The sequence below is a fragment of the Vulpes vulpes genome, chromosome 16 (assembly GCF_048418805.1).
Source record: "Vulpes vulpes isolate BD-2025 chromosome 16, VulVul3, whole genome shotgun sequence".
In the NCBI taxonomy this organism is placed as follows: Eukaryota; Metazoa; Chordata; class Mammalia; order Carnivora; family Canidae; genus Vulpes; species Vulpes vulpes.
The window spans coordinates 6,707,006-7,283,721 of record NC_132795.1 but is presented as its reverse complement, the minus strand read 5'-3'; the positions used below and the strand labels follow the sequence as shown (position 1 = coordinate 7,283,721).

Here is a 576,716-nt window from a genome sequence, read left to right as displayed (position 1 = left end):
TGGAGGAGGCAGACATGAATCAAATCATCACACAAAAAATGTAAAATTTCAACTATAGTAAGCCCTGGAGGGGAACATGGGGCTCTGAGCTCCTATAACAGGGCATGGATTTTACAGAGTCAGAGAGGACAGAATAGTTTCCCCTGAGGAGGTGATGTGAGAGCTGAGAGGTGAAAGGTGATAGAAGCAGAGCAGGAAGGAAGCGGGTTCTTTGTGAGAAGACCCCATGGCAGGTGGAGAAAGTGTCTGTGATGACTGTTTGTACAGGCCCAAGAGAGAAGACCGTGGCAATGAGAATAAATGGCCATTTATTATATTGAGAGAGACATTTTGAAGACACTATCAGCCAGTTGAATAAGGGGGACTTAGATGAGGTGAAGAGTCAAATGTTTCTATGAAGTTTCAGGTCAAGGTGAGGAGGAGGACGGTGCCACCATGAATCATCAAGTGAGGACAATTTGGAGAGTAAGAACTGTGTTCCGGTAAGAGAGGTGTTGAATTTGAGGCGGTAGTGATATGAAGTAACAGAAATATGGGTAGACGGTTCACATGACCAGGTAAGGGGATAGAGCTGTAGATTTTGGAGCAATGAATAAAAAACTGGGGGTTGAAACCATGGGAATGACTTAGATTATCGAGAGAGAGAGAGAGAGAGAGTTGTAGATTAAGGGGGGCCTGCACTCTTGAGGAATGCCAGGGTCTGAGGACAGAGAGGAGCAGAAAGGCAAGGAAGGAGACAGGGAAAGTAGTCTGAGGTGGAAGGACTAGGGTAGGGAACTCTCTGGAAAGTCAAAGGAGGAAAACATTTCAAGAGGAGGAGGTGGTCTGTGATGCCATATACAGCAACCAGGGCAAGTAGAGCTAGCAGTGAACAGAAGGCCAATTTGGTGTAGAGTTTTCACAGGGGCTGGAGACAGAAGGAGGCAAGATGGGTAAGTCCAGGAAGGTCAAGGGGAGGGTAGACAACAGTGGAGATCTGGTGCCATGAAAGAGTGGGATGAAGGAGCCAGAAAGTGATAAAGGAGCTAGGATATTAGCTTTTGGGTCTCCCTTTATCTAAAGATTCCTACTTATTTTTAGGATGATGATCCCAAAAAGCCATGGTTAGAGAAGACCTATTAGAGAGGATTGAGCCCAGTGGAGATTGGTTAGTGTTTTAAATTCACACTGACCAAGCAATTGATATAAAAAATTGAAAACAATGAGTCTATATAAAATCTTGCCTCAAGGTTCCCAGGTAATGAAGGAAATTTTTTTTTTTTTTAATGTTTAAAAACTTTCCAAATCTCATATCCCAACCAGAGCATTTACGTTATTTCGAAATAGCTTGTTTGCATACTACTGTCTCCTGGCTAGCTGCCCTCTCTCCAGGGCAGGGGTTGTGTCTTTTTTTTCATGGATTGCCAGAATCCTGCATGGCACCTGGAGGATCAGGGTCTCCGGGAGGCTGAGAAGACCTTTCCCATTTCTGAGGATCCCGATATCAATTGAAACCAGAACAAATAACAAAATGAGGTTCTAAAAATCATCACCTATTTCACTCTCCTCCCATTTGCACAAAAATAAACATGCCCATGCTCTTCACAAGATAATTACAGACCTATTAAAAAATTACTCTTAGTCGGGCACCTGGGTGGCTCAGTCAGTTAAGCGTCCGACTCTTGATTTCAGGTCAGGTCGGATGACAGGGTCGTGAGATCCAGCCTGGAGTTGGGTTTCGTGCTCAGCGTGGAGTCTTCTTGAGAGTCTCTCTCCCTCTCTCTCTGCCTTTCCCCCTGCTCATGATCCTTCTCCGTCTTTCTCTAAAATAAATAAATAAAATCTTAAAAAACCTTACTCTTAGTGAAGCATCTTTTGATTCTGCTGGTCAATCTTGGGGGCTGTGTGCACAATCTCCCCGCAAGGTGATGTCAGAGTCTTTATGTGAGGCCCAGGCTGTGAGATGAAGGCCAATGACCCTCCTGCATGACAGCTTTTCCCATCATCCCCGCAATCCTGCCTGGCCCCCCCAGCTGCCCTTCTTTCGGCTCTTCGAACCACTGTTTCTTCTCTGGGGTGGCCTTCCTCGACCATTGGGTTTTACACTACAGTTCTTTCCATGCCCCTATGCTCCCTGACCTCTTCTGAACTTGAGTTTTCTCCGTCGCACTTACTGTCACCTAACATTCTATGCACTTTGCTCAAGTATTTGTTTATTGCCTGTTGTCCCCTTCTAGAATGTGAGCTCCATGAAGGTGGGGAGTTTTGCTTCTGGAGTGAAGGTACTTGGTTTATTGTCCAATGCTTGTGTATTTCCCGGGGGCCCCATAACAAAGGACCACAAACTGGGTGGCTTACACAACAGAAATGTATTGTCTCACAGCTTTGGAGGCAGAACTCTGAAATCAAGGTGCTGGCAGGGTTGCGTCCCTCTGAGGCTATGAGGGAAAATGTGTTCCAGGCTTCTCTCCCAGCTTCTAGTAGCCTCAGGCATTCTTTGGCTTGTAGATGGCATTCTCCCCGTGTCTTCACACTGCCTTTCTTCTGTACGTGTCTGTGTCCAAATTTCTCCTTTTTATAAGGACACCAGTCATAGTGGATTAGGGCCCACCCCCATGACCTCATTTTAACTTGATCATCTGCTAAGACTGATTTCCAAATAAGGTGATGTTCACATGTACTGGGGGTTAGGACTTCAACATCGTTTGGGGGGATACAATTCAACCCATGATAGTACCCAACCAGTATTTCTTAAATAAATAAATGGGGTCGCTCCTTTACTGTGGAAGAAGATGGTCGTTTTGAGGGTAGAGCCAATCTCGATATACCTTGGTGAATGTGTGACAAGAATGTCCTAAAGACCTGGCGGGCAGGGGACAATGGAGGGGAGGCTCCCCAGAGCTGGTGTGACAGGCAGCCGAGTGGTGAAAGTCAGGGGCCATCTGCAGCCAGATCCGGGTGGGGATGTCCTCCACACTCAGCACAGCAGACAGCAGACCAAGGCTCAGAGGGACCTGGAAGGTGCCAGGCAATAGCAGAGTGCCCTGCAAGGAGGACCTTCTGAGCTGGGAGGATAAGCAGCCTGGTTTACTGCCCTACCTGGGTCACAGGTGAGCCTGGGAACTGGGAGCTGAGTGCCCAGTGTGTTGGTCCCATGTGCTGTGATAACAGGTCCTGGGCCATGTGACCTGCCTGCTTCTATGCTTCAATATATAGTTTTCTTTTCCCTTAGCTTCTTTTTTTCTCTTGACAAAAGTTACTTTTGCTCATTCCAACTTTTTCTTGGCTGACCTAAGGAGAAAGGGGATTGCTGACGCCGAGGCCAGTTGGGGAGGGGAGGTTGGAGGCTCCACGTGGCTAGGCAGCAGCCAGGCCAGCTTGGGAGGAGGTGGAGCTGGAAGCAAGTAGTCCTAGACTTTGGAAGGGGACAGACCTGATGAGTTGATCATGGGGCCTTTCCTAGATGAGGCTTTAATTCACAGGACACAGAGGCAGAAAAAAATAGCACACCCCTGGCCTCCTGCTGATGTAATGTCACTGGATCAACAGACCAGTCACACACATGTACAATGACACAGGCACAGACCTGCAGGGAAAAGGAACCTCAGCTCAGTTCAAGGAGCAATTATCGATCACCTTCCAGCACAGACCAGACCCTGGGATACAGAGATAAGCTGGTGACCCAGTGGAGGAGACAGGCATGTAGATAAAAATTTCACTCAGCACAATGGGGAAAGTGTCAAATGCCATAGAGAGGTTGCTTGAATTAACCTCTTAGGGCTGCTGTGAACTAAATACCACAGCTGGGTGGCTTAAACAGAAGAAATGTATTGTCTTGCAGTTCTGGAGTCTAGAAGGCTGAAATCAAGGTGTTGGTAGGCCCATGCTCTCTGAGGCCTCCAGAGGAGAAGCTCTCCTTGCCTCTTCTTGCTTTTGGTGCTTGCCAGCAATCCCTGGCATCCCTTGGTTTGCAGATGCATCATTCTGGTCACATGGTTGGCTCCTCTCTGCATGTCCACATCGTCTTTCCTCTGGACGTGTCTGTCCCCATGTCCAAATTGCTCCTTTTATGAGGACACCAGTCATACTGGGTCAGGGCCCAGCCGAGTGATCTCATTTTGATTTGATTACCTCTACAAAGACCCTATTTTCAAATCAGGTCCCATTCTGAGAACTGGGAGTGAGGACTTCACCATCTCTTTGTTGTGGGGACATCCTTCGATCCATAACATTGCCCAATGAGGGAGAGGCTACCCTCAAGGTGTGTGTATACGATGGGTGGGGCTTCAGCGGAGGCTTCCCAGGGAGATGGAGGTGGGAGGAGGGCATCCAGGTGGACAGAACAGCACAGGCAAGGGGACATACAAATAGAATCTTGGGATCCTACTGTGTCCAAATCCCCCATCAGGTGCTCTGTAGATGCCGTTGTTCCCTCGAATTCTGACCACGTTGACATTACCACCCCATCTGACACAAAGCTGATGCACGGAGCTAGGACATAACTGGCTGAAGGTCAAATTACAGTGTGGCATGATGTGTGACACTATAGTGGAGACAAGAACCTGGGCTTTGCACCCTATGTCCTGTGACGTGCCTGAACAACAGCACGAAGCTGAAGAGAGCTCTCAGGCTGTGCTCACAGATGGAAGAATGTTTGGGGACAGCACATTTTCTCAGGGGTGCCTGACAGCATTGCACACAGATGGGAGCCTACTCCACCGTGGAAATGCTCCTGGGTCTAGCATCACAGGAAGGCCTTGGGCCGATCTCTGAATCTCCAGGGAAACCAGCTGATCTCCTGGAGGCTATGGATCCAAGCAACAGCCATGGAGATGGGGCTGAGTAATCATACCTCTTGGCAGAGCTTCGCTCAGTTACACACTTGGGGAGGGCAAACCCTGCTCCTACCATTTTCCTGCGTGTCCAAGGCCTTACGGAAAACAAGAAGCAACCAGGAGGTTCTGCATCTCTTGCCTCCATGCTTTGTCCAAGTGCTCACTCCTCCCTGATGCCTCTGAAGTCTAAATACATACTTGCTGGGTTGCACTGAATGATCTAAGCTCCCCCGAGATGTAGGAGGGAAAGTCTCAGCCTTTGGAGGTGGAACACTGTGTTTGAACTTGGGTCCTTCCACCTACCATGTGATCTTGGCCAAGTCAGGTCTGACCTTCAAGTTCCCCATCTAGACATTGGCATAATAATACCTAACGGACAAGGTTGTGGTGGGTATTGAATAAGATCCTGAATGTGTTTTATTAACATTAAAGTGCTGTGTATATGCAAGTTATTAATCTTAGTGCTTATTTCAGACTCTTCATCGACCTAAATCAGATAATCTCCCTTTGTGATTCTTTCTTTCTCAAACAGGACCCTTCAAACAGACCAATCAGAGGTCTATGAACTATGGCCTATGCACCAAAGCTGTCCTATCCTCTGTTTTTGTACAGCCTGTGGGCTGAGAATGACTGTCACGATCCTAAATGGTTGGCAGGGGCAGGGCGGGGGTGTGTGTGTGGAATCCCAAGAAGACGAACATGTGAACATTTTACGGAACTCGAATTTCCATGCCCGCAAATAAGGCTTTCGCAGAATATGGCCCCACCTGTGCATTTATGATCACGGCTGCTTTCACAGGACAGCAGCAGAGGCGAGCAGCTTCCTCAGAGACTGCGCATGCAAAGCCCAAAGTATTTACAATCTGGTCCTTGGTTTGAAAAGTTTCCTGACCCCTTCTGCAGAATAACAAAGCAAAGCAAATAAAAACTGTGAACTAAAGCCCGATCTTTTTCAATTTTTAAAAATATTTTATCTATTTGTTTGACAGAGAGAGCGAGTGAGCACAAGCAGGGGGAGCAGGAGAGGGAGAAGCAAACTCCCCACTGAGCAGGAAGCGTGACGTGGGGCTCCAACCCACGACCCTGAGATCATGACCTGAGCTGAAGGCAGGTGATAACCGACTGAGCCACCCAGGCGCCCCTAAAGGCCAGTCTTTAAACATCCAAATCTACTGTGTTCACAGTCCTCAAGTCTTTGGGTCTTGGAGTCGCTCATATAGACCTGCCTCCCAAGAGTCTGAGAGCTCCTGCCATAACTGCTCCTGGCTTGGGTAGGGTTGACAAAGCCACTCAGGGGAGGCCTTGTGCTGGGCGGCCCTCAGCCTCTCCCTCCAGACCCCAGGGACCGAGGAGGAAGGCCTGCCCCTCGGGAGACCTGCAGCTGTCCCAACCCTCCTGCCTGCTGCACTTGAGCCACTGAGTTTGCCCCACGTCAGCTGGTGGAAGGTTTGCCTGGTGACAGCTCTTCCATTTAGATATAATCACCTTTTAATACCCATGTAGCTCTCTGAATGCTTCTCCCCACCCGGGGCTTTCTCTGATGATTGAAAAGGGCTGAACCAACAAATGGCATTATCTCCTCTGAATGATCTCCATTTATCACCTGGAGGAGCCCAGAAACTTCCACCTTGAGCTTCTCTTTGTTGTAGCAACAGGTGCTCAGGAAGCGGGTGGGGGTGGGCGAGGGGGAGGCCTGCTTTAAACACCGGAACGGAAGGGGCCAGAGGAGGAAGGTTGTGGAATGCTCTTTGGGGGAGATCTTTAGAAACAGGATCAGCTTCACCACTCCGGAAGGGCTGGCACAGAATCCTTGCAGGACTCAGGGGTGGCAGGTGACACTATGATTGTGCGAGGTTCTGAAAAATGTTCTATGACAGAGCTGAGTGTTCTGTAAGGATCCCAAAGAATTTTCCCGAAAAAATTTTGAGGAAAAAAGATTCCAAGGGAAGATTTATTTTTCTTTATGCGTTTTAGTTCTGTATATAGATATTGCTATGGCTTGAGTCAGTTTAGAGACCACACTGTCTACCTAAGTCCTATCTGACGAGGGCCCAGGAGAACTCCATACCATCCAAGTGCCAATTTTTTTTTTTTTAAACTATTAGCTGTTTAAATGTACTGAAAATCTGGTACCGGGGAGTCTGGAACGAAAGTTAGAAGAAGCAGTTTAGGGCAGACAGAGGTGGGCAAACTTTTTCTGGAAATAGCTCGGTAGTTAATAGTATTGGCTTGGGGGCCGTAGGCTCTCTGCTGCAACTCTTCGACTCTGCTGTTGTGCAAAGCAGTCATGGACAATATGTAAATGAATGACGGTGGCTGTGCTCCAATAAAACTATTTATAAAAACAGGTGATGGGCCAGATTTGGCCATGGGCTGTAGTTTGCTGATCCCTGGTATGGAGGTTTAGCTGCTTCATATTAGCACTCTCTGCTTTCACCTATTAGATGCTAAAAGCACAGGGAATGTGTCCATGAGAAAAGGGCAGGAGAGGCCCTCATGAGCCTAATGTGAGCTGAAGTTATGAGTACGTAGAATCTAGGAGAAGAGGGGCAAGATATTCAGAGCACAGGTGAGGTGGTGATGGGCAGCTGGAGGAGGAGGAGGAAGAGCCCGACGGGGAGGAGCTAGGTCCCCCAAATGGCAGAGCATCTGGATATAGATGCTCACGGAGGGGTGCGAAGCAAGACTAAGATATCTGGTTCCTTGCACGATCTAGGACCCTAAGCAACCTCACTCTTCCGGGCTCCACAAGGCGCACTTCTGCTATAGTTCCTGTTCTTTTAGGCCATCCCCGAGGTCTCCTGGGATTCCTGTGTCCTTTATCCCATCTACATCCTTCACGTAATTCCCAGTCTCTGCTCTCCCAAAATCCTTCAAAGCTCTCCTATAATAACCGTGTCTCCGTGACACCCTCGCAGACGCTTGATGTTCAGAAGGCGCTAGCCCTCCTCTATGCCTCCCGGGTCCTGGTATATACCTCTAGTGGCTATACATCCTGTAGTCGTGCAAGCTGTGTTTATGGCTTCCTCACTGCTAGATTATGAGCATTTCATGTGTGTGTTGTACTTACCTTTACATTTCCAGTGGATGGGGGGGCGGATTCTTATCAAAGAAAGAAAGGGAGAGAGGGAGAAAAGGAAAAACAAAACAAAAGAAAGGAAAACCAAAGGAAAGAAAGACGTGTAGGATGAAGTTAATTCAAAACTGCTCAGTCTAGTGCTATCTTGCATGGCTTTCCGATTGCTTTGTTTCTGATGTCTTTTTTCCCAGGAAGTGATACTGTTTTTGAACCAGGGGACAGCATGGTAGTGTAAAACCTACAAGCATATTGTGTTGTACGTGGTGTATCGCAGGGAGTGTGGTCGCAAACAGCAGAATTCCCATAACCAGGGTAGGCTAGAAGGGGGATTTGTGGGTTCTTGTAACCAAGCAAGGGAGGGCCGTGTGCCACTGGCCTCAGGGACAGCTGGGAATGGGAGAAAGAGAAGAGGACAGGGCTCACTGTCCCTCACCTAAGTTTCTGCCCATGTGCCAAGCTTGGCACCTGCCATCTTTACCCCAATGCAGAACTGCCTTTTCTCCTGACGTCTAATTCAAGAAGTCTTCAGGAGGCATTGACCTACATTGGGAGATGTGCCCAACTTGACCAGGGAGCAGATTTTCATAAGGGGGAGCTCCTAGTAGAATATAACCGGTTATGGGGTGGGAGGAAGACACCCCCAAGGAAGGGGGATCTCCAGGCAGATGGAAGCAGGAAGGAGGTGCTCCAGGCAGATGGAAGAGGAGATGCCACTGCGGCCCCTTCCCTTCCTCAGCGCTTGAGCCTGAGCTGGGCGGAAACACATGTGGATGGATGCGAGCCATTTTTCTTCCTCTCATCCCTTGTTTAAAATTTATCTCCAGGGATCCCTGGGTGGCGCAGCGGTTTGGCGCCTGCCTTTGGCCCAGGGCGCGATCCTGGAGACCCGGGATCGAATCCCACGTCAGGCTCCCGGTGCATGGAGCCTGCTTCTCCCTCTGCCTGTGTCTCTGCCTCTCTCTCTCTCTGTGACTATCATAAATAAATAAAAATTAAAAAAAAAATTTATCTCCAGTTGGGACTGCCCAAAACCTTTTCCAGAGTAAGTGCGTCCCTTCACCCTGATGCAATAAGAGCCCTTCTTTTTCACAGACTTTACAGGACAGAAGCACTGCCGTCAGCATGGCTCTCCCTTTCGCGTCTTTAAGCAGCAGACAAGTGAGTCCCAGCCGTCCACCGTCCATCCACTCCACACACCTTTGTCTCACTCTTGAAAAAAAATAATAAAGTGAGTTTTTGAGAAGTAGTTTTAGGTTTGCAGCAAAATGGAGTGGAGAGTACAGAGTTCCCAGCCAGTGCTTGGTTTTCACAAGCTATTGTGCAACTGGTTTTTATTGCCATTCTCTTATTTCTTCTGCCCAAAGACTCTGTGAGGTAGGGATGTCCGGTCCTCTGCACTTTTCAGACAAGACAGCTGGGTCTAGGGAGCCAGAGGGGCTTGGTCAAGACCTCACAGCTTTTGCAGGGGGCCCATCCCAGGGTGGGGGTGATTGTGTCTGAGCACGAGATTCCGAGGCTGGAGGGGCTGACTCTCTAATGGTAGCCTTCTCTCCAGCCCTGGGCGACGCTGGGACAGTGGGGGTCTTGAAAAGGTTTGGAAAACCCCGAAGTCAGCAAACAGAGCAGCTTCTCCTGCCCCAATCTGTGTAAGCTGTCAACCGTGGGTCCCCACTGCGTCCCTGGAAGCGAGTTTGGCAATTCAGTTGAGTGGTGGGAGGGGGAGGTGTCCCGTGTGGCCCCCTCCCCACCAGGGATGCAGACCCTCTGCCCCCTCAGGGCTCCTGTTCGTTGGTTGTCACCAAGGAGCAAAGTCCCTGGAGCAGCGAGTGCCAGGGACGCGGGGAGGGTGGCTGGCGAGGTTGTCGCATGCCTCCAGTTTGTCTCTTCCAGCTCTGGTTCCCATGCCCAGAGGAGTCTCGTGGCTCAGCCCCTGAGGCCTGCAGGGCTACGGTTCCAGTTTCTTCTTTCTTTGGCTTCAGCACTTCCCATCTCTGGTCTCCGGGGGTTAGGGTGTATGTGGCTGGGAAGTGGAGACCGGGGCAAGGGACGGGGGGAGTCGAGTCGAGTGGGTGGCTGGTAATATTTTCCAGTTCTTTCTAAAGTGTCTGCCTTCCCTTAATGGACACGGAAGTGAGCCAGCCGGCTGAGTGCTCGGGCCGCAGGATTGGTTACTGCTTACATCATCTGGGCAGCCAGACTGGGGATGGGGTTGGGGGAGGAGGGAGAAACTGAGCAGGGATTAATCCAGCCCCGAGTGAATTGATGCACAAAGGCAGTGGTGATCAGGTAACCTTTTTCCCAAGCCCAGGCCTCGGGGAGGTGGCCGGGAGCCAGGGAGTCACATCACTGCACGCATGGGGTGCTCCGCAGCTGCTGCGCCTTTGCCAACATCCCAGGTCCATTCGGTTCCACGCTGCACCCCACCTTACCAGCCCCGGCGGTGGGGGGGGGGGGAGTCTGCAATGTCTCAGGGATACGGTGGTAGAGGAGGGACGCAGACAGCTCCAGGACTGCCAGCCCTGCAGGCCCCCTGCTTCCTGGCGAGGGGCGGTCGGAGACAGGCGTGCATCAGTTAGCTTTGGCTGCGTGACAAACCACCCCAAAGGCCGAGCTTCGAGGGCTCGTTCCTTCACTGCTGCCCACGACGCTGAGGAGCGGCTGGGCCATTCTGCTGAGCTGGACGGGGCTCCGGGCCTCTCCCGGGCTGGCTGGCGACGGCGGGCGCCCCTGGAACCTCTGTCCACGCGGGTCTCCTCCTCTCCCGGGCTGGCGTGGGCTCAGTCGAGTGCAGGGCCAGGCTTCCAAACACACGAGGGGCGGCGGGCAGCGCCTCTTGAGGCCCAGGCTTGGAACACACGTGGAGGCGCTTCTGGCCGCCTTCTGCTGGCTGCAGGGCAGCCCGGATTCAAGGGGGAAGGCTCGGGGCTCCACCCCTCTGTGGATGGAAGGGCAGAGGGGCAGAGGGTTTTTGCACCGGGCTCTAGATACAACCCCCTGGTTATGCACAAAAGCCTGGTGGTGCGTGGCTGGCCGTCCGTCTGTCTTTTCGGAGGCTGTCCTGCTCCTGCGGGATGGACGAGGGAGGGGGGGCCTCTGGAGGAGGAGGTGAGCCGGGAAGGGCTTTGGAGAAAGCTTCACAGGGAAGGGAGACTTGAAGGACCAATAGTGTCTCAACAGGAGCAAAACACTACACCCACTTCTCTTCCTTTTCCATTCTGTTCTTCTAGGCAAAATCCGGCTCCTAGACGCCCCCCTCCCGGCTCCAAGCCACCTGCCTCATCTGTTTGCCGGGATCCCATCCGGGGGCCCAGTGGGAGGGGGATCGTCTCGCCTCCCACAACTGGAGGCAAGAAAAGCTCCAGCCAGCCGGTGATTAGGAGGAGGGCCCTTTACTCGCGTGTTAGCCAAATTGTGGCATTTCCCTCCCATCTGTCTTCTCTTCTCAACGTCCTTCCCCAGTTCTCTTTCTCCCACGGTGATTTCTAACGGGGACGGATCACCGGACGTCAGTGAGGAAAAAGAGAAGTCAAAAGTGCTTTCATGCCATGGCCAGTGGAAACAGAAATAAGTCCATTTCTCGGGCTTCGGGGTGGGGTGACGGTCCTACACGTGGCCCCATGCCCTGGTGCGGGCGTTCTATGAAATTGCTGGGTCGGGGGTGGGGTGGGGTGGGGTGGAGGAGGTGGGTCCCTACAGGGGCTGGGGCCTCAGGAGCAGCAGCGAGGGCAACGCCGATGGCAACGCCTGTGGCTCGTGTCTTTGGGGATGGAAACATTTGCGCAGACCTCTCCTGCCTTAGAATTTGCTGGCATGCTCTACCCCTATGATCGTTAAAAACAAAGAAACAAATAAACAACTTTCTGTTTTAGCACATGCTTGGGAAACTCCCTTCCCTGGAGACCAAAAAAAAAAAAAAAAAAATCTCAGAAGGAAACGAGCCGGGGTGTTGGTCCTCCTCGGGTGCAGTCTACCCTTGGAGAAGCCCTTGGGCCTCTCCTGCTGCGGGAGGCTGATCTGACCCCCTGTCACCCTGGTGCCAGCTGGGGAGGCAGGAGGGCTGCAGAGGGTGAAGCCTTTTTTGAGGGCCGGACTATCCTTCTGCAAAGGAAGGGGTGGTGTCCTCCAGCCCTGCTCTGTCATTTCTCTGCCTCTGCCCTGCTTTCGAGCATTCCCAGGGGCCTTACGCTTTTCTTGAATCCTGATCAGGAGGTAGGCCGGGATCCTCCGTGGGGCTTCTGTTTGGTCTGTTCCCCAGTCTGGAAGGTGTGGCCGAGAGCCGGGGCTGCCATGCGAAGCGAGGCTGCTCGGGCTCCTCCATTCATACACGGGCCTCTGCTTTGCCTCCTCTGCCCTTCGCATGGCGCACAGTGTCAAAAGCTGCAATCCGGTGAGATTGCAAGAAGCAGAATGTATTTTTTTTTCTTTAAGAAATGTAATTCTAATTAATGTAGATGGAGGAGACATTTATTCCAGAATTGGGCAGGACGCTGAGATGCCCCATAGAAACAAAGGAGGAATTGCAGGCCTTTGGACCCCGTCTTGTCCCTCTTTGCCCATCTCTGCTTCTCTCTGACTGTGAGTTAATTTTGACCATTTTCCGGAGGCTCTCTCCTCCCGGTGGGTACGTGACCACCAACAATCCCTGCTTAACAGCCTCTGCAGGAAGAGGGTGCCTTCCTCCCCTCCCCCCAACCCCAACGCCCTACAGTATTCTCAGTTCAATCCCAGGGAAGGATTCTGTTACCTACTTGGTTTAGGAGCCACTGTCGCCTGAACACGAGCCCCTTGGCTACCTCATGTCCCCAGCCCCTCTAAGTCGGGCTTCAGGTTCTTTCATCATAAGACAGAGGTGAGCATGTTTGCCAAACAGACAACCAATAAGTAACCTCATAGGCGAGATACGAATATTTTCATTGTCAACAGAGCTCACAGTGGCTGTCTACTCCGTGGGACCCATTCCTGTGACCCAAGCATTGTCGCTTCTGCCTCCATCTCTGGTGCTTGGTTTAGGCACCAGCGTGTGACACAGTTTTGGCCACGGTAGCCTAAGGAGACACCGACTGGACCACTTCAGAGAAAGGTTCTCAGTTCCGAAGAAAGGTGATCTCTTCTCCTGGCCAGTCTCTGGTCTGCAGGCGATGCCTGGAGCCGTGGGACCAGGGTGCAGCTGTAAGGACCCGGTCAAGGTGAAGGCCGACATGCCAAGGATGACGGAGGAGAGTGGAGCCAGGTCCTTGAGGACCTGATTGAGCCAGTGAGTCAGCTAACCTTGGAACCACTGCCCACGCCCCCCCCCCCCACAAGGGCATTTTGCTTATGAAAGACTACATTTTCCTTATTGTTTAAACCAGTGGTTTTCAAAGTTTGGTCCCCGGACTAGGAGCATCGGCACGCCTTGGGAATGTGTTAGCTCTGCAAATTGTTGACTCTCACCCAGGCCTCCTGAATGAGAAACTCTGGAGGCGAACGTTATCACAGGAGAAGAGCCACTGAACTGGAACCTTTGGACAGGCGTAGAGGGAGAAGGTGCAAACATTTACGTGAGATAAACACGGCAAGAATCAGTGCTTTGTGGAAGTTTAATCGATGACAACAAAATGTGTCTGGGAAAATTGGTGGGAGAAGTGGGCATTCCGGTGTGGCTGGAGTAGTTGGAGAAAGCTGGTTTGGTGCCCCAGGGGGCCCAAGTGACTCCTGGCACATGCTCCCAGCTAAGGACGGGGGAAGTGTGTGAACAGCAGGTGTTCCAGATGAGGGGGGAAAGAGAGGGAGGAGTGGCAGGAATTGGGGATCTACTCTGGGATCCAAGGCAAGACTTGGACATTTTGGCCAATTCTGGGATCGTGGTTCAATCAAATTATAGGATCACTGTAGGGCCCTAACCGTTCCTTTGTCTGACAGGTGAGGGCATCCTCATAAAGCCTTGCCTCAAAACCTTGGAGAGTCTTGATTCCCAGAAACGTGGCCCAGAGAGCCCTGGAGTCCGTGCTGTGTCACAAGGCTCGGAGGACAGACGTTGGGCTGGGTGCATTAGAGGAACGGCCACCTGTCCTAGGTTCCTTGTCCCAGAAGGAGGTTGCTCGGCAGGGGCTGGGGACGGGGCTGGCCTCAGATCCATCCCGGCCACTGCCCTCTGGGACCCCAGGCAACGTATTTGATACTCTCTGTGCCTTAGAACAATGGGAAGAATGAGGCTCTCTCCTTCCATCTTGAAGAGGCTTTGAAAAGAACAAATAATGGTAAAGAGACCACGGGGAATAAATAAATAACAACCAGTAATTTACCAAAATGATCTAATTACAAAGCAGGGAAGGAAAAAAAAGAGCAGGCTAGGGAGGTGGAGATACAGCCGGCGTGAAGGTGTGGGCTGCAGAGGGATTAAAGGAATGATTTATTTGCAGGAGAGACAACCTTACCCCACTCCCCCTCCTCTCAACAGCCTCGGCTCCTGACTTGCAGATCGTCAGAGGGGGAGGGTGGTCTGCATGGCTCCTTCACTGGGACTTGGGACCATTGGGCCCCAGGAGCTGTCGGAAGCTTGTAGGCTGTGGTTCCGCTCCGCATGCCTTGTGAGGCACGAGGAGCAAGAACGACAATGAGAAGCCAACTTGCCAAAATGAAAAGTCATCAGTCCGGGGCACCTGGGTGGCTCAGCGGTTGAGCGTCTGCATTTGGCCCAGGGCGTGATCCCAGGGTCCTGGGATGGAGTCCCATGTGGGGCCGCCCTTAGGGAGCCTGCTTCTCCCTCTGCCTGTATCTCTGCCTCTCTCTCTGGGTCTCTCATGAATAAATAAAAAATAAAAATCAAAAAAAAAAAAGAAAAGAAAAAGAGAGAGAAAGGAAAAAAGAAAAAAAAGAAAAGCCATCAATCACTGGGCAAATACTCCTGAGCCAGACAGGTGGGCGTCCCACCCCTGGAGGCCCCGCAGCCTGAGGAGTAATTCTTGTGTGGAGCCCGTGTCCTCGGGAGCAGGGGCCGTCTCTGGAATGTACCGAGCACCAGTGCGCACTGTTCCCTGTAGTTTGCATTTGTGTGTGTGTGTGTGTGTGTCTGAGGGTATCTGTGCCTGCATGTGATGCTGGGGCCAGTGAGGTGAACGTACCTCCAAGCATGAGATGGGGCCTGACCTGGCAGCAAGGAGATGTACGTGTGGGCGTGAGTGTGAGTCGCCCCAGAGTCCAGGCGCAGGGACTCTGAGGGCCTGTCACCTGCAGGGCTCGTTATAGAGGAGACCAGGTGCTTGGAGTGTCCCCAAAGCAATACAGAGTGCACTGTCATGAGTTTGAAAAATATTCCTGTGAGAGATATAAATAAAGACTCCAAGCCCAAAGCCAGGGTTTTAGAAAGCCGTCCTTAAACACAGGATAATTTATAGCCACTGCGATCCTGTCCCGTGGATGACTCAGCCCTCCTAGCCCAAGCCGACCCAGCCTGCTCCAGTAACCTTTGGGTTTGGCTGGAAGGGAAGAGCTAAAGCGAGCTCCAAGGAACCCAATGAGCTAACCACCCGGCTACCGGACAGCTCCTGCTGGGCTCTCCTCTTCTCTTCCTTTTGGGCAAACTCCAAGGGTGACATGGATGACCAGATCCTGGAAGCTGCGAAACAGGATACTTGGGTGTTTCCAGCTGGCTGGCCCTTTGGAACCCCACGAGACCGATTCCCGTCCACCCCCGGGACCGGCCGGGTCCTGCTCCCGCAGGGTGGGCCCACCTTGCAGCCACGGCACCTCACCCCTGGCAGGGGGCAGGCTCTGAACACAGACCCGCTTGGAGCTAGAGCCATTCTCCGGCTCAGAGAGCCTGGAGCCCCACAGAAAGAACCAAAACAAGCGTATTTCTTCCTTTCATTTCAAAAATAATTTGCCCAAGTCAAGTGCCCCAAAAGGGCTGAGAAGAAGGGCAGCTGGTGAGACACTTTTGCATTGAGGTGAATTGGTGCAGGGAGGCAGTCAGAAATCAAAAGGGTTCGTTTAAAAACTCTCCCTCCCCCGCACCCCCCCCCCTCTTCATTATATTTTTAGCAGACGCTTTGGCCAACGACGTCTGAAGAGACAAACGCAAGTACAGAGGGTGCTTATCGAAACCAAAGGATGTTTTTTTTTCCTCCTTTTTCTTCTCCTTTTTCCTTCAAAACCTTCCAGGAGTGTGGAAAGGACTGGAAGTGCTTGAAGATCTTTTCGGCCACAGGCCTCACCCCTGCTTGGAGCTCAAGGACATTTTTATGCCAAGGCCCATGTGCTTGACTGTCCAAGTGCAGAGAAAAAGATCATTGTTCAGGGCTATTTCAAAAATAGCTTAGCTCTTTGATTAAATTGCTCAACAGCCCCGAATCGAGTTTTCTCTGCTCCAGCAGACGAATCTGTACGATTGGCATGATTTTAACCCAGGTCCCTGCATCTTAGAGGCACGCAAAAAGGGTCAAATATTCAAAGACTTCCTTAAATTCTTAATTAAGTGTCTCTAGCCACTGTGTGTGAGTATGTGTATGCACGTGCGCTTCTGTTTGTGCACGTTGGCTAACAGGCCTGTTGAAGAGCTAAATGAGGAGGGGCTGGGGTTTGGATGTGGGGTGAGACCCTGCCTGTGGTCAAGGGCCCTGACCTCTGGGCAGGAGCCGCGGCCTGGTGCCCACCGCTGTGATGTACAAGACCGATTGCTCCGTTATTGTCCAGGAGGGGTGGCCCTGGGCCAGGCCCCGGGTGTTTCTTGCTCCACAGGGTATATGTTTGTGATATAGAAGGTTTTCTTAATTTTGTGTGTGATAAATAAACACCTTTCAAAGAGAAGGGAATGTCTCCTTCCAAGAAAGAAGTCTGAAGTCAGCCAAGTTAAAACACAGATGCACACACAAACCGGCCTCAGAAATGATAGAAAGCAGAGCACCTTGGCGGCTGCATAAATAAAAGCGCAGAGTCTGGGCCCGGCCTAACCTGGCCTGGGCCTTCCTGGTGACCCCGAGCTCGGCCTTCTCAAGGTTGTCTTCTGTTTCTTGCCTCCTCTCGCTCACCCTTGCGTCCGGGAGTTGTGGTCCACTTGTCAGCTCCTCGGCCCCGCGCCCCCCGCCCTGGAGTCACCTGTCTTTTCACATTATCAAAACGAGAGAGACCACTGCCATCGCTCCATGCACACGATTGATCAGCACGTGTGGATCGAAGAGACGCATACAGACCGGTAAGCACGCAGGGGTGGAGAGAGGTGGCACAGAGACCAGCCAGCCGCAGAGAGACCGACCGGACGGCCACCTGTTACGGGACGGAAAGAGACCAGGGCAGAAGCGAAGAGACCCTTAGGTCCCATGGCTCTCGAATGGCAGCAACCCAGCCACTTACGTTGCCGAGGAACTGATCTCATCATCGTTGTCAAATTTGCGATACAGATGAGAATTCCAGCATTTTCCAATTAGGAACTTGGAAGTGCCGCTGAGGCGGGGACTCAGGCCGATCTCTCTCTTCTCTTACTGGCCCATCACTCTGCTCAGATCAGCGTGTGTGGTTCACCTTCCAGCGGCTTCTTCTGCTCAAGGAGATGCACACACACTGTCTTCAGAACTCATGGGCCCGGCTGCCCCTCCTCCCCACCTCCCCAGGTAGCATCTGCTCCCCAGAGGTCTCTGGCACCAGGCAAAAGACTGTGGCCCAGCAGTCCTGGGTTTTGAAGGACGTGGGGAGGCTCTTTGGTGAGAAGACCAGTCTTGCATTTCTGGTTTCTCTTCCATAGGGAGACAGGTCCTTTCTGTTGGGTTTGCAAAGTGAGCCCTGGACGCCTCCACCATGCACGCCCACACGTGGTCACCTGCAATTCCTGGTTAAACACTCGGAAGATACTGAAGGAACCCATTTTGGGTGCAACATGGGGCTCATAGAGCCGAAAAAAGACACACACCTTCCGTCCCATGGGTTAGGGCTGTGGGGGAAGACAAATACTTTTGAGTTCTCTTGAGTGAAAGGGCCTCTATGTAAGTGCCTGGTCGATGGGGTGGACTTTGGCCAAAAGCCACACAATTCGGACCTGACAGACTTGTAAGGCGGGCTCAGCCCCTGCTGAGGTCACCGGGACCCGAACCCATGACTACCCTGGGAAAGGAAGAGCTGTCATCTCTGGAGAAAATTCAGACGAGTCCAGAAGGAGAGAGGCCAAGGGCAGACAGGGAGAGGCCCACCTTGCAAATCCTTCCTCCACTGCCCCCACCCCCCGCCTCCTCTCATCCCCTTTAAGACCGAAGAGCCAAGGGCATAGGCCAGACTCGAGCCAGCCAACTCTGTGGCCTGTTTATACCCTGTAACTGGAGCCTGTTGCCGCCCAGGCTGCCTGACAGCTGTGGAGATAAGGGGCTGGCCTGTGGCTCCCAGAGATTGGATGGCCTGGGCTGGCGTCCATCTCAGGGGCAGCTTATCCCCGATCATTTTCCCAAGCCAGGGGGTGGGAGCGGGAACAGGTGGGGCTGGCTCCCGGCTGCTGCTCAGGCAGCGGGGGTGGTCCCCCCGAATCCGAATCCGAATCCGGGGTGAGCCCTATACTGAACTTCCTCTGGTGCTCTCTCCAAATCCCCCGCCTCCCAGTGGGGTTGCTTTCTACAGGGTCAGAGGAGGTGAGAGAGGAGATCTGCCTGCTTCATTGGTTTGTTTTCCTCCCTCTTTATCTTTGTCATCACATAAACAGAAAAGAACACGTGGTAAAGCTCTGGGTCAGCAGAATTCTAGATTCTGCAGCCAAATGCATCTGTCAGGCCAGGGTGCTTCTCTGGCCTTGCCCCCACCCCCAGCAGTCCCCTCGGAGGTCAGCCCTGTCTTCCTTCCCATCTTGGTCCCCTCGGCACTCCGAGGCAGTGGCAGGGACCTCCCCGCACCCAGGCCAGCCTGGACTCTCTGCAAAAACTCTGCGTGGTAGGGAGCTCTCTCTGCCAGGGCCTGGTGACGTCGCGTTCTTCCCACCACGCTTGCCCCCTGCTCTCTCCCTGAGCGCTGGGTCCTGATCCTTCTGGGTTGGGCTCCCCCTTCACCCTCCAGTCTTCCTTTCTTCTCCCACATTGACTGCCTTTCTAGCAGCTTCCTCAGACTCTCCAGCCCCTGGTCCAGAGAGTGCACATCATGTTCTGGTCTTCAGTGTTCACACCTCTCAAGTAAGAGATTTACAGGTGGTTAACATGTCCTTTCCTTTGGTCTCCTGCTCCTCTGCCACTTTGGCTTTTAGTGCCTCTGCCTTTTGCCATTTAGCTCATCCCGTGATGGCCCATGACCTGGGACATTCAGGGCTGCCTGCCCAAAGGCTCTTTTACTGCCAGGCCTGTCCCTTCTCTGATGGCAACCTTGGCAGGGGTGGGGATGGGGCTCAAGGGGATGGCTGACTTTGTACAACAGCTGCCTCAGAAAGGAAAAAGTGGGGGTGAGACTAAGGGATTGTGTGAAAAAACAGCAAAAAACAAGGTGTTTAGACTTGAGAGATCTGAGTTCAAGTCCACACGTGGCCAGTGACCAGCTGGAGGACCTCAGGCAGTCTTTTCATCATTGAAAATGAAAATGATACTTTACACTTCGTGGAATAGATGCCAGGATCAGAGAAGATAAAGGAAAGGAAGGTGCCTGGGAGATTGTTTTCTCCGTGTCTGGCTCCGAGTGGGTGTCATCAATATTTGCTGCATGTCTGAATGAAAGAGAAGGAAAAAAAGGGTATATCAAACTACTTCTGCACAGTAAAAGAAACCATCAACATAATGGAAAGGCAGCACACAACATGGGAGAAAATATTTGCAAACCATGGATTGGTTAAGGGGCTAATATCCAAAATACATAAAGAACTCATACAAGTCAACAACAAAAAAAAACAAACAGCCCAATTAAAAGGGTGCAAAGGAACGGAAGAGACATTTTTTTCCAAAGAAGACATCCCAATGGCCACCAGGTTTATGAAAAGATGTTTGACATCACTAATTATCAGGTAAATGCAAATCAAAACCCCAATGAGGTATCATCTGACACCTGTTAGCATGGCTATCATCAAGAAGACAAAAGATAGTGGTGAAGATGCGGGCTGTTGGGGGCAATGTAAGTTGGTGGCAGCCACTATGGAAAACCGTATGGAGGTGCCTCAAAAAATTAAAAATAGACCTACTCTACGATCCAGCAATTCCACCTGTGGGTATTCATCCAAAGGAAATGAAAATAAGAGACAAAGAGATACCTGTACTCCCTGTTCACTGCAGCACTACTCACAATGTGATATAGATGTGAAAACAACCTGAGTGTCTATCAACAGGTTAATGGGTAAAGAAACGGCTACACACACACGCACACACACACACACACACGTATACAAGAGAATATTATTCAGCCATGAGAAAGAAGAAAATCCTACCGCGTGTGACAACCTGGGTGGATCTTGAGGGCATTAGGCTGAAATAAGTCAAAGACAACATTGTATGATACCACTTGTACGTGCGACCTAAAAAAGCTGAACTCGTGGAAAAAGAGAGGAGAGTGGTGGTCCCCAGGAGCTGGGGGGAGAGGTAACAGGAGAGATGTTGCTCAAGGGGAAGCGATGGGCAAGTGGAGGAGGAGGGAGATCTGCAGCTCATGCACAGCGTAGTGATTCGAGTCAATGATGCTGGATTATACACTTCAACGTTGCTAAGAGACTAGATCCTAAATGTTCTCATCACAAACAAAGAAATGCTAATCATGTGCCAGGAGACAGGAGCTGAGCTACAGTGGTGACCCTATTGCAATACGCGATGTTTCAAGTCAATACACTGCACTCTTCAAGCTAACCATGTTTTATGTCAATTATATTTCAATAAAAAATAAATAGGGCAGCCCAGGTGGCTCAGTAGTTTAGCACCGTCTTCAGCCCAGGGAGTGATCCTGGAGTCCCGGGATCGAGTCCCACGTCGGGCTCCCTGCATGGAGCCTGCCTCTCCCTCTGCCTGTGTCTCTGCCTCTCTCTCTCTCTCTCTCTGTCTCTCATGAATAAATAAATAAAAACCCTTTTAAAAATAAATAAATAAAAGAAGGAAGGAAGGGAAGGAGAGAGGGGAAAAAAGGAGCAAGGAGCTCCTCAGGACCCCGGCTTTTGTGAATATTGCAATCTGAAGCACATCAGACTTTGAGATGAGCCTGCAAGTCCTTGGCTCCAAGATTTGCTGTATCTCAGCTTTATAACTGGGCACTCACTGATAAGGCTTCCCCACTCCCCTCCACCCCCCACCCCCCACTTTCTTTCTTCTCCTGACCAGAGTCTAAGGATGCAGGAGAGCACCTGTTGTACCTGCACGTAGCAGTTGTTTAGGACTCTGGGGCTTCCTGGGCAACGGGGGATGCCTCACCTGCCAAATCTTACCCTCCCCACCAGCCCCCTCACTCCCCATGTCCATTCTCATTGCTTCCCACTTGCTTCCCAAGCTCCCCTGACCCCTCCCTCTTTGCCATGGCTCCCCTGGGCCCAGAACACTTTCTTTTTTTATTATTATTATAAATTTATTTTTTATTGGTGTTCAATTTGCCAACATATAGAATAACACCCAGTGCTCATCCCGTCAAGTGCCCACCTCAGTGCCCATCACCCAGTCACCCCCACCCCCTGCCCACCTCCCCTTCTACCACCCCTAGTTTGTTTCCCAGAGTTAGGGGTCTTTCATGTTCTGTCTCCCTTCCCAGGACACTTTCTAATGCAGGTCACCTCCAGGTGAGGTGCAGGGGCAGTCTCTGAACCCATCTAGGTGTCAGCCTCCTCATCTGCAAAGAAAAAGACTAGATACAACGTTTGGCTGCTTGGGGGAGCTAACTGGGATCAGGAAAGGGAAGCTCTTAGCTCAAAGCCTGGCTTAGGGTCCTTGATGAGGAAGTGGAGCCCTCTTATTTCTGTTCAGTAGAGTAGCCCTCTCTGTTGTGTTTTGAGGGGCTGTCACTCTCCATTCTACTTCTTGCTCTGCATCTCTCCCAACAAAGACTGGCTGGAGCCAATTTCCTCACTGTCACTAAAGATAAGCCCATCGTCTCCCACCCTACCTACCCACATCTTTGCTTTATTAAACGTCAGAGAAGTTATAAAGATTTTTGAACTCTACAAGGTCCTACAAGTATACACCTGCATAATGACATCCCTGTTGGGATAATAGCCAGAAGCTCTGTTGGCTGCTCGACTCTTAAACTCGTAATTTTTTTTTTAAAGCAAAAATACATTTATTTACTAACCAAGGGCCTGATCCTAATTAAACTGACATTTTGAAATAGTTGCCTAGAGAATGCTGGTGATAAAGATGATTGAACACAGGAATGAAACCAAAGAAGCGGCAGTATGGAGATTAGAGCAGAGCTTGTTTATCTTCACAACTAAATCTCGTCAAAAGTGGTGATAAAATTTTCAGTCTGCCTTTTCACAGATCGGAGTCCTGGTGACATCGTTCATAATGCCTTCCCCACCTTCCACTTGTCTTGTTGTGACATTGCCAGCAAGACGTGACACCCATGTGCCACTTTAAGATTGCAGATCGCAGTGTTTCTGCCATTAGCTGCAGTGTCTTCAAACTTCTCTCCCAGTTTATAAGAGTAGTTTTCAGAGTTTCATGGTGAGGCTCTTGTCAGCAGAGATGGCTCAGTCGGGCTTGGCCCTTGCTCCTTTTCACAGAGCCGTTCCAACTCATGCTGCCTTCATGTCGTCATCGAAGTCTATGCTGTGCCCCCAGCACCATCTTCCTCCTGGCCGCTGACGGTGGGGATGGGGGCACGGCTGGGCTTTCAGGGTGGGCAGAGCAGGGTCTCCGCTGGGGGAGTGGGCACTGGGTAGCCAATGGGAAGTGTGGATTCTCAATATCGGAGCTCACAGAAGTCCAGTCCCCCTATTTCTGACAACTTCTTCTTCCCGGATGGCTCCATCATCATCAGAAGTAGACTTGCAGATGCAATCAAGACAACAATAAACGGATGATACTTGTTCTTTCACCACACCAGCTATAAACTTTGACCCTAGGGTGGGGTGGGGGAGTGAGAAGAAATTTCCTTGGCAGTGGTTCTCAGGTTTTAGTGTGCAGAAAATCACTTGGGCACTTGGGCACTTTCTAAAAAAAAAAAAAAAAAAAAAAAAAAAAAAAAGCCAATCTCTAGATCCCTTTGCCCCCACTGATTGTAATTCAGTAGGTTTTTGGGAGGAGCCCTGCAATGTACTCCTGAACAAGCTCCTTGGGGGATCTGAGGCAGGTGGTCTAGGGAACCCTACCCCCCCATTGTGAACACCTGAAAATACCCTTTGCACATCCCGTGGTAAGGGTGTCATTCCCAGTCACCTTCCCTGTCACAGCCAGCCTGTGTTGATCTGCTCAGGCAGGGCCTTGATGCTTCTCGGCGGTTAATGGTGAGGTCAACAAAGCTTGAGCTGGGTGAGGTTGGCTGCTCCTAAACAAGTCTCAGACCAGGTTCACACCTCCAGTTCTCAAATAAGCCTTCATGATCAAAAAGCATGATTGCACATCTGCTCTGCTAACTTGCATGAGGCCTACAGATGCTTCGTTCTCCCACGGAAAGTTTACTCAAGGCAGAAAAATCACAGTTCCGAAGGCAGGCTCCTGTGATGCTGATAATCAGCATTAGACCATTAGAAATCCTCTTGACCAAAAGGCTGGATGCCAAATTGCTTGTTAGTGCCAGAAGCCATCCTAGGTACAGGCCCAGGTTTCCTTGGGTCCTTATGCCAAGTGTTTCTAAGCTACGTTAGCTTATCTATATATCGTCAATAGCTTTAATTTTGCAGAAGGACCCATTTTCATCATTCGTCATGCCAACACACAACTTCCTAATTTCACCAGTAAAACCCGGTTTGGGCCAGCAAATAAGCAAAGTCATAGATGTGCTTAAGATGTCGATCCTGGAAGAACTTGGGGTGGCTGGAGTCCCTTGGATGATTCTGGAGCCCCTGTGGGACCGGGGAGAGCCGCCACCTGCAGGACCTCCTCTGAGCCCACAACCCCTGCCGGGTTCCTTCGTCCCTCTCCTGCTCCCGCATTTCCTGTTGGCTTTTCTGGGAGGCACTTCCATTATAAGTCTTTTCATTAAGAACTTTCCTTTTCCTCTCAGGGTCTGTGTCTGGGAGCCTGATCTAAGACACAGCTGGCTGTGCATTTCGGAGAGTAAATCAGAATCTCCAGCGGGCTTGTGAACAAGGCAGATTTCAGGGCCTGGTCCCAGGGACTGTGGCTCAGGGTGGTGGTGGTGGCCCAGGAATCGGCAAGGTAGAGAGCTCTCTGGGAGATCCTGCTCTTGGTGGCCCTGGGGCCTCCTTTGGAGAACCACCGCTGCGGCCCTTCTTGGAAGCGCCAGTGACTCCAATAACGGGTTGATGGCTAGCTTGGCCTCTGCAGCCCCACCCTGCCCTGACATCGGCTGACCCCACAACTCCAAGTGGCTGGGCTTCAACCAGGAACGAACTGATGCTCCTTACAGTCCAACTGGCACTCACAGGGCATCAGGCTGATCCTCCGGGCCTGGGTCGCTTACACTCGACTGTGGGTGTGCAAATGTGTGGGGCACTTTTCAGAGATCTCAGTTGCTTGAGCGTTGGCGAGCCATGAGACCTCTCCTTGATTCTTCTGTTCCTTCTGGCACCTGCCCGAGGTGCCTGGTTTTCGTTTCCTGGTTACTCAGACACGCACCCGCACACCCACCCACCCACATACCCCCACACACACACTCACCCACTATCTCAGATCTCAGGGGCACCGGGGTGGGACAGAGCTCCAGATCAGCTATTTCTGGCAGTAAATCTCGTAGTAGCTGCACACACAAGCATTGTTGTCACACTTCCGAGGTTGGCTCTGGGCTCCATCACTTGGCGCTGCGTGACCTTGGGCAAGTTATTTCACTTCTCTGTGCCTTAGCTTTTTCAGTTGGAAAAACGGAAATGACGTGAGTAACTACGTCTGAGAGCTGCCTTGTCGCTGATACGTGGAGTGCCTGGTACTGGGGGATTCCTCACTAAATATTAGCTAATCCGATGGTGTGGGCAGAGCAAACTCCCCAGTTCCCAGCGAGGCCCCTGGAGATGACTGAACAGGGCTCCCTGGCTCCCAGGGATGCCGTCGTCTTATTCTCTTCGGGCCCCGCATGCTCTCTGTTAGGGTAGCAGCAGGGAACGCAGAGGATGGAGGGCTTGGGAACAAGCTGGACGAATGTTCTGTAGCTTTGCACGACTATGTTTGACCGGTGACAGAAACGCAGAAATTGCTGCTGTAAGGATGGCCAAGGGGGCAGGGAAACTGTGGGGGTGTGTGGAAAGCCTGGGAGACGTCACTGCCACCAATGGTAGAAGGAAAGAGCTACGTGCTTGGAGCCACGCTGTGCACTTTCCCAAATATCTCTTCAATCTGTGTTCGACAACTGCTGGGCGACCCTATGATCCCATTCTGCAGATGAGTAAACTGAGGCACGGTGAGGCTCGAAGCCTTTCTCCAGGTCCCTCAGTGGGGGTGAGCCCAGGCAGCCTGGGTGAGGATGTAACCCCCCGGTTACCCAGAGGGAGGGATGTTTGAGCTGCACTCTGAGGCCCGTGTGTGGGAGGGAAGGGGGGGCAGGGAAAGGGCACAGCAGTGGGAAGGGGGGTGGCATGGTCCAGCCAAGGGAAGGCAGCCAGGGTAAGCGGGGGTCAGGTCTGGGAGCCACTCCAATACTTGTTTAAGGAGTTTGCTTTTCTCCCCCCTGTGAGCAATGGAGGGAGCAGAGGTCTGGAGAAGGAAGATTTGGATTTTAGGAAGATGATCCCGATGGATGGGGTGGAAGGAAAGGGTCAGAGGTGAGAGGAGGAAAGCCAGGTTAGGAAGCTAATACAGGGAGGTGGCCCAGGCGAGGAGTCCAGTGTCAGAGAGGTGAGGCCCCTGCAGGGGTGCATGGAGCGGGGCTTTCTGATGGCAGGAGGTGGCCTTGGGGGAGAAGGAAAGAGGGGGGAGCGTCTAGCCAGGAAGTTGGAAAGACATGGGGCTGGAGGTGGTCTTAAGAGCACAGGAGGCGGGTGGGAGAGGTGGTGAGGGGCACGGCATGGATGCACTCATTTGGAGGGGCTTAGGGGGGTGGGCGCGGGGAACACTTGGCCCCGGAGGCTCTGCTGCCCCTGGGGCCTGTGGGACAGGCATGGGGAGCGGTGCCCGGAGGGGCATGCCCATGAGGGAGGCTGGGAGGGCTCCGGCCTGGGCACCAGATAGGTCGGGCAGGGAGTGTTCCACTGGGAAAGAATGGTCAGTGGGTGTGCGTTCGGGGACTGTCTCTCCTCGTCCCCTCCCTCCCAGGAGCAGGCTCTCGCCTCGGGCCTGCCTTCTCCAGCTGACCTCTTCCCCATGGCCACCGACAAGGCCCGAGTTCCGGCGTCCAAAGTGGGGTTCCCTCTGCATTCTTGTGGGCTCGGGGAGAACCGGCAGTCGGGGGCTAAGCCCTTCCCTTAAGGGCAAACAACTGCGAATGGGCCAGAGCCCTGATCCCCAGGGATGAGGAAGAGAGGTGGTGGCAAGAGGTAAGACCTGTGGCCTTGACATTGGTCAAGGTCTCCACTCTGCCCTGGCCTGCCCAGGGCCCCGTGGGAACAACGATGAATGAGACCCAATCCCTGCCCCCAACAGACACCATGAGCAAACCGTCCGTCTCAGGGTGTAGATGTTGTAATTGGGACACCAGTGGTGGAACCAGAGAAAAAAGACTGAGTGATACCTTTGGGGGGCATCATGGAGCATGGCCCTGAAGAAGGAACTTTTTGCACTGGGCCTGGAATGGTGAGCAGGGTTTGTTAGGCAGGCAGGGGTAGGGGGTCCAGGTGGGGCGGGTGTGGTGTAGGGTAGAGAGGGCATCGCCGACAAAGGGAATCACACGAAGACAGCCACAGACCCATGGAAGTCCAGGCCAAGAAGAACATGTGGTTGGTGTGGAGTAGGGGGTGCAGATGGGCAGGTGAGGCAGGAGATGAACCCGGACGGGTAGGTTGGGACTAAACCACAGAGGATCCTGTGGCTTATGTGAGTTTTGACTATCTTCCCATGGCACTGGGGATTAGAGTTTTCTGTAATGGGGTAAATGATCTCTATCTGCACCATCCTTTATGGTAGCCACTAGCCACATGTGGCTATTGATCTCCGGAAATGTGGCTTGTGTGGCTATGGAAGTAAATTTTTACTTTACTTGGCCTTATTTATTATTCTCCACTTAAGTAGCCGTATGTAGCTAGTGGCTATTTTATGGGGCGACACATCTATAAGCCATAGAGAGCAGTTTACGGGGTGGGGATACAGGAGGGTAGTGGACTTGGGAGAAAGCCTATAACCCATAACTGGTCTTGTAGGGTATATCATGTCGACCATACGGAGTCTAGACAAGCATTTTCCCACGATACCTTCCACCACAATAGCAGCTAACACGTACACCTCTCTGCGCCGTCTCGTGTGGGAAGTCCGTGCTCACAATGACTCTCCGAGTCTGGCAGAGATCACCTGTCCATTCCTCAGGAAGGCTGGGCTTCTGGAAGATTACGCGATCTGTACAAAGTTACGTGAGTATTAAATGACAGGAAAGGGGGGGGTTTGCATACGGATTTCGTCTCCAACAAGCCGTTCATGGCTAATGCCTTGAGTAACGTAAGGCTCGGACCTGCCCTCTGAGTCACGAAGAATAGATGTTCACAGTAGTAGTCTCTGAAGACAGGGCCCTCCGGGTTATGCGTGGGAGCTCAGTCTATCATCACATCCCACCTCCTTCCGCAGTGGAGCAGTACCAATAGGAAGGAGGTCATACAATCAGAGGAGGTTGGGGTGTGGGGTGAGGCCACTACTGGGGTCATGGGGTTTTTCTCTTGACTTTGTCAAATGGCAAAACCCAGTGAGGACCTTGCACCTGTCACTTCCCACCTGTGGGAGGAAGCATCTTCATCGATGGGACCGGGAGGCTGGACGAGATAACACGATACCCCACTTTGGGAATTAGACTCAGTAGGAGCTATGCTCTGGGATTCTTATAGCTCAGACAGGTGCTGATGGGGCTGATCTCAGGCGAAGGTGATGAGCAGCTTCCGTGTCTTTTCCAGAGGTGCAGGGGGTGAGGTTCCGGCAGGGCAAACGCAGCTTTGTACAATTAGCTTTATCTTCACCAGGGATGAGGGATGAAATCCAGGGATTCCAGTGCAATTGTCACTCCTCCGAGGCTAAGGATGCAAGCAGGAGAGAAGCTAGCGGTGGTGCAAGGGGTGGAGGAGAACTCACTACCAGACAGATGTCAAAATTCTGGAAATGTTGAAGCTACGAGGAAAAAAAATATATAGATAGTATTATTTTTTAAGCATCTTTAATTTTTTTTTAATGCTTAAACTTAGAATAGGAAACACCTACTAACTCTTCAGTGTCCTTAAAACAATCACATTTGGTATATTTTGAGATGAGGAGTCTGCCCCAAAACAACAGATGGATTTTTTTGGGGGGGGAAAAAAAGACCCCACTGGCTTTTGACATTTGCATTCTAATTTTTAATGAAAACAAGTATTTCTGTTCTTCCATTTTCTGTAGGCCTTCAATTTGACATTGCTGGGGATGCTCCCACAATTGAGGGGTGTGGCGGGGGCCAGCACCAGCCTGGATTTGCTCAGGCAAAATGGGGTCTTGCCGGCATCAAGCACGAGAGTCCTTCCCTGGGCTTTGAGCCCCATTTCATATCACCAAGCTATTTTCTCCAGCTTGCCTCTCTTGTCCTTACACAGAGGACCCACAGGTCATCACCCATCACTGAGCCGCTTCTGTATCCAGGATCCTCAAGGCAGAGAGATATAATCTTAAAGGAGGCAGAGGAGGGGACACCGGGGCTTAGTATAGCACAGCTCCTGTGCCCCATTGTGCACTGCACATGGATAGGGTGGTCAGACAAAACACAGGATGCCCAGTCAAATTTGAATTTCAAGGAAACAGTGAATAATTTATTTAATATAAGCATGTCCCCAGTATTGCAGGGGGCATATGCTTATATGCTGCTTATCTAAAAATTTAAATTTAGCCGAGAATAATATATTTTTTGCTAAACCTGGCAAGCCCTAATCATATATCCTCTTGGTCCGCCTTTTACGCCGTAGTCATGGCAACCAGCTCAGAGCCCCTGGACCGTCCTCTCAGCTGCGCCCGTGTACCTCTTGCTTCTCTCTGGGTCTTCTCTGATGTAACTGTGTAAAGCTCCTGGGCACTGGCATGGGTGCAAACCAGGATGGGTGAGCTGGTTAACCCCATGGGACATCCTCTGGCCAGCAGCGGATGGGAGCCAGTAGATAAAGCTTCCTCTTTCCATCCTGCCGGCACATGGACTTATGAGGTACATTCTACATGGCTCTTCAGAGAATACTGGCGGCTTCCGTTTGCTACAGTAAAGCCCAGCTCCATATTGTACCTTGTGTTAGCCTGCCTGCTTGACTTCCTTCCTCTCCTCCTTTCTTCCCCTTCCTTCCTTCCTTCCTTCCTTCCTTCCTTCCTTCCTTCCTTCCTTCTTTCCTTCCTTCCCTCCCTCCCTCCCTCCCTCCCTCCCTCCCTTCTTTCCCTTCCTTCCTTCCTTCCTTCCTTCCTTCCTTCCTTCCTTCCTTCCCTCCCTCTTTCCTTCTTTTCTTCCTTCCTTCCATCTTTCCTCCCTTCCTCCCTTCCTGCCTCCTCTCACCCTACCCCTGTTTCCCAGGATCACTTCAAAAACTAAGTCCCTGCACTCAGGCTCTTGGCTTGAGTCTCAACTTGTGGAGAGGAAGCTCAGGTTGAGAGAGGCTTAGGAGCTTGACTGGGGTGTCTGCTAGAAGGAGAAACTAGATCCTAGAGCTACATAAAATGTTAGCAAATGTGGACTGGAAAACTCCTGAGAGATCGCATAGCACACCCACTCCATTTACGGATCTGGAAATAGGCCAGAGACTGACTACCTAAGACCATCCTCCAACCCTACCAGTGCAGGGATAATCTCGAATTTCTGCTCTTCCTGAGGCGAACTAATCTATACAAAAGCACAGTGCTTAACGTACAGCAGGTGCATGGTATGCATAACACGGGGGAGAGGAGTGAATGAAAGTGTGCCATGACAGTGTGTAAAATATTTCCATATGTCTCTGTGGCAAGTCTCTGCCTCCAGGAGCACAACTCTGTCCACCTGTTGCTGCTCCTCTCTGCTCTGATTTGCACAGATAATGCCAAGGAAACTCTATACCATTAAAAACATCCCAAGAAGGGTAGCCCTTAGGGAAGAGGGACCCAGTGAAAAATCTTAGTGGAAACCCTTATTCTTCATTTTTCTGCACCAGGGGCAGAGAATGCGGACAGAGGAAGCCAGTATCCCCTGGGAATTGCTTGGAGCCTCCATGGGTCATCCCAAATTCCAATAATTTAGTCCAGCTCCATGGATTTTTGTGCCAGGAACTGCCTAAAAGTTGGAAGAATTCATATTAACCAATACGACTTACCTGTATGCTCCAGGGAGCTCATGGTCCTGTGGATTATGAAGCCAGGCCTCCTGAGAAGGAAGGCATGCGGCAAATTAAGTACACCAAATTCTTGGTTGGGTGACCCACAGCCATTAAGAAAGCACCTGCATTGAGGAAAACACAAAATAAATGACACACAAGAGGGAAGAAAGTCTGTATTGGGTTAAGTGTTTTCCCTGTGACCAGAACAATCTCTCTTTCTCTCTGCACATGGTAGATAGAATCATGCTAATTTTTTTTTAATTTATGATAGTCACACACACACACAGAGAGAGAGAGAGAGAGAGAGAGAGAGAGAGAGAGGCAGAGACACAGGCAGAGGGAGAAGCAGGCCCCATGCACCGGGAGCCCGACGTGGGATTCGATCCCGGGTCTCCAGGATCGCGCCCTGGGCCAAAGGCAGGTGCCAAACCACTGCACCACCCAGGGATCCCAAATCATGCTAATTGGACCTTTTCACAGGAAGTGGCCTTCCTAAGACACATGCACACCAGAAAGTAGGGAGATGAACTCCACATAGATTTGAAGATCTACTGCATTTTAAAGGACATTTGGAGCATACCCAAACATTATGGGTAACCTAGGGTAAACCTTGGGCCCTGTACACTTACTACCATCACTACCTCACTTGGGGTCCCTAAGCCAAGAGACTACCAGGCAGAGAAAGGAGTTACTATACTGGTGGTGGTCATAGACCCTGACTGATACGAGGAGCTATGGTGGCTTCTATACAACGAAGGAGAGGGAATTTTCATATCTGAAATTCATGGAGTCGTTGGCCATCTCCTTTATTCTGAGTGAATGAGCAATTTCACCATCTGTGACCTCACAGAGGCAAGGCGACTAACAAAGCAGATCCTTCTCTGAGGGACCTGTGATGTCCCACCAGGAAAGCAACCCGGACGACCAGTCCAAGTGCTGACTGAGACGGAGGGGATCCAGCAAGGGTGGTGGAGGAAGGCAATGGGGAATATTAATTATGGCTTCCAGACAGCCGGGGCAGTAGGGACCCTAGCTGATTACACTAACCTTACTTCATCACGTCTTTGAAGAGAGTGTGGTTGGCCATGACTCTGAAGGAGGCCCTGTGTTAGATCAGATTTAGGGGAGAGAGGACATGAGCAGATCTGAGTGGTAACGGGGGTGGACTGTATTGGTCACCTTTGGAGCACCGCTCTTTATCCCCTGCACAGTGACCACACCCACAGAGACTTGGATCCACTCCAGAGATATAATCTGTTGGTGCCTTACCTCTTGTCCCTGTTGTGTGCCTCTCATAGGCCCTGGGTGTCCTGATGGCACAATATAGGATACACATGGGAATCTGCAAGGCACCTCTGTTTATGCAGCCCAGGAGCGCAGTGCAATTAATGCTCTGGGGCCGGGGATATCCCTCACACAGAGGGGACTGCCCGCTGATGGGGAAATTCTTCTCTCTTCTCCTGAGATACAATTCATAAGGGTTTTCAACTGGTCGCAGGAGCTAGCAGCAGTTCCCTTACCAGTGGCCAATTTGATAACGCATCCTAGCTTTGGCTCCTCTACCTTCCCTGTTTCAATTCCCCTCTCCCTTCCTCTTGATCCTCGGACCACATTCCTGAATAAACTCCTCACAGCTAAGCCTTCCTCTGGGGCTCTGCTTTCTCTAGGCAGCCCAGGCTGAGACTCCCAGGTTTGCTACTTTGGAGCTGGGAGATCTTATGTTATTTACTTAGGTCTTGTCTTCTCCCCGGAGCATGGGGAAGATGCTCCTCAAAGCACTCAGAATCCTGGAATTAGAACAACATGGGGCTGTGTTAGAAAAGGAGAGAGGGACAGATGGTTGCTGGGACGTGAATCCATCATCAGGGTCCGGGGGGCAGGAAAAGAGATGGGACACTCAGAAGGAATGGTTGAAGAGTTCAGCACAGGAATGACACAATGTAAACAAGGTTGGGGGAAACCAAGAAGGATAAGGGAGTGCACAGTGACAGAAGCAGTGGGGGGGGCGCTCCCATCACCAGGGCGGTGTTGTCAGGTAGCTATAGGAGCTAGATGCCGGCAGGTGCTGTGGTTTTGGCAGAATGGATCTGAAGGGCCAGGTGGAGATTATCTAGTCTAGCTGGGAACAAGCGTCTGTCCCAGTAGCTTTACTTGAAATACATGACTATAGGGGTATATGCCACTGGCACGGACAAATTGGGGCACAACAGACTCTTCTTGATTAGCAAATAGCTCAGTTCCAGAGTACAGACATGTATGAGGGCATGAGAGTGTGGCCCAGCGGCTGTGGGCCATCAGGGTGCCGTGGGTTTTTCTGGTTTATTCCGAAATGGAGGGCGTTGGTTGAGTCTGTGAGTCTGCGAGGAGCTGGGTTAAAAGAGCTTTCCTATTTTAGCTCCCTTCCTTCCTGGGGTGGCTAGGAAGCAGAAGAGATTCTGCGAATACAATTTGGGATTGTTCATTAAGTACCTCCTCTGTGCCTGTTACAGAGAACCAGACGCTGTGGGGAGAAAAAGAGGAGGGAGATGGTGTGACCTCAAGCCTCCTGGAGTTTACATTCTAGGTGGAGAGATAAGCCACAGAGATGAAGCAGAGTAATGGAAAGTAGAAGGAATTCAAATACTACAGTGGGGGGATCCAGATGAATCACCAGGAATTTGATGAAGGAGGCACCGCATCCAAGTCTGTGGTTTCTGCAGGGCGCTGCAGGGGCTCCCACCTGGGTGGGACCAGGTTCAAGCCCTGACGCACACATTCGGAGGCCAGGATGTGCCTAATCAAAACTGGGCAATGGGACGACACAGAATGTATCATACTTGGACTTCCCATATCCTCCCTTTTGGGTGGAGTCCTCTTGGATCTCTTTGTCTTCATTGTGTCTGTTGCAGGCTGGTTTTGAGCTTCTCAGGGCCCAGATTGATGAAGGGTAATAGGCATTGGGGAGTTCTCTGCTCTTTGCAGAAATTGTGTGTGTCCAGGGCAGAGGGGCAAAGCCATTTGCGGGCCTGGGTGAGTGGTGTTCCATTGCAGGGGCGGTGGGGCTGATAAGAGGTCCAGTGTCCAGCCCCGCTCTGCGCTCTCTAAACACCCAGGGGGAAGATGGACTGTTAAACCCACCCGTTCACCCTCAAAAGTTAGAGCAGAGTGTTTTCTATGGAACATAAAGGCCCAGGCAGTGACAATAAAAGGGTTCCTTGGCTGAATAAATGTAGGCTACACTAGATTAAACACAGTTAAATAGGGTCCTTTGCCACGAGGTCTCTAAGTCTTTCATGTGATGCTGTATTTCAAAATTCCTACACGGGGCTAGCGAGGGCATACAGCGATTCCCAGACTTATCGGACCGAAGAACCCTTTCTAACGAACACCCAAGAATATCTCTTGGAACATTAGCGTCCTGGGGAGTAGTTTCAGAAATGTTTAATAGGCGGCACCTGGGTGGCTCAGTTGGTAAGCGTCTGCCTTCGGCTCAGGGTCCCTGGATGGAGCCTTACTGGGCTCCTGGCTCAGCAGGGAGTCTGCTTCTCCCTTGTCCTCTGTCTCTCTCCTCCTCCCTGGCTTGTCATCTCTTGCTCACACTCTCTCTCAAATAAATAAAAAAAAATATTTTTTAAAAAGAGAAATGCTTAATATGCAGTGAATTCGCCTTTTAAGGGGGAACCCCATGGGGATCCCTGGGTGGCGCAGCGGTTTGGCGCCTGCCTTTGGCCCAGGGCGCGATCCTGGAGACCCTGGATCGAATCCCACATCAGGCTCCCGGTGCATGGAGCCTGCTTCTCCCTCTGCCTGTGTCTCTGCGTCTCTCTCTCTCTCTCTGTGACTATCATAAATAAATAAAAATTAAAAAAAAAAGGGGGGACCCCGTGAAAGAGAGAAAACGATGTTTAATGCTATAGGATTTCTGCTAACATTTCAGGTGTTGGTTGCTGGGGCAGTTGGGAGAATTGTCCCAGCATTCCTGGGGTCTCCACTCTCCTCTTCTGCTGGAGAGTGAGTGATGTTAAGGGAAAGGGCTCCAGGAGAGGGGACAGGTGGGGGGGAGGGCACCTGCCACCCAACAGAACAAAAGAAGCCAGAGATAGGGATTCAGGAACTTCTTTCATAAAGCCCTGAAAGAGCAAGGGGAGGGGAAATGTGGAACTTCTGAGATGGTGGGCCTTGGAAGACCCTGAGGCGATGCCCTTCTTCCTTAAAAAGGCTTTCCCTTCGCCAGCCCTGAGCCAGCATGAATATGTTGTCCTTCGTTCCCCCCAGGGAGTAGGAGAGAGACAGAAGAGGCAAGAATCAGTTGCATCTTAGAATAAATATTTTTATTCGGGTTTTCTAGTTCATGGAACTGTCTGCAACTGTAGCTCAGGGTTGTGAGGAAGTCCCCCCAGCACATCTGAGAGGCTGAAGTATTTTTCTCAGGCTTTTTTCAGTGTCATTCACTGTGAGAAATGGACAAGAACGACTCACTTTGGTTTAAAAACAGCAAGATTTGGAGATCACGGAAACCCCCCCAAGGCTAGGCCTCTGTATTACATGTATGAAGTTGAACTGTATAAAATTGCCCCTTTTCTTAGGTCAGAAATGGTTGAATATTGGTAAATTTGTATATTTTAGCCTGTAGTTGGCACATATTTATGGGAAAGCCAGAAGAGAGAAGAGTGAGTGTGTGAGTGAGTGTGTGTGTGTAGGGGTGTGTCGCTGGAAAGCCAGGCTTATATGCAGCAGAATTAGTCTCCCTGCTGGTAAAATGGTGGAAGAGGAATGCTCCCTTAGGCATATTTCCAAGGGGTGAATAACAAGATTAGAAATCCATGACAGGTCTTGACTTACGGAGATGAAGGAGACTGTAGGGACCTGCCCTTAGGATTAGGTGTGTGGAGAATGGGCACACCACTGGTCTCTGGGCAAGGAGCTTTGAGACCTAGATTGGATGGTGAATTAAGTCACCAGCCTTAAGTGACTGGGGCAGGAGAAAGAGTGAAATAAGGGCACCTGGTGGCTCAGTCAGTTAAGCGTCTGCCTTTGGTTCAGGTCATGATCCTGGGGTCCTAGGATCAAGCCCTGCATTGGGCTCCCTGCTCAGTTGGGAGTTTGCTTCTGCTTCTGCCCTGCTTGTGTGCTCTCTCTTTCTCTGTCTCTCTCACAAATAAATAAAATCTAAAAAAAAAAAAAAAAAAAAAATTTGAGTGAAATAAAGGAGTTAATATTATCAGGAGAAATTAAACCCAAGCTTTAGGGTGGTGGCTTCTTCCTCACTCTTGGGCCTGTTTCTACATTTGTCTGTCCACATCCAAAGTGTTGGATGTGGTTAGGGCAACCTGGGTAGGTTAGGTGGGTAGGTGAGTGTGGGGGGAGGGTGGTATAGAAGGACATGGTTAATGTAGGGGAGTATGGTCAGCTCTGGGGAATGATACTTGGAGTCTCTATCCCCATTACCTCAACTAGTCCCTCTGGAGGATGAATATAGCTATAATAACCATGTTTTCTAATTTCCATGACATTTTACAACTTACAAAATGGCCCACAGATATTATCTGATTTTTTTTTTTCTCAACTACCTTGTGAGGAAGGTATTGTTATTCCCGTTTCCAGATTAGGAGATCATGGCTCAGAGAGCGAATTCCCCAAAGATGGTAACCAGCAGAATCAGCCTCAAATCTCTGTTTTTGGATTCCAGACAAACTATTGCTTTTGTTTGGGGACTTGAAAGGTGACTGAGGCCATCATGTAACTAGAAACTCTTAAGGTAGAAGCAAGTGTTCAAATACTAATGGAGGCCAGGCTGGTAACAGGCATGAGTGAAGCTGGTTAGATATGGGACAGCAGGGAATGGTGGGGACTGTGGTCCAGGACTGGCGAATCCATGCCCTGCTAACAAGGAGGGTGGGGGTTAAACACTGCTCAGCTCCAGGTGATTATTCCTGGGAAGAAATGTCAGCCTGGCTTTTTTTTTTTGAGAGAAGCTGGAAACTCAATTAGACAGATATTTGAGTGCCTACTATGCATCATGTATCAGGGATAAAGCAGCGAATAAAATGGATAAAAAATCTCTGGCTTTTTATGTGATCTTGTCCAATTTTTAAGTTTTGAGAACTAATAGAAAATTTAGAAAACATTGTCCAGGCCAAGCAAAACACATCTGTGGGCTAAATTTGGCTTGTAGGCTGCCAGTTTGTGACTTCAGTTCAAAGATTTTGATGGACCAAGTGTTCCCCAAAGAGGGGCCTGTGCAGATGGGCCCACTAGGGCCAGGGAAGAAACTCCTAGCATTTTTATTTGTATATTTTTGTTATCCTGTGCTTTAAAAATTCTTATTTTTGCAAATGCTGTCGTAGGTACATAGCTAGCTCACATAGTGCATATACATTCTCATTCATATTTAAATGATATTATTTGTGTATATTGGGGATTTGTGATCAAAATATCCTATTGATAGAAATGTGGATCAGAAAAGGCTCCAGACTGCTGGGATAGTCCTTAAAAGCAGATATTTGTACCACCCGGCCTGAAATAGGACCAAAGCTATAGTCTCTAGCTTAGTGCTCAGAGGGCTTCAGGGAATGCGGGGGTGGGCAGGTTGACTCAACCCAAACCCTCTTCTGGTCCTTCTGCCAAAGCAAATCCTATGAGTTACGGGACAACCACAGACCTCAGTGAGTGATGGAAGAAACAATTGCGTGATGGGGCCGGTTCAGGCTAGACCAGCATTTCAGCCACCCTAGTCAAGGGTGTGGGGCTGTTGTGGTCATGGTTGTTTTTATTTAGAAAAGGAGCCATGTTTGGGGGCCTGTAGCTGTGCTGGAGAAATGGAGACTGAAGGGTAATCCAACGCTGACCTTCAGTGTCGGGAAGGTTATTATAGGAAGGCAGGTGACTAGACACTCATCAACTTCCCTGAGGACAGAGCACAAACAGGAGGACATAAACTGCTAATGGGGAGATTCAGGTTACAAGTACAGAAGACATTTCTGACAGCGAGCTTTGTCTGAGTCCTGTCCTAAAGCCTGTCTTGGACACTGTACTTGACATCTGTCAGTAGAATGGCAACATCGTGTCCTGAAAAGGAGCCAGGAAATGAACGTTCTAGTCCTGCAGAGACCTTTTGATCTCCATGACCTTAGACGATGCCAGATTTGTCCTTTTCTGGATCTCATTTCCTCTCTTGGATAAAGAAGGGCATGGTCCATGGCCTCTGGTCTCTGAGCTTCTTCTTCAATCATGAGTCTCATGTTAAGAGTCTAAGTGTTGGAAAGTGTTTTCCTGGGTCAGTGCAAGTTGTCTCTAACCCAGGTCGATACACTGGCTGCTGTAGCAAACAAACCCCAAAACTATAATGGCTCATACACGGTAGAAGTTTGTTGTTCATAAAAAGTGTAAAATGTGTTTTCCTGATTGGCAGGCCGCTTTCCCCCAAGTAGTGATCAGGGGTCCAGATCTTTCCATCTTTAGGTTCTGCCATTTTGAATCCATGCTCTAGGGCAGCAATGCTCAACTACACCATGCTGATAGAAGGGGAAAAAAACATGCACAATGGAGCTAGGGATATTTTTATGGGCTGGACTGGGAAGGTGTGTGTTAATTCTGCTCTAATTATGCTGACTAGAAATGAATCACATGGAGGTACTTACCTACAAGGAAGCCTGGGAAAGGTAGTTTACCTGTGTGCCCAGGAAAAAGAGGAAGTGGGTTTGGTCAGTAGGAACCGATCTGTGCCACAGAGAGGAAAGCTAAAGAGAAAAAGGTGTGTTTTGGAGTGGGAAAGAGTAAGGTGGGAGTGATGCCAATTATCCTCCTGTTTATAAGGAACTTGGAACAGTCTGATGAAGAATGGCAGGGCCTGGGCCGAAAAAGATTTCCTGCCCCACAAAGACTTGTAAGTAAGTAAGTAAGACTCAAGACACCCCAGTTTCCAGTTTTGGGAGTATCTTCTTTACCTGAATAGAATTTACTTAACTATTATGCTCTAATTTCTTCAGATGTAAATGGAAACCAAAGCGCTTAATTACTTGACACCACCGTCTTAAGAGTCAGGTATAGCAACCCCAGGTACATTTTGAGAAAAAATACAAGAACGATAACAATAGAGAATAAGCTTTAATTAGAGGCAGAGAAAATTAAGTTAGATGACATATAACTTCCTCCATGGTGGAACAAGGGAAGGTTTTAGGGAATGTGCAAATAGCTTCAAGAAATTATGGTGAAACAGTTTTGAGATCAGCAGAAAAAGGACTCAGACTTGGAGAATGGTTTGTAGAAGGAAGGGAGAACATGAGACATGGAGGCAGGTCCTGCCTCTACAAGCAAACTACTATTTGATCTTGAGTGAGTGAGCTGCTTCCCCCGTCTGGGCTTCAGTGTCCCTCTTATAAAACAAAGGGATTGAACCAACTAAATTTTGCTCAAGTCCCATTCCCAAAGAGTATACCTCTGAAGGCGTTAATCTTGTCAGAGTGCAGGGATTCCGAGGGCCTAAAACAGCCATGCTGATGACCAAGTGCTTACAGGTGGGCCACCACAGCCAGGTGAACACTTCACTGTGGAGGCCCAATAGATGTCTGGAGCCTTGCATGTCCATCGTCGGCATTATGGCCATGTTCTATCCTGGAACCTCTCTTCTTGAGGCCTTTCACGTGTCAGTAAAATGGCAGCTGTTCCGGGAGTGTCCTTGACCTCTTACTTTCAATCACAGCCCACATCCCACTGACCAGCAGGTCCTATCACTCTACCTGCAAAATCCATTCCAGATCTCACCCCACCTGCCAACACTTTGTTTAGCCACCATCGCCTCTCCCCTGTATTGGGCCAACCACGCTCCCTGCTCCCGCTCCTGCCTTCTTCCATCTGGTTTTCACACAATAGTCAGGACAGTTTGTTTTTCTTCCCTCCACTGGAAATCTTCCAATGACTTCTCATCACCTTTGGAAAAAAAAAATCAAACTCCTTGCCTTGGCCTGCTGAGATTTCTGACCTCATCTCAACCTTTCCCCCTACCCTCCCGTCCACTACCTAACTTGGTTGCCCCCATTTTGACCCTTCTTCAAAACCCTGGGCTCACTTCTGTCACAGGGCCATGGTGCTTACTTTCTGCTTGGGGCACTCTCCTTCCAAGCCTCTCTGGCTCCTTCCCTGGCTCCATGGAGGTCTTAGCCCATATGTCTTTTCTTTGAGGGGGCCTGAGTGTCCACCTTCTCCAACCTTTTCTATCTCCCAGTCCACCGACTTCCCCTCACCGTCTCATTTCTCTTTCAAGTGCTTCACATTCCTCGAGATTATTCTCTTACTTGGTCACTTGTGTATTTTTCTCTCTCCACTAGAACGTTGACTCCATAAGTGCTGGGACTTTGTCTATCTTTTGTACAATTACGTGCCTCTTGGCAAATGTAGTCAGCATTCAGGAAGTATCAGCGCATGAATGGGTGAATGAAGATAAACTGACCGTAGGACCTCTGCAGAGACCACAGCTCCTGGTGGCTAACATTTTTTTTTAGCAAAGTGAGTAGGGCTGGGTATTTGGATTTGATGGCCAAGGGTGAACCCCAGCCAAACTCCCCCAGCCCAGGATGGTGGCACTTGAGCAGGACACAGGTCTCTGACATCGGCCAGCTGTCTCTGCCTTGTGGCCCTGATCGGATCCCGGTGCCTAGAGTTCTGCACTGCCCCTCCTTTTCTCTTTTTAGGAGGCACTTGGCTGGCCTCCCAAAGGGCATATTTGGCTTCTTCTTCAAGCCACTTGCTCTTGCTGCTGAGAAATGACTAAGCAGATTCTCCATCTCCCAGTGGCCAGCTGCCAGCCTGTGGGTTGACACTGCCAGCTCAGACTGGTTTGAGAGGACATGCCCTCCTTCTGAAAGAGCCCCCATCCTTTGCTTGTATTCAGAAAAAGCACAAAGCAGACACCACCACCACCGTCTCCTTTAAAATGGCCTCTCTTATCCCCTTTCGATGGGGCTCTTGGCTGGCCCGCACACAGGAGAGGAAGGCAGAGATTAACGTGATTCCTGCTCCCAGGGCTCAATGTCCGAGTCATGCTGGGTATTGTAAAATGACTGGTAGACAATGTCCAGACGGGGGTATGACAATAACAACACCCTTTTCTGCTTCCTGAGTGCCCGCTCTGTGCCGAGCACGATGCTAACCTCTTCAAGTACATTAGTTCAACTGAGTCTCAATGATCTTAGGAGGCAAGAGCTGCAACTTTATAGAAGAGGAGTTAGAGGGAAAGAGAGGCTAAGGAACTTGCTCAGGGCAACATGGCTGGCAAGCGGAGGGATGCATTTAAGCATGGGGTTCTCTGTTTCCAAACCTACATGCTTGTTCCTCAGGGCTGCCCTCCTCCACACCACTGCACAGATCATCCCTCAAGCTGCACACAGTGGAAACACAAAGGAAAAGCAATTTTTCTAATTTTCTCTGCCACCATCCTCTTACATTCACCCTAGAAAGACCCCCGTCAAGTTCACTGGGAGGCTCGTAGGCTTACTGTGGAAAATTGGTTTAGAAGTGAACTAGATTTGGGAACTACTGGGTGTAAATAAAGTTAGAAAAGACTTTGCAGAATCATTAATGTGTTGACATTAAATTGCAAATCTTTAAGAGAGGAATAGATCATGCTGCCATTTTTAAATTTAATTGACCAGGGAACACCTCCTCTCGCTCAGGAGTGTTTTGGGATTCTAGTGTTCCATGAATACTCTGGAAATTGCTGAGCTCTACTAATATACTCACTGACCTATAAAGGTGGTTGAGCCTTCTTCTTTGCATCCATCCATCCATCCATCCATCCATCCACCCATCTAATACCTACCACGTTCCAGGCACCACACAAGGTGTTTTCCCCTATGTCGTCTTACCCATTCTCACCACAACTCCATTTTATAGATAAAGAAGCAGAGAATCAGTAAGACCACAAGCCTGAGCAGTGAGAGGCAGTGAGAGGGCTGACATTAAAATCTAAATTTACTGATCTTCTTTCTACACTTCAGTGTTTCTTCCTTCAGTTGCTCATTCAAATCCTGGTCATTTGTTCAAATCCTGACTGAAACCTTGCTTTCTTCAGAAGGTCACATGTCCCTTCCTCCCTATCCATTGTGTGCGTAGAGATCTGTCTGTCTCCTCAACTCCCTTCAACCTCACCATTTCTACTGGATTATGGAACCTACTTTAACCAGATCATTGTTTAAGGGGTGAGAGGTGTGCGTGTGTGTGTATATGTGCGTGTCTCTTGGATCTCAAGTGAAGCTGAAGTCAAGCACTTGACACGTATTATCTCCTTAGATTGGCACTTCCATGTTTCAAAGGAAGTACTGTTGAAGGAAGACCCAGTCTACAGGTGAAAAAAATTGATGCACAATGAGATTCAGTCACTTGCCCAAGGTTGCAGAACAATTTCATGAGGAAGTCTGGCCACAAAACCCACATTCCTTCTACTACTCCATTCTGTGCCTACCTAGTTTAACCCCTTGTTTCATAGCTGGGGGAAGTGGGATCCAGAGAAGGGAAGTAACTAGCCCCAAATCACTCAGCTTGTGAGAAGCAGTGTAGACACTGCCTGTAAAGCCTCACCGTAGGAGCCTTTTGTCCCCAGCAGGCTGTCTCTCCAGGTTTAATATGGGTCCCAGCCATGTTGCCAGTCAACTCCCGTTACCTGGATGCCATGGAGATGCTGCCTTGGAGCTGCAGGGACAGCAGGGGCCTGCTAGCCTGCTCCCTGGGGAAGAGCCAAGGAAGGTCAGCCTACCAGTCTGCAGACCCAGCACCTAAAATAAACCAGGCGGCAAGCCCAAAAGAAACCACACAGCCTTGCAACAGCCCAGGGCCAGATGCAGCTTCGAGCTCCCAGGTTTCCTTGGCATAGGGCCGAGCACAGCACTTAGTGGCTGCTGCTTCTTTTCACTTTAAAGAAAATGAATTCCTGTTCTTCTAGAAATTCAGGCTGGCAGCAAATGAGGGATCTGAGGCCTAGGAGACCCTTGGGAGATGGTATGTGTGGGGGGTGGTGGGGGGCGGGAAGGAGTATTCTTCAGGTTCTTGGCTTCCAAATTTGAATGTTTATCAGAATCACCGAGAGTGCCTTTAATAATGATCCAGGTTTCATTCCAGACCAAGAGAATCAGAGACTCAGGGGGAAAACAGGGCTGGGGACTCTGTATGGGAGCACATTCCCCAGGTAAGTCTATTCCAGTCTGGGTTTGGGAATCGGTACCCCCAACATTCTCCTTCCATTTGCTGGTCCACCTGATTTCCAGCTCCCGTTCTCAGTTCTCACTTGGTCATGATTTTTGTGACTTGTGAAACCTAAATTCTAAATTTTCCGTGTCCATAGCATTGTGGGTTTGTGACATGAAAACACCTAGTGGGGTTTCTGTTATTTTTGCAAATGGGGATTTTAAGTTTTCTCTTTCTGTAGAAGTTTTGGATGGTTCTGCTCTGCAAGAGTTGTAAAAGTCCCCAGAGGAGTCAGTTCTGAGGAATTCGGTTGCTTAAGAAGTCTGTCACCAAGGTCCTCGGTATCCAAGGCAATTCGTAAAAGTTAGAGGTTGCCAGGGTAACTGCAGCTGCCAGGGGACAGGCCATTATATTTAAATATCTTGAAGCTCCCTTGCTAGCCTCTGAAAATACCTGTTGAAAGAGGAGAGTTGAAGTGAACGCTGGGACACCTGCACCCCGATGTTTCTAGCAGCAATGTCCACAATAGCCACACTGTGGAAGGAGCCTCCGTGTCCATCGGAAGATGATGGATAGAGAAGATGTGGTCTATGTAAACAATGGAATATTCCTCAGCCATTAGAAACTACAAATATCCACCATTTGCTTCGAGGTGGATGGAACTGGAGGGTATTATGCTGAGTGAAATGAGTCAATCAGAGAAGGACAAACATTATATGGTCTCATTCATTTGGGGGCTATAAAAAATAGTGAAAGGGAATAAAGGGAGAAAGGAGAAAAAATGAGTGGGAAATATCAGAAAGGGAGACAGAACATGGGAGACCCCTAACTCTGGGAAACGAACTAGGGGTGGTGGAAAGGGAGGTGGGCAGGGGGTGGGGGTGACTGGGTGATGGGCACTGAGGGCGGCACTTGATGGGATGAGCACTGGGTATTATTCTATATGTTGGCAAATTGAACTCCAATAAAAAATAAATTTATATATATATATATATAAAAAGAGGAGAGTTTTCTTAGTTGAGAAGAGGTTGGAAGTTACTTTCCTCTGGCGTGGAAAGATCCAGGGGTTTGAGTTGTGTATGTAGAGGTGACTGTTGCTTTCTCTTGCTGCCCAAGTGAAAGAGGAGGACTCAGATGGGATGGGGAACCTTCCTAGCTCATCAGAAGATCAGAGAGGAAACACAAACGAAGGCTCTTCTTTCTGCAAGTTGAAGCACAGGCGGCATTATCCAAGGCGACAAAAGCCACACCGGGTGACCCTGGATGGGTATTGACATCAGGCTGAGCCAAACTCCTGGGCTGAGGTCCTAGTCCTCTCTCATCTGGGAAGACTTGCTTCCCTTACAGGGACTCTGGGGAGCTGGGTAGCAGCACTTCAGTGGCAAGAGCATCGCTTCCCTTCTGCACCTTCCGGTGGCATCATAAGGCAGTGGGAGGAAAGGAGGAGAGGACTTGCTATGGGTTGAATACCTACCTCGACCTCAGCATTGTGTTAGGTGCAGGGAAATAAAAATCAATAAGGCAAAGTTTCTACACGCGAGGAGGCTCATGTTGGTGTGGAAAACCAAGGCAAAAGAAAAACTAAATTTCCTTCCCACTTACAGCCCATTGACACATCCCAGAAACAGGCAGAGGGACATTTCTTTAGGGACTCAGCTGCCTCAGTATTAATACTTTGCTAAAAGCAAAAGGCAATCTCAGCCCGTCAATATCCCCTGTAAGTCTACTTTTAACATATAAAAATTCCTTTGGAAACTTCTTTTATCTCTACCCCCCTCCCCCCCAAGATACTTGTTGGCGATCGTCCCCCAAGCATATGGCCCACCTGTATACATCTGAAGGGTCTCATGACTCAGGTTTTACTAGATAGTCATAAATGACTTTTTCCAAAGATAGCTAGCCCCTCAAGGTCCTGGAAACCTTGTTTCCAAAACTCCTCAGAGACTTATGCTCTCCCTAACCCCCTTCCAACTTGAGAGTATATAATGAGCCACTCCTCATTACCCCAGTACAGCTCTTTCTACCCATGGGTCCTGTCCCCGTGCTTTAATAAAACCACCTTTTTGCACCAAAGATATCTTTTTTTTTTTTTTTTTTTTTGCACCAAAGATATCTTCAGAATTCTTTCTTGGCTGTCAGTCCTGAACCCTAATGTCTTTTCTACATCAATGTGACCAGAGATGACAAGGGATTATAATTTTGTTTGCTGACTAGATTGTTGTGATTGATTGTGCCTGCCACGACTATGTGTGTCTGTGCTATGTCTGGATCAAGATGAACCATACCATGATCCTGATGCTCAAGGGAGCCACGTGTGCACTGTGGCCTGGCCCAGGGAAGACCTTCACAAAGAGTGTCATTCATGCTGCCCCACGATGGCTGAGGAGTCCGGGGAGGCAAGATGGGAAAAGCAGGACCGGATAGAGGGCATAGCTGTTTCAGGGGAAGCCAGTGGGTCCTTCGGTGAGCTCAGAGAAGTTGGTGGAAGGCTCTAGCAATATATAAAATAGATCAAGTTTTTCTTGATGGTCTTCTGTTTTGAATCTTCTAGGTCTTTTAGAAATTCTTCCCTAGAACCCTTTGTCTTTGAACAGGGCCTCTTTTTTGCGACAGAGAAAAACTGTCAGACAAATAAATTATACCACTAAAGGTAACTTAAAGCACTTCTAGAAAGATTCTATTTAAAAAGAAGGGCAGGGGGGCACCTGGATGGCTCAGTCGATTGAGTGTCTGCCTTCATTCACCTCAGGTCATGATCCCAGGGTCCTGGGATGGATGGAATCCTGCATCTGGCTCGCTGCTCAGCAAGAAGTCTGCTTTACCCTCTCACCCTGCTTGTGTGCTTGCTTTCTCTGTCTCTCTCAAATAAATAAATAAATAAATAAATAAATAAATAAATAAATAAATAAGTATCTTTAAAAAAAAAAATAAAAAGAAGGGCAGAGAAAGAGATAGAGATAGATATTGATAGCAAGAGAAGTGCTTGATCCAAACCACAAATATTGGCGATTTAGACATTTATTTACTTTACCAGGAAAAGTCTTTGCGTTGGGGGTCAGCAAACTTCTTCAGAAAGGTCTAGAGCTAGCACATGTTTTCCACTTTGCGGGTCCTGTGTTCTCCATTGTTAACTACTCAGCTTTGCTGTCGCTCTGCAAAAGCAGCCATGGAGAATACCGGTAAGTGAGTGGGTGTGGCTGTGCTCCGATAAAACTTTCTTTATGGACACTGAAATGCAGATCTTGCATATATTTCCTAAGTCACAAAATATGTCTCTTTGCATTTTTTTTTAGCTTTTTGAAAACATAAAAGAAATCTCAGCTCATGGGCTGTACACAAGTTGAATTTGGCCCACAGGCTACAGTCGGCGAAGCCATCACTTCTATCGCAGCCTAAGAAGAGAAGTACAGAGGTTAGATGAGGTTACTTTGCTTGGAGGTTTTCCTTGTATAGTCTGACAATTTGTCCATTTATTCAGTCAAATGCTTATTGAGGACCTACTATGTGCTGGGGGCTGTTGTGGGTTCCGGGCTTTCAGAAATGACTAAGGCAAAGTGCCTGCTTTAGGTAGCTTACATTTCCCTAGCTATCAGGGAAGAGTTACAGCCTGGAGGCAGGGATTTGGGTTTTGGACTCCGTTCTTGCCTCGTGGTCTTGGATCTCTCAGTCACAGGTGTGGGGACAAGGTACATTTACAACAGTGAGCTGAACAGCCTGAGCATAGATCCCCTAGTGATCAGCTTGGAACCAATAGCCTGGGAGAGCTTTAGTGTTCTGAATTTCCAACTTAAAAGTCCAGCCCCAAAATAAAAATGAATAAAATAGCTTAAAACCCAAGACCTTTCAGGCTCAGCGTACTCTGGCAAAGCATTCCAGTGGGATTCTGGGATGGTTTTCAAGAGCCGTGGCTTCTCTTGGACTTTCCCATGGCCTATTCCAAGACAACCACGGCTCTGCAGATGTTCCCCCAGGACTGGGTCATGGTGAAAGTTCTGCAGCTACCTCCGCTGCCAAGGCTGTGAGGCCAGTGCTCACATGAGCTCTGACAATGGCCCTTGTCCTCTGGCTGCCACCCATTCTCAGGTAGGTGTTTGAGAAACTCTGTGAAGTCCTTCTCTGAGATCAAAGGTCCACTCCATGATGGTGGTGGTGGGGGATGATATGGATGATATGATGGCATTAAGACAGAGAGTGGCTATATAGTGAGTCGAAAATTGCTCCCAGCCCATGGGTCCTCATGATTAACAGGCCATCTGCTCCACATCCAAGCCCCTTTGCTGCGTGCTTTGAGGAACGGGTAGGGAATTGAGTCTGGAGAGAAGAGAGCTGAAAGAGAGGGGATGTGGTATGACTTTGTCCCTGCTTCCAAGGTCCATATGATCTGGCTAGGTGGGAACTTACATGAGACCTTGATGTCTCTCAGTTTCCTCCAGGAGCCAGTGAGCAACTTTATTATATGATTACATAGTTGGAAAAAGGGTTTTCATGTTGTCAGAGTCTAAAGTTTGAAACCTCCTACCTTCTTCTCTGGGGCTCTCATCTTCTGTGCATCCATCCCATCTGTCTTCTACTACCTTTGCCTCTTCTTCTTCTTCTTTTTTTTTTTTTTTTTTACCTTTGCCTCTTCTACTCTGATCTGGCTTGGAGATGGTCAGTCTTTGCCCAAAGTGCATCCTGGGCCAGGTTCTAAGGAAACCAGAGCAGAGGATGTGAAAATGAGGAAGGAGGGGTGGGAAGTGGCCCCTGGCCTGCTGGATTTTCATTAGGATCCTCCTCTATCTACTGCCCAGCCTCCCTCCCAGATTTCTTTTAGTAATTCTAATGGATGGATGACTGTTTTCATGGCTTGACTGTACATGTTACGTATCACTCATTCAGCAATTATTTGTTAAATTCCTACTACACACCACGTACAATGCTGGGGATAGAAGATTGGGTAAAGTAGTCCCAGAATACCAGTCCCAGATGGCATCTTCTACTCTAGAAGATCATCTACTCTGACTCCCTTATTTTATGGTTGAAGATTTTGTGGCCATGACTCATCTAAAGTGACACGAGTTAAGGGCAGAACTAGGATAAGAACATAGAAACAGCCTATGTGAAACCAGACCCCCTTACAACCAGACAGCAGAAACTATATTTTAATACATTTCCCTAGCATTAGAAATATACACAGCATGTCTGATTTCCATCTCCCTGTGGGAGGGGGCAGGCATAATAATTACTATCTGTATATTATATATAGCCTCCACATGGTTAATCATTTCTTCAGATGAATAAACTGAGGCTCAAGAGGTTAAGAATTTAATAAAGGTCATCCGACTAGAGGTAGCAGAGTGGGGGTCTTCTGACTTTCAATCACGTGCCCATAACACCAAAATTTACGCTTGTACCAGCCAGCCACCCTCCTCTCTCCTCTGTGGCTCCCTGGCCACCTCTGGTTGAAGAGGACTGAGAAGAAACCCTGAGCAGTCTTAGCAGTTATGCCCAGTCCTATCAGAATGTAGGAAAGAGGCAGGAACTCAGAGACCATGAGGGCAGAGGCAAAGAAAATTTAGGAAAGATCAGGAGCACTGAGAGAGGTAAGGGGCACTGGTGAGACTGGAGAAGAAAGAGGCATGCCCCAGGGAGAATCAAATCAGGAGCATGGACCTTGCCGATGTTGTGACAGCCTCCCACATAAAAATTGGAATAGTTTGTATAAATCAAAACAAGTGCTGTGGTAAGGGAGGAGATGGCACACAAAAAGTGGCTTGGGCCTCTAATAATCATGGGTGTGACAAACACTGCCTGTGATTTGGTTCCCTAGGGTCCAGTGATCTGAAGAGCAAAACTACCTAACTTTACTCTTGACTTCTCATCAGATTCTTTCCCACCGACCCCTCTCCCCCTGGGAACTGGCAACTGCAGGCATGTGACAGACATGCTCCTGGAATTCTGTTTGTGCAGGTGAAGTTCTATGTCAAGGAGAATTGGCAAAAAAGGACAAAATCTCAGGATTTCTCTGTTGACTTATGTCTCCCAGGTTTTTGGAGATCCTTGTGGCAGGAGTCATTTCCAGAACTGTCTCTATTATTGCCCATCCATAAAATCATCAGTTTTTAAAAACAGTTTTCTATTAATTAATCAGCGAATATGTAATGACAGCTTCTCTGAGGCCATTCTTCAATCAGCTGATTTGGGGGATAAGGAAAAAACACTACTAAGACTTTTCAGCAAGTGTATGAACCTCTTGGATCAAGATTAATGCCAACACTATGTGTAATTATTCACGTAGCAGCTTGGTAGATTATGGAGGTTCTGAAAATATGTCTCCCACCCATCGTCAACCTTCCAGTGGCTCTGTGTTGTATGGATAGGTTACAACTTATCCATCCATTTGACAAATATTTACTGATCACATGCTACTTGCTAGAAATGGGGATGAAATAGTGATCAAAGTGTTCATGAGCTCTGATTTCTCAGAGCCCACGTCTAGTGAAAGGAGAGAGACCAAAGCCAAGAACAGAATAACTCAATTATGAGAAATGCTGGGGAGGGAGCAAAGACAACTGAGGCAGCATAATAATGTTCAGAGTGGTGCAGGACCCAGGATAATGGGATGGGGTGGATAAGGAATGTCCTACAGTGAGGGTGGGGCCTGGAGTTAAACAATGATCAACGATGAGGAACATGGGACAGGATGGCGGAAAGGGAAGGAGGGTCCAGAGAAAGACGAGTTCTTCAGGTGTGTATATGACATGACAAACTACTCCAAAATGTAGTGGCTTAAGTGGCAATTTATTATTATCTATGAAAGCTCTGTGGGTTGATTGGGCTTTGCCGGGTGTCAGTTCTCACTGGGGGTCTCCCTTGCAGTTGTAGTCAAATGGTAGTTGGGACTGGAGTCATCTGAAGGCTCGAATGGGCTGGATATTCAAGAGCTTCTTTGCTGATTTGTCTGGTGTGTGGGTTGGGCTGGCTGGAATAACTGGAGGTTGACTATCAAGGTTCCCTCTTCATGTGACTTCTCCAATATGGTTAGCTTGGGCTTCCTCACAGCACAGAGGGATCAGGATAATTGGGCTTCTTATATGGAGGATAGCTTTCTCCTATGAATGGGAAGGAGGAAACTGCCCATCTTGTTAAAGACTAGACTTAGATCTGGTCTAGTGTCACTTCTGTAGTAACCTATACATCAAAGCTGTCACAGAGCAGCCAAGATTCTAGGACTTGGAGGATTTGACTCCCCTGGTAAAAAGGAGAATGACTGGTTTATTCAAGGAGGGAAAGGATTGATGGTGGTCATTTTAGAGACAAGCTGAGGCTTTGAGATATAAAAGGCTTGGTATCTTAGTGGACTGGGAAGACAGCCCGTACCGCTAGACTATAGTGACAGGGCATTCAAGATGAGGCAGGAATGAGAGGCAGAGCAGGATACTTATAGCTAAGCTCTGGTGAGGAATTTAGATTTTTTAAAAAAATTTTTATTTATTTATCCATGAGAGATCCCGAGAGAGGCAGAGACACAGGCAGAGGGAGGAGCAGGCTCCATACAGGAAGCCAGATGTGGGGACTCAGTCCTGGGACTCCGGGATCACACCCTGGGCTGAAGGCAAATGCCCAACCACTGAGCCACCCAGGCATCACAGGAATTTAGATTTTTAAAAAGTGTCACAATAACCTTAATATCTTGCTCTCCGAGGGATGATGATCATAAGGAGTCTCTTTTCTTCCTCCTTCCGATCCATCCCCACTCTCAGCCATTGGGTTGTCTGAAAGTCCAGTATTGGTCATGTGCTTCTACGGATCCCAAACTTTCAGCGAGTTCCCAGTACCTCCTGAAACAGGCACTGGTTTTCCAATCTGGCTTTCACAGTCCTCTGCCACATTGTGCACTTGCACATTGTTCTCATGTTTTTGCTCAGCCTGTCATTTGGGACCCCATCTTTCCCCTGAGAGGTGACTTTGTCTCCTTACCACTGTGCCTGGTTGCATGAGTCACTTTGCTCATAACAACCCATGACCCCATCTCTCCATATGTCAAAATCCTACCTTTCCTTTAAAACTAACCTCAAATATCACTTCCTCATATTGAATGGAACCCCTTGCTCCTTGAAACCTCCTACTTCTTTTTTTTCTTTTTTTTTTTTTTGTAGATTTTATTTTTTCAGTCAAGAGAGACATATATAGAGAGGCAGAGACATAGGAGAGGGAGAAGCAGGCTCCCTGTGGGGAGCCTGATGTGGGACTCGATCCCAGGACCCCAGGATCATGACCTGAGCCAAAAGCAGATGCTCAACCATGAGCCACCCAGGCGTCCCGGAACTTTGTAGTTCTTGTTGATTGGAAGGTATTGTTACAACTATGTGCGTCTTGCCCTCACTTTCACGAGCCCATCCCCATTGACTATAGGTCTCTGTGGACAGAAAACATGACTCCCTTGCTTCTTCTGCCCCACAACCCCATGCCTTGAGCACAGCAGTCATTTAGTTGATGCCTGTCGAATTAAACCGTGGTTTCTCTGGGACACCAGCCTCCAATTGTCTCTTCCTTTCCCATGGCAAATTTCAGCATTCAGCTCCCGGCAACCCCTGGTCCATGGCCCCAAGGTTCCTGGCAGGGCTTTCCCGCAGGACCGAGGAACTGCTATTTCCCAGACAGCCTGGCCTACACCGGCTAGTGCCGGCTCCCAAGGAGATGGAGAGCTTCTGATTCTGCAGGCCCCCTGGCTCCTCTATTCCAGCTGCCTTGCACTTGTTTTCTTTGGCAGGAGGAAGCCCTCAGCCACCACTTCATCTTCCATTTATAGGCATATATGCATCTTTGTTATTCTTTTCACAAAATGACAGTGTTCTCCGCTCAAAAAAGAAGGAAAGAAAAGGAGTTGGGGGCTGTTGCAAAGCAAAGAAGCCATCTGATATAAAGCCAGCAGGGCTTCCTACAATATTTCTGTCTATATTGGAGAATGGAGGACATTCTTCCTGCCTCTACTGTTCTCTCCTCTCTCCTCAGCCTGTAGTATTAGTTCCTCAGACTTTGTTGGCAGGTTATCATGGGTGAAAGGAGGGCCAGGGCATGGACAGTGGATATGGCAAAAGCTTGTCAATGGGACAAGAAAATGGGCATGGCTTCCTGGCTTGAATTCATGTCTACAGATTCTTGAGTCCTTCTGACACTGAAGTACTATGTGGCCAAGAGTCAAGCTCTGTGGGTTCTGGGTTTGTCCATCAGGCAGGCTACACCTGCACGTAAAAAGGAGGAATAATAACAGCAAATATTTATATAGTGCTTCTTCTAGGCCAGCCTCTATATTAGGCAGTTTTAAAATAGTAACTCATGTAAACCTCTCAAAAACCCTATGAAGTAGTACTATTATTATCCTGGTTTTACAGATGAGGGAACCAAGGCAGAGAGGCATTAACACACCTAGCCTAAAATTCTACCAATGATGAGTGGCACAGCTGGGATGTGAGTCCAGGAAGGCTGGCTCCAGACTGTGTCTAACCACTTACAATGCTGCCTTAACAGCTCATCAAATGAAGACGTTTAAATAACCTAACAGAATCACTTAGTCCTTACATACCCAAGTACACTGGAAACAAGGGTGTCTGAGGGTTGTGGGCAAGAACTTGGACAAGTCTGAACCAGTTCTCAGCACAGGTAATTCAATTTGGTTCAAATTCTGTCTTTCCCACAGATTTATGATTCTCAGGCTAGTGTTTTGCACCTATTTGGAATGGTAGATTAGCAAAGGGATTTCCTGATGTATCCAAGAGCAACCTGTTTCTCTTGGCTCAAACTCATGGCCTGGGAATTCACTAAGTAACCAAATGATTCATTTCTTCTTTCCTTCATTCATTCATTAAACTTTGATATGTTTTCTGTATGTAAGACACCATATGGGCACGAGAATCATGAATGGAAAAGAGAGAAATGGAATGAAATAGATGTGGTCTTTACCTTCAAGCTGTGGGTTTGTATGTATATATACTTACAAGTAAACCTGAGAATCCAACTGTATCTGTCTACATAGTCCTTTGGGTCATTTAATACTCTGTGAAGCACTAAATGTGGCATGTTTCACTGGTCTCCTGGAGCCTAGAATGCCTCACATTAACACTTCCAGACTTCAAGACTTATTATAAAACTACAGTAATCAAAAACAGTTGCATTGGTGAAAGTATAGAAAAATAGATCAATGGAACAAAATAGAGAGCCCAGAAATAGATCCATACAAATATAGATGACTGCTTTTTGACAAAGGAGTAAAGGTAGTACCAGAGTGCAGAGATTTTTTTTCAACCAATTGTACTGGAACAACTGGACCCCACATGGAAAAAAATGAATCTAGACATAGACCTTACATCTTTCATAAAAATTAACTCAAAATGGATCATAGACCTAAATGTAGAATTCAAAACTGTAGAACTCCTCTAAGACAGCATACAAAAAACCTACATGACCTCGGGTATGGTGATGACTTTTTAGATACAACACCAAAGACATGGTCCATGAAAAAATGATAATTATTAATAAGTATAATAATAATCTGGATTGTAATCTGATTTCATTTAATTAAAAACTCCTGCTCTACAAAAGACAATGAAGATAAGCCATAGACTGGGAGAAAATATTTGCAAAGGGTGCATCTGATAAAAGACTATTACCCAAAATATGCTAAGAACTTCTAAAGCTCAACAATAGGAGAACAAACAACTTGATTAAAAAATGGGCCAATTACCTTAACAGACACCTCACCAAAGAAGATACACAGATGGCAAGTAAGCATATGAATAGATGCTCTACATCAAAAGTTATCAAGGAAATGCATAAACAACAGTGTAGTACCACTCCATACCTCCTTCAGTGGCCAAAATCCAGAACACTGACAACACCAAGTGCTGACGAGGATGTGGAGCAACAGAAACTCTCATTCATCTCTAGTGGGAATGCAAAATAGTGCAGCCTCTTTGGAAGACAGTTTGGTAGTTTCTTACAAAACTAAACATACTTTTACTATACAATTCAGCAAATATGCTCCTTGGTATTTACTCAAAGGAACCAAAAACTTAGGTCTACAAGAGACTTGCACATGGAAGTTTATAGCAGCTTTACTTAAAATTGCCATGGCTTGAAAGAAACCAAGAACCTTCAGTAGGTGAATGGATAAATAAATTGTGGTTCATCTAGACAATGGAATATTATTCAGTGCTAAAAAGAAATGAGCTATTAAAGGGCACCTGGGTGGCTCAATTGGTTAAGTGTCATGACCTCAGGGTTGTGAGATCAAGCCCCACGTCAGGCTCCACACTAAGCATGGAGCCTGCTTGAGACTCTATCTCTCCCTCTTCCTCTGCCCCCCATTTTTGCTCGCTCTCTTCTGAAAAAAAAAAAAAAGAGCTATTAAGTCATGTAAAGACATGGAGGAACCTTAAATATATGCTACAAAGTGAAAGAAGTCAACATGAAAAGACCACACAAGTGCATTCCGATTATATGACATTCTAGAAAAGGTAAAATTATAGAGACAGTAAAAAGATCAGTGATTTCCAGGGGCTTGGGGGTTGGGGAAAGGGATTAATAGGCATAACACAGAGGACTTAAAGTTCAGTGAAAATATTCTGTATGATACTATAATAATGGATGCCTATCATTATACATTTGTCCAAGCCCATAGGATGTACACCCCCAAGAGCGAATTGTAATATAAACTGTGGACTTGGGCTATTACAATGTGTTGGTGTAGGTTCATCAAATGTAAGAAATGTACTACCTTGATGGGGAATATTGATAAAGAGAGAGGGCATATTGATAAAGGGGGAGGGCATACATGTAGAAGCAGGAGGTGTATGGGAAATTTCCATACCTTCTTCTTAATTTAGTGTTAACCTAAAATTGCTCTAAAAAAATAAAGCCTTAAAACCAACCAACCAACCAACCAGCCAATCAATCAATCTGCCCACCCTGGGACTCTGAACTTGAAAAAAATACTTTGTATCTATAACAGATACTAATTGGTTATCTTCCCAGCATCTGTTTTCCTTCTTTACCCAATTGTCCAGTTTTTTTTTTTTAATTTTTATTTATTTTTGATAGTCACAGAGAGAGAGAGAGAGGCAGAGACACAGGCAGAGGGAGAAGCAGGCTCCATGCACCGGGAGCCCGATGTGGGATTCGATCCCGGGTCTCCAGGATCGCGCCCTGGGCCAAAGGCAGGCGCCAAACCGCTGCGCCACCCAGGGATCCCCAATTGTCCAGTTTTATTTGGGAATTCAATTGGTTTGGAGGATGATACTTTGCTATTGACTCAGTAGGAACTTAATCAGATAGGCTATCCTACTTGCTGCTAATAATAATTCTTCCCCTTTTTTTAAAAAAAAGATTTTTTTTTTTAATTGGAGAGAGAGACAGCATGGGAGGTAGGGGCAGAAGGAGAGGGAGAGAGGGAATCTCAAGCAGAACTCCCCACTGAGCACAGCTTGATCTCACAACCTTGAGATCATGACCTGGGCCTAAATCAAGAGTCAAATGTTTAACTGACTGAGCCATCCAGGTGTCTTGGCAATGATCATTTCTGAAGTGGCATGTGTATTAAAGTAGTCAAGTCTGAGTGAGTTTCAGGACTTTTGTTGTGAATGTTGGGACAAAGATGCTCCTGCATTTCTTCTAGATGTGAGTGAGGAAGCTCATGATTTTGGGAGCTGCTGGCAGCCTTCTGAAGAACAGTAGGGGAACCAGTGTTAAGGTGAAGTTGAAGTTAGGTCAGAGACATAGAAAGAGAAGAGGTTCTAAGTGAAACTATTAAAGCCAGTATATCTGTCATCTTTTTAATTGGAGGAGCCAATAAATTCCCTTTAAAGTTTAAGCTATTTGAGTCAGGTTTTCTTCTACATGAAGTCAAAAGACACAGCAGGAGGATGCATTCTGGCACACAGTATTCTAAACATGAACAAACAATTTAGCCTCTTTAATTACTTTCATGGGTGCAGGTGGAGTAAAAGAGAATTAAAATGGATTTTTAAAAAGTTAATTCTTTTTCTGTATATCATTTCCTCTTCTGGAGAACACAAATGCCACCTGCATGGCTGCCAGAACCTATTGGTTATTATATTGGGCTGCATGGACAAGTGTTCTTAAAAAAATAGAGCAGAAGGCAGTAGAGGTAGAGATTCTGTATTTACATTTCACTAGCAGCTTTTCTTTCCATGCTTACTATCTTTAGGAAAGCAGACTGTCTCTCCCTCATCCTTTTTCTTCGAGATTGAGAGGTTTGTGGGGAAGGTTTGTGGGGAAGGGTGGAGTTTAAAGGGGAAGGTGTGAGGAGAGAGGTTGTAGAGTGTGGGTAGGAGGAAAGACTTTAGTACAACCCCCAGAGATATCTCTCAGGGATGTCTCTCTGTTTCATAGGAAGATAAACTGAGGCTTAGATTTGGATCCCGTTCCTGTAACACTCAGACAACCCAGTAGCATTATAGAGGTTTGAGCTCCAGAGTCTGAACTCCCCCATCAGTCTTCTCCTTCTAGATGACCTCTTTGCTTCCTCCTGTCTTGTTCATTGCTTCCCCTGGAACCAAACCAGATGTTCTAGAGAAAGCACTATGTCAGCAGTCTAGGCGGAAAGGCCTGCTCCCCTGAGATGCCATTTCCTCAGTTCACTGTTCTGGGCTGACTCTGGCTCCAGGTGCTTTTAAAAGTCAGGTGACAGGGTTTTAGGACCTCTGGGAGTTCCCTTCTGAAGAGCACAGAAGCAGATGTGACATGAATTATCATAAAGTTGAAAGGAGACTGAGGGCTGGGCCTGGCAGTCAGTAGCAATCAATAGGAATCTAAAAGATAGGAGCAATTAATGAATGGTGTATAGCAGCATTGTCTCCTCTTGCTTCAGCTCTTGGAGTTCTAATAAAGGTCTTGGCTACTTTATAGGGACTGGGATTTTTGCCCCAGTAAGATTTCTTGTCTTTTATTTCAGGATTGAAAAGAGCAGGGTTAACAGAGCCCTTAGAAAGAACTGGGGCTTGGAAGGGGGTTGGGCATGACAAGACTATAGGGTGGAGGGGGTGGGGCATCGGAAAAGATTTGGGAGATTGTGCCAGGAATAGTCACAGATGAATAAAGTTTGAGAGTTGAAAAGCATTTTTAGAGATCATCACTCCTATACTCCTCATTTCATGCGAGAGGATGCTGATTGACTTCCAGAGAAGGAAGTACTTGCCTAAGAGTTCGATGTAAGCTACTGATAGAGACAGGACCCAGGCCTCTTTACTTCCAGACTGAGTGTATTCATTATCTATTACTGTGTAAGGAATTACCCGAAAACTTAGTGACACAAAACCATGAACACATTATTTCATAGTTTCTATGGGTCTTAACTGGGTCCTGTGGCTCAGAATCTCTCATAGTCCTGCAATCATGGTGTTAGGAAAGGCTGCATCCTCGTCTGAAGGCTTTCCTGGGGAAGGATCTACTTCTAAGCTCACTTGTCAGGATTCTGGTTTTCACAGGCAGTGAAACCAAGCACTTCAGTTCTCCACTGACTATTGGCCAGGGACCTCCATAAGTTCCTTGCCATATATCATTCTCTGCATGGCAGCTGACTTCCATCAGTCTGTATCAGTAAGAAAGCAAAAGAGGTGAGCAAGACAGCAGCCAGAGACCTTTTCTAACCTAATCTTGTGAGTGACATATATTCTTACTTTTGCTCTATCTCCTTCACTGTAACAAGTCACTACGTGCAGACCACACTCGAATAGCAGGAGGAAGGGATCTTTAGGAGCCATCTTAGAAGCTGCCTAACATACCGAATACTTTCCACTATTATTTGCTGCCTCCTTCATCAATACGGCAGAAAGGGTTGGGAAAGCAGAAATCTAGGAGGTGGGTGTTCCATTCTTCTCTGCTTTTGAGTTGGAGAAAACACTCTTCTCCTCAAGGAAGGTAGAACAAGAGTTAGAGGCAGAAAGGACGCTTTAAACCCCAGAAAGACAAAACCATGATAATGGTAAATACTTATTTTCCCCTAATATAAAATTTTTTATCGTTGGTTAGTTGTTTGGTGGCTAAGATAGAAAAAAAAAGCACAGGATTTGATTTAGAATCTGAAAACTTTAGTCCAGTCATGCTCTGTAACCCCAGACATAAGTCGTTTACCCTAATGGAATCTCATCTGCTCATCTAATCACTAGGATAACATGCCAACTTCACAGAATTAATTGAATGAAATGCAATACCCTCCAAAGTCAACAAAACGCTTTCAGATAAAATGACTTAATAGAAGTGTGTGTGTTAGAAAGTTGAATGTGAATCTACTTTCCTGGTGCACCTTAAGGTCTAAAAGAATGTGTGTGGTAGCCAATGCAATAGTGCAGGAAATAGAAATAAGTAGCAGGATTATGGGGGGGGGTGGAGAACAGCCAAAATTGTTAATATTTTCTGTTTATGTGATGATGCATTCATTTGCTAAGGCTGACCTAAAATACCACGGACTGCTTAACTTGAACAACAGGAATTTGTTTTCCTACAGTTGTAGAGGCTAAAAGTCCAAGATCAAGGTGTTGGCATGTTTGGTTTCTTCTGAGACTTCCCTCCTTAGCTTGCCAATGGCCACCCTCTCGCTACCTTTTTTTATATGGTTGCCTCTCTGTGCACACACATCCTGTGTGTCCAAATTCCCTCTTCATATGAGGTTACCAGTCAGATTGGATTAAGGCCCACCCTGAAGGTCTCATTGTAAATTAATCACCTTTTAAAAGGCATTACCTCCAAAAACAGCCACATTCTGAAGTATAAGGGGCCAGGGCTTCAATATATGAATTTTGGGAGGACTACAGTTCAGCCGTGATAGATGAAGTATCTAAAAAATTGAGAAACTGAACTAAAAACTTATGAGAACCAATAAGAGATCAATAAGGCAGTCAGATATGAAATAAATATCCAAAAATATGGAGAGCTTTATTGCATACCAGTAATGACCTATTAGAAAATAAAATGAAAAAGAGACTCCATTCACAGTTGTTACTCATCTTCAGTCCAGGAGCATTTTCACATAGGACAGCAAGGAAGAGCATCTTTGTGACTCAGGGCTTCACTTTGTCACCTGGACATAGAAAGAACATAGCTTGCAGCCGGGTCTCATGAAAGATCTTATGAAAATATTCCAAACCTCTTGTCCTCAAACTTCTAACCCAGAGCATGCTGCTGCTGGATGAGACATAAACGCCCCACCATCCTTCTGGGTCCTCTATTTTCTTATAGGTAGGACACATGTCCTCACAAATCTCCCAGTCCAATTCGCTCTGCTCCAATACAGGGACATATTACACGGGAAATATTAAACCACCCCCACCCCTGCCAAGAACTTTTTCTCCTGGCAACCACATTCTGAGTGCAGAAGCCAGTCTTTACTTTCCATTTATATTATTAAAACCTTCATTTGAACAATTTCCTCAGAACAAAGAGACTCTCTATACTAAAGGGCTGTTGATGTTTCCATCTTGTGCCAGACAGAAATTGCTTGCAGCTTGAAGGAATTAAAAAAAAAAGTTAATTACAGAAGTAATATGTAATAAAATTCAAACAATATAGATAAATCAAAAGTCTTCTTTGTTCACCACTTAATTTCATTCTTCTCCCCAGAGATGATCACTGTCAACAGCTTGGTGCAAATATTTTAAAAATGTACAAAGTTGTGTGTGTGCGTGTGTGTGTGCCTGTAAATATATAAATATGCATATGCATATATATGTGTGTGTTTATCCACACACACACACACATGCACATACCCTATTTTTACATATAAAAAGTTCTAGCCTCTTAAAGGGGATCCTTCTGTAGGTACTATCTCACTATTTGCTTCTTTCCCCATCTAATAATGTGTCTTGGAGATCTCTCCATAGCAACATTGGTATGTATATGTGGATTTATGCACATATGCACTTATATCTACATTTTAGAAAAATATTTTATTTATTTATTTATTTATTTATTTATTTATTTATTTATTTATTTATTTATTTTTTATGAAAGACACAGAGAGAGAGAGGCAGAGACATAGGCAGAGAGAGACATAGGTAGAGAGAGGCTCCCTGCATGGAGCCTGATGTGGGATTCAATCCTGGGACTCCGGGATCACGCCCTGAGCCGAAGGCAGATGCTTAACCACTGAACCACCCAGGTGTCCCTTATATCTACATTTTAACTTCTACAGAATGTATCGCGGTGTAGATGTCATTTACTTTATTTGCCGAGTCCCCTCTCAGACTTTACAGCAGGCTCACTTTTATTAGTTAAGTCACTCTGCAAAAGAGTCTTGCTAACTTTAAATGTCGCCATGAATATTATTGAACACCCACTTGTGTAGAGATAGAAAGATTTCTCTAGAATAGATAGATGTCTACAGGTAGGTCTAAGAGTTTGGCCATTTGCATTTTTGATGGATAGGCTCTTAAACTCTTTTTTTCTTTTTCTCTTTTTTTCTTTTTGGTTTCTACTTCTTTTACCTTTCAGAGTCTGAAAAATCTTAGAGGCCTGAGTCAGCCTGAACAACCCAGATGTAGCCCTGTGTCTCCTCTCTCAGTTTACGGGTGCCTATATGATTCGGCTGCACTGCTTGGTCGGTCACAATATTCTTCTCAGACTAGACCTTAGAACCAGGAACTGGCTCCTCACTCATGTTCTAAATAGAAAGCTTTCTTGGGATCCCTGGGTGGCGCAGCGGTTTGGCGCCTGCCTTTGGCCCAGGGCGCGATCCTGGAGACCCGGGATCGAATCCCACGTCGGGCTCCCGGTGCATGGAGCCTGCTTCTCCCTCTGCCTGTGTCTCTGCCTCTCTCTCTCTCTCTCTCTCTCTCTCTGTGACTATCATAAATAAATAAAAATCTAAAAAAAAAAAAAAAAAGTTTAAAAGAAAAATAAATAAATAGAAAGCTTTCCTTGCGGAGAAATCAGCCTCATGATACTGGTCTCACTTTTCTGCTTAAAGCTCAAAATCTCGGTATACACTCTGTACACTGGAGGATGATTTATAGGCACACGGCTTGGTACAACTTAACACAATCAGAATTAAAATGTCAGGCTTATGTTTCACTGTCTGGCTGACTCCACCACCTCTCTTAGTCTTGAGTCTGGAGGATGCTAGGTGATGGCCTTTCTGGTGGTTTGGACCTTCCCAAATTCAGGTCCAAACTTTTCTCCCAGCTGCCACTTTGGCCACTCTTAGTTCCACTAGCAGAATTTTCGGCACCTGGTCTTCGCCAGACCTGCATTCTAGAGCAACTCCCTCAAGTTTGTTCTCTCCACTCAGATTAGTGTGAGTCTGAGCTTTGAAAGACACCCCTCCTCTGCCCCGTCTTCTAAGGCAGAACCTCATTATTTTGCTCTGACAGCCATACAGCTTTCTACATCTCCTCTCCAGCTCCCGACTCAATCCTCTTCAGATCTAATCAGTTTTCTCAAACACTAATTAATAGTTGTAAAATGACTGCCTTTGCAATGAGAGCCCTCGGGCCTCCATGAGAAATTTAACATAACTGAGAAGGGATGTATAGTTAATAAATTCATGTATGTGATAATTATTTTTTATGTGATTCAGGTGGATGTAAGGGATTCTATGGGCAGTGAGAAAGAAACAGGGATGCCTGGGTGGCTCAGTTGGTTAAACATCTGACTCTTAATTTTGGCTCAGGTCATGATCTCAGTCGTGGGATTGAGCCCCTTTTTGGGCTCTATCCTTGGTGGGGAGTCTGCTTGGGATTCTCCCTCTCCCTCTCCCTCTGTCCCTCCCCCTGCTGGTGTGCTCTCTCTCTTTCTCTCAGGTAAATAAACAAATCTTAAAACAACAACAACAACAACAAAAACCCAGAACCATGACCTCCAGCTTCAGGAAGCTTACGGAGAATTATAGCAGAATAAAATCATGAATATGAAAAGACATATCAAAGACTACGCGTGTGTGTTGAGAGTATAAAAGTGGGTGTGAGCTAGCCAGTGATGGAGGAGCGGCCAGGAGGGCTACCCTAACAGCACCTGCTACTTACAGGTCTTTTTTCGTTTTGTCAGAACAAAAGCATTCCGGGCTCCGAGACCCTTTCATTGCTCCTTTCCACTCCACCATGCGGCCTTGGCCCTCAGGTTCTTATGTAAACAGAAGAGGCTGTTCTACAATCCCTTCTAATTGCTATATTCTTCTCTCTTTGCTTCTATCTTATGGGAGACATCTGTGGTCACTTGTCAGCAGCGTTTATCTCATCCATGTGTCCATCTATTCAACATGATTGTTAAGCAACCATGACATACCAGGCACTAGACAAGGGGCGGGACACACAGTAATGGACAAAACCTCATGCTACCTGCCCTCATGGCAGTGTCCAGGTCTCAACTACCAGTTTGGGTTCATGGAGCCCTCCCTTTCCTTCTTTAGCCAAATGGACACATTTAGCATGTAGATGTTATATGGACTCAGCAAAATTGGGAACTTCTGGTGGGTACCTAAAGGGCCCAAGACAATAGTCTGCATCTTTCAGGTACTTGACACATTCTTGGCAAATGGTACCAAGGACCACTCTTTCAACATAAGTACTGGCATAACATAATGGCCTTTTACTCCATAGATATTTATGGAACACTGGCTGCTGTCTTGGATGGCTGTGGAAATGTATAAAGACAGTTTTGGGTACAGAGTAGACATTCAGTAAAACCCTCTTTAGTGGGGAGGACATTGTTCCAACCCGAGTGATCCGAGCTGATGCTGGTCTGTCTTCAGGGAAATTATGCTCCATTAGGGCCCTGAGACCACATCTCAGTGGCTATATTATTACTGTATTCAGGGAGGTCTGCTAGAAGGGCACACACAGTGAGCTGGAAACGGAGAGGTGATAAAGCCCATTCATTTCTAGCCAGGTTGATTAGGAAAAAATCCTGGGAGCTGTGTTTTAAAATATGGGAGGAATGTTAGAGAGGTGATAGTGAAAAATGAAAGAGGTCTCCTTCTCTCCTTCTGGAAGGGAGCCTTCCCTTAGTCTCTGGCTTGATTACCTTGCAGCTGAAACCAAGGAAAGTCAAGTAGACCTAGGAGAGAAGATGCCCTCTTGTCTCTAGGACCTTTGGAGTCTTGCTCATTTGCTCTCCAGCTGTTCGGTAGAGATGAGGTGCAGTCTGTGCTGCAGGCAGAGAAAAGGAGCAGATGGCCCCTAGAGGAACTTCTAAGAGCTCTCTGATGTTTTGAAAGTCTATTAGTTAAAGAAACCAAGGCATGCAAAGCAGGACCTCTTTAAGACCAAAAGCTTTAAAAACGAATTTTAATTAATGAAACTGGAAGCTGAAAGAAATGGGGGAAGAGACATCTCTCTTTTTCCATCTTTGCTCTTTGTCTGCACCTGCCCCCAGCTCACAGGGGCGCCTCCGCCAGCCCTTGCAACACCGGGGGCTGGGCATCAGGCCAGCCTTTCTTAGACGAAATCCAGGCTGCCAGGTCACCCCGCCCACCACACTTCCCCCGGCCGAGGCCCACCCCTCTCCTGGGAGACACAAAGGGCTTCTGTGACTCAAGCTAGAGCTCACAACCCTCCTCTTTCTTTCCAGCAACAGGGTGAGGTTGTGGGGAGCATCTCGAGGAGGCAACCCTGGCCTGACTTGCTATGTTACAAACAGCATGGATGTTTCCATTCCTCAGTCCCTGGGGCCACTGCTCCAGACCTACACGCCTATTCCACTCCAGTATAGACCTTACGCAGAAATACCAGGGGTCCCTGTTTGGCTCCAGCTGAAGTTGAGGGCAGGGGTAGTCTGGAGAGAAAGAGGAATTTATAAAACACTTGCTCAGGATACATTGGGAATGGTACAGGTTGTTTTGCATATGGATCCTCTGAAGAGCCTCCTGGTGATCCCAGAAGGAGGTGTTCTTAACCCAATTTTACTCAGCAAGCGACAGACACTCAGAGATGTTGTGCAACTTGTTCAAGGTCCTATAACTGTTAATGTGGTTGTAGCAAGACTTGAGTCTAGAACTGGTTGATGCCAAAGCCTTTGTTTTTTCCTGTTAGAGTTCGTTGCTTAGGGTTTGAAATGAACAGCCTGGATTTTACCAGGTCAGGAGAGATGAGAAATGTCTGCGCCTACTTCTCCCCGTCTCCCATCCCCAAGGATCCTAGGCTACTCCTATCAAAATACCCCTTTGCCTTGGACTGACATGGTCTGGTGGCAGGAGCCAGAGACTGTGACGGTGAAGGAGGCCGCACAGAATAGAGTGCTGGTCCTGCCACCAGAAGCGTGTCTTTTCCAGTCTGGAGGACCCCATTCTTCCCCCTGTGAGAGAAAGGTGGTTGATTGGACAGATTGCCTGATCTACCCGGGTCTGTTTCTTAACTCTGAAACACAGGTCATAAGATAACTGCCAACTTCATGAGGTTGTGGTAAGGGTGAAGCTAATATGTACAAAGCTATTATTATTATTATTATTATTATTATTATTATTATTATTATTCCTGGGTGTGAAACTTTCCAAAATTCTATTAATTTAAAACAAACATATGGGAAACACATACTGAGAATTTAAATCTGGGTGCCACCACTTTCTCTGATTTTCATCTTTGTGTGTGTGAGTGTGATAAAGAGTTGGGAAAGGTGAAGGTTGGTAATGTTCACTCCTCTGTGGTGCTTGCTTGGATCAGGCCCTGGCTTAGTAGGCTCTGCACTAAATGAAAAGAACAGAGAGTATGGGGGAATGAGGAATTACAGACGGGAGACCCTAGGCTAGCCCTGTCCAATTCAAATATAATGACCGTTGCGTTTGTGACTTTCAATTTTCTAGTAGCCACATTTTAAAAGCAAAAAAAAAAAAAAAAAGCAAAAGTAAATTAATCTTGGTTCTTTTATTTAATTGGAGCCATCTAAAATATTATTTCAATGTACAACTTATGTCAAAATTATTAATGAGATATTTTACATTTACATTCTTTTGTTCATAGTAAGTCTTTGAAAGCCAGTGTGTATGTGACAGCCAGCACACCTCTCAATGTGACCTAAGCCATGCTTGAGGTGCTCGGTAGCTGTGTGTGCCCTGTGGCTCCTAGACTGGACTGCATAGACCCAACCCCTCTCAGAAGCTTCTATCTGCTACATCTTCCAGAACATGTCTTGCTGCCTGAGTATTTGGAGTGGAAGGAGAGAAATCATTCTTCTTAGGAGCCAGGCAAGGGAAGAAAGGCCTCCTTGGTGCCCAAATTGGCATCCCTGTGGTCTTGACTTTCAAAGAGCTCACAGTCTCCCTCCCAACACTTCCCTACAATCCGTGACTCCCAGGCACCATTTACTTTTGCTGAGGCATCAGTGTCCCCCTAGCAGCAGCCCTAGATGTAGCTCCGTGACTCTGTCCTTGCTCTCCGGTTTGCTGCTAACTCGTTCAATAGAGTGAAAATGTTCTTTGTGGGGGGAAAGTGGAGTTGAGAATAAAGCCCACCTCTGGTTCTGGCAGCGAAAGCAAAATGTAATCTGTAGGTTCTAAGTTAATTCTGTGTGTTAAGATGGCAGTTTCGCAGGCCAGGCGGCATATGGTAGAAGGGTTCATGGAGGAAGGGATTCGAGAGGTGGCTGTGGTGCGCTCACACATGGCTGTTTTCCCCACGAGGCGGGCCCCCTGGAACTGTATGCATCGTAGGGAAGTCACGGTCCACACTCCGCAGTGGGCATCGCTGTACCCGGCTGCCTGGCACACATCTGCCCTTCTTTGGCGACTGTTCCTCCATTTGCCTTTCAGGACCAACCCCGCCCGGCTGCAAACCCAAACTTGACCATCATTTTCTGTCTCCTGGGACCTTGACTTTTGCAGGGGAGTGATGTAAGAATGGAAAACAATGGAGCCACTGCAAGGCAAAGAGAGCCGTTTGACTTTCTTCTGCTTTTGGCCTGGCTCCCATCACGAGGCCCAGCTGCCCAGCCTTACCTTCTATTCTCCCAGAAATCCCACATCCTTCCAGTAGATTCCATTTCCCCCTCTTTTAATTTAGCGGGGATCTATGTCTGTTGCTCTCGACCAAACACAAACAGATGCCCACTTTGAGCAGCAGGTGGACTTGTGGTCTGGCTCAGGCTCTGTAGCAAATAGAAAAGGAAAAGAAGGGGGATTAAGTCGTCAAACCAGAGATTGCTTTGCTGGCCTCCAGTGGTGGCAAGGGTGGGAGGGGGCTCTCTGTTTCCAGAGCTTTTTCTCCTCCCCTCGCTCACTTCTTACAATATCCCTGGGAAGTGTGATCCCCACGTTAAGTGAGGCGGCCTGCCCAATGGCTCAGAGGTGGCACAGAAAGACCTTGATCCAGACTCTGCGTATGATGCTTGCCACTGCTTTCTGTTCCTAGGACAGAAAAAATCAGAGAGATGGCCACTACTGGGTGACATTTCCTTAATTGTATTCTTTAGAATTGTAGGACTTCTTACCATTTTAAGAATTGGAAGGGACTCTTGGAGAGAACCACAGAGAGAGGCCCTTATTGCCACGTTAAGTCTGGATGGAGATGAGCTGGAACCTACTCTCCGAGCTTCCAGTGGAGTGTTCTGGGTCTCCTCCCTACTCACAGTGTGGTCCCTGGACCAGAAGCAAGAGCATCACTTGGGAGCTTCTTAGAAATGCAGAATCTGTGCCAGCCCCGACCCCCTACCTGGCCTACAGAATGAGTTACAGAATCTGAATCTGCATTTTTATCTGATGCCAGGTGGTTCTACGCATGTGAAAGTTTTCAGAAGCTTTTCATATACCCGGTGAGATATTAGTGCTTTGTGTTCCTGAAGGAAACAGTTAGTCAATACATCAGGGTCTGGTGTCTAGTCCTGCGAGGAGTTCCCTCTTCTTGAAAGCTTCCATTTGGAGTCACTTTTGAGGAGGATCCTTGCAAATTGTGAAATTCAATCTCTTTGTCTTTTCAATAAAAGCCACCTGTGTGTTAGGCCTGAGGACTTTATAGCTAATTAATTACAGAGATACTTGCCTGTTGCAAATGGAAAAACTTAACATGATCCTAATCGGTGAGTTTATTAATCTATCCCTGATCCTTTTGACTGACATCCATGCTCAGATTTTATTCTTCACCGCCTATGAGGTTAAGAGATGGATTCCCTGATTTGTTTCCCAAGAAACAATGGTGTTCGTATGTCCTGATGTGACCCTTCCATCCCGCACTCGTGGATGGTGTGGCCCTTGCTCCCAGGAGTTTATAGTCTGGAGTTTATAGTGTACAGTTCTAATGGGAGAGAAAAGATCGTTCTCAACTCCTACATTTTACAGGAGAGCAAGACAAACCACTAAGAGTTGTGAGACCTGGCCTAGGCCAAAGGGCCAGGAGAGACTGAGAGGAGGTCACAGTGGGAGTCTGGAGCTTTCTGAAGAGCAAGGGAAAGCCTGTCTACAGGTGCAGGGCCCAGCCTCAGCTGTGGGGCATCCAGAGGCTGAGGCGGGAGGCAGGGTCCCGAGTCAGGGCCGGACAAGCACAATGATACCGAAAGGCACAGTCCAACTTACTCAGGGCTGTGATTCATAGCAGCTTATATTCTTACAAGCCCTTGTGAGGTGGATCTTGTGACTGATGTTTTACAGATGAGGAAGATGAGGCTAGCGGAGGATGCAAAATTCAGCCAAGATCCCACGGCGGGTAGAGGCAGTGCCCAGGTGTGTTGCCTTACCCTGCTGCCGGCCCAGAGGTGGGTCACTTGAGCTTCCGCCCGAGTCCGGCTGGGTGACAGTGTTGGTGGCACAAGGCTGGAGGTAGAGATGAAGTGGCCCCAGCTGCAGGAGAGGAGGCGTGCCAGGCTGGGACTACAGCAGGACTAAGAGACATCAAGTCACAAAGGGGGAGGATTGGCGTTAATGGAATCCACATGCTGGACCCTTCTCCCTGGTATAATGCTGCACAGTGAGAACTGTCACCTGTCTAGCCTTGGGGACACTGAGCTAGCCAAGTGGCAGGAATGGGTTGGCTGCAGGGCTCAGCTGAGGGTGAGGTCTCTACGGTTGGACTGATGAAAGTTTGGAGACGGAGAGTGGCTTGGGGGGGGGGGTCCAAGAGTGAGGAGAGGCTCTCTTGAAGAGTAACCTGCTTCCCGACTCGTCACAAGGCGAGTGACCAAGTGACCAACTCCTGGGGGTTGGCCATGAAGACCTTGCTCTGTTGGGTTCTTGCCCCAGGATGCACCTGGGGAGCGAGGGCTCAGATTCCAGAGCCAGGCTGCTGCTCTCCTCTAGTCTTGAAGGACAGAACCATTGGGTGCCCCTGACAGCTGAGCCCCAGGCCATGTCTGACTTGCCCTGACTGCCCCCAGGGCATGCGGAGTCCCCTCCCAGCTGCCGATGCCGGACCTTCTCTTCAGTACAGGCCTGAGTGTTTCTCCAGAGCTTCCTGTTTGCCTGCGCTGCAGAGCTGCACGGGTCCCACCCAGGGTCCCACCCAGGGTCATCTGGTGCAGCCCCGAGTGGGAGATGGGGGTCAGCCGTGCTCTCCGCACCGCTCCTCTGGGTTCCGTCCACCCACACAGCCGGGTCCTCTGGGACCACTCTCATTGCCCCCTGAGGCCAGGGGAGCGGAGGCCCTGTATCCAAGTCAGCTCCCAAGAAGGTCAAGGTGACCCAGAAGGGCTTCTGGCCAAGATCCTTTACTTTTCTATTATTTATTTATTTTTTTATTTTTTGCCTTTCCACAAAGGCCAAGTAAGTGATGACTTCAGGACATGGCGTTCCAGAAACAACTGGAGGGAGGAACAGAGTCCCCCTTGCTCGGGGAGATGTAGCAAAAGTACCAAGTACCGAGAGGGCGAGATTTTGGGCATCACGTGGTCAGAGGACCCCTGTGCTGGTTCAGCTCCCAGGGCCTGCCTGGTGGGTGCTGAGCTTGCAAGGAGCTGTCAACAGAGAGGCAGAATGAATGTTCCTGGAGGGCAGGGACTAAATCAACACTCGTGCTGGAAAAGCTCCAGCATGTGGGCCTGGAAAATGTTCTTGCAGCAAAACAGAGTTTTCCGGGCGGCTGCTATTCCTTTCACAACCTGACTGAAGTCACTAGGCGAGGGTCTGGCTGCCCTGACTAGCCTGGGGCTGTTCCCCAATTAGTTAGATTGTTTCAATGCTGAGAGAATTATTGAAATACAACAGTGTATTCGAACATTCTGTCTGGGGAGAACATGAGTCTGGCAAATGATGGGCAAACAGGCTTTTGAAGCGAGGCTTCTGGAGCCCTGAGGTAACGTGGTCTGGGGCCTCTCTGCTGGTCGCTTCCTGAAGAGACCTTGGCCTGTGACCACGCATCAGACAAACAGGACGGCTAATGAAGACGGTTTCCTCCAGAGTTGCATTAGCTACCACTCCTGACGCCCTGCGAGGCTGGGCCTTGGGTTCTGTATCACCGGGGACCCCTGACCTGAGGGCTTCCCGCCGAGTTTGGCCAGTGGAGGCACCAGGTGGAGACCCGTGGGCTGAGGGAGAGGTATGTTGGGATTTTTCCAGTCTGTTCCCACTTGGAGGCAGCTGCGGCCTCCCCGTTCCTGCACCACACACACAGTTTGGGCTCTTGTGGGGGCTCCCGGGACACTGTTTTGCTCCCCCGCTCCTTCAGAGCTGCCCTTGCCAGCATTGTTGCTGTTCTCGCTTGTTCCTGACTCTTGACTTCACCCCTTTGCACCTGCCCACTGCTCCACCTTTTCTGGAGCAACTTTGGTCAAGGGTCAAGGCAGAAGTCAAGGGTCTTGAGTTGAGGCATTGGAGTGGTGGGCGGTGAGCTGGGCACTGGGCAGGGGAAAAGGAAAAGCAGGCTGGGGGTGGGGGGCCTGCAAGTTCTGCCCAAGCTCCTCTCCTAACCAGAGCAGCCTGACTGGGCGGCTGGGGAATATGAGGGCTTCGGTCCCATGTGGGAACCTGAGCTGGGTCCCTGATGGACGATGCTTTGTTCACCTCCTTTCTGAGCCCTGGGTCCTGCACTGCCCTGACTCTTGAGTATTGGTCTCTATTAAACATCTGGCACCCAAACTCCATCTTACTGTGTCCTCAGAACCCAATAAATTCGTCTATTTATATCCAGAGCAGCAGAAGGTTGACATGTCGCAAGGATCCCTCAAGCCTTCTTTACATGGAGGAAAGAGAACTCCGGGAAGGCAGCTGACGGCCCTCACATTCTCTCGTGCCCCCTGGGAGCTCTGGCTCCATGTAGGGAAAGCCTGTCATTTCTGATTAGGGACGGCAGGGCTTTGTGCAAACCCGGAGGGTTCGAAACAAAACAAACAAAAGGGATATTAGAGGAGGTAAAACCGTGGAAGATGAGGGAGTACATTTTATATATATTTTTTAGATACTTTTTTCTCTTTACGAAAGTAGAAACTGGAGGGAAACACAAGTTTGAAGAGTTAGGAGCGTCCAGAAGTGTCAGTAAAACCGTGGAAAATGAGGGAGTACATTATATATATATATTTTTAGTATTTTTATATATTTTTAGTATTTTTTTTCTCTTTACAAAAGTAGAAACTGGAGGGAAACACAAGTTTGAGGAGTTAGAAGCATCCAGAAGTGTCTGTCTTAACATCAGGTGAGATTTTGCTCTGAAGCAGTGTGCATTCGCTAGGGTTAGGAAACAGGAAAAAAATCTTTGCTCCATGACCTAGACGTTTTCTGTGGCTTGTGTCATCTTACCACCCCCTGTATCTCCATGCAGCTCCTAACTAGTGGTTTTGCCACCTGCTCCCTCGCTGGTGAAAACTTCACACCCACGGTCCTCTCACTCCCTCTTCTCCCTTTTCCTGATTGCTTCCCCTTCAGGATCCCAAAGGCGTGGCTTGGTTTAAAGGGGAGTCTCAGTGCCACCTGGTGCCACCCTGGTACTGCCTGCTACCTCGGAGGTAACTCAAGCCAAATATCCCCTTAATGGGGAGATGTTGAGCAGAGGTGCTGGATCCCTGGCCAGAGATATTGGCTGCAGATATAACCAAGGTGTGATATAAACACACGTGGCTGAGGTTCATTTATGACATCACAGGTGCACCAGTGGATCACACAGGCAATATCCCTGCTGACATAGGGTGAACACCATGTTGGCTGCCCGGAGTGTGAAGACCTCGAAACTAGGGCTAAAAGTAAAGCCCAGAGTGTGAAGACCTCGAAACTAGAGCTAGGACCTACCCATACGGTCAGAGTGTCTCCACACCTGGGACCTGTCTCTTAGCTTTACTTTTAGCTCTAGTTTCGAGGTCTTTCGTTATATTTTACAGCTCAGAACTGGCCCTGCATTTCTTCCAGGTGGTCTATTAGCACTGGTCCCTTTCCATAGTGGGGAGGGAGATTGCACATGGAAACGAAGACCTGAGTATGGTGATGGTGCCCAGCCAGTGCTGAGGTGCATGGGGGGAGAGTCAACGAACGACAAATGACTCTTGATATTTTCCAAGTCCTGTTGAATGATTTCATACCTGCCAATTCTCTCCCAACCTGTTGGATGGTTTCATACCTGCCAATTCTCTCCCAAGTCTGCCCAAGCCCATTTTCCAGCCAACAGATCAAAAAGAAAACATGTTCAGTTTTCAAAGTTTTATTGAGATGTTAAGAAGAAACAGCCAACATATACATTCCTCATTTCGTCACGATTGGCATTTAACCCACACGATAGGCTCTTCTCTGGCCGTCATCCTCTCTTTGCTGCCTGGTGCTGTGTGAAGTCCACCAGGACAGAGCCCACGGGTGGCATCACAAGTGGGAGCGGTAATTGCGATTGGCTGTAGGGGAAGGACATGTTTGCAACAGGGACACCAGTCAACAGGGACACCAGTTGGAACGTCCCCATTCTCCTCTTCCTGCCCCAGTAGAAATTAAACAGGAAATTCTCCACGAGGGAGGGCTCCTGTTTGAGTGCTCGCCTGCTCATCCTTACCATCATCGCCCCGTTTCCTACTCTTCACGCTGCCCTTCCGGTATTTTCTTTTGCTGCCACCTCTCTTGACTCCCTTGTGAGGAGCTCGGTTCTTGCCCCTCCTCATGCCATGGCTCTTTAACTTGCGGCTGGTAGACATTGTAATTTCTGCCAAAATGAGGGGCTTTGCAGGGCCCGGAGGCCAGGAGTCTGGGTATTTAAGGCCTTAGCCATTGTGACTGTGAAGGGGTGTGGCTTAGCAGGCGGGTGGGGCTCCACTGTGATGTCACTGAGCTTTGTTACTCTTGTCATATAGGAGAAATAAGTTGGCCCCTTGAGTGCAGCTCAAGGCTATCCTCAATTTTGAGGCCCTTTTTATGTTAAATGAGGACTTCCAGACAGGTGTGATTGAACAACTCAGTTTCTGCTCTGTGTCAGGCCTCTGGGGGAGTACAAGAGACCATTAAAATAGGTATCTCCTGCCTGTAGGAAGTTTAATGACTGTTCGTGTGTGTATGTGCATGTGTGTTTAAATCTCTCTTACACCACTGGGAGATCACAAATGTATTTCTGCAAGGATGTGACTCTAGGAGACCCAATTCAATATGAGCAAAATATAAATATTCTTTCTCTTTCATCTAACTCTGACACCATGGGCTAATTTTGTGACTGTCCGTGTATTATAGGATATTTGGCAGCATCCCTGACCCTCTACCCGTAGATGCCAGTAGCTATGACAACCAAAAATGTTTCTAAACATTGCCTTGGGGGAGGGGCACAATCACCCTCCGTTGAGAACCATTGGCTTCACCATTTAAAAAAATTCAGTCGTCAAATATTTATTGATCACATAGTATGCATTATGCACCTACGTGTTAGAAAAATCGTTGTGGATAAAACCAGACATAGAGCCTGATTTCATGGTGGCCCTCAGCCTCATCAGGGAGGGAAAAAGTCATCAGAAATCTGCACAAATCAGTAAACAATAACTTCCCAATATGGTGCAGGATAATTACATCTTGACAGGGTGCAGGATGAGGTTGGAGAGAGAGGCAGAGACCAGACTAGGCTCATGTGCATTGGGAAGCTACAGAAAATTGTTTAAGAGGGTAATGTGATGAGATTAGAGGTTGCTGGGTAGAAGGTGGATTGATGGGGATGTAGAATGAATAAAGGGAGAGTCTAGTGCCAATTGCAGTGGTTCAGGAGAGAGGCATATCTGATTGTGGCTCAGGCCTGAGCCAGAAGGGGTGTTGATTAGGATGTAGAGATGTGGACAACAGACACAGACTTGGTGATGGATGGACTGGTTTTGGTTGATGAGAGCAGAGCAGAAGGTGTACAAAGTGTGGCTTTTGTTCCTGTGTAATATAGCTAGCTGGATGCTGGTGCCACACACTGGCTTAAAGGCTAGTGGTCATCATGCATTTTGGTTGAAAACATTTTAGGTTTGAGGTGCCTTTGATATTTCCAAATAGAGATATTGGAAATATGGGTATGTACCCAGTTCTCTCTCCATGTCCCCTTAGCAATACCAGAAAATATCCATTTCTTTTCAAGAGAAACAAAACTAAGACCCACCAGGGAAGCCAAAGTATGGAACAAATAGTTTTACTGGGCATCTCTGCTATTCTTGTGCTGGATTATTTGAAGGAGCTCATGGAACCACTCTGTGCCTCAGTTTCTACATCCAAAAAAGAAGAGGAGTTGGGCAGCCCAGGTGACTCAGCGCTTTGGTGCCTGTCTTCAGCCGAGGGCCTTATCCTGGAGAACTGGGATGGAGTACTGATTATGGGTATGGGTACTGATTGCTGGGTACATGGGCGTGGAGCTCCAGGTAGTGTGAGTTGGAGATCACCACCATCTCCAACTTCCCCAGTAATGGATTCAATATCCAACCTTCTCTTCTTCCTCCTTCATACCTTATATTCAGTCTTTTGGAAAAACATTTCAAAAGAATTCCCTCTTTCTGTTCCCTCTTCTCTCTCCCCTGCTATCATCCTCGTTCAAGAACCAAGCACCTTCCATGCAGCAGGCTCTTAGCAAAAGTGGGTTGAATAGAAAAGAGAACTCATTCAAGTTCTACTCTTGGCATTTCTGATGTCTATAGGTAGAAGTACACGTCATGTTTTGAAAACTAGGTTCCTTGAAAAGCCATCAGAAATGATACTTTCTATTATCCTATTTCCAGGAGGGTTCTGTTGGGAGACCTTGATTTGCTCAAAGAAGGAGGAGCTCCAGGAAACAGGCTGCAGCCTTGTCATTTTGTATCTTGGGACTTTCCTGTGCACCCCTACAAGCAAGCTCCGTGAAAGCACACATTTAAAAATTGTGTTTGCTGCTATATGTTCCTGAGGCCTTGAACATTCCTGCCACAGAGCAGGAGCCTGATAAGGATGTGTAGGGTATTTGTTGAATAAATAAAAAGTCCTTCTATTTTTCCAACTGCCTCATTCCTCTCCGTTTTGTCCCACCTCTCCAGGGAAGGTGCTCCTGACTTTTCAAATTCTCATTTTTCTTGGTAATTTGTCCAGGGCCCATGGTCCTTTAGTACTGTTCTTAAAGTCAACCAAATCTAAGTGTGTGGCACCCTGATCCATGCCCATGTTGCCGTGTAGTGTGCGCGAGTGTGATCTCAAGAGGAGGCAGTGTCTTGGTTCCGGTCCTTGAGTACACCATAAGCATCACTTCTCTGGACTTTAGGTCCTTTCTTTTGTAAATAAACTGGTTGGGTTTGGTGATCCCTGACATTTTCAGACTTTTGTAGTAGGCTGCTTGTAGTTAGGGGCTGTGTTTTTAAGTTTCTACTGTGTTTTCCATGGGTACTGACAGAGTCCACGATAGGTGGTCAATGAACATTCATTCATTCTTGCCTCTTGGGCATTATGAAGACAGACAGTAAGACACAAAGTGACTCTGGATACCATACAAGAGCATTTCTAGACTGGGAAGGGTGAAAAAGATGTTGTCTCCATCATAGGCCCCATTATTCCTAAGCCTGCTGGCTGAAGCATTTGTAGAGGAACTGGCCTCATTAGTTGGAAATACATTTTCTGGATGGTCCTGGAGACTGGATAATATTTCTTTCCTCAGTGCCCTAAGTCCATCCCATCCCCAAAGACCCACTCTGCCAACGGGAAGCTGACATCACAGGGAATAAGGCAGTCACACTTGAGAACTAATGAATAAAGAGGAGTCCCATTTTGCCTAGGATTAAGGAGAAGTTCTGATTTGAGACACACATGCTGAGAAACTCCAGCAGCAGAGTCCAGTGTGGGGGGAGGCGCTTGCAGGCCAGTCGGGGCTGGGGCTGTGGGTGTTTGGGTTGGCTTCTGGGTCAGGCCTCCTGGAGTGAGGACAGAGTGGAGCTGAGCATTAGGCATTGCTGCCCGTCTCTGTTTCTCTTTCCATTTCTGCCTCGGTGTTGCGTGAGCCAAGGGAGATTTAGATAGAGCACAGGGAGTTCACTCCTGACCCTTAGGGGACCTGGAGCTAACCTTTGCAAAGTGTTTGTGAATCCAGTCTGCTGACTGTCTTCTTATCTCTAATTCTGTTTTTTAACTCCTCTTTTTTTTTTTTTTTAAAGATTTTATTTATTTATTCATGAGAGACACAGAGACACAGAGAGAGAGAGAGCAGAGAGGCAGAGACACAGGCAGAGGAAGAAGCAGGCTCCATGCAGGAAGCCCGATGTGGGACTCCATCCCAGGTCTCCAGGATAAGGCCCTCGGCTGAAGACAGGCACCAAAGCGCTGAGTCACCGGGCTGCCCAACTCCTCTTCTTTTTTGGATGTAGAAACTGAGGCACAGAGTGGTTCCATGAGCTCCTTCAAATAATCCAGCACAAGAATAGCAGAGATGCCCAGTAAAACTATTTGTTCCATACTTTGGCTTCCCTGGTGGGTCTTAGTTTTGTTTCTCTTGAAAAGAAATGGATATTTTCTGGTATTGCTAAGGGGACATGGAGAGAGAACTAAATTTCTTGTCTTTTTAGAAGAGGAGCTATCAGCTCGCTCTGTCTTTGGGCTGAGTGTTATCTTGCCTGAAAACAGGTGGATAAACAGAATAGCAGTCTTTTATCTCCTGGAGGGATGGCCAAAGTGGTGCTGTGGGGAAGGGGTTGGAGGTCAGTACTCTCAACAGCCCTTTTCTTAGATTAGGAAGGGGCAGGGGCTTTCTTTAGGCATCACTGTTTTAGAAGTCAGATCTCTGGTGGGGTCCCATCTCACTTCTCCAATTCCAACTCACTCCATAATTTTCCTGGTTAGTCCAATAGATGTCTTCCCAGGGCTAGATCTCCCCAGCAGGCCGGGAATTGGGGCTTATTAAGAAGGAAAATGGAAAAGTTGCTGACAGTCCTTACACATGTTGATGACTCAGTCTGAATCCCTCTCTAAAACCTAAGTCTCTCCAGATGTTGACCTCAGCTGGGAAGTGGGGACCTTCTACCCTGTTCACATGCACGCCCTGTCTCCTTTGCTTTTGCTGCTGCTGCTGCTGTTTGGGCAGGCGAAGGGGGCTTAGGGGCAGGCAATGGGATGGGAACGCTGCTGGAGAGTGGTCCCACCAGGGGCAGAGGTCTCTGAGCTCAAGACTCATCTGCTGTCTCCTGTAGGGAATAAAGAGAACCCAGAGCCCAAAGCTAAAGAAGGAGGGATCTCAACTCCACTTGCCTCTTCCCATATAGTTCTGGGAAACAAGGAAGCATCTTGGTTCTGAGGATGACTGGGTTCTGCCTGAAGGTTTGCTGGGATTCTTTCCCATTTGTCCTCCAGGCTCCTTTCCCAACCTTTTTGAATTGCTTTCCCAAAACTGTTTTTCCATAAACAATTTCTGTTTTCCAGGAAGAGAGAGTTTGGGCTGCTAAAAGGGAGGAGACACATCACAAGACCAGTGGCCCTGGGAGGTTCCTCAGGAGTCACCTGGATCCCCCCTCCTTCTGGAGGTCAAGAGGCTTGTCCAAGGGCTACACCCTGGCAGTGCAAGAGCTATGGCTGGACCGGGGATTGTTGATTCCCATGCCAGAGACTGCCTACTGCTCCCTACTACCCTCCTTGCTAGACAGGAGTAGATGTGGCCTTCACTTTCCATCTGCTTGCCTTTTCTCTTTTACAGGTACACTAGGGCCATAGGGAAGGAATCTAATACTGAAGGAAGATGGAGGACTGGGTGGGGGAAGATAGTGAATTCTTAGAGGTAGGGTGTGAGAATTTGGAGGTCTTCTGCACAAATTTGAGATTCTCATTTGGAACGAATTCAAAGTTTTATTTTTGTTATTTTTGGACTTTCAAAATGTTGTTTGAATACGTCCATTCGTTTTGTAACTATTAGCGATAAGGCTGCATGGTGTAATAGTGCACAGAGTAACTCTAAATTTTAGGCTTCAGAAGCTTCCAAATAAAGTTTCCACATTAGCTACTCCCCTGATCCCACTGACCTTAACCCCTGTCTATACCATAATGAAGAAAAAGCTGTCTCTTGCTGGAATGCACTGGGGATACAGTTCCCTTCAGTAATAAGGCAAAAACAGGGCTGTGGCCTCAGAATACAAAAGGGGTGTTATGGTATGAAAATATCACACATATTCAATCATTTGGCCTCATGTGGTCTTTAGGAACAAATGTGTTTTATCCATCTACCAACCAGAGTAAGGAACTTTGAGTTGGTAGGGTTGCTAGAGAACAGTTTCATAATAAATAGGTCTGGGGATGAAGGGTAACTTGGCCAAAGTCGCAAATTATAGGCAAACTTAGATCTCAAGCCCAGATCTCCTCATCTCCAGGCCAGGCTTCTTGCCACTGTGCCATGAGGTACTACTGTTGAGATTTATGGCCTTTTTTTTTTTTTTTTTTCCCCTGTGCTCTTTCTCTGTTTTTCTTTTCACCCTTCATGTTCTGAAAGCCACAAGCCATGAACTCTTGCCCTCTTCATATTATCCCACCCACCAAGCACTATCATGTCACTGAGTTTGAGAGTACCTGCCCTGTGAAAGGGAGAAGAGTTGACACCCAAAGGGGCTAAGGATCAGAGTGACAGAGTGTTGTCACACTTGAGGGCCAATGCCTTTATAATTGATTGCAAGGCATTGTGACCAACATGTTGGTAGGGTACATTGGCCAGAGGAGACTCTCAGTATTTCTGGGATTATCTTTTGTATAATTGTCTCTTATAACTCCACTGACCAATATTTGGTCAAGAAAGAACATCATAATCCAATTATATCTCTTTGGCTTGCTGTGAAGAAACTCCAAACTCCACTTCCTACTCTTAGTGATGAGCAATAAGGGTGAAGGAGAGAAGATATGCTGGAAGAACAATTTTACTTTGGCTCTTGAGGATCTTGAAAATTGGAAGTGACAAAGAAATCTTGCCTGATAGACTTGTTGCCTATTTGGTTTCTTCATTGCTCTTTTGGGCAGAATTGCTCATATTTTGAAAAGTAAGTTTAGCTGTATTTATACTAAAGAAGGAGAACAGGGATCCCTGGGTGGCACAGCGGTTTGGCGCCTGCCTTTGGCCCAGGGCGTGATCCTGGAGACCCGGGATCGAATCCCACGTCAGGCTCCCGGTGCATGGAGCCTGCCTCTCCCTCTGCCTGTGTCTCTGCCTCTCTCTCTCTCTCTCTCTCTCTCTCTCTGTGACTATCATAAATAAATAGAAATTAAAAAAAAAAAAAAAAAGAAGGAGAACAAAGTAACTCTTTCACAGATCTCAGAATTCTGTGGTCCAAAACACAAAGATCTGGTCACCCTTTCCCCTCGCACCCTATCCTGGGACAGCAGGGATGACTCCCTAGGGAAATCTTCAAAACAAAGGCTTTGCTTTCGATAATGACCTCCTTCCCCCAGCCCTCGACCCCAAAATGCGGATTCTTTGTGTGTTGCAGTGACCAGATTTTATTGATCAAAAATTTTGTCAATGATGGGCAGTCTTATTTTTGTTCTGGGAGGAAACGTGGAGGGTAATGCCAGAGGTGCTCTGGAGTTCTGGTAAGGACTATATCACCGTGCAGAAATATTTGTATCTCCTATAGACCACTGTCCTGCAATAGTGCTGGGTGGTTTCGCCATGCTGTAAGGAAGCAAAGACAAATGGAGGTTATAAACTTCCCTGATTAGGGTAGGAGAGTCTCAGAAGGTTCTTTAGGTGGGCACATAAGGCCAACTTGACATTTTCCAGGTTTTCCTTTATGGTTTTGTTACCTTTTTAGCTATAGTTTGGCCTGACTTATTTGAAACTTCCTGTGATGCCTGTTCCTCATAGGCCATGTGTCTCCGGAACAAGCTACATTGTGGGTGGGATCCAGTGCAAGATGATTATACTGGCCTCTTGTTAAAAGAGATGTTCCGGATGATGATAGCAGAGCATAAACCAAGCCTCAGGTCCCCTGAGTTCAGGGCTGTTTATAAGCCTCTGAAGCTCCTTTTCACTTAAGGCACTTCTAATGGTAAACATCCAGATCCAGAGAATCTCTATCTAATTATCTTTATAGTCCAGGAGAGCTGATCGATGTCTTATTCATAATGGGGGCTTGATGAATATTTGCAAATGCCTTGCTTCTCACTGAAGCAATGCCTCATGACTGAAAATGAATGAAGCCTCTTCAGTAATGCCTCCATCACTACTTCCTCTCTCTCTCCTCCTTTTACAAAACATTCCCCAACTGCTCCCTTTACTTCTACACTCCCTCAGGACCACACACTCAAGAACTTGACAGTTGCTCCCCCCCCTTTCCTTGGTGGTACATTTTTCTACGTTCCTGAAGAAAGCCCTCTGAGTCCTAAGGAATGGGCAACAATGCTATATCCTAGAGTGGCTGCACTCAGTGATGGTAGATGTTAGAATCCCAACGTGGGTTTTCTGGTTATTTACCTGAAAATGATTTTCTGAGCCTTGAGATGGGGCAGAGGGGGATCATCGGAAGAAACGAGGCCACTGTGGACTTGGATTTCCCCACTCTGGGATGTCACAAAGTCCACATGAGGTCAGCGACCAAACCTATGGGAGAGGGGCTGAGCAGTAGGACCTGGGATGATCTCCTTCAGCATTTATTCAGACTGATTTTCTTGATCCAAGCCTCTTGATCTACTAAACGTGGACAGATTATTTCATTTCTCTGGTCTTAAAAATCTTCTTTTAGTTAAAGCCAGAAGGACAGGGACTTAATGGCAATCCTATTATTTTACTAATGAGGGAACTAAATGCCCAGTTGGAAATTACTTCCTTAAAGGCATCAGGAAATTGCTCAAGGACACATAAATACTAAATAGCTGAGGTGGGAATTAAATCTGTGTCTACTTAATTTTAGTGCTTCTGCACAGTGTCTCCTCATGTATTTTTGCTGCCATGCTGGATAGGGGCAGGGAGTTTCATCACCCAGGGAGTGACACACACTTCATGTTTATCAAGAGGACAGATATGGACAAAAGGCTTGAATATTAAAACCCAGAGAACACTTATCCAAGTCAGTGATGGGGATGGAGAAGAAGGGATGGATTATAAAACACTGAGGAGGTAAAGGGAAGAGCTATGAAGGGAAAGTTTGAGTCTTAGACTTCTGTCCTGAGTGAATAACCAGTAGATACTGAAGCAGCACCTATATTTGTATATAAAGCACTGGTTTTAGTTTTGCACAGATGGAGATGCCTACTGAATAGACCCAATGTTCACTCATGTGCTCAGAGGACAAATGAGATATAGATAACTAGCTGAGAAGAGCAATGGGGCTGGTGATGTAGAGCTGAGCATTGGTAAAGTAGAGTTTTGTGTAGTTGAAACTACAGGAGTAGAAGAGATGGTCTAGGGGCAAAATTACAGGATTTGTCATCAGCCTTTGGATGTTTTAGGGGACGTAGCTGGAAGGAGACAGCAGAATAAAAAGAAAGAGTGAGGTTGCAAAGTAACTATATGAAGTTCATACATGGAAGCACCAGACCTGGGGTGCTCATATTACTCACTGGGGACCTACTGAGTGCTAGGCACTGTGCCTAGCACTGGAGGAGGGTCATCTTGCTTTCCAATCCTTATTTGACCCTGTGGAGCACGTGACTGTTAGGTTCCTGCAAAGACAAAGGGGAAGGGGGTGTGGTCAGGAGTGCAGTGGGTAGAGGAGAGACAGGAGGTGAGGTAGTAGAGAGTGGAGGTTGTCTGGAGCAGAAGAAGGTAACCCTCTCTGTGGCAACCACTCTCTCCTTTGCTTTACAGCCAAGCTTCTCTAAAGAGGCTTTATTCAACCATTATTGCTCTGACATAGAAGGTTCTTCCAGACTCACTTTACCCATGTGTCCTTTGCCTCTACCTGCCCTCAACCTCCTCCTTTAGAGATAAGTCTGTAGTTTGGGATGGACATCCAATCTTGACTGGTCCTTATTATTTCACTCTGTGTCTTCCTTTAGGCACCTTATATTCTGGGCGTACAGAGCCAAGATAATAGCTTGTGCTTGGAGCAGTGGCAGGAATTGGTAAGTACTCTAGAGATATTTACCTATTTATTTAATCCTTATATCAACCCTGTGAGGTTGGTACTATTATTGCTGCATTACAGGACTAGGGTGGTTGGGTTATTTGTCCAAGACTCTGCAGCTAACAAATGGAGGAGCTGAGTTGTTCTTGCATAAGGAACTGGAATAATTTCTCAGGTAAGACTGTTTCATACATATTTTACATTAAAAAAATGCTAAGCATAAAGATAGGCACTCAAGAAATTCTCAAGAAATCCCTGCTAATCGAGAGGTGGATCACTATTATTTGTCAAAACAAAGTTCTTGAACAAAGATATCTTATTTACAAAGTGAGGATTTATTCAGGTATTTGGTGTGTGTAAGGGAGAGAGATCCAAGTTGATATGTACTTAGGCTGGTAAATTCTTAGGTAGATTTTTGTCATAATTTGGGATCTCACAAACATGGCTCCATCACTTCCTTTCTGCCCATTCCTCACTCTGACCCACACCACCGTGAATGCATAGGAAAGAACACAGAAACATATAGGCCCAGAGGCCACTGCAGATCTTCAATACAATTTTGGATGAATAAATCAGTTGTTCTATCAAATCATCTCTGGGGCATATCATGATCATCCACTCTAATCCTTTTAGTTTAAAGATCTCAATTTTTAGGTATGGAAACAACTGGACTGTTAGTAACTTTTGATGAAAGAGGACATAGAATAAATTAAACTCAACTTCACATATGTGTACATAGGTAGTTAAAATACAATTCTATGTATCTCTCTTCTCTTTCTTCTCAACCTATATTGCATTCCCTAGGAATAAAACCACAGGTCTTACATTAAAAGAACAACAAGAGTATTTTTTTTAAAGATTTTATTTATTTATTCATGAGAGACAGAGAGAGAGAGAGAGGCAGAGACACAGGCAGAGGGAAAAGCTGGCTCCCTGCAGGGAACCTGACATGGGACTCTATCCCGGGTCTCCAGGATCACGCCCTGGGCTGAAGATGGCACTAAACCACTGAGCCACCCAGGCTGCCCAAGAACAAGAGTGTTGTAGAATTTCTTGCCTTCTAGTGTCTGCAAGAGGCAGAAAACTAGAGGGACTATGGGAGGGGCTTGGATTATCATCTCCCTTGCCCCTGCAAGAGGTGGATCCTCTTAAAGAGGATGAGCCATTGTTCAGGAAGTGTGTTTGAAACCAAGCTTTAAAGGAAGAGAGAGGACTTGTCCCCTGGGGCCTCCCTGCAGGTCTTTGCCTTCTGGCACTACCTAACAACCATCCAAGTGTGTTCCTGGACTCTTCCCTCCTTTCTTGTCCATGTTGAATCTTCCTTCATGATCCTGACATTTTCATGCTCTGGGGTGGCAACCCTTGACCATTACTTGTTAATTTTGGACATATTGTGGAAGCTACTTGGATCTCTATTTTCATGCCAACTGTTGTCCAGTGAAACTTTAAAAAGCAAGACTAATCATGTCACTCTTGGTCAGAATGTTTGGGAAACTCTTTACCACCCTACAAGGTTTCATACCTGCCTTCTCAACCTCAACCTTGCTTTTTAGCCATGTCTTCTTTTCTCCACCTCAGGTAATCTCTGCTGTTCCAGCTAAGTTGAGTTATTTGAAACAGAAAAAGTACAGGTGTTCATGAAAAATTCAGTATCTTACTTGATTTTTTATTTTTTAGCATCTTTACTTACTGAATTTTTATGTGTCCTTCAAAACTCAAAACAAAGGCCCCAAATTCTATAATTACTTCTTCAACAAACTCTTCATCTTTTGGGCACATTTTACATCATTTACCAGATTCTGTCCAGAATTTTTTTTTGTATGCATGTCTTCTGTTCCCAGACTTAGTTTCTTGGGGTTGAAGCCCTATTTCTGCGGGGTTCTGGGGGACATGGCAGGGATAGTAGATAATCAAGATAAATTGGGCTACAGGTTTGAACTCTACATTGTTGGAGATTGGAGTTGGGGAGGGGAGAGGCAGGAAGGAGAGATTACAAAGGATCACAGGGCAACTTTTGGGAGTGGAGGATATGTTTATTATCGATTTGTGTAAATAGATTTATGGGCGTACACCTACATCAAAACATCAAATTGTACATTTAAATATGTGCAGTTTATTGTATGTCAATTGTCCTCAATGCATTCTTTAAATATATCCATATTGTTCAAATCCTTGCTAAAAAAGTTCTTTCTAGAAATAAGATGATGGGACCAGGAATGCATACCTAAATGTGCCAGCCAATAAAGACTTTGAAGATACGGAGTCTGAAAGACTAGTACAATTTTACTTGGTTTGTATCCTACAGGGTGGTTTGTATGGGCTACATTGATGGGCAGCCAGCTGATTCTAGTAGTCCTAACAGGTCCTTTCTTGATTTCATCCAAATGTCTCAGTGCTTCCCAACCACCCAACCAAGCTCTTCTGTTGACTTTCAGCCATTGTGACAAGGCATCACCAATCATCAGGTCCTTTTACCAGGAGCTCCCATGTCATGGCCACTTGTCTCTCTATATAAAGGGAGTGATGGGTGAGCTGCTTTGGATACATGGACCTGGGGTGAAGGAGGGGGACAGCAGACAGAGGCTGCTGTTGCAACAAGACCCCTGGGGCTGGCCAGAATTGGGAAATGTAAGAAGATGGTGCAGGCTTGTAGATGTAAGTGTTCATCGTGCCATCTGAAGGATTTACTACAGAGAAAAAAAGCAAGGAAATTATGCCAGAAAAAGAACAGGAAGACAAGGTATTGATGACATTTTCTGATTACAAAAGGGGACTCTCAGACTTGAGGAGCTGCCATCCTAGCTTGCAGGTGTTCCAAAGTGTCATGCCTTTGTCAAAGCAAAGCTCTCCCTTTGCCTTCCAGAGACTGTCTCCAACTCTTTGACAGCCTCCCTGCTCCTTGCAAAACTGCAGCTCTCTCCCACTTGCCCACCAGTCCTGCAAACAAACAAACAAACAAATAAACAAAAACAAACCCTAAACATTCTGCATTCATTACTTGTCTTCTTTATGCTAGAGCCTCCCATGAATCTTCCCATTCAGTAGAGAGGTTGACATAACCACTGGACCTACCTTTTTGAAGGTGGATTTCTCAAACTTTCTGGCCTATGTCTCACTAAATCTGAGAAACCGAGCTGAGAAAAAAAAATATATAAAAAATATAAATAATACATATAAAATTAAATATATAAAAAAATACATGGGTTTCCTGAGTGTAAATCTTATACTTTGTCATTCTTGTCTCCTTAGTCAGCAGCATACACCAATGCTCTGGTTGAAGACACTGCTTGACGTCATGCTTTTCCATGTCCTGTTTTCTTCCACGGCCAGCAAAAAGAAAAGCCTATTTTGTGGCCGGCCCAAGACCACCATAATCATCTTTGATTTTACTTCTCTGCCCCCGGGTCTCTAAGTAAAATCTGTCTCCTTTCACTGACAAATGGTGTTTTGTGTGTTTTTGCTTAGCTGGAGAGTGACAACCTGGAGTACCCTGGCCTTTTTTTCATGTTAACAGGATAAGTGAGGTATGATGATAGATAGAGGGATAAACAAGGGAGTCAGGGGGAAATACACACTTCCTGCTTAAGAGGCTTGCTAATGAAATGTATGATTGGGTTTTGGCTTGGGATAGGTTGAGATGCTTTCTGGATGTGAAAAGAACTTAACTTGGTTTGAAAGAGATCTTCTAAGCTGGCTGGTCTGGGGTACAACAGCCAGAAAATCCATGACCAGATCATCAGCTTATACTTCTAGCTCCACTTGTTGGTAATTAGTAATGAAAATGCCCAGTTTTTCTAGAAATTAGTTCAGGTCCTGTTAAGATGGAGCCCAGGAACTGTGAACATGAGGAAGGGCAAAAACATAACAGAGGCCTAGAATGGCATATGAGTATTTAGAACTTTTTTTTTTTTAAGGATGACATCCCCAAGCATCTTCTGACAGTATACTCTAGATATAATACAGTCTTGGGACCCTTGGGGTCAAGTAATTCTGATATCTGTGTGGAATCCCTTGTGTCATTGAACCTGAAACTTGTATAAATAATTCACATGAAGGTACCACATCATCTCCTACCCCCAATGCATTACCCTTAAATTGTAAAAGTTCTGCAATCTTTAAAAAAATCATATGCCAGCCAGACCAAAGTTGATCTATAAGACTGAGGTCTCGAAACCCAATTCTTCCATCTTCTTTGCAACCTGAAAGATGCAGAACCTATTTTTGAGCCATCTTAGGTAGGTCCCTGTGTTTTGTCCTACTTTCTAGATATCGATGAGCTGCTTGTTCCTGCTGGAACATGGGGTTCTCTGATGGCTGATTTGCTCTTGGTGGGTGCATTTGGTCTTAGCATGGGAGTGTGGAGAGATTATAGCTTCAAGGTGTTATGGCAGGTGTCCCTGGGCCCAAGAACAGAGGCATCTTACAATAATGTTATAGTTACATTACCGGATGTAAGTATATCTTACGATGGTACTTTAATACAAAATGTTAGTTATAACAGTAGATAGAAGCAGATCTTGCAGTGGGACCCCACAGTAAAAGGTTAGTTATAACATTGCAACTAAATATATTTTCAGTGGTGCCCTGTAGTAATATGCCATAGTTCTGCCTTGAGGTGGTACCATGTTGTAATGCTCTACTGTATCTTGTAATAATGTGCTGTAGTCACATGTTTTGCATACACTGGTGGAGTCTGGGAGAGAAGGAGAAAGCAAAGGAGGTCATTAGGTTTTCCTGCTTCATTCTGGTGCCAGTCACCTATACCAGCCTCACCATTTTTGCCAGATTTACATAGAACTTGGCCTTGTTCACGTGCATCTGTTATTGAAGAGCTTATAGTCTACAGAGTCAAAGTAACAGCACAGGGACACCTGCCTAGCAGGTGCCCCAAGGTTGAAATTAAGTGCAAGAACTTTGAATCATAGTGTCTAAGGCATTAAATATTTTTTGATGAAAGTCCTGTATGAAGTGAAAAAATCATGACTGAAGTTACACCTCACAGCAGCTTTTGTGAGTTATGTCAGGTGACAGGGCCACTTGGAGGGACCTGGAAAATAAAGGGCTGGATAGTACATGTTTTAATTTTTGCAGGCAAAAGCTGCCACGGTGAGTGGCTATATGGCCACATTCCAACAAGACTTTATCTGGAACTTGTGCTATTATTTTACTTATCTTGTAACAATGATATCAAATTTACAACTGAAACACACTGAACAAACACAGTGAATGATTAACTTGAAAAAAATCACTGAAAGGCAGAGGTAATGGAGTGTCCTTTCTACTCTCACAGTCCCCTGGGCTTCATTAAGCCCCTGGGACTCATCCTGGCTCTGCCTGGACCAGGATCTTCTTTCTTTGGGTCTTGTGTAAGTGTCAACTTCACTTTTCCTTTTCTAAACCCTTTGTGATAGTTTATCCTTTCTATTTATGGACCTTCAACTCCATCTGGATGTCTTCATGCAATGGGCCATCTTTCTGTTTGTCTTGGTGGTAGTCAGGCTTCTTGTAAAAGAGGTCATTTGGGGGGTTGAGGGTAGGACTAGGCGAGTGGGGCTAGGGCACAGAACCTACTAGTACTGAACCTGGTGTCCTGAGGCAGTTAAGCCAGTGACAGGAGGAAAGCTAACTGGCTATTCCCAGGGTCAGGACATTATGTGATGTCATGTGGTCATAATGCTCTATAAAGTCACCATTATCCTTATACCTCATAATAGCAGATGTTGAAACTGGCCCCAAATGGAAGTTTGTAAGTTTATTAATTCAAGTGCAATCCCTTCTGCCTGTCTACAACCCATTTTCTAAAGACTTTCTCCATTCTTTCCACTTTTCAAAAATTTTATGGTTGTCTGTTACTATGCCATCTGATGTCTATTTCAATACACTCTCCAATTACAGCAGATTATCTTACTCCCGTGATTATGTTTACCTGATGGCTTCGGAGCTAACTTTAGTCCACAGATGTGTTTGGACCATGCAGGCCAACATGGGGTGAGCAATAAACATTCGAACTAGGTGCCACCACTGAAGTCAGTGACTTTCATATACAATCTGGATTTTTTGACTTCTTGGTTGCTCCTAAAAATTTGTTCTACAACGCTGCATCCCACTTGAGTTCAGAAGTACCTTTGAGATGGGGCATGTACTCTTCACCATCATCTCTGCAAATCTCTGCTTGTTTCACTGACATATTACTGGCCCGAACCCTGAAGAACATTGACTTTGTAACCTCTCTCCTAAACCTTTGGAACCTACAACTACTGACTTTGTTGGTTCCACTTCTCTCTTGCCCATATTTATCAAATAGTTCGGGGGCCAGTTAGGTATTGTAGGCAGGGGAGCTAAGGGTAAGAGCCTGGGATTGAGTCGCAAGAGTTTGCTCTCTTTTGGCTTCCTATTCAGATCCCAAGGACCACACATTATTGGGGCTATTTCATTCCTGGCCTCAGAATCCCTGTTTGTTTCTAAAGCACAGTTTGAAATCCATAGGGGAAAAAGAAGAGAGCCAGCTGTCTAGATGTGCCTCGGGTTCTATATTGGGAATGAGAGACTCGTCACAAATCAGAGTCCTCCCATCCCTGACACTCAGCACTACATCTTGATGGGTATCCCACTGCGGTCTCTACAACACAGTCCCCTTCCACACAGCTGGAGCAGCCAGGTAATTGTGTTAAGCAGAGGAACTGCCTGAAACAGGTCCTAGCCCCAGGAGTCTTTTCCACCGTCCTGAATGCCCGCCCAGCAGGGACCCTGTCCGACTTCTGCATCTCTGGTGTTTGACAGTAACAACGGCAGCACTGATGATAATGTTGTGACAGGAGAGTTCACTGAATTATCAGTTTGTGTGAATCCTCTGAGCATTTCCTCTTCCTTGTTTGAATCCTAGAGCCACATTTTCCTATTGTTTCCTTGCTTTGGCTGGGGGACAAAACAAAAGCTCTTTGAAGATTGCTTCCTTCCTGAGTTTTTGATATCTAAAAAAACCGGTGCTCAAGAAGGTATTACATTGTGGGAGTGACTTGACTTTTCTCACCCTCCAGTAGAGCCTGAGACAAGGACTTGAGTACAGGTTTTATATTATGAAGTAGATTCTAGGAAGCAGGAATGGTGGGAATTGAGAGTGTAGGCCTGGAAAGGGGGAGCATAGAGTATGTTACGGGGCTGATGACTGTCATAGGCAAGGGAGGTAGAAACTATATAAGATGTACCTTAGAATTGTCCCTCCTGATGATGGGAGGCTGGGACATTTATCCATTGATTGATTTTCATCTCCTACTAGTTGAAGGCTTCCCTTAGGGAATGTTAACTGCTTCCTTCCCCGGCTGCCTACAGTCTTTGGTATATGGGAATACTTTCTCCCTGTTATTCTGTTCTTTATTCTTTGGGCTTCAGCCAAAAATGAGCCGGAAAATGCATCATTTTAAGATTTAACGTTGTGTATATGTGATCTAATTTAATGCAGATAATTTCTGCATTTATATATTAGATACATTGTTTATTAGATACATATCTGTAGTGCAGGATCTGCTTAATGCTCTGTTATTTGGATTTACATAAAATAATTAACCAACCAACTTACTGCATTTCTAATTATTTGCTTTTATTGAAAAATGCATATGAAATGTACATATTTATTTAGCATTGTTAGTATTTTTAAAATTTTTCTTAGGATACAGCTATAGAAATGAAGCTACAGAGTCAAAGAGGATGACATCTTTAAGATTCTTAATACATTTTTTTTTCAAAATCATTTTTTCTAGAGGTTTCATTGATTTATCCTCCCATCAGCAGTGTGAGTATTTACAGTGAACTTTGGCTATGACTGGGAATGGGTAATTAAGACAGTTTGTAAATCTTATTGCTTAGAGAACTTTTAGCATAGTAGAGATGTCTACTTATTTAGGATAGGTTAAGGTAGGTTAGGGGGTTATTCTACTTAAATAGAAAAGGGATGGATGATACTCATTCTGGATTCACCGATCTCTCTATGACAAGCATGCTTTTTTTTTTTTTTTTAATTATATCTGCTGGAAAGAGCACATGGCCATCCATCTGCACACATTAAACACAGAGAACATACTCTTTTTTTTTTTTAAGATTTTATTTATTTATTCATGAGAGACACAGAGAGACAGAGAGAAAGAGGCAGAGACATAGGCAGAGGGAGAAGCAGGCTACATGCTGGGACCCCGAGGTGGGACTCCATCCCAGGATTCCAGGATCACACCTTGGGCTGAAGGCAGGCGCTAAACCACTGAGCCACCCAGGGATCCCCCAGAGAACAGATTATTTTTAGCAAAGAGTCCCAGTTTGGGGATATTTGAGTTTTCAAAGGTGCCATCATGTGTTCCATTTTATTTTCTGTTGATCCATGTAATAAATGAATTGCCAGGTAGTCTGTGTTCAAATCTCCATGACTGTGTGGAAAAGCATAAACCAGATATATGTTAGGATTGTTGGAATTTCAGTATACATTACCAAATGCTTTGAGGAAAGTCTGACAAGGAAAATTCTCAAGCTATTGATCATCAGGATTGGGAAGGACTTGATTTTCCTTGGTCTCTTCTGTTTCCCATGAGTTGACTGGTAATCAAAGAAAGAGATAAATGGAGCACCTGGGTGGCTCAGTCGGTTAAGTGTCTACCTTCAGCTCAAGTCATGATCTCAGAGTCCTGGGATGGAGCCCTATATCTGGCTCCCTGCTCAGTGGGGAGCCGGCTTCTCCCTCTCCCTCTGCCTGCCATTCCCCTTGCTTGTGCTCTGTCTCTGTCAAATAAATAAATAAATAAATAAATAAATAAATAAATAAATAAATAATTGTTTAAAAGGTGGTCAAGAAAAGAGGCAAAACAAAGATCTGGATAACTTGGATTTCTATTGAGCCCTTGGACTAGTGAGCAGGGACCATAGTTCTCCATCAGAACTCAGGTGAACAACGAGTTGCAGCCACATCTATGTTTTTTTTCCAGCACCTCCTCTGTCTTCGTGTTTGACCTCCTTATCACATCTGTCATCAACAAGAAATGGGCTTGGGTGTCACCGGAACCAAGGGGAACCGAATCTAAGGATTCTCAAACCCAGAATGAATTCTGACTTCCCCAGTTCTTCTGAGGCTTCCTGCTAGATCTTTTAAAGCTCTCAACACCGATAGCTGGTTAGTTTCACGAAAGAACTTGGTAAACAGCTGATTTCCAACCCTTGTAGGTCCCCACCAGTGTCTGAGACCGGCCATTCCTCCAGAACACCAGGAGGAGCTGTTGTGCTGCCCAGTGCCAACACCAAGATGGTTTCTAAGGGGAGTGTGGCTATAGATGTAAGTATATGCAAACCAACAGGACGCAAGTACCGAGGATATACTAGTCACAGAAAGCAGAATATTAGAAACTGGGATGGCCCTAGAGTTTCCAGAACTATGGTGGCCAATGTCCATGGAGGAAAATGTAGCTTCTATCGTATCTGTAAGCTGCTGCCTCCCTAGACTTCCCCTTTTTCACCCGAATCCCTGCTCTAAATGTTTTGATTCTTGATGAGGTCTGCAGATACAATAAGTGAAAAGAAGAATCCATCCCAAACTAATAGCATTCCGGAAGGAAGAGATATAGAGAAGACACATTGCTGCCACTATACAGCTCACATTCCATGTCTGCCCATTCCTAAAATGTCTTATTAATTGATGTTTCCAAGGGCTTAGACCCAGGGCTGGAACAGCAGGTGCTTAATAAATACTTGCTGAACAGAGGAATGACTCCAGTTCCAGGGCTGGTCTTGCCACTCTCAGACCCTCCCTGGTCTCTCTGGGACTCAGGCCCCTCATCCGGGTACTAGTGGGTGGGAGGAGAAAGGGAGATCCCACTAGCTAGTCACTGGAGTCCACTCTAGTTGGGATGTTCTGTAGTTTCCATATTCAAGGACCCGGGTAGTTAAGTGTCTGAGGTAGGAGTCTTCTTTATTGCCTCCCACAATAAACTGACCCATACATGGAAGAGAAACAGTCCAATTCTTGAGCCCACATCAGAGTGAGTATGCACATGCTGAAACAAGACACAAGCTCTCTTTTTTTAGCTCTGGCCCCACCCCTGTTCGTTTCAAGTGGCCCCTGGAACTCAACGACATGGAAGATAAAGTGATTCTAACGTCCCTAGGGGGATAAACTTAATCCCCTCTGCCAGGCAGCCCCCAGTTTGGGGTGGCCAGGGCTCCTCCCTTTTTGCCTCCTATTGCTCTATATGTTCATGGCTCCTGTGGGCATGACTTAGCGGTGCTGTTCCACACTGACATTTCCTTTCAGGAGCAGCTGGTTTTGCAGCTTCCAGCTTTTCCAACACTTGCCAAAGGAGGCCCATTTCTCCCCTTCCAAAATGCCATTATTGGTGGGCTGGCAGTCCCTTCTCAGGGCTCTGGGTTCCTCCAGCAAAGCAGCAGCCTCTCTGAGGGGGCTGAATTTCATCTCTGGAGGTGTCTTCCTTCAGGCCTTCAGGTTTTCAGAATTCTACTACTCCCTCTCGATCCCTCACACTGAGAGACGTAGGTACTTCTAATAATTGTCACCTCTTTGCCACTTTGATATTCCCCTTGGCCTCTTCGGTTCTTAGTACTAAGTTAATTATTCCTTAAATTCTCTCCGTGAAGATAACTCGTGTGTTTTCTGTCTCCCAAGCCTAGATACCGACTGATATAGGTCCCATAACAAGGAAGACAGAGGTCATCCCATGAGGCCATAAAATCCTAGGCATGCCAGTTTCTCTACTTGTGTGCAGGTGAAGTGGCTCCAATAGGCCAAGGGTAGTCCTCCAGAGGAGAATGGACGCCAGTACAAAGCACTGGGGAAGAAGAAGCGCAGTAGAGCTGGAAAAGCATGCAATGAACCAGTAAGAGGGATCTGAAGGGACCTGCCCAGCACCCTGGTGGTTTCCACTATGTGGACATTGGAAAATCTAGTTTACCCCACACAGAGGCTTAGGGGTCAGATGTGTGATCCCGGCAAATGGTGTTCCAGATGCTCGGGGAAGGGAAACATCAGTCAAGTCAAGGAAGATCAGAATGTCTCCTGGAGAGGTAGACAGAAAGAGGCGGACATGCTTTCTAGGCTGGAAAACCAGAGACAAAAGTGGTTGAGGCAAGTCCAGGAACACAGACTTGACTTGAGGGAAGCCTCCTACATGAGTCCAAGGAACTTGCTGGAGTCTTTACTTTGCTTCTGTGTGTTGGAATCGTATCTGTATACATGACTCAGGCACGGTACACACACCAGGCAGGTCCCGGGAGCAAGTTGGGGTGGAAACAAGAAGATGTGCTTGCTGAAGAAAGGGATCAGGCTTCCCTGTACTCACTTTCGATGAACCTGGGATGGCACCCTGTCTGCTGGCTCCTCCTGGAAGGGACACCCAACTTAGTTTATATTTTTAGGTACATCTGCAATTGATGATAGGCTGTCACACAGCAGGAGGCTTGTGATGTATGATGTGGGGAATGAGTCCCTTCAGATTTCCACAGCGTATCCTCTTGATTTCCTTAGCTAAACAATGAAGCAATTGGACACACCTTGCTCAAACTACTCCAGATCTTTCCCAGACCTGGTTGGGGGCATGTGCTCGATCCCCACATGTAACACATTCTCCAGGATGGTCCCGGGTGCAGATGCATTGCTTTGGGAGTGCAGCCACGGTAGCCTTGTACCCCGCTGCCACAAGCCACACATTGTCCTCTCAGGAAGCCTGCTAACAGCAGGTGAAGCCACCTTGTCTTATCATGGGGTGTTTTCATGTGGATGCACGTGGCTACCACAGAGGTCCAGGCACGGGAGTGGTCCCAACATCCTTCTTGGTCTTGGTGGGTGACAGGGAAAGGGGAGGAAAAAGGCGAATGAAGTGTGTCTGGTGGTGGTAGGGTGGCTTGGAGAAATGGGGTTGTTGGGTTGCCCACCAGTGGTGACTGGGCTCCGCAGGCTCGCTGCCTTGGGAGGAAGCAGGCTGGGAAATCCAGCCTTCACTGTGTGTCACCTTCTAGGGCTCCTCCTGATTTCCTGTCTGGCTGGAGAGAGCCCAGGGGCGGCTCCAGAAGCACCGCGAAGTGAGGCTTCCCTAGTTCCTCTGCTCCGACCTCCCGTCTCCCCTCGGTGTTGAGGCCCAGCTGCGCCCTTGTCCACGGAGGCTCGGCCAGGCGCTGGGCCCCAGGGAGGGAGGCTCAGGTGCAGAGAAGTTCCGGGGGGAGGGAACAGAAGAGGGAGGGCAGGGCAGAGGAGGAGGAAGGAAGGGCTCGCAGGGACGGGGAGGACGGGATGGAGGGAAAGGCCGCAGGCACCCCGCGACCCTGGTTCTCGGCCTCCTGGGGCAAGGGAGGCTGGGCTGAGACTGCACCATGGGGGGGGCGGGGAGGCTCGAGGAGGGCCTGGGCTGCGTCCAGCCCCGGGGGCCCCGGGACCCCCCCCCCCCCCCCCCCGCGGGGACCGTGGCCGACCTGCAGGGCACAGGGCACAGGCGCACAGGCGCAGGCCTCCTCCAGCTTCGCTCTCCTCCCCCCGTCCAGTTCTCAGAACTCACTCCCATCGGATTCCGGGAAGTGGCTGGTGCAGCTTGTAACCGAATCCCGAATCCCGTCGACTCCCTTGGTGCAGCGGGGCGGCCCCTCTGCCCGCCGCCGAGCCTGGCCCCCCGCAGGCCTCACCCCCCGCCGCCCGCCGGGACCCCCCCTGCAGCCGCCTCCGGCTCTCCGGGGGGAGGGGGGAGCTGTCACCGGGCCTGTCCCTGCTCCCGCCGCCTTCCGTCGGTCCTGGGTCCAGACATAGCTCGCTTCCCCCCAGCCAGCCCTGGACCAGGGGACTAGGGGGTGCAGGCTCCCGGAGGATGCTCGGAGGACGCGTTCTCACCTCCTCAGAGGCATCTCCTGTCCACCCGGGGCTGAGGGCTCGGTTCCTTTCCGCATCTTTGCTGCCCTGCTCCCTCCTCCTCTCTAGTTGGAGGATGCTTGTGGCCACATCTCCTATGGGAGGTGGAAAGGCAGGTTCAGGGCTTGGCAAGTTTTGTTTTGTTTTGTTTTGTTTTTCTGTAAAGGAAAAGTCCGTAAATATTTTAGGCTTTGCAGGGCCACATACGTTTTGGGTGCATATGCTTTTCCTTTCCTTCCCCGATCCCCCAGCTCTTTAAAAATGTTAACTAAAAACAAAACAAAACAAAAACAAAAACAAAACAAAAAAAACAAGCTAGTTAAGAGGCTGTACGAAAATAGGCCATGGCCAGATTTGGCCACAGTGTGTTGACCCCCGGACTAGATGCTCTCTCTGGCTGTTACCTGTTTTAAATGTCTCCAAAATTAATTCTGGGCCTAGATTGAGTCGTGCTGAGCCCTAATTCCACAGAGGATCACTCTGAGAGTGTTGACAAAGGGTGCCACAATCTAATAAGTTTGGGAAGCAGATCCCTTCCTACAAGGACTTCACAGGCCTCTGTAAATGGGAACCATGTCTCTCCCAAACCAGACCTTGGGAGATTCCAGCGTGTTTGACTGTAGCACTCTAGCTTTGAGGAAAATTGCTGGTATTCTATGAAATGCCTTTGGAGAAACATTTTTCTATACGGATTTTCTGCCAGCTTTGCTTTTGACTTTGGAGAATCTACTTTTCATCTGGAGTTTGAACCCTGTCTCCAGCAGCAAGTGGCGTGAACCCCAGGAGGACACACCTATTTACTGAGCAGCCTCCTCTGGCCAGGAAGAAGGGGCAATAAGGGACTGGATGGTAGAAAGAGGTTTGGGACCTTGAGCTTTGGAAATGGGGAGGGGCCCAAGAGCCTGGGATGGGGTGGCAGACCCCTTGAGAATGGGATATAGGGTGTTTCTTATTCCCCAGCTGAGGGGCTTGGAGATCTTATTCATTATAGTCCATTGGGGCAGTGAGATCCTCCCTGGCCCCAGCACCACCCATGTGGGCACATGCAGTTAGATCCATCAGGTGACATCCCCAAGGACCAACTTGCTATGAGGGAAAGAGCATGTTCAAGTATTAGAAACCTGGGCTCTCTTCTCAGTCCCACTGATAATTAGCTATGCAAAGTTGGGCAAATCTTTTCCTCTTGCGAATCTCAGCTTTTCTCCCCTGTAGGGCCAGGATATGTGCCTTTGGCCAGCTTCATGACTTGTTGGTGATGGTCAAATAAAGGAAGCCCGTGTGTCTGGCAGGATACCTGAAGAATGGAAGGGATTGTCCTCAAGCCACCTTTGTGTGGTAACCCACGAAGCCACAGAATGCCAGCCCAGGTGGTGGTCTGTGGTCACTGCCCACCTCTGCCCTGTGGGGACTGAAGCTCAGAATTATAGCCCACATCCTCTGAGTTCCCTTCCAGATTTCATGTAGGAGGTACAGTGGGTGCAGCATTAGAGAGAGGAGAAAATATGGTTTGATGAAGAAGAGCAAGGAGTCCTCTGCCCTTTGGCAGTGATCTGAAAGTAGTTGGGGTTGGGATGTAGGGTGTCTGGCTGCAGAAACATCACTCCTCTGCGCAATCTGTGGAGATTTGCAAGGCCTCAGCATGAATGCCAGAGATCTTGCTAGCAATCCAGAGGGCAGGGCTTGGGGCCAGGGTCCCCTTCTGTGATTCAGGTCAAGGTTGGGATGACCAGGGGAGCAGGGAGCCTCTGGGTGCCTGGGTGACAGTGGCAGGGGAGCATCTGTCAGACCACTATGGCAGATGACTACAGACACAAGGTCCTACTGTGCTTAGGCACCAAGGCTGGGAGAAAGGCCCCAGGTAAAAGGTGGTGAGATGAGATGTTAAAAAGTTGATCAAACACCATCATCAGCATGAATATTTTGCTCAAACCTTAAATCCAGAGAAGGAGGACACAGAGAAGAGGCAAGTGAGGGGAAAGCTGAAAGCAAGTAACATCTTCAGACAGGCCATTTGGTGGTATGGTTGTGAGCGGATGAGTAGCTTGGGAGGGGAGTGTTGAAAGAAAACTCCACCAACCTAGAATTCTGTATCTAGCAAAATTATCCTTCAAAAGGAAGGAGAAGTAAAGACTAGACATTTTTAGACAAACAAACATGGAAGGTGTTTGTCACCAGGTGACCTGGCTTTCAAGAGATGTTAAAAGTTCTTCAGAGAGAAGGAAAACTGTATAGGTCAGAAACTCAGAGCTACATAAAGAAAAGAAGCAAAAGAGTTTTTTAAAAATAATAATAAAGAAAAGAAGCATTAGAGCATTAGAGAAGAAATAAAGGCAAAGCAAATTTTTATTTTTATTATTCTTAATTGACCTACCAGAGAGCAGTTTGTTCAAAATTATAGTACCCACAATGTATTTGGTAATTATGGTTTATGAATAAGCAAAATGAATGACAGCAATGTTATAAGGGATGGGAGGAGGAATGGGGAATATTCTTTTATTGTTATGAGGTGTCTCCACTTGTTTCTTACGATGTCCAGGTTAATGGAGAGACAGAGCCTGGTCCCTGGCACATGTGCAGATGAAACTAGGCCCTCTGTTCTCTCTCAGGGCCCTGGAACACTCTAGTGCGAGAAGGGGCTTGCCTGAACGTGGCTTGGTCCACCCACCTCACATTATAAACGGGGAAGATGAGGCCTGCTGGTCATTTATAGTGACACCCTGGATTGTGGGGAGGGAGATGGCTATCCTTCCTCTTGTTAGGGGCTTTCTTGTGTGCAGGGTCTCCTGTGTTCTGTGTCTCCTAGGAGTAGTGTGGGAGGTGGTGAAGGGAGATGGACCTGAGGCTGTACGTTTCAACCACGGTTCTTGAAGTGTGGTTCTTGGCCCTGTGGCATCAGTCACCTGTGAACTTGGACATTCAAGTTCTCGGTCCCTCCCCAGCCTAGGGAATCAGGAACTCCCCAGTCATCTGTGTTTTAACAAGACCTCCAGGTGACTCTGATGTTCCCTAGAGATGGAGAGCCGCTGGCCTCAGGTCTTCAGGTGGTGCATGGAGGGAAGACCAGCATCTCCATCTTGACTGGAAAGTGCTGGGGACCCACAGAGGGGCCGCAGAGGAGGAACCTGCAAGCACTCTCTCTGCTCTTCCGTGCCCTCCCCATTGGCTACAGTGATCCTTAGATCTCCTTCCCACTGGGCACATCCCATAGTCACCCCTCTGGGCTCGAAGCCTTATCTACTGGTCCCAGATAAAGAGTGAATTGGCCTAATCAGTCTGACTCGACTGACTGGCTCCAGGGAGGTCTACTGGTGGTGCCACCGCCAGAAAAGGAGCAGCTCACGTGGCTGACCCCCCCTCCCCATACACCATGGCCCCCTCACCACCGCCATCTCTCCTCCAGGAAACTCCAGTCCTGGGCTGGGCTCTCCCTCCTTCCCAAACAGTCCTCAGCAACTTTATTCCCCAGAGAGATAAGGGTGCCTATCTAGAATTTCTGTGAAAATCATAGTGGCGAAAGCCTCTCTGTCAAGGTCAGGCTGTCTTATGGGTGGCTGCTGGGGGGAGAGAGAGGAACCCGGCTGAAATTATCTCAGCCTGCCACAGAGCAAAACAATGTGTCTTTGTAGCTCTCACCAGTATTGCAAGATAACTGACATTTTGAATTACTGCTAATTCTCTGCCTTTATTGAGGAAATGGACCATCTTTGAGGCCACTGCTTTGCTTATTATTATAATGCATACTTAAGTAAATTGATAGGGCAGGGTCTCCCCACATTGCAAAGAGGTGGAAACGGGGCTTGGAGACATTTGTTGACTCTCCTCGGGCACTGAGTAAGTCCTTGGCTCAAGCTGGGACCCAAAGCCCCATTCCTGGTATTGTGGCAGGAACCAGGGCTAATGCCCAGGAAGGCCCCATCTGCGAGGGAGGTCGGCTGATGGACCAGATGTCTTCCCAGATGTTCCTCCCAGGCTCAGCCTGTGTGGCATGATGGCTCAACTAAAGGGATTTTTAATCCTGGGGAAAATGGTTGTCATTCAGGGCTGGCTCAAAATTTGGCCAAGTCAGCTGTGAGTGAAACCAAGAAGTAGGGCCAAAAAGCAGAGAGGGGTTTCCATGAGATCATGGGTAGTAGCCCCGGGATGAGGTGGGGCTGTGGCCGGGAGCAAGGGGGTGGGCAGGGGCTGTCAGATTGCGGAGAGACTGATGGTGCTCTTTTGGGGCATCCTCACTCTGCTGCTTCTTCCCGGACCTGAGTTTTCTCCATTTTCTGCCTTCCTGTTCCAGAACCTGGAGGTAGATGGATCCAAGTGTGGGAGGAGGGACATCTGGTCAACCGCCTAATTTGTGCCAAAGGCTGTTGAATACCATTATTACTTAATTATTAAATTGCTATTTACTCGTTATTACTGAGCAAGATGAGTTTAGGAGGTGGCTGGCTGGTTGGTTGTAGGGATCAGGGGCAAACCCTGGAAATATGTCTTTCTTTCTAGCTTTTAGATCAGTTTTCTGCAGAGCCTCAGTGGAGCAGAAAGGTCTTCTGTGGTTGAGACAGGGAGGGGCTTGGAGCCCCATCCCCTCAGCTTCTCCACTGAGTCACCCGGTGACTTCTAAGACACCTTGGAGAACCCTGGGGTTCCATGGAACACAGTTTACAAACCCCTGGGGAAGCCTAATTAATGCCACATTATTATGAGGTGAATTGAAGGCCTGTGTCTCAGCGGGAGCACTCAGGTGGCTCCAACCACTCCCTCAAGAGTCTGGCCAAGAACAAGTTGTTGAGAAGCCTGTTTACTTGCCACACCAGGCCTGCTGCTCCATAGCCCAGGAGTGGGGCCCGCTATAGAAGGACAGAGGTGGGAGCTCCTCCCTAAGGCAGGCCCCACTGGTGGCTGTGGATTCATTTCCAGTGGGGATGGGGAAGGGGAGGTGACAGTTGACGGGGCAAAGAAGCAGGAGCTAAGCCAAGAAGAGCAACTACTTTTCTGGATTAGCCTTTCCTCCCCTCTGATTTTTTCTACTTCTATCTCAATAATGCAGACTTAAATCTTATAAATAATAAATAATGCAGACTTATATCTCAATAATGCAGTCCACAGTTAACAGAACGTCAGAACCTTTGGATCTTCACCCTAGAACTCCCACCTACTTTTTTACCCTTCCATCCATGAAGCCAAGCTGGCAAATGCTGCAACTTGTAACCCCCGAAGGGTGGCTCATAGCCCCAGGAGCACAGCCAAGGTTCTGAGAAGTCCTGCACGAAAGAGACCTCTTCTGCTTTGCATAACCATGCCTTACATTTCACGGGGAAACACCCGGGCAGTATTCCTAGGGATTCGCTTCTGTGTCAAGTTCTTACACCAAAGTCAAGTTTATTTACTCATAGCATCCTCCACCCCTAGGGTTCTATTTTGCTGTGCATTGAGTCTCTCCCTTAGTGAAATTCAATCTTCACAAGAGCAGGGACTCTAACAGAGGACAGTGCTTCGCACACAGCAGACAATGATTGTCAAATGGAAGGGTCAATGAGTCTCGGTCTGGTGCTGGGGGAAGGCAGCTGTTGATAGCATATGCCTTTACCTGTGCTGTCCCTCCCCCCGGAGACACCCTCCCTGACCTCTGCTCTCCCCATTCCATGCCTATCACTTCTCTCTGGTCTCTGACTCACACTGTCTATGGAGTCTTCTTGGCTACCCACCACCTGCCACCATCCGTCTTTGGCCACACTCCCCCAGGACACCTGTTCCTACTTTATCAGACTCTGCTTACTTGGCTTTCCTCTTTGGGTAAACTAAGGAGAGCAGGTTCAATTCAGGAAGCAGGCCGATGGCTGCACCGTGATGACTGCTGGGCCAGGCTGGGGTCGCTGCGGCAGACAGAGGTGATCGCAGGCTCTACTCTCCGGGGCCTGCTGTGTGGCGTGGAGTCAGCTCCTACCGGATCTTGAGAGCCAAGTGTTAAATTGTCAGGGATTTTCCAAACATGGGTCTATATGGAACCATGGTTGAACAGCCACCCCGGGCTTGCCGCAGATACAGGAGTCTGGCCACAATCTGCAAAAGAGTTCTATGAGACTCAATTAGCTGTGTGGAATTCACAATAAAGAGTATTGTATGCTTTTATTATTTGCAAATTGTCTGCTTCACATCAGCAAACTGTATTTCATGTGTATTTTCGTTCCTGGAGAGCCGGTTGTGAACCCTTTACCCTGACCCTGAGTCAGGCAGGCTCCACAGCTCTGTACCCTGCATTGGGGCTGTTCTGTGTTCAGGTGCTTTCCTAGGGAAGAACAGGTGCCTGTGATCAAGGGGAAGAGAGAGATTTGCTTGGTCCTGTGGGATCTATAAACTCTTCCCAGCGTTGGCAAACTGAGTCTCCGACCTAGAAATGATCTTAGAGGATGGGCGCTGGGAGGCCCACAGACGTGCCTCACAACCACAGACTTTGCTCGTGGCAAAATAAAGTCTGGATCCCCATGCCTTGGCACATGTCACGCTAGCACGCTGGCCTCCTTCGTGCGCTCCTGGTCGCCAGGATACCCTGCTCCCTTTCCCGGTTCTCATGAGCTGGGCAGATGTTCTTAGCTTCTTGGAGAGCCTTTCCCAGGAGGGGGAAGGGAGAGCAGAAGGGAAGGGGCCAGCGAAGTCCGCATGAGCCTCACTCAGAGGGCATCCTGAGGCGCCATCTGCCACAGCTGGGCTCCCGGCTGTCCAGACACACTTCACTCCCGCCCTGACAGATGCCTCCAAATAAATCAGCTCCCAGCAGGAAAGGGGTTGGAGAGTTCTAGGCCTAGTGAAACTGGATCTGGTCTGAAGGGACAGATAGAAACTATGTCTGAGCCAGGAGGTGCAGGCCCCAGGCCAGACCTAGGTGCTGGAGCTCTGCAGGGAGCCCGAGAGACAGCTAGCTCCCCAATGGATGGCTTTCTGTGTCTTCCCCCGGGGACTCCTCCCTTCCTCTCCTCCACCAACTGGACTTGAGTTGAAGCCTCCATGTGTGTGAGCGCACAGCTGGCCGCTGCCTGCCGGCTTCCTAGACCCACAGCCCTCAAGTCAGCACGGCAGCCACCCAAGGGCTGCAGGGTAGGGTGAGTCCCTGGGTCAGCCTGGCTGAGGTGGACGGGCCTCGGTAAGTCTCACCTGTTGATGGGATGGACCAGTTGGAAGCCCACTGTCTTCCCATCAGTGAAGTCGGCCATAAGAAGATCTGCTTTGTTTGAAGGCATCCCGGATGCTGTGGGTCCCAGCAGACACTGAGACGAGCTGCGGCTTATTTTCATGGTGCAAAAAAAAAAAAAATCACACAGATTCCCTTCTCAGGAACTTTCCTTTTGGATCATTGCATCACTTTTCCTTCTAGGTCATGAAGTACGAGGGCACTTTGGACCTCCTCTAGTGACATGTCCCAGTATCTGCAGCCCACGTCCCCATACCATGAGGGCAGTGTGTGGGGTTCCTCCTGTGGTCTCAGTCAAACTTCTTTGATGGTGACTCTACTCTATACATTCTTATTGTGGACCAAAGAGACCTCGAGCCTGGGGTAGCTTGCTCTTGTTCATGCAAGTGCTCTTGGGTTCAGAGGAAAACCTAAGCCTCATTTCCCCTTTGTCTGGGGTTTGCCACTTGCGTTGGTGGGGAGTGACAGTGGAGGACATTTGGGTCATTCAGACTCAGGGGGGCATCTAAGATGGGGCAGCTGAGTCTTGGATTGAAAGGCAGGGCCCAGGGGCCAGGAGTCCAGGAGTTCAGAGACCTGACTAGAACAGCACTGGTTAGCCAGGTGGAGAGCACTCGCTCAGGGCCGGAGCCAGGCCTGTGTCTGCCCTCTCACTGATGTATGGAATCCAGGCCACTGCTTGGGAGCCAGGAGCTACATGAAACAAACCTGTCTTGCTACTCACGCCCTCGCCAGCCTGCTGGGAGATGATTGCCGCCAGAGAGAGGCCAGAAGCCAGCAGGTGAATGGTGCCCCCAATGGAGGCTTACCTCACCCTGCTGGCATCAGGGCTGACTCAGAGGACAGGGTCTCGTATCACTGCTGCCTCTCGTGCTCCCCTTGGCAGTTACCTCTCCAAGGATAGACCAGGCCAAGCTCTGTCGCACTTACATAATGAGGCCTGATTACGCCTGGTATGTGCGCGCTGGCAAAGGCCAAAAATAAATGCTATTGACCGATAAGGATTTGAAATGCAGTTTGCGCGGGTGGAAAATGGGTAGGTCTGATGGCAGCAGGTATTGCTAATGCCAGAGAGGGGCAAAAACTGTGCAAAGGCCATCTGAGGCCATTTCTTCCCTGACCCAGTGTGCCCTCACGGCAGCTTCCTCCCATCTCTTCCCATAAAGTAACAATAAATCCACTGCCCGGGGCCATATATTCCCTTGGGGGGATATGGGGGGGCCATGGTTCAAGCATATTGTCCCACAGAGGGATGTGCTGAGAAGGATCATCCAAGACGGTGAGAGGTGGCTGGGTGGGGATTGTCACTGACATTTTACGCACTGGGAAGCTAAGGCATGGAAGTTTAATGATGGGCCCAGCTTGTAAGAAGAGGCAGATCTGCTTCTAGAATGTGGTATTCTGATTCCAAATCTACAGCATCTTCTGTAGCATGTTTCCTCCTTCCACTCCTGTGACTTATCTCCTGTGCTTCATAAGCACCCACTGCTTGGGCTAATGCCTGGTAGACCCGATAAACCAATCTCTGACAAGGACTTCTTAGATATAAGTAATGTACATGGTCAGAAAGAAGACACTTTGAGTGAGTTACATGGTGGCTTTTAATGTAGAGTTGCCAGATTTAGCAAATAAGAATATGGATGCCCGATTCATTTTGAATTTCAGATAAACAAGGATGGTTTTAGTTTAAATACATCCCAAATATTGCACAAGACATGTACCTCTTCACACAGGACAAAGGTCCTGTGTCTACAGGTGCTAGGGTCACAGCAGAATTTGACCTCAGATCTCTCTAAGCTAAAGAGGTACCTCTAAATAAAAGTCCAAAATTCAAATTGAACTGGGTGCTCTGTATTTTATCTGGCAACCCTATTTTACTAGTCCCTGAGCCATGAGAACATGATTTTCTTTACTACAAAGACCAGCTCTATATTAGAATATTATAGCTTGTTAGCTAAGGAAGATGTGTTAGAAAAAGGTTGAGAGCTGATTTTCTGGGCAACTTTGAAGTTAATTCTGCAGAACTAGCTCAGAGGTAGGTGGAGAGGGATTGAGCCAAAAGCCCCAGGATCTGCCAAGTTTATGTAACCACTATATTTCCAGCCATTGGCATTATGGTCTCACAGCTCTTGGATACTCTACTCTGCTTTTGTTTCATTTTATTTCATTTTCCATTTTCTTTTTGCCTTTGTGTTTCAGTTTGTTTAATTTCCATTGAGCTATCTTCAAGTTCACTGATTCTTTCCTTGACTGTGTCAAGTCTATGAATCTGTCATTGGCTTTCAGCACCAAGAACTGGTTCTCCAGAAATGGACCGAGGATCTAGCTGGGAGGGACTGGCCAGGAGACGGACTCTTTAGTAGTGGTGGATGCAGCATCCTGGAAGAGAAGGTTGGAGGAATTTCATCTCCGAACACAGCTTATGTGAAGTCCTGGGGGAGAGGGAGGCAAGACTCCAAATGGGTTGAGTCTTTTCTATCCCAAACATTTCATCTACTGTGGCTTAGAAGTGAAGAAGGAGTGCTCCTGCTTTTTTCCTGAGATGCCAAGGCAAATCCTACATGGAAACCAGGGAAAGAAAGCCTTGAGTTCAATGAGATGTAAGTGAAAATGAATAACTTTAGAAAGAGAATAATGGCGAGTGGATTTCCACCCTGAGGTAAGAGTTAGACATGAGGAAGCACTAGACCTGCTGGATTGAGACCTCTAAAGACCTGGTTCTGTTGTGATTGCAGGGCTGGTTCAGGGAGCCTGGCAAAGTGAGAAGATGCTAGTTAGGTCCTGGAGATAATTGTTCATATTCTTTTTTTTTTAAGATTTTATTTATTTATTCATGAGAGACACAGAGACATACAGAGAGAGACACAGACACAGGCAGAAGGAGAAGCAGGCTCCACGCAGGGAGCCCGACGTGAGATCGGATCCCGGGTTTCCAGGATCACGCCCTGGGCTGAAGGCGGCGCTAAACGGTGAGCCACCAGGGCTGCCCCTAATTGTTCATATTCTAAAGACCACAAGCACTTTGTTTGGAACCATAGCTAATACATTTTGCTCCACATTTATCACCAGCCCTCATTTATTGAGGTAAGACCCTGTGGTGGTCATTCTGGGGACTCTAATGGTAAATGGGACTCGGTTCTGGCTTTGTGGAGCTTTTAGTCAAGAAATACCCGGAATATGTATCCAGGTTTGCATGAATAGTTTTTGGGTTTTGCTTCTGTCATTCAAGTTTCAGCTTAAGTGTTAACTATGATGAAAGGCCTTTCTTCAATGTCTAACCTAACATAACCACTCCCTCATTTCACATAGTCTTATTGCAATCCCTGAGACCTAGTATTTTCTTGTTTATTTATTTGCTCACTGACCATCTTTTCCCTTTAGAATGTAAGCTCCTGCAAGGACTTGTAGTAGATTTCCTCCTCCTATTCCTGGCTGTATTTTCCTTGTCTGGCAAATAATAGATATTCAATAAAATGTATTTAATGAATAGAGAAAAATTCTTTGGTCATAGTTTTTCTGCTAGTCAGTAAGTTAACTTTTGACCTAAAGTGGATTCCAGTACTCTTTTTAACATGCTGCTGTGTTTTTGTCCAATTTCTTGTTTAACAATCCAACAAACGCCACACAAAGACAGGAGGGCACAATAGCCTCAGGCTATGAGCTTTTATAGGACTGTATCTGTGGAATTTTTTTTTTTTTTTTTTACAGTGACTAATACAGCAAACCTTAATGGATGCTTTTCAGACTGACTGATGAATTAAGGTTTGAGCTTGAAGAGGTTCTGACACACTGGCACATTCCTTTGGGAGCCCCTATGCCTTCCCTCCTCCAGTTGTTCTGAACACCAGTTCTGTGTGGTAGACGAGTGTTTAGTTTCTGGAAACCTTAACGAACAAAGAACATAAATTTACAAAATAAATATTCACAGAAATGTAATTTATCTGATCGAAAAAGCTACAACTTGCTATTTAAGCAAATCATTTTATGGCGATGCTTTGTGGAGCGTATGTCTTACAGGAAATAACTATGATTTTAGACACCCAAACAAATAATAAAATCCAGCAATGGTTGTCAGTTCTGTTAAGTTTCTCTCTTGAGTGCCTAGCTGAGCTGCCGGAGAAAGTAGAGTCCTTTGCGGCTTTAGGGTCAAAGGTCCTGTGTCTACAGGTGTTAGGGTCACAGCAGAATTTGACCTCAGATCTCTCTAAGCTAAATAGACCTGACTTTGCCCCAAAGTAACAGGACAAAGGAGTGTGGTGGGGGGAGAAGGAGAGAAAGACTGTGTGTGTGCATGTGTGTGTATGATGTGTGTGTGTGTGTATAAGAGAGAGAGAGAGAGAGAAAGAGAGGGAGAAACAGAGAGAGGTGATTGATTAATTTATTCAGTGATTACGTCTACCACATTTATTAACCTCTTACAAGGGTCAGACATGTTTCTAAGCCTTGTAGGTCCTAACAAGGTGAATCCGATAAGGTTCACACAGTGAACCTTCACACAGTGTGTTCGCACAGTGGTGTTCACTAGGAAGGGACACAGATGTTGGGTTGGGCTGGAGGAGCTATGGGCTTGGACTGAGCTATGTTGGATTTTAGAATGCAGCAGGACATTGAATTGGAGGCATCCGATGTCAGTTTACCTATACACAGGTTTTTTCTCTGGGCCCTAGGCTTACAAATCCAACTGCCTAGTGATATCACATCCTGGATATTTTTTTTTTAAGATTTTATTTATTCATGAGAGAGAGAGAGAGAGAGAGAGAGAGGCAGAGACACAGGCAGAGGGAGAAACAGGCTCCATGCAGGGAGCCCGATGCAGGACTTGATCCCAGGTCTCCAGGATCACACCCTGGACCGAAGGCAGGCACTAAACTGTTGAGCTACCCAGCTGCCCTCCTGGATATTTTACATTCAATGCATCTGAAGCTGATTTGCACCGCCCCCCACTCCTCCTCCAGTGTCCCCCATTCTCTGTGAATAGCACTGCCACTGACCTAGGCTTGGAACCCCAAAGCTTCTCCCTCATTCTCCATTTCAAATTCAACCAACCCCAAGTTGACTGCATCTCCAAAATGTTTCTCAAATCTTCATCTCCTTCCTCTGCCTCTCTAAGCCCCAGTCTGGATTTCTGTCACTTCCCACCTGCCTCCTGCAGGGCCTCCTCTCACTGAGCTACCTACCCCCACTTCGCCTCCATCCCATGCTCTCCCTGTCACATAGTGGCCAGAGTGGCCTTCCCAAATACCCATTCAGGGGTGCCCTGGTAGGTCAGTCAGTAAGGCATCTGCCTTCAGCTCAGGTCATGATCTCAGGGTCCTGGGATCAAGTCCTGCGTTGGGCTCCCTGCTCAGCAGGGAGTCTGTTCCTCCTTCTCCCTCTGCCCCTCTTCACTGCTTGTGCTCTCTCTCTCTCTCTCTCTCTGTCTCAAATAAATAAATAAAATCTTAAAAAAAAATGTCCATCTGATCACTGCCGTGTACTCTGATGCCCCAGTGAGCATGCTTCAGTGACTTCCCCTTGCTCTCAGAAGATGACACAATTTCTAAAACAGTTTCCAAGGCACCCCAGGTGTGACCGAGCCAGCCTGAGCTTCTGTATACTTCTTCATTTTTTCCGTTTTGACCATACAGACTTTCTTTAGCCCCATACTTGCCTTTTTCTGAAGGGCTTTTGCACATGCTATCTGTAATAGGCAGAATAAGGACTCCCCAGAGATGTCCGTATCTAAGTCCCCAGAACCTGTGAATATACTACTTTATAAGGCAAAGGAGAAGTAAGGTTGCAGATGGAATAAAGATTGTTAACGAGCTGACCTTAACTTGAGAGATCGTTGTGGATTATCTAGACAGGCCGGATAGAATCATAAAGGTCCTGAAAGGTGGAAGAGGGAGACAAAAAAGAAAGTTGGAGTGACTGGATGTGAGAAGAACTCAACCTATCACTGCAGCTTTGAAGATGGAAGGAAGCCACAAGCTAGAGAATGCAGGAAGCTTCTAGAAGCTAGAAAAGAGAAGGAGGCTTCAGAAAGGAATGCAGCCCTGCCAATACTTTGAGCTCAGTAAGACCCGTGTCACTCTTCTAACCTATGGAAGTGTATGACAACATATGTGTGTTGCTAAGGCCACTGAATTTGTTTGATTTGTTACAACAGCCATAGGAAACTGATACACATACTGTTCTTTGCCTGGAATGCCCTTCTTTTCCTTTGCTGTCTAGTTAATTCTTTAGATTTTAGCCTGTCGTTTCTCCAAGATCCCCCTGACTAGGTTATAGCCCCCTTTTATTTATTTATTTTTTTTTTAATTAATTTTTATTGGTGTTCAATTTACCAACATACAGAAAAACACCCAGTGCTCATCCCGTCAAGTGTCCACCTCAGTGCCCGTCACCCATTCCCCTCCAACAACCGCCCTCCTCCCCTTCCACCACCCCTAGTTCGTTTCCCCGAGTTAGGAGTCTTTATGTTCTGTCTCCCTTCCTGATATTTCCCAACATTTCTTCTCCCTTCCTTTATATTCCCTTTCACTATTATTCATATTCCCCAAATGAATGAGAACATACACTGTTTGTCCGTCTCCGATTGACTTATTTCACTCAGCATAATACCCTCCAGTTCCATCCACGTTGAAGCAAATGGTGGGTATTTGTCGTTTCTAATTGCTGAGGAATATTCCATTGTATACATAAACCACATCTTCTTTATCCATTCATCTTTCGATGGACACCGAGGCTCCTTCCACAGTTTGGCTATTGTGGCCATTGCTGATAGAAACATCGGGGTGCAGGTGTCCCGACGTTTCATTGCATCTGAATCTTTGGGGTAAATCCCCAACAGTGCAATTGCTGGGTCGTAGGGCAGGTCTATTTTTAACTCTTTGAGGAACCTCCACACAGTTTTCCAGAGTGGCTGCACCAGTTCACATTCCCACCGACAGTGTAAGAGGGTTCCCTTTTCTCCACATCCTCTCCAACATTTGTTGTTTCCTACCTTGTTAATTTTCCCCATTCTCACTGGTGTGAGGTGGTATCTCATTGTGGTTTTGATTTGTATTTCCCTGATTATAGCCCCCTTTTATAACTGGCACAAAAACAGTCGTTGTTGTTTTAAAAAATGATCTGTTGTAATTCTAATTGTGTGTGTTTATATGAGGTGCAGCATAGTGTGCTGGTTAAAAGCACAGATGGACCCTGGAGCCTAGTGGTCTGGGTTTGAATCCTGCCTCCACACTTGCTATCTCTGTGACCTTGTGCAAGTCACTCAACTTCTCTATGTATGCCTTGGTTATCTCACTGATAAAACAGGAATAATAGTATCTACCTCGTAGGACTGTTGTAAGAACTAAGTGAGTTCATAAAGTGCTTAGATGCTAATCTAGTAGTAGCTGCCCTGTAGTAAGACACTTTGAGTGTAGTTGACCCTTGAACAACATGAGGTTGGGGTGTCAACCTCCTGCAGAGTCAAAAATCCGTAAATGATTTCTGACTTCCCTAAAACTGAGCTACTGATAGCCTAGTGTTGACTAAAAAGCCTTATTGATAACAACAAGAGTCTATTAACACATATTTTGTATGTTATATGAATTATATATATACAATATAATTCCAACAATGTAAGCTAAGGAAAAGAAAATATTATTAAGAAAATCATAAGGAAATGACAATACATTCGCAGTACTGCACGTGTATTTACTGAAAAAGTCTGCATACGTAAAGAACCGCACAGTTCAAACCCATGTTTTTCAAGAGACAACTATATACACTCTTAAGGTTGATCCCTCCCTGCGACACTGCATTCTCTTTGAGCGCCAGGACCAAAACTATTTCTGCTTGCCCTTTTATGTGGCACCTTCATAGAGGTTGGCATATTATAGTAGGTGCTTGCTATTTGCATCTAGAATGAATGAATAAATTAATTAAGGGATGAGTTCAGAATTGAAGCTTGGGAGAGCATGGGTCTGAAAATATATATCAGAAATGACTCTGTTCCCAAATGATGCTAATTTGGCATCACTTGATAACCTGAGCTGGATAATTCTTTGGTGTGGGGGCTGCCCCCTGTGTCAAAGGTTGCTTAACAGCATTCCCAGTCAGTATCAGCTCACTAGATGCTGATAGCACTCCCCCCCCCCCCCGACCCATACCACTTGTGATAAACAAAAATGTATCTAGACATTGACACATGCAAAATCGGCCCCAGTTGAAAGCCTGCGCTCTAAGGGCAGACAACCACCACACCAGATAGCAAATGCAAGGGGTGAGTGCCATGCTGTCCTTTGCCATGACAACTCCTGGGGCACCTGCTGCATAGAACCCCCAGCAGCTTATCTGCAGCTGCTCAGCTGTACAAGGTCTCTGAAGGAGAGAGTGTGATTTGATGGGAGGAGGGTGGGATGCCCTTCTTAAAGCCACAACATCATCATTCGCTGAAAACAGGAAGGCTTTATCTCCAAGCAGATAGTTCTTGAACTTTTCAGAGGACAGATTTCCCTGCTAATCTAAATGCCAGAAAGATTGGAGCAAATGGGATCAAATTTTGGCTAAACAGCTGACCTTCCCCTTTGGCTTCCTCCATCATCAGCTTGAAAATTAAAGGAATACATGACACCCTCCCCTGCTTGCCCTGAATCATGATTGTCTTTACATTCTGTTTATGTTCTGGAAGGGGTTACTTGAGTAAATCCCAGCAGGTGAATATGAATTTCTTATGCCGAGGGCAGAAGCGGGTGGCTGAAGGAGGTGGTGAGAATCTCCTGCCCAGAGAGTTTTATGGAAAGACTGCAGTATTGTCCCAATGGCCTGGGCTTGATAGAGTAGGAGACAGAGAGGAGGTAGCAACTGCAGGCATGGAAAATCTTTTCCCAGCAGGAATAAGGTAAACAATTTCTCTTTTTATTTATTTTTATTCATTTTATTTCTTGAGTAAAGAAATACTCATGACGAAGAAAGAAAGAAAGAAAGAAAGAAAGAAAGAAAGAAAGAAAGAAAAGAAAAGAAAAGAAAGAAACAAACTCCAGGCGTCCTTCAAACTGAGGAATCTGTGTTCTGTCTGTGAGCTCCTGCCCACAGCACCCTAGCTGATCTTTAGGGGCTGAGGGCCCACATTCCTCTCCAAAACAGTACTGATGCTGTGACCTGCAGGCTCTCACTCAACAGAAAAGACACCTGAAAACAGGACAGTTTAAGTGGGAAGTGAGAGAATTCTGACCTCCCTTCTACAAGAGGCCCTTGAGGAGGGCAATGAAGCAAGAGCAAAGTCAAAAGTGCCCCAAAGAATATCTGGAAAAACCTGTCTCTCCACTTTCGGAGGCAGCTGGAAGGATGGGAAAGATAAGCTGAGGTTGCCCAGGCAGCTTGGAAGAAAAGAAGGCCCTAAATAGGACTGAGTCTATTTTTCAAGTGGAGGCGGGGCCCCCTTAGCCCTACAGGTCCTGTGCCCCTAAGAGAGGTCCAGTGACTGGCTGCTGTCCTCTGAGATGGCCTTTAACTGTCCCCGGAACTCCAGTGGAACTCAGCAGTACAGGAACTAATCTCATCCACGACTACAGGCCAATGCTTTACATGTACTTTCATGGGACGACCCCCAGTTCTGGTCTGTTAGTGCAGTTTCTTTGTCCTTGCAAACTGGTGCATTGTAGGAGGCAAGGCTTCTGTGTGAGCCACAGGCCTGGTGCCAAGAAGAAAATTAAATGAAATAGCTGGATGCAGAGAGGGGGACCCCAGCAGGAGGGTGAATGTAATATCAAAGGTAGGAACAATGAGACAAAAGTGGCCAGGGGGTGCTTTGGGCAGAGAAGTGGGAATTGTGGCCTGGCTGAGGAACCCAGACATGGTAGTACTTGAGATCCTGGGGTCCAATAGGTGCCTTTATAGATGAGGAGAGGAGACCAGGGAGGGAGATGCCGAACATCCAAGTCAGTACAGAGATGGATGTCACAGAAGCCAAGTGCTTTACTACAGCTGCCACATGCTGCCCTCTCCAGCTGCCTTGATATTTCACCCACTTCACAATGTCTGAGTGAACTATACAAGATACATACAGAGTAAATTATGGTAATGTAGCTTTTACTCCTTGGGGACAACAATCAATCAAAAGAAGTCAACAAAAAGTTAGGGAATTCTTTGCAATCAATAATTCACTCATGATTTTCCCACATGGTTAGTTTTCTTTTCAAAGACAGAGAACGCCCTGTCTAAAACAATAGAGATACATTGATCTCTATAATTATATTATATTAATAAGATAATAAGATAATGTATTATTATTAGTAAGATCCTGCAGTTAGATTGGTTTGGCTTGTGGAAAGGGGACTTGGCTCAATCTGTGTGAAGAATTTTCTGTATGCAGTGTGCTGGGTCTAAGACTCATTAATTCAGAATCTGCACTGTAATAAGGTCCCCAGGTGATTCCTATTCACATTACAATTCCAGGAGTGCTTCTGCTCAAGATCTGTAGCTTCCAAGTGTTTTGGATTACTCACCCCTATCTGTAAAAAACAATTTGAGTATGTATCTTTACTATGTTTATGCAGTTTGTATGAATGCTTTTCTATCAATATTTAATATCAGTAAAGCTTCTTCTAGACCACATGTAGTTGGGGTTTGTATTTCAATCCATTCTGATAGCTTCTGTCTTCTGAGTGGTAGATTTAGGCCATTTACATTTAAAGTGATTACTGACACAGTTGGGTTCATATTTACCTTGTTATAAATGTTTTCCATGCATTATCCTTACTTTATGTTCCTTTTTGGTCTCCTACTTTTTTCTGCCTTTTCTAGTTTTAATTGAGCATTTTATATGATTCTATTTTCTTGTTTCACCATATCGATTCTACTTTTAAAAGCCTTCTTTTGTAGTGGTTGCCCTAGAATTTGTGATCTACGTTTCTAACAAATTCAAATCCACTTTCAAGTGACACTAAACCATTTCATGGGTAGTGTAAATGCCTTATAATAACAGAATATTCCCAATTCCTCCTCCCATCCCTTATAACATTACTGTCATTTATTTTGCTTATTCAGAAAAACCATGATTACTGAATACATTGTGGGTACTATAATTTTGAACAAACGGCTACCTGGTGTATCAATTAAGAATAATAAAAATAAAAGATTTACTTTGCTTTCATTTACTCCTTCTCTAATGCTCTAATTCTCTAATGCTTCTTTTCTTTATTATTATTAAAAAAAATTTTTTTTGTTTCTTTTCTTTATGTAGCTCTGAGTTTCTGACCTATATAGTTTTCCTTCTCTCTGAAGAACTTTTAATGTTTCTTGCAAGACAGGCCACCTGGTGACAAACTCCTTTCATTCTTGTTTGCCTAAGAATGTCTAGTTTTTACTTCTTCCTTTTGAAGGATAATTTTGTTGGATACGGAATTCTAGGTTGGTGATGTTTTCTTTCAACACATAAAATATTTAATTCCATTCTCTCCTTGCTTGTATGGCTTCTCCAATGTAATTCTTTTTTTAAATATTTTATTTATTTATTTGACACACATAGAGCATGTTTGCACACAGCAGGAGGAGAAGCAGAGGGAGAGGGAGAAGCAGACTCCCCACTGAGCAGGGAACCTGATGTGGAGCTTGAACCCAGGACCTTGGGACCATGATCTGAGTCAAAGGTAAACTCTTAATCGACTGAGCCACACAGGCACCCCTCCAATGTAATTCTTATTCTTGTTCCTCTGTATATAAGGCCTTGGCTTATTGCTTGCTTGTTTTTCTCTCTGACTTCTTTCCAGATTTCTGCTTTCCACAGTTTTCTATATGATGTGCCTACAAGTTTTTTGTTGTTGTTGTTTGTGTCTTTTTTTCCTGTTTTTTTTTTTTGTTTGTTTTGTTTTGTTTTGTTTTGTTTTGTGTGTGTGTGTGTCTTTTTTGTTTGGTTTGGTTTGGTTTGGTTTGGTATTTTTCCTGCTTGATAGTACCAGCAGTAAGCTTCTATTTCTGGGTTTCTGCTCTCTTTAAGCTATGATTCTCTGTGTCTACCTGTCTCTCCAGAGTCAGGGCTGCAGCCACCCCTGTGGTCTCAATTCTCTGATGGATCTGAGAAGAGTTGCTGATTTTCAATTTATTCTGGTTTTTCTTCTTGTGACGATTTCCAAGCTCTTTACATGTCAGACTGGAAACCTGAAGTCCAAAGTTTCTTTTCTCTTTTGTTTTTAAACTTAAAAAATATATTTTTATAGAAGTTTTAAGGTTTTCTTCTCATATCCCAGTGGATTGTCTTTCACACAGCCCTGGAGTGAGCACAGCACACTTTGTAGATGACTGCTCCTGGCCAGGCAGTCTTACCTTGACTGCACACTAGAGCATTTTGGAAATTAAAAGCAAAGGTAAAAATAAAAACAAAACAGATGACTATGTCCCACCCTAGACCAATTAAATCAGAATCTCTGGGAGCACATTTTAGATATCAAAATCTCCTTAGGTGATTGAACCATGCAGCCAAGGATAAGAACCTCTGTTTTTCTAAACTGAACTTTTAGACTATCCACCAGGGACAAATTTCAGCTTCCTAGCATTCTAGTATTGGGCTACCTACAATGCCATAGGGAACTATTAAGGCAGAGCAGAGCCAGTGATTCTTTCTCTGGTCTAGGCTTGTGCTTTTTGTGACTGCATCTCCTATGGCCACAACCCAAGGGAGATAGTGTGGTAGACTAATTAATTCTAAGATGATGCCCATGATCCCTGACTCCAGATGTTCATATCTTATATAATTTCCTCCTCTAAAGTACAGATGAGACCTGTGAATTACTTCTAACAAATATAATACAGCAGATGTAATTAAGGTCCTATTCTGTTGATTTTGAGTTAATTAAAAGGAAGATTATTTTAGGTGGGCATGACTTAGTCAGGCAAAATCTTTAATAGAAGGACTGAACCCTATCTAATGTGAGAGATGCTCTTTGCTGGTTTGACAAAGTTCTCCAGTCAAGCCCCTGGATAAGAACACAGCCCAGCTGATACCTTGCTTACAGGTTGGTGAGGCCCTGAATAGAGGATCCAGCTAAGTTGTGCTCAAGTTCCTGACCCACAGAAACCAGGAGATAGTAAATATGTATTGTTTTAAGATGCCCAGTTTGTGGTCATTGGATTCATAGGAATAGAAAACCAAGACAAGTCGTTGAGCATAATACAGAACAAACATCGTAGTTAGATATACTTGGGCCCAACTCCTACCTCTGCTGCTAACTATGTGACTTCTGATGAATTGTGTAGGATCACTGAGCTTTGGCTTTCCCTTGTGTGTAGAGGAAAAAAAAAAATCCTGCCTTGCACCGGCAGGAAGGCATTGTGAAGAATTCAGATATATGCATAAAAGCTGGCTACTGATATGCTCAGTGTAGTAAGTTCTCAAGAGCTGGAAGCGATCACTCTTAAGGTCAGCATAGTTATTAGTGTAAAACGACTAAGACCAGTGGTATTTTGAAGGTGCCTAGATCTGAAAATTTCCATTCTGCCTATCTTCTTTCCAAAGAGAAGGACCAGCTTTGCTTTACTCCCTTAGAAGTGAGATGATCTCATGCAAAGGAAGTGCTCCTGCGTGGCAGTTTTGATAACCTTCCTCCAACTAGTATTCTACTTTTCAGCAGCCTTATGGGGAGTAACAGGTGGGGGGGGGGGGGGGTTCTGATGGCCTATTTGAATCTCTCTTGCTTACAGTAGACACTCATCCATTCATATTTGTTTTCTAATATAAATAGAAAGTCATTATCACTTTTCAGATTCCACACTGACAGAGGTTTGGGTTATAACCATTAGAATAATAACTGCTATGCAATTTATAGCTCACAAGCCACTTTCCATAAATATCATTTCGTTTAATCCTCACCACAGTGCCGTGAATTAAGCAGTATTTTCTTAACTTTGTAAGTGAAGGAATGAAAGCATAGAGAGTATAAAAAACTTATCCAAAGTTCCAAAGCTATGAAGGGCTAGATAGGAAAATTGTTTTCAGACCTGAAGCTCCAGTATGCTGTGTTTTCAACAGTACCACACTGCCTGTTTTTCTAATTTTGTGAACTAATTTCCTTTCTTTTCTCCCTGAGATAACCAGTCCATTTGGGACTGAGGGGCTTAACACGAGCATCACTCCTACATCTTACAAACTGAAGAGCTAGTTAAAACTATTACCAGCCCATTAAACCAGCCACCTGGACACCATGTTGCTTGGATTTTTGCATCTTACTTCAGAACTGGGCATATGTGAACCACCAGCATGAGGCCTTCACCATTCTTTAATTATACAGGTTTGTTACTGGTCCATCATATTCTTGATTTATCTTAGTGGTAGGTACGTATGTGTGTCTGAATGAACATGTGTATGTGTGCTTGTCTCCAATAAAAGGAAGGCAAGTTTTCTGAGGAAATAAACACAAAAACAGAGTAATAAAATTTACTAATTTATGATCAAGGAGCTTAAGCACTTGAATGAAAATAAAGTGTGGGCTCTGAGGTTACATGACAATCCACAAAGGATTGGCTAATAACTAAGCATATTCTTTGAAATAAAACATGGCGCCCTGTCTTAACGTTCTTTCTTTGTTGAAGACATTTTACACATCTTCCTGGGACAGTATATCCACTTAATTTCCATTTCTTTTTGTCACTTGCTAGAACTTTTCAGGATTTCGCTCCCCTGCTGTTTTAATGACAGGCTTGACAATCATTTTGCTTTGCTGCTGATAATGAGCGTGCTAAAAGGCGCATTTTCTGCATCTGCTCTCCACACAAATGGCCAATGTGATCTTACAACTGGGGATGCAAGCTCAATCTCTGGAAGCACAGAAGGCCCAGGCAGGCCTGGCAAATTGGAATGTTTGAGTGCTTCCGTTAACTTTTACTGAACTGGCTTAGAAAAGCCAAGCAGATCTTTCTCAGTTTTCCTCAATACATGGAATTTCAAAGGCTTAGCTCTGTCCTCCCTCCACCCATCATCTCCCTTCCTCCTAACACTCACTACATGAGGGTTTGAGGAGAAGATTTAAAACTTCAATGGGCATAATGTTTCTGCTAAGCAAGAGAAGTGATTTCTAGAGATCTGTTTTACAACATTGTGCCTGATAGTTAATAGAACTGCACCCTATGCTAAAAAATCTGTGAAGAAAGATCTCATGTGAAGTGTTCTCACCATGATAAGATAAAAATGAAATGAAGTCAGATAAACTCTGCCCTTAGCTTCTCTCTTCTATGATTTCAGTGCAAAATCCTCAATGTTCTCTAACAATTTTATTTCCTTGTCTATTTCTCACAAAAAGTAAGCACTTTTCTTGATTATCCCCAACAGAGAAACTTATAATTCATGATCCCTAGAACTCTGAGATCTCATGAATGAGGAAAACATAGATCCTAAAACAGATCCACGTACCATGTATTCAAATGCTGCGTTAAAGGGAACTGGAGGTTTAGAAATAATTTGATGTTTTGAGCACTTATAAAGAAAATTCAGCATTTGGTAAAATATTATAATTTCCTTATGCTTTTTTCCCCTCTAGATTTCTATACCTCTATAACTATTTTAAGTAGCATTGTGGCTGGAATATACCACATTACAAAATTTGGTATAGTTACTGGCAAAAATACAATATTTGAGATTTCTAAACGATCTAACGGTCTTTTTTTTTTTTTTTTTAAGTGTGATACTTTGAATAGAGATGAAATGAATAAGCCCGCGGTTGACCTCATTCTGACATTTGTACATCTCAACGGTAAAAAGTAGAGAGGAGATCACAGTGCAGAACACTGGGCTGGGCGACTCAGGCCCTGCCAGCCAAACTGCTCGGGTCAGGTCCTTGGAACATCTCCGGTGTCAGGTGGCTCGTTTATAGAATGAGAGTTGGACACTATGATCCCTTGAAACTGTAAGACTCCAAGATCTGGGTGTTTTTTTTTTTTTTTTTTTTTTTGTGAAGTTGAACAAAGCTAAACAATAGTTTCTGAACTCCTGGGCCCTTCCTGCTTGTTTCTCTCTCTCTCTCTCTCTCTCTCTCTCTCTCCACACCTGAGAGGCGGCATCATTAGACAGCAGGATGGGGACTGGCTAAAGAGGCCAGGTGTTGTAGTTAGAATCTTTTCCACCTTTCTCTGCTCCTCTGCTGCTCATCTGTTTTCAGACCTGGGGTCCAGGGCTCCCTCTGTCCAGCCTCTGAGCCTCGAGCTGGGCCTGCTCTCCGGAACCAGCTCACACACCCCCTCGCGTCAGCACCGCTTTGGCTGAGGGCCGCTGGAGCAGCTGCCGTTCGGGCGGGCTCTGCTCATGCCCTAAGCTGACACATGACAACTTCTATTAGGCTGAGGTCCTCCATGGGAAGCCAATGGGCCCTACCAGCCATCTCCCTTCTGTTTCCCCATCTGCTGGCTCCCAGGGAGGCGGTGGCAGGGCTTAGGTGAAGAGTGCATCTGAAGTGAGGACAGGACCAAGAGCTGGGGTGCTCACACTCTCCTCTTTGTCACATGCCTCTTGGCAGGGGTGGAAACTGTCCCCTAGGAGAAGATGGGGTGACTCAGGCTCGCCTGGCCCTTGCCAAGGGTGTCCCGTCTGCCTCCCATCCTCCTTGCCAGGAGTCTCACGAGGAAATCATCTTTTCGGCTAGGGTTAAACATGACCAGGTGTTTCACTGAAGGCAACGCCAGAGGATTCTTGGCATGTCCTTTGCACTTGTTTGAATGCTGCGGCCTTTAATATTTGTTCTGATTCTGGAGCATGTGTGTGTGTGTGTGTGTGTACGTGTGTGCTGCCGGCTTCCTCCCAGGTCTCCCAGCATGTTCCAGTACCCCATAGGAAGAGCCACAGCACGTGTCAGGTGGGGCCAGGGCAGGCTGGGTAAGGGCGGCCCGGGGTCCTGACAGGGCCAGGCCATGTGTTTTGCTGGTTAGTGCATTGGGCTGGCAAGGTGGGAGGCTGCTGTGCTGGGACCCCCTTTCTCACCAGAGGCCCCACAGACTCCTAGACGCTACAGCTTGAAGGGAGGGGTCTGAGAAGTGGCATCCTGCAAGTCTTTCATTTTCTAAAGATGAAAATGAGGCCCAGAGGGAGACCGTGGCCTGTGACGGCACACCTAGTTGGTAGTAGGAGCTGAACCATCAAATTCTAGGCTCTGTGTGTATTAGTCCTTACCTACTTGTCACAGGTTTGGTGTCCGGTAGTGTCTACCGCTGGAATGAGCATGCCAGCTCAGGCCTTCTGCATCCTAGCTCCAGGCTTGCAGGATTATTCCTCTTCCAACAAGAAAGACCTGGAAATTTCTTACAGTCACCATGACCTTATGTCCCTATTTCTCCTGGCTTGTCCTTATGCCCCAAAAGTACTAGTTTGACAGTATATCATATAGTCTTTTTATTTAGAGTCTTCTCATCTTTCTAGAGTGTCTTTTTTTTAAGATTTTATTTATTTATTCATGAGAGATACAAAGAGAGAGAGAGAGAGAGAGAGAGAGAGGCAGAGACACAGGCAGAGGGAGAAGTAGGCTCCATGCAGGGACCCCGATGTGGGACTCGATCCCAGGTCTCCAGGATCATGCCCTGGACTGAAGGAGGCACTAAACTGCTGAGCCACCCGGGCTGCCCAAGAGTGTCTCTTCTTCAGACATGAACATTCCTGATTCAGAGATGCCGCTGGGGCTGCCAGCACAGAGCTTCACAGAAGGTTCCGATAAGTCTTTGGTTGCAGGTCGTGGGAGACCTCGTGCACACAGGCATGAACCAGGTTAACCAGGACTGCTTTCAGCCTAAGAAAGGGTTTCTAAAGTAATTCTCTAGAATTCCCTTTTCTTATCTGTAAAATGAAGGAACTCTACTGGCTGATTCCGAAGGCTACTAGTAGCATAAAAATCTGCACCTCTAAGTGAATTTTCCTGGGTACCCTCCTCTCTGTGCTTGCCCCTTCTTCACTAGCTTCCACAGTGATGTGAGTAGGGCCACATCTGATGGCACCTTTAAGCTTGTGCAGTCTGGATGGCCCATTAGGGAGACAGTAGCTTTACAGCCAGGAGTGCAGATGCCTGGCCCTCCCCTTTCTTTCGGGTTCCCGAAACTCACACTGGGTTTGAGGAAAGCCCACAGACCCATGGAGAGCCTGGAATCCCACTTCCCAGTAGGGAACTTCTTTCTTAGGCTTTGTCCCCATCACTCTGCCTGGCAAGAAAAACTGGAGGGTCCTTGGAAGGAAGGGTATAGGTTGTCCTGGAGAGTGGTTGACTTCCCAGTAGAAAGTTGCTCTCTAAATGGTGCTATCCCAGAAAGAAGGGTGCTGAAGGGGTCCCCATCTTTTATGCTCTTAGACTGATGTGATGTCTGATCTTGGGAGATCATGCTCTCCCTGGAGGAACTTGTTCTTAAAGACATCTAAGGGGTAAGTCGTGGCTTTGTCTTTCCAGACAGGGAGAAGCTGACTCCAGCTGCACTTAGGAGCTGAGTAACACCACCGGCCTCACACATGGCCTTTGGGAGAGTTAGACCTTCCAAGTCCAAATCCTGGTTCAATCACTCCAGGGTGTCACTTTCAGCAAATTTCTTTCCTTATCTCCTTGACTCTTTGTGTTTTCATTTTTGAGGAGGAAAGGGACAAAAACAGCAATCCTCGCAGGACTATTTCAGGGATTAAATGAGGTAATCCCTACCACAAGCAGAATGCAGTGCCCACAGTGATAGATGCTTTGTAATCATAGTGAACACATTGGACTTTTGGTACTTAAAGGTCTTTGATCCATGGAAAGGAGCCCATGGCTTGATAGATGAGGTGTAAACCCGTTCTATGCCCTTGAACAGGCAAGGTTTGGACATCAAGTCAATGTGGCAGGATGGGAAAGAATTTTGCAGTTAGCTCTGAGACCGCTGCTCTCATCCCTGCGTCACCACTAATGGGCTCCGGTGTTCCTGGGCTGAGAAAGGGGAGTAGGTGCCTGAGTCTCTAGCAACCTTGGCCCTGGTGGGTGGTTCCTGGGCTCCCTTCTCAGTGCCAAAGGAGCGAGGCTGGGGAGACTATCAAGTTCTTATTATTGTAATGTGTTTATGGCAGTGTTAACCTTAAAAATAAATACTGCCAGTTATTTTATCAGCAAATGATGGGTTTATTGGGGAAATAAAAAAGGATTGCAATCCAGGACAAATAAGCTGTGCAGCACAAAACCATAGGTAAGTCCCAGGAACAAGAGACATACTTTTTCAAGGAGAAAAAAGGGAAGGAATTTCGGAAGACTGGAAGAGACTAAATGTCCACTGCAGTAAACTAGGAGTTTGAAGCATGGTGGCTTTTCAATGGTGAAGCTGCTGCTGGGAGATTAGGAAAGTGTCTCTCCCACTGGAACAGTAGAGTAGCATCCACCTTCAAGTCAAGTCTTTGTAAGGTCAAGTCCATCTCCTCCTGTTGGGTCTGCAATGGACTGCAAGTGGTAGATAGAGTGTGAGAGCACCCCCTGCCCACACCTCATAACTCCATTTTAGTGAGGCTTCCTGTTATTAATTTTCACACGGGTAAGTAAAACCTGTAGATCACTTAGGAACCTTGCTTCCATTCCCACATAGCTGGTTCTCTTTGGCTAGGCTGCACGTAGTCCAGAAGGAATTTGGTCCAAGCAGAGGCTCTTCTCCTCTAGATCTAGGAGGCTCTGAGAGGAAGGCCAGAGAAGGAGCAGCAGGTGAGGATAATGGTCTACTGTCTCGGTGCCTGGCCGACCTTGATGAACTGACTACATTCTCCTTCAGGCCTCAGTCATGGGAGAGGAGGCCCAGGGTCAGAACTGAACTACTCAACTGGATGAGGTCCTGAGTCCAAGGACCTCTGGGGTCTAAATGTTCTTACTTCTGGTGCATCCACGGTCCTGGTGAAGTTGGTCTCCATCATGGAATTTTCAGTCCACTGAAGGCAGGGGGAGGATAACTGTCCACATGGGGTAGAGGAAGTGACCTCCAATGGCCCTTGTCCATTCAACCCTTATAGGATTCTGACAGTGATTTCGTTTATTGGTGGAAGAAAGGATTTGTTTTACCCCAAACCAACCTGAGGAACCTGTGAAGCAAGGCTTAAGAATGGTTCAAGTTTCAACGTAAAACCTACCTGAGCCTGACCCTGACTCTGACACATAGCAGCTGTGGACACTGTGCCTGAGTCCTCTCTGCCACACAAGGAGGATAACGACCTTCATGATTGTCGGCTAGGAAGAGTTGGTGAGTTCATGTGTTGTGTGCTCAGCACAGTGCCAAGTTCAATTTCAGATAACCTCCTCCTCTTCCTCTCTTCTTTTAATTCATTATGGTTTTCTTTGTCTCTTTCAGGACTTTCAGCACTGATGATTCATGGTCACAAAGGGGTCCAGGGGCACGCCAGTACAAGAATGAGTGACCTGAGAGGGGGCCACCAAGCACAACCTCCTCACATCGGAAGTAGACACCACTGGTTTCCTGAGTAAAAGACATTCATCTTCCCAGCTACTCAAGGGGCCAGGTCCTCCATGTCAAGCTACTTAAGGGTATTAGAGAAAGAAGCCCGAAAAAATTGTTCTCTGGTACCAGAGAGACCAGGCACAGAGAAGAAGGGACAAGGATTTAGTGGAAGAGAGGAAGGCTAGATTCCAGGAAGTTTTCCTGGCATGGGAAAGGATGAAGTATTGCCGTGGATATGATTGGAGGAAGTGGTGTCCTCCTCAGTAGGATTACAATGTATGGCTCACTTGAATGGGCTGAGGATGGTTTTCCATAAGGAGATAGGGACTGACTTTCCAAGGAACTTAGTCACCTGAGCAGTCTGTCAGCAACTCTTCAAAGACACAAAGTGGTGGCTCTTATCAACTAGGGAACCATCTTTAATTTAATCCCTTTGCAGATAGAATAAAGGTCCCAGAGGCCCTATGCCCTGAAAGAGGCACATTCCCTGATGTCTGGCCCCAGTGCACCCTACCTCCGGGTATGCAAGCCTTGTGTAATCCACTCATCTCCAGCATGGATTTACCAACTCACTTCTGGTGAATAGAATACAGTAGAAGCAGTGCTGGGATGGGATGTCACTTCTAAGATTAGGTTAAAAAAAAAACACTGAGACTACAGTTTTAGAGGCCTCTGTCTGTCTGTCTGTCTCTCTCAGCATTCAATAAAGATGTGGTGATTGACACGGGAATTGTTCTATCCATAAACTGAGACTTGGGTATCAGAGGGAAAAATGATGCAGGACTAGATGTCACCTTGCAGTGGGGGTAGATGAGATCCTCAGAAAGCAAGGGAACTTTCTGGATCTGGGACTTTGTAGGCAGCATTCACATACATGACTTCAGTTTCTCCACCCCCACCCAAGTACAGAAAGTCATCTAGCGTCTAAGCTCTTGTCCTCAAAAGTGGTATCTCAACTGTTTGCTCCGTCGCCAGAATAATCAAAGCAGCTCAGTCTCCGCCTTAGCTGGATGAGGAAGAAAGGCTGGGGGCTAGATTCACCAGCTGGGAGAGCCATGTTAGTCTTTTGGCTTTGTGCTCACCCTGAATGACAAAGCACCAGCAACTGCGGGCTGCCCCTGAGGCATCTGACCTTTTCATCCCTGAGAGTCTGTGGTCTTAAGGGAAGAATGACATAATGGCCCTCTGTTCTTAGTTGGGCTAAGCTGGGCTAATGGGGGAATTGTGAAAGCCCTGGGGTGAGCAAGGGTCCTCTGGAGGTCAGCTTGTCCATTCTCCTACGTCCAGGAAGGCCAGCTAATTATCAATTTACTAGGTCAGAGATACAATGGCGAGAAGGTGAGGCTGACTCTCATGTCAGATGTAGGATGTAGAGGCAGCGAGATTCCAGTTTGCTTGGTCAATAATCTGGTACTTCATGTCCCCAGTGGTCTGCTCTCCTTGCCTCTGTTTTCATCAATGGGTCCCCGTTTCATCCTGTGTCTCCTTACTCTGTCTGAGGTTCAGTTGATTCTGGAGACAAAAGCCTTAATGCCCGTTAAATAATTGATTTTGGCCTCTGTCACACTCACGCTTTTTCAGATTTCTCTGTATCTTGAAGATTTTCATTAAGAACAGAGTTTACCTTCCTGACATCTGGGCAAGGCATAGATGGTGGGAAGGTGATGGCAAATACAGAAATTAAGAATTCAGGAACTTCAATGCTGAGAGGGTTCTCCGGTTTTAAGCATCTCTCTCTGCCACATGAAGAGTTTGGGTGACTGAAAAAGCTCTGAGGAGATGAGTCATGTGGAGAAGATGACCCATGTCAGGGTAGATCAGAGTCTAGCGCCTTGATTTTTGCCTTCTTATCTCATGGTCTTTCCAAAACTTTGGGATTATAGACAAGACACGACTGCTCGTTTTTCTAGAGAGAAAAAAAGAAATCCTATGCCTAAAAAATAAGGAAGAGTGAAGAAGCTCTTTGGGCTCATTAAACAGGCTGTTATAAGGCTTCCTAGACTTCAAATAATTCTTACCAAATAACATTTCGATGAGTTAAGTGTAAATGAATCAGAAGCATATGGAGAAAATTTCTTTGGAAATACACAAGGGTTTCAGAAGCAAGGAGAGTCACCCTCACCCCCAGCCCATCCCCTTCCCCTTTGGCTCTGGGTTTGGGAGTTGGGAACTTCCTCCCTCCATGGACTCACTGATGGGACTGCCCACCCACTGGCCACCCAGCCTGCTCCAGGCTTCTCCACTGGAATTCCGCTTCATCTCCTGTGGCTTAGTGGCCAAGTGGCTGGGATGGGCTAAGAGAGAAAGGGCCAACTGGTGAGAGAGACAGATGAGAGACAGAAGGGAGACACGGGGAGTAGACAACCCAAGTGCTCAGAAAATCAGCCATGTGCTGTGTGCAGGGAAGGATGCATTTGTGGCTTGAGGCTGACTTCAGATTTGGGGCTCTTTGGAAAGAAGTTCAAAATATTTTCTTTCTTTCTAAGCAGCAGGAAACTCTCTTGACCTGTGCTCAGTTTTTTGTTTTCCAGGTTGCTACAGTTTTCTGGAGCTTGCTTCTAAGTCTCTGTAGGGTCCGGGGCAAGCAATGCTGAATTCTCCAAGATGAGGCATTTATGAATGGAAACCATGCCTCGGGACTGCCTCAGATCCTAGGAGCACCTTTTGCTTGTCTCCTACAAATTCATCCTGCCTTCCTGGGCCAAGCACGAGTGGCCCACAGTAGATGGGATGACCCCTCTGTGTACCTGGGCATTCCGCAGCTCAACACAGCTTCCTGGGGCGCAGGCCTGGAGCTGAGCAGTGTCTGCAGGGTGGTCTGGCCCCCTCTGCCTTCCTGCCTTCCTCATCTCTGCGGGTTGGCTGTTGCCCTGGCAAAGCCAGTAGGAGTGTTCTAGTCACAGACTCCATGCAGAAGATGTGAATAGTCCTCAGATTTTACTCTTTGTGTCATATGCTTAGTTTCTGTTTCCCCAAAGCATACCTCGAATCCAGGATCTGGGGGCAAGAGTTGATTTGTGAGGTGATTCCAGGCAGCAGGGGTGAAGAAGAGGAAAAGTATGATGGGGAAAGGAGGAAAGTCCATAAAAGGTATGTGTGTTAATAAGCAGGTAGCCTAGGTAGGCAGCTAGGTTCAGTCGTGATGGGGCCCCCCTGAGGGAAACCCACCTCGTGAGGAGGCCAGGGTGTTCTTCTACCAACTACCACCCCTCACTGGTTGTTTTCAAGGCATTAATTTCCTAGAGCTTTTGGCCGACTCTATGTGTGGGCAAATCAAGTTCCTGAAGCCACAGAAAGCCCTGGGGCAGAGAGATGATGGTGACAGAGGTAAGAAGCTATTGAAGTACTGGCCTTTGAGGGGCAGGAAGGAATATGGTCAGGGCTTGGTCGCTTCCTCCTACAAATACCTGGATATGCCTCCACTGCTCTTTCTCTGCTCCTTCAGACTTGACCCACCTCCAGCTCAAATTTTGGATGTTAGGAGGGAAGAGGGAGCAAGATAAAGCAGGCACCCCTCCCAGAGCATCTGTCGTGGGTACCAGAGAGTCAGAGGGCTAGATGCGTTTCGCACTGCCTGCCAGGCTGTTGGGCAGAGCGTCCGGCCCAAGGGTGGTCATGCTCACAGGCACCTTGTATCTGCTGAACAAGAGAGCAGGGGCTGAGCTCTCCCGCCTGCCGTGGGCTGGAGCATGTCAAGGTTGGCACAGTCATCTAAAACCTTACTCTGGGGATCTTTCTATTTTCCCTCCCACCCTTCCTGGGATCACTGGTCAGCCTCCGAGCCTGGCTGTTGCTCTGAGAGGCCCAGGAAACAGGAAGAAAGGAAAGTGGCCTCGTGCAATCAAATTGAGACCATCTGACGCACGAAATAGTGTTATGCCAGGAGCCATAGTTAGATGTGCTTTGTGTTCAGAGAGGACAAGAAAGGGGAGAAGGGGACAGCCAGATCGGAAGCTGTGAGGTGGAAAGTTTTATCTTCAAGAGGCTTTTGTCCAGATGCGCTGGCTTCCTGTCCTATAAGCCTGTAAGGGTCTCTATCACGCGACACTGAAGTCCTGCTTTAAGGCCATCACGTCCACCCATTCTTTATTCCTTCAATATCGTATCATGCCTCTTAGCCCTAAAAGAAAAAAAACCGAAAAGCTTTCAAAGGCCACAGACGACCTCACCCTTCTTCTTGAAAGTGACCAAGCCGAATGGGTGATTGGCAGCAGGTCCTAAGGAGGATTTCCGTCAGGTGAGCCGCCCTTGGCTCTGGGTCATTAGGACAGAGCAGAAAAAGGAACAAGAGAGGAGATCACCAGGAGTCGGGTGGGAAAAGAAAGCATGGTGCCGTGGCCATCTCCTTCCCAGATGATTCACGCCGTCATCACTTCCCATCTATGACCCCTGGGCTCACAGCCATCCCGAGCCCTTTCCTGCCCAGCTCAGCTGGAAACACGTGGACTGACAGATGTCTCCTTCAGGAACTGTAGCCTCTTCACACCCGTCCCAGGGTGGCCACTCCCTTCCAGGCTGGTGGAAAGAACAACACTTCATAGATCTTCTTTGAGCCGCCTGGCCTGGGGCCCTGTGGCCACTCCAGCCCTGGGCATCGTCCTCCTGGCTCTCACCTCCCACCTCTCACAGTCCACCATCTACCTCTGGGGTGGGTGCTCTCCCTTCCCGTGCAAGCCCCTTGCCCTCGCTTCCTTCAGTCCTGTCGGTTCCCAACATCTCAGCGTAACTTCCTGCCACCAGGTGCTCTCTTGACCTCCTCATGCACTCATCTTGCTGTGACGATTTGGGCAAGCAAGTGGCACACCCTCTCTTCAGCCATCCAGAGCCCACACCGTCTCTGCCTGCCTTTCTTCCGCTAGCAATGTCCCTTTCCACATCTCAGGGTGGCCATCAGAAGTCAACAAGACCATCTGGATGAAAGTGCATCAGAAACCACGGAATCTCCAGAAATAAAAGGAATTACACCATCTGTTTTGACAGAGAAGGACATGCAGGTTCGAAGAAGTTCGCCCATTCTGTGATGGATGGAAGACGAGGCTCCTTCTGGTCCGTGGTGCTCACACTTCATTGTGCTTGGAATGCCCGGGGGCGCTGGGGGGAGCGCAGATTCTCGGCCCCTCCTAAGAAACTCCATCTGGTGGGTGTGAGGAATCTAGACTTAAAACACATATCCCAGGTTCCAGGGGGCTCCTGGTCCGTTGCTCTGACCATTGTCCATCTGCACCTAGGTCAGTCTTTGCTGCTGGATCCCCACCTGGACCTTTGTCAGTCCATTTTCTATTTTCCAAAAGACTTGGCTTGGGGCTTAGGCCTATGAACTAATAGTGAAGACGTATTTGGTAGGTGGCTCCTCAAACACTAGCCTTTGAGACTCTGGAGGGTGAAGTCAGTTCTCAAGGTAGGTGCAGGAGGAGCAGTGAGGAGAATGTGTCCTGCCCCACAACATGGCTGAGGAAGCCCCTCTGAGCACAGGCCATTGAGAGTCATGAACACCATCCACTAGACCAGCCAAGAGGGGCTGGGGGCACTGACGGCTGCTCCCTCCCTGTCCACACCCGCCCTTCTCACCTAACACACATATGCAGGCTCTTCCCCAGGGCCTTGTGGCTCTGTTCCTTGCTCACCTGTGGGATCTTCCCCCCAAATCCCCAGAGCTCCCCAGGGCAGTGTGGGGCCTGGAATGTCTCCCAGTGTTGGCGGGGAGTCAGTTCTGAGACATGTGCAAGGAAGCAGCTGGATGAAGGTGCTGTGAGCTGATACTGACCACGTGATAGGAGATTGCCAGTTCTCCAAAGCAGGCTGGGCCCAGGGTCAGGGGGCATGGGGCCTACCACGGAGGCCAGAGGGAGCCGACCAGCTGAGAGGATCAGCCATGGGAAGGAGGGGACACTGCAGTGGACAGTGATAAGGGAGATGGGAAGAAGGGGGACCCAAAGCTGGGGTTCTTGTCCTGGTCCTGCAAGACCCACATCTGTGTGTCTCCCAAACGATACCTCACTTCCAGGGGCCTCTGCCTGAGTAGAGCATGAGCACTCACTGTCCGGGACAACACATCTTTAAAGAAAGCTGATGGGCCATGAGACACCTGGGTGGCTCAGTCGGTTAAGCAGGTGGCTCTTGATTTTGGTTCAGCTCTTTATCTCGGAATCATGGGATCGAGCCCTGTCAGGCCCCACACTCAGCCGGGAGTCTGCTTGAGATTCTCTCTCCCTCTGCCCTTCCCCCTGCTCGTGCGTGCTCTCTCACTAAGATAAATAAATAGATATTTTAAAGAAAGCTGATGGGCCCAAGTCAAGGCTTCTTAAACCATTTTTTATGGAGAGAGGTTTCTGCTGCTAGAGCATCCCTCTGAGGAGCTTGAGAGGAGTGGAGTCTTGACCAGTTATTGGCCTTACTGTTTTCATTCCTCCCAAGGGTTCCTTGGGGGGAATTTCTGGGTTTTTCCTGAGCTGAAGAGGACCTTTAATCTGGTCAGTGAGTAAGCACACCATGACTCTCCCCCTGGCTGTGGTAGGTCAGCCAGCCAGGGATGGGGCAGCCATTGGTGGTCCAAAGGCCTGAGGCATGGAGGGCTTCAGGGCGGGCCAGGCTCATGAGTCGGCTTGGAAAGAGGGTGTCTATTTAACGTTTCCAGAGCACCAGAAAATACCCCAATGGCGCACAGTGTCTGGGCTTCTGAGTCTTTCACTGCTGTGCACAGTACCATGACTCATAATTTCTTATTAGATGAGCTAATGAACACATTTATTTATTTACTGGGACTTGATGACTTCCCGTCTGTGAGTCCTCAAAGAAAAACCTTTGTGCTGTGAGTCGCTCCAGCCCACATCTTTGCTGGGCTTAGCTTTCCTGGTCACTTTCTCACCCTTCTTTCTAGGCAGCTGGTTTGGTAAGAGATTCTAGGGGAAGCCCGGGAGATGCACAGTGGGCCAGGAACTGGGGCAGAAGAGAGGCAGGCTGGTGGGAGGGGCACGCTCTTCAGTAAGGCATTTCCCTTTAAGGACGACCTAGATGTACTGCCCAGATGCCCCTTTTGGGACAGGTTTGCCGCCCAGCTGCAGGTTTCCAGCTGTCAGCTCCACCAGGGCCAGCGTCAGCTGCAGAGAATGATTTCCCCGAAGGTCACCCACTTGTTCCCGACTCTGATGAGTGAGCAGGATAGGGTACCCAGGCTTGGCCAGTCCTTCTTGACCAAGGCCACAGGTGGGCAGCAGTGCTTACTCAGAGCTCCACACCAGTGTGTCCAAGGACTTGTCGGGCTACATCTTAGTTCAAGTTCTTCCTCTGCCCATTCCTGCATGGTTCTCCCCAGGGGTAGTTGAGAGCCATGCTTCAGGCCCAGTCCCAGCCCTCAGGTGGCTCCATGTCCTGAGTGCCGATAAGGTGGGGGCGCAGCTCTCCAAAATACAACCTGACAAATCGAATCAATAGCTACCAGTATGTGCTGATGGGTGGGACATTATTAGAGTTGGCTGTCTATAGGCATTCAGCTGTCCAGAACAATCACAGCAATCCCATTCCTGCCTCAGGGCCTTTGCACTTTCTGTTCTCTCTGCCAGGAATGTTGGAATTTGTGTCCAAATGTCACCTTCTCAGAGAGAACTTCCTGGTCTCTTAACTGAATTGGTCCTCTATCTAACCCTCAGGTGTTCCATCATGTACCGTATTGTTATTTTCTGTTAAAATCAATAGCAAATTAATTTGGATATCTTCTTTTGGCATGTATCTTTGGATACTTATTTTTCAGTATCTATCCATTCCCACTAGAACATAAACCCCATGAAAGCAGGGACCTCTCTATCCTGTTTGCCCTCTGTGTCCCCCAGGACCTTGCAGGGTGTCTTGAGCAAGTACTCAATAGATAATGAATGAACAAATGAGATGAACAAGCAGTTATTGAGTGAAAACAACAGAATCTAGCTAGAATATAGCAATATTTTGTTTCCAGTATATTAATTACTGCTTTTCCCCTCTAGTTAAGTGATATAGGTTTTCACCCAGAACATGGTAGATAAACTTTTTCTGCAAAGAGCCAGTTTTGGTAAGTATTTTTGCCTTTGCAGGCCCTAAGATCTCTATTGCCACTACTTAGCTCTGCTGCTGAAGTGCAAAAGCAGCCATAGAAAATATGTAAACAAACAGGCTGTGTTACAATCAAATTGTATTTGAAAAAGTAAGTGGCTGGCCAGATTTGGCTGCCAGGCCTTTGTTTGCTGTCCCTGAGAATAGTAATAATGTAAAATTGCCTATAAAATAAGATTTATTGATGTAAAAAAAAAAAAAAAAAAGAGGAAGTCTAGTGAAATAATAATATTACCTAAACAGCTTTACGGAAACCATATGCAAATTCCCGAAGTTGGAGAGAATTCAGTTCTAATTTTTCTTGCATCATCTGTGGCCACAGCCATGGAGGTGAAGGAGGCTGGAAGGGAGAAATCCTTTTAATTGAATGTGGCCAAACCATGGGAGGCTCACACTTAGATATTTCCAAGAGCCTGGCAGACTGGAGTTTTTTTTTTTTTTTTTTTCCTCTTGCTGTTTTCCTATACCCTTTCTGCCCCCCGACCTCTGGTCCCAGAACGAGGGGCATCCTAAAATGTTCTTGCTTGGGTAAATTGTCCTTCTTTGGGCTTTAACCTCAGGGCCAGGGGTGGTCATGGCCACACTTACCTATCTCATAAATATACCCTGAGCTTAAGCCTAAACCTAGCTGGGCACTGGGGAGGTGGGGCAGCAGAAGGTGACAAGGTCAGTCTGAAATTCCTGAGCCTCTGGGAACAAGGAAGGCTCAGATCTACTGAGTACTTAACCATAAATCAAGTCTGCTCTAAGGACTTCATATATATAACTGATTTGATCAGTAGCCATTGCCTAATAATAATGATATTATCTCCATTTTACAGATCAGAAAATTGAGACATTGGAGCCTAAGTAAGTTGCCCAAGGTTACTCAGCTGGCAGGAGGCAGGGTCAAGATTGTAACCTGGATGTTCAGCTCCTGAGTCCATGCTGCTAATGGATTCTCTGTGACGCTACAGAGTCTTGGGACAGCACTGCTGGGGGCTCCACACTTGGTGAATGTTCTGTCGCTGTGTTGAAATTCTTAATTTCTGAGCACAGTTTTGTGTTGCACTGGACCCAGGTAATCATCGTCCTCTTCTTTCCATGGGTATAAGTCTTTCAAGGTTCAACTCAAGTCCTACCTCCTCCAGGAAGCCCATCGTGATTCTTTCCCAATTTCTGGATAGTCTCCCCTCCTCAACCGCCGTAGGAGTTATGGCCCATACATGCCACTTAGTCACATTGATCATTCTCTGCCTTTGCTGGACTCTTCTCTTTCTGTGAGTGGAAGTTTTGTTTCTCCCATCTGGTTATGAACTCACTGGGGCATGGGGAGATGAGATGCCATTTCAGCTGAGCACTATGATATAGGGGAGACGATTATTTATATTCTTCCCAACTGCAAGCTCCTGTATTTATCTTGGTACCCTACAGCACACTAAGCCCAGACTCTGTCAGCTGTAGTTCAATAAACTATGGCTGGTCTTTTTCTGCTCTTCCACCCTTTCTGTCTCTGACCAAGCAGGGTTAGAGTAGGGCTCTGCTCTACTCAAGGTTTCTAGAATGATAAGGCAAGAAAAGATCTCAGAACTCATCTTGTCAAATCCATTTTTGGATAAAGAGGTCTCAGAAAGGTCTAGTGTCTTACTCAAGGGCACACAGTTCATGGGGGCCCAGCAGGGAGCGCAGGACTCTTTCCTATGCAGATGCTTCCATCCTTTCATGCCTTCCTCTTTGGACAGATGTAGACTCTTCCTGGGAGTGCAGGTGGGAAGCAACCCTTCCTGTCTGAAGCAGTTGACTGGATTCTCGCTGAGACCAGCAGTCCATCAACCCAACTGGCTTGTGGCTTCCTCTGTGGAATGGCTCCCTAGAGCTCCCACTGAGAAGCTCCAGGAACCAGCTGCCTGTCAGCCACCTTATTAAATTGGTTTCCAGATGTCTCCATCTCAAATTGAGGAAGCAGGAGGAGGGTGAGGGGCTGGAGAGTTTGTTTGTTAAATGAAGTCTTCAGAGTCTGTAATAAATAATGTCATGCACTAATGGAGCAGGTAATCTCCTGAGACATGGTGATGCAGAGGATGTCCTCAGTGAGGCCTACGTAAAGATGAGAGAGGCCAAGAGACAGACAGACCACACCATTTGGGAACAAGGACAAGAGAGAAGAGATATATGGACAGAAGGTTAGAGACTGAGTGGAGATGGGGGAGCCCACGCAACTGTGAGTGTGTCAGAGAGAAACCGGACAGAGAAAGAAAAGGAAGCAGAAAAAGAGAGACGAGGACAGAGGGCCGAAATCTGTCCTCATGTTGACCTGCTAGTATCTGTTTGTCTCCTTCAGAACAGCTGGTAAATCCACAGCCAGCCCTGGAGAACTCTCTCTGTGCAAGATTTGAGCTGGTGCTTTGCAGATATCAGCTTTTTGACTTTTTGCAATAACCTCACAAGGTAGCTGCTCTGATTATGCCCATTTTATAGAAAAGGTAAGTGAAGCTCAGAGGACTGAAGGAACTTACTCAAAGTCACACAGTGGTAGAGAAGTCTACTTCCCACGCTGTGCCATTAACCATCCCAATTGGCGGTCACATTTGGGAGAACAAAACTTTCCAGGCTTGGCTCATTCCACTGATGAGCGCAGAAACTGTAGCAAGTTGGTATTACCTAAACCTAGTATCATCCTTACAGAGAATTCTGAATCTATCTGAATGTGGGCACAGGCAGAGGGTGCAGAGCAGGAAATACAAACACATCCTCCTTCTAACCAGTTATCTTGAAACCCATTGCATATCCCTGGTTGGACAGACTTCGCTCCCTCCAATCCATGACTGCATCCACCAGCTTGGGTGCCTCTTTTCTGCCTTAACCACTATGAGGGAGCATTTATACACACAAGAAACTTGGGTATATTGGCTTCCTGGGGCTGTTGTCACAAATTATCGCAAAAAAAAAACCCCACAAAAAATGAGTTAAATAATTATTGAATTTGTGGCTTAAAAAAGAAAAACGTGAATTTATTCTTTCATGGTTCTGGAGGCCAGAAGTCTGAAAACAAAGTACAGGCAGGACCATACTCCCTCTGAGGGCCCTAGAGAAGAATTCTTTCTTGCCCGTTCCTAGTTTTGGTGGTTTCTGTTGAGCCTCAGTGTCCCTTGACTTGCAGTTGAATCTCTCCAGTCTCTGTCCTCATCACTTGCCCTCCTCCCTTGGGTCTCTGTCTCTGTATCTAAATCCCCCTCTTACACAGACACCCATGTTTGGACCAAAGCCTCACCCTAATCCAGAATGACTTTACCTTTGATGGCATCTGCAAAGACCCTATTTCCAAATAAGGTCACATTCACAGGCACTATGGGTTAGGACTTGACATATCTTTTTGGGGGACGCAATTTGACCCCACTACAATGAAGATCTATGGAATGTATAGGGGGTAAAAACATAAGAACAAAAGCAAAAGGAACAAGTTTGTGACAGACGAGTGTGACAAAAAGTGTGTGAGGGCTCAGGTGTTTCCCTCAAAAAGTGGAAGTTTAACTTAAGGCTTATGCCTCTTGCCTAATTCTTGGTTCCTACTCCTCAGGCCTCACATGTTGCTACCTGTCCTCCATTGCCTCTTGGACACTATCCCTTTGCTTTGACAATACCATTGTACTTTAGAGTTGGGAACTCCTAAAATTGTTTGAAATGTACAAAGGGACACCATATTTGAGATAAATATTCTGTTTTACCCAGAGAGACAGAGCTGACTCTTGTCTCTTACCTTTGGTTCATTTCTTAGATCAGAGCTACTTGCCTAGCTAGTTGTGTAAGGAATGTAGTGAAATGATCTTAAAATAAAATACAAGATCCCGCTGAATTATCAGCAGGGCTCCGTGTAAGCAGACGCTCTGGGTGTCTGATTTGCCATGGACACTGGGCTCAGGATGCCCTGCTCTCCACAGACTCTTCTTAAATCTGGGATAATCTTCCAGCGTTATTTGGGACTCTTGGTGGCAAGGCATAGAGATATGTCACCAATTATTATCTTTTCTTTCCCGAAGGGCATCTGCTGGCTCCTGTTACTGGGTATTCCAAGGAGTGGTCTAGCTTCAGGTATAGCTAAACCCAGGAGTCACTAATGTCATCAAAATGCTCTCTCTCTCTCAGCAAAATGCCCCCATGGGTTCCAGAGAAGAGAGTGCCCAGCACATTTCAGGAACTGACTCTCTTAGTCCATCCTGAGTTCTACATATATCGCTGGCACCATCTCATGGCCAGAAGGAAGAGATTCTCTGATTGGGCAGGCTGGAGTCCCTACCACAATGGAATAATAAGGACGCTCTAGCCACTGTCACAACAAACCCTGCCAGTCCCAGGGGCTTGACACAATAGAAGTTTATCTTTACATCATGTAAACTGAATCAAGAGAACATTCTCAAGTGCACAGGCTGAGGGAGGTTTGGCCATCTTCAGTATGTGGCTTCCAAGGTCACCAAGAATTTCAACTTTCAACCAACAAGCAGGGGAAGAGAAACTGGATGAGGCTGCAGGAGGTTCTTTTATGGGCCAGGCCCGCACCTCATTGGCTGGTGCTTGGCCATATGTATAGACTATAACACTGTCTGAGAAATACAAACTAGCTGTGAGCTCAGCAGGAAAAGAAATTGGTTTGTTGAATGGCTCACTGTTTCTGCCACCAATTGTCATGCTTATATTATGCTGGCAGCATTATTAGAGAACGAGAGAGGAGTGGTTTCCCAAAGGAAGGGATTCAGAATAGGTTTGTGAAAAAAATCCTCTCATCTAACTCATGGGATGATTCAGACATGTCTGATTTTGCTGCTCTTGGCTATGCTGGTATCTGATACAGACACTATTGTCTATTGCTGTGTGACAAACTATCCCCAAACTTAATTGTTTGCAACAAGAATTTTGTTACAGCTTTCTTATATGTCATGATTTTGTGAGTGAGGAATATGGGCAGGGCTCAGCTGGGTGGTTCTTTTGCTCCAGAGAGTGGCAAGTAAGATGGCTCAATGGTATTCAGCTGGAGCATCCATCCGGGTCACGCTGTGTCTGGTGCCTTGGGTGTGTTGCTGGAAGTCTGGGCTCAGTGGGGCCCTCTTCCTCTCCATGTTACTTCAAGCTCCTCCTCGAGGCCTCTGCAGCAGGATAATCAGACTTCTTCTGTGGTGGCTCAAAGCCACTCCAAGAGCATTCCAAGAAACCCAAGACAAAGCTATGAGGCTTCTCAAGACCTAGCCCCCAAAGCCCTAGGGTGTCCCTCTGCCATGTTCTATTGTCAAGCAGGTCAGGAGGCCAGTCCAGATTCAAGCAGAGGGAAATGAGACCTTCCTTCTTGGTCCTGGCTAGCTCGACGAGCCACAAATCTTTTCCAGCCACGTGATGTTTCCATGTGGGGTCTATGAGCTTGGGAGCCTTTCCTTCTCTGCGAGAGGCTATAGGATACGAGCCCTTGCTGCCCTGCCCACTGCCGGCTGTCCTGGTCATTTTGCTCTGGCTGTTGCAGTTCCCCTAGAGGCAGGAATCTAGACTCCGAAGAGCGAAACAGTGTTCTGGACTTCCATGGATGGACAGGACAGGACAAGGGAATCCCACATGACAGAGGTGGGCAGGGGAAGAGGGGGTGGTAAGAAAAAGGGCGGGACCCATTTCTGGAAGTGGTATCTAGCTAAAGTCAGCAGCAAAGATCATAGCTGATATCTATACCAGGCCTCATTCTAAAAGGTTTTCATTGCAAAAAAAAAAAAAAAAAAAAAATAAATAAATAAATAAATAAATAAATAAATAACAAAAAATAAAATAAAAAATAAAAGGTTTTCATTTCATTAACTTGCAAAATATTTTCAACAACCCTGCGATACAAGTACTCTAATGACACCCAGCAAGCAGAGACACAAAGTGGTTAAGTAACCGACTTGGGCTCATACTTCTGGAAAGGGAGGGACCAGTGCTCAGAGCCAGGCAGCCAGGCTCCAGAGGCCGTGGCACCCTAGCAACGTGCTCAGACTAGCAGTAGTTGCCTTTGTAGCACAATAAGCCTGTGGCTCCCGCTCACCTACGGGGGTACAGCAGCCTGTCACCAGCATCACCAAGCTGGCTTACTGTCTTTGGGAAACCAAATGCACCCTTTTTGGATACGTGGATCCTCCAGAATTCTGTGCTGGCAAAGAGGTCTCACCTTCACGTACCTCTGTAAGTTCTGGCCACACCATTCATTTCCCAGAGTGCCCTAGGGCTCCTACGAAAATGAAGCCAAATAAGTCTGGGTTACCTTATAACTATCTTATTACAAACTGGGGTTGTTGATGTCAAGTCAAATGAATAGTCTTACAGGGGATCCAGTGGGCGTGTGAGGCCATGCTGAGCACCTTGGTGTGGAAATCCGAGGTCCGAGTTCTCTGAGTCAGCAGGAACGAGAAACCATGCAAAACCCAGACTTTCCCAAGGAAAGAGCTGCTATGGGATTCCTGTCAAGGCCTCTCGTCCCCCGTAATCCCACATCCTGACCTCTTGCTCCTCGCTGCGTGCACTTTGCATCTGCCCTTTGAAACCAATCTTCTGAGCAGAAACAGAAAGTCCCCAGGGAAGAAATAGCTGGAATCTTCTGGGCATTTTCTAGGACTGGATGGTTGAGGCTGTTTGGCAGAGGTGAATGTGATGGTCCTGGAGTCACGTAGGATCTGTTTGTGGCCCTCTGGCCACCTCCTTCCTCCTACGGGGATGGCAGATGGCCTGTATTTTTAATAATTAAAAAAAAAAGTCGGAGAGAAATCAGGCTCAGCAGGAGGAATTTGGCACCATCCAGGCAGCACAATTGAGCTGTGAATTTGTTTGGAGATTGGAAATGGTGTCTTCCCACTAAGCATGCCTGCAGCCTCAGCCCTTCCAGGAATCTGCGAGGGCCCCATGTAATGATTTTCATCAGCAGGTCCTAGCCGGCGGGGTTGGGGGGGTGCGGTGGATGGAGGGGGAGCCATTGGCAGCCCCCCTGCCTCCTGGTACTCAGAGGACTGTACCTCCCAGGGGCCATGGCAGACAGTTTGTGAGACCTTCCTCCTGCCCCCACCCACCCTCGCCTCTTAGCCTCTCAACAGCCCTGGGAGGCAGAGATTCCAAACGATTACACAAATCAGCCAACAAGACCAGCAAAAAAAGAGGCAGTGTCTGGCTCAAAGGGGAAAGACATAGACCCCTAAGAAGCCGTGGTGGGGGTCCCGAAGTCTGTGATTATGCACTCTGCACCCATAGACTATGCTATGGGGATGTGGAAGGGACTGTCACTTTCTTTGCCCTGGAGGAACAGGGGAAGATGAGCTGCACCCAGAATCCCGAGCCCCAACTTCCAACCTTGGCCTGATACCACCGGCCAAGCGGGCCTCACCTGGTCCTCTTCCCTTTCCAGGTCTCAGTTCCTCTATTTGTAAAAGAGCAGAAATGAATCCTCCAGCCGGGAGACGCTGGACAAATACTGTGGCCCACGTGTGATCTGATGCCCTGTGGAGACACAGAAAGGTCCCCTAGGCACAGGTGGCTGTGGACCATGGGGAGGTGAGCGAAGAGCCTGGGCCAGTTTGCTTCGGGTAGACTGCTCACCTGCAGATACCACGGGCAGCTTGCAATGGGCTGAGCACGCATGGACATGGGACGCCCTAAGGTCATCCTCTCACCCTAGACAGACTGCGGGAGAGCTGGGGCCTCAGAACGTTTTCTGGACTCCTCAACCCCCATCAGCAGCCCGTCGCCCTGACTCGTTGAGTCGGGCCTCTCTGGAGAGCGAGTGGACGAGCACCTGGCCGTGCAGAGGGGTGGTCTACACTGCGCCCGCTCCACCCAGCTAGAGCTCAGTGAGGCTCGGCGCCTGGGGTCTGGCAGGAAGGCCTGGGACGAAGCATTCCATTCTAGGGCCTGAGGAAGGAAAGCGAGCTCCGCCCTGTCCCCCTCCCCTCCATTCTGGCCTGGTCAACGCTGGGTCCCACTGACCAGCTGCCACCAGGGGCGAGTCAGCCCAGCAGATGGTGTGAGGCGGGAGGAGCCCACGTCTGCCAGCAGCACAGTCATAGCATCGACTGTGAACTTGGGGCATTTCTGCTCCCCAGTCTCCCGCTCTCTCCATCTCTTCATTGTTCATCCACCTTCTGGGCTCTTTCTTCTTTCCTTCCTACCCCTGCTACTCCTATCCCCTCCCCATTTCTTTCATCTTTCTCCACTGCTCCCTCTTTTTTTTTTCCATCTCGCTCAGCCTTTGCAGTGAGTGCAAAGTTAGAGGCAGGACCCTTCAGGGAGCCAGTGCTAATGAGAGACGGGCCTGAGGCACCTGCTTGGCATCAAGTCTTCCTGGCTGGAGAGCCAGGGGTGAGCCAAGCCTGAGGCCTGGGGTGTTACCCATCTCCTCATCAGGAGTCATGGGTCTTTGGGAGACCGACCGGTGCAAGGGCGATGCTAGGAGAGGTCTCTCCTGGCTCTGCCTGGGTCCCCTCCCTCCCAGATCATGCACCCCATGGATGCAGGCTGCAGTCAGAACAGTTCCAGACGTCTCCCCGGGGAATTTACCCTGTTCTTGGTCCAGATCAAGAATCCAGAGCTGCCCTTGAAGGGAAGGAAAGGGAAAGGATTGTTCAAAGGAGCCTAGAACTCAACTGCCCCTACTTTTCAGGGTTGTGCTGGACTCCAAAGTTCCATTCTAGATTCTTAAACTGTAACCTGGGACGTCTGGGTGGCTCAGCGGTTAAAGCATCTGCCTTCAGCTCAGGGTGTGATCCTGGAGTCCTGGGATCGAGTCCCACATTGGGCACCCTGCATGGAGCCTGCTTCTTCCTCTGCCTGTGTCTCTGTGTCTCTCATGAATAAATAAATAAAATCTTTTTTTAAAAAAACTATAACCTGTCCACAGAGTGTTTTACAAAGTGCAAATGGTCCGTACATGCACCCTCCGATACAGTGGCCACTAGCCACACTCGGCTATCGCACCCTGAAAATGCGGCTAGTGTGACCAAAGAACTGATTTTTAAGTTTTATTTAATTCCAAGTCATTTAAGTCTAAAGAGCCATATGTGGCTGGTGGGTGCCATCCTGAGCAGTTCTGAAACATGAGGGGAACCTGGTGGACAGTACCAACCCCTTAAGTGAATAGGGCATTTGACAAACCACTTCTACAAATACCACTTCCTTTAGGCCTCTTAATAAATAGCTCAGCAGCTGGCACTGGTAAGGAGCTCCGTAAATGGGTTCTTTCTTTTAATCCGCAAAGCACCAGTTGGATGGAGGTGCTGGCATTACTCACGTTCTACAGACGAGGAAGGCAGACATGGGGGAGATCCAGGTATTTGCCCAAAGTCACACAGCCAGTTGGTGCCGGGACAGGATTCAAAGATGGTCCACCCAACCCCAGACTGTGCTTTAGCAAGTACGTCTGATTTTACCAAAATGTCTAAGACTTGGATTCTAATTCTGGCCCGGCCACCGGACAGCTCTGTGGCCCTGGACAAGTCGTTTCTCCTTCTTCGGTGCTAACTGGCTCGCCTGTGGCTAAGAGGGCCTGGAAGTGTCCATCCCAAGATCCTCTTCAGCTCTGGGCATCTGTGCTTCTTCTGGCTCAGTCCAGGTTGGCCGTCAGGGCTGTGTCTCAGCACACTCTGAGAAAGACATTTCACAGCTTGGGGCACTGTGGCCTTCTGCAAGGACCCTGCGAGGGAAGGAGCTGGCCCTAAGGAAGCCTCAGGGGGCAGGAGGGGGGGCCCTCACCCTGGGTCTGGAGGAGACAGTGGGGCCTAGAGAACAGGAAGGCAGAGGGCGCAGATGCAGGATCTCAGGCAACAGCAGGAGGAAAGGCCTCGTGGAGGAGGAAGGGGGCTCTTTATGTTCAGGGGACCCTTCTGAAACCCCAGGAGCAACGGGACAGCAGGAAACCCCAGAATAACAAAGACGAGGATGGAGGATGCCTGATGCTTGTTTTGTTTCTGCCAAGTATTCACTGCTTCTTCTGAGCTGGTCTAATATTTCCAGCTCCTTCCCTTCTCCTGGCCTGGGGCTGGAGGGCGGGGGGGTGGTGGTGGTGGCTGGGGGGTGTTGGGCCCTCAGGGCTGACAGCACACGAGGCATTTTCTGCTTAGCCTTTGTTATTTATTTATTTATTTATTTATTTATTTATTTATTTATTTATTTTTGTGTATATATATATATTTTTTTAAAGATTTTATTTATTTATTCATGAGACAGACATACACACACAGAGGCAGAGACACAGGCAGAGGGAGAAGCAGGCTCCATGAAGGGAGCCCGACATGGGACTCCATCCCAGGACTCCAGGATCACACCCTGGGCTGAAGGTGGCACTAAGCCACTGAGCCACCCGGGCTACCCTATTTTTTTGTATATTTTTTTATTGGAGTTCCATGTGCCAACATCTAGCACACTAACAGAACATGAGAGACTCCCAACTCTGGGAAACGAACAAGGGGTGATGGAAAGGGAGGTGGGCAGGGGGTTGGGGTGACTGAGGGAGGCACTCGTGGGATGAGCACTGGGTGTTATGCCTTTGTCACTTTATTTTTTTTATTTTTGTTTTTTTTAATGCTATGAACATATGTAATTATATATTTTAAAAAGCTATTTGAGAATGGAAAGTTTACAGCATCTAAAGTGCTCATAAAGTTTTTTTTAATATTTCCAATTGCTTTTATTTTTATTTTTATTAAAAAAATATTTTTTATTGGGGTTCAGTTTGCCAACATTTAGCATAACACCCAGGGCTCATCCCGCCAAGTGCCCCCCTCAGTCACTTTAAACGCGAACCAGCGCACGGAGAGCCACCCTGCCGGGTCAGCAGGCGCGCCCAAGCTCTTGTCTCTAATTGCTGGGGAGCACACTTGGCCCTGACACCCCGCCGCCGGGCTCTCCTTCTGGGGCTGGATTAGTCCCTTGGAGCTGCCTCCCCCCTGCTTCTCTCCGGCAGCTGCCTGCCACTATGAGGTCAAGCTGTGACTTGGGCTAGATCTTGTGAAGTGGAGCCTGTGCTTTAACCACGCAGAACGACAGACCTGGAGAATCCCGTGTGTGCAGAGCCCTGTGGGGCACCCCAGATGAATAAGTAAGGGCCTCTTTCAAGAAGCCTGTGGCCCGGGACCGGGTAGCTAAGGTGCCCTACACCTCACATGTCTACATGTCCAGGGGGTGATCCAAACGGACCTGATGCGAGAAACTAGGGAACAGAAGAGGTTCGTTGAATTTTAAGGATTGCCCCGTCGAATTGGCTCCTGCCTCACAGAACTGGGAGCTGAATGCTCCCCATGCTCCTCTTTGTAAAGAGAAACTGGAATCTGGATTTGAATGTGAAATTTCTCATTTTTTACAAATGGCAAAACGGCCAAATAAAACCTGACTGTGGGTTAGAGACATTCACGCCTCTTTCTCATGCACCTGCTCGATTCCTGAAGACGTGTTTGCTGAGTGGTTCAGAAGGAAGGAGTGAGATGAGCTGGCTCCTGGAAGTTGCCTTATTTGTGCGTACGCTGGTTGTTCCACTGTTTTTCCCCGTCTTCAGGGTGGGCCCAGGCCTTATTAGTTCCCCAGCAATTAGCTGGATAATTATCCCCTTGGAACTTTCATCACAAAAACCAAGTCAACACAGGAGCGGTGGACACGTGCATTTGCGCATTTGCGTGCTGGGGCTTTCAATGGGGTGGACTCCCTCTGCCCTCTCCCCTTTGCACCCAGGGGCAGAAAGAGATATGGGGAAATATTTTCTATAGTAAATGAGGTTTCTGGGCCAACACAAAGTTTAGAATAGGGCTTCAGAGTCCCCAGAACCCTTCACCTCACAAATTGCAGACACATCAGCATCTACTCCATAGATGAAATGCTTATGTTTATCCTATGGCTGTGCATTCAGTGCCCCTGTGAGAGTGTAGGGACATGCGTGTATTGCGTTGTGCTCTTGACTGCTGTATTAGTCAATGTTCTCCAGAGAAACAGAACCAATAGGATGTGTACAAATGTGTATACACACACACACACACACACACACACACATAAATACATATGTGGGGAGGAACAGATTGAAAGAGAAAGAGAGATTTTAAAGAATTGGCCATGCAATTGGAACTGACAAGTCTGACATCTTCAGGGAAGGCCAGCAGCCTGGAGGCTCAGGGAAGAGTTAATCGCGCAGTCTTGAGTGTGAGGGCAAGCTGGACGCAGAATTCCTTTTGCCTCCGAGGACCTCAGTCTTTTATCCTGTGGCCTTCAACTGGTTAGATGAGGCTCACCCACAGGTGGAAGGTAATAGACTTTACTCAAAGTCTCCTGATTTATTTTTTTTTTATTTTTAATTTTTAAAGTCTCCTGATTTAAATGTTACATCACGTCTTCAAAGCATCACCTAGACTGGCACCTGACCAAAAACCTGGGCACCACAGCCCAGCTGAGTTGACACGTAAAATTAATCATCGTAGCAGAGTTACTCTCTCAGAGCGAATTCTTGTCAAAGTGTCCTAAACAACACAACCAGTGATCTGATGCCTCAGAAAGGCTGTTGGATGGCCCTGGCCAGTGGCCAACAAGAGACTTGTCTGGATAATGGTCTCTTCAGTGTTATTTCATTTTGTTTATTATTATTTTTTTCTTTTTGCCGACTGAGTTCTCAATCACAAATTGATCTGATGAGTAGCTCAAACCGAGGTAGCAAAAAGGTTTCATTTTCTGTGACAGTTTTGATCGGTTCTTGGTGCCTGCTTGGTATGATAAATTGTAAAGGAGTCCAAAGCTGACCTCAGCTCCGTGGGAAAGAATGCTGTGTTTAAGCTCCCGTGTCCGCGGTGGGAATGGGCACAGGGGATGGTGGTGTATGTGCTTCCTACCGGTCCTGCACGAGCAAGGCCAAGTCTTCATTGGAGAAGAAGGAAAGGATCAGAGAGGATTTCTTTTGTGAAGCTCACAATCCAGCAAATGTCAGCTTGAGGGTGAGAGACTAGGAGGTAGGTCTCCTGACTCAGGGGGTAGTTTCCTTATCAAAAGAAATATCTGATGTAAACCTATCAAATCTACATCTAAATTATGTTCTCATTTCCTCTACGGCTTCTTTTACTTTTTTTTTTTTTTTTAATTTTTTATTTATTTATGATAGTCACAGAGAGAGAGAGAGGCAGAGACACAGGCAGAGGGAGAAGCAGGCTCCATGCACCGGGAGCCTGATGTGGGATTCGATCCTGGGTCTCCAGGATCACGCCCTGGGCCAAAGGCAGGCGCCAAACCGCTGCGCCACCCAGGGATCCCGCTTCTTTTACTTTTTTATTAGAAAAACTTTTCTCTTTCCTAAAGGAAGCCCATGTATCATAGAACTATTGAACTATATCCTGAATTTGGACCCCCGAATTTCCCTTCTATGTGTTTTATTGTACAAAGAAGCCTCAACGGAATGTTCTAGTCCAGAACTGTGCTGTCCAATATGGTAGCCACGAGCCCCATATTTGAGTACTTGAAATGTAGCAAGTGTAACTGAGGAACTGAATTTTAAATGTTATTTAAATAAAAAAAATTTAAACTGAAATAGCCATACTTGACTAGTGGCTATTATATTGGATAACAGAGATCTAGAACATTTTAATCATTTCAGAGAGTTCTAGTGAACAGCACTTACCTAAAAAAGTCTGACTTATTATTTTCTTCTTCTTCTTCTTCTTCTTCTTCTTCTTCTTCTTTTTTTTTTTTTTTTTGTCTTTTCTGTTCCTACTGACTTAACTTCGTAAAGGCTTGGTACACATAGGATTCATTTGGTGGCTCTAATTCCCAATTTCTTTTGCTCATCTCCTGTTTTATTTTAATTTATTTAATGTTTTAAAAAGGCTTCACTTAGTTTGGGTTTAAATCAGCGCTGGGCTTGAAGGAGTATCTGAAGAGATGACACAGGCAGCCCTTTCTGTTTGGGGCAGGGACTGGAAATGTAGGGATTCTGAGGTTGGTGGGGAGGGAGCCTTTGTGAAGAAGGCCAAAGCCAATGCTTAAGACCCTGTCAAGCTGAATCTTTGTATCTTTCTAGTTTAAAAATGCCAAATCTTAATTTCTGTTCCTTTCTATATTTCCTAGTTTAAATGTCCTAATTCTTTTTCTAAGTCAGTTCATGTTTTAATGGTCTTCTCTGGGTATTTGTCCACTATTTTCCAGAACTCATCTTTGATATAATGAAAGGGCTTCTGAGCTTCCTTCTCTGAAATCTTACTGTCCTCTCCTACCTTTTTCTTTTTTTTTTTTTCCTACCTTTTTCTTGTGAACTTGACTGCCATGGTAATACTGGTACTCAATACAATATTATTATTATTATTGTTGCTGTTGTTTTTAGAAAGGGAGGGAGGGAGAGTGAGGGTGGGGAGGGGCAAAGGGAGAGAGAGAATCTAAACAGGTTCCATGCCCAGCATGGAACTGGATGTGGGGCCTGATCTCACAACCCTGAGATTGTGACCTGAGCCAAAATCAAGAATTGGACATTTAACTGATGGACCACCCAGGGGCACCACCCAGCACAATATTGTAAGAATGCAGGTTTTCAACTCCAGCTCTACCACTCATACGTGGATGATACAGATCATGTTACTTAATTTACTGGTGCCTGAGGTTCCTCACCTGTAAAATGAGGGTGCTGCTAATAACAGGACTTGCTTCCCAAGTTGTCGTGGGGATTAAATGCACAGCGGTTAGAAGCCTGCCTGGCATCAGCAGGCCTTTACGTGACCAGTAGATGGAACTGCTCCTGCAGGCTCTTGTTCCTCTCACCTAATAGACTGTAAGCTCCTGGAGGGCAGGGGCTCAGCGTAATGGCTGGCAGGTAGGAGGCTGCTCTAAATATTTTCTTAATGACAATCACTTCCCATTTCTTTCAAATATCCCTGCAAGAACTTCAGATCCACATTCACCTCCACTCCTGCTTCTGCCACTCACTGCCTCCTGTAACTTTTGCCCCTTTTGTCTCTGTTCCGTCTCCTTTTCTGAGTTCCTCTGCTAACTTCATCCTTTAGGGGTCATGAAATCCAGTCCCCTATTTTCAGCAAGTTCTGACACCCATTTAATTTCTGCTTTAACTTGGAAGCGGCGCCTGGGGAAGACATCCAACACAAAGACTTAAAAAAATCCCCAAACACAAATTCTCTCTCCCTTTAGGAAAGTCCCGGGGCTGCAGACATGAGGGCATTTCTCTGTCTTCCATGACACATCCCTGGGCACTGGGGCAAGGAAATGGGTGGGTAAGAGGTGACAGTGTCCCTGGCCCCTACTTGAGGGATTTTGGTGGGGGATGCTCTTTCCTGCCATCTTGGCTGTCAGTGAGTGAAACTAAAGACTGCCTCCCCATCTGGGTTTTCTCATGTGGCCCACTTCCCTCTCCTACCATCTCCTTTCCTGGCCAAGAGGTGGTTTTGTCCCGTCTTTGGCCCTTTCTGAAATATCAAACCCCATTGCGTCACGGTGCACCAACCAACGGCTCATCCAAGCCAGGAACTGAGAGACCATGGCAGCTTCTGAAATTCTCCAGAGGCTCCTGTTCCAGAGACACACTCATAAGTGTCTTGCGTCAATGTGGCCTTTAAGATACAGTGTGAAGGAGGAAGCTCATCGACTCACAGTCTTCTGGGCTCACTGTCTAAACCATCCCCTGGCCTGCCTGGTAGCTCCACAGAGCACGGCTCTAATAAACTACAGCTTCCCGTCAGACCCCTCCCATAAGTCCCTCCCCCATCCAGCTGTCTACTGTCTCTGTTTCCCTTCTGGAAGCCACAGTCTCTAAAATGAGCAGTGAGAGGGAAGTCATGCCTGATATCTGATAAGATGGCAAGTCAAGTATGGGCTTGACTTGGCTCTTGATGCTGCCTTCTTGGCCAGAACGAGATCATCTGGCTCAGGTGCCCATGCTAAAGGGCCCTTTCACTTCTAAGAATTAAAGCCAGAAATACTAGATATTAGAGAGATTTGTGTCCATGGCAAACTCCAGTTCTTTGTTCTTTCCTGCCTTCCTTCCTGTCTTCCTGACTTCCGTCCTCTTCCCGGCCTTCCACAATTATTTCTTGCCTGGTTCTCTTGTACAAGGCAAGTGCCAAAGAAATAAAGTCAAACTTTGAAGCAGTTTCAATTCTTGTTTTCTGGAACTTACACTAGAGTAGGACAAATATACATATAAGCAGGTAACTATAAATGAATATGAAAAAGACAACCATTGAGATAGGCACAGGGTGCTATGGGGGTCCCCAGGGAGACCTCAAGCCAGGCTGTGCAGATGGCCTTTTGCTTAAAGCAGAAGTGGCTCCCAAACCCTAATCTTCAGGTCTGTGCCATCCCATGAAAATCTTTTCATAGGCTAGAAGAGACATGATAAAAATGTGGACAATGTAATATGAGCTCATGAATCCTTATTTATTGGAAAATATGGCCTTTATTCTGAGGTGCCATATCTTTTTGGGGTCCTAAGAAAGGATGGTGATACTAGGCGGTAAGTACAGTCACGGTAGTAATGATTATTTTTGTGTCTATATATTTATCTGATAAAATGAAAGAGGGCAATTATATATCTTGCCTCAAAAATTTTTGGAAATGTTGCTGATCCACGAAAGCTTCAAGTTTAGGAGGTAGACTGGCCTCATATAAAGCATTTCTGGCTGAAGGCACCGGAACTGGGTGACTGGTGTGATGTCCTGGCTTAATACACTGTTCCATGTGCAGTGAACACACAATGTTGCTTCCCTTGTACAGAGATGGTGTCACAGAACCAACACGTGAACGTGTTTCTATTATCTCCCCAGTAGAAGTGATGAGATTTTTCACTACATCTTCTCAACTTTTACACCTGCTCTTCCTATTGGCAAAGAATGTATTTATGAGATGGCTTATTGGGGGTAGGGGTATCATTTGTGGTCATAGAAGGGAAAGTGATTCCAATTGGAGATCAAATCCTTAGCCTTGGCTGGTAGCTACCCTCACTAATGAACTGCCGCAACTGGTTACACACAAGCTGGTTGTTCTAAGAACATGGTGGAAGGTGAAAATGTATCCGTAGGGATCAGTAGACAGAAGAAAAAGCCATAAAATAGAATCTGCTCTGCATAAAATCGTGCTTTGCTTCTGAGACCCGTTGTTTCCCGGCTGTGTAGCTTTGACTGTCTTACTTCGCTTTTCTGCCCTCAGCTTGCTCATCTACCAAAAAGGGAGCCAGATGACCTTAGATCAGTGGTTCTCAAGCTTCAGCAGGTATTAGAGCCACTTGGAGGCCTTGTTAAAACCCAGATTACTGGGTTCTACCCTCAGAGTTTCTGAAGCAGTTAGTCTGGGTGGGGCCTGAGATTCTATATTCCCAAACCTCCCCACATGATGCTAATGCCACTGGTCCAGGCACTATACTTTGTTAGTGTCTGAAAACCACTGTATTAGGCCCTCTTTCAATCCTTCATTCCTAAAATGCTATTAATCATTCTTATGTTAAAGAGTTTATAATTTGCTTAACACTCCTCCTGTGGAAAGGAAAGAGATTAATGACTTCAATTTCTCAATTTCTAATTGGAATATTTAAGTATTTGCTTGGCAGCTTCTGTGTACACATGACTACAGGACAGAGAGATGATGGCTACCACAGTCTTCCCATCAGTGCTTCCCTGACCTCTGTATTGTGCAAGAGCTTTGATTCCTATAAGGTACTTTGTACAGCAATATCTACTACTTGTGGTCCTAGGGACAGAGAGAGTCTAGAAAACTGAGATCAACAGATAGTGGTAAGTCTACCACCAGTGGAAAATGATGGTGCAGAGAGAGGCCTATTTATATGTACACATTAGATTGGATAAACCGTGTTGGAGAGAATTGCCTTCAGATTACCGTGCCTCAGTGTGGGTCACCATCACCTCCTCCATGTTTCCAGCACAAAGCTTTTGTTGAATAGTCTAGTCTCACAGAGTCATGGTGGGTGCCAGACCAGAGGGCGAAGGCAAATGTGGCTCTTGCCATCTGCAGTACAGTCCTGATGTGCAATAGGGATAAGCAGGCATGGAAAGACGAAGCTTAACCAGCAAGGGTAGAAGAGGAAAGTGTGTATTGTATGTTCACCAAGAGGTTTTTGGATTTGGGAATTTGAGAGATGTTTTCAACTCAACCAACAATAGATTTGTATTTAGAGCTTCTGCACAGTGAGGGAAAGAGTCAACAAAACTAAAAGACAACCTACAGAATGGGAGGAAATATTTGCAAATGACATACCAGATAAAGGGCTAGCATCCAAGATCTATAAAGAACTTATCAAACTCAACACCCAAGAAACAGACAATCCAGTCATGAAATGGGCAAAAGACAGGCACAGACATTTCTCCAAAGGAGACCTCCACATGGCCAACAAGCACATGAGACAATGCTCCGCATCACTTGCCATCAGGGAAATACAAATCAAAGCCACAATGAGATCCCACCTCACACCAGTGAGAATGGTGAAGATTAGCAAGACAGGAAACCACAGATGTTGGAGAGGATGTGGAGAAAGGGGAACCCTCCTGCACTGTTGGTGGGAATGTGAACTGGTGCAGCCACTCTGGAAAACTGTGTGGAGATTCCTCAAAGAGTTAAAAATAGACCTGCCCTACGACCCAGCAATTGCACTACTGGAGATCTACCCCAAAGATACAGATGTAGTTAAACGGCAGGACACTTGCACCCCAGTGTTTCTAGCAGCAATGTCCACAATAGCCAAACTGTGGAAGGAACCTCGGTGTCCATCGACAGATGAATGGATAGAGAAGATGTGGTCTATGTATACACTGGAATATTCCTCAGCCATTAGAAAAGTTGAATATCTACTGTCTACTCCGACGTGCATGGAACTGGAGGGTATTACGCTGAGTGAAATAAGTCAATCAGAGAAGGACAATCATATAGTTTCACTCATATGTGGAATATAATAGTGAAAGGGACTATAAGGGAAAGGAAGGGAACTGAGTGGGGGAAAATTAGAGAGGGAGACAAACCACGAGAGACTCCTAACTCTGGGAAACAAGGGGAGGAGGGTGAGGGAATGGGGAAACTGGAGAATGGGCACTGATGGGAGGGCACTTGATGGGATGAGCACTGGGTATTATTGGCAAATTTAATTTAAATAAAAAATAAAAAAAATAAAAAACCGTATTTAGTATATTTAAAGAACTTTAAGAAAATGACTAACAATGCACTTTTTAAGATGGGCAAATAAATGAATGAGCAGAGGTACCTAGTTGGCTCAGTTGGTGGAACACGTGACCCTTGGTCTTGGAGTCACGAGTTCGAGCCCCGCGTGGGGGATAGAGTTTACTTAAACCAAATAAAATAAAGTCTCTTCCTTTAAAAAAATAAAAACAAAATGAGTGGTAATTTCACAAAAGAGGATGTATGTATGACTTATAAATATTTGAAATAGTGTGCAACCTCATTAGTGGTCAGAGAAATGTGGATTAGTGTGGAAATAACATTATTTTGCATCCTCTAGATTGGCAGAAATGAAACTGGCAATACCAAATATTGGTGAGAATGTGGAGCTCAGGAAATTCTCATGCAGCTGGTGGAGTGTTAGTTGGTCAGACTCAGCAGGGGACTTATTTTACATTATCCAGTAAAGTTGAACATGAATAAAATTTATGTCCCATCAAGCTCATCTCTCCATATATACTTCAAGGAATCCGCGGCACGGATGTAGTTAGGAGGAGCGTTGTACAAAATCGGCCAGGGTGTCACTGCTCTCACAATAACCCGAGCCGAGAAAGAACCAGAAATCCGCCCAAAAGAGAATGGATACAAAATTACAGGATTTTCTTATAATGTAATTCTATACATCAATGAAAAGATAAATTTTCATACACATTTCAGTGGGGATGGACCTCAAAAGCATAACAGCGGGCAAACAAAGCAAGGCCTAGAATAAATGCAGTGTGACACCGCTTATGTGAAGTTCAAAACCAGGCAAAGCTAAACAGAACATTGTTTAGAGAGACATACATGTGTGGCAAAATTACAAAGGAAAGCAAAGAAGATGATTAAAACAAAATCTGGCGTGGTGGTTGCTTTGAGACTGAGGACACAGTAGGGCAGGAATACACATGGGGTTCAAAGCTGGGCGGTGGGGGGCTCTACTTCCTAAGGTGAGTGGGACATGCAGGTGTTTTTAATACGATGATTTTAACTGTATACGTGCATCATGTGTGCTCTTTTCCTGTACCTTATACTTTACAATGTAAGAAAAACTGGTTGGAATTGTGTTTTATGGCAGGGCTTTTGGATCGCTGGACTTTACTTCCCTAGAGTCTGCGGTGGTTGGGCTGTGAGTTGGAGTTTCCACTGGGGTACACCCCCCCCCCCAAATGCCAACAGGCACACACCTCTTCTCTGGGTTCCTTCAGTTTTCCAGATAATTCTCCAGCCTCTGGCATGGGATGTGACTCCCTGGCTCGCAGCAATCCAGAGCTCCTGGCGGGGAAGGGACTGGTGGCGTTGGGAGCTGGGTGGGGGGTGGTGTATGTGGAATTCTACTCCAAACCAACCCTGCACCTCTGCCTTGCGCTCCTTGGACAGAGAGTTGCCTTCTGCGTGGGCTGGAGGAGGGAACCTGGAGTCTGTTGGGGGCTCATGGATTTCCAGTAACTGCTGTTCCCAGATCCAGGCTTCGCCCTTCCCTTCCACAGTACCTGGGCCCCAAATCTCAGAGCCTTTCTGGTTTCCCCAGGGCCGCAGGGATCTGGCTCCCATTGGCTTCCCTCCCTTGGCGCATCCTGTGCCCTTCCTGCAGGTAGGCCTCCCCCTCCGCTGGTCTTCCACCACGAGCATGTGTGTGGGCCTTTCAGCCTCTGTGTTGCCTCTTGCACCCCTCAGCTCCTTCACTCTTGCTTTGGGGAGGCTCGGAGAGGAAGCCCAGGCACGTAGCCTGCTGTACTCCACCACAATCACCCCTATCCACACCTTCCCACGTTGGCTGATTCTCCCCCATTATACAGTTAAGGAAACTGAGGACAAAGCAGGGGCACACCACTTGCTGAGCCGGGACTCCGGCAGGTGTGAATGGCTCGGCAGTGTAGACTTTTCCTCCGTCACTGCCTCGCTCCCAGCCAGAGGGCTCAGGGGCCCGTAACCCCTCTGGCTTGAGCTGTGTCCTGGGGTCCAACCCTCGCCCTCCTGCTGAGGTTCCCACGACCAAGTTGCTGCAGGAGGCCGGGCCCGGGGTGCCACTGGCCAGGGGTGTGAGAAGCAGCCGAGCCTCCCTCGGCCCCAGCAGAGTGACCTGCTCACAGCGTTAACGCTTCACACGGGCAGGGAGGGTTTCCTCTGGAAGCAGCAGACACCCATCGGGGCCATGCGCCTGGTCCATCCTGAGAAGCCCTTGGAAGGAAACTTTACCCTGGGCTGGGGGAGAGCCGGAGGAGAGAGAGCGATGGGAAAGTTGCTTTTTTTTTTTTTTTCTTTGACAACCACAAGTTTCCTGCACTCCCTTGGAACCGAATTTCTGTTTTGACTAAATGGAAAGTCTCCAAGGAAGGAGGGCAGATGGGGGAGCTTTCCCTCACAAGCACCCGCTGTGGCCTTCCATCGATCTCTCTCTTCCCCTCCTGCTCCGCCCCCCTTGTACCTCTCTTCTTCTGTGCTCTCTGACCCCATCTCTGACCCCCTCCATTGGCTGTTCAGGGCAGAGGCCCTGGCCCCTTATCCCAGTCACTGGGGCTGGGGCCCCAAGATGCCGGGACCCCCCAGATCCATGGGACTGCTCCCAGGGGGGCAGCCTGATGATGGCCCACAGGCATGGGACAGGCTGAAGGGGCACGAGCCCCCCAGTCCCAGGACGGCCAGGGCGGTTGCACAGAAGCCTTCACAGCCTTGAGCCTCCTGTTACCTCCCAGTGCTCCTGCGGCATATCGGCAGGCATAGCGCAGACCAGGGCCTTTTTAGAGTCCGGGTCTACTAAACTTTTGACCAGGAGAGAGGAGGGAAAGGGGGGAACGTTGTCCCAGGAAACTTACAAATAAGAGCAGAACTTACTTTTCCCTTAAAATGAAGACCACTTGCTCTGGACCAAGATCTCAGCAATCCCTCGGCCACAGGCCATTGTCACAGCCTCCTGCTCCTCCCCCATGGTCAGACACATCCCTTTCCCCTTCCCCCATTGTCCTGGTTCCCAGCTGCCTCTGCCAGCCTCATGGGAAATAACCAGCCCTGCAACCTTCTTATATTTTGCTTCTAGACTACCTCTTTCAGAGAACGATAGGAAACGCAAGCAAACAGAGAAATAGACTCTACGTTCTCGCAGGGCGAGGGCCTGGTTCATTTTTTAACTTTTAATAAAGAGCCTAGGGTTGAGGGAATAATGTATATTAGCACAATATGAATAACGACTATTATTGCTTTTATTATATTTATTGAGAGGTTCCATGCATGAGCCCTTTATGTGCTCGTTTGCCCACTCTAACGAAGAGGTACTAGTATTTTCCCTTAGAATCCGAAGCCCAGAGAAGTAACATGCCCGAGGACCTATAGCTAGTTAAGTTGCAGGTTTATACACACACACATATACACTCAGAGACTCATGAACACACACACACTTATATTTAGTGACTCCACGATGGAAAAAAATTCCCTCAGCAAATATTTATGACGCCCCTGTATATCAGGCACTATTGGATTCCTGGGGGTCCAATGTTTAATCCAATATGGTCTGTGCCCTCTGGGAGTTTATGGTAGGAGGGCAGGTACATAAGCACAGCTACCTCGAGTGCCGGGGGCCTGGGTGGAACCAGGTACAGAAGACGCCCATGGATTTTCACCATGGGAACCTGGGAAGGACAAATTCAAGTCCTTGTGTGCTGAAAGGGGGTGGGGGGAGACATTCCAGGTAGACAGAAGGACATGAATGGAGCCAGGAGGCCTGAAAGGACATGATGGCATTTGTGTCTTTGACCCTCATGGGCTCATTGTCTCCTCACTGGTATTGGGGGTGTGTATGCACGTGGTGAATGGTTCCTTCAGATGATGGCTGCATTGTAGGTCCGCCATGCTGCGCGTTTGCTGAACGAATGGAAGCCCGAGTGAATAAGTGGTGGCGGAACAGTGGAGTACACAGCGCTGTAAGGATGGGGTCTCCTTGGTGACCAGATCGTCTTCATTAGCACGTGTGTATTAATTGCCTAGGAGAAAAATATGAAAAGTCACTGGTTAACAGGAGCTTGGGTCAACAGAAATAACCAGAAGGGATGTGTTGCTGTGGGTAGGTTTGGAGCACTTTTCAAGGCTCCGTCTATTCCATCCGGGTGTGGCTTGGCAGTGAACATGGCTTTGGGTCAGACCAAAGACAGCGAGATTGTGCGGAAGGGTGCTAAGGGGGGAGAGAAGGCTGAGTGACAGCGGGGACATACGAGCGTGCTAGCTACCGGGAAGACAAGTGATGGTAGAAAGAATGGTGTCACCTGCTGTGGCAGCTGGAGACAAGGTTGCCCCAGGAGTGTCCCTCTGTCGGGGACACTGGCCTGGAGCTCTCGTGTTTTATTGGGGTGAAGTGTGCACCCGAAATTTGAAAGAAGGGAACTGACAAGAATCTACAGACTCAAAATAGCCAGAGAGTCGAGAATCATTTGCTTTGGAGTAAAGATAACAGCTGAAGAGAGCGAGGAAAAGCTCTCTCGACTGGCCAGGCATGAACCCTGAGAGATTTAGAATGTGGGGATTAGGATTAGGATTAACATACGGAGCGATTTCTGAAGAGACTCCTCTGGTATGCCGGGACGTTTTGTGTGCCTGGGGCTGCGACTTGGGCACCGTCTACACCCCTGTAAATCTCTCTGTCCTGCAGTGCAGTTATTTGTAGCGTTCATGATAATGGTGGGGATTTGAGTGGGAGCCAGGAGGAGTTGGAGGCCATGGACTCGGGGCTGAACCCTCAAGAAGGACTCTTCCAAGTTTTCGGGCAGTGAGAGTAGCCTTGAGATTCATCCTACAACCTGTTCCAGCAGGTTCTTGAGGTGCCCTGCACTTGCCACCAGTCCCACATCACACTCACCCACGTGACATCCCTCGTATTGGTGCAGGAGGTGAGCAGGATGGCTCCTTTGGGTGGGGGGTTGTACGTCTTGCTGCTGACACAGATCCCCGGGCATGCGGACTAACGTGCTGTATTTGACCATTAACTTTCCATCTGAGCCTTCACAAGCACCACCCAATTGGGTAAGACCACAGGGCTACTGTCTCCGCAGTTCTCTACGTGGCCTTGACACCTGTGGGCGTAAGTAAACTCCAAGAGACTGTGTTTCAACCTATACTTCTTGGGTGGGTGGGTGGGGTAATGCCGTCTCCTTGGTGTTTACTAAGCACCGTTGGTGCACACTCATCCTGTCATGCTGGCCAGGTGTTCTAAAATAATATGAAATGTTAATTCATGCTATGACAATGATTTTTCCTTTCCATTTCCTCTAATTCTTGTATTTTAATATTTTCCTCTGTGAAACTCAATAACCTCACAATTTTCTGTTTCTTGTTTTGCTACCATATTAATTTCCTATTTCTGCTGTAACAAATGAGCACACATTTAGTGGCTTAAAATGACACATTTTTTTTTGTCTCCTCACATTTCTCTGGGGTGGCGGGGAGTCAGAAGTCCTAAAATTAAGGTGTCAGCAGAGCCATGCTCCTTCTGGGGGCTCCAGGGAAGAATTCGTTTCTCTGCTTTTTCTAGCTTCCAATGGTTTTGACTCAGGGCATCATCCTCCTTCTTGAAAGTCAACCACCCGGCATCTCCAGATCTTTTTCTCTCTATTTCTATCATCGCATCACTTTCTGACTCTGATCATCCTGCCCTCCTCTCTTGTAAGACCTTTGTGACTACCTTGGGCTCACTTGACTAATCCAGGATATCTCAATCTGAAATCTGTAATTTAATCACACTTCACAAAATCCCGTCTGTTGTGTAAGATAACATATTCATGAGTTCCAGAATTAGGATGTGGGCATCCTCGCAGGGCTATTTATTCAGCATGCCACAGCGATTACAACTGTGCACTTAATTGTGTTGTGATTGCTGTTGAAAAATCACAAGATCTTGTGCAAGATTAAGTGCCAGTGGATTCTAATTCACCTTCCACTGGAGTTCTGGATACTCGATAAAATACAAGCAAAGAATCAGTGATGCTCATGCCTATTTTTCCACAGCTCCAACCTATTTTTGGGCCATGGCAGGTAACAAGTGTTTACTGAAAACACAGAAGGAAAATCAGTCTACAGTTAATTAAAATTTTGACACTTTTGGGGGCACCTGGGTGGCTCAGTGGTTGGGCATGTGCCTTTGGCTGAGGTCGTGATCCTGGGGTCCTGGGATCGAGTCCTGAATCAGGCTCCCACAGGCCTATGTCTCTGCTTCTCTCTCTCTGTGTCTATTATGAATAAGTAAATAAAATCTCAAAAAAATTTTTTTGGGCACTTTTTGTATTCACAAATTGAATATTACTTCTGCTTAAGAATGAATGACCCATATGCAAATTGAACTCCAGTAAAAAAATATATATTAAAAAAAGAATGAATGATCCTAGATGGATTCATTGTTGCTTCTAGTGACAATTGGGAAAAAAAAAATCCAACCAGAGTTCTAGTTAGCACATGCCAAAGCATGTCAGAACCTAGTTCCCAAGAGCCCAGTGCTATGTTGATATATCACATTATCTCACTTAATCATCACACAACCTCAGGTTGTGAGCTGGGTACACTAATGCTTCCTATTCTATAGGTGAAAAGACAGAAGGGCAAAGAAGTTTGTAGTTGTCTCATTGGGGAACTTAGCTGTGGGCTGTACTGAGCCCTTGTGCAGTCGGTCAGTCTGGGGCTATTGCTTGTTCTTCTCTACGTGTCAGCTTCTATGGGTACCTCTGGCTCCTGCTCTTTACTCCTACCGATGCAGAGTGTGGGAGCCCCATATATCATTCACCCCAGCTTTTCCCTTAGCCTTGCAGTCAAGAGTGAGATAGGACCATGACCTCCTCAGAATGGGCAGCTCCCCTGGAAAGCTGGAATCGAGACAGCTGCCAAAGGGATTCTGGTTTCTATACCTTTTGAATTGTCCAACAAGGAGCTCGTACACCAAGGCTTTTAAAAGCTCCAAGAGTGAGTGAATGAGTGGAGTTTGCCAGCGGATGGGAACAGGGGTAGGCAGTAAGAGTTTCTTACTCTACCTATTTATGTTCATATTTATTTAGATACATTGAGAAATATGTTCCATGCATTGTTGTTTATCTGCAATACAAATTTAACTCTGAAAGCTGCATTTTGTCTGGCAGCTCTGGGGGGAGTGGGGAAAGGAAAGGGAAGTTAAAATGAAATCTCTATACGTAAGCGAACATTTTTCATGCATTGACAGCAGTATTCCATCCAACCCCTCGTCATGTTATGTTTCCGGTGGATTGAAGTCCTGACCAGGAAACCTCTCTGTGCAGTGGCGACCTGGCTCCAGTAGCTGAGACCGAGCAGCCACTTCACTGCATTAATCCCCTCCAGGAAACCGGAGCCTGTGCTTGTGGGTTATGAAGCTACCCAGCCCTCCATCCCACCTCCCTTCCCCAAACACACAGGCACACAAGCACACAAAGGCCTTGGCTAGAGGTGGAGAGGTTAAGGGGGAGAAGGGGTGGGGAGAGGGATTAGGGTTTTATCAAAATAGCATCTGCAGAAATCTTTCCAGGAGAGACATCACTCCTGAGCAAGTCTGTGGCCTGGGGCCAGGCCTGGGGTGGATGGGAAAACACCAGCTGGCCAGGGAAGGAGTGGTCCCTTGAGGGCAGAGGCTTCGCCAGGTGCATGGGGAGGGGGTGGGAGGACTCCTCCCTCCCTTTTGGGGGGTGGTGGTCCTGCCCCACCCAACTTTTTTCTAGACCTCTATTTTTTTTTTCCTTTTAAGCCAAACTGTTAAGTTTTCCTGCATCAGACAACAAGAACTCCAGTTAGCTAGAATATGGACATTGCTGGGACTTGAACATATCACATGGGGCTCACACAGGTCTCAGAGAGGAGAAGCCCCTCCCGAGGTAGGCAAGCTTGCATGTCCCTCCGTCCCCTGGCCAGGGCCCTGCTGCTCTGGGGAGCCATCCCCCTTGGAAGCCAACTTATCCTACTCCTGCCTTCACCCCAGGCAGGTGAAGACTAAGTTTCAATTCAAATAGAAGAAAGAAGTGAATCTTTTACTCCTCAGCATCCTAAATTATGGCTTTTTTTTTTTTTTTTTTTAGTTCTGGCTTTAAATCCTGACAGCAAAGTATCTCAAGTTCACCCGCATCTTCTGGCTGCTTTGAGAGTTCTCTACTCCCTTCCCTCCTTTTTTGGTTCTTATTCTCACAGTTTAATCTTTGTTCTTGCTGCTTCTCCAGGCTACTTCTTAGTAAAGGAAGAAAAAAATCCGAGTAGCTCATTTAAGGACAGCCTATCTTGAGGTGCAGAAGGACTTCATCCAAGCACCACATCAAGGGAAGAAATTCAAGAATCACATTGATATGATGTGATTCTGTAACTCGCGAGACTTTTGTATGTCTCACAATTGCACAAAAAAGCACACATGCCGGAAATATGTGTCCCATATATCTTTTACATAAAGAGCTCTTACAAGGCAGTAACAGAGAAACCTAATTAAAGAAGGAATTTAAAGGGCCAATAAAAATAGAAAAAAGATCAAGTTGAACGGTAACAAAAGAAAATTGTTTTACAAATCGAAATCACAATGAGTTGTGACTTTCCTGCGTCTAAAACAGTGACAAGAATATTTTTTAAAAAGGTGCTACTCAGTGTGGGCAGAATGTAGAGAGACTGGGCCTTTCAAGCACCGTAAATTGCGGTGTTAAAATGTACGGTATTTTGAAAGGGAAATGAGGCAACACACATCAAGAAACAAAAATGTCATGAAACAATAGAGTCATTATTCTACTTATAGTAATATTTTTAAGCAAATAGTTAATGTTTTGTGCCAAGATTTGGCTGTGAAGATGTTAATCACGACACTGCTTATAACAAAAAACTTGAAACTTAGAAATTTATGTCTCACGATTATCTTAGTGAATGGTGACACAAGAATCAGTGGGCTATGCAGACATTTAAACTCATGTTGTAAACCAGTGGTTTTTAAGCCATTCTCCATGAAGTTCTCGGGGGTGGGGTTTTGGGTTCTGGGTCTCCCATTTTTGAGCGGTACTAGGCTCTGTGTTATAAACTAGGCTTCCACGTATGATTTAATTTGAACCAAAGATTCATAGTTAAAAATAGTTTAAAAACCACTCTGGGAGAAGAGCATTTAGGGAGTTGCCAGATATGTCCTGTTCGCCCTCCAGATCCACTCTCCTACTTTAGACAAGGCATGTTTTGACAGCTACAGCTTCTATTTGAATTGTAGACTTTTTAAAAATAATTAAGAATTATGTGTGTACTCTAACCAATTCTAAGTATATTTTTGCTACGTGAGTTTTTTCATTTGAAGAGACACTATTTTTTTACTGTGATGTTATTCTTTACCAAAATTTGTATTCATGTTACCATTACCTGAACAATTTTATCTTCAATGTGGGGACTTCTTCACTGAACTTTAAGTATCTACAGTCATGTCAGATAAAATTTCCAAAAGTTTTAGTTTGATGGTATGAATTGAATTTCAAAATTGAGTCTTTAAAAAAAATTTCAGATAACTGACTTCCTATTTGAATTATCTAAAAATACTGATGTAAACTTGGAATTATTTATTGTTTGCCATTCTTTTCCAGCTAATGGAGTCACTAGATTAAAAGATGTCACTGCACTTTTTGTTCATATGCAAGAAAATCTGAAATTAAAAAAGAGCAAAATTATGTTAGGAGAACATTCATTTGATCTAAGTGCAAAGTCATAAAAAAATCATTGTTTACAGATATGTAAATGGACTTTCTATACCTATAACTTGTAAAATTGTTGTTTCAGGTCATGGTTCTTAAAGAAATATCTCTTAATGAAATAGATGGCAGTGCTTCCTCACCATATTTGTGTCTTTTGTATTTCATGTGAATAGGACTATTCCTTGTGGTAGACAATAAATGTCAGTAAATATTGTGTGCAAATTCCATGCCCATCATTAACTTTCTTGAGAAATGAAAATTAGAAACTTAATTTTTCATTACATGTGAACTTGGGTCTTTTCAGAGGTCACTGGAGGTGGAAGAGTTTATTGCGAAATAAGTTTACCAAATTATAAAAATAAATAAATAATTGCAGCTTATGTTGTACCCAAAAGAAACGACAAATCTATTGTAGCATATTTTGTTACTCCTTGTGTATTTCCTATAATATTATATACATTAAATATATATCATGTATATATATATTTCTCACCTTTCATAACCATATTGCCACTTGATTGCTATCCATTAGTGTCAGCATTTCTCAATTTTGGGACATTTTATTACCAAACGGCTGTAGACTCCAGTGACTAAGTAGGAACAGCAGCACCAAAAACCTCTAACACTACACCTGGGACTAGGAACTGCTGTCCCTACGTGCCTGTGTCCAGGTCTAATTTTTTTTAAAAATTATGCTTAGTAGGTACCTGGAATACTTTTCTTGGAAAGAGGCATTAATTACATTGGGTCTGAGAATTGTAGAGAAAAAAGAGATCATTATCACAGGTAGACTTCCAGATCTAACTACCTGTTCCATGCACACACATCTCACAGACTACTAGATGACATCATGGAAGATACTGAAAGTATAAAAAGGAGTTTTCCAAACCCATCCCACATGATTTCAGTCCAACCGTGAATAATAAGACTTATTAAAAAGTGGAGAATCTGGGAAATGTCACACTGGATACGGCACTCAAACGACAGATTTTTTCCCAGGATTATCCCAGGCAAATGTGCATGCATGGTCACCTTATCTACACCCCCACCCACACTTTTGTAAACAGTCCTTTGTGAGCGAACCCTTCTGGACTCATCCCTATTTCGAGTGTGCCATCTGTTTCCTGTTGGGTTCCTAGCAGATACAGAGGGATAAAAGGCTGTTCACTAAATATTGTTGAATGACAAAAGAAGATTACAAAGTAGAGTGATAGTATGCTCCAAATTAAGTATGTTAGGTAGTTATATATGTGGAATTGCATAGAAAAAAAATTCTGGGGATATACACATAAAAATGTCAATTACATTTGGGTGGTAGGATTAAAAATGACTTTTCTCTTTTCTTGTTTTCTTTATGTGGATTTAAAAAATTATCCCCAGTAAGTATGAATTACGTTTGCAATAAGAAAAATAAAAGAGTTGTTTTTCACAGTCTGGGGTGAGTGGGGGCGGGGTCAAAAGACACATTATTGTCTCTCTGCTGTGGTTCTCATGGATTGTATTGTATTCTGTAATGTGCATCTACCACATTAGGAATGGGTACCCACATTGCCTCCAATTTTCTGCTACAAAACCCAACAATCTGGTGACATAATCTCACAAATTTTCACTAAAGGCCTGTACAGAATTTCTCTAGGATACTAGTCAGGAGTGCGAATGCTGGTCATAGAGAATATCTGAACATAAGCCTGATTTGATTGAGTACCAGCAGATCTTCTTTATATTGACTGCATTAGCCTACACTCTCATGGGAGAGTGCAGGGATACCATTGCTCCCATTATTACCCAATTTTCTGATAATATCTCAATCTGATGGTGTAAAATGATATGCTATTGTTATGTTATTTGTGTATCTCAGTTACAAATGAATTTGTCTCATTTTATCCTGTTTACGCCATTAAATTTCTTCTTCTGGATCGCCTATTCACATCTTTGCCCATTTTTCTATTGGGTGTTCTCTCTTTTTCTTTGTGTTGATTTCCAAGAGTGCCTTGCATATACACAAAAAATTCAACCTAAGCTACAAATCCAAGGAAATTTTTGAATGAATATTGTTAGTCAGCTCTCAGTAGTCCATAGTAGGGAATATAGGTTTGACTGGTAATCTAAAACTCATTAAGTTTCAGAATGTGGCAGAGAACATATCCATCCAGGTGAAAACATCCAACCTTGATGGTACATTTGGAACCCCAATTTGGGAATGGGAACTATCCAAGGAGATTCACAGATGATGGAAGTAGACTTCATTTGCCAAACATACTAGCTCTTATGATCATGACCAAACTGGTTATCGCAGAGGCATTTTTAGTTACACTTAATAAGGATCATAGAAGCAATGAAAATGAATGATAAATGCATAGATGATAATTGAAATTCATTGAGCACTTATAATGTGCCACTCCCCATGCTCAATGCTTTACATATATTATAACCTGAGTACTGTTATACTCATTTAAAAAGTATGATAACTTAGATTTAAAGAGCTTAAGTACTTGCTCAATCCATGCAGGCAGGCAGACTCTAAGATCCAGGAGTTGGGAATACCTGGCTGACTCGGTAGAGCATGTGATGCTTGATCTTGGGGTTGTAAGTTCAAGCCTTATGTTGGGTGTAGAGATTACTTAGAGATAAAATCTTTTTAAAAACCCAGAATTTAACTTCTATGTTCAAAGAAAAACCAAGACCTATCATAATTCTTCTTTTTGGGGTTTTATTGATAAATAATTGCTAAAAATATAATCAATACTCTTGAAGAAGTCAGAGAGGGATAACAGAAAATTAGAGCTTATAAGGCCCTTTGATAACTATCTAATTCAGCCCCCTAAATGTAGGAATTAAAGCTCTAGGAGGTGATCCAATTTATTCAATACTATACAGATGATTTATAGTGTAGCTGGGACTAGAACTTGTACTTTCTGTCTCTAGGACATTATATATATATATATATATATATATATATATATATATATATATATATATGAAGTTGTAAATGTGGGCTAACTACTTTCAAAAGTGAAGGGAGAGCTAATTGAAGCCATTTTAGGAAGTCAAAAATGTTTTAGTTTCCTGTAAGGGAATGTTGAGTAAAGATGATTTTCATGATTCTTAGAAATGGGACCTTGGGAAATTAGGTTTAGTGCAGGTAGAATGAAGCACAACTTTCTCAAAAAGAATATGACAGGAGAATAGAGAGGCCATCTGAATACAGAAGGCTCAAGACCTAGCATTCCCAGGTTTGGAAAAAGAGGGCTCTTCCCTAAGCTACAGAGTCCTCCAAGGATAGAAACTGGTCAGTAGCCAGAGTGGCTAGTCCCTGTGAGGAATTTTAGTGTCAAGTCCTATGGATGAATGTTAACTATAATAATAGAAGTGAGGACTATGCTTTTTCTATCAGTGTATGAGCCAAGGGAGAAGATGGGAATGGAAAATCGGTGAAAGAATGGATGAGAAGGCTGTGGGTACAGGCTTCTGTCCAACAAAGAGAGGACTTCTCCCCCATTCTCCCTAGTGACAGTGGCATCACAGGGAGTATTTGAAGACCTCTCTCAGACACAGGAGGTACCACAAAGCCCTCATTTCACAAAGCTCTATTTTCTGTGACCAGGTGGAGGAGGAAAGGGAAGAGGAATCCACTGCAGGGGAAAACAAGAACATAGTTACTGACTGTAGTTCTACACCTGACATTGGAGGATTTTAGAGAGGCTCATTAGAGGCCAGGGAGATGCAAGGGAGATTGAAGAAGCAAGCCTCCCTGTCAAAGAGCGGGCAGTGGAAAGAATCCAGAAATAGAGCTGGAAGATCCAGTTCCAGCAGGAGGAGCATGAAGGAGACAGATGAAGTGGGGAGTGAAAACCCCTTGGGGCGGTGGGTTGGATGAGGGCCAGGCAGGGTGGTGGAAAATAGCTGTGGGTGCCAGGAGAAGAACGAATTGAGTGCGAGGCCACGGGAGGGTGGGAGGGAGAGGGCACAGGGCAGGCTCCGCAGGGATCGGAGACATCAAGTGAGGGATGATGATTATTCCAGCTGTCCAAAACCCGTTCTGTTGACTTCGTGCTGGCAAGATGAGGGTCTGGATAGAGCCGAGAGTGGCAGGCAGGGGAGGAAGGGGGCATGGGGGAGGGGCTGAGGGTCAGGGTATTGGCTGTCATGAGCCAGGGTGAGTGATACCACTGCCCCATGTGCTCCCCAAGAGTGGGGTTCATTTTTATTTTTATAGTTTGTGGAGTGCTGATCCTAGACCAGACTGTTCTGAGACAGGCTGAGACCCTAAAACAGCATGCTAGCTTGGGTACTGTGGATACAAAGTCCTTCCGAAGGGCCTCCCTCAGGAGTGTTCCATCATTGTCAGGGCCTTGGAAACACCAGGCCAGGGCCAGTGGAGGGGCAGCTTTTTGGCCAGAGCCCACTGGTGACCTAAAATCACCCTTGATTTCTGGAGGCCTCACTGCCCTCCTGGCCTCCCTCCTTCTGACTTGTTTCTCATGGCTGCCTCAGAGAAGGTTCTCTCTAGAACAAGACAGACCTAGGGAAGCTGGCAGGGGAAGTTGAGGCAAGCCGTGAGCTGTGTCCTCCAACCTCTTTCTCCTCATTCTTCAGCATCGCCAGGGGATGAAAAAGAGGCAAGGTGGGAGGGGAGTGTCTTTAAATATAAGACGAAGGTGGATTTACTGCCCCTCATCTCTGAGCTCCATAACCCAGTTGTAAGATTTATAAGGCTTCCTCAACTGAATATCTTTTTAGGTCCCATTTTGGCAGCCTTTGCTAGAGACTATAACCTACTTTATAATGTCATAGCTCAGATTCTAACCATCCCATTTTGTCTTGTCTATGTTTGCTGCTCACTTGATGCTAATTCATTTCTTTTCTTGTTCCCTGCTTTTGGTGGAGGACCTTCTTCATGGGGCGTACCCAATACTAAAATAGTCCAAGTGCTGGAGATGGGACACAAGGCATATGGTTGATGGGGCTTAGGAAATGACAAAGGGCAGCAGACCCCCAAGAAGAAAGAATAATGCAAACCCAGAAAAGAGATGAAAACTTTGGGATCGCCTTTTTTTTTTTAACAGCCTTATTAAGATATAATTCATATAGCATACAGTTCTCCCATTCCAAAGGTACAATTCAAAAACTTGTAGTATATTCGGAGTTGTGTACCATCACACTTTTAGGACATTTTCATTATTCCTCAAAGAAATCCTGCACTCCTTAGCTATCATTCCCCGACCTTTCCATTCCCACCAGCCCTAGGCAGGAACTAATGAACTTTGTGAGATTTCTTAAGCCAACAGCAAACTCAGCCCAGGATTCCATGAATTTATAGAATGCTTTAGTGCCTATGAAATGTTTTCCCATAGGCCCCCTCAATTTGATCTTTTCATCAACTCATTCAAGTAAGCAGGGCAGGTAGTTTTATCTTGCATTTTTCAGATCAGAAAACTGGGATGTCTCTGAATGACATTTCAGCTTCCCTAAAGGAATGAAGTGATGCATCCCTTCACGTCCATGAAAAAATAAAATAAAAAGGGGCTTGTGGGTCATATTTCCTTCACTACTCCTCGATATTTGGGAAAGTAAAGGCAGAAGACAAGGTGAAGAAGCAAGAAGGAAGGGCTGAAGCTGCATCTGGAGGAATTGAGGTGAAGCATCTGTTAGAATGCTTTAATTAAGATTTATGACCTGTTGGAATGCATTCCCAGAGGTAGCTACAAGAGCTCTTTTACTTGGTACAGAAGTAGAAGGAGGAGGAGGAGGAGGAGGAGGAAGAGGAGAAGGAGGAGGAGGAGGTAGCTACAAGAGCTCTTTTACTTGGTACAGAAGTAGGAGGAGGAGGAGGAGTACAAGGAGGAAGAGGAGGAGGAGGAAGAAACGCAAGCAGAATTTTTGAGTAGTATTTATTTTAGAGAGTAGTTGTATTAGGAGGCAGGGGGATGGATTAGGTGCTGTCCACAGTCTCTCCCAGTGCTAGGATACCATGAAGGCAGGTGGCAGATGCATGCCAACCATGCTGATATGGAGTTATTCATAGTCCCTATGAGGAGGAGGTCTTATTTATTTTTGGTCCTTCTGTCTGTAAAATGAGATGCACTATCCTCCCTCAGCTGAAGACAAAGCCATCGAGGAGGCATTGTAGAAAAGGTGAAGAATTCCTGCCCTTTAGTTCCAATTCCATTTACATGGCAGTGTGTTCTGGTTATCTACTTCTGTATAACAAATGACCTTAAAATTTAGTGGCTTAAAACAGTAATTCATCATTATAATTCACAGTTCTTTGTGTTGACTGGGCCCTCCTGGGTAGTTCTTGCTTGCAATCTCTTATGGAGTTGTAGTCAGGTACTGGCTGGGTGGGGCTGCGATTCTCTGGAGGTTTTAGTGAGCCCAGCATCCAAAATGGTGCCCTCATATGCCTGGTGATTGATAGTGGCTGCTGTCTGGGAGCTCAGCTGGGACTATCAAATGGACTGTCCTCATGTGGCTCATGTTATGTGGGTTTTTTACAGCAGAGTGGCTGTGTTGTCTGGAGGATCCGGGTTGGCTTCACTCACATGCCCAGCACCTTGTTCGGGACAATTAGAAGGCTGGGTCATCTGGGCTCCTGGACTCTTCAGTATGGTAGGCACGATTTCAGTGCAGGGCTCCAAGAGATGAAGGTAGAACCAATTAGTCTTTTTAAAGGTCAGGCCTGAACTGATACAGTGTCACTTTTGCTATACTCTGTGGATCAAAACAGTCACTGCTAATCCTGGATTCAAGGGGAGAGAAAAATACACTCCACCTTTTAATGGAAAGAGTGACAAAGAAGTCGTGACTATCCTTAATCTGCCATGCAGTGGAGGGGAGTTGGTCCTATGGGAAAAATGCATAGGGCTTCAAAACAAAAATATACAAGTGTGCACTTCGATAAAGCTATAGACATAAGAATCATCGAGAGTGGTATAGATTAAAGTTTAAAAGGCCTGGGATGGTTAAAACAACTGGAATTAAGTGAACTACATCTTGAAATAATTCATGAGTTAATCCATTTATTTAATAGACATCTACTGAGCCCATAGCTCAGTAAGCACTCATACTACAAAAATAAATATGACATGGTGCTTGCCTTCTAGACTCCTATCCAAAGTCTGGTAGTCCATGCATTCGGTGACTTCCTAAATCCAAAAAGTAGTTTCTTGTATACACATCACTCTCAGCAAAAGGTATTATAGTTGATTTCCAAAGACTATATTGAAACAATGCTATGAAGACATAATGATGTTGCTTAAGCCTGACATAGTGATGTTGCTTAAGCCTTCTGATTTAGCATGCTATCAGGCAAGAAAGGAAATATTTATCATTACTAATAAAAATAGATGAAAGATATGAAGGAGAGTGGCCAAGTTAAATAGGTTTCTCTGGAAAGACTCCTACTGGTGGGTAGATGTGCCTTCGTAGAACATAATTTGGGAGAAATGTATGTTCGGGACCCTTGGGTTTGGTTAAAGTTGCTCAGAGGCCTTGAGAAAATGGTGGCTATAATTCAAGCTGCTGGACAGAATTTTTTGACAGATCTAAAAGAACTCCCAGTGGGAATGCAAGAAGAAATAATGCCTATTTAAAAACATTGCCTCGCTAGAGCTCAGGGTGCATATTATGGCCTTATTCTAAAGAGAAGGCACACTGCTGAGTAAGAGGGAAGAAATAGAGAGATAAACCATGACATAAGCAACCAAAGTGGGGACAGAGCCAGGGCAAGGATGCCTGAGGCAGAGAAAATAAAGAGAAGGGGTTTCAGATTGCAGGTCAATTATAAGAGCTGATATGATAGGAGAGCAAGTTCATCAAAAAAGTAGGATTTTTAGCTAATTTGGCCCTTTTAAAAATTGAATTGACTGGTTTCAGTAGGAAGATCTAGGTGCTAAATCATACTGGGCCACATGGAAAACCTACAGAGAAAAGATGGCCCTTGGACAGGTGGTAGAAAAATGAGGACAAAAGAATAAGCCCTGATTTTCTTAGCTTGCCTTAGGCTAGAGTCATGTTGAAGGTCAGGGAGAAATGTTCTAGTGGAAGAACAGGATTTATAAGGAAAGGGATGCATCATCCCTTCCTGCTCTCATCCACCTTTCACATCACCTCGAATGTACCTTCCTAAAACATTGCTTTCATTATACCTTCCTCTTGCTTAATGGCCTCTACTAATTCTTTTTTTTTTTTTTTAGAAGACTTATTTATTTATTTGAGAGAGAGAGAGAGAGTGTGTGTGTGTGTGGGAGGGGGAAGAAGGGGAGAGAATCTCAAGCAGACTCCCCACTAAGCATGAAGCCCAGCCTGAAGCTTGAGCTCACAACCCATAAGATCATGAGCTGAGCTGAAACCAAGATCCAGATGCCCAACTGACTGAGCCACCCAGGCACTCCTCCAGTAATTTTTGTTTGTAGGAGCAAGCATAATCCTTAGTTTTACATTCCAGCCTCTCAAGCCAGGCTGACTATCCAACTAACACCAGCAAAGTGGTTCTCTGGTTTCATACCCAACTGTCTGGGTAATTTCTCACCACCTGAAACATGCTCTGTCTTCTTCTGATTCCAATCATTCTTCAAAGTCTTCCCAAACAATGAAGATTCCTGGATCACTCAAAATGACTCCCCTCTCTTCTTGTTTCTGTGTACATTTGTTTAGGAATTCACTTATTCATTTGTTCATTCGCCTGCTGAACATATTTAATAAGCATCTAAAATTAGCTAGGCACTAGGCATATTGATTTAAGACACATTCCCCACCCTCAAGGAGTCTGCATGTGAAAGGAAGAATTTTCAATTTCTATAATACCCACTCAGAAGAAGTATTCTTGGCTAGTTGTATTTTTTTGTGAGTTTTTCTGGATTTTGTTTTTTTAATCCATAAAATATTTTCCTTAAAGGCAGTGGTTTTTGTCCTCCAAACAGCCTTGCCTATATTAAATTCCCTAAAAAAATAAAGAATTTAGGAAAGCTTGAGAGCAGTGGCCTGGTAGCCACACACGTGTGAGTCTGGGATATAGGGGATAGATCAACATAGGAGATTTGATGATTCCCCAAAGGAAACAAATCACTTTGTGTGATTCCTGGGGCCTAAAGTCAGAAAAAGATGAGTGCTTTCCCTGTTTAAAATCAATACAGGTCAATGAGGAAAGCTCCTGACAATCTCTAATTTTTGTGTCCTCACCACATTCCAAAGTTCCAGGAACACGAGGACCTTCTGGAAACAAAAGGGACAGTCACAGGGACCAAGTGGTCAAGCCTGTTGGTAGCCTATTGGTTGAGGGTCTAGTCAAGAGTGAGGGTGTCCAGGCTGCTCACCTCCCAGGAAGAGTCCTGGATAGGCAGCAAAGTTAAGTTTGAAAGGTCGTTATGATCAAGGCTCCATTCTGGGATTCCTGATCATTGTTGGTAGGGTCCTTCTCCTTCTGGTTTGGCTTTTTAATGTAGGGTCACCCAAACAGGGTTCATGGTTTGGAGCATTCATGGCTCATTTGGAAAACACAGTGAACTAAGAGTCAAGAAAAGAGTCAAGAAAAGGAGTTGTAACCTTGACCTTGGCCTTAATGACTTGTGTTACTCAAGGCAATCATTTTTCCTCTGGGCCTTAGATTTCCCATCTGAAAAATAAAGGAGCTGAAATAGCTCATTTTGTCCAACTTTTTTTTTTTTAGTAAAATTCTTTTATCAAATAAATCAAAATGCAAAAGTTTAGAATGCTGAGCATATAGAAGCAGAGCTGAACTGCCTCATGAAGCCCAGAGAGGATTAAGTAGACTCCTCACTTGCTTAAGACACCCTCTCTTTTTATACTATGTCCTCACCCCCAGCACGTATTTTGAAAGCCTCTGGACTAGAAGGGTAGACTCTATATTCTTTACTGATCATGATGCATAACCAATTACAACTAATTTTAAGAGGCTTATACCCAATTTGTACGTATTGACAAATTGTATACCTTCATTCCAGTCAATCCTTGTATTAGCCATTAATAAAGTTCTTTTTTTTTTATTTTTGAAGAACAAAACACACATTGCTGGGATGCTCAACATTTTCTTCCCACACCCTAACTGATGTCTTGCTCAATTCCTCAAGTGCCCGCACTGCATTTGAGTGCACCAGTGGGTCTTCGGGGATCCTCAGGTTCTTTCCAGTCCCTGCTATTCTAGAAGTCTGTGCCTGGAGCACAGAAACAGTGCTAGTAATTCCCAGCCGTGTTTATTGCTCACAGAAGGAGCAATTTTCTGGGTACTTGGGAGAATGAAAGCATAGTGGCCACAGTAGGGAGAGGAAACATACTCCACTAAAAACTCAAGGCCCTGTCCTATGTCTCCATTGGTCAGACCCACTCGGCTGGCTCAGGCCTCTGCCCGGGACTCTCCCCTGTTCTCACCTGCAGAGTCTCTACAGGTTCCCGGTCAAATTTCCCAGCACACATCTGGCATGTGCCTCTTCTCAAGTCATGAACCAGTAGCCCTGAGCCAGGTTGTGCCAGGAGATTTTCTCCATAATCTGCTTATGCACAAAGAACAGCAGCTCGAAACGCTCCACTGCTGTTGAAGAAGTGTTTTGTGAAGATCAGGGGAGCTTAGGGGGAATGTGTGTGATACCCTGTCTTTTCTCCCCATGCTATGGCCCGGTGGCTGTTCTATTCCTGGAAAAGAAAGGGAGTTTGGGGGAATTGCTGGGTCACTTTCTTGGGAGGATGAAGGGGCTCAGGGGAGAGGCAGCCAGGCCTGGTTCCCGGTCCCCATCCACTCATAACTCATTTGAGAGATATGCAAAGTTGGCAGAACGGCCCTAGCCTCCTTGCCAAGGCAGGCTTCCGTCCAAGTGGGCTTCTATATTTATGTGAAACAGAAATAAAATGCAGCACTAAAAGGCAACAGACACACTAGCCGGCAACCCCCCACGAGGGCCTGTTTAATGAAAGGCAAGACAGTGGAAAGGAGCGGTCAGGGGGTCACTCAGAGAAGGATGAGGGCTTGGTGGCCTCAGGGGCCTTGACCTAGGGGGCAGCCAGAAAGATGTCCTCAGACAAAGGCCAACCAAGTCTTAAAGCTCCTTTGTGGGCCTTCGTATGGCTAACACTAAGGCGTTGGATCCTGTCTTCATTTTCCAGGGCTGCCATAACAAAGTGCCACAAACTAAGTGGCTTAAAATAAAAGATATTTATTCTCTCACAATTCTGGAGGCTGGTACAGAAACTTCCTCTGGGTGCTTGCGAGAGTGTCTGAAATCAAGTTGTTGATAGGGTCGTGTGCTCTCTGAATGGTGTAGTAGAGGATCCTTCCTCATCAACTCCCACTTCTGGAGCTCACCGAGGTCCTTGGTGATCCTTGGCTTGTAGGGCCAATCTCAGCCCCTGCCTTCTCATGTGCATTTCCTTTATGTGTCTGTGTCTTTTTGTTCAGATTTGTCTCTTGTAAGGACACCAGTCATATTGGATGTAAGGCCCACCCTAATCCAATATGACCTCATTTAATAGTTATATCTACAAAGATCCTATTTCCAAATAAGGCCACTGTCACAAGTTGTGGATGGGCCCAGATTTTTTGGGAGGGGGACATTATTTAATCCAGTAGAGACCCTATGTGCCTCTTTGTCAGGGAAGAATGAGGGCTAGAGAAAAAAATTTCCTTTACTTTGCTCTCTTAACCTCAGTATATTATCCCCTTTCTCCAGCTTAGCAGAATACTTAGGCAAATGGGAAGGTCGGTGGTCTTGGAGTCTCTCTGTTTAAGCTCTTCACACTGGCAGTTGTCCCAGGAGTACAAGGTTTAAGCCCTCTTGCAATAGAACCCTGGCAAATAGATTCTTCATCACTTCTTAAAGATCTCCAGGAAAGGGCACTCACAACGCCACACATCCTTAGTGGACAGGAGAAAGTCTAAATTTCCAATTCCATTGATTAAATGAAAACCATGTCTGATCTGCGTAAACCCAAGAGGGTATAGGAATATCTATTCTGAATTCTACCTTTTGAAGGTAAACTCTCAAGCTCAGACCAATGACTACACCCCTTATTCCTTATTTATTTATTTATTTATGTATTTATTTACAAAAGATTTTTATTAAGTTATTCATGAGACACACACACACACACAGAGAGAGAGAGAGAGAGAGAGAGAGAGAGAGGCAGAGACACAGGCAGAGGGAGAAGCAGGCTCCATGCAGGGAGCCCGACATGGGATTCGATCCCGGGTCTCCAGGATCACACCCTGGGCTGAAGGTGGCGCTAAACCACTGAGCCACTGGGGTGCCCCCCTTATTCCTTTTTAAAAGAGAATTTGACTTGCTTGATATATACATTTTTATATCCTTTTGCTTTCTGCTTCTCCTATCATCACCTTCTCTTTTCCCTCTTAATTATGCTGCTTCTGTCCATTGTTTTTAATTTTTCATTTCTAAAAAATTTAAAAAACCCTTTTAAAAAATTGCTTCTTTCAGGATGCTTGGGTTGCTCAGTGGTTGAGTGTATGCCTTTGGCTCAGGGTGTGGTCTTGGGGTCCTGAGATCAAGTCCCACATCAGACTCCCCATGGGAAGCCTGTGTCTCTGCCTCTCTCTGTGTGTCTCTCATGAATAAATAAATAAAATCTTTTTGAAAATGCTTCTTTCTAGTGCTTCTCTTGGCCAGTCTACTGAATTGCTGGCTGAGGGGATCTCAGCTTCTCTCAGGCCTTTGCTCCACTCACTCCTTGGTAATCTAAATGGCCCCCATGGTTCATGCAGATGGAGCTAAAGATGAGAGACTGGGGATTTGAAGAGAATAGAGGACATGGAGGGAAAAACCACATCTCAGAGGCAGCAGTGGAAAATGCCAGGAAGTTACTGAAACTTGAGAGGAGAGCCCATCCAAGACCAACAGTAGAAGTGGGAGTGAAAATGGAAAGAACCATGAAAACCCAAGCAGACAGCTTTAAGCTGCATGTAGTAAAAGGGCATAGGAGACAGTCCAGAAAACTGTAGTAAAAAAACCATAAAGAAAGACAGTCAGGGTATAGAACGAGGCCAGATAAGCAGGAGCAGAGGATTGGAATGGAGTGGAGGGCTAGCTGGGGACTGACGTTAGGTTAAGTCTGAAGCTCACAGTGTTGGACTTCTCAAAGTCTTTCTCTTTAAGTCCTGAAAAATTCTCATAATCTGGCCTGTTAAACCCTTGGCTTTCAAGTCCATGTTGCTGAAATGGGGAACGTTGATTCTCCCACCTTCTAAGCTTTCCAAAGGACAACATTCAGGCCAGGGGGTCTTCCTATCTCCCTCAGGCCCCTAGAGAATGATAGATGTTTCCACATTGTCTAGACTACAACTGATGGGGTTCTCCAGGAAATGGCAGACTTCCCCGTACTGCCTGGAATAGAGCTGGTGAGGTTCTCCAAAAAATTATAGACTTCCCCATACTGTCTAGAATAGAGCTGGAGGGGTTCTCCAGAAAATAGTAGACTTCCCTATGCTATCTAGAATAGAGTGAGAGGGATTCTCCAGGAAATGGTTGAGTTCCTCACACTGTTGAGACTAGAGCTGGAATGGTTCCCCCGGAGGCATGGCTGACTTAAAGTCAGTAATGATAAGAGCAAAACTTTTAAGGTTTTTATTCTGGAATATGCTCCCCCTTATTCAGCACCCCGTCTTCTTTCCAGAGATCCACAGACACAGCCTCCCTAATGACTCCAAAACTCTGGAGTTCAGATCAAGTATAACTCCATTAACACTGAGCAGAAAATACTTGCTAGCTATTATCAGCTCTCCAGCTGTGTCCAGCCCACTTAGTCAACAGGTAATGATAATTCTCCTAAGAACTCCCTGAGCTTTAAACCAAGTAAATAGATCTGAGCAAGCCCAGCCAAGAGTCAGCTGGTGAGGGAGAAGTATTTAGGCCAAACCACTTAGGCTTGACAGTATGTTATCAAAATTATTCTCAAAAATTCCTTAGAAAGATAACATTTTGCAGCACAGTTACTTCAAGTGTTTCAGCAGAAGCAGTGGCCTGCTCCAACACTAAAAAAAAAAAAAAAAAAAAGGCTGATCTTCAGGGCTTTATGTTATGTTGGTCCGAGTTTGAGATCACATTGAAAAAACCATCCCAGCCAGATAACAGTTTGAGAGTCAAGCAGTTCTGAGCTGACCTAAGGAAACGTGGCTTCCCAATTCATCCTTCATTCTTCCCAAGCTGCCGCTGGCTGAGTCAAATGAGAGGCAGTTAGGTCTCTCTTCCTCTTTGCTGAGGACGTACACTAAAATGTATGGAAGTTAAGATGAGCTTGAAGGATTCCTCTCCATCAATGTGGGCTTCTTGGCCAGTGTGAAGTAGGGAGAAAGGGCGATGCCTTGTTCTTGAGCATCACTGGGAAATATAGGGCTGGCTTAGCATCAGGTGGACCACTGTCTTCTCTTGGCCCTCTCCTTTTCCAGGTAAGCACACATGGTGGTGGGTGATCCTGGAAATTTAAAAGAAAAGAAAAATCCCACTTGGTGTTTTTAAATTTTTTATCATCACACTGAACTTTAGGCAAACAAAAGCTTCCAAAGGTGCCTCGGTGCTTTCTGATAGGAACCCAGTCCCTTGCCCAGGGCCCCTGGCAGAGAAAGTGGGTGAGGATGGAGAATGGGGCAGCAGAGGGGAAGGTGAGAGCTGCAGCTGGGCAAACAGAGCCTGCATTGTTCCCCCCGCAGCATCAAGGCCGCAGCCTGGGACCGGTGCCTCCCTTAGAACACAGCCAACAAGCACATGGCGCCTCGCTGCTCTATTTACACAGGTGTCTTCCCTCCCCAGGGAAGTGGGGCTTTGCAAACATGCGTGACCACATGCTTCCATAAGATGGATGCTCACATCTGCATGCTGCCAAGGGGAGAAACTGAGGCCCAGAGAGGGGAAGGAAGGCTTTCAGGACCTAGCAAACCAATGATGGGAGCCGGAAGGGCAGGCAGGTGTTCTGACTCCCCACTGGCTTCTCTGGTTACTAGGCTGCCTTTGTCTTGTCAGCCCGGCTCCTGACAGGGATAAAGCCTTTGGGCTTTTCACTTTGGATTGTAGTAGCTTTCCCATCCGCCACTCCAAGCTGAAGCTGAAGCTCCCTAACTGTTTGGGGTGGGGGCTGGGCCAGTCACCCTCCTCCCCTGCCTCCCCAGCCACACCTGTTAATACAGCCCTGCCAACAGAGTGGCAGGGGAGGAGGGGACTCTAGACCTTGGAAAATACGGTCACATGCCTAAGAAATGTCCCGTGGCCCTACTAACACTACTCCACTCATACACTTTTTCTCTCCCCAACCCTAACATCTCCTGGAAAATGAACTCCAAGGAAAGCTGAAGGAGAAACCCAGCCCATTCATTCTGTTGTTTTTCTTTCCTTTTTTTTTTTTTTTTAAAGATTTTATTTATTTATTTGAGAGAGAGAGTGTGGAGAGTGGGGCAGAGGGGGAGGGAGAGAGACTCTGAAGCACACTCTGTGCCTCTGTGCCGAGGGCAGAGCCCCATGCAGGGCTCAATATCAGGACCCTGCGATCATGACCTGAGTCGAAATCAGGAGTCGGATACTTAATAGATTGAGCCACCCAGCTGCCCCTGTCTGTCATGTTTTTAATTGCCCATTTTCAAACCCTTGGCTTGAATGCCTCAGATTCTTCAGCAATTGAGTTGTAAGGAAATGAAAAGGGTAAAAGGGGGAACCACAGATGAAAAGAGATGAAAAAGACTCATCACGTTTTCAAACATTTTTTTATTTAAATTCAATTTAATTGACATATAGTATAGTATTAGTTTCAGAGGTAGAATTTAGTGATTCATCAGTGCATAGAACACCCAATGCTCATCACATCACATGTCCTCCTTGATGCCCTGTCATCCAGGTACCCCATCTCCCCACCCCCAAACCCTCCAGTGACCCCTCAATTTGTTTCCTAGAGTTAAGAGTCTCTTATGGTTTGTCTCTCTCTCTGTTTCTATCTTACGTTATTTTTCCTTCCCTTCCCCTATGTTCTGTTTTGGTTTTTAAATTCCACATATGAGTGAAATCATATGATAACTTTCTCTGAGTGACTTATTTCGCTCAGCATAACACCCTCTAGTTCCATCCACGTCGTTGCAAATGGCCAAGATTTCATTCTTTTTGACGGCTGGGTAATATTCTTGTGTCTCTGTGTGTGTGTGTGTGTGTGTGTGTGTGTGTGTGTGTGTGAGTGTGTACCACATCTTCTTTATCCATTCATCTGTCAGACTCATCACCTTTTTAAAAAGTGTTAAGATCAAACCATATAGTACCTGAGAATGCTAACCTGGTGCTAACATGATGAAAAGATACAAAGTGATTACTATAAAAGTCAGGAGAGTGGTGACCTTGAGGGATGGGAGGAGGGTCACGAGTGAGATGGGACATATGGAGAGGGTCTATTTCTTACCTCCGTGTTGCCTACAGTACAGTGCACCTTGTAGTAACCCATTAGGTTATACATGTGCTTTGCGTGGTTTTCTGTACCTGTGCTTTCTTTTTAAATAAAAGGGTTAAAATAACTTACCAGTTTCCTGGGATGCGAATCCCTGTCATGTGCCTCTTCCCAGTTGACGTAGCCATGTCATTATAGTAGCTTTCATGGGGACATCAGTATCTCCACCCGGACTTTGGCAAGGGTAACCCTTTGAGGAGGGGTACACAGGCATGGCAAAGCAGAGAGGAAGCAAGGCTGTTCCCCATGCCTTTGAACTGGAAAGTGATTCCAGTGAGTTTTCTTCTTCTTTGTCTGAAGCGAACGGAACACCTTCAGAACATTCTCTGTAGCTGATGGGTAACTTACCTGCATGAGGGAGCTCATGATCTTCTCCGTCAGATCAATGCTGGTGCCTGCCTTCCTCTCATGAACCCCTCTGTGGCTGTCTCTACCCACTTACCATCAGACAGAGTCATGCCCTTCCTCCGTCTCTCGAGGGACTAAGATGGTCACAGGGACTGCCCAAGGACCAACTCTGACTAACGCAAAAAAAAAAAAAAAAAAAAAAAAAAGACTAGGAACTAAGTCTTCCAAGTAAATGATCCGTTGGTCCTAGCGAGGCCATAAGAGACACTCAAATATTATCCAATGTCTCCAAGCGCGTGCGTACAATTGTGTGCATGACTGTTTAGAATAAGACAGCAGGTTGCTAAGCGATGCATTTCCAGAAAGGAGAGTGTGAAGAAAAAAAAAATAAACAGATGACAGGGTGAGATCCAGTGCCTGCTAGGATAAGAACGTTTGGGTCCAGTTCACTTTGGTTTGTATGGGAGTGTCACGGGGACGTCAGGGCTCGCTCAGATCCGGCATGAGTTTCCAATCTTGCTTTCCAACTCCTCACCCTCTGTCTTATGTGGTGGGGAAAGCTGAGATGAAATATGGCCCTCTGGAGGGCCATGCCTTTGTGAAAGGCTATTACAGCTGTAGCAAAACTTTTGTAATCTGCACCGTATCCCATTACATCTCCAGGCTCCTTGGGTCCCTTCCCAGCCTCAAGGAAAATACACACACCCTTTCTCTTTCTTTCTTTCCTTCTTTCTCTTTTGCTCTCTCCCTAGTTTCTACTCTCGAAAAGGTCATCACAGTTGTTCTTTTCACAGAGGTTTTTCTCTAACCTTTGGGGCTAAGTGGCTTGAAATATGTAGAAAGGCGGGGTGGTAGGCAGTGCTTTAGGACTTGTCAGGTCATTAAGGGCTATGCACAGAGCACAGGATGAGAGGTCCCTGCAGGGGGTCATCATGAGGCTCCTCTGAGCCTTCTTATCCTTGGATGATGGCTTGCTGCCTGCTGCATCTATTAATAATGGTGAGAGTTAGCTCTCATTGGGCCCAGGGGTTGCCTCTCACCCCCTGAATATCTTCACACTTACTTTGGGTGAAGGAAACGAGTTAGAAGCAGACCACCTGGATTCCTGTCTGAACTCCACTAGTTCCTAACTGTGTGACCTTAACAAATGTACTCAATGTCTCACATTTCCTTATCTGCAAAGCAGGGGTCTTTATATTTACCTCATAATGTGAGGTTCAAGAAGATGACCCACGTCAAGTGCTGTAGACAGTGCACAGCATGGTGGACACACCCAACAGTACTTCCCTCTCTTTCATTTTGCTATGTTCTGAATTCTTTGGGGACGTGACAAGTGTTAGGAGGTACAGCCTTCCCCTTCTTGTGCTCAGAGGAACCAAGCTGGGCTCAGGGATGTGGTTGGAGAGGAATGGAAATGAGTTCTGATTTGAGGAGTGTGGAGAAGTGGGAAGAGAAAGGAAGGATGCAGAAGGTTCTTACAGTAGTTAGAATCCAAAGCTGCTCTAGTTGTGAGGGAATCAAGAATCTCGTTTGTGTCAAGAAGAGACAGAACTCCCAGTGCTTCCCCATTGAGAATGATAAACCTCGTGTCCATCGAAAGACGAATGGATAAAGAAGCTGTGGTCTATGTATACAATGGAATATTCCTCAGCCATTAGAAACGACAAATACCCACCATTTGCTTCAACGTGGATGGAACTGGAGGGTATTATGCGGAGTGAAGTAAGTCAGTCAGAGAAGGACAAACATTATATGGTCTCATTCATTTGGGGAATATAAATAATAGTGAAAGGGAATAGAAGGGAAGGGAGAAGAAATGTGTGGGAAATATCAGAAAGGGGGACAGAACATAAAGACTCCTAACTCTGGGAAACGAACTAGGGGTGGTGGAAGGGGAGGAGGGCGGGGGGTGGGGGTTAGTGGGTGGTGGGCACTGAGGGGGGCACTTCACGGGATGAGCACTGGGTGTTATTCTGTATGTTGGTAAATTGAACACCAATAAAAAATAAATTTATTATTTAAACAAAAGAAACTCATAGCATGTGTATATCTCAATAAAGCTACTGTTTAAAATTAGATTTTAATATTTGAAAGAAAAATAATTCAATAGTTATATAACTGCTAATAGTAGTAACAAGTATAAAATACTGTGACCTTGAGGCACAATATAGTATAACCAAATAGTAGGATGTCTTATGAATATGGAAAAAGGAAGCTTGAGAGATGTGTTCATTATCTGGACTTGTCATATAATCTCAACATATAGTAATTTTAGAATTCTTAATATAATAAAATTATTTTTAAAGCTAAAAAAAAAAAAGAAGAGACAGAACTGGTCAGATAGAACTGATGATTCCAAAAATTGGGGTTTGCCACTGTCCGTTATCCTGAGATATTCAAAATATTTGTTAGCTAGGATGTTGGGCATGGAAGCTCCGTGATGAAAAAGCCAACGTCATGAAGCCGGGAAGATCTGAGGTCCACCTGCTCCATTGTTGTTACCTGTGCAAATGGGGCTCACTTCTCAAACTTTCTGGGTCCTAGTTGAATCATTTATAGAAGGGGAACCATGGCTAGCTCATGGAGTTGTTAGTAGAATTAAATAGAATGATGTGCCTCAACATGTCCAATGGAGCACCCAGCCCACAGTAGCACTCAACATGCTCATTGAGTGAATGATGGAAAGAATGGATAGTAAACTTTCAATGGATGATACCACTCTTCACTTTTGAATTGATTTTCCCTTTTTTTGCTTCTCTTTCCTTTATGCCTATTTCCTTCTTTTCCTCTTTCTTACATTTTTAATTCCCAGGATTGTCCTCCCCGTATCATGTAGCTCTTTGCCTATCTTTACCTCAGTCTTGAGTCATTATCCCCAGCCATGGAGGACCATAAGAGGTCCTTACCCCCGGCCCATCTGTATAGAAATTGCATTATAAATGGATGAGGAGGAGGCTGCCCTGCCCCACACATGCCTCTCTGAACAGATTTCTAATGGCAGCTCTGACTCTTGGTACACTTTCTTAACTTCTTTGCTAGTTCTTCACTGTGATGCTTATATGGATAGAAGGTGGAGGGAGAATGTGGTGAAGAAAAAGAGCCAGGAGAAGAGAAAAAATAGACTTATCCACTGGAGATCATGTGGCACTTTAGAGAAAGAACAGAATTGACCACAGAATAACATCACATAATTCTTTGCTGGTGGCCAAGTCTCCGTCCACCAAATCATACTTGTTTGCCAACCTAAAGATGGAAGAGGTACCTGAGCGAAAGAGAGGAAAGTAGGACATAATGTCCTTTTGCATAATGTCAGGGAGGGAGGGGTAGTGTCAGTCTTGTGCCAAGGGATACAATATAGGAAATGTCCCTTCACCAAGGAACCTTTTACTAGCAGAGAAACCTATCATCTGCCCTGTCCATCACTGCCAATGGAGTTGGGCTGGCAGAGGGTAGGACATCATGCACAGAATAACTCAAGAATCCTTTCTTTGGGATTTGCAATGAAATCCTTTTTTTTTTTTTTTTTGTGAAGACCACAAATATACCCTACCCATCATATTTAATTGCAACTCAAGTAAAAATTTGAGGGTTGAGAAATCTCCAAGGCAGATGAATTGCTTCATGGCCATCAGATAGAGGGCTGGGAGAGCCTTACCAAGGTAATTTCTCCATTTTCCTATATTCAGGAAGCATTGCGCAAATATGAGGTTAAAGCACCCATTGCTATGATCACTAAAAGAGACAGTGATTGGTCTCCAAACCAAATTTTGATCTCTCTGAAAAATTATCAGGGTGATCACTAAATAATGTGCAATGAAGCTGAAGTACTGTATCACCCAGCACAGCAGGTAGTTCTTAATTTTATTCTACATTCAGGGCTAGATCTTTCAGGCAGGGCCATGGGAGTAACAAGGGGAAATAATCTTTTTTTTTTTTTTTTAAGGGGAAATAATCTTTTGCTCTGACACTTTCTAGCCTCTCTGACAGTATCCCTGTCCCCCAGCTTTTTTGCAAGATTCTCTCTCTCTCTCTGTCTCTCTCTGTCTCTCTCAAACACACACACACACACACACACACACACACTCCGTCTCCATGCTTAACTAAAACTGATTATCAATGGATTATTGAGGTTTGGAAAATTTGGGGGAATGAATATATACATTTGTGAAATAATATCCAGGTTCTTATTTTCTTATCGATCCTCTGATGAAAGTGAAGCTCCTCATCCATGCTGCTGAGATTTAGAAACACACTTTCTAAACTGCCTGAGTTCCCCACATTTTCATCAATCTTTCTTCCTTTGTTCAGCCTAGGTTGATCTGTCTTTTCCAATGCCCTACACCTTCATCAATTTTGTTCTTCTAGTTTGTCTCAGAATTTACTTTTTTGGCTCATTTTTGAGCTGATACTATTTTGGGCAGTTGCCTAGGATGCATCTGGTGTACTTCTGGGTTCAGTCTTAGGAAATCTTGGATCTATTCACTCTCTTTCCTTGCCCTCAGCAGCAAAGATGGGCTAAGAAGGCACAGCGCTGGGTTGGTAAAGCCCGCTGCCTTTTGTGTCCCTTTGGCTCTCCCATCATGTTTCCCCCAGCCCTCTCCTCTCTTTCTGGACCAACCACTTTGGAAACTCAAAGCCTAGGCTCTCTCTCTCTTGAGCTTCCCATCTATTTCCATTTTGAGGGGTTTTCACTGTCTCTTCCACTGCTTGTGTCTCCCTCGTGATTCCCCAGATACCGAATCTCAGTGGCCTCCCAAACCTTTGGCCTGCATAAATGTTCACCTTCTGGATTTAACTATCCTGGATATTGTCAAGTATCATTACCTGCCCCGCCTTCGTGATCACACAGCATACAGCTGCTTTTTCAGATCAGCTCCCCGCTGGCCTTCATTACATAGAAAAGTCTTTAGTGCTTCACATTTTGCTTTGGATGCAGGCCAGTCTGGCCCCTTGTCAAGAGCCTCTCCCTGGGATCTCTCCTACACCAACAATTCCATTTGGAGGAGCAGCCTGTTTCATCACCATAAACACATATCCCCATCATCATTATCATCACAACAACCACAATGGTGATAATGATGTTAATAATGATATCAGCTAGTCTTTGAGTACTAAGTAAGTGTCAAACAGTGTGCTGAGGGCTTTCTCTTACTATCTCGTCTATCCCTCATCACAACTCCAGGAGGCAGGTACTGTTATGAAGGAGGAAACTGAAGCTAACAGACATCACGTGAGCTGCTTAGGGTTGCCCAGCAAGTTGGAAAGCCCGAATATGAACCCGGACAGTTGTTCTAAGCCTACATTCTTTACCACCATGCACAATCCTCTCACACCTGGACAGAGGGCAAGCAGCCAGGGACGAGGTGAAGAACCAGGGGCAGCTAATGTTGGGAACATTCATGGATTATTCATTAGTCTTAAAGGAAAGTTAAGGAGACCCATGATACAGATAGCAAGGTGGTGGAGAACACCAATCAAACTTGACACAATCACTTTCTCTCTCAATTGGCTTGTACTTGACCTTGGTGTTTGATGGAGTTTCTGTCACCATCACAGCTGTCTTTCGCTCTGAAGTACAGAGTCACCATAAGCAGTCCAGCAGGCTGTGGTTAAGTTGGCTGCCCTCTTTAAGCAAGGGGATACGCAAGAAGTGAAGGATTCTTTCCACAGCAGCAACTTGGGAGTAAGTGGTGAGAAGCTTCCTTTGGAACACATTTGACGTGCATAAGGTGGAAAGGAAGCTTTCATTTAGTGGGGTTGGTTTGCAGGCCGAGCTAAGGGACTGTGGTCAGAGGCTCTGACCCTGTGTGTGGTCATTCAGCTTTGCTCTGTTCTGTGGCCACAACCCATGCACTAAGTCCTGGCCAGATGTCTTGTGATGCATATGGCATACTATCATGGTCTCCATGGGGATGTGGGAACAAGGTGTGGATAAGTCACTTCAGTTCCAAGTTCTTGACCAGAAGAGCAGCTCAGAACACACATCTGGAAGGCAGGGGAATAGTATAAATGAAACAGAGTAACATCTTTGTCCTGTAGGGTATTTCAACCTGGGACCATATTTCCTGGAAGAAGGTCATCAAGTTCTCAGTAGACCCTAAACATGATTAACTCTTTTCATTACTAAGAAAGTGGAATTGAGGTCCATGTAGATTAAATGACTAAGCTGTGTAGTAATTTTGAGACTTTTGAATTTCTTGTATTGAGGCAGAACTCCCTCTATTCCACAACAAATTCGTAGACAAATGTCATTCCTATGCCGAATTATCTTTAAATGTTTGTCAAAAATCATCTGACCATGGCTATGGGGTCTGTTTCTAGACTCAATATTTTATAGATCTACTTGTCTATCTTGGTACCAGTGCCTTATTCCCTTTATTATTGTGGCTTTATAATAAAGCTTAAAATAAGGTTTGTTTTTTGCTAAGGTGTTTGGGCTCTTCTCAGTCCTTTGTGTTTACGTATGAGATTTAGAATCAGGGGCGCCTGGGTGGCTCAGGGGATGAGCATCTGCCTTTGACTCAGGTCATGATCCCAGGGTCCTGGGATGGAGTCCCACATTGGGCTCCCTGCATGGAGCCTGCTTCTCCCTCTGCCTGTGTCTCTGCCTCTCTCTCTCTGTCTCTCATGAATAAGTAAATAAAATCTTAAAATAAAAAGAAATTTAGATTCAACTTGTCAATTCCTACAAAAAAACCTGTGATGATATTGAATCAAATGTGACTCATTTCTCTGAGCTTTTGACTGGTTTTTATACTATGGGTTAGAGTCCTGGGATGGAGCTTCAGCTTATGCAGCACAGACACAGAGATATTCAGGATGATTACCTTTTCTGCTGGTTTAAAACTAGGAAGAATAAATATTTACATTGAATCTAAGCCACCTGAAAGCAGAGTTACTAGGGCTTCCCCGACAATAAGATCATTTACATGAAGGGGAACTCAGACTGTAATGAGAACCTCACATATGTTATATTTGTAAGATGTTTCATTTTTACAAGAAGCCCATGAGGTGGGGCTCTAATTGCAAATGGGGAAACTAAGGTATGAAAGATTAAGCAGTTAGGTGAGGTCATATAGGAAATTAAGTGGTAAAGTTGGCATTTAAACTCAGGGTGGTCTAATTGTACTGTGATACTTCCCTACCCCAAGAGCCTTCAGACTGCCTGTGTCCTGAATAGCCCAGGAATTGGCCAGGGTCTCGGGGCCCACGAGACTGTGTAACTGCGTGTGGTTGGGGGGCAGGAGGGGGCGGGCCAGTTCTTAGTGCTTCACATTCTGCTTTGACAAGATTTCCTTTGACCTGTCTTCTGAACTAGGGTTCTGCTTAAAAACATAAAAAAAGAAACAGCAGCAACCAAATAGTGTGCCATTCAAGTAAAGTCTGAAAATCACTTCATGCTGCCTTTTGAAATGAGGATTCCTCTCCTTTTCTCATGGATGAAGTTTCTGGAAGGTTTGGGGGTAATGGTGAACCAAGTTAAAGCTCTCCAGGGTCCAGGGCAGCACACAGGGGCTGTTTTTCTATCAAAATTCCAACTGGGGCTCCTTCAGCCTGTAGGACCTGTTGTCTGGCCGGCTCATGGGGTCACTAATGAACCTGAAGGCTGCTGCCCCCCAACCCCAGCGGCTGTTTGACAGCTCGATTCCAGCCCAGGCCACTGACACTGCTGTGGGCAAGGCTGCCCTTCTCCGTGTCCACTGAAGCTCTAGACTGTTCCAGCTCTCACGCCTCCTGAGCTTTGGTGACCTTCCTGCTTTTCACAGGCTGCTAGGTCTCCTCCTTTCTCTGTTCTTCATCAGCCTCGCCCTTGGCAGCCACCCCAAGAAATTCAGCCTTTTTCATCTTCTCTCTCTCAGAAACTGGAAGGGTTTTTTTTTTTTTTTCTTTCTTTCTTTCTGAATTCCTGATGCGCTTGTCTTTGCCAAAACCCCAAATCCCAGATCTGCCATGTGCCAACAAGTGCCGGGAGAGGTTGTTTGGATGAATTCAGAAATGACCTTGAACCTTTGCTCAACACTCAGATGACAGGTTCTCTCCTTCCCAACCACACCCCAACACACATGCTTCTTGTCGGATAAGGAAATGTTTTATTGCTTTTTTTCCCCCCCTTTTTACTTTCTTTACCACCCCTCCTCATAAACACTTCCCACTTATCCTGCTCCTATCACCTCTCTTCTGGAAAATTAATCAGAGAGCTAAAACCCCGGGACAGAAAGGGGCCTTCGGAAGGCATTTAATCTGGATTTTTGCTTCTAGGTAGCAGCTACCCTTGCCTGGGTAAAGGATTCTCTCCTCTCTTTAGACTTTTATCAGTTTCCACACCTTCTCACTTAGGCATCTCTGGATTTTGCTCCTTGGGTCTTCTTTATTAATTTCATTTTTTAAAGGGACTTATTTCTTCCATTCAGGGTTGTTTCATAGGGATCTACACAATGAATACAAGGCATATTCATGATACGTGCTGCCATGACTTGGCCCCAAAGGTCAAGCTTTCTTCAAGCAGATGTATGTCTCCAAACCCTTTTCCTGGGCCAACCACAATTTCCGGGGAGTCAGATAGGATCATGGGCCTCCATGGGTAAACACTGGATGCTGTCTCTGGTGGTTCAGCTGTGTATGTACTTGACTGATCTGGATGAATTTTTGGGTATGATCAGAGGCCAAGAGTAAACATAACAAGTGTACGATGGTGCCTACCCAGATGCAAAATGCTTTCCAGGCTTATAACCAATACCCTGGTGATTCAGTTCTGAATCTGTCCCAGCTGTTGTGGGACAATATGATTTATATCGACTGTTGGATTGACTGATTTTGGCTTCAAGTGTACAGATTGGCTCTGTGAGGTAGCCAGTTGAGTAACTCTCTGCCGTGCTGAAGACAGATTTCCCAGGGCACAGGCGTATGAAATTCCACACTCTCCTTTTCCAGGCACTGAAGTGGACACAAGGGTCAACCCCTCTGTTTTCCTTGACTTCATTATATTTTTGAAAATGCTTCTTCTTCTTTCCCTTCATTTATCATTTTCCGCCATGTTCGTCTACCTTTCCCCTCACCTCAGAGTCCTCCAACAGCTCTTTTTTGAGAAAGGATCTCACAGCCTTGTCCTCTAAGGACAGGGCCCTTCTCCACGATGCCCACAAAGCTCTGCAAGAACACAGCTTCCCATCTGTGTCTCTTCTGTCATCCGCTGCAATATGGGGACCATCCTGCAAAGCACACCATGCTGCAGACTCCTCAGGAGTTAGCCCAAGCTTGAGTTGGGGAGGGGAACAGGTGCACCCGGGGCCGTCTAGTGATTTGTCACTGTTTTGGGAAAACGGGCAGGGAAGTTGGAGTCTTTGAGATAGACAGAATTACCCTCACCACATACGGTGAAAGGAAGCGGCACACAATCTCGCCACAGAGAGGGATCCCGGCCCCGGGTAGGAGAGAGAGGAGTGAAGCAGGTGGGGGCCTTTAAAGAGATCTGTGGGGTCTCTTGAGAAGTTCGGAGGTTCTCTCGACTCCAGACAATGCTTTCATTTCCCATGTTTCCCTCCAAGAAAGGAAGGTCTTGTGTCCAAAGGAAGGGCCCAGTCAACATTTGACAACATAAATACTTGGCAGATGAAACGGTTTCTGTGGTGCTATTGCAACCGGCCAGTAGAGAAATCATTGCTCAAAGAGGGGAGGGTTGGAGGAATTACCCAGAGACAGCATCATGTGGCTCGATGACCAGAGCAGGCGCTTCTTTCCCACTTCCCTAGAAGCCCCAGGGCCAGAGGCATTGGCTGAGCCCCTGGTAGGTGAGGCGGGGGGAGGAGGCAGGCAGGCAGGCTTGGAAGGGGGAGATCCTCTCCTGGGGGGTGCATGTGTTAGCTCCCTGGCCCAGACGCTGCGGCCACGAGGCTGGAATATAGATGTGTTTCCCTCTTAGGCTGTCCCTTTCGTGTGTGAAAGCTGCTTTGCTTTTCCTCATTTGTGCAGCTCCTTTCCCCTTAACCTCTGCTGGGTGTGGATAGGAACCTGGGGGACCTGCTCTTGCTGTGTGTGGAGGACGGGATCCCAGAGAAGCTCCCTGCTAGAGTCACAGCACCTGTCACTCTTGCGCCCGACTTCTCTTCTGAAGGATGAAGGTATGTCATCAGCAGCTCCCCCTCCTCCCTAGATCCTGGTGGTAATTTTACCCTGAAACAGGGACGAAAGGGCAACATCTAAAGGTTTTGTGCTATGTTCTTGGCCTGGACCCCAGAGGATCCCGAGGCCAAGTAGAGGATAACTGCTTTGCTGTGGTAGAAATTCAGGAGATGTCTGTTGAACCGAGTTCCTCCTGCCTTGGAAGGTTGTTTTACTCCTGCTGGAGGCTCAGGCTGCTTAGACCCAGATGGTGTTAGAGACGAAAGAGACCTGGAGAGAACATCTCTAGCACTTTCATTTGACATATAGGACACCAGGCACCCAGAAGACTGATGTGACCTCCTGGCAACCCACACCCAATGGCACAACTGGCATGAGCATCGGGTGCTTTCCTCTATTCACTGCCCAGTGGCACGAAGCCCCTTCGTGCTCACAGCATGAGACGGAGAGTCAGACTGTTGAGCAGTGACCCCCAGGAGGTCAGACGTCAAGCAGACTCCTCCCATTGTTGTTTTCTTCAGGGTCAACCAGCAACACCTGGGAAGATGGAAAGACCTGGGGGAAGGAGGACAGACGTTGTCTCCTTTGATTTGGGGTCTGCCTGCTGTCACCTCTTGGGTGGGATTTCGAGTCCAGCAGCCCCCGCCAACTGCTGTAGAGTTTGCAATGACTTTTATCACCTGAGCTCCCCTTGCTCTCCAGCCCGTGTGAGTTACCTGGGTGGCACTCCACGGGAGTGGTTCCTTCCAGGCTGGGGGTGGAATGGAGTGGGGTGGGGCTGGTGTCCCCTGGGGTTCACTGCCCATGTGGACCACAGACCTTTCTGGGGCCCCAACCTGGTTGTGCGCTGCCTTTTCTACTCCTTTGGGTCAGATGCACAGTTGAGTTAAGGCTCAACTGTTTTCTCAGGGTGCTTTTTTGAGAGAAGCAGGGCTTCAAGTGATGACGCTCTCCTGTCAGCGTCGGTGGACTCAGTGTGAGTCCAGTGGCTCTCACAGTCAGGTATGCATCCAAGTCCCTGGGGGACCAGCCTAAATAAAAAGTGCTAAGCCCCACCCCTCAGACAGCATGATTCAGTAAGTTTTGGCTACACCCAGGAACCTGCATTTTAAGAGACTGCGGATGATTCCAGGGGAGGTGACCCATGGAGGACACTTGGAGAAACTCTGTATGCCGTTCCTTTGAATCCAGGCTCTGCCACTTAACAAGCTGAGTGACCTGGGGCAAATTTCTAAGCCTCTCTGTGCTTCAGCTTCTTCATCTGTAAAATGGGGGCACAAAAACCATCTACCCCAAAGGGTAAGGGTCATTTTGAGAATCAACAGAGTTAATATTTATAGGATGCCTAGAACAATGGCTTTCAGTTTCAAGTGCCACATTAGGGTCCGATAAATAAACACCTCTAAAATCCCATGTTTTTAAAACACGTAGTAAGATGATTATATTGTTATATATTATAGGCTATTGAAGTCAAGAGAGGAAGTGACTTGCTGAAGTCTGCAGAGGTGGCCAGTAGCATGGCCAGGACCAAATGTGGCTCTTTTCACTCCCAGGTAAATTGTCTTTCTTTTCCCCCAAACTCCTCATCCAACCCCTCTTTCTTCTTGTTCGAATGAATAGCATTTCCTGTTGTGTAGCTGCCCACAGTGATAGCCAAGAGTGCGATATTCTCCTGATGGAAACCCTATCTATTTCGCAAGACAACTTTTAATCTGCTTTCCATCCTCCCTTCACCTCTACACCAACTAGCAATTATCTCAAGTTAGTGCTGCCCCAATCCCTGTTTGGTGATTTCATTCTTCCTCTGGAATCTATGCAGGGAGGCCTGGCTAAGAGTTGTGAGCTGGGGTGAGGCAGGGAACATCAGCAGCCTGCGGGATTTGAAGTACGGGTCCCCGATCTTGGCACCTGCTGCATCTTACCCCCATCTGCTGCACCATTAACCTACTACCTTGTATGAGTTTAGCAGAAGCGTCCCAAAGCACCTATGAGAAGCACGTATAGCTTTTCCAGGTTACACTGTGGTGATCGTGAAAATCCACAGTATCCGTGTCTGGAAGTCATTTGACAACTCACTTCCTGAATCACTTGCTTTATAAAACTTACCCTAAGCAACGTATGTCAGAATGAGCCTGTGCTCTGGGGAGAGAACTAAATGGCTTCCTAAGGAGGGAGGCAGGTGAGCTAATTCTCATCTTATTTCCTACTTGGCTCTCTTTGTCGTCCACCATTCCTGGCTTTGCTGCTGCTCTTGGACTAATCTGGGACCAAGAGTGTTGACATGAAGACAATTGAAGACATAAAGTGAATTAGGCAGCTTCTGCCCACCTTCTTTCCCCAAACGTTGTCCTCTGAGTCATCTACCATTCTTCTGGTTTCCTTTTTCAACTGTTTTTATTTAACAAATAAGGTTCTACTATGCCAAACCTTTTTGGTGCATTCCCTCTCACTCTCCCATGCCATTGAGAAAACTTTCTTAAAGTACCATTGGCATGGAGTAGAGTGCCAGGGGTTCTAAGTGAGCCAGTCTAATCCAGTCCTACACCTTCTGAAGTTTATCTCAATAGGCAGACTAGATGTGGATGAATGTAAAGGGAATGCGCAAATAGTAGACTTTTTAAAATGTCAAACTCCAAATTCCACAAGATTGGAAAGTTTCAGTATACACAGAAGACTTAAGTCGAAATGACACAATGTCAACATTTCATAAGTGAAATTATTTCTCTGGTAAAATATATTCTTGCTAATTTGACATGGGCCTGGAGAGTAGAGAATCAGGGTAGTTGTCCAGACACTGAGATCAAGGCAGGATGCTTTTAAGTAATCACCTACATAAACCCAAGAGCATTGGGAGGGACCATTCTATAAGCAGAGTCTTAACTATGAAAACAACTTTTGAAATTAAGATTCAAAAGATAAGGTCAACAACAGGTGTTCTTTGCTTTCTGTAGTAGGTGTGTTCTTGAAAAGTTGAGTGTCAATATTTTTTTTCCCCATTAATCTAATCACAGTCTAAATATAAGAGAGAAGCTGGATATTTAAAGAAACCATGTAGTTGATCTCATTGCAAAGTCCTTTTAGAGTTTGATTTTATTTTTAAGATTTTTTGATTTATTATTTTAGAGAGAGAGAGAGAGACAGACAGAACATGAACAGGAAAGGCAGAGGGAGAAGGCAAGATAATCTCAAGGAAACTGTATGCTGAGTGTGGACCCCAATGTGGGGCTCAATCACATGACCCTGAAATCATGACCTTGGCAGAAACTAAGGGTTAGATGTTTGACAGACTGTACCAGCGAGGCACCCCCTATTAGAGCTTTAAAAATCACTTTTCTGGGACGCCTGGGTGGCTCAGCAGTTTGAGGGTCTGTCTGCCTTCAGCTCAGGGCCTGATCCTGGAGTCCAGGGATCGAGTCCCACATCAGGCTCCCTGCATGGAGCCTGCTTCTCCTCCCTCTGCCTGTGTCTCTGCCTCTCTCTCTATGTCTCTCATGAATAAGTAAATAAAATCTTTAAAAAAATAAAAAAATAAAAATCACTTTTCTTTTTCAGAGATCAGATTGTCTTAGACTATAATTTCTTGAAAGTAGGGACATACCAGGTTGATGTATATTGCCTACAGATAGAGAATGGGTTAGTTATAGAGGGCTGGAGCTTTGGGACTTTCGAATTTATCAAATACTTCATATCTATTTCTACTCAGGAGGATGGGACAATAGCTTTCTCTGGGAGCAGAGAGATAGCTAATCTTTCACTCCTCTTTTCCCAGGCCATGCAAACTTCACTTCTTTTTATTCAATGGTTCCCATCCCTACCCCCACCACAAGGTGACTGATCATTCTTTCTTGTTCTTCAGATCTTTCAGCATTAGTGTCTCTGCTAGAATAAGCTGGTGATTTGGGCTACAGAACTGAATATTCTCAGGATGGAGGCAGGCGGTCAAATGACTCAGAAATCACAGGACTCTGTCTAAGGCTGTCCAAAATGATAGCACTAGCCAGCCACATGTAGCTATTGAGTACTTGAAATGTAGTGAACGAAACTGAGGAATGAATTTTTAACTTAATTTAAATTTTAAGAACTGACGTGCATTTCAGTTATTGGAGAGCTTTTATGTATATTTGAAACAACTTGATCATGTTTCACCTGTAAATTTTATGAAGCTCTACATACAGCTCAAGTATTTCTAAAAAGGTTTTGGCTTTAGAATTGAGAAGTACTCTAAGTATAAAATACATACCAGATTTTGAAGATTAGTAGGAAAAAGGAATGTAAGATATTTGATAAATGATTTCTGTATTGATTACATGCTGAAATGACAATATTTTGGATATATCAAGTGAAATAAAATATATTATTAAAATTAGTTTCACCTCTTTTTACTTTTTTATGTGGCTACTAAGACATTGAAAATTACAGGGATGCCTGGGTGGCTCAGCGGTTGAGCATCTGCCTTCGGCTCAGGGTGTGACCCTGCAGTCCCAGGATCAAGTTCCACATCGGGCTCCCTGCATGGAGCCTGCTTCTCCCTCTGCCTATATCTCTGCCTCTTTCTCTCTCTGTGTCTCTCATGAATAAATAAATAAATAATCTTTAAAAAAATTACAAATACGGCTCATATCATGTTTCTATTGAGCAAGACTGATCTAAAGTATACCATTGCCTGCTTCATGACCACTCCCTGGGCCTAGCCATCCCTATGACAGGGTTCAAGGTTTTAACTCGAACCCCACATCAGCTGAAGAAAATGCATCAACCTCTAGCTTTATTCTTTGAGTCATCTTCTGAATCTGCATTTGGATGACAATTGCTTTGGCATCCTTGAGTTTTCTTGCATGTTTACCGTTCTATGCAGTCTGCATAAGTAGTTTATGCTCTTTTGAAGAATAGCAAGACTTTCAGAAAATACTTACATTAGCAATACAGATATGGAAAGCATATCTAAAATTGTCACTTTGAACTTCTTGCTTCCTACGAGGAGAAGACCTGCCCAGATAAAGTCTGCTGTGCAGTGGCATCTCCAGACCATTGCTGGTCAGGCCCCTCCCTGTTACTCCACACCAGAAGTGACTAGGGCCAAGAAACAGCCATGGACACTATGACAGATCATTACAAAATACCACACTGGCTAGTTATTAATGAAAACCAGATGACGGACCACGAACCACATCGTTCAGATGATTGACTAGCTGGAACAAAGCATGCAGAGTTGAAGAGTGGCAGGAGCCAGGGTTAGAAGCGCAGAGGCTGGGACGCAGATCCAAGCTCTGCTGTGCATTGGCTGTGAGTCATTGGGCAGGTTACTGTCACACCCCCTCGCTCATTTATCAAATGGGAGGATAGAGGCAGATGGTATCCAGTTCCCGCCTGCTCCTTCAGCCACATCTCAATCAGTCTAACCCCAGGTCCAGCTGCGAGACACCAAGGCACAGCCCCATGGTTTTGAGAATGCCCACAGTGCAGGCTGGCAGTGTCATCCTGCAGAGCATGAGAGGCAGGGCCAGGACAGCCAGCAGGCTCTGTGACACTGCTGTAACCTCCCCTGGGTCGGTGATCTCCTTTTTAGTAGCATGTGCTCCATCACTCACAGCTTGGTTGGGTCAAGTGCATGTACACTTTAGAGCCATCGGAAGCATTTATCAAACTAACATCCACAAGGCATATACTGAATTTTACTATTACCATCATGTAGAAGAGGGCCTACTTTAGGGTGTAAAAAGTATCTGCTTGTTACTTCAATTTGCTGCTTTGTGATTATAGATGACTTTCCTCCCTTATGGTAATTGGCAATTTACATTTCATCTCACAGGAATTAACTGTTTGCATCCTATGCCCTGTTTTCTTGATTTTTTTTGTGTGTGTGTTATGATTTGTGAGAGCTTTTTACATTTAAATGTTAACCCTTTCTTGTTACATATTTGCAACCCTTTCTTGCAAATATTTTTTCCTGTTTGTGACTTACCTTTCAACTCCATACATAAGTTACTTTTAACTTACAGATATTAACATTTTTAAATGTTCATGTATAGCAATCTTAAAAAAAAAAAAAAAGAACTCTTTACTTTTCTACCTTTAAAGCAGCTTCTTTATTCCCAATCAGATCATTTCACATATAATAGTTATCTATTTTGGGATTGCTTGGGTTGCCCGGTTGGTTAAGCAGCTGATTCTGGATTTCAGCTCAGGTCATGATCCCAGAGTCCTGGCATTGAGCCCCATGTCAGGCTCTGTGCTCAGTGCGGAGTCTGCTTGAGATTCTCTCTCTCTCTCTCTCTCTCTGTCTCTCTCCCTCTGTCCTCCACCCCCACTTGCACTCTCTATCTCTCTCTAAAATAAATAAGTAAATAGATTTTTTAAAAATGATAGTTATCTATTTTTCTTTTGAATCCGTAGTGATGTATTTTGGTGTCTGGTGTGAAATAAGAAGCTACATTCTTTTTCTCTGTATAATCAATTTTTCTTATGCTGTTTACTAAATAAATAATCTTATTCCTTCCAGTTTCCACACCCATTTAATCTAGTCCATTGTTGACATCATCAGAGAAAACTTCTCATCAGATAGTTTGAACGGCATAATTATACCATGTCAATCCAGCTTGAATTATGTATGTTATTAGAGTGGGTGGAATTTATGATGAAATCAGGTGGAAGGAAAATGAATTATCATTGATATACCTGCTTCCAAAAATTTAGGTACAAACTGAAGAATTTAGTTAGATTATGGAGTATGTCATATATTCTATTGGAAATTTGGTTGAGACCAATTGACCTGGCTGCATTTATAAGCGTGTACCTTGAAACCTCTAGGATCTACAGCAGGGTACACAGAGGAGGTGAGTAAGACATCATCTTGGGGATGGAGAGGACTTTTCCATGGTGACCAGATGTTTATTGCTGTGTGGACAGATGGCCCAGGGAGTCTGGTTGTGGTTTTGGTTATTTTTTCCTGATGCAGTTGCTTTTCTTCTAGGTAGGGAGTGTGAGGACCAAGCAGTTTCAGTGGGTACACAAAGTCCAGCAATGGGAGGGAAGCCATTCTGTTGGTTTACTGGGCCAGCCACCCTCTTTACGAAGCAGGATGCCAGCTGCTGCTCTGATTGAAGTAAGGGTCCTATTTAGGGCCACATATCAACTGTGGGCCACTACAGGCCTTCCTGAAGCCTTCCTTCCCAAGGAGGTAGGGCTCAGAATGACATCTGGTCATGGAAAAGGAATTTCAAATCATCCGGATTCATCTTGTCTGAACCATTGAGGGTTCTTTTGAGGTTAGATTTTGCTTTAATTAAGGAAATAAAATGAAATCCAACACACCCTGCTCACCCTACACATGTTCTGAGGGGCTCCAGGAAAACCCCAATGCTGTCAGGACAGAGTCAGCAGAGACTTCTCGGATGACTTGGTTGGTGTCAATGGGCCACCCTGCTGTTTCCTTCCCTGAGAATGTCTGCCTCTTTTCAGAGACTGTTAATTTTATGCTCAACATGCTTGAGTGTGTTGATATCAGTGTTGAGCCCAGTTTACGTTATGTTCCTTTCCTGCTGAGGGGAACAGGAAACGGGATTGTGGGAGTTGGGGGTGGTGGTGAAAGGACTCTAGACCACCAAGCTTCTAGTTCAGGAAACGCATATGACCTAGCCGGCTCTATGCATATGTTCCCCACTTGCTCCACCCTCCCACTTGTCAGTGTCCCTCCCTTCCCTTAAGACAGTTCAAAACTCTTCCCAAGTTAACACCAAACCAGAAAATGTTCCATTTGTCTTTCTCATGCTCACACCCTGCCTGACCCAACACTGTATGTGAAAATCTAGAGGAATTGTGTCTATTTTGCATAATGTCTCACACTTCCATTATTTTTCTCTGCATAAGCTCCTTGGCTACAGGGTTGACATACAATCACCACATTCAAACACACTTCATAGTACTGAGCTCTGATCATTTTACAAATACATATTTTTTGGAAGTGCCTTAATGAAAACAAAAACAGAGAAAAGGCCCATCTCTTTGAATAGGTTTAGTTGCACACTCATATAAACTCAGGAAAGATGATTTGGAAGACTTTTTCAAGTCCTGATATTGTCAGAATAAAGGAGGCTTTGGCACATTTGATGGTGAGGTTTGGAAGTGTTGGAAGGAGTGAAGGCTTTCCTGGGGAGGCTTCCATTCTCTGATCCATCCCCTCCTCCTCTAAGACTTAATAGTGGAAAACAAAAATTGTCTGGATTCATTGGGTTACAAACAAGAGATGTCTGACTCAAACTAGTTTAGGATATTATAGGATATTTAATGGCCATCGGAACTGGAAAGTCCAGTAGCACAACTGGTTTTGGGCACAGATGATTGTAGTTTCTCAACATTCCTTTTCTCTGCTTTCTCAGGCAGACTTGATTCAAGAGAAGGCAAGGGTGCTTTCCAGCAACGTCACCCTATAGTTTAGAAAACCCTAGGCACAAAGGGAATATTTCCCAGTCAGAGTCGTGGGGAGGACTCTCAAGGGTCCACCCTGGCTCATAGGGCCTCTTCTGAAATAATTAGTGGCCAGTAGAATATGTTTTTGTTATTAGCCTGGCCTCATCAAGGTGTCTGACCCTAAAGCCTGGGGTTAAGAGTAAACTTTCCCAAACTGCATGGTGGCTCACCTAAAGGAAACTAGGCTGCTGTTCTCAGGAGAGGGGATGTGGCAGGAAGCACAGTCAATGTCCATTTCAACAGGTGGCAGGTGGATGGTGTGAGGAGAATTTCTATTCTTCTCCAGGCAGATCTGAGATCACCCTTCATCTCTGGAACATACAAATGATGCTGGGATCATACCAAAGATGTTGGGCTCTAGAAGTAAATTGTCACATGGTCATGCAATGTGGCCAGAATTCAGTCCTCCTCCTCTCCATAACTCTTTCCTCTTTCTGTCCATAGTTTAGGTTCCATAGTCCTACCTATCATACTTGGGCATCCCCATGCAGCACATACTCAAGCCCAGTGGAATGCAAATGAAGAATTTGGGGTTCATTTCCTGCCTTTTGGCCTGTCTCTTCCCCTAATGTCCCCCAGGTAGCAGCACACATTCCATTCCATGAGGCTGCCATGTTTTTTTTTAACACACTGTCTTACTCTGAATGCCCAGGTTTTGGCCCATGGGAGAGAGGGTGGCCCATGTTCTTCACCATGAGAGTCAGGACACAATGGAAGGCCACCGAACTGGGGATTTAAATTTAAATTTAAATTTAGGTTCTAATCCTGGCTCAAAGATTAAATAGATGGGTGATTTTAGGACTGTTTGTGGGTCAATTTCTTCCTCTGTATTTGGTTACATCTTCTTCAAACTAACTGGTCTATAAGGTCCCTTCGAGCTCTGATGCTCATCTGGTCATTAGCTTCAAGTTTTTCTTCTAGAAATTAGAGAGAATAAAGCTATTCCTTAAAATGACTTAAAGAGAGAGAAAAGTTTGAAACCCAGCTCCTCCATCTAGTAGGCACATTGACTCAGGGCAAGTTATTAACATCTCTACGACTCACTTTCCTCTACTTTAAAATGAGACTATGAGATGTCATGAGGATTAAGTGGGTTAATACTTGAAGAATGCCTAGGACAAATTTCATGTTAGCTGTTGCTGTACGTTATATATCATGATGCCTAAAATAATGGAAATGGGTTATGTTTTAGAAGTGCATATCTGGCAGGACTAGCTGGTGACTGGAACTCATGTCTCATGAGGCAGCAGGTCTCATTGTTGGTAGATCTAATTATTACTATTATCTAATTGTTATTGCTCTTGAAATATCTGCAGAAGCCATCAGCCATCCTCTTAAATATTCTATATTCCTCAATTTCTTTCTATTGCTCTCGCCACAAGACTGGCCTGTATGCATATGATGAGGTTTGTTAATGCCCTCGTCTGTGCCGTGTGCCTCTGACTTAACACCAGATGGGATCTAAACAGTGCTAAACCTATCACTTCTCTCCAACATATAATCATACTTCTACTAGTGTCGCCAGGGACTGGATTTACTTCCCAGCAGCCAAGTCATGATTCGGGCTCATATTTAGCTTGTAGCTAAGAAAGCCCTGAGTTGTTTTCACATAATCCAATGGAAACTTTTTTTTAGAATTCAAGACCTCTGTCTTACTTAATCAATGTTACCTTCTGGGATAAATATCGAAAATCCTTCAAGCACAGAATGAGGAAATCCTGACTCTAGGCATTTGATGTCAGTTAAATATACTACATTTTATTTATTTATAGTTTGAAAAGGAAATAAGAAGGAGCAAGAGACCCTGTGCATCAGGCCAGAGCAGAGTAGTTATGTCATGATCTCAGATTTGTCCCAGTTGCAGGATCGAGAGCCATTAAATAGCGCCAACCAGGCTTTTAGCCTGTGAAGCTGGGAGGCAATCTCTTCATTGCAATAATTTTCAAATGTTGGCTTAGGCCTGTTCAGGATTTCTTGGTGTTTGTCAGTTGTTATTGTTGTGTTTGTGGGAAATGAAACCTGCTGCTGAACAGTCTCAGTAACCCCTTCCCAAACCCCTAGATGTGCCTGGAATAAGTCAATGAGTTTTCATCTGGACCTATCGCTATTCCATAAATGAAACTTTGCTTCTCACCTGAGCCATAATTTCCGTGCTTGGTAGAAACTCACCAAATACTGTGTCCCTGTAGCCAACTATGTCAATTCAAAATTGAGTTTCTGTCACTCAATAAAAAGAGAAGTATCTCTGAGCTCAGATATTCCTCCCTTCCTAAGGGAACTGAAGCATAGAGTCAAACACTAACTGTTCTTTATGGGCATATAGAAACATACTGAAGGATTTTATTATTCAGTCCATTCATCTTTGTATCTGGTACAATATAATCAAAAATAAGGTACACCCACAGAGCTATATAAGGCATCTATAGGTATATCAATGGATTTGTGTTAAGTTGTGATAAAATTCATTATCCCATGTTAATAGCATTCCTGTACCTACCTAAAATTTATTAAAACATATATATTGATCTCACTTGGATTTTCTCAGAGAATTCACTGGCTCACAGGGATCATCAATTATTTTTACAAAGGCTCATCAAGAGCTTGTTTGGTTTCTGGAAAATAAATTCAAAATATATGTTGTTAATGTCAAGCTTCTACATTTTGATTTCTAGAATCAACATTTATTTTAAAAATTGATAAAATATTTCTCTTTTGATAATTTGGGCATGTCTCCCATCTCCATAATTATTCAAAGACCTTTAATCATGGGAGGAAAGTGTCTCTTTTGATATCCATTCTCTTTTGCTTTAGCAAATGTTGTCAAGGAGTCCTGGTGCCTCTCCTTCACTGACTTTGTCCTGTTCTCGGATTATTGAGCACTGAGGTTGCTGTATCCACTATGTACTGCATGTACATCACTGTCCAACCCCAGCAGAAGCCCCGTTGCTTCTGGACCACCCTTAAATCAAGTTCTGTAGACATTGTGGAACATGTAATCCTTCCTGCCTCAACCCCCTCTCCCCAGCTCCTTCTCTGGTCAGCCTTGCTAGACTGTATCACCTGTCACTTGACTGTGGAAATGGAGGTCCTCTGTTCTGTGCTGTCTGGCCTTCCCTCCACTGCTTTCTAATTATACTGATAAGAGAGAGGAGACAAAGGAGAACCAGTGTGGGTCCTATTCCTCTAAACTTCAACCTTGCAAATATCCTCAATCACCTTGGTGCCCCCACCCAACATCATCATCCTCACTGCTACCTCTACCTGAGGGCACATGGGCCAGGAACCAGGAAGTGCTGACCATCTATGTCCAAGACACAGACCCTTACACTCTGGCTTGGAAGGAGTGTGCTTATTGAGTAAAAACTTCCACTGATAATTATTTTTGCATGTAGAATGATAAATATTTATATAGACATAAGTTCTTTGGTGTCTAGTTTTTCATCTTCCTTCAAATCACTAGATCATAGTCTCAAAAACAGTTTGTTAATTCCAGCACTAAGAGGATATAGTTGATTGAAACCATAAATGAGAAACAGAAGCAGCAACAATGGCAACAAAAGCCAAGATCCATTTGAATGAATGAATTAAAATGTCAAGGATCAAGGGTTCCTGATGTTCCCTCTAAAGCATTCAGTCATTGTGGATTCAGAGGGGTAGGTGAGCACTTTCAGCACTTACACACCCCATTTTGAATGGTGATGACTTGCTGGAAGCAGTGATGCAGAAGGAACATGAGAAAAAATATGAGAAATACAGGGGGAGAAAGAAGACAAGAAGGAAGCCATAAATGAATAAGGAGGGGAGAAGAAAAAAAGAAGTGATTATAATTTCACATTCCAAGGAACACACTAGTAACAAGGAATCTAATAATGAGGCAAAGGGTTTCTTTTCCATTTGTTTAGGCTCCCAGCCTGATTTTGCTTTGGCTTTCATTGTATCCATGGGCCAAGGCAAGTTCTCCAGACCAGTCAAGCTTCTTGCTGACCTGCTGGAATGTCATGCTTGGAAATCATGGAAAGAAGTGTCTTGGCTTCTATATCCCTGGCTGAATGGGTCAAAAGTACTCACAACCTACAGATATGTATATATATTTGACTCTGCTGGATAGAAAAGAGTGTAAGTGAAGCCTTTTTCCTTATGGGGCTTATTAGCCAGATGAAGAGATGAAACCTATGGGAAAAGATAAAGAATTTTGAGCCTGTATGTAATAAGTGCCCAAGGGGTGCCTATAAAAATAAGAGCCCAGCCATGCTGGTGAGCCAGGGTGGGACTTCTCCATGGGTGATGAAGAGAAAAGAGGGGTGGGGAGGTGGGATACACAGGATCAAATCACAATCCTGCCACTTATCCTTTACATGACCTTAGCCATGGTTTTTTTTGCCCCACAAGGGCTCAGTTTTTAGATGTGTAAGGTGGCACCCATAATGTGTACTTTCAAACATATTGTGTTCATTAATTTTCTTGGCTGTCCTGTAAAGTGTGAAGCACTGTATTAAGTCAACTCTCCTTACCATTGTTTTGGAGCTTTGCTGGAGAATGTTCTCTGAGGAGAATCCTCAGGGAGACAGGGCTTTCTTGCCTTGCATCCAGAGGAAGCTGCGGATACAGAGGGAGTCACCGTTTCCAGACTGGGAGAGGCGAGAAAGGTCACCAGAAGCCCACATTCTTCTGGGATCTTCTGGTGTCTTGTCCCACTTTAGCTTTTCCATGAGCTCCCCAGCTGTACAAATGTGCAGATGTACAGATGGCAGAGGGTGGGGTGGCAGGGTGGGATGAGCCAAGGTGAATCCAGGACTGAGCAGGTCAGTGGCTCAGCCTATAAGAAACATTTTCACTCCTCCAAAGAGGTCTCTGACAGGAGTTTGCCTTCATTCATTCACCCTAATGTCTTGACATTGTATGTGGGTTATAACTCAAAGAGCCTAAGGCCTGGGTCCGACTTCTTTGGTGTAGAAAACTCATAAAGTAAGGGAACTATTACAGGTGCGTGTGGAAACATATGGTTTTGCCCCTAGAAAGAAGAGGATATATACCTCTCATCCACTTTTTAACAAAATGTTTCCTCCTACACCCTTCTTTTCATACCTGTTTGCCTCTTCCTTCTCTGCTGTCCTTCCCAGGCAATGCAAGGTCACTGTCCCTTTCTCCACCCTCCAGCCCCAAACTCCTTCAGAAACTGAAGGAAACTAAAGCACAGAGCAAGGTGTGATTGCATTGTCTTGGACACCCAGGGCCAGAATAAAATGAAGAAACTTCCAATTTGACAGAACAGGTAAATGAGAGTGTGAAATTTAGGTAAGGTTTATAGGAGGCTAGTCTAGCTTTAGCTTTTTAATGATCTCTGTCATTTCAATGAGTATGATGTGAACAATGATGTCGACAGTACAGTAATAACATGAAAAGCTAAAGAGTTTTGAGTGTTTATGAGGTGCCAGGCACTGAACTAAGTACTACACATGGATAATATTAATGCTCACAGCATTTGAAGTAGATTAAATTATGATTGGCTTTTCACAGATGAGATTGCCAGTGTTCAGAAAGGCGAAGTAAAGAGCCGAAGGTCAAACATCAAGGAATGGCAGGACTAGAGTTGAAACTTAGGCAGTTGCACGCCAACACTCAATGTCTTATTTTTTTTTTTTTTAAATAGATTTTATTTATTTGTTCGTGAAAGACACAGAGAGAGGCAGAGACACAGGCAGAGGGAGAAGCAGGCTCCATGCAGGGAGCCCAATGTGAGACTTGATCCCCGGACCCGAGATCATGCCCTGAGCTGAAGGCAGATGCTCAACCGCTGAGCCACCCAGGCAGGCATCCCAAGATCTTAATTATTGTATTTAAGGCCCTCTGACTGATGGATCCTCTCCAGCACTCTTTTCCATCCACTGCTCCCTGAGACTATCCTGCTCATTTATATACCTGATCCTTTCCAATTTGTGTCCATGAGGGCTTGAGCCCGGGGAGCTCTGGCCCAAAGCTAAGACCTTTGATGTGAAGAACAAAGAGACCAGGAGGTTGATTACCCACATTCAGTCCTCTAAGAACGATCAACAGAAATGGGAGGTAGGATATGTGAAAACAGAAGGACGGCTCGGAGCTCTCATGCCCCAGCCATTGGTCATTGCACCATTTTGCTTTCATTCATTAATCCTCAAGCTCTCTCAAGTCCCAGCTACTGCTCCCCATTTCACTCTCTTTACACCAACACCAGTAGCCTTGATTTTTCCCCCCATCTCTCCAGTTTTCCCATTCCCATATGGCTGTTTGAGTACAGGGTAATTTCCGGTGATCATAAAGTATATCGTGAGAATGTTCTGGTTATGGAGATTGCATCAAAATAGGTCTGGACAAGAAAAGCACCAACAGACTGAAGAGAAAGGATTAAATAAAGGGACTTGTTAAAAAGTTGTGGGAGGTTTACGCATATACACACAATCCCCCAAACATATACTCATCAGTGACACCCTGTGCACTTAACAAGAGTTCATTTAGTTGTGTGTAGATTATACTCCCATAAAGTCGATTTAAAATGTAAAAGTGAGGTTCTCTTATTAAGAAAGGAATTCCCAGTTGAAGAGATTTCGGACTAGAATTAGACCATCTTCTGAATGTACAACGTGTGATTTTTATATATTTGCTTGTGTTTTGTATCATTCTTCTTACCTGGAACTCTCCCCTCTTTTCTCCAAAGCAAAGAATATGCATCCGTCCTCACCTACGCTGTGTGCTGCTGGGTTCTCATTTCGCTGGGCAGCTCACGTGGTTGGTCAGGGTATCAGGAAAGGAACAGCCTGGTTTTGTGCAGCTGCACACCAACCTTAATGCAGCACCTGCCCAGTGCCTAGCCAACAAGAGGGCACGATGTGTGCCCTATGGCGGGAGAGGGGCTTGGGGGGTAAGATAGTGGGAGATGGTGCTGGAAAGCAAATATGGGCTTTGATCGCATAGGACAAGGCCAAAGAGTTAAGAATCACATGACAAATGAATGTGAAGGGAGGGGCTAATTCGCCCCAGTGCAGAGGAAGTGCTCAACAGTAGCCACTGTCACGGTTGCTATTGTTTAACAAAAGGTGTTTTGTTTTTTTAAAGATTTTATTTATTTCTTCATGAGAGACAGAGAGAGAGAGAAAGAGAGAGGGAAAGAGAGAGAGAGAGAGAGAGAGAGGCAGAGACACAGGCAGAGGGAGAAGCAGGCTCCATGCAGGGAGCCCAACGTGGGACTCGATCCTGGGTCTCCAGGATCACACCCTGGGCTGAGGGCGGTGCTAAACTGCTGAGCCACCCCGGCTGCCCTAACAAGGGTGTTTGAAGCCCACTTTGGCTCCTGTGTGGGTTGAAGGAAAAGATAAACCCTTTTCTCCATGCCTCTTGAGCAGAGGAGCAATGATCAGCCTACAGAAGGAGGGAAGCCCTCTGGTTTTCAGTCAAGTGCAGGCCAGGAAATGTGAAGGTTCTTCAGAGAACAGTAATCACATCCTGCACGTCAGTGATAGCTGGATCCAGGCTCAGAAGATTCCAGGTTGCTCCATCCACTTGTGCAACAACCCCCCCCCCCGCCCCCGCACCTCCACTTCTCACTGAATATTGTTTCCATGGGTATTGTCCCTTCCCTGGAAAGCAGATGGGGACCATGAGTGAGGGGCGGACAGGGACTGGGCATTGCTGACTTTCTCCTTCACCCCATGAGCCCCTTCTGTCACCTCTTTCTTTCCACATAGGTGGCAGCATGTGAAGACCATGAACTCCATCGGGAGCCAACGGGTTCCTTTGGGAACAAGGTGGGAAATATAAGACGCTTCATGTGCTATCTTCCAGAAGAGGCTGTGAGAATGTCCCTTTCAGATGCACCTGTTTGAAGAGAGAAGGCAGTTTTCTCATTCACTGCGAACAGTTTGCAAGTTTTGCAGATGTCATTTGGGGGACAGAGCAGCAGCCTCTGCCTCCCAGATTCTCCAAACCTGGGAGGCCACTTTTCAGAAACTGTCTAGTTTCTGCAACAAGCACAGGGCCTGAAAGCCCAGTCCCCACCCTGGGTCGGAGGAAGATGAAGGAGGCCCAGGCCTTTGGAGGAGGGAGTGGGGAAACACACCTGTTGGCTCTGTGTGTGTGTGTGTGTATTATATATTTTAAATTTGATTCTTTATTTCAGTTAATGTAGATTCACACACAATAACCGGAACTAAAACAGAGAGATCCTTTACACCCTTTACTCGGTTTACCCCAATGGTGCCACCTTGTGAAACTATAGTACAGTATCACAACTAGGATATTACTGACATCGGCATAATCCCAACACCGAACATCTCCTTCCCTACGGGGACCCCTCACGTTGTGCTTTTATAGCCACACCCACTTCCCCTTCCAGCCATAGACCTCCAGCAACTAGAAAGGACCCAGGCATCCTTCTGTTGGTGAATGGTTAAACAAACTGGTTCACCTTTAACAAGATATGACCTAGAGCTACACAAAGAGGATCCTGAGGGTTCTGAGGCACCTGCAGGAAGCTGAAAGTCACTGCTTCTCAGTGATTGGTCCTATTCCAGCCCTAAGTGCCATTAAGTGCTACAGTCAGGCACAGAGCACCAGGTGTGATAGAACAGTCAGGCAGGAGGTACCTGTGGTGGCCTGTTCCTCACAGCCTGGCCCACCTTCTGGCCACCTCTACTTACTCCTTCATGGTCTTCTAGAAAGAGAGTCAGGCCTTCAGAGAAGTAGCTCGTGCGATGAATTAACATTCATCAAATGCTTGAATGATGCAGGCACCAACCGAGGATTTCACATGGGAATCTCCTTTGATTTCCCACACCTCCTGTGAAGTAGACACTATTATTATCCCTGGAGGCTCAGAGAAGTTAAGTCACTTACTCAAGGACACACAGCTATTAAGCCAGGTTAGGTTTTGAATCCAGGGCTGTTAGATCAAAGGCCTATACTCTTTCCCTTATACCGTGTGGTCTTCAATTATAACATCACCACAAAAGAAAAGCCACTCACATGCTGTAACATGCTGACAGTTAATGAGGAAAGAGAAAGAGGATGCTGCTAAGTTATGTGTTGTTGTTGTTGTTTTTTTCTCTGTCTCTCTGGGGGCCACGATACAGCATCATTTGCCTGGGAAGGAGGGCCTATGAGCCATGGAGTTTCTAACGGTGTAATCAAGAGTCAATGTGTGGGCAGAAAAGAGGTTCTCTTTGAAGTTCATGATTGTCAGAAACTTTTCCAGTCTCAAGCCACTCTTCGTCTCTAAGAAACATCCCTACTTCTTCCTTTGCAGCATGTTTGGTTTGGCTCCTGTGCCTGTATCTCTCACTCTTAACCGAAGACAGGGGATCCCACATGGGAGGCACACACACGTGGGCTTCCACCCAGTGCCACCTGCCGTGTGAGTTTTGGCAAGTTGTTTTACTGCTTAATTTCTAGGGATTGTATTATATAATGTTATATTGTGATGTGTGACAATCTTCTTCATGGTGTTCTTCAGAAGGTAGAGGAGATAATGCATGTGAGACTTCTAGCAGCTTCCTGGCATATTGCATGGATACTGTCTGTGCAACCTTCCTGAAATCAGAGACTCTAATCCCTCCTGCCTCTTACTGTGCCATAATCCTATTCTTTCTGAAATGTTACTTGTGGCCCTTTTTTTTTTTTCCAGAAATTTTTGCTAAAGGAATCAAGTCCATTAAATAAGCAGCCAAGGTTTTCTGTTTGTTTTTTTTTGTTTTTAATCCCGAATCTCTTTTCAGCGTGCTCTTCTGATTGTATGATGCCAACTACCTGTATGCTTGCCTTTTGCCCTCACCTACAAGTGGGGAGGGGAATGCTGAGCTAATGATGGGAAGGATGGGGCTTCTACTCATCTTTTGCTGTGCTGCTGTGGGTAAATTGATTTCACTTTTTTGCACTTTTGTATCCTTTGTTGTAAAATAGAGGTAATAAGAGCTCTCCCACCTACTTCCCAGGGTTATCATAAAAGCCTAATAAAACATACTGGGTGAGATATTTAGGCAACCTCAGAATGCTATAAGACTATAAGGTATTGTTATTCAAATATAGAGCTTCTTAGAAGTTTTAATTTGTAGCTCTGTGATCAGTTAAGTTTTGATGTGGAGCAAACAACCACAAATTCTCAGTGGCTTGCAACAATAAACATTTATTTCTCACACATCTGTGGAGTTCAGCTGATTCAGGCTGGGCTTGCTCTTCCATCTGGGGTGGGGGCGCTGGAGTTTGGCTGACCATGCTGGGCTTGGCTAAGTTACTTGGTTCCACATGTTTATCATCCTCCTCCCAGGATGAGTGGACTAGCCCAAGCATGTCTTTCTCAGGGTGATGGCGGAAGCATGAGAAAGCAAATGGAAACATGCACGGCTTCCCGAAGCCTCTGCTTGGAATTGGCACAAGATCACTTCCATTGGCCAAGTAAGTCACGTGGCTGAACTCAGGGGTAGGGGTGAGGCACCACTCACTGTGGGAGGATTTTTCGAAATTTCATGAGAAAGAGCATACATAGAAGAGAAGGGTGACAACTGGGGACATTAATACACCCCACCACACTGTGTTTCTTGCCCGGCACTCAGACAGGATTCTCTGGAGGCCCAGCAGTGGCTCAGTGTACTTGATAAGAAGGGTGCTGGGCTTAGATGCGGAGAGAGTTTATCACCTCTATCATGGCTGGTTGGTTTCAGGATCTTAGGATAAAATTCTTCAGGTGTAGGTGGTGAAAAACCTATGACCATTATGAAGTTTAGTCTCTGTTTCTAGTCCTACCCATTGCTGCATTGTATGAACTTTCTTTTTATTGTAGGAATATTATCTATTTATCTCTGTATCTATCTATCTATCTATCTATCTATCTATCTATCATCTATCTATCATCTATCTATTATCTATCTATCTATTATTGTAGGAACATTCTTCTCTTTCCTAAGATAATTACTTTCAGAACGGTAGAAAAATATTTAATATACTTCCCCTCTTCCGTCCCAGTATTCCTTTAGATTTCTGTGAGTTGCTGAGGAACTGGAAGAGCAAAACATACAATCTATGAATATGTGACTCTCGTCTGAGATCAGCTCCGGTCGCAGGTCACAGTCAGTCCCACAAAAGTTTTCCTTAGTGCCAGTTTTGTTCCTGGGGATGCCAAATCCCCATAAACAGATGACTGGAGCCACCATGGGTTCCCAGCAATGAGAGTTTGCCTGGCGGGGTTATTTGTAAATGACTCCAGAGAACTGAGTAAGAGATCTCAGAGCCAGAATTTCTGAGTTTGAAAGTTTCAAACCAGAACAGCCTCTTCAAAGGAAGATGAAGATGAGAGAGAGAGAGGAAAGAGAGAGAAGTTAGCTTCATGGGCCAGCTCCAGGGCTCCAGATGTTGCTTCAAAAGGAATCTCCCAAATTATCTGAGCCCAAGTCACACAGTGAGTGAGAAAGAAAATTGTCCACAGAATCTTTGGTTGGGACCACATGAATTTATTGAAAGTAGTTGTCAGGGAGAATTGAGGGCTAGAGGAGCTTATGCATATGTATAAACACACATGCATACACAAAGGGCTCAGTATTTTGTATTTTCAAATTCCTTTCTTCTTGTCCAAATCAGATCCAGGGTCTGTAGTCTGCCCTTTAGTATCTTCTTCTTTTTTTAAAAAAAAAAATTAAAACAACTGCTTTTTCACAGAAAATATGTATTTTAAATCCTACTTGCGCTGGATTTAAAAATTCCCAGGAAGAATTTTTTGAGACCTATGGGTCAGGGAACTCAGACATGAGGAAAGAAAGCTGATGTTAGGATTGCACTGAAGTACCCGAAAGGGTGCCTATACCTTTGACCACTTCTTACCTTTCCTGAGAGTTTCAAGTTTGGAGGAACAAGTTTACCAGCTCTGTGTCCCACCTGGGAGCAACATTCTAACTTTGGAGAAATCAGATGACTTAATGCTTTTTTTGTCCTACTAAGAATCATTCATTCATTTGATGCATATTTAGTATGCATGTACTACCCACTAGGCAATGTGGAGGTGGGATATTGTGGTCAGAGGTGAAAAAAATCCATCATAATCTCAGTTCTCCTGGATTTTTAGTTTAGTGGAAGGGGTAAAAGTAATTAATTAAATTTAACTTGATATAAGTGCCATGAAAGAAATAAGCAAAATTCAGAAACATAGAATAGCAGAGACTTTTTCATATAAGATGGTGAGGGAAGGCTTCTCTGAGAAGGTGACATTGAAGCTAAGTATGTGGAGACATAATGGGTGAGAAGGAGCTAGTCATGTGAACACCAGGGGATGTGAGATGAGGTGTTGTGCTATGTAGAGAAAGTCACAAGTCTTTAAAGAGTGATGCAATATGATTTATTCCCCCAGCTTATTCTTTTAACAACACTCAAGAGAGATCTTTTTTAAAAAATGTAAAAATAGAAAGCAAAGAATCTAGTAGTATAGCAATAATACAATGACTTAGGTGTGGCTAGGGAGATTGAGAGAATGAAATGAATTTTGGAGATTTATTTTGGTGGTGGAATCAGTAGTACCCAATGTTGGATTGGTTAAGCAGCTGGATAAGGTACCTCAGTGGGGGTACCACTAGGAAGAGAGAGGGAGGAATTCTTTTTTAAAAAATCCGAAGAGTGGATGGTCTATTGTCTTCTGTTGTAAGAACTTGCTTTTTGTTGGAATTCTGAATCAAGAAGTCAGGAGTTTTGTATAAAAGTCTGGACTTTGAATATTTTTACATAACTCTGAACGTGAGGGTCCCAGAAACTTCTGCTTCTCTCTCAAAAGTGGAGGAAGTTTTGGCCTGCACTACAGAAGACTAAGACTGTTGGTTAGCTCTCTCAGCTGTACAGGGTAAGGGAGCTTAATATAGTCTTAATATACATGCTCCAGGAAGTGTCCATGAGTACTTCTGATTTTGATGGCAGGGTCAGTTGAGTCAGTTTGGTCCCATGACTACAGCTGTTTCCATCTCTCTTGATGAGAAGAGGATTTGAATCAACATAAGCAGGAAGTTTAATTAAATACCAGAAGAACTTCAAAGCCATGTGTGTTATGTACTCTTCCTCTACATGAGATAAAGGTGAGTTTGAATAAAATAATTAAAGGATGGGCTAAGATGAAGAAAAGATGGCAAAGATGTGGTGTTATAAAATGTAGTAAACAAAATCCAACACCACACACAAAAATAATGTATATAACCAGGCTTATTGCAAGAATGAACATTGTGCTCAATTTTAGGAAATACATAAAAATAATGTGCTACATGAATATACCTAAGGAGAAAAATCACCATTATTGCCACAAACGCTGAAAAAGCCTCTGAAAACAATTCAACATCCGTTCCTAACCAAAGCACTTAAGAATGCAAGAATTGATGGCTATTTCCTTGATAAGATAAAAATATCTAGTTTGGTCTTAAAGTCAGTATCTTTTTTAGTGAGACAACATGAAAGGCATATCCATTAACACTAGGAATAAAATAAGAATGTTCACTATCACTCTTTTATTTAACATTGTACTAGAGATATTAACCAATGCTATTAGACAAAATAAATCAGTTAAAGGCACGAGAATTGGAAACAAAGAAGTAAACCTATCACTATTTGAAGATAATGTAATAGTATACATGGGAAACTCAATCAGTGATAAAGTTAACTCAAACAAAGTATTTTACTAAATTTAGGGAAAATATCAGAATTTAAAGTTAACATTCAGAAATTAATAGTTCTTACATACATAAACCACAGTTAGAGGATATAATAATAGAGAAAACTCTATTTAAAATATGAACAAGGAAAATATGACACTCAGGAACAAGTTCAATAAAAATATGCAAAATCCAACAGAAAGAATCAAAATCTTCCTTAAAGACACAGAAGTAGACTTGAACAAATGGAAAGACAGCCTTTATTTTTGGTTAGAGTGTCTCAATATCATAAAGATGCCGTTTCTCCCTGGTTAATTTATTCATTGAACACAATCCTCATAAAATATCACTTTCAAAGTTTTTATAGAGAAATTGATACTAAAGTTTATGTAAATATTATGGGAAAAAACAGCTAGAAAATTTTTAGGAAATAAAAATGAGCTGTAATGAAGGATTAGTCCTGCCCAAATTTTAAATATACTCTAAGGTTTCTGAAATTACACCAGTTTAGGCCTGGTGCCTAGGTAGACAGACCAAATGGTGAAATAAAATATAATCCAGAAATAGATCTGCATATACACAAAATTTTAGTATGATGAAAATGGCAGCTCCAATCACTGATAGAATTTGAAAAAAATGAAATGTGTACCTTAAAATATATACAAGAATAAACCTCAAATGTATCAGATATAAGAAACAAAAAATAAAATCTTAAAAGATTCTAGTTAGAAGAAAACAGGAGTAAGTTAATTTCTGATTTGGGTCTGATCTAGTTCTAATTATGACTTGAACCCCTGTAATCATCATCATCATTGTCATCATCATCATCATCATCATCATCATCTTGACTGAATAAGGAATTAAAAGGACATTTATCATGATGAAAAAGTAAGATAAAAAGCAATATAAAATAATAAAAAGATAAAGATAAATAAAAAGATAAATAAAGATGCAAGTAAATGAAATTTAAAAGCAACAACTTGTCATAGTCAAAACACCATAAACAACACATTCAAAAGCCCAGTTACAAATTGGGGAGAACTGTTCTTATGTATAGCACAAATAAAGAGCTAACATTCCCACAGTACAAAGAACTTTTTAAACACAGGAAAAAAAAGGAAAACGAAGAATTATTTAAAAAATTGGCAAAATAAAAAAAAAGGCAAAATATATGTCCAAATATTTTTTCACATTTCTATAGTTTTATTGTTGAACTGTATAAATAAACGTATCTTTCATGACATTTTGTGCTTATAGTTTTAAATACAACATTGTCTCTGGAGAAAAATGTAAATTATTACATTTTAAAATGTAGATTTGTGTATATTTTAAATACTTATTAGTATTAGTAAAAATTAATTTTATTCATCATATTTAGCAATTATGCACCTGCATCCTTTCTGAATGCTGAACATGTGATTTCATGATTTCCATAAATACACTCAGAATTATATTTTGTCTTACTGATGGATTATGTCTGAAATACATTAAACAAAAAATGGTGATATGCAGCATTGTGATCTTATTCAGAACAATTTTTAAATGATAACCACTATAATAAAAAATGAAAAAAAAGAAAGGCAAAAAACCCCAATAATCAGTAATTTTGGAAAAAAAAATTGTCGGTGAGGTAATGTCTCCTTAAATACTGCATCTTTATTTATCTTTTTATTATTTTATCTTACTTTTTCATCTTTTTTTATCCCCATCATCTGTTTCATCCATCTCCCACCCACCCCCCTCTGGTAACCAGCAATTTGTTCTTTATAGTAGGAGTCTATTTATTGGTTCTTCTCTCTCTCTCTCCTGTGTTCATTTGCTGTGTTTCTTAAATTCCACATATGAGTGAGATCATATGGTATTTTTCTTTTTCTGAGTGACTTATTTTGCTTAGCATTCTACTCTCTAGCTCTCTAGCTCCACCCATGTCATTGCAAATGGCAAGATTTCATTCATTCATTCTTTTTTTTTTTTTTAATTTATTTGTTCATGAAAGACACACAGAGAGAGGTAGAGACACAGGCAGAGGGAAAAGCAGACTCCTCACAGGGAGCCCCGTTGTGAAACTCGATCCTGGACCCCATAATTCATGAGAGACGGAGAGAGAGAGAGAGAGAGAGAGAGGCAGAGACACAGGCAGAGGGAGAAGCAGGCTCCATGTAGGGAGCATGATGCGGGACTCGATCCCGGGTCTTCAGGATCAGGCCCTGGACTGAAGACAGTGTTAAACCGCTGAGCCACCCGGGCTATCCTGATTTCATTCTTTCTTATGGCTGAATAATATTCCATTATACACACATACACATCACAGCTTCTTTATCCATTCTTATATTAATGGACACTTGGGCTGTTTCCATAGCTTGGTTATTGTAAAATAATGTTGCAATTAACAGGGGTGCATATGTCCCTTTGAATTAGTGCTTTTATACATTTTGGGTAAATATCCAGTAGTGTGATTACGAGATTGTAGGGTAGTTCTATGTGGTCCAAATAATTTTTAAAAAGTCTTTAGATACATAAAAAGATGTTCAACGTTTCTCATAATAAGATAAATGAAAACTAAATCTAAAAATAGATACTATTTTTCACCTGTCAGAATAGAAAAAAATTAAATATTCTACTGACAAAGCTCTGAGGAAACAAATACTCTCACTGCTAGCTGGAATGAAAAATGATAGAACTTCCCCTTTTGAGGGGAAGTTGACAATATCTAACAAAACTACATATGTGTTTATTTATTTCTTTTTTTTAAGATTTTATTTATTTATTCATGAGAGACACACAGAGAGAGAAGCAGAGACACAGGCAGGGGGAGAAGCAGGGGGAGCCTGATGTGGGACTCGATCCCAGGTCTCCAGGATCACACCCCGGGCTAGTGGCGCTAACCGCTAAGCCACCAGGGCTGTCCTGTGTTTATTTCTTGATCTAACAATCCCCATTCCAGAAATTTACCCTGAAAATACACCTCCAACAATATGAAAATACATATGCATAAAGTTCTTCATTGCAGTATTGTGCATAATTGCAAAATACTGGAAACAACCCAAGTTTCCATACATAGTACGCTGAGTTAACTATGACACATCCACTCAGTGGAGTACTATGTAGCTGTAGAACAAATGAGAAAGATTTCTATGTCTGATATGGAGTAACTTTCAGGGTATTTTATAAGTGAAAAAAAGCAAAGAGCAAAAGAGTACAAATATAATGTGCATAATTCTACCTTTTGTGTAAGAAAGAAGAAAGCATACGTAAACACAATACTTGCCTACTTTTGCCAAAAGAAACACAGGAAGAATAAACCCAAAACAAATTAAATGAGTTACTTACAGGGCGTGTGAAGAAATGGAGCAGGAAGGATGGATAATGATGTTGGAGAGATGGCATTTTTCTGAGTTTACATTTTGTATAGATTTTGCTTTTGGAACAATGTTAATTTTACACACTAAAAAAAAAAAAAAATCTAACCCTGTTATAAATGAATAACACTACCATACTGGCAGATGAAAGCACTAGTGTATGTCCTCAAATCCCTGGTTGCAGTGGCTTTTCCCTCCCAGAGGGAGGATCTGTGTTCTTGGCATTCTGTGGAATTACAAAGGGGGAAAAAACTATATAGTTGAATATAACAAAAGTAAATAAAATAAAATAAAATAAAATTTGCCTCAGTCCCACAGAGATAACCAATATGAAAAGCATATGCTTTAAGCACCACAGAAGAGCAAGAGGGGAATACGTATAAAATATCTGATCTGCAAAGTGCTGGAAGTGACTTAGTGATTGGAATCTTTGAAAGCTGGTCTTAGACTGCGTCAAGGAGGCAACATGTGTGGCTGGGATTTGAAAGAAGTCATGAGGGACGCCTGGGTGGCTCAGTGGTTGAGCGTCCGCCTTTGGCTCAGGGCGTGATCCTGGAGTCCCTGGATCGAGTCCCACATTGGGCTTCCTGCATAGAGCCTGCTTCTCTTTCTGCCTATGTCTCTGCCTCTCTCCGTATTTCATGAATAAATAAGTAAAATCTTAAAAAAAAAAAAAAGAAAGAAGTCATGACTGTGATTGGCAGAGAACCTGGGATATGATTGACAGAGAAGAATGGGGAAGGAATCCTTGGAATGGAAGCAGAACATGTAATCACTTGGAAATAAGTCATCATGCAAGGAGTTACCTAGAGTGTTGCTTAGGCTGGAAGGTGAGACTGGCGTATAAAATGCACACAGTGGCCCAGGAAGCCAGAAGTGCTGCAAAGTACTAAAATGCCTTAAGTATCTTATGGCAGTATCAAATTGAAATGAACTTTGGTGAAATAAACTTGAATTGAGCAACACAAGAGCTAAGCACACAATGAAAACTAGACTGGAGAGACATTTATTGAACTGCGATTCGCTCTATAATTTCCAAGGGTTTATGGAGTGCCCACTCTGCATAGCCATTGCATACATGTAGAGGTATTAGGGATCCAAAAGGAGAAGCAGGGTGGCTAAACATGAAACCACAAGGCATTGGTTCAATCCTTTCATTTACAGATGATGGAACTGAGGCCAATAGTGAGACTGGCGTGGCCCAGTTCATGGCAAAGCAAAGACAGACACCAAGACCTGGCCGAGCAATGGGGTTTGCCATTTAGATTCACCGCACCCCCTTTCCACCAAGGATGGAGGAGGAATTGCAGTACAAAGAGACAGGGTGTAGGTAGGACTCAGGAGTTGCTGCTACTATAGAAAGGCCCTGCCAAGCCTTGGAAGATGCGGATTTTATCCCTGGGCTACTATTTTGGCATGGGCTGAAAGGATCCAACCAGAAGCAAACCTCTTAGCATCAAAATGCAATTGCTAAGCTTTTTAAAGTACCCAATGCCAGGCGACACATCATCTGTATTGGTCTTTGAATCTGCAGAGCCTGAATTATTATATGTTTGCATGATGATTAAAATGCAATTTATACTATTCTTATTTTTCTTTGGTGAATAGTATTGGAGTTTTTACTATTAGGGTGTCCTCTATAGTTTTTCAACTAGTCCATCACACCCTTCTTTTTGGTTCTATCCTTACCCCTCTTCGGTATGTTTTTTGCAGCAGACTGTATTTGTGGGTGTGTGTTGTGTGTGAGTATGAGCCCATGTCTGCACACCTAATTGAATATGAAAACAGTTCCTGTGTGAACAGAACATTTGTCTCAATCCTTCAAAAATCTGGCCCTGGGATCTACGTCCTCTACTTGTCATCCATCCACCTCACTCCAACCAGAAGAACCCCGATCTGAAAGCACTTTCTGCACAGTTCTCTAAGTACCTGAAATTCTCTTTCTCATTCCAGGGTTTCAAGGAATAGTGAAAAGTGCATGGGTGTGAAGTCACATAGATCTGATTTCCATTCCTGGCTCTACTCTTTATTGCAATTTGGGGTTGTTGCCAGGTAGGTGGCATGAGGAGATCCTAATTGCTGAGACCAGCACAGAGGACTGAGCACGATACAGGAGTCCCTTATTTATATGACTTCCTCTGGTCTAACTTGTCAGAGGTAAAGATCAGTGAATCAGAATTTAGACTATTTACCCCTACACGTAGGTACCACACCCACACCCACACATGTGTGTGTACATGTATGCACATGCACGTGTATGTGTGCACACACATACACAATCTTCTGGAATGTCTTCAGTTTGCTCCTGTAGATCTTTTGGATGCTGGTCTTATGGTCTATATCAATGGGCTCCTGTGTCCTCTGGTTTTTTTTTTTTTTTTTTTTTTTTTTTGTCCTCTGGTTTTTATTGGATTCGGCCAATGGGGAGCTTTGGCAAGACATTGCAGGATGGAGAGAAGTTGTGGCATTTATCGCTGTGATAGCTCTTCCCTGTGGGTCACCTTGGGCTGTCTGTGTCCTTTGGCAGAAGGTCACTCCTCTTGTCAGGCAACCCTTTCCACACAATCGTCTGAATGTTATAATATATTGAGGGCTATAGATTATTCAGAGTTCTTTAAAGAAAACTTCCTAGAAGAATAATGGGAGATGTGCTCAGAATCAGGTAATAGTTTGATTGACCTGGCTGTTGTAAGCACTGTGGGAATATATTCCTAAACTTTCCATTCGCCTCCAACTCAAAATAACTGCTCAGTTGGCAACATGTTTCCTATTAACATGATAGATTTTAGGGGCTACAGATTTCTTTGGGAATCTTATGTGAGCTATAAAGCCTTTCCCCAAGAAAAATCTACATACTCAATTTTACAACCTATTTTGATATTTCACAGGTTCCCAAAAACCATTCATGATCACCCAGGGTTAAAGACTTGTGTTCTAGGTAAAGAGAATATGCAGTCTCTGGAATACTAGACATTTCCAGAAAATGGCCCACATCTTTTGTGGACTCGTGATGTTTGTTATATTACCTTTACATGGAGCAGCCTCCCCATCTGGCATGTGGTTCTATGTTGCTTTCTTTCCACTTGGACTTCCCACTCTTGAGTTTGAACTCTATGTATCAGAAAGGCACCCTTTCTAAGGTCATGTGTTCACCTTCCAAATAGTCTTGCACTAAGGCTTTGAGGTGGATTTTCAGAGTATAATGGAAAAAGCAGAAAAGGATAGCACCAATTGGAGATCTTCCTAGGCCTTTTTCTACCCATAAAGATTTCTTCCCTTATTATCCAAGAGATCTGGATTTGCATTTCCAAAAACAACTGTGTGTTTTGGAAAATAGTCACTCCCACTTTGTTCCTCTTTGGCATCTCTCCTCCTAAGTGACTTTCCAGGATAGCCCAAAGTGAGCAAGCCCAAGAGAAGCAAAACAAAGAATTGCAGCACTAGCCTTAAGATAGCTCGGGGGCACTTGGATGGTTCAGTTGATTAAGTGGCCGACCCTTGGTTTTGGCTCAGGTCAGGATCTCACGGTGGTGAGGTGGAGCCCCTCATTGGGCTCTGCACTCAGCACAGAGTCTGCTTCAGATTCGCTCTCCCTCTCCCTGCAGCTAGCACACTCTCTTTCTGCCTATGTCGAATAAATAAATAAAATCTTTGAAAGAAAAGACAAGTCAAGGATACAAAGGGTACAGATAAGGTAACATATAGCTCCCTAACCTAACAGGGACTTAGATAGAATCAATAGGCAGAGCCCATATCTGTTTCTGTGATCTGTTGTATCCCAACAGCTTGCCACTTCATGGCATTTGTTGAGCGAATAAATGAATGAATTAGAGACTGAACATCTGAACAAACTTTGGAGGTGACCTAGATCCAGTCTTTCCTCTGATGCTCACGTGATCTCCATCTCCCAATCCAACACATGTTTCATGAATGCCTCCTTTGTCCAAGGATTCTGGAGATGATTAAAATGAAATATATTTGTGTCATGCCCTCAAAAATATATAATCTACTGGAGAATAAGATCGACAAATAACTACAACGCTAGAGAGAAAGTATAAAGAACAGAGAAATGTCTGTACTCAGCAATGAGTTCTAAAAGTTTCATTTATAGGGAGCTAACTTCCACGACGAATAACAGTCAGTGTGTGTTAGGTGCCTACAGACCCCTGAACACATTATATCATTGTATTTATGTTCTGCTGAATATTATTATTATGTCCATTTTTCATGAGGAAATTGGGGCTCAGAGAAGTTAAGTAACTTGCTCAAGACCCCAGAGCTTGTAAGTAGCAGAACTAACGGTCGCATTTTGACCCAGCCCACATATGAGCAGATTTATTGCTAGAAAGATCTTGATGTTGCACTGAAATCTGCCTCTCCTTACATTCCTCTTGGAACTAATTACACTCTCCCAAGCCACAGATCCCAAGTCTTTCATTACTTGAAAAAAACAATTAATGAGTTAAATTGCATCAAGTTAGTTTAATAGCCAGTAATTCCCTATTGCAATTATAGTTTAGGCTGCTACCCTTTTCGTCAAAATTGTTGGTCCACACTGAATTTCTCCTCCAGTTCATTGCCTTCTTTTCCCTGTTTCTTCCCCTTAGAGATATTACAGAGTGCCAATGCTTTGGCAAACTGGTGATTTTTATGTTTCCTGACTCATTTACCTCAAAGCTCTAGTGTATCTGATGCCTTTGGGTTTATGGCGCTTTTCTCTTTGACTCTCTTCTGTGTATCTGGTTGTTGCTTTGTTCACTCATTCACTTAACAATATTTGCCACGAACTGCAAGCCCATTGGGCAGCAGACACCATTCAGGTGATGGGTATTCAAAAAGGGAGGGAAGATATGATTCCTGCCTCCAAGGAGATTACAGTGTAGTTTGGAAGCCTGACACCCAAACACGTTTTTATAATACAATAAAAAAATAATGTTAATGAAGTAATGTGCTATGGATCACATGTATGTGACAAAAGGGCTTCCTTGAAATCTGTCCCAGGAATGCCAGGAAAGGCTTCACAGAGGAGATTGCATTTTGGGCTTAGAGCTGATGGAGGACTAGGGGTTTCTGGTGGTGGAGGTAGGACACTCCAGGGGGAGGACACTCCAGGAAGGTAGGACACCTCCAGGCAGCAGGTGTGAAGCCCTGAGGTGTGAGGTGGCAGGTGGCAGAGCAGGGTGAGTGCCAGCCCTTTGGGAGGGGGTGTGGGAGAAACACCGAGTGGCTGTGGGTACAGGGGGCACAGGCGGTTTTTGGCAGCCTAGTGTTAGGATTCTAGGATGTTCACTCTTTGGGCCCAAGAGTAGGGATGGAGTAAAGGCAATGAGAGCGAGGGCGTGGGGCCAGCTTCACGACTGTTCCAGTAATCCCAGTGAAAAAAGATGAGAACTCTAGAGTAATCGGAGAAATAGACATGGTGGTGGGTGAGGAAGCAGTCTGAGAGACGTTTGCGAGTCTGTGAGTCCAGCCTGCTATACCAGATTTACCGCAGATGCTCAGCTTAAACATCAGACGTGTGTGCCTCATAGTTTTAGGGGTTGGGAAGGAAGGCAGCCACCGGCCCGTCTCTGGTGAGGGCCTGATTTCTGGTTTGCAGATGGCTGCTTCCCATGGTGTTCTCACATGGAGGAGAGAGAGAAGGCCCATGTCATCGTGAGGCCTCCACCTTCCTCACCTAACTACCTGTAGCCCCAGTGGTGAGAGGGGAACCAGTGGAGCAGAGTTTCAGTGAAGGGCTCCTAACAGCCTGGCATGCCACAGGGAGGTCACAGCACGCTCTGAGTTTGACAAGAACATCACGAGGGCCGTGTTAGTCCGCCAGGGCCTCCGTAACAAAGTACCGGGGATGGGGGGCAAACAACAGAAATCTGTCATCTCACAGTTCTGGGGGTTGGAGGTGCAAGACCAGGGTGCCAACACTGCTCTGTCCTGAAGCTTCTCTCCTTGGCTGGCAGATGGCCATCTTCTGGCTGTGGCCTCACGTGACCTTTCCTGTGTGCTCACGCACTCCTGAAATCTTCCCCTTCCTCAACAAGACACCAGTCCTATTGGGTTAGGGCCCCACCTTTGTGACCTCTTGTAAACTTAATCATCTCTTGAAAGGCCCTACTTCCCTACAGTCACATTTGAGGTGACAATTAAACTTTGTATGCGGGGACATTCAGTCCCTCCTGGGGTCCAGGGCTGGAACCCTTTCAGTCAGTGGTGGGGACAAGTGCTGGAGGGGGAGAGGGTAGAGGCCAGCAGGGAACGGGGGTGCAGACTGCTCTCAGGAGGCTGGCTGGAAAGGGAGCGGAGTCTGCAGTCAAGCCGAGCAAGGATGCAGGTGGCCAGTCACTGGCAGTCCTCAACTAATTTCATTCAAATCACATTGTTCCAGCGTCTGTGTGGTAAGCCCAGTGACGGGCAGGCAAGACATCCTTGTAGGTAGGAGTCTGACCTCAGGGAGAAAGATGGGGCCCTGCCTCACAACCAGAAACATCTGCTCCCAGCTGGGGACAGCTGATGCCAATGGAGCCTCTGCTTGTTGCCATGAAGCAAGGGGACAGGTCTTGTCAGGTGTGTGTCGGCGTCCGAACCTGCTAGGTATGCATGCAGAATGAAGGGGTGGGGGCTGTACAGCCAGACAAAGTGAATCAAGCCTCGCACCCCACCCCCAGCACGAGGCAGGGAGGAGAGGAGAGAATAGCCACAGAGCGCTGTCTGCCCACCGTCCTCAGTGGGCACCAAAGAGGCACAGCGGGCTCGGGCTCTGACCCAGTTTCCACTTGGCTAGCCAACTGGAAATAGCTACTCACTGGGCCACTGGGTTCTTTCCGAAGAACAGTGAAAGAACAGTGGTTTGGGGTAGGTGGAGGCGGGGGAAGGGTGTGCAGTGCTGGTCCGGCAAGAAAGTCAGAGGCAAAAGTAGGCCTTGTGTTCCAGTAGTTTCTGTACCAGAGAAGCCCCCGTCTAGAGGCTTGGGCCAACCCACCCCAAATATGAAGAAGCAGGAAATCAAAATAAAAGACACAAACACTAAAAAAAAACTGAAGCACTCCTTAAAATCCCCTTAGATAAACAGATCATTTTGTCATAGAACGAGACGGAAATCTAGTCGGACCTCGCCCCAGCTAGTAAGAACTATGGACAACACCTGGATTTTCAGGCCACTGTTTGTGCGCCGTACATATCTTGATGCCAGCCCCCTTTTTGGGGTGTTCTCCAAGAGATCCACTCTCTTCTTTCTTATCTTTAAAAGCCTCTCTCATCAGTTCCTTGGTTCCTAGGTCCAGGGAGGTGTGGGCATTGCTAGGTCACATGGGGCTGGGACAGTATCTCTCAGCTGACGTGGCTCAGACCCAGAGATGTGGGAAAGTCTGAATCCATCCAGCCCTCAAGTCATGTTTCCCCACTTAGAATTTGGCAGGGTGTCCGTAAAGCCTGGAAACATAATGTTGTTTTATTATTTTATTTTATTTTTAAGAATTGAAAATGTCCTTGACAACAAAAAGTGTATTTGCCTACATTTCCAGAGTTTACGGATGGATGAGGGTGGTCAGTGAGAGTCATGTTGGGGAGTAGGTTATTTTTGTCTGATGCTTCTTTTCATCCACTCAACCAAGGAAACAGTATGTTTAAAGTCCTATTATGGGGGATCCCTGGGTGGCGCAGCGGTTTGGCGGCTGCCTTTGGCCCAGGGCGCGATCCTGGAGACCCGGGATCGAATCCCACATCGGGCTCCCGGTGCATGGAGCCTGCTTCTCCCTCTGCCTGTGTCTCTGCCTCTCTCTCTCTCTCTCTGTGACTATCATAAAAAAAAAAAAAAAATTAAAGTCCTATTATGGGCTAGGTACCAGAGAGGACACAGATACGTGTAAGATAAGCTGCCCTGGAGCAGTTTACCGTGTGCTCTGTGGGAATGATGTTTATACTCCAATAAATAATATGAGGTGAAATATGTGTGTCTCTTTGTACTTACAAGTGTGGTGAAGGTGTTGGTCAGGACTCTTGTAAATTATCAACGGTAGAAACTCAACTTTAACTTAAGCCAAAAGGAAATTATTTATTAAAAACAGAATGGAATTATTTATTGAAAGTGAACAGGGACCTATTTGTTGCTTCACACAACTGGTAAGTCCAAGAGCAGAACTGGCTTCAGCTCCAGATGTACCCAAAGACTTGTGATGGTATCAGGACTCTGCCCGAGAGCGAAGCCAACATGAACAGCAGAGCCTGGAGCCCCAGGTGCCAAGAAAGATGGAGCCCTGACCCAGTAGACGTTCTCCCCTCCAGCACCCATCTGTCAAACCTTCCAGAAGAGCGTGACTACTCTTGTGTGGCTTTTACCATCAAATATGGACCCATCACTCTGGCTTAGAGATAGAATACTTGTGTTGGTCATGTTGGGTCAGGTGCCGACCCATGGGAACAGAATGAGGAAGAAATACCCCGAGAAAAGGGACGCTGGGGTACCCAATCACATATATGCCCTTCTGTAAGACAGATCTGAAGGGATGATTACTAGTCAATAGATAAAAAGTAAGGAGGATGGGGTGATTTTGATGTGGTTCCTACAGAAAGAAAGGTAGGGTGCAGAAGGATGGAACTGGTGTAACAGTGAGTCATGGAGAGGAACAGAATCACATGGCTGGAGGGCCAGATGGGGAGAGTTTTGGGGGAGCTTTGGATGGCAGCTAGAGAGTTTGCTCTTTGGTGGACCATGAAGGCCTTACTAAAATGACTTAAATGGATTAAGTCAGGAAAATCAGTCTGGTCTTAGGGTGCTAGGTGGGTTGAGAAGGAAGAAATGAAAAGTCAGATGATGGGGGAGACTGTCCCAATAATCCAAGGGGAAGTCAATGAGGGAGGGTCTAGCCAAGGGGTAGCAATGGAACTGGAAATGCAGGACACTAGAGCCACCTGGAGAAGGAGTGCAGAGAAGGAATCAGAATAATAGGAAGTTTCTAGCCTCTGCGACCAGCCACGGTCACGACAGCTGTTCTGGGTCAAACTAGTGTCATCTCTCCCGGCTGTGTCCAGCAAAAGAGGTTTCCCCTAAAAGTCACCTAGAACACTATTTACTTTATTTTGAATACTTTCTTCTCAGTCAAGCTCACTCGACTTAGCACTCCTGTCCCTGAGCAAGAGTGGTATTTTTTTTTTTAGGAGTGGTATTAATACAACATACCATGTGGTATTTTCTTTCTTTTTTTTTCTTCCTTTTTAAAGATTTTATTTATTTATTCATGAGAAACACACACACACACACACAGAGAGAGAGAGAGAGAGAGAGAAGAGGCAGAGGGAGAAGCAGGCTCCATGCAGGGAGCCCGACGTGGGACTCGATCCCAGGTCTCCAGGATCAGGCCCTGGGCTGAAGGTGGAGCCACACCGCTGAGCCACCCGGGCTGCCTGGCATTTTCTCTTTCAAATGACTTTCTGTGTTGACCTTTCTGTCTGCCCTGGAGCAGATTCAGTCAGGGAGTTGTTTCTAACACTGTTCCAATATGGGGAAAATGTCAGTGGGCTGAGCCTGGGTCTTGGTAATAGGGTTTCTTTTTATACGAAACAGAGAACTCAGATGAGTTTGTTGATAGCTGAGTTTCAGGAATAGACAAAGGCTGCTGCTAAAATTTCTATCAGCCCAACACCACTAAAATAAAACAGGGATTGGATTTGAGCGGCCAACCTTCAAATGACTTGAGCATTGGGATGCCCCATTTGGGTCCTCCGTGGGCCCCAGAACCCAAAGCAGGGAACCCAGAAAGGACTGCGCGCTCTCGCTCCTGCAGGTTAACACAGGATTCTGTTTTGGGGTTTCTAACACGGCCCCGTTGCCTTCTACGACTCTGCTGCCACAATTTCTGGTGACCCAGGAGAAAATGTATGCATCTAGGCTAGGGAGGTGCTCTCACGTGTCCAGGGGAGTGAGGCGGGTTAGCCGAAGACTGGGAATGTGCTGACAGACAGGGAGAAAGTCAGAAGACAGCATGGCGTGTGGTTAAGGGGCCCGAGGGACTGGCTTGGGGAGAGGTGGAAGTGCTGACATTAGCTTGCTCTGCACCACCAACGCCCAGAGATGTGGCCTGATAAAAGGGTGCCAACCCGTGGTAGGGTGTGGGCTCTGGGGAAGGGGTTGGATTGTCGTTGTGGCCCAGAGGGGCTGGACCAGCGAGGCACAGAGGAAAGCAAGGGCTGGGGAAATACTGCCTAATGAGCAAGCCAGTTCGCTAGAGGTTTGCCTCTAAAGGATGAGCATTAGTAGGAAGGTGCTAGAACCAGACAGAGATGAACCCTCAGCTCTAAACAGCATCCCCCACGGGGCACGACCCCTGACGATGAGGCAAGTGGACTGGAAGGGAGGCTACGCCCCGCTTCCTCATCTAAAGGGTCTGCCAACCTCACCGCCACTGCTACTTTTCCTATAGCTAAGGCTGGCCCTGAGCCCGAAGAGAGGCTGGTTGGGGTGTGGAGGCAAACCCAAAACGTTGCTTTCCATTACTGTCACTTCGAGAACGTAACACCTCATGCAGACTGGGCGACTCTTCTTGGCCCAACTTCTTTGCCTGAGAACATCTTTTCAGAACCCAAAGGGCGCATGTCACCTTGGCCATGGGGACGTCCCTGATCACCGCAGGTCACTGCCATTTCTCTCTCCTTTGGGCTCTCCTTTCCGTGCTTCTTCTTCTCACACGTGGTGAATTAAATGTTATCTGTATGCCTGTGCCAGTTTCCATTGCTCCTGCCTGTTCCGTGGCCCCTGGCACAGCTCCTAGTCATGCTTCTGGTTGCTATCATAATTAGAATGTATTAAGTCCATTTATTAAGTCCAAAGTGGCATTATTCCACTTATTGTTCACAAAAATATTAAAAGATAGTCTCTATTATTTTCTAACTTTTATTATTTTTTAATTTTTTTGATTTTCTAACTTTTAGATAACATTACGTATCTATATACACACGCCCAATGGAATATATATGTATATATGTATGTTTATTGTTTTTGTTCTTGATATCAGATTGAAGGAAACAAAATAGTTGTATATTTTGGGGTGGAGGGGATATCTTTATTTTAAAGAGTATATCTTTATTTTGATATTTCCTTCTAAGTATAGGGGATTCCATTAGGCAAACACTCTTGGTCCCCTCTCACCTGTTTACTCCTTCCCTGGAGAAGTAATGGAATTTGGTGAATTGGGAAGGGAAGGTGTAGCCTGGTCCCCTCTTTGTGCTTTTACTTTTGGAGTAAGCCCACCCATGCTCTGTCTTGCCCCCTAGGTCTTGAGATTTTTGAGAGACAGACTCCACCCTCCAGGGGAGTCGGCCGAAGCCCAGCAATATCCACAACCAGGTGGGGAATGCTGTACGATTCTGGGACTCAGAATGAGAAAACCCCCTCATCCCCAGATTAAGACACATTCACCAGCTTTAACAGTAATTGAGGTGATATTTTTCTCTCCACCTGCTTTATTCTTCTTTTCTTACATCTCTGTTGGCTCAGAATTCTGGGAAAAGGGTAGTATTTATGGCATACCCTCAAGCTTCATACCACCTTGATGACACGCTGGAGGAGGGGTGCGGAATTCTGCATATGGGGGGGGGTGGGTGGGAGGGGTGGGAAAATCTAGGAAGTTGCTGTGAAGGCTGAATACTAAAGACCATTTTTACCGGTTTCTGAAAGGGCCTGCACCACTCTGAAGGGTGAGCAAGATGAGGCCAGGTTGAAAGGGTCTTAAAGAAGCTAGGGAGCCGGGTTAGCATCCCACTTTGCTGAGAGCTGAACCAGAATCTGGACGTAGACACCCTTGTTGTATTTCACAGATCTCAGGTCTGGAGCTCAGGTGACAGAGGGCAAGCAAGCAGTCCCGGGCCACCTAGTGAGTAGCAAAGGCAGCCTGCACCAGGACCTACCCCTGCCTGGCTCCGAAGCCCTGCTCTTTCTCTCACCTTTGAGGAGGGCTGTGGAGGAGAGGGGGCAATTAGAAGTCAGTGGCGGGGGGGGGGGGGGGGCACCCATAGGGGAAGAAATGAGACATGGCAACCGGATCTCAGGAGTGGGAGAGGGCCACTGCGTCTGGGTCCAGGAGGGCCGAGTCTCTTGAAGACAGGATGGAGATGCCTTCTGCCTCACCCTACCTCTCTGACCTCTTTACAGTTCCCTCCACATCTGCCTCGAATCTTCTAAAATGTTGCTCCTGGCCCATTGAGACAGTGCCGTCCAATAGGTATCTGTACCACACCGTAAGGGTTCCAGTGACCTAAATTTTGGGTTGGAGATAGCATCCATTTCTCCTCTTCAAGAGCTGGATTCTGGCCCTGGGGTCTACCCCCCCCCATCCTTTTCCTCCCTGCCCCCACCTGTCTCTACGCCCCCGCTGCAAGCCCGTGACCCCTTCCTCAGAGGAGCGGCACTGGGAGTGGGGATGGAGGCCCGTGTGCACACACACCTGCCTCTTGTGTGCTGTCAAGTCCAGAAGGAGCAGGGGGTGGTGGAGGGGGGCAAGGCAGCCCCAGGCAGACCAATGAGGAGCCAGAAAGCAGAAGGAGGGTCTTTTGTAACGTGTGCCCTGGCTCCGTGCAGCAGTGGGAAGGCTGGCAAAGGGCCGGCCTGGCTGAGCACGAGGTGTCTCCAGGGTGGGTCTGGCTACGAGAACCGACTTGTCCTAACTTCTCCTGCCGCCCCCCTGGGAGAGGTTCCCCCCTCCTGCCTGGCTGATTCCTTTCCAGGCTAGGGAGGGAGAGAAGAGCTCACCAAGGCAGCTGTGAGCTCATGGAAAGAGCAGCGGCCTCAGAAGGAATTTGAGATGAAGTCCCGCTTGAAATTCTATTTGGGTTTGCTGTTCTTTGAAGGCAGAAGCAAATATAAACAAACAACAGATAGAAAAGCTTGTCTCTGTCTCCGTGTTCTCGTCTCTCCAGTGAGGAAAGCAGCCCCCCAACCAGGCGAGGCTCACAAGAATGAACGAGAAAGGTAACTTGCATGAAAGCAAGGATCTGCTTTGTCCTAAATGAAGGCCAAGCAAGCAGCACCGCCCGGTGGGGGTGGTGGTGGTGAAGAGCTACAGCCAGAATGACTGGAACTGAATCTTCTGGGCCTGCCTTTATTTAACATCTTGATACATTGTTACACTGTGGGTTTTTTTTTTTTGTATGGCTTTGGGCTTTTAAAAAATATTGCACTGAAATATTATTTATCTTGATGACTGAGTTTGTGCGTGTCCCTCTTACGTTCTGGGCTCGGGGCCCTGTGACCCGCCTCACCCCAGGCCCAGCTCACTTGGCCTTGTCTCTTATAATCAAATCTCTTAATTCCTCGTGCCTTAGGCTCCTCATCTGTAAAATGGGAGCAAATCAGGGCACCCGCCCACAGGCCTGGGCTGAGGGCTAAATGTGTTAGGAAGGTGCCCCACTTTCACCTTCAATGGTCCCTAGTGCCCAAGAAGCACTGGGTGAAGTCCGCCTGATTCTGGGTGCTGCCGTTGACCTTAGAATAGCCACTCTTTCTGCCACCCCCGAGAGACCCTTCCAGACCAGAGGTTCTCCGTGGAGGGCGAGGAGGGTGAGCTGCACTCTGGGGGCACAGACAGGTCGGCTTAAGGAGCCGGGAAGGCTCAGGGCCCCCGAGCCAGGGCAGGGGTGCGCGGGGGCTCCGAGAGAGCCCCGGCCGGGGGTGCAGGGGACAGGGGATGGGCGACCTCGCCAAGCCCTCGCAGAATCTGCTGGCGGTGCAGCTGCTCTCCGGAGACGCCACGAGTTGCCTCAACAGCTTTTCCTTTCGGGGCTTGTTTAACATTTCAAACAAAAATAAAATAAATAACTGCACTGTTTATGGAAACCTGAGACAGCAGTGAAGACGACCGAGGAGAAAGCGACGTGGAAGGCGGCCAGGAGGGGGTTTAGAAGATTCCCCCTTCCGTGGCGTTAGCAGTTTTGGGATTGGGTTTGTCTTCTCTTCCCACCACACCCCTGCATGTCTTCCCTGGCAGCCCCTTCGGGCCGTGCACAAGGTCCCGCGTGCGGTGCGGGGGTGCGCTCCCCACCCCACCCCCCACCCACCCAGGGGTGCGCTCCCCACCCCACCCCCCACCCACCCGGGGGTGCGCTCCCCACCCCACCCCCCACCCACCCGGGGTTGCGCTCCCCCCCACCCCTCCCCGGGGCGCTCAGCAGGCACCGTGCTCGCTCGCACCCCGCCCCGGGACACGCACTGCGGGCGCCTCCTTGCACCTCCCTGGAAGCGCGTCCTCTCCTTCCTCCTGGTGTCTTGACTCTTTCTCCTTCCTTCCTTCCTTCCTTCCTTCCTTCCTTCCTTCCTTCCTTCCTTCCTTCTCTTTTTCTTTCTTTCTTTCTTTCTTCTTTCTTTCTTTCTTTCTTTCTTTCTTTCTTTCTCTCCTTTTCTTTCTTTCTTTCTTTCTTTCTTTCTTTCTTTCTTTCTTTCTTTCTTTTTCTTTCTTTTTCTTTCTTTCTCTTTCTTTCCCTTCCTTCCTTCCTTCCTCTTTCTTTCTTTCTTCTTTCTTTCTCTTTTTCTTTCTTTCTTTCTTTCTTTCTCTTTCTTTTTCTTTCTCTTTCTTTCCCTTCCTTCCTTCCTCTTTCTTTCTCTTTTTCTTTTTCTTTCTTTCTTTCTTTCTTTCTTTCTTTCTTTCTTTCTCTCTTCTTCTTTCTTTTTCTTTCTTTCTCTTTCTTTCCCTTCCTTCCTTCCTCTTTCTTTCTTTCTTTCTTCTTTCTTTCTTTCTTTCTTTCTTTCTTTTTCTTTCTTTCTCTTTCTTTCCCTTCCTTCCTTCCTCTTTCTTTCTTTCTTTCTTTCTTTCTTTCTTTCTTTCTTTCTTCTTTCTTTTTCTTTCTTTCTCTTTCTTTCCCTTCCTTCCTTCCTTCCTCTTTCTTTCTCTTTTTCTTTTTCTTTCTTTCTTTCTTTCTTTCTTTCTTTCTTTCTTCTTTCTTTTTCTTTCTTTCTCTTTCTTTCCCTTCCTTCCTTCCTTCCTCTTTCTTTCTTTCTTCTTTCTTTCTGTCTCTTTCTTTCTTTCTTCTTTCTTTTTCTTTCTTTCTCTTTCTTTCCCTTCCTTCCTTCCTTCCTTCCTTCCTTCCTTCCTTCCTCTTTCTTTCTTTCTTTCTTTCTTTCTTTCTTTCTTCTTTCTTTTTCTTTCTTTCTCTTTCTTTCCCTTCCTTCCTTCCTCTTCCTTTCTTTCTTCTTTCTTCTTTCTTTCTTTCTTTCTTTCTTTCTTTCTTTCTTTCTTTTTCTTTCCTCTTTCTTTCTTTCTTCTTTCTTTCTTTCTTCTTTCTTTCTTTCTTTCTTTCTTTCTTTCTTTCTTTCTTCAAAGAGCCTCATCTGGCCAGATGCTGCACGTGTCTTTAACCCCTTCAGTCCCATGAAGACTGTCCCCCTGACCTTCACTGTCAATGGACCAAGCTGGCCTTGCTTTGATGTTGGTTAGACCCCTCCAGTCCCCACTTGCTCCTGGGAGTGAGCAGAGGAGCAGGTCCCCGCAAGGGAAGACTTTTGCATGAGGCTTTGCCTGTCAGTACCTTAAGTATATGCAAACCATTTGATCTCTCCTTGCCTTTTTTTTTTTTTCTTTTTTGCATCTTCTTCTTGACCTACCCGGTCTTACTTTAGCAGCAGACTCCCAAGACTCCATCATGGGAGAGAAGCACTGCCAGAAGCCAGGAGACCATACAGGAAAGAGATGGAAATATAAGGATCCCCAGAAGTGTGTGCAAAATCTCCAGGCCCTTCCCAGAGACCATAGCTCCAAAAGCCCAGCCCTCTGTCCCCACGCAAGTTGGGGCAGTTTCTAGGAATCCAATCATCTAGGAGCTCAGGACCCCTCAGCCTCTTTGCCCTACTGGTGAAGGGATTCTGATGCAGGTGACAGCACAGATCCTGAAAACCCTAGATTGCGTCCATGTGTTCCTCGTCATCCTGGGTGGGCACAGTGCCTCAGCAGGGCTGGCCATCCACTGACAGCCATCACCCCCATGTGTGAGGCCCCAGCCTGTAGAAGGAGAAGGCTCTTCATTTCTTAGCCCAGGGTCTAATGTGGTGACCATCTGCAAGTACAGAAGATCCACACTGATTTTTTTTTAAAGATTTTATTTATTTATTCATGAGACATAGAGACAGAGGCAGAGACATAGGCAGAGGGAGAAGCAGGCTCCTTCCTTGTGGGAAGCCCAATGTAGGACTTGATCCTAAGACCCCAGGATCACACCCTGAGCTGAAGGCAGATGCTCAACCACTGAGCCACCCAAGTGCCCCCCACACTGTGATTTTAGACGACTGCGACCTGGCACCAGAAGAGCAGGGGCTGATGTCTGAAGTGGTGCCAAGCACTCGGAAATGTCAGACTCCTGTCAGACTCCACTCCTGGGTGACCAGTGAGCTTGGGACATCACTTCTCTGGAGTCCCAGTTTCTTTGTCTGTAAATTGGGAGCACCAATTTACAGGATTCTAAGAATTAAATTTAAGCAAGGAATTTTAGCAGAACGTCCCAGGGGCCCACACTACACAGGGGGTTTTAATTGATATGTACTTCCTCTTCTTTCCTGGTTCTTCCTCTCTTTGAATCACCACTACGGTGGCTGTAGAAAGAGGGATGCAGTAGACTAAGACCTTTAATGATTTCTAAACAGTGTTCTGTGATGAATACTTTGATATTTTTACACAATCCACAGAGTAAGAAGATCATGTTGGTCAAAGAACAGAGTGTGTCTTTCCAGATCCCCAAGGACTTACATCAGCATTCCTATTCCCAACTTCCCTGTCCTCTCCATCCCTCAAGCCATCAGGCAGAGGAGAAAAGATCTTTCTTATGAGACTCAGAGCCACAAATTTGTCCTGGGACCACCTTTTCCCTGGTTTGAGGCATCTACCTACAATCCACTGACTATATGGAGAGATGATCTAAGGGCTTCACAGGCAGATGGTGACCTTCCTCCTCTACCCTTGTACCTCTGGTCCACCCTTCCCATACCCACTGGAGAAGGATCTGCTCTTGCAAAGCAAAGGAAGTGCTGGACACGGTCCTTTTCTTCAACTGACTTATAGAGATAAATGGAGATAATGTCTTAGAGAAGCACAAAAATGCCTATAATACAAGGCTAAGAGACTGGGCTGCTCAGAGGACATTTCAAGGAGAACCTGACATTTACTGTCAAGTCTGAAATGTAAGGAGTGTGTTGACATGGGTATGGACAGATCTGCTTGAGGAAGCAGCAGGCAGGGGAACAACAGGTGGCAGGAATAGAAGGTCATGCTGGCCTGGATGCTCAGATCCCTTCAGGAAGCTAAGAGATATGGTTGGAGGGTCGTTTAGCTGGATATTCCCCTCAGTTCCCACGTGTTGGGCATGCCGCTCTTCTTCAGCCTGCTCTGAGACCCAGATGCTGCCCCTGGGCTGCATAAATGGATTCCCTCATTGCTGACTCTTGCTCGGGGTTGAGAGAGGAGGACGAGGCCAGGAGATATCTCCTCTAGGTATCCCCATGCCAGGCTGCAGGGGCAGCAACCCTTTCCTATAGCCAGGCTGCTCAGAGCTGCTCCCTCCTCCTATCTCTGTGGGCCTAGGGATGGTGAAGCTCTTCAGTTTGGATCCTGGCAGGGCAGGAGCATCTCCATCCCTCCCTCCCCTTAACCCTGCTCTACGTTGTAGATAACTCCTTCCTTTAGTCCTGTCCCCTGTCTCAGCCTACACACCCTCTGTTCCCAGTGGGCTTGTGGTTGGGACAGATACTTTCGGGCCACGTTGTGGAGGCTGCTAAATGACAGGGTGATGAGACCAGAGGCAGCGCGTGGGGAGCCACTTCGCACAGCTCCTGGCTAACTGGGCACAGTAATGGGTACTCAGCACATAGCTACTGACCAAGCCTGGGGAGAGCTCACAACTCCAAGGGTTGACTTTTCAAAGAGGACTTTGAAGCCATCATCCCAGGGGAGATAATCTAGGCCAGAGGCACTGCTGTGGAGAGGGTGCAAGTGGGCAAGTGTGGGAACTGACGGAGCAGATGATGGTGCCCCTCCCGCTGCAAACAGCCTGGCCCAGCGGCTCAGCAGCAGGGGTGCAGATCAGGGGTGGGCACAGATCCCCAGCCCTGGTGCAATTCTGTCCTCTAACTGCGCTGCTGGGAACCACAGAACACTCCTCATTAGCATTTATGAGCTCATTATAAGCTTCCGAGAAGAACACCAACAAAGGGTGCTAAGTTCCTCTAGAGCTGGCTTTTTTTTTGCATTTCTTTCTTTCTTTTCTTTTTTTTTTTTTAAAGAAAAATCATCCTTCACCTAAAGCCCTGATTTATAGAATTCAGACATAACCAGGCAGCTCCCCATTTTGCTATTTCAACTCCCTTTGGAATAATTTTGGGAACTCGCAAAAAGTCACAGGGGCAGAAAATCCAGCCCACACCCACCCCTTTGCTGGCATGGCCCCACTACTGGTTTCTCTGACCAGCCTGCTGTGTGTGTTTGCAGGCATGGCTGAAGGACCTGAGGCTACTGTGGTCTTTGCAAGGAGCCAGAGACATGGTATGTCAAGGTATATATTGAGATCATAGCTCTCGTGCTCACTAGCTTTGAGGCCCGGGGTTTGTTTCTCAGTCTCACTGAGTTTTGGTTCTTGTCTATAAAACAAGAATGAGGAGTGTATCTAACACACTGTTTTATTGCAATGGTTACATAAGTGGCAGCTTAACCAGAACAGAAGGGAGGAGAAGTAGAGGCCAGAGAAACCAAGGATTCCCTTGTTGAATTGGATTTCTCTTCACCACAGTAGGAGATTTCTTTGTGGGAGGGAGGCTGAGAATGTTCTGTGTATTTTTAACCTATGGCCATATTAGTGGTTATTCTGTGCAAGAGTGAATGCCTAGCACACAATCTCTTTCTCCTTGCCAGACCACCTGCCATGCAAAGAATGAAGACAGCCAGTGTTCTTAACACTCATGGGCATTTCCACCTGGCCATGTCCTTCCTAGGTTCCACTGCTCCCCAGTTGTCTGTGTCCTCCCAATAAAGCCAATTAAACAAGCATGTGTGTGCCAACTGTGTGCCAAAACCTTCATGTGGTACTCCCATCATTTACCAATAGCTCTCAAAAGTAGACCTTACCCACCTCTTTTTACAGATGAGGATACTTAATATCACATTAGGTCCAGCCTCCAATCCCCAAGTGTGATCAGTACCAGGGTTTTCTCCCTATGTCACCAGAGTCCCCCAACTGATCATAAGACATAGGTCAATTCTCCAGCCTAATCCATTCAGTTCATAGCTCCCCTCCACAACCACCAACGCCCCCCCCCCCAAATCCCAAAAGAGATGGAACAGACTGCACTAACTTTAATAAAAAATAGCTCCATTCCTCTAGCCAGATCCTGACTATAAGATGGGCCATACAATATAGATATGACGAACTTTTATTCAGTGTTTACTATGTACCAGACATTTGTTTCAAGCACATTTTATGTGGATTGTCTCATTTAATCCTCGAGTCTAATGCTATGAAGTAGGTACTATTATTACGACCATTTTGGAGATGAAGGGACTACACCACAAAAGGTAAAGGAATTTGCCCTGCTCCTGCTGCAAGGTGGCCAGCATTTGAGCCCATCATTTGCAATAAAGTTGAGCTTTTACTCTTTCCACCATTGGCTGGATGATGGAGCTGATTTCACAGGGGCTCGTGCAGCTTGCAGAATGTGCTTTTGTTAATGGTCCTGTGAACCCTGTGGCTTATTTGTTCATGAGACAGTTATACACCAGCTTGTGCACATCACGGCAAGGATAGTTACAGCTCTCACCTACTGCAGGTCTATTTGGTAGCACACGCCTGGGCCAGAAAGCATTCATCTTCGTGACAGTCCAGTAAAAAGCGTGTTACTGGCCCCATCTTGCAGATGAAGAATTTGACTCTCTGTCCAAAGTGATATGGTGATATGGTGAGGAAATGGTAAAACAGGAATTCCAACTCCATTTTTTTTTTTTTCTGAAAATCCAGGGAGTGGAGTTGATACCCAAAGAATATATTTTGCTTGTATTTATTCTTTAGTTTACAAAGCGATTGGTTATTTAAAAAAAAACAATAAAAACAAAGCAAGAAAAAATTTTGGGTATAAAACAAGCTCAATTTAATTTACTAATAAATAATGTGCACTGCCTCTTTCATACATTTTACCTATGAGACACCCCAATATTAAATCAATCAATAATTTTCTTTCTGTGATCTGTCCCTTCCACATATTCTTTGGCATGTCTGCCTTAGATATATAAGTACTTGGACCTGTTCTTTGTGTCTCTAGGTATGGTGTCTCTTCCCTGGGCTAGACGACAGGAAGCTCCAGCTGAGTGACTTTGAACAATGACGATACGGAACATAACTACAGAAGGCAGCCCTTGAAGTCCCCACAGAGAAGGCTGCAGACCAGGGTCCTTTGTAGGAGTAAGCCATTCTTTTCCAAAATTATGCATTTTTTCCCTCAAAGCAATAACTCCAGGCACAGTCCTCAAAGCAAATAGTTGTGTTACAGTAGAGGCATGTACAGCCAATTTTTCTATCTGCTTGTCAAGCACATTTTAAAACTTTGGCTGTCGGGATCCCTGGGTGGCGCAGCGGTTTGGCGCCTGCCTTTGGCCCAGGGCGCGATCCTGGAGACCCGGGATCGAATCCCACATCGGGATCCCGGTGCATGGAGCCTGCTTCTCCCTCCGCCTGTGTCTCTGCCTCTCTCTCTCTCTCTGTGACTATCATAAATAAATAAAAAATAAAAATAAAAAAAAATAAAACTTTGGCTGTCAATGGTGGGCCTTCCATGGAGCTCAGAACTCTAAGTCTCTACCTCAGGCTTCTGGGCTTGCATTCCTATGTGGTGTTAATACCTTGAGAATCAGCCGACCACCAAATGTTGGCTATGGGAAGAACGGAGCTTCCGTGGGCACATACTTAACATTGCCACACACGTTTTCTTCTCAATTCTTTTTTTCAGTACAGTTTAGTGTTACTTAGGAATCAGCTAAATCTCCTAATACCAGGTATCCAATCATGTCACGGAAGAGTCACAAGCCCCTAGCCTCTGAGATCCCAAAGCTCCCAGAGCACAAAGATCCAAACGTGTCTAAGTTCTTTGGAAAGCAGGCTCAGAATAGATGTTGAGATCCCTCTTAGGCTCGGGATAGAAGTGCAAGAAGATGGCTGGACAATGACAGATGTAGAAAAAGTGACAGCACCTAGGAAAGGGATGGTAAGGAAACCAGAACTCTGACGTCTACCTGCTTACTTGATGTTGGAAACACACTTGTTTTAGTTACTTATTTAATTTTTTTTTTCCCTTATGGCTGTGGTGGAATAAAAATTACTTAGCCACTAAAATAAAATTTGAATGCAGTTCAGGTTCTTAATTTCACATGTTTCAAATACAACATGGGGCAATCTAGAGAGAGAGAGAGAGAGAGAGAGAGAAATATATATGTGTATATATAAGAGGAATATTATAATAAATATAATATTTATTTATGTATACACATATATATTTCTGTGAACTCTTCTTGTTTCTCCTCCCTACCCTTTCTCCTCAATAAGTAAATAATCCAGAATGCTCATGCTAACCAAAGTTACTGTTGCCCGTCTATTGGTTATTAGAGATGCCCCTGGGATGGTGGAAACATTAAGTAGGAAAAATCTAGATGGCATTGGTTTCCTTCAAAGGTACATGTTCATGCAGGCACACTATGGCTACATTGCCTGTTGAGTACAACTAGCCTTGATCATACCTTGTCTTTGGAGACGGTGGTGGTATGGTCCCTGGCACCATCTTTTCCTCCTTCCCATCTCTGGATTGGAGACCGGTGCTTGCTCCAGTTGGGTTGAAATTTGGCTTTTGTAACATAAGTACCTCCCTCTGTCTGATGAATGGGAAGAGGGCTAGGTTCTCAACCAAGAGTTATGGGAATTGAAATTTAATGTGAGAACATGCACCCTTAGAAACGCAGGGGAGACCAGAATTCCTGAAGACACTCTTCCTGGAAGACTTTAATGCCTTCTTTACTCCATTACGTCCAATCTCAACCCACTGGCTTGAGATTGATATCAAGCTTGGATGAGGAGTTTCTTCAAACTTTGTCAGATACCTATTGAGTCACTCTTTGAAATTTTGACAATGAATAGATATCTGGGTGACAATCCTAATCCAACCTGACCTAAATGAACCTGATCAGATGTTTGATATTTTGAAAGAAACTTGAGAATGGTTCAGGAATTTTAAATATGTCCTCTTTATTTTTCTCTATCCCCCTTTTCTGCCAGTAATTATTGCTAAATTGAGCTTTGGAGGCAGGTCCCTATCTGGCCCAATACCCTATGCCCAATAACAGCCTAGGCTATCACTGGGGCTATTACTGTCCTTAAAGTGTAGAACTTCAATGATTCTTTCCATAACAACAACAGCCTCTCCTCCTCCTCCTCCTCCTCCTCCTCCTCCTCCTCCTCCTCCTTCTTCTTCTTCTTCTTCTTCTTCTTCTTCTTCTTCTTCTTCTTCCCCTTTTAAATTTCAGCACTTAGAGGAGTTCACTTGCAATAAACTCTTCATTTCTATCCACTCTAAAATTCAGTGATTCTAAAATACTGAAGGACAACTGAAGCATACTGGTCTCTCTAAATCTCTATGGTAAGAATCTCATTTGCAGCTCCTGAAAGTCTTATTCATCTTAGGAGAGGACAGAGTCTCCTGTGAAGCCAGGTCATACCTAGGACTTTAATTTTGTGGTCTGTATTTCAGTAGAAAACTGCAAGAAATGCCTGCCTTCTTAATCCCCTGTAGTGTGTGCCTGTTCTAATCAAATTGTTGGCAGGGTCGACCACTCCTTTCTAAGCAACTTGGATTCGCAACAGAATGATTCCCCTTCAATGCCAATCTAAACAAATGCCATCAACTTCATCCCAGAAAGTATTAAAAACAGAAGAGTCCCTTTGTGACTCTGATTGGCTCTGTGACTTCCTTGGGGCAATTGTTGGTCTCCGGCTTGTGTCTCCTAATCATCCAAAATGTGGGTGGGCCATGTCCCACCCCAACCGTGGTTGTGAGCTCAGATGATTCACTCAACTTTCATCATAGAGCAATAATCAAATGCAGTTGTATGGTTCACAAAAGGCCCCCACAGTTGTCATTGCATCTGATCCTCATAACGACCCTGTGAGCTCAGAAAAGTTAAGGGACTTGTCTGATATCACATAACCAGGAATTGAGTGCTTGGTATCTGATGCCAATTTCTGCACTGCATGATCTTCTCATTGATACTAGAGTGAATGCAACATAGGTAGGCAAGCACATCTTTTGCATAAAGCCATCTATTAAAAATATGGACAGGCCTTTTGGGTTATTTGCTGATTTGGGTTGTCATGCACTGTGCCACTCTGTATTTTGCAGATAATGAAAGCTGAGAGCACCCTCTGTCTTTGTAAGCATCTGTTTGTGTGCTATGTGGTCAGGAGAAGAACAAGGATCGAGAGCGGAGGTAAATTTGCTGGTTTTCTCACTGTTCTTATTGCTCTACCTTGAGCAAAAATGAGCTTGATGAATACCCCACTTATGATTAAAAATAATAGCTAACATTTATTGAGTGCCTGCTATATGCCTGATATTATCCCCATGTAACAAGCCTTGGAAACCGTGGGGGTATTTGCAGTCCCCTCTGCCTGGAACACCCTCCCCATACCCTTGTGAATCTCTTTCTTTTGCTCCTTTTCCTGACCTGTTCTGTTTGAATTCACATGTTCAAGCAGTTCTTTCCCAATCACTCTGCAAATAGCCTACACCCTTCTGCTATCATTCCTTCCCTCTTATCTAGCTTTATTTCTCTTTATAGAACCCACCATTGTGATATTCTCTATTTGTTGGTTAATCTGTGTTATCTTTCTCCCCCACCAGAATATGAACTCCTTGAGAGCAAGGATGTCCTCCCCTTTCCCCAGCCCACGTTGGATTCCCAGCATCTAGAACAGTACCTGGCACATAATATTCAACAAATATTCTCTGAGTGAATGATCTCATTTTACCCACGAGGAATCTGAGGTTCTAAGGGATTAGTAAATCATTTGCCTCAGGTGACAGAACAAGCAGGAAGTGGAATAGAGCCATGAACCGAGGCAGTCTGACTCAGGAGCCCCAGTCTCAGCTCCTGCTACACTGCTGTCTCTCAGCCTCATTAAGCAAATCATAAAATGCTTATCCCTATGGTTTGTTCATTCTCTCTAGTCAGGGCCTCCCAGGCCAGGGTGAAAAGATCTCGATTTCTCCACCATCCTCCCAATGATAGTCTCCCCCTCCTCACCCCATCTCTCAACCAAAACCCTTCTTTTGTCCAGCTCATGCACATCTCTCCTTTCCCATTGCACTGTTTACAAATGTGGGTCTGTGCTGATGCATATCACAGCCCCCTTAGTCATTGTTTAGCTAATTATGCGTTGCTGGGGCAGTTTTCCAGTCCTCTGTTTATATTATATCTGTGTTCCTCCTCCTCCTCCTCCTCCTCCTCCTCCTCCTCCTCCTCCTTCTCCTCCTCTTCTTCCTTTTTTAAGGGCAGAGGAAGACATGTGCAGTAATACAAATGATAATACAGTTATAATGAAGATAGAATCATTTTGCCAAAAGTAGGATTTAGTTGTGATTTGTTGAATTCCATTTTGAGTGGATTATTTAAGAGCAAATTCGTAGCTCTTTTACAAGACTTTCCAAACAGAGCGATCTTCTAATACTTTTGTTTCTAGAGGCTTTGTTCCAGCCTTGGGGGCTGGGGTTGGGCAAGAGGGGCACATGTCTAGCAAGGACTGATTGCTGAGAAAACTTAAAAAGAGGCTTCAGAGGACATCCAGGAAGACTCCCCAATATCTCTTCTCTGATCCTGTATCCTCTCATGTGGCTAGTCATTGCTCTTGGTAGAGAATGAGACCAAGAACCCTGTGTCTCTATGTGAGAATACACTTCTAGCTCAGCTTCCATTTAAAAGCTCCCTGTGGGTGTGGAGTAATTTCCCATGCTCTGCTTGGAGCTCATTGCATTTCACACTCCTAGGATTGGACACACAAACTGGACAGGGTGGCAGCCCTAATGATTAGAGGAAAAGATGCTCAAAATCAGGGCTCGGTAGAGCTGAATTTGGTTGTGAACTTGAACTTCATTTGAATGCACCTTTCCTTGCAACCCCAATTCCCAGTGCCTCTGGAATTTGTATCCTGTTTGTTCAATGGTTGGGAGAGGATATTGGTAGTGGGGACGCCATGGAAGGAGGAATGGGAAGAGCAGGTTTGAGTCTTGGGCTTGTTCATCTTTAGCAGGATCTCTCATGTTCCTCTACTTTACTGGGAGCCTCAGGGGGTTAACCATTTTCAAGTTGTGTTTTCCAAGCTCCTGGATCAGCTGGTTTCCAGCTGGATTCTGCCAATGGGAGGCATTGGATGCAGAAAGGAGGGAGGGAGAAAGAGAGAGAGGCCATGTTTTTTCTCCTTCACCTTCCTAGTCTTGTGGTTTCTCCAGTAGCAGCCACCTGTCTTCCTTGACTCCAGATCCTACCAGACAGATGGGCTGTGGTTCCAGCTTCCATCTGGTGGCCCCAGGCCCTGGGTTCTGATAACTCCATTTCCCCCTCTGTCCCTGCAGCCTAGGGGCGGTAGCTGTATCCTGTTGTTGCTACCTTCTGATTTGCCTCATTGTTTCTTGTCTGACTTCTCTGGTTTTCCATCACCTGGGTAACTAATTCCCTGTACTAAAATCTCTGTTTTCAATACTCAAGTATGGTTTTCATTATTTTTATTTGGACATTGACTGGCACAGAAAGATTTGTCTTTAGAAATAAAACAGATTGGTTTTCATTTCTCCATTGTTAGAAGTGGCATAATAAATAAGAGCTCATCAGCATAAAGCAATGTGCTTGTATACATGTGTTTTTATTTTCTCACACCAGAGTTTGATGAAGCAAAGGACCAAAAGATCTTTTAAAAGTAAGGGGCTTTTAAGAGTTAAAGACATTTAAGAAGAAAAAAGAAAAAGAGGATGGCCAGGTGTCTTGTTTTCTCCTCTTTCTTTCAAAATTACTATTTTTCACTGTGATTTGAATATGTGTCAAATGTTCTCTTCTACTTCCAGTCCTTGGCTTGTAAGGAGAGAAAGGGAAAGAAAGGGAGGGAGAGGGAGAGGGAGAGGGAGAGGGAGAGGGAGAGAGAGAGAGAGAGAGAATCAATCCAGCAGGCAGCAAACCCAATATGCAAACATTTTGCATGAACATTGAATGCTTGGGTGAGCTGGGATTATTTGGCTGAGACAACATGAAACCTCATCTACTTATTTGGGCTTTGGGATAGACTTGACTGGAATCTGAAATTCACGCGAAAGAAGAAAAGTATAAGGCGTGGGACAAGGAAGAGAGGCGTGGGCGATGAGGCACGTTCTCCCTTGGCGACAGGAAGCAATTTCTTTGTCAGGAAAGTGGTTCATTTTCCAAGGCCAGACCCCTTGTTTATGCTTAGGTGTGAAGCTGGTTTAGGAAGTGAGTTTAGCTTGCCTACGTGCTTTTACAAATGTGCTGGCTGCTCAGCAAATTCAGTATGGAAACATTTTAGGTAAGCAGAGGAGAAAATATATTTTTAAAAAAGTTGATTTAGCAGAAGGTCAGAGTATAGAATCAAGGGAAAAAAAGGAGATTCTATGTTCTGGGTTTTAAAAAAAAAAGTGTGTGTGTGTGTGTGTGTGTATGTGAGTGTGTGTCACACATTAATTTAGACCAGCTGGGGTGATCTCACAGGGACCCCATGGGCCAGAGCTGCTGTTCCTCCGTGGAGAGCACATCTCCCCTGGAAATGTGTACTCAGGTGCAGTTGCAGGGTCTGAGGTCATGGCTGTGGCCCTGGCCAAGATCCTCCCAGGCTTCAGCTTCTGCTTCCTCTAGAGACAGTTGGTTGAGAGCCATCTTTCAGAGGTCAGAGCCAGCCCATGAGTCCAATGTGCATGAGGACAGCATGAATTATCCTCAGAGACCAGTGGGCCCTGCTAATCCAGACATTGTCTTTCGTCTTGGAGAAGTTAGATGTCTCTTTTCTTTCTTCCTTCTTCCACGGCCTCTGAGAGCTTGGGTGGTAAATTTCTCTGGGATAAATTATGAGATGCCTCTTCAGAGATGCAGAGATGAGACAAGCCTTCCTTGGACCACTCTTCCACCTCATTCTCTTCTTCCAAAGCTCTGGTGTGTCTTGGATTCATCCAAAATCCATGGTGTTGTGCTTTCCAAAAATGCCAAGAAGACCCACTTATGCTGGCCCAAGGACAGGGAGGGAAAAGAAAGAAAAGGAAAAGGAATCTCTTAAGGGGGGTGCATTATAGACTCCTATGCCTGGAAGGGACTGAAAAGGTTCACCTCAGTCAGGTCACTACATTTACTCAAACAGTAATTGTCTTCTTGAGTTTCCTGGGGGCCTATATGCCCTGTGAGACCTAGGGTTGCTTTCTTCTGTTCACTATTGTATCCCTAATTGAGCCCAGTGCTTGGGACAGGAGAGGGAAAAGCTGGAGTCACCCCAAGAGTCCAACAATACAATGAGCACTTGTTAGTTACAAAAAGTTCACAAAGCCTGAAAAACAAAACAAAACAAAACAAACCTGTGTTGTCTCAGTGCAAAGAATGATGATAAGGGGACACTTGCTGAACACCTACTGTGGACCAACTCTCGTGTATAAATCAAGGGATTTATACAGAGGCAGGGAATTGGGTCTATCATTCTCTGAAGACACAAAAGACCTCTACAGCTTAAAAATAATCAGAGAGGATTAGTGCACTCTCTGCGAACTGAATTGTGAGCCAGCCAAAATTAGTGAATTGGGCTGGGAGGAGGCCAGGGCAAAATGACAAGCACACATCAGACTAGCGGGAAGGAAAGGGCTGACTTTGTGCTAGGCCCTGGTGCGAGTGTAGGAGGGATGACCCAGTAAGACCAGATCCTCTGGTATTTCGAGACATGCCGGAAAGCTGGTATTTATGTGAAATATCCCGGTTTAATATGCCCGTGACCAATTAAAACATTAATACAGTTGAATAATAAATTGTACTTACAGATAGGATCCTTCTTGCCAATTTTCAGCCTCTATCCTAATGGAATTCAGGCTGCCCCATAACAGTCTACTCTGTAATAGAAGTTCTTTTCTTTCTTCTTATATCGTTTCTCATGAGTGGAAGAGAGATTTTCATGAGTTTTGGGGACAAGGAAAGTAGTGACACAATGGGGATGCTGAGATTCCTGTGTATCTCTTGTGGCTTATGGTTGTTCCCTTAATTCCTTGAGGGCCCCAACTTCTTTCAAATCCTTCACAGTGTGTGTCCCAGTGCTGAGCAAAGAGGGGGCATCAACATATATATTGATGACATAGGCATGGCCTTCCTGTAAGTCTAGCTAAATGGGGAACTGGAAGATTTAGGGTGGGTGGAAATTATCTAAATTGTTTGCAGCCAAATTTTTCTGTCTTCTTTAATTCTCTTGAAGTTTGCATTAGATATATATTGCTGTGTAACAAATTACCCCAAAAGTTAGCTGCTTAAAACAACATTCATTATCCCACATTTTCTGTGGGTGAAGGATCCAGGTACCTCTTAGCAGGATGCCTCTTCCTTAAGATCTCTTACAAGGCTGCAAATAAGGTGTCAGCTAGGGCTCTAGTCTCATCATGAAGCTCAACCCCATACTCACACTCATGCTAGTTGGCAAGATTCAGTTCCTCATGGACCATTGCTCTGTGAGCCTTGGTTCTTTGTTGGCTATTGACCATAGGTGTGGACCTTTCCATGGGCGGTTCCTAACATGGGAGCTGGTTTCCATTAAGATAAGCAAGCAAGGGAGAAAGCAAGAGAGTGTAAGAAAGAAGCCGTAGTCTTTTTGTAACCTACACTTGAAAGAGATATTCCATCACTGATCCCAAATTCTTTTCCTTTGAAGGAAACTCACTGGGTCTACTTCACACTACAGGGGAAGGAATTCCACAAGTCATAAGACTGTCATGACAAAACAAGCATGGGACTGAGGCCTTAAACCTTTCTTCCTGAATATTTCCTAATCTTCTTGTCTGACTGAGAAACTCTTGGGAGTTTTCATCCAACTTCTTTTTTGTAAAGGCTTTTTAAAATTATTTATTCATGAGAGATACAGAGAGAGAGAGAGACACAGGCAGAGGGAGAAGCAGGCTCCATTCAGGGAGCCCGACGTGGGACTTGATCCTGGGTCTCCAGGATCACACCCTAGGCTGAAGGCGGCGCTAAACCACTGAGCCACCTGGGCTGCCCTCTCATCCAACTTCTTTTTAGGAAATTCCAGGAACTGCAGACATTTTCTTTTCCTTTTCATTCAACTCACTTTTTAAAAATTTAAATTCAATTAACCAACATAACAGTAGTACATCATTAGTTTCAGATGTAGTTTTCAATAATTCATCAATTGTGTATAACATTCAGTGCTCATCACATATGTGCCCTCCTTAATGCCCATCAAGTTACATTAATATAAAAAAAGAGATCAGAGGGATCCCTGGGTGGCGCAGCGGTTTGGCGCCTGCCTTTGGCCCAGGGCGCGATCCTGGAGACCCGGGATCGAATCCCATGTCGGGTTCCCGGTGCATGGAGCCTGCTTCTCCCTCTGCCTGTGTCTCTGCCTCTCTCTCTCTCTCTCTGTGTGACTATCATAAATAAATAAAAAAAAAAAAAAAAAAAAGAGATCAGAGAGGCAAATGAATTTAGGACTGAAATTCTGGTCGGTTTTTGAGGACACCTACGAAAGGTCATATTGATGAGTAGGAACAATGGATCCTGAGTCAGTCAAGCTGGAATGATTGTTTTTTGTTCTGTCGTGTTTCTTTTTCTAGTGTCGAGATCCGATGAACTTGACCTTATAGTGACTGAGCATCTGAGACGTGGAAGAAATACTGTTATTACAGTGAGTTCTCTTGTATGTCAGGTGTTGGCCCATGGAATGGACAAAACTAAGTAAGCTAGGATCAGAACCCCAGGCAGATTCTTTGTTGGTGAAATGGAATAGATCTGATTTGGCAGTAAGGCCAGGAGTTGGTGTCAAGAGACATAAATTTATAAGTCGAAGTTATTCCAAGACCAAGAGGGTAGGAGCACCGTTGGCTGAGGTGTTTACCAATACTGAGATCCAGGGTCTTTTCAGGCAGGAATGACACCTTGATTTCTAGAGGTTCAAGAGACAAGCAATCAGTAAGAATAGGCAGAAAGCTGGCTTCAGGGACAACCTGGCATCCCCTGAATTAGAGGTCAGGGGCAGGGCATCCCAGCTGCTAATGAGACTGGGCTCCAAGGAAGGCTCCCTGGGGAGACTGGGAAGAAAGCCTGGATCTCAATCACTGAAGATGGATCACAAGACAGGGAAGTAATGTAGGAGAAAACTCTGGCCTGTGACAGAGGCTTGGTCAAGAAATAGGCAATAGCCTGATTGTTGAGGAACAAGATAGCCCCACTCAAGCTGGGCCAGTAGCAAGACAGCAAGAGGAGACAAAAAGTTGACGGCTGCCAGCAACTGAGATTGGTCTCTGAGTTTGGCATGGGACTGAGACTACTGGTTGAGATCAGGCGGTGTCACTCGCCAGGGTGAGAGTAATGCAGGAACCCAGAGCCAGGACCGACATTACACCCTGGCGACCCTGTGACCAGTTGCACTCAATACCCTCGCATACCTCATGGGAAAAGCAGACAAGTGCTGTTCTGAGAGGCAATTAGATTTCAAGCCTGCCTTCCCCAGCCAAGCATCAGCATGAAATTGGAGGCTTGGCTTCCAAGTGCCCACCCGCCTGTGTTCCCTTTCCCTCTTGCAAGGGGCAGGGTGAGAAAAAGGACACCACAGGACAGAGCCACCCTCAGCTTCCAGACCGCCTAGGGAAGATACATGCGTAAGGAGGGTGGGATGTGTACGTGTGTGTGTGTGTGCGTGAGACCACGATCTTCTCTACCTCCTTATAAGCTACTCCCCCAGCCCCCAGCCTAGGAATATTCTTCCCCTCTGTTTGCCAAGCCACACTCTCCACAGGACTCATATATTTAACTCAGCTTTCAGCTTTTCCAGGAATCTTCTTACATCTTTCCTTTTCTTCATCCCCCTCACCTCCTCCACACCACCCACAGCTCCAACCACCCATCCTGCTTTTACGTACCGTGTTTCAAATTATGCAAGCCAATTTGTTTCCTTTCATGTTTTCTCAACCTGCCTGTATTTTTCCGACCCTGTCCCCAACTACCATGGGATGGAATACTTTCCCTGGATAGGGTGATGGTTTTTCCCTCATGAGCGAACCCCTCGTGCCTAAGCTGGACTCAGCGTGCTATAACTTCTCCAATAACATGGCATAATGGACACCCCAGTTGGAGGGGAGGAAAAAAATAAGCCAAAGTGCTGTTCTGGGCCACTTTGATCTGCTTGGTTTATGTTAAATTTCTGGGCACAGGAGTTCCTGCAAATTTATAGCATTTACTGTCCATGTCTCCCCCTTCACGCCACTCCCCCCCCCCCCATGTAACATTATACTTTATTACAGCAACCAAATTAGAAGAAGCTGGAGGGTAGAGGTCAGAACACAAACGTTTTCTGTTTTCTGTCCTGCTTGTAGAACTAGCATAGTATGGGCACCCCTAATTGCTGATGGAGTCCTTGCTGAATGAAATGGAATTTTCCTGAACTGAATGCCTCGTGCCTATCTTTAGAATTGGACTTTCATGATAGAGCAATCAGGAGATTTGGCTTAATTTTCCACTATTTAGCTCACAATGTTGAGGTCATGTAGAAACAACCTTTAAGAACATAATGACCTTTCAAAGACCATCTTTGAAGTCAAGGTTGGTCACTAGTCTGTGGCAGACCACTGCTTACATTATACACTTTCCTCTGTTCTTCCCAGGGCAAGGGAAGATTTGGGGGACAGTCTGGGTCTGGTTATCTACAGAGTCAAATTATGGAACTGGCCCCTTTGAACTTATTTATAAGTTAACTGACTTTTGCAAATTAACTGACTTTTCCTACAATAAATTGAAATGACTGAAGAATGCCAAAGAAACCCAGGATATTTTCTTGTGTAGGCCCAGGGATGTTTGCAGAACACTATCACACCAGCCCTCAGCATCTTTCCTGAGATCCCTTAAGGGTCAGGACCACTGATTTGACAGTGGTGGAGTGGGTGAGCATGGAGAGGTCTTGCTGTCTCTGAATGCACCTGGCTCTTGCACAAAGGCCGCACATCAGCTTTGTAGACTCAGCAGATTAAGTGTGTTGGGGAAGTGGAGGCTGCTGAAAGTCACCAGAAATGGTACTCCTGGCTTCGGTCCCATCTGACTGCCTTACTCTTTCATCTAAGCAAGACCTAAAGTCCTGCTGTTTGAGTTGGCTTTGCCCTGCTCCATGATTTCAGTTCCTTGTCTCCATTCTTCAACATGTGGGCTCATTTCCGTCCTCGGAGTGCTATTGTTTTTCTGACTGGGACAGTCATCCAGAAAACCTCAGTAATAGGGCCTTTGTATCATTATTTGCTTTTCTAATTATATATGTCTTTCCCCTTCCCAATGCTTGAAGACACCAAATTGCAGTTGAAGTAACAGCCTGGGGAAAAGCAACAACAAACCACTTCACTCCTCTGGGTGGAAACATGCAATTGTACCAAGAAGGACAAGGAAAAAACTTCTCATACATAGAGAAAGAAGTTGGAATAAGGGAGTGAAAGCAGACAGGCTACTTGGGCATCTGACGCAAGAGATGTGAGAAAGTAGCTCAGTGCATTAGTTGGAAAAGTAGAGCTGTGAGACCAGGCCCAGGAAGAGCCTTGAGTATGAAGTCTCAAAGGTCTGGATGGGCTGCGAATCCTCGTTTTGGACTTTGGATCCTTGAGGTGGTAGTAGCCGCTCCTGCAACTTGTCCTGCCCTGCTGTCCTAGAAGCAGGCTGGGACTTCAGCAACCTGACTTTGTTGATGAACCTGGGTTCCAGCATTTCTTATCATGAACTTGAAATGTCACAGTGACATTAGATGAGATGATGCATAGGGAGAGTCCATGTGGGTGATTCAGTGGAAGCTTCACCCATAACCATGATGGAAACCCCAACATCTGCTGGCCAAGTAGCCCTCTTCAAAGCGCCAGGACCTGCCATGATTAAAATGTTCTCTTGTGTTCCACCATGGACAGCTATTGTTCTTGCTACCCAGCAATCATCTCCTTACTTTTCCTGGAACAAACTTTTATTTTCCTTTGAGAAACTTAACCTCCTCCCATTCTCAGGGTATGTGAAGCCCAGGTGAGGTCACATGATTCATGTCTGATCAATCAGCACATCCCATGCTGCGATCTATACTAATTGGCTCAGGGATAGGTAAAGTATTCAAATCTGTGCATTTCAAATTTTGCCTTGGAATTGTGATGATGGGGGAAAAAGATTCCTGTTATTTTTGAGTTGAGCCATGCCTACGCTTCTCAGTTACATGACTCAGTGGATGTTCTTATTTATTTAAGTTAGCTTGGTTTGAATTTCTGTCTTTTATAGCTGACAGAATGATACATGTTCATGTTAAAAATCCAGTCACTGATATAGCCTATTCCCTCTTCCAGGCTGGTTGTCCTTCTCTTACATAGCAGGAGATATTAAGTGCTCCTTACTTATTAAATGTATAAAAGAGCCAATAAACAAAAAGTAAGTAAAAAAAAAAAAAAAAAAAAAAGTAGAGACAAGATGGCTAATGGTTGGGCCCTTTTTAATTTTCACAGTTCCACTGACTTTACTCTGATTATGGTCTAGAAAGTAGAATCCAGGTTCTTCTAAACCCCAACTTAATTGTGGTTATTGAAGTAGAGTTCCAGATCTTAAACAATCTCCAGTGGGGTTAGGGCAAGTGGGTGGTCCTTGTAAGCCCTCTGTGGGAATTCCCTTTGAATATTGGTTTCCAAATGTACAGCCAAACAAGGAATTGGATTAGGGAGGGCCAATGGTACACTCTGAATGCTACTGAGGACATTGGATGGAAGCAGTTCACGCCAGAACATTTTTAACTATCATCTTCCAGAAGCTAAGTTGACACCACAACTGATGATCCCTAGGCTGAAAGGAATGGGTGGCCTTGGCCCTGAGTTTTGGATATGCTGCACATTTCAAGATTACAGTGTCTTTCAAATTAACCTGTTGGAGTTTACCTTTCCTAGAGAATATTACCTTCAATCCTGAGCAGAATCAGTGCAGGAGGCTCCCCAACTTAAGAACTAGCTGTGTTTCAAAGGTCACTCCTAAGTCTGCTTGTTTCCATAAGATAATGAATTACAAGATATTCTAAGGTCCAATATTATATATGATTATTAGCCTCCTAAGATAATGCATTAGTTCTCAACGAAACCTTCTCTGACTATCCTAGTCAAGAGTGACCCTCTGTCTTATACACATATTGTAGGAGTTTAAAAAATTATTTCTTAAATTTTAAAATCCTTTGTAAAGATTTTGTTTATTTACTTATTCATGAGAGACACAGAAAGAGAGGCAGAGGGAGAAGCAGGCTCCCTGTGGGGACCTGATGCAGTACTTGATCCCAGAATTCCAGGATCACAACCTGGGCCAAAGACAGACGCCCAACCACCAAGCCATCCAGGTGGCCCGAAATTTTAAAATCTTATACCTAAGTAATTATACTATCTTAAGGTGTTTAGCTTATTTCTATCATTCAATGTTAACAAGTTGAAGTGGAGGCCACAAGTTGCACATTGTTCTATCTCTCAACATTGTTTACAGTGTGTCCCACTGTAGGTACTTAATAAATGTCTCTTCAATGAGTGCCCAGAGTTCCACCATTTATATTCTTTCCCTCTTGTGGAAAACATGCTTCTTGGGTTTCCCTTTGCGGATTGAAAATGAATAGCTTCTCTTCAATCTAACCAGTTCATGCCCAGCATTCATTCAATGAATAAATACTGAGTATTTTCCTAAGTGTCATGTACTATTCTAGGACCTGGGGATCCAAAGGCAAATAAGAGAGATGTGGTCTCTGCCTTCAAAGAGGTTACAGTTTCAAATCACAGAATACTGGACAACAGGTCTTAAGGTGGCTCAGTCCTTGCCTATTTCAGTCAAACTGATCTCCAGAGTGGAAGTTCTTGCCCAAGTCTCACAGTGAGTGAAAGGAACGCTCCTGATGCTCTCAGGAGTTCTTTTCCCAAAATGTCATGATTGGCTCTTGGCCAAGCTTATTCTTCCCCTGAAGGGTTCTCCAACATTCTTCAGAGGCTCCATTAGGCCTTAGCCACGATTCATTTTTAAAAGTGACCTGTTTTCCTTGTTTACCTATTTTTTTCGTTTATTTGGGAATATTTACTTGTAACCTCTCTAAACAGAAAGCCATTGTTAATCTTGCCCCCTAGGAAGCTAACACAGTGAGAACCCTCCAGGGGGAAAATCAGGACACGTTAGTCAAGATCCCAAAAGCTCTATATCCTGGGTGGACACGGATGTTTCCTTAAAGGAGCAGCTATTGAGGCAGCCCCACCTCACCCAAGCATGAGGCTGACTTTCAGGCAGCCTCAGAACTCCTCTGGGCCTAGAATTATGACCACCATCACTGCCAAATGGGGCCTGGCTCCCTTTGCAGTTCTTTGAGCCTCTCTCTCCCTTTTACCGCAAAGTTGTCCTCACCTCACCAGGCCCGGAGAATGGCCAGTTGTTTCCTGAGCCCACTCAGCATCTCTACTGGGTTGAATAATGTTCCTCCAAAACTCATGTCTACCCAGAACCTGTGAATGTGGCCTTATTTAGAAGCAGGGCTTTTGCAGATATAATCAAGTTAAGATGAGGTCATACTGGGTTAGATTGGGCCCCAATCCAATGGCTGGTATCCTTATAAGAAGAGGGGGATTTGGACCCAGAGGCACAGAGAGAGAAGATGGCCATGTGAAGACAGAAACAGAGATCAGAGTCCTGCTGCCTTAAGTTCTGACTTCTAGCTTTCGGAACTATGATAGAATAATTTTTATTGTTTTAGCTGCTTTAGTCTGTGGCAATGTGTTAGGGCAGTGTGAGGAAACTAAAATGGCAACCAATCATTATTTCCATAAAAATCTAGCACCGGACAAGTAACAATGGAAAACAGGGCATTTAGCTTCTTTCTAGCTAATTTTGTCTGTTGCCCAAAGGCTGCTATGCATTAAACCGATGGTAGAGAATGAGTAGAGTAATTTAGGATTGTTTATCATCTCAAAAGATCAAGGGCCATTGACACATTAGGATGCTTAGAATTCTGTCTGAAGTGGTTAATTCTAGAGTAGATAATTTGCACTTATGCAAATGTATTAGTCAGGGTTCTCCAGAGAAGCAGAACCAATAGGAGACTATATAGATATGCAAAATATATAATTATATCTTTCATGTTTACTTATTATTTATATGTTACCTAAAAATATATTGTATACAATTTATATAAAAGTTATAAATGTATAATATATACATATATAGTACATATATAAAATATAAAATTTTAAATACATATATGTTTATATTAAATATATATATATTTTTCCTATTGGTACTGTTTCTCTGGAGAACCTTGACTAATACTATATATATATATATATATATATATATATAGAGAGAGAGAGAGAGAGAGAGAGAGAAATTTATTGTAAGGAATTGGCCCATGCAATATGGAGGCTAAGAAGGCTAAGAAGTCCTAAGATCCCTTGTAGGCAAGCTGGAGACCCAAGAGAGTCAATGGTTTAGTTCCAGTCCAACTTGAAGGCCTGAGAACCGGAGGGCTTAGTGAAATCTAGCAGTTGCAAGACCCAAGAAAAGCCAATGTATCCATACCATTGTAAAGCTAGAAAAGACCACTGACCCAGGTAGAGGAGGCAAGAGGAGTTATGTCTTACTCAGCCTTTCTTTTCTATTCGGGTCTTCAACTGGTTGGGTGACACCTACCCACCAATTCAAATGCTCATGTCATCTGGAGACATCTTCACAGACACATCCAAGAAGATGTGGCCAGATGTCCGGGCATCCATCCCATGGCCCAGTCAAGTCAACACATAAAATTAACCATCCCAGCAATGCATATATTCTGGAACGGATCCATGTTGACTCCAGGTGACCATTCTCAAGAAGATATAATTATCTTAATCATGATCAAAAGTCAAAAACATAATTTTCTCGGTTAAGCTAGCCTGAGATCTCTGGGAAGTGAATGTGAGACAAAGACTTGATTACAGGTAGTTTCTTTGGGAGTGCTATTCCAGGAAATAGGACAAGGTAAATGGAGTGTGGAAGGATGGAAAGCAATTCAAAGATGTGTTAAAAAGTTGGTCACCACTGTAGGCTACTGAGGCTTGGTATTGCTGGGACATTTGGAAGAATCTTGTACAATGTGTTCTCAGAAGGATCTGTTCAGAGGATCAAGTGGAGAAGAAGGTAGCTATCACCTCCCATTCTTCTTTGGTCAAAGGTGGCCAGCATGAATTAACTTCCCTGTACTTCCAGTGTGCGTATGCTCCAGGGCAATGCAGGTTTCACCATAACCCCACTACACAGTTCCAAGGTAGGATGTGAGAGATATGAAGCATAGGGTTGAGGCAATTGTACCTGTACAAAGCCTTTCAAAGCCTTCTTGTTGCTGGTTGGTAAAGCAATGACTGGAGAAAGAGGCCAAGTAGAGGATTTTGGAATTGTGTTCCACAAGTGCCAGGTGTACCCGGGGAAACTGTGGCAGACATGTGCCATTTTGCATGGCCTCCTTTCTATTTTTGGTAAGAATATCATATGGCCAAGCCTATCTTTTGCTATAAAAGCTGAAAATGCCAACACCCTACAAACTATATAGGCTGGGAAAGCAAGTGATAACATCTGAGGCCTTAGTCTACCAATCAGAAGGAGGACCTACCCATGCCTAGAGGGGAAGTCTGAGATGCAAAAAAGAAAAAATACTAAGATACCATTCTAGTGTCAGAAATAAAACAAGGTCTCAAGTAGAACAGGGAAGAAAATCCCTCCTTTCCCCTGGTTGTCCTGCCCAATTACTTCGTTTTCTATTGTTTCTTGATAAGCTTCTTCTGCTAAGTTATCTCTGCCCCATGTTACAGGACTGCCTGGCTTAGGTCTACAGCCCAGTACTACCTTTTTTTTCTGTAGCTCTGAGAACAGATTCCTGATACAAAGGTGCTTATTGGTCACCTATTATATTACTTTGAATCAAGTTACAAATCTTTTCCTAGTTCGTGGATGGACTACCCTTGGGCTAGGGGTCCATTCTGGTCTAGTCTTCCATATTTGGAAGTGGGGGTCTGAGAGCATAAGACACAGCACCTAGAATATTGAAGCTAACAGTGAAGAATCCCCCAGAAGAAAGGCACAGAGATAAATGGAATAGTCAAACGAAGTATTTGTGTCTGGATACTGTGGTCTGGACTGGGAATCAAGAGACTTGAGTTTAAGGTCTGCTTTTGTCACATGCCTCTGTGATCCCAGGGGAATCAGATAACTTTCCCAATCTTCAAATTCTCTACACAAAATAATAAGGGGCATGGGTCAGCAGATCGGTAAACCCTTCGCCTCTAGGACCTTCAGGACCCACCCAGAACCACATAGTGGAGGCAGAGTTGTGTTGAGCTCTTTTAGGGACGAGGGGTTATCAGAAGCCTGATGCAGTGCCAGACACATCTTTCCCCTGGAGAGCTCCCATCCACTTCTCTATAACTCAGAAGACCTCACTCTTTTCTCTTTTCTTCCTCCTTAGAGGCATAAGTAAGATGCAGATAGTCTCTGTCATCAGGAATGCAGAAAGACTTTTGGATATTCTAAGCCTCATCCAGATGTCCTCGGGTTTTAACTTACTTTGAAGAAAATATCTATTTATCTTGCTCTTTTCATACAATTGCTCCTAGTTTGGCCATCAGTGAAAAATAAGTTCATACAAGGGATGCCTCTTGAAAGAGGTAGGAACCACGGTGTTGGCAGGAAAACCTGACACTTAGAACCTCAAACCAGTTCTTTCCACGTGGAGTGGCTTTGCTAGCTGTAGTTTAAGATGATTCTTTCCTACCTGTATAAGGCAATCTACAGTCCCCTTGTCTCTTGAACTTATGTTAGTTGTATTGAAGAAATCACTGTCTTCAGATTGTAGGTTTAAATACCCTTCAAATATTTCAACTTAAAATGGACCCTTCTCCCATTCTGTTACTGCCACAGGAAGTCTCAATGAGGTTTCAGGACTCAACAAAACATTCCCCATTAGAAATTATTTTCTTTAGATAATAGCACCATGGAAGTCATCTTGCTCCACTGTCTGACCCCAATCAAAGCAGCACACCTCTTAGCTTCTAAAAACGTGAGTTGACCTGTCTCCTGGGAAAGCTATTTCATTGGTCACTGGAGTCTAGTATGTCGGTCATATTACTCCATCAAGCAGAAGATTATGACTCTGTTTTGCTGTTGATTCAGGTCGTATCTTCCTTTTCTGTTCTCCCGTAAGATAGAGGAACCATTTATTATTCTCTCTACAGAAATGCTCAAGGCTAGAATCACAGTGTGCTCTGGCTTCTAAGCCAGCATTTATGCTCACTCATGCAGGTAAAAGGGTCAGCTTGTTCCTCAATTACCTCTGCTTTGCTTACACTGTTCTTCAAGTTTCTTAGGTACTTCATGACAAGGAACTGAATAAGAGAAAACTTCTAGAAAACCCAAACCTATACAGAGATAACTTAGTTTTACTGCATCTGCCATGCGTTTCAGGTGGTGCATACTCCCTCTTGTTAGTATTCCCAGAAGAGCCAGCTGGTCCCACAACGGTCTGCAGAGACAATGGCCACTTCCTTCAAGGGTCCCTGCTTGCTGAATTCCTGCTTCCAGGGACTTTCTGGGAAAAGGTGACTGACCACACGTCACAGGGATCTCTGTGAATTGTACCACCCACAGAAGGGCTCATGTTGTCCCTGATTTTTCTACTCTAAGTTTTAAAATAAGAGGAAGAGCTGCCAGGAAATAGGTACGACAGGCTGTCTGACTAAGCAGAGGCACAGGGATTGGCATTGAGGTGATAGCAGTCAGCATTGTCTCTATTTCTGCTCCACCCTATAGTTCTGGCTGAACAGACAATAATGTTCCTGGCAAAGTAAAGCATAAGACTTGGGAGATCTTGAAGATCAAGTCCATCATCCCATTTTGCTGATATAATTATGAGACCCAGCAAGGGGAAGTGATCTTCCCCAAATTTGAATTCACAGCAGATTGTGGCTTACAGATCAGATCCAAGTCAGGCATGAAGTTCTATCAGACCGTACTGCCCTCTGTATCATGATATCTGCTCCCAAAGGAGAAGGATGGTCAGAGACACGAACCAGCTTTAGGAAGATCCTTTCCAGCTGTTGACTCTTGACAATAATAAATCTTGACTTTTCCCCCAACATGTGCTATTCAGATGCTTGAAGGTCCACGATCTAAGACCAAGCATGGGAGCCATTTCTCAGAAATCTCTACCATTCCTCCTACCTTCACCTTTGTCATCTTTTTTCCGAGCATTGATCAATTCCAGTGTAGAGGAAAATGAATCTTAAAGGTAGAGGAATTAGAGTTGTGTGGGCAGCGCTCTAGGCCAGTTTTGCCTATTTCACAATTCTGTTGACACAGAACACAAGTTTATTCTCCTTTCTATCTCCCTTCCCTACTTCTTCAATGGTTGCTAGTGCCAGCAGAATTGACTTGATGACACCTCATCTCTGTTTGTTTTCCCTCTTGTAATATAGGCCCTAGCCCCAGAGAAATCCTTAGGTGGAGTTTTCTTTTCCAAGCTTTGCCAAAGAGCAGTAAATTGGAGATTATCAAGTATTAGTGGGAGCCTTTCATGAAAACATGGTGGGATTGGAGGTGATCTTCATATAATGTCTAGTCCAACTCTGTATTCTGTTGATAAGGAAGCTGAGACCCTGACATGCCATCTAAATTCTGATATAATTAACGGAATTTAATAGTTTGCTCTGAGCACAAAATAAAGTATTTTAGAGATAAAAAGGCGATTTGTTTATAGCCGAGGCTGAGGGGGTTGGATAGTATACGACCATATTCACATTTTGATGCATTCTGAAATGTCTTTCTCATTTTTTCTAACATTACACTTCATAGTCATTTGTAAAATTATAAACATATTATAGTAAAAATCAGGCGTAGGTCAAAGTGTGATGCCAAGAAAATGAAAAATTATAAATTTTAATGCTCTTTAGTTTGAACACATGGTATAATAATTTTTTTTGTTGTTGAACGCACAATGTGGGTCAACCTAAGAATTGTCATATGAACCTGTTGTTCCCAGCAAATGAGTCAGTTGAGATAGGACCATTAATTTCTTTGGCGTGTCAGCACCACTCTGAAAGGAATGCACCAGTCCATGGGACTGACATTGTTACCACAAAGAAGGTCCTGGAAGCACCTGGTTGGCTTGGTCAAGATTTTCCCAGTTAGCATCTGGGTATCTTTCTAGCTCTGGGTCATTCACTCAGCAGCGTTTAACACCTAATTTGACCCACCCCCTAACTGAGGCTAATAAACTTGATTTGAAGTGGAAAGTCAGTTTATTATTTTACCTAGAGAATTGTACCAAGCAAGCCAATATTTCTGTCTTGGCATCGCCAGGAAATATTTAATAATAGTTTGGGATGTGGCCAGCTTTTTTTGTAGCCAGTTTAGGGGATGGAAAGGCATGCAGGACATGGTGTCTTGCAAAGAGAGCTAGACATTCAGTAGAGCAGATGGAGAGATTAAAAGTCCAAGAGTTAAGTGATAATTATGATAACAATCACTTGAAGGATGACATAAGGAACTAGAAAATAAAGGAGACATTGCAAGAAACTGTAGGAGGCTGGATGGTTCATGGAGAATTGGAGTTTTTGACTGAGTCACTGAAAATAAGTAAGCCGTTGATAACCATAGCTGTAGGGTGTCAGAAGAGTGAGATGTTGAGGGGGAAGTAATTACTCTGCCATGTAAGACTGGGGTGAGTGAATGTGATGGTCTAATACTTATTAAGGAAGCTGAAAATTTCATCTCCCATCCTAGTAAATCTGGAGCCTTCTCTGAAGAGTTGAAAGCAAACCTCATCAGCCTGCAAACATAATCACCGACCACTGTGGGGTCAAAACAAAAATCCCTTCCCTGTGGATAATGTCCCCTGTGGGGAAAGCCCAGCACTGTGCACAATCAGAGCCATCTTTCTGGCCTCCTCTTTCTTGGCTTCCTAGCAACTTGGGAACTCACTGGGAAGTTCGGAGACCTGTGCCTATAGGCTGGCCTGGCAGACAGGTAAGGAAGGACCCTACCTAGAGTGCAGGGTTAGTTCATCAGGGTACTGGGTGCTTCTCAACAGACTATAATATAAAGAGGCTTCAAAAAGCCCTCAGCAGGGACGGATGAGTGGAAGGGATTTGGGCACCGAGTGTCACTAATCCTTCATCTTTTCCTCTAAGACCAGGGTCAGTGGCCCAAGTAAACATGGTACCCCACAGAGATGATCCCGCAGCCAAATGGCTCTCAGCGGCTTGACTCAAAGTCACCTGGACAGGCCTCACGGAAATGCAGGATGGCCCAGCCCTTCCCTAATGGGTTTTCCAGAGTCAATCCATCATTCTGCCTAGAGAAAGGGAGAATGAAAAACAGATCAGGTGCCTCAGGACTGTGACCTATGCTTCTGTGGAAATGGGAGCAGGTGAAGGAGAGAATGACACAGCTGGGAATTGGGGGGTGCTGGCAGGCGACGCGTTTCCGGGTTCAGATGAAGTAGGGTGAGGCGCTGGCATGGCAGCGAGGCGCTGGCACAGACTGTCTCCAGGCAGGGCTCTTTCTGGGCACCGAGCAAGGCCCGTGGCTTTGGGAGCTGCCCCAAGCTGGCGGTGGTGCCAGTGCTCCATTCACCCTGTGAAATGTATTAATTAGTGAGCGGTTTTGGCCCAGAGAGGGTTGCCGTGGCTTCAGATGAATATAGCAGAAGAGAGGCCAGTCCGTCGGCAGGCACCTCTGACAGATCTCAGCTCTCATGTGCCCGAGAAGAGCTTCCACTGGAGAGGAGGTGAGGCCCCGGCAAGCCGGATGGAGGAAATTCAGACAGCTGCGCAAATTAGTCCCAGTCCACCAACCCCGGGCAGCGAAAACAGGGCCAGGCCTAACGGAATCTGTGCTGCACATGAGTGAGATTATCAGGAACCAGACCAAACCAAATCAGACAAAAAACCCAGCAAATAGTGCTTCCCGATGCTTCTGCTGCTCTCTGCCCTCACTCCCTTTTCTTTTTTTCCTTCCTTCCTTCCTTCCTTCCTTCCTTCCTTCCTTCCTTCCTTCCTTTCTTCTTTCTTTTTTTAAAATATTTTATTTATTCATTTGAGAGAGAATGACCATGACTGGGGGGAGCAGCAGAGGGAGAGGGAGACGCAGGCTCCTAGCTGAGCAGGGTGCCCAACACAGGACTTGATCCCAAGACCCTGACCGAAGGCAGATGCTTAACTGACTGAGCGACCCCAGTGCCCCCGCACCCCCCTTTTCGAGGACGGCTGCAGAAAACCTTTGGTCTGGTTTAGCCATGGCCTGTGTGATCTAGAAGGCAGCTGTGAGACCTTCCTGTCTCACTTCAATCTTCACAGGGCAGGCTGAGGTCCCAGAGGGGAGTGGGCTGTTCCCAGGCCCCAAGGCTGGCTAAGGGCATTGCTGGGACGGTTGGGGGGTGGAAAGCAAGGCTGTTTCTTCCCAAACCAGGATTCTTTCTTCTATCTTACATCTGCCACCGTCAATATTTTCAAATTTACCTGCCCGACTGTGCTAACACAGCGGTCTCCAGGATAAGCAGGCTCGGGTCTCAAAAAATGCTGGTCTGAGCACGTCGCCAAATCTCACTGCTGGGCGCACCTCCTACCAGCCCCACTCTTGGGTTCCTCCTGGGTCTTGCTACGGACATTTCTCAAGACACTCTGCCCTCAACTTTTCTCCCGCCCCTCCCCCTGGAAGAGATAACCGCCCTGGCATCCGTGCCCACCTGACTCCGTGCATTTCAAGCGCCTAAGTCCTGCTGATGACTCTGGCAGGATCTTTCTGAGTAGAGAGCAAAGGTTGAGAGGAAGGCAGGGAATGAAGTGATAGGAAGGAAAAAGGAGGGAGCAGAGAAACAAAGATTGCAAAGCAATTGGTGTTAATTGAATGCTTAGGATATGCCAGGCTTACCATAGAGTCATGTCATTTAATCCTCCAAATAGTCCCGTTCTTGTCCGTACGTTTCCAGCGTTGCATAGCTGACAGAAAAGCTCACAGCCAGAAAGCAGCAGTGGGGTTACACCCAGGAGGGGTGGCTCTAAGGGCTTCGTGCTTTCCACTCTGACAACAAGGGGGAGGAGGAAGAAGAAGGACAATTTGGGGGTTAGGACTAAGGAGGGAAAGGGCTGCGGAGGAGAGAAGAGGGGCTCTGGGACACTCCAGACCCTGTTGCTGGCCTCCGTGTCATTCCTTGGTGTGTCATAAGAACATCTTCTTTGTGAGTCTGCCATGAGCCCTCCGCTGCTCCATGCACAGGGCTCTGGTCAAGACCCACAGAGCTCATAGTGCCAGGACTCTGTCAGTATGGTGGCCTGGGTTAAAGAAATAAGCACTTAGAATATAAAGCAGGGTGGCATGCCACAGAGAGCCTGGGAAAGAGAACCAGGTCACCTTAGGGAAGGTTGCTGGGAGGGGCCCCCTGGGAAGGTGACATTTGACCTGAGACCTGAGTCATCAGAATTACTGGGCATGTGATGATGCACACAGAGAATTTCCTCGGAAATGGAACAGCAGTGTGGTCTGACCCTGTTTGGTCTAGTTGACCCATGGAGGCCGGCAAACATGGGCTAGAGTGGGGGGTTGAGAAGGGTCTTCATGGGTATGAACCCCAGGGGAGCGTGACCTGTTGAGAACCAAAAATCCATAATTAATTAATTCTAACACTGTCAATGAGAAAATACTCCTGCCATCACCCAGCCCAAGGAAGAGGGGAGCAGGTGCTACCTGCCTCCAGAGGGCAGGAGCTGATGCCTGGGGACGACTCAAAAAAAAAAAAATGATAAAAGGGCAAATCATTTAGGGATCTCTGGTCCCTTTCTCTTCTGGAAAGGAATTTTGACTCAAGGCCGGCGAGCCCTAAGGACTCTTGGGAATTACCCCAAAACTCTGACCGGCCTCCAGAGGAAGACAATCCGCAGAACCCGTCAGGTTCCTGGGGCCTGTGGCTGAGGCCCACCTGCCTGTGCTCCCTTCTTGGAGTAATTGTTGTGAGAAGAATTTCCCACTCACGGAAGGAAGTCTATTTTCTCTTTTCAGATGTCAGGGTAACCAACGTGTGTTTAAAGGTCGGTTGCATCAATTCTCTTAAATGGCAGTTAAGCAATTGTCTGTGCAAACCAGAGGCATCCGGAGCACAGGCTTCACTCAAACCTTGGGACCTGGGAGAGGCTGGGAAAAGAAGAACAAGGAGGGGGGTGCAGAGTGGGGGCCGTGGCTTCAGGAAACCGAGCAGAACGCCCTGAACTGTAAAAGCAGATGCGTCAGCAGACAGAGGGGGGTCATCCACTAAAGCCTCAGTGGGGAGGAATTAGCAGACTCTGCCTGCCACCTACAGCCACCCTCCCCTCTCCCCCCTCTCCCCCCTCTCCTGCTCCCTCCACTCCCTCTCCCTGAGATCTTTCTCTTTCCCAACTACTGGCTCTCTCACTCTCTCTCCTATTTCTCTTCCTTCTTCCTTCTCTGTCTCTGTCATCTCTCTCTGGTCTTCTTCCCCCCCAACCCTCCATTCTACTACATCCTCCCACACTATTCTTGGGAGAGTCCTGGGCTGGAGGGTCTGACCAACTCGGTTCCAGTTTCACCTCCACTACTTTCTTAGCTCCTGGTCTTGGAAAAGTTTCCTGAGCTTCAGCTTTCCTCATCTGAAAATGAAGACAGTCATATCGACCCCAAGGTGCTGAGTTTATTGGGAGGACTGAAACAGATGAAACCATGAAACGTGGAGCCCAGGGCCACAGTCACTGCTTGATTGATGGTAGCTCCTCTCCCCATGAGGCCCAGGGGTATTAGCACAGCGCCTGGCAGCCAGCAAGCGTTTAACGCAGCTTCACAAAATTTCTACGAGAGAGCCAGGGACACTGTCTCCATTATATGGATGAGGAAACTGAGGCTCAAAGAAATTAAGTACCTTGGACAGGTACTTTTATGTATTTATTATTATTTTTTTTTAGTATATGTGCTGCTGAAGCGAGCACTATGTATTTTTTTAAAAATTATATTTATTTGTGTATTATTTGGGGCAGGTACTTTTAAAAGGCCTACTTCTTTTTAAAGATTTTATTTATTTATTCATGAGAGAGACAGAGAGAAAGAGAGGCAGAGACACAGGCAGAGGGAGAAGCAGCCTCCATGCAGGGAGCCCGACGTGGGACTTGATCCCGGGACTCCAGGATCATGCCCTGGGCTCAAGGCGACGCTAAACCGCTGATCCACCCGGGCTGCCTGGCCTATTTTTTTTTTTTTAAACATAAACAAATGCCATCTATGGTATCATCAGCTAAGATGCTTTATGGAAATTTCTATACATTAGTCCCCATTCTGTCTCCCTAATTCCTTTCCCCAAACACTCTTTTCCAAATCCCAACGTTACGTGGTACAAAGTACAACTCCAGGCTACGATAACCTAAAATCATCCTCTGCTGAGTGCTGTGTGGTTCTTGAGGAAGCTAAAAGACAGGTTTCTCACTGATCTTAAGGAAACTCGAGAAGTGTTTGGACTTTCCATCCCCTCTTCCCTCCCTGCCTCCTCTTCTCCGGCTGAATTAGCTGACGCTTTCATCTTTCACAGAGACTCTCTTTGAACTCTCCATTCATCCTCTTTATGGTTTCTGCCCCATTTTATTTATTTATATATATTTTTTTAAAATTTTAAAGCCTTGATTAAATTTTGCAGTGTTTATTTTGTTGCACAACAAATGGGAGCATTGGTCACCATTTACGTAGCTGATTTCATGTAACCACGTTCTACGGTGTTTATTGCTGTTAAATACCTTCTCCCAGAAATGGGAGAGATGCGCCATTCGCTGTGACACACACAGCCCCTCCACCCTGTCCTTTTCCTGTGCAGCCCAAGCCACAATTTGTAATTGGGTGTTTATTTTGTCTTTAATGTTTATCTCTTCTGGGCTCTATGGGGCTGTCAGGGCAGGGATCACATCTGCTCGGTTCTTGTCCTTTAGTTATGTACCCAGAATCTGATTCTCAACAACACAATAGCCTTAACTCCGGCTGCACACTCAGTCATCAGAGGAGTCAACAAATAAACAAAAATGTACTGATGCCTGACCAGGCCTTCTGGATCAGTTGGTCTGGGTGGCACCGGGGCATCTATAATTTTTAAAGGTCAGTAAGAGATTCTGGCTCAGGCAGGACCATTGACCTTCGGTACAGTGACCCTGCTCCGTGCATTTTGTCTACCTGTCTCCCCTCGTTGGCACCAGCTTCTGCTCCTGCACCGTGGCCCGAGCCTGATCCCTCACGCGCCTGCTTCGGCCTGACGCATTCCCCGGGCCCACCCTAACACATTCCTCCTTTGCTTTAAAACACTGTTTATGACTCGCTACCTCCAGGACGCAGCTCCTGACAAAAAACGGTCCAGGCTCTTCGGCCTCCTGTAGAACTCCACGTCCAGCCCTCCTCCGTAAAATTCGTTTTTACAATTTTCCACAAGCATGTGCTTCTGCTGGCGCCCTTGCAAGCATGATTGATTTTGACTGTAAGTTCCTTGACCTTTGCTGTGGGCCAGATGCTAAGGTGGCAGGAACTGCCTCTGCTCCCACAGATTGACCTGTGTAACTGGAGGGGGGGACAAGACGAGGCTCTGGTCAAACGTAAGTGTAAGACATAGAGACAGGAGGCCAGGTGGCAGGGCAGAGGTTCAGATTTCTGGCATAGAAGGGGAGGCTGGGTGTAGATGAGAGGAGGGTCTTCGTGTCCCTTTCCTGGCTTTGAGCATTTGAAGAGCCAGCCAGAAGATCAGACTAGTGCCCTGCCACCTGTGGAGACACACGCGGCCAAGGATAGGGGATGCTATTGAGCACAAGCTCCGCTCAGTGTGAGGAAACATGCCCCTGTTGTCAGGGCTCTGGGGGGCCACTGAGGACCTCCTGGCCAGAGATTTGCATGCCAATCTCTTGTTTTTGCCATACCTGCACTATTCTTTACCTAATCTGTGTTTTGTAAACCTAGTACTTTCTTTACAACAATTTTAAACAAACCACCTTTATTCATTCTTGTCTTTGAAAAAATACCTATGAAATGATAGGTGCAGAGGTGGTTGATCAACACATATGTAGAGAGTAATATACAGGTATTTTTCCTCTAAATGTGCAAGGGTGACACCCAAGGGAAGAAGCTGGTGGGACGTTGATGGGAAATCTGGTGGTTGTCTCTGTTCCTACTGCAAACCTGGGCCTGTGTGATCAGGTCAGATGAGTCACTGATCTCTAGTGGGGGAGTTCTTCAGTCACCCCAAGCCTGGTTCCTCAAACACTGCCCATCTCATGGGCAGCTGAGAGGAGAATGGAAGGGACAGACACATGGGTGGCGTGCATCTGTGAGTCCCCAGGGCCACTTGGAGACCTAACATTTCCTGAGGGGATAGCATGCTCTTGGAGCTGGGTCTAGCAGGAAAACAGGGGTTGAGTACTGCCAACTAGCCTGAGAACTCTGGCTCTCAGGAGTGCTTTGTCTGGTTTTTCAGCCGTGCTCTTACAATCTCTTGGGATGGGCATGAATGCCTCTGGGGTAGGCAGCTTCGGCTCCATGGACCTCACGCTCATGCAGGTCCCTACTGTCTTGATGGAGCCTGCATCCTTCTCACAAGCCCAGCTCTGACCTGGGAGTGTACTTGTGTGGTGTGCGTGTGTGTGTATGTGTGTGGGTACTGTGTGGGGTTTATGTGTGTGGTGAATGTGACGTGCTCTGTGCGGGTGTATATGTGGTGTATGTGTCTTGGGTGGGAAAACGAATCTTGAGTAGGGAAGCTGCAGAAAAAGCCTCTAGGGAATTTTTTTTTTTAAATTGAGAACTGAGAGATTATCCAGATTGACCTCCCTGCCCCCTTTTTTGCAGATGTATGGAATTAAGTCTAAAGCTAAATAGAGGCAAATTTCAGAGCAGAATGTATTTCTTCTGACTCCCAATTTAATTTTTAAAAATTGATTCATGAGAGACATAGAAAGAGAGGCAGAGACATAGTCAGAGGGAGAAGCAGGCTCTCCTGATATGGGACCCGATCCCAGGATGCTGGGGTTACGACCTGAGCTGAAGGCAAATGCTCAACTGTTGAGCCGTCCAGGTGCCCCTCTTCTGACTCTCAATTTAGTGCCTTTTTCTGATAAAGTCCTCCCTGTGTTTCCAGGCTTAGGAAGGCCAAACACTTTGCTTCAATCACAAGCCCTGTGAGGGCCACGAGGAGCCAGCTGCCACCCAGCCCAGGAGAGGTGTGAGGACTGACCCATGGGACAGTGGACTGGAAGGGCACAATCCAGCCCAGCACAGTTGTGGCTACACCCAGCCTCCAGCAGCCCTCGGGCTGGAAGTACTTCCTGGCTCATCTTCCCCTAGGAGACCTTTCTCTCCCTTTGCAGCCCCAAAGCAAGACCAGCTTTCCCCCTCTGATCCTCCCTGGCCCTGTGGCAGCACCTCTGCTGGAGCTCAGCTCTTCTCATCTCCTGAAGGCCCTTGGCCCCTGGGCAGGGATTCAGAACATCCCTTCCAACTGGGGTTCCCTGCAATCAGAGATCTCATCCAGAGGAGAGTCCAAAGTGTGCTGTTTGCCTAATGGCAGTGAACTCCTGACGCTTCACTCTGAACTGCTGCATGTACACACGTGCCCACTTTACGGGGGGCTCCCCCAGGTGGGAGATATGGGACATCGGCAGGGGCAGTTGCGGGGGAGAATTCACCAGGGCTTTTCTCTGCACTTGAGGGTTCCTCCGCCACATGACTAGGGATGTGAGCCAACCTCAGGTTTCCTTCCAGACTTTCTCCAAACTAGGCCCCACATTCGTCACTTTCCTTTGCCGAGCTCTCTAATTTTGCATTGTCGTTCCTGTGTTTTCCAAGCTTCATTTATTAAGGAACCACATTTACTTTGCCACATGAAATGCCAGTAGAACCGTGAGCACAGAGGAAGGAAGCCTTCTGCTTGGATCCTAGATCACAGGCCAGGTTTGCTTAAAGGCCAGTCATTTCAAGGTGATGAAGTGTGTATGTTTAGAACATGTGCCTTAGCCAGGAGGATCAATTAATCAATTCCTGGACTTTGTGGTGTCTTGGGAAAAGTTCAAGTAAAAAAAAAAAAAAATGTCCCCCACGCAAATGCCCAGCACCTCTGTGCCATTAACAGTTTAAAGCCCTTCCTTATTACTGAACTGTGGGTTTCGACTCCAGGACTCTGGTTTGTGACCCTTGAAGGACCCTTGAGGACACCCCTGGGAGGAAGTCAGCTGAAAGGGCAGGACTCAAGGGGGCCATTTCTGCCTCCATCAGGAACTGGAGACTCAGCTGCTCACAAATCCATTTGAAAGTACTCTGGGGAAGAAGGCAGAGCTGGGTACACCGCAGCGGGCATCTCACTGCCTGGAAAAGGTGTAGAATGTGGGAGGCGTTCAGGTTGCCTTCAAACCGTGAACTTATGTGCAAAGAGTTTGTAGAAAAATCCAGATTCCTGGCTTCTTTTTACAAGTCCCAAAGGCCGACCCCTCCCGGGCCCATAGTCCCTCTCACACCCTGGAGGAAGGCTCCTCCTTCAGCGGGGCATTGGATCTTTGGCTTGCCTCTACGCCCACCTTCCCTCCAGCCCCAGGTCTGGCCTGCTTCTTGCCTGGAAGTCTGAGGCCCTCAGTCCTGCCAGATGAAGCTAATGGAGATGTGGAAAGTGGAGGCATGATAATGGAGAGTTCTAAAGAGTTGTGAACATCAGGGGCAGATCCGAGACCCCATGAGCCCTGTTGATCTACAGGGAGTGAGTTTGCATTAAGAAACCGCTTCCTATAAACCAGAATCGTGAAAGCCTGCTGGGTAAGGCCAAGGAAAACTCTCGAGGCCTCCTTCTTTAAAGAATCTTCAGGAAACAGAGACCAGCTGTCTGACATGATCACAGTGAAGTCTTGCTCTGAGGCAAGAATAACCCCTCCTAGTTCTCTTCAGCCATAAGAGTCTTAGTCCATAAGCAATGTTGAGCCATGGAGATGAGAAATTACCCTCATTTCTTGAAAAAGCACATTGCTAATCAACCCTTGCTCCTTGGCTTTCTGGACCTTTTACCCCTTTATGCTCAGCTAGGAAAACGATTTAAAGGGTATTTGTCTTCTGTAGAGTGTAGTCGGTGTGGACAGAGCAGAGGAGGAGGCCATATGCCCGGGATGCTCTCAGGGAGGATGCTGAGCAGCTGGACCCATGGGCACCTCTGCAAGGAAAGCTCTCTCGCATACAAAACAGGCTGTGTCCACGTGAGTGCCCTCTGAGTGTTCGTTGACAAGACTGACTGAATCATCTAGGGAAGCAGTATGGGCTGACCTGCAGCCAGCTCGTTCAAGAGCGGACCGACCGTACCATGCTCTTAGAGAGCTATGAGCATCTGGGTGCGAGAGGAAAGTGAGGGAAGTGTGGGGAGGCGTTGTGTGGGTGAGGGCATCTGAGGGTCCCACACAGGATGGGGTGGGGGCTTCATGACTGATGACATAAACTAATAGACCTCCCGGCTCAGCCTTCCAGGAGTTTGGAATGGGGTGTGTGTGTGTGTGTGTGTGTGTGTGTGTGTGTGTAATGTCAGTTCAAGGATTTCTGTTATTTTGAAATGAGACTGGTGGGTTTGAAAATCCCCCCCCGGGGGGGGGGCGGAATTTAAAAAAAAGAAGGAAGCTGAAGATAAAAATGTCATGGAGGCTGGTGAAAACAGAGCCCGGTGCTGAAGCAGAACTGAAATAGTTCTTAGCCAGGAGGATCAATTAATCAATTCCTGGACTTTGTGGTGTCTTGGGAAAAGTTCAAGTAAAAAAAAGAAAAAAAAGAATTGTCCCCCACGCAAATGCCCAGCACCTCTGTGCCATTAACAGTTTAAAGCCCTTCCCTATTACTGAACTGTGGGTTTCGACTCCAGGACTCTGGTTTGTGACTCTTGAAGGACCCTCGGGGACACCCCTGGGAGGAAGTCAGCTGAAAGGGCAGGACTCAAGGGGGCCATTCCTGTCTCCATCAGGAACTGGAGACTCAGCTGCTCACAAATCCATTTGAAAGTACTCTGGGGAAGAAGGCAGAGCTGGGTACACCGCAGCGGGCATCTCGGCATCTCACTGCCTGGAAAAGGTGTAGAATGTGGGAGGCGTTCAGGTTGCCTTCAAACCGTGAACTTATGTGCGAAGAGTTTGTAGAAAAATCCAGATTCCTGGCTTCTTTTTACAAGTCCCAAAGGCTGACCCCTCCTGGGCATGTTCTAAACACACAGATAGCACATTTGTCCCGGGCCAGCTGCCCCCACGCTCTTGTGTCACCAGGATGTTTAGAACCAGCTCGAGGAGCTGTGTCCAGACAGTTTGGTCCATGTACACTTTTATTATGATTTCTCTTCCTCCCCACCCCCGGCCTTAGCTTAAATGAATGCACTCAGAGTGAAGTGGGTAAACCAATAAGCAGGGTAAGCACTTGCCAAGCACGGCCAAATGTACATAGGGAGGCTGGAGGAATCACAGAGAAGGGATTTACATTTCAGCGTCTGCTATGAAATGTGGGCTCCTCCACGTGGCATTGCACAACCAGGCCAGGTGAGGCCCTGGACGCTTCCCAGGGCCTGCAGGAGGTAGTATTCACTTTAAGTCCATTCACTGTACAGTTGCCCAAGTGGGGCCCCAAAGTCAGGACTGATGTGCTTGTCGTGTGGGTGCCTGGGGCCAGGGCAACACGGCCTTTCCCTCTGGGAAGGAGGTTTTCTCTGGGCCTAACCCAACCAGTGGACCTTCCACATTGAGAAAGGCTGGTGAGAAGCTGAGAAAGCCTAAGGACTCTGCAGGCTGTGGCCCCTCTTCTCGGAGGTGAGAGCCTGAACTTGAAAACCCGCTCTGGGTGCCTGGGTGACGGGCACTGAGGAGGGCACTTGATGGGATGAGCACACTGGCTGTTATGCTGTATGTTGGCAAATTGAATACAAAATAAAATAAAACAAACTAAAAAATAAAATAAAATAAAATAAAAACAAAATAAAATAAAAAAAATAAAATAAAATAAATAAAACAAACTAAAAAAATAAAAATAAAAAAATAAAATAAACTAAATAAAACAAACTAAAAAAATAAAAATAAAAAAACAAAATAAAACAAACTAAAAAAATAAAAATAAAAAAATAAAAAACAAAATAAAATAAAACAAAATAAAACAAACTAAAAAAAAATAAAAATAAAAAAATAAAAAACAAAAACACAAAAACCCGACTCTGGACTCAGGATGGGACACGAGGAGGTGGAGCGTTCAAGGCTAGGAGCTTTGGACTTAATTCCGCAGAGGCTGAAGTGTAGACAGCGGTTCTGGACTTTTCACACCTTCTACCCCGGAGCTCCGTGTGTCCAGGGAACACCAGAATCACTCCTGAAAAACCGAGAAGGAAGACGCTCGCCTTTTCTAGCCTGATCTTCAATAAATAACAGCTTCAGGAAATGTGGGTACTGGTCAGATGTGGGTGGCTGGGTCAGTGAGCTGTGTGACCTCAGGTCGGGGACTGGCCTCTTGGAGCTCAATTTTGTCAGACACATAGGGGATCGGATGCTCCATCTCCAAGCAACCTGACCATGGGGTTTCCTAATTCAGTGTTCTGTGACCCCTGTCTTCCTTGGACGGCTCTCCTAGTCATTATTTTTATCACTATTGCCTCTGTTCACACTGATAGTCACTTTTGATTATGACTCCTCAGCTCAGTCTGGTTGGAGCACAGTCTTGACAAGGACAGCGGCCTGGTGTAAGCAGTCACTGTTGAAACCAAACGCGACAAGGGCTGAAGCAGGGGTCCCTAAACGGCCCCGCTCCCTGCCTCCCCATCCTCCAGCCCCGAGGCAGGCTGGGCTGCAGGACTCAGCCAGTGTTGAAGAGGAGGGTGAGGTTTTCTCCTGGGGAGGGCAGGAGTCCCAGGGGAGCCCAGGCCGCATGAGGAGGGAGGCAGGGCTTTGTCATTTGGGGAAAAAGCGTTATGTGTCCTGTTTGGATTCAGGGAATTAGATGGCAACTCAGTGAACTTTACTCTTAAGCTTTATGCTGATTTGGGAGGGCTTGGGAGAGGTGGCTCAGCGCGGTGGAGAACGCATGCTCCTGAGTCAGAAGGCAGGACTGTATATTCTAGATTCTTCACTTAATTAGCTATGCATCTCCGAGAAGTTAGTTAAAGGTCTCACCTGTGAAATAGGACCTGGGATCATACTCATTTTACAGGTATAGGGGCATATGGGTATGATCCCAGGCCCTATTTCACAGGGCCTTTGGAGGATTGAGTTAAGACGTGTTAGGGCAAGGCCTGGCTCACTGTGACCACTTAAGACGTATTAGTCATTGTCCTTGAGCCAAAGGCAGACACTTAACTGATTGAGCCACCCAGGTGCCCCCTGACTACACTCTTGATGTTATTCCAGAAATCCTTCTCAGATCCTGAAGTTAAATAGGTAGGACATCCCGCCCAGCCTACTTATTTCCACCGCCTAGGACGTGAATTCAAGGTAGAAAAAGTGACTTCTGAGCCAAAGGCTTTCACCAGCCTCTTCATCAGATCTGATGCTGGCTGGTGCAAGGGCCCTGGCGCAAGGGTGCCATGGAAAGATGCATAGGAAGAGGGAGTGTGCGCTGGGCAGGGGGCGCTGGAGGACACAGGCTAGTGTGCCAGCTTGTAACTGAAATGTAGCATTGCCTTTGTTTTGGATGTTTGCGGACAGGAAAGTGATAATTACATTTTAGTAATTCAATAAATATTTCAATAAAATTGAAGAAAAAAAAGACGTATTAGTCATTGTGATGATCTCACCGTCCTTGTTACATGAGTAATAAGACTGAGGCAGAGAGAGAGACAACGACTTGACCAGGGCACACGACTTGACCAGGAGCACATGGCCAGTGACAGCAGAATCAGATGAACACTTACTTCTCCTGATTCAGTGCTCCCTTGAGGGTCACACTACCTCTTCGGACTTCCCACAACATGTTCCAAATGCTCTTCCTAAATGTTTGTCCCTTGCTTTGGGTGCTGACCCTGGCCGGCAGGCCTGGCCTGCACACCCTCAGCATTCTCACCTCCCCATCCCTACCCTGGGATTTCCCTCCTGCTTTTCTCCATCATCTTTAGGAAACATGTCCAGGCCACTCCTGGGAGTGTGGGCAGTTCCCGACCCCAATGCAAGCCCTCTCTGAACACATTCCTTGTTGTATGTGCGTGTCCTTTGGCAATGACCTTGACCCTCTGGTGTGGATCCTCTTTGCGTGGTCAGTGCCCCCTAGCCAGTCCCTACTGACAAGGGCTTTGTGGGCAGCCTCATTCTGGGCCGAATACGTATTGTCCTTCACCCTCCCTTGCTGGCAGCCCCCTCCTGAACTCCCAAGGCTCAGCTGTTGGTCCTCACCCACCCCTTCCTCTGCCTCAGATGCGTTGGGTGGTGGTGGAACCCACTCTCTGCGTTCCTTCTCACACTGAATACCACGGCTCATTTTCTGATGCACATCCAGCCAGCAGCCCTCCTTCCAGAGCCTGGATAGAAACTTCACTCTAATTGAAAACAAACTAGGGATCTCTCTGATTCCAGGAGAGCATTGTTCTCATAAGGCCTTACAAGAGGAAACATTTAAGATAGGTTGGAATTAAAATAGTTTTCCCAGCACACAACTGCATGTGGACTCTTTTCGAGGAAGCAGGAGCAAAGAACTTAATTTTCATTTTCATTACTGGTTTTCAATCGCACAAGACGTTTTCCAAAATTCTGCTCCTTATAATTGGAGGAACGTCAGGGCCTCGCTCAAAATGCTTTGCAATAGTTCGTGTTTATTCATGTAAAGGCTGCGCGCAAATTTTAATTATGTAAGAAATTATGGTAGGGGCACCTGAGTGGCTCAGTCAGTTAAGCGTCTGCCTTTGGCTCAGGTCGTGATCCCAGGGTCCTGAGATCGAGCCCCACATCGGGCTCCTTGCTTAGTGGGGAGTCTCCCTCTCTCTCTGCCTCTTCCCCCTGCTTGTGTTCTCTCTCTCAAATACATAAAATCCTTAAAAAAAAAAAAGAAATTATGGTAGTAAGAAATGATAAGTATCATGAATATATTTATTTCAGTATATCAAGAATGAGGTAATTTTTTCAAAGTAGCAAATTAGTGGGTCATCCCAGGAGCAGAGGCTGAGGGTGCTCCGACGGCCAGTGAGGCACCGTGCCCCCCAGGGTCCCTGGCTGCTCCATGACCTTGGCGAGACCCTCAATCATTTCAGGTCCTCATTCCATCATCAGTGAATGAGGTTGATGACACCTGCCCTTCTGATTTCCCAAAGCAACTATAAAGATAAAATGAAATAGGCTGCAAAGCATAAAGTATCGGGCGGACTATAAATCACGATTGTGACCTTCAACTGTGTTTGAAATTTCATGATTTCATCTTGGCAGGACCCCTGTGCAGGGGAAATCGGAGACACTGGTTCTTCTGCCCTGTTTCTCTTCGGCTCTGGAAGCTGCCCACCTGCATACCTCCTTCTGTTCTCTGCCGCTGCCAACCCAGGTTCGTGACCTGCCACCAACTGGGTGACATCACTTCTCCCCAGTTCTTTGCCGTGGGCTTCCAAGTATTTTCATTTGATACGTGGTCTCTGAGCCTCACCATTTGGACTCCTCATTCCTGCCCTCTCCCGCCTTTCCAGAAGCCTCTGCCTTTGAACCGGGAGTCTGCTACCTTGCCTGATTTCTCCCACTTACAGCCAGCCTGAGGTCTGACGGACCTCTTTTCTTTCATAGCTGCTCGCTGTTATCTCGGCTGCTTGCAGATTTGTGTGACCTCCTGTCCCAGGATGGGCTCCACCTGCCTCCTTTCCTCTCCCATGCTGACCACACCCCCATTTCATCCTGCTGGTGACAAGTCCCAGCCAAAGAGCAGCAGGCTGAGGCTTGAAGGGGAGTCCTGCCTCTTCCTCCCTGGGCCTTGATCCTGGGGAAGGGGATCCCCCGGGGAGGAGGGGGCCAATCTGTGGCTTTTCTCTCCCCCTTCTTTCCTGTTGGCCCTGTTAGTGTGCTGGGAGAGAAAGCAGGCCTTTGGCAGCAGGACAAATAAAAGAAAACCCGGGCCACAAGTTCCTCTGTGGAGGACCCGGAGAGCTGGCATCAGATGGGACTTGGAGACCAGCTTACTCAGCCCCCCGATTTCACAGCTGCAGAAGAAGGGGTGAGGAGGGAAGTGTCTGCCTGAGGTCACTGTGCCAGCCCTGTGGTGGGAACTAGGCCTCACTGCTGATGCAGATACAGCTCCTGGCCTGAAGTGTTCAATCAGGGGTAAGGAAACATTTACTATATCCACTGGACAGCCATTGCCCCCTGCTGATTAATTGGGCCCTCCCATTAACTGGGTCCTTTTATTTTATTTTTTTATTTATTTTTTAATTGTTTAAAGATCGTATTTATCTATGTGAGAGAGAGCGTGTGTGCACGTGAGAATGAGCCCAGGAGGCTCATTCTCATAGGGGGCACAGGCAGAGGGAGAAGGAGACCCCTGGCTGAGTAGGGAGCCCGATGTGGAGCTCCATCCCAGAACCCCAGGATCATGACCTGTCCGCAAGGCAGACACTTAAGGGACTGAGCCACCTAGCCCCCCCTCCCACACTCTCCTATTAATTGAATTCCTTTTTCCTCCAAAAGCAATCCACTTCTTCCCTGGATGTCAACCTCCCAACCAATCTGTGTGTAATCTCAAGTTTCATCAGAGGGACTTCCAAACTGAGGGATCTCTTACCCCCAGGCTACTCCTTTTCCCTGTTCTGCATCTCTCTCTTGAGGTTCTCCAGAGTAGATAGTGTAGCGGGACAAGATGACTTCTTCCCCAGGGCCACAGGCAGTTCTCAGTGCTTTTGGTAAGCTGAGCACCTCTTGAAGTGAAAAGGGATCTCTTTTCCCAAAAATTATTTGACCTCTTTTGTTATAACACGTTTGCTGACATTATGAATTGATTGGAAGAGCCAAGGGACACCATGAGTTACTGGGAAGTTCCTTTTTAGTTTGTTTTTCATTTCATGAGCTTTCATGTATTTGCCCAGGATAGAGCACCACACAAGGCACAATGCTTAGATATGTCCTTGGAGAGGCTGAGAAAGTGGTAGAGGATTATTCAACACATATCTTCGGAGGATCATGTAGCAGGTATTGATTACTGCCAAACAAGCCACTTCAAAATTTTGTGACCTTAAAAAAACTGCTTTAATGCCCATTATTCTGTGAGTCAAGAATCTGGGCAGGTGTCAGTGGAATGGCTTATCTCCGTGCCACTTGGTATCTCCTGGCGACAGACCACTTGGGGCTGGAGGATCCAAGATGACTCCACGTATGTGTCTGGGACCTTGGTGCTGGCTGTTGGCTGCACAATCTAGTTCTCCATGGGGCCTCTTTCTCCAGCAGGAAAGCCTGGGTTTCTTTACCTATTGGTTGAGTTTAAAGGGAAAGCTACCATGTGCACGGGCTTTACCATGTTTCTGCCTCGTCGCATTTGATGATGTCTCTTGGCCAAAGCCAATGACACAGTTAGGCTGGAGTCAGCATGAGAGACAGTGCACATTTGATCCATTAGGGACCATACACCAGACTGAGAATATACAGATGATTGACAAAAACGTTCTAAGGACCAAGACTGTGGCTCTGTAGACCACGTACCCCCACCCCAGCTGGCAAGATTCCTGAAATCTCACCAGGTTCACCCACACCTCCTTTCACTCTATCTGTTCACATTTCTGATGACCTCTCTCCACCCAGGACTAGAGCAGTTTGCTTAGTTTCTAACATATGTCAGCCAGCATGAATAGCGAGGAGCTCCGACCCATTAGGGTAGATTTAAGAAATACTCTCCTCAAAATAAAATAATAGCTACATTTTCTATTACCAGGTACGGTCTGTTCAGAAGCTCAGGGTGAGGCACAGCGATGTGGGCACCTGGCGAGGCCCTGGCTTCAAGGGTCAAGGATGTCAGGGGAATAATGCTGAAATCCTCTAGGCAAATGGAAAGGGTCATTGTCCTTGGGTTGCCGAGGCAGAGTGATTCAGAGCATGATCCGAGAGTCTGTCCTCCTGGGACATGTGATTCAACTGCACTTGCTAACTTTGGGGAAATTACTTGCCCTCTGCAGTTTTCACATATGGAAAAAGGAAACAACACGTTTCCGTCAATGAAGACTATTTCAGAGATCAACTGGTAATGCACATCTAGTGTTTATCGCTATGCCTGGCATACGGTAAAGGCTCACAAGCCGAACTATTTTTACTGGCACTGATACACATTTAGCCCACATCTTCACCATTGTTCTTAAAAAGTAAAATCCATAAATATGCATGTCCTGGTGTGAAAGAATAGAACCAAGGGAAGAAAAAAGGGAGGGGAGGGATGTGAGAAGCTGATAGGAGAGAGGCAGAAATGAAGGGCGAGAAGAAGGGGGAAGGGCAGAGACAGACACATGAACCAGCAAGACCTCGAGCACACATACTTGAAGACCAGAGATCATTTTCCGAGAACGAGTCACATCTCTGGGGTTACCCAAAGCTCACTTGGCTCTTGGCAAACCTAAAATATTTGCCAGTGGGAGAGGCGGAGGGGTGTGTGTCAGAGAGCAAATGGATTTTGCCACCCAAGGTGTCGGTACCAACTTGGCGAGGATCTCACGGAAAAAAGGAAAGGGAGTGGGGGCAGGGGGAGGGAAATATTTCTCAGAGCGAGGCTGACTGGTTGGCTGGGAATTCAACCATGAGACCCGGCCTATTAGCAAGTCCACAAATAATACATACAGCGTCCCCTACATTTCCAACTCTGGAAGGAAAAACAGAGCGGCCCAGCTACCTACGCACTTTTCCAGACCAAGTCTCCTTGGGTTTAATGCTCTTCCTTTGCTCCTCTTTGGCTGGGAACCTCAAGTGGTGGTACTGGTGGAAAGTGAATTTCTTGCCAAGGATGAGCAGGAGCAGAGCGACCTGAGGGTCACATCTCTGGTCCAAGCTCCATTTTCTGCCATAGGCGACTCCAGGGCTGGCATTGCAGACTTTCATCTGTGTGGAGATGGAAGAATTAGGTAATGACATGACTCAAAATTGGGATATGGATGGTGTCAGAAGACCTTTCTCTAATTTATGAAGCCTAAGTCTTGGGATGGGTAAAAAAGTACTCCCCTTGGCAGAAGGGGCCATGAGAAACCTCTCTGGATATCAGCACCACCAGACTTCCCATTCTGGCCAGTGTTACTGGCCACAATGCAGGATCAACCATCCGAGAAGGACCCCCCCACACACACTACAAAATTGTGATGATACTTTCTTTCTTTCACATATAAGTATCTTTTAACTCAAAAAGATTTGGAAGAAACGGTAGGGATTTTGTATATTAAGTTCATATCATTAACATTTTAATATTTAGATATCTGTGCATATGGTGTTTTATGTCCTTATCATGGTTTAAAAAATTCGGTCTATTATGATTACAAGTCAATCTTGTAACTCCTATTTATATTAAGTAATTAAATGAATAATTAATTAATTTTTAAAAGATTTTATGTATTTATTCATGAGAGACACACAGAGAGAGGCAGAGACATAGGCAGAGGGAGAAGCAGGCTCCATGCAGGGAGCCCAATGCGGGACTCGATCCCGGGTCTCCAGGATCACGCCCTGAGCTGAAGGCGGCGCTAAACCACTGAGCCACCCAGGCATCCCTGGATGATTAATTTAGATGTAAGTCTAGGTTAAAATCTGTTTATATTATATTCAGATAATTAAGAAAACTTAAGCTCACTACTTTTATATTAGATTTATAAGAAGCATTTAAGTAATTGAAAAATTTATCAAAGCCCTTTTAGGTAAATGCAAACATATTAGATTTATCAATGCAGTGCAGAATGTTTTCCTTAATAAGTTTGTAACTGGAACCAAATATTCATCAAAGCTCCTTACAAAATGATGGTCAAACTCACTAGCTCCACAATCAGAATTATAAGATTTTTAAGTTGAAAGTAATAGATTGAAGGAGAACTAGAGTTTTTCATGTGGAACCTTAATTAATAGAATATTTATTTAAAATTAACTTTAAAGCGACCTCTGGATAATGTTTTCTCACAAAATCTACTTAGAAAACACAAAAGACATCACAGTCAAATTACTTTGATCATGTTGATTATTATCATACAGACTTTCTGTTGCTGTGTGAAAAATTATCTCAAATTGAGCAGTTTAAATTAATGTCCATTTTTTGTTATCTCACAGTTCATGGATCAGTAGGCCAGGCACAGCATAACTGGGTCCTCTTCTCAGGGTTTTATAATGCTGCAATCAAGATTTTTGGGCAGGGCCGGGTTCTCATCCGAGGCTCAGGGTCTTTTTCCAACTTCACATGGGTGTTGGCAGATTTCATTTCCTTGCAGCTGTTGGATTCCTTGTAGTGCCTGTTTCTTCAAGGCCAGCAAGAGAAAGCATCTCTGACTTACAGGCCATTTTTAAAGAGTTCATCTGATTAGGTCAGGCCCACCCAGAATGATCTTCCTCCTCGTTAACTCAAAGCCAGATGTCAGAGAGGCTTAGTTGCATCTGTGAAAGTCCATTCACCTTTGCCATATAATGTAACCTAATCATAGGAGGGATATCCCATCGTATTTACAGATCTCATACCCTCTCCAGTGTGTCTATACCAGGGGGTGAGAGGGACAAAGACCCTCTGAGAATTCTGGCCGCTACCGTTAATGACCAGTACCTTCCTTCTTTTTAAAAACATAGTCTCCAGGGTATCACTTATACCACTCTCATTTCCTCCTTACCTCGCTTCTCCTTCTCAAATCCCATCACTCAGGGTATGGCCAATGCTGGGTCCCTACCATTTTTTTTTTAAGATTTATTTATTTATTATACAGAGAGAATGCAAGCAGGAGCAGGGACAGAGAAAGAGAGAGAAAATTTTTTTTAAGATTTTATTTATTTATTTGAGAGATAGCGACAGAGATAGAGAGAGCATGAGTGGGGAGAAGAGGGAGAAGCAGGTTCCCTGCTGAGCAGGGAGCCTGATGCAGGACCTGATTCCAGGACCCTGAGATCATGACCTGAGCTGAAGGCAGAGGTTTAACCAGCTGAGCCCCCCAGGTACCCTGAGAGGGAAAATCTTAAGCAGACTCTACACCCAGCATGGATCCTGACCTGGAGCTTGATTTCATGATGCTGAAATCATGAGCCAAAATCGAAAGTCAGACACCCAACTGACTGAGCCACCCAGGTGCCCCTCCCCACTACTTCTTGACCACATCCCTTCTCCAGAGTCACTGCTTTCGCCTTGGTTCTCTAGGGCCTTATTCCTTGTTGACTTGTCATAACTGTCACCACCCTGGCTTCCCTGTCTCCAGTGCTATCCCCTTAATTCCTTCTCTACCTTGTGGCTAGAATCATACTTTCCTTTTTTTTTTTCTTTTTAAGATTTATTTAATTTATTTGAGAGAGAGAATGAGAGCATGCAGTGGGGAAGGACAGAGGGAGAGGGAGAAAGGATCCCAAAGAGACTCTGCACTGAGCACAGACACCAACGTGGGACTTGATCCTGAGACCCTGGACTCATGACCTGAACCAAAATCAAAAGTTGAGCACTTAACCAACTGAGCCACCCAGACGCCCCCAGAAGAATCTTCTTTGTTCCATGGAAATCTGATCATACCATTTCTCAACTTACAACCCAGGGCCCTGTGGATACATTTCACACCCCTTACTTGCATGTTCTTCTCCACATAGCTCCTGTCTTGTCTCTAATTCCCCCTCCTTCTGTCTTTTCAGGATTTCCTGCTCCCCGCATTTTAGCATGTTCCAATCATCCCACATTGCTACAGATCACTCAATAAAACCAAACTGCCTCTCACTCTCGTGCTTGTCTTCATGACTCTCTGCCAGGTGGTTCTGTCCCACAATGTCCATCTGGTAGACCCTCAAGGACTTGGCATATGGTTCAGCTTCTCTCTGAAGGCTTGCCCTACCCTCACTGGTGGCCTTGGCCCCTCCCCTTTTTTGCCCCGGCCCCCCATAGCCTGTGCAGACATTGCAATCCTGTAACACTTTACTGCACATGTATAAATCTGTCTTTCCATCATTCTCTTAGGCAACAAGATCCTTAGAGACAGAAACAATTTCTTATTTATTGTGCTAGCCATAGTAACTGGCACAGTGTTAAGAATATAATAGACAATTCATGCTTTTTAATAAAAGAAAGGAACACGAGGTAAATGAATGCTTCAGTTCTCCAAACTTCTGTTTTCTTACTGAAGGTGGTATTATCTATTATGCAGGGCTAAGGTAGGGACTGGGGTTGTCATAAAGTCTGTCCTTCTGCCAGTATAGCTCAGGGGAAATCAGGGTGGCAGGAAAATTGACTCCAACAGTATGTACCGAATGTTTTAGAATCATATAGCATGGTTTGGCATGATGAAGTAGCAGAGCTGTGACAGTGTGACAATAGCCTTCTTCATGATAACGAGAGGCTGTTCTGGTGGCCATGAGACTGAGCCTCGCAGACCTCCTACTACCGGGAGCTTAATTGACTGAGGGTCTCAGATACTGTGCTCTAAAATCCATCACCATGTTTGCTCCAAGGCCACACCTCCCACAGGCTGCTCCCCACTAATGATTGAGTGCACTGGGGACATTAAGGCAGATCGATTTCCAGGAGTCACGGGATTGCTGTGTAAGCTCATTTTGGCTCAGTGATTCCCAGATGGCTTTGCCAAACCTTCCTGAGACTTCTGAGCAGTCTAGGATGTTCAGCCCAGCACTCCCTCCCTTTCTCCTTCATGCAAGATTGGAATTGCTTTATAGGCTGAAGGCGCTCCCAGCCTTCTCCACGTCCTTCTTGATTTCCTCTCACAGATGCATTTCCCCTCATCAAATCCTTGCATGTTTGATCTTGTCCTGGCATCTTTTCCTTGGAGGAGCCAGACCAGAAAAGCAGTATACTAAAAGGATATTTTTGTTTTCTGTGAGTTAATGTACAGAAATGACTGATAGTGTCATCCTGTCTTAACTATGGTCAGGGGGAAATGAGGAAAGGAGTTTTTTCCTTACTTGGGACAGAGCCTTAAAAAGAGGAGCCCTGGACCACAGCATCTTAGTGGTTATGCAAGTCATCGAGGAGAGTGGGGCAGGCGGGACTCAGGACAGTGCCGGGACTGGCTGCTTTTCTTCAGCCAGAGAACTGTCTTGGAGAGCTCATTTCTACCCCTACCTACGCAAGCTTGTGTTCTCTAACCATCGTATACACACAAGCACACATATATGCACACACACAAACACACATGCATGCATATACTCACATACACAAATGCACAGACACATGCTCACATAGGCAAACACACACAAGCGCGCGCGCACACACACACACACACACACACCCCTTGTATCATTCTGGTCCAAGTAGGAGACTGTAATAGTATAAGAAGAGTTTAAGAAAGGGGCCATTTACAGAGCCCTCGGCATGATTTTTAAAAGATGATGAGGACCGGTGTGGAATCTCCCAGGCTAGTCATATTCAAGAGACTTGAAGGAACAAGAGAAGGGAGCAATTACTAGAAGGCAGAGAAAGATAGCTTTATAGGAATTGTGGTCTTTAACAGAGGAATAGAGCCATCTATCACATTAAATACCCCAGTGTCACTCTGCTCTGACCCTCTGATCTCCTATTGTTTTTCCTCATTAGCTAAATCCTCCTAGAAGCCAGCAAGCATGAAGTAAGTGATGGAGTCCATACAGCTGAGGGCATATAACACGGAGTGGGAAAGAGCGAGCAGTGTGTGTGGAGGTACATCTTGTCCACCCCAAATAAAGGTGCAAAATGGCAGAGAGTCTGCTCAAAAGTCACAAAAGGGAACAAGGAGCAGGAGTTTGTGCTAGGTTGCTATTATCACCACTTTATTTTTTCAAATGTTTGGTACTCTCTTTCCAAAGGTTTTAAAATGAAATTTTTGCCACACGGTGAAAATGTGTGCATTTGGCTCCCCTGTGCGGGTTGACCGCCACCCCTTGACCAGTCCCGGCTGGCTGGCCCCACTCTCACATTCAGTTCCAGAGGTGAGCTGGCAGTTCTTACCCTTGGCTGGGAAAGGGCACAGCTCAGTGCGTCTGGAAGGACAGGCCCCAGCTCTCCTGGGGCGTTACAGAGACCAGTCCTCTGACTCCTCCACCACTGCTCAGCAGTTCACTGAGGACAGCATTAGAGGCAAATGTCACCCAGCCTGAGAGACCTCTCGGTCCTGTCCCCCACATAGATGCCAGCAAAGCTGAAAGTAACAGGCTTTGGGGTGAGCTGGGAGGATACAGGCTGCTGAGATTATAGCCGATAGTGTCAACCTTCCTCAGTGTCAGTGAGGCCAATAGCTCCAGGCAGACCTGGGCACAGAGAGCTGGAAGGAACAGTGTTCGTGAACCGGCGGTAATGGTGGACAGAGTCTTGTCACTGGGGTTTCTCTGAGCCAGCCGGGTACAGGTAGCCCAGGAGGTGAGGAGAATCCTGGCCAGCTCCTGGAGGAGGTATAGTCCATCTCCTATATAGGTTGTCTCAGTCTGAACTGTGATGTGGGCAACATCACCCTTTGATAAAGGTCATATCATTGCCCCTCCATGCCTGCTCTTCACTTAGAGTTGAGCTTTCAAACCTCATGGCTCATTAGAATCATCCACAGAGCTATTAAAAATCCCAAAGACTAGGTAACACTCCAGACTAATTAAATCAGAATCTCATCCAGAGTCCAATTGGGTATCTGGGTGCCTCCAGCATGTCGTTAAGGTACTGAGGCATGACCTTAAACTTTGGAGTCTCTCAAGACCTTCTGGCCCTGGCTTCCCCATAGTTGAGTCCTGTTCTCTGGGATTCTCTGTAAGTCATTTACCCTTGATCAATCTTCTCATCAAACTTAGGATCTAGATCTAGGTTTATACTCCATCTACTCCTTTAGAATTTCAGAACCATAAGGGACCCCAGAGTCCATCTGACTCTAAGCCTTCACTGAATGAACAGAAAACTTGAGGTGCAGGAAATGAAGGGTAGGTAGTTAGGTAGTGAAACAGGGACCCAGGACACTTTCTGCTCTGATTTGCAGAGCCTGGATATCCCCTCAATGGCCACCAACCTCTTCTGGGAAAAGCAACAATCAATTTGGTTCACTTTCTAGAAAAGCAAGCTGTGGTCAAGTTATGAAAGGCCTTATGGAGGAAAATCCATGTTAAGGATTTATTAAGAGGTAAGATGATAGGCAATAAGGAGCCACAGAAGAGTTTAGAGCAGCAGAGAGCCACACCAGAAGCTGAACTTTAAGATAATCACTTTGAAAGTGGCAGTAAGGAGTGGGGGAGAAACTGCTGGCAGTAAAACAAGACAGAAAGCCAAGGTAAAGCAGAGGCAAACAATTCTGAAGGAGATGAGAAGTAGAGGGAAGGACAGATGTGAATTCTAGAGACATAATTGATAGGTGTGCCTTGGACCTCTTCTCCAGATTGCAAACTGACTCATGACTAAGAGCTGAGTTTTCACAGCTTGGAATCTGAAAGGCTGGTGTTGGCCCAAATGCCATTGGCCTCAACAGAAGTCTAGTGCAGGATGAAGCCCCAGTGAAGAGAAAGAGGATGAGTTTGGCCACAAGCATGTGGGTCTTAGACTCTCATTGAGGACAAGGACTCAGCTTTTCACTCTGGAGAAAGTTGATGTGTAGATAAGCTGGAAGGTGTTGGCCTCTGGAATGACAGATTGGAGCAGAAACCAGTGGGCCATCTGATCTCTGGACCTTTCAAGGGATTCCAGCTTAATCCCAACAACCTGCATGTGGATCTGAATGAATCTAGAGGGAATTGGGAGAAACAGACCAAACCATTCAGGCTCCTCCCTGGGTTGTTCCTCCATGAGTTTGGCTGAAGGATGGCTCCTTGTACTCTGATGGGAGGGGGAGAAAAATAAAAATGGAAAAAAGAGAGGAGAGGAAAAAATATTTTTTTAACCTTTCAAATTCATGATTTTCAGCTGTAGATAGATGCAAGTGCCTTCTAAATTGGCACATCACCAGTTTTTTTATGATAAAACGTTTTATCAAGAGACACAAACAAGGGCACATTGTTAGAATGGGTCTCATGGGTCAAAATCTGACCTTACCATGAGATTTTTAGGACTGTGTCCTTGAAGCCCTGGGCTGGTGGTTTGGGGCACCCACAGAGAGACCCCACATCACACAGGTTCAGACTTCCTAGGTTTGAAATCCAACCTGGTATCTTTCTAGCTGTGTATCCTTGGACAAGTTACACAACATCTCTGTGCCAAGCTTCCTTACCTGCAAAATGGATAAAGCACTCAGAGGCATGCATGGTACATAATAGGTGCTCAGTCGATATTGGCTATGACTATTATCTTACAGTTCAGGGATTTCCCCAGGTAATATGCTGTTCTGCCAATGACTAGTTCTTTGAACTTGGCCAAGTCATGTTTAATGTCTGTAACGCCTCGATTTCTTTATGTATACAGTGAGGATGATTGTAGTCTACGTTGCCACATGACTGTAAAGATCAAATGTGAAAATGGGTGGGGAAGGATCTTATTAACTAGAGAACACTACACGGATCTAAGGATGCCATTTTCTGTTGACTTGCCATATGGGTTTTGACTGGCCTCTCTTGTCCCCCATTCCTACCACCCTGCTCTCAGTTGAATCCAGGGCTAGCAGACTAGAGGAGGACCACTAGGAACTGTTCTTCCCCAGTGGGACCCTGGACAGGAGTAGGTTGAGGTTTATCCTTCAAATTTTCTCTCCTTTATCCACTCCACCTCCTGATGCCTTTTCAGGTCTTCTATTGAGGCTTTTTGCTCTGCTGGGAAAACATCTGACATTTAACCAGAATAACGGTTAGGAACCAATTTGAAGTCATATATTCCATACAAAGAAACTTTTTTTTTCTTAAGATTTTATTTATGTTTTTGAGATAGAGGCAGAGAGAGAGACAGAGGACACAAGCATGAGCAGGGGGAGGGAGAGGGAGAAGCAGACTCCCCACTGAGCAGGGAGCCTGATGCAGGGCTCGATCCCAGGACCCTGAGATCGTGACCTGAGCCAAAGGCAGAGCTTAACCGACTAAGCCATCCAGGCACCCTACAAAGGAACTTTAAGTCCCAAAAGGCTATAACTGTTATGGTGCAATCTGATCCTAGGAGAAAAGAGGGACTGCTGGTGTGGTGATCTACTCCCCTGTACCTGGTCAGAAAGCTTGGGCTTGAGATGGTCCATATCCCTGTATTTCTCTGTGATGTCACTCAGGAACTCACTGAATTTAAAGGGCTCCCTAGAAAACAAAGGGAATATAAAGGAAGGGAGAAGAAATGTTGGGAAATATCAGGAAGGGAGACAGAACATAAAGACTCCTAACTTGGGGAAACGAACTAGGGGTGGTGGAAGGAGAGGAGGGCGGGTGTTGGAGGGGAATGGGTGACGGGCACTGAGGTGGACACTTGACGGGATGAGCACTGGGCGTTTTTCTGTATGTTGGTAAATTGAACACCAATAAAAATTAATTAAAAAAAAAAAAAGAAAACAAAGGGGCTAAATTAGAATTCCTTCAAACTTCCATTATGGGTTTGGTACGTATCCATGATTCTAAAACTCCAATAGAATCAATTACTATGAAGTATAGACATTTTGTCGCAATGAAAATGAAGAACATTCTAACAGAGATGACTAAAGAGGGAATGAGAAACTCTGAGTTCCCATATCTAGATGTTTTCAGGCAGAAGTTGAATGACGGTCTGCAGGTGGAATCCTGCAGGAAGAATTGGGTGGCTGGATATTAAGGTCCCTGACAACTTAGAGGTCAAAGGATTCTGGATTCTGTGAATTTTAGGAAATAGGATGGACTGATAAAAACAGGAACAACAACAACAGCACCATAAATCTCAAGGAATAGAATATCCCGGGCCTCCTCAGGTCTCACCCTGCTGGAATCTGGCCTTTGAAAGGCCAGCCTTGGTGAGCAGGTTCCCTCATGTACATGGAGCCCTTGGCTTTGAATGGACCTCATTGAGGGGAAGGGGTGGAGCCCGGGCTGGCCAGGCAGACAGGGCCTGTGTCAGAGCAGCGGCCTGAGTGCCAAGAGGAGGCACTCTTTGCCTTTTAACCTGGGATGGGATCTCAGGGAAGACAGTGTGGGGTGATCAGAGGGAAAAACAGAATCAGTCTTTGAAGTTATTTTCCAGGTTCATGGACCTCCAAGAGGAATACTTTTTACTCATCAGCCTGTCTAGACATAGGAACTCACCAACTGGGCTGGCCTCTTCCTCTTCTAATTTTCCTTGCTCTGTCACTCCTGCTGAGGATGGGGAATGGAGTTGAAAGCGGATACCAGCAATTATGCCAGGACACCATTGAGGCTCCTCCATGGGTCCCTGGTTTGAAAGCTGAGATGGATCCAACATCATGTTGTTGAAGATTTCTGACTCTAGGCAGAGGGGACAGTCAAGCTGAATGGAAGTGGGAAGTTTAAAAGATGTGGGGCTCTACTTGGAGGACTCTCTGATGCATGCTCATTTCACCGCTAACATGAGTTCTCTAAATGTGCTGTTATTAGGGCTGTTTGAACGTGCTGTAGTGTAGAATCGTGGGTGGCCCCGGATGAGTATCACCTGCCAGGGAACTGGCTGGTAGAAGGGTTGTCTTGGTCAGCTTGACCTGCTACAACCAAATACCCTGAACTGAGAGGCATACACAACAACATTTATTTCTCACAGTTTGGAGGCTGAGAAGTCTGAGGTCAATGCACTGCCAGATTTGGTGTCTGGCGAGAGATTGCTTTCTGCCTTGTAGATGACCACCATTTTGCTGTGTCCTCATATGGCCTTCCCTTGGAGCATGGGCCTGGAGAGAGCAAAAATCTCTCTCCCTACCTTTCTTTATAAGGGTGCTAATTCCATCATGAGGGTCCCTTCTTCATGACCTCAATCTAAACCCAAGTACCTCTCTCAAAGGCCACACCTCCAAATACCATAACTCCATTGGGAGCTAGGGCTTCAACATATAAATTTTGGGGGGGTACATAAGCATTCATAACAAGGGACATGGCCGTGGTATTCTGAGTCCATCCAATCAGTGGATATCCCATTACATGAATTCACGCAAGGCTGTGGAGTGACTAGTTCCCTCCTTACCTACATGTCTCCAGGATCCCACGTGGCTGAGAACCATCACGGTCTTAGAGAAGAAGCTTAGAAGCCGGAATCAGGAAGAAGGAGCTCTGGCCACTTTGTGGCTGTGCAGAGTCATCATCTTGGAGACAGGACAGTGAAATGTGTAAAAAGACAGCTGACTTCTTTATTTAAAAAAAAAAAAATTATTGGAGTTCAATTTGCCAACATTTAGCATAACACCCAGTGCTCATCCTGCCAAGTGCCCCCCTCAGTGCCCATCACCCAGTCACCCCAACCCCCTGCCCACCTCCCCTTCCACCACCCCTCGGTCGTTTCCCAGAGTTAGAGGTGTTTCATGTTTTGTTACCCTCGCTGATATTTCCCACTCATTTTCTCTCCTTTCCCTTCATTCCCTTTCACTAATTTTCATATTCCCCAAATGAATGAGAACATACACTGTTTGTCCTTCTCCAATTGACTTATTTCACTCGGCATAATACCCTCCAGTTCCATCCACGTCGAAGCAAATATTTGTCATTTCTAATGGCTGAGGAATATTCCAGCATATACATAGACCACATCTTCTTTATCCATCATCTTCTGATGGACACCGAGGCTCCTTCCACAGTTTGGCTATTGTGGACATTGCTGCTAGAAACATCGGGGTGCAGGTGCCCCGGTGTTTCACTGCATCTGTATCTTTGGGGTAAATCCCCAAAAGTGCAATTGCTGGGTCGTAGGGCAGGTCTATTTTTAACTCTCTGAGGAACCTCCACACAGTTTTCCAGAGTGGCTGCACCAGTTCACATTCCCACCAACAGTGTAAGAGGGTTCACTTTTCTCCGCATCCTCTCCAACATTTGTGGTTTCCTGCCTTGTTAATGTTCCCCATTCTCACTGGTGTGAGGTGGTATCTCATTGTGGTTTTGATTTGTATTTCCCTGATGGCCAGTGATGCGGAGCATTTTCCCATGTGCGTGTTGGCCATGTCCATGTCTTCTTTGGTGAAATTTCTGTTTATGTCTTGTGTCCATTTCATGATTGGATTGTTTGTTTCTTTGCTGTTGAGTTTAATACGTTCTTTATAGATCTTGAAGACTAGCCCTTTATCTGATAGGTCATTTGCAAATATCTTCTCCCATTCTGTAGGTTGTCTTTTAGTTTTGTTGACTGTTTCTTTTGCTGTGCAGAAGCTTTTCATCTTGATGAAGTCCCAATAATTCATTTTTGCTTTTGCTTCCCTTGCCTTCATGGATATATCTTGCAAGAAGTTGCTGTGGCCGAGTTCAAAAGGGGTGTTGCCTGTGTTCTCCTCTAGGATTTTGATGGAATCTTGTCTCACATTCAGGTCTTTCATCCATTTTGAGTTTATCTTTGTGTCTGGTGTAAGAGAGTGGTCTAGTTTCATTCTTCTGCACGTGGCTGTCCAGTTTTCCCAGCACCATTTATTGAAGAGACTGTCTTTCTTCCAATGGATAGTCTTTTCTCCTTTGTCGAATATTAGTTGACCATAAAGTTGAGGGTCCACTTCTGGATTTTCTATTCTGTTCCATTGATCTGTGTGTCTGTTTTTGTGCCAGTACCACACTGTCTTGATGACCACAGCTTTGTAGTACAACCTGAAATCTGGCATTGTGATGCCCCCAGCTAGCTGACTTCTTTATCTCACAAGGTCTTAAGATTTGGAGGGAAGAAGATTTGACCTCTTTAACAGAGCCATGCTATACACAAATGGTTACTGACCCATCTCCATTCCCATTGATTTTGATCAGGAAACTAACTGAACTGGACAATCAGCAGCAATGAGGATGCATTTTGGACATTCTGGACAGACCAGCTGTCTGTCCAGAACCAAATGAGTGAAGGAGTAGTAAGTACTCACTAAACCCCCATCTATACAATAGACATTTTGGGGCTAAAAAAATCACCAGTAGTAAGTATGTCATGTACACATTGTGACCATGCCTTTGCACATGAACTTTTAGCAAACATATCAAGACTTACACACATATGAGTGCTTTCTCCAGCAAAGACTCACTCTGAAAAATTCACATTTCAGTGATACTTTTTCTGGTTACTGGTATGGATTTATGATTTCTCATCTGTAGGAGAGGCTCAATATGTCCCCCCCCCCCTTTTTTTTTAACTGTTTATCCTTTTAGTTTAATTGTGGCTTCTTGAGTTGCTATGAGGTAGCCACGGCTTTGTCTCTACCTAGTGGTGTAAGTTCAGCAAATTATGTGACCTTAGTTTCTTGAAGAGCAGAACATTCTATGAGATTTTTTCCTGATCAGACTTTCATCAACCTGGGACCTTGTCTCAGGGATCCCAGCATCTGGACCTACAGGCTGTCATTCGGGAGGGGATGTCAGTGAATGGTAAGTACCATCAACTTCTCTAGGCTGCAAGGTTATGCCTAGCTGCTGGGCATCTGTGCTCTACCAGCTAATAGAGGGACAGTGGCTCTTTTCCAGCATTGTCTTTGTTGATAATTACAGGTGCAGACTTTATCATGTTTGGGGTTTTGCCAGTACTCTGTGGGACATACACAGAGTGATTGCTACCTATCAGTGCCAGGGTCCTACCTCCATATACAAACAAGTGAGACAACTGCTGTTTGTGATGATCTCAGCCCTAAAGCCATGCCATTTCTCCCCAGGCCCCTGAGAAAACACAGATGAAGATCCACTTTGCTGAGGAATTGAAGGTCCCTGGACCCCAGCAGGAAATGAGAGATGAAAATCTCAGGGGCCAGCCAGATGTGTTTTCTCAATGGTCAGACCACACCTGTGTATATTCCACTGACCAGGTCAGCCTTGAAAGGCCTCAGAATGTCCAAACTGGTGGCAGGGGGATCCTGGGAGCTCCTTGGCTTCCATCTCCTCCTGTGCTGTTGAGCAAACAGAGGCTAAGAGTAATTTCTGAGGTCAGACAGCTCATCAGCAGCTGGCTGCATTGAATCCAAGTTCTTCCTGAGTTCAGGTGCTTTCCTCTCCATCCCTTAGGCTTCAGGCCAGATGTCTGAAATTGTTCCCAATGCTGCACACACTTGATGCAAAAGTTTCAGAATGGAGACCTGTGGGCAGGATACGACATGCATCGCTGACTTTATTTATTTTTATTTTTATTTTTTCTTGTGGTGAGAACTCTTAGGATTTGCTCTTTTAACAATTCTCCTCGATGTCATCTAGCAGTGTTAGCTGTAGTCATCACGTTGTATATTACACCCCAGTACTTCCTTATCTTCTTCTTCTTTTTTTTAAAGATTTATTTATTTATTTATGATAGACATGGAGAGAGAGAGAGAGGCAGAGACACAGGCAGAGGGAGAAGCAGGCTCCATGCCGGGAGCCCGATGTGGGACTCGATCCTGGGACTCCAGGATCGCGCCCTGGGCCAAAGGCAGGCACTAAACCGCTGAGCTGCTGAGCCACCCAGGGATCCCCATTTCCTTGTCTTCTAACTGGAAGTTTGTACTTTTTCATCACTTTCCTCCCAATTCCTCCTCCCCTACCCTCACTTCTGGAAACCACAGATCAGATCTCTTTATGAGATTTTGTTTTATTTTATTATTTTTTAGATTCCATGTAAAAGTGAGATTTTAAAGTATTTGTCTTTCTCTCTGACTTATTTCACTGTTGTCACACATGGCAGGATTTCCTCATTTTTATGGCTGAATAATATTCCTGTGTGTGTGTGGGGGGGGGGGGTTAGGTGTATTGTTTCCATGGCTTGGCTGTTGTAGAGGATACAGACATAGCTGATTTTAGTTGCTTTCAGAGTATAAAAATTGAGATGATATTTTAAAAATCAGGAGATGTTTACATAAAAATTCAGAATCTTAGCTTCTCTTAAAAATATAGGAAACTTTTGAGATCAATGCAACCATCATCTGGAGCCAGGTTTCATGCTTTCCCCAAATTGTCCATGTCTCTACACTCCCATGACTGTGCTCATTCAGTCACAGATTTGCACTAGTTAGAGCTCTGTGGCTCTGTGAGACTTTCTTGCTATTTCTTGTTTGTGTCAGGGTCATCACCAAGCTTCTCCCACATTCCAAGTTCCCTTGTCCATACTCTAAATCATTTAGATGCCAGTGCTCCACGTGCCTTAACCTAGCCAAGCTCATTTACTATCATCTCTACTGGCCTCTTACTGCTCCTCTCTTGTCTTTTGCAAGGCCTCATCTTCCCATTTACAGAAGGTGATCCCCCTTCCCATTTCATATTTCTACCAAACCACTTTCTCCTTCATAGTACTCAGGAAGACTTCTCATGGACATTCTTCAGGGAGATAGAAATTTCTCAGATTTTATATTCAAAATTTTGAGGACATGGGCATTTTTTAATTAATTATTTGAATTTTAGAGAGAAAGAGAGAGCAAGGGAGGAAGTGCAAAGGGAAAGGGAGAGAGAGAATCCCAAGCAGGATCTCATACTCAGTGCAGAGCCTGAAGCAGGGCTCAATCTTACAACCCTATGATCATGAACTGAGCCGAAGTTTTTTTTTTTTTTTTTTTTATTGGAGTTCAATTTGCCAACATATAGCATAACACCCAGTGTTCATCCCATCAAGTGCCCCCCTCAGCCGAAATTAAGAATCGAATGCTTAACTGACTGAGTTATCCAGGCACCCTGAGTGCATGTGCATTTTTAAAGAAAACTATTCATGGCTTTTTTCACACTTTTACAGGGCCCTACAGAATGCTTGTTTTCTTCTCTCTGCCTGTCCTTTATGAAGGTTTCTGTTTGAAGGTTTCCTTTCCAGCATCCTAGATGGTCTCATGGTCCCAAGAGCAGTGTTGCCAATGGTTTGTGAAACATGGAGGAATGTGGTTCTTGCTACATATACTCAGAAGGCTGCTATATTTGTCTAAAATCTGGAAGATAGACTCCCCCAACTCCCAAATATTTTTTCTCTTAATTGTATAAAAATATCTTACTCTTTGACCCAGGATTAATTATTTCAGCTGGATTATTAGTACTTCATTCCCAATCTATATTCCAGACCTGGTAAGTCTTCTAAATTCTTTATTATAAACCTAAGAAGCAAGAGAGGAAGAAGAGAAAAGGCTTGCTGAATTGCAGAAAGCAAAACTCAAGGAAATAAATCTTTGTTGTTGACCATTTGTATGTCTTCTTTGGGGAAATGTCTATTCAGCTCCTTTGTCTTTTTTAATTGGATCATATGTGATTGTTTTGCTATGGAGTTGTAAGAGTTCCTTATGTATTTTTGATATTAACCCCTTAGCTGATATAAGATTTGCAAATATTTTCTTTCGTCTCAGTCTCATAGGTTTTCATTTTGCCAGTTGTTTCCTTTGTTGTGCAAAAACTTTTCAGTTACACCCCCCCACCCTCTTATTCTGCTTTTCTTTCTTGTTATCAGGGAAGAAAAGTTTTCTCAAAGATTTCCCCATGTGCTAGGGCTGGGTTCCATGGACAACACTAACTGCAAAGGGAGCATGACATGTCTTTTTCATTCTTTTGTAGCACATTGGAAAGGGAGGATGGCATCTACACAGTCAAAGCATGGATGAACAACATCATGCGCTACAGAATCAATGACAAACTATCTGCTCACATTCTCACCTCGCCCACTAGATCATGTCCTGTTTGAGGGAAAGGACTATGATTTTTAACAGCCAAAACCTGACTCATGGTAGGATTATTTAAAGGGAGAAAATCACCAATTCATTAATAAATATTTTTAGTTAAATGAATTTGTTAATTAATCAATGGAGGACTCCCATTGATAGAGACACAATATTATAAAAACAAAGCCAAAGCCTTATCCTTAGGAGTACCAAACTGGACAAATGAAATAAAGACATATTTCACATTAGAGAGAAACACTTAACAGTCTCAGAGGTGTGATCATTTGCACAGTTATTTTAAGGAAAGACTCTTCTTTTCCTCTCCCTATGCTGTTCTATGGATACTTAAGAAAAGGAAATTGCACCAAACCTTTTATGTGGGTTCACATTAAAATACTATATATGATGATGCTGATTTTAATTTTCCAAAGGAATAAACAATATCTTATTTGATCTATACAGCAAATGTGTGAGGTAAGCAAGGAGAGATCAGAGGTCTCATATTTATAGTTATGGAACAAAAAAAAAATCAATCAGTAGGATTGTTTCCACACCTATTCCTTCCCCAATCTCACCAAAAATAATCCTAGAAATGCTGATCTGATTTCTACCTCCTATGCTCTAACAAGAGGAAATTTTCCCCCTCTGGAGGAAGAGATAAGTTGATGTAGATAGTATGATACTTGGAGGATAGAAAGGAAGGATGGCAGTAAGCTATGTGAGTAGGGAGTGAAAGGGAAAAACTTTTATTTCCCTAGAGACCAGAGCCAGAGCACTCACAACAGGAAACTGCTGGAGAGGTAAGAGAATTTGAACAAGTGTTTCTGAGAACCATGTATTTCACCCGCTTTAGGGTCTTCAGAGAGCCATGAGTAATATATGGAATTCCACCTTTATTACTTTTAATTTGGGGACTTTGCTTCTTAAGTCTGACACTTTTCAGCCTGAACAACATGGGCCTCTGAGTATGTATTAGGGTTGTACATAGAGATGAAACAAAGGCTCAGAGAGTTTAAAAAAATTCACCTCAAATCAATTATCTAATTAGTAGAAACTAACAAATGCCGAAATGTCTAGTCTATGCTTTAATCTTCTACCTTATTCCACAAAACAAGTGTCTGCATTTGGATTTTTGGGAGGTGTGTAGGATACTTTTCTATTCTACCCAATTTATGGAGATTTCTCAAGTTTTCAGCTTGCTTCTATCAAATAAATGCTCTGCAGGTTCAGGAGTTTTTTTGATCTCTTTCTTTTCTTTTCTTTTCCTTACTGTTGACACCTTATCAGAGACCTGTGAGTGTCTCTGGGCTGTGTCTGAGAGTGATAATTGAATTTCTCAGGGTGCAAGCTATTGAGAAGACAGATTTATGCTACTTTGTGGCACCCCCTTTGGTGGCAGATTTGGTTGGTGTCTTTCTCCCTGGGCACCCCCACCCCCTCCTAGGCTGAGTCACGGCTGAAGGCTTCACATCAAAGTACAAGAGAATGAAGATCCACAGGGCGATCCACTAATCAAAGACACCCTGGTTATCTCCTGCCTGTTCTACCCTGAGGTTCTGGGTGAGGTTAGCCTGCTTGCTCATGCCTTGTTAATTTAGATTGATCTAAGAGAGAGGTGTAGAAATGTCTTCAGTGTGTGTTTGCGCTTTGCTTAAATCAAAGCTATTTGTTCTCATCTATTTAATAGATTACACAACTGGATCAAGGTATAGCCAGGCATGGACTGTGGTAGGAAGATTTGGATGCTTGATGTTTTATCTGAGGAAAGGCAAAGGATTGGGCCTGGGACCCAAACAAGTAATTCCTTTTTGGGGATGCAAGGGAGGGAGGAGGGAGCATTACAGTAGCTACTTGAGTTAAGAGACTGACTATGAGTAAGGGAGTAGGATAGATAGATAGATTGCCTTTTTGACCCTCTTTACAATGTTTTTCTCTGATTTTGTTTGTTTGTTATTTCAATTTGGATGTAGTGTTGTTCATGGGAAAGTTACAAAAGAAACAAAGATTTCCAAAGAACCCGAGTGCTTGAGAGGTGGAGGAAAAGAGAAAGTAGAAAAGGCCTGCCCTAGGAGCAGAGGTCATTTCAGAGTATTCTGGGAAGACCTAGAGGAGACTCTTGTAGTGGTCCAGCCATGACATAGTGAGGGCTGAAGTGGGGTGGTGGTGAGAAGAAGAAGGATGATGAGATACAGTAATAGAGAGAGGAAGGGAGGAAACATGAAGGCTGGAGCCCCCTCCACGGGCAAGGAAAATTCAGATTGGGGCTGCTTCTTTCACTTGTGATGATTTATTGTAGTTGTGTGGGCGTTCACACAGGGGCGTGCACTATTCATTCTCCCAGTTGCACGTAATCTGGACTCTAATCTGATGGATATCTGACAACAACAGCATAGCAACAGCCACAGAAAGTAGAAGGATCCTTGGGACCTCACAGAGTGTAATATCTCTTTTGTGTGGGGACAGAATAGGGAGAGGGGGGTTGAAAGTGACATCAATCAAAAACTAACCTTTAAGTCCACAAACTCTCCAGGCTACGTGGTCCATCCCTGCTGGTAAAATATCAAGCATTAATGACTATATTTTGTTTGTTTTTCTCTAACTGAAAGATGAGAATATAAAATGGAAAAGACTGGGGAGAGAACTTGGCGTAGCCAGAGGACTGCAAAGAGATCATCATGGATAAGCAGGAGGTCCATGGGGAGAGATATGGTTCAAGGGTAGAGGGAGGCCACACTGTGGAAGCCCACAAGTCATGACAAGGATTGCGTATTTTACCCAGTAAGTCTTAGGGATCAATCAATGACTTTTGAGCACAAGTTACACAATCAGATCTGCATTTGAGAAAAATCGATCCAGTTGCAGTACAATGAAGGATGGCAGGTGAGGGTGGACGAGAGAGATTTGTTTCTATTCCATGGTGTTGAACTCTGAACTACTGCAAAGTTCTAGACTTGGAGTTTGAAATACAACCTCATTTTGACTTCAGTGGATCTCTCAGAGGAAGAATCAGAAGCCCTTCTAAGTTCCATGTCCGTGCATCTAAGACACAAAGGTGGAATGTTCTTGGAAATCTAGCCAGGAATAATGATTAAAGAATAGACAGCTTTTGGAAAATCTTACCTGGGATTTTGTGGAAAAGCTCTGGATTCTAGAAGAAACTAGAAAAGAGTGAAAGTTATCTGCTACTCAGCAAATCTTCACATTCCTGGTTCTACCTTCTTAGGTATGACTTCACATCTCACCATAAAGGCCACAGCAGCCTGGATAATGACTATCTCCCCACGCATTTGTACAGTTTTCCAGGTTTTGCAATTTATTTTCAAAGTGTATTTCATGCCATCCTCACAACTTCCTGTGAGCTTAGTCAGCTAGATTCAGTTTCCTTGTCTCTTCAACAGTGGGATTAACATGCGGCCTGCTCAAAGTCAGATGGCTAGTTAGCCCAGAGTCAGAAGCCACACTCAGACCTGCTGGTCAAACCCATCATCTGGGCATCACCTCTGCAGTGGGTAAGGCTTGGCCATGCATGGCTGTGTGTTCACTTGCATGCAAATCCGCATATAACAGAGGGGAGTGAGGGCCAGGTATGGGTTGAGTTTGGATCCTCTCTGAAAAATATGCCCAAGTCCTAAACTGTAAACTTGTGAATGTGACACTATTTGGAAGTGAGGAATTCATAGATAAAAATCACGTTAAGATGAAATCATTAGGATGGGTCTTAAGCCAATGTAACATGTGCCTTTTTAAGAAGACAGAGACACAGGGAGAACTCCATGTGGGGACAGAGGCAGAGATTTGGTGTAATTTGGCTGTGAGGCAAGGATGCCAAGGATCAGTGGCCAACATCAGAAGCTACCAGAGGCAAGAAAGGGTTCTATCCAGAGTCTTAGAGGAAGCATGGCCTTCCTGACACCTTAACTTCAGATTTCTGGCCTCCAGAACTGTGAGAGAATAAACTTTTGCTGTTTTTAAGCCACCTGGTCTATGATACTTTGTCACAGAAGCCCTAGGAAACAAATGCAGTACCCTGGTCCCGAATTTGTCACTGCTGCACCCTTCAACAATCAGACCATTCTGTAGGCAAGACTTAGGAAGAGACTCCTCTGTCCACCAAAGAATACAAGTAGAAGAAGGCCAATGAATCTTTTTTATATATATATATATATTTTTTTTTAAATTTCTATTTATTTATGATAGTCACAGAGAGAGAGAGAGAGAGGCAGAGACACAGGCAGAGGGAGAAGCAGGCTCCATGCACTGGGAGCCTGACGTGGGATTCGATCCCGGGTCTCCAGGATCACGCCGTGGGCCAAAGGCAGGCGCCAAAACCGCTGCACCACCCAGGGATCCCAAGGCCAATGAATCTTGAGAGAAGAGTTAGCACACCAAAGTCTGCCTGTTTAGCCAGCAAAATGAGAAAAGATTTTGTATTCCAGGCATCACCTTTTAGGCTGAATGTTGTTTTCCACCTTTGATATACCAAGAGGTTGTAATGAGGGGAGGGGGGCAATTAAATGACTGTAAACCATCAGGAATGTGCCCACAATGCTCCGTGTTCTAGAGATTGATAGATGGGGGGGGGGCATTGGGGAACACAATATACAAAGTCTTTGACTTTCTAGAAAATTAATTCTACTTAGTTGGGGAGAATACTAACTTGTTGACTAAGTAATGCGTTTCTTGCTATATTCTATCAAAACTGAAAATTAGAGGCTAAATGGTCAGATATCAAATGTTGGTGGCTTACTTATGTGCCTATGGATTAGGTTTTGTCTAAGAGGGTGTAGATGTTGTCGGCAAAGTGAAGTTATGTGATGAGACAATTAGGTGGAAATCTTGAAGCAAGGAGAAACCTGCCCCCTGTTAAGCCTGCCCTGGCTGCTCTGAAAATACCCCGTCTGGAAAGCTCCAATTTTGACTCTTTCCTTCAAGACCCTCTATAGAAGAGGGACGTTAAGAGGCATTACCTGGAGACCTGGAGATGACGTGGGGGTTCTTCCTAAGCACTTGTAAGGACCAATAAGGATATCACCAGAAGGAGGTAGGGAAGAGCAGAGACTTCAGTCAGTGCCATGGTTAATGAGGTCACTAGTGACCCATGCCCACATAGGGAAGGGCAAAGACTCTTGTGTCTGGATTCTCTTTACTGTCTGGTGTTGGGTCATTGTGTCCATAAGGTAGCTCAATCAGATTTGTTTCTCAAGCCATAGAAATGTTGAGGGGGAGGAAATCTTATTGAGAACATATTATGGGAATTTAGAAAAAAGTGTTTGAAACTTCTAAGAAAATGGGAAATCCATATGGGGCAAAAAGACTTGTCGCCTCCCTCTTAGCCTGCCCCAAACGCAACCTGCTCACCTTGCAAAACTTCCATTTTTCTATCATTAACACCAATAGATACCCTAACCCCAGTTATTCAGGCTTTTCAAACATTCAATGAAGCTGAATCCTATACTTCAGACCATTAGGAAGAGTCTTATGTCTCCCCCTGGTACCTATTTAACTTGATTATGGGGTGACTGACTTCAATATGATGGGTTTCATGGGAAAGAGGAGAATAGGAGCGTTATCTTCCCTCCTTCCTCTCATGGAAGTTATGCAGTCTAAGGTTTCTCTAACTCACTGGGGTAGGAAGGAGAAGAGGAAGGTCAAGAAAAGGATAAGAGATGATTGCTGAAGAGAAGACATATAGAGGAAAAAAATAAAAATAAATTAAAAAAAGAAGAAGACATATACTAGAGAGAGAAAGTGAAGACACCGGGTAACTACATTTAAATTCTACCCAGAGAAAGCCTGGGTATAGGAACATATGTATGTGACACACGTGCACATCTTTCTAAGGCAAACATAACAAGAAGAAGATTCTCATCTTTAGTTAACCTCCTAGTGCCCTGAGTTATACCAGAACATAGGAACAGGAGGGTTACTCCCTCAGGAAATAAGCCATTATCTCATTCTGTGTCAGGACCCTGGAGGCTCTTTGACGTCAAAACTGCTTACCCCTCCTCCCAGTGGCCTTTGGCAGATACTGGCTCCCAGACCCCCTTGGAAGTCCCATCCCTCACAGAGACGTTTTTACTGCCATTGTCTTCCCACAACATATCCCTCTCCCCAGACAGGAGGGAATCCAAGTACTGGGAGTTACATGGTGCACTTGTAAAGAAATGAAGTCAGCCTGTCCCCTAAGTGCAGGAGCCTGGGGTGGCTGAAAAAATGCAGGTGGAAGAAGGAGGTAGGGAAGAGCAGAGACTTCAGTCAGTGCCATGGTTAATGAGGTCACTAGTGACCCATGCCCACATAGGGAAGGGCAAAGACTCTTGTCTCTGGATTCTCTTTACTGTCTGGTGTTGGGTCATTGTGTCCATAAGGTATCTCAATCAGATTTGTTTCTCAAGCCATAGAAATGTTGAGGGGTAGGAAATCTTATTGAGAACATGTTATGGGAATTTAGAAAAAAAGTGTTTGAAACTTCTAAGAAAATGGGAAATCCATATGGGGCAAAAAGACTTGTTGCCTCCCTCTTACCCTGCCCCAAACACAACCTGCTCACCTTGCAAAACTTCCATTTTTCTGTCATTAACACCAATAGATACCCTAACCCCAGTTATTCAGGCTTTTCAAACATTCTGTCTTTCCCTTAACACTTAGCAAATTCTTTCGATCCACTTCTGAAATGCATTTCCTACTTGTTTTTTTACTTACAATATTATGGACCTCATTTTCCACACTTGAAAATAATAGTAGTAGTAGTAGTAGTAGTAGTAGTAGTAGTAGTCGTAGTAGTGGTAGTAGCACTTACTTCATAGGGTTGTTGTAATGATGAAATGTGATAATACAAGTAAAATCCTTGGTGCAATGGTTGGCATGTAGTAAGTGCCCAGCAAATGTGAGCTGTATTATTACTTTTATCACTATTTGTATTGCCAGCCTCCTCTCCAAGCTCTCAACACCATAGGCCAGGATTCTTGCAACATCCTTCTACTGGACTCTGGACCTGCAATCTCTCTTCTCTCCTGCAAATAAGCCTACACACTCCTGACACATTAATATTCTTCAAAAGCATGATTTGCTGTACTATTCCTTCACTCTAGAACTTCTAAAGATTCCAAGTTGCTTGCTATACTGAATGGAGATTCCTTAAAATAGTATCCCAGGGTCTCCTTTTCTAATACTATAATCTCACATAGAGCTTTGGTTTCAGCATGGTTAGTAGGACTCTGGCCTCCACTTAGCCTAAACAGCTCATGTTGCCTCTTCTTTCCCTCTACCCAACCTTGTGTACTGCTGAGACATACCCTGTCTCATCCCTTTCTCCATCCAAACCACATCTTCCCTAGCCCAGCTAGAGTACTAGAATCTTAACCTTCTTTATCTCCCAAGAACAATCGGTGGGGTTATTATGGTATTGATAGAAGAGGACACTGCCCTGGTCAGAGCAATGGGATTTTACTAATGCAGCAGGTGAGGTCCTGAGAGTGAAAGTGTTCACCCTCATACTTTATTCCTGGAGACTGGTTGGTTCATCCTTGTTCTAGTTCGCCTTTGCCTCTCTTCTCATATATGCATTTGTGAAATTCTAGACCTTGAGTTAAAATCAGTTTAGCGTGAGAAAAATCCACTGGGTTTCAAATGGGTTATGTGAAATGGAAAATTTTGTGGTTTTTTTCCACCTTTATATGAAGATATCTTGGTTTGATCAGGGCAGAAAAAAATACAGGGGAGTACTCCAAATCCATAAGAAAATTTTCCAAGTCTTAGTGAGGAAATATTTCAGTGGGTTCTACAACTTGGGGTCAGCTATGAGGAAGGGAATTATTGAAACAAAGGAAGAGCCATCCCAATCTCCTTTCTCTGTATCACTTTGGTCATACATTTATAAAGAATCTAGGATTAAAGAAAGTCAGGCTTTTTTTTTTTTTTTAACTCCATCATCAAGACATACTTATTGTATGGCCACCTGCAGTATAATTTACACCACTGATAGTTCAAATTTCTCCCTTTTCCATCTTACCTTTGTTGAAGAAACTTGACAAAAATGAAAAACTATCTCTAGAGGAATACCTTAATAATATATACATAAAGTGAAGAGACAAACAGTGTGTATGAGGAAGTGAATGAGAATGGACTTATTTATACACAGAATAGAATGACCGATTTCTAGCAAAGCAGTTACAAGTATCCTAAACTACCACCTGGGTATATTAAAATGCAAGAAATCATTTTCCTGTCCCTATCAGTCTCAGTAGGGCTAGCAACACAGAAGAGCTTTACAATCACTTGAGATGATGTGGGTTCCTGCAATAGAAGAAGGAGGTTGGATGCAATGACCCCTTTAGGTCCCTTTCAGTATCAGTATTCAAATGACTTCATGATCCCAAAGGAATGATCTGTCTGCAGCAGAACATATTTACAGCTTGCTTCCTCTCTCCTCCCCCTTTCTCCACCACCACCCAATTTTTATTCTTAAGGGATACAAGCTTTGATAGAGGATAATAACCCAAGATGATGCAATGCATTTGTTTTGGCCTCAACTTGGGTCTGTGTCTGTTATTAGAGGGTGTGCTAAGTCTGACCTTCCCACTGGCGTAGTCCCAGGTTCAAAATCCATTCCACCAGGGCCATGACTCACCTCTGAATTAAGATATCTTCTTGAAATCATGGGCTGCCGTTGGGTACCCGAGCCCTTGGGATCCTGGTAGCTTTCCAGGGTGCCCACCCAGGGCTTGAAGGGGTGTGGGCTCTCTGTCTCTACTCTTCCTCTTGTCTGTATGTGACATACCCAGATAGTTTTGTGTCTATCTTCCTACTCCTGTGCAAGCTGTACACATTTCCTGCCATGAGATTTTTACATGAGAGTGTTTCAAATTTTTGCAAACACTGTGTTTGGGAATAGTGAGGGAGTACATGGGCAGATAGAGAAACAATCACTTTAAGAACTGTATAGCAAATTGTTTATCTTAGAGAAAACAGAAAGTACAGGAAAGCACAAACTATGATTCTATTACCAGAGATAGATATTACTAATATTCTGAATATATCCTTTTTACCCATCACACATTTAAAAATAACATAAAATTGAAATAAAATTCTTTTTGATAACCTGATTTTAATTGTTAGTTTCTTCCTTAACAATATGGAATCCATAAATATTAACCTTCTATAGTTATAAGCTTAGATTTTTGGAACTGCACTGTCCAACACAGTAGCCATATATGGCTATCTAAATACAATTAATGAAAATCAAACACAATTTTTAAATTTAATTCTTCAGTCACACTAGATACATTTCAAGTGTTCAATAACCACCATGCAGTAGTGACTATAGTGTAGATATCTAATATTTCCATCATCACAGAAAATGCTATTAGATGGTGCTGTTGTAGAATGATATATTTTCACAAGAACCACCTTGAAGACAAGATATTTATGCCATATTTCCACCTAATTTATAATCACTGATGGAGAAGAAACTTCCTGATTCAATTTTTAAATCAATATGTCATTATTTCTTCTTCTTTCTTGATTACTTCCATCCATCCATCATTGAGGATACATTGACCCCCATTCCCTACATTTGAAGCACGTGAAAAGGAGATTGAAAAATCACACGAGAGATTACTGAGCCATAGTATATAGAAAACTGTCACGGGGTCTTTGTGGTTAGAGAGGACCTGAGCCAGAATTCTTTACTTTTTGAAAAGAGGAGGGAAATTCTTGGCAATTGATTGCAGTGGGGTGAGGGGAAAGAGTGCAAAAACGCCTCCTCTCTTCAATATCGTACTGTGTTGGCTGCCATAACTTGGAAAGCAATTATGGTTTGCTGACCCTGGTCAAGATTAAATCTTTGCTGATATAGGTGGTGTACAAGGACAAACATCTGGACTAAGAATCAGGAGGTCAGGATTTAATTTTTGATTCTATCTTGACCCAATCTTCCCCATCTCATTCCCACAAGTTTTCAATATGAAAAATACAGAATCCATGTATTTATAAACGCTCTCTTATGTCCACTCTTTTATTTAACACTCACAACAGCCCTGTGAGTTGAGCCCATTTTCTACCTCACTAAAAGCAGCTTCAAGGTTTTTGGGGTGTGTCTTAAACTGCAGAGAAGCGACCATTCAGGTTGTCTACCAATTGTTTAGTCTACCCATTGCCAAAATCAAAACAAAGGGTTAGAAAGATTTCTCAACGCCTTCTCATATTCCACTGAATCAACCAACCAGTGGTTTGGTGGAATTGGCTGTACTAACCTTCCTGTCCTCAACAGAGGCACAACAACCACCTGAGGCCACCTGTGTATTTTCACATAGGATGGATTGTGAAGTTGTCCTTGGGTGGTAGGGACACCAATCATATATGTGGGATGAGCAACCAATTGGGAATCAGAACCAAAAAGCTCTCCCTCTGTGCCCTTGGGTCATGCCCCAAGTCTAAGTCCTTGTATCTTAATCTGGACACAGAAGGGAGTACCTAGAGTACGTTGCCTTAAATATTGCTCTTTTGATCTTCACTGAGGCTGCCAGAGGAGTGAGGAACTAAAGGTACCAGCCAAGAGCAACTCTCCTGCCCTATCAAAACAAATCCATTTTTATTTGCTTTCCATTTGGGCTTCAGTAAGATTTTCATTGAACAGGAACTCTCCATCTTAAAAAAAAAGTTTGCTTATTATAGCATTATTTACAATAGCCAAGATATGGCAGCAATCCAAGTGTCCATCAATAGGTGAATGGATAAAGAAGATAATACACACACACACACACACGCTCACATTGAAATATTATTCAGCCACACGAAAAAGGATGAGAGATCTTGCCACATGCAACAACATGGATGGACCCAGGGGGTATTATACTAAGTGAAATAAGTCAGACTGGGAAAGACAATTACTATATGATTTCACTTATATGTAGAGTCTAAAAAATAAAACAAATATACAAACAAACAAAAAGTAGAATCAGACCCATAAATACAGAGAACAAACTGATTATTGCCAGAGGGGGAAAGGGTGGGAGTATGGGCAAAATGGGTGAAGGGGAGTGGGAAATTCAGGCTTCCAGTTATAGAATGAATAAGTCATGGGACTAAAATGACAGGCACTGAGGGGGGCGCTTGACGGGATGAGCACCGGGTGATATGCTATATGTTGGCAAATTGAACTCCAATTAAAAAAAATAAATAAAAATAAAGGTAACCTGGAAGGTTGCCTATAAAAAAAAATGTCCATCACGGAGAACACAGTCAATGTTAGTGTGATAGTATTGCATGGTGACAGATGGTCACTACACTTGCGGCGAGCAGAGCCGAACAGAATTGTTGAAGTGCTGTGTTGCATATCTGAAACTAATGCAACATCGTGTGTCGACTGTACTCAAATAAAAAAAATTAAAAGACCCAAGTCTTTATGATTATGATTCCATTAAAAAAGGAAGAAGAATCTTTAGTTTCAAAGAGTTAATACTTAACCACAGAACTTTAAAAAAATTTTTTTTTAACCACAAAACTTCTATTCACTTTAGGAGACTTCAACTGACCTACTGTGTCCTAGGTGTTGAGATTTCTACCCTAAGGGAGCTAATGTAGGTAGAGAATAATTTCAGTGAAATTATCTTACTTGATCACATATTTTTAATATTATCCTCTTTATTGCCATTTTGTCTTATCTTTGCAATTACATTACAAATGCTTTGAGGGCAGGGACATGATCACTTGCTTTATTCCCCTTTTTCTGCCCACTACAAAACTCAGTAAAGTTTTGGGCTCATTCATTAATTTTTTAAATTGACTTTATTTCTTAGAGCAGTTTTAAGCTCACAGCAAAATTGAGTGGAAAGTACACAGAATTCTCTCATACTTCCTATCCCAGAGACATACAATCTCCCCACCAATCAACACCTCTTACCAGAGTGGTATATTTGTTATAATCAATGAACCTATGTTGATACATCAGTATCACCCAAAGTCCATAGTTTATTTTGTCTTTGTAATGTGAATTCTTGGTGTTGTATGTTCTCTAGGTTTGTTCAAATGTATAATGACATGTATCCACTATCATAGCATCATACAGAGCAGTTTAAATGCCCTAAAAATCCTATTTATCCTCTACCTATTCATCCCTCTCTTCTCTCCTCCCCACTGACAACCACTAATCTTGTCACTGGCTTCAAAGTTTTCCTTTTCTGGAATGTCATATAGTTGGAATTTTACTGTATGTTTTATTTTCAGATTGACCTCTTTCATTTAGTACGATGCGTTTAGTTTCCCTTCATGTCTTTTTATGGCTTGAAAGCTCATTTCTTTTTAGCACTGAATAATATTCCATGTCTGGATGTATTACAGTTTATTTATCCATTCACCTTGAAGGACATCTTGGTTGCTTCCAGCTTTGGGTCATTATGAATAAAGCTACATAAACATCCCTGGGCAGGTTTTTGTGTGGACATAACTTTTCAGCTCTTTTGGGTAAACACCAAGGAGCACGATTTCTGGATCTTATGATAAGAGTATGTTTAGTCTTGTAAGAAACTGCCAAATTGCTTTTCAAAGTGGCTGTACCATTTTGCATTCCTACCAGGAAGGAATGAGAGTTACCGTTGCTCCACATCCTGACCAGCATGTGGTGTCAGTGCTTTGGATTTTGGCCATTCTAATACGTGTGTGTAGTGGTATCATATTGTTGTTTTAATTTGCAATTCCTTGTTGGCATGTGATGTTGAATATCTTTTCCTATGCTAATTTGCCATCTGCATATCTTATTTAGCGAGGTGTCTGTTAAAGTTTTTTGCCCATTTTTAAATCTGATTGTTCATTTTATTATTGTTGAGTTTTAAGGGTTCTTTGTATATTTTGGTAACAGTCCTTCATCAGACATTCTTTTGCAAATATTTTCTTCCAGTCTGTGGTTTGTCTTCTCACTCTTTTGACAATGCTTTGCATAGAACAGAAGTTTTTAATTTAATGAGGTCCAACTTATCAATTATTTCCTTCATGGGTCATGCCTGTGGTGCTGTGTCTAAAATAAAGCCACCACCATACCCAAGGTCATCTAGGTTTTCTCCTGTATTATCTTCTGAGAGTTTTTATAGTATTATACTTTACATTTAGATCTATGATCCATTTTGAGTTCATTTCTGTGAAGATTGTAAGGTCTGTGTCCAGATTCTTTGTTTTCTTTTTTTGCATGTCTAGTCATTCCACCATTAAAGATTATCTTTACTCCACCATATTGCCTTTGCTTCTTTGTCAACAATCAGTTGAGTATACTCATGTGAGTCTACTTCTGGGCTCTCTATTCTACGTCACTGACCTATCTGCCAATTCTTTCACTAATACTATATCGTCTTGATTACATCAAGTAAGTCTTGAATTCTGACAGTGTCAGTCCTCCAACTTTGTTCTCCTTCAATATTATGTTGTTTATTTGGGGTCTTTTACCTCTCCACGCAAACTTTAGAATCAGTTTGTCAATATCTACAACCTTCATTTGTTGTTTTAAATAAATGTCCATAGCCCCAGTGAGCTACAAAGTCCTGGGACACAAAGATAAAAATGCATGTTTCCTGTCATCAAGTCCCCTAAGTCTAGGTGACTTTGAAGGATTATTAGCTAGCTCATTACTTAGAAGTCATCTTTCTTTACCATGTTTCCACAACCCTCAGTTCCTTTGAACTGAGGGCTGCAAACTCCAGGGCCTACATGAGGCAGGTGAATCAAGGCCAGTTACATGTAAATGCAGTAAGAAGTAGAATTCAGGCTACAATAAGCTGGGGAATACATACTGAAAGGGAAGGACATAGTGACTTGCTCTGGAGGAGGGAAGTCTATGCTCTACCTCATCTTCTGACTTTTCAGAAGAAGCCAGAAATCCAAAAATGTGATGTGAATTCTTTCAATTATTTATTTTTAAAAATGCAAGATAATTTTTTTTAAATGGGGCTAACCATAAGAGCTTACTCAATGTAGCAGAAGGGCACCAGTTGGCCACCACCATTATAGCTCTCCAGATCCCTCCAACTTGTTTTTGTTCTTTTTTTTTTTTTTTTAGCAAGTCCAGCACTAGTAAGATTGTTTGTCCTTCCAGTGTAATCCTTAATACAAGTATATTTTGCATCTAAAGCTTCAATAATACCTTTTTCCTTTCTCATGTCATCTCTTTTAAGAACAAAGATGATTTGTGTTTTTTTGGCTTAACAAGTGAAGATTTCAAGTTAGGTTCCCCTCCTCCTCCTCCATGACCACTCTGGCTTTCTTTCTGGTTTTGTGTTCTTATACTGAATGACCAAAATCATATCTTAGGATGGGAAAAAAAAATCGAATGAATCAACTCACAGACTAACCATAAACCTCTGATGACTATCAGTGTTTTAAGCCAATAATTTTATAGACCGGTGATGACTAACTCTGCTGTAGGGAAAATTTGTGCTCTCAATTTTTCTCAAGGCTTTTAGTCAAGGTTCAGGAAAATGGGATTGGCTATGGGAAAGGTTCTCAGGAACTTATTTTAAACAAATTCTTGTCTCTTAACATCTCTTCTCACCTGGTCTTCATTAAAAAAAAAAAAAAACCTGCACAAGGGATAAAAATATAATTTTATCATCACCATCATCATTATTAAAACCAATATTTGCTGAAAGCATGTAAATAGCAGATATCATACTAAGCATTTTACATACATTTTCTCATTTATTCCTCACAGTAAACGTTGGCATATTTATTCCATTGTTAGTCCCATTGGTAACAACAACTGTATGCCAACTTTCATTTTTGATGCTCACAGAGACATAAGAACATTAAATTCAAGTTAAGAGATACTGAGAATTCATTTCATTTATCCTCCAGCCTCCAGGAAGGATGGAATAGCACTCATCACAGAACTGTTTGAAACAACAACAACAACTCTGTTTAAAAGTCACTAAAAAGATTGTTAATGAGGAATCTTCAGCTTCTTTCAGTTACTTATGTTGGTGTATAATGATCATTACTAACAAAATTCTTTTATTTGATTACAGCCCAAAATGAGACTTTATTTGGAATTTTATCTAGATTTTTTAAATTGAGATTTTAAAATAAGCTATTTATTTATCTTGGGACATTTCTTTTATAGCACATATAGCCCTCTCTGAACTCCCCAGAGTATCATTCAAAATGGGAAATAGTGTGTGTGTATGTGTGTGCATGTGTGTGTGTGTAGTCCAGAGATGAATCAAAACAAAAGCAAAATAAAGTATCTGTCTGTGTTTGTCTGTGGCCTCCTTACTTCAGGATCATTATTCAGGGCCAGGGTCAGAATCTCTGTAATCTTTGCCATTATAATTTACTTTACAATAACCAAGAACTAAGTAGTTGGGGTAAGGAAGGCCAGGGACACTTTTCCCTGGGCTGGACAGAAAATTTCTTATGTAGGTCCTTAACCTTCCTGTCTTTACACAACCCTTCACTAAGTCACCTGTCTCACATCCTCCTCTTTGTAATGGCTACTTAGGTAATTGTTGCTTGGCATGAACAGCTGTCATGAAATATAAAATGTTATGCAAATATTAATTACCAATTAATTTATTATTGTACTCATTAAAAAACCATGTTTAGATCCGAAACTATTTTTCCCACTTTAGAGATAAGTCAATCAAATCTAATAATAGTGACATGCACCTGTCCAAGGTTATACACCCAGAAATGAGGGAAGAAGGTGTGTGTGTGTGTGTGTGTGTGTGTGTGTGTGTGTTTGTGTGTGTGTGGTAGGAGCATAGAGTGTGTATATAGGGATGGGGGTTAGATTTACGACCTCTGATTTTTTTCTCCTCCATTCTCTCCCTTGATAGCCATCCGTCTCTATTAATCATGCAAATGGCTTCTGGGTAGTGATGTCAAGGACTCCTGGAACAGGGTATATTCAATGACTTAGACAATGTTATAAGGAGAACTAGTAACTGCAAACTTACAGCTGTCTCTCCAGTATCTCCAGAAAACACCAAAAGACTGTAGGTCCCGAGGGTGGGGGGGATCCAAGAATCCTGAAGCAAGGAGAAAATTCTTGGAAAAGCAAAAAGAAAGAGAGTCCAGATAAGACAAATTATTCCATAGCAAACCTAAACAAAGAATTGGTGTTTTTGGCTGGTCCAAGCCTAGAACCAGATCTCAGGGAGCTCTCTCAGGGATTCAGTCTTAAATAGGAGAAACAACAGAGCGGAACACTAAGGACAGTGTGGAGTGATCCCTTGCCCTGTGGCAGCACAAGGTCCTAAGCCAGAGAGATCATGGTTGGGTTGGGTCAAGCTAATGGAAGAGCCTTATCCTCTGAAAGGTGGATACAGGGGGGCAGCCTTACACTCTGGATAAAGTCATTTGCCTGTGTGGGATTACGTGGAGGTGCAGAGTTATTTTTATTCCACTTCTTCTTCTCTTAACTGCCCAACTCTGGGTCTCTTAACATTTTTTTTTCTCCTCACTGAAAAAGCTCACTTTCAGAAATTTCGTTCTCTATGTGCTAACCTAAATAGGCTTAATTTCAGCTTGAAATCTAAGGGTTTAAAAGGAAAGTTCCCTTCCTTCCTCTTTCAATTCTTTGTTCAGACTTTATTACGAAGACATAATAGAGAGACATCATCGATCCCTGTCTGCTGGATCAGCATGACTATGTGCCCCTGGGCACACATTCTCCCTATTTTCAGCTCTCCCTCACCCAGAATCAAAAAGATGTCATGGAACCCCTCAGCCTCCCCTCCAGGAATGCTCGCACAACTTATTTGTTAAGGGAAAGGTAACTTTTTTCACTTGTATTTAATAGACACTTCTAAACCACTTGTGCCAGGAAGTGCTTTGAAGGACTTCACAAGTATTAGCTCAGTTAATTCTCTCAGTAACTCATGAGGCCAGTGGTATAGTTAGAGATGAGGAGACTGAGTCGTGGAGAGGCCGCATGACTTGTCCCAGCCTCACACTTAATCAGCTGTTAGACTGGAGTCCCAGCCCAGGCAGTCTAGCTCCTTTCTTTTTATGCCACTTCATGCTGCAGCTCTTCTGCTGGTATTCACCTCTGGAACTTGCCCTTTAATTATTTAGGTACTAAAGTTTCTTACTCATATGGGGGGTATTTTATAATAAGATCCTCTTATTCACGTAAAGCTTCCAGGTTTAGCTCCCTCTTGGTTCTTCTTGCCTTATATTGAAAATACGTCAACTGTGCATTTAGCTCAGGCCGTTATGCACGGAGTAATGGGGCTTCTGGGGGGCCCTGTACAACTATTTTACAGGATTTGAGGATGGATATGACCAAACCTGGCACCTTCTTCAGGGCCAAAGCCACACAAGGAAAGAAGAGAAACAACTGAGTAGTCAAGGGCACTCAGTCAAGCCACATAGTTTAGATTCTTAGAATCTGGTATCATCTGAGCCACCCATGATGAGTCACTGCCAGGCGGTCACTGCCTTCTTATGGGCTTCTTATGAGGAATTTCAGCAAGAATGGATGCCACCAGCTCCTTATACAGTCACAAAAGCACCTCTTGCATTCAGAGCCATGGAGCACCCGTACTGCATTCCTTCCTGCCTGTGAAGCTTCTGTGGACCTCCCCAGCACCCAAAAGAAGAGAAGAGAAAAGAAGAAAGGAGGGGAGAGGGACAAGAGGAGAGGAAATCCTTTCCAGTAAGGCCCAAATCATCCAACAACCTCTGCATTGCCCTTTCTGACTGCTGTCCAGCATATGTTCCTCAAGTTGGAGCCCAAAACTCCCTTCCAACCTCAGAATTTTGTTTCTTGAAGCCCTCTGTGACTTCTGATTATCCCAAATTTAAGTCCAGATTCTTAAGTGTGGGGGACAAAGTTCATACTCTGTCCCTGCTTTTCCCTTCTATTTTGTCTCTTAACCCTTTCCATATTCCCATATTATCTGTCCTCACCCCTCCTCCCCGCTCCTCTTCCTGCTCCTCCTGTCCCTTCTTCTGTCTCTCTACTCCCTGCCCACCTGTCCCCTCCCTCTGCTCTTCCCCCCTTTCCCCTCCATTCCCACTAGACTGTTTATAATTCTCTAAAATAAAACCTTCCCTCTTGTCTCCAGAGCTTTGCTAATGATCTTCTCTTTGCCCGAAATTCCTTTTCCTATCCCCTTAATCTGTTGACTAACTGCTCCATAATCTCTAGGACACATTTGAGCTTTCTTCTAGACAGCCTATTTCCTGACCTCCCCCCGACCCCCAGGCCTCACATCTACCCCTGTAATGCAGCATTATATCTCACGGTATTTTGCTCTGCAGCCTCAGCATTCTTCCCTCCCACAGAACTTCTCAAAGAAAGCGATGGCATCCTTGTCATGCTATCTCTGCAAAACACAGTGCCTGGTACATAGAAAAAATTCAAATATTAGTAGAATAGACAGCATCAACAGCCATGTAATCTTGTGCTCATCCCCAGCAAGAGGGTCTCAGTCTGCTCTCCTCATGTTACAGATTAGATCAGACCCAGAAAGAGGTCAAGTCATTTGTACAGAACATGATGCTATTAATATTAGAGCTGAAACTAGAACCCTAGGCCATCAGGCTGTGAGCTTCTCCAGGACAGGGAACGCATCTTATTCAACCTGTAACTCCAGTGCCCAGCATTATATCTGGAGTCAGATGTGCTACGGTTGCACCATGAGGTCGGCCACCCAGTGTCATGTCTGGAAAGTAGAGGGTATCTAATGAATGAATGAATGAGTATACTGATACCAAGCGCTTTCCACTGCCCAGGGCAGCACAGAACATTACATTCCACTTGATCATGCTTAACACTAAACTGAATGGTTACAGCCCTATGTTGCAGATCAGTGTGCAGGTCACCTGCTGTCAAGATTTACCAGTCAAACCGACAACTGTCAAATTGCTTCGATTTTTGCAATATTGACATAAACTGCATTTACTTCCTGCATTGCTGCATTGCAATAGCTGATGCGGCATCGCAAACAGACATGGCCTAGATATACTATTACCACCATTCCAAGAGAAAAGAAGCTGCTGCTATTTTTAAAGTTCCCCTGGAAAGTAAATGATATGATTCCCCTGCTTACCTATTCTGATGTCATTCAAACCTCCAGGGAGAGATAATTCTTCTTTACATCCTGCTAAAATCGCTACCTTGTATTTGGAATGCTTCTCCCTACAGATCAGATGACAGCTGATAGAGCGGCTTCTGCCCCAGTGTCTGCCCAATATTCCTGGCTGAGTAGACAGTACAGATGAAAGGGAATGGGCATCCATATGATGCTCACACAGACAGCAGCACGTATGCAGGGACTGGTTAGCACTGCCACCTGGGCAGCATTCAGGGGCTTGCAGAGGAGTTGCATGACATGGCATCCTTGTTAGTTCTTCAGTATAGGCTTCAAAAAGTGACTCTAAAGGGGTCAGCATATCAAGTTTTAGCTTTCCACTTGAGTTATTTGCCCTAAGGTCACACAGCTATTACCTTCTCTGGACCCTTTTCTCCATCTGTGAAATAGGCCTGACAATAATATGACTATCTTAGGTATCGTTGAACGTAATTCATATAACATACTTCATATTATACCCAGCACATAGTGCACATAAATGTGCATGCACGCACAAGCCTCCTGGGGCTGTGAGAAGTTGTTTTGATGGGTAAATCAACATCTGTTGCTGTGACTTTTTATTTGGGGATTCACATTTGAAAACATTATTTTCTCTGTTCATATCCTATTAATCCCTTTATGAATCTGCAGCCCTTGGAACATGCTCTGAGGTTGACTGCCCAATATCTTCTGGTTCCCCCAGGGCCTTCCAAAACAAATTTCATGTTGGCTGCCATAGCTTGTATTTGAGCAAACTATCTCAAACCTGCACCCTACATTTGGTGAAAATGAGTCCAGTTGTTTTCTTTTGACATTATAAAGGGAGGAAAGAAAAAGAGTTCAGCGCATTTATACAGGTGGAAGATGGCAAAGGGGTGGTAGTAGATAACCCACCTGGCTGCCTTCCTGCTTCTCACTGCAGAGCATGAAAGTAGGGCAGATATCTCAGCTTGGGAGCATGGGAGGCCCAAGCAATGGACAAAAGCCAATCCCAAGTTAATGGAGTATTTTACCAAGTAGATTAGAAAAGAAAACCTTTTTATTTTTTTATTTTATTATTTTATTTTTTTTATAATAAATTTATTTTTTATTGGTGTTCAATTTGCCAACATACAGAATAACACCCAGTGCTCCTCCCGTCAAGTGCCCCCCTCAGTGCCCGTCTTTTTAGATGGGCACTGAGGAGAGCACTTGACGGGAGGAGCATTGGGTGTTATATGTTGGCAAATCGAACTTAAATAAAAACAAACGTAAAAGAAAAGAAAGTCCATTGAAAAAAATATGGTAGTCTTTGCATGTTGAGCACTCACATCAGCAAAGACTGAGTAGCTAAGGTCAAGGAAGAAAGGCAAGTTGTAGAGCACAAGCAAGGGACAGGCAGGAAGTGATTGTGAGAGAGTCACTGCAGCAGGATCTAGAAGCAGAGAAATCCCTCCTGGCTGGACTGACTTCTTTTGTCCACTCTGGCCAAGTGTTTACACCAGATTTGGAGTAAGGCTGTACTGGAGACTGATTATCAGGTGGGTCTCCAGTGACTGGAGGTCTCCTCTTGTAGATTTTGTGCTGAGAAACTTGTCAACGGTTTTCATCCCACATCTGCAATACATACTTGATGAATACTGTTGTCAATTTTAATCATGTTGGAGGAAGACAACTCCTCCAGCTTTATTCAATCTAGGAATCTACCTAAACAACAATTTTCTACCCAGAATAAGAAAAACCAGGTAAGCGGCATCCTTTCATATTTATAGCATTTTGTCATAAGAAGAAAAAGTTTCTACCGTAATAATCATCTTAGAATTCTAAGTCAGACCATGATTGGCTTGGTGCTTGCCACTGATACATAAAAACAATCAAAAGACAGTACAAGGCAGCACGGCATAGTCTTTGTCTCCCCAACTGGACTGTGATGTTTTTGCTAGTAGAATACTCCCAGCTTCTAAGAAGTCAGACTTCAGGCAGCCCAGGTGGCTCAGTGGTTTAACGCCGCCTTCAGTCCAGGGCATGATCCTGGAGACCCAGGATCGAGTCCCACGTTCAGCTCCCAGCATGGAGCCTGCTTCTCCCTCTGCCTGTTTCTCCCTCTGCCTCTCTCTCTCTGTCAATCATGAATAAATAAATAAAATCTTAAAAAAAAAAAAAAAGTCAGAAGCCTCCCAAGCCGTGTGCAGCTCACAGTTCGGGGGTCCCTGAGCTTACTCATGCTATCCCTCTTGTTTCCCATCTTCTCACTGCCAGAGACCTGTGGGGACATAAGGAGGAGTTTGCTTGTTTCTATGGGTCAGTCCAACTCTTTACTCTGCTGCTGCTGTTGCTGTTGGCTTTGAACCCTTCGTGCCTCTTTCCAGGGATGGGGTTCAGACGAGGGGAGTGGTTTTAACCAGATGAGGAGGAGACCAACTGCTTAAAACAGAGCAATCTGGCAAAAATATTGGATCCTTTAGGACACACGTAGGGGACTTGGCCCACAAATTTGTCCTAGTTTCAGTTTGCCAAAAATCCTTAGCGGAGTAATTAAAGCAGGTTTGTCTAGGGTTACTTGGGTAGCTCAGCCCGTTAGGCATCTGTCTTTGGCTCAGGTCATGATCTGAGGGGTTGAGCCCCACATCATGCTCTCTGCTCAACATGAAGCCTGCTTCTCCCTCCCCACTCCCCTCTCTCTCTCTCAAATAAATAAAACCTTAAAAAAAAATAAAACAGGTTTGTCTAATAACAGACTTTTCCAAAATTTCTTCACATTCTAAGCTCCATTTGTGCACAAATTAGCCTAAGAACTGCAATTATAGCTATGTTACAGATGAAGACGGATTTCAGAGAATAAGTGACTTCTCCAAGACCACACAGTAAATCATTAGGGACTAGAGTCTCTCAATAACAAATTAATATCTTTTAATGTTTTTATCCCCAGTACCTAACGCAGAACCAGACTAACAGAAGTTTGTTGAGCAAATGAGGCTGGGTTGGAAGCCATCCTTCTCTCCACAATGAGGGCTGTCAGATTAGGCATATAAAAGCAGGAATTCCAACTAAATCTGAATTTAGATAAACAAAAGATATATATTTTTTTAGCATAAGTATGTCCCAAGTATTTCATTTCATGGAAAATCTCTCTTTTTTTTCTCTCCCTCTTTATCTCCCACCACCTCCCAAAATTTGTTCAGTACCCCCTCCTTTATTTTAACAGGTTACATTTCAGTGTCTTCCTATTTGTAATCCTTGTTGCTAATGATTAAAACTCCAAATGCTGGTGCTCTTGGTTTTCCATTCATTGAATGCTTTAAAGACAGATTTCCAACACGTTTTGAGTCAAGTACATAGGAAATGTAGAGAACTTGCTTATGAAAAAGTTAAATCCCCTTAACCTAAAGCTCTGAGATTGACTTACTAATTCTTTAGTGGGTCAAATATTCTAAAAATTTTACTCATGAGGAGCAGCAAAGAGCCATGTGCCCTCTGCCATGCTAAATTATTGTTTTGGATAAAAATATGTGCTTTGTCACAAAAACTCGTGGTGGAATTTTTCTGCGTGTATATTGAATACTTCTAAAAAATTTTCCACTACAGCTACTATGTTTAATAACATTTCTAGTTTAGAATGATTTTAGATTTGTAGAAAAGCTGCAAAGATAGTACAGAGACTTTCCCATACCTCTTCCTTAGTACCCCCCACTGTTCTTATCACTATGGTACATTTGTGTCATGAGAAACCAGAATTACTATTAACTGAACTCCCCACTTTATTCAGATTTTACTAGTTTTTCTCCTTGATGTCTTTCTTCTATTCCAGGATTCCATCCAGGATACCACATTACATTTGATTGTTATGTCTCTTTAGTCTTCTCCGGTCTATGATCCTTTTTCAGCCTTCCCTTGTTTTCCATGACCTTGAGAGTTTGGAGGAATGCTGCCCAGGCATTCAGCAGAATTTCCCTCAGTCTGAGTTTGTTCGATGTATTTCTCATGGTTAGATTGGAACCCTGGGTTTTGGGGAAGAAGATCACAGAGCTGAGGTGCCCTTCACACCAGAGGCACATGCGAGTAACACGACTTATCGCAGGTGATGTTAACCTTGATCACCTGACTAGTTTAGTGTTTGCTAGGGTTCTCTACTGCAAAGTGACCTTGTTCTTTGGAATTTAGTCACTAAGTGCAGCCCATAGTCAAGGGCAAGAGTAGGGCATTAAACTCCTAACATACGGGGGAGTGTCTAAAAAATTATTTATGTAAAAAAATATTTATCTCCTTTCTCCCACCTATTTATTTATCCATCTATTTATTTTTTCATTTTTTTAATAATAAATTTATTTTTTATTGGTGTTCAATTTTCCAACATACAGAATAACACCCAGTGCTCATCCCGTCAAGTGCCCCCCTCAGTGCCCATCACCCATTCACCCCCACCCCCTGCCCTCCTCCTCTTCCACTACCCCTAGTTCATTTCCCAGAGTTAGGAGTCTTTATGTTCTGTCTCCCTTTCTGATATTTCCACCCATTTCTTCTCCCTTCCCTTCTATTCCCTTTCACTATTATTTATATTCCCCAAATGAATGAGAACGTATAATGTTTGTCCTTCTCCGATTGACTTACTCCACTCAGCATAATACCCTCCAGTTCCATCCACGTTGAAGCAAATGGTGGGTATTTGTCATTTCTAATGGCTGAGGAATATTCCATTGTATACACAGACCACATCTTCTTTATCCATCTATTTAAATCAGTATGGGTTCACAGGATTTCTTTTTTATACTTTGGGTTATAATCCAACACTATGTTATATATTTGTTGCTCATACTCTTCCACCTTTGGACATTACAAGTTCTTTCCATTGGCTCTTAGGTTTAACTCTCATTAATGTGTTTTTTAGCACGTTCATACTGTCTGGCACTACAAAATATTCCAGCCTACAACTACTGTTTAATGTTGAACATTGATATTTGTTTGAACAAAATTATAAATTATCTGTTCATGGCAACCAATTTAAATATATTTCTATTCCAGTGGCTTCTAGAGTAATAACACTGTTTTCACTATGACATTTTCTACAGATAGTTTGTATTCAAAAACTAATTTTATCTTCAATATTTTACTCTCTAACTGAATGTACAACAGCATTTACAATCAGGTCATATGTTTTACTTTCAACAGAATGAACTTTAAAAAGCTTTAGTTTGATTCTGTGAATTAAATGCAAAAAAAGAGAACAATAATTGGAATTAATTGATTTTTCAGTTTGAAGTATCCATCACATTTATATAAAACTGGCCTCTTTAACCATGTGCCAAGTCATCCTCTGTCAATAAAATGCACACATAACAGCGTACCTTCTTTTTTTTTTTTTTTATCACGTATGCACAGACACACTGGAATCAAAAATGAGTAAAATGAATTTAGGAGAGTCATTTGATCTGAATGAAAAGACATGCTACACCACATGACATATATAAACACCCTGCAACTATGTATGTTAAATTGTCATCTCAGGCACATTCTTCCCAAAAATAACCACTAATTTTTGAGAGAGATACCAATGATTCTTCAACAGAGTTGTGTTTTCTAGTTTCCACTTGGGTAGTGATATGACTACAACCCCCATGATGGATGATTAATGTTGACCAACACTTCGTGCAAGTTTCATGTTCCCTTTCAACTCTCTTGAAAAATGGAAATTCAATACCCATTTTTTAAATTAAACCTATACTTTTATTTTTTACTTTATTGTTTCCAGAAGTTTCTTATGAAATGAAAAGCATGAAAACTAAAAAATAGCTATAACTTAAAAAATAGTTATAGGTATATGTCATATGATAAATGAAACAAACTATTGTGGCAAGAATATTTGGTATTCTGTATGCTTCCCAACAGGACTGCTCAGGTTCTATTTGCTTCAACTGTCTCATGTTTACATAAACCTGCAGATTTACACATTTCCTACTGACCCCCACCAAGCACTGGTCTGTCAGCCTCCTATAGAACATGATAAAGACTACAGAAACTGACAGGCACATCAGGCATCTGACCTGGATGGGTACCACCTGAATCCTCCTCCCACCACTACCTGAGAACTGAGGAAGTTACCTGTTCCAAGGTTCTCATGTCCAAGCATTTTATTTTATCAGAGAGTACCCTACATGCTCTCATTAAGAGGAAGGTGTCCATTATGTTACATGTGAAAAGCCATAAAAATAGAGATGGACTATTGCTGGTCATTTTCAAATGTCATCACATATAAAAATGTGTACATATGACTCTACATGACCATGATGGAAGGTGGAATTCCAGAGAGAAATTCACTCTAACTCCTTCTAGCTTACTTTAATGCAACTATTAATAATACTTTGGCAGAAGAGGAAAAAATCCTGCTAAGCAGTAGAAGACAAAAGAGTAAGCATTAATTGGGACTATCCCAGACAAACTGGAACATAGGGTCAACTTATTTTAAAACTTTGTCCATCATTGTGTAGGCCTCTTGGATTCTAAGGTTTTGGTAAGACTCACAGAATCATCTCCTTCAGAGTGCTGGGAAGCCCTGCTTAAGGTTCATATATGCTGATGGAACTTTTCTCTCCACTTTCTGGTACCTGGTACTTTGTCCAATTATCTCCTTTTAGGCTTGTCTCCTGAGAAGAGCTATACAGCAAAATGCTGCCCCATATGACCAGTATTCTGTCCCAAACCATGTGAGCTGAGCTGGACAGCACAAGAATCTTGGAGATTTCTCTCTTCTCTTTGATTCCTCTCCTTTAGGACGGGTTCCACCATAGGTCTTAGGCTGCCATGCTTTGTCCCTTTCTCCAAGGACTCATTGAACCACTTAGGGCTGAGCATGTCTCCTTATTGAGATTTCCAGAGTCCAAATCTGGAAGAGAGACAAAGAGGAAAGTGAGATGAGTTTTTAAATAGCTCTTTCTCTCTTTATGGAAGGATAGAGCTCCATTCCTGGGTTAGGTAGTGGGTCGGGTATTGCACTATAGCAGCCTCCATATGTACACATATGTGAGGACGACATTTGCCTTTTGCTTGGAATATGTATCAGAGCAAGGCCTCAGCTAGGTAAAGGACAGTGTTTGTGTGTGGGGGAGGGGGTGCAGGCAGGGAGAGGACAGCATACACTACCAACAATACTCATAAATTTACTTCACAAACTATTGAGCAGTTATCATGTGGTAACAACTAGGCTACTTTTTGAAAGTAAAGAATATCTGACATCCAACCCCTGAGTTTGTAGAGTTTGTGGTCTAAATCAGAATCTTTCTCCCTATAACAGAAACTAAAAGTTAGATTTGCTAAGTCTCATCACAATAACGTGTGTATTTTAGGGAAGAGTCCATGGCATTGAATCTGAATGGGAGCCAAACAAACCCATCAGCTGCACAATGACTATACTCAGACTGTTGGTCCAAATCCAAATACAACCTGGCAATAGCTGCCCACTGTGAGGAGCAGTAATGCTGAACCAGGGTGTCTTGGTTTACAGCTGGCGCTTGGTGGTTGAGAAAAATCATGGATTTTGGTTCTTGTGGTATTTGCTCTCTTGAGTGCATATGATAAGTTACAACAATCAACTGAATCTTTATGACAGACATAAATAGTAGCAAGAAATATATATTTTTGTTCATATAATTTCCTCTCATTTTCATTGCTAGGTTTCTTTTGGTTTGGGCCTTATGACGGCTTGTTGCAGGGCCCAGATCATGTTTCATGATGGGTTTGCTCTGGGAATTAGGGATTGTTCCTTCACCCCACTAGGAAAATTAAACCCTTCTCAAAGGAAGTATGGGTCTTGAAAACTCTAGTCTGCAAATGTGATTGGTTATGTCCTACGTAAAAAGTGTTGTTCTGAGTACATCTAAATGGACCGCTGACTGTCTATATGTCCCCTTTTGTTGGGTTCCATTGTTTCTCTTGGTCTGGGAAGGACTCTGGGGAGAGTATTGGATGCCCTAAACCAAGAGACCAGCTTTGATCACACCAAAAGTATGATTGTGGTACATCTGTGGAATTACAGAAAACATAGGTCTTTGGAAACACTTGAGTTGGGGCTTTTCATTCTACTGATACAGAGATTAGCTGAGTAACAGAATGAACTCCAGAATGCAGATCTTAACCCCAGTGTTCTTTTCACTCATCCATGGGGTGATTGTCTGCCTTGCTCTCATTTGGACCCAGGTCAGTGCTGATTTTCAAGGATTAAGGAGAAAAATAATAGCAATAATACCTGCTATAATAATATCAGTGAAACCATTTGCTTCGACATGGGTGGAACTGGAGGATATTATGCTGAGTGAAGTAAGTCAGTTGGAGAAGGACAATCATTATATGGTTTCACTCATATGGGGAATATAAAAAATAGTGAAAGGGATTATGGAGGAAAGGAGAGAAAATGAGTGGGGAAAAATCAGAGAGGGTGACAAAATATGAGAGACTCCTAACTCTGGGAAATGAACAAGGGGTAGTGGAAGAGGAGGTGGGTGGGGGGATGGGGTGATTGGGTGATGGGCACTGAGGGGGGCACTTGATGGGATGGGCACTGGGTGTTATACTATATGTTGGCAAATCTAACTCCAATAAAAAAATATACAAAAAAATTAAAAATAAAATGTATTTCCATGAAAAACAAAAGAAGCAAGGCTGCAAGTCCAGCCTACTTTCAAGGCAGGGAGGAAGGATTCCTCTCCAGCTCATGCAAAGAAAATATGATTTGGAATTCTTCTATAAAGAAGGCTACTTCTTTGTTATCATTTATTTATCTAGTCATTTTTTGGTATCAGTATGGACACATGTATATTTATTTTATACATTAGATTAAAATTCAATACTATGTTAAAAAAAACTTGAGTGAAAGAGAAACTGAATGATGGACAATTTTGTTGGATGATTTAATAAACCTCTTGCCTGTATACTATATTCCCTGATGACAAATGAATTTAGGCTGGAACTTAGTTCCTAGAGGCCAGCTATGGGGCTTCTCCATCTCTAAGATCACCCATCCACTCCCTAAGCAGCACCCATAAAGAGAATTTGGGATGGATTTGCTTTACTCTCCTTCATTTTCTACAGGACTCAGGATGGATCTACTGAATGTACTAGCACAAGGAGGTTTCTGGCAAAAATAGAGTGAATCAAATACTCAAAAGACCCTCCATATAGGGCGTCCTTTTCGTGTCCCTGACAAATTTCAGTTTCTTATGTAGAAATTTTATTGCTGTCAACCTTCCCTCCATAAAAGTGAGCACTATGTTTAATTTTTTCTATATAGCTAATAGCACAATTACATGATTCCAGGAGAGTAAATGAATTTGCAGACCAATAAATTAGTTGTAGCTACTGAGTGAGTACTCAAAATTCACTCTTCCCCTTCCTGGAGGACAGCAGAGACTCTAAATCTCTTTGTTTAGTTAAAAGCAAAAGTTAGGGTATGAATCTGTGCCTCCTTAATGTTCATCTCAGACCTGGGTACTCAGCAAGAAAAGTTGGTGTTTATGCAATGTGTCCAGTGTGTGCCAAATAGAGGCCTAGGGCTCATGCCTATCTTTTATCCCTCCTGATACCTTCCTAGTTCTCTAACTGCAATCCCTGATTAAGGGATCTTTTGACCCTGATAAGGAGTTTCCAAATGAGTCAAGCTGAAGTTTCTTTTGCTGACCTCATATAGTAAAGCATGGGTTTATTTGAAAGATAGCCCTAGGCTCAATTCTAGAAGAGAAGGTCAGGCAGTGTACATGATTTTGAGGGCCAGCTGGGGAATGGCAAGCCATTAGTGGCCTGATTGATGTACATAGGTTGCAAGGGGACAGAGAAATGATGAATGCTGAATAGTCTCTGTGGTGTTTGTTACCCTCTGTCTATGGTCTTTCTGAGATAGCCAAGCAAACTATGCTCCTCGTGACCAAACATGATCCCAAATAAAAGATTTTTATTGGAAAATCTATTGCTGGTTCCAACCTCAACCCATGGGCTCAAGTGTAGAGAAATATTGCATCTGTATTTTTTTTTCATTAGATTTTCATGAGTTAGAGTAACTTTAATTCTTCGTCTGGGGTATTAGGACTCCATTCATATTTTTTACTCCCAATCCCCAATCAGGGACAGGACTGAGTTTTTGGGGTCTTACATAGGGCCAACGTGCTAGAAGAGGCACCTATGGGCCTTGGCAGGCTGTCCACTGTCTCATGACAGAGATGCCCACTGATGTGTCCTTATGCTCCATTCATGCCCTCCTCTCTGCTACTTTGATGCTGTGCTGGGGCCATGGAGGGAACTGGAAAGGTTGTAAGTGTCAGGCTGAGGACATGCCAGAAGGTACAATCTTTGAGTGTCCCTCCAAGATTCTTCTACCCCTTTGTGCACCACCAGAAGCTGTCCCAGACCTCATTCTAACCCACCTTCCTGCCCTGGAGAATCCCATTGCAGGAGAGTCAGCCCCTTTCTTTCCCCATTTCTCTCCATGGCCTTCTTCCCTCTGTCTTCACACTCTAGTATCCTCAGTAGGTCTTGCTTCTAGAAACAATAACATGAAAGTCCTGTAGAATGGTTCTCCTAAAGCAGCAAGCATAAAACTTGCTATATACCTGAATGGTGGGAGGATAAACAAGAAATCATGGGGAGGGGAAACCAATCAAACACCAAAAACTGCCCTGAGGCACTACACAAAATGATCAGATATTAGGACATAGCTAATTTCTTCTGTTTCCCTTGTTCCCTTCTTTCCTTTCTTCCTTTTTTTCTTCTATTTTCCTGAGGCCTCACTGGCCCTTGAGAGCAGGCCATCATGACGGCCTGAGCCACATTCACTGGGTCCAGCAGTATCGCCTACTCAGAGTTTGCACAGCTCTGGGTCCTGTCTTGGGTGCTTCTTTGAGTTAGACTGAGTCTGGCCAGAGGTCCACTGGCCAGTTCAATGACTGAAATCTTTGTTTCTCGCCAGTGTTTATTTTTTTATTTGATGATAAACACCTCCAGATGGGCTGCTGTCTCCAGGCCATGGCCATCCTGCCTACCTATTACTAACATTCTTTGCTTAGTTCCTAAAGGCATTTGGGTTGACACCTCTGATCAGACTATTCTACCGTGGGAGGACTGTCAGGTGAGGAACGAGCCCACTGCATTGGACCACCATCTCCTGGGGACCTAATGGAGGCTATTCCTAATTGGACACCAAATTGGGTTGAGAGGCCTGTAAATATCCCTGTCTTTAAACTTTTAATAGCCAATCAGAGACTGGGGTCAAATCCTGGTTCACTTGTTAACTGTGTGATCTTGAGCAAGTTGACTTAACCCCTTTGAGACAATTTCTTCATCCTTAAGGTAGGGATACTAATTATCCCTACCTCAGAGAGCTGTTGGGGGCTGGGTAGAATATGTGAAGCAGGTAGACCAGTGCTCAGCATATAAAAAACTCTTAGTACAGTTATTTATATCTATCCTTGCCCTTCCTTTCCTAATTTGCTGAGCAGGGACGGGCCCATCAGCAGTGCAGTTTTTATAGAATGATTTCAGGGTTCATAAAACACAGAGTGACCTGGATACCTTGCTGACAATGGGCATTTCAGCAGAGCTTTCTTTGCAGCCCTCTGCAAAGGCTGGCCCTCTCTTGATCTTGTTCACCACAGGCTCCCCTAGAAGGGAGGGTGTGTGACACCATCAATGCCTTTTCTGAAATAAGATTTCCATAGGGAGAAAGGGAAAGACGAGTTATATTAGTTTCCTATGACTGCTGTGACAAATTGCCACAAACCAGGTGGTTAAAAAACAAGAGAAATGTATTCCTTCACAGCTCTGAAAGCTTGAAATTCAAAATCAAAGTGTTGGCAGGGCCATGCTCTCTCTGCATTCTCTAGGAAGGGATCCTTCCTTGCCTCGTCCTAGCTTCCGATGGTTGCTGGCAATCCTTGGAATTCCTTGGCTCAAAAGTGTTATTATTTTTCTTTGACTCTTCTCTTTGTGGACAGTAATGAAAATGGGGATCTTGCAGATTTTTCTAAATTGGGATAATTTTGTGCATTATCCCAATTCCAGTTGTGTGTTTGCCCATTAGGAAGTGGGCAAGAGAAAATTGCAGGGTTTCTGTACTATAGAATTGGTAGTGGAATTGGAACAGGATGGCTGTAACACTGATTTACTACTTTGGGGACTGCTGCCTTATTACCAGACATGGTGGATTCTCCCAACTTATTTTTCTGTCTGATTCATTCTTTTGCTTCCTGCACGGTGTTACTTGACTACTGAGATTTGACCCATGACTCCCCACCCCTCCCCTTTTTTTATATTCCCGTCTTTTCTCTCCTTTTCCTCTCCCCATTTGGTATTCACCTTATTCTAATCGCTTAGTATTGGAGGCTATCGCAAGCCCTCTTTCATCTACCAAGGGTGTGGGTATTCATTGGATGCTTCTTTGGCCAGGTATTCAAAACCTTATGAGAAAGGTATGTACTAACTGGCATTACCCAACTGGCAAAGTGCAAATGGCTTCCAGTTCACCCAAAGTTGTCCTTTCAGGGATTCTGATGGACAACTTACTGCCAATGGAATGCAGGAACTCTGGTTAATGAGAAATGAGTATCATCTATAGAGGTTAAGAATGCAGGAGAAATGTTGCACTGTTTCTGGAAAAGTCACTGTTTCCTCCTACCTCAAGATTCAGTTGTCTATCCCTCTATCCTGCTGGACCCTAAGCAGGACATTTGGAATTCCAGTCTACTGAACTCTTCTTCCTCTTTTTCCTACTTTCCCCTTAACTTGATTCTTCTTTTCATAAAGCCTGTTTCTTAAATAGCAAGAATGACGTGGCTTCACCTATATATGTGAGTAGTGTATGTGTATGAGTATTTCCCTTGAATTCTGTCTTTGCTCATTAATAATCTGCTCATTTGAGATGCTTTCCTTTTTGAAGTCACATAGAATCGAATGGACTTCTCTTTGCCCTTAACCTCTTGGCATCAACTGAAGATGTTCCTCATCTGACCTTTTCTGAATGTTTATGGCAACTAGGTATATTCCCTGGTCTCCATGGTCAACTTTCCAGCTGTGATGAGAAAGCCCATGTCATTAAGCCTTCAATTCCCAAAAACATGGCTCTTTCCTCTCCACTATTCACTCAGGAGAACTAAATGGGACATATTGACTACATGGCCCAGGATGCATCTGTGAAGTAAAAGCTGGGTAAGGACAGAAGCAAATCTCTCCACTTTCATGTTGACCAGCTCTCTTAGAATAATTTGTCCAAAGGGAACACCACTACCACTGTAACTACCAGCATTCTCTCTGATGCAACCCCAGCATGTAAAGAAATCTCATGTCCACCTGCCAGCATCTTCTTATTTGGCTGTGTTCAAGATGATGAACTAGCTACACTGTGGCAACCTTTTCTTCTTTTTCTTTCCCCCTTTCCATCCTATCGTTTCCTCTACTCTTTGCTAAATTGCTGTTTAGGCTTCATAAAGGTCTCATTTCTATCCTTTGCTCAATTCTGACAATCTCCACCATACTGGGGTTGAAAATGCAGTGCATACCGGCCAGAAGATTGAGCTAAATGTATTTTAACCTCAACTACACTGGAGAACCATCAAGATCTCTCCATTTTTCCCCTTGGCATATAAGTGGTTATGATACAGTGTACCCTGAAAATGGTACATGATGTCATCTAAGATGTAGGCAGAAGACAAGAACTGTGGGAGGCACACAAGTATAGGGAGTAGAAATGGGCAAATTTATAAAAAATAACTTCACTAAATTCTCTGTAATAATCTTAGAATGCTTCAATTTCTTGAATCTTTGAAGATGGTACTTCTAACTACTTGAGGTTGATAGGCCTATTCTAGTAGTCTTGAAATTCCTGATGGTTTGGATCCATCTCAACAATAAAATTCAAAGCCACCTACTGATTGACTATCTGAGAAGCTGTGTGACAATTCTACTGAAGATACTCCCTAATTTTCCTTTGGTACCTTTTGGCACATGTTGAGATTAGGAGAACAAGTGCTTCTACCACAACCTCATACCCTTCCCTAGTTCCAGCCTTTCTCTTATGTTTCCCAGTTGAGATAAATACACAGCCCTGGCCACTAGAAAGCCTGTTTTCACCAAAGTCCAAATGTATGTGCCTGTATATATCCGGTGCATACTCATGCAAACAAACATAATCATCAGTAAGTGGTCTCCCCTGGATTTTTGCTCTCACTTTTGAGTGAAAAGAATTGTAAATCCATGCTTTTATCTCTACCTTTGGCTGAAAACAAACTGATACTTTTGCTGGTTGGATTCACTGTGCTTGTGTAGAGTGGAGTTAGGCAGAAGGGTTTTTAAATTCAATTTGGGGATTATAAGCAGTATTTGTATTCCAGACTGGAAAAGGGAATTTTATCACAGGTCCAAAATGCCCACTTTCATTTGTTTTAGCAAGAATACATTTTGCAAGCCTTACTATTTCAGACACTATGTGGGTACCCACCTCCTATTTCAGCATTCCTACTTCCCAAGCCAGTGAAGTGTCATAGTGCTGATACTTTCAACTGATATTAAAAATTCTAGTCAGTACAAGAATCCATCAAAATCCTAGAGGAGAACACAGGTAACACCCTCTCTGAATTTGGTCACAGAAACTTCTTGCAAGATACATCCATGAAGGCAAGGGAAACAAAAGCAAAAATGAATTATTGGGACTTCATCAAGATAAAAAGCTTCTGCACAGCAAAAGAAACAGTCAACAAACTAAAAGACAACCTACAGAATGGGAGAAGATATTTGCAAATGACATATCAGATAAAGGGCTAGTCTCCAATATCTATAAAGAATTTATTAAACTCAACAACAAAGAAACAGACAATCCAGTCATGAAATGGGCAAAAGACATGAAGAGAAATCTCACAGAGGAAGACATAGACATGGCCAACACGCACATGAGAAAATGCCCCGCATCACTGGCCATCAGGGAAATACAAATCAAAACGACAATGAGATACCCCCTCACACCAGTGATAATGGGGAAAATTAACAAGACAGGAAACAGCAAATGTTGGAGAAGATGTGGGAAAAGGGGAACCCTCTTGCACTGTTGGTGGGAATGTGAACTGGTGCAACCACTCTGGAAAATTGTGTGGAGGTTCCTCAAAGAGTTAAAAATAGATCTGCCCTATGACCCAGCAATTGCACTGCTGGGGATTTACCTCAAAGATACAGATGCAGTGACAGCAGGACACCTGCACCCCGATGTTCATAGCAGCAATGTCCACAATAGCCAAACTGTGGAAGGAGCCTCGGTGTCCATCGACAGATGATGGATAAAGAAGCTGTGGTCTATGTATACAATGGAATATTCCTCAGCCATTAGAAATTACAAATACCCACCATTTTCTTTGACGTGGATGGAACTGGAGGGTATGATGCTGAGTGAAATAAGTCATTCGGAGAAGGACAAACATTATATGGTCTCATTCATTTGGGGAATATTAAAAAAAGTGAACAGGAATAAAGGGGAAAGGAGAGAAAATGAGTGGGAAATATCAGAGAGGGAGACAGAACATGAGAGACTCCTAACTCTGGGAAATGAACAAGGGGTGGTGGAAAGGGAGGTGGGGGGGATGGGGTGACTTGGGTAACGGGCACTGAGGGGGGCACTTGACGGGATGAGCACTGGGTGTTATGCTATATGTTGGCAAATAAAACTCCAATAAAAAATATACAAAATAATTCTAGTCAGTAATGTAGCTTGGATGCATCTCTAAATGATGCCTTTTTCCAAATATTCATTTACCTAGTGTCCAATATCCAAAAGCTGCTGTTCATTATTTTTGTGAAACAGAAATGTAGATAGTTCTGTTGAAGCAGTGTCACAGGAGGCCAGACTATTGCAACAGGGGTACGAATGTCTTCTGTCTTCATCTGATGCAAGAGGAAAGTGGCAAGGGAGGTCCTTAATCTGGCCCAAGTCTGGTGTTGTTTTAGATGAAATAAGTAGAGTTTGACAAATACACTGTGAACCATTGTTACTGTGCTCAGATCCAAGTTTTGGGGTGTGGGGAGTATGGTTGTCGGGGGCCATGGAGTTTCCTGTGAAGGAGATAAACATTCCTATAGAATGACTTATTATTTTTGCCTTCCTTATACTAGTTCCCAAGGAACTAGTAGTAACCCATTTAGGGAAAGCAGATTCTGTAAGGAGAGTTAAGCATTCAGAACTAGAATCCAGGGCAGCCGCAATGAAGATAGACCAGGCCGTAATCATCTCGTGAGTTATCTCATGAGCTGAAGTCTCATTCCTGCCATATCCTCAGCCTCTATTGCGGAAAACAAAATCAATTCTACACTGAAACACAAATGGGCTCTTCTGGCCCTGATTCGTTTTACACAAAAATGTAGAGCCTGTATCAGAACACAAACTAAAGCTTACTTTCGGCAAGCTTTCCATGTAGCTGCCTTTAAACACTGTAAATAGAGAGCACAGCTCCTATAGGTATTCTTCTTTTGTTCAAAAGTACCTCCATTACCATTAGAGGATATTTGTGGGGGGAAAGAGAGAATTGATTATGAGGCCATTTTCTACTAAGTGCACTCTACAAATGTCTGGTCATCCCTGTACAAGAAATGGAATCAAAATGTTGGGATCCCTGGGTGGCGCAGTGGTTTGGCGCCTGCCTTTGGCCCAGGGCGCGATCCTGGAGACCCGGGATCGAATCCCACATCAGGCTCCCGGTGCATGGAGCCTGCTTCTCCCTCTGCCTGTGTCTCTGCTTCTCTCTCTCTCTGTCTATCATGAATAAATAAATAAAAAAATCTTAAAAAAAAATGTTAACACATCTAAATTTTATGAAAGAAATGCATCCCCAGTATTTATAATCTCAATCTAGATATATGCCATGTCCTGTTAGCAGATATTTCTCTATGTTTTATATTCCATGAAACAAGAGAAAACCATTCTATCCCCCTGCCTTCAAGTGAGAGGGTGAGTGAGAGAGACAGAGACAAAGGATCAGTGATAAACCAGCTGCACTGATATTGAATTATTTGAACAGCAATAACGACCAAACATCTCTGTGGATAAATGTCAGCTGCCCCAGTGAAGGATGGAGCTGGGTTTCATTCATCCCGCTGTCCTCCACAGCACCTAACACAATGTATTATATGCTGTTTAAACAGCTGCTCAGTAACCATTGGGTGTTGAATGAAGTCTTCTAGGAACAAAAGTGGCTGTTTGGGTGGGTGGGTGGTGGGTGGAGAGGTGCTGGAAGAAGAGTATTGGTGAGTAGGTTGACATACTTAGAGGAAGGAGGGTCAACAGAAGGACACTTTAACTCCTCCTTTTCTCTTCCCTGCATGCACAGTGCTTGTTTTTGGATTTTTAAGTAAACTATACCCATACTGTATGTGTTGCTCTGTCAGGTTTTTTCCCCATTTATATGTCATGGAGGTTTTGCACGTCTTCATAAAGCTCTATCTCTTTCAAAAGAAAAATCTATATTGCACTCTAGTTTATGGAGTTAACTGATTATTTCAGCAACAAGGCCTTTCTTTCCCTTTTCCTTCAAACTGTCATGGGATGCATCCTCTATTGTTCCCTCCCTCATCTCATCTCTGCAGTGGGAGCTCTTAGGGTAGGAAGGAAAACTGAACAAGAAACCTAACAAGACTGAGGAAAGTGGAGAGAACCACTGGAGCTTGAATACCTCATGGATTGAGAATACTTCATAGATTTTCTTTTTCTGGTTAGAGTCCTCCAGCCAAGTACACCCCATACTTGTTTTATGCTTGCAACTGACCTTGCTCTTTTAATCCAGTCACAAGCTCCTTGGGGACAAGTGGTAAAGTCTGCATTCACATCTAAAATGCACAACACCTAGCACTGCCCAAACCCTTGACAGGTGAGCAATAAATCCACCTGAAATGGGTTGGTCACTTTCTTGTTCAAAGGATGGCACATCAGGCTCATTCATGAAAGGAAATGTCAGTTTGGACTGACTTGGTGAAAACACAGGTGGGAGGCCATTGATTGCCTTTGTCTCAGGATCACCTTCTGAAATGGATGGAGTCAGGGGCACTCCAAAGCAGCAGGGCCTCCCTGGCTGCCTAGATAGCCTGTCGGAGACACTCACATGGCCATGTGAGAGCAGAGTCACAACCAGTGGCACCTGGCAGCTCAGAATGTAGGAAAGATGGACCAGCAAGAAACAATTGACACACGTGGGAATGGGGCACCTTCCTAACAGGACAGGAAGCATTAAAAATTAATACAGACATTTGGAAAGACATTTGCCAATCTCTATTAAAATTTAAAATACGGATGGCCTTTCATCCCCTGTTCCATGTTCAGTGTCTTTGTAGAGCTAAACTCACATGAGTCCACAGGAGGCACCAGCCAGAGTGTTTACTGTAATCCCCTTTATAAGAAACACAATTCATTGCATCAATGCTAAAAATAATGGAACATTCGTAAGATAGAGCACAATGTATGTTTTTCCTTTCGGTGAAGTAGAGCTTTATGAAGATAAGGCAAAACCTCAAAGACTAATTAGTTTTTTTCTTTTTTTTAAATTTAATTTCAATTAGCCAACATATAGTACATCATTAATTTCAGATGTAGTTTTCAATAATTCATCAGTTGTGCATAATACCCAGGGCTATATAACATTGCATATAACGTCATGCGCCCTCCTCAATGCCCATCACCCAGTTACCCCACCTCCCTACTCACTTCCCCTCCAGCAACCCTCAGTTTGTTTCTCAGAGTTAAGTCTCTCATGGTTTGTCTCCTTCTCTGATTTTTTTCCGAATCGGTTTTCCCTTCCTTCCCTTATCATCAAAGACTAATTTAAATGGGGAAAAAAATCCCTACCAAGCAATATATAGTATGGTATAATTTATTTAAAAATATACAACCAAGGGTGCCTGAGTAGGTCAGTCAGCTAAGCATCTGTTTTTGGCTCAGGCCATGATCCAGGGTTCTGAGATTGAGCCCCACATCTGGCTTCTTGCTCAGCAGGGAACCTGCTTCTCCCTCTCCCTCTCCCTCTCCTGCTCCCCCTGATTGTGTTCTCTCTCTGTCAAATAAATAAATAAAACCTTTATATCTCCAGCCCTAACTACCCCTCCACACATGTTTTCTGTATGTATTTCCATAAATGTAAATGTACAGAAATATTTCTAGCAAGACTTATACCCAACGATAGCAGTAGTTATATCTGGAGAGAGGTATGGAAGGAAAGGGGTCATGGAGAACTTCAGTTTTATCTGTAGAGTCTTGGTTCCTAAGAAGAAAATCATCTTCAGTAATCAGCTATGTTAATTAAAAGTAAATTAAGCTGTAGGAAGACGTCACCTAGGCTAATACTCTAGACTGGAAAGTGGAGGCAGGCAAAGAGATTTATGTCTGTGACTCTCTGAATCGTACTCGCACCTCCTGGTGGAGTCCATGGCCAAATTGCAGAGATGGGGCAGGGAGATTTAATCAAAGGTAATAGGTGTGATGTAATTTGTGATCCTCTTTCTCAGGAAAGAAGCGTAAGTCAGTTTTTCTGGAATCAGGATCAACATCTGGAGCAGAAGTGGAGGTCTTAGGAAGAGAAGAGGTATGCTAGTCAGAATAGAGGATGTCCCCATCACCTTGAGACAGGTCAAGTTCATACCAGGAGCAGAATCTAAGTTCATGTCTCTAGGCCACTGGCTCTGAGTGTGAGTGTGTACAGAATACCCTGGGAGTTGTATTTAATCTGAAAAATCCTGGACCCCACCCACAGGGCTCCTTCTGGTTGACTAGAGCTGCAGGGAGCAAGGGAAAGGGATGTGCAGCCTGGAATGCTGCACTCTGAAAAGTGTCCCTGGGCAATTCTGAAATGGGCAACGTGTCTGTCACACGCTGAGTTGTGTGAGAACAGGGCCAGGACAGTTACCTTCTCTCTGTGGCAGACCACCCTTCACAGACACCACATGGTAAACCTTGTCTGTGGTCCCTTCCTGCCAATGGCTCCCTTAGCCCTAGTTTTCCCACTTCCAAATGTTCAGACAGCTGTAGTAATTAAATAGAGTCTCCAGGTAGGCACTAAACAGAGGATAAACCAGGCAGCATGAAGAGGAGTCCGGAAGGGTGGATGAGGACAGAGATAAGGGCCAAAGGGAGGAGATGTCAGTGCTGTTGGGTCATTGGTTTGAAATGGGAAATTTGGGAAAGAGTTGGTTTGCCTCTTATCTAAAAGGATGTGAGGGCCTCCAGCACTCACAAGATGGAGTTCCAAGTTCCAAAGTTATGCAATCAAAGCTGTTGGTTAAAACTTGCAGAATTAACTTGGAAAGAAAAAAAGAATACCCATTCTAAGGCTCAGGGCAGAAGTGTTTTGCGCTGATTCAATGTCCCAGTCCTGTCCTTAAGGGTAGCTCAGTCCAGCCTTAGGTAGACAGGCAGAGAAGCAGTGGCTGATATTTATTGAGCACTTACTATATGCCAGATAGTGTTCCAAGCATTTACTCATTTAATTCTCACAATAACTTCTGAGACGGGTATGATTTTTAATCCCGCATTTGACAGATGAATGAAGTAAGGAACAGAGAATTAGATAACTCTCCTAAATCACACAACTAAAGCAAGATGCAAATCTAAGCTGTCTGACTCCAGAGCTTGTAACTTAATTACTAAGCCATTATGTTTCAATTAAACATATAAAATCCAATGAGAGGGTCACTATAAGGAGCAGAGAAAACAGAGAGGCAGAAAAGATCAGATGCAGTGAAAGAATTACAGAACTTGATGTTTTGGTTGGGTTTTGAAGAGTGGATAGGAGTTTTATGAAGAAACAAAGAGGAGGCTAATGGCATACCCTGGAAGTGGCAGGTCACAAATACCCAGAGATTGTGTTGGAGGAATCACAAAAGATGAGAATGAACATACTGCCCATGAAAGAGACAGGAGAAGAGAGCTAAGAAGGGTCCCTGTAGGGAGGGGAATGACAGGGGCAGGGGATGGAAGGTCTATGCATTGAATAAGTCGATGGGAATTGGGCTTAGGCAAAGTGAACCTGTGAAAGGTTTTAAGTAGGGGAGTGAATGATGAGATTTGCTTTTAAAATGTGTTTAAATTGGCAAAGAAGAAGTCAAACTCTCCCTCTTCGCCGATGACATGATACTCTACATAGAAAACCCAAAAGCCTCCACCCCAAGATTGCTAGAACTCATACAGCAATTTGGTAGCATGGCAGGATACAAAATCAATGCCCAGAAATCAATGGCATTTCTATACACTAACAATGAGACTGAAGAAAGAGAAATTAAGGAGTCAATCCCATTTACAATTGCACCCAAAAGCATAAGATACCTAGGAATAAACCTAACCAAAGAGGTAAAGGATCTATACCCTAAAAACTATAGAACACTTCTGAAAGAAATTGAGGAAGACACAAAGAGATGGAAAAATATTCCATGCTCATGGATTGGCAGAATTAATATTGTAAAAATGTCAATGTTACCCAGGGCAATTTACACGTTTAATGCAATCCCTATCAAAATACCATGGACTTTCTTCAGAGAGTTAGAACAAATTATTTTAAGATTTGTGTGGAATCAGAAAAGACCCCGAATAGCCAGGGGAATTTTAAAAAGGAAAACCATAGCTGGGGGCACCACAATGCCAGATTTCAGGTTGTACTACAAAGCTGTGGTCATCAAGACAGTGTGGTACTGGCACAAAAACAGACACATAGATCAATGGAACAGAATAGAGAATCCAGAAGTGGACCCTGAAATGTATGGTCATCTAATATTCGATAAAGGAGGAAAGACTATCCGTTGGAAGAAAGACAGTCTCTTCAATAAATGGTGCTGGGAAAATTGGACATCCACATGCAGAAGAATGAAACTGGACCACTCTCTTTCACCATACACAAAGATAAACTCAAAATGGATGAGAGATCTAAATGTGAGACAAGAGTCCATCAAAATCATAGAAGAGAACACAGGCAACACCCTCTTTGAACTCGGCCACAGTAACTTGCAAGATACATCCACAAAGGCAAAAGAAACAAAAGCAAAAATGAACTATTGGGACTTCATCAAGATAAGAAGCTTTTGCACAGCAAAGGATACAGTCAACAAAACTAAAAGACAACCTACAGAATGGGAGAAGATATTTGCAAATGACATATCAGATAAAGGGCTAGTTTCCAAAATCTATAAAGAACTTATTAAGCTCAACACCAAAGAAACAAACAATCCAATCATGAAATGGGCAAAAGACATGAAGAGAAATCTCACAGAGGAAGACATGGACATGGCCAACATGCACATGAGAAAATGCTCCGCATCACTTGCCATCAGGGAAATACAAATCAAAACCACAATGAGATCCCACCTCACACCAGTGAGAATGGGGAAAATTAACAAGGCAGGAAACAACAAATGTTGGAGAGGATGCGGAGAAAAGGGAACCCTCTTACACTGTTGGTGGGAATGTGACCTGGTGCAGCCACTCTGGAAAACTGTGTGGAGGTTCCTCAAAGAGTTAAAAATAGACCTGCCCTATGACCCAGCAATTGCACTGTTGGGGATTTACCCCAAAGATTCAGATGCAATGAAACGCCGGGACACCTGCACCCCGATGTTTATAGCAGCAATGTCCACAATAGCCAAACTGTGGAAGGAGCCTCGGTGTCCATCGAAAGATGAATGGATAAAGAAGATGTGGTCTATGTATACAATGGAATATTCCTCAGCCATTAGAAACGACAAATACCCACCATTTGCTTCAATGTGGATGGAACTGGAGGGTATTATGCTGAGTGAAGTAAGTCAGTCGGAGAAGGACAAACAGTGTATGTTCTCATTCATTTGGGGAATATGAATAATAGTGAAAGGGAATATAAAGGAAGGGAGAAGAAATGTTGGGAAATATCAGGAAGGGAGACAGAACATAAAGACTCCTAACTCGGGGAAACGAACTAGGGGTGGTGGAAGGGGAGGAGGGTGGGTGTTGGAGGGGAATGGGTGATGGGCACTGAGGTGGACACTTGACGGGATGAGCACTGGGTGTTTTTCTGTATGTTGGTAAATTGAACACCAATAAAAATTAATTTAAAAAAAAAGATATCAGCAAAAAAAATAAAAAAAAAATGTGTTTAATAGAGTGGAGGAATGATTGGCTCAGGAAAAGACCAGAGGCAAGGAGCTGGTATTTAGAGTCTATACCGATGCTGGCCAGGGCAAGCAGACCTCTGGGGAATGAAAGAAACCAAATAATAGGCCTTTCTCACTTCCTCATTCTTTTTGAATTATCCAGTTTTATGCCTTAAGTGTTCCCTTCATTTAGTCATCGTAGACAGCCTGTGAGGTGAGCTGCAGACATTCTGAAAGTATAAGAACTCACACTCATCGAAGAGAACTCACTTTCAGGCTTGCTGGTTTCATCTTTAATGACACTTAACGTCCCTGTGGGAACAGGAGGCAAACCTTTTACATTTTGCAACAGGGGGTGATCAATAAGGACTATTTAGTCCTTCCTGTCTTTGCATCCTTAGCTCTTGGACTCAATTCTCTCCCACAGATACAGATATAGGAAATGGGGATGCTGTCAATGGGAGAAGGAAATGGACCCTTGTCTCTGGGGACAAGAGAAGTGATCCTTTCCCTACGGCATGTCTGCTATGTGTATAAGGCAGTGAGCTTCAGAGTTGTAAAGTACCCGCCTCCCCCCCCCCCCTGCATTTGTCTAATCAAGGTTTTATCATTTGCAGAGAGAGTTCACATGCATGATCTCATCTGAGTTGGGTGGAAGCTGCCATTCACACCTCTGTCATCCGGACCAAAATACCTTGTGACTTCACTCAGCAGCAGCTGCTGAGGGGTGTGAGGAGCTCAGCTGCACAGGTGGCTGGCGAAGTGGAGAGGAGGGAGGGGGCCCTGGAACTTTCTCTTGCATTCTGAAAGGAGGAGCTGCAACTGTTGTGGGTGAGTGGAGAAGAAGATGAGCAAAGCCTGGGAAACTGTCAAATGGAAAACTCACGGGGCTTCTTAAACTACTCATTTGGTGCATCTCTTTAAGTCATATCCAATTGAGGGGAAGGGGAGGGGAGGGTGCTCCAAATCCTGGAGCTCCCTTGGGGAGAAAGTTAATTCTGCTTCCATAAGGAGTTTCAATGCTTGACAAATTCACAGTATTTCAGTATTTCTTTTTCTTTTCTTTTTTTTTTTTTTTTTTGCCTGATCTGACTTCCTGTTCTGTTATTTTTTTGGGGGGGGGTCCATTTCTTTTTTTCTTTTTTTTAATAATAAATTTATTTTTTTATTGGTGTTCAATTTGCCAACATACAGAATAACACCCAGTGCTCATCCCATCAAGTTTCTCCTTCTGTTATAATTCTAGTTTGATGTTTGATTTCTTCCTCAAGGTAACATCTTTTGGGGAAAAAAAAATGAATTCTCCCAAATCCCTTTCCTAAGTAAATATTCATATCTTATACCTTATGGTGATATGTACAGACTAGGAACTGGAGAGGAAAGTGAAGGACAAAAGGAGAGACTAGAATATGGACCCCTTGAAGGTAGGAGGGTCCATAATCACCTTTGTACTCTTCACACAGAGTCCGGTAGCTAGCACATTTTTGCTTAATGTATATACGTTATGTGGGAAATGAATAAATGGAGAGAAATAGAGAGAGGAGTGGATCAGGGGTGAGAGAATACAGACATTAATATTGAAGCTCATAAGGCTTTTCTTTCCACAATTTTTCACTCTCTATTTGGATTATTTCATTCATCACCCTACACCTAGATTCTCTACAAGGCCATCCATACAATGAGGGAAACAAGAAAACAACAAACCCAATGTAACACAGTCCCACCTCTGAAGACCCAAACCAGGACTAGGAATCCAATTAAATGCCTACATTCCTTGGCCTTCAGAAGTTGAATGCCAATATCTAGTGTACCCATATGCTTTCCTAGTGTGGGGGATGCATCACTGTCAAGACGAATCTTTCCATGTCTCATAACAAAGAGGAATTTATCCTCATTGACTCAAGTTTGGAATCAAAATGAAAGGTTCTTCTCAGGGCAAGTCAGGACACAACTGAGGAACAGGGGCACGTCCTTGAGGAAGTGACCCCCTATGATGGTAAAGGTGACACTCTACAAGATCATTGTGACTTTTCCCCTCTCTGAGTTCTGCTTTAGAATTCTTGGAGCACTGTCCCCAGAGAACACCAGCAAGGCTGGTGAATTGACAAATTCACAGTATTTCAGTATTTCTTTTTCTTTTTTTTTTTTTTTTTTTGCCTGATCTGACTTCCCCTTCTGTTATTATTATTTTTTTGGTCCATTTGGTTATTTTTTTGGTCCAAAATAAGATTCACTCTCTATTTGGATTATTTCATTCATCACCCTACACCTAGATTCTCTACAAGGCCATCCATACAATGAGGGAAACAAGAAAACAACAAACCCAATGCAACACAAAGGGCATTTTGCAAAAGGCCCTCAAAATCCAAAACAAAATCCAAAACCAAGGGCCCTCAAAATCTTTGCTGGTAGAATGTTTTTATATGTGTTGGGTGAGATTTGAGGGGAGAAAAGTCATTCAGAACCAAATGATGAATAGCATCAATGACTTGAGTTGCACTTTTGACCAAAACCAGCCACACACACAAACAATTACTTCATTTTTAGTGAAAGATTTTGAAAGATTCCCAAAGTGCATTGCACCACAGCACCATGGAAAAATATGCATAGAAATTCCCATGTGAGATGGAAGTGTGATGCTTATTTGTAAGAATACACTAATAAAAGCAAAAGTTTCATAACCTGAGTTTGAGCGCAAGGATATAGTGGTGACTCTAGCATCAATTATTTTGCACACTTAATTCTGTTCATGCATGGATCTAGGGGCTTTCAAAGTTTCACAGCCATGCTTGTTCTTGAATGTGATTCAGGCACCCTTATTTCCCTGATATGATCATGTCTGTCGGTAAAAGCTATCACTGAGTCTTTCCCTTCTGTGTGTTCCAAATATATATATTATATTTGGAATATATATATATGTGTGTATATATATATATATTATATGTCCTAAAGAAAATATTGAGAATTTCCACTGGAAAGCTACAAAGAGTATAATTTCTTCAACAGCCTCATCTCCCTGCCCTCTTCATATCCCATTTTCTCTTCTCTGAGAAGTGCCAGAAGACGTTAGATTATTATTATTAAATAATAATTCCTGACTCTCAATTCTTGCTTTATGATCATCCTGGATCTATAACTGTGTTTGCTCTGGGAAAATGGGTCACAGATTGCTAAACTAGCTTCTCACCATGCAGTGGTTAAGAGCTGTTTGTTTTTCAAATACCTTAATTGTATGGTCTACCAGAAAAGAGCAGCACTGGAAATTATACCTCTGGACTAAATGCAACCAGATGGACAAAAACAACAAGACGTTTGAAAAGATAAATGCCCCACAATCCCCCTGTGGTCAGTTTTATCGCCAGTTAATTTTATAATGGCTTCTTCTGGAGCAGGGGGATATTCCCCAGGGCTAGGAGTGGTCCCTCGGCAAAAATCAAGCAACCTTCAGAGAGAAGGGTCCTCTTTGCTGCCTATTTGGGTAGAATGAGAGTAAACGTTTTGGTTTGGGGCTGGGGTAATGGGTGGAGCTGGTGGGAGGGTGCAATTCTAAGTACAAGAAGAGTAACACGTCCCTCTTTGTTTTATGTTTCTCACTGATTTCTCATTTTGGAGTGCCTTTTGGTAGATAGAAAGCGAGAGTTTTAGTCCAGAGTTGTGAACTAAAACTCTGTAGTCCAGCTGTGACTACAGCTGAGGATGTGGCAAGCATGGCATTAAATGACCTCGTTGGTTATCTACAGGTTAAGGTTCCAGAAGCTAGAGTTGCTACTGGAAAAATATCCCCTTGTTGGATGAGGATCATGTGAACTCATTGACGGACTCAGGGTGAGGTTGACCTCTGGATCTTTGTTGCTCTTCCCAGGACTGTAGTGTCCAGGCTAAAAACTAGCCTTTGTGGCAATGCCTTAAAATCCAGGCAATCAGGCTGCCAGGCCATAAGTAATTATATACCATTTTTTTGTAGTATATAATAACCACACTGGATTCATGGTTGCACAGTGATGGAGATGTGGGGAGAAAATCCAGAAAGAAATGTAGATGGAAGACCTCACTGACCCTCTTCTCATGAAGTGGTTGGGACTGTTGAAAAATCTCATTGGGGAAGAGTTTCCTCTCTTCCACCCCATCTCCAACTCTGCCGCCACTTCCAACAAACACGAGTTCTTGAAAGTGGAGGACAAGGAATTTATTTATTTATTTATTTATTTATTTATTTATTTATTTATTTAATTTCCCCAAATATCTGTATTATACAAGAGAAAAGAGATGAGTTGAAAGAGTGAGACCTGGGGTCTCCTGAGGCTTGAGGTGGTGGATGGAGTGGAAGTAGCTAATATTTCTTTCTCTTTCCTTCTAGAGCAGTTTCAACTATAGCCTGTGATCTCTGTGCCTGAGTAATTTAAAAGTCCTAGTCTCCTGTGATTACTTCATGTAAACTCTTCATTTCCTCATCAGATCTTTTCATTTCCCTGAAATCTCCCTTGAAGTCCTTCTTTATGAGTTCATGTTTTCCATCAGAAAATATCAAATTATATACTTTAAAATCTTCATTTCATTGTATGTCAATTAAATATTAATAAAGCTATTAAAACATAAACCTCTTTTTAAACACATTTTTCTTTTGGCCTTGAGTTGGATTGCAGTCATTCTTTTAAAATATTAACTTTAAAAAATTATATAAAATTTACATACGATGAAATTCACAGCTCTTTGCTGTCAAATTGATGAAGTTTGGTGACTGTATATATCGATCTGCCTACCATTCTAATCAATATTCAGAACATTTCAGTCACCTTCCACATTTCACTCATGCTGCTACCAGTGAAACCCCACACCACATGTGCTGATTTTAGCTGTTTTTAAGCTTCAGAAAAGTTTATTAATTATACAGTATTTATTGTTTTCAGCTTGTCTTCTCTTATTCAGTTTAATGGCTTTTGAATTTATTCATGTTGCCGTAGTTAATTATTTTTTATTGCTGCATCATATAGCACAGTTTGACTATCCCACAATTTCCTTATTCATTCTTCTGATCATGGACTCTTGGATCAGTTAAAGTTTTTGGATTATATGAACAAAACTGACATGAACATTCTCATACAAGTCTTTTTGTAGATGTATGCTTTATTTTCCCTCAGGTGAATTTGACTGGAATTGCTGTATCAAAGGTGAGATATATGTTCAATTTTTAATAATGAGATATAATTTACATTCCATAAAACTCATCCTTTCAAATTATTCAGTAGTTTTTACTATATTCACAAGATTGTACGATGATCATCATTATCTAATTCAGAGTAGCTTTAGCATCCCAAAAAGGAACCCCATACCCAGTCATTCCCCATTCCTTCCCATTTCAGTCCTTGACAACTACTAATATACTTTCTATCTCTATGTATTTGACTTTTCTGGATGTTTCACAAAAATGGAATAATATAAAATATGTGGCCTTTAGTGTCTGGCTTATTTCACTTAGCATGTTGTCAAGATTTATCCGTGTTGTAATATGGATAAACATGTCATTCATTTAATGGCTAAATAATATCTCATTGCATAAATACACTATATTTTGTTTATCCAGTCATCAATTGATGAACATTTGTGCTGTGTCACTTTTTGGCTATTATGAAATATACTAGAATGAATATTTATGTATGGTAAATCTATTTTTTTTTTCAGTTCTCTTGGATATATAACTACGAGTGGAATTGTGGGGTCATATGGTAACTCTATATTTAACTTTTTGAGGAAATGCCAAACTGTTTTCCAAAGCAGCTCTACCAGTTTACATTCCTACCAGCAATTTTGGGAGTTTGAAAATTTTTGTTGTAGCCAACCTAATGGGTGTGAGTTGCATTTCATTAGGGCTTTGATTTGCATTTCCCTAATGCCTAATGATGTTGAGCATTTTTTCATTTGCCAATTGGCCACTTATATATCTTATTTGGTGATATTTGGATGTCCCCAAATAATATACCCTATTTAAATTGGGTTACTTGCCTTTTTATTGTTGGGCTGTAAAAGTTTGTTCCATATTCTGTATACTAGACCTTTATCAGATATGGTTTGCAAAAATTTCTCAGTCTCTGGATTGTCATTTTACTTTCTTGATAGTGTCCTTTAAAGCATAAAACTTTTTTAGGCACCTAGATGACTCAGTCAATTAAGTGTCAGACTCTTGATTTTGGCCCGGGTCACGATCTCAGGGTTGTGAAATCAAACCCTGTGTTGGGCTGAGCATGGAGACTGCTTAAGATTCTGTCTCTCTGTTTCTGTCTCTCTCTCTCTCTTGGCCCTCCCCCCTCCCCCACTTATGCTTGTGCTCTCTCTCTCTCAAAAATAAATAAATAAATAAATAAATAAATAAATAAATAAATAAATCACCAAAGTTTTCAATTTTCATGAAGTCCAATTTAAGTTTTCTTTTGTTACCCATGCTTTTGGCATCATATCTAAAAAACAAACATTGCCTAATCTAAGATTTAAAAGATTTATTCTTATGTTTTGTTCTGAGGGGTTTTTTAAAAATTATTTTTTAGCTCTTACATTTAAATTTCTGATCTGTTTTGAGTTAATTTTTGGATACGTTGTGAGGAAGAGACACAGTTTTATTCTTTTGCATGTGGATATCCAGTTGTTCCAACGGTATTTGTTGAGAAGACTATTCTTTCCCCCATTGAAATGTTTTGGCATACTTGTTGAATACCAATTGATCACGTATGGTTTTACTTCTGGATTCTCAATTTATTTCATGATTTATTTCATGATTTATATGCCTATCCTTATGCCAGTATCATAGAGTCTTAATTAATGTACTATGTAGTAATTTTTGAAGTTGGGAACTGTGAGTCCTCCAATTTTGTACTTTCTCAAGATTGTTTTGGCTCTTCTGGATCTCTTATCTTTTAATATGAACTTTAGGATCAGCTTGTCAATTTCAACAACAACAAAAAAACTCCTGGGATTTTGATAGGAATTGCATTGGATCTATAGATCAGTCTGGAGAATATTGCCATCTTAACAATATTAAGTTTTCCAACACATAAACATAAATGTCTTTCTCTTAATTTAGACCTTTTTATAAAATATTTCGGTGCTTTTTTTGATAGTTTTCAAGTCTAACACTTATTTTATTAAATTTACTCCTAAGAATCTTATTTTGAATGCATCATAAATGGAGTTACTTTCTTAATTTGATTTTCAGATTATTTATTGCTAGTGTGTAGCAATACAATGGATTTTGTATACTGACTTCACATTCTGAAACATTTGGGAGTCCATCGATTATTCTAATAATTTTTTTCAGTGTGTATGTATTTTTTTTAAAAAAATTTCTGTGTATAAGATCATGTCACCTGCAGATATAGATAGCTTTATTTCCTCCCTTCTAATCTGAATTGTCTTTTACTTGATTAATTCCCCTAGCTAGAACTCTTAGTACAGTTTTGAACAGAAGTAGCAACATTGTTACCTCTTATCTTGTTCCTGATCTGAGGATAAAAGCTTTCATATTTCCCTATTAATGTAATATAATCTTGGGGTTCTTATAGAGATCTTGATCAGGTTAGGACCTCTTTATCCCTAGTTAGTTAAGTTTTGTTTTTTTTTTTAATCATAAGAATGTGCAGGCACTGAGGCGGACACTTGACGGGATGAGCACTGGGTGTTTCTCTGTATGTTGGTAAATTGAACACCAATAAAAATTAATTAAAAAAAAAAAAGAAGAGGTAGCTGGGGAATGGGGTTATTGGGTGACGGGCATTAAGAAGGGCACTTGAAGTAATGAGCACTGGGTGTTATATGCAACTGATAAATCAGTAAATTCTACTCCTGAAACCAATCTTACACTATATGTTAACTAACTAGAGTTTAAATAAAAATGTGAAAAAGAAAAAAAGTAAACTTTAAAAATTAAAAAAAAAATGTGCTGGATTTTGTCAAGTGATTTTTCTTTATTTATTTATATGTTGTGAGGCTTTTGTTTTTTATTCTATTAACACCATGTGTTACATTGATTTTTATGTTCAATCAAGCTTGAATTCTTGGGAGAAATTCTCTCTCGTCATGATGTATGATCCTTGCCATACGTCTCTGAATTCAGTTTGCTACTGTTTGTTTTGAGTATTTTTGGTATCTATATTCATAAAGGGTAATGGTCTGTGCATTTTTTTCCTTGTGCTGTCTTTGATTGACTTTGTATCAAGTTAACATTGACCTCATAACATATGTTGAGAAGTATTCTATCCTCTTCTATTTTTTGGAAGATTTTGTTACAGATTAGTGTTAATACTTTAAACATTGAGTAAAATTTACCAATTTTCCAGTGAAACAATCTTGCCCTGGGCTTTTATTTGTGAGAAAAAAATTTTAATACTAATTATATCTCTTCACTTGTTATAAGTCTATTCAGATTTTCTATTTCTTCTTGAGTCAGTTTTGTAGCTTTTATGTTTCTAGGAATTTGTCCATTTCATCTATACTATCTAATTTGTTGGCATAAAATTGTTCATATTTCTTACTTACAATTGATTTTATTTCCCCAAAGTTGATAGTAATGTCACCTATTTCCATCCTGATTTTATTAATTTGATTATTGTCTTTTTTCCTTGATCAGTGGAGCTACTAGGTTGTCAATTTCATTGATATTCTTGAAGAATTCGCTTTTGGTTTTGCTAATTTTCTCTCTGGTATTATATCCTCTGTTTTATTTATTTCCACTCAAATATTTATTAATTCCTTCCTTCTCCTTGCTTTGGGTCTAGTTCCACTTTTTCTTGTTTCATATGGTAGAAGATTAGGTCATTGATTTAAGATATAAGACATTGTATTTTTTAAAGATATTTGCCTATTTCTTTTAAGTTGTAGAATTATTGACCTATATTTGCTCATAATATGCTTATTGTCTTTTTAATATTTGTAATCCCCGTGGGCAATTTTTTCTTTCATTCCTGATATAACACTTTGTTTTCTCTCCTTATTTTCTTCATTTTTGCCAAGATTTACCGATCTCACTAATATCTTCAATGAACAAGTTTTTTGTTTGTCAATTTTATCTATTGTTTGTGCATTGTTTATTTCATTATTTTTGCTCTCACTAAAAGGAGGGGGTCATTGTGCAGGTTCATTGGTTCATTGTGTAGACAATCCTAAATGAATTTCTAGGATAACTTTTGTTCTATTCAATGCAACTACACCTCAGTTTGTCATACGGAATTCTTTTTTGTGTGTATCTTAATTAATTAATTTGACAGAGAGAAAGAGAAAACACAAGAAGCAGAGTGGCAGGAAGAGGGAGAGGATGAAGCATGGTCCTCACTGAGCAGGAAGCCTTAGTGGGGTTTGATCCCAGGACCCTGGAATATGACCTGAGCTGAAGACAGATACTTAACTGACTGAGCCACTCAGGTGCCCCTCTTTTTTATTATTATTGGTTTCAGGGGTGGGATTTAGCAATTCATCAGTTACATATAACACCCAGTGCTCATTACATAAAATGTTCTCCTTAATGCCCATCACCAAATTACCCCATCCCTCCACCCACCTCCCCTCCAACAACCCTCAGTTTGTTTCCTATAGTTTAAAGTCTCTTATGGTTTCCCTCCCTCTCTGTTTTCATCTTATTTTATTTTTTCTTCCCTTACCCTATGGTCATCTGTTTTGTTTCTTAGATTCCACATATGAGTGAAATCATATGGTATCTGCCTTTCTCTTACTGACTTATTTTGCTTAGCATAATACCCTTTAGTTCCATACATGTCATTGAAAATGACGGGATTTCATTCTTTTGATGGCTGAGTAATGTATATATATATATATAAATGACCATTGTTCTTTGCACTTGATTCCCATCAAATGGTGGAATCTATTTTCTGCTCTTTTAAGTCAGGATTGGCCAGATATCTATATCTATATATAGATATAGATAGATATAGATATAGATGATATAGATATAGATATAGATATAGATAGATATAGATATACTTATCCATTCATCTGTCAATGAGGAATTTCTTTTACCCCTAAGGTCCACTATCACAGGATAATGACTATGTTCCCACCTCTTCAGATAAATTTATGTAATTATCATTATCCTGTTTTAAATATAAATAAATTGAGGGTAAGGAAATGACAGTTTTGAAATGTTGGATCCAAAAAGAAAGAAAGAAACAAACAAACAAACAAATGAAATGTGGGATCCAAGATCAGAAGACTTTCTACTATACTACATTGCCTCTCCATGTCCTGAGCCAAAGAAAGTGACAAAAAAGAATTCAGCATGTATGATAAACTTGCTTCTCCATGCCCTAAACCAAAGAAAGTAATAAACAAAAAAGAATTGGATCCTGAAGTTCCTCATTGTCTATGTAGTTTATTAACCGATAGCTTTTTAAATTGGTGTATAATTGATATATAGTCTTATGTTAGTCTCAGATGTACAATAAACATATTTGATATTTGTATACACTACAAAATGATCACTGCAGGAAGTTCTGTTATTATCTATCACCATACATAGTTACAAAAATGTTTTTTCTTGTCATGAGACCTTTTGAGATGTATTCTCTTAGCAACTTTCAAATATACCATACAGTATTACTAACTACAGTTACCATGTTGCACAACTCCACGACTTATTTTAAAACTGAGTTTATTCCTTTTGACCCTCTTTTTCCATTTCATCCTCTCTCCATCCCCAGTAGCTTTTATTTAGTGTATAATCTGATCATACACATTTCAGATCTATCTAATCTATGATGGAAATAATTTCCAAGTGGAAATCTTCCCAAAGGCATTTATAAATACTCTCAAGTACTTATCTTTCTCTAAATGTCATCTGGAGGATGCTAAAGTAAACTATGTTGAAAATTTAATAAACATCAGCCTGCAATTCAAACTGAAATTTTGCCTTCTTTTTGTTTAATTTTTGTGCTAATCTCTTGCCTTGGAAAAACTGTAAGCCGGCCATTTCAGTTAACTTTTCACGTCCAAACTTAGTAGAATGGGACAATAAATACTTATTTAACTAAATTGTGGCTCAGCTATTTAGGTTAAACTCAGCTAGGTGTTTTTAGTATTAGTTGGGTTTACTATAGACTTTCAGTCAGCTGAGTTTCTGTAGAGCTGTTAGTCTGTTCTGGAATTTGGCTGACTATTGATTGGTGCAATGAAAACTTGTGCTGTTTGCCTCTCACCTTCCAGCAGGATAACCCTTGTTATATGGTAGCTTGTTTATATGATGGCTCTGGATTCTGAGACAGGGAGGAGACAAGTTCCTATATATAAGGTCTTTCCAGCCTCTGCTTATGTCACATTTGCTAATGTCTCATCAATGAAAGAAAGTCATCTGGCCAATCCTGACTTAAAAGAGCAGAAAATAGATTCCACCATTTGATGGGAGTCAAGCGCAAAGAACGATGGCCATTTTTGTTACCTACTACATTGGCTCTGGATGCAGTAAAAGGAATATGTGGCCAAGAAAGCGGTGTTCTCATCAGTATCTCTATGATATTAGCAAAGGCATGCCCTGCATCAGAAGGATGGTTAGGACACACCTCACATCACCATCCAGCTAAGGCTTTAATCTGTGAAGAGCTTTCCTGGCAAATGAACAAATACATTCCATTTAGAGACTGCTAGAAAAGCATTTGATTCTCCAGATAGCAGAAATATAAACTTTTCTTTGTTATCTTTCCCATGTTCTTCTTCCTCTTTCTCTCAACCACCCTACTCTCCAATCCATTTGATATCTTTTATAAAAGCCTGCCACTGACTCTCCTGGACTTGGTCCCTGTGAATGGTCAGGAAAAGTGCCAAATACCTGCTGTTTTATCTGAAATAGGGCATGAGGCTCATAAGCCCAGAAAATAAGATCAAAGAGATCTGACAGGCCAGCCTAAATTCTCAGATCCAATTTTAGATTCTTTTAGGCTGAAGCCACAGCATGAGTGCAAGTGTACATACTTGAACATTCACTGCACCTCGGGCCATGAGTACCTTTAAACATACACAAACTGAAACATTAATTTCAGCAAATATCCTCTTTGCAAGGTGGCAGGTGGACCAAAAAGAGGAAAGCAAAAGGAGATGTTTTCTCTAGTAACACAATGCCACATTTCCTTCTCTCACAGAGACACTAAAGCAGCTATCTTGCTAAAACTTGTGCTTATTCTCTCAATATTTCTCCCCAAAATTATATCATCATAATCAGAAGGTTTATCAATCAGCTATTGTGAAACACATTGCACCAAAACCCAGTGCCTTTCAGCAATAAACATCTACTGTGTGTCATGAGTCTGTAGGCTGGGTGGCAGTTCTGTTGAACTGAGCCAGCTTCAGAAAACTTCCTTAGACTCACTCACGGAGTTATCACCTACAGAACCCAAGGGGACTGGCTAGTCTAGGATGGCTCCTACTGGGAAAACAGCCTTCCTCCATGCACCTCTCACATTTCTCCATCCAGTTAACAGAGGCATATCCTCATATTCATAGCCCAGGAACAAATGGGACAGGGAAGCAAACACTGGTTCACAAGTTTTTTCAAGGTTATTCCTGAGTCTTGTTTGCTAACTCCCATTGGCCAAAGCAAGTCACACAGCTAAGAGAAAGGTGTCAGTTAGAACATCTTACCCACAATCTGTAGTGAAAAAGTGGAAACATCAATGCAATCAATTCACCATTTCAGTTGGGTAAAAGTGTGGGGATTAAAAAAATAGTCACAATTAATTATCATATACTGAATGGTCCACAGTCCTAGCATTGTCCTTGATGGTGTTCATCTGTTTCCATCATTCCTGATATCTTTTTAACACCTCAACATCCATGAGTTTTTCTTAGACTCAAGTCAGCCTGGGTTGGTGGGTAATGGGAAGGAGGGAGGTGATGGCGACAGCTAATCTGTTAGTATTCCCTTGTGGGTGTACCAGTGTATAGGTCCGGGATGGTGCTGGTTCTGTGTCTTCTCTCTTTTTACTATATAAAATATTATACTCCAGAGGACTCACTTATAGAAGAAAGACTTTCTGTTTTTGAGCAACAGAAATATGCTTTATGACTCACAGACTTTCTTGATTCAGCCTAGGTTTCCCCTTTACAGTGTCCAGTCTCCCTGTATGGATAATAGAAAGAATGAAATTTCAGAGAGAGCTTGAGATATATACATGTGTGGAGGGGGTGCTAACTTGAATATAGGATACTGTGCCAAAAGTGTATAAGAGTGAGGCACCCACCAGAATTTACCCTCTTAACTGATTCTCTAACTTATAATTGACTACAAGATGTAACCATGATATAATCAAGAGTGGGTGCAACAAAAAGGACCTAGGTTTGATGGTATAAATAATCTTATGGTAAAAATTAAACAGTTCTAAGTGACTCTCCTTCCTTCTTCCAAAGAACAGAAAGCCTCCAAGGTCCCACTCCAGCCCTCACACCAACTGTGCAGTGGCTGAGATCCTCACAGCCTCAGCCTACCTCTCTGGAGTGAGGTCACAAGGTATTTCAGTCCTGTGACCTAGGTGTGAACCACAGCCAAAGCGGGGGGTGGGAGGGATGCTTCCAGAGCCTGAGTAGCAAGGTGCAATAGGACTTCAAGGTTTTGCAAGTGTTTCAGGTACTTCTTTTTTTTCTCCTATTGTTTCTTTTTGAACCTCTCTCTTTCTCTCATGTAAAGATAGTTGTCCCATTACTTTCAGGAAACTATTTCCTTTGGAAAGTATTAAAGTTTTAAACTGATCTTCATTTTCTAAATAAATGTGCTTCAAAAGTTTGCTGAGAACCTAAGCATACCTTTCTCACCTTCTTGTACCATGGACATAGAAAAGTGCTTAAAAGCATATTTTGTTTGGGATTTCTCAATGTTCTGAGATAGATCTTTTGTGACCACAACCATCATCTATAAACAATGTATAATTACTGAGTTTTTTATGGCTTCCATTTTCTGCTGGATGCCATAAGAGCTACAGAGAAGGTCAATACATGAATGTCAACTCTTACTGGATACATTATTGAACAGTGCAAAGTACAATAAAATTGTAGGATTTTAGGGGCACTTGAGTGGCTCAGTTAGGTATCTGCCTTCAGCTCAGGTCATGGTCCTGGGACCATGGGTTTGAGCCCCACCTTGGCCCATGCTCAGCAGGGAGCCTGCTTCTTCCTCTGCCTCTCCCTCTGTTGGTGTTCTCTCTCTCTCTCTCTCTCTCTCAAATAAATAAAATCTTAAAAAAAATTATAGGATTCTAGAGCTGAAAGGCATCTTTCAGAATTCAAAGCACTTATTTTCTGGATGAGGAAGCAGAGGCCCAGAAACACATTCTCCAAAAAACTGATAAAATCCCAGCTGCAAATTCACCAATAATAGTTTACTGTAACTTAGACAAACATATACAAAAGGCTTCTCTTCTATATATCCAAAGAATAGATTATATTTTATATCCTGATACTGGGTTGTTGGACTTAACTTCAAATCTGCTCTCATATAACATCATGTAGAAGCAAATGTGGATTCAGGTCTTATTAACCTATTTGAAAGAGTTGATACAATGACATCACAAAACAAGAGATACAATATTTCCATACTGAAAATTTTTCCATTATGTATTTTATCTGGAGTTTCAGTGGGAATTGATATGGTGTGGATACAGGATGGAGATGAAAGATATTATGAAGAAGGCTTCAGTTTTGGAGTCAGATGTAAAACTAAGTCTCACCCATAGGCCGAGTGGTGTCTCAAGGTTATGGCTACTCTGTGAAAAGACAGCAACAAGAATCTAAGTAGCATGGAGGGTCACCATGGAAATCTCTCCCTAATATCATACATAGGAGGTTCTGTGCTGAACCCTGCTAGGTCTTAACAGTAAGAACACTTGATACAATTATAGGGCTTAGGAACATATGGACACCTCAGCAGAATGGGCCCCTTACTCACTCTATTCTCTACCTCTCCAGCCAATTTACTAATCAAGGGGTTACCATGAAAACATATGAGTGCCACCAAATGTGGCCTCTAGGCCAAGGTGATTGGCTTAGAGGTGGACACATGAACATAGTCCTTTTGAAAGCCCATTGGAACTGGAACTAAACAGCTTATCTCCATCACACATAAAACTCATATGTTGTTAGCTGGAACTATATGTATTTTGCTTTGTGGCTAAAAGGAAAGAAAAGTTCCACCAAGTGAAAGAAAAAGGAAGCAGGTGTGTGGAGAGAAACAGAGAATAAAGATAGGGAGACAAATGTATGCATTAAAGTTCTTGTTTTCAGGATGCCTGGGTGGCTCAGTGGTTGAGCATTTGCCTTTGGCCTAGGGCATGATCCTGGAGTCCTGGGGTCCAGTCCCACATCAGGGTCCCTGCATGGAACCTACTTCTCCCTCTGCCTGTGTCTCTGCCTCTTTCTCTCTGTGTCTTTCATGAATAAATAAATAAAATCTTAAAAAAAATAAAGTTCTTGTTTTCAATTGTTTCTAATGCCCAACCATATTCCTATTTTCAGGTCTTATAAAATACCCCAGTATATATCAGTATACATATGATAAATGACATTTTATATTTAACCTGATATGAATTGAGTTTCTAATATGAATAATAAATACATGGTAGTGAAGAATTATTGAATTCTATTTAAGTCTTGGATTAAATTAATACATTTTTGGAAATGAGGCAGTGAGAGTTGGCCTAGAACAGGTTGAGACATGAAAACCAGTTTGTTTCAATAAGTCTCAGTCAGACAAATACACCTGGAGAGGCTTCCTACTGCTCTCAGCACCCCTTGGAAAAAGGTGGCTGTGGCTTTGGCTCTCTGAGCACCGAGGGAACTAGAAGATACTCTACCAGCAGGTCATTGGGTCTGAAATTGAGGATGTCCATGCAAGGAAAGGCCATATCCAGAATGGTTCAGGTTTGAAAGAAGTAAAGAAAGTCTTTCAAATGACTAGGGTCATCTTTCTAAGGAATGGAGGGTTGAAAGTTAGTGAGCTCTTGAATATGGTTGTTGAGTCAGGCTGCAATAGTCTTGTGGCAGGGCTGTTATGAAGTGATAGAAACATCTGTTGGGAGACAAGAAAATAGGCTTCCAACACTCGTTTTCCTCAAGATTTTTGCATTTTGTTTTAGACTCCAAGAGGTAAGGGAGATGAAATGGTTGAGAAACTGGCTTCAAAGGGTTCTGATTCCTCAACTGGAACTAGTCGCATTTCATTTCCGCAATCTGTACACTCTCACTCTTTGTCCCTCTCTTGGTCCCTTTCTCTTCCCAGCTCCTCTCCAACAAAATCATCACTCTTCTCCTTTCTATGAGCTTTTTCTTAGGCAGACTACCATCCCTGAGACATTGCTTTTACGACCTTCTTTTTAAAAGGTCTAATCTCTGTCACTTTCCCAGCAAATACCAAATAGAGCTTTCTTCCATAAAATCTTTCTCCTAGGATAATCAGAAAAATAAAAGGTAACAAACCCTCCTTGCTCTTTCTTGTCTGAATGTAATATTCCTTCCTTAATGCTCCATTACCTCTCAACCTAAACTGTTGACTTAGACAAAAATATAAGCAATTGGCTTTACCTACTTTTAGATATATTTGACTTGCATATACCATTGGCTATCCTTGTGTGTTGAGATTTTAGGGTCTCAGAGGCTTTTAGCATGATGAGACTTCAAGAAGAAACTGTCCCCTAGAAAAATCCATATGAATCCATGTTGAATGGCTTTGGGAACTGCCATATGCCATAAGAGTTTCTGGTTCTAATGTAAACTCTAGTGATTTCACACACAGAATTGCTGTTTCTATCTGCTTGGCACTTTGCTGGTTTCTACTGCATGTCTTATGTTGTCTCAGAGAGCAATTAGATACACTAGATTAGAAAGCAGGCCCATTGGCCACAGGCAAAATTATATAGGAGAAGTAGACCCTAATGAAATTTAACTGGCTCTGTGTTTTATTTCCATTATGTATTTTTTGAAGTTTCCTTGAATTGCTTATTTGATATAATGTTTATTACAGAGCCTCATCAAACAGCATCAAGTCTCTGGGAAATACCTTTAGTACTGCTTTCAAATGTAGGCTGCAATTTTTATGAGAGAGAGGATTTCATCAGTTAGTGATAATATACATGCCAATAGTCTGACTTATTCAGGATGTAGATTATAGTACATCATTCATTCCCTTTTTAGTAGTTCACACATACACATGCATGAACACGCAGATTCACACTTTAATGACCATGTAATCTTAGAGATTTCTTCCCATCTTAAATAAATGTCATTTTTGGATACCCGGCACTAACATAGAAGCTCGTATGAAACCCATATATGCCTTCTAACATAACCATTACTTTGTCAGAAAATCCCAGTGAACACAACTTGATAGTGATTGTCAGATATCTTGTCAAGATTCCCATTACCTCTTCAACTGGAGTTTGAGCAAGTAAGAGTGGAATATTTAGTCATTCCTTTCACATCTATTGTATGTATTACCAGAAATTCTAGAAATAAATTACATAAACATATTCAGGAAATATTTAATTTCACTAAAACGGGATAGAGATTAGTTTCTTTTTAGCAGTAAGTAATAATTTTATAATTATGAGTTTGTAGATCTTCAAGATAAATATTTGTTAATAAATTTACCAAATATCTATATTGATAAAATCCAGATAATATCTTTTTAACAGTGTAATAATACACATCCTGCAAAAAGACTGATAAAATCTCAGCCACAAATCCACCACCAACAGTTTAATATAACTGAAACAAATGAAAAATGCCTCTCTCACTTATAGCCAAGGAATACATTATGTTGATACTAAGTTGTTGGACATAAACTTCAAACCTGCTTTAATGTGTCACCATATAGGATAAAAGAAACAAATGCGGATGCAGGTCTCATTATCCCATCTGAAGGAGCTGATACGACAACATCACAAACCAAGAGTTGCAGTATTTTCACAGTGAGATATTTTTCATTGTGTATTTTACCTAGGATTTTAATGAGAATTTATGTGGTGTGGATACAGGATGGGGATGGGGATGTTATTAAGAAGACTGATGATGGACGAAAGGAAGTAACTGACTAGCTTTGCCTAAAGACTCCAAGGCTTCCAAATACTCTCCTCTACAGAAGAGAATAGCCATCTGTTCTTCTTGTCCACTGGGGAATGAGCAAGGGGATATTGGTTAATAACGTGGCTAAGAAGATTCAGGGTACACAATGAATTTCACAACTGACAAGCTTCTTGGACACTAGACCCATTGACCAAGTGCTCTGTGAGTGGGGTGAAATGCCCTTCTCTGGAGGCCATCAGACACATCTGTCTGGCGGAATGTAAGTGTGGTGCTCCCTGGAGGGTTAAGAATGGACAGTTGATGGCTGGATTCCTGCATTCCAGCCTGGCAATATTTATTTTAAATCCCATTTCTGTTCTGAGGATGAGATCTAGATTTCCCTCCATGATTTTGAAGATATCTTCCCCTTTTGCTTCATTCTGAAAAAAGAGAAAAATGAAGGAACTTCTTAGAGAAGAACATGCGATTTCTTTACAGAAAAGGACAAGTGGCTCATACTTTAGCTATTCCAGTGAACATCAAGTGTGTAAAGACATAAAGTTCATGTTGGAAATGAACAGCTGTCTTTGTTCTTTCCTCTCACAAATTGTGTATAATGTGGAAAGTTTTGATTTTTCTCTTGACACATTTTAGTGGTGACCTAAGAACACAGAGTTAATGATATTTAAGTCAGAACAATAGTCTGGAATAACTTGAAAGCATCTCTCTCTTTTTTAAAGATTTTATTTTTTAAGCAATCTCTATATCCAACATGAGGCCTGAACTCACAACCCCAAGATCAATAGTTGCATGCTCCACCAACTGAGCCAGCCAGTCACCCCTGAAAGCATCTTGAAATTTATATGGTGGATATGAAACTAAGTCACAGAAAAGTGTAATAAACGGAGGATCTCAAGAGCAGTTCAAGTTTGGTGAGAGGGCATTAAAAAAGAAAAAAAAGTTACTGCTTTTATTCTGGGTGAGGAAGAGTAGTAGAGAAGTATGGTCTCATAGGAGTAGAGCAAAATGCTACCTTTAAAGAAACAAAAGGGATAAAAGGTTTCAGAGGCAGGCAGTGACTGAGGACAGAATTTCCCAATAAAAACACTGAAGACAGAATTTCCCAATAAAAAAAATGCAAGATGAAGAGAAAGAGTGATAGAAACAATTAAACCAAGTGCCACTTGCAATTGGTAGATGACATCTTTTTTGGTCAAGACATACCCAAGCAGCATCTGTTTCTTTGGGAACTGATCGTGGTTACATCATGTGCACATTTAACTCCAAGGCTGAAAGTAAAAAGTAACTATTTTGGCACATTGGTCTCTGAAGAAGAAAATATCTAGAGAATTTTCTTTACGATTTTTACTTTATATGTTTTTTTATTTTTGTTTTGTTTTGTTTGCTTTATAACAGCAAACATTTTACAATTACACTAGTTCCACTTATCCACATTCCAAGAATCCCAGTGGTTGCCTGAAACTATAGATAGTATGAAACCCTATAGATGGTCCCAGACTTACAATGATTCTACTTACATTTTTTTTGACTTTGCAATGGTGCAAAAGTGATATGCTTTCCGTAGAAACTGTGTATACAGTAGAATATTCCTCAACCATTAGAAATGATAAATACCCACAATTTGCTTCGACGTGGACGAACTGGAGGGTATTATGCTGAGTGAAATAAGCCAATCGGAGAAGGACAAACATTATATGGTCTCATTCACTTGGGGAGACCCGGGATTGGGGCCCATGTCAGTGTCCCTGCATGGAGCCTGCTTCTCCCTCTGCCTGTGTCTCTGCCTCTCTCTCTCTCTCTCTCTCTCTCTCTCTCTCTGTGTGTGTCTCTCATGAATAAATAAATAAAATCGTTTTTAAAAAAAATCATTCTGTACCCAGAGAACTATTCTGATTTTCACTTTCAGTATTCAACCAATTACATGAGATACTCAACACTTTATTACAAATGGGCTTTGTTTTATTTATTTATTTTTTTTAAATAGGCTTTGTTTTAGAAGATTTTGCCTAACTGTAGGCTAATGTAAGTGTTCTGAGCACATTTAAGATAGGCAGGCCTAAACTATGATGTTCAGTAAGTTAGCTGTATTAAATGCATTTTTTATTTAATATTTTAAACTTATGATGAGCTTGTTGGAATGTAATCCTATTGTAAGTCCAGGAAGATCTATGCATACTATGGGTTTTTTTTTTATACATACATATCCATGATAAAGTTTAATTTATAAATTAGGCACAGTAAAAGGTTAACAATAAGTAACAATAAAATACAACAATTATAACAAAATACTGTAATAAAAATTATGTGAATGGGACCTCTCTCTTCCTTGTGATGATGTGAGATGATATGCCTCCATGATGAGATGAAGTTTGGTGAATGATGTAGGCACTATGACACAGCATTAAGCTACCACTGAACTTCTGACCTTATGTCAGAAGGAGGATCATCTCCTTCCAGTCGGTGGTTGACAGTGAGTAAATGAAACCTCAGGAAGTGAAATCTTGGATAATGGGGGAAAACTGTAAACTTTTTAAACTCTGTGCAGGATGTGATTTCATTTCAATAGTTGATTTCTCCCACTGAATTGATTGCCAAATAGCCAACACCAATCCATTCAATATAAAATTAAAGCAAGAAATTATTTCTACTTAAAGACTATCTAGTCTGCCAACTACTTTCAAAGGGCTACACTGAGGATATTGGTCTGTGTTGACTGGTGTTCTGATTTGTATTAGATAATAAGCCACTTCCCTGCATAATGAGGGACACCAACACATTGCTGGATCTCAACTGTAGCATAGACAGCTTACATTTCTGTACATACATCTAAAGCTCTTTCTGTGACATGATGGTTGAAGAGTCAGGAGATCTGGTCACCAGGCCAGGCTCAATCATCAACCCCTTGTGTGATTCAGGCAAACAATAACCTAAAAAAGAGCTTCTCTTTGCCTACCCGTCATCTAAAAAGAATCTTGAAGTATTTCGGAAAAAAGCTCTAGCTGATGGCTAAAGCCCTCCATCAGAGGCCATTCAACTTTGATTTCTAAGATTCTGGATGATTTAAGATTTGAATGTAAAGCAAAACCAGAGGCTGCATAGGATATTGGTCAGGGAATAAGCTTTGAAATCAGATCTTCCTTTTGTCACTAGCTAGCTGTGCTACTGAAGGTAAATGTTTTATTCCCTTTAAGCCTATTTCCTTACTGTAACTTGGAATAGTAATCTCTTTTCATTGATTTGTTGTAGGTTTTAACTAAGATGCTGTTTAAAAAGTGCTTAGCATAAAGCCAGGCATGGTATAAATGGCCAATAAATTGTTGGTATTATTCTGATAGTTAACTGATTTTGAAATAGAAGTATATTCCTGCAATGCCCCCCTACTGTCCATTCTCAATAGCCTTTAAAACATGATTCAGATCTATCAAGCCTCAGAACAAGTTTGTAGGAAATTCTGAGGACAGAAAAGCTAGCTAAACAGCACCACAAATATGCAAACAGCAACATCCAGACTAGGAGAAACTATAGGTCAAATGCCTGGAACTTTAATGGAAAAATTATAAAGGAAAGAAGAGGTGGAGGGGGGAGTTGCAAATTAAAAGAAACTTGAGGCATTTTGAATTATGAAAAGCATGAAGTACAAGTCTAGATCATAATGCCGAGGGATGCTCTTTGGGTGACAAAAGCTATAAAGAAACATAGATGTGATTGTTATGAAATCAGTTGGTGGTCACTTGGTTGAAGGAGGCAGGTGTAACTGAGGTGGGCACATAGAGGGGTTGCTGGGTGACTAGCAATGTTCTATTTTTCACCTGGGGGATGGTACAGGGGTAATGTCTCATAAAATGAAGTAAGTCGTACATTGTTTTTCTGTATCTGTGTTTATTTTGAAATAAAAATAACTTTAAAACTTAAAAAAAAGCATAATTCAGGTCATATTAATCCTTGGATCAGATCTCTCCAATAATTCTCCACCTGAATGAAAGCCAAAATCCGTACAAAAGCCTTTCATTCCCTCTCTTTCCTCTGAGAATATCTCCTATCTCCTTCCCTTTGGGCCCTTGTGTTCCAGCTACCTTGACCTCATTGCTTCTGATCCTTCTCCCCCTCCTGGAAATCTTTCCCCAGATATCCTCAAGGGTAGTATCCTCAACCCTGTCAGGAATCAGTTTAAAAGTCTCATTATCAGTGAGGTCATTAATCAGCCCAAGTAAAATAATGAGACTTATCTATTCTAGCATTCTTTATCCTCTTACCCTGTTTTACCTTTCTCTAAATTATTTATCTAAAATATTCTCTCTTATCTATTTCGTTTCTGGTATCCTCAGCTTAAAAGTAACTCTATAAGGACAGGCACTTTATTCACTGCTATATTCCCAGCACTTTGAACATGCCTGATACACTCTATACATTCCATATATTTTTGAGAAAGAATATTCTAGCAGGAGCATGGTCCACCCTTGCCTCAATGCTTTAATAGGCTGATATCCACCTAACTTCGAGTTGATATCACCCCCATCACTCCTCCCTAGCAGTTGTGGTAACTCAAAATGCTAGAGGGGAAGAAGCGGGGGGGGTGCATAAACACCAAGTCTGTAAGCTGTAATGGGGAGAGGAAAACTGTCCTATAGCTGTCACATAAGACTCACTCTTCTCCATCTCCCTGCTACCTGTGACTTTTAACATCACTTGCCTAGTTAATAATACCAGGCCCTTATTGGTCTCCATTCTGCCATCTGTGCTTGCTTCAACCCACCTTATATGCTGCCCTCAGATTTACTTTTTAAAAACTGTTTGTATTACTTCCCTCCTCTTTCTGAGACCTGCAGTTCTTTTCTATTGCTTATAGCTTAAAATCCAAGCTTCCTTCTATATTCATGAACCTTCTCTTGTAGCTTCTGTGACACACACACACACACACACATGCACACACACAATACATATATCTATATATTTATATATGTAATAAACATATATTATATAAATAACCATTTATTTTACTTCTCGGGTTAATCTTGCAAGGCAAGAATTATTATTCCCATTTTGTAGATTAAAATGTAAAGCTATTTCAGCAATGCAATTGAATCAGTAGTCAAAACAGCTTCCAATAAAAAAAAAAAAAAATCCAGGATCAGACAGCTTCACAGGTGAGTTCTACCAAACATTTTTTTTTATTTTTTAATTAATTTTTATTGGTGTTCAATTTACCAACATACAGAAAAACGCCCAGTGCTCATCCCGTCAAGTGTCCGCCTCAGTGCCTGTCACCCATTCCCCTCCAACACCCGCCCTCCTCCCCTTCCACCACCCCTAGTTCGTTTACCAGAGTTAGGAGTCTTTATGTTCTGTCTCCCTTCCTGATATTTCCCAACATTTCTTTTCTCTACCAAACATTTAAAAGAGTTACTACCTATTCTCAAACTATTCCAAAAAGATAAATATATAAAAGAGTAAGGAAATCTTCCAAATTCATTCTATGAGGCCAGTTTACCTTAATACTAAGGTATTAGCATTAGCTAAAACCAGATAAAGGCACTACAAAATAGAGAGAGAGAGAGAGAGAGAGAGAGAGAGAGAGAGAACTACAAGCCAATATCTCTGAGGAACATAAATGCAAAAATCCTCAACAAAATATTAGCAAACCAAACCTAACAATATATTTAAAAAATCATCCACTATGATCAAGTGGAATTTATTCCTGGAATGCAAGAGTGGTTCAGTAATTATAGGTCAATCATTGTGATACATCACACCAACAAAAGAAAAGATAAGAACTATATAATCATTTCAATAGCCTCAATATAATAAACGTCATATATGAAAAACTCATAGCTAACATCATATTCAATGGTGAAAAACTGGGAGCTTTCCCCCTAATATCAAGAATAAGACAAAGATGTCTACTTTCATCATTTTTTTCAACATAGCATTGGAATCAGATAAGAAAAAGAAATAAAACGCACCCAAATTGGTAAGGAAGAAGTAAAACTTTCACTATTTGGAAACGACATGATATATATATATATATATATATATATATCACCTTAAAGAGCACCAAAAAACTACTAGAACTGATAAATGAATTCACTAAGGTCATAGAATACAAAATAAATATATAGAAATCCATTGCATTTCTATACACTAATAATGGAGAAGCAGAAAGAGAAATTAAGAAAACAATCCCACTTTTAATTATACCAAAAAAACCCCAAAATACCTAGGAATAAACTTAACTGAGGAGGTGAAAGGTCTATACTCTGAAAACTATAAAACATTGATGAAGGAAATTGAAGATGACACCAAACAAATGGAAAGATATTTCATGCTCATGGATTGAAAGAACAAATATTGTTAAAATGTTAATACTACTCAAAGCAATCTCCATATTTAATGCAGGCCCTATCAAATTATGAACATCATTTTTCACAGAACCAAAACAAATAATCCAAAAATGTGTAAGGTGCCACAGAAGACCCCTAATAGCCAAGGCAATCTTGAAAAAGAACAAAACTAAAGAAATCACAATCCTAGATTTCAAGATATACTTAAAGCTATAGTAACCAAAACAGGACAGTACTAGCACAAAAATAGACACATAGAGCAATAGAACAGAATAGAAAGCCCCCAAATAAACTTACTATTACATGGACAATTAATATTTGAAAAAGGAGCAGGAATAATGGAAAAAAGACAATCTCTTCAAATGTGTTGGTAAAACTGGACAGTTAGATGCAAAAGAATGAAACTAGACCCCTTTTTACACCACACACAAAAATAAGTTCAAAATGGATTAAGAACCAAATATGAGACCTGAAACCTTAAAAATCCTGGAAGAGAGCACAGGCAGTAATTTCTCTGATGTTGGCCATTGCAACATTTGTCTAAATACATCTCCTGAAGCAAAGGAAGCAAAAGCAAAAATAACTATTGGGACTACATCAAATTAAAAAATTTCTGCAAAGCAAAGGAAGCAACCAACAAAACTAAAAGACAACCTACTGAACTAGAGAAGATATTTCAAATGACATTTCCAATAAAGGGTTAGTATCCAAAATATGCAAAGAACTTATACAACTCAACACCAAACCAAACTAAACCAAACAAATAATCCAATTTTAAAAATGGACAGAAGACATGAACAGACATTTCTCCAAAGAAGACATACTGACGGCCAACAGACACAGGAAAAGATGCTCGTCACTAATCATCAGGGAAATGCAAATCAAAACCACAGTGATGTATCACCTCACACATGTCAGAATAGCTAAAATCAAAAACACAAGAAACAAGTGTTGGCAAGAATGTGGAGAAAAAGGAACCCTTGTGCACTGTTGGTGGGAATGAGAACTAGAGCTGCCACTGTGGAAAACAGTATGGAGGCTCCTCAAAAAATTAAAAACAGAATTACCATATGACCCAATAACTCCACTACTGGATATTTACCCAAGGAATACTAAAACACTAATATGAAAAAATATATGCACCCATATGCTTATAGCAGCGTTATTTACAATAGCCAAATTATGGAAGAAGCACAGGAGTCCATCAATAGATGAATGGATAGAGAAAGGATGGGAAAAAAAAGGAAAGGTGGTATATATAGAATGGAATATTACTCAGCAATCAAAAAGAATGAAATCTTGCCATTTTCATCAATATGGATGGATTTAGAGAGTATAATGCTAAATGAGTAAGTCAGTGATAATAAATTATTTCACTCATGTGTGAAATTATAAATTCAATAATAAATGATTTCACTCATATGTGAAATTTAAAAAACAAAACAAATGAACAAAGAACAAAAGAGACAAACCAAAAAACTGACTCTTCACTATAGAGAACAAACTGATGGTTACCTTTCGAAAGGAGGTGAGTGAGGGGATGGATGAAATAAGTGAAGGGGATTAAGAGTGGTGAGCACTGAGTAATATATAGAACTGTTGAATCACTATACTGTATACCTGAAACCAATCTAACACTGTATGTTAACTATACTGGAATTAAAATAAAAAATATCCAAAAATAATAAATAAAAAATAAAACCTATAGAGGTTAAGTAGTTTCTCCCAAATCCATATTGTTAGGAAATATTAGAGCCTAGATTCAATTCCAATGTGCCTGACCATGTAATGTTGTTTGTTTCCCCTTACATATATGTAAACTCCTGGAAGAATTAGCAAAAACAAGGAAAATGAAAACACTAATTTGAAAATATATAGGCACCCCCTTAAGAAGAAAAAAAATCTGGTCAAGAAATGGGCAGAAGACGTGAACAGATATTTCTCCAAAGAAGACATATAAAAGGCCAACAGGCAAATGAAAAGACTCTCAACATCACTCAGCATCAAAGAAATACAAATCAAAACCACAATGAGATACCACCTCACATCCATCAGACCAGCTAAAATTAACAAGTCAGGAAATAGCAGATGTTGGTGAGGATATGGAGATATGGCCATTTGCAACCACATGGATGGAACTAGAGTATATTTTGATGAGCAAAATAAGTCAGTCAAAGAAAGACAAATATATGATTCCACTCATATGTGGAATTTAAGAAACACATGAACATATGAGAAGGAAAGGAAAAAATAATGTAAGATGAAAACAGGGAGGGAGGCAAATCATAGGAGACTCTTAACTACAGGAAATAAAGTGAGGGTTGCTGGCGGGGAGGGGTAACTGGGTGACAGGCATTAAGGAGGGCACGTGATGTAATGAGTACTGGGTGTTATGTGGAACCTATGAATCACTAAATTCTACTCCTGAAACTAATACTCTATATGTTGACTAACAAAAATAAAATCAAGACATTTTAAGAGATAAGATACATGCACCATTATGTTTACTGCACATTATTTACAATAGCAAGATGTGGCAGCAGCCTTATGTCTATCGATGGAAAAATGGAGAAGGAAGATGTGGTAAACATACACAACGCAATGTGACGCAGCCATAACAAAGGATGAGATCTTGTCATTTGTGACAGCACGTTTGGACCCAGAGGGTATTATGCTAAATGGAACAAGTCAGACACAGAAAGACAAATGCCATATGATTTCATTCATATGTGGACTCTAGAAATGAACAAACAAACAAAAAGCAGAATCAGACCTATAATACGGAGAACAAACTGATGGTTTCCTGATGGAGGAGGGGACAGGGCAAAATGGTAAAGGGGAGCGGGAGATCCAGGCTTCCAATTATGGAATGAATACGTCACAAGAATAAAAGGCACAGTATAAGGAACACAGTCAGTGATATTGTGATAGTGGTGTATGGTGACAGGTGGCAGCTACACTTGTGAGCATAGCATAATGGATAGACTTGTTAAATCACCACGCTGTACGTCGGAAACTAATGTAACATTATACATCATTTATACTCAAATAAAAAAAGAAAGAAATACATTCAATATACCTAACCTAGTGGACGTTATAGCTTAGCTTAGCCTACCTTAAACATGTTCAGAGCACTTACCTTAGCCTACAGGTGGGCAAAGTCATCCCAAAGCCTATTTTATAAAAAGAGTTGAATATTTCAAGTAAAAAAAAAAAAAAAACAACAACAACAACCCAACAAAAAAACACTCCTTTTCCCTCACTGTTCCCTTTTTCCTGTGCCAGAGGAGATAAGGGCTGCAGAACAATGAGGCAAAGGCTGTGTCAAGCCTCAAAAGAGGGAGATATATTCTTTAGGTTCAACCCTGTTTCCTTTTTTTTTTTTTAATTGAAGTATAATTAACGTACAATGTTATACTAATTTCAGTACAAGGTGTGCAACATCTTGATTTTTTAATGCTGTATGTTACTCGTTCACTCCAGTAAGTGTGATCACCATCAGCAACCATACAACGTTATTACAATGTTGACTATATTCCCTATGCTTTTTCACTCTGTGACTTATTTATTTTACAATTGGAACTTCATATCTTTTAATCCCCCTCTATCTGAAAATATAAAACACACATTCATTTCAGGTGTACATGGCACATTCTCCAGGATAGATCAGGTTAGGCCACAAAACATCTTAATAAATTTAAGAAAATTGAAATCGTATCAAGCATCTTTTCTACCCACAACGATATGAAACTAGAAATCAGTCACCAGAAAAAATATGGAAAGAACACAAATACGTGGAGGCTAAATAAGATGCTACTAAACAAGGAATGGGTCAAGGAAAGAGGATTTAAAGAATACACAGAGACAAATGAAAATGAAAACACCAACGTCCAAAATCCTTGAGACACAGCAAAAATAGTTCCAAAAAGGGATCTTTACAATGATACAAGCCTACCTCAAGAAACAAGGAAAACCTCAAATGAACAACCTGACATCACACCTCAACAAACCATGGTTCCTTTCAAAGAGCGCAGCTCTGCGCTCCCCCTTCCCTGGCTATCCCCAACGTCCAGGTCGGCCACGTCATTGCCACCTCAGATCAAGAGCTTTCCAGCAGCCCTGGGCTTGCTGAAGTTACCAGTAACATACTTTTGGACTCCCAGCCAAGAGGCAGAAGACATACATCTGACCGAAAGAAGAGCAGGGCAGAGCATGCCAGGGCATGTCAGGGCTGCCCTTCCCCAGCAGGCTTTAACCCCATGTCCTGAGATTTCAGAAGGAGCTGACAGGTGTCATCTATGGCATGTCAGACACCATGTAAGACACTTCACACACAATGTGTCTTTCCAAAATCCTCACCGCAACTCCGCCTGCGCCCAGTGACTCTTCTGTGAAATGAAAATATTAGATCACATCCTACTCACGGTCACTCAGAGAAGAGAGGAGATTCTAATATAGGCTCATCTGTCTTTTTTTTTTATTATTTTTTATAATAAATTTATTTTTTATTGGTGTTCAATTTGCCAACATACAGAATAACACCCGGTGCTCATCCCGCCAAGTGCCCCCCTCAGTGCCCGTCACCCATTCACCCCCACCCCCCACCCTTCTCCCCTTCCACCACCCCTAGTTCGTTTCCCAGAGTTAGGAGTCATCTGTCTTTACACCACACCACCTACCTGTACCAGGAGCCAAGGGACTAAGGTCTCTATTCTAGCTTAGCACACCACTCATCTTGGGAATCTTCAGTGCCTTTCTCTATTAAATGCAGGTGCAAAGCCACCCCCCTCGACTCCATTTCCTTCCCAGCTCTTATTACTTTTGAACTGTGTGTACCGTTATGTGCAAGTGCATCAAACATTTGTTGGGAATAAGACAGGAGAGAAATTATTGCTAATTTTCTGTTCATGTGTCTGCACATTTACATCTTTTTTTTTCCCCTCCACTACCCTAAGATTCTTGGGGCATGGAGAGACCATAATGTATACAAGTGTTCATGGTGCTCCCTCTGCCACCTCCAAGTCCCTTACAGCTTGAGGAATACAGGAGGTGCTCAATAAGTATTAAAGATGCTGCATAGTCAGAATCCGGTGGGATGGTAGAGGTCTTTCAGACCAATCTCCTCTCTTTGGAAATCAATGTTCAGTGGAGCCCAGAGCAGCCAGGCTTGGGTCAGAGTCCTTGTCTACTGGGTCTCAGAAAAGAGCTCTGTGTACAACCACACTGGTCTGTTGAGTTATCCAGAGAGCAGAAGCCAAGGGGTGTAAGGATATGGCTAATTTCAGGTGTGGGTTGGTTTCTTGCTCTGAACTAAAAGATCTTTCATTTTCTAAATTTTTATAATATCTACTAATATTTTTGTAATATATTATAAAGGAGTACCAGTTAAATTGTCCAAGGAATATCAGTACGGAAGCCAAATAAAACGAGATACTCTGATTTTTTCTATTGAAATTCCAATGTATCTTGGCCTGACAAGTTAAAATGAACTAAGGTCTGATATGATGATTTATGGTCCTTCAAACACTGGAGTATTTTTTAACATTATGAGATGATTTGTATAGTATTCATTTACTTTTCCCAAAAACTCTGTGAGCTGCATAGGGCATGGATTATCTTCATTTCACAGATAAATGTCCCAAGGCTCAGATGGTAATGCGGCCCTCAAACACACGGCAGGCCTTTCTTCTGATTTCCAGCCCAGGTCATCAGGCAGGTGGAGGAGTAGGCCAGGTGGGGCTTGGTGGGGAGCAGGTCAGAGACTATGGATAGATGCATTGGAGAAAATACAGGGGTGCCACAGGGACAGTGCTGCTCGCCAGGCAGGACTCCTGCTCTGCCTATGCCACATCTCAGGACCTCTCTGTCCCAGTCTGCTCACCCCCTTTGAGCCCAGTGCAGAAAGATTCTGCTTGCTTCCAATCTGGCCCCCTCTCCTGGCAGGGATTAGGTGCCAGAGTTTTCTGCTGCTGACTGCTCTTTCCCGGTACTCTCCTGTGGTATCATATTTTCTCAGCTTGTTCTTAAACTCATCTTCCTGACCCTCCCAGTCCTCACTGACCCTTTCTCAGGTCACAGAAAATGAGTTCACAGAGGGACTCCAACAGCGTCTTGCCTGTATCTCTTTGGAGAAGGGTAGCTTCTTGTCCGGCTCACGTTCGCCCCTGCCTCTGGAAAAAAGACTCAGGTCCATCCAGCACCTTTCACACACCCCCTCACATGCCCCTTCTAGATACTGGACCTCACCGTAATAGTCAGGACTGTCTATTCACCATACCTTAAGGTCCCAGTTCTGTAACCAAATAATCTTTGTAGGTTGATTTGGTCCATACACCACTCCTCCCCCTACATCTTACAGCTGAAATATCAGAGATCTGGGGATTTCTGTCCAAGTTCTAACAGTCAGCCAACAGTTGAGCTGGTAGAGAACCGCTCAGCCCCCACATAAGTTCTGTCACTGTGACCCACCCCCATGGCCATCACAATCCTCTCCTCTGTCTTGGTTCAGATCCTCATCATTTCTCAGTTGGACTTCAGTGAAATCTTCCTAATGTTACCACAGTTCCAGGTTCATTTATTTCAATTTATTCCACTGGGAAATATGATTGGATCACACTTGAGATCAAGATAGATCAGTCCATATCAAACTTCTTAGACATGTCCTGTGGACCACAGGATAGAGTTTACGTCCCTCAGACCTACCAAGATACTGTCTCTCCTCCTGGCCCTGTACACATAAAGTTCCATCTCATTCCATTTTCCACCACGTGTCTTGTGCCCCAATCATACCAGCCTCTCTGTGAGAATGTCTGGTGTATCCTGAGTATGATATTCCCAGTGCCTTTGTACATTTCCTCCATGGCCTGGAATGTCCTTCTCCATATCTTCCCCAGAGAAAATTCCTGCTTAAAAATTAGTCTGGCATCACAGTTCTCTGAAGCCTTCACCTACAGAGAGAATCCTATAAATGTCTCTAGCTTTTAAGTGTATATTTTTGGTTGCACATATAACATTTTATCATACTGCATTTTCTGAACATTGGCTTATTTGTCTCATTACATTATAAGCAACTTGAAGGCAGAATTTGCATTTCTTTTTTCTTCTTTATGTTCCACATTGTGTCTAGCTAGGTCAAGATTGCATTGATATTAGGAGCTCCAGATATGCTTCTACGGCTGTGTAAGGCACAGAGGCTCCATAGTAGAGAGTTCCAGAGGCTGTCATTAAAGGAAGTAAAGTTACTCATGACCAAAGCTTTCATCCCTACCCTATTGAGAATATTCTGTTTAGGGTCATCTAGGTGGCTCAGTCAGTTAAGCATCTGCCTTCAGCTCAGGTCATGATCCCAGGGCCCTGGGATTAATTTCACATCAGGCTCCCTGCTCAGTAGGGAGCTCTCTGCCCCTTGCCCCTCTCTGTTCTCTCTCTCTCTCTCTCCAATCAAGAAATTAAAAAAATATATATTCTATTTACTACTAACCTAAGTAGTTAACACACAACAACTACAAATAACATACAGGCAAATCATTCCAGTTTCTATCAATTAACAAATTCAATTCAATAATCATTACTTGGCATAGTGGCATAGTAGAAGTAATTTTGTATAATAACAATTATATTTATTATATTATATAACAATTACATTTACTGGACCCTTTTAAGAAATATGTATGTGTGATTTCATTGAATTATAGCAAGTACTTTGTGAGATAAAAGTTATTACCTTTGTATTATAGATGAAGGAACGGGGGCTCAAGAAATACAAGCAAATTATCAAAGTGACCTGGCTGAACTGCAAGGAACTGGCTGATAGCTTTATTCAAGATTCTGGAGGTTAATGGCTCCCCTTACCATGTACTTCCCAAATAGGGCTCACTTCTGTTTTCTATGCAATGTTCTATGAGTGGCATACTTACAGCATTTTATTTAATTACGTATTATTCCCAAAGAAGATGAATTTGGTTGATTATAAAAGTAGCACATGTTCACTGTAAAATATCCCAACAATATGGAAAAGTACAAAGAAGCCTACTATACAATGATTTCAACACTTTGAGAAAACCACTGTTAACATTGTGAGGAGTGTCCATTCAGACTTTTTCCTGTGCATGTACAGTTATGCACAGGACACACATTTTCCTTAAGTAGACTCGTGTTGCATGTGTTTTGTGACCTTCTCTTTTTTCCTTTACTCTATTTTCATTGTTAAGACACATAGATCCAGACAATCATTTTGAATGGAGGAGGGTATTCTAATACATGGATACACCATAATAAGGCATATGTGTTGTTTCCATGGTCCATGTTCTGCTATTATAACAATGCTATGATGAAAATATTATGAAAATTTATCTTTTCCCTTTTGGCGAGGCTCAGAAGTAATCATGAGAGCCTATGTTTTGATTTGTATTTCTTTGATCATTGAGGAGGTTGACTATTTGTTCATAAGTTCACTGACCCGGTGTAGCATTTCTTTTGTAAATTACTTCTTTTTATTCCCTTGTCTGTTTCCTCATTTGGGTGTTTCCCATTTTCTTCTTGGTTTCTAGGAGCAATTTAAATGAAATAGTTATCTCTGTTCTGTCACATACATTACAAAACATGGATAGAAGTAACCCCAGACATATTTTGGTGTAACCCTCCCATTGTACAGATTAAACTGTCTAGAGAAAAGAGATGATTCATCTTGGTCTCATGGTCTATCCCCATTTTTTCCAGTGACTCAGTAAGATTTATTGACTCAGATTAGTTACACTTCTATTAAACCACCCACCCTTTCTTTATAAAGCAAACTATACTTCCAAATTGACCACTATTTGATAAAATAGAGAGCTTCCCATGAAAAAAAAAATAATAAAAAAATAGCACTTTAGCTTGTTTTTTGGTCTACTCTGCCTTTTGTCCTTTTCTACCCAAAGATTTTCTTTTTACTGGAGGACAGAAGGAGACTAGGGAGGAGATATTGCTGTTTGGAGAAAAAGAAATAGATGTGGTGACCTCCTGTAGTCTTTGCAAGCCTGATGAAAATTTCTTAAATTTCACAACTTCTTTTTACGTAATAATAAAAAAAATGGCTTTCTTTGTGCAATTATGTAGATGATTTCTCGGCTGCTGTTTTTCAAGAGTGGATGAGTACCTCTAAGAAGCTGCTAATTGCTCGGCATCCCTGGCTGGGAGGATATTTGAGGGCTGCTATCTTGATGTGATACATACTTGCATTTGTTTTTTATGCCTTTCCAGAATGGGATTCCATTCTTTTCCCCCTTCATTACAGGGAGGGAAATGGAAGAACCCCAAATTAAGAATCATGATGAATAAAATGAACACTCAACCTATCAGATTTTTTTGAGTCTACTTATGCCTCATATATCCAGGGAGAAGAATATTATTAGTATAGAACAAAAAAGTTGGGTTGAAGAAGCAGTCCTAACAATCAGTTAGAAGAGGAGGAAAAAAAAATAGAGAAAGGGGTAAGGAAGCCATTGAAGTGCATCATTTGGTAACAGATGGTTCCAGCCTTCCTCTCTTAAGAAAGATTGGGACATGTGGAAAATCTGCTTGTCCACTTGTGCACTGCAGAAAAGGGGTAGGAAGGGACCCAGACTCCCTAAAGGGGAAAAAAATCAGAGAAGCGAAGCAGGTGTTTCCTGCTACTTGTACCTCAGAGGAAAGCTCAGAGCCCTTGGAGGGATGTTTCCACAGCAGCCCAAATCAGAGGAAGCCATACTTCTCCATCAGCCTTAATTCAGGGGTCAGACACATCAGCCAGCACCTCTCAGATTTCCTCTCCCTGTCTCTCTCAATCTTCGACAGTCTCCCTTGTCTCAAACTTGTGAAAAGCTAATATAGGGGTATTATATAGGTTACTGTATAGAGGATTCTTTATACCCTCCTTTCTTAGCTCATCTAGACTTTCATTTATCCGGATCCACCTCTAAGTTCTTCCACTATTTGTCATTAATGGGAGTGTTGGTATTAGTGCTTAATATGCTTCATTTTTTCTCCTAAATTAAAATAAAAAATAAAGTAAAATGTACAAGTGAAATATTACCTTGAACTTGCACCTTATGAAGCTAAAAGATCCTTTCTCATTTAGTTCTAAAAAGGGGTCATTTACTTCTCTATGGAATTAGTTTGAAAATGAAGACATATGTGGGAAGCAAATTCAAATACGTCAATATAGTAGTTCCATCTTTTTAAATGTTTCTCTTCCCATTCTCTCTCTCTCCTTCTCTCTCTCTCTCTCTCTCTCTCTCTCTCTCTCTCTCTTTGTTTTTGTAGCACTCTCTCTTGTTCTTTTGAGTAGTGAAGCATCCAGGAGAAGAATAAAGCTGATTTTTGTGGGTTTGTGTATGTGTGCACATGTCATGGGCCCAAATTTTAGAAAGTGATTAAAAGATTTAAAGATATATATTTGGATATTTAAGATTAAGGGAGAGTAAAACGGGGAAGGAGAAGGGAAGGGAAACAGAAGGATAAAGGGAGTGAGGAAGGGAGAAAAGGAGAGAGGGAGAGAGGAAGGGAAGGAGAAAGGAAGAGCAAGATGGATGAGTTGGGACACTTGCTACAAAGAGAAAACGCCATATATCATCCAGATGTTTTGTCTACGGCAGACCAAACATCAGACTTTTGGGAAACATTTGGAAGATACAATGCTCCTTTCACTGCTCAGACAACTGTTGACAGTCCTATCGCCTCTTAATCTGTGTGTATGTGTCTATCCCTTTCAATCCTTTTTGTGGTCAAATTATAAAGGCCTGTTTAGTGGGTGGGTGACGTCACACTGACCACAAAAGCTTATATTTCCTGCTACTAAATACACAGCCCCTGCTGACGAAGTAATCATTACAGAGCGAGCTTGTTCTGCAGAGGTCACCCGGAGTGGGGATAAAGGCACTGGGGGAGGGGGCCCGGTTGAGAGAGCAGACCCATTATTCCCAAGTGTGTCTGTCCGCCTGCTGATCCTCATCTTGTTAGAACCGAACAATGAAAATAGAAGTCCCTTTGTGTTTCCCCCAGACCTTTGTCTCTAGGGATGCTGGGGCATACAGGGTCTCAACATGGTGGAGAGAAAGGAACAGATGAAATTCAGGTCTGATTCCAATCTTCCCATTTATATGCTGAGTGATTTTTACCTCTCCAGGCCTAAACATTATAAGCACCATTTTACTAAAGAGGGAAGAGCCCCATGTAGGGAGCAAATGAGATCATGCATTTAAAAATGATTGGTTTTATTTTTAAGGTGCTACTCAAATCTTAATATCATTTCTTTGGTGTTCCTACACCCTTCCCTTATGATGAGTAGGAACTGCAATTCTTGATTTTGAGAGGAGACAGTACAGGTAGGTTTTATTTTTGCAAATTCCTTTTTATTTTACATATTTGTTTTTGCAGAGGTCACTAGGAAAGAACTTTTTTTTTTTTTTTTTTTTTTTTTTTTTTTTTGTGAATGAAAAGAAATAAATGAATTTAAATGGTAACCTGACAAGTTGAGCAAAGGAAGCCACACCAACTACTAGAGAACCAGAAAGGTAATAAGAGAGGATCCAGGTGAGCTCTCATGGAAGAAATACCATTTGGGTTGGATATAGTACATGATGGGTCATGCTCATGAACTCCTAGGCACCACCCGATAATAAACTAGAGTAACTAAGATGTATGCCATAAGTCTTTGGCATCACAAACCTCAGATGATATGAAACCATATGAAGGTGCTTTTTGAGTATTTCAGGCAGTTAGATTAATTAATTTCAACATTGAGAGAAGTGGAAAACCACTGCTCAGCCAAGATCATACAGAATTTTCCTACTCTCAGTTCTGAGTTTTTGACAAAGCAGGATTCAAATTCCCTACATTTTTCTTTTTTATTTTTCCCCCTTCTGGTGAAAGACTATTACACATAGTGCTTCAAACCCAAAAAGCACTTTGGAATGAGTCCATGTGACATTCAGCAAAAGGAAACGTTTGCCATTATCCATATAATTTAGGTGGTCTGGACAACCAGTCTGAATATTCCAGCTGCTGACAAATTCCTGTAGGCCAGAGTTGACTAGGTTGATTCTCTATATAAAGCAAAAAATCGGAAAATTGCCATGTTCCTTTGGGCCACGTGTGCCCACCAGGCCCTTACTGGGGCAACCTCCCTGCCAGAGCTACTGGCTAACTTTAAGGCCTCTGGTAGGCCCAAAGCCAGTTCTGTTCACCTGATCCGAGGCTATGGTTGAGTTGGCGCGTCTCAATTATTCCCCACAAGCTGCCGCCCCCTGGCTCAGGCATAAAGCCTTAGCTCCATTAATCATCCTTTTCCTGGAGCACATTAGACGAGCTCCTGGCTAGAAGTAGAACTATCATTTTCATTTCCTAATTTTAAAAAGTGTGTGTTTGGTAACAGAGGGAAGACAGGCCAGAAAGGCAGCTTCAAAGTCCCGCCATATGGAAAAAAATACAGAGAGAAGGTTCTGGGCCACTTTCCTCTGAAATCACCACCCCCCCGCCCCACTGTAGTGCTGGAGATCATGCCAGAAGATAAGGTCTGTGGTGGGAGGGGAGCCTGAACTTGCAAAGAGGAGGCCACCATCAGTTTGGGGTGGGTTTAGCTGTTAAAGGTAGAGCTCTGAAAACAGAACTGAAGGAGTCAAGATAGAAGTTCAAGTGCAATGTTAATCTAATAAAAGAGAGAAAAAAACCCAGAGAATATGCAGAAATTGGTGGTGAGAACTTAGCAAAATATAAAACCATGAGAAAAAATGTCACTTAAAAGATAGCAGCCAAGCAAGCAAGTTGATCAAAGCCAATTCAAGTAGTCAAAATCTCTTTAACAGGCTCAATATATCTGACACTAAAAAGGACCTAAATATGGAGGCAATGTCATATATAGATCAATTCCAGGAAAAGCAAGATTTCTAAGGAGAAAGGTTAGGCTGAAGTCAGAAAGTGGAAGATGAGAGCTCTGTTTGGTCCACAGAGGAGGAGAGGAGCCACAGAGCATTGCCTAGCCAAACGTTAGAAGGACAATGGAAGCCAGAGGATCAAAATCAGGAAGGTCTGACACAGTATGAAAATGAAAGTCATCAATCCAGAACTTAGAATATAGGTAAATTAACAAGAAGCTAGGAGGAAGAGAACATCCTTGGTGATTTCAGCTGACTTTGCAAATCCACTTTCATGACTAGAGACTTCTTTCACAGGGACTAATTGCTGTGAGGCTGTTCATTGCCACCAAGGAGCTAAATGCTGCCTCAGAAAAATGACCCTCTCCTGCCTTTCCTGTTGCAGCAAGAACCTCTGCCATAAACCAAGCAAGTAACTCATTTCTATGAGACTCAATCTGAGTTATTCTATTTATCTACCAACCTATCAATTTTTCTTTCTTTCTTTCTTTCTTTCTTTCTTTCTTTCTTTCTTTCTTTCTTTCTTTCTATTTTCATCTATTTAATTATATTTACAAATAAGTATATTCCATACACAGTTAGGATACCAAAACAGTCCTTTCCAACCCAATAGTCAACATAATTATTACAAGTGGAAATCTCAGGCCTTCAGTCTAGAGTTTAATTTCTGTGATTCCAAGCAACCTGTTTGATTATTTTTCCCTTTTTTGATTCACATTTGGCTGAACTACCTTGATTGGTTGTTGTGGCTTTATACGTGGATACTTCTTCACTGACGCAAAACAACCTATTGGTTGATGTGACTAACCTACAACTTAATTAGCTGAATTTTTGTCTCTTTCACATGGTGTGATGACATTGTATAGACTCATTTTCATTGGTGAGGGGTTCTTCAGTGTATTTTATTTCGCCTGAGACTAGTTTTCCTGGAACCCTATGTACAGAGCACTTTAGGAGCAGAGACGATTGGTGATGCCCAATGTAAATATCATCATCCAGAGATAATCTTGTGGCTAAACATGAGCCTCATCAGATGTCAGGCTTTCCAAAAGTAGATGCAGAAGGCTCCCATCTGTCTAACTCCTGCTGTTGGTCTCTGACAATCACTATGTTGCCTGTGTTGTTTTCAGAACTCAGCCTAAAGATCTATCTTGCTTTTTCTTAGAACTTGGGAAGCAGACCTTACTCCTTTTCATTTTTTCAAATTGCATGTGAATTCTACTGTATTTAGCATAACCCAAGCTTAGCATCTGAATACATGTTTCATAGCCAATAGCTTTGTGTATCATCCATGATTACATGCTGTATCTCAGACATAGGCTTAGGACGTACAACCAATGTGGCCATCTACTATTGTCAGTAAGGTAACCCCACTACTTGACCCTTGCTTTGTGTTTTGGGTGAGAAGTAGATCTAGGTCCATGTAGTAGTCTAGTGCCCTCTTGTGGCTTTCAAACCAAGAGTCTTAAGTTCCTGTATAGAATTAGAGTTGTTTGTAGAATCACAGGTTTGAGAAGGCCATTGTGAAGTTAAGTCTTATCATCTGCCCTCTTTCTCTCAGTAATACTACCCTCCTCCTGCAAAGTATACGAAGTGATGGTAGGCCCATTCTACTCTGATCTTAGAAGAGCCCTTTGGAGTGTAAAGATTAGGTCAGGGTGTTGGACTTTCAAAGGTACCTTTAGAAATTTACACACTGTGGACACTTACTACATGACCAGTAAATGTTAACTGAGATCTCTTCATCAACCTGCTAGCTTTTCCACTTACTCTTACAATTATTCGCTTCAAACAATTTGGTATGCTTAATATGAAATCCCAGAGAATTATGAAGCATATAACAAGTGACTGGAGAGTCTGAAGATTTGTCATGTGAACAAATCAGATAGTCTGCATAGCTCCAGAGGGGCAAAAGTGAAAACGATGAATATTGATTCAATATAAGGAAGACTCTTTTAATGATTGCAATTGTATGACACTAGAACATGTCTTGGGATATGTTTCCATCCCTTGAAACAGTCTAGCAAGTGTGGGTTAATTTAATACCAGGCAACTTTACAGGGGAATTTCTCCACTGGACTAGTTGAACTTGGAAAAAAAATCCTAGATTTTTAGAATTTTAAGAAAGAATCCAAGAAGGAAAACAGCTTCCTTTGACCGCTCAATTAAATCATTCTCATAGGCAAAAGTCCTCTAATGTTCAACATAGAACCTTCTCAATACAGTGCAAGTTCGAATCTACCATCACCATTTCTAGGAAATCAAAATGTATATGTTTGTTTGGGGGCACACATGTGTGAGTTTGTCCAATTTTGTTTTCATAACTTGCCTGGTTCTGATTATCTAGAATGTAGTAAAACTGTTAGTATTTTCTTCCAAACCTGACAAGCTGTCATTTACCTGCTTTTTTTTAAGCAAACTTTTTACATTTGTGCCTAATTGAGTATGATGGCAACTTACATATTGGAGAAAAATATGCACATTTGCTTGTTTCTAGTTATGTGGTAGATGACAGGAATAATAATACATATTAATAATGTATTGATTAATTAATACATATTAAAGCAGGGAATCCTGGGTGGCTTAGGGGTTTAGCACCTGCCTTCGGCCCAGGGCGTGATCCTGGAGATCTGGGATTGAGTCCCACATAAGGCTCCCTGTATGGAGCCTGCTTCTCCCTCTACCTGTGTCTCTGCCTCTCTCTCTCATGAATAAATAAGTAAAAATTTTTAAATAAAAAGGTGGATTTTAGAATTATTTTACTGATTGATTTGGACTTTCGTTGCTGCTATTGTTTTGATTATATTTCATATTAGTCAATGCAATCTTCCCTATATTTTTTCTGTACCCTAAACATCAGAAAGGGGAAACAGCTAATCCATCCCATTTTACCAAAAGGATATTAACACTAGAAGCTCCTGAGTGGTAATCCCTTGGACCCACAGTTTAAAGCTAAGTCACAGAGCTGCCTCCTCCTTGCTCAGTCTCCCCACCCCCAAAGATTTCATCACACTTACTAGATTGAAATTGGGTGGGAAGGGGTTTGAGGGTTTTTGAGGGTAAGAAGCTGATCCACCCTTGTTAAGACAAAACTGCAAAAATCTCGAGGTTCAAGGAAAGTTCAGGTCCAGGACTCAAATCAGTTTGAGATTTTCTTCCCTTCTTCCTCTCACTAGTTTATCCACCCTTCATCTTCATAGAAGAGCCAATGGTCCATGTCACAGACCTTGCTGACAGTCCTGGGTTATAGAGAAGAATTCTCTACCCTCTTCATCTCCATGGGAGAGACACACTGGATTGTCACTAGCCTGTGAAATAAACCACCCACCTGGCTCATGGAACCATTTCAAGGCCAGAAAAGCCAGTGTTACTCAGCTGTGCCATATGGGAGAGAAGAAACAGTGTTTTTCTCCATATGGATTTGTCACACATTAATAAGAGGCATTTGCTCTTTGTCTCAGCCAAATGCCTTGATTCCTAAAACACATGAGAAGACGTGCTTGGCTTAACTTGCCAGGGAATTGGATCCGTACTTCATAAAGCGAATCAAAACTAAAACCGTGTTGGGCCATTCTGTCCCTACCTCATTGAAGAGACATCCCTGCAAATGGACAGCTAATCCTTTTAATGAGCAAAATACCCAAAGGCTTTTCTGGGGAGAAGCCAGTGTTTAACCACCTCTTGCTGCATAGCTATGTACAGAACGCAGAATTTTTGAGCAGGGAGAAATTTTAGAGATCACCAAACCCCTCTCCCTCATATCATTTTTCATGTAAGAACTGAGGCCCAGAGAGAGGGGAGGTGACTTATGTAAGACTGCTTAGCTTTGTTGTGGCATACTGGACTCATGTCCAGGTCCCTCACTCTTAATTTTCTTCTCACATATCACACTTCCTTTCATCCTTTCTTCTGAAAACCCCTTCTAGTCCACTTACTACTGTTTCCTTTCCAGACTCTGATCCATTGCTAACAAATTCAGTGGATAAAGGATTATGATTCCTTATTACCTTTCCCTCAATGATAAAATTTGTATTGCTCTCTCTGTTCTTTTTCTTGGCTACCACCATTTTTCTTTGTCCCCATGAAGCTAGAGTGCAAGACAGTGGGACAAATCTCAGCATTAGTAGTAAAGACCTGTGTCTTGACCCCAGATTCTTCACCAAATGATATAAGTAGGCCACATCCTTTGACCAAAAGTACAAAGAACAAATTTTCCAGGTTGGGTGCTGCACCCTGCATTCTTTTCTATGTGTTCTACATGCATGGGAAAGTATTACATCCACATCCAAAAGTCATGATAAAAATACAAAATGACTCAAGGTCTTCATAGCTATGGTCTTCTCAAAGAAGCAAGAAAGAATTTTCCAAAGGTCCCTATCAGGTGTGGTTCCTAAATACCAGTCTGAGCGTTTCTCCTTTGGAATCAGAAGCTGCCATATTTGGACAAGCTCCTGAGGCAGTTCCATACAGAGGAGACAGCCCATGGATCCACCATAAGAACCCTTGATTTGAATCTATTGTGCTATCTGATCCCTTCTTTATTTGTAAAATAAGAATAATAGTATCTCCTTCTTAAAGTAGTTGTGGTTAGAGCAGTTATAACATATAAAATGGTTAGCAAAGAAAAATTGCTTAAAATAGATTATCTATCATTCTTTTCTTCTTTCTAGAGTAATCTAAGCTTAGTGACTGCTACTTTGGGGAAATTTTCTTTACTAAGTGACCCAAAAGAAATCATATCATAAGACTAGTGAAAAAGAGTGCTGAATGCCAATGAATTGCCCCCAGAAAGTTCATTGTCTCTAGATTTACTCATCAGGAATTCCTATAGTAACTCTTATGAACAGGTTAGTGGAAGGGAAAAGTAGGCTATGAGGCAGAGAGTTGGCAGGGTTAAATAGTTAAATGTAAAGTCTTAGATGTCCAGTTAGTTAAGAACCTAAAATTAAAAGCCAGGAATGCAGAACAGAACATGGAGCTCAGTCTTTGCAAGCATGGCCAGATGCCATTACCTCTCCACTTTATTCAGAAATACTTTGGCCTGTGATCTCTGAGAAACTCTATTACCCAGATTCCTCCTCTCTCCTACTCCTACTAGGTGTGTGTGTGGTCAACAGGAGAGCAAAATGGATTCCTGGATCCAGCTTTGAGGCTGCAGTACAGAATCCTTAGTTCTATAAATCAATCCATCCTAAAGGAGGAATCATTTTCTGCTGTAAGTCCCCATGATGAGAAAGACAGAACTAAAGTAGAGAGTAAGAGAGAAAGAGAAAAATTCAGCCTAACCTTTGAGGTTAATTTTCTTCTCCTTATCTATATTCTTTTCGGGTGCTGAGGATATAGTTGAGACTGTTCAAACAGACCTATCAGTGCAGTTGTTAGAAGAAGGTAAAGTACATTCAGGAGCTCGTGTTCATCCATAATGTTCCTATTAGCAGACTGCAGTTGTACTGGAAGTGGTGCTTTAATTTATGAAATAATAATTCTTTACTGGAGTTTTGTCTGGGAAACAAGAATGATAACATTCCGATGCTTCATTTTTCAAGTTATCTTTGTCTTTTTCACTTCTAAAAACGAAGCTGGGAGAGGGGCACTTGGGTGGCTCAGTTGGGTAAGCATCCAACTCTTGGTTTGGGCTCAGGTCATGATCTCAGGGTCATGAGATTGAACCTGGTGTGGGATTCTCTTTCCCCCAGTCCTTAGGCCTATGCCCCCTGCTTGTTCTCTCTCTCTCAAATAAATAAATAAATAAATAAATAAATAAATAAATAAATAAATATTTAAAAATGAAGCTGTTTAGGATACTGCATGGCTCAGTTAAGCATGTGCCTTCAATTCAGGTCATGATGATCAAGCCCCAAGTTGGGCTTTCTCCTCAGTAGGAAGCCTGCTTCTCTGTCTTCCTCTGCCTGCCACTCCTCCAATCTGCGCTCTCTCTCTCTCATAAATAAATAAATAAATAAATAAATAAATAAATAAATAAATAAAATTTTTTTTAAATTAAAATGAAGCTGGGTGAGGTTAAGTGAGTAACTTGTCCAAGGCCACACTCCTAGTACAGAGCCATCTGTCAGTATTCCTCCAGAGTTTTCTTTACTACTTACAAAGAAGCTGAGTTGTGAATTAATGTAAAAATAGAACCAGAATTAAGTTAGGATAATATACAGTTTAGACATCAAGTATAATAGGAGAGATAATTTGTCTAGAATCTGATTTGATTCATTAGCCCCAAAATTCAGGGAAAAGACTATAGAGGACTGTGGTTTAAAACAGTGCTTCTCAAATGTCAAGGTACATAGAAATCAGTTGTATATTCTGATTCAGTAGGCCTAGGTAAGGCCTGAACCTTTGCATTCCCAAAAAGCTCCCAAGTCACCCTGAAGCTACCAGTCTACACTCTACACTTTGAGTAGCAAGAGTCCAAGACAGCATAGAAGCTAGAAGTCTGGCATATAGAAGAGACTACCCAGAATTGCTGGAAAATAAACCATTCCTGGAGTGCTGGCAACATTTTAAACCAATTTAGCTTGTCATGTAGCTACCTAGCCTCATGGGAAAGGTGGCATGTTGTCCCTCTCACCTGTTGCTCCCTTTGCCTAAGCCCCAACGCTTAGGTTCTGGAATCTAGAGAGAGAGAATCAGCCAGCAAAAGCTGAAGGAAGGGCATGTTTCTCCTTCAGGGAACTTGATCAGGACTTTTAGAGATGATAGTTCGGAAAATATCAACGAAGATACACTTGGCTCCACTATTAGTTTTATAAAGGAGAGCAACAGCCACAACCATGATGAGAAGTGACCTATTGGCCTCATAGATATCAAACTTTAACAAAATGCTGGAAGTGGAGAACACCGTGAGCTTTTTTTGTCCACAGTACCTGAAAGGAAGGATGTGAGCACACTTGAGACTTTGCACCACTCCCAATTAACCTGGGTCAGTGGATGGAAGTTGATGGGATCTGATGTATATCAGGTGACATACAGAAAAGTAGATGGAAAAAAGGTTGGCAAAACATATTAAGATGCTAATTATGACTATCTTTGAGTGGAGCCATTATGCATGGGTCTTTATTTTATTTTTTTTGTACACCAACTCTTATTTAGTTGTCATCATTTCTTACATATAATGATTACACGTCTTTTTTTTTTCACTTAAAAACAACTCTTGGTTATTCCCATAAGCAGTGTTCTATATGTTACATAATGTTCTACCAAATGAATATATCCAAAATATCTAGAAAAAGGAAATTCATTAACAAATGATTTGCTTCCATATTTTTTTTGCTCTTAAAATGAACATTGTCATGAATATCTTTATGCAAGACACTTTGGAGGTCCCAGAAGTGGGATTGATGGGGTTTAAGGAATGACTCAAATATTTACCTCTATGTTGCTTTCCTTTATGGATGGCAATGTAGGCTGATGTAAGCCATTTGGAAAAGACATCCTGTCTTATTGCACCCACTCCTTCAAATCTAAAGTTCTAAAGGGTTGTCTTATTTGAGTTCTCACTTTACTCATCATGAATTTAAGACCCAGGAAGTTGGAGATACCCAACTGGATGGTGGTAGAGCTGCAACGTGAACCTGTTTGAAGCCCCTGCCCTGGTTCTTGGAAACTACAAATCAACAGCTGTTCATGGCTGAAGGTCCCTTGGGTTCTGGAGCCCTGAGAGTAATATGATGCCCATTTTTTGTTTTTCTGCCATCACTACTGGTATCTTTTATTAGGTACCAGGTAGAAGAATGCAATAAAACATGCAAGATCAGGAAGATATAAATGATAATGGCAGCTCCATTTCATTCTACCTGCCCAAACTTGAACTTGTCACTTAACCTCTCAGAGTTCATTGCATTTAATTGTAAAAATTATGCCACCCTCCTTGCAGAATGCCCATGAGGAATAAATAAAATGGAGGCTTTGACTGTGTCTGGCACAGTTCCTGGCTGCATAAAATGTAGATGTCTAGCACCTATATTAAAGAATGTTTTTGAAGATTGAATGCAACATGCTTAAGGAGCTAAGTATTGTCTTCTTCTTACTACTGTAGCTATTTTTCCCACTGCTTTTTCCACACTCCAGATTTCTTCTCATTTGTTTGGACACAGCTTTGTTAAAAATAAGCCAACATAAAAACTCAGTGAAACAGTAAAATCATTAAAATTCATGCATTCATTGAACTATAACATTTTTTAAAAAGAAATTTAGTAGTGGTATTTGATAAGAACACTTCTTTCAATTTTGATGCTTCTTACCTACCCCATCCCAAATAGACTCTGGCATGTCACCGTGCAGATCTTCACCATATTTTTTTCTTATTATTTGAGCTTTCCTAACCAAGGTGATACTAGAACTGATCTGTAAAAAGTCCAAAAAAGTACAATTAGACAGGCAATAAAAAATTTTCCTTTTGTAATGATATCCTTATCTGTAACGTATAGAAAATAGTAATATATAAAAATTTTCCTTTTGTAATGATATCCTTATCTGTAACGTATAGAAAATAGTAATATATAACCTATAGGATTGCTGTTAGCTTTAAAAGATGTCCTATGCACAAAGTTCTTTGCATGGGGCTCAGCACATAAGTATTGCATCAAAACCAGTCATTATTAATGCTGTTTTGCTCCTAAGTCTTCTCTTTCTTCCAATGTCTAAGACTTTGGAGGTTATAATACAAAATGGAATATTTTTTTAAAAAATATTTATTTACTTAAGAGACAGAGTCCACATGAGTGCACGTGCACATGTGAACAGGGGCGAGGCAGAGAGAGAGAGAGAAAGAGAATCCTCAGGCAGATTTCCCACTAAGGGCAGAACCCTACTTGGGGCTTGATTCCAAGACCTTGAGATCATGACCTGAGTTGAAATCAGGAGTCAGACACTTATCTGACTGAGCCACACCTAGATGCCCCCAAAACTGCATGTTTTCTTAAACAGCTTTATTGAAGTATAATTGATATACAAAAAAGTTTCCCACATTTGATGTATACAATTTGATTACTTTGAACATCTACATGCATTCCTTAAACCATCACTATAATTGAAGTAATAAAATATCCATTACCTCCAAAGGTTTCCTTCTGTCTCCTCCTTTTTGGTGGTAAGAACACTTAGTTTGAGGTCTACTCTTTTAAATTTTTCAATGTACAACATAATATTGTTAACTATAGGCATTGTGTTGCATGGAAGACCTCTAGAACTTACTCATCTTGCATAACTGAAACTTTATCCCAGTTGAATGATTCCCTACTTCCCTTACCTACTCCCAGCCCCTGATAACCACTATTCTTCTGTTTCTATGAATTTGACTATTTGAAATACCTCAAATAAGAGGGATTATAGAATATTCACTCTTCTGTGACTGGCTTATTTCATTTATCATAAGTCCTCCAAGTTCATGCATGTTGCTACATATGGCAGGATTTCTTTTTTTAGTACTTTTTTTCTCCCAGCTTTACTGAAAAATAATGGATATACATCACTGTATAAGTTATAGGTATTTAGCATGATGGTTTTATTTTCATATATTATGACATGATTACCACCACGAGTTTAGTTAACAGCCGTCACCTCATATAGATCTTCCTTTTAAATAGTGAATAATTGTCCATTGTATGTATATACCAGCTTTTTAAAAAATCCATTTATCAGTCAATGAACATTTAGGTAGTTTCCATATCTTGGCTATTATGAACAATACTGCAATGAACATGGGAGTATATCTCTTCAAAATCCAGTTTTTTTAGATATCGGGAAGTAGGACTGCAGGATCACATGGTAGTTCTATTTTTAAGTTTTTAAGGAAACTTTATAATAGGCATTTCTCGAAAGAAGACCTAAAAATAGCCAACAGATATATGAAAAGGTGCTCAACATCACTAATCATCAGGGAAATGCAATCAAGCCCACAGTGAGATTATCCTCATGCTTCTTGGGATGGCTGTTATCAAAACAAAAGAGAACAAATGCCAGCGAGGATATGGAGAAATTAGAACCCTTGGACGCTGTTGGCAGGAATACATGGTGTGTGTGTGTGTACATGTGACTGCAGAGTTTATAGTTTTATGCAGTTATTTTAGAGGAAAACCACCTTGATTTAGGCTCATTTGAATTGCCACAATATTAAAACCCAAGATGGAAGGATGTCTGTTTCTTTAAACTGATGATTGATACATATTCTCAATTCACTTCTGTTCTCATTGGGAGAGTGCTCCCATTTTTGCTGTCAATTTTGTTGTAAGAAGTCCCTGTGACAACACTGTGTCCATCGAAATTTTGGATGGTTTCTGGTTTCTCCGCTTCTTTTTCATTATTTGGTGTATTTTCACTTGCTTCAAACCTACTCTTTAAACCATCTGTTTTTAATTACTGACTCATGTTCCAGTTGAAATATACTTAATTTTTTATTTTTTATTTTTTAAAGACAGATGAATTATGATAGCAAAATGACTAAGAGTGTTCCATACATTTGGGCAATCAAGGAAATCACTAGGTCAGGGCAAGCAAATATACATAGGCACATGTCTACAAGCAACACAATAAATCAAGCATGATGCTGGCAAGAGGTTGAAATGATTTGTGAAAGCCAATGGCATTAGTTTGCAATCAAAAGTAAAGAAAAAACAATTCTGGTTCGTAAGCTGAAAAATTCAAAATGTGCTTGGACATGTACACAAATAGACACATGCAATGAAGTGAGCAGCTGAATAAGTTAGCTTTTGGTACATAACAAAACACCCTCAAACAGTGGCTTAAAATAGCAATCATTTTTTAGCTCGTGATTCTGTGGTTTGGGATTTGGTTGGGCTCATCTAAACACTATTCTTGATCTTACTTGGGGTCTCTCATGAGGTTACAGTCAAATAGAGGCTTAACTAAGACATTGAGTATTTTCTCCCTCGTGTATTCTTGGGTCCTCTCCTCGTCATCTGGCCTCTCCACATGGTTTTTCCACATGGTCTTCCCAGTAGCAGGTAGTTGGATCTCTGATATGCAGGCTCAAGGTTTAACAAAGTGTGAAAATGGAGTCTACCAGGATTTCTTCATGGCTGGAGTTAGAAGTCTTGCATGTTCACTTCTGCTGCATTCCACTGATTAATGCAAATTACAGGCCAGGCCAAGTTCAATGTGGGGTGGGGTGGTGCTACATAAGGGTATGAATACCAAGAGGCATAGCTCATCTCATCAGGCCATTTTTGGAGACTAGCAGTCACGTTCCGTATATTGAGTTAAAGTTTATTTCTTTTTCCTTTGATTCTGCTCTACATTCTATGCAACACAGAATAAGCCCATTTTATATGACAGGCATTAAGATGATTTGAAACAGCTATCATGCTTCCCTTCACTCCCAAATTTCCAGGGAAAATGTTCCCAGCCTTTTCCAACACTCCTCACATGATACAGTTTTGAATTTTCCAACCACTGTGATCACTTTCCCATAGATCTGCCCCAGATCATCAAGAGTGGTACTCAGCACCGAGCAGAACAGTTCATGTAAGAGGATAATATAATGACCCTCTAAAGACGTCCATGCCTTAATCTTCAATACTGTGAATATGCTACCTTATATGGCAAAGGGATGTTAGCTGTATCTAAGGTTATAGACCTTGAGATGAGGGAATTACCCTGAATTACCCAGGTGGGCCCAGTCTAACACTATGAGTCCTTAGAAGCAGAGAATCTTTCCTGGTGGTAAAAATGAAATGCAATGATGGAAGAAGTGTCACAGAGATGTGTCATGAGAAGGACTCAACCTGCCATTGCTGGCTGTGAAAATGGAGGAAGATCATGAGCCAAGGAATGTGGTGGCCTCCAGCAGCTGGGGATGGCCCTCAACTTGCAGCCAGCAAAGGAATAGGGACATTGGCCCTTCAAACCCAAGAAATAGGCTACCACCAACAGTCTGAACAAATAAGAATTGGGTTCTCCCATAGAGCCCCAGAATACAATGTAGGCTGCCAATGCCTGGATTTCAGTCTGGTGAGAACTGTTACTGGAGTTCTGACCTCCAGAACTATTAAAAGAATATTTTGTAAAATAATAATAATAATAATAATAATTTTATGTTGCTTTAAGCCTCTAAGTTTATAACAATTTATTATGGTGGCAATGGAAAGCTGATACAGTCTGTTATGATCACTTTTGAACAAAAAGTTAAAGCCATCCTATATATTTGGAGAGAAATTTAACCTAGATGTATCTCCGCTTTTTAGACAATACTATTTTGATACATAGGGAGCTCACTTTCAACCAAAACAAGAAGTCTTTTTTACCATAAGCAGCTGTGATTGTGAACATTTTCCCCTTTAATAATTAAATGCAAAATGGTATATTTCATCCGGTTCATTTCCATCATGTTAGACTCAGTCTGTGGTTCCAGCTTGTCAAGATATTTTGCAGTCTGGTTCCTGTCATTGAAATATTTTAGCCATGCCATCCTGGTCCTAAGTCATTTCAATGTCTGGTCAGCCCCATCTGTGAACAGGTCTTGCAGATTGCTTCTGCCACCCTGGGTTGATGCTGGTCTTTCCATTATAGTTCTCATGCTTAGATCCCCACTGTTTATCAAAAGCCGACATGTTTTTCAAGGTACAACTCAAATTCCGTGTCTTTCATGAAGCCTTGCCTAACAGTACCAACTAGAAGTGGATTGTGACACTCTGCTCCTTCGTGAAAACCTCATTCACGTTGTTGATAGAACACAAATGGACTTATATAGTAATTACATGTTTACACGTCTTTTCTCTTAAACTATAGACCTTTTGGAGACAAGAGTTGCCTTTAACATTTTGTATCCCCTCAAGCCATTGGCATTATGTCTAGTTCATAACAGGTGCTTTATGGTAAACAATCATTTGTTTAGTAAGTCCTAGTCAAACCGAGATGTGGTGCTCCAAAGCATTCCTTTCTACTTAAAATGGATTGAGAAAAATATATATGCAGTGAGTACATCATTGTAAATAAGCAATTTGAGACACAAAGAAGCAGAGGTTCTTTTGTGGGAAAAATTATGGCTCGGGACCATATGTGTAATGTGTATACTCCATGGTTTGTGAGAATACGGCACCATGTACTTGAAATTATGGTAGCACTAGATCTTGGGCTCCCAAAGAGCACCTAGCATGATGCCTAGGACAGAATGCATTCAATCCGTTTGGCAAGTCATTCAGCTGTGATTTATTCATGTTTCTCTACATGGCACCCACTCTGCCCACATATTTTCCAACATTCAGTGTCATTTCTATATCATAAGCAGCATCAATTTTTAAATTTTTAAACATAGGTGGAGAATGAAACAGGATAATACTGGCTACAAACTTGTAGGAACCCCCAATTCAGCTGACTTAACTTACTGGGCTGTTTCTAGCTCATACAAAAAAAAAAAAAAATCCAGACGGAGGGCAATGCCAGCGTTGGCTATGCAGCCACCCAATAATGTCAGGAGAACCTCTTTACTTTATCATAGGAGTCTCTTTACTCTTCTGGTCTGCCATCCTTCGGCTACTTCCTCTCAGATCACGACAAGGCTGTCTCATTTCAGCCATGGAAGGCTGACACCTTCCAGCAGAACAAAAGGCTATGTCATGAAATCAATGAAGGTATCATATCTACACACTTCCCAGAAGACTTCCTTTCATATACCAGTGTCTAACCAAATGTGGGGGCACATGCCCACTGAAAACCTCACTGGTAAGGCAGTGGGATCTCCATGCTTGTGATGTGAAACATATGGTTTTGTGGAGAAGGGTATAATTCCTGTTCCACAGCAGGGTTCCATTAAAAATTAGAAAAGGGTGAAATGATGGAAAGATGACCAACAAAATCTGCAGTCACCAAAGCTGGTAACTAAACCCAAACTCTCTCTCTCTATATATATATTCTCCTTTTTTTTCCCCTTTTAATTTTTCTAGGTGTCCCTTTCTCTGAAACCAGCTTTTCTGGAAGTGTGTTGGGAAAGCAAAAATTGCTTATTGCTTTCACTTCACTATTATTTACTTTTATCCTAAAATGGAAAAATGCACTTGCCTGCACATGCACGCTTTTACACATATACAGCATCGCTGTTTGCCAATACTGTTCTCACCATAGTTTTTTTGAAAATAAAGAATCTTTGTAAGGTGCCAACTTCTTGAGTTTCCGTCCTTGTCAGAATTTATTCCTCTGCCTTCCAAGTAGAGAATGATGGCTTATGGCTCAGATGAGGCCTTTGAAATTGGGATCACTTAATGGAAACAGACATTTACCCTTCCAGATAGAGTCAAAATGTTTATTCCACAACTGAAATTTAAGTTCTTTTTGTAGTTTTCAAAGAGTCTGCAAAACAGAATGTGAGTTGAAGGAAATGCTCTGGGAACATGTTTGTTTGGGGTTTTAAAATTTTTATTTCTGGTAAAGAAAGATTTGTAGGTTTATTTACAATTTTCAAAAATTTCTAAGAAAGTGGATCTTTTAATTTAATGATTAAATCAGTCACAGACCGATCTTTGTCACTCTTAAGACAGAACCTTAGTTTGCATTTGGAAACACATTTTATACTTTTCAAACCATTTTTAAATTATTTATATTGGCTTCTCAAGATAGTCACATAAGGTTAATGGGACCAGTCTTGCCGTCCTTGCAACTGGGGTGACTGAGCTCCAGAGATGTTAACTGACTTCCCATAAGTCACAACATACTAGTGACAATGAACAGTCTGATTTTTGAAATACCACAATTTTTGAACTGCATCCTCTGAATTATAAGTAGCCAGAGGACAAGGTGTTCTCCTTTTATTTTTCCCATCTAGTTGAGTGAGATAATAATGTAATAAATTTACAGCAAATCACATGTCAGAGGAAACTTTGAACAAGTGAGGATCAGGAAATCTCAGAATGGACTATCGAAGTTATAGTGATCACCGTTCTTAATGGTAGGTATGCATATTGCAAGTAGTCATCTGACAAAGAGGACAATTTCACTCTTGTTTAGAGGAGAAAGATAACCCTTAGAGGGTAAAGAATATGATAGCGGAAAGTATGGGAAGGATGTTTTCTGACACTCGCTGTGAGACCACATGCACTGTGTACTTTGGGGTGGGTGTTTTCTGTCTTTCTTCTTTCCCTCTACCCATTTTCTGACTCAATTCTGGAGCCTCTTTCAATCTGCAGAGGCACAATCTGCAGCCCTTTGGATAGGAGCATGTTTCTCCGTCTGTTTTACCAGCCTGTGCACCTTAACTCCAAGAGTCCTTGTTTGTTCACCTTACTCATAGTTTCCATGTGAAGTCACCCAATTTGCAGCTTGTGTCTTTCTGCAGTAATTAGCTCCCCACTCAGTGAGAGCACAGCTGCACATTAAGTCCAATCGATCCAACGGCAACATGTTGCTCACTGCTGTGCTGGCAGGCAGATGCTTCCTACTGCACCTACCAGCAAACACACAGATCCACTCTATTTCCCAGAAACCAGCCTGGATACAGCCTCCTGTTTGTCAAGACCTGGAATGGGCTGGAAGCACCAAATCGGATGTTATTCTTGGTTTCTGCTCCAGTCCCCCTCCTTTTTTTCCCCTCCACATTGGCTTAGAAAACATACCGCATCGTGAACAGGGTCTGCTCTCTGCTGACATTCCACTGGGGTTTTTAATCATTATTATTATTAATCTTTTTAATCTCTGGTAGCAGTTGGCTCCCGTGACTTTCGTTCATTTAGAGAGGCACAGGAAGATCCAGGCAGATCAGCCCCACTTTATGGAAGCATCAGAGGAAGAGGGACTCAGGATGGACAGGGAAGTCTGAGTTCCACCTGCAGTGCTCTGGCCCAGAGGTGAATGAGGGTCATGTGTCTGAGACGTGCTGATGGGATTTTGTGTAGAATGGCTCACTGACAAAGAGACTAAACACTGTAGTCCATAAACCAGACTAAGAAGCTCATTGAACTAATCTCAAGTTGAAAATGTTGACAGAAGGTGTGGAACCAAAAGGAAGCATGTAGAGGGGCACAGAGTCATATAGAAAGCTCTATATGGCAGACTAATATTGGAAGTTAGCGAGCTATATACCCTAGAATGGTGCTATACTAATCAAAATATAACCTATTTTCATGAGGAATACTATGCCCCTCTTGAACAGACTGAAGTCAACAGGCAGATAGATGCAGAGGGCATTTTCTCTATTTTGCTGATCACTGTGGATGGGCACGTATACCACTATGTTTCCATAACTCAGAGATTTCTCCTGTTAGCACTTGTTGGTTAACCATTGATGCTTGAATCACATGGTATAAAATGCCATGTTGGATTCTTCAAGAACTTTCCATTTGTCATATCTTTCCTTCTTGGCCAAATATTTGCTACCCCCAGTGTACCCTGGAATGTTCTAGGCTTTGCCTTAAGGGATCTAAGTGGCTTCCTTAGAAGGAAATGTGGGGAAAATAAAAGTTGCACCCTCCCAATAGATCCAGTGTGGGGTGGTTTCTATATCACATCTTTTTGATCTCTAAAGGGGTTGTCCCAGTATAAGTAAGTGGGAAATATGCCTTTGGCTTAAGAAAGAGAGGATAGAAGGATGGAAAAATGAGGGGTAGCTGAGCACTTTGGGGAAAGTGTGGCTGTAATAAATGTCATTGCTTCAGAAGAACCCTCTAGTTAACAATGAAAAAATGAATCACATTGAATTCTGAGTCATAAGTAGGATGGCCATAACCCTAAAACCCTAATTCATCACCCAAATGGAACACTTATTAGAGGAAGGTGGACGCACTAGTTATAATTATTCAGACAACAGGCATCAACCTGGTCTGTCCCTGGTCACCCATGGAAGTGACTGGATGGATGAGTTTTAACTGAGAATCCACTTTGTGTTTGTGACTGTGTCAGACTCTGTCATCTCTGCCATCATGTGCAACACTCACCAAAGGCTTGTGAGGCCAGTCCCATGTAAGGGATTAACACAGTTGGGACTTCAACCTCTGGTACCAAAAACTCAAAGCTTGGATTTGGGATTTCAACAGTTCACAATTGGGAGGAAAGGCAGGATCCTTCATGATTCAGGAACATCTGTGAAGAGACAAGTATGTATGTGAAGAAAGCCAACATATTTATTGGAAGGAGAAATGACAAGGTAGCATTACCTCCAGTGACTGGATCTTTCTTACATGTGTCACCTAACCCAGTTTCTATGAATAAGTCAGGTGGGGGAAGAAAAAGGAAAGCTTGTTCATGGACTGCATTTAAGCTGGTTCCTCCACTCAGCAGGCCTAAGTCCTACCCAGTGATACTATGGGATACATCCAGATTGCCTCCTCAGGGGAATGCCTGCAGGAGAAAGAAGCTCGGTTATGACATATCTCGTGACTTTCCCTAATCTGCTTCATCCTAATCTGTTCTCAGGATATTAAAAAATAATAATCAGGGAGCATACAGAGGCCAAGAATATCAAATCCAGCTTCCTCCAAGCTCTGCTTTTCTGCTGGAACTGGCTCAGAAACTGAAGGACTCAATATCCCCCCTACATCTAGGGCCAGAGACGAGCTGGACAGGCTGGGACAGGCTTTTGGAAGCAAGAGAGAGGCTGATCTTCGAAAACAGAATGTACTCAAAGCAGTTCTTGGAAAGTCAAAGGAGGTTAAAACTGCAGTCAGCATCATTTTCCCTCTGGTGAAGTTAATGACCTCTCTCACTGACGGTTCATGGGTCGGATGTGAACATCTGTCCCATGGTGGGAAAGAGATAAATAAATATCTGAATTAAAAAAAAATAGGACCAGAAGCAAATGAACATCAGTCTTGCACTGTTTCTTCATTGGTTTCTGTCACATTTGTTAATCAATTAATTTATCCAGGTGTCAATTTTTAAGTTCCTCCCATGTGTTCCTGCTCTTTCAGAGATGATTATCTGGGGAGTGGGGGTTGAAGATGGAGACAATTAACTGAGTAAATACATAAAGTGAAAGGTAGTCTTTGACAATACAGAATGCTATGGGAGTGCCTTCTAGGGACTCCCAACCTAAAACCATGGGTCCCATTCCTTAGGTAAAGTAACATATAAGTTGACATTCATGGGATTCATAAGAGTTATTCAGCCCAAGAAGAAAGTGACTCGAGAAAGGAGAGTGCTTATGGCCTGGGAGCAAAAAAACAAAAACAAAAACAAAAACAAAAAATGGTTCACTTGAGAAAGTGTAAGGTGCTCAATAACACTTTATCCTGAAGGACAAGGGGGCAGGAGAATGGGAAGAGATGGCAGTGGGTAGGCTTCCATTTCCTTTTTCCTTTTCTTACAGTCACAGACCATTAGGACTAATGGGAACTGTAGCACTCATCGACCCTTCCTCTTAGAAATGGGCAAATACAAATCCAGAGGAAGAAGTCAACTTGCTCAAAGGCATAATTTTTCAAATTGGAAGAAAACAGAGACTTGACTTCAGTTTCTTGCTCTAAATCTACTGTTCTTGTCATGGTCTGGTTGTTCTCCCCCCAACACACTTTTTTTTAGAGTAGTTGAAACCATAAAAACATTTGACTTGACATTCTTGGACTAGAGACCTCTTAAAAATTGGGTGCTTTAAGCTCATTGAAAATCAAGCTAAAAGACCTACCTTCTTATATCCACAATCTTTGATTGTTTTCACAGAGTTTTGACTTAGTGAGTAATTTGAAAGTGTTTATATTCAAAGTAAATACATCATTTGCTCTTTTCATAATTGGTTGGACCCTAATCGTTTGCTAATACCTTTGGCCAAGATACTCTATGTACAAAACAGACGTGTGTGTGTGTGTGTGTGTGTGTGTGTGTGTGTGTGTGTGTGTTTGAGGGAGGGAGAGGGAAAGAGAGGTGGAAAGTGGGAGTCAGGAGGGAGCATATATTGTTACCAGAAGAAAAGGGGAAGTTGTAGGAAGTCAAAAAATTTTAAATTGTCCATTGTGTGTACCTTGAAGGATGGTGAGAGATTAAAGAGAGAAAAAGTGAGGGCTAATTGACCCAAGATGCAGGGGAAAGTAGAGGTTAGTCATGGGAAAAGGAAAGCTGTCCTGTTTGGCTGGAGTAAAAGAAACATATAAGAAAGTAGTAGGGAGGGCAGCCTGGGTGGCTCAGCGGTTTAGCACCTCCTTCAGCCCAGGGCCTGATCCTGGAGACCCAGGATGGAGTCCCACGTCGGGCTCCCTGCATGGAGCCTGCTTCTCCCTCTGCCTGTGTCTCTGCCTCTCTCCCTCTGTGTCTCTCATGAATAAATAAATAAAATCTTTTAAAAAAAAAAAGAAGAAGAAAGTAGTAGGGAATCAGTCTGAAAGTATAGTTCAAGTGTAGGCTGCTGAATTCCGAATGCCAACCTGTTGGGTGGACAGTAGGGGGTAGATTTTACATAAGGGAAAGGTGGACTTACACTGGAGCTCCAGCTGGCAGTGAGGCTGCAGTGAAGCCTTTGCTCTGTTGCCCAGACCTTTTCAGGACTGAGCACTAATTCTCCAGATGCTGAGATGCTGGCCCTGGAGAGCGCACAGCCAACTCCTTTGAAGGGCCACACCCTCTCCAGCGACTGGTACCCTCACCCCCATGTGGAGCACATGCACAGGTCCCGAGCTCCACATGGGGTCAGCTGAGGCCTTTGTCCTGACTGCCTGATTTTCCTTCTGTCCCACCTACATCCTTCATTCCCCCAGATGTTGATCCTCAGTGTGTCCCACAGTGACCCACCTCCCCAATACCTCAGCCTGTCTCCGAATGAAACAGATCTGCCTTGGAGGGATAAGCAGCATAGGGAGACTGTTAGCCAAGATTCTGATTAGTAAGCATGAAATGATGAAGGTTTCACCCTGGAGGTGATGTGGAGCATCTAAAAAGAGAGAAAGGACAGGGGTAATGGGGGATCTTCCTCTCATCCTTCTTATCTATAAACCCCTGAGGAGCCTCTATCATTGCTCCAACTTCTTGCCAACAACCTCTTAAGTTACTTTTTTTTTTCCTTTCTAGAGACTTTTGGATGTATAGGTTTGAAAACTGGCAACATATCAAAATAACCCTGGAAGCTTTCAAAAAATATTGTTCTGTGACCCCACTCCCAGATTCTAATTCAATGTTTCTTTGGGGAGAGCTCCAGAAAAAATGAAATATATACCCCTGCTTTCGTTTCCAAAACACACTTTCAAGTGCAATTTCTTATTTGATTCATGTACATGTGCGCACACACACACAGGCACACACACACTACAAGTTAGGTTAATTATTATTATCTTCATATAAGGAATGAGGACATCAAGACTGAGAGAAGTTTAGCAACTTGCCTTCGGGTACCCAGCTAAGTAAAGAGACAGAATCCAGATTAAAGACAAAATCTGACAGCTTCCTGATTTCTTTCCATTACACCACCCAGCCTCTTTCGGCTCTGGGGAGGCCAGAATTCTCAAGGCCTGTGCTTGTGTGAGCTTATTCAATTCTCCCAATCTTTGCCGAAGCTCTCCCCACAAACTACCCCCCTCCTCTCCATAATGCAGACCCCAGGAAATCCACGAGACCAACCCGAGGGGTTTATAAAGTCATTCCATGCAAACTGGTGCAGTCTGGAGAATGGTTTGAAGGTTCCTCGAAAAGTTGAAAATAGAACCACCCTACAATCTAGCAAATGCACTACTAGGGATTTAACCAAAGGACACAAAAATAAGATTCTAAGGAGTAAAAGCATTCTGATGTTCATAGCAGCATTATTGACAATAGCCAAACTATGGAGAGAGTCCAGATGAATGGATAAGGAAGATGTGGTATGTATACACAATGGAATATTAATTACTCAGCCATCAAAAAAATGAAATCTTGCCATTTGCAACAACATGGATGGAGCTACAGTGTAACATGCTAAGTGCAATAGAGAAAGACAAATACAGGATGATCTCACTGGTGTGTGGAATTGAAGAAAGAAAACAGATGAACATATGAGAAGGGGGGAATGAAAAAAATGGAGAGAGAGAAACAAACTGTAAGAGACTCTTAATAATTGAGAACAAACTGAGGGTTGATGGAGGGATGTGGGTGGGGGATGGGTTAGACGGGTGATGGGGATTAAGGAGAACACTTGTGATGAGTACTGGGTGTTGTATGTAAGTGATGAATCAGTGACTTCTACTCCAGAAACCAATATTGCACTGTATGTTCACTAAGTATAATTTAAATTAAAAAAAAAAAAAGAAGTTGATGGAATAGAAGATGGGAGGAAGCTCACAGAGGTTCCAACAAGCTATTAAAAAAAAAAAAAAAGTCATTCCAAATAGAATTACACAAGGCACTTCCAAAGTTGGGAACATCCACAGGGAGCTCTCCATGCAATGCTCACAAAGTGTCCTTAGATAACTTCAAACCCCAAAGAATGCTCTTGATTCATAACCTCTATCAAATCCCTCAGACCTTGGTCATGCTCAGTTCCTTAGTTGGATTTTAAACAATATTTTTAGACTGTCTTTTTGTCTTATTTACCAAACTAGACTGGAAGCTCTGAGAGGAGAGCTGCAGGCTTCCAACCCAATTTAACTAAGGTGACAAACTTTTCTGGCCCCTTTTATGTAGCATATACTGAACTAGTAAACTGGTAAAACATGGGTGAGTATGATACAGCGCCTGCCCTAAATGTGTCTATAATCTCTCCATTTCATCTACCACCAGTCATCCATCTCATAAACATAAATTTATTTGTACGAACAGTGCAACATGGATACAGAGGAGGGAGTGGCTAACGTAAGGTAGGAGGGCTTCTCAGTAGAGGAGCTATTTGAGCAGAGCCTACATCGAATTGGAAAAGTAATCAGGGAGCCTTAAATTCATACCTTGAAAGGAAGACATCTAAGGATGTCCCTGTGTTCTGATGGAGGGGCAGGGATTCGCTAAATGATTCAACAATATTTATTGGATACCAATAGTCCTAGAAGTTTCTATTTATACTCCCCTCTTTCTCACTCCCCACATTCAATCCATTGGCCAATCCAAACTCTTCTACCCTTCCAGTATGTTCCAACCATCAGTTTCTCTTCATTATTGCCACCCCTAATCAAGTCTTTGTCAATAGCCTACTAACTAGTTTCTTCATCCAGTATCCACTCCTGCTAACCCTGAGCTGTTTTCTATTTCTTTTCTTAAAAGATTTTATTTATTTACTTGGGAGAGAGAGAGCCTGTGTGAGAGAGAGTGCACAGCTGGGGAAGGGCAGAGGGACAGGGAGAAGCAGACTTCCCGCTGAGCAGGGAGGTTTGACCCCAGGATCCTGGGATCATGACCTGAGCCAAAAGCAAACACTTAACTGACTGAGCCACCCAGGCTATTTTCTGTTTTGCAATTCAAGATTTATCTTCAATATGTAAATCTGAATGGCATCTCCCAGCTGCTTCCCAAGACTCTTAGGATACAAGGCAACATTTTAACTTGGCCCTATATGGCCCCACACATTTTGGTCCTTATTTTTCCAGCCTCATCTGGACCTTGATTTTCTGTCATCTATATGCTGTAGCCACATTAGCTTTCTTTCATGTTCCCTTCTGCCACATGACCTTTGCATGTGCTGTTCTCTCTGCTGAAGATGCTCTGCCCCACACTTACTCTTACCATATCTATAACCCCAGTACTTGCAAGTATGATGGATCCTTCTCCTGCTACCTTGCAGCATTTATCACAGTTATAATTTTATATTTGTTTGCCTTTTAAAAATTAGAGTCCATCCCTTCTCCCACCCTTATATTAAATTCTATAAGGGCAAGGACCATGCCTATCTTTGCACACCGTTGCATCCCCAGAACTCGACTGGAGAAGGTTCCCAAATACTTGTTAGGTGAATGAATGAGTGAATCAATGGCTGAATGAATGAACTGGCAAGTGTCTGACTTGATAGCTCTCGGGCATTGATTGCAAAGGTGAGCAAAACAGACCTAGTTTCTGCAGTGTGGAGCTGCTAGTCTAGTGCTGGTTAAGCATAGAGATTGAAAACTCAGGGTGTGGTTGTTTGGAATTTGGACAAGCTCTCTCCATGACTCTTCCATGACCCCATTTCACACTTCTTGTGCTGGAGATTTCAGGATCTGGGTTAGCAGTTGAAATTGCAGCTGAGTCTAAAGTTGTTTTATTTGTTTTTGAACGTTCTCTATAAGGCACCAATGCCAGGATTCAGAAAGAACATGTCCATTTATATTCAGAAAGTTTCTTTAAAGGATGGAGATGATTTTTTTTTTCTGGTGACCCCACATCAATTTTCCCTTCTTGCTAGAGTCCTTCAGCTTTTGTGTGGGGAGTTACCTCTCCTCCCTTCTGCTCATCCATGGTGGGATTGCCTATTAAGTGGTGGGCTTGTGACACCAATTAAGCCAATGAGACTCCCTGTTAGAAACTTGCTGATTTTCCCTAACCAGGATACCCCAGGGAAGGGGTATATAGATCCCTGGAGCTTCCCAAGGGCTTTTCCTTCCTGAGTTATTCTATGAGTTATTCTTTGAATACTTCTCTTTCTTCTTCAGTATATTCCGTTGCATGCACTCAATACTCTTCAGTTACAATTCCACTAAAGCAAAAGTGGGCATACTACAGCCTGCAGACCAAATCTAGCCACTGCCTCTTTTGGTGTATAACATTTGACTAAAGCACAGCCACTTCCGTTCATTTATGTAATGTCTGTGGCTACTTTCATGCCACAGAAGGCAGGGTGGAAAGGTGTGATAGAAACTATAGGGTCCACAGAGTTGAAAATATTTACAGAGAACGTTTGTTAGCCCCTACACTGGAGTATGAATCCCTAATGTCCTAGCACTTGTATGTAATTGCTTAACTTCTCTTCTAGAATGGTACCAGAAATGTGCCAACTCCAGGAGAACTGAGAAAAAAGTTAACTCGAATCACTTTCTGTAGGGATTAAGTTTTGCATAAAACCTTGGCCAAGAAAGGTTGCTTGAACCCAAGGAATACTAAATGTTCCACCAACTGTTTTCTGATCTAGCTTTCTAATGCTTTCTGATTCTCTATGCTGGCTCTTGATTACATATAAGTAGAAGATGTTGTTGGGAGTTGACCAAAGAACTGGAACTAGGCCCAAATATTCTAAATCCCTCTGAGCTTTGGAAAAGTTCTTCATCCTTGCTGTGTGTCAGCTTCCTCTTCTATATAGTGAGGACCTTGAAAATTCTCTTATTGAATTCTATAATTCCTCTAAAGGAAGGTAAAAGCAACCCAATATATAACAGGCAAGGAAACAGTCATGAAATGGACCTGGGAAGAAAAGGGGCAGTATGTATCATGGGGAGTAGCAAGAAGTAGTATGTGTTTGTGTGCAAAAGTAGGGGTGTGTGTGTGTGCGTGCGTGTGTGTGTGTTTTAAGAAGCCGCCAACATATGCCTCCGTTTGGATACTGTCCTGTCTGGAGCCAGTGGGAAAAACCAGATGGCCTGCAATTCTCATTTAAGTTCCAAACTTAAATCCACAGTAAATAGCCTATTAGTGGGAAATTTTGGGACAGTCCCTAAGCAAAGTTTGTTTTGCCTTTTACTCTCAGACTTGCTCCAAAAGCTCAGTTGAAATTACACCCTCGAAAGTGCCTACTTAAATTCCTTTAACAAGCAATCCCCTCTCAGTAGACACAAGTTTGGGCCTGTCCACTCACCTCAAACAGACCATCCATCTGAATTGTTTGCAATGGCCCCAGGCTACAGGTAGTTTAAAGTGCCACTATCAGATTGCTTCTCAATCTTCTCCTCTAGACTAAATAGTCCTGATTTTTGTCAGCAGCTTTTCATATTCTAGGGCTCCCTTATTAACTATGTTTGCACTGAGCTGGATTTTCATCCTACCCCATGCTGTGCTGGCTTTTGCCCCTGTTAGGAGCTCAGGGGCCAGATCTGGGACTTACTGGCTCCGGGCCCCCTTTCTTTCCTTTAAAAATGTTTTGATGATCATGTGTTAAGAGCTAATGACAATTGTCTGCCCTGAATGCTCAAGCATAAACTTGCATCAAGTCAGGGGGATTGATGAAATGAGCCTCAAAATCCAGAACATCTATCCTATAATTAAGATCTGCTAATATATGGACAAACAGGTCAGCAAGACCTACTTATGGTCTCCACAAATTAAAGGGCTTCAAAGAAAATATTCCTTTCTTCCAGAGAGTGATTTTTTAAGGAGCACATTAAATAAACATTTATTGAGCATCTATGTAATGACAGGCACTGTGCTGGCTACCGGGACACAGCGGGGAGCACAAGGGGTGGGGCCTCTGCTTTCATTGAGCTGAGCAGCCATGGGAGGGCATTGGAAAGGGAACATGTCACAGAACAATATACAGCAGTTATCATGTGGTGAGTAAGTGCTGTGAGAGGAGAAATATCTCCTAGGCTCCTAACTCAAGAGTTGGATGGAGCAGAAGCGAAGGAGCCCTTGTCAAGGACCTGAAATAATTTCCACTTGGCTGACTCACAGAGCAGAGAGGCAGTGTTGAGAGAGAGACCACAGAAAAAGGCAGGATGGAAACAGGCAGAGCCTTATAAGCCAGGTGGGAAGGTGGCTTTTACAGGGGACATTTGACTTTGACAATGTCTCTTTAGATGTTTTCAATTGTCACACTCAAGAGATGCTACTGACATCTGATGGGTAGAGGCCAGGATGCTGCTAAACATCCTGCAGTGCACAGGACAGTGCCACAGTACACAGTTATTGTGCCCCAAATGTCAATAATGCCAAGGTTGAAAGGTCATGCTCCAGAGCAGCTAGTATCACTGAGAGCACCAAGAGTGGAGTTATGTTTTATAACCCCAGACACACAGAGGTGGCCAGGGCCTATTGGAAAGAGCGTAGGTGTGGAGAAATAATTTACACAGCTTTACTGAGAAAAGATGAGCTTTGGGGGAAACCCTCTTCCACATCTCGTTTTGTGTTGCAAAATAAAAATGCCACTACGGGTTGTTAGGCACTACCCTTCCTTGACTAGTGAGGGATGGAAAACTGAAAAGCAATTGTAGTAAAACAACTCTTTTCATCTGCACATTCATATATCTCATTATTTTGTTGTCCTCAGGCTACTGGATTAAAGTGTAAGCTGACTTTGACATAAAATGGTAGAGTTGAGTTATTTCCAACACACCCACATACACATACGCACACAGAGGGCGTGATCCTAGGTATTTGGGGAGCGAGTTTTGCATTCTTTGTGACAGGTGGGGTCCTATAAATGATGACAGTGACAGCTGCCTAGCATGTTAATGTGTTCCATATTATCAGACTAATTTGGAAAAACTCAGGGTATCTATTATGAAGACTGGTATAATATATATGGAAAGTCTCTTTGCACAGGGTAAAGCATAGCGATTCCTACCCACCTCCTCCCTGATCACTCTCAGTGCCCTGATGAAGCATCTAATAATATTTATTGAGCACTTGCCACGTACCACACCCTGCGCTAAGCACTCTGTATACATTTTCTCACATGATCGTCACAGTCCTGTAAAGTAGGTATTTTTCTTCCAATTTTATGTGTAAGGACATGGAGGGTTGGAGAGGTTGATAGTAATTTGTCCAAAGTTGAAAAGCTAGGAGAATCCAGAGTCTAGATTTTAACCCAGGAATGAAGTTTGGCCCCAAGAGCGAGGTTTTCTGGTCAACAGCAATGAGTGATTTCAAGAGGCCATCTGGAGCGTCTGCCCCTTGGAGGTAAGGCCGACTGATCATTGAACTCTGGCCATCTTCATGTTGTTCGAGGAATATTCAGGCCCAGCAGGATCCAGCTGTCTGAGCTGCAGCCACTTCAAGGCTACACACCCTGTTCCCCCCACACAACCACTACCAATCCCTCCATAGCATTCTAGTAAAGTGAGTAACTTGGCATCTCTTTCCAGAAATTACTACAACAAAGGGATGACGGCTGATCTCCCAACACCAAATTGGCAAAACCCATTGCACTTCTGTGGGTTGTTTTAAAAACACTCAAGTCCCAGGTTCAACTAAGACAGGCAGGAGAAAAAGAAGGGATTCCAGCCAGAGGTGCAGACCCAGGACAGACCACAGAGTCTCTGCTTGTTTGTTCCCCTGTAATAACCACGGGATGTTTTCTTGTTACTCAAGAGATAAGAACTTCTTATCACTCTTGGCACTGAGACATGTTTTCCTATTTTTCATTTGGAAGCATGCATTTTCCTGATGTTGGCCACCCATCTCCAGAGCACAGCCAAATGTCCAAAGGCTTTCAAAGAAATGTGTAGCCATCCCTTGGGACTCAATCTCTTCACAAGATATTTCCAAAGGACCTCAAATGACTGACCTTCCAGAAAACACACACACGCCACACAAAACATGGTATTTCCTCCTCTGAACCAAAAGCTTATTTTCCTCAATCCTATGGCCTCAGCTCTAGATGGGACCACATGGGATAAAGTCTCCTGTTCCCCAAAAGCCCGCTCACCAGCCACATGAGTTGACTCACAATTGCTGGGAGGCAAGCATAAGTAGGCCTTCATTTAGGCAACTTTTTTTCCCAAGTTCTAGACATGGGCTTCACAGTGCCTAGACATTCACACATGTTCCCTATTAAAATTGTAGAGAGATCTGAGGAGTTGCCTATTTTTCCACTACAGACCATTACAGAGCTCAAAATTCATCACCAGAAATATCCTGCATTGTGACACAAAGATGAATATCAACAAAGGCCACATTGCCTCTGGTTCCCTGTCTTGGATCTAGTAGGTTATGTTTGTTCTGACACTGGGACACACCCTCCTGGAAGGAGTGGACTCTGGCTTTGATCCTCAGGAGAACACTGTATTAATTTCCTGGGGCTGCTGTAACAAATTATCACAAACTTGGTGGCGGAAACAGCCGAAGTTATTCTCTCACAGTCCTAGAGGCCAGAAGTCCAAAATGAGTTTCCCTGAGCTGAAATGAAGGTGTGGGAAGGCTGCACTCCCTGCAGACTCTAGAGTAGATGGGTTCCTGGCCTTTCCCAGTTTGTGGTAGCTGCTGGCTGTGGATGCCTTGTTCCAATATTGACGCCAATATCCTCACTGCTCACTCTGCTTCCACCACATTGCCTTCTCCTCTGAGGGTGCCAAATGTCTCTTTTACAGAAGACACTTGTCATGCCATTCAGGGCCCATAGATAATCCAAAATAATCTCCTTCATGTAATCCCATCTGTGAAGACCCCTTTGCCTAAGAGGGTAACGTTAATTAGGGGTTAGGACCTGATACCTTTTTTTTGTTGTTAAAGATTTATTTATTTATTCATGAGAGACACAGTGAGATAGAGAGAGGCAGAGACACATGCAGAGGGAGAAGCAGGCTCCTCACAGGAAGCCTGATGTGGGATTAGATCCTGGATCCCAGGATCGTGACCTGAGCCGAAGGCAGATGTTCAACCATTGAGCCCCCCAGGTATCCCCAGGACCTGATATCTTTAGGGACCTTTATTCAGATGACCACAAACACCTCTGCGGAAAGATGAGGGGGCACAGGCTGATGATGCCTTTGTTCAAAGGGTTCAAGTTAGAGGTGAAACAAGTTGTACACATAAATGTATATTAATGACTCATAAAGGCTGTGTGTTCATTTGACGGGTGTCACGTTGGGTATATCTGTTCAGAATTTGAAATCATCTATTTTCTAGCACCTGAAGTATGCTTCTGTTACCATGTACCATCAGGTTTCTCAGCCTCAGCATTATGGATGTTTGGACTGAATAATTCTTTGTAGGTAGGGAGGGCACTATTCTGTGCATTTTAGGATGTCTAGCAGCATCCAGAAAATAAACATACATGAAAGCCACTAAAACTGAATTTCAGATAAACAATGAATACTTTTTTTTTTTAGAGCAAATATGATGTGTACAACATTTGGGACATTCTAATACTAAACAACAACAACAAACAACAAACCCCAGAGAATTCTTTGTTTATCTCAATTTTAAATGTAACTGGGTGTCCTGTATTTTATCTGTCAACTCCACCCTAGGTGCCAGCAACCCACCCCACCCACAACCCCAATTGCAACAAACCAAAACGTCTCCAAACATTGCCAAATGTTTCCTGGGAGCAAAATCACCCTTGGTTCAGAACCGCTGTTATACCAAAAACAAAAACAAAACCCCCAAAACCAACCTTGTAAAATAGTAAAGACAGAAAAATATGTGGAACTGTTTTAAATATGTGCAAGCTGGCAGTTGTTGCTACTTACCAACAAAGTTACCAGATCCTAGAGCCATAGACTGAATGGACAGTAGCATCACTCTGGGAGGAGACGTCTGTATCATTATGATAGGGACATGATTTGGGGAAGATCGTCTCCTGGCAATAATCCTACCTGGCCCTTCTCCTTTCAAGCTTTGGAGCCTCAGGCTGAGCAGCAGGACCAGGCATGATCTCCCATCCCCCATTCACCCTCTAATTTATTTTAATTATTCTCCTTTACCCTCTGAGTCCCCAGGCTTTGCTTAGGAGCAAGTGGCTCTCTCATTCATGCAGGTAAGTTTGAAGGCACGAGGAGAAAATTGTCTGGCAGAGCTGGGCTGTGAGGTCCCTCCACTAAGACTTTTGATTTTGAGCATGTCCCTACGGGTAGAAAACCCTAAACAAAAGAGGGGCTGAATGGCTGTGTGCCTGCCTGTCTCTGTCCCTTTTCTTTCCTGCATCCTTTTTTTTTTTTTTTTAATTTTTTTTTTTAATTTTTTATTTATTTATGATAGTCACAGAGAGAGAGAGAGAGAGGCAGAGACACAGGCGGAGGGAGAAGCAGGCTCCATGCACCGGGAGCCTGATGTGGGATTCGATCCCGGGTCTCCAGGATCGCGCCCTGGGCCAAAGGCAGGCGCCAAACCGCTGCGCCACCCAGGGATCCCCTCTTTCCTGCATCCTTAGTCTCCCTGTCCCCGGTGAATACTTGGCACTTGGCATTCAGAGCATCCATGCCTCACCCAGTCTTTCTATACTGATAACCAGTGACTCTCCCTCCTGGCCCCTCTAATCCACCAGCTGCCTCTGCACTGTATCAAATTTAGCTCTGAAAAGGATTCTCCAAATATAAGCTTGGTGCACAGATAGCAATCGGGTGTGCATATTGTATGTCTTTATAAACAAAGCCATATGTATTTATAGGCCCATATCAATGACAGATCTATAAGGAGAGATAATGGGAGTTTTACAGACAAAAAAAAAAAAAAAGGTGAGGCTTTGAAGCCTTTGACCCAAAATAAAATTAAATACCAAATAATACTCAGCAACAAACCCCTTAATAAGGGAGGGCTGTTATCTATCCCAGGACTGGTGGAGTCCAAATGGAAGACTTGTTTGAGAGGGGTCAGACCCTCACAGGAGGGAAACAAGGTTTAGGTTCGGTTCCAGAGTCATCTGCTGAAGGATGACTATTTCATTATTTGCTGCTGTGCTTCTGGTTGCTTGGAGTCATTAACACCATCTTCAAAGCGTTTGTATTAACCAGCTGCACATGGCCTCATAGAGCAGTCCAGAAACAAAGCTGCCACTTAGGAAGAGTTTTGGGAATGAATGAATGGATTCAGCGAAACATTGTTTGTTACTCCTGGAAGTCAAAGACCAGGACAAAAATGCCTACAGAGGAAAGTTACAGAGAATGTGAAGTAAGAATAATGCTAGAAGGAGGAATGGGTCCCAGGATCATGGCCTCAGTTACTGGCCTGACTGGAGGAGGGCCAACTCCAGTGAGGACTCTCCATCCAGCCTGAGAGATGGGGCCAATTTAGTTTCTAGGATGAGTTGGGTATGTACCTAATCAGGCCAAAAAATCCCATGGGGTCAGGGTGTGCTGGAGTCAGCTACTACCCAGACAATTTGGTACATCTCATCCCTAAATAATATCGTTAGTTTAAAGATGGCCAAGGTAGGGCATCAACAAACACTATAAACAAGGGATGTTTTTCCCCTAGTGAGCCAGGTTACCAGCACACCATTGCTCATGCCCCTTTCCAGCCAATCCTCTGTGCCCACAGAAGCAAATTCCCACAGATTTACTTTCCCTTGTTCTTGAACTTCATGAAAATGAAATCGCATTTTGTGTCTTCGTTCTTCCCATCAACATGATGCCTGTGAGCTTTACCAGTGTTTGATCTATCAGCAGTTTGTTCCTTTTTTATTGCTGAGAACTATCCCACTATACAAATAAACCCTATTTTATCTCCTTTCTCGTTGAAGGACATTGATTTGCTTCCTGCTTTAGACTATTACTTTTTATTTATTTATTTCCACTTTAATTGAGGAATGATTGACAAAATTGTACATATTTAAAGTATATAACTTGATGATTTAATATACATACACACTGTGAAATGAGAACCAAAATCAAGTTAATCTACCACCTCACATAGTTAACTTGCATGTGCATGGTAAGAACACATAAGATCTATTCTCAGCAAATTTCAAGTGTATAAAACCATATTTTCAATGGTAGTTTCAATACTCAGAACATGTTTATCTTACGACTGGAAATTTGTCCCCAGTTTTTAAAATACTCCTACATACATTCTTGTGTTAGTATTTACATGATGGGGTTTTCATGTCTCCAGAGTAAATCCCTGGGAGCAGAATTGATGAGTCATGGAGTACATTTATGTTTAACTTTATAAAAACGTATCAGAAAGCTTTCCAGAGGGATAATTCACAAGCAATATATGACAGTTCCAGTGGCTTTATATACTTGCCAGCAGTCAGAGTTTTCACGTCCATTCTAATGTGTATGAAGTAGTAACTCTTAGTAGGATTTTGATTTGCATTTCCCTGAAGACTAATTATAATCAAGCGTCTTTTCATATGTGTGTGCATGTGTGTGTGTGTGTGTGTGTGTGTGTGTGTGTGTGTTATAGCTGACAGAATTTTGAGGACTAATTGATAAAATTTCCCAGCAAAATAATCCTGGCCTGGAGTTCTCTCTTTGGAAAAGTTTCTGATTATGAATTACATTTCTTTAATAGATACAAGGCCATTCAGATTTTTTAATACATTTTATGTTAGTTTTGGTAAATTGTGTTTGTCAATGAATTTATCCAGTTTTTTCTAAGTTGTTGAGTTTATTGGCCTAATGTTTATTTTACATGATATTCCCTTATTACCCTCCTAATATCTGTAGGATTTTTAGTGATATCTCATTTTTCTTTCCTGATATTAGTAATTTGTTACTTCTCCCTCCCTGCCCCCTTTCCAGCCAATTTTGTTACAGGTTAATTAGACACATTTTATTCATCTTTTCTTTCTTTTTTTAAAGATTTCATTTATTTATTTTTAAGAGAAAGAGAGAGAGAGAGAGACAGACAGACAGACAAACAGACAGAGGGAGAGGGAGAAGCTGGCTCCATGCAGAGACCCCAGTGCTGGACTCAATCCCAGGACTTCAGGATCATGCCCTGAGCCAAAGGCAGACGCTCAACTGCTGAGCCACCCAGGCATCCCTTATTCATCTTTTCAAAGACGTTTAATTTCTTCTATTTTATTGAAGTTTACTATTTTTGGCTTCTTGAGATGGGAAGCTAGACCACTGATATTAAAACATTTTTTTTCCAAATGCAAGCATTTAATGGTGTAAATTTCCTACTAAGTGCAGCTTTAGCTATGTATCATAAATTTTATAGATTGTATTTGTATTTTTATATTATTTAGTTCCAAATACTTTAATTACCCCTTGTGATTTTTTCATTCATGGATTATTTAGAAATGTATTGTTATAGTTCCACAATGTTTTGGGATTTGGGGGCATCATATGATTTTTAATTTCATTATACTGTACCCAGAGAACATGCACTGCAAGACTTTAATCTTTCTACATTTATTGAAACTTATGTTATTGCCCATTGTTTGACCTAGCTTGGTAAATGTTCCTTGTGCACTTGAAGAGACTACGTGATCTACTGTTGTTGGGTGAAATGTTTTATAAACTTCAATTGAGATTGTGTTTGTTGATAGTGTGATTTAGATCTGCTATATCCATCCTGACTTTACATCTAATTGATTTATCAATTAATAAGAGAAGAGTGTTAAAATATCAAACTCAAGTTATTGATTCATCTGCTTATTCCTTTAATTCTGTCACTTTTTGTTTTTTGTGTTTAAAGCTGTGTTATTAGGTACATATGCATTTAGGATTGTTATATCTTTCTGGATAACTAACTCTTTTATCTTATTGAAAGAAAGATAATATTATCCTTATCAATCCTGCATTAAGGTTTTTTAGCAGAGTTCTTTAGCTAGAATTATTTCTCTAGCACAAATACAGCTGCATCATCTATTTGTGCTTGCTCTTTGCATAACTTTCCCCCATTGTTTTACTTTCAGCTTATCTGCATCTTTATATATAAAGTGTATCTCTTGCTTTTTTGTCCAGTCTGACACTCTTGCCTTTTAACTGGAGTATTTAGTTCATTTACAATTTAATATAATTTTATTTGTGTGTAATTCTATCACCTTATTAGTTTACTATTTTTCTCATCGTCTTTTTTTTTTTCTGTTCCTCCATTCCTCTTTTCCTTCCTTCTTCTAGTTAATTGAATATTTTCAGTATTCTTTTTTGTGCCCTATTGGCTTTTTGCTATGCTTCTTTATATTTTTATTCCGTGATTCCTCCAAGAATTACAGTATAAAATGTTAACTTATCACAGAGTACCTAGAGTTGACATTATACCACTTCATTTCACATAAAATGTGAAAGTCTTACCACTGTGAAATCCCATGTACCCTACCCCCACTTTTTCTGTGACTTTTGACATCTATTCTACATCTACTTATGTAGTAAGCCCTTTAATTGCATGTTAACACTTTTATTTAAATAATCTGTTGTTTTTTACAGAAGTTAAGAGAACAAAAAAACACTCTAGATTTACCCACATATTTTCATTTCTGGTATCTTTATCCTTCCTGTGGATTGTTTTCATCTGATGTCATTTCCCTTAAGCCAGAAGAATCCCCTTCAACATTTCTTATATTGCAGATCTGCTGGTGACGAATTCTTTCCACTTTTATTTATCTCATGTGTTTGTCTTCTCTCAAGGATCACGAGCCCGTACTGACTATTGTCCAAATGTCTACAAGCAGTTCCCTCATAAATTCTGTCCAGTTTTATAGCTGTTTTCAGTAGGAGGGTCTTAGGACTGCCAAAGCACCACAAACTAGGGTGACTTAAGAAACAAATTTATCGTTTCATAGTTTTGGAGGCTGGAAGTCCAAAACTAAGTTGTCAGCAAGGTTGGCTCCTTCTGGAGATGCCTGGGTGACTTAGCGGTTGAGTGTCTGCCTTCGGTTCAGGGCATGATCCTGGGGCCTGGGGATTGAGTCCTACATCGGGCTCCCTGCGTGGAGCCTGCTTCTCCCTCTGCCTATGTCTCTGCCTCTCTCTCTGTGTCTCATGAATAAATAAATAAAATCCTTAAAAAAAAAATGTCAGCTCCTTCTGGAGGCTCAGAAGGAAAATCCATTTCACGTCTTTCTCTTAGCTACTGGTAGCCTTAGGCATTCCTTGCCTTGTAGAGGAAGTACTTCCTGTGTCTACACATGTTCTTCCCTCTGTCAATGTCTCTGGTTCCAGTTGCCACCTCCCCTTTAAAATTAGTTTCAGAGGTCAATTTTAGTGATTCTTCAGTTGCATATAACATCCAGGACTCAATTACATAAAGTGCTCCCTTTATAATCTTAATCCATATTGGATTAAGATCCACCCCACTGTTTTTACCTTAACTTGATGAACTATAAGGACTATCTTTCCAAATCAGGTCACATTCACAGGTACTAGGGGGTTGGAATACAACATCTTTTTAGGAGACACAATTAAATCCATAACAGAGAGTAAGTCTAGTGCAACTTGTTCTGTCATGGCTAGAAGCAGAAGACAGCTTTGAGTCTCTTTTTACCTATTTCATTTTGCTATGAATTTCTTCATCTTTACCTGCTTTCGGTTAGATACTTTCAAGTTCAGTGGGGAGGAAGAGATAGATTATGAAAGGATGGAGGATGGAGACAGGAACTGGTAAAGTTTGTACCAAAGGAGGAACTTAAGGAAAAAAAGATTGAGATCTTCCAGAGGAATCTATTTCCCCCTACCCAATTTTGCCTATGGGGGCAGACTTAAGAGAGAAACAGAAACTTTTATGTCTATTTGCTCATTCATTTACAGAAAGACAAAACACAATATATACTGAACTCTTAGGTGTGCTAGACGTGCATCTAGTAGCAGGAGACAGAGTAGTGCAGAAAACACACATGGCCCCAGACCAGGGAGCCTTCGTTTTAGTAGAAATTCAGAGTCTATTTATCTGCTTAAGATTTAGTTGGATTGTGGTTTTAAAAAATTAACAAGAGAAGAAATTTTAATTTAGTTTCTGGCAAAGATAAATACCGTGTAGGAAAAGATTGAGAAGGGGTAATTTTCTATTCATTCCTTTGTTCAGCAAATATTCTTGAACACACGTTGAACCTAAGGATAGAGGTTTCAAAAGATTTGTTTGCATATGAAGAGATTAGATACTTATTAGATAACAATTTTGGGTAATACTTGTGTAACAATTTCTGTGTGGCAGGCACTGTTCTAAACTCTGTACCAGTCTTAACTCCTTTTGTCCTCCTGACAACTAAGTGCCACTATCATCCTCATGATGAAATTACATCATTTACCCAAAGTTAGCAGCTAGTAAGTGGCAGAGGCATTACATGAACCCTCATACTGTGGCTTTAGAGTCTGTGCACTTAACCTGTATTCTAGTCTAACCATGAAATGCAGAGTGCTTGTATATCTTGGATTTTTTTTTTAATACAGAAGTCTCAGTTTTCAAATTATTTTCCATCAACTATTTCCTCTAAAGACACTTATATTAATCTGATTTGCAATTTTGGAAAAATAGTTGCAGTAGATATAAGAAAATATATTTCTCCATATTTCCTGAATGTTCCCTTCTGAATGTTTTCAGTAATGCAGACTATTAGGAATGTTTCATTTTGGAGCACACTAGCATTACTGGTTGGCTTGAACATCCATTCTTTTCTTTCAAAGTTCCAAGTTCCTAGGGACTTGGTTACATTTTAAACCTACCCTCCACCACAAGGTTATATGTTTCAAGAGGGTCACAGTTAATCTAAGACTGTCATGGTAGTTTCATGATCCTAGCCATGCAATAAAAATAAGATGAAATTCTGTCTTATAAATCATGGAGGAAGTATGTGGAGACTTCTGGAAAAGATTTCCTTGCTTCCCAAAATAGTTATACAGGAAGAGAAGACTGCTTCTGCTTGAAGTTGCAACATCTGCATGTAATGTCTGGAACTTCAGCAGCCATCTTGTGATCATGAGGAGGAAGAGCTCGAGGACAGAACTGATAGATTGAATATGACAGACCAGAAAAAAGGAAAAAACAAAACAAAACAAAAAAACCCAAGACCCTGGATCCATAATGATATCTTTGAGTCACTGAATGAGCCAATTTTGAAATCACCTTAATGAACTTCTTGTTCAATCAGAAGGAAGCTTGATAAATTAAGATCCTAAGCCATTTAGAGTTAGATTTTCTACTTATTATCTTAACTGAGTCAAAAGTAAGAAAGGAGAAGCCCTGAGAATTTTTTTTACTCCATTCCCTCCATTTCTCTCTATACAAAAGAGCTTTCTGCTTTACTCCATTCCCTCCATTTCTCTCTATACAAAAGAGCTTTCTGCTATCAGAATATGTTCATTCTCCGCTAGATAAATGTGATGCCTCATATTTATGGAGAGAAAAGCAGATATGTACAACTTTAAAATATCCAAAGGCAGCTGAAAGGTTAGAAGCTATCTAAAGCCCATGATAGATGTCTAAATTCCTCAGCAGCATATTTCTGTGTTTGCAGATTCAGAGACAAGAGACTTTAATCACAGCTGCTAAATCTCTCTTTTAAAATTGAATTTAAAGTAACATTTAAAGCTGTGTATATTGGCTGCAGATTCCTTCCCATATTCTTCCTGGGAATTTCCCACCCTATAATAAGGTAGCTTTTTCTCTCTTTTTTTTTCTTTTTTAAATAGCTGCTTATTAAGGCAGAGATTCTAATATTAGCCTGCTATTACACTGAATGAAGGAACTGGATATCTTCTGCACAAACTTGGGAGTCTGGATGTATTTCTGCAGTTTTCCTCAATACTTTACAGAAACTGAAAATAGCACTTTTCCCCCTTTCCCTCAACTCTGTGCAACCACAACCGAATGTGAGGAACTGGTTTGGGTCTGGAGCTGGCATATGCTGTGTGCAGTTTTATTTTCCATGCTTAAATGAAGTTACTTCCTTCCTCTTTCACTTTGAATGTCGGGGGGGTGGGGCGTGGATTAATATTATTTTGTTAAGTATGACTCTGTGTCATCTTACCTAAACCTGCCTGTGGGCATCAGGAATAGGCAAATGCTGGGGTGAGTGGTGGGGGTATGGAAAAGGAATACCTTGGGAAAGCATTTTGGAGATCCTTTCTTCTCATTGGTAACCTTAACCAAAGGGCCAGGACCGTGAGCAGCGGATGAGTTGGAATGACAACCTAGAGGAAAGTTCTGATTTTGTGGTGGTCTGGGGATGCTAACTAATTGGAATCTCACTAGCTTTCCTGAGAATTGAAAAATTGGCTTTATTTAAACTCCCTTTGCATTGGAGAACTGAAAGTGCTATGAAGAGGTAAAGGTAGAGGAAACATAGAGACTATGTCACCCACCCCTTCATGCAGTAGACAAGAAATGTGAGATGCAGAGTCAAGAAGCAGGTGGTCCGGGGTCACACTAGCTAATAACGGAGGAGGCAATATGGTACAATGGTGAGATCAAGGCTTGACTCTCGTGAATGATACACCCCTGCCATGACTTGGCGGTGTGTCTGGGGTTCATTTCACAGCCTGGTCGAGCCCCACAGTCCTCACCTCTACTGTGGGGCCATCACAGCACCTTTCTCATGGACTTGCTACAAAGACTGGGGGAGTTATCACTCTAAGGAGCTGAGCACCCGACAGATAACGCATAATCAGTAGATATAATTTGTATGAAACCCAAATCAAGAGAAAGTCCTGGAATATACATTGCTGACTGTGGGTTACTCTTCCTGCCGTTTATCCTCATCCTCCCAAATGCCCCATCTATGGGTTGTTGAGACAGTGTAGGCTCCTCCCAGGAGAAAGAGTGGACCGAACCTTCAGCCTAGAAACTTCAGACATGAGGGGAAAAGTAATAACTCAGTTGGTTTATTCAGCATTTATTAAGCACCTTGGTGTACCCCCCACAAACCTTGTTATTTTATTAGATATTAACTTCCCCAAGGGCTTTCTTCCTTTTCCCTAGTTTCTTTTTCTCTCACTTTAGTTCATTTCTTCACGAGAAGAATGTAGCTTGCCAGACACTGGCTTAAGTGATGTGTGACTGGAGAATGCCTCTGCTCAGAGGGGATAGATTTTAAGATCCATCTGTCTGCTAATGGACGTGGTGAAAGAGCCAGGTAAGATATCACTCATTTGGGGGACAGGAGACAAAGATCAGACTGTGGGGAGGTGATGAGAGATCCCTCTAGAAGCAGAGTTGGAGACTCCTGTGTATCAAATGTCTTGTGACTGGCAGTCTCCACAAATCCACAAGTATGTGCGCCTTTCTCTCCATTGCGGCCTCTAATAGGTTAGCTAACAAAAGCACGAGTCATGTCTCAGAAGGCCATCACCGCAAGAAAGCGCAGCTGTCACCTGACTCTCCTATTAAGCCATGCCTCTGGTTAAGCTTGAGGCATGAGCAGAGGGATGTGAAGGAATTATCAGAGAGCAAGCTGTGCTGGAAAAGAAACACGGGGAAGAGCTGGTACGGAGCGCCTAGAGTGTGCCAAACACTCATTCATCACCTCTCCACTCTCTCCTGTGAGCAGTAATTCTTACACTCATTTTACAAGTGGACAAGAGGCCATGGCATGCCCAGTATGCTCTGGCAACTCACCCTGATGGTCCCTGATCTTCCTACCCCCCTCTGCCTTGAGGGAAATCCAGAAAACTGACTTGTGACAATTTGCACAACTCATGGGCTCTCTGCAGGCAAGGCATTGCCTCCTATATTCCACTTTGATCAGCAAGTTTCAGTAGGAGTGTAAGAGAAATGATCTTTGGATTGCTGGGCAGAGAAGAAGAAGCACAGCCCGGCAGATGAAGTGCCCAAAGGTGGTCCAGGAGAGGGCCAGAGGGCCTGCGAAGGCAGGCAGGGCTGGAACCAAAAGCAAACACAACCCCTTCATCATGATGCCTGGCCCGAGCCTGACTCAGCTGCATCTGAGTGCGGTGGAGGAAATTGGGGCTTTGGGCAGCTGGGACGCTGGGAAGCTCTTCAGGATCCCAAACTGAAGAAAGAGCTCAGCCCTCATCCTCAAACCACCACGTGGGGCTGTTCCACACTTGGCCCGGAGCTGGTGGGCAGGGTCGGAGGCCCTGCTTTTCCTTCCCGTCAGAGGCTTTCAGCCTGAAAGGAAACTCTCCTCTGTTATCTGTGGTTTTTAGTTCTTCCCCCCTTTGGAAGTGGAGAGGAAATAATAATAACAATAATCTTCTGTGGGTTTGGGAGTATCCTTGGTCTGGTGGGGCCAGAGTAAGCAGAACGAAGTTAAGTTGTAGCGATGCCTCGTCTCTGTGAAATCAGCAGCCTGGAGAGAAGAGCCCAAAGGTGAGCCCAGAATGAAAGGTAAATATGGGCAAGTAGGGAATGGATTTGTTCAACAAATCATCAGGGTTTCTGGCTGGACGGGCATGATGGCATGATAATTAGAATTCTCCTTTCCTCCTTATTCTTGTCTCTTTTTGCTTTTTCTTGACCTTTCTTTCCTTTTCCTTCACTGACTTTCTCAATAAAAAAAAGTAAAACCTCATATACTTGAGACAACAATTTCCATCCTCCTGAGGAAACCAATGCTAACAGAATGACAGGTATCCTTTCATATCTTTCTATTATCTAGAGCTTTAGGATTTATCCCTGTATTTGAAGAACTTACTCTTCTTAGAGGAAAGAATGCATTTATAGAGAAATAATTACAGTATATGTAAGAGCTATAGGAGTGGCTGCCATTGACAGTGCCACTGTAGGGCAGGCTGTGGATGTGCCGGAGATTTGGGGACTGCCCAGGAACACGAAATAAGACACAGACATTTTGAGGAGAGGGAAACAAGTTAGGGATACTCCAAGACACTGTTATTTAATATCCCTTCATCCTCAAGGAATCTCAGAATTGGGAAGGTGGTCTATGTCTTTACACACATTGTCCACATTAGTGGTCATCCAAAGGGACTTCCAGGCCCAGAGACCTTGATGAGAACATGCTAATCAATAGCCCACTTCAGGCCCAACTGCTGGTCAACAGGCTACCTGGACTCTAACATAATTTTTATGTTTGATGTTTCTGTATATATAATATATTACAATTTTTATTCAATTCTTCTCTTCCCTTTTGGCTTAGTGTAAACAATCTGAGGACAGGCTGTATGGTTTATTTTTGCATCCCAAGTAACATGTGAATTACTACATTAACTTAAGAGAATAAAACCCAACACACCCTGGACTCTCCTATTTGAGGACATTGGACCAAACATGGGAAAGGATTCAAGTCAGAACTTTTTAATGAGGCTTCAATTTCCTCTGTAAGGGGCTGATCCCTACATTCCTCCTATGATCCTTCCTCCAGTTGTGGGAAAAGATTCCCCATTATCCCCTAAAACGTGTCTATGTGGTCCCTCTAGCAACTCTGAATATCTCCACATAAACTCAGGTGAAATACTGTGTGTTGTAATGAGTAAAATTTTAACTGAGATTCTATATAAAAGCCAACTATTGCTGAGATGATAGAAAAGCCAAAATAGTAACAACCTTAGTCCTTCTACAGGGTTCCCACCCCTCACTTCCACCTTGGTGTGACAGGGAGACGGCAGGGAGGCATCTGGCCCACATTCACAAACAAACAAAACAAAACACAGGGCTGGAACTTATTTCTACTGCAGAATTATCTTCCGTACTGCAAAGCCAAATCCAGCTAGGACAAGGTCCTCAGAGTTTTGGACAAAGGGTTGTACTGTAAGGATGTCACACTTGGTCACTTGTTTTTGGTGTAAAAGCATTTCCAGATATATCAGAGCTTTAAAAATAGATGCCTCGTACATTCTCATCTTGAAGATTTTTCTTGATGACATATTCCAGGAAACTGAAAAATAAATGATAAGGTTAAAAATTTGGACCTAAGGGTGTTTAAGACTTGTAGTTCATATTAAATCTATTATTCACAGAGTTGTCTCTAAGTAATTTAAAATAGGGTTATAAAACAAAGCAAATGTTATGTTTTGTGAAGAAAATATACATTGTACAAATACCAACTTACTATAAAAGAATTGTCGATGGAAACCCCAGTTTATATTAATAAAGATTGGGGAGACAGACATTAAAACTCCATGTATTACATAAGGGGAAGTGATTTTTGGTTGTGATAATGACAGAAAAAAGATTCAAATAATGTCTTTGGAAAATATAAAGACATTAAAAAATTAAAACAAATTCAATTAAAAACAAATGTATGCCTTTCAAATCATTAGTGAAGATAAAAGCTAACAAAACTAGTCCACCTATCTAAAGATAGGAAATAAGGAATAAAAGGAGTGGCAAACACAAAACTTAAAATAATTGGATCTTTGTATAGAATGGCATGATATTTTGATTTATCACTATATATAAAAGGCTGGTCAACGTTTATTGTGTGCCTGTGATGTGCCAGACACTATTAGGTGCTTTGCTCTTTTATTGCTATTGACCCTTTTTAAAAACCATAGTAATATTATTGTTTCAATGTTACAGATGCATCATCAGGGACTGGCGGAGGATAAACCACTTTCCTGAAGTCTCCCAGATGTAAGATGCAGTTTCAAGAGCTCAACCCAGGCTCACTTACTTATTTCCAGTCACTGCACTGTCCCACTTCCATACAGCAGGGTGGGATGAGGGATACCAAACACCCACTGTGAATTCCCCAATTTAAAATGAAGGATTTTAAATTGGATTATAATAAAAAATATGACATGTTGCTTTTAAGAGAAATGCCTTAAAGATGGCATGAGAAATGCACAAAAACGCAGTGTATTTAACAGGCAAACAAAGAGAACAAAAATCAAAAGCAGAGGTACCAATATAAATTTTAAACAATGTAAAATTAAAGGCTAAAGGCATTAATATGATTTGAAAAATATGTTGATCAACAACATAATCTATGATGATGGTGTCTTTATACACTGGGAATTTCACAGCAAACTATAAAAAACAAAATAAAAACCAAAAGTAGCTAGAAGAACAATTTTTTTTAAAAGACTTTATTAACGAGAGACACAGAGAAAGGGGCAGAGACATAGGTGGAGGGAGAAGCAGGCTCCCTGCCGGGAGCCGGATGCAGGACTCGATCCCAGGACCCGGGGATCATGCCCTGAGCCAAAGGCAGATGTTCAACCACTGAGCCACCCAGGTGCCATAGAAGTACAATATAAGGGAAAAACGAAAGGAACATGAACACACAGTTATTATGAGAGACTCTAACACACTGTTTGCCACTGATGAAGTAGATCAAAAATTAAGTCAGTGAGCAGGTAAACAGTAAAATTAATGATATATTAATACATATGTATATAGCCCTGTGTACATATATGTATATATATGTGTGTGTGTGTATCTGATATATATGTGTATATACAGATATATGATATATATGTGATATGTTATTTATATATATATTTAAGTCTAAAAACAGATCTCACACCTCTTTTTCATTTGTCCATACAATATCCTCAAATACTGGTAATATACTCTACCAAAAAGAAAATCATTATAATGGTAATATTTTCAAGCTACCACATAGTTGATCCAACAATCAATGACATTATATATCATTATATATGCTAATGAAATATAATTATGATATATAATATTATATTAAAATGATATTAAAACAAAAACTGTAGGGGCGCCTGGGTGGCTCAGTCAGTTAAGTGTCTGACTTTGACTCAGGTCATGATCTGGGGTCCTAGGATGGAGCCCTACATCAGGTTTCCTGCTCAATGGGAATCTCCCTCTCCCTCCTGCTTGTGCTCTCACTGGCTCAATCTCTCTCAAAAAAATAAACAAATAAATAAAAACTCTTTAAAAAATAAAATTTTAAAAATGCATAAGGCAAACAACTACTATAATAATAAAAATAAACTCTATTGTGTGACTATTGGATGTAAGAGATCAAAACTGCAATTAGTATTCATTAGAAAACAATGGCATTTAATGAACTATTAAACTATGACAAAACATTATATTACTAAATGTATGGGATATAGCCAAAACCTTTTTGAGAGAACAAATTCATATTCTTAACTTCATTTATTAACAAGACAGAATAAAAATAACTAGATAAAATATTCCCTTTAATTATTTGAAAAAAATAAACAATGGAAAAACAGAGAGCATGGTATCATACAGCAAGTACAGAAATGAATGATTGGAAAACCAACACGCAAATCCAATAAAATTGATGACTACAGTTAATTCTTTGAACAAAACAAATCTAGCATACACAAGTTGGAAATATATTAAAATGTTAGATCTCGGGACGCCTGGGTGGCTCAGTGGTTGAGCCTTTGGCTCAGGTTGTGATCCCAGGGTCCTGGGATTGAGTCCTGCATTAGGTGCCCTGCAGGGAGCCTGCTTCTCCCTCTGCCTGTGTCTCTGCCTCTCTCCCTGTCTCTCTTGAATAAATAAAATCTTTTAAAAAAATAAAGTGTTAGATCTCAACTATCCTAGTTACTATTCTCATAGTCACAAGCCATTAAAGTTCTCATTATCTCTCATTCAGATAAACCCAGGGAACTCTGGTCTTCATCTTCAGCTCGATTACACCAGAGCATTTCAAACCAGCCCCATGGTCTGACTATCAGGTCACTGAAGGAAGGGGCTCACAAAAGGAGATGAGCTTCACTAACTTTTTATTTTTATTTTTTTATTTAGCCCTGACTTATCAGTGGGGATCCTCTCAGGTAAGAATACACCAGGAAGTCTTTCCTTTGCAATGAGTGTCCCCTCAGTTACTTGGGCTAATGTAGGCCCATCACAGGTAAAGGGCCATTTGCTAGGCACATAAGATTATGTGACTCTTCCAATTTTCTTTACACAAAATGGGCACTCAAGTTTTGGAAAATTGAGTCTATAGCAGACAGTTGCTCATCTTTGCCCGAATCATCCCATTTCAGCAGATTTGGCTTCTTTTATTCTTGTGCCATCACAGGAGCATAGAAGCATGGGTATGAGGAAGGAAACTCAAACATGGAAGCAAAATTAAGAAAAGAAGTCTCTTTCCAATGGGCCCAAATAACTAACAACAGTGAACCCATATATATTTAGCATTCCTTGCTGCCTATGCATTGTGGCAAGGACTTTAATTTTTATTTTCTTAAGTCCTTACAACAATAATATGAAAAAAAGCACTCACTATCCCAATGTTATTTTTAAAGAAACTGAGGCTTGGAGAGGTTAAAAAAAGCACACAACCAGTGACAGAAGGAGGGCTTACACAGGCAGCCAGGGTCCAAAATCTATGCTGTCCTCTATCCCCAAATCCCCTATCCTGCTGTTTCCAGTGATGAGGGCATAGAGACAGAGAGTTTACCTCTCCCTACGCTGCTGGCTGAAAGAAGAGTGACTTCTGCCCTGACAAAATCATTACTGAGAACTCCCCTCAACTCCCATCTAGACTCAATCGGGTTCTCCCCATGGGAAGGAGGAGATTTATATGATTAATGAAAGAGAGGAAGGCCACAATCCACCGATCCATGTTCCTGCCTATTTGCAGTTAGCAACTTAAATGTCAGAAACACAGCAGAGCTTACCATCCACACATTTCCATCCCACCAAGACTTGCTGTTTCATGGGGAAGTTTCCATTTTCCTTTTGGCTGACCGAATAAGCATCAGCTGTGCAATATAGATTTATTTGGCCTTGGGTCCCAAGGTTTCATCACAAGGGCAAATAATAAGCAGTCTGTTTTACTTCATTCATATCCGAAGTGCTCTCTGGTTCAATTCCACAACCATTTAAGCCTATGATCTCCAGTTAATTCTTGGGTATAGGTCTAGATTAGCTCAGAACTCTGAAAGAGAAGGATGTGAATATTATCTGCTGCAAACTCCAATGCAGGGTCTTTTTATATACAAGGCACCCCAGTGGTCTTCAAGACATGCACTTGGCTATGGGAAATAAAATCTTGAGCCTCTTACCTGGCACTTTAAAATATTGAGAACACATACCTTAATAAATACTGGAGAAGTTGACTAAAATCCTGCTCTAACAATGCACGGGACAGCTACATTTGAGAGGGCTTCTCTCTGAAGGTAATTCGAGAGTAAAGGGATGCTCCGACATATCTTCACCTGACTTCTTTCTGTGTACATACAACAGTGCTTCATGCCAGCTGATCTGAACAGTGCCATGTAACTTCCCCCACCCCTTGGAGTAGATGAGCCACCCTAGGCAAAATAGCTCTCTATCTAGGCAGAGTTCCTGGAATTGAGGGCAAAATATCCATGGTGCATATGAGATAAATTTCCAAACAGAAGAATGAGACTTTAAAACTTGTACTAAGATCCTTACTTATAAACATGTGGAGCATCAAGAAGTTGTGATTTCAACCCATTTTACTCAAGACATGGATGAGTGGATGTATAAAATTAGATTTTGACATGTGCTTAATAAGAAATAGATCACTGAAGTTACAAAGGTCTGCAGCCTAATTATTTCACATGGATACTTCTGGCTACCTTCACAGAAAGAGGGACATTTCCCTTAACACGAGACTGTGACACATGACACAATTGGCTGATTTGGGATAGAACCACTAGGAACACAAAGATGTTTATGTATAAAGTGTATATTGTATGCTTTGTATGCAGCGGCTGAACTGCCTGGTCAGCTGCTCCCAACATAGGGTTGGAAATAGGTCTTGACAGCTTTGTGTTCTGTTTCAAGTTTATAGCCCCATTAAAAAATATTTAGAATTTTAAAACTTAAGATGCATGATTGTACCCCAGGCTATTATTCTGAAGAAGCACATTGGAATTCACTTACTAAATGTGATTTTTATTTTCCAAAGATTCTCCCTTCCTTCCTCCCTCTCTCCCTCCTTTTTTTTCTTCCTTCCTTCCTTCCTTCCTTCCTTCCTTCCTTCCTTCCTTCCTTCCTTCCCTTTCCTTCCTTTTTTCCTCCCTCACTCTTTCTCCCTCCCCCTTCCTTCCCTCTCTTTTCTTTTCCTTATTTTTTAAACAAGAGACATTGCCCTTTACCACAAAGTGATAAAGAAGTCAGCAGTGACCTTGAATACTGTCCACCTCCAATTTGTACTGGAATGTAGAATTCAGCTCAATCTAAGAGCAGTCCCCACATAATGAGAAAATTCCTACCAGGCCCTGTTTTTAGCCTAACAGTCCCCTTCCAGCCTCTCTGGGGCTTCAGAGTTGAAAGAGGGCTTCCTTAGTGGGACACTCAGCCTCCTATTTCCCTGGAGGGCTTATTTTTGCATATTTTTGACAGCCTGACATTTGACCTGAAGGTCAAGACTTTGACCCGATGAAATAGAGTTCAAATTAAGTCAATGGTCGTCTGACCTATTGTTATGTTTTCACCAGGTCCCTCTGCAAACAGAAAACTTGTTTCTCTAGTAATTCTCAAAAGATTAAATCTCTCTTTGGATCAATTGACCTCTTCTCTGATTCCTGCATTGGCAAGAATGAGCTGTGTTGAGAGGGGAAGTGGAGAAGGATTGGAATGATAAGGAGGTGCTAGGAAATATGTTGTGAACAGCACAGTGGAATGGAAGAACCCTGGATAGGGAACTACTGCTTTTCACAAAGCCTTCAGGCCCTGAGGACAGATGAACAGGAAGCCAGCATGTGTCAGCCTCAGGGACTTCTGCACTTGGACTAGCACCCCATCTTTGGAAAGGATCTCAGAAATCATTTAGCCTGGAAATCTCTGAACATGTTTATCTTCTTGACCTTTTCTTCAAATCTAACTTAGATTACCAATTTATGAAACAGATACAATCAAAAACTGCTCTGGATGAGTCCCCGCAGCAAATGGCACTGAAATGCCTCTTCAAAGTCTCAATCTACTTAGGCTGGAACAAAGCTTGAAGGCTGTAGGCCCAGCATAAGCCATGGCAGGGGCTTCTCTGCAGAATCTTGATGAGAGATGATATAACCCTACTCAGGAATTTACCCCAATACCCTTCCCCACCTCTCCACAGAGTCCTCTGGAGCCCCCCCAAACAAGCCTACCCCTCTCCATCCATCCATGTGATGCTCTGTCAAATGCAGGCCCATGGCCAGTATGTCTCCTTGTGATCTGAAGCTCTCCTTATTTGTTAACACTGGATTGCTTGCTTTTGAGGTCAGGGATTTTCTTTTCTTTTTTCTTTTTTTTTTCTTTTTTTTTTTTTTTGAGGTCAGGGATTTTCTGTTTTATTACAATAGCCTGGCACATAGTAAGTGTATTAAATGCTTGTCCTTGAGGAAGTAGAGATAGCTAGGAGGTAACAGAAGGATGATTAATAATAAGGCAATAGCAAGCCCTCCAATTATTGAACTAGGCATTGGGATTGAGGTTTTCCATATATATCTGAGTTTTTTTGAACTTCTAACAAACATTATTAACTCTGATAGGACAACTGACTCTGAACTGACAGAGCAGGGCCACACAGGTCACTAGTAGAGGAACTGGCATTGGGATCTGAACATATCTCAGCTTTTATTTTTATTTTTATTTTTATTTTTATTTTTATTTTTTTATTTTTTTAAACGTTTTTATTTTATTTTATTTTTTATAAATTTATTTTTTATTGGTGTTCAATTTGCCAACATATAGAATAACAACCAGTGCTCATCCCGTCAAGTGCCCACCTCAGTGCCCATCAGCCAGTCACCCTCACCCCCCGCCCTCCTCCCCCTCCACCACCCCTAGTTCGTTTCCCAGAGTTAGGAGTCTTTCATGTTCTGTCTCCCTTTCTGATATTTCCCACTCATTTTTTCTCCTTTCCCCTTAATTCTCTTTCACTATTTTTTATATTCCCCAAATGAATGAGACCATATAATGTGTGTCCTTTTCCGATTGACTTATTTCACTCAGCATAATACCCTCCAGTTCCATCTACGTCGAAGCAAATGGTGGGTATTTGTCATTTCTAATGGCTGAGGAATATTCCATTGTATACATAGACCACAGCTTCTTTATCCATATATCTCAGCTTTTAATCACAGTGATGGAGTCTAGAAATTGAGCCCATCATTTAGCCTGGGAATCTCTGAAGGGCTGGCAGATGCTGGGTAGAGACAACAGCTGGGGAAGGAGGAAAGGAAAACTCAGTGTATTCCAACTGTGCTTTGCTTGTGAAGGAGTCTGACTTACTGTTTGGGAATTTTTCCTAATAAAGATGGATGTGCCTCTACCGTCAACATCACCCCCAAGTTCTTCTCTGTCTTTCTGTCCACCAGTTCCCTTCCCGATCCAGGCTTTTAATTCCAGCAGTCAATGGGTGGGTACTGTCTGGATTCCTAAAGAGTTTATGCTACTAGAATATTCCCACCCGGAGATGTCTGCTATCCAGTGATGTCATACATTAGAACCAAGCAAGGCAGGAGATGGGCTGGAGAACATGGGATGATAGATGTACATGGAAGTGGGTGGCACAGCTTCATAGCAGGTGCTTAGCACATTCGGTGTTCTCCTTTCCTTTACGAATGTCTCCTTTCCCACAGTCTCCGTCTCTAATTTTCTCCTCTGGTGGCTCTTATTTTATCCCAGACCATCCATGAAAATGATACATCATCTTTTCAACTCCTGCTCCCACCATCAGGACAACGAGCTCCCTCCTGCTGCTCAGCACCCACCTTCCCTCTGCATGGCACCCTCTCTCACCACACCCTGATGCTTCCCCCTTCTTTGCTGACCTCAAGGTGAGGATGTAGGGCTTTGAGCCCCCTTATTTCATTATTACTAGAACCTGAGATTTGGTTTCCTGCCTCAGAAGCTACACGGCAAAGGAAGACAGTGGAAGGAAGAGAGGTTTGGCATGCTGGCTGGTGCCAAAGATTTGGTTAGGTCTTTAGGGCCAGAGTCCAAGTGACTTGGGATCAGGGTAAGAATACAAATTTGAGATTCATGGAGGAAACACGCATCTCTCAGGCAGGGGGGATCTCAGAGAGCAATTTATTAACTAATGATAATCCCTTCCATATGTTCCAGCACTTCACAGCTCACCAAGGCTTCCTCGTATATTAATCTCATTTGATTTTTACCTCAAGCTCTCAGGGGCTGCCAGGAAAATATCATCATTCCCATCCTGCACACACTGTGCACTTCTTAGTAAGGAGACCAAAGTTGTGTGACTTGTCCACAGTCACTGACACTTTTTGTGTTAAGAACCAGGGCTGAAGCCTGGGTTTTCAGAATTGTGAAGAGCCTATGAGTGAGGCAGGTAGATAAAACACCTAACAAAAAATGTCTTGTGCAATTCTGTTTCCTGCAAGTCCTAGTCTATGTCCTCATTTCCTTTCTGGGTCCTGGACTTCTCTGTTTTCATTCACTATCGTGGAAACATAGATGAAACAGAGTGATGTAGAGAACAGGAAAGGAGGAGGAAAGCGGCTCTTGCTCTCCTGGGGCTGCTTCTAACACAGGCTGATGCCTTGTGAAACCTGTGTCTAGCCTGACGTTGGTAGGTGTAATCAGCAGAGACTGGGGAATGGTGTCCATCTCCACCTTGGCTTCACTGCCTCCCTCCCTTCCCACCCTGATTCTGTGGTTTGTTACTTGCTTGAGACAAGGGAATGGGAGGTGTCCAGGCTGTGTCTTCTGGTTCAATCTTACCTCTCCCTGGCCCTTAAACATTTCTCAGAGGCCCAATCAGAGAATAAGACACAGACTGTACACCTCATCCTTCCCGGGCTTGCACTTAGGTACCAGAACTATCTCCCCCTACAAACCTTCCCCAGGCTCCCACCCACCCAGCCACCCTCACCCGCCCAACTTCCTGGAAATCTCTGTTCCTCTAAAGCAGGCTTTGGCTTTGTTCCCAGAATCAGACAGAATGAAAACGCTTTCTAAGAAAAACATGAACAAGAGAATTACATTCTGATCTGATGTTCCTTCATCAAGACAATTGTGTTTGCTCTTCAACAACATTGCTTTATTCCTTTTTCTGTAAAGGCTGCTCCGCTAGGTCAAAAAAGTAACTGGAATTTGTTTTCTCCCTAGTAATTAAAAAACAAAATCCAACCCATATGAATTGCTATCTTATTCTGGTAAAATGTCATTAATTGTACTGCTAGCATTGTTGTACAATAGCCTGGAATGATGGTCCTGGGAAGTCTGTGGGGTATCCCTTCTTTGAGAATATTTAAAGGATTGAGAAACCCTGAAGAGATCCTGGATTATGACTCTCTCTGTTCTCTACCCATAGCTCAAATTGTGTTCTTTCATAGTCCAATTACTGAATCCCTCTTACTGCCACCATGTTTGGATAAGGCTCTCAAGCAGCATGACTGTTGCCCAATGTCTAGTGCTCCAAAACACCCATTCTTTCCCCTCGCTAACTGCCGGCAGCACAGTACATACTGTGTTGTTTGGATGTTGACCTCATTTGATCTTCAAATCATCGTTGAAACTGGCTTTCCCGTAGGAAAAAAAAACTTCAGGTCACAGACTACAACCATTGTGTTTATCTCACACAATATTGTTCTGAAGGCTTCCGTCAACTTAATTCAAGTGTGAAGCACTAAGCTGGCACTCAATAGAAGTTGGGGAGCAGTTTAACTACAGGATATACTGTTTATTACTTTAAAATTGGAGCTGCTTCCTTTAGTAGCAATGTGGGGCTATCTGCCAAGCCCTGTGTTGGATGCTGCAGATACCAAGATGGCTATGAACAGTCCCAGCCTTGGACTCTAAAGAAATTCTTATTGGGTTTTCGTTTCTCAGTTTATAGATCTTTCATCTAGACTCTGCCTTGCAGATTACTCAACTGCTGTATTATGATTCATTTTTGGTTCAGCCCTTACCTGTGTCTTAGACCTCTTAAAAAAGTAGCAAAAGCAATGGTGAGGACAAAGGGAAGGATAGACTTGAGTTCTGTTTTTAATTCACTCTGGGACTGTAGATTTTTCTCTTCTCCGATCTCAGTGAATCTTTATGCAACATGAGAGGAGTAGGGATGCAAGGGACCCTAGAGATAAAGTCATTACTGGTTGAAAGATACAAATATTTATTAAGAGATGACTATGCCAAGCCGTTGGAGACGGCACTTGAAATTTGGTCCCTGACCCTGATGGGCTTATCGTCTAGCAACAAAACAATCTGCCTTGTGCCTAGCACATGCCTTGAACTTGGTAATTACTGGTGGATATTAATTTGGGCAGGGATTTAGGACTTGTTCTTTTACCACATTTGCTATTTCCAAGTGGAACTGATCACCTTTCTACCTTCTATTTCTGGAGGAGAAAGATATATTCTGATATAGGTCCTGAGTATTCCCATAAGATCTATAACTGGCTTCATGATGTAGCATAAAATAAAAATAAAAAAATAAAAAAAAACCCAAAACATTGAATTAAAGCTGGAACATCCAGTTCCATAACTTTGGGTAAGTCATAGCCTTCTTTTGTCCTCTCCTGGTAATGAATGGTTTAAATTAGATGAGTTCTGGGGTCCCTCCCACTCTAGCATTCTTTGAGCTGAAGATCATGGCCACATCACTTGGCCATTCTACCGGTGTCCTGGCTCTCTTCTCAGGAACATGTGTCTAAACTGAGATATTTAATTGTCTCTTCTCCTGCCCTTTTCTCCCTTTGACTCTATCCCCAGTTTCTGTACTCCAGATCCACTGCCTTGGGCCTGCCATATGTATGTCTGCTTCCCAGCTTCTCAGTTCCTCCTTATTTTCCTGTTCTGCTCTCTCCTTCTTGGAATCAGAATCTCTCTCTCCTTGAATCTTCCCAGTCCTCCTAATCTGACTGATGAATGCCACCTTGTCCCCCTCAGCTTGAACTATATTGTGCTCCTGTGAATATATCTCCTTTAAAGCTTTATGGCATCTATTTTACAAGCAATGTAAAAATGAGGATGCTAATTCTTAATTTTTACACTCAACTCCTTACAAACTACCCCTTTGTATTTCAGTCATTTCTATTGCTACTCAAGGTTACATAACCTCACTCTATGTACCTGGCCCCATGTCCTCTACTGCTGGCTAAAATGCTTCTGTAATTGGTGACTAGTATAGCACATAAGCATGTATTAGGGAAAAAAAAAAAAACAACTTTCAAAGATGTTGTAGGAATCTACAGCTGCTTTGTCTGAGTAGCTGGTTATTCATTTGGCAGCTTGCATTTTTGTTTAATATTGATAACTAAATACTTATTTATTAATAACTAAATACTATTTACCTATTTAGGTAATGAGTATTTACTCATTAATTTGGAACATTGTTGCCCTCTTGAAAATTTTTCTCAGACGTATTTAAAATTATTTTAATCCCTTGATAATCAAGTTGCTATATTTTGCTTACTTAAGTCATAACAAAATAACTTAAAACTATTAAAATCAACTTTTTTTACATAACTTCAGGGAAAAAATTACCCTTTTTAATCTACACCTTCTTTGTCAATAACTTGCATTTTCCCAGAGTAATAGTGGTTTTGATAACATGTTTTGTTTTTTTTTTTTTTTGTATAATATTGGATTCCTTAAGAGGGCAATTAACACAGTATAGCAGAAGACACTGTCATTAAACCTTTCATTATTGTTTTATTTTGCATTTTTCTCTTGCCATAGTTCAGAAAGTGTGAGAGGCGGAACTCTCTGTGGGTAAGAGACAGGCAAGATGGCCTTGGAAGAGCTGGGATGGCAACTGGAGGCAAGACATGGATGCTCACAGGGAGGAGGAAATTCCCCTCCTGTCCACTCAAGTGCAGGAAGGGACTGACATCAATCCTGCAAAACTGGAACTAGACAATCCCGAGGACTTAGCAGTAAGACAGCATTTTCTTTTCAGTTGATGGCTTTAGTCATTGAATGAGACACAATTTAAGGAGAAAAGGTATCAGTGATCAAACTTCAGAAGTTTCCAAAGACGAATCCCAGGGTCAATTCATCTGAGATGAATGAGTACAATGGAGAATACATTTAACATTCTAAGACAAACAGGGAAAATTCCATCTCTTGGGTGAGTTAAAACCCTCCCATGGGCCTTATTGGCAGACAAGCCCCACCTTGCCCAGACTGAGACGTTTTCTGACCTGGGGTCTTTGTCTCATGTTATCTTTTGTTTCCACTCCCTCTTGCTATCCCCAGTCCAACAGACAAAAATGCCTCACACATATTCCCTCCTTCTTGTTTCTCCTCAACTTCCCTCCTAGTTGTGATTAGTGTATCACTCCTCTCAGAGTCTCCAGTCCTTCATCCCATGCCTTGACTGCTAGCAGTACTTTCTAGTCAGTCCAGCACACCAAGAGTCAGCACTTAGTATTAGTCAGTGGTAAGACCTCAGGGAGATTAGGTGAGCACATAGCCCAGGGAAGCCTCTGGGAGGGAAGTGAGGGTAGCATTTTGATGGATTTCTGAGATTTAAAGGACAAATAAAGAGTGGGGAGGGCATTTCTTCCAAATGCAGGGAAGACAGCATTTGCAAAGGCAAGAGCCACGACTACCCGACTAGGATGCTATGAAACTGCAGAGTGAGCCTTGGGATTTTTAGTAGGTTGGTTTTTGACTGGAGAGAAAAATGGGAGAGAAGTAAAGAGCCTTAAGGCAGATGAAATTCAAGAGGTAGTGATGGGCCACAGTAAGCAGTTCAGAGTTTATCAAGAGATAAGGGAAGCAGTTCTTTGAACAGAGAATGCCATGGTCAGACTCAGTCAGAGCTCTGGGTTTATCCTGTGTCACACTCCATTCTCTACACCCAACTCCATACACCTATTCCTGCGTACCTCCCTACCATGTCCACCACCACTCCACCTCTAACACCACCACCTCCCTACCCTACCACCTCTGCTATCCCCTTCACCACCACTCCCATCACAACCTCCTCTATCACTATGTCCCTCACCATATCTCCCTTACACTTTCCCCACCCCTACCCCCGCGTCCCCCGACTTCGACGACCCAATTCTACTACCACTTCATCCAGACTTCTACCACCACCATTTCTCTCACCTCAGGAGTACATTTCCAGTGGTTACCAACTGACCATACTATCATTTATTCATGGAGTATGTGCCACTGCCTCCCCCACCACCAGCACCACCACCTCCACCATAAGAGGTATGCTGAGTTGCTGTCTTTGTTCTCCTAGGAACAGCTTTGTCGGGGTAAAAGGGAAGATCAAGGAGGCGGCTTGTGTTTCTTCTCTGCACATCTCATACATTTTTCCACTGCTTCTCAGCAGAATTGACTATGAAAACACAACTTATTTTTGTTCCTGTGACTGCCACTCAATTGAACTCACTGGGAACTAAGCAGCATAGGCATTCAAAGTGTTCTGCAAATGGGACCTAAGCCCCCATCTCCTTTGAGGCAGGTGTTCTGGTCTACTGCTTTCCAGATGAGACCTCTAGCTCCAATGCCAGCCAACTTGATTTCATGAGAGAAAATTCTCCCACAGTGAGTTAAATGGCTGAGAAGTAAAAGGGCCAAAGGTAGGACTGGAATCTGCCAGTTCTTAAACAGGCGACCAGGGGCCTTATTTCTTCCCAGGGCCTCAGTTTTCTATCTGTAAAATTAAAACGTTGGAGTCATTGATCCTAAGAACTCCTTGCCTTTACTACTTGAGGATTGACTCTTCTTGGGCTAAGCTCACCGCAAGAACAAGAAGCTAGTGAGGATGTTTTCTCTCAATGTGGTCTCCCAGGAAAGGACTCACCCATGTTCTTGAGAAATCAATGTTCCTTTCTCAGGATCAGATGGGTCTTTTAGTCCAGGGTAAGTCTATATCCAGCTCTCAGCTGGCAATACCATCATCTATTGAGCATTATCATTGATTTGTTGAGTGCCAGCCAGACACTATGCTAAATATTTTTCAAGCCTCTTGTCATTTTATCCTTCTAGCAATCTTATGAGATATATACTACTGAGATCCTCTTTATTAGAAGAGGAAACTGAAGTTTGGAGAAACAAGTCATTCAGGAATCATTATGGAACAGAGAAATAGCAGAGCAAGCCAGGACCACCACGGCTACCTTATTTTCATGCTCTGTGCAAAATATGCAAAATGGAAATGTGGGATTCCTTGTTCAAAAGACAGGAAAAAATTGTCATTAAATGTGTTATAAAATATAGAGCTATTTCCATTCTTTCACAAAGTTTTTTAACTTGTTAAGGTATTTTTAATTTACTGTATTTAATGTTGTAAGTAAAGGAAAATTAAAATCAGATATTATTAGCATAGATTTTATTGTTCACCCCTATATTGTGCAATAATACCTTTAAATGCAAATATAAGAGCATTGTACTCCTATAAAGAATCACTGAATTACACAATTCATATTTTGTAGCTCCTATGTACACGTTTCGTTCTTACCAGAACAATGTAAAAACTGCACAAAACTAGTTCCAATAATTTTACTTAACTTTTTAATAAAAAAAAACACTATCTTGAATTGCCAGTGAGTACAGAAGGCTGAGAAGGAAAGGAACAGTGAGTTGCCCAAATGTTCCTTTTCTTTCTGTCATCCTTTTCCATGTATGTGGTTGACTAACAGGGAAGTAACATGAGTAATAAAGGATGTGATAAGATTCCTTACTTACTGTTGTTTCTTGGAATGCCATCGCCTTTGAAGCAAGTTGCACATGAAGCATTCCAATGGCAAATGTGGTTTCTCTGGGCTGCTGGAGGCCCAATTCACTCCGTCATAGCCACCACCTGCTCACCTGGTACTTGCTTTGAGTCTCACCAAACTCCAGTTCATTGTGGTTCTACCATAATGCTGTGTTCATTGGGATTTATGAACATTATATGCAAATAGAGTGCCAAGAAACAGCAGGAAACACTTGTTCTGTGGCTTCCTCATGCTCCATGGTCCCACTGAACTTCACTTACAAAACCCAGGTACAAAGATACAATTACTAAGGATTTTGCCATGGCAATGGCAGAGCAATAAACCAAGCATAGGGGCCTTGTCAGTATAAGGCTCTGGGGGACGCACTAGCTTTGTGCCCCTAAAGCCAGCCTTGACCAGGACTTGCACTTGAATCCACTTGAGCACAAATCTCACTCTAACCCACTGTGATATGTTGACTCCAGCTGAATTCAAGGAGTTGTAACTGACTCAAGGAGTTAGACCCTTCAGACTTTATTCTTCCCATGTGGTCAATAGTTTTAAAATATGCCCACAAATTATTTACCTCTCTTAAGTATGGACTATACTCAGTGATTTACTTATTACAAATATAATGAGGCTAAATGAGGGAGTAAGACTTCCAAGAATAGAAGAAAGACACTACACCTTCAGTTTTTCTTTCTTGCTTTGATCACTTGTTCTGGGGGAGGCCAGCTGCCATAACGTGAGGACATAGCCCTAAGGAGAGCTCCCCATGCAGAACAACCAAGGTCACTTGTTATAGGCCAGTCAAGAACTAAAACTTCTTGCTAACAGTCATGTGAGTGTGCTGTCTTAGAGACAGATCCTTCAGCCCCCATAAAGGCCTTCATAAGATTTCAATCTTGGCTAACATTTTAACTACAATCTCAACAAGAAGCCTCTGTGTTTTGGGATAATTGACTATACAGCAATAGACAACTAATATACCACTGTTTTAAATAGAATTATACCCTTACTACAATTCAAAGAATCAAAGCTATTTCCAGGAGTTGTTCTGGCAATGTTAGAAGTCTTGGGAGACCTGAAAATACACAAGAGACAAGCCTCTACTTATAGGGTACATAGTAGAGAGAAGAAGCAGAAGATACTCAAATTTATAGGTGTCATTTCTTTTAGGCATCATTTAATAAGATCAGGGCTTATTTCCTGCTCTTGATAGTTGGTGGATCCAACACCCACCCCACCCCCCAAACACTCACCAGAAGGAGAAGAATTGCTAATCTGATTGGTTGGTTTAGTAACAGATGATACAGGCATCCTAGCGTGTGTATTCCTTGGTGATGACTTCAAGTTTCACTGCCATTTGGAGGACCAAGTTGAGGCACATTCTACACAGTTCCTCAACAGACTCCAACAGTAGTAAGCCTCAGCAGCTCAGACCCTTTTCTCCATCCGTGTCTCACTCCACCAACCTCTGTGTATTAGCTCCCTGCAGTCACCCTTGGGGGGACCTGGATGGAGGTGTTGGAACAAAATCAAGACAGTTGGTCATTTTGGCATTTTGGCAGGCCATGCTTTACAGTGAGTGAAGTTGCTGTCTCCTAAAAAGAAAGGAAGTTCGGACTTCTCTCTACTTTTCTTCTCTTACACGACAGAATGATTGACCACAGGCCAATGGCCTTGGTAGTTCATAGCCTAAGGAAAAAAAATGTGTTTTTTTCTCATTGTTCACAACACTATTTTTCTCTTGTCATTTTTATGTATGCTTCAAATTGGACTTTCCTTATAGCACTAATGCTTATTAAGACGTCATCCTGAGGTTGAAGGTTAGTTAGCCGTGAGAGAAGCAGAGATCTACCTAGGATGGGATCAGCAACATACAGGTACCAGAAATCATCACTACATAAAGTCTAATATTAAAAAGCACAAAACCACCGGAAGCCTGGATCATTTGTACTTAGCAGTTGGTCCATTTTCTTGGTCTAGCAGTCTAAGGGACTGGTGTCCCTAGACTAGAAGAGGCAGATAGTATCATGGCTGAGGATGGAATTAGATCACAGAGAAGATTTATTTAGGGTATAGCTGTAATTGACAGGATAAGTTGTGGGGGGCTAGCTTTAGCAGCCGTGAGTCCTAGTTGTCTTTTTAAGTAGCTAGTATATCTGTTTATTTTAGCAGTATGGACAGTGATCACCAGGTTTCACAAAAATAGGGACTCAACTGGGAAAAGACAACTGGAAGGAGTACATATCTGACATTGATGAGAATGGTTATTTCTATTCAAGAGGTCAGAGGAGGGGCTTTTTTTGGTCTCCCCAAGAGTCCTGAAGAAGCTCCACTTCTCTCCAACTTCCAAATGTATCCAGACAGGACAGGACTGCTGTCAGAACGGCTTATATCACAAGCATTATCATGGTCTTTGAGGTTTGGGTTGTGCAGTATAACATTTTTGATGGCTAGGCATTCACAAGTATTCTGTTCTCCGTCCTGCTCTGTCTGTGGCAGGGACTGAAGAAGTGCCAGCCTTTTGGGGGGTGTAGGGAGGAACCTTTTGACACTTTGCCCCTCTGAGTCTAGAGAGGTAGAACTTTCTCCCAACGTAATGTAAAGGGAAATCCTGACTCTTTATCAATCGAGGTAGACATAACCTGAGTGTTTGTGGGAGCCTGAAGTTGTGGGGACTATATTTCTTCATTGATTAGTGATAATGCTTTGAAGATCACAGTCCTAGCAAGGCTCTTGCTTCTTTTGTCTGCTTCCCCAAGGGAACAGATGGGGCAAGCGTATTGCATTTGGTAATGTACTTGAACTTCATGTAGGAACTCCCCAGGACACTGCCTCCCTGCAGTGGGGAACATGCCATTTTCCAGTGTATCTGCCTCTAGCTGACCCTGCTGTGTAGATTAGATGTCTTTATTCACCAGGAAAGAACTAGAAGCCCCACTTTGGACATATACTTTGCTTCCTCCATTCCAACCATTTCTAGAGGTGGATGCTGAGGAATTATATTTGGGGCTGCTATATCAACATATATGTATATATATAACATATTACAAACACAAATATTCATATACATATTTTTGAATCATTTGAAAGTCAGTTACAGACTTTCTACTTTTTTCCTAAACACTACTATGCCACAGCGTGTACTTCCTGAAAATGATGACATTCTCTTATATAAACACGAAACAATGATCAAAACCAGGAAATTAATATTGATGCAGTGTAGATAGGATCTAATCTACAGGCCTTATTTATATTTTGCCAAATGTTCCAGTGATGTTTTTAATAACGGAAGAAAATTCTGGATCATGCTTGGCTTTTGATTGCCATGTCCCTCGAAGCTGCTTTAATTTAGCAGTCCCTCAGTCTTTGCCATTGATGAAAGTGACAATTGAGGAGAATGCAAACCCCAGTTATTTGGTAGAAGGTTTCTCAAGCTGGGTTTGCCTGATGTTTCTTCTCGATTAGATTTAGGTTACATGACTTTGGCAAAAAACCCACAGATGTGATGCTGTTTTCTTCTCAACGCAGTAGATGAGGAGGCACCTGGCATCTATGTGTCTCATATCTGGAGGTGCTTTTCTTGATCTTTTCGTTAAAATGGTGTCTGCCCAGTTCCTCCACTAAAAAGTCACTATTTTCTTGCTTGTAATAGATAAGTACCTTGGGGTGGGAGGGGACAGTGACATTATAGAAGTATCCTGGTACTGCTTAAATTCCCACGAGTTAGTTTTAGCATTCATTGGGGATTTTGTTTAAATCAATTATTATTATACTGGTTACCTAAGAGTAATGTTCTAATTCCATCATTCTTTCTATGATTATTAGTTGGTTTTCTTCTGTGAGAAAAGCATCCCCTTCTTATCTATTTTGTTTATTAATTCATTCACCCATGTGGGTCAGTGTAGACTAATGGATTTTCTTCTCTTCAGTGGATTGCATTCCTTTGCTCTGATTATTTGGAGCTCAGATTGTCCCAGATTTTGCCAATCCAAGCTCTTTCACACTGGCTTCTATGTCCATCTGACATATCTGCATCATCCTTTGTGCACTTCCTTACTTTTTGGCACAAAAGAATATTTTTATCTTGTTTTGTATTTTTCCCTACTCTAGCCCCGGAATCCACCATTTCTCAAAAATGTCTTGGTTTCTTTTAGTGGCAAATGGCATTTAGATCAATGCTATGGGCATGATTGCTTCTAAATCCTATCAGCAAATATAAAAAATAGATATATGCATGCATATACACTCATACATACAAGTTCATGTGTGTGCAAATATAATATCTACATGCTTGAAACTATGAGTTTCCATGGATCCCCCATCCCGGTTCAGTGGCATAGGATTCATTCCATTCTTTCCCGTATCTAACTGGAACTTCCTTATCTAACAGTGAGAAATATGGCATCTATTCTCTACAATATATGCACTTATTTGCTCAGTACATAAAAAGTATTTTCAAAATTTCTAACCCATGTTTCTTTGAATAAAAAGAACCTACTAACTAAAGTTCAATGTTCATTTAAAAATTGTTGGTGTTTTCCCTTGAGCCTTAGGGCATACAGTGTAAATACTATGTCCAGAAGCTATACAGGCTAGATTTTCTTCCCCACTTTAGCCTGGTTATATTATTTATTTGATTTTTGGCTTGATCCACTTGCTTTTGTTTGAATTACATTTTAGGATTTTTTTTTCTCCTCTCCTTGCTGACTTAAAAAAAAAAAAAATCTATGTGAAATGTTAATACAATAGCCCAAGTCTGAAGTGTACAAGAGAAATGTGTCAAAACATGAGATTCTCCCAATTTCATCTATCCTTTCAACCCCTTCTCACTCACCCTTTATAAGTAACAGCGGTGGACAGAATTCTAAAATGACCATCAATGATTTTGGCCATTTTAAAGGCCCACCCCTTCGAGTGTGCATGGAACTTGTACATATGGTGAGTTATCATGATTATGTTATAAGGCAAAAGAGAGATTTGTCTAATCACATGAGTTCTTTCAAAGCAGAATTTTCTCAGTCTGGAATCAGAAGTCAGAGCCACTCAAAAGATTTGACACATCATTGCTGTCTTGAAGATGGAGAGGATCGTGTGGCAAGGAGTAGAGGCAGAGCCAAGAATCTGAGCAGCCTCTGGCTGAGAGCCAGCAAGAAAACGTGGACCCTGGATCCTGCAACATCAAGAAACTGATTTCTACCAGCAATCTGCATACACTTGGAAGTGGGTTCTTCCCCAGAATCTCCAGATAAGAATTCAGACTGGCGGACACCTTGATTTCGTTTGCATGAGACTCTCAGCAAAACCTCAGTCAAGCCCACCCGGACTTCTGGCCTACGGAACACTGAGTTAATAGATGGGTTTTGTCTTCAGCCACTGCAGTAATAGACAATAACATAGCAACCGGTCTAATTAATTTCTAGTTTATCCTTATGGCATTATTATTATTTTTGTGAGTAGACACATGTCATTGGCTTTTTTATCCTTCTCCCTTAAACAAAGGTAAGCATACCATTTATACTCCATTGTAGTTTGCTTTTTTCACTTAATATATCCTGAAAATTGGGATCCCTGGATGGTTCAGCGGTTTAGTGCCTGCCTTTGGTACTGGAGTCCCAGGATCTAGCATGGAGCCTGCTTTTCCCTCTGCCTGTGTCTCTGCCTCTCTCCCTCTGTGTCTTTCATGGATAAATAAATAAAATCTTAAAAAAAAAAAAAATATATATATATATATATATATATATATATATATATATATATATAATCTCCTGAAAATCACTCAACCTTAGTTCAGAGAATTCTTTCTTCATTGCTTCTTCCTGCAACAGAGTTCTTGACTGTGTGATTATAACACAGTTTATGAAACAACTTTCCTATGTCTGGTTATATAAGCTGTTTCCCATAGTTTGCAATTGTAAATAGTGCTGCAAAGTATAACCCTTCCCTCCTCAAGGAAATTTCTAGACGTGATACTTCCAGGCCAAAAGTACACATGAACACATGATTTTATTCAATATTGCCAAATTTCTCTCATAAGGCTTGTACCATGATGACATTCCTGCCAGCAATGGAGTTATGTTGATGAATGTGTTTTGTATAGTTTATTTTTCTCCCTTGGGTATTTTTGGGGGGATTTTAATGGGAACATCAGATGTACATAAGCAGCCATTACCTAAGCTCCAATCTATTAAATATTTCAGAGGATTTTTTTCTTTTTCATAAATGTTGACAAATAACTTTCCAGAAAAATTGTTCTATATTCTCCCAACAGTATATGTGAGAGCCTGTAGGAAGGAACTGATTTTAATCTTTTAAAAAAGTGTAATTAGGCAACACTGAATAAACTTTTTGGCCAAATAAGAAATGAGAGAATGTTAAAATCATACTTGTTTGAAATAAAAGGTGAAGGTAAATATTACCATTATTGTAAAATAAAACATGGGGATATAAAAATATTCTGGAATTTTGCTTAAAAATTCAATTAAAATGATAAGTTTTACTATGAAATATTTAAGATTTTAAACTTTGAATTACAGTGCCAGAATAGTATTTTCTCAGAACAGTCAGGTGTCATATTGCTCATGCGTTCATTACTGAACACTGAATGTAATATTAAATAGGATCTCTTTCATTTGTGATCGGTGGTGAAGTAAGGTACTTTGGGAGCAGTGATTTTTTTTTCTAACATTTTCTTTCTTCACATTTTATTTATTTATTTTTTTAAGATTTATCCATTCCCTTTATTTTTTTACTAATAAATTTATTTTTTATTGGTGTTCAATTTGCCAACACACAGAATAACACCCAGTGCTCATCCCATCAAGTGCCCCCCTCAGTGCCCACCACCCAGTCACCTCCACCCCCCGCCCTCCTCCCCTTCCACCACCCCTAGTTCGTTTCCCAGAGTTAGGAGTCTTCCATGTTCTGTCTCCCTTTCTGATATTCCCTACCCATTTCTTCTCCCTTCCCCTCTAGTCCCTTTCACTATTTCTTATATTCCCCAAATGAATGAGACCATATAATGTCTGTCCTTCTCCAATTGACTTATTTCGCTCAACATAATACCCTCCAGTTCCATCCATGTCGAAGCAAATGGTGGGTATTTGTCATTTCTAATGGCTGAGGAATATTCCATTGTATACATAAACCACAGCTTCTTTATCCATTCATCTTTCGATGGACACCGAGGCTCCTTCCACAGTTTGGCTATTGTGGCCATTGCTGCTTGAAACATCGGGGTGCAGGTGTCCCGGCGTTTGACTGCATCTGTATCTTTGGGGTAAATCCCCAACAATGCAATTGCTGGGTCATAGGGCAGATCTATTTTTAACTCTTTGAGGAACCTCCACACAGTTTTCCAGAGTGGCTGCACCAGTTCACATTCCCACCAACAGTGTAAGAGGGTTCCCTTTTCTCCGCATCCTCTCCAGCATTTGTGGTTTCCTGCCTTGTTAATTTTCCCCATTCTCACTGGTGTGAGGTGGTATCTCATTGTGGTTTTGATTTGTATTTCCCTAATGGCAAGTGATGCAGAGCATTTTCTCATGTGCATGTTGGCCATGTCCATGTCTTCCTCTGTGAGATTTCTGTTCATGTCTTTTGCCCATTTCATGACTGGATTGTTTGTTTCTTTGGTGTTGAGTTTAATAAGTTCTTTATAGATCTTGGATACTAGCCCTTTATCTGATAGGTCATTTGCAAATATCTTCTCCCATTCTGTAGGTTTGGGACTTCATCAAGATAAGAAGCTTTTGCACAGCAAAGGATACAGTCAACAAAACTAAAAGACAACCTACAGAATGGGAGAAGATATCCATTCACTGTAGAGAGAGAGAGAGAGAGAGAGCATGGACTGAGAGGAGAGGCAGAAAGAGAGAATCATCAAGCAGACCCCATGCTGAGCACAGAGCTCAACACAGGGCTTGATCCTCTGACTCATGAGATCATGACCTGAGCCAAAACAGTCTGATGTTCAACCGACTGAGCCACCCAGGCACCCTTATATTCTTTATTATGTCAATATGGAATATATCAAGGATGTTGATCTTTTGTCCTTAATAAATTTTGAGATGACAAAGTAAACCTTCTGCTTTTATACTTAGAAAGTTAATAAATTTTGTATTGTCTTGAGTGACCTGAATCTAATTAAATAATTAAAAATTAAATATAGTGCTTGAAGTTTATTTTGTATTTTGCTTCATGTTAATTTTATTTTATAAATGCAAGTATACCAAAAAATTCACAAAGATCAAAATTAAGACCTATTATATGCCTATCCAGGAAGATATCTTATTATTCTCCTCATTATTATTGAAATGTCTGTAAGTATATGACCTCAAAAAGCATGCTCTTTCTAAATTTATTGAGCTAATATATTCTTTCAATTTTAATATTAACTGGAAATGCATTTTTACCATTTATTTTGCTAATTGAAGATTCTTAGCAATTGTTTTATGTTCATGAGATTAACAGCTTTCATAATCGTTATAATTATTCCATCACTCTTTCAATAAGTTACGTACATGTCTACTTCACAGGACAAAGATTTTCAACACTTAGCAAAGAGGGAACTCATCCTTGAAAGTCACACTTACTATACTTACCTGATTCTGTGTATAAATATGCATCGTTCATATTACTAGTGTTGTTATGCCGACTATTTCTGGTAGGAACCTATGAGATCACATGATTTTAATTACACAAAAGTTGAGAAGTGGCAGGATTAATGTTGAAGAAGAAAGAAGCTAAAGTTGAAGGGCTGATGTTTTTGAGAATACCAAGGCTGGAGCCAAAAGTATGTATCCCTAAAATATATTATTTTAATTTAACTCTTATTTCTGGAGTACTATTCTCTCTTAGTTCAGTATGTGACTCTCCTAGCTGCTCATTAACTAATAGTTATTGATTCCCTACTGCCCTCACTTCTGGGATTACTTTATTTTGCGTGCATGTGTGTGCATGATTTAAATTATACTTGTGTGCTTATGCCACCTATGAGTACAGGAGAAAAATTTACTGTGCTGAGTGCTGAGTATAGAGTCCCCCCTTTCCGACGCCCATGTTTTCAAGATATGCAACCCACAACTATTAGTTGAATAACTATTTTGAACGATTCATTAACTTGGCAACTATTTATTGAATATCATTAATTATATTAGCATTTACTCATATTAGTCATAGGCATAATTGTTATCATAGGATAAGGAAACATTGATTCCAACCCCAGGGAATTTACAACTACAGGTTGAATTAGCCACTGTAAAACTTCAAGATTAAACGTCCACAATTGTGCATGACTGGTATACCAATGTTTATTGGTAAAGATCATTTTACATCAACCTTCAATCAAAGAGAAGGGAGTATCCTTATCCTTTTGAGTGACATTCACATATCTTTATTACATAGAAATATACTTTTCATAATATACTTCAATACTTCATTTGATGTTTTACACTTACTATATATTTCTTTTTCCTCTATGAGTGTTCTTCTTTCCTTTACCAAATGGAAAACAGATTGTTTTGAATCTAGACTCTATGTTATTTTCTGCCTGAGGAATAACTACTTTCTATGGCACAAATTTCAGGTATAGCTGAAGGCGCAGGAGGGTTCCTGGCTGCTTTCTTGTGTAGCGGAAGAGATACTATGTATGTGTCTTTGCATTTGAAGGAAACCTAACTGCCATCCAGCAATGTTCTGTTCTCTGGCTGTCTCTCTGCCACCACCTTATTCTGTAACCTGGACTTAATCTCCTTCTAGCAGAACACAAAGTATATGCAAATCCATCATTCTTTCATCCTTCAACAGCTCCTTACCGAAGTATATCATCAACTGAGTTTAGCTTACTGTCTTGCATATATTTGTAAAAGATGACTTAGTTGCTGTCTGGTCTCTTAGAGAAATTAAAGGGAAAAAAAGACCTCTAACAAATCCTCCCTAGATATAGAAACTTGCATGGGAAGGAGTGTTATGTGGGGTTCAGATGCATTAACAACATGGTCAGTGCTTTATTTTATTTTTTAAAGATTTTATTTATTTGTCTGACACACAGAGAGAGAGAGCACACAAGAAGGGGGAGCAGGAGTGGTAGGTAGCAGGAAAAGGAGAAGCAGACTCCCCACTGAACAGGGAGTCTGATGTGGGGCTCAGTCTCAGGACCCTGGGATCATGACCTAAGCCAAAGGCAGACCCTTAACCGGCTGAGCCACCCAGGCACCCCAACATGGTCAGTATTTTAAAGAATTCAGATTTTTTTTTTTTTACCTATTTCTATTTAGAGGAAGCTGGATTTGTCTTTACTGAGAATGTTCTGTGTACAAATGGAAACCTTTCTGCCAGATGAGTTCACAGCAAAACTTTAGCTTTTGTGGTGTGCTGGAACCCAGACCCACAGGGCAAGCACAGTTCTTAAGGGGCCTGGCTCCCTGGCTCCTTGTCTCCAGAACAACAGATAAATCAATCCAAAGACAAAGCAAGACAAGATAAGCAAAAGAGTCACTATAAGAAGTTGAATGGAGGGTATAAAAGGAAGGGTGCAGGACAGGAGAGGAGTGCCTGGAGTGGAGATGGGGATGGTATTCCTTAGGACTTGGAAATCGAGAGGGTCTCTTCTTTGCAGTTAGACTCATTTAATCCTAATTATTCAAAATAACAGCATTCTTTTCCTTCCAAGATTCTCAAGAAGTGCATATGTTGTTTTTCTTGCCCTTTTTGGTGTATTTACCTTATTTATTACAATTTCAGGTTTTGTAGACTCTCACTCAGACACTTTTAGTAGGTTTACTTTTATCCAAGAATTTGCCTTTATAAAGATTGCTGCTTGTTTCCAGGAATGGGAGGATAAACAACATGACTTTGCTGGACCATTCCAGGTATCGAATGAAGATTTCCTTCCCATGTGACATATCTCTAGAAATTTTAATCAGTCAAGTCCTCTGGCCCATAGCTACTGTGTACTTGAGAAGCTAGAGACAGGGTAGGATGAAGGCATGAGTTCAGAAGAGCCAATGCGACTGTCACACTAGCCTGGTTCACATTCAAGACGCATACAGGAGTCCTTGGAAACTAGGATAAGCATCTGCCTTTCTATCTGTGCTATGAACTCTATAGGCAGAACTAATTGAGTCTGGTGAAGAGAGATGTGATGGAAAAAAGCAATTTTGTTAATGGATTAGACATTAGAAAGCTCTGGATCAAAGGATTCCACATCATTAAACTCCCCAGGGAAGCGTACTATAGCTTCCTGAGGCAGGTGCCCAGGCTAATCTCTCAAAGATTTGCATTTTGGGGCAGATTTTACAAAAATGGTTTGAAACTGAAGTTATCCCTGGATCATCCAAAGAAAAGAACAAAACCTTTGTTGGTGAATCTAAAACTCGAACTCAGTGAATAGAGTTGTGTGATGTTTCGGGTGCTTTGGTTCTTTGCAAGCCCCATGTAAGTAAGTGTCCATCTGAACACCGACAATTAGTGACGAGGAATTGAAAGGCTATGTGTGTAAGGGGAGGGCTTCTGACCATACACTTGCACTTATGTAGACACACGGGCACACCCGTGCACGCACATGGCTTGCCATGGTCCCAGCACTGTGCTGCATATAGAGATACAATAAAAATAGTGGAGTAGCATACTATCAATCTATCATACTACCAATTCTTTGAGGGCAAAGACTAAAACAAGTGTCTTTGCCTTTCATGGTTAATAATGTGCTTATTTGGGACATTGAAGAATTGTATCTCTCTCCAGTCAACTTTCTAAAAATACCTCTAGAAGAGGAATTCAAATTTAGGAAACTTAAGGTCTTGGAAAAGTAGGGCAAGAGGATGAGATACTGGGAGATGAATCTACTTTCATAATTGTTGTATCATAGCAGGATGAATTAGAAGCATCTCCCCACTGCATACCAGCTGGGAGCCACTGATGAGAATAATCCCCTGGGAAACAGCACATTTCCACTCCCCTCCTGCCCCAGGTGCAGATCAAAGCCTCCTTAAGACCAGCGCTGCTCATTTGTGGTAATGGTAGCCCGAATGGGTTACTAGATTTGGTAAATATAAATATAGTTAAATCTGAATTTCAGGTAAACAATGAATAATTTTTTAGTATAAATATGTATGTCCCATGTAAACAAGAAGGTTCTCTCTGGATCATGCATGGAAATATTTCATGGGACCTCCTTATTCTAAAAAATTAATCACTGTTTATCTGAAATTCAAATTTAACTGGGCATCCTGTATTTTATCTGGCTACCCTAAATCAACATCCCTCTTCCAACCTTCTCTCCAAAAAAAAATATTCTTGTTCATTAAGAGGAACACAGTGACTCTATGGGCAAGTCCAGGTCTTGATGATGAAAAAATTTTATTTTATTAAGACTGTCCTCTCAATAAAAAATATATGAATATATGCCCTTGTAAAAAAATTGTTGTCATTTAAAATTATTTTTAAAAGAAATGTGCATTTCTAGAATTCAAGCTGCATAAGACACATATAAAGAAAATTTTAATAATCTACTACTCACTGTTCTTCAATATCCTGTCCCTGCAGTGACCAACATTTACTGTTTGTTGTGTATTTGCACACATCTTTATTACACTCATACATTTATGTACTTATGTATAATTCTTTTTGAGTGGGATCACATTACTCCGAACTACATATGGGTAAGTTAAGGCTGACTAGTTAAAGGAACTGGAACATTACAGCTCTCACAGTGGACAATGGCAGATTAGTGTAATTATTCTATAGTTCTCAGCCTTGACTGCAGGCACACATTCCCTAGGACTTCTGTTCCTCCCGATACCCTTCCCTCTAGCAAGGTTGAGCTGCCTGTGACCTTTCCCACCTTCTTCTCTGATGGTCTAGTTCTCACCCCAAGGCACATGGACCTCCCTCAGCCACCCCTCCAGAACCTCCTCAGAGGCCTTCCCTGTGAGGTCCTCCTAGGGCTTTGAAGGTTACAAAGAACTGGCATTAGATCACTTGGGTCCTATTGGTGATGAGAAGAGGGAGAAAGTAAAAGTGAAGAAGATGGATTGATCCCGAGGCTTGGACCATGGGATGATTCTCTCTCAGTTTCCATCCAACTGAAACCAGTACTTTCTCAATTCAGACTACTGGCGCTAGAAAGGAGTTTGGGAATTATTTCTTCAAAAGACCATCTCGTCAGTCATTTCTTTTGGAGGTACTAGGTTGACACTTGGATAAACAGTGAGAAATATGGGATGGAAACATGGTGGTCAGTCAGTTGCACAGAGATGAAGGTAGAGACAAGGTGGGGCTTCCTTAAGAGACGTGGACTCCCAAGCATCAGTGGCCCAGATGCAAGTATGTGCACACACATCCTTTGCCCTGCGCCCAAACTCCTTCTCCCTGAGATTGAAGCCTGCCTTTGCTTCTGGTAATTCCTATCTCGTTCCCACTTACACAGGCATTCAATCTCTCACTCTTACGCTTGGAAAACATTTGCAGATTGAGGGCTTGTTCTGTGGAGGGCACCAAAATACAAAGAAAATTGAGTCTGATGACCACACATTGGAGATTCTGGGTTTGCTGTCTTACGTTGAACCTCCTAAGTTGGCCTATGTTAGTTTCTGACCTACAAATGGCCACTTTCTACAATTAAGCTTAATATTCTTGATGCACACACATACAGATTCTGGGGTTCATCTCAACACGGAACATTTGTTAAGGACACAGTTTCTAGTGCCAGACTTATTTTTTAGCAGTTCCAAAAACGTAAGTAAATTTTAACTTACCTCATCTGAGCTTCGTTTTCTTCATATGAAAATATAAATAATAATAGGTTCCACTTCATGGAGCTGTCAGGAAGATTAATGACATACTTTTCAAAAGCACTTAAAAGATTGCCCAGCACATAGTATGTGCTCAATAAATGATAGCTGCCATGACCACTAATGCTGGGCACTGTTATCACCAGCATCTACGAAGCTCTATTATATGTAGTCCGGTTACCAAAACAATAAATGAGACCTACTTGGACCACAGAAAAATCTCTTGTTGTTATGCGCAGCCAGCAAAACTACCACCTTACCACCAGGGAAAAATGAACATCAAACCATAAAAACTCAACAGAAGTTCTTCAAAGAAAGCAATTAGGGGTGTTAGTGTTTCCCTTTCAGTGGAGAAGTAAGTACAGAATGGCAATGGGACACAGAAGGGACACAGAAGATGGGAGAGATGCAGGAAGAGAAGTGGCAGGCCGTACCGGCTTTGTTTCACTTTGGAGCAGGGTGGTAGGGTCCAGAGACTTGCCTGCTTATTCTGAATGAGCGCCAAGGGTTGAGCGCCTTTGCAAGGAGTCTGTGGTTGAGTTTCGTGTTTTTGCAGGGAGAGTTTGGAGGCCACAGGGGCCGATGGACAGAGAGATAGCCATGCCTGGATCCTGAGCGAGCTGCTGACAAGTGTCAACACTCTGGTGAGGACACATGGTTGATTCAACATGGGTTGCTGGGCTCCAAAGTCAGAATTTAAAGAAATCCTTCCCCGAATAGCCAGGGGAATTTTAAAAAAGAAAACCATAGCTGGGGGCATCACAATGCCAGATTTCAGGTTGTACTACAAAGCTGTGGTCATCAAGACAGTGTGGTACTGGCACAAAAACAGACACATAGATCAATGGAACAGAATAGAGAATCCAGAAGTGGACCCTGAACTTTATGGTCAACAAATATTTGATAAAGGAGGAAAGACTATCCACTGGAAGAAAGACAGTCTCTTCAATAAATGGTGCTGGGAAAATTGGACATCCACATGCAGAAGAATGAAACTGGACCACTCTCTTTCACCAGACACAAAGATAAACTCAAAATGGATGAGAGATCTAAATGTGAGACAAGAGTCCATCAAAACCCTAGAGGAGAACACAGGCAACACCCTTTTTGAACTCGGCCACAGTAACTTCTTGCAAGATACATCCACGAAGGCAAAAGAAACAAAAGCAAAAATAAACTATTGGGACTTCATCAAGATAAGAAGCTTTTGCACAGCAAAGGATACAGTCAACAAAACTAAAAGACAACCTACAGGATGGGAGAAGGTATTTGCAAATGACCTATCAGATAAAGGGCTAGTTTCCAAAATCTATAAAGAACTTATTAAACTCAACAGCAAAGAAACAAACAATCCAATCATGAAATGGGCAAAAGACATGAAGAGAAATCTCACAGAGGAAGACATAGACATGGCCAACAAGCACATGAGAAAATGCTCCGCATCACTGGCCATCAGGGAAATACAAATCAAAACCACAATGAGATCCCACCTCACACCAGTGAGAATGGGGAACACTAACAAGACAGGAAACCACAAATGTTGGAGAGGATGCGGAGAAAGGGGAACCCTCTTGCACTGTTGGTGGGAATGTGAACTGGTGCAGCCACTCTGGAAAACTGTGTGGAGGTTCCTCAAAGAGTTAAAAATAGACCTGCCCCACGACCCAGCAATTGCATTGTTGGGGATTTACCCCAAAGATTCAGATGCAATGAAACGCCGGGACACCTGCACCCTGATGTTTCTAGCAGCAATGGCCACAATAGCCAAACTGTGGAAGGAGCCTCGGTGTCCATCGACAGATGATGGATAAAGAAGATGTGGTTTATGTATACAATGGAATATTCCTCAGCCATTAGAAATGACAAATACCCACCATTTGCTTCAACGTGGATGGAACTGGAGGGTATTATGCTGAGTGAAGTAAGTCAATCGGAGAAGGACAAACAGTGTATGTTCTCATTCATTTGGGGAATATAAGTAATAGTGAAAGGGAATAGAAGGGAAAGGAGAAGAAATGTGTGGGAAATATCAGGAAGGGAGACAGAACATAAAGACTCCTAACTCTGGGAAATGAACTAGGGGTGGTGGAAGGAGAGGAGGGTGGGGAGTGGGGGGGATGGGTGACGGGCACTGAGGGGGACACTTGACGGGATGAGCACTGGGTTTTATTCTGTTTGTTGGTAAATTGAACACCAATAAAAATTAATTTATTAAAAAATACATAAAGAAAGAAATCCTTGGTGTCATTAAGTTTTCTGGCGGGAGGCTGCATTGGAGGCCTGGCTGTGCCAACCGGCTAAGATCTCTCATGCCAATGCCGGGTATGCTTTGAACCTGCACCTACAGAGAAGCTGCAGGCTGAGTGCCCCTTCCCTGTCATCACCAGAGGCCACCACAGTCAGTCTGGTCAATCACTCCAACAACCAAAGGGTTGTTTGCAAGAGAGAGAAGGAAACGAAGGAAAATCAGACAAATAGGTGTTGGACTAGATTGGTTGACAGATCCAAAGGTGTGATCCAGAGGTGCCAAAAAGATGCATAAGACCGAGGCAAGCAGGGCCCTGGGCACAGCTGGAGGTGGGATCAAATCTCCTTTAACATTTAAAATTTGCATGGCACAGGGCCAAGCCTTTTACTCTGTACCTCAGTTTCTCTCTGGTGGTAAAATCTCCCTTGCAAGGTCAAAAAGAGATGGTGAACATGCCTTGTCCAGTGCACATTAGTTTCCTTCTAGAAAGCCACTCTAGAAAAGAGCCAGCAATTCTGACCCTGGCAGGCACACACAGCCAGCCCTTCCTTGTGAAAGCAGGTTCCTCCCACCCTCTCCCTCGCTGCCTCACCCTGTCCTTTCTTTCTGGCTTTTCCCCAGAAGGCCCCAGGGCTCCTAGGCCAACTGCCAAACCACAGGACACTGTGATTGGCTTTCAGGGACCCTTTCTCTCCCTCACCCCTCGTCAGCCCCCTCCAACACCATCCCCCATGCAGTTGTGCTCAGGGCTCCCTCCCTGGAGGGTAAGGCCCCGTGGCCGTACAGTTATGCCAGCACTTGCAGGGGGATTCATCTGAAACCACCATCAACAGTCTGTGTTTATTTGGGGCATGCACAGGAGCCAAGGGCTATGAATGGAGCTACATTCCAGAACTCTCGATGATTCCCATCAGGCTGTGTCAATCAGGCCCTTTACCTGGAAGGAAGCTAGGCTTTCTCTTACAATTCCTCAAAAAGGGGACCACACACTAGCTGCAGCCTGGAATTCTTTTCACTCACTGACAATGGAGCACAATCCCGTGCCTTATCAAAGATGGAAACTATGGAACAATGAGAAACGGTGGCACCAAATCTTACATGTCCACAGTTGCAAGGGATGGGAAGGCTTCTTCATCTTAAGCTGTTTAATGTTTCAACTTTTTTTTGAAGTATAACCTACACAGAGAAGTGTGCAAAGTATAAAGGCAGAGCTGGGAGTGGGTGGCCAGGCCAGAATCAACGCTTGCACTGGGCTCTGACTTTTTCAGCTGCCCTGTGCAGCCTCTTTTAGCACAAGAATGGAGAATATAGCCTAGTAACTTCTTCGTGTGGCCATTACCTCCAGCCTGAGCCAGAGGCAGCTCCACCAGCTCGGGAGAGCGTACAGAGCTCCCATCTCTGCATTCAGAGTGCTCGACTGGGACTTGAAGTCAGCGTCATAGATGAGAGTGTTTACACCACAGAAACCAGGACTTCTGTCCCCTGGAGAGACCATTGTTAAACATTTATCAACAAATCCCTACTAGCCACCCCCCTAAACTGTGAACAAAATTGAAGAAAGTTTTTGATTCACCAGGGCTTAATCAATCCCTTCAATTTCTCAGGAAAAAAAAAAAATCCATTCCCCAGCATCCTCAGAGCACGCAGTGTGGACTATCTTCCTTCTGGAAACGCTCCAACATTGAACCGCTATACCTCACCCTTTCTCTTTTCTGTTTTCTGTTAAATGATTGCTGCCCTTTCTTCAAGTGTGTGTGTGTGTGTGTGTGTGTGTGTGTGATTCCCCAGAGAGACATCAAGGTGGACAATGTGCAAACCCCACCTTGTCTTGGCAGGACAGCTCCAAGGCCTCCAACAGCATCCATGGCCCCCTGGATGCAGACACTTCCCACCACTGTCCCTCTGTCAGCTGGCTGCTCCTGCCCCTATGCCTTTCTCAATTAGTTGCATGCACGTTCTGACCGCAGACTGCCCTGGGGACCAATCAGAGACCCATGACCTTGGGGCAGCAGGCAAGAAGAACCAAGGGTCAGCCCCCTCACTACCCTGGCTCTCAGGCCCTCCCCTGTTGCTGGGCAGTGTGGGTCAAATGATGAGTCCATCCCTTCTCATTCGGTGGATTGGTTTCTAGGCACATGATGTTCCTTTCTGCAGCTTGGCTGCATAGGGAAACTTTTTTTTTTTTTTTTTTTTTTTTTTTACCCAAACGAGAGGGGGTGGGCCGAAACACTGAAGCAATCTTTTAAAGACTCTCCACCTGACCTCTGTCTGAACATATAATTAATCTCCAGAAAAAGCAGCTCACTGATGGGTCCAGGCTGTGCCTTGCAGATCGGGGGCCGGGAACGGAGCCTGTGGATTTATGAGGTGACGTCAGTTCAGAGACCAGCAGGCAGGGCTTGAGCTCTGTTTTACACACTCCCCGATTGTTTTAACGGGTCTGCTCTTGAAGGACTCCAAATCTCTCCCCGAGCTAAGCTTTATTAAAATGGCAAAGATGGAGAGGAATGCTTTTCCTGAGAAATCAGCTTATTTAGGCTCTGCTTTCTCCCCTCTCCCCCTGGCTACAGGCAAGTGCTCCTGGAGGGAAGGAGGAAGAACTGAGAAGTGCAGGCAGGTACACGCTTAAGGCCTTAAACTCTCACATTGTGTTAACAGCTATTCAGGGGTTGGGCTTGAAAGAAATGGATGGATTCTCCATCTGACCAATTTAAATAATGCCTGAGAGAGAGCTAAGGGGAGGATTTATGGCCTTAGTAACTAAAAGACACACTGGAGTTTAGCCTGGAGGCTGGGCCTCTGCCCTCGGCCAATCAGAGCGCAATTCAGAGGACCAGAGAAAACTTGGTTTAAGAAATGAAGGGGGTGCGGCTCTGCGCCTTGGGGGGAGGCAAAGCTTTTGTCCTTGAGATAAGACAGACCAGAGAGAGAGTGAAGGCCTTGAAGTAGAAAGTGTACTTCCACTTTACATTTATGACATGTATCATGTGTCTGCTTGTTACGTACACACGTATGTGTATGATACACACGCACATCGCATACCCAGTCTCTCTGTATGTAGACTAGATGTATACACATCTATCTCTAAAACTAAAGAAATGTCAAGGCAGACTTATGTATATTTAGAATTTCAGAAACATATGTTAATTATTGAGGTGAAAAGCCTGGAAGGCAGGAAATACTTCATTTATGGGAACAATAAAGATAATTGTTGCAATTTAGCACGATTTTTGAGAGATGGTGATAGTAAAGGAATAATAGCAGGGAAAAGGAGAGGAGTTAGTTGAAAAGTGAGGGATGGGTGCATTAGGAGTGAGTGCATGTATGTGTGTGTGTGTGTGCGCGTGTGTGTTGGACACACTTATAATGGGGCAGCAGCCAATGAAGGAATGGGAAAGGCAAGGAAATGACTGGAACATTATGCCTCAGCCCCAACAACCCTCCTATATTTATATCAGATCTACAAAAGGTCGATCAACCTAGCTAAGATTTAACGGGACAAATAAGTGACAAATCCAACCAGCTCAGTCTAGGCTAAATTGAATTTGAATTCAATCATTTTTGATTCTAAGAACCATCTCTTTCCACTATTTCATATTCTAGTGGCAACTACTATGCAGTCAACACTGAGTATGACAGATGCAAAGGTCTCTAGGGCTAGAACCAAGAAAGGTTGGGAGGGTAATTTGGATGAGACTTTTGTCATCTCAGTCTTCGTAAAGTGAATCTCTTGATGGCTTGGCCCAGCTGCTCTGGCACCCCTCTCTGTCCTCACTGCTCTATAGGCCCTCTTAGGAGCCTCTCTCAAGGTCAGAGAGAACAACCTTTCAAGACAGAGAAGGACCAGGCTTCGGAGGCCTGAAGAACAGAGGCCATGACTGCTTCACTTAACGTCTGCTACTCCAGCATTGTGTCTGGCACAGGTAAGACTTTCGGAAATCTTTTATAGAATCGAACGTGTCTCTGCCATGTGGAAAGCATAGCAAGATAAGGCCTGCCTTCTAGAATTTCGTAATCTAAATAAAACTGGATTTCCACCCAGGGAGAGACGACTAGAAATAACATGATATATCATCAAACTGAGAGACTTTGAGAGGAGCATATATCAAATAGAAAGAACCCTGACAGATAAAATCAGATTTTTTTCTTTCTTTAGCCCAAAGGCCATATCATCTCAGAGTTAAGGCAGCCTCTTTGAAGAAAATTTCATGTTCTTGGCATAGACTCCAGAGTCATTCTTCAAACTATTTTTCATAACCCCACCCACACATGGGGTTATGAGGGAGAGTACACAGCTGATGCCTTCAAGGAACTTAGAGTCTAGTGAGAAAACAGATATATAAATACTGCCACAAGGAGCAGCTTGATAAAATAATTGAGCTGTATGTACATACAGGTTAAATGGCAGAAGAAATAAGTAATTCTGCCTCCAAACATTAGGAAAGGCTTAACAGACAAGATCACGCTTAAACCAAGACTTGATGGAACTTCCCCTGGGAAAGGGGCTCTACTGGTAGAGGACACTGTGTGCAATGACGCAGAAGGGCAGAGAATCTGATACCCTGAGATAATTGTTTAAGTGTCAAACCTGGAATTAAGAGGTAAATAACACCATGGAGGCATAAAGGGACTTGATCACCAATGGCCTTGTGAGTCATGCAAAGAACACATTTTTATCCTGTAGGGGAAAGAATAGGAGTCTTTGGGAACTCTTCATCAGCAGGGTGACATGATGAGACTTGCGGGTCATGATGAGAAGTCAGTCATTCATTGTATATTGTCTGCTCAGTGGCTGCAAACAAGGAGTAGTTTGGATGAGTTTCCCCCAGGTCTTCCACCATGCTTTCTGGCCTTAGCAATGACATCTTGAGCATAATTTCCTGGTGGCCAGTTTGGGGTCATTTTCAGTTATCAAAATGCTCCAATTTAAAGCTATAATCTCATATTCTGTTTAAGGATTTCCTCTCTCCTCTTTGTGATTAAAGGAACCAGAAGAGGGGTTCCTGCCCCAGGCCAACCTATCCCTCTTCCTATTCAAGGCTCTAGCCTGTTCCAGATGTTAGAAGACAGAGAAAATAAGAGCATCTTGCTTAAGTAGTAGTCTCTGTTGTAGCTGTCTTTCCCAAGGCCATTTGTGCCTTTCTCACCGATGTGGCTGATAGTAGACGCCTTCCGTCGGCTGACACTCCAGTACTTCCTCTTCACCCCTTCAGAGGAAGGAGATTCATATCAGTTGTCCAGTTTAGAGAGATTGGTCTCCAGCTTATTATTTCCAAACAGCACTTTCCCTTACCTGCTCGATGTCACCACCTATTGCTGCTGGGAGCCAGGGCACATTGGCCACCCTCCCTGAGTGGAATCGAGCAGAAAAGACAGCCAAACAGCAGGCATGCAGCTCCAGTCTGTGGTGGACACTTGACCCAAAGAAATCTCATGTCTCCATGGCAACATAAAAGGAAGGAGGGCAGATTCTCTTCTTCTCCATCCAGTCTTCTTTTTCCCTGCTGGAGGTGAAAGTGGGGGTTGAAGAGAGAGGCATGCAAGGAAGTTTGTCAACTTCATCAAGTGTGCTACCCAAGAAACCTCTAACGAGAGACTGGAATCCCAGGCTTTATTTCTTGGAGCATCCAGAGTCTTAAAGAGTTGTTGTCTTGGTAGCTCCATCACTTGGCCTAGGGAAGAGGCCAGTCCCCATCCAGTTGATAAGTCACTGAAATGATGATTCCTCCCTTGACTTCTCCCCTATCTTATATAGATCTGGGGTCAAAAGGGGAAAGGGAGGAGTGTTGAGATATTGGAGGTAAGTGAGCTAGAAGTGAGATGACAGGGAAAGTTCCTGTTTCATAGCATCTACTGTGGAGGTAATGTAGAAAATAGATAGAAGCATGTTCTAGCCATTGTCCAGCTCAGAGATGGTGGGAACAAGAACTAGGAAAGTGAGGAGAGACAGGAAGTAATGGAAAGTAAAGGGAAGAAATTCTTAACCCTTGACCCTAGACGAGGTTGCATATATTAAAACCAGAGCTAAAAGTAGCCACCAGATCACAAAGTACAGAGAAGTAGGGTGACGTAGGATAAAGGCAACAAAAGGAGTGTGTGTGCACCATATCAACAAATGTGGTGGGGCAAGGAATGTACTAGAACTAAGAAGCCACTTCTATCTGATAAGGATGTACTTAGTGATGTTACTAAAAGGACAAGCCTCTTCTAAGGGTTTTAAGAACACCCAAGTAACACTGTGAGGGACTCTAACTAAATATATCATTTTTCAAAACTATATTCTTCAATGCTGAATACTGGTGCCTGATTCCCCTGGATTCAGGGGGGGAGGTCATGTTTAATAAAAATAAAGCCAGTACTGTTCGATTTTAGTATCTCAAGACCCGAATGTGCCTGAATCTACCCTTTCCTAAACTCATACTTCCTTGGTAAGGAATTTTCTTGCATTTAAAAATATGTAGGGTAGGGATGTCACTTAAGAAAAAAAAAAAAAAACATAGACATAGTCAAATTTTCCTGAATTTGCTCAGGTGTTTGATTTTAGGTTCTGTGTTTGCAGAATATTGCCACCCACCTACCTGCCTAGAATGAATATTCATGCTCTCTTTTTGCAAGAAGTCAATTATTTCTAGTTTTGCTGCCAAGATGGTAGCTAAATTGGTATTTGATATTCGATCCCATAGCACAGTACCTGGCACCTCTGTGGGTGAAGCAGAGTACAGAGCCTGGTCTCAAATACTCTCTATTATTATTGGACCAGACCTCTGCTAACACAGGGGTATAGAGTCCCTCTCTCCCGCCCAGCCTCTGCTAACCACATGGTCTAAGTCCTTGAGCATGTCAGAGAAGGGGCTTGGTGGAAGGGCTCAGATAATGTGTTTATTCTTTCCCAGACACCCTCCTCCCATCCTCAGCTTCAAATCCATTTATCTCCCCCTGTAAAGTGCTTATTGACAGAGAACTTGAGTGCTCAGAATGGTGCCAGCTGAAGACGGGCCTCTCCAAACAGAGCAGTCATGCTTTCCCTTGATCTCCCCAGGCTGAATCCAAAGCAGTCGTGTTTCTGTCTCAACCTCAAGGATTAGCTCAGGGACTCCCCCTCCTCCCACCACCAACCGCTTTCTTGGGTCGTTGATTTTTCAGAGAGAAATGCCTGCGGTAGAGGCATGAAATAGCACTGCTCAGCCTCAAGAAAGGGTTTGCAAGCTCATTCAGCCAGAAAGTAATTTTACTGGGTCTCCCAGAGAGCAGCTGCCCCACCTACATTTGCAAACACTCTCTTACATGCATTCTGTGTTTTTAAGTCTCCAATTCTGACTCTTTTGTTAGGTTAAGAGTATGAGTTTCCAAGTATGCAACAAAGAAAGTCCAGCTTAGCACATGCTTTTGAGCTGAATGCCTGGTTTCATGTAGACTGCAGCCTGATTTCTCTTGGGTCCCTTCTACCCTAGCCAGATACTCATTAAATGATCTGGGATGGTTAAAGTCTGTCATCAGACTGGATTAGGAACAATCTCCCTTCTATAGAACAGCAGGACCAAGTGACCTCCAGCTTCACGTTCCCCTGAATGTTACCATCAAGCAGAATCTTCATTCACTGAAAAAAAAAATCCAGCAGCAGCTACTATTAGTAAGGCATTGTGCGAGAGTCCCATGGTTATACAAAACAACCCCCACCTTGAGGAGCTCAAAATCTAGAAAAGACGCCAAGAAGCTCCATGTGGCCTTTTGTTCATAGATGAGGCAGAGATCTGGATTCAAACTCAGATCCTGTCACTTACCGAGCTATCTTGAGAAAGTCACTTAACCTCTCTATATCTCAGTTTTCTCATCTGAAATGTGACTGATAATCATTAATTGTCAATATAATTGACAATATACAGAAAAATACTATGAAGATGAGGCCCCATTTATTCTGACAGATGTATAAGGAATGGGGATATACCTATATCATATATAGGTAGGAAGCTAAGTAATAATAGGCAATGAAAACCTGAACTATATAATTACTATTACTGTACTATTACTACACTATACTATTACTATACTACATTAATTACAATACTACTGGGGAGCCCTGGGTGGCTCAGCGGTTTAGCGCCTGCCATTGGCTCAGGGCATGATCCTGGAGTCCCCGGATCAAGTCCCGCATCAGGCTCCCAGCATGGAGCCTGCTTCTCCCTCTGCCTCTCTCTCTCTCTCTCTCTCTCTCTGTGTCTCTCTGTCTCTCATGAATAAATAAATAAATAAATAAATAAATAAATAAATAAATAAAATCTTTTAAAAAATAATAATAATTACTATACTACTATTATTACTATACTAATTCCTATGCCATACAAATTACTAGACTATTACTATACTATACTGTTTCTATACTATACTAATTACAAAACTATTACTATTAATATACTATAGTGGGCAGCCCGGGTGGCTCAGCGGTTTAGCGCCTGCCTTCGGCCCAAGGCCTGATCCTGGAGTCCCAGGATCGAGTCCCACATCAGGCTCCCTGCATGGAGACTGCTTCTCCCCCCACCTGTGTCTCTGCGTCTCTCTCTCCCTCTCTCTCTCTCTCTCTCTCTCTGTGTGTGTGTCTCTCATGAATAAATAAATAAAATCTTAAAATATATATATATACATATATATTTACTATAGTAATACTATAGTAATGTGAAGAGAGAGGGGCCCACCAATTTAAAGAGATATTGTAGTAGTAGAATCAACAGGTTTTGAAACCCATTAGATGGAATAGATAGAATAGACAGTTGAAAAGGAGTGAAAGCCAATCCCCAGGGTTGAGTCTTGGCAAGTTGAGGAATGATAGGATCATTACTATTAATTAGGAAGTCAGAAAGACAAACTTGTTAATGGAAGAGTGTGACAAACTTGATGCTTACCATGCTGAGTTTGAGGTGTATCAGAACGTCCTGATGGGGACACCTACCTGGCAGCTGGAAATTACATTCAAGGGAAAAGATGAATTTTGGAGATACAAACTTAAAAGTCATCAGCAAAGAGGCATAGCTGAGAGCTTGGATTAAGATGCCCAGACAAAAGGTGAATATAAAATCTTGGACTAGGTGTGCATGTAGGGTTCTGGTCACTTGTCATTCTGTAGCTATCAAAAGGAGAGAGAAGAGTCCCTTTCTTCAAAGACAATGCATCAACTAGCCTATCAACCTAAGTATCTTAGAAGCTATTATGAATGTCATGGCGAATTGATTTATTAAACCATCATTCGTTGATTTTTCTCTTCAGTGAAATGAATCACATCAATTCACATGAAGTCTGGTCAACCCAGAGTGAGAAGATTAAACTGTCTCTAGAAACGACAAATACCCACCATTTGCTTCAACGTGGATGGAACTGGATGGTATTATGCTGAGTGAAGTAAGTCAATCAAAGAAGGGCAATCATTATACGGTTTCACTCATACGGGGAATATAAAAAATAGTGAAAGGGATTATAGGGGAAAGGAGAGAAAATGAGTATGAAAAATTAGAGAGGGTGACAAAACATGGAGACTCCTAACTCTGGGAAATGAACAAGTGGTAGTGGAAGGGGAGGCAGGTGGGAGGATGGGGTGACTGGGTGACAGGCACTGAGGGGGGCACTTGACAGGATGAGCACCAGGTGTTACACTATATGTTGGCAAATTGAACTTCAATAAAAAATATGCATATTTAAATAAACAAGCAAACAAACAAACAAACAAATTGTCTCTAAATAGGAAAGCTTAGGACCAGATGCTGAAGTGGAACTAGAAAGTCCAGCCATACTCAAGTCCAAGGTAGCTAGTCTGGTCACCTCTCTCCAGTGTGCTCCACTAAGGACCTCGATGTCTGGAATGTTAGAGTCCTTTAACATTCAGGGTCCATCATCTGGCCTAGAAGTCTTTATCAGAACTGCTCTTCTCACCCGTTCAACATGCCAATTCACACTGGCTCTGGGCCTCTGAAAGAAATATCTTCAAATTCCTGAATTATTGTCATGACTCCAACCTGTTTTTCCATTTTCCCCTCTCCTTTGGTCAACTCAACTAATTCCCTGTTTCCTCTCAGTGTTACTTGATTAACATTGTTTTATATTAGTGACACTCTTTAATGTTACTCAAGCCCACCTCCTGTCATGCCCTTGCTCTAAAAGCCTCAAGAGTTCCTTATTGCCCAATCTCTTTATGTAAACTCTTCACCTTGGCACTCAAAATCTTCCCCAATATTACTTACTCTCAACTACCTGTGATTTATATTCCAGCCAAACAGGACCCTTGGTGATTCTTAAACTTCATCCACATGTCCATACTTGAGACCAGTGCTGAGTCCCAAACTGAAATCCAATCCACACTTCATGAAGCAGGTGGTTTTTACACCCACATCTTGAAATCTATTTCTATTCCCTGAGCTAGACATAAACTACTCTAGGATCCAGTAGAATGAAGGGGCCAAACGCTTGAATTCTAAAAATGAACTGTACCATTCAAATCCCAACTATACTATTAGCTGACTGTGTGACCACAAGCAAGTCACTTTGCACTCTACATCTGTTTCCTGATCTGGGAAATGGGGAATATTAATCAGATATTAAATGAGATGATACATATTTAATCTGGCACGTGGAATCCTATAAGCATGCAGCAAATCTGAGCTATTATAGCAGACGCTGTTGATAGCCCACCCATAACCCCCTGGTATTCATCTCTACAGTCTCAAGGCTGTTTATGGAAAACATCTGTGACTCTGTGTAGTCATGAGAACATGCTCAGCCCTCACATAGGATGGAATAGAAGTATCTGAGATCTAATCCCCTGAGAAGCAGCTCTCAACCGATGACAGAAGGAGAATTAGTAGATGAATATGCCTTGTTTAGAATAACTCTGAAGCATATTCTAGATAGAGGGGGTATGGTGTCTATATGGCCTCAGAGTTCCCAACCAGACTGTAATGCCAGTTGCCCTTAATGATAGCCAGCTTATATGTACCTTTAACAGTTTTCTTCCTTCTTTGTCTTACTCTCTACTGTTCCACATTTGTTTCCTGGGATCCTCTCCCAAATAAACCTAAAGGACACTTGAATTCTTATCTCAGGGTCAGCTTCAGGAGGAATCTAAAACCATGACAGCTCTTACCATTAGAGATGACTTCTGAACCCACCAATGAACTTTGTTTGCTTTGGTCTTCTGGTCATTAGAATTTACCTTCATTAGACCTGGAATCCAATCAAAAAATTAAGGGGGGTGCAAACAACTCTAAATTCCCATGCACCCTTCACACAGAAGTTATTTCAGTCTACATTTGGAGAACAAAGAATAAAGGGAGATTCAGAAGTTGTTTAACGAATATAAAAATAGAGCAAGAACAACTGATGGTCACTACAAGTATTTGACAAACTTTTGTGGTCTGACACACCCTTCCTCATAAGGATGGACCTACCTGAGTACAACTGCAGCCACTCATGATCCACATCCCCCTACTTCTCCCCGTGATGTCAGGACTCCCCACCCTCCTTCAGCTAGATCCTATTGGGCCCTCATCATTACCTCATCGCATTCTCTCCTCCCAATGTACTTGTGTAACCTTTTTATTTTCCAAATATGGAAAATATTTTACAGGGATTACATTTTAGGCAGGCTCCTTCCTGAAGACCTATAAGTTCTCACTCTAATCTTATTAGCACATTCCTCAGATCTCACTGTGGGGTGGATGACTTTCAGGAGACTTTTCTGTAGCTGACTAATCCAGCCATGGGGTGTGGTTTCTATTAACAGCCAGTCAGGGAAATCTTCTTTCCTAAACTTCTGTCTTGACCCCTTCCTGAACTCTGTCTCCTAGATCTTGGGGTTTGTGTTATGTGGAAGACAAATTCTAGGAATCAGTGAACTGTGAACTAGAGCTCTCAGATTATCAACAAGTAAAGAAGAATTACTCTCAGAAGGCTTCATAAGATTTGTGATCATGAACTTGGGAATTGCTAGAGCCTTCACGCTACCAGCAATACCTTTCAAAAGTATCCTTTTACAGTAGTGTTTCTCAAAGGGTGATCCATGGACCAACTATATTAGAAGGGCTTCTGGTGCTGCTTAAAAGGCAGATTTCTCTTCTAGCTTAGCACACCGAATCACAGTCTCCTGTGAAGGTGCTGCCATTTGCATTTTTTACGAGCTCCACATTGTTAAGGTGACCAACTCATCCCAGTTTTCCCAGGACTGTTCTAATCTTAGTGTTCACAATCCCATGAACTTTTTTGGCCCTGGGACAGTTGGTCACCCTGTGGGCCCATCTTTTGCACACTGAATTTTTAAGCTTCTTACTGACTGCAAGGTAAGCCATGATGACACAGTTGCTACTTTTACTTGGTAGAAGTCTCTGAGCCCGTGAGGTGGCTTTAATCCACTGTGATATTGGAGTGTGGGATCTTGGTGAGAAACCTCTGTGAAGGCATGAGTATGAGGAGACCTACAGGGTTTGTTTCACTACTTGCCCTTTCTTTTGAATCTCAGTTGCTGAGAGTTGAGCTTGGTCATGAGTTCTCAGTTAACCATTTTCTCCTGTGTCTGCAAGGCCCCACTCTGGATTTATGCAGTTATTTATTCTCACTTTTCCTCCACTCTCCATGCCCAATAGGCACACATTGCCATGAATTGCTATATACCCTTGAGTTTGTTGTATCCTTAAAAAACATGTATGCTTTTTTAAGGCTTCCTCTGTATTTTAATTTGCACAAATTGCAAATTAAACTGCAGACTTCACCCCAATTCTTACCCTTTTTTGTTAAGTACTGTATTTAATACTGTGTGGTCCTTTACTTTGTCACTTCCTATGGTGAGCAGCTCCTAAAGTGGCTCTAGCCTGTTGGTACTCATGCCCTGTGCAATCACCTCATCTGACATGTGAGCCAGACCTAGTGACCTGATCCTAATGAACAGAATGTGGCAAAAGTGATGGATATCACTTACGAGATTGTTACAGCTCCATCTTCCTCTGTTGCTTTCTTATTTTGTTCACTCTGATGGAAGCCAGCTGAAATGTTGAGAGCTGCCTTCTACAGAGGCCCAAATGGAAGCCTCTTTCCTGCTAACAACTAGCAAAGAATTGAGGTCCTCAGTTCAATAGCACAAAAAAAAAAAAAAAAAAAAAAAACGAATCCTGCCAACAGCTTGTAAGTGACTTTGGAAGTAAACTTTTCCCCAGTCCAGTCAAGCCTTGAGAGATGACTAAAGCTCTGGATTTCACTTTATTACCCTTTTATGAGAGGTCCTAAGCCAAAGGACCCAACTTGGCTATACTGGCCCTGGACTCATAGAGACTACAAAATAATAAATATTTGTTGCTTTAAGATCCTAAATTTTGAGTAATTTGTTACTCAGCAATAGATAGCTGATACACTTCTAATCATTGCTCAGTATGGACACGTACTTGTCCATTTCCTAAAGACGGACATCTAACTGAATCTAATTCCCATTATTACAAACACTACCACTATGAAAATCTGGAGCAAGATCCTCTGCTGTACCTGTATGAATAGTTCCTTGGGAGGTATATGCACAGTAGGGCTACTAAGAAAGACCCAGAGACTAGAAAAATCTTTAGAGCAATACTTTCAATTTCTTCAATTCCTAAATTATTTTGCATAGTTTTAAGATATTTTTTCCCTGAAACATTTTGTTCTATAGGTGTATAGTCCTTGGGGAAAATAAAGAGACCCCCCCCCCACACACACACACACACACACTGATTAATGGATATTTTACACGTGGAATGATGGGTCAAGGAAGAGTCACAGTAGTCTGTGGAAAAACCTGGACTGCTGGTATTTTGTCTTAAAAAGACACTCAGGTATGGTGCTTCTTTTGTGACCCAGGCTGACTAATTCATGCTGGGCTTCAGACATGAGGGTCTAGGAGTAGGAGGGAGGGCTCGTTCAAAGCTGAGTGGACACATCTATAACCATTAAAACAATGTTTCTCTGTTTAGATTTAGTAAATGGTCTCAAGTTCCTGGAAATGTGTGCAGAGACCCTGTGGCCAAGAGAAGATCTATCATTTTATTCTTTAGAGTAGGCTGAAATATATTTGGAAGTCATCGGACTGTGGCTGTCCTACATCAAAAGGCATTTCATAACAAAACATCATCATGCCCCATTTATAGAAATAGCATGCTGTGTTTTGGCTGCTGTGGGCAAATAAAATATGTTCTTGTAACATAAACAGCCTCACCTTACTTCTAAAACTAAAGGGCCAATAAAAGATTTATTTAAATAGGCTTTTGACATATAGAGACACATATAAAACATGTTAAATATATACATATGTATTCATACATACATGCGTGGATGGATGGGTAAATAGCATACACAGGAGATATTGTCATAAATGGACTTTGAAACATGATAGATAATATTGGGAGAGAGAATAGCAGAGTCAAAAGGGACTCTGGAAAAATGTAGTCCATGCACCTTATTTTACAAAGGAAGAAACAGGTCCAGAAGAAGTGACATGTCCAAGGCCTATAGCATGCCAGAGGCTATGTAAAAAAGAACCTGAGCCTCCAATTGCTCATTAGTGCCATCCCATACACTCACAATTAACATAAATTTAAATCATTTGAAAATTGAAAATGAGTTTTGTTTTGTTTTTAATTTCTCTTGAATTTACCGATGGTGAAATTTCCAACAAATGGATAATGCTCAGGCAGATAAAGCATGTGATGATTTTAAAATATATCCACAAATTCTTGATATTTCCCCTTCTATTTGTGTGAACTGGATTTAGTAACTCATGCCTAAAGACCAGAATATGGCAGAAATGACAGTCTATGGCCCCTGAGACTCGATCATAAGTGAAGCAGCATCCTCCTTACTCTGTCTTGACCACTCCCTCTGGGGGGCATCACCTGCCAGGCCTGGCCCTCTCCCTCCATGTGATGAAAACCTGAGGCCTCCAATCCATAGCTGTGTGAGTGCACCATCTTGGAATCAGATTCCCCAGCTTTGGTCAAGCCTTCAGATGACTGCAGCCCCAGCTCCTATCTTGACCGCAACTTCATAAAGGATCTCAAGCCAGAATCATCCAGCCAAGTCCGTCTCAAATTCCCAACACACAGAAATTCTGATAAAAGTTTTGCGTTTTAAGCCACTAAGTTTAATGTGTCATACAATAGGCAGGTAGTACTGAGCATTAACCTGCCCCCCCCCCTTAAATTATCATCATGAAAACAACTACCTATTTTATTAAAGGGTAAAACTAGCCTATTGGAGAACATTCTTTCTACCAAGACCTGAGCACTTGAGATTCAACAAGAAGAGGATACAAAAGTAAGGGCTTTCTGGCTTCCCACTGGCTACCTGTGTCTGGTCTGCAGCTTAATAACCCTGGTCGTTTTTATCAGAGCAACCCTGCACGTGACTGACATGTCAGGAAAGGTATCCCTTCTCAGGGCCTCACTCTGGAGACTTTGGGAAAATATTTTAGATTTAGACCACATTAAAATATTCATAAGACCTGAATTTTAGTTCCAGCTCCACCCAGATCTTGGATGTGTCACCTTGGCAAAATTCTTTTCCCTTTGTAATTCTCAAGTTTGAGCTTTTTTAAATAAAGGAACAATTATTAAGGTCCCTTCTTGTTCCCTCATATTGGCTAGTCAATGCATTATCAAAAGACCCCAGCCAATAGTTGGCCAGTGTGCCAGGAATTGAGCATAGTTTGACTAGTCTCCAAACCTCATAATTTTCCTGTGAAGGTGACTTGTCTTGTGAATTCCTCCATAAAACAAGAAGCCTGAAGATGCTGGCCACCGTTAAATGACTCATGGATGATTCTCTCTACTTTACCAGAATTTGTAGTCTGCTTTCCTTCATCTTCTTCCTGCCTTCCCTTAACTCTGTCTGCATATTAAGTCTTTTCAGCATGGGCTCATCAGTGACATTAAATGGAAAAAAACTGCTAAGCAAATACATACCTGTGGAACTGTGGAAAGATGATGTTACTCAAGAAGACTGAACTTTAAGTCAGATGCCTAGAGGTATATCGATTTACCCTTGCCACTCACTGGCTGTGTAGTAGATAAGTCACCTCACTCATCTTGACCTCAACCCCTTCTTCATTAAGAAAATTTTAATAAAAATTATAATAGTCAATATTTATTGACCACATTTAAACAGTACGTTAGGTTGCATGCGTTGACCTTAACACAACTTTGTGACAGGAGAATTATTATCTTCCCTATTTTACAGATGAGGAAATTAAAGCTCAGAGCAGGTAAGTGGTGGAACCAGGATTCAAATCCAAGCTATTAACTACCACAGTCATAGTAACTCTGAATCCGTCTAATCATAAATTAGAACTATCTGAGTGCTAGGATTTAGAAGACATGCCATACGTGGAGGGCTGATGGGATAAGCCTGCCAGTTATTTATACAAGGAACCATGGAGTGGAGTTAGTGTCAGGTCACATGTGTTTGCTTTCAGGACACAGACTCACCAGTTCTAGAGGAAAGAGTGTCTCGCCCCAGAAGATTCCCTTTCCTTGATGGCAGTCACTGTGATTTTGTAGGACCAGTAAAGGAGCAAAAAAAAAAAAAAAAAAAAAAAAAAAACAAAAACAAAAAGGCTGGAATATTCGCATGCAGGGCATCTGTAGAATTGGTGCCAGCATCTTCACTTGTAACGGATGAGGAGGATGCCCCACCATAGACAGCAATGACTTTGACATTGGATACTGGCAAGAATTAAATGCCTCCAGCAGACATCAGTGACAGAGTTTCAGCAGCAATGGGAGTCATTACCCCAAATGAGCCAGAGTGGGAAAAGATAAAAGCACCAGATGTCACACGGTAGCCCTGAGGACTGCCTTGCAGATCACATAATGGACACTCTCTGCTCTGAGGCTACTGATGAGACACCAAGGGAGACAGACACTCAAGGCTGCTTTAAAGAAATTTGAGAGGGAGCTGGAAGTCCCGCAGAACACAAGGGTAGTTTTCTGGAGAAGTTCTGTATTTGCTCTTGGGATCCTATTTTCATCCTCAGGCTTGGGTGGTCTGAAAAATGTAGGTTACTGATCCAATGAAAGGGTGACCCTCCACATTGCTCTATAGAGGTCTTTGCACTTTTGCCTTATGATGCCCAGAATTACCGAATATCAAACCGGATGGACCCAAGTACTGGGGCTGGCTGAAGACTGTGCAGGCCCACGGGAGCCTCTTGACAGGATTTCTGTTGCTACATGGCTGCCCTTGGGAATAGCTGGTGCTGAACTACAGTTATCCCTAATTGAGTGGTTCCAGTGGTACTTGGCCAGAAAAGTGAATAATTTCTCTAACTAGCCACAGTTCCCTCCTGGGAAAGATGTCTGTTCTAAGGCAGAGGCATTGTTTCCCCACTGACAGCTGGAAAGTGCAGCTTCTCTGGGGATAAGGGGTTTGCAGCCATCTTACTGAGGTGAGTGCCATAGGGGAGAGGATGAGGGAGATGTGGTGAGGACCACATTCCTCCTTCCAGGAAAAGGGGCTGGAGCCCTTCTGAGACTTGCTCTCTGCTGGGAAGGGGCTGGTTGAACCATCTGACTCCACCTTTTGCTTGGAAATGGAGAGCGTCTCACCCCAGAGGAAGGAGGGAAGAGCCAAGGGATAGGGCTGCAGGGCATATTCCTCCCCTTCCTTCCCAAGCTGAAAGAAAAGCTGTCTTTAATTAGGATGGGAAAGGAGATTCAAAACATCTGGCGGGAAAAGCGCTTGTTCTAGAGGGCCTTGGAAGGGGAGGGTGAGAAGAAGGGCGGCTGGGTGGGAGGTGAAGGCTTCCGGACCACGGGCCTGCTACAGTCCTCCAGGTCCGTCACTTCTTCCCCTTCACCTCTACTTCGTGTCCTTGTCAGGCTGAGGCCTGTGGCTGCCTCCTGCCCCAGGCTCAAGGGAGAAGTAACAGCAGCCCAACCCCAGCAGCGCAGCCCACAATTTCTGGGGGTGCATGGGTAATTCTCACAATAGCACAGACCACCCACTGAGTGGGTACCCAGAGTTCACAGCCTCTAGCATTCAGGCAGCTAATCAGCTTGGGTTTGCCCGTGGAAAGCCTCCTTCTTAATCTCAAATCAATCAATCTGCCTTCTTCCTCCCTCTTTAAAACACTCCCAGGCTCCCACTTCCTCTAGGAAGACTTCCTGGATTCTCTCAAGCAGAAACTGCACGTGCCTCCTTCCAAACCACAAACAACACGTCAGTGCTATGAAGTTTCTGTTCTTGCATGGTTGCTTGCTCCAACTTTGGGTGGCCCGCCCTCCCCACCCGAGGCAGAGCTGATGACCGAGAGACATTGGAGTTGCAGAATTAGCTTTGGCTAATTCCCTGGAAATGGACGTCCTATTCCTAAGACCCAGGTTTTGAGTCACAGGACACCAAAGCGTAAAGGCTCCTTAAAGATTACCTACTGGATAGGATTTACTACATTCCCCAAGAGGTCACTGCCCACGGAGATTCTAATCAAGACTCCCCCTGGGGGTGCATGGATTGGGTCTGGATATGGGGCCAGGAAATGTCCTTTCCATTTTCTCAGTTACTGACAAAGCAGAGCGGTAGGCTGAGCAGGAGCTGAGTTGTCCCCAGGAACTGTGCAACCATGGTCCGAGGACCTGTTTTTCATCAGCCTCTTTCGTTAGAACATGGTGGTCATTTCCAGTTTATAGCTTGTATTGAATATCCAGACCCTACAGAGTCCTTTGTTTCAGGGGTGGTGTATTCTCCATCCCACTTCAAGCCACAGAGTCATGTGCCATGTCCCAAAGGAGCAGCCATTCAAAAGCACGTGCTAAAGCTTCGTGTATGCCCTACACACAACTATGGCATCTGAGGCTTCCAGCCAAGATGAGAGTAATAAGTTAATTAAAATTTTTAAGCCTTAGCTGGTTCATGTAAAGGAATGTAAAGTTGTAGCATCACAGACTTTTAGAACTGAAAGTGATTCTAAACATTGAGATCGATTTTTTGTTTCACACATTAAGAAAGGACAGTCCAGGGAAGTTACACAACTTGAACAAGTTCATACATCCAACCAGGGTACCTAGATGCTAGTCCTTCCTCTACAATGACTCCTGACCATGTGCTGTTTCTGTGATATGTGGGGGTCAGAAAAGATACTAAGAGACCCTAGGCATGGAAAAATAATTAACGAGACTTTCGAAATAAAGAACACCGACTTAAAAAGACAAGACTTATAAGTTTTACTGAAATAAAAGTTTTTCCCCTTAGATATTTTGATTGCAAAATTCTTGAAAGGTTATCAGAGGTGAACTTGTTTATTTTCTGGCTATTTCATGCTTAGCTGATGCCTATAGTGTATGTTCTATCTTGCCAATTGAGTAGATAACCCACGATGACCTATGCCGTATATTTGGAGGGTGAGCACATTTAACTAGCGAGGGCCCCACACTCTCATTTTCCCTTTGGTTTTCCTGAGAGGGCTCTGAGGGGGAGGAGAAATCTTAGGAGTTGTAGAAGGACTGGAGGGGGGAACGGGGCCAGGATCCACCAGCCAAGTTAGGAGACAGTAACATGTTGGTAACAGCACCTCCTGGTCACTAGATACTTGTGCTATGGCCTCCTTAGGGACCTAGAGAAGAATAGAAGCCTATTGACTTCTGTGCCCTATTGCTAGCCAGGAACCCAACCCGAAGAAGAGCCAAAGAGATGAGGCTGAGCACTCTGGGAAATGGGATAATTTTAGATTCAGAGACTGGGTGGGGATGATATGTGAGGGTGTGGGGATCTGGGAGGGGATCCCCTGAAATTTCAAGGCTAAATACTGGGGCCTAAGGTGCTCTAGGAATATATAAGTGGGAGACTTTATATTCTCCCATATATATTTTTATGCCCCTGCCTAGTTAAACATGCTCTCTGCCTTCCAGATATAATGAGGAGGGAGGCCTTGATTAAGAAAAGGAGAGTGGGAGGTGGAATAAAGAAAGCTGATGGATGCAGAGCATGAACATTTCCAGGAAAATAACTGGGCATAACTAGGGGCAGTGGTGATAGGCACAGGCGTATGAACATCTGGGAAAAACAGAATAGATCTTTCCAGTTTAGCAAATTCACATATTAACTCCCTCCAATCTCTTCCTTCATTTCCGAAGCAGAATTTCCCTGTTTGCATAATGCTTTTACACAGATCCTTTTAGTACTGCAAGGTGACTTGATAGACCCTAAGAATTGAGGAAGACAGACCCAATAAAAAGGGACATAAGTGACGGACCACACCATTCAGAACCATAGGCTATCACTTGCCCCTCTAGGTAAAACTGGCTTTAAAAATGGGATTTCATCTTTCAGCATTTTGGAGGTGATTTTTTCTTCTTCCAAATCATTTCAACATGAAGATTTGCTTGCTTAAAGTGTCCAGAAAGATAACTGGAGAAATTCAAAACAGTATACAGAAAATTTTGAAGGCTGGTCTCATGGCCCAGGTATAAGGGCAACCTGGTATTCTTTGATTCCGTCACTGGGAAGTTACAACTAACAAATTTTAGGTTCTTCCCCACCCCCAATTCTACAATAGTGAAAGCCCACAGGCATGTACTGGTATGGAGCCAACTGGTGCTTTTATAGCTTTGAAAAGAGCTGACAATAAAGAGATGAGATGTGGAAATAAAGAAAATTCTTCCCTGGGAAAATAAACAAATCCCTTTTATTAGTTCTTTTTTAATTTAGATGATCAATGCTAATCAGATCAAGTTTATTTCAAGGCCTGGAGAATCACAAATTATCAGGCTCAGAGTGATGATGCCATTTGTGGAATACCGAGCAAAGCCTGGAAAGTCAGGGCCATATTCTGCTTAGGGAGGGGGAAGAGGATGTGGGGAAGAGGAGGAAGGGACCCCCATTTTCCTGTTTCCTTTAGTAATAAAAACCAAAAAATCGTTGAGGCACCCATCTTGGGCTGGTGAAAACTGAGGCTAATCCCAGGTGGATTAAGTAGCCAGGAGTCAAGGAAATTTCTAGTCCAATGACTGTTTGACAGGTAAGGGAATGGAACTCTGAAGTCACTGGATTGACCAGACCTATTCATATAGAGCCAGGAATTGGACCACCTGTTTGAGCTCACCTCTCGGTGACCTCCCCATCTAACCTGGCTCCCCAGAGCCACATCTGGAGCCCAGCTGAGCTCAGATGCTGGAAGGGTTTATCACACCCATCCTTCTCCAATTGCCAGAGGTGTCAGGGGAGGGATGATCACCAAGGCAACAGAGGGATTTCCCCCCCACCACCACTTCCACCTCCTGGGTCACCCTTTCAGATGAAGAACATATGGAGAATGAGGTTGAGGTTTTCTAAAAGGATACTATTCATCCATCTCTTTAGGATTTCAGAGACCACCCTGATACTACTATCCAGTGATCCTACCAGAAAGTAGACACATCGAGAACTGGGACTTTTTCTATCTTGTTCAAACTGCATTTCCACTGCCTCACCCATGTCTGGCAAAAGTGGGAATTTGGTACTTGTTAAGTGATCATGGGAACAGGGGAACAATGCCCCTTGGGGTACAATTTTCCTGGAAATGTTCATGCTCTGCATCCATCAGCTTTCTTTATTCCACCTCCCACTCTCCTTTTCTTAATCAAGGCCTCCCTCCTCATTATATCTGGAAGGCAGAGAGCATGTTTAAGACTGGGGTGGGGGGGCTCAGCACAGGATTGCACTCATTTCCAAGTGAATTGGCCTACTTAGAGCTTGGAGCACCATAACAAAATACCATGGGCTGAATGCCTTAAATAACAGAATTAATTTTCTCATAGTTCTGGAGGCTGAAAGTCCAAAGTAAAGAGGCTCATGTTGCTGGGTTCTGGTGACACCTCTCTCCTAGGCTTGTAGATAGCCAACTCTCACTGTGTCCTCGTTCAGCCTTTTCTGTGCAAGCACAGAGAGAAAGGGAGACGGAGACAGAGACAGAGAGAGATATATCTGGTGGCTTTCCTCCTTCTTACAAGAACACCAGTCTACTGGATTAGGGCCCCACCCTTATCGCCTCATTTCACCTTCATTGTCTCCTTAAAGGACCTAACCCCAAATGCAGTCACACTGAGACTGAGAATTTCAACCTATTTTGAATGAATTTTAGAGGGACACAATTCAGTCCACAATACAATTCAGACAAAAGGAGTCCTGCCCTGGAGTCCCACACTTTAGAGGACAATACTGCGTAGCCTCCTCTGGTTGAACCTCTCTTCAGAGCATGAAAAATCTGTAAGATCATGGGATCATGCCCACCCATAACTGATTCTCTACCTTCTATACCATGTTCTGGGGACATAGGACCCCAGAATTTCCTTCCCAAGGGAGGGCCATGACTCTCACTTGGGGGTGGCTAAGGGGCAGCTCTTTGTAGGGAACAGAAACATAGCTTGGAACTGTTGAGCTGGGGTATCCATACCTATGCCTGCAAGGTATGGGAAGGAGTCTGGGTAGAAAACAGAAAGTGGGTAATCCAGGAGCCAGGAGCCAGGATCTGGGGCTGAGGGCTACTTGTCACCATATTGTGGCAAGGTCCTCTGAGGAGTTTGAAAGTTCTACCCAAACCTGGCCTTCCAGCTTCAGTGTTCTTTAAAGAACTTAAAAGGCCTGTACTGTTGGGGCTGGTGGGTTAGGATACCTTGTAGACAGTTTGGCAGTCTTGGACTTGAGTAGTGTGAATAAAAAGCTTGAGACCACTATCCTCAGGCCCTTCTGAAGGCATCTGGATGGTGGGGATTAGAGAGGGACAGTAGGGAAGGGGTCAGTGAAACCTCTAACAAGAGATTAAAGAGTCCCCTGGTCCCCTCCTTCTACCCATATGTAAACAAGCTTACACACAGAATACAGGTATTTTCCTATGGATTTCCCAATTAATTGGAAAGGAGGCTAAGGCTGTAAGTATGAGTATTGTCATTACAAAGGCCTATTTTTTGAGACAGAAAGATAGTATATATTTATTAATGCTTTCTTAGCTCCATGCATAGCTTTAGATACTTAGATGTGATATGTGAGCCTCCATTTGTTCTCTTCCCCTGACATTGCAAATACTATGAGAGGGCCTAAACTTATGTCCCAGTTTTGCCGTAAGACGGTTCCAGTTTATGACTGGTGTTCCTCAGTTTTACTAATACCACCACACTTTCCCTCTCAAAAGTGTCCTGGTTTAGAACAATAAATGCAATGCCCCCACCACCCCAACTCAGAAAGACAACACTCACACAGAAGTTGGGATGGTCTAGAAGCATGAAATAGTCAGTCCAACCCGGAGTTGCCTGCAGGGTATATAAGACTTACAAGACATGATTTCCCCAAGGAGTCTGCTGATTATGCATAGGACACAAGACTTACACTTTGCTTTCTCTGGAGAACAATACAAGGAAGTGCACAGATGGCGTTGAGTGCTTAATTAACCAGGGCCCAAATATATGGTGCAGATGAGGAAAGAAATATGACTTTGTCCACGGAATTCTCCAAACTAAGGTTTCCGGGCTGGAGCCTAGAAAATGATGGGACACTAGTTCAACCAAAGGAAGAGTAATGCCAAAAGAACAAAAATATTTATGTATATTTAAAGCAATAAACAAAAGAAGCTCATGGAACTTCCTTAGCAGCTCCCAGAGCCCTGGGTCAAGCTCTGGGCAAAGGTTGGGGGCATTTTCTTTTCCAGCACCCAAGTTCCTACTTCCAATTAACACTCCTGTCACATCACTTCCTGAGGACAAGGAGTGTGCAGAAGACCGAAAACAAGTGAAGACCATATGGGCAGCTGCACTGACCTAGCTCTTACCCCTGTGGTCCCTCAACTCCCTTCTCCAGATGCTGAGGTCTATATGTCTTGAGCTCATTAAGTCTCTGCAGCTCCATCACCTTTGTGGCACCTTGCTCCACATGTTGTTTTTCTTTCTCACGAAGCACCTGCCATATGGACACATCCACCTCGTAGTTGGCTTCCCAAATCCAAATTTGTAGGGAGCTCCAAGATCATCCCTCTCTTCTTATGCCACTCCCAAGGGTAATTCCTACTGAGGTTTCATTGTTTTAGTGATGTTTAATATTAAATATTTAAGATACTTCATTACATCAAATATTTAATACTTTAAAAAAGAGATAAAAATATTCTCGTAAAAATAAAAATGTGCAAAAGAAAACACAGTAAAAACTCTCATCTACCAAGCTTCTTTCTAGTTGTGTGTGTTTTCTTCCAGAGACACTTGTTTTTCCCTTTTTTTCTTCTTTCTAATCTTCTCCAGTTGCCCTTTAAACACACACAAACACACAAATGGGAACAGAGAAGAACATATTGTTCTACATTTTGTTGTTTTTAAATAATTTTTCTTAATTTTAGGATAGTTTTAAATGTATAGAAAAGTTGCAAAAGTAGTGCAGAGAATTCTTGATACATTATCCTTAATAAAAGCCCATACCTTATTCAGATTTCCTTAGTTTTCACTTAATATCCTTTTTCCTATTGTAAGACCCTATCTAGAATGCCACATTACATTTAGTTGTTAGGCTCCTCTTGGCTGTACCAGTTTCTCAGACTTTCTGTGTTTTTGATGACCTTGACTGTTTAGAGGGGTGCTGGGACTTCTCTGAAGATCTTCTCATATTTAGGGTGGGGATATGAATTTGGGGAGGAAAGATACAGAAATCGGATCGTGGAGATCAAGTGCCATTTTCATATGAAAAGTACACACCATCAATATGACTTAGCACTCTTGATGTTAACCTTGATCAGATCACCTGGCTGATGATGATCACCTGGCAGATTTCTCTGCCATAAATTTACACATTTTCCTCCCTTTCCTTCTGGTGCTATTTGGAAAGATGTCACTCTATACCTCCTCCTTGAGGACCAAGTATCTGAATAAATTATTTGGAATTCTACACAGGTGATTTATCTCTTTTCCCACATTTATTTATTTATTCAGTCATTTATTTATAGCAGTACGGACCCATGGATATTTTTTTTATAGTTTGTATTATAATCTGTATTAGTCAGCTCAGGCTGCCATAACAAAATGCAGTACACTGAGTGGCTTAAACAGCAGAAATTTATTTTCTCACAGCTCTGGAGCTGGAAAACCCAGGTCAAGGTGTTGGCTGGCTCAATTTCTGGTGAGAGCAAACTTCCTGGCTAGCAGAGATCCTCCTTCACTGTGTCCTCATTTTAGAGACAGAACAAGCTCCTTCAGGGTTCTTCTAAGGACACAAATCCTATCAGATCAGGGCCCCACCTGTATGGCCCCATCTAACCTTAATTACTTCTGAAAGACCCTATTTCCAAATACAGGTATATCGAGAGGTAGGTCGCTAAATTATGAATTGACATAATTCAGGCCATAACATAATCTAGTACTACTTTATTTATTTTGCTCCTCAAATTATTATTATTATAATTTGGACCACTGAGAACTCTTTCAGTTGACACCTGTGTTCCTTTGATATAATCTTTATTTTTACTTTATTTCTTGTTTAAATTCAATTAGCCAACATAAAGTACATACTTGATTTCAGATTTAGTGTGCAATGATCTATCAGTTAACACCCAGTGCTCATCACATCACATACTTTCCTTTTTTTAAATTGAGGCTTTTATTTTTTTATTTTTTTAAATTGGAGTTTAATTTGCCAACATATAGCATAACACCCAGTGCTCATCCCGTCAAGTTCCCCCCTCAGTGCCCATCACCCAGTCACCCCCACCCCCCACCCACCTCCCCTTCCACTACCCCTTGTTAGTTTCCCAGAGTTAGGAGTCTCTCATGTTCCATCACCCTCTCTGATATTTCCCACTCGTTTTTCTCTCCTTTCCCCTTTATTCCCTTTCACTATTTTTTATATTCCCCAAATGAATGAGACCATATAATGTTTGTCTTTCTCCGATTGACTTACTTCACTCAACATAATACCCTCCAGTTCTATCCACGTTGAAGCAAATGGTGGGTATTTGTCGTTTCTAATGGCTGAAGAATATTCCACTGTATACATAGACCACATCTTCTTTACCCATTCTTTCCGTAATGCCCATCACCAAACCATCTTATCATTGGGTGGTCTTCTGAGCACTTCCTTAATTTGCACGTTGCTTTCTTCATCTAATAATCCATTTTAGAAATTATCCTTCTATTAAAATCTTTCTCATTTAACTTAGAGTTATGGAGAATGCTAGTGAACAACCATTTAACTAACCAGTCTCTTATTAATGGATACTTAGTTCAGTCGTTTGTATTAAAATCAATACAGTGATAGATAACATGGTGTGTGTGTTAGCAGATTGTCAGATAAATTCCTGGATGATGAATTGCTGGGTAGGAAGGAAGTGTGTTCGTCCTTTTGATGGATATTGCCTTAGATCCTATGAAGGACACTATGAAGTGTCTTTCAATGAGGTGGCACCAATGTACATCTCCATAAATAACAGATGGGAAATGTCTGTTTTCCCTCCAGGTTTGCCCATATCATAATTAAATGTTAGGATTTTTCACATATCTTAAAGGCCTATTGTTTGGATGACCCTAGAGAAAAATACTCCAGGGCTCACCCCGGTCCCTCACTGCAACTTCTGAGAGGAAGTGAGACTCTTCTGGGTTCCGAAGTGCCTTAACGAGACAGCTCCACCTACAGCCTTTCTGTGAGTGCTTCCCTCTGGGACCAGATACATTCACCAGCTGACTGGGGAGTAAAATCCATCTGACCATCACAACCTCAGGATGATGGTAGGACTGGATGGCATCTCAGACATCACCTGGTCCAGATTCCTTGTTTTATGTTGACAGGCATGATGTGTCCAAGATCACACAGCTGGTCAGTGCCAAAGCCTTGGCAAGAATCTGCCTCTTCTAGTTCTTAATTGGGAGAGCTCTTCATGATGCCTGCTTTCACTTACAGTCTAGGACCTGCTTTCAGTAAAAGCCTCTGGATTTCATTACAATAGAGCAACCTACTGACTTAAAAGAGTGAGACACATCCAGTAAGGATAAAGTTTCCCCTGCATAAAATAGGGAATTGCTTTAATGGGAAACCTGGAGTCAGAATCTCCCTGCTGTGTGACGGGAGATAGTCATAGGATGTATGATGTTGGAGTATGGAGTATGATGTTGAGAAAAATCAGAGTTGCATCTTGCCTATCTCACAGTGTAGGTAACGGTGTCAAGTAAGTTAACATAAGTATGTCTGAAATTTGGCTAATAACAGCAATGGTATCAATATTTTTAATCGCAAGTTCTACTTGTATTTATTGAAACAATTGCTTCTGGGTGCTAGAAGGCAAACAGTTGACAAGTTTTTCACCGAGGGGCTCTAATTTCACTTCCCCATTCTTGGGCAACCATAAACTACATACAACATCGTTCCTATCTTGCTGTTTCATACCTGCCTTCTCCCTTCCTGTTTCCTCTTTGCTGTTCCCCTCCCAACCTCCGTGGTGACTTTGTTTAGATCACTTCCCCTCCCTGAGCTTCAGAGTCCTTATTTGTATAATGAAGGGATTGCACCAGATGACTGCGAGTTCACTTCTGGTCCTGAGATTCCATGATGACCCTACTCACCATTTCTACCTTATTTCCTCCAAGTCCTAATAACACAAAAATTGTACTCCCAATGAGTTGGGAGCCTAAGAGTTTCTTCCTTGCAGAGCTGTTTAGAACAGTACACTTTTGAACACAATGTGATAGCCTCTCTAATCCATTCTGGCCAGGTCACCTCTAAAGTACTGGGATCAGTTCACAGTCTCCTTAATTAGAGAGTGACATTGTCCAATAAGAAAATCTAAAGGAGGGGAGTAGCAGGGATCCAAATACATTACAACCCTATCCGTTGTTCAAATACTGGTTGTTAAATTTAAAATGCTTCTTTTCTGGTTGGTAAATTGGTAAATACTCACCATCCAAAGGATCCAGAGTGACACCCTGTTCTGATCATGTCTTATTCACCCACTTGTGAGGGACAGATCCATTCCCAAGCCCCCTCTCTCTTCCCTCAATAAACATGCAAAATAGCCTGGGATGGCTGAACACATAACACCCAACACTGGGGAGATAAAATTCACAGCAGTGTGTTAGTCACATGCACTCACAGCCCAGAGAAGGACAGGCATGCCTTACATGGCCACGAGAAAGCTGCCCTTGGGGATAAGCTGAATAAGCAGGACCTTTGCACAGCAGGCTTTTTAGTAACAAGAGAGCAGGTGCCCCCTGGTTCCCACAGGAGGATGCAATTGGTTTACTTGAATACTTTTGTGGACTGGCAGGGAACTAAAGCCTATTAGGTTGAGACCTGGCACAGTGCACTTGGTCTAGCTGATAGAGGAACTAGCCAGGTGGGGAGCCTTTCCTCCTGAGTGTGGAGCATGTGGTGAGAACAGAGGAACTCATGGGTCGGCCTTTGGAGCCCTGTGAGGCTCAAAGATGTCAAAGCAGCACAGAATTTTAGGCCTTGTAATCCACACTCCCTCTCATCGCCCAGCCCCACTACCAAGATGAGTCTGGACCTCTCCGTGTATGATTTAGCAGCCAGAGCACTAATGCTCAGTGAAGCAGGAACCTCTAGTTCTTGTTGCAGCACAAAGGCTGCCTGACATCCTACTCTTGTGGTCGGTGCCCACATCTTACCAGTTTTGACGTACCTTGAACACCACCCCTAGCCCCGTCAACACATGATAGAATACTTTGACTTGGTGTCCTTTTCTTCCCTCCTCCTTGCTCAAGCCTCCAGGATTTCCATTCTTCCTGCTGACTGTACAACAGGATAGGCTGAAGCATCCCTACCTCCCTCCTCCCCTCTTCAAAACTTGTTTCGTCCAGTTGGAACTTGAAAGAAGGAAAATGAACTAATTCACACTGAGCTGTTAGTTGCTCACTTACCATTTCCAGTCATATTTGTGTTTTAAAAGTAGACTTTGCCTGAATTGAAAGGTTAAGGCAAACCATGGGCCAAACCTAGCTCACAACTGTTTATTACAGCCCTCAAACAAAGAATGCTGTTTACCTTATTAAATGGTTGAAAAAAGAAAAGAAAGAGACCAAATGTGGCATGTGGAGCCTAAAATATTTATTATGCCCTGAATAAAAAAAAAAAAAAAGTTTTCTGGCTATTGACTTAAAACAAAGATTCTCTGGTGGGTGTTAAAGTATTCATAATAGTTTAGAGATACTGATTTTGGAAAGGCAGACTGATTGAGGATAAGATGGTAGGGACTGTCCCCAGATTGTCACAGATTGAAGGATACTGGTGGGTCCCGGCCAAGATGGAGTGATGCTCCATGAGACTAAGGTCAAGAGCAGGGGCTTCTCACTTACAGAATAGGGAAGGCTAAATTCAGAGATATGAATGCATAGAAACCAAACCAGGTGGGAAAGCTGAGATAGTTGGCAGACTCATCAGATGGCAGTCAGAGTGTCTAGGATCTAAGAGTTGAAGGCATGAGTGTGTTAGGGCAGAGAAGGTAGGTCCTGGAGCTCTTGCCAAAATCACGCTCTGATATATGCCATTACCTTTAAGAGCCCAGGGAAACAAGAGTCGAAGTAGGTGAACCATGCAATAGTGAATTAGACCATGTAAAACTGACCTGTGTGAGGATGTAATTTTTAGTTCTCCTCTTACCCTTGCATGCTGGTAAAAAGAAGAGGATCTTAGGGTTTGACTGACACATTCAAGACAACAGATCCTTTTCTTTGAAGTATTCAGTGCTAATAAAATCGGAACCTGAAATGGCTTAGGATTAAGATAAAATAGATTAAAATAACAACATGAGTAAGAACCTTTTTCCCAAAAAAGACTGGGAAGGTAAGAATGAGTTTATTGAGTAAGTGGATTTCTCTTTCTAGAGACACCCCCACAGGAGACTGTTGTAGCCAGGAGCAAGGCCTTCCTGGCACCTGGGACTCCAATGTGGCAAATCTGCCCTCATGGAACCCCAACACAGAGTACTGGGAAACAAGAGTCTGCCAAGTTTCATTGCCTGGCATTTCCACTACGTGCTTGCACGCATCTTTGTTTCTCAGGGAAGACTAATGGGTGGAGTGCTCTGGTCTGGGAGACAGTAGGTGGTAAAAGTTTCCAGAAGGACAGGGACAGGCCGATTGGCTCAGCTGGTTAGAGCTTGGTGTTAATGAGGCCAGGTCGTACCCTGGTCCCCCGCCACACCCAACCAACAGTCTCCATTCTGGGATCACAGACTACTCTCCTCACCAGGAAAGGAGGGGCCAAGAGAGAGTGTGGGGATAACTCCACGTAAAACTGCCCTGTCTGCTGAAAAAAAGAATTCTCCTTAGGGAGACTTCTTGGCATCTTCTTTACATAGGTCATCTCTCATTCATTTGGGGGCATGAACACATCAAGGCGCTGTATCTGTTAGTTTGGGCCACATAACAAACGATCTCAAAAACTACTGATTTAAATCAACAGTCATTTATTTAAATCACAATTCTCTGGGTCAGCAGAGCAGTTCTTCTGGCCTAGGCCTAGTCAGTTAACCTTGCCTGAGTTTGCTTATGCATATATAATCAGTTGGAGGGTCAGCTGCAGGCTGGATGATTGAAGATGGTCCTGCACACATGATCTGACAGCTGCTGAGCTGCCCATCAGGGCCATGGGGCCACAGCACTCCATGTCTCCTGCCCTCCAGCAGGCCAGCTTGGGTCTCTTCACATGGCTTTGATGCCAGAAGACAAACTCCCATGCATATCGGTGTCTGAAAGTTAACAAAATATTGACTTAGATTTATTCTAGAAGCGTAAGTGATAAAGGAGTATTACCACATTTTAAATAAATGATGATTATTTTAACATAATAAAAACTGTACTAAGTGCTTTATAGACATTATCTTATTTAATCCTATGAGGTAGGCAGTACAGAGCTTGTCCAAATTTATCCTTCTATAATGTGGCAGAGCCAATATTCAAACTCCGAACTTAACCACCGTAACACGCAATTACAACTCATGCGTTTTGGGAATAACACGTCTTTCCAACAATGCCACCATTGTTCAAAACTTTACTGGAATCCCTCGTGTCAGATCCAGAGTCTTGACTACCCTGAGGCAATTGGACAGAATAGGAATTGCTTCCTGTAGCTGCTAAACGAGAATTTTATTTGGCTCTGGAGCAACAGATGACTAAGATGAGTGATCAAGCTGGATATTTTTGGATGACAGCTGAAGAAGATGAGAAAGAAAGAGGATTCAGTTCAGAGATGGACGGTGATGTGTGCCACCTAATCTTTTTAGGGTTGGAATTGGGATTTTAGCTCTTGTTCACAATGCCAAGTCAGCTTAGTCTTTCTGAAACTTTGGGAAAATTCCTTCCTCTTTCCATGTTTCAGTTATCTACTCTGTGATAGAAGCTTAGACTATACGGTTTCCAAGATCCTTCCAATTTTTGAAATCTGTGATTCTACTATATATTGTTCCTCAGAAGACAGCATTTTAACTGAAAATAATCTAAATTTCTCACCTTTGAAATAAAGACATGACTTTGCTACCATCCCACTTCAGAACATGGAGGAGCCTGAGGAGATGTTATTGAGTGATGGACCAGATTCCTTTGGAAACAGGGAGCTGGGGAGAGTGCAAATATTATACTCATGCCAGGAACCCACACTTAAATGCTGAAATTTTTGCCACTCAGCCATGCGCTGTAAATTTTACCATCTATCCACGACTTTCCTGAGCCAGAAAGAGGCCAGGTAAAGTCAAATGTGACATCCTTCCTGTTCCCCATTCAGATATCTGAGGCTTCTTTCTCCTTTGGTCAGATCTGATTTGTATTTCTTCTTTATTAATACCCCCAGAGTACTTCAGGCTGCTTTCTGCCTGAATGTTACGTAAATAAAAGTGTGTAATATTGCAAGGGTGAGCAGAACTGGAAAGTCAGCAGGGACTGAGACACTGAGGACAGGATGAGCCATTCCATTTCTCCACTTCCCAGACCTTGTTCTTGCCCTCCTGCAAAGCCTTAGGAAGGCCTCATGGGGGGAGTTTGAACTCATTCCCACCCAATCCTGCTGGTTCCAGCTACTCAACATTTTACTAAATAGCTCTGAACAGCTGTTTCTAGTTAGGTGTCTGTTTATGTTGTTGGCCTACGTGTGCTTGTGTACAGTGTGTGTGTGTGCCTTATCGCCTTGCTTCTCCAGCTATCCAAGGACCCCAGCAAATCCACTTGAGCTCATTTGGAATCCCAAGTGAAAGGAATCAAAAAGCAACATAATGTTCAAATTCAGGAAGCATTAACAAAGGCTGTATTTCACACAGCATACTCTCTGTCTTTCATAAATGCAGGGGAACTTAGATTTAAAGACTAGAGATACAAAGATTGTGAATGTCTTCAGGCTCCAAAAGAATAAATTTTACTAAAAAAAATAAAAAATGAAAAAATAAATTTTACTATTGGAGTATAATTAAATTGAAACTATTTTTTTCTTTTTAAGGTTCATCAATAACTAATTTAAGACTTAACTCTGACTTTACCCATGATTTTATGTATTTGTCCATGTGTTCACTCAATAAGCATTTATTAGGTCTCTCCATGTGCACCACACTGCTCAAAGCCCCATAGGAGATAAAAAGATGGTTTTGCTCCCTGTGAGTGGAGCACAGTCCCTCCAACCCAACAGGCTTGGTGAGGCTATGGAGGGCCTTTTGCACTTGTCTTCAACTTGAAACCAGTCTGAACATGGGGCGAAATCACCAGTGTCTCTGGCAGGGGAGGGGCCTGACTCCACACCCAAAGCATCATCGAAATGGTAGGCTTTTAACACAAGTCTTATTAAACAGCGAGACGTGCCTCTGTCTAGGTTTATATAGTCAGTGCTGCAAAATTCAAATACTTTGCCTCTCAAAGGTTAGTCAGCAAGCTCAGTGAGATCCTACAAACAAGTTTAAAAGGGCTTACTGTCTACAGACATGCTCTCCATTCTGTCCACCATAGTTGCCAAATGGTGATTTCTATTTTCATCATCCCTTCTATATTTATTAGTTGACTCTCTAATGTAAGGAAGAGCTTTCTCTTCTGCTGCTCATTTAAGTTCAGTTAGCAGACTCTTGTTTTATTCAACAGACCATAATCCTTCACTATCATAATTTACTTTGATGTCCAAACTGTTCCAAAGCTTTCCAGGGGAAGCTCTTTTAAGCTGCTTCTGTTATTCTTTTTGACTTTTCTTCTTCATTCATGGAGCATATTCTTACTTCATGAAACACGAAGATATTCTAGACTCATCTTTTACTTTCCTTCTAGCTATGGAATTAGCAATTTCTTCAAAGAACCTGAATTCCTTTTAGTGAAGAATGGTATTTAGAAACCAAGATCTGAAAGTGAGATGTGCTTATTACTACGGGGATTTATTGGCTTTATGCTCCTTAAGAGGACAGAGCTAGGAAACAGATGCATATATACACACACACAAACATATCTACACCCATATATATCTCTATATTTATATCCACATCCATCTCTGTCTCTGTCTCTGTCTTTGCCTCCATCTCCCTCTGTAATAAATGCCTTGGGTTCCCACTGAGAGCTCTAATTCCAATCCAACACCACTGGATTCATTCATCTGTTCTCCTCACCATGTTACTTCCTGTCCCGGAAATAAGGACACTGGGTCACATTGTTTTTACTACATTTACTTATTTTATCATTACTAAAATTCATACAGACTAGTTTCAAAATTGCTAATCCATGCCTCTGTGAAAAGCAAATCTCATTCTATAAGCACAACAATGGCTTAGACTTCTTTCATTGTTTGGCCTGAGCACATACAGTCAAAGAATACTTGAATTAGTTCTTCCTTTAGCATCAGATTGGAGCACAGGTTTATTTCCCTTCCTGAGTATCCCTTTGAGACATTGCCCTGAAGCCTTGTTTCAATTATCTCCAAAATAAGCTCAAATCTCTTCCTGGGGCTCTGATAACTGCTGCAGGAGTTAACCCATGTCTCTAGGAAACACCCTAGAAGTTAATCCAAAAAAATAGATTATAGAAATACCCCTTTTCCCAAAAATATATTTGCAAGTTTATAGTAAGAGGTTTACCTCCTCAAGCTCTCCATATTCCCATGTCTTCTCTATCTATATGTTTCAATGCCAAAATCTTTCTTCTCTTTCAGAAAGATCCCAATTCATCTTCCCTGTGAAGGCTTTGCAATACCTATCTCCCTAAATACATAGCACTAGCTTCCAAATGGACACCCATAGACTTAGAATCTTGTTTCATATTTACCAAGTTCTCACATTCTCCATCTTCTGTATTTAAAAATATTTATTTAATTAAATTTATGAGCCAGAAATTGAGAAACATATGGAGTTAAGGGAAGGAAAGAAATAAAGAAAAAATAGCCCATTCATTCAACTTTTCCCAGCTGCCATTCTTGAACTGGGAGATTTGGCTGAGGTCTCAAGTAATGCTGTGCAATAAAACTTCCATAGGATGCCAAATTTAGGTCCAGCATGAAAAGAAAACAAAATCCCACCTACAAGATAAACTGTTCAATTTGAAAATGGGAGTTTTTTAGGGTCCCGCATTAAAGCCTCATAGTAACAGTTTCTGCAAGGGAGAGAATCAGCCTGCCTCCTGGAGGGCTTCTGAATGGGGCAATATAGAAAATTTTAGAAAGCATTCCTTTCCCTGAATGGAGATCTGTTTCTGTTGGGGGCTCTGTTTTCTCCTTTTTGGAAAGAATCCATTCTAACATATCCTGGCGAGAGGAAGGAAAGTTGTGCCGGTGGAGATGCGTGGTAGGGGGGCAGTTCCAGGTGGTGGAGACTTTGCACAACAAGTCCTATTCTTTGCCGTTGGGAATCCATCTTTCCTCCAGCTCGGCTCTTGAATAGTCCACCTCCCTCTGCAGGTTAGCTCTCTGGTCTAAGCCACCTGAAAATCTGGGTGAACGTTTCCTTAATAAGAGTGAAGTCCAAGACATGACAAGTGAAAAGGAGGATGAGCCTTCCCACAGCGACGGTTGCACCGTCTCACATATAATCTGGTTATTTTTATTGTTATGTTTATATCTATGTACATGGATATTTATTTATTTATTTATTTATTTATTTATTTATTTATTTAAAGTGGAAAGTTTCAGATCCTGAGAAACCCTCAGTCCCTCAGTCAAACTAGGGAACTGGTCACCTTGTGCAATAGAACTCTTCAAATAGCAAGTACTAACTAATTAGATCTCACACATTTTTATGCCCAAGCTAACATGCTCTGAAACCATATAGTCTTTCCTAGTTAGAATGTCTAGCTCATTCCAAGATTCCTCTGGTCTACTATCCCAGAGAATATTCCATGACTGCAAATCAATCCTAGCCGATCTCCTATAAGCAAGGAGCATAGCTGCTCCCTTCAAGCCAAGACTCTGAAACTAGAGGCCCAGGTGGCAGTTACTCAGGAGGCTGCCATATCAAATGATGACGACCTGAGATGGCAAAACTAGAGTCCTCCTTATGGACCTTGTGCAATGAGAAGGACAATGCCCCTTTGTGTTGCACTTGGCTGCTTGAGCATCAACACGGGGCAGTGTTTATACTGAAATAACTGTATCACTCACCTGGCCTGTGTTCACAGGACACATATGCCCATTTGGATCTGGAAGTTCCAGTGCAGGCAGCACATTGTGCCCCTTTTCCCTACCTCCTTCTGATGATCTAGACCTCGGGGCCGAGTCTAGTTGTTAAGTTCAGACTGCCCTGTCACTTAGAGCAAGTTCTTTCTCAGGAGTTTCATTCTCCTGTAGTGTTATTTGTCCTCAGCTGGGGACACTCCAATCTAGCAGACGTGAGGGGGGACAACAATCTTCCCTCTGTATATCCATGGACACAAGGGTAAGTGGTCACCCATATCCATCTACCAGGAGCACTGAACCACAGAAGAAAATTCTTCTATAGCAGAGGGTAAGGAAGGAGGACTTGGGGAGAAGAACTGCCTGTGGCATCTGTGCTGCGGACCCTGAGATCAGCCAGAAATCTTACTGCATGACCTCCTATAGCACATGACCATCATTTTAGTCAGTTTGGCTTATTACCATGGACTGGGAAGCTTAGACAACAGACATTTATTTCTCATAGTTCAGGAGGCTGGGAAGGCCAAGATCAAAGTGCCAGTGGAGATCTGGTGTCTGGTGCAGGCACTTTGTCTGGTTTGCAGATGACCGTCTTCCCCTTTTGTCCTCACACGTTAGATAGCAGATTGGGAAGCAAAGTCAGCTCATATCTCTTATAAGGGTACTCATCTCATCGTGAGGGTTTCACCCTCATGACCTGATTTCCTCCTGGATGCCTTCTGTCCAAACTCCTTCATACTGGGGATTAGGGTTTCAACATATGAATTTTGGGAAGGACACAAACATTTCATCCATAGCAACGATTCATAAAGTTATATTGACAGGAGGTGTAAAGGGGGCAGATAGCACTATTCTCTGATGCAAATATATGTTTATGACTACTAAGTCATTGTCCTGTAGTATTTTCTAATTCCTATAATGCTGGCAAAATAACACTATTGTTCTCATTATTATTGGCATTAGCAGTGACGGTAGTGTTAACAAGAGCTAGTGTTTATTTAATAGGTCAGCATCATGTATCTTATATGACAATCCTGCAAGACTGGGTAAATGAGGGAATTAAATTTGATAGCTTGAGATAGTAATGCATCTGTAAAGAGAACATGGAGGCCCAAGAAGTGGCTCATTTCAAGTCTCACAGCAAGCGAAGGGCTCTTCCCACTGCTGTTAAATCAGGGAGAGCCAGAAACCTCCCTGAAGGTGTTGACCCTACCTACCGTTGCATCATTTAAACAGAAAGACCCTAAAGAGAGAGGAGGAAGTCCCAGGGGAATGTTGAGAAGAAACTTTCCAAATGTTGGCAACTAGGGGTATCTTAGGGAAGGAGGAGTTTTAAAGCCACGATCACCTTGCAGAGACCATTACTACACAGAAGGTGAAAGCAGATCCATCTGAACACTGCCCCCATCCATGTCAGAAGCCAGAAGAAGGTCTCCAGGCAGAAAAGATCCTGGAGATGCAATTCCATACAGATGTCCCTGGCAGCATAATACTTTGGGTGCCTTCCTTTGAATATTTATTTTATAATTTATTTGAGATGATAGTCATTTGCTGACTGAGGAAAGGATGGGTGACCTTGGGGAGGCCCTCTGCCTCTTGCAAAACAGTTTGCGTAACCCCCTTTTAGTAAAAGTATATCTCATCCTCAAGAGTTTCACCCTCCTTGGAAAGGAATTGAGGGAAAGGACATCATCTATCTGTACCTGCATCCCTCCTCCAACCTTGACAATTCCTTGAGGTGTTCTTCCTTGGAAACTCAAGTGTGTCCATTTTGCTGAATTTCTAGGTACATTTTAGCATTTCATAAGGACTAGCACTTAAAACAGTCCTCCATAAGTTTGCGCTCTCTCTCTCTCTACTTTTTTAAAAAGATTTTATTTCTTTATTTGAGAGGGATAGGGAGTACAAGGAGGGGAGAGGCAGAGGGCAAAGGAAAGGAAGAAGCAGATTCCCCACTGAGCACAGAGCCCAACGTGGAACTCCATCCCAGGACCCTGAGAATATGACCTAAGCCAAAGTCAGAAGCTTAACCAACTGAGCCACACAAGCAATCCCCCCCTCCACTTTTATACAGACATCACATTATATTAGATTTGAAAATGCAGGGGGACTTAGGAGGAGGGTGAACATAACCCGGGTAATCAATTTGGTTCTCCTTGGCCCTTAGGCTGTGTTGACACAGCTTAGTTCTGGCCTGCCCCTCCCAGATGAGTTTATCTGCTGCAGGCTGAACTCCCATCAATCTTCCTGAAAGGCAAATGCATTCAGGACAAGGTTAACACTTAACTCTCCTGAACAGAAGACAGATACTATGAGATGCAGAAGACAGGACTCAGGGGCCTCACTAGCTACTGGGGCAGGCCGCCCACTGGATGGATTCCACGTGAAAAGTAGAAGGCCATGAAACAGCTTTATAAATTTGAATACCAGCATCACACCACTAAGCCAAACCAAACCAAGCAAGAAACAAATATAAACAGGAAAAAAATAAAATAAATAAAATAAATAAAATAAAATAAATAAAATAAAATAAAATAAAATAAAATAAAATAAAATATAAATAAAATAAAATAAAATAAAATAAAATAAAAAATAAATAAAATAAAATAAAATAAAATAAAATAAAATAAAATAAAAAACAACGGACGATGGCAGCAACCAAATAAAGACCTGGGCCATTTTGAGGCAATATTTGCCAGATTTACTTTTGGGATTTCAAATAGGCAAAACAACACTTAGTACCTTATCCAATTGTTCTAATTTTAGCAAGTGAATGGTGTTGTGCAAATAGTCTACAAGATAATAAATAATAAATAAATAATTTCAAAGAAGGAAGTACTGTGGAATATATAATTTGGAATCATTAAAATACTGAAACATTTTGCCTTGATTGTATGCATCCTCTACCTTGCCAGGCTCAGAGCTCACCTCACACAGCTCATGGACTGATCTACATGGTCCTGGCAGGGCTCTGCCTCAAGGTCTCTCCTGACTCCACATTGTCTCAGGATCAGGCTTTCCTCTGGAAAGAGAGTGGACTGATATCTGCCCTCCGTGCTGACCTCACATGCTATCGCATCTCCAAGTCATTTCCCATCTCCAACAACTCTCATCACTTACCAACCTACAGTCTCTAGTTGTGTCTATTTGCCAATGACCCTGAAAGACACGAGTTGCAAGCGTAATCTGTAATGTTTTGGGGGCAGGAATCTGAATCACTATCTAGCTCTGTCCTTTGTCCCTGTATCACAGTGTCAGTTAATGTGATTCAAACTGAATCTGAAGTGCATGTTTCTCAGTAGGGCTTTGTGACAAGAGAGACGGGGACACTTACAAGCAAAAGCATTGACGTAGACTGGGGATTTTTCAAGGCATGTGTATATCACAAACATCCAGAACATATGGTGCTGTACTCGTAGCTCTCCCTTACCCACACCTCATTACATATACTTCTGTGCCTTTGCCCTTATGGGGTGTCCTCAGAAGGCTTTTGTCCATTACCATCCCCATAAGATGACCTTGAAGAACTGCCTCTGTGAATTGGCTGTATTGACAGTTCAGAAAACTTCACCACAAAAGACTGACTAAAAGCCTGAAAGGCTACAGCTCAATGAGGGGGAGCAACAGGTAAAAAGCACAGGTCACACCTTCCAACACTGGCCTTGGTTATAGCAGACAGATCTATGGCACCACTGGATAATTGTTCACAGTTAGGCCATCCATTGCTTTCTTGATCTTGTACCTGTCTTGTAACCACTGTCCCCATAGACATATCTGTAGATACTTTGTGACAAAGGCCTGCCTTTGTCTGCATATAACCCAGATGTGGCCAGGTCCCACCAGCCAATGGGCTCAGTGAGGTAGCATTCATACATGAAGGAAACCTTCTCTTTTTCTAACCAAATGATTGTCTTGACCCATAGAGAGAGGAACTCTTGTCACCTTTTGAGTCTTTCTTAGCCCTTTCTAGCTCTCCTCTTAAAGAAGAGTCATTCTCTAGTTGGTGAGGCTCTGATTGCCAGTAGATCACCCTCCCTGAGCTACTAGGTAAGGTGACTTGGCTTCAAAACCAAGAATCTCTTTCTCTTTCCCACTTTCTTCATTTGTAGTGGACTTGCCTTGCACTCATTGCACATTAAGTAGATAAGTGACAAGATTTTTTCTCTCTTTTTTCTTGCTTCTCTACCAGTGGCTGGGTGAGAATGGGGGAGAGGCAGTCATAGTGGAAGCCAATTAGTTCAGTTTAAAATGTGAGAATAGGAATCCCACTTTTGGCCTCCTACTTAATCTGCATCCCCAAAATAGTTTCCAGGAAGCCTTGTCATCTGGACAGCAAAGCTGTTGTTCTGATCTCCTTTGACTCAAGTCTCAGGGTTAATATTTGATTGGCCAAAATCGTGGGCAGAGAGAACACCAGACATCTTTGCTTTAACTCTCACCAATGACATTAGTAACGTTGCACTGACTTCTCACACCTGTTGTGGTCTCCCCTAGCAGTTTCTATGAGGCATTAGCAGAGTCTTGAAGTCTTCCCCTAACAGTTTCTAAGAGGTATTAGTAGAGTCTCATCTGCACTCAGAAACCAGTTATTTCCTATTGCTTTCATCCATGCTTTGACCTGTGCTCAAATTCTTGTCTCTTCTTATCTCCTTGTGGCAAAGTGGTACTCACAGGTCTTGCAAGGGAAGTGCTTGCCCACTTCTGCTGCTGTGGGAGTGCCCTGGTGAAAACGCTGCTCCCCTAGTCCCCTGCTAGGCTACTGTTGTGCTCCCACCTTCACCAAGTGGTAGACTTGCACAGGTTTGTCCTAGTGTTTAATTCTGGAGTGAATTTAAACATCTAGTTTTCAAGGATCACTTTGAACACCCCACATTTCATCATGGAAAAAGGCTCAACCAGAACAGCACTTTCAATTCCTACTAACACTTTCTTTCTGTATCTGGGTCAGTACTCATCTCATAGAAGTGCAGGGAAGTAGCAGCTAAGTGTTTTAGAGTTTTGCTGTTATTTTACATTCCCCTTCCGGTGTCATTTTGAAGGGTCTTCATGCAAATAAAGTCCTGAGGGAATGATTATCTCCAAGTTTCTGCTTCCTGGTTCACCAGGTCTATCCTGGCTCCAGATCTCCAGATTTGATATGATAGATAGATAGATGATAGATGATAGATAGATAGATAGATAGATAGATAGATAGATAGATAGATTTGGTGACTATATTAAATAGGATTATGCAATTTCAAAATCCTAGTGCTCATAATTTCAAATCCTGACAGAAGTAAAGAAGCACTGGGAGAACTAAAAGCTCAGAAAAATGTATGACCTCTTCTTGATCATTCAAAGGGAGAATTTATCCAGATAGTTCCCACTAGAGTTATGATTAGAGTGAGTAGATACTTGTATCATTTGAACATCCGTCAAAACTGACAAGAGTCACAGAGCTGTGGAGATACCACAGATTCAAGGAAATTTACATTCAACTTATATATGTATTTATATGCTGCCTCATGCTCAAAAAGTCTTGATGTAGCTTATAGCACAAATATACTCAATGAAGTAAAGGTTAAATAAGAAGAAAAGAAAAATGGAAAAGTAGAAAAATCAGACCATGACAAGGAAGAAAACGGATATATAGACCAAAGCGTTAGCATAAATATAGCAAAGAGTTCATATGTGCTCCTGGGTTCTTTATGGCATCTCAGAGCATAAGTGACATAATTTTTATTAATTAAACAAACATTTTTTAAAGTCTTAGAATGCCCATTCTCCCAGATAAGCAAACTTGAACCAAACAGATTTTAAAATCTCTCTTGTCTGTCAAGTTTTCATTATGTCAAATAGCAGACAGTTCAAGGTTGAACTTGATGAGGACTGAATAGTTAGTGTTCGTGGAAGTATCTGAGAGCAGATGTATATATTCCAAGTCTTGATGGGAAGGTTGAGCAGCCTCCCTAGGCCTTTTGCCTGCCATCTGCCATCTCCTCAAAGGCACTTTGGATAAGATTCCAGCACACAAAAGAGCTCAATTGATTTCTCAAAGTGCTTCATTTTGGAGCTTTTGCTAAGGTTAGTTACCACTGAAAAAAGTTCCAACCAGTTGCTCCACTTCTCTGTTAAAAAAAAAAATTTAAAGCCTCAATAATGCTTCTAAGGAATGACCAATTTGGGGTGTCTGGACTCCTAGAGAATCTACCATGTTGAAATAACTGCTAAATACATCTCTCTAAATTAAATAATTTAGTTTTCCATTTGGAGTAAGTTGGTAGAAACCCACTGAAATTTGAAAAAAATGTGGCCAATGCTGATATTGAACTTAACTTTCTATACTAAGGGCTAGATCCAACTGTCAAGATCATCTCTGATTTGTGGCAATGAAACCATATTATCAGTGTATAAAATCATAATTTACTCTCTACTCTTTATTGCATCAGCACATGCATCTTGTTCATCTGAAGATTATTTCATTTAATCAAATAGTAGGCTAAAAATAAGAGAAACCAGAACACAATATACTTTAGAGCCCTCGAATGTATTCTATAATCTGTCAGATAGTTTTACCCAACACTTATTTTTATAGTTGTGTTAAGATGTAAGGATATATGTTCAATATCAAAAACATCATAGAAGGATCTATATCATGTAGTTTTCCCTATTAATGGTGTCTGTTATAGGTCAAATATAGATAAAAAGTCCAAAAGAGTTGCTGATAGTCACATTATTCTAGAGAGATTTTCTTACAAGCTGTTAGAAGCAAAATATTCAGTTGTTGAGTATTAAAATTCCAAATTTATCTTACAATTTATATTAGCTATTAAATAGATGTTTAGGTTCTTAGAAAGAAAACTGGCATTAAATTTTGATTGGGTGCCTACCAAAATAACAGATTTATAATTTTGAGAGATTGGAGGACTTTAAAAAAGGGCAAGTTCTGTCTTGAGTTTATTCATATGCTATTGCACCCATGTTTTTATAATAAATTAAAAATAAATATTATAATGTTTCATTATAATAAAAAATTGACAATGGTTAGAATCAACCAATGAGGGCATGGTTCAGAAAATTATGATTTTTTGGGAAAAAAATCTCCCAAAAAGTCTTCTGGGAAGAATGCAGTAGATCACAGTAGGTCATTGTTCCTACTGCCACAGACAGAGAAATCCAGAAAAATTACCAAAGAAGTCACAGTTTTAAAGGATGAATGATCTGTGGAAGCAATAAGTACTGGAACAACTAAAATGCCAGAGAGAAGAAATCATTTTAAGGTGATCCAATCAGCATCATTCACTTTTCTCAAAGGGAGCATTTGACAAGTTTAGTGGTAGGATGAGAGTTGCCTTTTCCAAGATAGAGAACATTTACAGAAGGAAAGGGAAAAGAATAAAAAAAAAAAGAGAGAGATTTTGACAGTCGTATGGAGCAGAAGTTATCTGTTAGAAAATTGAGAAGGTTTCAAAGGCATGGCTGCATGGAACATTTACTAAGTTGTGAGTCTGTAAGGAAGCCTGGAGAACTAAGCAGAAAGCTTTAAAGAGGACAAGTGAAATTTCACACATGGTGCAGAGGAAACAAAGACCACAAGGGAAGAGCCCTGCCTCAAGATATCACCAAATTGTTAAGTTATGTGGGGACAGGGCTAAAGAGCAAGGCTAAAAATCTGTGAAAGTCAGAACCAAATCTCCATAGTGTTCTGGGACTTAGGCTTTCAATCAAAAGCCTGGATTCATAACTGACAAACAAAAGAAAATCAGAAGTGAATTGAGTTTTATAACTGCAACCCATCCCAGACCAAGCTCCATTCCTGACTGTTCTGAGATCAGTGACTTGTCTTTTCTACCTAATAGAGGAAAGGTGGGTCTTTCTTGGGTAGAAGTTAATTTCATCCAGAGCATCTGTGGTTGTTTTATACACAACCTACATTCTATAATAGAAACAGATCCAGAGATAATTCAGATGTTGGAGTTAGCAGTTAAGGGCTTTGAAATACAAGCATACCTCAAAAACCTTGTGTGCTTAGTTCCATACCACCACAATAAAGCAAATATCACAATAAAGCAAGTCAAATGAATTTTCGGTTTTCCACTACATATAAAATTTAAGTTTACTTTCTACTGTGGTCTATTAAGTGTGCAATAGCATTGTGTCTTAAAAAGTACCTACCTTAATTAAAAAAAATTGTATTACTAAAAACGCTCCCCATCATCTGAGCTTCCAGTGAGTTGTAATCATTGATCACAGATTACCAAAGTAGAAATAATAATAATGAAAAAATTAGAAATATTGTGAGAATTACTAAAATGTGACACAGACACATGAAGTAAGCAAATGTTGTTGGAAAAATGGTACCAATTTATTCAATTGATGCAAGGTTACCATGGATCTCCAATTTGTAAAACAAAACAAAACAAAACAAAAAACAATACCTGCAAAGCACAATAAAGCAAAGTGTGACAAGATGAGGTATGCCTATAAACACAATATTTTAAGAAAATAGAGGAAAGGATAGACAGGAGAGTTGGAAGTATGCAGAAATTTCATAGGCAATATGAATCTATATTTTCTTAAAGGGGTCAGGTAGGCATTTAAAGGTGCAAATGTCTGAAATTAAGAATTCAATAAATGGGCTCAATAACAGGTACAATGTTTTTGATTCAAGTGTTTTGCTGTGTCTAAACTGAGGTTGAGGGAGGGGGAAAAATACAAAGACTGGAGGAGGCATGTGGAATATGCCAAAAGATTAACATAGGTATGATTGACATTCCTGAAGAAGTAAAAAGAGAAAGTGGCCAAGAGCAATATTAGAAGAAATAATGGCCAAGAATTTTCAAAAACTAATAAAGGACACAGATTTGAAAAGTTCAGCGAAATCCAAGCAAGAGGGATGCCTGGGGGGCTCAGTGGTTGGGCATCTGCCTTGGCTCAGGTCATGATCCTGGGGTCCTGGGACTGAGTCCTGAATCTGGCTTCCCACAAGGAGCCTCCTTCTCCCTCTGCCTGTGTCTCTGCCTCTTTCTCTATGTCTCTCATGAATAAATAAATAAAATAGGGAATCCCTGGGTGGCGCAGCAGTTTGGCGCCTGCCTTTGGCCCAGGGCGCGATCCTGGAGACTCGGGATCGAATCCCACGTCAGGCTCCCGGTGCATGGAGCCTGCTTCTCCCTCTGCCTATGTCTCTGCCTCTCTCTCTCTCTGTGTGACTATCATAAATAAATAAAAATTTAAAAAAATAAAATAAATAAATAAATAAATAAATAAATAAAATATTTTTAAAAAAGAAACCCAAGCAAGATAAACACAAAACAAAACATGTCCAAAACAAAATGGCCAAACTGCTGAAAATCAAAGGCAGAGAGAAAAGTCGTAATAATACTCAGAATAAAAAAAAAGATATGTACCTTCTAAAGAGCATCAATAAGACAGACAGCTAACTTTGCAGAAGAAACGATGAAAGCCAGGAGACAATAAGGGGATAGGAGACAGCTCAAGTACTGAAAGAATGTAAATATCTAACAGAAATCTATAACCAGTGGAAATACACTGTAAACTGAAAGATAAACATTTTTCCAGAAAAAAATACCAGAGTTTGCATTACTATATTTGCACTACAGGAAATACAAAAAGAAACACAAGAAAACATTAATTTAGCAAAAGAAAGATCATCTCAGATAAAAACTGAACCTTAGGAGAAGTCAAGAACACTGGAAAATGTAAACTTATGGGCAAAACTAAAATAATATTATCTTCAGAACAGTAATTGCAATATTTTATATTTAAAATATACATAAAACTAAAATTAATGAAAAAATAATGCTTTACAAGGGAAGTGATAAAATCAGAAGGTTCTAGCAATGTTGAGGAAGTGGTCGAAGTAATAATCTGTTTGACCATAACAAATCAAGGCTGCATGTTGTAATCCTAGGATAATTACTAAAAAAATAATAGAAAAATCGGAGAAGGACAAACATTATATGGTCTCATTCACTTGGGGAATATAAAAAATAGTGAAAGGGAATAAAGGGGAAAGGAGAAAAAATAAGTGGGAAATATCAGAAAGGGGGCAGAACATGAAAGACTCCTAACTCTGGGACACGAACTAGGGATGGTGCAAGGGGATGTGGGTGAGGGGTGGAGGTGACTGGGTGGCGGGCACTGAGGTGGGCCCTTGATGGGATGAGCACTGGGTGTTATTCTGTATGTTGGCAAATTGAAATCCAATAAAAAATAAATCTATTTAAAAAAGAATAATATGTTCACGGAAGAAAAAAAATGGAATAGTAATAATATATTTTCAATTTAGGATAAGGCAAGAAAGGGTAAAACCCATAAAAAAAAAAAAAAACAGAAAACAGATGAGCCAAATAGAAAAAAAGAAAGAAAGAAAGAAAGAGAAAGAAAGAAAGAAAGAAAGAAAGAAAGAAAGAAAGAAAGAAAGAAAAAAGAAAGGCAGATATAAACTCAACTATATCAGTAATTACATTAAATATTAGCTGTATTCTCCAAATAAAGGACACAGGTTGCCAGATTGGATAACCCCATGTGGATTCTCAAGTTGGTTTTCTGTTTGTATGTTTTAATTATAAGAACTACAAACAAAAGTCTTATTGGATCCCATCCATCATTAGAGGGTCTAGGTCCTATCACATTTGAGGTAGTTGATCTAGGATTACAAAGTTGGGAGGTGACATATATCTACTCAAGTCCCCAAAAATGGTATCAATCAGAACAATGAGGTTTAGTAAATGTTTGAAAGTTCTGAGACGCCTCTATCTAGCTGTTTATATTTAGGTTTTGTACACAGAACCAATTCAAAAATAAAAAAATTTCGGGTAAACTATGTTCCTTTCTGGAAAATTAAACTACATGCATGTTCATTAAAGAAAGATATTTCTGTGCCAACTCAAGAAAAAAAAAAAAAAAGAAAAAGGAAAAACTTCACTGAAAAAAGAATTTCCCATCTCTCTTTGTATTCAGGAGGACTGAAGAGTTTCCTTGAAGGAGATATCTCTATCCCTCACAGCACTTCATCAGTCTCTTAAAAAAAAATGATTTCCTGATCAGATCCAGCTCTGTCAAGGGATAATAACTGGATTGTCTTTCAAAGGGAGCCAAGAGGCAGAAAGGAAGATGAAAAGGGGCTTAACGCCTCTTGCTGATGCAGAAGGGTAGAGCAACCCCAATTTTCTAGGTGTGAGGGGCCCGACAATTACCAAGAAACCCCACACATATTCCTCCAGTGACCTTTGTTCCTGTCCGGCCACAGCCCAGTCCCATCCAGGAGCCTGGCTGCAGGGAGAGCGCAGCCCCACGAGTGCCTCAATGGCTATCTAGTCAGAAGCTTCTGCAACCAGGGTGAAATCATCCCAAAACATTCTTTTAATTGTGACTTTAAATGGGAGACTGAAGAATTAAGGCTGCAAACATTGTTGGGCATCGAATTCAAAGGAAAGCCCAGTTGGCGTCTCAGAGAAAAGTGCACTTTGTCGTGTCCCATTCAGTAGCCTCTAGGTAGCAGAGTGACTAGGGGAGAGAATGAGGGAGGAAGTCCAGCCATTCTGAAAATGTTCAGTATCTTGATGAATATGGGTCAAAGGAATTAAAGAGAATTGAAAAGGGCATTTCCTTTCCCCGTGGCAGCTCTTCAATGCTAGAGCTCCAGGAAAAAGTCACAAAGGATCTGTTTTTCTGAGTTTGGCAGGTGTGGCTCCTTACATGGAAATGATTGTGTCAGTGAGACTGAATTATTCTGGTTAATTGGCTGCATTCATTATCTGAAATCTGAGCATTGCCTCATACCCAAATTATTTTATTGCCTGCTAATTTCTTGAAAAATTAGTAATCCCTGCAATATAAAAACCATATGCTTTCATCTTGATTTGGTTACTCGTGGAACACACCAAAATTCTGCAATGCTTCACAGATGTCGTCTTGAACGATACTTATCACCAGGACCAAGGAGGAAAATATGGTTATTTAGGTTTTCCAAGCCTTGAGATTAATTAACTCTACTGAGTGTGGTTGAATCGTAGTTGATTTACAGGTGACCGAATATCTGTGTGTGCCAGGTACTCACACCTCTGTTGTTTCTCTTAAACTTCACTTTAAATCTTTTACTTAGATTTTGTTATTCCAGTTTTCCCCAGGAGGTAACTGAAGTTCAAAGGGATTACACTGCTTAAAACCACATAGCTGGTAAGGAGGACTTGAACTGGGGCTTCTGAATCCAAGCCTGGTGTTCTCCCTACCACTTTTTGTGTTCAAGCACAATCCTCCTGTTTGTCATTATTTTTTTTTAAGATTTTATTTATTTATTCATGAGAGACACAGAGAGAGAGAGACAGAGAGGCAGAGACACAGGCAGAGGGAGAAGCAGGCTCCATGCAGGGAGCCCGATGTGGCACTCGATCCCTGGTTTCCAGGATCTCTCCCCAGGGCTGAAGGTGACGTTAAACAGCTGAGCCACCTGGGCTGCCCTGTCCTTCTTGATAACCATAAGTAACAGTAACAGCGATCCAGAAAGTCGGTACATACTTGTACACACCTTCCCAGGTTCTGCCAGATGATTTTTTCGTTGGATCACAGAAATGGATGGATTACATGGGAATTCTTAGACAATAAAATCTGAAATGCCAAAATAAATTCATCGTCACCCTAATGAGTTTGCTCTCCAAAATGATGATGAGGATGATGAACTAGAATGAGGATGGGTCTTGAATTTAGGTATTCAAATGGCAGGAAACTCTGCTTTGGAATTTTCTCGGTTCTTTTTAAATTTCAATGACCAGAAATTTATTTTGGGGGTGACTCCAGGAAGCACACAAATGTGTTTTGGCCTATGGGAGAGTGTGGGTGTTTGTGGTCACGTGATTTCCCTCCTGTGTGCATGCGAGTGCCTCTGGAGGTTCAACAAGGGGGTCAATTTAGCTCCAAGAGCCCGAGGGCAGATCGCAGTGGTCACTGGAAAAACAAATTGGGACTGCTGGAGGAAAGATGGCTCAAGGGTCAGTTTTCCTGTCAAGTAGCAAGTGGATTTAGCATTCGTGAAAATTTCCAGTGCTGGTTGGAGTCCAGAGGGACCTAGGGTGTTCGTTTGGCTTGCCTCTGCCACTTCCTGGCTCTGGCCGGGACACACATTGCCCTCTGAGTCTGGCCTGGCGCAGCCCAGCACCACGTCGAGGTCTGTGACCTCTATCCTCATCTGCTCTGCTCAGTGATGCCCCTTCTGTTCTACTCCAACGGGTGCCTGCCAAGCATGATGCCAGGAAACATCGACACTGGGCAGAGTAGAGGCCAGGCAAGGAGCCCATTAACCTTGAGAGTGGAAAGGAGGGGAAGAAGGGGACAGGATGGAGATGAAAGATGGGGCCCTTTCAAAGGTATCACACCCTCCTTCCCACCTCTATCTCCCACTTCCTTCCCAACATGGATACTGGCCTTTTCTGTGTTTTCCCAACTCTATCCAATCACATGGCTCAAAATATTCTTAGAGACCACCTAATCCAATGCTATTTGGCCAATGGGGGATACTGAGGCTCGGAGAAGTGTAGAAGTGAAACTTCTGTGGCCACACTGAATTGGCCCAGGCCTGGGAATCAGGATGTGAGGTTCTGGTCCTTCATCGGCCAATGTTGTCCTACATTATTCTGACGAGGCTGAACTATTTTACCAAGAGCAATCAGACTGCAGCCTACTCAGTGACAAGCCCACTCTCTACTGACTTTTCTTTTTGCATAATTCATAAGATATGAGCCTCATTTGGTTGAGTCCTTCACTGAGCAAGCCTTGCCGCTTGAGCATCTCTACAGAGTGGCACGCGGGCTGTGAGGACAAAGTCCCATCCAGGAGTGGAGCTTGCGTTCTCCTGTGGCCACCGTGTCAGAGGGTTCCTTCAACATCTGACCACATTCATTCATTCATTCATCTGCTTATGCATATTTTCTGAAAACCATCTTTCTTTCATTTTAGTTGTTCATTTTAATTGTGCACTTTAATTTCCCTCCTCTCCACTCAAATCCCCCAATACTGAATGATTTAAGCATTATTCGAAGGAACAATTCTATTCATCCTCATAAAGACTTTGAGTGCTTTGGTTAAAGCAGACATTGATCCCAGGCTACCTTTATATATTGAAGGGAAGTGGGTTTCTGCATTTTCCCAGTTGTTAAGCCCAAACCAGCAGGGGGTACACGCTGAAGCAGCTGTATAGGAAGCAAATATAAATGGAACATGTAAGAAGTGCCATGGACACCCGGGAGAGGAAGCATGTGGTGGTCTGGCTAGGTAGCCATAGCCAGTCTCTGGTGACACTTCTACTAATAGCTACTTATGCAAAACTCAGGCTGTGGTCCCCGGGAGGGACAGAACTGCCAAGGAAGGATTCACAACCCCAAAGGGCATAAATCAAGGATCCTTCTGGCAAATGAGAACTGATGAGGAGCCCAGAGTCCTTTCCATAAATCTCAAGCAGTGGACTAATTCCTAATTAAATCCTTTATTCCCACAGTGCTTACAGTGCTTTATATGGTTGTTCATTTGCTCTATTTCAATAGCGGTTTATCTGAATCTATAGTACCCTTCCTTCATGTTACAATGATTCATTTTGTTGTCTTTTCTTCTAAGAAAACCAGAAGAATCTGCCTTACTATTTACCTCTGTGCCTTAAAAGGCCAGAGTGGTATCTGCTACTGTTCAAAGCAAACAAGAAAAAGTATATATGCCAGGTCAGTTGAGTTGGTAGCTAAGAACTGGGCCACTGGTATCAGAGAGGCCTGTATAAAGCCAGATTTAAAACAGTTTTAAGGGGCACCTGGGTGGCTCAGTGGTTGAGCATCTGCCTTCGGCTCAGGGCATGATCCTGGAGTCCTGAGATCAAGTCCCACATCTGGCTTCCTGCAGGGAGCCTGCTTCTCCCTCTGCCTATGTCTCTGTCTCCCTCTCTGTGTCTCTCACAAATAAATAAATAGAATCTTCTCTCTCATATTTTGTCACCCTCTCTAATTTTTCCCACTCATTTTCCCTCCTCTCCCTTATAATCCCTTTCACTATTTCTTATATTCCCCGTATGACTGAAACCATATGATGATTGTCCTTCTCTGATTGATTTTCTTCACTACTAACTCTGGGAAATGAACAAAGGGTAGTGGAAGGGGAGGAAGGCCAGGGGATGGGATAACTGGGTGACAGGCCCTGAGGTGGGTATTTGATGGGATGAGCACTGGGTGTTATACTATATGTTGGCAAATTGAACTTCAATTAAATAAATAAATAAATAAATAAATAAATAAATAAATAAATAAATAAATCTTTAAAAAACTAACTAACTAAAACAGTTTTAAAACGGATTTAGGGTGGCTGATTAGCTCAGTCAGTTAAACGTTGACTCTTGCTTTAGGTTCAGGTCATGATCTCAGGGTCGTGGGATAGAGCCCCACATCAGGCTCTGTGCTCAACATAGACCTGCTGGAGATTCTCTCTCTCCCTCTGCCCCTCCCTCTGCTCATGCACTCTCTCAAAATAAAACAAAACCTTAAAAAAGAGAGAGAGAGAGAGAGAGAAACTAGTTTAAATCCTAGGTTGCAAGCCTGACCCTCCCACTCAGTAGCTGTGTGATTGTGGGGGAAAAATGTTGACATACTGATCCTTAGTTTTCTTTTCTCATATATGAAATGGGGATAATGGGTCCATTTCTATCTGGCAGTGTCTACTAGTCCAGCGACCATGATCAACAGACAAAAATGGCTGAGCTGAGCTCAAAGAAACAGGAAAAGACTTTATATAGCAAACTTGTCTCAGCCCCCAATGGGTGGCTGGGTGCCTCAGTCGATTAACCATCTGAATCTTGATTTCAGCTCAGGTCATCATCTTAGGGTTGTGGGACTGAGCCCCACATCAGGCTCTAAGCTGTGTGGAGCCTGCTTGAGATTCTCCCTCTCTGCCCCTCCTTGCACTCCGTCTCTTTCTCAAAAGAAAAAAAAAAAAAAAAAACTTGTCTCACCCTCCAATATTTTGTATATTGTCACCCTTCCTGGCAGTTTCTTGCTGACCCTGAAGAGGCATCTTCATGGCTCTCTGCCTCTACCCTGTTCTCACTCTCACTCACACCCTCCAACAAGGAGCATAAGAAGATAAGCTAGCTTAATCTTCAAAAGGATTTAGGTGACTCTGTTTTTTGTGTTGTGCTTCATTTTGTTTAAGATTTTAATTTTGTTTATTTGACAGAAAGAGAGAGAGCACAAGCAGGAGGAGGGGCAGGCCAGGGGAGAGGGAGAAGCAGACTCTGCCGAGCAGGGAGCCCAATGCAGGGCTCAATCCCAGGACCATGAGATCATGATCTAAGCTGAAGGCAGACACTTAACAAACTAAGCCACCCAGGTGCCCCTATGTGACTTTGAAAAGAGCCTCAGCCTCAGCGCCCTAAGGACACTCTGAGTGAGAACAAGGGGTGCCCAGAGGAGAAGGCTTTGCAGGCTAAAACCCTGTTGATGGCTTTTCCTTGTGTTTTCTGTTGGAACCAAAATTAACAGCACTGGAATGACTGAGTAGCGACTCATCCCTGGCTTTCAAAAAATATGAGAAATTGAGATGCAGGAAAGAGTAACCACCTAGTTTAATCGGTCAAAGCATATTCATAAACTCCACAGGGCACATAGAATATAGCAGCTATTCCCCATTTCTATTGGGTTTTGACTCAGAAATAAGCTCAGGATATGATGTGGGCTTTAGAGTAATCTTTTGCAAGGAATTCTAGATAGTGAGCACAGTTTAATAGGATTAGGTAGCTAATGCAAGTTACGGAAATACCCTCTCTGGAAAATCTTAGAAACTTGAGAACATGGAGGACATGACTTACAGAATCTATACAAGAATAGCAATTTGTTCCAAGACCATTAATCACTTTTCATGTATCAAGTGATGTGAAATTGTCATAGTAGCATGGGCAAAACACAGGAGGCTTGGAATGCTCACTTCTTTTGTTTTCTTCTATTTTTAAGATTTTATTTATTTATTTGAGAGAAGAGAGAGAGAAAGAGCATGAATAGGAGGGAGGAGCAAAGGGAGAGAGAGGGAGAAGCAGACCCCCCCTGAGCAAAGATGCCAACTACCAATGTGAGCCTTGATCCCAGAACCCTGAGGTCATGACCTGAGCCGAAGGCAGATGCTTAACCAACTGAGCCACCAAAGGTGCCCTTCACTTCTTCTGCTTTCTAGCTGAGCATCAACTCTCTCTCTCCTCTACCGCACCTTTCCCATCATCTCTCTTTATCCTCTACTCCTTGCTTCATCTGTTTTGATCTCATAAATGACATTTGTTTTATGTCTACAGTAAGTGTTCAGGCTAGTATTTAGGTAAGTTTACACTTACCCATTGCCCAGAATATTTCCTTGAAGTCCTGAGAAATCTCTTGGAAAAGGATACATCAAAATAAATGAGTTAGGAATAAGAACTCTGGCCAGATAACCAAGCCCTGAGGTTAATTGCAGAGGAAAAAGGATTTTAAGTACAGCATGGTATCTAGGAACAGAGCTGGTGATACTTAGCAGGACTAAAAGAGATGCCCAGCAGAGGTGACAGCACCCCAAAGGGACCAATGGTCCCCCAAAGAAGCAGGATGAGTGCTCAGTGGATCCTTTGGGAAACTGATCAAACTTATTCAAGAGCACGTGTGAAATAACCAGCCTGGGAACTACAGTTTTGGGGTAGCAGTGAGAGGCAGGGAATTTGGGGTCACTCAATTTTCATACCCTAAAGGATAAAATCTAAAGAAATATGGGTTATGCATATATATTGGGCAACTGTTGTGTATTAGTGCACAACCTATCTATTTCACTCCGATTCCCCAATGGCTGTGGTGACCAGTTGCCTGAAGACTTTGTCAAGCCTTAGCCATGAATTATCCAATAGCTCTCATCTCCTTGCTTCATGCCCTGAAGCTTCGTTAATGTCACAGTTTAGGATGCTCATGGCAATCCCTCAGCGCTTCCATTTATAGCTCTAAGGAGTTGCAGGGTTAACACCAGGGGTGGGGGTGGGGGTAATCCTTGAAAATGGGAAATGGGAACTAATGGATAGATGTCCTTTCATCCCCTCTTCCCCCAGGGGAATAATTCTAAGACTCATTTTATAAGGCTTCTCAGACAGTCCAATGGGCCAAAGAACTAGCCACCCCTAGTGGTTACCAAGCCAGTGATGCACTTTTGATGGACTCTTCCTCCTTCCCAAATCACTTGCCCTGTCACTCACATGTACACTCTAGGATCACACTCCTCAGTATACCACTCACACAGCTGCCTGGTATAAGACTCTGCTTTTGGGAGAACCCACAGTAAGAATTTGTCGTTTGGAGTTAGACATTGCTCTCATTCTACAAATCTCTTTAAAACTAGGCCTTGAAGATATATTCCCATATGTAGACACTTTTGACACTCTTCTTTCCTACCACCTTGTTTGGGCTCTGTTTAATCTTCACATTCCAGAGTCCCATGACATCTAGAGCCAGTACTTTTAGAGAAGTAATTCAGTCATGTTTTAAATGGTTCACCAGATTGTAACATCATTTGGGAACCAGAGGAATGCACTTGGAGGCCAAGGAAAAAAAATATATTAGCTAATATTTGTCGTGGAATATGATGCCTGGGGTAAGGAAAAATATATGCAAGTGACAAGAGAGAATTTCTCACAGGTCCTTCTTTTTACAGATAAGGAATCTGAAGACCAGGGCAGTTAAGGTCAGGTATTTAGCTCCCTAACCTAATACTCAAGTTTTTGAGAAGATGCAAGAACCTGAAGGGTATGGGTATGCATGAAGTCATAGGGTTATTCTTGGGACTCCGTTGACAGAAATAAGAGAGCCAAGCAAAAACGGATATTGACTTCTTGGCTTGTAGGATATCACCTAGGAATCTAACCTCCTACTAAAGCAGGAATCTGTCAGGAGTGGGTGTCTGATTTAAAAATACCCACCTGGATCAGTGAAACAAGTCAACTTGCCTGTCAGTAAAATGCAACTACCAGTGGATTGAGTCCATGAAATCAGATCCCACTTGTCTCCAGCCACCCCTACCCTATTCATCCTGTTTCCAATTGTCCTGCCCTTCATGTTTAGTGACCTATTCAGGACACACCTGGATCTCTATCCTTCAATGTCATTCCCGGGTTTACTGCCTGCATCCCTTTCATTGGCACAGGACCTCTTAAGGGGTCCTGTTTTTTTTTTTTTTTTTCATTTATTTTTATTTTTATTTTTTTAAATTTTTTTATTGGAGTTCAATTTGCCAACATATAGCATATCACCCAGTGCTCATCCCATCAAGTGCCCCATCGGTGCCCATCACCCAGTCACCCCAACCTCCTGCCTGCCTCCCTTTCCACCACCCCTTATTCGTTTCCCAGCATTAGGAGTCTCTCATGTTCTGTCTCCCTCTCTGATATTTCCCATTCATTTTCTCTCCTTTCCCCTATGATCCCTTTCACTATTTTTTATATTCCCCGAATGAATGAGACCATACAATCTTTGTCCTTCTCCGATTGACTTACTTCACTCAGGATCATACCCTCCAGTTCCATCCACATTGAAGTAAATGGTGGGTATTTGTCGTTTCTGATGGCTGAGGAATATTCCATTGTATACATAGACCACAGCTGCTTTATCCATTTATCTTTCAAGGGCCACCAAGGCTCCTTCCACAGTTTGGCTATTGTGGACATTGCTGCTATAAACACTGGGGTGCAGGAGTTCCGGCGTTTCACTGCATCTGCACCTTTGGGGTAAATCCCCAGCACTGCAATTGCTGGGTCGTAGGGCAGGTCTATTTTTAACTCTTTGAGGAACCTCCACACAGTTTTCCAGAGTGGCTGCACCAGTTCACATTCCCACCAACAGTGCAAGAGGGTTCCCCGTTCTCCACATTCTCTCCAACATTTGTTGTTTCCTGTCTTGTTAATTTTCCCCCTTCTCACTGGTGTGAGGTGGTATCTCATTGTGGTTTTGATTTGTATTTCCCTGATGGCCAGTGATGCGGAGCATTTTCCCATGTGCGTGTTGGCCATGTCCATGTCTTCTTTGGTGAAATTTCTGTTTATGTCTTGTGTCCATTTCATGATTGGATTGTTTGTTTCTTTGCTGTTGAGTTTAATAAGTTCTTTATAGATCTTGAAGACTAGCCCTTTATCGATAGGTCATTTGTAAATATCTTCTCCCATTCTGTAGGTTGTCTTTTAGTTCTGTTGACTGTTTCTTTTGTGGTGCAGAAGCTTTTTATCTTGATGAAGTCCCAATAATTCATTTTTGCTTTTGTTTCCCCTGCCTTCATAGATGTATCTTGCAAGAAGTTGCTGAGGCCAAGTTCAGAAAGGGTGTTGCCTGTGTTCTCCTCTAGGATTTTGATGGAATCTTGTCTCACATTTAGATCTTTCATTCATTTTGAGTTTATCTTTATGTGTGGTGTAAGAGAATGGTCTAGTTTCATTCTTCTGCATGTGGATGTCCAAATTTCCCAGCACCATTTATTGAAGAGACTGTCTTTTTTCCAGTGGGTAGTCTTTCCTGCTTTGTCGAATATTAATTGTCCATAGAGTTGAGGGCCCATTTCTGGATTATCTATTCTGTTCCATTGATCTATGTGTCTGTTTCTGTGCCAGTACCACACTCTCTTGATGACCATAGCTTTGTAGTACAATCTGAAATCTGGCATTGTGATGCCCCTAGCTCTGGTTTTCTTTTTTAATATTCCCCTGGCTATTTAGGGTATTTTCTGATTCCACACAAATCTTAAGATGATTTATTCCAACTCTCTGAAAAAAGTCCATGGTATTTTGATAGGGATTGCATTAAATGTGTAAATTGCTCTGGGTAGCATTGACATTTTCACAATATTAATTCTTCTAATCCATGAGCATGGAATATTTTTCCATCTCTTTGTGTCTTCCTCAATTTCCTTCAGAAGTGTTCTGTAGTTTTTATAGACCAATATCCCTGATGAACACAGATTCAAAAATTCTCAACAAGATACTAGCCAATAGGATCCAACAATACATTAAGAAGATTATTCACCATGACCAAGTGAGACTTATCCCCAGGATGCAAGGCTGGTTCAACAGTCGTAAAGCAATCAACGTGAGAGATCATATCAACAAGAGAAAAAACAAGATCCATATGATCCTCTCAATAGATGCAGAGAAAGCATTTGACAAAATATAGCATCCATTCCTGATAAAAACTCTTCAAAGTGTAGGGATAGATAGAACATTCCTCAGCATCTTAAAAGCCATCTACAAAAAAGCCCACAGCAAATATCATTCTCAATGGGGAAACACTGGGAACCTTTCCCCTAAGATCAGGAACACAACAGGGATGTCCAGTCTCACCACTGCTATTCAACATAGTACTAGAAGTGCTCGCCTCAGCAATCAGGCAACAAAAGGAAATAAAAGGCATTCAAATTGGCAAAGAAGAAGCCAAACTCTCCTCTTTGCAGGTGACATGATACTGTACATAGAAAACCCAAAAGACTCCACCCCGAGATTGCTAGAACTCATACAGCAATTCGGCAGTGTGGCGGGATACAAAATCAATGCCCAGAAATCAGTGGCACTTCTATACACTAACAATGAGACTGAAGAAAGAGAAATTAAGGAGTCAATCCCATTTATAATTGTACCCAAAAGCATAAGGTACCTAGGAATAAACCTAACCAAAGAGGTAAAGAGTGTTATTATTCCAGTAACAGTTGCCACTTGGGCTGGCTCAGCATCCAGACCATGCATCCCTGACTCATGTCCTCACAGAAGACCAGAGAGGACAAACTCTCCATATGATAATACTGCAGGTGGTCACTGAGCCTCTAAGCCTCATTGGTAAAGGTAAACATGTGGCCTCACAAGTCAGTATGTGCTCTGTTAGAAATCTTTGTTTAGCAATTATTCCTTTTATTGCATGAGAATCTGCATTACTACAGCTTTTGGATATCCATCCTGGTGCAGCCTTAGAAAGCAGTGCTGCTTGCTCCATGTGAAAGTTCTTGATAGGTGAATATATTCTCAGACACAGACTCATTCTTTACTTCCCAAGGATAATCTCAAATCCCTGAACTCTTCAAAAATTCTTCTTATGATGACGATTCTAACCATCCTATACATCTTGCTCTCTGTTCCATCTGTGTCTGCCCTCATAAGGTGCTGTATGCAGGGATGAATCCTTCTCTCCAGACAGGGTCTACACTGTGTGGTCACCAAGAGGTTATTACTTTAGGATCACATTGAATTTGTGGGTTAAATGAACTTGTAGGCCTCTATCTCATGAGCCAAATCCAAATTAGATCTCTTGTCATAAATCAGTTTTAGAACAAAGTGAGCAATAAGTAAATTAATATGCAAATGAATAAAAGTAAATGTTTAAATGTGCTTATATTTAAATATTTTCAGCCCTCATTTGAACCAGACATATTGCATGCTGCATACTTCATTGAGCATATTTTATATAATCAAATTATTAATATTATGATGTCATATATCACTCATCTCTCCAGTTTCCCTTCGGTGTCTTTATCACAAAAGAATCACAAAAATCTCTGCAATCTTCACACTTCTGAAAATCTTCATTCTAACCACAATAGAGAGCCTAGGAAAGGGGAAAATCAGGATCCCTTCAGGCTCCTGACCATAATTATGGAAAAGGAATGGGGATCATTCACTCAAAATAGTTTTTTAGTGATAAAAAGGGAAAAAAATAGTGTTTGTTCAGACTTCTAGTAAAAAGAGCTGTATTTCAATTGAAATATATGCAACAGAGAACTGAGGAGTATGTCATTGTCCTACCTTGGCCTAGGCCATCATGACAATGCTTGACAGACAACTGAGAGAGATGCTCCACTTGGTATAAACACTGATGTCCTTAGGAGTCCTCTAAATGGCTTTGGAAATCAAAAACGACGATCAGGGGATCAGGGCATAAGAGAGAAAATATACATAGGCTAAGCTGATAGTGACTCACAGTTGACAGATTGGGTGCTGAACATATGAGTGAATTCTAGGGTGCACTCCAAGAAACACCTGGGGAAGCTGTGTCTGAGCAAGCAGGAGCAAAAGCAGATGATCTGTGTTATTACTGATCAAGTTTCCCTCTTATAGTCTCAGAAAAAAATATTATCTTTGGGCCCCAACTAATTCTCACTTTAAAAAGACCAGATTGGCACAATATCAGGGTTCACTGGTGTTGAAGTAATATGACACTGGACTGACCACTGAGAACTCATGTGCCCCATTAGCATTCATGTTCCCAGTACTCTGAAAGCCATGAATCTTGTGATGTACTTGCTAAACTCTGAATAGCTTGGGCTTCAAGAGTGAAGTAACAAGAATTGGCTCGTAAATGTAACATCAAAGGAAGAGTGGCCATTCCTGTAGGTGGCAAATTGAGTCTCTATAAAGAGATTTGCTCTGATGTTGAATTTCCATTCAAGCATCCAGCTGTCCTGCTGTTTAGATCCCTAGATGGGTAACCATTTCCTTCATGTACAAAGCCTAGATGGTCTACAGAGTACTGTCTTTCTACACATATTCTTCTGGTGTTTGGTCAAAATGATGTTCCAAGATTTGAGTCACCTGGGCAGGCAGTGGGGCCAATGGAGATCATCTGGAAAGACAAAGTGCACTTTTGGAGTGAGAACTGAAGATGACCGAAGTGTCTACAGCCCACTGAAGGGGGGAGTCTCTGAGAGTGCAAGGGAGTAGCTCCCTCCTCTCTAAGAAAAGTCCGAGCATAGCTCCAGCAGCATGTATATGGAGAGTTGATTGGAATGTGAGCTCTGGGAAGGGCTGAGGAACCTATAAAAACAGCCACCTGCTAACATAAAATTAAAGCTCCTCTGTTTAGCACTCAGGAGAGAAAGCCAACCAGACTGATTTCAAAGAGAGGGAACCTTGAATGTACCACCTAAGAAAATGAGTCAGGATCCACAGACATCCATGAGATTCCCTGTGTTTCGTACTTACATTATTCCTGTCTACATTTACATAACATTTAGATATAAAGTCTTACAATGAACAGAGTGGGTGTTTTGTTTTGGTTTGGTTTGGTTTGGTTTGGTTTGAGAAGCAAAAAAGAGGTCAAGCTGTGTGCTAGTTTACAGCTGGTCCTGAAAAAGTGGGTCTTCCTCAAAAAATAGAGTGAGGTAGAACATAATGTCAAAGTGGTAGATGGCTTCCTCCTTTTACCTGATTGTGACTTTGGGCAATGAAAATAATAGGTAACAGTGTCATGAGCTTAGAATGTTAACTGTGTCATCTTACTTAATCCTCACAGCAAATAAATAAATTATAAAATAGGAAGATATTTGAAATATTTAACAACAAATACGCCAGAACCACAAGCCAATCAGAAAATGCTCACCTCAGCCACCACTCTGGCCATATGTGTACATAATAGCTTGGTATCAGGGACCACCATGGCTCTTGAACAGGTGAGGAAACTGAGCTCAGAGACGGGGAAAGTCATCACAAAGTTATACACCTGACTATTTTACTCCAAACTGTATTTTGAAACTGGGAAGTATGCTACCTCTGATAAATACTGTTTATCAGACTCAGGGAACATAATAGGAAAATAAGGACTTGGAGATCCACTGTCCACATTGTGGGAGAGGGAGCACTGTGATAAGAGTATGAAGAACTCACAGAATTACCTCTGGGACTGGCACTAAGTAGTTACAGGACTGCCAGTACATCCCTTTGCCTCTCTCAACCTCAGAAAACCTCCAGCCTGTGGATGGGGAAGTCACATATTTCTAGAGTGATATTCTCAACTGGGGGCAATTCTGTTCTGGAAATTTTTAGATGTCACTAAAAATTGGTGTGGTAGGGAGCTAGTGGGTTCAATGGGCATCCCCAGAGGTCAGGGATGCTGCTGAGCACACCATAACGGACAAACAGCCCCCACTACAAAGAATTGCTAGTATCAAAGTTGAGAAATCCTGTTCTAGGGGCCAGAGAGGCAACAGACACAGTGAAGAGTGTCTGGTGTGACATTAGGGAACGGTGGAGACTATGGCAGTTTGTAGAATACATACACTTTCTGAAGGCATTTTATTCACAAGTATTTATAAACCTTTGTGAACTAAAGAGAACCCACATACAGGCCAGCTTCAACCTGCTTTTGGCCTATTTTCAGCTCTGGTTACAATTTTCTCTTTTTTCTTTTTACAGGCAAGGATCAAAGTGTCTTCTAGTCACAAAGAAATGTGTGTGTGTGTGTGTGTGTGTGTGCACATAAACACACACATGTATGCATGTCCATGCATTGGCAAAAGATTTATTTTTAAGTATTTTCCAAAAAACCCTTCCATCCCTCTTAGAACCAAGTCTTGGTTCTTTTGCTTCTTCCTCCGCTCTACCTTTCTCCCTTCCTTCAATTACAGCAACCTCCTTCCTCTCAGCCTGGCTTTAGCAAAGGTGTAGGCCAGCTGCTCCCCTCCCACCAGAGGAACTTCTGGTTTAAGTTTTGATTCCTTCATGTTGCTCAAAGCCTCTGGGAAGGAGGCCCCCTCCCTTGCATTACCCCTTTAGCCTTTAGAGACAGATGGACTGGAAAAGGCAAGTTGGCCCCACGTTTTACGACGTGCCCCTGGAGTTATTTATGGTTTGTTTATCCATTCAATGTGGAGCAGTTGTGGCCTATGACTTTCAGCTCCAGGGCGCATTAACAGATTTGGGGGGAAATTGGCAGTGTCAAACTATATAGTCGCACTGGGCTTTTCAGCCTCCTCCTGCAAAGCAAACACAGCATTGATCCCCAGGCACTCAGGCACAGTGTAATTTCTAGAAAGACAGTGATGACCCCATTGGCCAAGAGGTATGGGAGAAAGCCTGCAACAGGTGAGAAGCTGATGAAATTAAGAGAAAGAAGTTCTTTGCTCATTGGGCTCAAATGATGGGAACAAGCATGGCCAGCATGAAGCTACGACGTGGCAAGTGATGTACCGGGATGCCTGGGTGGCTCAACGGTTGAGCATCTACCTTTGGCTCAGGTCATGATCCCAGGGTCCTGGTATCAAATCCCACATCAGGCTCCTACTTCAGGGAGCCTGCTTCTCTCTCCCCTTCTGCCTGCCACTTCCCCCGCTGTGCTATCTCTCTCTCTCAAATAAATAAATAAAATCTACAAAAAAAAAAGTTTGTTTGTTTTTTAAAGAAATAATATACCTCATAACTGTGAAACAGGCAAACTTATAGCAGATGGGGCACCTAGGGGAGGTCTCCAAGATCCTAGGCACCTCAGCACACACTTCTGGAGGGGCAGAGCTGCACCAACAATGTGCATTTCTGACCCAATGTGAGAAGAACATTTCAAAGCCCTTGTACACTACAAACAACAGAGCAGATGGAAAAGTGGGAGAGGGTACATTACCTCAAATCTGCCTAGTGACCAGAACATGAACAAAAATCATCAGAACCACAGTGTCATTGAACATTAAAAATGCCCAATGACTGTCAAATGGATCTGTGGGTGGCCTGCTTTATTTAGAGCAGGTCCTATGAGGGTGCTGGGCAGGCTGACTGCTGCAGAGCTCTGGGCAGCTGGTGTTGCTCTTATGGTGGCCAAAGAGCTCTTGCAACTTGCCACAGGCCTCTGGGGTGAGGTCTTGGGGAGAAAACACTGAGTGCAATGGAAAAATTCTAATTTTCTTCAAATACAGCTGAAAAGTTCCTCAAGGCTATGTAGCAGCAGTTCTGGGGGCTTCTGCACTCCCACTGACCGTGTTATACTGACATCACTCCCCTATATGTCAATGGTATAATCAATTTGCATTGCAGAACATGAGTGGTTACAAAAGAATCCATGGGAGAGAAACGTCTGTCCTGAGGCTCTAGGAACTAATACATGGTGCCTAAAGACAGACACAGAAGAATCTAGGGCCCTGAGTGATTTCCACTAAAATGGAGCTTGGACTTGCCTTGAGTCTGGCAAGTAACAGCTAAGCCGGCAAGGCATTAAGTAGTCTGTGCAGCAATCAGGAAGCTCAAAGGAATGGCAGGGGTGGAAGGGGGGTAGAGGGAATCAGAGGCTCTGGGAGATATTGAAGAAAATGGGGTATTTACATGGACTCACTTCCCAGACACTAAGTTTTAGTGACACTTCTAGACATAAGAACGTGGGGAGGATGTGATGAGCAAGGAGGATAGAACATTCCAGAGATTCTACGAAAGTCCGTCTTTTTCCCATTTATGACAGATTGAAGGCGAAGGTGGAAGGGATGATTGCTGGATGTTTTTTATGGAATGACCTCATTCAAATGCTTTCATTATATTATTGAAGATTCATGGTTTTAATTGTCTATCACTTCTGAGGGGACAGATAGTTATAAAGACTTCCAAAAGAATGTCCACCCACATAGTAGGACCCCAACCCCTGGCAAAATAACAGACATCCAACAACTGGTAATTCAAAGAAAGGAAAGGAAGAAATCCACTGATAAAAATAGGGGCGAGGTACAATATTAATAATACTTGTATCTGCTTTTCATGACTCAGATTTCTACTGTGGCTTTTACTTGAACATGTACGAGGTCCTCAGATGAGACCAGTGTGACCTAAAACAGCTATTGTTCTTCCACAAAACAATTTATTTGCTGAGAAATATTAGATAGATCAGATAATCAGATTCTGAACTTGGATAGGACTTCACTGGATGATTTGGTCTAAGTCCCTGCCTCCTGACTGGATCACTAAAGAAATGACCAAGCTCAAGGAAACCTAGAGGCAGAAGTCAAAGGGAAGCCAGGAGTATTTCACATAGCTCACTTGATGTAGAGGGCTTGACCACCTGGACAAAAGTAAACAAATCAAAGAGTAACAGTTATACACTGTAACAATTCATAAACAACAATAAGCAACCAATAACTCCAGTTTTAAGAATAAATGAAGGGAGGAAGGAACAAATGAATGAAAGAAATCTTTCCTCTGGGGATTTAGCAACGCTGTTGAATTACTTATTTAATACCTCTATTTGCAAACATTATATTTGATCTTCTGCAAGTTGAAAGGTGAAACTTGAGGCTACCTGTTCCCTTCTGTTTTATTCAGGGTGGATCCAGGTTTTGTGGGGCCTTCTGCGTATGTAGTCTATGAGGCCCTCTTAAATGAAATGATTACAGAATTACAAAAACAAAATTGCGAGGTACTCTCCCAGCTGGTATTAGGGAGAGGCCCTGATGCTTACGTTCTTCAGCTTCTCGCTAGAGTTGTCCCTGCTGTTGAGAATGTTTCTCCAGGTGTCAAGAGCCTGAGAAAACAGTCTGGGGCCAGACACTCCCTCCTCCCTGCCTACCAATTCACGGATCTGGCTTCACTACCACCCACCTTCCAAGACGGAAGCCTTTCTCTGTTGCCAGGAGCATTTGCTCAGCATCCTGGTGGACGGGTTTGGAGAGGGGGAGTGCTTGTTTTACTTCTTCCATTCATCCGTCTGCCACAAAAAAACACTGACACTCTGCTGTCTCTGAGTTATGCACAACTCTGTGTTGTGTTGTAGGAATACGAAACAAGCAGACACATCCGTGTATTCATTTTCTATTCCTGCATAGCAAGTTCCCACTCATCTAGCAGTTTGAAATAACACACATGTACTACTTCACAGTTTCTGGGGTCCAGAGTTCCAGCACAGCATGTTTAGGTCTTCTGCTCAAGATGTCCCCAGGCTGCATGTACGGTATCGGCCCAATCACTTTCTCATCCACTCCAAGCTCAAGCAGACTGTTAGAAGGCTTCATTTCCTTCATATGGGTGAGAGCCCCAGCTCCTTACTGGCTCCCAGCCCTGGGATCCTAGAGACAGCCCACAGTTTTCTGTGACATGGCATTCTCTGTTTGCTTCCTCAAGGACAGAAGGAAAATTTCTCTCTACCATTTTCTTTTTTTTTTTTTCATAGAGAATTTCTATTATTTTCTTTTTTTAAGGTTTTATTTTGTTTTGTTTTTTAAAGTTTTTTTTTTATGATAGTCACAGAGAGAGAGAGAGAGAGAGGCACAGACACAGGCAGAGGGAGAAACAGGCTCCATGCACCGGGAGCACGACGTGGGATTCGATCCCGGGTCTCCAGGATCACGCCCTGGGCCAAAGGCAGGCGCTAAACCACTGCGCCACCCAGGGATCCCCCTGTTTTTTAAAGATTTTAATTTATTCATGGGGGAGAGAGAGAGAGAGAGGCAGAGACACAGGCAGAGGGAGAAATAGGTTCCATGCAGGGAGCCTGATGTGGGACTCAATCCTAGGTCTCCAGGATCACACCTCAGGCTGAAGACAGTGCTAAACTGCTGAGGCACTGGGGCTGCCCTTTTTAAGGTTTCATTTATTCATTATTCATTTATTCATTTCATTTTATTTATTCATTTATTCATAGGGGAGAGAGAGAGAGAGAGAGAGAGAGAATGGAGGAGCAAAGGAGAGCATGAGAAAGACTGTCAAGCTGACTCCCCACTGAGCACAGAGCCTTATTTAGGGCTCGACCCCAAATTGGGAAGATCATGACCTGAACTGAAACCAAGAGTTGGAGGCTCAACCAACGGTGCCACCCAGGCACCCCTCTCTCTATTATTTTCTAAGACAAAGGCTTATATAACAAAACATAATGGAGGGAGCGACATTCTTGCACTTACACCTTATAATGTAACCTAATCACAGGACTGACATCATCACCTTTGCTCTACTCTTGATTAGAAGCAGGTCATCAGCTCTGACCACTTTCAAGGGAGTTACCCACAGAGGGTGGTTCACTGGGGGTCACCTTATGGTTCATCTTCCACCCACCATCTACTTTGAAACTTCTAGGAACTTCTCATTTCAATAATTTGTTTCAAATTACGGGAGCTCACTCTCATTCTAAATATTTGGAAAATTCTTCTGTCTGCTGTATTACATTAAAGCCTAGTCTATTTAATTTAATCAAAGAAGAGCAATGATCCCATTTAGTGGAAGTTAGGACTTCTCTCGATTCCAAATGTCAGGAACATAGCTTATGCTACATATGTGTAGATCTATCTACATATGTCTGTCTGATGCATTCAAAAGAATATTTATACATTTTTGACCCACAATAATAATAGAAACTCATGTACCTGTATTTCAATTTCAGAGCTAGACCATTACCCACTACATTCTATCTCAATGTGTACTTCCTATTCTATACCACCTATCTTAATCATTCTCTTAAATTCAGTCATGATCATTTCCTTGCCTTTTTTTGTACTTAACTGCCACCACCACCACCACCACCACCCCCGCAATTTAGTACTTCTGCTAAATTCAAAACTATATAAAAATGGCAAGTCCTACTACAGAATTTTCCACACCTGGCTTTTTTTCCACACAACTTCTGTTTTCGAAATTGATTGCTGTTCCTTCCTGTAGTTGTAGATCAATCATTTCCACTCAAACTCTTCTTTTGTGCAAAATGCCACCAGTGAATATTCATTTTTTTATCAGTGTACACTTCCTGGTTTTACTCTCATTAATGATGCTGCCGTAAACACTCTTACATGTCTCCTAGTACACATACGTGAGGATTTTTCTGGAGTATACCCCTAAATGTAAAAAGCAAGGGGTCTGGAGGAATGCAAAGATTCAATTTTATAAGGAATGACAAAATTGTTTCGCACAGTAGTTGTATTAATATAGTCTCAACTTATGAATTCACTTTAACGTACTTTCTCACCAACACTTGGAGTTATAAGACTTCTTGATATTGCCAATTGAAGAACTTTAAAGGGTATTTCATTTTGATCTTAGTATTGTGTCTTCTTGTATATTAATAAGACCAAACATTTTATATTTTTATTTGCCATTTACATTTTCATCTATTAAGTGCTGTTTCAAATGTTTTCTGTTTTTCTGTTGTTAATATTTTTTCTTACTGACCAGCAGAAGTTCTTTCTTTTTTTCATTTTCAAATATGCAGGGGCATTGTTAATTCTTGGGCCAATAAAACATCTCATAACGTATGGCTTGTTTTTCCACTTTCTTTATATCTTTTAATAAAGAGAAATTTTCATTTTTATTATATACCTATTATTCATTTCTTTGCGGCTAGCCATTCTGTATCTTATTTAAGAGATCTCTTCCTTGCTCAAGGATAGGAAAAATAAAAATATTGTCCTTTATATTTTCAGTTTTTTAACTGAAAAAAGAGCTACATGAAAGGAGAGCCTAAATATCATAAAGATAGAATTATTTCCACCTTTAGTGATTTATACATTCAGTATAATTCCCATTAAAGTAGCCCTAAATGATTCTTTAGAAACTTGGCAACTGAATTCTAAAATTTAGATAGAAGTAAAAAGAGCCATGAATAACCAAGTCACTCCCAAAATAAAAGCATACAATTGAACTTAATCCTACCATACATCTATGTTTATACTCATATATAATGACATATCTATACCTTTATCCATATATAAGTATATATGTATATAAATATTTGCATTTATCATCATATATATGCTACTTATATCTAACTGTACATTTATATAAGTATAGATCATATATGCATTATATATACTTTTAAGACTATACTTATAAAATTATATAAGGATATTCATATAACATGTAATTATGTATACACATAAGTATTTATAAAGTGCACATGTATTGGTGTATATTTAAATCTATAAAATATGTGTTGGATTTCATCAAATGCTTTTTGGCATCTATTGAGATGATTATATATTGTTTTTTCTGTGTTCAGTTCATGTAGTAAATTGCATTTATAGATTTCTAGTGTGAAACCACTATTGTTTTGTGGAATGTACTGAATTTTATTATGATGTATCATAGTTTTATGTACTATTCAATTTATATTGCTAATGTTTTATTTAACAATTTTACATCCATGTTTATGAGTGAGATTGACCTGTACTTTTATTTTTTCTTTCTGTCCGTGCCTGATTTTGAGTCAAAATTACGCTGACCTCCCAAAATGATTTAAGGGAAAGTTTCCCTTTCTCTAATCTCTAGAGATTTTCGTAATATTGGAACGATCATTTTCTTGAAAGTTCTGTGCTGACATTAAGTTAAATGCGTAGCAGCATGCCTGTGCCGACTGTTCATGAGTGGCATTGAACATGATTGTTTAGGACACACGCTATACTCATTGTTAATGATTTTAAATTACATCTTACAACACACTAGCCTGTAAAATAATTTGGGCTTATTGTTTCCTTCACAGGCTTATTGTCAACTACAGATTGAATTTCATTAGTTTTTATAGAACCCTTTGGGCTTTCTATTTTTCATTGACTCAGTTTTGATGTTTTTCTTTCTTTCTTTTATTATGTTTTGAGGGATGTTATTTCATCTAGGTTTCCAAATGTATTGTCACAAAATTTTTATGCTATTTTCTTGTTTTGTATACCTCTCTTATGTCTATAGTTATGTTCCTTTTTCATGTCCCATATTTTTATTTGTACCATCTCTTTCTCAGTCAATCTTGGCAAAAGATGTTTCTCTGAAAACATTTAAGGAAGTCAAGTTTTGCTTTGTTGGTCTATTTCATTTGTTCATTTCATTTGCTTTCCATCTTGTTAATTTCTATTCTTATCTTTATTATTTCCTTTCTACTACTTCCTGAGATGTATTTTATTTTTATTTTATTTTTAATGTCTTTATTTGGATTGTTAGCTCATTACTTTTCAGTTACTAAAGTTACTAAAGAGAAACTTTTCATCTTGTCAAATATAATTAGACCGTGCTCTAACTTTCCTTCTTAGTACTATTTTCACTGAATCTTTAAAAGTTATATATGTAGTATTTTCATTTAGTAGTAAAGATTTATTTTAATGTTATTATTTTTTAACATTAGACATTTAGACCTTTTTCAATTAACAAAAATGGATATATTTTAATTCATCTTTCTGTTAACAATTTCTATTTTAATTTTACTTTGTCAGAGAACATGCCCTGTAAATAAATATCTACATGTTGGACATCTGTGAAAACTTACATAGCATAGAATAAGGCTGGTCTTTATAAATGTTCCACATAGACTTCAAATGGATATATGGTACTGCTTTTTTGGATATGGCTTCTCTATATGTTATTAAGCCAGGTTTGTGGTTTGATATTCGTTTATTAATATGCTAACCATCATCACTATTACTATTATTTTACTTGATCTATCAATAATTGAGAAGTATATGTTGAAATCTCACATGAAGACAGTAGATTTATACTTTTCTCACTGTACATCTAATTTCTTTTCTTCACTTCAAGCATAGTCAATTATTTACAAGTTTATAACTGGTATTATTTTTTTTAAAGATTTTATTTATTTATTAATGAAAGACACAGAGATATAGGCAGAGGGAGAACCAGGCTTCATGTAGGGAGCCCAACGTGGGACTAGATCCCTGGTCTCCAGGATCACGTCCTGGGCTGGAGGCAAGCACTAAACCACTGAGCCACCCAGGCTGCCTGGTATTAAAAAAATTCTTATGTAATTAACTCTTTTATTATTATGTAGTAACTCTTTCTGTTACTAAAAATGCCTTTTTAATTTGCAAAATAATAAATATGTCATTTATATAAATTTTAAAAACATGCAGATATGTTTATGGACATTATAGAGAAAGATATTAAAATAAGATTTTTTCCTATTGTTCCAATGGACTGTGGCCCCAAGCTGAAAATACCCATTCATTCTAAAGAGGCTATACGTGTGGCAAATCATTTTCTCCAAGTCTGTGACTAGTCTTATTTTTTTTTAAGATTTTATTTATTTATTCATGAGAGACATAGAGAGAGAGAGGCAGAGACACAGGCAGAGGGAGAAGCAGACTCCATGCAGGGAACCCGAAGGTGACTTGATCCTGGGACTCTGGGATCACGCCCCAAGCCAAAGGCAGATGCTCACCCCCTGAGCCCCCCAGGTGTCCCTTATATTTTTTTAAATGGCATCTTCTGGAGATCGAATTATAGCATAATGACGACAGTTAGCAACATTGTGTTGTATACTTGAAGTTTGCTAAGAGGATAGACCTTAAATCTTCTCAAACACACAAACACACACACACACACACAGTAGGAACTATGTAGATACAATGGGCAAGTTATTTAGCTTGATTGTGCTTTTTCTCGCTATATATATAATTGTATACCTTCAGTATCTATACTTTTTATACATTAAAGACACAAAAATATGGATTGATAAATTCAACATTGTAAAAATTTTATGTATTTCTCAAACAGTTTTAATACCTTTTGCTTTCAATAGTTACCAGACTTTTCTTTTGGTATTTTTTCTGCCATGTATTTTCCCATTCTTTCTTTTTTTATACTTTCACTTTCAGGCATTCCATCTCCTTATGTTTCTTATAAAAAGAATCATTGATACTTCTTTCACCCCAATAAAAAGGATCTCTGCCTTTTAAATTTTAGGTCTAGTCCAGTCAGATTATTGAGATTATTGGAATAATTGCATTTATTTCTACCATCTCCTTTTTAATACTTTTTCCTCCACTTGTTTTATACTTCTTTTTTTCTCCTCTACTCTCCCACCACATCCTCACTCTGCCTCCTCTCTTCACACTCCCCTACTTTTCATGTCTCCTTGTGTTACATTCTGGGTACTTTGCTCACACAATCTTCCAATTCAATAATTATCTCTTAGTTTGTGTATAATATGCTATTTTCCCATATACTGAATATTTAATTTTGGCACCTTTATTCTTAATTTTCATGTCCTATTTGTATCTTTTTCAAATCTCCCCGGTCATCTTTATTATCTCTTTGCTCATTTTGTTCGCAAGGTCCAATAAAGTAAACCACTTTTGTATGGGATACGGAGGGTATAATTTGGCTCGGAAATAAGACCTACTTATAATATCTCCTTTTCTTTCTAGTGCTTTAGATACTTTCTGATTAATTTTCACCACCCCACAGATTTCACATAACCCAAACATAACGTAAGGCATGACTCTCTGCGAATTATTAACACTAATAATAATCCCTTAATAAAAATAAAATTCTGAAGCTCATCCCATCCATCTTCTACCCCTATACAGGGTAGGTCTTATTGCCAAGAGTTACCAGGCAAGTAGGATATTCTCTTGATGTCATTTATTCACAGAATTAGTCTCTAATTTGCCTATAATTGCCCTTGGGCAAGCCTAAACCCAAAGACAGATTGATGGTCCCCTGCTCTTCCCCCCAACCAATTAACCCGAATCCACATTAATGCCCTATGTTGCAGTTTACATTTTACCCATAAGTCCAAGGCCAACATCACTCAGCCCCACTCAATGACAGGATCATGGCCCCAGGGGGTTAGCTTAGAAGTGATTATTGCCAATTGAGAAAGAAATTTTTCCCCAAATTACCACCATGTTAATTCTGTTACTAGGCCAGTCTCCCAAGCTGGACTTGCAGAATATCATGGGCATAAGGGAATGTGAACATGTTGCTGGTGATGGGAAGCAGAGAAAGGATTCTGTTCTCTATAGCCTGTGTTTCTCCTCAGCTTTAAGGAAATATTTTAAGTGCTTCAAGAAATATGGTACTTAAGTTACTCTTGCTTTACTATATCCCATTTTCTACAGATGGCCCTTCCTCACTGTGTTAGTCCCAGAGAGAATGAGAGCTAGTCCAGACAGTGACATTCATGGATGATCATTGGGCCCCCTTGACCAATCCTTATCTTTCATCCCGAGTGAATGAATCACCATGATTTATCCAGCTGATTCCATGCAGCAGCTGTTCAAGGAAGAGAAACTATTACAGATTATCAAGGCTCACTTGTACAAAAGCATTTCCCATATGTTAACCCATTTTATGCTTACAACAATCACGAGAAATCACGATTAATATTTGCATCTTATAGGTGAGGCACGTCAGGCCTGAAAAGGGTAAATTACTGGTTCAGAATCACAAAGTTGCAGAGCCAAGGTAAAGACAATTCTTCCTTGTTTTATATAACTTATCTTTACAAGTCTGAGGCAGGCACTATTCCCATTGTGTAGTGAGGAAACCAAAGTACAGAGAGGTCAGGTAACTTGTGCGATATCACACAGCTTATATTCTCCGCTCCAGAGCAGGGAAGGACACCAGGGTAGCCTGAGTGGAGTGATGTTACGTTGTTGAATGTCTCCAACCACCAATAAAGCTAGAAGATTTGGTGAGTGTGCTGTTGCACCTCACTTCATTTCTATCCTATATGACCACCTGATGCTAATAAATTTCTGCCATGGCCCAGCATCCATCTGAAACTAATATTTATATTAATATACACTTTAAGAAAATAATGTTAGTGTAGAATAAGAATAAATAAACAGTAATCTAGTCTGGAAACGAAGTGGGAAGATGGATGGAGAAATTTGCTAACAATTTAAAATGCAGAACAACCTTCTGACACATGGTTGTGACCTGTGTCTTCCTTTATGTATTGAAGAGGGAAGTGTCCATTGGGTTTCTCAACTCCAGCACCATTGGCATTTAGGACCAGATAATTCTTTGTTGTATGGGAACATCCTTTGCATTGTTATTGACCAGTATCTCCGGCCTCTACCCACTAGGTGCCAGTATCATTTCACCCACCCCAGTTGTGGCAAAATATCTCCAGACATTGCCAATGTCCCTGCTAGCCCAAATCACTGCCAGTTAAGAATCACCAACTGAGGTGGATCTCAGAGAGTAAATATAAAATAATTCCTCTGCCTCCACAAGAGACCCCAAAGAAATACCTCTAGTTACAGTGAGAGATTATCCTGAACCAGAGCTGAGTCAGAGCCTAGAGTGCTCAGACCCTCCTCCCAGCAAGGGACTAGAAATGGGGGACTGAAGGGGATAGCCAGAGACCACTGTGCATTCTGAAAACACAACTTCAGAGAACTTAGATGAGTGTTGGAACAAATCCTTGGTGATACGGGAGAGAAAAGACACGTCTTATCTCATTTAGTCCCCATGATAACACAATAAAGGAGGCACAATTTATCATTTCTGTTTTAAAAATTAGGGGAGATGCCAAAGACATTGAAAGACTTATCCAAGATTACATGGTGAGGGAATTGGAACGGAGGACAGAAGAGTCTGACTCAATGTCTATACTCTTTCCATGCATTCTAGAGATATAGAGCAAACCTTCTAGGGACAACATAAAATAAAACTGTCATTTATTCACTTATAGGGTAAAATATATGCACACCTACACTGTGGGAATGCTATGCTATCTACCAGAGATATAAGGATAAGTAAACTCTAACCCCAGGCTTACAGAGCTCAGATTAGTGAGAGGAAAGATATATTTAAATAATTCCAAAGCAGCATGCTAAACATGATGAAGTAGTATATATATGCAGAGGGGGCCATGGGAACAGAGAAGAGGGGAACCTGCCACAGGCTAGGGATGGGGAAGATTCCTCAGGGGAGGCTTTATGGAAGAGGTGGTCTGTGAACTGAGCCCAAGGAAGCCAGAGTTGAAATTTATCACTGGGAATGGCAGAAATCTCACTCTTTACCATTACAAATCAACTGCTATAAATTGTAGTTTGGATCTGACCATGGAAAAGTGCACTAAAATTTTTTGTTAAAAGTACTGTAGAGTGTGTTGAGCGGGGGTGTCACCAACTTGGGGAGCAAGGAGGAGGATTGCCTGCCATTTGTACTGGTCAAGGTCCTTCAAAGAAACCGAACCAATAGAAGACAGAGGAGAGAGAAGAAGAGGGAAAGAGAGGAAGGGTGGGGGAGGAGGGCAAAATAGATGTTAAGGAATTAGTCACATGATTATGGTGGTTAGCAAATACAAAATCTGAAGTGGGGGCTGGCAAGCTAGAAGTGAAAGCTGATAATGCCATCTTAAAATCTGAATTCCTCAAGACAGATCAACAGGTGGGGAAACTTAGGCAGAGCTTCTACTCTGCAGTCTTGAGGAAGAACTGCTTCCTCTTTGGGAAAACTCAGTCTTTGCTCTTAAGGCCTTCAACTGATTGGATGAGGCCCACCCACAGTATGGAGGGTCATCTGTTTTACTCAAAGTCTACTGATTTTCATGTTAACTACACTCATCCACATCTAAACTGGCGTCTGACCAAACAGCTACACACCACAGCCTAGCCAAGCTGACATGTGAAATTAACCCATTGTTGATCATTTATTAATCAGAAAGGATTAATAAATCCTTATAAATATATTTTTTAAATGAAGAGTTCAAAAAATGACAGTAAACTCTAGAAAGAATTCCAATTTTATACTCAGAAATCCGTGATTGGTGAGAAGTGAGAATCTCTCTTCCCACATGTGCTCCAGGCTTCAGTGCCTCTGGGGAAGTTGTGCCTAGGGGTGGTGGGGAAGGAAACACACCAGCTAAATTCAGCTGAATATTAGTACTCCCTTGGAGTCATAAATCCTAATGAGCTCTCACCCTAAAGCAGGTCCCTGAAAAAGATCAAGAGATTCTTAAGGTTTTAGTAATTCAACACCCATTATAAATATACAATAGAGCTCGTTTTTTAACAAACCTAAGGTGAATTTTTTTCAGAAAATAATAAATTAAGTAGTGATTTTTTTTTTTTTTTGAGGAAGCATTCATGTCTCTCTATTATACACTAAATGTCTTGGCTTGAGCTGTGTGTGTGCATGGACATGTGTTTATTCTTCCCTGTTTCTTAACTGACAAAAGTATGTGATCATTTCATTCAGATCTACTCCACCAGCGTGCGCCTGAGCATGTCCATGCATATATAAACTACAATATCTCAGTTATTGGCACAATGGGGAGCATTTATTTCCATGAACATAATTTGTTGACTCTATCAGGACTATTATTTCTACTTTTATACAGTGAAATTATTCAAGAAAGAAGCCCCCATGTAGAATTCTATAAGATTATGTCCCTAGAGTTTACTGTCATTTTTTGAACTCTTCATTTAAAAAAATACATTTATAAGGAACATATCAGATTCCTAGCCAGCGGGATGCCTGCATGGCTCAGTAGTTGAGTGTCAGTCTTCAGCTCAGAACATGATCCCGGGGTCCTGGGACTGAGTCCTGCATTGGGCTCCCCATGGGGAGCCTGCTTCTCCCTCTGCCTGTGTCTCTGCTTCTCTCCTCTGTGTCTTTCATGAATAGATTAAAACATCTCTAAATAAAAATATTCCTAGCCAGCAATCTTCATTTAGTAACCAGTTAATTGTTGCAGAATCCACACGATTAGAAAGGGAACCTATGCAAAGAAGGGGGAACCCAAGAAATCTTGACAAATCTAACATGAATCAGTCAGTGGGGAAAACAAAAAAAGATTTCTCTCAGACTTTGCCCTACACTTGATCTCAGCCAAGAGGCCAAGAAGCGATTCCCCAGACTTTGCCTTGATGGAAAAGGGATGGTGTCCGAAGCCCATGAGAAATGACAGGCATATCCAAAATAAGTTTGATTCCAAAAGCAAGAACTTCACTCTGGTTCTGCAAAATGAGGGGGGAGAAGGGGCTAGGAAGAACAAGATAAATTATTCAGGCTTAAAAGACAGTGATAAAAATGTAAATGTAACCCTCCAACCGACTCTTTGCACCAGCTGAATAAATTCAGGCTAGAAGCTGAATCAGCATCTTGCCTCTGATTAAAACCAATTGAAAGCACAAAGACAGGAAGAAGAAAGCCTCAGAAGCTCTTTGGAAATGACAGATAAATTGATCAAGCATAACTGCCACCTGAAGATGAAACAGTTTTATGGATTATGTACCACAGGCCAAAGGGTCCTTCCAGCTCTCTTCAAATGGAAACACTTGTAATCAAAGAATCAGATCTTATATAAGCCCAAAAGTGATTATTGCTTCATTAATTATGGTCATGTCTACTGTTCCATTGTGAGGCACATGTAATCTTTCCCCAGGAGCAGTACATCAGCCTCATTTCATCTTTAATCAGTACATCCCTTCCCAGGGATGTTCTCTGCATGCATGGATCCAAGCTGCCAGTCGATAGCCCTATATGCCAGATTGATGGCCAACAACAACCCTGTGCTTGGCCTAACATTTCAGTTGAGAAGGCAAAATAAAACAAAATTTCCCCATATTGCAATGAAATAAAAACAATTTTTTTTTCCATATCTATTTTAAAACAGATCAAGAGATAGGGTATAAATGTGAGCAGACGTATTTTTTCTCGTACAGCTCAGTGATTTAAAGCATGGTTTTGGAATCCAGGCTCCCTGTGTTCAGAGACAGGCCCACCGGTCCATGGAAGCCAGCTGCTTAACTTCCCTCAGAATTTCCTTTCTCTGACACAGTTATAATTGCAGGGTCTGTTGTGGGGATCAAATGCGTGAAAACATAAAAAGAGCTTAGGACGTGCCTGGCCCATACTAAGTGCCCAGTAAGTGTGAGTTCTTATCAGTATTGTGCTTCCGTTGACTGTAGGCCACCCGCTTGGGGGTTGGACCAATGCAGGACTCTAAGCCACTCACATGCATCTCTTTTAACAGCATGACCTTGTCCCTTCATTTACTTGTATAGAGAGGGTTACAAGGATGATGGCTAGTGTCCATGCTCATTCTTATTTTCGGCTATCAGCCCTTAGAAGACTGTCACAGAAGTGTCACAGAAGGCTGTCACAGAAGAATAAAGAAGACTTCATTCGTATGTCACAGCAGAATAAAAATTAGACAATTCTATCAACGTCAGGTAATAAAGCTGTTTACGGAGCCTGCTCACGAATACCCACGGGGTAGTGCCCAGAATCATGTCAACCGTGATGGGGCACAAAAGAACCCCACAAAAGAGAACATCAGAAAGCTTTCTAGACATTGACAACCATTTAAGGGGAAAAAGGCTTATCTTGAACTACTAAAAGATTAAGCTACTATGTGAATTATGTAATTACGGACAGTTCTACAGTAAGGTAACATATCATAAAGTGCTATTTGTGGGTTTAGAACTCTACAGAGAATGAGGGGTGATGGAGCCAGACTCGGAGCCGTGTGTTGGGAGTGGCGGACTTGCTCACAGCCGCTCCTCCCCCTGCACAGTCAGGTGAGGTTTCTGAGGCTCCATATCCCTGCACAGCCTTTTTTCTCTATTTTACCAGACAACTATCATGTTAAAAAAACAAAACAAAACAAAAGTGAAAGCTCCTCCAGTAGCATGATGATACTACATGGGGGTGTTGACAGCTTCTTACCTTACCCACTCCACCTTTGCACGTAGCCCCGCAGAGTTTTCTCAGGCACTAGTGGGGAAGCTGTCAGGGCTGCCTCAACTGTCTTGGAAATTGCACCCACCCCAACACACCCTGAGAACATCCCATACACCAATGACATGCTAACCCTCGTTCCTGTCTGTCCTGTACTGCTTTTCACCCTGGCTATCACCAGAGCCAGGAGAAGGTACATGTCACCCTTAAATTATGTTGGCGCCACTCACGAGTGGAGAGGCACAGTTTACACAGCTCTGTTTCCCCCTAAATCAGGATTTCAGTTCCTGGCCCTGCCCTCTGAGGTCACACCAGAGGGTGCAGTGTGGGCATGGCTTGCAGCCTGATGTTCCTGTCTCTCTGGGGAGGGATCAGATTTAGGCCTGGGCATGTTAGTTTTTTGTTTGTTTGTTTGTCTTTTAAGCCAATTTATTGGCAAGTCAGTGACATAAGAGGTTCAGGGAAGTTCATGCAACAGCTTCCTCGCTGCCACTCCTCAGTAACACCCCCTACTCCTGCTCGGTTAGGCAGCTTGTCCTCTGCCTAAACGCTTCTGCGTTGGAAGGACAACATGCCCGGGCTGATTTATGAGCTGTGGTTTTTTCACAGTGAGTGATGGGCTGGACTTACTTCCTTGGGGTGAAATTCCTATCAGAGTGACCTCACCTTGAATAAATGAGGCCATAAATGGCACGGACTCTCTTTTCTAGGACTGCAGACCCATTCTGAGGCCAAGGCACTGGGCTAGGTGCTGGGCGAGGATTTAAAAACATAAGTCACATCTAGTTCTCGCCTTCTTACTGACAAGAATTTCGTATTACTGTGAGACGGGTAGGAAGTGGAGGCAAGAATATCAATTGTTCTAGTAGAGGGTAGAAAAGCCCAGGTTGGTAATTCACGAGAAGCTTCGGAAAGATGTAGGCAAAGGGAACAGCAAGGAGCAGAAGCAGTGATGCGGGAGAGGCCAGGGCTATTCGCAAGCCAGCGAGCAGAAGTGTATGGAGGTCATAGGTCATCAAAAAGTACCCTCTTGGGTGAAGCAGAGAATCTCAGAGAACAGCTGCCAACTGTCCTTCTCTCAGGGCTTTGAAACTTGCCCTCTCTTGCATACCACACTCAATTTGGGGCCCACTTCACTTTAGTTTATTGAAACTCAAAATGCATACTAAAGCCCTTAAGAGTGGTCTCAAACACTGAGCCTTTGTGGTTTCTAAAAATCAGAGACTCATTGCCTGGGAGGGGGAGATGCACGAGCTACTCGCTCTGCCCAAGGACTCTTGGAAAATAACCTAGCGAAGTTACCAGGCAGCGGAGAGTCTCCCGCACAACAGCCTCTATGCTTTTTCCTATCTCGCTAATATTAAAAACTGGAGAACTATGTAATTACTAAAATGATCAATCATTAGAATGAGCTCTTTTGAGAACGAAGGAGCACTGAACACTTTAAACAGAGGCCAAATACTTTTGTCAAGAATTCTGTGAAGGGGACCCTGTTGCTAAGTGGGAGATTGGCTCAGCTCATGTTTCGAAACCCAGATCCTGCTGTGGCCCAGGAGACTATTTATATACCTTCATAAGGGGGACAGGAATGAAGGGGAGGAGAGAAGCAGGAGAGGAAACAGATGAGCAGAAACAGAGCAACAGAGTACAGAAGCCAGGGAGAATGCAAGAAGAAAGAAGAACTTGTTTTTGCAAGACATGGGCCAGTATTTCAAAATATCAAACCAGAATAAGTCAAAAGTCTAGTATTTAATATATCTTAAGTGAACCCTTCGGTTTCATGACAAAAGCACTGGCATTGGCATTTTGGTCATGAATTTTATAAGAGATCAGATTGGATGATCAATCTGGTTAAAAGAAGGGGGTTAAAGGTCAGCTTTAGGATGAACGACCTTCAAATACTCAGACATGATGATCCGCACTGTTTTTTTCTTTTTTTCTTTTTTTTTTTTCCACTCAAAGACACTATTTATTTTGCTAAAGTTAAGCAGGATGATTTGTTGAGAGGTAGGTGGTAAGTGTCAGAGCATGAAATCTGTACATATTTTCCACATACTCCATTTGCCCTGGGTTGTGGTAGCTGGCATCTTGGCCCGGCACCCTGCATTGTAGCATGGACTTGGAACCATGTCGAGTGAAAAAATAAAAAGATCTGGAAGGATCCTAGCTCTTCACTACCAGCTAGCTGTGTGACCTTTCCCTTTGTAATGAAAACCAGGCCAGTCAGATTAAAACTACCAGCCCATTGAGTGAGATAATTTATGTGACAGCGCCTTGAAGTAAATAAAAGTCACTGTGTCCTAGTAAGGTATCATTATGCAAATAGAGGTATAATGTGAGGTTCCTGACACCAGCGGTCTGGATGCACTCCAGGGTCTCTGTCATCTTTAAACACACGCTCTCTTGCCTGCGGATATATTAGGGTAGATATACACTGAGAATAGAAGGTCTTCCAGACCCTCTAATATCCAGGCAACTACAGTGTGGTCAGTGGAAATTAGAAGTAAATGGGAGAGTAAAAATAAAAGATTTTGAATTATGCTTTACAGAATTTGGAGCTGTCTGGGGTCTTTCATCGGAATGGAAGAGACGGCTTAGTTGTAAGTTCTGGGTTTGATAACTTCATACCTTTCTCTGACAGCTTAACATAGTGTATGGCACAAGAAGGTGCTCAGGCAATATTAGACCTATAGCTACATGATAGGCATCATTCAGTACCAGCCAAGTCGTGCCATGATATAATCCTTCCCTTCCCCTCCAATATCAGTGGCTTAAAAAAAAAACAAAACAAATATCTATTTCTTATTCATGCTACACCTCCCTTGTGTCTTGGCTGTACATTCTGTCCCATACCACCCGCACAATAGGATCCAGCCCCATGAAGCAACTGCCGTCTGGGGCACTGCTGGTCACTGTGGCAGAGGGAAAGAAAACTCTGAGTGGCTTCATACCAACAATTAAATACTTTAGCATACAAGTGACACCCATCGCTTACACTCTCAACTCATTGGTCAGCACAGGTCACATGGCGCCATCCCAATCCGCAGATCACTGGGAAGTGCAATCCTACTATTCACCCAGAAGGCAGGTAGCCTGAAGTGTCTGGTGAATTGTGCTAGTGATAATCAAATGACACATCTGTGTATGTGAATAAAATTGAACCAATCTACACAAGTAAAAGATACGGTAGTGCTGGTGCCTGAGTCTGCACTAACATTTCCCAAAGTCAATCATCAACATGGAAATCCAGAGCCTGCAGGAGGTCTTCTTAAGTCCAGGAATGTACATGAGTTACAGATGTCATCATTGACACCATCTTGCCATTTTGCACCAAGCCAAAGCTCAGCATGAAATGGCCCTCAGGGTACCTAGGTCACTTACTTCCCTGCTTACGATGAAACACTTATGAGCATTTCTATAAATATGGTTTTTGCTGTCTACTTGATGGGCAAATTGGTTGCTAGAGTTCTTTCCACACAATGGAAACGGTGAATAAAATCCTCCCAAGCCAGGCTGGCCCTACAGCAAGTGAAGATGGTAGATGATTTCAACCGCGCCAGGAGATCACCACCTAGTTCAAGGGCGAAGGGTAGAGCTAACACCATACTGGGTGTCAGACACATTTTCTAATAGATGTGTAATAGATAGATGCATAGTATCTGCACTATAGTGATTATAGTAACTCCAATCTCCCAGGGTTGTTGCACCCTTCAGCTGCTGAAGAATTCTCGGAGTCCCCAGGGTAGTTCCACAAGGGCTTAGCCTGCAGTTACTCTGTTCCACTGGGCATAGCACCTTCCCTCGGGAGGCCATACTACCATCAGCCCAAGCAAGGCAGTACTACACTTGATGTGCCGACACTGCCCTCCACCCGCACATGCCTTCCATCTGCCCTTCTGCTCCAGGGAGCACCAGAGCTCCCCCAAGGAACTCAGCCACTGACATGGCTCTGACACCGCCCCTCAGCAGCTCCCTTGCAACTGGAGCCCTCCTTGTGACAAATATACTAAGACATTTGGTCAGGTAGAGACTTAACTCCCTTCTCTTCATGTGAGGGGTTGCGGGAGGAGTAGGAAACAGGTCCCACATGAGTGACACTTGTGTGACAAATAACATGGTGTTTAGTTAAACTTCTGTGTTAGCATTTAGTCACATTGCCCTCAATGTCAGCAACCCAGGCATGGATGACAGGGACAGTACCTAATGTCACTTACATGTGAATCACCAAGGTGTTCTCAGGATCACTCCTACTCTCCATCCATCTGTTAAGTTTTGCTATAGATTAATTTATATACTGTATCCAATGCACCTAGACCACTGATGGATGCACTACATAAGTATTTTCTTGTGTGGTGGTTGCTAAGAGTCCAAGTGCTTCCTTGAGAAGCGATTCTCTCTCAAAAGACTCCTCAGACCCACTGCAAACCAGCTTCTGGAGGGCTGTTCCCAAGGATTACCAGACAATCCCAAACATGTCTGAATTACTCCTAAAACTCATATAATCCTCACACTTCTGCCGGCCAGAAACTATTACCTTCACATTGCACAGAAGAAAATGAAAGTCCAGGGAGGTTAAGTACCTTTCCCAAGGTCACGGAGTAAGAAGTGATGGAGCCAGGTTTTGAGTTCATGTCTGCATGGTTTTGAACCCATTAATATCATGAGGAGGGTGAGGGGTTAGAGCAGTGATCTCAACTGAAGGTGATTTTGTGCCCCTGAGAGATATTTGGCAATCTCTGGAGACATTGTCACCTGTCACAGCTTGGGGGTAGGATGAAAGGGGGATACTCTAGTTGGTAGAGGCCAGGAATGCTACTGACGTCCTACCATGAGCAGAACAGTCTCCTACATCAAAATAGTATTGGTCCAAAATATCAATAACGCTGAGGCTCAGAAACCCTAGATTATAGGAAGATAAGTCGTATTAAATTTTTAGAAAAGGTTAAGCAAGGGGATGTCAGGAAGGATGTACTGAAAACCTCATTTGTGATTAGGGGATGAAGTGGGATTTGGGTGAGCAAAGAAGGAAGGTAGCATAAACAGCAAGGAAAGGAACATAAAAGGTATTTGCAGAAAAAAACCCAGGCACAGGAAAGACGTGGTAACAGAAATAGGAAAGATAAGTTAGAGCCCAATTTCAGGAGGCCTGGAGCACCAGAACTGAAGTACGAGCATGGGACAAAGCGAAATAAATGCTCTCAGAGCACTTGTCTCGGGGCTGCCAATCCAGTTTACCAAAAACCATGTGTCCATGCACAAATTTGTTCCCTTTGTACTCAAGATTCTGCTTCGGTGTGATCTGTAGATTGCCGTAGGCCCTCTCAGTCCTACTTCCAGACTTGAAGAAGGGAAACTCTGGGCCCAGGGCAGGAGGTCACCTGCACATGGTCACTGGCAAGTCGGTGACCAGCTTGGAACCAGAATCTAATCTTAGAATGAGACCCAGTCGTTATCCCCATCAAACTCACGGTATAGCTTTGTGTCTGTAGTCGGGTCCCTGGAATCCCAAGAGCAGAGCCCTCCCTTTAATTACACTTTATCATTCTTCTTATCCTTGGGTGAAAAAGATTTTCAGTGAATTTTCTTTATAACTTTCCCCATTCCTACTTGAAGCGCCCAAAGTGTACAAAGCCAAATATTTTCACACAAACCAAATAGCATTTTTCTACTAAAAAAAAAAAAAAAAAAAAGTGTTGTTGAGTACAGGGGTCGGGATGAATGCAAGGGCCATTGTTTGTCCTTTGCAAGCACTTTCCAAGGATCATGATTGGACCGGACAGGTATTTCCCGTTTCCTGTGTTGCACGTGGGCTCAACTTTAGCAAGAATTGAGATTTGGCTAAAAAGGCAAGGAACATAATCTTAAAAAGAATCCCAGGGACGAATCCAGTGGAGGCAGCTTGTACACAGGACCAACCACCTTTGACCCACAAAACATTTCACAACCTGAGATTTCAGTTTGGTAATTTTTGCATTTCTTCCTCCCAATTGGGCAAAGAAACTACATTCCCAAGACCATGTCACTGCAACATAAAGGTTATTTATTTCCAAACAAAAGAATTAGGAAATGTGAACTTTAAGGCTTTAAGACTAACATTAACTCCTCTGTTGGAGACAGATGGTATTTAGTATTTTCAATGAAGAGGCTGTAAAATGTGAAAACTTAATACATCTGGGATGAGTCATCAGGGTGAGTTAATTTGCTAAAATCTTAGCTTTCGCATTTCCTGATTAGATTTGTCTCTTTTCCATCCTTCATCCTGGCATCTGTGACCCTAACAATTTTCCATTTAACACAAAGGAAATACTTTGAATGTTCCTGTATTTGCAGTCTCACCTAGGGTCATTCTAGGGTATTGTCCTCAGGCTTGAAGTAACAATGAAACAGTTTGCAAGAAAGACTTTAATATGAAAGTATTTAATATAAAGGTGTGAAGTCAGCTTGATAGTGTAATATTGCCACTAAATATCATATTTGTATATATATATATATAATCTTTTTTTCTCTTTCTTTCCCTCCTTCCCTCTTCCTTCTTCCCTCTTTTCTTTCTTCTCTTTCTTTCTTTTTTCTTTTTCCTTCCAATCATCTCCTATTAGTGGCACCTCCTTCTACCCTTCCTTATTTCCGCTAAGTGTTTATGTGAGTCCTATCTATAATCTTTGGGCTGGAGAGATAAGATTTTGTTTTGTCTTTTTTTTTTCTTTGTCTTTTGTGTGTGTGTGTGTGTGTGTGTGTGTATGCTGGATTTCTTATTAATTCTATGAAATAGAAATCCTCATCTTCATTTAATGTATCTAATAGATATTTCTTAACTATCTCAGATATATGCATCCCATTAGCAATTCCTGTGATATTTGGAAAGCTATGAAGGTCTGGTACATCACCAGAAAGAAAATGTTATTATGAATCATTCACAAATAGCAGGTAGCTCCAGATACTGTTTAAAAAACAAAAAACAAAAAAAACAAAAACACAAAACAAAACAGTGAAAACAAAACAAGCAAGTTTTTTTTTTTTCCTCATCATCACATTTATTGACGGCCCCTGGGAGGTGGGGCTGGGGACAGAACATACAAAGACAAGGACCTGCCCTCAAAAAGTTTCCATTCTAAGGAGACGGGGACAGAAAAATACAGAATGGTCTTTCCTGGGGATGCCCCACTCTCATCTGTGCAGGTCAGGAGCCCCTGGCCTACCTTGCCCCAGGGTCCGGAGCATAAGTGGGGCACAGAGTAGCCCCAGGACCATGGTGTCCCTGGCCCCGCAGCTGGGCCTGACCACCTGGCTCATAGGTGGTGGGCCCCAGAACTGGGGAAAGGTAGGAGCAGGACGTGATGGAAAGCGCTCCTGTCAGCCTTGGCATTGTGCTAGCCCAGTGGAGTGGTAGGGTGCATCAGGCCCCCTGGGGGAAACAGGCACCTTTCCAGGCCCCAGGAGGAAAGTTCTTTCACTGTTTTGTGAAAAACAAAACAAAACAAAACAAAACAAAAACAAACAAACAAACAAACAAAAAACACCTCTCTCTGCTTTTTCATTGAATTACTTATCAGTCTATACAGAGTCTTCCCCCAGGGGACAACCTGAGATCCCATCTTTCTTGGGCATCTCTCCTTCTTCCTTTCCCTAGGGACCCAGTCAGTCTTTGTGCAACTCTATCTGTCCCCTACAGAATTCACCCAGGCTTCACCCTGGAAGCGTGGCTGGTCAGATCCCTCAGGGAGAATGTTCTACTGAACCAACAAACATTTCTCTTGCTAATATTTGTTGGGGATTTAGAGAAGATAGCTAATGTCATCTCTTCCACCTCACTTTGGCACCAACTGAAACTTAGACGCAGAACTCAGATGATGGGGAGAGAAAAACATCAGCCTGATGGCTAATAAAACTACTTTGGAAACTATGGCCTGGATCCATGGCCACAACTGACCTTCTCAATACTTCTCAGTTCTCAGACTTAGAGCTTAGGACCTATTCTCAATGGAGTGTGAGGGTCTGCTGAAAATAATCCCTTCCCCACATTCACTCCCTCACAGCCACTAAGGCCCCAGCAGTCAAGAGAAAGTGTGTCCCCTGCACAACTTCTAGTAATTAGTCACATCTGGCCTCTGACCCTCATGAGCTCAGTAGGAAAGAAAGGGCAAAGGCCCATGAAAAAGAAAACTCAGAAGGGACTGAGTCACAGGCTCCTATGTCTTAAAACCCAATCACACATCACTTAAGACAAAGGTGGAGAAGGAGAGGAGAGTGTTTCCCTACTTTTCCTTTCTGAGTAATGAGGTGGAAATGTTCTCCCTTTTTTGAAAACATGAGGAATGGAGCATATTTCCTCCAACACTCTCAAGATTTTGTTCTTGTAAACCATTGGTTGTTAAGGAACTCATGGTCTACCAGGAGTTAGACTGTTCCCTTGGAATCTCTCAGGGCAGTTCTACTTCCCACTTCGTGAAGTCTCTCCCTGTTTTGACCTCCCCTCCATGTGTAGACCCCTTGGATCATGGAAGACAGTTTCACCTTTGTTCTGGAAGGCTCTGAAATGGATATGAATGGTACATCAATTAAATATCCCAGAATTGAAATCCATTTCCCTGCCTATATCCCACCTCAAGTTGTCATGTCACTGGCCGAGATGCCTAACACAATCCATCAAAAGTTAACGGCAATACAATCTTAAATGTGATGTAAGTAGAATAAGAGTGATTCAAACTTGAATTTAACTGCCTCCCAGTATTAAACGTCCAGGGAGAATTAAAGCCCAAAATTCAAATTGCCCTTTACATTATAACCCAGAGAAATTGAAGGGCAACATTCTCTTTTTTAAGGACAAGATTCTTAAATTAAAGTCTAAATAATATATTCTCCCCTTGTTAAAAAAAAAAATAGTGGTGCTTAGTTTCACATGACAGGACTCTCAGATTCCTTAACAGTGTTCTTTCAGCATCTATGGGGTCGTGCTGGAATGGGGATGATTCCTTTAGTGTCTCCAGAGTTGGATTACTTAAAGCCAAGTTCTCATGTCCCTATTTTTAATGTATAAGAAATTTTGATACAAATAGAGTTATCATAACACATACCAATGGATTCATAAGCAAAATACCTAGCACTAGAGCAGGGATGCAAATACATACTGACATACATACATGTCCCAGAACCCAGTTTTTACTATGCAGTTTTAACATGCAAGCTAGATGCATGTTACTGTTTCCAAAGACCATAATAGTGGTAGAGGAGAGTCAGAGGATATAATAACCAAAATAGTTTGGCTCCCTTAAAAATCATTTCTAACCAACTTCTCTCTTGCTTTCCTATGTAAAAGAGGCTAGATAGTCAACTACCTGATTTTCTTCATCATCATCCAGCCTGGATTATTCATGTGACATAAATCCAGCCAACATGTTATCAATGAATGTCTGAATAAATAGTTAAAGCCTCAAGTAAAGCCTTTTGGCTCTCAGCCTTCTTCAAGCCTAAAACACAGATGTGGAATTAGTAGGTGCAGACACTATGTGACTAAGAAGGCAGAAGGTAAATGCTCCGAAACAGAAAGAAGAGAAAGAGCCTGGGTTCCTGATACATCTCAGATCCACAGCGTGCCCACTTCTGCATTTCTTACTATATCCACTTCTAGTGTGCCTACTTCTGAATTTCTTGTAGTGTGAGCAAAGGAAATCATTACGTCGTTAAACTACATAGGATTTCTGTGACTTTTTAGGTAAACACACTTTTAAATGATTCGGGGGTGTGGGGAGGGGATATCCCAGTTCCAGCTTTATCAGCATGCATCTTAGTGTTTGATGCTTGCCTAGTGTACAGCTCATGAGAATTAAGAGATATACCCTATCAGTAAGTTATTCCACCAATCTTGAGGGAAACATCCATCAATGCACATCAATAAAAATTATATTGATGACATCACAGACACCAGACCTCAGCTGAAGTGTCCTTGTTTCCCATGGAACCTCTTGATTTTCATTTTCTCTTATGCTTCATGTTCATGTCCCCCTCCACAGTGCTGAACTATTTAAACTAGTCCTTGTACTGATAAATTCTACCTCTTAGGAAAATTTTGATGAATTACTATGTTAACATCTACTAAATCCTGCCAAAGTCCATCTTCAGTAAAGAAGAAAGTGGAGAGAAAAGAGGAGACAGACGGGGTAAAAACTAATATTCTGGTACAAGTGTGAGGTATCATGTCTGTCTTTGGCTCCTCTGCAACATTTACCAGGTATAGATCCTAAAAGACTCACAGCTAGTAGGTTGGACACAACATATTCATCTAAAATGGTGACACATCTTTGGATGCGACAAGAAGCATATGAAAATATGGTATTTTATAAGGCTCAGAGGACAGACAGTATTTGGGTATACAGGGAGGCAATCTTTTCATGTGGTACTCACCTTTTCTATCCTAGCTCAGAAATTGCAGGAGGAAGAAGAGCAAAAAGGTAACATCTTGGCTAAGGGATCAGCATAAGCAAAAGACAGGGCCAGAGGAGTTGTGCATATATTGAAAACTTGGAAATGCTGGTACTATAATATAAAGGCAAGTTGGAGGAAATCAGTAAAATTTTGTTCAGGTTGAATAACGGGAGTCTTGAGAGGTGCTCCAACTATTTTTCAGTGATGTGAAACTATGGACAATGGAGAGAAGTGGAATGGGCTGGGTTTCAAGATGGTTGATCAAACAATAGTGTGTAAGTTTGCACTAGTCTCAGAAAGGGACAGAAAGGGACTGAAATGAGGAAGCATAATTCCCAGGATCTGGTGACTAATTGGATGTGCTGAGTCAGGGAGAGAGAAGGTCACTAATGACAGAAGTTTCTGGACGGAGTGCCTGGGAGGATGGTGAGGCCTTTAACTGAAATGAGCATGCCAGGAGAAGAGAAGAGAATTTCTTCCATTTCTGATCAGCAAGAAAGACAATGAGGCTGACAAGTCAAGCACCAAAATTATGTAGTAAGCTTGAAGGAAAGGGTGGGACTAAAACCAGGGAAGGGACTTAAGGCTCTTCCCCACACAGGATGTAGTAGAAATTGTGACAATGAATGAATCTGTCAATGGAAAGAATACGGAAGAATATGACAGTGGATGTCAGAAATTTAGGGATGATTTTATTGAAGAAGCATGAGAGTGTCATTACACAGAAATTCAGCGGAGGAGAGATTCTCTAGATTGAAAAGGTGAATGTTCTATGATCTCTGAGGTATAGAGTCTAATTTTTCTTAAACCTTTTGGGTTTTACCAATTTTTGTTGCTTCTAGAAAAAGAAGCAACTCTTTTTTGTTTCTTAAAAAAGAGAAAGTGACTAACATGCTAGTAAGAGGCAAACTAGTAATGCAAATGCCTTTCATGAGTTTTAAAATTTAGAAAAAAACATTTGAATTGGCTTTTTACTATGTTTAATATCTGTTTATTCACTTAGCATTTCCCAGTAAATATTTATGGACCATCTGTTAAGTGCTAGGCACTGTTCTTAGATGTTCAGGATATATCAGTGGACAGACCTTCAAACATCTTTCCCCTCTTATTCCTTTCATCCTCCCTTCTCTTGCTAGAATGCAAAGTTCCTTGCACTTTCTCAGGCATCTGATACATCCAAGCTCAACTGGTCAAAGACTCATGCCACCATGACCTTCAAGTCAGCTCATTTTACTTATCCAAACTTTTGTTTTCTCAGTTGCAGAATGGAAATAACCATGCCCACTTTTCAGGATGAGGAGTACAAATGGCATGTAGAAAGCCCTCCCTGTGTGCCTCAAAAGTTCACTGGGAATAGTGAGCCTCAGCATAAATAGCAATGGATAAAAGAACAAAAACTCTGGGGACGCCTGGGTGGCTCACTTGTTGAGTGTCTGCCTCTGGCTAAGGGCATGATCTTGGGATCCGGGTGGAGTCCCACACTGAGCTCCCTGCAGGGGGCCTGCTTCTCCCTCTGCCTGTGTCTCTGCCTCTCTGTGTCTCTCATGAACAAATAAATAAAATTAAAAAAAAAAAAAAAAAGAACAAAAACTCTGGGTCCTAGGTTTTGATTCTGGTTTCACAACTTAAGATGTTCTCTTAGATCTTCAATTCTGTTTTCTAAATAGCTGCAAAATAATATAGATAGAAGATAGAAGGATGGATGGATAAAGAGAGACACACAGATAAATAGAATGGGGAGGGGATTTGACTCAAGGCTTCAAAAACTTTCCAATTAAGCCATTAAAAAGAAAAGATAAGTAAATTGTGTATCCTGGGTATAACCTCAGGTATCCTGCTACAGTCAGGAAATTTCCTTGAAGTCATATTTTCTTCTCATATTTCTGTGAATGTCTTCATATCAATTTTTTAAGCATGCCACTTTAGATGCTTTACCAAGAATCAATATTAATAATATCTATTGTTACTGAGGACTTTTTAGGTGCTATTCCTTCTACTGAGTCCTCTTCTTGCATCAGTTTATTCAATATGCCAAATTACCCTTTACTTAGGTATGATTATTATCCCCATTTTACAGAAAAAAACTGAGGCTTACAGGAGTTGAGAAACTTACTCAGGATCGCATAGCTATGCTGTAGTGCCAGTGGGACTCCAACCGTGGTAGTGTGGATCTGGGTCCACAAGTAAGATCTTAAGGTGTGCCTTAGTTCACTGTGGTTCCTTTTCAGGCCCACCCCCATCCCCAAACACCATGGTCCATCTTGGAGATATTCAGGCGTGCTGAGTGAGAACAGCAATCTATGGCTTCCCCATCCCTGCTTTCTTGCCCTCTCACAGTGGGGTCATCCATCTTACCTAAGATTTGGAGAAGAAGAAACATAGCATTTCCTAGCACATGTTTCCCAGATGTTGAGTTTTTCCAAAGGACACTAGAGTCTTCATTTCTCCCTGCTTTTTACAAAGGGAGTGGTGAGGTGGTTATGAATGAAGTGTTTCTCCTGCAGTCTTACTCCTGCTGGGATGATTTACCTAATGTCTTCCTAATAGTTTGTGGCACAAAAGGGAGTAAAAGGGTTGGGATTGGGGGTGAGGTGGGTAGAATGGGTGAAGGGAGAGACGGCATGATTTATATGGTAGACAGGGCAGTGCCTGTAGCCTGCCTCACAATGGAGGTTATTCATCAAGACCACCAGGGCCTCAGGGACATGAGGTGTTTGGATTTGGAACATATTCCATCAGTCTAATTGCTGGCGAAACCTGAGGTGACACGAGAGAAACTGATCAAGTGTCTGCTGCCCTACTTGCCTCCCCTCTGACCCTACACACCAGGTTCTCCTTGCTTTATGGGCTTCTAATGTCACCTCTGTCTGTTCCCCCACCACCACCTCATTTTATGGTTGCTACGATGACAAGCTTCTTTCTGTTTGTTGCTCTTAACCCAAGGATAGGGTAGCTTCTCTACAGAATACTCTGTCTTCAAATAAAAGTGCTTTCTGTCTGGTACAGAAGGAAGCCAGTGTACTTGCAGGGGCCTTATTCCCCCTTCCCACCAGTGTCCTGAGCAGCAGCAAAAAAAAAAAAAAAAATGCACTTCTTCCACCATAATTTACTGAGTTCATAGTTCATCTCAGGGACTAGGGGATAGCACTGAAAAAATCCACTCCAGGTCCCTACACTTACAGAGTTTAGGCTCTGATGGAAGGGAGAAGTATTACATAAGCCACCTTGGCAAAGAATCAAGAGTTATGATGGGAAAAGTATGCAGATATATGGTACCCCAGAACAGGAAGGTGCATTTAGCTCCACCCAAGAAGGGGGCTTCATAGGAGTCCCTAGAAAAATCCCCCCCTTCAGGACATTTGTCTCAGGGAAATGCCACCTTGTAATGAGACTCCTTCTGGTCCCCAGAATGTTCTCTAAATCAATTAAAACTATAGCCTTCAGTTTTTGACAAGATGACATATCTCTCTTAAAGTGTTGTGGCCAGCATACTACTTTTTTATTTATTAGAATATAGTTGGCTTTGGCAATATTTAAGAATGTTTATGATTATTTGTAAAAGGTGATTTAGCTAAATCCTAGCTGCCCTGGAAGAGTTCAGCATCTGAGAGGGAGGGGCCTCTGCTCCTGTCATGGAGGATGTGCACTCACTGTTTATGTCATTGCTACTACAGCTGATAGAAGCTACTGGTGAACCTGCCAAACTTCCCCCCAACCAGGCAAGTTAGACCCAAAACCCTATGGTGACCTACAAGTGCTGAGACACCATATGCCCTTAATACTGAGTGATTGCATTCTGCCCAGGAGTCTAAATATTCTTTCCCACGAGCTAGGGACTCCCACTCCCCTTTCAGTGGGTCCACTAGAGACGGGAGATGACAATAAAACTTACTTTTGCTTTGTTCAGATTTGATGAGCCTGTCCCCTCTGTAGAAAAGTCACTTAGGTAGAGGAAAAGAACATGATATTAGTTTCTCCTTTGGACTTAGGAAATTCCTCTTTCACTGCAGTTAAGTAAGACTGAGAATCCAGGCCGGCTTTCTCTAGGAAGTAAAAGTTACCTGAAGAATGGGCAAGTGCCTGGCAAAGGCATAGAAGAGATTGTTCATCCTGTATGAAGATTCGGATCTCTGAAGCACAGAGACCACAGTGCATGGAAGGCACTAAACAGGGCTGAGGGCAGGGGTGGGACAAGCTGAGGAAGTGAAGCCTGTAAGTAATGCTAAAGAATTTAGAGTTTATCCTCAGGTCAGGGGGAAGCCAGAGAGGAACATGAAGTAGAAGAGAGACATGATGGGATTTGCTTTTTAGAAAGATCATTTGGCTACAGCACGGGGAAGGAACTAGAAGGGGACAGATTGGAGACAGTAAGACCAATCTGATGGCTATGACCAAAGTCCAGAACAAGAGAACAGGAACCTGAGCTAGGGTGGTGGTAGCAATCATAGAGAAAAATAGACACATTTGAGGGATGATAGAAACCAGAATGACCTTGATATATTTAAAATAGGTGGTGAAGGAGAGAGAGAAGGCAAGGCTGCCTTCCAGGTGCCTGGCTTGAGCACCTAAAGTGATAATAGAATCATTCACTATGTGTTATAGACTGGATGTTTGTGTTCCCCCAAAATCCATATGTTGGGTTTGGCCCTCCATGTGATGGTATTAAGGGGTGGAGCCTTTGGGAGGCAAATAGGTTTAGATGAGGTCATGATGGTGGAGCCCCCATGGTGGGATTAGTGCCCTTATAAGAAGAAGAGACACCAGAGCTTCCTCTCACCACTATGTGAGGACACAGCAACAAGGTCAACAAGGTGGCCATTCGAAAGCCACGAAGAAGTCCTTCACCAAATCTGCTGACTCCTTGATTGTCACAGACTTCCCAGGCTCTAGAACTGTAAGAAATAAGTGCTATTATTTAAGTCACCCAGTCTATGGTATTCTGTTATAGTTACCTGAACTCACCTAAGACCCTCTGGCACAGAAGAAGAGGAGGAACAATTCCGGTTTCAGATAGGAACAAGTGCAGGTGGGATGCTGCCAGAAGTCCAAGGGGTTGAGTAGACAATGGGGATCAGAAGAGAAGTCTAAGCTAAAGCTATGGGTTCTGGGCAGTACATCTGGAGGACTATACCACCATGGCATGTATGAGGTGACCAGGGAGATGGGGAAAAATGTGATGAGTCCTGAGGATACCAACATTAAGGGAGCAGAGACCTCCCTTTGCCCATAGCACTCAATTACTAAGGTAATTCCAAAGTGAGGAAGAGTCCAATGGCCACACACTGAACCACAGGCAGGTGATCTGAGCATATAATCGGCCTTACAAGGACTTTAGCTTGTGGCCTATCAGCAGTGGTACCTAAGGAACCCCCATCTACGAAAGGGCCAGAATTACACCAAGGTTTCCTATATACACCCTGTGGGTTTTAAAATTCCCCCCAGCTATGGAGCACTACACTAATAGTGATTCTCCCTGTGATCAGAGCTACCTAGCATCCTCTCCCATTTTATTTTAAGATTTTATTTATTTATTCATGAGAGACACACAGAGAGAGGCAGAGACATAGGCAGGGGGAGAAGCAAGCTCCTGCGGGGAGCCCGATGCAGGACTTGATCCTAGGATTCCGGGATCATGACCCGAGACAAAAGCAGACACTCAACCACTGAGTCACCCAGGCATCCCGTCCTCTCTCATTTTAAAAGGGGAGACGTTACTTGTCCCGTTGAGAATGGAAAACACTAAAATCATTCCAGATCTTCTGATTTAGGTTTTACTGCTCTGTCCCTGTCCTCAGAAATTACTATTCATTGCTTCTATATGTTTCTGTCAGTTTATTATTTTCTAGACATATGGATCCTTTCCTTTAGAGCCCAAAAGGAAAAAAAAGATGTTCAGCTGAAGATGCAGAAAAATACAGCATGAGGGAATTTCTCAGAACCATTCTGGGAGACCTAAGATACCCTTCTCTTGCCACTTTGGCCTGTCAGCTGCTGCCCAGCCTGGGATAAGATGGGGAGCCTGAAATACAGGCTGTGTCTGTCCCTGCTCCTGTCTCTTGTTTTCTATTTCTGCTTCACACCATCACAGATAATGAAAGTCGACTGGCTGTTGGGTTTCCTTTTGCTCTGCCACTGTCATTTCCATTTGCTGGGTCTCATGCCTTTTTAGCACAAAGTTGTTGTGTTTGGGTTCTAATTTGCCAGTCAGTGATAAATTCCAAGAAAAACCTATTCTTATTGAATTATTTTTGGAATGTTATGCAAACATGTCTAAATTATGTGGCAGCCAATTCTGCTCTAAGATCTGGTTTGACTTCATGTTAATTCAAGTAGGGGAGAGAAAGAAAGAAACAAAAACCCAAAATGGTGACATGCCATCTTTCATTCTCTAAAAGGCTTATATTTTTATGTCTGCTCCTCTGATGCAAGGGCCTAAGCTCCTTTCCAGAATGGCTGGGTAGTAAAGGCCACATTCCAGTCCTTGTTCCCCCTCATGGAATATGCAGAGGAAAAGCTTCCCACTTCAGTTCCCCAAGAGAAGAAAGGCTGAAATAAGCAATGTTGCATGTAGGGTAAGGCTATGGTCTCCTTTTTAAAACAAAACACAACAAAACAAAACATTAAATAGGACTTCTTTCAGCAAGTCTGAGCCTTAATCTAAGCTGTCTCATCCAGAGAACTTTAAAAATAAAAAAAAAAAACAAGTAGTAATGGCTATTTCCACCCTGTTCTCTATCACCAATTCCAAGAGACAGCTCAGTTGAGAACTAAGCTCTAATTTCAGTAAAGCCAATACATTTCTGATCTTGGAGGTGGACAACCATTATCTTTCATTTCCACTTCTAGCCAGAATCTCTCTCTCCTCTCTCTCTCTCTCTCTCTCTCTCTCTCTAAATGGGGCATTCTATTCCTCCAGTCACTGTTAATTTTGGAACTTGCTAAAGCCTGGAGCCACTGATGGCCCTTGTCACCAAGGGGTGTTTATTTGAGATTGAAGCCAGGACAGGAGGGTGGACAGTTAGAAAGTGGAGTGGGTAGAGTCCTGACCACATCATCTGCGCTCAGTTTCAGCCCATGCCTGACCCAGACCTATTATGCTGGACTCTAATACAAGAACCAGGAAAAGTAAGAATCTCAATTACGATGTGTTGCAAGTCTCAATGCATTCTTTTGGCAAATGGAAAAGACAGTATACTGAACTTTTAAGTATATTCCATAGACATCTGGTATTCTAAAAATCTAGTCCATAATATTCTTGCTTAAAATGTCACTATGTGCTCAAGTGGCTGACTACACAGAACAGAATTAGTGAAGAAGAGGGACTCACATCCTTGAATTAAAACTTTTATTGCAACAGCACCAATGGTTCCCATTGTCAGAAGATTCCAATCAAAACTCCTCACCCCGGCTCTACCAGCTGGCTCCAACTACATTTTCAGCCTTATCCTTCGACGTCCCTTCACATTTCCCATTCCCTGGCCAAGAGAGCCTGGTCTTCACTCATCCTCAGTACTCTCCTATGTCCTTGCAATCATAGTGCCCTTTTCAGGATGCCTCCACCCAGCCCCACCCCACACAACTCTACCCCTCAATCCCAACCATCTGCAACCACCCAGGGTCCACCTTTTCCAAAATCTTCCCTCAACTCCCAGTCTGCTTCTAAGAAACAATTCCTTTTCTAAATCCCCAAAGCACTTTATCTAGACCATACTTATGTCACTGGATAAGTTCCCATTATGCATCACCTCAGATTTCCCCAGTTCTAGGGTGCTTCAGGGGGCCAATGTTGCCTCAGTTGTCACCAAGCAGCCCTGTGTGGCCTCTGACCAATTTCATATGAGTACAATCCAACAGTGACTTCTTTCATGTCTCTCTTTGGAACCCCTAGTCTTCCATTTTAGTGGAAGTCCTGTTGCTACTGCGGCATTCAACCCAATGGGAGATCCATGAATCCATGAAACATACACATTCACAAACCTGTAAGTGCAGGGACTTAATGTCTCCTGCAGTGAAGTTCTGGCCAATAAGAGACAGGAAACAGTGAATTATTTCTCCCTTCTCCTTTCCCAATCCCTCGTGTACTTTCCTGGGTCCTGGCAGTTCAGTTCATAGGTTTCTAGGAAGAAAGTCCTATGCAACTGAGCCATTAGTTACACTTGTTACCGAGTGGTATCCTGCTCTGCTGCGTAGAACATCCTCTTATCATTTGTTCCCCTTTCCTTCCTCACACATTTTTCTCCTCATTCCTCCTTTCATAGGTCTGCACTCCCCATTAAAGAAGTAGCATGATAGCTTTTGCATCTGGTTCTGTTTTCAAGACTCTACTCAAACCTATTACTTTTTATTTTATGTCACGATTGCTTATGCGCACAACCCCACCTCACTAGACTACGTAACTATTGCAGGTACCTTCAATGTTTTCTATCTCTGTACTACAATATCCCCCAATGAGTGCCTGGAATACTGTCAGCGCTCAAGAAGTGCCTACATCATGAATGAAAATAGACTTTGGAAAATGCTCCATCAGTAGGCGCCTGAACTGACATACCCAATATGAAGGGATGCCAGGGGAGTCTGATCTTACATTATGACTTCTGTTCTCCAACCAATGACTTGTTGTTGTTGTTTTAATTTAATTAGACAAAATATAGTACATCATTAGTTTCAGATTAGACTTCAGTAATTCATTGGGTGCATATAGCACCCAGTACTTGTGAATAATACTGAAGGCTGTTGGGTGCCCTGGAGCACAATCCAACCAAAGGATGTTTTTTTTTCCTCTTCCCAGTACAACAGTGTGTACCATAAGACAGAATATAGAAAATCATTAGTTCAAACTCCTGGAAGAGAAGGTAGCAAGCCACAGGTAGCAGATCATAGGAAAGATAACTGTATTTTTCTTAGTTTTGTGAATTTAAGGCCAGCCGGTGTATTTCCCCATTCCTCTGGGGAAAGAGTATAAAGAAACCTTAATGGCCTGATACCTTTCACAAAAAATGCAGAGGGGAAAAGTGCTGAAGAGCTCCCTGGGGGAGGGACCTTGTTGAGACATATTATGAACTGGATGTTTGTGTTCCCTCAAAATTCATATGTTGAAATCCTAACCCTCCCCATGATGCTATTAGGCAGTGGAGCCTTTAGGAGGTAATGAGGTTATGAGGGCAGAGCTCTCATGAATCAGATGAGTCCCTTCATAGGAAGATACACAAGAAGCTTCCCGTCTCTCTGCTCTCCACCATGTTGGGAAGAAGAGGCCATCTGCAATACAGGAAGAGAGCTCTCACTGGTCCTGGATCTACTGGCATCCTTATTTTAATTTCTCAGCCTCCAAAGCTGCAAGAAATAAATTTCTGTTGTTTGAGCCACCCAGTGCACAGTATTCTGTTACAGTGGCCTGACTAGACTAAGTCAGAACACTAGGAAGACTGGGATGGTCCCAGCTGAGATTTGCTAGGAGACAAGGATCCACAGCCTCTTAAGGAGAGAATTTGCCTGAATGAACTGGAAACCCCTTCTACCAACCTCTCCCTCGACACCACCACCACCTCATCACCTCTAATTACAGCCTTTCTCACATCATCAGTCATTGCGGCTGGAACCCTGGTGCCCATGTGTGGCCTCAAAACCTCATATCTTGGCCCCCAAGGGCACAGAGTGCAGGTAATCAGTCTGTACCAGCGGAGCTTTTAAGAAAGGCACCTGTGGAAGGAGCTAAAACAACACATCTGTAATTGGGTAGACAGTACGCTCCAGTTTTCCCTCAGTTTTGTATCTGGAAATAAGATTGTACACTTTGGACTGTGTCCCTGGAGTTCTTGGACCTTAAGAGAGGAATAGTAGTCTTCCTGTTAATGAGGATTTGACCAGTTAATTGCAAATTACAAGAGGTGACCACATTCTTAAGGTGATGAAGTGGTTCCTTCTGGTTGTCCCGGGACTTGCTAAGCTGTCTGCAAGAAGTACACTCTGTTCACCCAGCCTTTCTAGAGTTCCAGGTGTAGCCCTGGCTTGTTGGAAAGTGTGACCCAAGCTGAGAAAAACAAAACAGGAGATGGGCAGAGGAGAGCAGAGGAGATGAGTAATTGTACCTGTCAGAAAATGAGGATAATGGCTAAGGCCACATGCACGGAAGCTCTGAGTTCTTCAGAGAAAAACACGAGTGCAAACACGAGGAATGATTTGTCCTCAGTCTCCCCCAGAGAAGGTGGGGTTGATCATTTGGGCCTGGTGATCCGTTTCACCTCCCAGCCAACACTATTAAAAGTGCCTGCTCACACTTGGTGGTAAGCACAGGCATTTCACAACTCCTGAACTCCTGCCTGTCCTGCAGATATGAGCAGCTCTAATTTTGCAAAATGTTATTTTTAAAACAACCAAATAGTTCCAGGCTGCCCCCACTGCAGCTCAGAGGAAGGAGCTGGGTGTTTCACCAAGTCTCTGGCACCGAGGGGCTTTGCTATGGATATCTTCGTCCTACTGTCATACCATCTTGATTAAGATGAATTGTTCCAGTTGAAGTGAGTCACTCAGAAAGGATGGGAAGGATGGAGGGGAAAGAGCAGTTTGCCTCCCCCCGTCCCCATACACACACCACTTCAATGTTTGTTCTGAAAGAGCCAGAAGAATACAGGAGTGAAGCAAAGGAATTTAAAGTGTGGAACATGTAATAAAGGACATCAAGTGAAAAAGCTGTTACAGGCTCCATGTTTATCTTCAGCTCAGTGACTTTCAGGAGAGCGTGCACTTGGCTAGTAAGCTTGGAAGATGTGACTGTTCCCTGCCAGTGGGAGTCTGACCTGAACTCTTCAAAACCCGGCTGACCTCATCGAGCCCTATCTACCCTAAATAACAAGGCTCAGATGTCCTTCTTTTGACAGACTCACACACACATACACCCAGATGTATACATTGGGAGCTCCAAAGCCCATTTTTGGATGCAGAAGACATATACGACCAAGGAAGAAGCTGAACAAGGAAAAAAAATACATAACCACTAAACTCAAGACTTACCACAGAGGCAATAAATATTATTTATAGAACAACTTTGACTTAGTGGGCATTAGCAAAGATTTGCTCTTCTGAGTCACTTCTCCAAGGCTTGAACTTGCACCTCCCCTCTGAATATGTCTCCCTGACTCTAAGATATACCCCAACTCCCTGCAAAGCCCCTTAGAGTGCTTTCTTGGTAAAGAGCCATAGGTAAAGAAGTTCAGGCTACTTTGGGAGTATTTATAGAATACATATAGAGATCTCATCCCTAACTCAGGATCACAACTCTCGGTCCAAATGGAAAACATCTATCCTCTATGCTTTTTTTCTCCGTCCCATTATCTCAACAAAAGGAAGAAAGGTTCGGCAAGGAAAGAAGTATGCAGTTTTGCCAATTTTCTACATTTAATCAAGTTTTCATGATCCACCAGGAAGAGAATTGGGCAGGTGTCGGGAGACTGAAGCGCAGAGCCTAGAGCCCACAACAGGTATACTTGATATCTTTTGGCGAAGGAGTGAATGAACTTGGGTATGAATTTCAGCCTATTAGTTAACCATTTGTGTGGCCTTAAATAAACTACTTCTATTTTCTGAACCTCCGATTATCTTGTTCAACAGAGGAAACTAGAGCCTGTCTTCTAGTTCAGGTATTTCTTTCACTGCATCCACGATCTTGGAGTTGGTACATCTCTGGAAGGCTGTCTTGACCTTCTTTTACCTTGAAAAGTCCATTTTGAACCATCCCTGTTTTACATATACATCTTGGTCTGGATGAACCTTGAACATTTAGCTCTTAGTTTTAGCCCAAGCCCACCCAGCGGCTTCACTGATGCCTTCTCTGGGTTCTAGTGGTTTTTAGTCAAGGGGATGCCATATCTATTTTCATCAAATTCAGGTTTCTGCAGCAACTCATTACCCAAACAGTAACTCATCTGAATATCCCCACTGCTATGCTTCCTGTATACAACAAGCCACAAGATGATTGGTGGTCATTCAAATTCATTGCCCGCTCGGGAAGTTTGTGTGGGGTGGGTAACTGGCTGCATCCTCAAGTTACAGAGAAGATACTTCTTATCCTTAAATGAGAAACCAAGGAATGTTATCATAATTTTGTCTGTCTCAGTATTTGGTACCTCCGTAAGAGTTATTCCTCTTACCCAACCCAGGTTTGTCCATCCTTAATCTTGTTCTTCTCTCTTTCCCACTCTTGCTCTCATTTTCTGTCTCAAACTCAGAGGATTGGAAACATTCCAGCCATATGAACACAGATCTGTAATCTTGGCCGGAGTTAGATAAATGGGCCACATGCAGGTGACAGTGGTCATACAGGTTAAGCCAAAGGCTCAGAGCTTTAGTCCCATATTGTCCCATTTGTTTCCTGCCAATTCCTGCTACCCCTTCTGCCCTGGTCCCAGACCTGCTTCAGAACCAGAGGATATCAGATGAAGAAATCTCAAGATCCATTCCAGCCCACTGTCCTCCTTTTATAGATAAGGAAGCTGAGACTTAAACATATTCAAAGTGGCCTGCCAATCACAAAGCCGGCACAGGCCAGCCATGTCCCTCAAGCCTCTTCCTGTCTCTCTTCTATCACCTCAAAGGGATTCACTTGATCACCCCTATTTCCATAGGACCTTAGGCTTCTATTTCCAGCTGGAAGTCTTTTGGCAACAATCTTTGCTAGTGACCAACCCAGACTTCCCTGAAATGGAAAATCAGGAAGCGCTTAAGCAGGCAGGATGGCCAATGGATCCACAGAGGAATAAAGGGCCCAGAAGGGAGGCCATTGTGACCCAACTATTTTGCTTCAAAGCCAGGGAATGCTGGGTATTTTGCTTTGTTTTGCTGGTTTTTTTTTTGTTGTTGACCTTTCCCCTTCATTTGTGTCTCTACTTAGTTTTGCGTGGGAAAGAGAAGGTCAAGGATCTGGGAAGGCAGGGAAGATATTTTATTGGCCAGAAATTGGCAAGGCCTCATATTCCTGCTTCATCAGCATGCCTGACCCATTGGTTGGAGATGGGTCTTTACCTCTTAGCTCCTCTTGGGCCCTGTAAATTCACGCTTTTTAATTTTTACAGAGCAGTTTATAGGCTGCAAAGAGGGGAAGCTGGGGGGATCTGTTGTCAGGGGCTTCACTGAGCAATGAACCATCATTTTGGTGTTCTTTTTCTTCCTTCCCTCTGTGAGTCTTGTAAATAAGCATTTAGACCCTCTGAGGGAGATGGGAAAGGGCTCCTTGGGGGCAAGACATGAAAGAGCAGAAGGGTCATGAAGGGGTCTTCAGGAAAATCTGAGACACTGGTCTGTCTCTAATCAACTTGGTTATTTGAGGGGGGCAACAAACATTTAGCAGGTCATCTTCACAACCCACTTTGAACTGTCCAACTTACAAGGAGAAGGGAAATGTGTAACCCAATGATTTAAGCCAGAACAACTCAGCATGTTTCACAGTTCACATTTTTTTTAAAAAAGTGCTTTGGGAGGAATGCAGCCTAAAGAACTAGAAACGATAGAATTCTCTCTCTCTCTCTCTCTCTCTCTCTCTCTCTCTCTCTCTCTAGTTACTCCCCAGAGGATCATAATTGACAAGCAACATCACATGGCAGTCACTTAGAGATGATAACTGATGGAAACCAACCAAGGCATAAATAACAAAGAATTGAAGCTAAACTTGAGAAAAATGTAGGCCAATTAAGCAAGGGGTAGGGTTAGTTACTAGAATTTTATTTATCAATATAGCAAGTTATGAAAAAGGACTAAAAGGTGTTTTTTTTTTTTTAAGCATCCCCACCTCTTTGAAGCTAGAGAACCCAACCAAAAGAAAGGGTTAAAGTAATTGAGGAATCACGATGATGATCATCATCATCCTGCCCCTTGGATTGGATTAAAAGCTTATTAGGGGATCCCTGGGTGGCTCAGCGGTTCAGTGCCTGCCTTTGGCCCAGGGCGTGATCCTGGAGTCCCGGGATCGAGTCCCGCATCGGGCTCCCTGCATGGAGCCTGCTTCTCCCTCTGCCTGTGTCTCTGCCTCTCTCTCTATGTCTATCATGAATAAATAATAAATACAATCTTAAAAAAAAAAAAGCTTATTAGATCCCAGGCCTGTTATAAGCACTTTGCATACATTATCACACATCATCTCCCCTGAGATGGGGGGTCATTATCTGCCTCTTACAGGTCAGGAGAATGTGAGGGGTCTCTCCCCTATACCCTGAAAATGGAAGGCAAAGAGAAGGTTTGAGTCAACATTAGCAAAACACTGCCAACCGCAGCTGCCACTGAGCCTACCAGGCACAGTAGGTGCAGCGTAGAATCTCTTCTCGGTGCTCCCTTGATTTCTACTCCTAAAGGCCCTTGAGTTTTTCACCGGGGAGGGGGGTGGTGTGTGCTCAAGGGAGCCAGTCATTTTTTATGTCTGAGAAAGGTGAGGAGGGAAGAAAAAAATACTACCATAAAAGCAAACTGGGAAAGCTAGAACTGGAAAAATTCTACTAGGGAAACATATAACATGATTAAACCATAGATTCTTCTGAAAAGAGGTATGTGTGAGGAGTGGATCGTGGTGCTAATAAACAGCACACACTTGGAATCTTCAAAGAAGCAGGAAACCAGACTCCTTCCAAGGGCAAGGTGATGCATTTAGAGGAATAACACCCCAGGATTGTCGCAGGCAGCCCAGCTATATACAAGGCAAGGCAAAGGGCCAGAATCCATGTACTTTCAAATCAATTCGCAAATCCCTTGGATTATCAAGAATTTTATTTGCCTTTAGAGTGAACCAGCCTTATACACCATAAACATTTCATTCAGGCATTAAGTTCTGGGTTCTGTATCACATTTACTTAGCACTGCTCCTGCAGTACTTTTCTTCAACTGAGCCTGATGCCGTTAGGCTATGATCTCCAGTTACTTAAAACCGAAAATGGCTTTCCGTATTTCACTTACTGTTCCATGCCTTCTCACGTTTAAATACGGATGCTCTGGTGTTGTGGGCGGAATAATGACTCCCCAAAGCTAGTCCATGCACATCCTAATCCCCCAAACCTGTGAATATGCCACCTATTGTATCAAAGAGGACTTCGTCAACGTGATTCAGTTAAAGACCTTGAAATGGGGAGATTATCCTGGGTTATCCAAGTGGGCCCAATGTAGTCACTAGGATCCCTAAAAGATGGCAGGTAAGGGCAGGAGGCACAGTGAAAAAGATGTGACAATGAGAGGAGAGGTCAAGCCTTGTATCCTCAGCAGACCCTACTGCGTCTTCTCTTACAGAGAGGACCAATCTCTTCTGCGTGGTCGCCTCCAGTGTCCTGTGCTTCACCTTCCCAGCAACCATCACCACCACAACTAAAGATGGTTTGTGTGATTATTTGACTAATGTCAGTGTCCTTTACTAACACACATGAAAACAGGGACCACGCCAGATTTTGCTTCCTTCTGAATTCCCAGCCCACAGCAGGCACTCAATAAATATTTGTTGAATAAATGAGCAAATGAAAGGGCGAACAGGATCTAAACCCCCTGTGGTTCTGAGTATTCTTTAGTGTGGGTGGAAACACAGCAGTCCATGAGGTGCCCCACTGATGTGCTCTTCGCTTTTTGTTTTCCTATCTTGCTCCAACCAGAATATTTATCTTCACATATGGTCTTAATACATCTCTGCTGAGGGAAGAGCATATCTGTAACTCTAATCAATGGCTCATAGAGTTTGTAGAGATGGAAAATTTCCTTTTTCTATAATCATGATTTGTATTCAGATTATTCTGATTCTAAGTCTTGACCCCATTGCCCCATCCACGTACAATGATCTCTGTTGTTAGACTGGAGATTCCCCACTGTTTTCCTCCTCTCTAAATATGAAAGACCATCCACTTATTCCAAGGCTGAGGTCCTGAGCCTGGTTTTGAAATATCCCAGGGGGATCCCATTTTCAAATCATCAAAACAAACTTTATTGTAATTCATTTCGACCTTCTTGCTCTCCTGCGCATATTTTTAAAGGAAGTTGTGGATGAGATGACAAAAAATAAACAATAGTTACAAATACTGGAAAGGTAGATTTACTTGGCTCGGGCAAGCTACTGCACGTCAACTATGTGCAGAACTCTGAAATTAGGTTTTTTAGTTTTTGGTTTTGTTTTTTTGCATTCTCCTACTTGACCACTTGTATCAGTAGACCAGTTAGACCAGTTAGAGTAGAAACCACTCACCAGTTAGTGGTGAGTTTGACCCTCACCACTCGCATGGGAGAAAGACAAGGGAGGTGTTACCAATCTCTTTAAGAAATAACAAGGTAAATTGCTCACTCTCTGTTTACCTGGGAGTTTCACCTTTGCTTTCCTGGTGCCTCCCCAGCTAACATGCAGTAGTCCTGGGTAAGTATTTTTTGAAGGAATTGATGAATGCCTGGCTTCTTTATAATAGAAGTATTTCAACTGACTTTCCCAACATTACCCAGTTAGTCAGTGAAGAGCCTTAGATTTGCAACCTTGGCCATCTGGTTCCAAGCACAGTACCCTTTCCTCGCTACAGTCAGGAGAGGAATCCTGGAGAAGGATGAGGGATAGTGGGGATAAGAGGTTAGACAACTGCTTTGTACAGAAAGAGTCCTGTGTGGATGGGGAACACATAATGAGGAGTTTAAGTCTCTTTGGGCAAAGAAAAGTAAGGACAGGAGCTGGAAAGCATTTAGTTCACTCTGTCAAGCAGAAGGAAGAGTATGGATAGATGACGGACACAAATAAATGAACAGCGATGTCCAGAATCTTCTCCCTGCCCCAGCTGCAGTCCCATAAACCAGAGAGGACCCCCAAAACTAAGCGAAGTGGGCACACTCTGACGTGGCACTAGGTCCAACCCAGGGGGTTTTATAGCTCTCAGGATGTTTAAAGAAGCAAAAGACCTGGAGGATTTGTATTTCTAGCCTATTAAAGAAAGTTTATTTTAAAATATTTAACATTTCTTTATTAAAGGCATACAGGCAGGATATAAGCTCTATAAACTTTCCAAGGAGAGAACATTGCTAACATTCCAAATAGAGAAATTACTGCCTTGTGTGAGTACCCAGTCTTGCCTATTTCACTCTACAGATGGCCGCATATGGGATATTTTTCTTACAAGATCATAATGTATAATGAGCTTTTGAAAATTAAAATTGTAGCTGGATTTTTCTTACTGCCTCATTACTATACTAGTTAGGAAGGAGGTTTGTGGTTAATTCTCAGGGCATGCTTGCCTAAAGCATTCCCTGTATTATAGGCAGGGCTTTGCAATGCTCCTCAAATTATATTCTGTGGGATGTCAGCTGGGCCTCCCTGTCCTTCAGATACAACCCTTCCTCTCAGATTTGCAGGGTCTGGAGTCAGAGTACTAATGGAGGCGTCTGTCCACACCATTACTCTTCCCATCCCAGGCTCCATCAATACCAGAAGGGCCTCACATGTATGAATGTAGTCATCTTAGGCTCCAACACTCAGCTGATAACCACATGTCTGTTACCAAATCTCCTTAGCCACTCCTCTGGCCTAGAAGTATACATACTGGTGAGGTGATGCACTCTTCAGAGGGTCCTAGGCAAGAGACCTGTGCAGACCTAGGAAACCAGCTTGAAACCATTTGGGCTGGAGATTCCAGAGTCCTGTGAAGGGCATGTGCCCCAGATGTGCATATCACTGACTCTGAAAACTCCTTACTCCAAAGGGAATGTTCCAGTTGGAGGAGAGCCAGGAAGGGATCCTCTGAAGTGGAGGGCCCAGAATAAGGACCTTGGTCACCTGGATCTGGAATAGAGCTAATCAGATTTAGGCAAACTTAATTCAAACTCCCTCTAAACCCAAAGCTTCATGCATAACATCTGTTATTTTCTCAGAATGTATGTATTCATGGTCCCTTAATCTCCAGCTGAATACAATTTCTGCTTTGCCTCACACCAACCCAAACTTGAAATGCCACCACCTGACTTATTTTTAGGAAAAACTATTCTTGCACCAAACACCATATTTTTAGTTAACTCTACTGAAAACCTGCATGTCGAACAGCTCTCTTTTTATATCCCCATCCTTCCGAGGAGCAAAATGAATTCTATTCCTATATCACAGAAAGATTTGGGAGTGTTGTGTGTATATAAGATTGCAATACATGTGTGTCTATACACAAACGCACACATAACTAAAGTTCACTAGAACAGAAACAGATACATGCGATTCATCTAAGTCAAATTAATTGCAGAACAATCAATGAAGATCCGCAGGGCATAGAGGGTCCCCCTGGGCTGCTGATTCCTCTGTCCTAAGTCCCAGTTAGAGTTAAGCTTCCTTTGGACTCCACAAAATGTTTCTGATGAGAAACACCATCACCCGATCACTACCTTTATCTGAGCTAGCTAGGATTTCCATACCTTGCAAAAACTACTGGTTTGCTTTTCATGGTTTTTAAATGAGACTTAGAGAAATTGTGGCTTGCCCAAGGCAAGCATCTACTTACTGTTGGATGGCAAATAAAATAGTACACATGACTACAATCTCTGTGCTCTTTCCCATTTACTCACTTAAAGCCCCAAGTTCATTAGATACTATAGGAAACCAGGTCATGGTTTAGCAAATATCCACTGCCTCTCTGACCCACTCCATGGGAGGAGTGTATATCCCTACTCCTACCTTCCATCCCGAGAAGCAAATGCCTCAGTTAGCCACTGATCCAAGGACGTGCAGAAGCACATAAGGTAGATATGCTCAATATACTGCTGGCAGCAAGCCCAGCCAGATCCAGTTTTAGATCATCTGAACTCTAGACAACTTGTAGGTACATGAATTAAAAAAAAAAAACTGCTTACTTCTGTGTCCCCTGAGCCTTGGGGTGGTTTTTCACTAGATCTTTACATAGATTTAGCTCTTATACAGGTACATAATCTGCCTTCCAAGATACTAGAAGCAACAGGTCTACCAAATGTTTCTCCTCTGAATAACAGGAGACATCAAGGATTTTAAGAAACAAAAACAGATGAACATAGGGGAAGGGAAGGAAAAATAAAATAAGATGAAAACTGGGAGGGAGGCAAACCATAAGAGACTCTTAACAGTAGGGAACAAACTGAGAGTTGCTAGAGGGGAGGTGGGGAGGGATGGGGTAACCGAGTGATGGGCATTAAGGAGGGAACTTAACGTAATGAGCATTGGGTCTTGTAAGCAACTGGTGAATCACTAAACTCTACTTCTAAAACTGACAATACAGTATATGTTAATTAAAATATATCTAAATAAAAATTTAAGAAAAAGAAGTTTCCTTGCTGCAGGAGTGCTTAATCTGAAAGCCAATGGCACACATTGTGGATTTTCTGTTGCACGTCAATTCTGGTACCAATATTTTTATTAGTCAGCTTTACTCATTTATGCTGTAGCAATAAGCTATTCAAAAATCTTGGTGGCTTACAACAACAAAGTTTTATTTCTCACTGACCTTTACACTGGCTGCAGCCCTTTATGGATCTTCTTCATTCTAAGACCCAGGCTGAAGGAGAAGCTGCTCCCTGGGAAAGAGTATGCTTGCAAAAGAAGGAAAGGAGCAACACAACCGGGTGATTCCTTTGAAAGTTTCTGCTCAGACACAGCCTGCGACAATTCTGCTCACATTCCATTTGCCAAATTCAAGTCCCACAGCCAAAGCTGATCTATGGTGTGGGTATGTGCAATCCTCTCAAATAGGTCAAGAGTAACTAATTGAGAACAGGAACACCACAGTACCCACAAACAGTAGCCTCTTTGTCATTCTTCAAGAAGGAGCTCAAAATGTCACCCCTTCAGTATCACTCTGTGGGGACATCTCTCTGTCCTTTCTGTCTACAGCATATGTTGCAATGTGGAGACTTATAATAAAATACTTTCAGGACAATGTGCCATGTAACCTTACTACTTAGGGAACATTTTGAGGGCAGGAACCATCCTTTATTTTATTCTATTTCCCCAGTGCTGAACACAGTCCCTCAAACCATATAGATACGTGGTTCAATTAATGCTTTTTAAAAAATTACACAATACAACATGGACCCAATCATGGGATCTAAGGGATATTAGGAGATAATTATACAGAAAGAGAGGAAGACCAGGAACTGAGTTTTGCACTTTTTAAGTTGATATCTGTATTTTTATCTATAAATAGATATAAAGTAGACAACTAAATTTGTAAGCCTCAACTTTGGGAGACATGTCCAAAGTGGAAGTACAGAGTGGCAGTCATCAGCACATAGGTGATGTCTAAAGCTTTGAGACGCGGTGGTATGACCTCAGGAGAGAATGGAGAAAGAGAAGATGTTCATGATGTAGTCCCCATTTCTCATCTCAGTTCTTCACCTGCCTAAGACAGAACCTCAACTGTTTCCTTGGATGGGCCCATTGATATCTCTCAAATGGGTATCCTGGGAGGTCAGTCTTGAGTGACCATAAGTTTCTCATCAGAATGGGAGTGTACACTCAGTCTCAAAATGCTGAATTCATCCTCTTTGTACTCCGAGGGCTATGGCAGTAAAGGGCTGGGCTCTATTCTTAGAAAGATCTTCAAAGGGCATTTCCTCTCAGCCTTGGGCTCCTACCTCATGTGTTATCCCTATCATATGTCTGCCACGCCCCGCCTCCTCCTCCCCTATTCACCACATTGGTAAAATGTCAGACTTGGATTGAATAGGCAACAAGGGGCAGGCATGATGAAAGATGCTTTGCATATACTATCTCATTCCATCGTCACCACGACTTGGTGAGGTAGATAGACATTGACCCAATTTTACCGATGTCCTATCTGAAGCTCAGAGAGATTAGGTAACATGCCTAAAGTCACAGTTAGCAAAGGGAGAGACTTTTTTTTTTTAAGATTTTATCTGTTTATTCATGAGAGACAGAAAGAGAGAGAGAGAGAGAGAGAGAGGCAGAGACTTGGGCAGAGGGAGAAGCAGGCTCCCTGCAGGGAGTCTGATGCGGGACTCGATCCTGGACCCCGGGATCATGCCCTGAGCAAAGGCAGATGCTCGACTGCTGAGCCACCCAGGCGCCCCAAGGGCAAGATTTTTGAATGGTATCTCTCAGTAAAGATTCCGTGCTCTATGCTCCCTCAAACATAAGAAACCCTTGGGTGTTGGTCTACTAGAAGGAGATAGTTATTTTTTGAAACTAAAGAAACACACAGACACACACACACACAATAGAAAGCCATGATAGAAAGGGTGAGGGGGAAATTTGGAATTTAAAAAGAACTCAGTGCATAGCTCTCCACCTTCTTAAATAGATGATGAACAACATAATTTAATCATTCCTTCATTTATTTTTTGTCTGCTCCCTGCCCTGGATCATGTCAAGAGCAGTATTTTAATATTAAACTTATTTCAAATTAATTTCTGTCCTTCAAAATTCTAACGTGGTTGAAGGGAATAAGAAAGTCCCATGTGTTCACATACATGCACGTATATGTATGAAACAAGGAAAGATCATATTAGGAGGAATGGGGTAATTTTACACATTGAAGCCTTTCTAATTTGGAAGGCATTTTTCCATACATTATGTCACTTGGTCCTCCCAATAAGTATTATTTCCCAGGTGAAGAACAGAGGCTCGGTAAATTGCAATACTTTGTTGGAGATTACACAACGCTGCATGCTGTAGATGGGGAACAAAACCCAGGTTCTAACCCAATGTTCACAGGGTAATGTGATGCTGACTCAGCACAAGTAAAAAGTCTCTCTTCTTCTTTAAGACTTCTGGGAAAGGAGACCCTACTCCCTCCCTCTGCCACCCAGGACCTCAGCTCCTCGGTGGAAATGGAGTCCTGGTGTTCATTTTTGCTAAGCCAGGCTGTTGGGTTTGGCTGGCTGTCACCTGAGGGAGGGGTGGCAGGCAAGGGAATGTGTCTGCTTTGCAGATCTTGCCAGCCCTGGAGAGCTAACATTTTCTAAAAGAATGCTGGGTTCTCAGAAACACTATTGATAATGAGGTTGCTCATTTTTAAAATGCTGTAACCAGATATTCTAGGAAAACAGACCTGGATCCAGGGGCGCAGCCGTGGTGTTTGGGTTTAAGGTCGGAGGCAGTTGTTTAAGATGAGCTTGGAGCTGGCCTGCCGACCTGCCACAGGACTGGGACAAGCCTGCACAATCAGCCCATTGTGCTCATGGGGAAGTCTCAGGGCACCTCGGAGCCTAAACCTGGCACATTTTAAAGTGGGCTTTTCACCTCCTGGGACCCTGGTGAGAATGAAGTGTGAGCATGCGTGTGTGTGTGTGTGTGTGTGTGTGTGTGTGTAACCAAAGGAAACCAGCCCAGGGATTACATGGAATCCTCTCAAGCCTCAGTCAGACTTAGAGAACAATGCAAATGCATTTGGACTGAAGGAGAAAATCCAAAGCCAACGGGAACAGAGTGGCACAGAGCACCCTTCCAGGCATGGCAAGGATGCAGTTTTCCCAGAGGCAAAGTTGTGCTTTGTGTGTCTCCCCCCAGCAGGGCAGAGGGCTCAGCAGACTAACAACCAACAATTCACACACCATGGACAAGACCCTGGCTCTGCTGGAGCCACAGTTGAGGGCCAAGTGGACCACCAGTAGGTCATGTGGTCCCCTGGCTCCTGGACCATATTCTTTCTTTCCTACCTCTCACCCCACAGGCATGGGTCCAAGTGTTGGACACACTCTCACTTATATTTAATTCTCACATAGCCCCAACGGGTAGGCTGTGGTAAATATCCTTATTTTACAGATGGGAGACAGAGACACAGAGAAGGAGTCTTGATGAGTAGGTAGAGGAGCCAGGATTCCACCCTTAGCCCCAAGCCAAGCTTCCAGTCTGGATCCAAACTACATTCTCCATCCCCAACCTGGACACATAGTCTCTCACGGAGGTCATGCTGGGAAGGTTTCTTCCTTTTCTCTCATCTAATATTGCCAGCAAGGGTCAGAAACCAAGATGACCTTCCACTCTAGGACTTGTCTTAGAGTCCCTAAAGGCCACCATCTCTTAGCATTACATTGCCAAGGGTTTTAAAAACCTGCTAATCCTTAAAAGTTTACCAGCCTTAATCAAACAATAGACATCTGGTAGTGACATTTGCTATATCTCTGAAAATTAGGATATACTCAACTGTTCTATTTGATCTGGGTTCTGCTTTTAATTGGTGCTAATCATTTTGTAGAATCTAATTTTAAAAGTCATTTCTTGGGCAGCCCAGGTGGCTCAGCAGTTTAGCGCCGCCTTCAGCCCAGGGCGTGATCCTGGAGATCCGGGATCGAGTCCCACATCAGGCTCCCTGCATGGAGCCTGCTTCTCCCTCTGCCTGTGTGTCTGCCTCCCTCTCTCTCCTCTCTGTGTTTCTCATGAATAAATAAATAAATAAAATCTTCAAAAAAAGAAAGAAATACTGTAACATTAAAAAAGTAAAATAAATAAAATAAAATAAAATAAAATAAAATAAAATAAGTCATTTCCTCAGGAGCTATATTCATTGCTGGTAAAACTGGTAAAACAAGGACCCAGTTCTTGAAACAATGATGGGCTAGAGTTAAGGAAGAAAGGATTTTTCTGAACTGTAAACTTGGCCTCTAGATCACAATGTACCTAGGGTGTTTCTTTTTTTTTTCTTCCTTTTTCTTTTTCTTTTAAACCATTAAGATCTTATTTCTCACTCAGTATCTTGTCAGCCTGCTTGCCTTGAATCTCTCCACACCCTTGCTCTGGAGATGCCAGGTACAAAGTCTCAGTGGCACACAACCTGCTGGGGAGATCGCACCTTTGCACACCCACTCTCTGAACACACTCTCTAACCTCCCACACCCTCCCCTCCACCTTAACTCCTGCTAGTCTTTCAAAACTCCATCACCTCCCCCAGAATCCCTTCCCTGGAGAGCGTCTTGGAGGTCAGGTATACTTTCTAGTGGTTCCTACCCTATCCTGTGCCAACTACTTGTATCACAACACCTGTCACCTTGAACTGTTGTTGCATGAATCTTTGTGGCACTGTGAACTCCTTGAGGCAAACAGTATTTCATTTACTCTGTACCCTTAGAGTCTGTCACCATTCCTGGTACATAGCAGATACTTAAAAAAAAAAAAAAAAGTTTGCTGAGTGAATGTGTCACATTTATAAACCCACTGCTTAAATACAGATTTTGGGGGGTTGTAAAGGAACCAAGATATGACCTTTCTAAAAGCAAATCAAATATGATGTTTACAATGATACATAAGGAGGGGCTGCATTAAGTTAATTAGGAGGCATATCTTAAACCTATTCTTTGCTTTTATTTTAGTTTTCACATCAGACAGATTTTCAAAATTCTATAGTACAAGGGTCAACACCATAAAGAACAAAGTATTTGTTCAAAGTATTTAGAAGGCAGAGACAGATTGACTATGGGTCACACCAAGCACATGCTTGTAGAGTGTACGCTGACCAGAGTGCAAACATTGAGCCATCATAGAAATAGACCATATCTATATTTATTTATAGCGCTATAGATGGGTACGTAGATAGATACAGCTTATTGTTATATATAATAACCCAGAGGAAAGTCCTGAACTTAGTTTCAACATTGACAACAGTGACAATAATTAGCAAACTCATGAATTGGGGTCATGTTTCTATGATTCCTGATAATTATAATCACATCTTTGTTTGAATTATCACAGTTTATAATGCTTATTATTTCCTTCTGGAGTGTGAAGTTAGGTTTCAAAAGCCCTTGTTAAACTTTGGAGAACCCTCTGGTCCATTTATTATTTTTGTTTCTTTGATTCCCTACTGACTGTTCTCTATTTTTACCCTTTCAAGGATAGAGCCTCCATGGAGAAGGGGGCCAAGAGAGGAGGACTGAATCCGGACAGAAAAGGGACAGAGTCACCACACCATTCTTTCTAAAAGCAAGAAATTAAAAGTAGAACAGGTAGAAAGGGATAGAGTGCATCGCATGCATGCATGCATGTGTGCGTGTGCATGCATGTGTGTACAGAAAAGAGCAGAAAATCCAGCATCAGGAAACCAAGGTCTGCCTTCCTCTGCCTCTCCAGCCTTGGAGATTCTGTCTGAAATACAGCTGGCATTCACTTCTCATATACTGAGCCTCCTGACCTTGGCTGGTACCCAGGTCTAAACTGCATCTACAGCATCCAAATAGCTAATTTGGAGTTGGGAAGGAGGCAGAAGGCAGGTAGGAATTAAGGAATGAGAAGGAAAAAAGTATCCAAAACTGCAAAAGTTAAATTTCCTGCCAGGTGGCTTCCAAATCGTCCAGCAGCTTTATTCAAGGCTTTGAAGTTGTAAGCCAGCAATTTCCAGATCTGTAATATTTACCCTGCAGTCTCCAAAAACAAAAGTTGACTGTGTTCCTTGAAGTCAATCTCACCAGCATTTCGGGATGACAGATGGAGAGGTTGGACGAGAGTTACTGGATGACCTGAAACTCCTCCACTGTTCAGGAAGGTCTTGTTTCGCCTCAGCCTCTTTCTCTCTCTCTCTCTCTCTCTCTCTCTCTCTCTCTTTCTCTCTCTCTCTGTGTGTGTGTCTCTCTCTCTCTTTCTCTCTCACTTATATATGTAAGATGCATATATGTCCTTTTAACTTTGCTCAATCTTTAACTTTAACTCTAACTGCCCCTGCCCCAGTCCAATCACCTGCTACATTATTCATCAAAATGCCAGGTACACATCTGTCAAGAATGCAATAGTGTTCAAGTCAAGAACCTAAAAAACTCTCTAGCCCAACTTCCTTTAAGTCAGTAGTTGACCTCTGCCACTTATATCCATGGACTAAGAAAAAAGGAAGAAAGAAAGAAAAAAAGAAAAGAAAGAAAGAAAGAAAGAAAAGAAAGAAAGAAAGAAGAAAGAAAGAAAGAAAGAAAGAAAGAAAGAAAGAAAGAAAGAAAGAAAGAAAAGAAAAGAAAGAAGAAAGAAAGAAAGAAAGAAAGAAAGAAAGAAAGAAAGAAAGAAAAGAAGGAAGGAAGGAAGGAAGGAAGAAAGAAAGAAAGAAAGAAAGAAAGAAAGAAAGAAAGAAAGAAAGAAAGAAAAAAAGAAAGAAAGGAAGAAAGAAAGAAAGAAAGAAAGAAAGAAAGAAAGAAAGAAAGAAAGAAAGAAAGAAAGAAATTTAAAAGGTGGAGCCAATTCTACAGATGAGGCAGGACTTTTGGGGAGGGAAAATGGGTGATGGGTGAATGAAAAATTCTGAAACTAAGACTCAGGAAGAGAGAACTCTATCCCAGGCAAGCCTTGACAGATGCTTGTCACTTACCTTTCTCCTTCCCGGTCACCCAACCTTCTTTGCCCCTTCAAATCAGACTCATCTTTTAGGATTCCATGAATGTTGTTGCCACCATCACAATCATTCAACAAATGAGTAGGGAGAACTTACCATGTGCCAGGCACTATTCTGGACTTGAATTATACAAAGTCTTTGCCCTGGTGGAGCTTATACATTACTGGAAAAGTGAGATGATAAATAAATAAGTAAATAAATAGATGGTGACCCATGTTATATTAGATGGTGATCTGTGTTGTGTTACATGGTGACTGTGCTATGTTAGATGTTGATTTCTGCTGTGTGAGATAGTGATCCCTGCTGTGTTAGATGGTGATCCCTGCTGTGTTAGATGGTGATCCCTCATGTGTTAGGTGGTGATCCTCAATGTGTTAGACGGTGATATATACTATGCTAGACAGTGATCCCTGCTCTGCTAGATGACGATCCATGCTGTGCCAGATAATCATCCCTGCTGTGTTAGATGGTGATCCCTGTCATGTTAGGTAGGGAACCTTCATGTGTTAGATGGCGATCTATACTATGCTAGATGGGGATCCCTGCTGTGTTAGATTGTGGTCCTGTTGTGTTAGATGGTGAGCCGTGTAATGTTAGATGATGATCCCTGCTGTGTAAGATGTGATCTATATTGTGCTAGGTGGTAATCTCTACTGTGTCTGATGGCTGTGAATGTATGTACTCATGCTATGAATACAAGTGAAGCATGATGAGCAGACTAGAGAGATAGGGGTGTATGGGTGTTATTTGGTGTGTGGTTGGAGAGCTGAAAGAACAAAAATTAAGCTGTATGGGAGAAGAACATACCAGCAGAAAAGAGCAGAGGTCTTGTGGTAGGAAAAGAAAGATCAACGAGGCAGATTGTTTGGACCATGGAGGAGTTAAGTAGGAAATGAGAAAGAAAGAGAGAATGAGAAAGAGCAAGAAGCTGCATGATAGAGGGCTTTAGGAGGCCTTCGGCTTTAACTCTATGTGAGATGGGAGCTGTTGAAGAATTTGGAGCAAACGCTAACATGATCTGCCTTCTGTCAGACTGAGATGCTGTGTTGAGAATAGACTATTTAAGGGGAAGAGCTGTAGCAGCCGACAGGAGTCATTTTTCATCTGTCCAGAAAAGAGATAATGGTGGCTTGGACCAGAGTGATGTTGGTGGAGGTCGAATTCTGGATGTGTTTTGAAGGTAGAGCCAACTGATACAATTGCTGATGGATTGAATGTGAAGAATAAGGGAAAATGAGATGTCAGGGATGACTCCTACATTTTTGGCTTCAACAACTGAAAAGGGGGACTCTCAATCCTCCTCTATCCTCCCCTTGTACTTAAGTTAACATCAATATTATAAAAGTCTAATAACAGTGTAACATGTGGGTATCTCTTCTACTAGGTGCACTGTCTTAATTTTCAAGTCTTACTATGCTGAACCTCTAGTGAAAGTCATGTACTCTTGCCAATGAGAGGTAAACATACAAACAAATTAATACAAATATTTTCATTCAATGTCAAAGGTTTATTTATTTCCTGAAGCTCGTCCATGGGTCCCCTGAGTGGCTCATAGATCCAAGATTTCAAAATGCAGGCACTAGATTTATTTATCCTCTTAATAAATTATTATCAAGCACTAGGTTTCTGAAGACTTTGAAGATGTGCTGTGACCACATCCTAGAGTCCCTTCTCATGGAGATACCAGTCTGATGTGGGAAATAGATGAGATGTTAATAAGCAAATAAACAAGTAAATAATTACAACTTGTGAACGGAGCTATGGAGAAAAAAACAAAACAAGGTGACATACTCTGCTATTACAGGGCATATTAGAATAGTGCCCACTCAGGAAGCAGAGGCATCCAGGTATCATAATCAGAGAAAATTAAATACAAGAGGTATGTTGTACACATGATGAAAAGAAAGAGGGCTATGAGAACCGTCAGAGCTCAGTAACACAGGAAGTCCTCTGCCACCCCCAGGGCTGGAGGGCAGTGGAAAGAGGTGATATGAGCAGAGCCCAGAACCTGGTACTGTCTGGAAGCTACAATCATAGGAGGGTTGTTTCTCCATGGAAGTAAGAACTAGAAGTGAGGGCCGATCTACTGGGAGATGCCAACTCAGATAAAGCAGAAGAGAGAAAAATACCCTGGCTTCTCCCCACCCTCCAGGATGCTACTAGTGCCTCCCATTGGCCAAATCTAGCCAGAGCCCATTCCCTGTGATTCACAGTGAAATGGAAAATTGCAGGGAGCAATCAGGTGGGTGACTGACATAGAGTGGTCAAGTACAGCCACTCCGAAAATTGAAATTTAAGTTTAAACTAGCAAAATCAGATGACCATCAAGGGAGACATGGAAGGAGAGCACTCCTGGCAAAAGAAATGGAAGTTCCTGAGGTGTTAAGGAGCTCTGTCTTTTTGGAGGTGGCAGGGCCTCATCCAAAGCCAATCTGGCTGTTTCTATCACATTCTTTAGACAATCAGAGTAGGAGGTTAGCCACATGGCCCTTCCACAACCATGTGCCAGGTGGCACACTGCAATGGAAGCAAGCCTCAGAGCAAATGCCACCAGATGTTCAAATGTTTATTAGTGAGCACATAGAAAGACAGCCACACATCCTGCTCTGGTCTTCAGGGCACCCACAATACCTTGTCCGAAATGTGAATGCTGAGGTAAAGGCAACAATATTCTGACACTAGGATGTGTTGTCAGGGCCATCTAGCAAGTAGTGGCACCCAAGGCCAAAAGGAGGTCTAGACCAAGGATGTCACTCAGAAAGTTCAGAGGTGTTGGACCTTCCAGCTTCTCACATTTTATTTATGCAGAGGTGGAGGTGTTATACAATCTTCCAGCCCATCATATATCTTGAACGCCACTTATTTCATCAGTGAAAATGTATTTTTAACATTATGTATGGTAATTAATATGCCTTCTAACACAAATTTAGAAATTGATATTTAAAGCACTTGCTGAGGCCATTTCTGGAGCGTAGATTCTTTATTAGGGTGATTAAAATATTATCTAACGTCCCCCCCCCCCTAGAGCTCAGATGGAAGCCAACCTGCGCACTCAGCTAACAGGTACATCACACTGTTTATACAGAAATGCAGTGAGGTTAATTCAAGGTAATGCAACCAAGGGGATGTGAGGGGCCCCATGTGGCTGGGGTTTTGTTAGTGAAGACAGGAGCAGAGTGAGATGAGGCTGCTGAGGTGGGAAGGGGCTAAACGCTACAGTCCGTCTTGGAAAGTTTTCATGTGACCCAAACTGCTGAAGGGCCTTCAGCAGGAGGTAACATAATCTGATTTGGTCTCTAAGAGTCCTTGCTGGCTACTTTGTGAAGAATGGATTGTAGAGGAGGGAAAGTAGAGCCAGGACAGTCCAGGAGCTCACGTGGAGGTGATGGCATCAATCCAGCCTGATGGCAGTGCAGGTGGAGAGGAGTGGAGAGGGTGAGCTGGAGGTAGAGTTGGAAACACAGATGACTGGATGACAGTTTTGGTTGGTGGCAAGGGAGAGTTTGGAATCAAGGATGACCCCCTGGTTTGGGCCAGTGTCCCTCATTGTGGTATGGCAAATTTTAGTAAGATGGAGGAGACTAAAAGAGAAAAAGACTTGGTGGTGGAGTATAAAAAGGAGGCAGAAGAGGGGTTCCATTGCATACCTAAAAGCAAGGAACATGAGCTTATCTTATTTTTCTGCATCACTTTGGTGGATGCCCGGTACATACACATAAATATACAAGCACTCCAATTCCACCTGGTGGCCCAAACCATCAAAGATGGGATAAACCAACAATATAAGGCATTTTAGACAGAAACAAACTTTCTTTAAGTGGTGAGAGCTTGGGCTTCAGTTGGCAGGGTGACACCACTGAGGATTTAAAAAGCATGTGAGCTCAAATGATCAGGTTTGGAGTCTGGATAAGAAGATGCGTCCTATGAATTCCCATGTCTGTGAGATGGCCTTCCTTTCCTCTTGCAGAGTCCATTAATGCACCCACTCTTTGCAAATCTGTTAAATGGCACCGTTACAAATGTTATTGATCCCTGTGGGTGATGTGGCTAAGGTTTCCTTATCTGTAAAATAAGGAGGTTATACTGGATGACCCCAAAGATCACCTTATCTTCTACAGTGATTTGCAAATACCTTTGATAGAGCCAACAATGCAGCAACACCAGCTGGGAGGACCTCTCTGGCTTGGCTTCATGAAATAGAGGGAATAGAGGAAACCTCTGTAAATTTAAAAGAAGTCAGAGGAAGAGATCTTTAGCTCTGTATCATTTCTACAGAAGTAGGAAAGTCTTCTTCTTGCTATCATTCAGAAAAATATTATTCTTTCTTCTTCTTCTGTATTTCTTCATATCACAAAAAGGAAAGCGAGAATAGTACTTCATGGTTTACTTAATTTTGGAAGCACAGTGGAAGTTTTCAAGAAAGAAAAGCCTACTAAAAGCCTCAAAAGTATATTAAAATTTTAAACATTATTCATGCTATATCTCATAACTTAGCAGCAGATTCCTCAGGGCTATTCACATATTAAATTATATATAGTAACTTTTGCCTGGGCAGGGAAACACATACAGCCCATTACCAAAAAGAAAACTTTACTGTGAGCATATCATGCATCTTCACAAAGTCCAAAATATTTATGTTATTGTATTGCCCCCCTTAGTGAAAATTGTGTCCAACTTGGCCCCAAGCCTCCTGGTAGCCAATGCAAAACAAAACGCAGAATCAGCTACAAAATGGAAAAAAAAAAAAAAAAAAAAAGGACATACCATTTTGGACGAACAATAAAACCCTCCTTGATATAGCGTGAGGCTGTAAGGGGTAGTGAATGATCTATAGTCAGTAACTCTCCCACAGCAGAGGCTTTGACACTCCATATGGCTGTGTTCTTCCCTGAAAGTCAAGGGCATTAATACGTTAATTAATTAATACATTAATACACAATTCAGTGGAAGGCTAGGGCAAAACAGACCATAGGTGATGCTAGGGCAAAACAGACCAAGGATGAGGGCAAAAGATCCAGAACACTGTCTAATATAGAGGCTCTGATCCCTGTGTGACTTGAGATGTGACTGGTCTAAAATGAGATAACTGTAAGCCTGAAATACACACCAGATTCTGAAGCCTTTGTACAACCCCAAAGGGGGAAATAACCTCATCAAAATTATTATATGATATTAAATGATATTTTGGCTGTATAGGATTAAATAAAATATTAAGATTGATTTCACCTACTTATTTTAGTTTTTAAGAAAACACGGCTACTGGAAAATTAAAACTATATATGTGGCTCCCATTCGTGCCTTATGTTACGTTACCATTGGATAGTGTCACCCTAGAGGGATGATCCTGATGTTTTCTTATTTATTTATTTATTTATTTATTTATTTATTTATTTATTAATGAGAGACACACAGAGAGAGAGGCACAGAGACACAGGCTCCATGCAGGGAGCCCTACGTAGGACTTGATCCCGGGACTCCAGGATCACGCCCCGGGCTGAAGGCAGGCACTAAACCGTTGAGCCCCCCGGGCTGCCCGATCCTGATGTTTTCACCTTGGATGTGTTCCTTTCTTTCTCTGCCCATCATTCTCCTCATCTGTAAAGAGGGGAATCCTTATACCCACCTCCAAGAGCTAAGTAGACCGGCTCCTATAAAATGCCCCAAACGGTGCCTGACATATTGTAATGCCCAAGAGGAGTTTTCCTTCTCTACTTCTCAGCCTGGAACCCTACCTTCAGGACTGAAAGTGGGGAAATAACAATATTGGGGCTCCTAAGACAGCCTTGCCAACACATCTGCCTGTGAGCCTCCATCCCTGAGGTCTGGGACTGTTTTCTCTGTCTTGAGGAAGCACAGTACCCCATGATTTCAGTGTCTTAAGACAGATAACTCTGGCCCCTGTGGAATAGCCAGCGTGATGACAGAGAGGGCCTGTTTATAGAAGAGAGGGGTCAAACACTACTCAAGGACTTTGTTTAAAATTCTTTTTGTAACCACACGGCTCTCTGTTTGGGTTTGCTGCTCTCATTAAATAAATATCTGGAGAGTCTTCAGGGATCATCCCAGATATGTGTGACCAGGGTTTTTAAGATAATGAACCACACTCTTAAGTCAAACCCACTGGATTCCCCGGTCAGCTCCTGGGAGGCATGTAAGGATGGTCAGAAGGGGTCAGCAAGAGATGCGATCAAGTTCTCCCCAACCAGGCCAAGAGTAAAGGGCCTTTGTAAAGTTACGCACAAGATCCCTGCTTACAAGCACCTTGCATTAATTTCTTATGGACAGTGTTTATGTCAGTGAGAAGGCAAAGGGGGAAAAAAAAAAAAGGACCAAGACATTGTGATCTGAAAGAACAGAATTAAAGGCAGCAAGAACATCTTGTTAACTTGAAGTTTGCCCAAGACTCAGCTTCATGTTTTAAGTGAATATGTGCCAGTTATTTATGATTAGCACAGAAACAGAAATTTGTGTCTTGTTTTAATGAAATAACTTGAAGTGTGGAGGATGCAGGAGTGTTTGAAGATCTAAATTTGACTCTCTGTAAATCTAAGTACTTTCAACTCAAACATTCCTGAAGGGAGACGCAGAGATAGGAAAAATAGGAGGAAAGTACATGGGATAAAAGGACACTTAAAAAAAATTAATTGGACTTTTTAAAAGAGTAGTGTTCGGTTTATTAAAAAACTGAACAGAAAGTACTGAGAGTTGCCATATATTCTCTCCCTACCATGCACAGTTTCCCTATTTTTGCATCAGTGTGGTACATCTGACAATATAATATTCCATACTAAAGACCATAGTTTACATTAGGGTTTGCTCTTCATATTGTACATTCGATGGGTTTTGACAAATGCGTAAATGTTGTGCACTCACCATTATGATAGCATACAGAATATTTTTCACTGTCCTAAAAATATCCTGTACTCCACGTATTTATACTTTCCTCTCCCGTATCCCCAAACTACTGAACTTTTTACTGTTTCTATAGTTTTGCCTTTTCCAGAACATCATACAGTCAGAATCATATGGTATGCAGCCTTTTCAAACTGGTTTCTTTCACTTGGCCATGTGCATTTAAGGCTCCTTGAGGAGGACTCCTTTTTAAAACATTAAGAAAAGAGAGCCTTTCAAGAGAGATGAGGAGAATGAGAACAGATGAAAGACAAATTTGAGGCTGAGCTATTGTTTTTGGCACCCAGTAGCTGAAAAACAAAAGACAAAGTCACTCTGGAGGAGGAAATCCCAAGATAAAAGGAGTAACACATGCACGTGGTAAAGAGCAGGGGCACAAATAAACACACACACCATGGGAGGGTAGGGCCGGGGGGCCCATGGGACCTTGAGTTTGTCCACAAAGACTAACTTGATGGCCAAGCCCTAAAATGAAGTGAAGTTTGGTCCATTTCCTCCCTGGTAGAGAATACAACTCAGTTTTGCCCCAGGAGGGTAGGGACGATTTCTTTTGGGGACAGGAATATGATACAACCTCATTTAGATCTATTATTTCATTGCATTCCATATTATTCCATTATGTTGTTTTTCTCTTGTCTAGTTTAATTAAATTTCCACTCACTGTTTCAAAAGTATAACTTGACCCTATGATGGGTCAAAATGATTATTTTTCTGGATAGTTTTTTGTTCATTGCTTTTTTTAGAGCCACATATCCCAGCTCATTTCTTAGGGGATCCTCACTGTAACACAGGGAAATGTGTCTTCATATTTTTTTTTTTTAATTTAAGTTCAATTAGCTGACATATAGTACATCCGGGAATCTGTCATTTAAAAAAATCCCAAAGACACAAACCTGAAACAAGAACATTTTTCGAGCAAAACTTAACTCAGAATTTTTTGTGTAAGGATCCTCATCAGGCCAATATCAATTGGAGGCATGAGTGGAAGAGATCTCTGGGCTAAGGATTAGTGCAGCCTGTGAGTAGGAAGAGCTGTGGGCTCAAGGGCTGGATACCTGTCCTACCACCAGCAAAGAGATGTGCATCCTTGAAGGTGGGAGTCCTCAGAGAAGCATAATCAGATGGACAATGGCATCTCAATTCTTATCCTGAATTTCTAGGATCACTCAGTGTAGGGTAAATGGAGGACCCAGGAATTTCATCCTCCTGGGACACTGTCCATGCTCCGAGGCTTTACTACAGCCTTTGATGGTCTCTCCAGGAGAAAAGTTCACACTCTGTGTGGCCCTTGCCTCGGAGGCCAGCAGCATACACTCAGATCTCTCTGAGCAGCACACTTAGGCAGCCATGGACTATGGGGGCAAGATATTTTCCAATATTCAGCCCTTTGGAGTAGTGTCAGATTTGGAGGAAGAGGCAGACCATCACATCACCAGGGAAATGAAATACCTTGGCAACATAAGAAAATAGAATGGATTAGAACACACCTCAGGAAGACGGTATAAAAGGAACCCAAGATCAAGGAGCTAAGGCCCCCCTTCCACCCACAATCAGGCATAAGTAACCCTGATAGCTGCTAAATAAGGAAGACGAGTCCACTTATCCACAACTCTTTCCTTTGTTGAGTGGATTATGTCGGGCTGGGGCCAGAGTGGAATTACCAAGGACAGTAGAAAAGGAGCTGAGTGTTCCCACTTAAGGTTCCTCTTCCCCCAAATACTCTCCTTTGCACCCCACCCCCATCACTCAGCCTTCTCTTTTAAATTAACTATGAACAAGTATTTGAAGGAATGCCAGAGTACCCAACCATTCATTTGCCTGGGATTTCTAAGCATCTGTCTGACCCTGAGTGATGTCAAGGCCATGCCATCTTATGCAGGCTAGCAGCAACATGAAGTCAACAGGTTTGCTTCTTCTAGTTCCCCTGTTTGGGATTTTTCTCTTTCTTTTTTTCATCACTGCCTGTCTAAACTCTACCTATCCTTTAAGACCCAGCTCAAATGCATCGCCTCCAGCAAACCTTATCTGGAATTAATTCACTCCCTCTTTATATACTCAGAATTACTTGTATATAGAAACAAAGAAAGTATTATGATATTCTAGAACAAAGTATAACATGATGATATCTCTCACTAGAAGGTAAGTTCATGGACATCAGCAATGCCTTCCTTTTTATCTTTACGTAGGACTCATTCTGGGCAGCACAGGCCACAGAGAGAAGGTACTAAAGAAATGTTTTTGTACTGCCATTGCTGTTTGGTTCAGGAACTACCTAGATTGCCACCCATCCTCCAAACTCATCCTGTAGGGGAAAAAACCATGCCTCACTCCTCTGTGATCTGCATCAGACTCTAAGAAGCCAGGGTGTGATGTGAGGAGTTCCAAGGAATGTTGCTCAAGGGCATGCCAACCACTGGACCACAGAGTTGACCTCTGGCTAACATTTATCTTTCTTCTAGTAACAGCACTCTGGTTTCCCTTTGGGGACTCTCCCACCAACTCTTAATCCAAGGGGTTCATACATGGCTAAATCTATATCCCAGTAGAAGCAGAAACATGACCAGACCAAGCCAGTATTTTATTCCCATGGACAGAATGGTCACTTCTGAGGTGGCCACAAGACCCAAGCCAGATCAAGGAGATGAAATCTTGGTTTTTTGCTAGAACTCTTTGGGGGAAGGGGCCCTATTTCCATGGTGCCTAAGGTCTGAAATATGAGTGTAGGGCTGCCAAGTAGCCACTCTATTGCCTCATGGCTAGAGCCTGCCTCAGAGTAATCCCAACATAAGCAGGAGGAAAAAGCTGACACAGTGTGCTGTGTCAGGTAGATGTAGCCAGATAAAATATAAGAAGCAAATGGGACATACCTGTACTAAAAAAAAATAATAATAATAATTGTTATTTCTCCAACATTCCGCTTTTCTGAGTGTCCTGTATTTTTCTTTGCTAAATATGGCAGCCTAAGCAGCAGGAAGCCTGGTCTTTGTGACATCTTTTGGATCTCTGCATTCATCTACACCCCTGGACTTCTCAGCTATGTGAAGTCTTACCTTCCTGTTTTTGCTTAAGCTGGTGCGAGCTGGGTTTCTATCCACTTGCAACATAAAATTTCCTCCCTAAAGTACAAGGTCTGCCATCTGAATAACCAATAGTTCCCCTCTTCAAAAAGACAATACGCTTAGGAAAGAGGCATAGGCCAGAGAGGTTAACAGTGGGACAAGGAATCTTTGCCAGCTGTTTGGGGGGCATGAACAGTGCTCAAATTCCGTGATATTTTATGCCTGAGGGAATTAGCAAATAAGCCAGGGACAAGGCTACATAGACCAGGCTGGAAATATTGGGGAGACCATAGGCTACACTGGACTGGGCTCAAAAGAGATCCTCTATCAGCAATGCGGCCAGCTCCATGCATGCCTGCTTATGTTCCACAAACAGCTCACCTGTAAAGACTGCACTTGTACCTGAACTTCTGGGCTATTTACAGGAAACAAGAGCAGATTCAAATCTCCAACACAAGCCCCAAGTGATGGAAAGAAGCCAAAATGCTCTTGCAATTTGAGGGGGTAGGGGGAAGAAAGGGAGGGGAAAAAGAAGAAAGACTCCTTTCTCAAGGGCCTCCGTCACTTGCCACCCCCACCTAGGGGAAGGACAAACCGAGGGCAGCCGGGGTGGGAGAGCAAACAGAAAAGTGTCTCTCTGGCACCTGGAAGCAAGCAATCTGATCCAAGGGCCTCAGAGACAGAGCTTGAGGACAAAGCTTTGCGGGGGTGGGGAGGGCAATGGCTTGCACAGATTCCAAAGCCTTCCCCGCCCTGCCCTGTCTCCAGGCGCCAGCGTGTCATGTCCCTGCAAACAAACAGCATGGAGAAGGCTGCCAGGAGAAATGACAAGGGTGTTGGTGAGTTGAGGAGGGTTCCACCAACCAGGTTGGGCAGGGCCATGGACGTTCTTCCTCTTAGTCAAACAACTTCTGTGTCCTGGGATATGGGACCGGTGGTGGTTTAAATTCATCCGACAAGCATTTTCCTGGCTTTCCTGTAAAGGCTTTTGGAAAATTAAGTCAAAGCTGTTCTTTTCATCCCTTTTTTGGGGAGCAGAAAACTGAGATGTGGATCTCTTTAGATCACACAGGACGTCAGCGGTGAAGAAGAAAGATCCCTGCATCTCTGTCATCACTTCCAAGGCAGGGCCTTTCCCTCTGCAGAAAGCAGTCCAGAGGCTTGCAAGTCAACACTGGGAAACCCTCTTTGCAGCAATCCTCTACGATTAACTGCAACAGAATCAGGTTGTTATTATCACTTTCAAAAACTAGAAGCGGTGCTGCTGGAGATGACACCAAGTCCCACAATCAATAAAAAGGGCACAGAAGGCTTTTGGTGATAGGGTGTTTCATTCAAGTTGGGGCTAGTTCAGGAAATGTCACCATTTATGACTGATTGGGGCATCCTGCATCAGTCTGTGGTTGTGCAGTCCTTTGACTCTCCTTCAAACCTGTAGTCACATCTTGCTGGTTCCCTCGTTAATTATTAAGTTACAGAAAATCTTTGACATGTGTCCATTTTGTAATGCTGTGGCTCTACCCTTTAACAGTGGCTTGGCTGAAGAGAAGCACAGAATACAGTGCACCTCGGTGTTCACAGATCCTCACCATCAGGGCAAGTTTTCCTGAAAATTATGAAAAATGAAAGCTTTGCTTCTTTATCGTTGCAGGGTTATTTCTATGCCTCAGTCCTCTTAAAGGGAGTCCCACTTCCCAGCCTTCCCAGTCTCCTCCCATTTCCTCCCTGACAACCCGGTCAAACAACCTCATCTCTTCCCTGGCAAAATTAATTTTCTGTAAAAGCTGATACTCATCCTTATTTAAGTGTAACTGAGAGATAGGAACAATATGTGTCCTCTTATACAGAGCTTTTCTAGCATGTTGCCTGGGAACAAAGCCTTAAGCTTAAGAAAAGAATTTCTACAGGTTGCCATTTCTAGGACAAAATCTGAGACCATTTTGTGACAAAGAATAAAGGTTTTTCAGAGGCCCTGAAGTTAGGTTTTGTCACTCTAGCCAAGTTCTCTCTGCCCTGCCAAAGGAAAAAAAAAAAAAAGATATATTTTCAGTAATAATCCACCAAATAGGCAGAGCAGACTGTTTACCCATGACTCAAAGCTCTAGAGACTAACTCTGAAGGAGAGGGTCCTTGCTGTTAGAAGAGTGTTGTTTGAGGTACAGCAGTCTATCTTAAACAAGTAATCCAACAACAGACACACAGAATACACACACTGCATATACATAAAATAAAAAAGCCTGCTGCAATGCATTGGGTCAGCGTGTTGGGTCTGGGTGTAGAGAATGGGCAGAAGGCAGCACCAATTTTCTGCTGCTACTCTGCTGGGAGGGAAGAGGCTGGGCTTCCAGAAGACCATGTTGCCTTTCCTACGCTGCATAATTGTGATCTATCATCTCCAGTGGCTACATTTGACTTCAGAGTTTTAACACTGAGCATATGGAGGACAAGACAAGCAGTGTATTCAAGAACATGTGTAACAGGAAGGCTGGATCCAATCAGCAGGCAAGTTTGTCCCAGGCACTGCTGCTGATGTCCCCTCCCAGAACCATGTGAGCTGCCCACTCTCTCTCCATGGTTAAATTGCTGAGACGGGCTTTGGGCTGGCACCAGAAGCTCTCATGGTGAAGTGGCAGTGTGGAATCAGACTCCCCCCTCAACTAAGTTTACCTGGGGGAAACTGTGCATAAGGAAATTTCCAGGCGTCTCAGACCACAGCCGGCCTACAGGTATCTGGGGTCTTAGCTGTGATGAGCTATAGCCCCTAAGAAGTCAGTCACCACAGTCACCAAATCTGCCAAGCTCCATCTCTCCATCTGTCTCCTTCATCTCAGTGTAACCAGGCCTTCCCCTAAACCCAACACCCCCAACCTTGTGTGGAGCAGTCAGGCCATAGGAAAGAACCAAGGATTCCTTCATTTGGGAGTCTGCCTCTGCAACTCTGAAGCCCAAGTGCTAGGGACGATCCATCTTCCAGAACTCACCAGCCAGTCCTTCAAAAGAACCTGTGATTGACTGGCAGCCATGTGATTTGACCTCCACCTCTCCACCCTCTCTGCCCTCAGACCTCAACTTCTAATTATTGACAGAGTTCATTTCCCACTTCTGGAACACATGTGATTATACAGTCATTTGAAGGACATCATATGAAGATGATTTAGTCTCATTCCACCAGATAGCAAAGGGCAGATCAACAGCTGCTGGATCGGGTTGTTATCAGGGTCAGAACTAGAATACAGAGCTGGAGGTATTAAGAAGCCCATTGACCTGAAAATCTCTGTGTCTAGTTCCTACCCTGTTCATCTCACTTCCAAATAAAACAATTTAAAACGATGTATTTAAAAGTGCGTTGAAGGGATCCCTGGGTGGCGCAGCAGTATGGCGCCTGCCTTTGGCCCAGGGCGTGATCCTGGAGACCCGGGATCGAATCCCACGTCGGGCTCCCGGTGCATGGAGCCTGCTTCTCCCTCTGCCTGTGTCTCTGCCTCTCTCTCTCTCTCTGTGACTATCATAAGTAAATAAAAATTAAAAAAAAAAATTTAAAAAAAGTGCGTTGAAAATAATAATATGGAACATCTATTATGCATGGGTCAAGTGCTTTCTATGAATTGCCATAGCTCATTATTGAAGCTGAAGTTCAGAGAAGTTCAGGAATTTGCCCACAAACACACCAGTCTGCCAAATTCTGAAGTCCCTGTTTTAATGCTGCTGCTAAACATCGTCAACGTATTTTCTTTAGGTGTTCCCTCATACAGTTGAATGTTCTCAGCTTTAGTCCTGGCCTCTCTAATGATTTATTTCTTTTTATTTTTTTTAAAAAAGATTGTATTCATTTATTTAAGAGAGAGAGAGAGAACACAGGGGGGAGGGGTAAAGGGAGAGGGAGAAGCAGACTCCCCACTGAGCAGGGAGCCTAATGTGGGCTTGATCCTATGACTCTGAGATCATGACCTTGGCCAAAGGCAGGCATTTAACCAACTGAGCCACCCAAGTGCCCCTCTCACTAAATATTTCTTAATGAGATTAAAGACAACTCTACAATGTCCCCTCACAAACTGCCTCAAAGGCCTCTACACTCCAGAAAAAACAATTGCCAACAAAGAGCAAATGATCAGATGACAAGGTGGGTGGCATTGTATGAATAGGAACAAACAAGATTCTTGCCCAAAGGGCATTTAGACTCCACTAGCTCCGATGCCTCTAGACTCACTTCCTTTAAACACCACCCATTTTATAGAATGTGTCAGCCTAAATAAACCCCACCAGTTCTGAGTCTTCATTTCCCAACCAAGCTAGAACAGTGGGTGTTTAATTATTATTTTTATTACTTCCTGAATGTCAGCGCTTTGATAGATGTTTTCAAATACATCAGCTCATTTAGTGCTGTTCCACTAATATGAAGACTGAGTCCAGGAGAGATCAAACCTTGGAAATTCTATATTCCTGATCAGAGCCACTAATCAGAGTACAAAAGACAGTGCAAAATCTGACCTCTCTTCCACCAGGGCTAGGGGGTGACCACATGCATGTCTCAATGGGTCACCAACTTATTTGACCTGAGTCCCCTCATGGTTTTAGAAGGAAGGTTCTACATAATTGTGGTTCCCTGAGCAGGTCACACAGCATTTCTGTCCTTCTCTAACAAGCTGATGTCATTTCTTCGGGTGACGCTTTGTGGTATATGATAGGGCCATATCACATATCTTTTAGGCATCTATTATTTCACTATGTAAGTCTTAGACTAAAAGGTATTTCAGGGGTCATTTAAAAAAATAGTAACATGCGTTGAATCTTTGTGGCTTGATAACACTTCATCATGTCTAAGCACTTTTATGCTCATTAGCACATTTGATCTTCACCACTCTTGGAAATGGTTCCTACCAAGGATTTTTGTTAGGATTCAATGGGAAAATGCACAAGCACCTAGCACAAAGCCTGGCACAGAATATATGTCTTATAAATGTCACCTACTATTACTGTTCACTCTGAAAGTGGTAGACAGTGTGGTCCATTTCTTACCAACTCTCAATGATCTTCAGAGGATGGAGAATCCTGAGCTTTTTGACCCCTTACCTACCCCTCCCTCTGTCCATCCCATATTCGCTTTATGTTGTTTGCTTACTTTCAGATGGTAAGTAGAACTCAGGCTGTAATTTGCCAGCATGCCCCAGTACCACCTGTGCTGTGTTAGAATGAGAAAGCTCTCTCCAACCCTGGAAACTGGGAAGGTCCAATGTCATCATGATTGACAGAACTGAGAAGTGAATAACAGAATATTCATCCATCAGCTTTGGAATGTTCATCCAGCAGCTTTACAGAGTTGAATCACATCAGACAGTGGGGTTGTCTGCTGGAATGGACTTTCAACTGGGCACCAGGAGTTAAAGGCTTCATCTTCATGTACTGAGTCAATGAAGATGGGAATCCAGCTGTTAGCCTTCCCTGTGTGAGTTCTTACCTCTTCCAAATCACCTGCTTCTTCTTCATTCATGCTTTACAAAGACCCAGTACAGGAAGTTGGAACATTTTTAGGGGAATGGGCTTAAGATACTTATGCCCAGTTAGTTTAAATACTTAACTAGTCATAGGGTGAACAAGACCATGTATTAACTTTGGTAGTTAAACACAAAAGAAGGTCAAAAATGTACTGGGAGCCCAAGTTTGGAAGTCATGTGCTGCTAAGATCCCTGGACAGGTGGGCATTGATTAGATAGTTTCTCCATCCTAAACACCACCAAATCTAGTGGCCTCAGCCTTTGAGGACCAGAGACACCAGCAGCAGACTTTCCTTGGGGCCCTCACTCTCCCCATTCTCCCGATGGGATTCCAGGATGAACTCAACTGCAAAGTGGATCATCTGAGTCCACAATGGAGATGATGGCTATTATGGCAGGGCGTTGGGACCCAACCCAAAATAAATGTGTGATGAGATCATTGCTGAGATGAGACTTTACACCAAGACAGTTTTCCTGGAGGTGTGGATGTGAGGTTACTGCTTCACCCCAGGAAGTCAGAGCTTTACTGTTCATTTATCAAGATTGCCCCCAGGGAAACCCTAAGACAAGAGCCCAAAGCTAGTTAGGTTTTTGGAATTAGACACATATACAGCCTACACATGAATGCGCCACTTCTCTACAGAGCAGGAGCACTGACGGAAGGAACTGAGTGCTAATGTTTCTCTCCCCCACACAGAAACACATGCACATAGGTATGTGCCACTCACCAAATCAAAGGGACTGTGAATATAAGAAACAAATACTGAAACCTACATCTGAAATTAGTGATGTACTATATGTTGGCTAATTGAATTTAAATAAAAAACAAAAAAGAGACAAATACTGGTTTAAAGAACTGGGGGGAGGGGAGGAGGACTGAGGCTAAATGAGATGGATGAGCCTAAAGGAGAACGTGGTCATTTTCTGGACTCACTACCAGAGGCGCATCCTGCCAACTGTGACATGACCTAGGAACTGCAGTGGAGCGGGTGCAATCGTATGGATGGTGTTATAAGGAGAATTATGTCCCCCGCCCAAATTCATGTGTTGAAATCCTGACCTTCAATATCTCAGTAGGTGACCTCATTTGGAGATAAGGTGTTTACAGAAGTATTCAAGTTAAAGTGAGGTCATTGGGGTGGACCCTAATCCAATAAGACTGGGATCCTTATAAAAAAAGGTGGAAATTTTGACACAGAAACACATATAGAGGGAAGACAGTGTGAAGAGACATGGAAAGAAGATGCCATCTATAAGCTAAGGAGAGAGGCTTGGAGCAGGTTCTGCCCTCATAGCCCTCAAAGAAACCAATCCTGCAGATACCTTGATCATGGAATTCTGGCCTCCAGAACTGTGAGCCAAACAATTTCTGTTATTTAAGCCACTCAATCAGTGGTACTTTGGTTTTGGTAGCTCCAGCATAGATGGAAATGGAAGTGTCTTCTGAGCCTGCAGAAGCCAAGGGTCCTGGGAATTTAAAACAAGGACACTCTCTTTATTCTGGTCTGAAGCACAAGCTACAAACACCGGAACTTTTATTCGGTGAACAGACCTCCATGACCAGTTTAATCAGTGTTGGTGCAGAAGGTTTCAAGGTTTCTCCTTTTCTATTTCATTCCTCAACCTGCACTTCTCTCAGCCAGGAACATAAGTAAATAATGACAAGCGTACCACTGGACACTGGTTATTCTTTCGCTGTGGACCTGTCATATGTTCATTTCATATAGATGTTCCCATCCTCTCCTGAGATAGATGAGGAAACAGGGACCCAGAGAGCTGAAACACCTAACACAAAGCTACTTGGCTGGTTGATAGATCCTGGCCAGATGTCTTAATACCAAGTCCAAGGTTTAATCGTATTCACACACTGGTTTTCCTTCATGGAAACAATTTTTAGTATGGGAAATTGAATAAAATTTCCCTTTACTCTCTATAGAGTCCCCTTCATTTACATCATCACCTCTTTGGTGGTTAAGGGAAAAGCTAATGCCTTGTCTTAGAATGAAGGACATTGAGATGATCTAACTCATCAACAATATTTATGTCAAGTGGTTTGCCAGTCTCTGATTAAACATTTTCAAAGATGAGAAACTTGCTATTTCATTTCAGACAGCTCTAATGATGAGAAGTTCCTTAAAACTGAACCAAAAACATGCCAGGTTCTAGAAGGAAGGGACTTTTTTTTAAGTCCTTTGGCTTGAATTGATGCCCAGGGCTTTTGGTCTGCCAAAGTCTCTGTGACAATTACAATGGCGACATTGGTTCAGATGACACTTCCTTTCTCCTGGAGATCACACAATGGCAGAACTCCCTTCAGGGTGGTAGGGCTTGGTGTCCAGTTCAGAGGACACTAAAAATGCCCAGTCTTTTGGGCATGCTCCCCAGTAAGATTTCAAAAGAATAACAATGAGTCCATAAAGCATCTGAGTTGAAAAAGCTGGGATTCTGCTGCAAAGAGAAGCATAAACTTATTTGTGAGGAGCAAGTAAGGTGGCACTTAGGTCATAGTCATGGTCTGCTAAGGTCTACTTTATCCTGCATGCTGGAAGCTGCCTCTGCTCCTGGCCACTAGCCCATGAGTGCATGCCAAAGCAGAAGAGGAAGTGCAGGCAGGGCAATGGATCAGATGACCTTTTATAACTCTTCCACCCAGAGTATTCATTGTGGGTACTATTCTCCCCATCCTTAACAAATAGCCACTGGTGGCTATGAGTAGATAGGGTCCTAAATACTTCAAGGGTACCTTGCTGGAAGTCAAGACATCCAGTTTTGAAGTCCCGGCCTTGTGAGATTGGATGAATCAGTGAATTTCCATGGACATTGTATTCCCCAATGGTGTAAATGAAAAGGCTAAAGTTAGGACAGTTGAACTCAAAATCTCAGAATTCTATAGAGCTGCATGTCTGAAGATATCCATTTCCATCCACTGCATCCCTTTTCCAATCAGGGAAGCTTCTGATAAATGATTAGGAGGAACTGGGATGGAATAACACAAAATTCTTCACTAGGCAAAACTGATTTGGACTGTTACATTTAACAATAAATAACTGCCAATATATTTTGAGTGATAACTAAAATGCCAAGAATGCTCATCTCATTTAAACCTCTAAGGTTTCTGTGAAGTAGGTAGCAACTGCCATTCCAGTGAGAAAACTAAGGTTTAGAGAACTAAGTAACTTTCCCACAATTACTAGCTGGTAAAATTACTAGCTGATAAGTGTGGAGCCAGAATTATCATCGAGGCAGTATGACTTCAAAGCCAAGTTGCTTACACTTTATGGCACACTTGTGCCTTGTTAAAAAAAAAAAAACTACACACACACATACATATACATATATATGTATATATTTGCATATATCTGTAAAATCCACATATACACATCCATAGAATCCCAGAGAAATAATAATGTATTTATATACAAATTGTGTGTGCATATATATATATATATATGCGCGCGCACACACACACACACACACACATATAAATCCCGTATGACATATATAATCTTCCCATCCAGCAAGAACTTGCTCCGTGGGATGAAGACCCCTTTTTATTGCTTAAGACTGTTGGAAGTCAATCATTCCAAGCACAGATTCTAGAACTAAGAAAAGGAGGGAATGTGAGACCAAGGTGACCTTTAAGTAATAAATAATGAGCACACCAGATGCCTGTGCATTCTCAAAAATACTATTTTAGGCCAATTTTGATACTCAGAATATTCTAACACAGTGTGCTTCTCAGTCAGTACTTTATTCTTAAACCTACAAATACTTTTAAAATTACAGAGAATAACAAGAAAAAGAAAGCATCTACCGTGAACAATGAACAAGCCACCCAGATAACATCTTTCACTTTTTCAAAAATAAAAATAATGCATGCATGTGCATGGGCATGGTTTAAAAGTATAAACATTATGACAGAAGGTAGAAAATGAAAAATGAAAGTATTTTCCCACTCCCATGTAATCTTCAAACCCTCTCTACAAAGACAATGGCCATGAAACAATTTTTTTAAATTATTTGGTTATATACTATTTGCAGATGACATGATAATATACATAGAAAAACCACCAAGAAGAACTATTCAAGAGGTAATAAGTGAATTCAGTAAAGTTGCAGGATGCAAAATTAATACTCAGAAACTGATAGTTTCTATATGCTAATAATGAAGTAGCAGAAAGAAAAATTAAGAAAACAATTCCATTTACAATTATACCCAAAAGAATAAAATACCCAGGAAAACTTAACCAAGGAGTTGAGTGATAACTTAACTCCTTTTAGACTTATACTCTGAAAACTGTAAGACATTGATGAAAGAAATTGAAGACAACATAAACAAATGGAAAGATATGCCATGCTCATGTATTGGAAGAAATATTGTTAAAATGTCCATACTACCCAAAGCAATCTACAGATTCAGTGCAATCTCTATCAAAATACCAACATTTTTCATAGAACTAATACTAAAATTTGTATGGAACCACAAAAGACTCCAAATAGCATTAGCCAATTTTTTAAAACATTTTTACACAAAGGAGTACATACTTCTTATACTAAGCCCTTCCCTTTTGTATTCCCCAAAATCTTCCCTTTTCATTGGTATTTATGTTGGAGACCTAAGCCCGTTGTGGCACATGTGGATCTGACAAATGGTTTTAATGGGAAATTAATACTAATCTTAATAAAACTAACCTTAATAAAATAAAACTCATATTTATTAAGCATTTGTGATATGCCCCTCACTGTTCTAAGCACTTTCTGTGTGTTTGTTCATTTAATTCTCCCCCAAGCCACAGGAAGTGTTTTGTTGAGTATCTTCTACTTGCCCAACCCCTCCCCAATCCTCTTTGTACTCTGATGGGTGCACCAAAGGTCTAATCTGTAGGTAGAGCATCAAGGGCTCCTCTGCTTTTGGCTTCCAATTGAATTCAGCTACCATGTGGCACCAGAAGAGATAAGAGGGACAGTGAAGAGAGAAGTCAAGTAACTAGTCCCCTAGTAGTTGGTCTTCCCTAATGATCACCGGGTACTGCTCCATTCTTGGAGTAAAGGCCACATCACATGTCAGGTGGCCTTTGCCACAGAGTTCTTTGTGTATTTCAGAGGTTGCCCCTTTCCCCCACTAATTCAAGGTGTGGAGTATTGAGGGCTCTCTACTTTGGCCAGCCTTGCATTATCCCTTACAGCTTCCTTTTTTTTTTTTTTTTAATTTTATTTATTTATTTATTTATTTATTTATTTATTTATTTATGATAGTCACAGAGATAGAGAGAGAGAGAGAGAGAGGCAGAGACATAGGCAGAGGGAGAAGCAGGCTCCATGCACCGGGAGCCCGACGTGGGATTCGATCCCGGGACTCCAGGATCGCACCCTGGGCCAAAGGCAGGCGCCAAACCGCTGCGCCACCCAGGGATCCCCCCTTACAGCTTCCTTTACCCTCTCGACCCCTCTGAAAATAGTCCTTTCTATTAAACTCTCTTTAAACCACTCAATTGGATGTCTAGCTTCTTTCTTGCTGGGACTCTGATACAAACATGTGCCCTTGTCCCCATTACATTACTGAGAAAGTTGAGGCAAAAGAAGGTAAGTACCTGTGCAAGGTGCACAGCCAGTAAATGCTAGGATCAGGATTCAACACATGAATTGGCTCCCCAGAGACTGTGCTCTCTCACTCTCTACAAAGTAAAGGGACACAATTAACATCTATTCCCCTGGCACTCCAGCACTTTCCAGGGTTTTGTAATATGAACGGTGTTTCTATTAATATCCTCATAAATCAATTTTGGCAAACATATGGAATTATATCTATTGGGTACATGCTTAGCAATGCCAAGACAATGAGTATGTATAGTTTTTAATTTGAGATGATATTGTCAAATTGCTGGACTATTTAATCAAATCAAATACATTGATTTTACAACCCAGTAATTTTACCTTGATACAGATATAGATGTGGATGTAGGTGTAGAGATAATGAAACAGAGAAGATAGAGATTGAGATAGAGAAGAGAAAAATACATCAGAGAAATCTTCATATATGTCCATAAAGGATATATTCATGTATATATTCATTGCACCTTTTTTTTTTCTATTTTGGCCACGGTGAGGAGTTGTAGGCAAGTGGGGAGTCCAACCCTTGGGTGTTGTTAAGTAGAACATGCTAGAAGCTCACCATGGAGAGAAAGTGGAAAGAAAGAATGAATCAAGGGGGGAGGAGGCAGGAGGTGGAGAAAGATATTGTCAGATTTCCTTCCACAAAGGTGTTATCATTTGTGTTCCTACCTACAATGTAAGAGAGTGGCCATTTTCCCATAGCATCTCCAGCATTAGATGCTATTGAACTTTAAAAACATTTTTTCCCTCAAGCTAATGGACAATATCAAACTTTCTCCATTCTGATGATTCGGTTTGCATTTTTCCATTATGAGTGAGGATGAGTTATTCATGTCTTTTCCTGTAACTCAGGATGTTATATATCTTGTTGGAAATGTCCCCAGCTCTTCAGGGGGTTGGTAGATCCAGCAGGGCAGAGCGTTTGTTAGGTCAACAGGTCTTCTGTCATCCACAAGCCCAGGGACAGTGGCCACACAATCCAGAATGAAAATGAGTGTAGGTGCCATGGACACCTCCAAACCCTCTCTCCATTTCTAAAGTCACCAGCTAATGACTGGTCACCCCATAACCTTTCCAAACTAGGAGGCCATCTGGGCTTGGTTGGTAACCCCAGCTGCATATTCAGAGCATTTCAAACACCTTCAAATTCACTTACACTTAATGTATCAAAAAGCAGAGCTCTCTCTGCACTGAGTTACTTAATGTTGCAGGGCTGTTTCCATGAGCCCTTTTTGTTTTGCTGAGCTTTTTTTAAACCTTCCCCTCCACCCCTCCTTCATTTTTTTTCTTTTCTTTTCTTTTCTTGGAAGAAGTTGATCCTTTGCCAAAACTAAATGAAACTCTGGCTCCAAGTTCAACTCAGAATTTACTAGCTGATAAATTGGAAGTGGGGAGTGGGTTGTGAATATGCGGGTAGAACGGTCAGGGGGGAGGGAGGCTTTCATTTGGGAGCAAGTTCAAACTTGGAATCAGGAGCTATTAAAATGTCTGATTTGTGCTGAGTCATATGGAGGCAGGAGGCAGGGGATGATGCTGGCTACCTGCCAGCCACACGCACTGCCCAGGTTGATGAACGAGCCTCCAAAGGAACTACAACAGGATTATAATTTCGCCAGCATTTTAAATATATCATTAGAAGCCAAGTGCATGACTCCGAGCAAGCAATCAGCCTGGGCCTCTTGAGGTCATCTACCTGACTGATGCCGGAGCATCTGTCTTTCTTAGACCCCAGACTCTCATTCAATTCTTCCCCTAACTTCACCCACTATTACCCTTCTTCCTCCCTTCCCCTCCTTCCTCCAGCAGAGTAGTCTTTCTAAAATGGTCTCACTCACTCAGCAAGGGGTAAGGTGGAACCATGGAGAGGACTACAAACCTCCAAGAGTTCTGAGAGCAACAAGCTTTCCTAAGATGATGATGATGGTAATGATATTAGCTCATCTAATATCTAAAGCAATCTTAACAGGGGCACCTGGGTGGCTCAGCAGTTGAGCATCTGCCTTTGGCTCAGGTCGTGATCCCAGGGTCCTGGGATCAAGTCTGCATCAGGCTCCCTGCAGGGATTTTAAAATCTTAAAAGAAAAATAAAGCAATCTTACAAAGTAGATAGCTATCTCTTTTGATAAAGAATTAAAGCACAAAGGATGTAAGCAACTCCTGGCAGGTTACAAAGCTGGTGAGTGCAGAGCTGGGATTTGAACCTAGGATGCCTATTCTCTTAGCCACCACAACTTCTGCCCCTCTTTCAAGCACCTTCATCTCAGTTCAGCAGCTTGCAGTCTCCCAAAGGATATCTTCTCCCCCCTGTTTCTGAGCCTTGGCACTTGCTGTCCTCAAGGCAGAGAAGGGCAAGCAAAGAGCAGGCGATTCCAGGTTTTTTTGTTCCTTCCACACAATTTCCCAGCTCAGACCCTACAGATCATCCAAACATTCAGTCACTCTCTTTTTTTCTCCCAACATTTTATTATGACAAATACCAAAGATACAGAAAAGTTGAAAAAATGGTATAGTGATCCCTCCCACTCGTACCCACCGTCTATACTCTACAGTTAAGATTTTGTTATGCTTGTTTCCATCTCTCCATCTCCGTCTACGTGATCCACTTGGTTTTTGATGTGCTGCACAGTCAGCGGTAGGCATTAAATTACTACTTTATGCCTGTAAACTTTTCTATCTTCCCTTCTTTTTTACTTTATACAGATTAAGAATTGTAGCTACCAATTACCAAGTGCTTCCTCTGCCAGGCACGGATGTTGAGCACCTTCCAAGTTATTTCATGATTTGATTTTGATAGTAATCCTATGAGGTGAGGTTCAATGCCCACCCTGATTTTACAGCTGAATAAAACCAGAGCACAAAGAACAAGAACTACAACCAACAGTTACTTATTGCTTCCTATGGTCCATGCATGATGCCAAAAGCTTTCCATGAATTATCTCCTTTAATCTTTACAGCAACCCTATAAGGCAAGTGTCGTGATGGATGAAGAAACTGACACTTGGAGAGTCAGCCTAGTAGTCACTGGGACCTGATCTGAATTGAGGAAGTCTGACTCCCTTCCCTCCCATTTGTACTCATCCCTATTGTGATGTCTTTTCATTATTGTGTTTTAATTTTTTGCCTCCACTTATGTTTCCCATCAGACCATGGCCTCTCATGGGCAAGAGTCATGTTTTAGTATTCTCACTCCCACACCCCCAGTCAGACACAAGTAAGCGCTTCCTAAATGTTTCGTGAATGAATTCATAAACCATGAATAGTAATAACTGGAAGATCTGTGTCTTAGAACAGTGCTAAGTGTATGACCATTCTAGAAAAAAATGATGGGGAGCTTGAAAGCTGATGTAAGATGCTGCCACGGGTACCCCAAGACTTTCTTTATACCACTAGGACCTGAAACTCATCAAAGGCAGCCCACTTCATGCAGTGTGGGTGACCTGAAGGATGGATGGGCAGCCTGGAGGACCCGAGTGATCTTGCCAGCCCAGGCTGGAGCACATACTTGTGCCCTTTGGTTCACAAAGCATCTTTTCTGTGTCTACGTGGCAGATACCAGCCTAAAGGTAAAACATGTAAGGACCCACTCGAGAACCCTACTCTAAACAGGGCATAGAAAAGATAAGCACATGCATCACTGGAATAGAAGTTATGATTGGGCACTTCATGAGAAAAAGACAAATTTAATTTTAAAGGACTTCCAAGGAAGGACACATCAGTTTCTGGTGTTGGAGGAGACTCAGAGACAACCTGGCCATGAAATGTTGTCACATAGGATGGGCATAATCAACAATAAGCAAGAACATGGAAGAACCAAGAGGGTGAGGGTGGGGAAATTTGTCTTGTGATGTTCAAATTGCCAAGAAAATTGAAAACGGACCCAGAAAAGCCACATTGCCCCACACAGGATGAAAAAATAGACAACGCTGAAGTCAAACTCAATCACAAACATGTATTACCAGGCAGGCCAGCACCATGGATGTGGTTGGTGGTGACCACAAACGCACTCCCAGGTTGAAAGTCATATGAGGTACCCATGGCAATAAGATGCCAAGGCTGTCCCAGCTGGTTTTGAGATGCAATGAAAGGCACAGGATAAAAGCTTGAAGGAGCATCTCAAATAGTGTCCCAGTCACCAGGGATAGGCTTGCCATGCTCAGAGTTCTTTAGTTTGTATCCTCTCATTTGATCCCAGTAATGATGGACAGGAGAACTGCTATTAAGCCCCAGTGTTTCAAGTGAGGAAACTGACGCTAAGAAAGTGAGTCCTTGAGGACTTACTCAAGGTCACATGTCCTGGGAGAGGCAGAGCCATTGACTCTAGACCCAGTGTCCTCGGTATGAAATCTCAACAATGGGACAGGGAGATGGCAGTTTTATAAATGAATGCAGCATGGCACAGGGATAACAATTATTTTTCCAAATCTGAGTACTTC

General features: G+C 43.3%; 1 protein-coding gene across 1 annotated transcript; it reads right to left on the bottom strand.

The window, feature by feature from the left end:
* Window positions 1–71,162: 71,162 nt before the first annotated feature.
* TNP1 (transition protein 1) lies at window positions 71,163–71,485 on the bottom strand. The gene is made up of 2 exons (XM_026002057.1): window positions 71,347–71,485; window positions 71,163–71,191 (listed from the first exon to the last, which is right to left on the bottom strand). Exons 1-2 carry the CDS (start codon window positions 71,483–71,485, stop codon window positions 71,163–71,165), a joined length of 168 nt encoding a protein of 55 aa, XP_025857842.1.
* Window positions 71,486–576,716: the final 505,231 nt, after the last annotated feature.

What these genes read in the sequence shown, in the direction of transcription:
- TNP1 (XM_026002057.1), bottom strand. Translation starts at nt 71,485, where the DNA reads ATGTCTACCAGCCGCAAGTTAAAGAGCCATGGCATGAGGAGGGGCAAG. An exon ending in TAGGAAACGGGGCGATGATG is followed by an intron (nt 71,192 to 71,346) that starts GTAAGGATGAGC and finishes CTTCCCCTACAG; the next exon opens with CCAATCGCAATTACCGCTCC.